This window comes from Pan paniscus, chromosome 17, assembly GCF_029289425.2.
Source record: "Pan paniscus chromosome 17, NHGRI_mPanPan1-v2.0_pri, whole genome shotgun sequence".
NCBI lineage: Eukaryota > Metazoa > Chordata > Mammalia > Primates > Hominidae > Pan > Pan paniscus.
This window is the reverse complement of record NC_073266.2, coordinates 25,287,017-25,863,732: the sequence shown is the minus strand read 5'-3', so window position 1 is coordinate 25,863,732 and position 576,716 is coordinate 25,287,017. Positions and strand designations below refer to the sequence as shown.

The window sequence follows — 576,716 nt, the reverse complement described above, 5'->3', positions numbered from 1 at the left end:
GTGTGTTTCCACAAATGTGGCGACATACATTGTAGGACACACCAAGACTTTGCTATAGCCCAGCCATAGGCTCTTAGACTTTGGCGGGTTGTTCTCTTCCCCCTATCCCTTCATTTCTTCTGTCCACCAAAATGTATTGAGATCATCCTGGGAGCCAGACACTGGTAGGTGCTGGGGATATAGGCAGGAATGTGATTTCATGAGAGACAAGAAAGCCTGACCTTGCTGCCACAGAAATTTCATTGCACTGTGAGACAGAGATGTGCCAATAGAAAGATCCACATAAGAAGCATAAGAAGAAGCATAAGAAGAGCATAAGAAGCATTAGAACGGGCGTGAAAGTCCATCCAGGGGACACTTTTAACCCAAATTTGAGAGGCCAGGAGAGCTTCCTGGAGAAAGTGACATGTAAGGCAAGACCTGAAAGACAAACCCAATTACCTGGGGAGGTGAGGAAGGAAGAGGGACAGGTGTTCCAAGAAAGGCAGATAGCATATTGAGGGGAGCAGTGGGAAAGAGAAGGGGAACTGCAGGAACTGAAGTGATCCCCACCACCAGAGCATGGAGTGTGAGTGAAAAGTCTGCAGAGGGCTGGTGACAGGGACCTCTGAACACGGGAGGCCAGACAGTATTCTAAGATAAACGGGAAGCCATTGCAAAGTTTCACCCAGAGGAGTAATGTGATCAGATTTGCATCTTAGAACAGTTGTTTTGGCACTTCTGACTGGAAGGGCAAGAATGGCCAGTGTTGTTGTTACCTGAAGGGTAAATGTGGCCCACAATGTGAAATGCAGTGAAGAAACAGACATATGCATATATGTAAGTAAATATAATCGAGGTATATTTAGCAGACAGAATCAATAGACTTGGTGAGTGATGGACTGGATGTGTGAGGAGTCTAGATCACTTCCAGGTTGCTGATTTGGACAACTCAGTACTAATCAATGAAAAAGAAGATCCACAGGGAGGAACTTGTCTAAGGGGTGAGGTGGGGCTGAACAGCTGCGTTTGAGACTGGAGAAGTGTGTGCTGGGCATGGGATGCACAAGTGGAAATGCCTTTGGGTCTGCAGCTCAGACGTGGGCATGACGAGCATAGAGATAGAGAGGCCCCAGGCTGCCAGGTGAGTGTGATCCCCAGGTGATGGTGTCAGCTGAGAAGGGAAGGAAGCCCCTGTGAGGACACTGAAATGGCGAGGGCAGACAACAGGGAGTCCACAGGAGACAGGAAAGGAAGAACTAGAGGGAGGAGCCAAGCCAGGCATGTGTGGTGACATAGGAACCCAGGGAGAGGACATCTCAAGATTGAGGGGACGCTGCACAACAGGACTATGTGGTTTTTGGCCACATCCACAGGAAGTCACAACAGGCAAGGAAAAGAAACTGGCAATCAGACATGGAGTTGAGGAGTGAATCAGAGAGGAGATGGGCAGGGACAGCAGGGTGAGGCCTCTTTCTGAGGAAGTTTGGCTAAAGGATAGATCAGCTGGGACACATGCTGGAAGGGTGTATGGGGTGGAGGGAGGAACAGGGGAGGGCAGGAGAGCCTTGAGCCTGAGAGAAGAGTCTCCTAGAATAGAGAAGCCGAGGTTAAAATTGTGGGAGAGAGTGGGGATAACTGAGTGACAGATAATCAGGAGAACAGAAGGAGCTCCAGAATCATGACAGAGAGATGACCTTTGCCAAGAGCACAGCCCCCTCCCCTGTGACAGAGGGGTAGGACAAAACAATTGGTGTTCAAGTGTTGGTTTAACTATGTCCTTTAAAACATTTCTCCACAGACACTGCCCAAAGCAGTCCTTCACTACAGTGGCAGATACACCTGCAAATCTTCGCCTAAAACAGTGACCTGACCAAGCTAACTGCTGCTGCCTGGAACACTGTCCTTACTTTAGAAATGTCGACCAGATTGTAGGATACCCAAACAACCTTTTCAAGCAGAAAGCAAACAGATTAAGAAAGTAGCCAGATGAGTTAGCGAGCCCAACAGTGACTTTTGTTTCTTTCTTTCCCTGTTCCCTTTTCTTTTCATGATAGGAAAGGCTGGACAGGGATGCATTGCAAAAGCAGTGATCTAGCTTATCTTGCCACCACCCAGGATGGCCCAGGATGTGGGTTCTCCTTGAATGAATGTTTGGCAGTCTGCCAGCCTGACATGGTCTGCCTCCTTCTTTGGTCTGAGCTTGCCCACTGCTTAGAAAGGGCCATGGGCAGTTCTGGCAGGGAGTTTTCCCAACATTGAGAAGGTGACATTTCTACTCCCCATTGCAGTCTGCACCTCTGACCTGTGGTCAGCAGACAGGACAGAGGCACTCAGTAGACAGAGCTCAGAGGACAGCACTCAGTCCCGGCGGAAGGTTCAATGTCCAGCTTTGCACCCACCCCATGTGACCACAAGCAGGCTCCATGACCTTGTGGGTCAGTTTCCTCACCCTGTTCAGGAGGAATTGTACTACCATCCTGTTAGGAAATTTGTGAGGATCACCGCGTTACTCATGTAAGGTCTTTGGAAAGTGTCATGTTACTGTTTATTAACTGCTTGTTGGTGGCCTGGCTGAGCCACATCCTTTATGAAAACCAGAACCCTTCAGCAGGTGTGGATGTCTGTGCAGCCTGAGACCCTTGTGTGAACAGCCTTCTGGCAGCTGTTTTTTCCCCTTGCCACAATCAGTGCCTCCCTGTCCCCAGGCATTGCTTTCTCTGCTGGGTGCTGGGTGCTCCACTGTTTTCCTACACCTCAGTTGTCTACAGGTGTATGTCTGTTCTGGAATCTAACTGAGGTGGCATCGATAGCAGTTCTGCTGTGGCACTGCCCTTCTTCTTAGGTTGTCTTTTGAGAGCAAGAGAGGTCCCTTCACATACCCCAAGAACTTACCTGCATTTGCCCACATAGTCTCCATTTAGAAAATGGGAAAAGTCACATCTGCCTACCTGCCAATGGGGTAAGAGGTAAGTTTCTTGTTGAAATCTGAACAGAAAAATATGACCAATTCTATACCCATTGAAGACATGTATGAGAAATTAAAACAATTCTTTTTTTTTATACTTTAAGTTTTAGTGTACATGTGCACAATGTGCAGGTTTGTTACATATATATACATGTGCCATGTTGGTGTGCTGCACCCATTAACTCGTCATTTAACATTAGATATATCTCCTAATGCTATCCCTCCCCCATCCCCCCACCTCACAACAGGCCCCAGTGTGTGATGTTCCCCTTCCTGTGTCCATGTGTTCTTATTGTTCAATTCCCACCTATGAGTGAGAACATGTGGTGTAAAACAATTCTTTATGGACTGTACCTCATATAAATTCCTAGAATTAAGTTCTAAAAAAAAATTCAAGGAGGACATAATAATTTTCTATAAATTAGAAAATTCTATACTGTGCAATTAAATAAAATGGCAGCATAGCTTTGAAACTAAAATCAGATAAGGTAAATTGAAGTATGTGATGAATAAAAATACCATAAATTCTGACCAATATGATTTCAAAATATGATATGGTAGATTAACATTGAAAATGCAATAAATAAATTAGCCACCATAAGAGGTTAATAAAGGAAAAATATGATTATTGCAATAGATACAGGAAATTCATGGAATAACATTCACCATATATTTACAGGACAACTACCTTATAAACTTTAAATGACTTATTGCAACCATCTGAATTAATGTTGCTTAAACAGCATGTATCTTGGCTGCTTAAAAACCAGATAAGAATTTCCATAACATTAATTTATTTATAACACCATATTGGGTGTGAACCTATCATAAAGTTCACCCAACTATAAAGGTACACAATTGATGATTTATTAAATTGACACTGTGTGTAGCCATCACCATGATCTAACTTAAAAATGTTTGTTTCTCTGGGGGAGAAGCCAAGATGGCCGAATAGGAACAGCTCTGGTCTATAGCTCCCAGCATGAGCGACGCAGAAGACGGGTGATTTCTGCATTTCCATCTGAGGTACCGGGTTCATCTCACTAGGGAGTGCCAGACAGTGGGCGCAGGACAGTGGGTGCAGCACACCGTGCACGAGCCAAAGCAGGGTGAGGCATTGCCTCACTCGGGAAGCACAAGGGGTCAGGGAGTTCCCTTTCCTGGTCAAGGAAAGGAATGACAGACGGTACTTGGAAAATCGGGTCAGTCCCACCCGAATACTGCGCTTTTCTGACGGGCTTAGGAAACGGCACACCAGGAGATTATATCCCGCACATGGCTCAGAGGGTCCTACGCCCACGGAGTTTTGCTGATTGCTAGCACAGCAGCCTGAGATCAAACTGCAAGGCGGCAGCAAGGCTGGGGGAGGGGCGCCCGCCATTGCCCAGGCTTGCTTAGGTAAACAAAGCAGCCAGGAAGCTCAAACTGGGTGCAGCCCACCACAACTCAAGGATGCCTGCCTGCCTCTGTAGGCTCCACCTCTGGGGGCAGGGCACAGACAAACAAAAAGACAGCAGTAACTTCTGCAGACTTAAATGTCCCTGTCTGACAGCTTTGAAGAGAGCAGTGGTTCTCCCAGCACACAGCTGGAGATCTGAGAACAGGCAGACTGCCTCCTCAAGTGGGTCCCTGACCCCTGACCCCCAAGCAGCCTAACTGGGAGGCACCCCCCAGTAGGGGCAGGCTGACATCTCACATGGCCGGGTACTCCTCTGAGACAAAACTTCCAGAGGAACGATCAGACAGCAGCATTCGCGGTTCACGAAAATCCGCTGTTCTGCAGACACCGCTGCTGATACCCAAGCAAACAGGGTCTGGAGTGGACCTAGCAAACTCCAACAGACCTGCAGCTGAGGGTCCTGTCTGTTAGAAGGAAAACTAACAAACAGAAAGGACATCCACACCAAAAACCCATCTGTACGTCACCATCATCAAAGACCAAAAGTAGACAAAACCACAAAGATGGGGAAAAAACAGAGCAGAAAAACTAGAAACTCTAAAAAGCAGAGCGCCTCTCCTCCTCCAAAGGAACGCAGTTCCTCACCAGCAACGGAACAAAGCTGGATGGAGGATGACTTTGACGAGGTGAGAGAAGAAGGCTTCAGATGATCAAACTACTCCGAGCTACAGGAGGAAATTCAAACCAAAGGCAAAGAAGTTGAAAACTTTGAAAAAAATTTAGACAAATGTATAACTAGAATAACCAATACAGAGAAGTGCTTAAAGGAGCTGATGGAGCTGAAAGCCAAGGCTCGAGAACTACGTGAAGAATGCAGAAGCCTCAGGAGCCGATGCGATCAACTGGAAGAAAGGGTTTCAGTGATGGAAGATGAAATGAATGAAATGAAGCGAGAAGGGAAGTTTAGAGAAAAAAGAATAAAAAGAAACCAACAAAGCCTTCAAGAAATATAGGGACTATGTGAAAAGACCAAATCTACGTCTGATTGGTGTACCTGAAAGTGACAGGGAGAATGGAACCAAGTTGGAAAACACTCTGCAGGATATTATCCAGGAGAACTTCCCCAACCTAGCAAGGCAGGCCAACATTCAGATTCAGGAAATACAGAGAATGCCACAAAGATACTCCTCGAGAAGAGCAACACCAAGATGCATAATTGTCAGATTCACCAAAGTTGAAATGAAGGAAAAAATGTTAAGGTCAGCCAGAGAGAAAGGTCGGGTTACCCACAAAGGGAAGCCCATCAGACTAACAGCTGATCTCTCAGCAGAAACTCTACAAGCCAGAAGAGATTGGGGGCCAATATTCAAGCTTCTTAAAGAAAAGATTTTTCAATCCAGAATTTCATATCCAGCCAAACTAAGTTTCATAAGTGAAGGAGAAATAAAATACTTTACAGACAAGCAAATGCTGATAGATTTTGTCACCACCAGGCCTGCCCTAAAAGAGCTCCTGAAGGAAGCACTAAACATGGAAACGAACAACCGGTACCAGCCGCTGCAAAATCATGCCAAAATGTAAAGACCATCAAGACTAGGAAGAAACTGCATCAACTAACGAGCAAAATAACCAGCTAACATCATAATGACAGGATCAAATTCACACATAACAATATTAACTTTAAATGTAAATGGACTAAATGCTCCAATTAAAAGACACAGACTGGCAAATTGGATAAAGAGTCAAGACCCATCAGTGTGCTGTATTCAGGAAACCCATCTCACGTGCAGAGACACACATAGGCTCAAAATAAAAGGATGGAGGAAGATCTACCAAGCAAACGGAAAACAAAAAAAGGCAGGGGTTGCAATCCTACTCTCTGATAAAACAGACTTTAAACCAGCAAAGATCAAAAGAGACAAAGAAGGCCATTACATAATGGTAAAGGGATCAATTCAACAAGAAGAGCTAACTATCCTAAATATACATGCACCCAATACAGGAGCACCCAGATTCATAAAGCAAGTCCTGAGTGACCTACAAAGAGACTTAGACTCCCACACAATAATAATGGGAGACTTCAACAGCCCACTGTCAACATTAGACAGATCAACGAGACAGAAAGTTAACAAGGATATGCAGGAATTGAACCCAGCTCTGCACCAAGCAGACCTAATAGACATCTACAGAACTCTCCACCCCAAATCAACAGAATATACATTCTTTTCAGCACCACACCACACCTATTCCAAAATTGACCACATAGTTGGAAGTAAAGCTCTCCTCAGCAAATGTAAAAGAACAGAAATTATAACAAACTGTCTCTCAGACCACAGTGCAAACAAACTAGAACTCAGGTTTAAAAAACTCACTCAAAACCGCTCAACTACATGGAAACTGAACAACCCGCTCCTGAGTGACTACTGGGTACATAATGAAATGAAAACAGAAATAAAGATGTTCTTTGAAACCAACGAGAACAAAGACACAACATACCAGAATCTCTGGGACACATTCAAAGCAGTGTGTAGAGGGAAATTTATAGCACTAAATTCCCACAAGAGAAAGCAGGAAAGATCTAAAATTGACACCCTAACATCACAATTAAAAGAACTAGAAAAGCAAGAGCAAACACATTCAAAAGCTAGCAGAAGGCAAGAAACAAAATCAGAGAAGAACTGAAGGAAATAGAGACAAAAAAACCCTTTAAAAAATCAATGAATCCAGGAGCTGCTTTTTTGAAAGGATCAACAAAATTGATAGACCACTAGCAAGACTAATAAAGAAGAAAAGAGAGAAGAATCAAATAGACGCAATAAAAAATGATAAAGGGGATATCACCACTGATCCCACAGAAATACAAACTACCGTCAGAGAATACTACAAACACCTCTACACAAATAAACTAGAAAATCTAGAAGAAATGGATAAATTCCTCAACACGTACACTCTCCCAAGACTAAACCAGGAAGAAGCTGAATCTCTGAAGAGACCAATAACAGGATCTGAAATTGTGGCAATAATCAGTAGCTTACCAAACAAAAAGAGTCCAGGACCAGATGGATTCACAGCCGAATTCTACCAGGAGGAACTGGTACCATTCCTTCTGAAACTATTCCAATCAATAGAAAAAGAGGGAATCCTCCCTAACTCATTTTATGAGGCCAGCATCATCCTGATACCAAAACCTGGCAGAAACACAACAAAAAAAGAGAATTTTAGACCAATATCGTTGATGAACATTGATGCAAAAATCCTCAATAAAATACTGGCAAACCAAATCCAGCAGCACATCAAAAAGCTTATCCACCATGATCAAGTGGGCTTCATCCCTGGGATGCAAAGCTGGTTCAATATACGCAAATCAATAAATGTAATCCAGCATATAAACAGAACCAAAGACAAAAACCACATGATTATCTCAATAGATGCAGAAAAGGCCTTTGACAAAATTCAACAACCTTTCATGCTAAAAACTCTCAATAAATTAGGTATTGATGGGACGTATCTCAAAATAATAAGAGCTATGTATGACAAACCCACAGCCAATATCATACTGAATGGGCAAAAACTGGAAGCATTCCCTTTGAAAACTGGCACAAGACAGGGATGCCCTCTCTTACCACTCCTATTCAACATAGTGTTGGAAGTTCTGGCCAGGGCAATTAGGCAGGAGAAGGAAATAAAGGGTATTCAATTAGGAAAAGAGGAAGTCAAATTGTCCCTGTTTGCAGATGACATGATTGTATATCTAGAAAACCCCATCATCTCAGCCCAAAATCTCCTTAAGCTGATAAGCAACTTCAGCAAAGTCTCAGGATACAAAATCAATGTACAAAAATCACAAACTTTCTTATACACCAATAACAAACAGAGAGCCAAATCATGAGTGAACTCCCATTCACAATTGCTTCAAAGAGAATAAAATACTTAGGAATCCAACTTACAAGGGACATGAAGGGCCTCTTCAAGGAGAACTACAAACCACTGCCCAATGAATTAAAGAGGATACAAACAAATGGAAGAACATTCCATGCTCATGGGTAGGAAGAATCAATATCGTGAAAATGGCCATACTGTCCAAAGTAATTTATAGATTCAATGCCATCCCCATCAAGCTACCAGTGACTTTCTTCACAGAATTGGAAAAAACTACTTTAAAGTTCATATGGAACCAAAAAAGAACCCACATCGCCAAGTCAATCTTAAGCCAAAAGAACAAAGCTGGAGGCATCATGCTACCTGACTTCAAACTATACTACAAGGCTACAGTAACCAAAACAGCATGGTACTGGTACCAAAACAGAGATATAGATCAATGGAACAGAACAGAGCCCTCAGAAATAACACCCCATATCTGCAACTATCTGATCTTTGACAAACCTGAGAAAAACAAGCAGTGGGGAAAGGATTCCCTATTTAATAAATGGTGCTGGGAAAACTGGCTAGCCATATGTAGAAAGCTGAAACTGGATCCCTTCCTTACGCCTTATACAAAAATTAATTCAAGATGGACTAAAGACTTAAACGTTAGACCTAAAACCATAAAAACCCTAGAAGAAAACCTAGGCATTACTATTCAGGACATAGGCATGGGCAAGGACTTCATGTCTAAAACAACAAAAGCAATGGCAACAAAAGCCAAAATTGACAAATGGGATCTAATTAAACTAAAGAGCTTCTCCACAGCAAAAGAAACTACCATCAGAGTGAACAGGCCACCTACAGAATGGGAGAAAATTTTCGCAACCTACTCACCTGACAAAGGGCTAATATCCAGAATCTACAATGAACTCAAACAAATTTACAAGTTTTTCTTGTAACAACCACATCAAAAGTGAGCAAAGGATATGAACAGACACTTCTCAAAAGAAGACATTTATGCAGCCAAAAGACACATGAAAAAATGCTCATCATCACTGGCCATCAGAGAAATGCAAATCAAAACCACAATGAGATACCATCTCACAACAGTTAGAATGGACATCATTAAAAAGTCAGGAAACAACAGGTGCTGGAGAGGATGTGGAGAAATAGGAACACTTTTACACTGTTGGTGGGACTGTAAACTAGTTCAACCATTGTGGAAGTCAGTGTGGCGATTCCTCAAGGATCTAGAACTAGAAATACCATTTGACCCAGCCATCCCATTACTGGGTGTATACCCAAAGGACTATAAATCATGCTGCTATAAAGACACATGCACACGTATGTTTATTGCGGCACTATTCACAATAGCAAAGACTTGGAACCAACCCAAATGTCCAACAAGGATAGACTGGATTAAGAAAATGTGGCAAATATACACCATGGAATACTATGCAGCCATAAAAAACGTTGAGTTCATGTCCTTTGTAGGGACATGGATGAAATTGGAAATCATCATTCTCAGTAAACTATCGCAAGGACAAAAAAACCAAACACCGCATGTTCTCACTCATAGATGGGAATTGAACAATGAGAACACATGGACACAGGAAGGGGAACATCACACTCTGGGGACTGTTGTGGGGTGGGGGAAGGGGGGAGGGATAGCATTAGGAGATATACCTAATGCTAAATGACGAGTTAATGGGTGCAGCACACCAGCATGGCACATGTATACATATGTAACTAACCTGCACATTGTGCACATGTACCCTAAAACTTAAAGTATAATAATAAAAAAAAGTTACTCTCACTGAAGTTATCTCTTGCCCATTTCAATCCCTACTCCCATCTCCAGCCCTAAGCAATACTGCTCTGATATTCTGTCTGTATAAATTTCTCATCTGTGTAATAGAAATGGAATCATACAATATATTATATTGGGGTCTGACTTTAATCATTTAGTTACTATTTTTGAAGTTAATTGATGCTTTAGCTTGTGCCGGTCATGTGTTTTCCTTTTCATTGCTTCATAGTCCATTGTGTGGATATATAAACAGTGTTTATTCATTCATCAGTTGATGGACATTTAATTATTTCTGTTTTTTGCTTCTTTGAGCATTCATAATACAGTCATGTAATGTATAATAACATTTTGGTCAATGATGGATAGCATGTATGATGGCAGTCCCATAAGATTATGATAGAGTTTAAAAATTCCTATCACCTAGTGTCTTGTAGCTGTCACAAGTGTGTAGCGTGACACATTACACAGGCATCAGTGATGATGGCGATGGAAAGGAATCTACTGGTTTTCCAGTTTTGTTAAAGTACTGTATAGAACGTACAACTATGTGCAGTATATAATACTTGGTAGTGAAAATAAATGACTGTGTTCCTGGTTTATGTATTTACTGTGCTATACTTTCTATAATTATTTGAGAATATATTCTATCTGCATATTAAAACAAAGCACTTACCTGTAAAACAGCCTCAAGTAGGCCTTTGAGGATGTGTGCTAGAAGGTGTTGCTATCGTAAGCGATGACAGCACCACGTGTGTTTCTGCCCCTTCCAGTGGGACAAGATGTGGATTCAGAAGGCAGTGACACTGATGAGCCTAATCCTGTGTAGGTCTAGGCTGATGTGTGTGTCTGAGCCTCAGCTGTTAACAAAAAAAGTTTAAAATTTAAAAATTAAATTTTAAAATAGAAAAAAGATAGAATAACATTTTAAAAATTTGCACAGCTGTACAATATGTTTATGTTTTAAGGTAAGTGGTATTACAAAATGGTTGTTTTTAAAATTGTTAAAGTTTATAAATTTTAAATGTTATGGTAGGCTGTTAATTGTTGAATAAATAAAAATATATTTCTATAAATTTAGGGTAGTCTAAAGATACAATGTTCATAAAGTCTATAGTAGTGTACAGTAAGGTCCTAGGCCTTCACATTCACTCACCGAATCACCCAGAGCAACGTCCAGTCCTGTAAGCTCTGTTCATGGTAAAGTGCCCTATACGGATGTACTAATTTTTATATTTTACACCATATTTTATTGTAGCTTTTCTATATTTAGATTTTAGATATATAAATGCTTACCGTTTTGTTACCTTTGCCTGCAGTATTCAGGACAGTTACATGTTGTACAATTTGAAGCCCAGAGCAATTGGCTGTATCATACAGCCTAGGTGTATAGGGGGCTATGCCATCCAGGTTTATGTAAGTGCACTCTATGATGTCTGCGTAATTACTACATCACTTAACGATGCATTTCTCAGAACACATCACTGTCGTTAAGAGACACATGTCTGTACAAATGACTTTGGAGAATATGCTTTCAGTTCACTTGGAGCATTCCTGGGTGTGGATTTGCTGGACCAAATGGTAAGTTCAAATTTAATTTTTTTTAAGAAACAAGAAAGCTATCTTCTAAATTAGCTGTGCCAATGTACATTCCTACCATGCTGCATAGTACCAATTTCATTGTACACTGTATGGTAAGCCCCAGCATGTAAGAAATGAATAAAGTAACACATATAAAGATGAGTATAAAGCAAATGAGATTATTATTGTTGTTATTGTCTTTGTCAGATTCTCAAAATAATTAAGAATATATTTTTATATAAATGTGCCTGGCAACATAGCTGAAAACAGCATTAGTAGTTATATACTTTTATCAGTAACAAAGACATAAATTTTCCGGGAGAAAAACACTTGTAATAACAATGTCAGAATTAACATACAAATTCTGCAAAACATTTTTGGCAGTTTAATTGGGGCAGTGTTTTGTAGACAAATGAACAACTTAAGTAAGGGGAATCAACAAAACTTGGGTTTCAAAAGTTATCTGGGTTTAGAGTGTGAAACTTCGTCGGAGGACACACACCTTGCGTGAATGAGATGCCTCGGTGTGTGTGGACATGTTGGAGGTACAGCATAATGGTGGCTTCCTCCAGAAAGGGACATTTGGGGGAGCACCAATGGCTCCTGTCTCACAGTGGATTCATTCCACCTAGACAACACAGCCTGATGTGGCATGGACATGAATGGAGGTCAAATGGACAGTAGCTGAGAGGATCAGCCCTGACAAGGGCCAAGGTGAAAGACCTGGGAGTCTCTTCAGGTGCAAAGTCTTCAGTTGAAAAAAGGAGGTGGTCACAGGAGATACTGAGCTGGATCAATAAAGTGCAGGAGAGAGAGTTGTTGGCCCTGGGGAGCGAGTAGTATGGACTCTTAAGTTTTCTCCTCCCTCTATTAATTTCTCTTCCGGTGCAGACTTCAGTCTTAGACTTCCCAGCTGCCTTGAGGGATTGGATGAGCCTTGGCCAACTCTTGAAGGTAAAGGAAAGCACCTAGCAAGATTGGCATCTGGGCTCGGCTGTGCATGTTTTCTATTCTGGGAAAATATACATAACACAATATTTATTTTAACCTTTTAACCAATGTGTGCACTCAGTGGCATTCAATATATTCACAGTGTTGCATAACCAACACTACTATCTACACCTGAAATTTTGATTATTTCTAACGAAACCTTGAAGACAGTAAGCAATATACTTCCTTTCCCCCTATTTCCAGCCCATGGTAATTTCTTTTTCTTTTCTTTTTTTTTTTAGGAAACAATAAAATCACTTTAATGTGCTACTTTTCATTTTGAAGTCATTACAGTATCATTTGCAAAACTCAACAAGGAAAGATGCCTGTGGATGGCCGTGTTCTGGGAGTCACTGAGATGAGGTGCTACTGCTTTCGCCCAACCGGATCTGGGGCTCAGACAGCTGCAGGCCCGAGTGGCTGGGAGGTTTGCAGGGAACCAGGTTTAGCTGTGATGAAAGCACCTTGCTGTGGGCTGGGAGGTGGGAGTGCAGGGCAGCCTGGGCCCCCCTGGCCCCATACTCAGATCGGCAAGTGCCCAGTGGAGGCCACATGGCCCCAGCACCAACCAATGTAGGGTCTGTGGGTCCCAGCATTTCCACATCCTGAAAAGTGAGACGTGAACTGTTTCCTAGGCAAGTTCTCTTCCACCGTGTTCTGGATGAGGTCTGTGAGCTCCTTCCAGTTTCACAAAGAATGTGCAGAAGGTGGAAAGAGTGAGGGACGCAGGCCCAGCTGCAGCTGCACTCAGGCCCCTCAGTCATAAAGTCCGGGTGAGGGGCTGAGTAGGCGCTGACAGGAGAACAGCCCCTGTTCCTCTTCCCTAGCCAGGTTCTCACACGTCCCTGAGGAACTAGAGAGGAAGGCCTCTGGGAAGCCCAGCCAGGGCCAACCGGAAGGGCCTTTTGGTGAAGTCTGACATCCTACATTAGTTTCTCTGGACCTGGGTGAGAACCGGCCCCCAGGGGAAGGACTGTTTTGCCAGCACCAACTCTCCAGCTGGGCTGTTGGTTCCCATTGCCTCCCGTCATGGATACAGAAAATCAGCCAGGCTATTCCTAGTGTAGTAAATACAGAGCTGGCTGAGGCAGGGCCAGCTGAGGTGCAAACTCCATGGGGTTTGCTGTCACTCTGCCAGCCGTCTGTCCAGCAGGCCTCAGCTTCACAAACAGGAAAACAGAAGGAGTGCATCTACTCACTGGGCATCACACTGCCCCTGCTCACAGCCACCACCTGCATCGAGGCAACCTGCAGGTGGGAGCTTGGTTCCAGGAGGTGTCTGTAAACTTCTGTCCTGGGGTGGGCCACTGCAGATGGCCTGTCCTTGCTTTGTCATCACCAAATCCCCGTTTTGGTGCTGACGCATCCAGACGTTAAAATCGCTGACGTTTTCACAAGACCCACAAAGAGGGAGGGTCCAGGCACATTTTTTCTTTCCGTATCACCCTGGAGTGATGGGGAAATTTCCCCAAAAACCACGTGTACTGTGACTGTACATATTGGGGTGGGTATATTAGACTAGGGGGCCGCAGATGGGTGGGGAAAATCTTTCATGTGAGGTATTCCTCTAAGCAATTCTTGACAACTCTTTTCTCCTCCCTTCTGGAAGCTTCTGGCACTGGAGGTGGAGGCATGGCATGTCAGGGGTGCAGGTCAAGACCACACATGCTTGGCACAGTACACAGAGCTTGGCTGGGTTGTGGGTGGGTGAGCATATGCGGGAGGGCCCTTGGCTTTGGCCACCGAATGCCCCTTGCTGGCTAGTCCCCCGGGACCACCCCTGCCCCTCCCACTCACATATTAGGCAAACTCTTCACAGATCCTGCGTGTGTCCTCAGGCACCGTCATGGAGTAGCCCACGGTTCTGGAGTCTGTGAAGGTCTCGTGGTCGTTGCCACCTGGTATGATTTTGTCTCCAAAGAAATAAATGGCCTTATAACCGTCATTTTTCACATGTCACAGGCAATACCTCTTGCCCCATCTGTCAGGAAAGACATCAAAGCCGATCTGGCCTCCTATGAAAAACGTGAGGGCTTTTCCTGCAAACTCTTTCCTTGATCTGCTACAGCTTTTTCTCTTATATTTTCTCTTTTATTGAATTCGTAGAACTCAATGCATTCTTCTTGTCTGCAGCTTCTTCCAAATAGGGGACATGTTTAACATCCCATTTCAGAATTCAATGAAAGTACCCCTCTTCTTCAGGAGTTTAATTTTTGCATTGCAGCTCAGACAATAGTTGATTAAATCTTGGATTTGGACCTCACCCAGGTGACTTTGAATATTCCATTTACACGAGCATTTCCCATCTTTGTATGCTACCAAGCCATTTTCTGGAAACGCGTAATCATATTTTTCAACCACAGCATTTCCCAGTTGCTCCTGCGCTTCCTCAAAGTCCAACCTGCCTACCACTCCGATTTTGATCTGCTGCCTCAATTTTTGTAGGAAGTCATCCATTTCTTTGGTAATTTTCTGCTGCAGGGTGGTCAGGGTCCCATCAACGTCCAAAAGGCAGAGCACTGGGCCGGGTGCTGCCATGTCCCCGGTTTCCAACCGCACCTTACAAGACTGGTTGGCACCAGCCCATGGTAATTTCTATCCCATCTTCTGTGTCTATGCATTTGATTATTCTAGGCACTTGATTTTAGTAGAATCCTACAATATTCCTTTTGTGTCTGGCTTATTTCATTTGGCATAATGTTTTCAGTATCCATCCGCATTGTATCATATATCAAAATTGTTTTTTATAGATGGATGATGTACCATTGCATGTATATACCACTTTGTTTTTATACATTCATTTGTTCACTGATAGTTGGATTTTTCCATCTTTTGGCCCTTGTGAATAGTGATGCTATCAACATTAGTGTACAAATATCTGTTTGAGTTCTGTTTGCCATTCTTTTTGGTATATACCTACTACTAGAATTCCTGGGTCCAGTGGTAGCTCTATGTTTAACCTTTGGAGCAACTGCAAACTGTTTTTCACAGTGATTGCAACTTTATACATTTCTACCAGCAATGTATCACAGTTACAATTTCTTGTTTTCCTTTAAACACTTATTTTAAACTATTTTCCTTTAAAAAAATTATCCGGCCGGGCGTGGTGGTTCACGCCTGTGATCCCAGCACTTTGGGAGGCCGAGGCAGGGGGATCACAAGGTCAGGAGATCGAGACCATCCTGGCAAACGCAGTGAAACCCTGTCTCTACTAAAAAATAGAAAAAAAATTAGCCAGGCCTGGTGGCAGGCGCCTGTAGTCCCAGCTACTTGGGAGGCTGAGGCAGGAGAATGGCGTGAACCCAGGAGGCAGAGCTTGCAGTAAGCCGAGATCGTGCCACTGCACTCCAGCCTGGGCGATAAAGCAAGACTCTGTCTCAAAACAAAACAAAAGAAATTATCCTAAGGCCAGGCACAGTGGCTCACACTTGTAATCCCAACACTTTGGGAGGCTGAGGTGGGTGGATCACGACGTCAGGAGTTCAAGACCAGCCTGGCCAAGTTGCTGAAACCCCGTCTCTACTAAATGTACAAAAATTAGCTGGGCGTGGTGGCACGCGCCTGTAATCCCAGCTACTTCAGAGGCTGAGGCAGGAGAATCGCTTAAACCTGGGTGCCAGAGGTTGCAGTGAGCCAAGATCAAGCCACTGCACTCCAGCCTGGGCAACACAGCAAGACTTCGTCTAAAAAAAAAGAAAATTATCCTAGTAGGTGTATATTGGAACCTGTTTGTGCTTTTCACTTGCATTTCCCTAATGACTAATGATGCCAAGCAGCTTTTCCTCTGCTGAGTATACCTCCTTTAGAGACTTATATATTCAGGTACTTTGCCCATTTTTAGAATTGTCTTTTGTCTTTTGTTTGTTGTTGTTGTAGATTTTTAGGAGTTTTAGAATATATTCTAATTTTTAATTTCTTACAAGATGTATAATTTGCAAATATTTCTCCCTTTGTTTAGAACTTTAGATGTACAAACTTCCTTAATTTGTATAAAATTGATTTTTTTCTATTTATTATACTTTAAGTTCTGGGATAAAAATTGATTTTTTTAAGCATTGCCTTATTTTTAGTGTCATATTCATTAAAAGGTTGCTAAATTCACTGCTATGAAACCTTATCCCAATATTTTCTTCTGAGAGTTTTATAATTTTAGCTCTTATATTTAGGTCTCTGACACATTTTGAGTTAATTTTTATATGGTGTAAAGTAAGCATTCAGTTCGTTTATCTGAATGGGAATGTGCAGTTTTACCAACATCATTTGCTGAAGAGGCTTCCCATTTTCCATTGTATATTTATGGCACTTTGTTGAAGATCACTTGGCTATATATGTATGCATTTAATTCTGGGCTCTCTATCAGTCCCAGTGGTCCTTATGGGTGCCCTAATTCTAGGACCATACTTTTTGAGTATATGTAACTGTATTGTACATTTCAATCTCATAAATGTGTGTCCTCCAACACAATTCTTTTACAATGTTATTATTGAATATTTGAGACCCCTGGAAAATTCATTCGAAATTGAGGGTTTTCTTATCCATTTTTGCAAACATGGTTGTCAGCAGTTTGACAGGGGTTGTGGTGCATCTGAACATCACTTTGTATAGTATTGCACTTGAATAATGTTTAGTCTTCCTGTCCATGAATACAGGATGCCTTTCTACTTATTTATATCCTCTTTACTTTATTTCAGCAATGTTTTGTTCTTATTGAGGTATAAGTATTTTGCTTCCTTGGTTAGCTATCTTACTAAGTATGTAATCATTTTACATCTTATTATAAATGGAATTACATATGCAATTTTCTTATTGGACTGTTCATTGTTGGTGTATATTAACACAGCTGCCATTTGAGTGTCAACCTTATACTCTGCAACTTTGAACTTGTTAACATTAATAGCATTCTTATAGATTACTTCATATTTTCTATATATAAAAAGGTAGAGAAGTTATTGGCTTCATATCTATTTTCTCAAGATATGAAATGTATATTGCTACTGTACAGTTAAATTCATACTCCCTACTGAATGATGTCCTTCCAAATGGCCTAGTTAGATTGTTCAAAAAATAATTTGTCTTCTTATTCCACAATTTATAGTTTTAGTTCTTTCTTCAAGATGATGTCTTTGTTTTTTTCCTTTTAGTAATACATAGTATTTCTTATTCTGTTCTGCACACCAAGGCTCCCTGTTAGCTAGTAACTGGAAGAATATGGCAATGTCTATTTTGTTTTTGCTTTAACATCATTAATTGCCTTTTAAATTACTAATATCAGAAATTTACAGTGAATCTGGAGTGGAGGAAATGTGCAGGGAAGCATTTCACAAATGAAGGAAGCCTGACCTTCCTTGTAACATGGCTTCCTTCTTTTCCTGAGACGGAAGCCTGACCTTCCTTGTAACATGGCTTCCTTCTTTTCCTGAGACGGAAGCCTGACCTTCCTTGTAACATGGCTTCCTTCTTTTCCTGAGACGGAAATGTGTACTGAGCTCATGACGTGTGAGAGCCTGTTGCTTTTGCTTCTCCTCATATCATGAGTTTTCCCAAATATCTAATGATAATGTCTGTGTCTAGGTCCATTTATCTACCACAACATGATTCCTAAACATATTTTTGTGTATTACCCAGAATTCTCTACTTACAGACATATCAATAATATACTTTCACCCAACCCATTGCCCTCCTCAGAGGTAAGAGATGCCCAAAATGGTTCTCCTGTCGCTTCATCCTGAGCACTGTTCAAAGGCTGGGCTGTGCTCATCTCTGTAGCTGGGCAGTGGGCTCAGGCAGAGCCACTTACATTTGGGAGGAATAAGTCATAAGAGATAATTGTGTATCATGAGTTTAGAGCACCAAGATGATATAGCAGGTCACTCTCCTCTCCAGGTAAACTGGTGTTCATCCCATTAGACCAGGTATCTGTGGATTTTTTGTCAGGTTACTGGTTCATTTTGTAGACAGCACTCACTTTAAAAAAAATTTTTTTGGAAGTAGCCACTGCATGGAATCAGGATGTCACCAAAAGCATTTTTGACACCTAGAGCTATCTGATTCCTTCAAAACCAAGTTTGGGCTAAGCTGAAGTGGTTATTTTTGGACAAAACAGGCCTGTGTTATGGAATCAGCCCTGACTTGGAAGCTTATCTCCTGGGTTTGAAAGCAGCTCTGAATCTTGCTAAGTTGTGAGACCTCAGGCAAGTCAGTTCACCTCTAATTGACCTTGCTGACCATACACAACACACACTTTACTTTTAGTACCCCATTCAACCCTCACTACAAACCTCACCTGAGTTGTGGTAGTTTACTGTCCAGACTCCTTAGATGGAGAAACTGAGGTGCTAAATGAATGTGCGCAAACTTGCAGGATCCTCAGTGAAGGAGACAAGATGTGAACCTAGACATGTGGCCCCAAGGCTGAAGCAGTGAGTCGCTGAACTGCAGTTATCATGCCGAGAAGGGTGGCTTTCAACCCTGCCATGAGTTATAAGCATAGGTGGCTCCCTCACTCATGTGTGTCCTAGATTTCTGTGAGTCTGCAGACATCCCAGGCACTGGCTGTGATTACAGGGTGGCCACAGTAATCACATAGCTTAGGGCAGACATCAGTGAATGTAACTGTATCACTGGGCATAGCCATTGGTGTGGGCAGTACAGAGAGGGCCCAGATACTTCTCATGCCATGGCCAGGTCACAAGTTCTGTCACTGGGAAGCAGCACTGAGAGACTTTCATGAACTTCTTTCAGTGCTGAGGACACTCCTCAGCAGTTGGCCCCAAACAGGTAAGATTGAAGAAATATTTTTGTAACAGTAGAGTGTATTATCACCAAAAGACATAGGAGTGATCAAATCCTGCAAGCTACACATAAGGCACAATGACAAATAAGGCAGCAAAGGGCCATTTGGTGATTAGTTCACCAAACTTGTTGCAACTGTTTGTACTGCAGAGTTAAAACATACCAGTATTCAACCCACATCTCCTCTCCTGAAATAAACTGTCCAACATCAGCTGGCCAGAACAAGCACAGATATTCTTCAAACTCAACTAATATGCATACATGACAAAGAAAAGGCGGTCTGGATGAAAAAATAGTGGGTTATTAATAATGGTTATTTTAAAGGATATAATTTCAGTGTTTCTAATTCTGTCATTGGTTATAACAAAGGATTAGTGAATAAATACAATAGACTGTTTTGCCTGGAATTTAATCCAATCTGTCTATTAAACTTTGCTTTTATTCAAGTGCAAAATCCTAAAACACATAATAACTGCAGTGACAGCCAATGTGGATCCATTGACATAAAAATGGTCTTGGGACATAAATCTTACAAGCTAATATTGTTTTACGGGGTTTAGAAAACCATTTAGCTGGGTTTCAAAACCAGCAGTGTGAGTAATGGGATTCTCATCAGATTACAGCATGTACTTCAGTACTGTTTGTAGACTGACTTATTCTTGTTGCGTTAGGTTGCCATTAGCAAAATGCCAGGGACTCAGTTTCTCACTCCTTTCATGCTCCTCTTTCTTGCCTGTCTTTTCATGAGGAAAAATTTTCTAGCGCAGTCCAAGCTGTGCTTTTAACCAAACACATCCACACACACTGTCCTATTGTCTACATTCAGCAGAGCTCCCTGGATAAATCATGAACAGAAGCATCTATGACCGACTGTTGCTCTGTGTCCTTCTAGCCTCTCAGTAGTTTCCAGCTCATGAGGGCAGAGGAGATGAAGAGAGGCCGATCGACGTGAGGGTGAGGTTGCCTTGCTTTCCCTAAAATAGACATGTTCCTTTCTTGGTTGCTTTTTCAATTAACTTTACATGTGAAAAAAATAACAATGTGCATTATAGACATTAAATACTGTTTTCTGGGGTGGTGGAAGGAGATATTCTTAGCAACTGATATGTAATCCAAAATGACATTTACATATGATGGCCTCAGGTTATAGACTGTATCCCTGGGGTCCTTGTTCTTGGAAGCAATGTCTTCTTGGATTAAGCATTTTGCACTTGCCGACCTAAATGGACCTAAGAGATACACCTTCTAGGAAAAGCTCATGTCTTTTCCAGTGTGCATCCTACCCTTGTTTTGGGGGCCTTGGAGTTGACTACAGTTTCTGATCCAGTTTTTAATGCTCTTTGAGAGAAACAGAGCCAGGTGCAAACAATCCACAGCTCAATGTGCCCCTCATATAGCTTTGTTTCTGTATTGCAGGTCGTGCAGGTGGCCCCTCTGAGGTGTGACTCCAATAAGTACTCTGGAATTACTTGCTGAGAAAGAAAAGTCTGGATGTCAAGAAAGGTGTGACATCCTTGCTGGCTTCAATGTGAAGAGCCACCCTGATTCTGGGATTCTGATAGGAATAAGGGTAGTGGACTTTTTTTTTTAAGTTCTCCAAGCAAAAATTATGACCAAATGTCTCCATCTGATGAACCAGCTGCACTCCTATGGGGGTGCTGGGCTGTGCGCTTGCCTGGTGTCTTATGAGTCTGAATCGTGTGATATGATTGTGTGTGTTTTAGTATAGGGGAGGCTGTGTGTTTTCTCAGGAGAGATTTTCCATTTACACAGCACAATTGCCAGTCTCCACTTCTAAAAAGTAAAATCCACCCCTGTTCTACTCTCTCCATACATGACTCATTCACCCGTGCCAGAGCCACCTTTTATTACCCTCACTGCTCAGGTGGAGAATCTGAAGGGCCAATGGGAGTGGCCCCAGCTTTTGAGCTCCTGAATGAAAAAGTCAAAACATGAGCTCAGGTGTGTGGCCTAATGCTGACAGTCACCTGCTGACATGCACTTGTGCGTCAGTCACAGGGTGTTCATCACCATGCAGGGAGTCCAGCATTCATGTACAAGCCCTAAAGCACTGAGCCTGAGAGATCCCAGACTCTGCCCATCACCATAAAGTGACCTCCATGGTCACATAACCCAGAGCAGTTATAGGCACATCTTCCTACAGACCAGCATAGTCCTCAGTGTCAAAAGCACAAAGATCCCTGGATGTTTTGGGTCAGCTCACAGGTTCTAAGACGTGGGGGACCACATAGAACAGTTCTGAAGTTATTTTGCTCAGCAGCTGGCCAAAGCTTATAAGGATCAGTGATATATTTCAGTAGATTTAGTAATGTTCACAAGCCCTAAAATGCTCAAATCCTGCCAGCTAAAAATGGTGAAGAGAGACAGATAAGAACACTGCACCACTCAGTGTGGTTTCCGTTGCCTCGTGGCAACTCTGTTATACATCTGGATTAAGGACCCTCAACCTCAACCTAACCTTTCCTCCATGAGGAACCGTCTCACTGTTAACTGACTAGTGTAGCCTGCCTGGCCATTAGCCTACATGAAATAAAGTTTTGCTTTAAAACAAGTGTAAATCTCATACAGCAGATAAGTGCAGTAGCAGCAGCATCTTGCAAGTTGTAAAGAAGACAGCGGCGATGTAGCTGGACTTGAAGCCAGACAGGAGGAATTAGGGAACTCTGTCACTGAATTACAGCACGCAGAGTTGAAAACCATTTGTAGACAATTTCGTGTTACAGTAGGTAGCCTTTAGCTAGTAAGCAAAGGTCTCTATTATTTCTTTCCTGTTCATCTTCATTGTTGTCCTTCTTCCAAAACGGCAAACAGCCAAAGCAGAAGGCAATTTCAGTATTAATCTAACTAAGGTTTTGTGTAGTTTACTATCATCCAGGTAAGCAAATATAACTGCCTGCCTGCGTGCCTGCCTGTCCCCAATCCCTGCTCTGTGTTTTCATTTAATAAATATTTTGGTGTTCTACTTACCATGTGCTAGATTTTCTGGAAACCACAAAGAAAATGAGGTAGAGTCTTTATATTGACAGCTGATAAGTTAGATTTAACATAACTGACAAAAATTAAAAATTGCAACTTTTATAAAAATACCTTATATATGTCTGAATACATACTGAATGTAAGGCAGTTGACAAAAATAATTACTCCTGCACTCATGGGCAGTTTCTCATGAACTTGTCAATTTCTATTTTTTCTACTTCCTCATTTCAGTAGATGATGCATATCTGAACCTGGAAACCGCTTCCCACTGTAGAGCGTGTCTGAGTCATGTCCCTTAGCTTCAGCAGAGCAGATCCAGCAGGCTCTGAGCTTGGCCTCTTTGCCTGAAGCGAGACCTCTAGGTAATGTCTCCAGGGAGGGTGGCACAAAGGATCCTGGATCTCCTGATCACAGCAGCCCGAGAGTGCCGTGCGTGCACCATGGCTCAAGAAGAAGACTTAAAAAGGGGAAAGTATGACTATTTCTAATCTGTAGTATTTCAGTATTTTTAATGTTTTGGTTATCTGTATGAAAAAGAATTTGCAATAAATAGAATAATTTGCCTAAAATTGAATCTATTTCACCAAAAAAATTGGCTTTTAATCAAGTGATAAATCCTGTAAAATAGATAATAGATGCAGTACCAACATAGTTTGATTCTAGTACACTGAGATAATCTTGAATACGTTAAGAAAGCCTTGTTTGTGTAGAAGAGTTTCAAATCATGTGAGTGATGAAGGGACCCTTCTGTTGAACCTTGGTGTGCATTTTAGGTCCATTTTGGGTTTACTCCTTTGTGCTGCTTCATGATGCCTTAGGACAAGGACAAGGCCTAGGCCTCCTTGTCTCAGTTCCCTCCTGCTCTCTCTGTTGCCCTCCTCCTTCCACCTGGAGCATGGCCCAGCATCAGGTTGGCACATGCTGTGATCAGCTACCTCCATGCACCACACCAAGCAAAGCTCTCTGGGTGACACAGTTGCCACCACCAGGGCACTGACCTTTACTCTGTGTTCTCCTAGCTCCTCCTGAGGGTGCTGTAGGAGACATCTGCAAAAAAGAAGATGCTGGCAATGTAAGACACTTTTCTTGGTGTTAAACAGAAATGTTACTTTCCTGGCTGCTTTCCTTTCCAGTCAAATATACACATGGGAATCTGACAGTGTGCATTATCTATGATGTCCACAGTTCCCTTGCTGGGTGGTACTGGTTGGCAGCCTCTCACCAACCCACACCTGGCATACTGGGGCCTTGTAGATGGCAGCATTCCCTATCCACTGCAATGCGGAGGCCTTTCCCTTAGCTGCAGTTTTCCCCATGGATTAAGAGTTGTGAAAGTGGCTGGGTCTGGTGGCTCACACCTGTATTCCCAGCACTTTGGGAGGCCAAGACAGGCGGATCACCTGAGGTCAGGAGTTCAAAACTAGCCTGACAAACATGATGAAGCCCCATCTCTACTAAAAATACAAAAGTTAGCTGGGCTTGGTGGCATGTGCCTGTAATCCAGATACTTGGGAGGCTGAAGAAGGAGAATCGCTTGAATCCGGGAGGCGGAGGTTTCAGTGAGCCGAGATCAAGCCACTGCACTCCAGCCTGGACAGCGAGACTCCTTCAAAAAAAAAAAAAGAAAAATAAAAAAGAGTTGTGAAACTGCCCATCTAAATAAATCTTAAAGGTAAATTCTTTTGGAAAAGTTCTTGTCTTTTCTGTAGGTGTACTTTGTGCTAGTTTTGGGGGACTTTGACCTTTGACTCTAACACTATACTTACAATTTTCTAAAGTTGCCAAGAGAATAACAGATATGTGTGACATGCGTGGCATCATCTAATCCTCCTAATGTGTTCTATAATTGCAGATGCCATCAACCTCAGAGGGGAGTATTTACCTTGAAATGGCTCACTTCCTGAGGAACAAACTTGCTGGATCTAGTGTACGGAAACCTGATTCTGGGTTCCTTTCGGAAGGAGCATTATGGGCCTGGTGAGAGCAAATGACTTTCAAGTAGAAAGCTATGGCCAGAGAGGCTGCAGGAATATCTGGGAACCCAGAGGAAAGACCAGGGAATCCTGTGTGAGGCAGTGGGGCTTCAGCGGGAGTAGGAGTGGGTAGCCTCTCTCAAATGACTTCTCCTGTTGTTTGTGTTTCTCCAGTGTGGGTGCTGGAGAGCATAACTGATGAGGAGGACTCTCCAGGTAGGGAACTGCTTTCCAGGTGGGACTCAGTGGGCAAGGGTTCCCAGGGGCCTTCAGGGTATTCCTGCTGCTTGGGAGGCTGAGGGAGGGGGCATAGAATCAAAAAGAAAAAGGAAATATGTGTAAAGTTTGGTTTGGTCTTTTCCAAGTTTATTGGCGTAGTGGTGAGAACTGTCTCTATGGGCTATGAGGGTGCCGTGTTGTTTAAAGATGATCTTTCCCAAAACACCTTTTCTGCCTCTGCATCTGCCAAACGTCACAGCTTCTGCGTTGGATTAGTCAGCACTCCTTGATATTGTCCAAAAGAGGTTTAGGGTTCCCTCAACCTGCGGTGGAGGGAAGGTGAGGGCCACGCCTCTCACAGGCACATGCTTGAACCTGGAGACAAAGTACTCCTAGGGTTTGCCCAGGGCTGTAGGAAACCTTGATGATCATCCTCTGAATTTTTAGGACTTTTAAAAGCACATTCATGTTTCTGTCCTTGCTGTTGACTCCTGGTTCGCCCAGGAGATCCTGGTTCACCCAGGGATCGCCCAGGGTGGATGACAGAGGGAATATTCACTCTGGGTTCACTGCTGGAGCTCCAGTGCCCTGGGAGGGGAGAGGAGAAGCCTGACCTTGAGCACAGCTCCAGCCTCCACTCCCCACTCCTATCGCAGGCTCTGGGCTGTGGTTTCATTTTCCCCAGTTCTCTAACTACTCAGGAAGCCCAGAGTTTCTCCCTAAAGAAAAATGGCCCTGCACTCTTTCCTCTCCTCCAAAATTAGGCTTCAGTAGTTGTCCTCTAAGTTGATATTTAGAACTTAAAATCTAGACTTCTTGGATCACCAAGAAATATGCAGGAAGTTCCACGTGATCTCATGTGTGATAGCACGTAATTTAGTGCTACAGGTGACAGTTTTATTTTTGGAGGAGTCTTATTTTACATAGGGAAATAGAAAACTAAGTGGCCTCCCTTGAGGCAGCCCAAGGTCTCCACTGGACCCAGAACTCTGAGTTCTGATGCTGCCTATCATTTGCTTTTCCTCATGAGCTCCTGGACCACTTCATATCACCAGCACCCTCTACCCAAGGTCCTGGAGCCAACACTGGAGTAAAAGAGCACAAGAGAGCTCCTTAGAGGTGGAAGGTAAGACAGCCCTGCTTTCTCCCTGAGATTTTTCTGCAAAAAGTGCAGATAAAAGTGAATTGGAACCCCTCAATGGGGTTCCATTGGAATTATCTACAGAGTTTTAGAGTGGGGAAGGATAGCAGAGAACATTTAATTCAACCTTTTCTCTTCCCAGATACAATAATTGGGGTTATACCTTTAACCCCAATTAAAAAATAGTAGTTTCTTCATCATTACAGATATCCCTGTTTTTTTGTTTTTTGTTTGTTTGTTTGTTTTTTGTCTTTTGTTTTTGACGGAGTCTCGCTCTGTCACCCAGGCTGGAGTGCAGTGGCGGGATCTCGGCTCACTGCAACTTCCACCTCCCAGGTTCAAGCGATTCCCCTGCCTCAGCCTCCCGAGTAGCTGGGACTACAGGCACATGCCACCATGCCTGGCTAATTTTTTATATTTTAGTAGAAATGGGGTTTCAACATGTTGGCCAGGATGGTCTTGATCTCCTGACCTCGAGATCCGCCCACCTCAGCCACCCAAAGTGCTGGGATTACAGGTGTGAGCCACTGCACCTGGCCCCTTACTGTCTCTTATTTCTTCCTCTCCTTATGCTCTCTGCCCTAAATGGGGTCCTCAGGACCGTCCATCAGTGTCTTCATAGAGAATGGAATTTGTACCTTCTCTGTGGGATAACGCATTGCCTCTACACAGTTCATGCATATTCTATGAAAGCAGTATCCAGCCATTAACACATTACTACAGTGTTTACCAATGGCATTCAGTAAGAGTTTGGACATGATGGACAAGGACAGACTCAGAAGGGACTAATTTCAAGAGGGTACTTTGTCAGGTCAGGCCAAGGGTCCCTGAGGGCAGTGGGGTGAAAGGCAGCAGCCAAAAAGGATGTTTGACATTTTCTCATTTTCCGTTCACAATTTTCAAATAGACCTATGTTGTCACAGGAATTTGTAAAACATCTCAAAATTAAATTTTAACACACGTATAGAAAGCAGGGAAAACACGAATGTACAGCTCAGTGATTCCTCACAAAATGAGCACCCATGCACCCCTAGTCAGGTCAGTGTTCCAGACCCACTAGCCACCTTTGGGTCCCTTCTGAAGGTGACTGCTCTGACTTCTAATGGCCTGTTTAGACTTCTCCAGGTTTGGATAATTATGCATAGAAGAAGTCAATATGTATTGCTTGGTGTCTGGCTTCTTTGCTCACGTTGTTTTAGAGATTCAGTCATGTAGTTAAGCATAACCATAGCCCTTTCGTTTCCTCACCGTATAGTATTCCATTGCAGTCACATATTGTAATTTATCCACTACTATTGATGGATATGAGGATTTTTTTATAATTTTGGCTCTCACAAATAATGCTGCTTTGAGCATTTTTGTCAATGTTTTTGAATAATGCAGGCACCCATTTCTGTTGAGAAGATTGTGAGAAGGGTGCATATCTTTTATTTTCATTAATAACACCAAACTTTTTCCTAAATGGTTACATTAAATTATGCTCCTTTAACAGCCTACAAGAGTAGCCATTTCTCCAAATCCTTGTCAAGTTTTAGTTTTATCTCTCATTAAGAGTTGAATTACTCGGGTTAGTCTTTCATTTGAATAGCCTTTTATTTTTAAAATGTAACAAAGAAAAGAAACTTCATCTTATTCTAATCATGTTAAGCACACCATCAGGCATCTCGAACAGATAAGTGGTGGTAGCTTACTTTTTCCTGAGCAATGCACACATTTTCCATTTACAAACATTAATATGACCGGGCACAGTGGCTCATGCCTGTAATCCCAGCACTTTGGGAGGCTGACGCAGGCAGATCACTTGAGGCCAGGAGTTTGAGACCAGCCTGGTCAACATGGCAAAACCCCATCTGTATGAAAAATATAAAAACTAGGTCCAGTATGGCGGCACCCAGTGGCGGTGTGAACTGTGAGGACTTCGCCGAATTCCAGGAATTACTCAAGGTGATGAGGCCTATTGATGACAGAATAGTACATGAATTAAACACTATGGTTCCAACAGCTTCCTTTGCAGGGAAAATTGATGCCAGCCAAACCTGTAAACAACTTTATGAGTCTTTGATGGCAGCTCATGCCAGTAGAGACAGAGTCCAAAAAAATTGTATAGCCCAGACTTCAGCAGTAGTAAAAAACCTCTGAGAAGAGAGAGAAAAAAATTTGGACGATTTAACGTTATTAAAGCAACTTAGAAAAGAGCAGACAAAGTTGAAATGGATGCAGTCAGAACTGAATGTTGAAGAAGTGGTAAATGACAGGAGCTGGAAGGTGTTTAATGAATGCTGCTGAATTCATTTCAAGCCTCCAAAGAATGAATAAAGAGAGATTCTTTTTTTTTTTTTTTTTTAAGGACTGGGTCATCTCATAAGAGCTAAGCATGACAGATATCAACAGGACAGGCTTCCTAGGATGATTTCTCAGCCAACAGTCCAAGACCTTTTGTTGATTTCAGCCCCACTTAGCCAAGACCTCAAGTATAAATTCTGATAATTATGGAGAAATCAACTGCTATTTTATACTGATTCTGTTAAAAAAAAAAAGTTTTGTAACTATTAAAATAATTTTCTGAAAAAAAAAGAAAAATATAAAAATTAGCTGGATGTGGGGGCACATGCCTGTGGTTCCAGCTACCAGGGGGCTGAGGCATGAGAATTCTTGAACCCAGGAGGCAGAGGTTGCAGTGAGCCGAGATCATGCCACTGCACTCCAGTCTGGGTGACAGAGCAAGATTCTGTCTCTTAAAAAAAATTAATATATCAATCATTTTGAATTGTAATCTTTCTGTAATGCTTCCTTTTAACATTTACAAACAGAGGAAACTAAACTATTGAAATTTTGTGAAGTAGTAAAATTAAGATTTCAGCTGTGCCCCTTATCCTGCAATACTCATTTGTCAGTGCCTTTAGGACTCATGTCACATGGATTAAACTCAGAGTGAAACACAAAGCCAAAATTATGGCCAGGGGGTTGTTGACTCACATGACCTCTTCAGGAGGCAGTTTGGTTCTGCCAAGGTTAAAGATAGTGTAACTTTCTAGCCATCCTACTTCCAGGAATGCTTCACCAGATACAATCATGCATGAGTGCCAGGAGCGACGCAGAAAAAGCTGTTAACTGCAGCATGGTTTCAATAGCAAGATTACTTTATAACTCTTAAATAATGAAATGGATTTACATTTGAAATGCAGAATGGTAGCTAAGATGCATTGACCAGTGATATATGCAGAGCTACAGAAGACTTTGTATAAATATAATCATGCAGAAGCATGCGTTCCTGGTGCTTGTTTGTATTTGCAGATACAGTGCAGAGATGATGTGCAAACAAAAATGCTGACTTGGTGTTTGGGAGTTCAGAGTGGAAGGGAAACTTCCTTTCAAACCCTTTCAGATATTTAGAATAATTTCTAACCATAAATATGTAATGCATTTAGAAATCTAGGTTAATAAGAAAAGCTTACAGTTCCTGTTCTTGTCCTGGGCACATGTCTGGTGGACATGGGGCTGTCATAGTAAGTGATGTGTGCAAACTGAGAAAAATCCAAGAATGGGAGTCTGCTTTTTTCATCAAATGATTCTTAAGAGAAGTAGTGTGGTGGTTATTGCTCATTGATATATTACAAATATGTACTAGATAATAATTTCTGACATTTGAACTGTATTTACATATGTTGAATTGAAATACCTAGATAAAAATTGAAATACGTAGATAAAATATTGTGACTAATGTAGGCAAACAATAGCTTTTTTGGCATTTTACAAACTGATCATCGTTCCTCATGGCACAGGTTCATGTGATATCAAGTAGCTTGCTTTGTTTGGGAAAGGCAATGATGACTGCAAGAATCACTACAAAAAATAAAGCACAATGGAGATTTCAATTGTGTTCTGTTCAATATTTGAATATTTAATTGCATTCCCAGGTTATTTCTCATCCTAATAGTTCTCACCCACGGGTCCCATTAGTACAGGTATCTCCGAGTGCTCCACTCTTCCATTACATTGAGTCAATTGCTCATGACCTTGGGCCTCCAATTGGGGCTATTTTCCTGCTATCCATCTCCTGGTCTATATGTAAAAGAGCCAATGAACAGATAAGTGAATACTGAAAAACATTTTTCCTGCTGGAGTGAGAAATAAATGGTTTCTTTCAATAGGGTAGTAAAATGTATCTTTCCCAACCTATTTATATGACTCAAAGCCCAGATGTGGTTAGCCTTAATTCCTGATTGTCATCTATGTGTGTAAATACATAGAACATACATATTCTAGTCTCTATTTCTTATGAAATGTTTTTGTCTCCCATGGCACAGTGCAGAAGAACACAGGTGTTTGTGTCAGACAGCCAGGGTCCAATCCTGCTTCTGCTGTCATGCAATGTAGGTAATATCTGGCCTGCATTTGGTTTATATGTAGGAACTCTGTCTTGGTTTAATGATTTTTAAATGCTACTAAATTCAGCTTCAGAGGAAGCTGTTTAGATTTGTAGAAAATGGAAACTTTAAAAAATTTTCTTCCCAGAAGCCAAGAACACTTGACTCATGTCAAGTCTACCTATTTATCCACCTGTCCATCTGTCTGTCCATCCACCCATCATCCAACCATGGAACTCGGTGCCAACTCCTGAGGTGGTAATGCATTACAGACTCTCCTGTTCTTTCTAGTCACATATTAAAGTGTTCGTAAGTTGACCTTGATTGTGATAAGCATCAAGCCCACTTTCTCCAGCACTGTGGATTGCTATCCCCCAACACCCCCTCCAGCTCAATCAGGCAGGCGGGCTCCTGCACTTCATAACAAGCTTACTAGAATATTTCCACTACCTACACAAGAGGGAAAAAAAGTTGTCTATTCTTTAATATTTTGTTTTAGCATGACATCTTTCATGAAAATTTCTCCAGTAGCCACTCCCAGAGCTTGTTTTTCCCCTAATATTTTAAAACCACTGAAAAGGTTTCACTATATGCCATGTCATCTGGCACAATACATTGATTGCCTTGTTTCATTTGGTTTGGTTTTGGTTCTTCAAATTGACTTAAGGATTGGTACTTTCTACTCTGTTTATTGCATCTGTGCTCCTGAGGAAGATTAGCCTCTGGTTTTCCTCTAGGTCTGCTTTAGTGATGAGAAATCTGACACTCTAGAGGTGAAACACTCACCTAAGAGGACCAGGGAGTTAAGTCCCTGTTTTATACCAAAGCCCATTGTTTTCCAGCAGCCATGACATCATTTCTTACTGTATTGGTAAACACTTGGTAGAGACACTCACCTTTAAAATCTCCTGTGGTTGGTGGTTTCATGAGTATGTTGTGTGTTCCTGGCAAGGTATTGTACAGCACTGCCTATGAGGCATGGAGGAGTCTCACATGAAGGCCGCCTGCATCCTGGGGGAGTTCCTGAAGCTGCTGCCCATGTTTCTCACAGGGAGGCCAGGGAAGATCAGCCCCATTCTGTACACAGGCAAGCCATGAACTGAGGACATCCCTTTCAGGGTATGAATTCTGAGGAATGTTTCTAAGGTGTAGAGAAACATGAAAAACTAGAAATCCATTATGTCTGGAGGTAAAAACAGAAGACCAGAGGGACAGAAGAGCTTGTGCAGTGGTCAGAGGCAGAGATATTTGGTGTGTTTGCTGCTCTGCTCACCTCGCTCTTCAACCTCCCTGCTGGATTTTTGAAGTCATTTGGGTCTGGGTGTCCCATTTTGGTGAGTGGCTTGGACTGGAGGAAGTCCATAGAGTATGGAGAGGGTACTGGAGGCTGAGGTAGAATGAGGTAAATGGGAATTGGATAAGATGCACTGGCTGCATTTGGTGACATTTCTGCCTGAGTAGGTATTCAAATATGCACTGCCACTTCTTGGTCCCCCTGAGACAGCTGGAGAACTGAACTGACTTTCACTGCTCTGTAATCAGATTGTTTGTAGTAGTTTAATTTACTCATCAGGTGACAATAATTATTGAAAATATTCCTAAAATGAACTTTCTGCCATTATTATGAATAGTGAAGAAAATTGAAGCTTTCTTGGGAGATCAACAAAATGCTGACTTGGTTTCTATGTATGCCTCATGGGTCATAGCACCCAGCCACTAGCCAGTGCTTGCACCCTTTGCTGGCCCCAGGACTAGGAGGTCAGGGTAGCCTCTCTGATGAGCCTCTGACCTCCAGCCTCAGTAGTGGCAGCACCCCTTCTCCATGGACTTCCACACCAAGGTCCAGAAGCAGGTGTCAGAGAGAGAGAGAGAGACCGAGCTCCTCCTCACAGGGGGTTGCCGAGGGCCCCCTGGGCTCTGCCTAGAATGCTCTTGGAGAAGTGCAGATGGAGAAGCGGATTAGAGGCTCCAGTGGTTGGTTCCAGTGAAACTAATCAGAGTGCTAGAGTGCTAGAGACAGGAGAAGACATTTAGGTTAATATTATCTCTTTCCACATACAAAAACTAAGGCCCTATTTTTAAATGAAATTGTTTTTCTTCCTTTTAAGTGTCTCTAATTGTACCTGACTTTTGCTGACACTCCCGACGTTCAACCATATATTCACAAAACTTCATTCATGTTTTTCATGAGGGATGCATTTCTCACCTGCTCCGACAGGTGAATGCACCATCCAGATGTCCCTATATACATCACATGAAGGAGGTAACAGATGAGTCATCCACACACTAACACAGATGAGTTTATCAAACGCAGCCGTTAAGGATGGGCCCATGTTACCAAGGGACAGAGTGGGGGAAGATGCTCATTCCAAGAGGCTGCTGCAAGAGTTCAGTCAACCCAGGACACCTAGAGCCATCTGGGCCTGAAGCCAGGGGCTGGCAAGTGACAGAATGGACCACAGAGTCTTCTCTTTCTCCTTCTACATTTTCAATAGACCATATACTGTCATAGTATTTTGTGAAACATTTAAAAATCTAAAGTACAACCTACATACAGAAAACACATGAAACCTAAATACACAGCTCTGTAACTTATCACAAAGTGAGCACCCATGGAACTACAAGTCAGGTCAAAAACTAGAAGTTACCTGCACCCCAAAACTGTCCTTGTATCTCCTCCTTTCCAAAGCTAGCCACTACAACTTTGTGTGCTAGAGTTCGCTCTCTTTTAGTTTGTGCTTATTATAAATAGAATAACTCAGGATGTGTGTTCCTGATGGATGTGTGGCGGCTGATGACAGAACTACAAGGAGAGCAGTGCCATGCACTAAACCCTGATCTTGTTCTGGGCATTGGGCTAAAGCTTTCCGTGGCTCATTCCATTTAGTGGCTGGAAGTTGCAGAGGTTTCAGAAGCTCATCCAAGATTCTGGAGCCCCCATCTCCAGCCCTAATGCTGTCCGCCTTTTCACCCAGCCACCACCTGTTTCAGGAGAACACACAGAAGTGATGACCTTTTCTGGACAGGCAAGTAAATCCTGCTGTTTTTATTATTCATGGAAAAAACACTGGCTCATGGGAGGTGGGAAGGTGACAAACTCATTCTCCCTGGACCCCAGGAACCACAGATAGGATTATACAGACTACCAGTATTTTATTCCGTTAGTTCTACCTACATGAATCCTGTAGTATTGAAATGCGTTAGGTTAGCATTTTTGGCCGATGTACTTTACATTCTGGGTTAGAGGTTTTTAAGATTCACCTGTGTAAGCTGACTTAGTTTTCTGTAAGTTTGTGAAAAAGTACAAAAATGGTGATCTCTTTTATCATACAAATAATGTCTTTTTAATAGAATGTTTTTTCTAATTAATGTATTAATGTACTTTTCATTCAACACATTCGCTTACATTTGAACTATTTTATGAATGAATGTTTAATTGCATAGGTGAAGATTACTAGTCACAGGCATTTTACTAACTGATTCTCATTAGGCATAGGTTCATGTGATTTCAAGGAGCTATGTTTTGTTTGGTAAAAGTAATAAAATAGAACAAGAATGAATGCAAGCACTGAAGCACGATGGAGGCGCCTATCATGACTTGTCTATGATTTACATCACTCGTTGTCTTTCCAGGTTGCTTATCATCCTGATAATTGTCATCAGCATTGTTTGGGTCCTTCTAGCACAGTTTCACAAAATGGGCAACTCTTCCATTAGGTAGAAATAATTCCATTTGAGCCTTTAATTGCATCTGTCTTCCAGCTTCTTCTTTTGGAAGAGTTAATTAAAGGGTAGATACATTAGAAATTTTTTTTCCATGTTAGAATGAGCAAACCACAGTGTTCATTTCACTGGAGTAGCAGAATGCTTCCTTTTGACCTCCCAAGCTCATCTCAATTTCACTGCAGTAGCCCCATTTCCTAATGCTTACCAAAGTGTGTAAATACAGAGGGCGTTCCTGTAGTCAGGTGTTTCTATTTCTTATGATCTGTGACATTTATACATAGCACAGTGCTCAGCAGCACAGATTTGGGAGTCAGGATGCTTGGATCCAGTCCTTACTCTGATACTGAATAGAATTGTGATCTTGAGCAAATCCCTTGAATCTATGTAAAAGTATTATAATTCTACCTTATTTTTGAGGTTCCTGAGACGATTAAAGTTTTTTTTTTAATGAAGCCCTGGAGCACTAGATGTACCCTTATCATTATTATTATTATTTTCAGGTGTTGGTCAGGTTCAGAGACATTAATATCTCTTTGTCTTTATCTTGATCTCTCAAAATCATCTGCTTGCCTTTATGCAATACTGTTTTTCTTAAATGTAATTCCTTGCACAGGAAGACTGGGGATTACCACCAAATTTTGAAAGTAAATAAAAGCTCTTAATTATCAAAAATTTTAATGGAACTATCAAAACCACCTAATATCAACTTTGTGAATTGTATAAGTCAGTTCTGTTTATTCTACAAAGTGAATATTTTTGAATCTATGTATAATTAATTATATTAATTACATTTTTCAAGGAAACCCACCATTTTGGATCATGGAGTGCAGGATTTATGAGTCTCCTGGAGGCTGGAGAATCAAAGTACAAAGCCGTGTTCCAGCTCTGGAGTGCAACAGCCCACTACTAAATACACATGTATTTGCAGCCTTTTTGGCTCAAGGCTAGATGCTTGTCAGTCCTTAGGTTGAGAAAGCAGGCATGGTGACAATTATGACCTCTCCTATTTCCTCAAATCTCTGATTCGTTCTTGCTTCTAATGCAGGATACCCTCTGAGGTCAAATCACTGGGCTTGTGGCCATGAGACCACAGACTTTACCTGGCTTCCAGTGACTGTCGGAGATGACCTGTGGAGTGCACCGCCTGTACTTGGACATCACTGTCTTTTCGGATCCATACCCGTCATCCTTGGAATTTCCCCTGTATCCAAACCTGTTCCTGATACAGGTGTGAGTAATGAGTAAGGAATTTATGGTTTTATTTAAAGATAGGAGCTTTGCTTTTTAAAACTGCTGCTCATGTACAGGTCCCAGGCCAGTGGAATCATGGCAACACAGATTCCCAGAGCTAGAAGGAACTTGTGGTATCATTCAGTCATCCAATCAAATAATATTTGCACCTAATCTGTACAAGGAACCAGTGACATAAGGAATAAAGGATTAGAAAATGGGCTCCACATAAAATTTTTTTAAAGGAAAACCTCACAATGCAATTGAGAGGAATATTTGCACCGTTCTTTTTGGATATCAGGAAGTAAATAGTGTTCCCCATGAGAATGGGAAAGACTTCACAGCGGAGCTGTCATCTGGGCTGGACCTGTTTGTGGGTGAGTAGCATTTCACACACAGCATGTACCAGCACAGAGATAAAAAAAAAAGTTTATGGAAACTGTGAGCAGAAAGAAGCAAAATAAAACACTGAGGTGTGCTTTTGTCTTTCAGGCTGTCACAGATGTTTAATACAGGTTAGCATCCCAAATCCAAAAATCTGAAATCCAAAATGCTCCAAAACCCAAAACATTTTCAACTTCTAAATGATACCCAAAGGAAGTGCTCGCTGGAGCATTTCAGATTTCAAATTTTTGGATTTGGAATTCTCAATCAGTAAGCATATATAATGTAAACATTCTGAAATCTGCAAAAACCCAAATCGGAATCACTTCTGGTCCCAATCATTTCAGATAAGGGATACTCAGCTCTCATGTGTAACATTCAGTGTTGGTGAGGATGGGGGGTAACACCCACTCTCTGTAACTGCTAGAAGCATATGAATTTGTATGATTTGTAAGAGGGCAATTTGGGAGGACCTATCTGTTTTAAAATTCTCCTAACCCATGGATCTCATCCCATTTCTAGAGTCTTTTATGTAAAATATTTCTACCATTAGGAGAAATATATGCAAGGGGACTTTCTATGTAGCAATGTTTTAATAAAATAGAAAATTGGGACAAACCAAATTTCCATCACAAAGGAAATAGATACACAAATAATAATACACTGAATATTATGCAGGTTTTAAACATCAGAAAAGGGCTCAGCTTCTGATCTCCAATGATGGTATTGAAGTGGGTCACAGCTGGTTTACATTTGGTTTTCATGTGGGAACTCTGGGTGTCTGCCTTAGTTTAATGATTTTATATGTCACTAAATTCAGCTAATGAAAAGCTATTCCATGCATGGCAAAACGGAACTTGAAAACAGTTTCTTGTCAACAATCGAGTGGACCTGTTTTATGTACAACCCACGCCTTCATCTGCCTGCCCCTCAGTCTGTCTGTCCTCACAGTCCTCATTCATTAGTGGAACTGAGTGCCCACTGTTGGGTTGACGATCAATTCCATAACCTCCCTGTTCCTAGTCACACATTAATTCTTCAGTACATCCCTTTGGATCACTTGGGATTAAACCTCCATCTCCAATTTCTTCCCCAGACGTATTTCTCACTCTTCTCCCAGCACACCCTTCAGCCCATCCATGCAGGTTTCTTTGCTTTTCCCACTTTACACCAAACTCTCTGGTTTGTTGTTGTTGTTGTTGTTGTTGTTGTTGTTGTTGTTGTTGAGACAGAGTCTCGCTCTGTCACCCAGGCTGGAGTGCAGTGGCGCGATCTCGGCTCACTGCAAGCTCCACCTCCTGGGTTGACACCATTCTCCTGCCTCAGCCTCCCCAGTAGCTGGGACTACAGGCGCCTGCCACCACGCCCGGCTAATTTTGTTTTGTATTTTTAGTAGAGACGGGGTTTCACCGCCTTGGCCAGGATGGTCTCAATCTTCTGACCTCGTGATCTGCCCATCTCGGCCTCCCAAAGTGCTAGGATTACAGGCGTGAGCCACCGCGCCCGGCCCAAACTCCCTGTTTTTACTCCAACTTTTACCTCCTCTTCAAGACAAAACAAGCAAACAAAACTGTAACAGTATTTTTAAACTTAGCTGTAATCTTTCTTCCTTCATGAACATTTCTCCAAAAGCCACTCCCATGGCTCTGTGTGTTCCAAATATTTTTAAATATTAGGTATAAGGTTGAGCGTTTCAGGATATGCTGTTTTGAGCTGTACACTAACTGTATTGTTTGTATTGATTCTTCACATTTGAGGCATGGTCATTGCCTCCCACTCCTTTGGAGAGTTGATGTCAGTGCTCCTGAATAAGATTGGTGCACAGTTTTTCTTTTTATACTTAATTTTTTGGTTTGGTATTAAAATTACAGTGTTTTCATCAAGTTAATTGTAACTAGCCCCTTTCATCAATTTCATGGAAATATTTCAATCAGATTTGAATGCCAACTCCATTGTAATTTTGGTATTTAGCCACTAATACTATTAGGGGTGTGTGGGGGGTGGGGGGCAGGAGGTGGAGGTGGGGTAAAGAAATGGAGAGAAAGACGGAGATGGGGAAAGATACTTCTTAACTACTAATTAAATTTATATAATGGCTACTGAAGTATTTAGGATTTTTATTTCTTCATGAATTCATTTTAGAAAATTATACCTTCTAAGATTTTATCTATTTTGTACACATTTTAAATGTCTCAGCATAAATTTCCTCATAATATCAACTGTCTGTTTTGTAATCTCTGCTACCTCTATAATTATGTCTTTTTATTAAGTTCTGATATGAATTTTTGTGATTTCTCTTTTTTTCTTGATAATACACTTTCCTCAAAAACAGCTGTTGGCTCTGTTACCCCTTCCCGCTATTGTCCTTATTTTCTCTTTCATTAATTTCTCTTCTCATCTGTTATCCTTCCATTACATTATTTGGATTTCTCCTGATGTTATTTTTTTCTAACTTAAGTTGTATACTTAATTTTTACCTTTCTTTCCTATTTATTTTTGAGACAGAGTCAGGCTTTGTTGTCCAGGCTGGAGTGCAGTGGCAGGATCTCGAGTCACTGCACCCTTTGCCTCCCAGGTTCAAGTGATTCTCCTGCCTCAGCCTCCCGAGTAGCTGGGACTACAGGCATGCACCACTACATCTGGCTAATTTTTGTACTTTTAGTAAAGACATAGAGACGGGGTTTCACTATGTGGGGCAGGCTGGTCTCAAACTCCTGACCTCAAGTGATCCTCCCACCTTGGCCTCCAAAAGTGTCAAGTTCCTAATTTCAATAACGAATCTCATAGATTGCTCTCACATAATGCTCTTTGCTGCATCTCCCAATTTTCAATTTGTGTAATTTTTATTATTTATTAGTAAGTGTTATCTAATTTCATTGTGATTCTTACAGAGATTTGAGTTTAGAACTATGCTCTACATTTTCTCATATTGCAGCCAATGCTCCTGTGCATGAGTCTTCATATTTTGCAAGTCTACTTTGGGATAGATTTTGAGATGTTGGACGATGGGTCAAAGTGTTAGTGCTTATGCAGCTTTGCTAGATGTTGCCAAACTCCTCTCCACAGGTGCTGAGTCAGCTTTCTTCACAACAATGTGGGCACAGCCACACTAACGTAGTTACATGTGAAACTTCTAAAATTTTGTCTTGAAGTGGTTTCTCAGTGTAGTTTTAATGTGAACTTTTTCACATTTTGAATGAGATTAAAAGCCATTTGTTCTTTTGTTTTCCTTTGAACTGTTTGTTCATGTCTCTGACATGCTTACATGGGCTTGTTGGTAGTCTTTTCTTCCCTATTTGTAGAGACTTGTTATATATTAAGGGTATTAACACCTTTGTGTTATGCCAGGCCTGTTTTGTTTTTTTGTTTTGTTTTTCCTGTATACCATGTATCTTTTGCACTTTATTGAACTTTAGGTCATACAAAATTTTTCTATTTTGATATAATAAAATTTAATTATAATTTAATGATATTCTCAGGGTTTCTTCACCGCTTTCAAGGGGGTGTTCACTTTCTTCAGTAACGTGTGCTGCTTTGACAGGGAACAGCCAGCGTCAGCTGAAATCGGAATTCTCTGTCTCATGTTTTAGAAGAATTGATCTTTCTTTATTTCAGATAACCCTAAGGAATATCTTGGATGTCTTCACGGGGCTTATGACTTATTCTGAGGTTTGCAAAATAGAGGCCCCCAGCTGAGCAAAGACAGGGCTGCAGCGCCGAGGGAACAGCTGCCGGACCCACCGGAGAGGCCTCCTGGAGCACGCCGGGACCCCCTCCACCCCCTGGCTTTGGCTGCATCCATGGCTAGTTTGCCTGAACTATATCTGAGCCACTGAGAGTATTTATTAAGCAGAGAATAATTTTGAGTTTCACTTTTATAGCTTTTGTTTCAAAAGTTGTTTTGGATAATTTAATGAAATGACTGTAAACCAGAATTCCCCTTTTCATTATTTCTTTGTGTCGATATAAAAAGAGTTGATGATTTTAAAAGCCAGTGAGATGTCCCTGTCTGTGGATGTCAGCGGGAGCGTGGAGTCTGACGCCTTTCTCTGGTGGCTGTCCAGGAAGATTGCCCCAGCTTGCACTCCCTTTTGGCGGGTTCCAGAACCTTCCATTTGAAAGGAGCATCTCTCCCCACTCTGCCCCACCCAGCACCAGCTCTTCTGGAACCCACTGACTTCCTAAACACTTTCTTCCTGCTTCACCTCATTGAATTCAAGACTTGAGAAAACAGCCAAAAACTCTAGAGGTGGGGGTGGGTTCGATCTGGAAATCCCTGCTGTAATCTTTTTAAGGGAATCCACTGGAAATTATTAATTTATGTTTTAAATAAAACCATTCCTTACTTAACAGAATATTAAGCCACTCATTTTTTAACAGAACTTTCGAGATATAATTAAAATGCCATAAATTTCACCCCCACACAGTGTACAATTCCAAGGTTTCCAATATAGTCACAGAGGTCTCTGCAACAATTACCACAATTTTAGACATGGAGACCACTTGTTGGCAGCCCTACCTGTATCTATGTGTATGTATATAATTTTAATATTGGATTAGATGTTATAGTATTTAATATTGTACTGTTACCTAGTTGTGTCTTTATATTGCTGTTTTTTATTCAGGTGAATAATAATTATCTCCATATAGTCATACATTTATATAGGGTTAAAACATACCTTTTTACAATTCAATAAATTAAATTGGCCAGGCGTGGTAGCTCACGCCTGTAATCCCAGCACTTTGGGAGGCCGAGGGGGGCGGATCACCTGAGGTTGGGGGTTCGAGACCAGCCTGACCAACATGGAGAAACCCTGTCTGTACTAAAAATACAAAAAATTAGCCGGGTGTGGTGGCTCATGCCTGTAATCCCAGCTACTTGGGAGGCTGAGGCAGGAGAATCACTAGAACCCAGGAGGCAGACGTTGCAGTGAGCCGGGATCGCACCATTGCACTCCAGCCTGGGCAACAAGAGCAAAACTCCATCTCAAGAAAAAAAAAAAAAAAAGAAAGTAAATTGTTTTTAATTACTCACATAAGAAACACATGTGTTATTGTTATAAAAATTCACGTAGTGCTTAGGTCTACAGAATAAATGTATCCCCGCCACCTCCCAGCCCACCCCCTCGTCTGCATTCACCTACACACAGTTAAACATGCACATATGTTTCCGTGACACGATCTTGCTTTGCATATTGTTCACTGATTGGCTTTTCCATATAAGATTTAATTTGGTGATTATTGCTTATCAGTACCTACAGGTCTCTCTCATTATTATTTATAATTATATCATTATTCCATAGGGTATTTTACCATAATTTGGTCACTTTTTCACTGAGGAATTTTTATGTCAATTTCAGTTATTTGTTATTGTTACCAACGCTGTACTGGGCATCCCTGTATATCCACCTTTTTGTTGCATTAGTTAAGTGGTTTTTTCCTTTTATGATTGATTTCTAAAAATAAAATACTGCAGCAAATGTTAATGTTTAATATTTTCATAAAATTAAAAATCTGTGTTCCAAAAAGAAATCAATGGTTTATACTTCTACCATCAGTGTATGAGAATTCCTATTTCCCCACACCCTTAATTACACAGGAAATTATCAATGTTTGCCAATTTTATGATTTTAAAATATTTTTACTTTTAATTTGGATTTCTCCACTTATTAGGGAGATTGTGCATATTTGTGTATGTGTGTTGGCCGTTTGTATTTCTCCCTGTGATTTTCATAATGATACGTTTTCCTAGTTTTCTAATTCACTTAGTGATATTCTTTATATGTTCTGCACATTTATTATTTCCATATAATTACTGAGTTTTTTTTCTTCAGGTCTGTGTTATAACTTTTACTTTGTTTATATTGTTTCTGTTTTGAAGAAGCTTTTCTTTTTACACAGTCAAATTTTCAATATTTTCCTTATCATTTCTGGATTTGTGAGAGGCTTTCAACAGTTGGTCCTTTTAGGGCTTTATTGATTTGTTTTAAAGAACATGCTCAAATCCTACATTATATAGTGATTTACTTGTTCCCTTTATAACACGTGGTAGACATTACTAGTTCCAATTAATGTAGATTAAATGTATTCATAGATACGTTCTGATTTCTTTCTTCTCTGTTAGATGGATATTAAGCTTATTTTTTAAAATTCCCACCACTAATGACTTTCCAGTAATCATCAATATACATAGATCCCCCCAATGTTTTTGTTTTTTTTGTTTTTATGTAGTATACGATTCTCAAAATTGTATAATTGAGTTATGACAAATTTAATTATAATTTTAAAAATACTGACATTATTCTTCACAAAGTTAATCAGATCACACTCTTACCAATTACATAAGTAGGCCTCTTCCTATGTAGGCTCAATAGCACTAAAAGTTTTTTTAATAAAAATACTAATTTGGTTTGTGAAAAATCCCATAGGTGCTTTAATTAATCAACTAGTTCTATTTCAGTGAGTTGCCTATTCAGTGTGTGTGTGTGTGTGCGTGTGTGTGTGTGTGTGTGTGTGTTTATGGCTGAGCAGGCCCTGCCTGGGCCACAGCTACCCTAAACAGAGATGAAGGACTGTAGGTCAGAATCACAGCCTCCTGAGGAGAGAGGGGTGTGAAGCAGAGTGGGGTGAGGTTCCCCCTCCCCTATGCAGGGGGTGAGCAGGGTGAGGACAGGAGCCCAGGGTGTGGTGCAGACACAACTCCCACTTCCTGACACTGCTTTGGAGCCTGGGCTCCTTCAAAGCCACCTTACAGCTCCTAAAACCTTCATGGGGGCACAGCCACTGCATGCAAATAAGAGCTGTTACGTGTCTGTCCCTGGGCCTCCCTCTCCTGGGTTCTCACAGCTGACCCAGTGGGTGGAGGGGGGTCCTTGCTGTCAGCGTTGCAAGCCAAACCTATCCAGTGGGCACCCTGATGGCTGAACTCCCCTGGAGGCCCTGGGGGGTTTCCCAGCTGGGAGGGGCCATCTCAGGAGTGTCCCCACTGTCTCCCACTGCCCTCAGACCCCAAAGCCTTCCTGCCTCCCTGACACACCTGGGCATCTCAGTGTGAGGCCCCCAGTTTTCTAAAGCTGTTCATGGTGTCAGAGAGGGGCCAGGGCATCTGGGAACTGTAAACAAGGGTGCTGTCAGTGGAGGGAGGTCCCTCTCCCTGAAAGGAGCTGCAGCCACCTGCTTTCCAGCTGTACCAGCAGGGCATGTGTGCTATTTCCTCTCCGTCGGTGTTTCCTGGGAACTCTGCCTCCTGGGTTCAAGCGACTCTTCTGCTTCAGCCTCCCCAGTAGCTGGGACTACAGGCATGCACTGCCACATCTGGCTAATTTTCGTACTTTTAGTAAAAACATAGAGACAGGGTTTCACTATGTGGGCCAGGCTGGTCTCAAACTCCTGACCTCAAGTGATCCTCCCACCTTGGCCTCCAAAAGTGTCAAGTTCCTAATTTCAATAACGAATCTCATAGATTGCTCTCACATAATGCTCTTTGCTGCATCTCCCAATTTTCAATTTGTGCAATTTTTATTATTTATTAGTAAGTGTTATCTAATTTCATTGTGATTCTTACAGAGATTTGAGTTTAGAACTATGCTCTACATTTTCTCATATTGCAGCCAATGCTCCTGTGCATGAGTCTTCATATTTTGCAAGTCTACTTTGGGATAGATTTTGAGATGTTGGACGATGGGTCAAAGTGTTAGTGCTTATGCAGCTTTGCTAGATGTTGCCAAACTCCTCTCCACAGGTGCTGAGTCAGCTTTCTTCACAACAATGTGGGCACAGCCACGCTAACGTAGTTACATGTGAAACTTCTAAAATTTTGTCTTGAAGTGGTTTCTCAGTATAGTTTTAATGTGAACTTTTTCACATTTTGAATGAGATTAAAAGCCATTTGTTCTTTTTGTTTCTCTTTGAACTGTTTGTCTCTGACATGCTTACATGGGCTTGTTGGTAGTCTTTTCTTCCTTGTTTTTAGAGACTTATTATATATTAAGTGTATTAAAACCTTTGTGTTAGGCACAGAGTTTACTCACACCACACTCTCATCAGCCTCTCTTTTATCTATTTTTTTCCTTTATAACTATTTCAGATCATGTTTCCGTCCATCCCTGAGTCACCAACCCAAGTGCAAATAATGTGGACCACTCTTCCAAATAATCTCTACAGATACTTAAAGAATTCATAGAGTGTGTTTGCATTTTTGCATTAAATTATTTTCCCCCTTTAGGCCTCATCGGTTTTTTATTTTTTCTGAGATTTAAACTCATACATTTAATTTTATCCATGTGTGCCTGTAAGCCTCTTCCGTGACTTCCAACTGGTCAGCATTGCGTCAACTACACTTTCCTTATAAACCCCCTTGTGCCGAGCAGCCAGGTTGCTGCTGATACCAGCTACCTCCTACAGTGAGGACGCCTCCTGCATCTTTCCTGCCTCTGAACGAGAGAGGGCTTGGTGCTTGGAGGGTGCACACTTAATGTTGCTGTGTGCTGAGGAAATCCCTCAGGATGGTTGACCTCCTAAATACTCCCAGTTGTGAGTGAGAGTTTGACTCCCCATAACCTAACTAGCAATTTATTTTGATTTTTTTAAATTGCAACATTAGTTGTCTGCTCAGCACTCGCTGGTTTCATGCCTGACTGAGAAATAAGTGTGCAGTTCTGGAGTGTGCACGAGAACCCACGGGTTTCGCTTGCCCGGGCCGTGCTGGCGGGCGGACCTCCATCCCTCTCCCTGCTTCCAGCCCAAGGGGCTCTGGCTGCTCCCGCCACTCCCATCGCGCTCCGCCCCAAGCCCCATCGCGCTCCGCCCCAAGCCCCATCGCGCTCCGCCCCAAGCCCCATCGCGCTCCGCCCCAAGCCCCATCGCGCTCCGCCCCAAGCCCCATCGCGCTCCGCCCCAAGCCCCATCGCGCTCCGCCCCAAGCCCCATCGCGCTCCGCCCCAAGCCCCTTTGCTTTCCCTTTGCCCTTCGTGGAGGGAGCCTCCCACAGAGACGTGCTGGGCTTCTCCACAGCCACTGCTTTTGCCTCAGGTGGATCTGAACCTGTGTTCATATGACTTTTATTCATCCACATTTGCCTTCTGTAATTGTTTTGTTTTAATATTTGTCCATTTTTAATTAGGTTTCCATTTTATTTGTCTTTTCTATTTTTTTTCAGAATTCTCGGTAGTCCTTGCAAATATCTTTCCATTGTTTGATACCCTGTGCAATTTTACCTATTAAATCCTTCTTTGAACAAAACACCTTAAATAGTCGTGCAGGAACTCAAGGTTATGTGGTTTCTCAGACAGAATAACACACCATGTACTCACTTTCGTCTGTGAAATTCACAGAAACCTCAGCAAGTTTGGCATAGTAAAGCATATGAAAGTGCACTCAATCACACATGATTAGAAGAATGCATATTCAAACTAGAGTTTCTCACTTCTACACCCACCAAAATAGACACATTATCAGAGAGAAAAATGCAGAGGGTTGGTGAGGTTGTGGAGGAAGTGGAGCTATCACATGTGACTCTGGGAACATACTTAATTTCAACCACTTTGATAAATGACTTTCTAGGGTGTACTAGAGTAATCGGTACCTGTGACCCTACAGTCCCACTCCTGCTACCTATGTCCAAAATACATGTATGAGGCAAGGATGTTGGCATCCCCCTGGGGGGCTTTATAGCAGCATCGCTTCATGTAACTGTAGCAGGACAAGCCGCAGACAAAACCCCTCAGACACCGAATTAAAGCAGGAACGGCTTTATTCAGCTGGGAGCTTCGGCAAGACTCACGTCTCCAACAACTGAGCTCCCCGAGTGAGCAATTCCTGTCCCTTTTAAGGGCTCACAACTCTAAAAGGGTCTGCGTAAGAAGGTCATGATCGATTGAGCAAGCAGGGGGTACGTGACTGGGGGCTGCATGCACCGGTAATTAGAATGGAACAGAACAGGACAGGGATTTTCACAGTGCTTTTCTACACAATCTCTGTAATCTATAGATAACATAACCGATTAGGTCAGGGGTCGACCTTTAACTACCAGGCCCAGGGTGTGGCACCAGGCTGTCTGCTGGTGGACTTCATTTCTGCCTTTTAGTTTTTACTTCTTCTTTCTTTGGAGGCAGAAACTGGGCATAAGACAATATGAGGGGTGGTCTCCTCCCTTATAACCATCATGATAAACAAAGTGAATGTAAAACATAGAGGGTGAAAACTCATTGTGCCAACTTCCTACAATGTAGATGTTATATATGGACAGGACCGAGCAGTACAAAATGCTGAATGTGTCATCACAATGGAACATAGGTGAAATTCACATGATATTCATGTGTAATTTTCATTCAGACACAAAAGAGTACATACTGTAGGTTTCCATTTATACAATGTTTAAAAATAAATTTAAAATATGTTGATCATGACCAGAATAGTGAGTGTCTCTTGGAAGTTACTGCCTGGGAATTAGCCAAAGAGGGGCTGCCAGGGTGTTTATATCTGAGTGGTGGTAACACAGTATTTGTCAGAAGGCAACAATCTGTACATGTAATATACTGTGCACTGTACCACAAGTAAAGCAACCATCAAATAAAAACAAAGTAATACAAACTATTTTTCCATACACAAACTTCCATCCTTACTATCCCCTCTGAGTCCATCACATATTTTAAATAGAAGTAACTCCAATCTTGCATGCACACTTCTGGATATAGAGGGAACACACAATGCTCTCTCTTTTAATCGGGACAATCATGACAGCAAATTCAGCAAAAGACATCACAAGAAAGGTGAATTAAAAGCCAAATTCGGCTGGGTGTGTGGGCTCCTGGGGACAGTGGGGTGTCCCCTCCCCTCACTCCAGCTGCCCTGATTTTCCAGCACAGGATTTGCTGGCCATGCCCTTCACTCTGTTTACACCTCACCCCCAGCTGTGAACCCCTCTAGGACCTGGATGTGACTCAGTGTTCAGCACCCCTAGGGCCTCACAGAGCACCGGATACTTATGCCTGTGCCCAGGAAGTACGTACTGGATGAAAGATAACACTAGGCCATTGATGGCTACGCTGGAAAGAAAACCCAGGGGCGGGGAGGTGACGTCTCCCTCATCTCTGAATCCCAGTTCTGGGCTCCCTGGTGCCACAGTCATTAACCAGGTGCATCTGTATTTTAAATTAATTTTCAAATGTAATCTCCAGTACCTCATCACACCAGGCATATTTCCAGTGCCCGATAGCCCTGCGCTCACAAGGCAGAGGGAACATTCCCGTCTGTGCAGAACAGGCTCGTGGCAGTGGCTCCAACCTGGGACAGTGCCTGTTTGTGAATCACTGACCTGTAGGGTTGGAGCCCCACATTGATAAGGCTGGTGGGGAGAGCTGCGATGATCCGGAAGAGAGGGGAGTGGCACGTGGAAAGGGGGTCCTCTCTTGATGTGAACATTTGCAAATGTGAGCAGTGACTTGTTGAAGGTCTCTGATTCCAGAGAGCCCAGGTTAGTTCTGAGAAAGCAGAAGACGGAGCAGAGAGTTGCTGTGGCAGCTGGTGTGGCCTCCCGTGCAGCAGGGAGGATGGGCGAGTGCCTCTGGGTAACACCTTTCTTGTGGTACTTGTGTCTCCAGAGCTTGGATTGGCAACAGGAGACATGACTCCAGCAGTGACGATGATGACGCTCCAGGTAGATGGGCACCCTGGAGAGGGGACGCCATGAAAGTGGCTTCCCGGGAGCAGTCCACTCAGGCCTGCAGCTTTGGAGACCAGGGAAGGAAGAGGGAGATGAAATTAGAAAAAAAAGAAAATGTGTTATGTTTAAATGTTCATGATGGTAAAAAAAGTGATGATGTCTAGGGCCTTTGAGTGTTGTGTTTGTCATCATCTTTTCTTGCTTTGCTTCTCAAACATTATCTTTCCCTCAGGACCTGCTCTTTTCTGCCTCTTCCACACCAAATCCCAAAGACTTGGGTTCTATTGGTTATCGTCTCTTGAGAATTGGCTTGGTTTCTCCTGACTGCTTAGAGTAAAATGCAACAAGAGACTTGGTTTTGGTGCTGCAGGATGTCTGTGGGCGCAGCTCTCCCCAGGGCACTTGACACTGGGAGTCAGGTGGGGGTGGGGACTGGGCCCCTCCTGTCTGCACTCTCAGGTGGGGGTTGGGGGTGGGCCCCTCCTGTCTGCACTCTCAGGTGGGGGTGGGGACTGGGCCCCTCCTGTCTGCACTCTCAGGTGTTGTTGCAGCAACTTAGTGCTTCTGCCCCCTCTGCTGACTCCTGCTTTGAAGGCACTCCCGTGGCTGTGGAACTTCCAGAATCAGCCTCGGTGTGATGCAGTTGTAGCAAACTCAGCCCCTTCTATGCTGAGCTCTGGAGCTGGGAGGGCCCCTCAGAGTCCTGAACTGGGTGAGGGCCCTCCCACAGGGCCGCCCTCACCTCTCAGGGTCACCCCGGGGCCATCCAGGGCGGGGCTTTCAGACAGAGGAGTTTCCTTCAGGGGTCTCAGGCACCGGGTCATGGATGGAGTTGTGGCACATCAGCCACCGCAGGCTCCTGGGACCCGGGACTGGAGGAGCCTTCCCCAGCTGATCTTGTTCTGCAGAGCCCAGCCCACGGTACCCACTGGAGTCCCAGAGGCACAGGGTGCTGCCCCCAGTCCTGAGGGTCTTTCCTGTTCCTTGTGAGTGGTGGCGCTGGTCAGCACATGGGTCAGCGTGGAGGATGCAGGAAGAAGAGCAGCACCACGCAGGTGGAACCAGGAGGGGCTGCTCCGTGAAAAGGGGGAAGGCTTTATATGGCCACGTGGCCAAAGAATCTGTATGAATGCCCAAAAGGCATATAAAATGTATGGAGCATTATGAATCCAAAATGGAACATTGCATCACAATGCTATCTCTTTACACAAACATAATAATGCCCACAGTGAACAGAGTGGGAAGAATTGATGAGGACACAGGCCAGTGCCTTCCTCTTCGGGAAGAGGCCACAATTTGAAGCAGGAGGGAGTTAAACCCAAAGTGCACGCTACCAGCAGCTCCTTAGAGGCCCATGCAGCCCCTCGGGAGGACTGCAGAGTCCAGGGGCAGGAGGCGGCACCCCCGCCCTTCCTCACAGCTCTCTGGAAGACCCTGTGGTTCGAGGTCACTTTCCTGAGGGCTCACCACATCGCCCGTGTACATATAACTAGGCAGGAGTATTGCCCATTAGGAGGCTACTTTGGTGCTGCAGCTTGGATTTTGGGCCAAGCGCTCAAGCACTTGCTGGCCTCACCCGCCCCAGCTGCTCCAGCCTCCCGGCCTCCAAACCTGCAGTTTCCTATGCCCGATGCCCCAGCCCCTGCACCAGCTGGACTCACCCTCACTCCGTATAGTTTTTATTTCCATATTCTTGTACAGTCTCCACTATTTTAACATTTCACATTCATGTTGTACATTTGATAAAACTGTAGAAACCAATATTGATAAATATTGATACGTTATTAATCCAATGTCAGGGACCCACCATTATGCACTGAGTAGATTCACTGCCCTAAAACTCCTGCTTGGCCTCCTTCCCACGCCTGGACTTTGGTAACCACCGATCTTTTTACTGTTGTTATAATTCTAGCTTTTCTAGAATGCCATATTGCTGGAATTATACAGCCTTTTCCTATTGACTTTTTTTCACTTAGAAATGTGCATTTAGGCTAGGCTCATGCCTGTAATCCCAGCACTTTGGGAGGCCGAGATGGGCACATCACGAGGTCAGAAGTTCCAGACCAGCCTTTTCAACATGGTGAAACCCCATCTGTACTAAAAATGCAAAAATTAGCTCGGCGTGATGGCACGCACCTGTAATCCCAGCTACTTGGGAGGCTGAGGAGGAGAATTGCTTGAACTTGGATTAAATATATATACTCAGATTAAATGCATATAATTTAATTTAATTTAATATAATTAAATATAATTTAATCTGAGTCACAGCACCAAAAAAAAAAAAAAAAAAAAAAACAGAAATATGCATTTAAGTTGTCTCCATTCTGTTTTGTGGTCTGACAGCTCATTTATTTGAATCACTAGCGATACCTCATTGCATGGATGTACCACATTTGGTTTATCATCCACTGAACTGCTTTTTGGTTGCTCTCAGGTCTTAGCAATCATGAACGAAGCTGCTATAAGCGTCTGCGCACAGGCTTTGTGTGGACACACGTTTTCAACCCATGTGGGTGAGCACCTGATGTGACTGTGGGATGGGTGTAAAGCACATGTATAGCTGGGCGGGGACCTGCCATCTGTCTTCCAAAGGGGCTGACACCATCTGCATCCCCACCAGCCATGAACGAGTTACTCTGTGGCTAGTTTAGCTCAATTACTAGTTTCATTCATGTGTTCAACAGGGTTTCTCTATGCTGGCAGGTTAAAACTCAGACATCCTACACAATTTTAATAACATTCTTAAGGTCAAGCCTAGTTACTTACTTGAACTTTCTTATCAGTGGAATCCACCACACGCCTGCTATTTTCTCTGACCTGACAGTGGCTGTCTGATGGTGCAAACTTTGTATTCAGGAAATTCCCAAAGTGAGTCAGCAACAGCAGACCTTGTCACAATAACCTAAAACCCTCCCCTCGAGACCCCAGCCCCATTCCATGCTTGGTATATCATCAGCTATCTGATGTCTGTAAAAGATGACCATGTAGGCCAGGCACGATGGCTCATGCCTGTAATTCTAGCACTTTGGGAGGCGGAGGCGGGCGGATCACGATGTCAGGAGTTCAAGACCAGCCTGGCCAACATGGTGAAACCCTGTCTCTACTAAAAATACAAAAAGTTAGCCAGACGTGGCCTGTAACCTCAGCTACTTGGGAGGCTGAGGCAGGAGAATCACTTGAACCCAGGAGGCAGAAGTTGCAGTGAGCTGAGATCACACCATTGCACTCCAGCCTGGGCAACAGAGCAACAATTCATCTTGAAAAAAAAAAGACTATGAAATTATAATTTTTAATAATTCATTTATGTTATAATTCTCAGCAGGGGAAGTGTTCTACCACCCATAATTGAAGATTCTGGACATTATTATAAAGGTCTATTTTAGATCTGGGTAAAAATTTGGTCCACTTTTCTGCTGTTTTGTCTCTGCGGCAAGAAACATAAAGACCCCGAAGTCTATCCCATTCCTCTCGATAGGCTCAGGCTGAGGAACAAATTCAGGACCTTCATTCATTAGAAGCCACCCCTGTAACCCCTCCTACCTTCCTTAGTCGAGGGCAGATGGCTGAGGTGGAGGAAAGCTCCCTCAGCCTCCTTGGGCTACTCCAGTTTGCATTTGGGCCCCAGAGGAGTCTCTTCTGTGATGGGGCATGAGCCCAGTCTCCCCACAATGATCCCCTGAGCAGAATATTTCCTGAAAACAGGCCTCCAGTGAGAAGGGCCAGGCTGCTCCAGCCATGAGGAAAATGCCCTGCGGGGGACTCGAACATCCAAACAGCCAGGAGGGCCAAGGAGATGGACTCTGCTTTCCGCAAAGCTCCCTGCACACTTCCGCGTCAAGGGCTTCTGTGATACTCAACACAATCCCATCTTCACATGGTCAGTGACAACCCCAACCGGGCAAGCTGTCCACCAGCACAAGAGGGAGTCTGCCCGCCCCAGATCAGCTCAGCTGGTCCACACTCCCAAAAACCCATATTCAGGGGTGGGGGGCAATTGTCCCCACTGGCACCACCTGCAAATGCAAGCAACGCAGTGTCCTGCAGTGTGGACACCAATCAGGCTTTACTGAGGACATTTTCAAGAGTGGGCTCGGCTCAGCGTGGCTCACAGTTCTTCTGCCTCTCATGAGCCTCCGGGCAGCTGGGTGGATTTGGGGTTGTGCTCCAGGATCAGCACCCTCCAGATTCTCTGCTTTTTAATAAATGCAGTGGTAAGAGGCCGTGCAGGGAGGAGTGATGGGAGGAAGAAGCTCTAGCCGCTCAGGGGAGGTGCAAGGCCAAGACTGGAGTCAGTCTTACCGCTCTCGCTTGACCAGATTCTGAGCAGAATTGTGGGGGACCGGTGTGGTAAGAATTCCTCCTTTCGTCAGCATGATCAGTGTCCTGAGACCTCGGCTGCAGCCTCCAGAGTGAGCCCCTTGTGGCTGTCACAACTTTCTAACTGGAAGAACTTTTCATCTATCCTCTTATGTTCAGTGCCTGGGGCCCTGCAAATTAAACTTTAAAAAGACAGATAAACAGGAAAAAGGCAAACAATTTTAAAAAAATTAATGTGGCTGAGTGGTGCAGTGGCTCACACCCTTAATCCCAGCACTTTGGGAGGCTGAGGCAGGTGGATTGCTTGAGGTAAAGAGTTCAAGACCAGCCTGGGCAACATAGAAAGACCCCATCTTTACAAAACTTAATGAATTAAATAATTTAAATTGTTTAAATAAATGTTTTATGTGGATGAAAATTTACAGAAAAGAAGTGAAACTCAAAGGAATGGTTAGACTCAGGGGCTTACCTGCCATTTTAACAGAGAAAAGGGGGTTTGGGCTTCATGGACGGCAAATCATGGAGAGGTGGCTGGGAACATATGGGGGATGCTAACAGAAGGTGAGGGTGAGTTTAGCAAGGTTTGTTCATGCTCACTCCCTCTCCAGTGAGAAGAGTCACTCTCCCCTCCTGGCGTGGAGAGGGGGAACCTTCACAGGGGAATTTATGCCCTGCTTTCACATGGGAAAGGGGAGGGCAGACAGCTCGTCCTGCATGTGCCCATTCTCAGTTTCCTCAGCTCAAAATAATCCTTATGCCAAAGTGGCACATTTGGGAGTGCATATTCAGGACCCTTTCAATATGTAAAGCACTTAGCACCACTCCTGGCCATATTGAGCGCTCATATTAAACATTTCTTATTACTTTTATATTTACCAAAGTTAGGTTCTGAGCTGGGTGTAACATCATTCCTGTCCTCAAGAAGTTAACAGTTTGAAGCAAAGGGAGAGACGCATGAACACAGACAGGTACACAAGGTCATCAGTGGTGAGTGCTGTGGAAACACAGCCGAGGGCCGGGTGCGCAGAAGGAGCAGTGCGTGATGTTGGGGTGGGGTCTCCAGGAGGTTCTGCAGGAGGGCCCCTCTTGAGCTGGGTCTTGGAAGATGAGTGGGTTTTAGGTGGAGGAAGGGAAGCACTCTAAGCAGTAGAAACCACAGGAACAAGGATACAGAGTCCTCATGAACATGTGCAGCGAATTCAGGATCAGCGAGGGGCCCGTGTGGCCGGCGGGAGGGGGTCGCGTGGGTGGCAGGCAAGTGGGTCCAGGGGAATGGCCACAGTCACAGCAGCTGGCACCTGGCGGAGGCTCACCCTGGGCTGGCACACCGGGCTGGAAGGTCTTGGAGCTGCACGAGCCGTGCTAAAAACTCTGTGGTTCATCTCGTAGCCAATGAGGGGCTATCGGACACATCTGAGCAGATTGCTATTTGGGAAAGGACAGGCACACGCAGGCTCTTGGTAAATGCGCGGTGAATTAAATTGAACTGGATCATGGTATAAAGAGTCTATCTGGTGGCAAGTCCCATGTAAGGGGTTATAAAATAGAAGTCCTAGCAATGAAATAGGCCAAATGCAGTTGACAAGTGGAAGTAATGAGTGGGCCCAAGATCCCACAGCTCATTTTAGAATGAGTGAAAAATATAAGGCACAGTAGAGCAGCAGTTTCTACCACGGGCCACTGACTCACAGAGCTCGTGAATGACATGTGTGAAGCACCTAAGTGTCGTTTCTTATTCCTGAGGGAGTGAGGTGAAGATTCGCCCTGGCCTATGACAAAAAAGGGTCCTTCTGAGGCTGGGGGGATGTGCAGGCCCATCCTATCGCAGGAGTGGGAAATCTGGAAGCCATGTTCATAGCCTCCTTAGCTAAGTAGCTGCGAGTTCAGCTGAGCTGAGCTTCACGCTCTCCCCTGGGCTTGTAGGGCATTGTTCAGGGACACAGGAAGCCGCACCTGCGCTGGGGCGTACGCAGGGCAGGCAAAAATGACATAACTGTTACCATGGGCTCTGAAAGCCCTACGCTTGGGCTGCACTGGCCACAGCTCACCTCCTCTAGAGCTTCATAGAACGCACACGCTTGCAAACCCACAGGCGCGCTGATAAACCTCAGGGCTTCCCCAGGGTCTCACCAATCCTCTGTTGACAGCTGTGGCTGGAGAACCTCCACGCAAGCCAGAATGTGGGAAGATGGCCCGGTGGGTGGAGTGGGGGTGAGGACAGCAGGGGAGCCAGTCCAGGGGTGCTTTGTCTCAGCGGGAACTGTGAGGAGTTTGTCAGTGCCCGGTAACTGTCGTGTCGCCTGCCCCCTGGTGGCCGCAGGTGCACACCGCTCTCCCCAGGCCTTCCTGCACCGCCTCCTGATAGAGATGGGGCCATCTGGGGAGCAAACCGTGCCGGGAGCCAGTGTTGCCTGCAGAAACCACTGGGCACGAGAGCCTCCTCCCTGGACAGTGCAGAGGGTCTTGCCCCTGGAAACGCACAGGAGACGACCTTTGCTGTCTTTTGGCTTGAAATAACCTCCGGCTGTATTTCTACATTGGCTCCAAAGACACACATTTCAGCCTCTGGAAAAGCAGGAGCGTTTGCTTACCCAGGGTCACTGTCGGATTCAGTGCTGGTCATGGGTGTCGTCCTCTGTTCCTGTGCTGGCCTCTGAACAATGCAGAAAAGGAAGGAAAAAGTGACCAGACAGTCAATCTTTGCTGCCCTGGTTTTTCATTTTTAAAAATTATGATGCCATATTTGCACACCCACGTTCATAGCAGCACTATTCACAGTAGTCAAGAGGTGGAAGCAGCCTAGATACCCATCGATGGGTGGATGCATGATCACCACGTGCTGCATGCATGCAATGGAATATTATTCAACCGTCAAAAGGAAGGAAATCCTGAGACAGGCTGCATCATAGATGAAACTTAAAGACATCGTGCTAAGTGAAATGAGCCAGACACAGAAGAACAAATACTGTGTGATTCTACTTACATGAGGTACCCAGAGTGGTCCAATTCAAAGAGACAAAATACAAGCATGGTGGCCAGGGCCTGGGAAGGGGGTGGTGGAAGTTGCTGTTTAATGGGTGCAGAGTTTCAGTTTGGGATAATGAAAAAGTTCTAGATATCTGTTACATAGCAGTATGAATACACTTAACGCTACTGACCTGCACACTTAAAAATGGCTAAGATGGTAAAGTTTATGTGTTTTTTTACCACAATTAAACATTTTTAAAATTATTTTTTAAATATAACTATTGACTATTCTCTTTTTGCAGCATTATTTATTTTATATTTTACATTCTTTTGTGCTGAGGTGTAGTTTATATACAATAAGTTACACAGTTCTTCTGTGTTCAGTTTGATGAGCTTTGACTACACCAAACAAGATATGAAGAACATTTCCATCACTCAGAAAGTTCCCTCGTGTCTCCACCCCATCAGCCCCCTTCCCCAACCAGATAATTGCTTTCTGACTCTGTCACTAGATATTATTTTTCTCTTTGAGGTTAAAAATTATATTCAGTGAAATGCACAGTTCCAGGCATACAATTTGTGAGTTTGACAAATATCTGTACCCATGTAACCAACACTGTAATCTAGATGCAGACATTCCCTATAGCTCCAGAAAGTCCTTTCTGTCCCTTCCTGCCTGTGACATCCTCTACCAAGGTCATCAGTGATCAATGTCCTAAAAACACAGCAAAGTTCTGGGGACACAGAAAGAGCAGTCTCCCTCGATAGGTCATTCTACGTGTTCTTGAACTTCACAGAAATGGAGTCGTGCAATCTGAGCTCTTTTATGCCTGGCCCTCCCACTCAGCATGTTTTTGGACTCACCCGTGATGCTGTGTAGATCAGCAGCTTGTTCCTTTTTCTTGTCGAGTAGTGTTCTGTTGCATAAATACACCAGCAACTGCTTATCTATTCTGTTAGTGAACATTAGTTAGGGCTGTTTCAGGTTTTGGTTGCTGTGAATAAGGCTGCTATGAATATTCCTGTGCAAGTCTTTTTGTCAACAAATGTTTTGTTTTTCTTGGGTGAAACACTGGGAGAAGTGGAGCTGCTAGGTAATAGGATAAATGTGCACTTTACTTTTCAAAAACTGCCAGAGTTTTCCACAATGACTCAACCATTTTGCACTCCTACCAGTCTTTTTCACATGACTTACACACAGTAAAGTTCATTCTTTTTAATGTATATTTCTGCACATTTTGACAAATGCATACAGTTATGTAACTACTGCCACCCTCGGGATATATGACAAGCCCATCGCCTCCAAAATTCCCATGTGTCCCCATCATAGGCTCCCTCCCCACAACTCTGCCTCCTGGTCACCCTGATCTGCTCCTATATTTTTGCCTTTTCTAGAATGCCACATACATGGAATGATACAGTGCATGGTCATTTGAATCTGGCTTCTCTCTTCGCATAATGCATTTGGGGTTCATGCGTGTTGTTGGAGGTGTCAGTAGCTCGTTCCTGTTTACCGCTGGGTAGTGTCCATTTACGAACACAGCAGCTTGTTCATCCCTGGCTGGGGCACATACATCCATGCAGTTCAGTGGCATTCACACTGAATTCCATTCCCATTGCTGTGCAATCATCACCACCACCCACTTCCAGGACTTTTTCATCATTCCAAACAGAAACTCTGTACCCATTCAACAATGGTGCCCTACTTCTGCCCCCACCCCAGCCTCTGGGAACCTCTATTCAATTCTGTCTCTATGAATTTGACTACTCTAGATACCTCATGTAAGTGGAATCATACAATATTTGTCCTTTTGTGATAGGCTTATTTTATTTAGCATAATGTCCCCGAGGTTTAATCATGTTTTAGCATGTATCAAAATTTCACTCCCTTTTAAGGCTGAATAGCATTCCATTGTCTGGCAATGCCACATTTTGTTTGTCCATTCATCTGTGGATGGCCATTTGTGTCGTTTTCACCTTTTGACTATTGTGAATAATGCTGCAATGAACGAGTGTTCATTTGAGTCTCCGCTTTCAATTCTTTTGGATATATACCTGAAAGTGACATTGCTGAATCATATGTCAATTCTGTTTAACTTTTTAAAGAAAAACTAAAGTGTTATCTTTTTTTCTTGCAGTGGCTGCACCATTTTACATTCCCATCAGCAATGCACAATGGTCTCCAATTCCTCCGCATATTCACCAGCATTTGTTACTTCCCTTTTTGTTGAAAATTGCCATCCTAATGGGTATGAAACGGTACGTCATTGTGGACTTGATTTGCATTTCCCTATTAATTAGTGATGTTGAGCATCTTTTCATGTGCTTATTGGACATTTGCATATCTTCTTTGGAAAATTATCTGTTCAAGTCCTTTGCCCACTTTCGAACTGGGTTGTTGAGTTGTAGGAGTTCTTTATATATTCTGGATATTAAGCCCTTATTAGATATATGATTTGCAAATATTTCTCCCATTCTGTGAGTTATCTTTTCACTTTCTTTATAGTAAGAATTTAATGAGCTTTTTATGCAATTGTAAATGGTATTTAAAATTTTCCATTTCTAATTATTCATTGCTAGTATATAGAAAAATCACTGATATTTGTATATTGACCTTATACTTAGTGACTCTTCTGAATTCACTTGTTAGCTCTAGTAGCTCTTTGCATTTTCTACATTAAAAAATTATGTCATTGCAAGAAGATAATGTTTTATTTCTTCCATTGCAATCTGTGTGCTTTCTTTCTTTTTCTTGCCTATTGCACTGGTTAGAAACTCCAGTATGATGTTAAACAGGGGTGGGGAGGGAGGGCATCCTTGCCTTGTTCTCAATCTTAGGGGGAAAGCATTCAATCTTTCACTATAATGTTAGTTATAAGGTTATTTAAAAATTGAGATATAATTCACATATGATAAAAGTCACAATTTTAAAGTTTAAAATTATTGTTGCTCAGTTCATTCCCAAGGTTATCCAATCGTCATCACTACCTAATCCAAAACATTTTCTTTTTTTTTTCTTGAGACAGAGTATTTTAGAGTGCAGATCTCCCCACGGCACTCCAGTCACCCAGGCTCACTGCAGCCTCCGCCTTCCAGGTTCAAGCGATTGTCTTGCCTCTGCCTCCTGAGTAGCTGGGATTACAGGCGTGTGCCACCAAGCCTGGCTAATTTTTGTATTTTTAGTAGAGACGGGGTTTTACCATGTTGGCCATGCTGGTTTCGAGCTCCCGACCTCAAGTGATTCACCCTCCTCGCCCTTCCAAAGTGCTGAGATTACGGGTGTGAGCCACTGTGCCCCGCCTCTAATCCAAAACATCTTCATCACTCCAAAAAGAAATCCCATAGCGCCACCAGCAGCCACTCCCCATCTCCCCCTCCTCCCAGACCCTGGCAACCATGATCCTATTTCTATTTCTGTGCATTTGCCTATTCTGGACATGTCTGGCTCCTTCCACCAGGCATGATGTTTTCAAGCTTGATTCCTCTTACAGTGCATATTAGCACTTCACTCCTTTTTCTGGCTGAATACTATGCCATTGTATGGATGTGTTACATTCTGTTTATCCACTCATCAGTTGATGGACATTTGGATTATTTTCACTCTTGGCTATCATGAATGATGCTGCTGGGAGTATTCCTGTAGAGATTTTTGTGTGAACACAGATTTTCAGTCCTTTAGAGTAGGTATCTAGGAGTGGAATTGCTGGGTCATAAGGCAACTCTATGTTTAATTTTTGAGGAGCTGCCAAACTGTTTTCACAGCAGCTGCACCATTTTACATTCCCGCCAGCACCAGGAGTGTGTGAGGGCCATTTCTCCACATCCCATCAACACTTGCTATTTTGCATTGTGTTTTTTCAATACATACATAAATGACAAGATGATCATATGGTTTTTCTTCTTTAGTCTGTTGATGTGGTGAATTATCTTGATGGGGTTTCACCTGTTGAACCTGCCTTGACCAGCAGTGACCACTAACGTGAGCACCTTTCATGTGTTGAGTGGCCATTTGTGTATCTTCTTTTGTCAAGTGGCCATTCAATCTCATGTCCACTTTTGATTTGGGTTGTTCATCTTTTTATTGTTGATTTTCAGGAGTTCTCTAAAGATGCCTCTTCAGATATGTTTTCTGCAAAAATTTCCCCCAGTGTGTAGCTTACCTCTTCCATTTTGTTGGATTGTTATTTGGTAAGCAGAACATTTCAAAATTTAATGAAGTCCAATTTATCAATTTCTTGTTTTACTGATAGTGGTTTTTTTGGGTTTTTTGGGGCTTTGTTTTTGACAGATCTCACTCTGTCCCCCAGGCTTGATTGAGTGCAGTGGCACAATCACTGCTCACTACAGCCTTGACCTCCCAGGCACAAGTGATCCTCCTGCCTGGGGCTCCCAAGTAGCTAGGACTATTGTCCCATGCATCACTGCATCCAGCTACCTTTTTATTTTTTGTAGAGACGAGGTCTCTCTCTGTTGCCCAGGCTAGTCTCAAACTTCTGGGCTAAAGCAATCTTCCCAGCTCCACCTCCCAAAGTGCTGGGGTTACAGGAATGAGCCACCACATCCAGCCAGTGTTTTTTGCACCATCTCCAAGAAATCTGTGTCTGCCCTAAGTTGTAAAGACAGTTCCTTCTTTTCTTCTAGAAGCCTTACGGTTCTGGCTCTTCTATGGGGGCCTATGACGCATCCTGAATTCCTTTTGCAGGTGGTGTGAGAGAGGTCTGAGGCCCATGTCTTTCTATGTGAATATCTAGTAGTTCCAGCCACAAGTGTTAAAAAAAAAAACCTCTCCTTTCCCCATTGGGTTAACTTAGACTCTTAGTCAGTATTCCTTTTTTTAAAAAGAACTCTTCCCTCTCCCCCTCCCTCTCCCCCTCCCCCTCTCCCTCTCCCCTTTCTTTCTTCAGACTCCCTCTGTCGCCGAGGCTGGACTGTACTGCCGTGATCTCAACTCGCTGCAACCTCCCTGCCTCGGGCTCCCGTGATTCTCCTGCCTCGGCCTACCGAGTGCCTGGGATTGCAGGCACGTGCTGCCATGCCTGACTGGTTTTTTGCGTTTTTGGTGGAGACGGGGTTTCGCCATGTTGACTGGGCTGATCTCCAACTCCTGACCTCGAGTGATCTGCCTGCCTCGGCCTCCCAAGGTGCTGAGATTGCAGACGGAGTCTCGCTCACTCAATGCTCAATGTTGCCCAGGCTGGAGTGCAGTGGCGTGATCTCTGCTCACTACAACCTCCACCTCCCAGCCGCCTGCCTTGGCCTCCCAAAGTGCTAAGATTACAGCCTCTGCCTGGCCGCCCCATCTAGGAAGTGAGGAGCGCCTCTGCCCGGCCGCCCTGTCTGGGAGGTGAGGAGCGCCTCTGCCAGGCTGCCCCATCTAGGAAGTGAGCGCCTCTGCCCGGCTGCCCCGTCTGGGAGGTGAGGAGCGCCTCTGCCTGGCTGCCACCCCGTATGGGAGGTGGGGAGCGCCTCTGCCCGGCTGCCCAGTCTGGGAGGTGAGGAGCGCCTCTGCCCGGCCGCCCCATCTGGGAAGTGAGCACCTCTGCCCGGCCGCCCCGTCTGGGAGGTGAGGAGCGCCTCTGCCTGGCCGCCACCCCGTATGGGAGGTGGGGAGCGCCTCTGCCTGGCCGCCCCATCTAGGAAGTGAGCACCTCTGCCCGGCTGCCCCGTCTGGGAGATGAGGAGCACCTCTGCCCGGCCGCCCCATCTAGGAAGTGAGCACCTCTGCCCGGCCGCCCCATCTGGGAGGTGTACCCAACAGCTCTGAAGAGACAGCAACCATCAAGAACGGGCCATGATGACGATGGTGGTTTTGTAGAAAAGAAAAGGGGGAAATGTGGGGAAAAGAAAGAGAAAACAGATTGTTACTGTGTCTGTGTAGAAAGAAGTAGACATAGGAAACTCCATTTTGTTCTGTACTAAGAAAAATTCTTCTGCCTTGGGATGCTGTTAATCTGTAACCTTACCCCCAACCCCGTGCTCTCTGAAACATGTGCTGTGTCCACTCAGGGTTGAATGGATTAAGGGCGGTGCAAGTTGTGCTTTGTTAAACAGATGCTTGAAGGCAGCATGCTCGTTAAGAGTCATCACCACTCCCTAATCTCAAGTATCCAGGGACACAAACACTGCGGAAGGCCGCAGGGACCTCTGCCTAGGAAAACCAGAGACCTTTGTTCACGTGTTTATCTGCTGACCTTCTCTCCACTATTATCCTATGACCCTGCCACATCCCCCTCTCCGAGAAACACCCAAGAATGATCAATAAATACTAAAAAAAAAAAAAAAAAAGAATTCTTCACAATTATGTCTATATAATTACACAGAAGTAACTGAAGAGCATTCTGAGCTGATATTGAAAGATAACTAATCAATTAATACCTTATATTGGTAATACATGCATGTGGTTTTAATTGAAATTAAAAGGTACAAAATTCAAAAAGTACAAAAGATCACAGGAAAAATCTCAATTTCCTTTCCATTTCTGTTTCATGTTCCCAGTGCCATCCACTAAGGCAAATGCTGTGGGCAGTTTTCTGAGAAACTTAAAAAGCCGGACTCCACAAAACCAAATATTGAGGTTCTGGTTGAGGCCTGAGAGTCTGGGAGTTTTGTGTGTCCATGTGTGTTAAAGGTGCAAATACGAGGTGGGTATTGCAAACAACTCCAGCTCATTCTCAGGGACTCACCTGAGACATTATAAGCAGTGCCTCAGAATTCTTACAAGGCCTTATTTAATTCTCTCTTTCCATCTTATGTAGGTAAAGAGAAACATTGTACGATTGAGTTTGAAGTTCACACATAAGGTGAGGTGGTAAGCTTGTTTCTTTTGTTTTTCTTCTTTCTATTTTGTCAATATTTGTAGACCAACCCATCAGATTCCATGCCCTGTAGGAGCATCAGAAATTGCAAATTTAAGAGGAAAAAGTGGAGGAGCTCAGGAAGACAATAATGAGGATACATTTTTTACTCGGTAAAAATTACTGCATTAGAGCATCCATGGTGAACACAGTTAGTGGGTTTTTGAATTTTTTCTGTCCTTTAAGCAGTTTTCATCTAGTCACATGATCCTTGGGGTTCTGTCATTTCAGGTTGTCTTTAATTATGAAGTGGAAAGGAGGGGAATGCCTTTCTCTTAGCCAATCCTGGGTGTCATATAATAATAAGGGAGAGAAGATTCTGGTTGCATTAACACGATTTTTATGAGAGCTTCCCTTTCTCTGAATTTTGGCTATTGAATCCAGGTATGTCACTTCATGACTATGCTGCTAGTTCAGAAAGTGTAATCGCCTGAAACACGTGCTCCACTTAGGGCTCTAACATAAATCCCTCGAAATGCCGAAACTTCGCCTTTTCCAAACAAGTCATTTTTCTTCTGGCCCCAGGGCTGCAGTCAGAGCTCGGCCTGCCCCACCTAAGAAGACAGGGTTGGCGGCCGCAGTAGCTCACGCCTGTAATCCAGGCCCTTTGGGAGGCCGAGGCAGGTGGATCACGAAGTCAGGAGTTCAAGATTAGCCTGACCAAGATGGTGAATCGCCGTCTCTACTAAAACTACAAAAATTATCCAGGCGCAGTGGCAGGCACCTGTAATCCCAGCTACTCAGGAGGCTGAAGCAGGAGAATCACTTGAACCCAGGCCGCAGAGGTTGCAGTGAGCCGAGATCGCACCGCTGCACTCCCGCCTGGGTGACAGAGTGAGATTCTGTCAAAAAAAAAAAAGGAAGGCAGGGTCGGCCCTCAGACCCACTCCCCATCCCGTGGTGTGCTGAAGGGGGCCCTGGCACCAGGTCACTGTGCTCTGCTGGGGCCTCTCAAACCACGGCCATGCCAGGGAGGAGGCAGCGTTGAGCAGCCACTGGCTGTTTCTGGTCAGGGCCACCCCACCCTGCAGGGTCAAAAGAGGACCATTTCCATGAGCTGAAGGGAGGCAGCAGGGAGGGCAGAGGCTGGAGCTCCAGGCTGGAGGTGAAGATGGCAAAACCCGGGCATGAGGAACAACGACGCAAAGCCAGCCGGGTGCAGAGCCGCCGCGACCCCACAGCCGCCACCAACCTCCTTCCTGCCCTTTCTGCACGAGACCTGCCGACTGAGTGGACCAAATACACACCAGGGGTGCCGCGGCTGCCAGAAACGGTTCTCGGAAGTGGAATTGGTGGAGGAAAGGTGAGGCTCATTTGTTCAAGTTCTGATACATATTTACCCAATTACTTTCCAAAGAGTGGAGCAGGTGATCCTCCCATCAGCAGTAAGAGTACAAATTCCTGTTTCGTTGCACCCTCCCCAACATGGCTGGGTTCTTTTTAACAAGCTTTACCAAACGGACAGGCAAAAGGCGGCATCCAGGGACTGTTTTATTTCCCTTTGATTATCCGTCATCCTGGACATTTCCTCAAGGGCAGTTCTCACCAGCCATTTCCATCCGTTTTTCTGTTTTTCTATTGTTTGAAAAGGTAAGTTTCTGAATAAGGTTTGAAGGAAGGCATAAACCGCAGTTATTACATTATCGTTAGTATGATGTTGATGTCATAGAAAGGGGAAGGAGAGCACTGTAGAGACACCGTCCAGCCCAGCTTCATGGTCAGCACAGGGAAAGGGGCTGCATACATGGAGGAAAGAGAAGCAAGGCGGGATCTATTGAAATTTTAAAATACACAGTTTTGCAGATGCCACTGCCTCCCAGAGTCCCCTGCCATCAGCCATGGTCAACCCCACCGTGTTCTTTGACATTGCCATTGGTGGTGAGCCCTTGGGCTCGTCTCCTTCCGAATATTTTTGGACAAAGTTCCAAAAATAGCAGAAAACTTTCATGCTCTGAACCCTGAAGAGAAAGAATTTGCCTATGAGGGTTCCTGCTTCCACAGAATTATTCCAGGGCTTGTTGCCAGGCTGGCGACTTCACAGGCCATAATGACACTGGCGGCAAGTCTGCAGGGAGAAAATTGATGACGAGGACTTCATCCTGATTCATCTGGGTCCTGGTGTCTTGTCCATGGCAAATGCTGGACCTAACACAAACAGGTCCCAGTATCTCACCCGCGCAGCCAGGACTGAGTGGGTGGCAAGCACGTGGTCTTTGGCTAGGTGCATGGACACGGTGGAAGCCACGGAGCGCCTGGGCCCAGGAATGGCACGACCAGCAGCGGATCACCACTGCCGACTGTGGACAGCGCTAACGATTTGACTTGTGTTTTCTCTTAACCACCGGCGCACTCCTTCCGTAGCTCAGGAGCGCCCCCTCCACCCCATTGCTCGCAGCGTCCTATCATCTTTGTGCTCCCGCTGCAGTTCTTTGGCTTCCACAGTTTCCTTACTTCCCTCCACATTTAGCTGGACTGCAGAGTTTATGGTTATGAAATAAAAACGAAATAACAAAATAAATAAATAAATGAAATATATATACCCTAAAATCCACCAATTCCACTTCTTGGTATTACCCCCAGCGAGGCACCCACGGAGACAGGATGCACGCGAGCATGCTCAGGAGAGCACTGTGGATGCCAAGGACCAACTGGAAACAGCGCAGAGGGCAGCAAGAGGGAGATGTTCGCTGTGATGCGCTGTACACCTGCCGGGAACTCCAGGCAGTTACAACAGCGGGGCAGTCCCCGTGCCCGGGGACAGGAAGAGCTACACACTGTTGGGTGAGAAAGCAAGCTGTGAACATTCCGTGGAATATGATACCGCTGTGCAAACCACCCACAGTGCAGAATCCCACTTGTGATGTGTGGCTATCACCCACAGGACAAGGCACTGGAGGATTCAGAGCGAGCTGAGGACGGGGCAGGAGAGGGGCAGGATTGGGGGCCGTGATCCCAGAAGATTTTGCCTTCTCCACAACGTTTACATAAAAATCATTAATAATGACACAGTATTTATCTATTACTTATAGAGTTAAGATGTTATTAAAACCTTTCTGGAAGATCAGGACGTTTTGTATGGAGAGCCTGGGGCTGGTGTCTTGGACGTGCTGCTGTTGATGCTGACACACCCATTGCACGAAGCAGAGTCTGCTCTGCCCTCCTGCCCAGTTGGGAAAGTCCTGGAATTAGCTCTGAACACAGGCTTCTTTGGCCACTTTTTTTGGACAGAAAAACACAGATAGAAGTCAGTGAAAGGAACATCACCTTTGTTCCTATATTTGGAAGGAAAATAAACATCCAAGCCCAGCAACAGCCACAACCAAAACAAGTGTCCGGAGTGCCCAGCTTGTTAATAGCACAAAGCACTGAAGGGTCGGCTGCAGCCTGCAGAGACCATGCCTCCCCTCAGAGCAGGCTTCCCAGCCTGTGGCACAGGGGACCCCCAGAGTGTGAGCACAATGTCGCTGGGTTATATGAGTCTTTTCGGAGAGAAGGGCTATCACTCTCATCAGACGTTTCAGGGATTTTGAGCCCCAAAAGGTTAAGAATCAATGTATAGGGGCCCCATTAAATATCGTAGGCATGAAATAATACAAGATTGAGTTTTGTTAATTTTTATTTTATTTTGTTTTTTAGATACAGAATCTCAATCTGTTGCCCAGGCTGGAGTGCAGCAATGCAATCGTAGCTCAGTGCAGCGTTGAACTCCTGGGCCCAAGTGATCCTCCCACCTCAGCGTCCAGAGTAGCTGGGACCACAGGTATCCCCCACCGCACCCAGCTAATTAGTTCATTTTTGTAGAAACAGGGTTTTACTACGCTGCCCAGGCTGGTCTCAAACTCCTGGCCTTAAGAGATCCTCCTGCCTTGGCCTCCCAAAGTGCTAGGATTACAGGTGTGAGTCACCACGCCCAGCCTGCCACATTGAGTTTTTATTGTAAGCTGCCCAAGAAATCAAGAAATTCTTAATGTCTACTCCAGAATTAAAAGGATCTTTTGCTTTTCACCTAGTTGGACAAGCAATTGTCTACACTGAGTTTCCTCACACAAGTTTCCTCACACAAGTTTCCTGACTGCCCTCACCCTTTGCAACCTTGGGTACCAACGCTGAAACCTAGGACCTGCACTTCAAATCGGGCAATGCTGAGGGCAGGTGAATTTCAACTCCTCCTGTTCGGAATGTGCTGCAGCTGCCCTCTCAAATTCAGCTCTCTGCATACATGACAGCATACACGACAGATGCAGAGAGCTGGATTTCCCTGTTTATGGTTATTCTGTGTGTGGAACTGAGGCTTGGAATTGGAACACCGAGGAGAGATGGCGCCCTGACTTCCTGTGTAATCTTTCCCACACCACAGGGCTCACCAGCCCTGGGCCATCAAGTGTGAACCCACTAAAGCCCCATCTGCTGCCCTGGCCCTTCTGCCTACAAACCCACTCACTTTCCTAACGGGCACGCCTGACTTCATTAGTTAACAATGTGAAGAAAGACATCTTAGTCGACTGCAAGCAATGCTCCTCAATTTTGTGAAAATTCACCTTAGTTTTTTGCTGTAACCCAGCTCATGACCAAGGCATCGTTGCACAGATTTGAGACACTAGAACTCAAACCTGAACCGCCGGAAGTGCAGATGCCCAGGCAGACCTCCTGGTCAGGCTTCAAATCCCAACTTCCACACCTGTTCCTGGGAGATGAAGTTTGTACCCATGGTCATCTGTCCCTTGGCCACTCCATTCAGATGTGTCCACGTCTCCATGGCCCCTCCATCCAAGAGAAAGCAACACAAGTGTGCAACTAGGAAACATACAAAAGTGCCTTGCAGCCTTGTGGATCCTTACCGGCCAGATAGCCATGGGCTGTGGAATGGAACATAAATATCACACAATGCAGTTCTCCTTGGCAGCAAAAATGAGCAAACAAATAACATACATAATAAAATGAATAATTTCACAGGCACAATGAGGAGCGAACAAAACCAGGCACAAATGAGAACACCCTGCGTGATTCAATTTATACAAAGTTCAAGAATACGCAAAATGAACCTGTTGTAATGGAAGGCAAAACAGTGTGATCTCCCAATGAGATACCATCTCACACCAGTTAGAATGGCAATCATTAAAAAGTCAGGAAACAACAGGTGCTGGAGAGGATGTGGAGAAATAGGAACACTTTTACACTGTTGGTGGGACTGTAAACTAGTTCAACCATTGTGGAAGTCAGTGTGGCGATTCCTCAGGGATCTAGAACTAGAAATACCATTTGACCCAGCCATCCCATTACTGGGTATATACCCAAAGGACTATAAATCATGCTGCTATAAAGACACATGCACACGTATGTTTATTGCAGCACTATTCACAATAGCAAAGACTTGGAACCAACCCAAATGTCAAACAATGATAGACTGGATTAAGAAAATGTGGCACATATACACCATGGAATACTATGCAGCCATAAAAAATGATGAGCTCATGTCCTTTGTAGGGACATGGATGAAATTGGAAATCATCATTCTCAGTAAACTATCGCAAGGACAAAAAACCAAACACCGCATGTTCTCACTCATAGGTGGGAATTGAACAATGAGAACACATGGACACAGGAAGGGGAACATCACACTCTGGGGACTGTTGTGGGGTGGGGGGAGGGGAGAGGGATAGCATTAGGAGATATACCTAATGCTAAATGACGAGTTAATGGGTGCAGCACACCAGCATGGCACATGTATACATATGTAACTAACCTGCACATTGTGCACAGGTACCCTAAAACTTAAAGTATAATAATAATACAATAAAATAAAATAAACAGTGTGATCTCCAGTGTGGGGTGGGTGGTACGGCCTTGAAGGGGCAAAGGGAGCCTAATGGGCGCTGCAAATATTCTGTCTTGATCCAAGCAGTTTATGAACATAAACATTCACACAAAGATCTGTGCATTTTCGCAGATGCACATTATTCTGCAATACAATTGTTCTTAATTTTTTAAAGCCCAGCATGAACCAACTGGTAGCCCAAGGGCAAGGAGCAGCCCGTGGAGCAGCCTCCTGAGCACAGGGCTGGACAGAGAGGGCGGGGGAATGGACCTGGTGGAGAGCTAACCAGTGAGATGCTCAGAAAATGCTTGCTGAGTGGGACAGCAATCATTTACACCTTAGTATAAATAACTATAGAAAGTTTTTTCAAACAGGGAGGCTGGAAGCTATATGGAAATAGAAGGACACTTGGCTTTGGCAAATAGCAGAGCAAATTGAAATAAATTATTTGCCTTACTGACCATTCTGCTGAAGATGCCCTGGCTATGTGTTTAATGGTGTTTGGATTAGTCCTTTTCCAGTGCTTGATGGTTCACAGTGTATTTCAAAAGCATTACCTCACTCGACTCTCACTGCACCCCACTGAAACTTGGTAAAAAGTGCATGTCATCAGGGATCAGTAGGAATAAAGAAACTGAAGCTCAAAAAGGAAAGTTCCCACAGTGACAGAATTTGAAAGTAGCAAGGCCAAAGTTCAGGGATGATTGTTTCCTCCACCAAAAAAAACAAAAACAGAAATTGGATTAGAAACTGGAGTTTCTTTGAACCCTAAGCACCGATGTTTATAATGTATTTCGGTAAGTGGGAATCAATTTCTGTTTCAGGCACTCGCTCTTGGCTAGGAGTAGGGAGTGGAGCCGTTCATTGCTGTCGTGGTCAGTCCCACTCATGCTGCTGGAGCTGACCAGGCCGGCCCTTCCCTCATGGCATTTGAGTCTCACACACCCTGTGAGACAGACAGGCCGCTGCCCTGTGACAGATGAAGATCTGAGACTTGGGGTAGTTATGTGACTCGCCCAAGGTCACCCAACTAGAGGAGGCAAAGCCAGGCTAGGAACCTAGGTCTCTGCGCTCCAGAGCATGGGCTGTGCCCAGCACATGCTGAGACTCGGGGAGTGGGGAGGCATCCATACTTTGGAGAAAGAGCAGAGCCCACTGTGGCATCACCCCACAGATACTGCTGGGAGCCGAGGGAAGGCAATGCTGAGGTCCCTCCCTGAGGGTGCGGGTGTCAGGTGGAGCCCACTGTTCACAGCTGCACAGGCTCTGTGACAACAAACATTTGGTGAATTGAACTAAAAAGCTGAGTTCCCAATCCTGGTTGCCCGGGCAACAGAGTAGTTGTTGAACATGGATGAATGAAACCTGTCGAGTGAGAGTGGAATGAATTTGTGTGCTGGAGATGGGAATGTGCTGGAAGGCTGGGCATGACTCTCACTGTTGTCTTCTCCATCATCTGTTGGGTTTGCAGCCAAGTCCCCTGGAGTTCAGTCTGCCCTCTGCCCTCTCCCACCTCTCCCCACCACCCTCCTAGCGCAGCACTCCAGGATTCCCACTCAGCAGCAGGGCAGTGACCGACTTTTACTCCCAGCCTGAAGATCTGCATGAGAACCAATGCACACCAGGGCTATGCTGCCTCCGTGACCAAGTGGTCCCCAGGGCCTGGTCTCACCACCATCTCCGCTTCCACCACAGACTTGCTCCCGTACAGGATTCCTCATCTCTCCAGTCTCCCAAGCTCAGAACCCCAGGGTGATCTCCTGCTGGGTCGCTTCTGCCATCACCATGGCCTGGAAATGTTCGCTAGTCCCCACCCCACCCCCATGTCCACACTCAGTGCCCAGGTCTTTATTTTTATTTTGTTAGAAGTGATAATGTCACTATGGTTATGTATGAGATCATGTCCTTGTTTCTCCAGAGATGCAAGCTGAAGGATTTAATTTGGAAGGGTTCAAATACAAATATAAAGAACAAAGAAATATGTCAAAATGTTAACAGTCGTTGAATCCAGGGGCTGGGGGTAAGTGTGCTCATTGTACTGTTCTCTCTTATCTATCTATCTATCTTATATATAGATAGATAGATATATACACACAAACAGATTTTTTTTCTTTCTTTAGAGAGAAAGTCTCACTCTGTTGCCCATATTGGAGTGCAGTGACATGATCACAGCTCACTGCAACCTCAAACTCCTGGGCTCAGGTGATCCTCCCTCCTCAGCCTCCTGAGTAGCTGGCACTACAGGTGCTCGCCGTCATGCTTGGCTAATTATCGTTATTTTTGTGTAGAGATGGTAGTCTCACAGTGTTACCCAGGCTGGTCTCAAATTCCTGGCTTCAAGCCATCCTCCTGCTTTGGCCTCCCAAAGTACTGGGATTACAGATGTAAGCCAGCACCCTCAGCCCTGTTCTTTCTATGTATCTCTATATTTGAACTTTTTCACAATAAAAAGGTTAGAGGTAAGTTGACCTGAATTGATTGGACCCATTTTCTCATCCATCACATTGGGGCTGTGAGTGGGAGGGGCAGTGAATGACCTCCTAAAGCTGTGTCCGCCCAGTGCCTCTTGGGGAAGCTGCCCCCTGTGAGCCTGGAGCTGGGTGTTCCCAGCAGGCAGAGTCCTTGACTCTGGAAGGCAATTGCCTTTGGCTTCAACAGTCCTGCAAGTCACAAGGCTTGTTGACCACGGTGACCCTTTCTGAGAGCCAGCGGAGGAAGAGGGCGGGCATAGGGTCAGGTCTTAAGAGATCAGGTCAGTCTGCTCAAACCAGGTGGGCTCAGGAGGAGCCGGCGAGGGTCCCGCTGCAGCTCCCGAAACGCTGTTTCCAGGCGGCAGTCAGCAGTTGGGCACGAGAGGATGTCCTAGCAAGCCTCCATCCCAGAAAGTTACACCTCTTACTGCCGGAGGTCCACCCCTCAACACTGAGCCCACCTCTTCAGTCCTGTAGTGAGGGGTTCTGGGAACCCCTTGTAACTGCCCGCCTTCCTCGGAGGTCTCAGAGGCCCTAATTGCGTCTTCCGATGGGAACAACCATGAGAGCAGGGTGTGGACGGAAGTCCCCCAGCCCCAGCGGGGTTCACTCTTTGCCTCCTCACTCTGCGAGGGTCCCTTACTACAGCTAAAAGGCAATTCATGCAGTCCAAAGGTTCCTTTCCCCTCCGGTTCTGCATGCCCTTCTCACTGTCCCCAAATGCTCATGACATGGCCTTGAGAGCAGCGCAGCGGGCAGGAAGCCCAGGCGCCTCGGAGAACCTGAAGGGCTGCAGGTCCCGGTGTCTGCGGCAGCTTCCGCATCCCTGCAGGGAACCAGCGGCTCGCTGAGCCTGGGGCTGGGCTCTGGGGCGACTCCAGAGCTGGAGGCAAGTGGCGCTCACATCCGTCTCCTCACCTGCCCCACCCGTGGCCTGGGTTTAAAATCCACACACCCGTCTTTCCGCGGCCAAAGTGATGCTGCCAGGATTGGTGATGACCCCAACTGCCCCGACCCCCAGAAGTGCAAAACGAACAGGCTGGCAAGTGACCAAAAGAGACCCGCGGAGCATCTGGGCTTCCAAGGTCCTCGGTACCGCCCAAGGCAGCGAAGGACGCGCGGCTCCAGGCTGCGGGAGCCAGGGACGACCGGGGGCTCCCAGAGCGCGAAGTCGCGATCCTCGGCGGTGGAGAGCTCGTGCCAAAACGTCCTCCCCTGCGCCAGTCAGGCCTTCGCGGGGCTGGCAGGCGGGCGGGGGCGGGGCCGCCGCACTTTAAGAGGCTGTGCAGGCAGACAGGCCTCCAGGCCCGCTAGGGGATCCGCGCCATGGAGGCCGCCCGGGACTATGCAGGAGCCCTCATCAGGCGAGTGCCCCGCGTCCCCCTGATTGCCGTGCGCTTCCAATCGCCTTGCGTTCGGTGGCCTCATATTCCCCTGTGCGCCTCTCGTACCGTACCCCGCTCCCTTCATCCCCCTGCTCCCCGCATTCTCTTGCGCTCCGCGACCCCGCGCACACACCCATCCGCCCCACTGGTGCCCAAGCCGTCCAGCCGCGCCCGCGGGCAGAGCCCAATCCCGTCCCGCGCCTCCTCACCCTCTTGCAGCTGGGCGCAGATACCAGGTGTGGCTGTTGTGAGGTGCGCGGGCGTCTGCAAACCAGGTGACAGCTGGCGAGTGGCTGCATGCATCTCTGGCCGCTGCTGCAGTCGCGGGCGCAGAAGAGGGTCCGGTCCCAGGAACCCCGAGCAAGGCTTCCGCGGTGCGAGGGGACCGGGCTTCTGGGGGTCCTGGAAATCGCAACGGGAGCTGGGCGCGGGAGGGGCCCAGGCTTGGCCCCTCCTGGAAGCGCGGGCTCTGGTCTCCGAGGGGAGGCCCCGACCGTCCGGCGGAGCCCGCCAGGTTGGTGGTGCTGGGAGAAGCGCTCCTCCTGCCTCCGGGTCCAAGGGCGGAGACGCTGCCTGGGGAGCAGGGGGGACAAGGGGCGGGTGGACCCTGAGGAGTCTTCCCTGCGCTTCGCACCCGCTCGTGGTCGAACAGGCAGCATTGGCTATTTTCCTGCTTGGGTTAATATTCATATCCCAACAGACCCAAGCCAATTCTTGGTAAAATCCTAAGTTATTGCGTGGCAGCAACTGTAAAGTAAGGTCTAAGAGGGAGATCGTGTTTCTCTGAAGATCAAGTACCTGGAAAAGGATAGAGAACCACTTGCGGGCTTGAAGGTGCAGGCGTTCAGCGGCGCCGGGTCCCACTGTGTGTGCTACGTGTGGCGGGCAGAGACTACATGTGTGAAAGGGAGCGGTCCGGCTACAAAACGCAATCTATGAGCTTCCGATCCCGGGTTCTTAAATGGGAGCTGTTGTAGACACTGCAGGTTAGAAGCATCTTTCTCTTTAAAAATAAGCCCACAGTACAAGTCGGGGCGGTGGCAGGGGGACGCTGAGAAACACCTGCTTGGTGTATGGTCATTAACACGCTTAGGCCTAAAGGTCAGGGCCCTGTTTCTTTTGCGTTCTTCCAGAACCATCCACACCACAGTCCCACTTCCAGGAGGGGAGGTCTTGGCAGTTTGGAATGCGTCCTTCCAACCACTTTTCCAGTGAATTCACAACACACCCACTGTTCCTCCGGAGCATGGGGGAAGGAGGTGTGGGCTGACTCGCACTAACCAATCCCGGTTGGCCTCTGAGCAGGATTCAGGCTGAGCCTGTCCCTGCCTCTGACTATTATAACAGCTCACCAAAATCCAAAATGCATCTGTGTGGGGTCTCTGTGAGGTCGTGTGAAGTGGAAGTGACTTGCTTATGAGCTGTTGACAAATGAAACATTGGGAAACCTTGAGTCTCCTAGGACACATTCCTTCCAGCTTGGCTCATCCCAGGAGTGAATGACTCTACCTGTTATGGACAAGCTGTTGCTGCAGTTCTTTGAAATCTACCTGCTCCCAGGCTGAACTACTGTCATTCTGTGAAATCTACCTGCTCCCAGGCTGAACTACTGTCATTCTGTGAACTCTACCTGTTACCAAACTAAACTGGAAGAAAACAATCTGTAATTCTTGTTGAAGGGAAAACACCTTTTCTTCCCTGCCCCTCTCTAAAACCCTGTCCGGGCAAAAGAGCCAGAGGCCAGGTCCTAACACATTTGCTAATTGTGCTCTTGCTGGACTTCTGCTTCCTCTCAGGGTTCCTTAATTTAAACCAGGTCCAGGATGTCATAATTCTGTCTTTATTAGTAACTACATTTTTACCAAGGAAAGAACTTAATCAATGTGCACAATTTTTAAAAATCAGGTACTTGTAGTCAGTGGTGAAACCTTAACCCAGGCATTTGTTAGTCAGCTGGAATCATTAGGGGCCTTGGTCCTGAGGAAAGCAGCCTGAGGTCTCACAACAAAGCTCCAGACATCAAGGAGGTCCACATGCAGGTTGACTGTCACAGACAAAGTCTGCTCTGTTCCTGTGTTCTGCCAGTGATAACATTCCTGCCAAACGCTGAAGTTGTTATGAAGCTGGAACATGTTATAAGCTTCGTGTGAAATGGCTGCTTTCATAGCTATCTAGCACATTTTTCCTTTCCTTGAACAAGGAACTCTAGGTTTTGTGCTGCTATTTCAGTACAAATTTCACCAGTCTTCTTAGTGACATTGGTAAGGAATTAAGTATGCTACAAGTCAATCTCTCAGCTTTCTGCTTCTTGAATTTAAATTCTTATTTTAACAAAACTGCAAAGTGTTCAAAGACTTCATGGTCATGTATTGAACACTTGATAATGTCAAGCCTTTAGGTAGCTTGCGAAGAACTGAGCCATGAACCAGGCAGTCCTTGTCGGGGCGAGTTCATCTGGGGGGTAGGTGTGCTCCCACCTGCATATGTCACGTCCAAGAGCCCTAAGGGAGCCGGGCAGCAGGAAGTCTCGTCAAGGCAGCACTTGCTTCTCTGCTTCCTGCCACTGACCCCACCATCCTCTGACGCTGTCTCTACAGCTCAGGGACTCTTCTCCAGGCCTGTGGAGCACTTTCCCAGCCCTCCCTTCCTTCTCTGCGTGGCTGTGCTTGACCTCACACTTCCCTCCTTGGCATTCCCTGCTGCTCTTGGTGACAGTGCTCGGTTGGCTTCTGTCCAATTCCTGTGTACTGCTTCTTCCTCCCACGGTGGCTGCCTCCTTTTCTTCCTAATGATGAGATGCATAGTTCCCTCAGCCATCACTGCCCCCTGAATATTCCCGGGCACTATTTTACACAGCCTGTACTGCTGCCCCCTCACCCATGACACCAAAATATTTCACTTTGAGGAAGACCTTAATACTGGGCCCTTTTCCTCCATAGGTGGCATGTAAAGAAAGCTTTTTAATTCTCTGTATGGCTCAGGTTTGTTTTACCGGAGAAGAGTTCAGGTCTACTGTCAGTCTGTGGCTTGTTGGTGTATTTCACACACTTTTGGAAGTTGGCGGCGCCCTGCCTCCCTCGGGGCAGAATACAAAACCTTCCCTTCCCACCTGTTCCTGAGAGACATGCCGTTTCACAGCATTCTATGAAGTCTGACTTTTCCTCTCTGGATTTCTGTGAAACAGCCTATTTCCTTAAACAAACTGTTTCCTTATATCTTCCCTGTTAGAGGGTTATTTCCCTTTCTGTTTCCTGTGGTTGTGTGCCCCCACTTTCACAGGAATTAGGAGCGGCAGTTCTCATGTGTGGTGTGTCTAAACGCAGGATCCTAGGGCCGCTCAGTGGCCCTGCTTTTAGGCACGGTGCTGATGGCCCGTGATAGAGATGACTCTACTCAGCGGGCTGGAGGTGACTTGGGTGGAAACGGTGGCTTGTTCATGTAGCAGCAGATTCGGTACCTGTAGGGTCCTGGTGTACATAGGCCTGGCGTGCAGAACATCTCATTTAACCCCTTTCTGTGTTACATATGAGACAGCCTTGATTTTACATAATTTGACCCAGAAATCACTCACCTCCTCCTTGACAAGAAGGTGGGGTGTAAATTTCCTGTCCTCTGTGCCCCCACCAGCCTTTCCTCCAGCAGTGACGCAGCTCTTGGTTTGGAAATGCTACAGGTGAGAACAATAGGTGTTTTTTCACTGACGATGGCAATCTTGAGGGCAGGTGAAGGCAGGGAGAACCAGAAATGGTTGCCAGCTCTTATCTTGTCAGACAGGTAAAGACCGCAGGAACCTGGAATTAATCATCTGGGCCAGGTCACTGGAGCACAGGTGCTTACGAAGGCGTGAGTATGTTCGTCCAATGAGGAGATGCAGGGCCAGGGCTGCGCCTTTGACCACTGGGGCTGGACCTAGCATTGGAAGACATGGACCATGTTCTCTCATTTCTCTGATTTTGGCCTAGCATCTTTCACTCAGTAAATAGATGGCGTGCTGACAGGCGCTGTGGGAAAGTAGGAGATGCACCGCCAGACTCCGTGAGACAGATGCTAGAGGCCTTGTGCAAGACTGTGGTGACTTCCTGCCTTGGGGGAGAAGAGAGGCTCTTTCTCGCTGCTGAGGCCGGGCCCTTCTCTCTTGTGGGAGCCGCGTCTTCTGGCCAGGTGCCGCACCGCTGGGTGGAAGCCGGAGCTGGATTCAGACCCTGGTCTAGCCTTTGCTGCCCTGACGATTCGCCTCCTGCTTTCCCCAGGCCTAGGTTTCACTGTAAGGTGGATCCCAAGGAGTGGTAAGGCAAGGCGCTAGCTCTCACACACGAGGGTTTGGCATCCAGTGGCACTTGGGCCTTTCTGTCACCCTCCTTGAGGGGACTTCAGCTAGTTTAAATTTCAGCTGCTATGATGAGGTGGAGGCGACGCCAGGGTTCTGAACGTGAAATGTAACACAGCCCGTCCTCACCGCCCTCTCCCCCCGGGTCACCAGGAGTGAGAGTGTGCCCGAATTTCCCGTGGTGTCAGCACAGCAGTGTTGTTTATGGCATTGTGTAACTGAGAACCCTGCGTCACTCTCTTAATCGAGGTGACAGTTCAGAAGCTGTGTGCCAGTCCTGGGGCCGCGTTGGTGCACAGCCCGGCCGGGCGAGGCTCTGACTGGCTTGGTGGGTCCCTGGCAAACGTGTGCGGGTCATTCTGACAGGTCCGGAACCCAACCCAGCACATTTCCCTCGGGCTTGCCTCATTGAAAACAAACTGTGTAGCAACTTTGTCTACCCAGAAGGGAAAGGCGTTGAGGGCATGAACTCGAAGCGCTGCTGTGCTTTCAGCCATAGAGCAGCTTTTCCGCACAGCCCTCTGGATAGATGTTTATTGCTTGAGATTGGAGGTTCAGAGGATGGATAACAAAACAACCTGCTCCCACAACCAAAAAAAGTCTTGGCTTTGGACAGACCTGGAATCAGGTTTTATCTTTTTCCCTTATTGACTGGCCCACTTGGAGAAGCCACTCTGAGCCTCAGTTTTCTCATCCGTGAAGTGGGGCAATAGTTTCCTTGCAAGGTTGTGAGGATAATTTGTTAATATTAATTAATATTGAATTAATGGGCATGGTGGCGCACACCTGTAATCCCAGCACTTAGGGAGGCCAAGGTGGGCAGATCACGAGGTCAGGAGTTGGAGACAAGCCTGAACAACATGGTGAAAACCTTTTCTTTACTAAAAATACAAAAATTAGCCAGGCATGGTAGCGGGCACCTGTAACCCCAGCTACTCAGGAGGCTGAGGCAGGAGAATTGCTTGAACCCAAGAAGCAGAGGCTGTAGTGAGCCCAGATGGCATCACTGCACTCCAGCCTGGGCAACAGAGCGAGACTCTGTCTCCAAAAACAAACAAAAATTGAACTAACATTAACAAGAGCTGAAATTGCTAATACACTGCTGGCCATGGTGCTCAGATGCCAGCAGTTATGAGGCCCTGATGTCATCCTGGCCAAGGATACTCCAGACCAAATTCTTGCCAATGACCTTGGTCTGGTTCTAGAATGACACTTTGTTGGTGAGGCACCTGGAGAAGGCACAAACACTCACTATTATGGAAAGCCTGAAACTGGGATCAAGCTGGTAGCGTGAACTCAACAAGGCGATTTTTGAGAGCCAGCTTGTTACTCTACTCTCAGGTTTTTGGTCAGTTTTTTGTTTGTTTGTTTGTTTGTTTGTTTGTTTTAGAGACAGTGTCACTCTTTTGCCCAGGCTGGAGTGCACTGTGGCCCCAATCTAAGGCTCGAGCAATCCCCTTGCCTCGGCCTCCCAAGTAGCTAGGACTACAGGCATGCACCACCACGCCTAATTTTTTTTTTCAATTTATTTTTTGTAAAGATGAGGGTCTCACTATGTTGCCCAGATTGGTCTCTAACTCCTGGGCTCAAGTGACCCTCCTGCCTCAGCCTTCCAAAGTGCTGGGATTACAGGCATGAGCCATTGCACCCAGCCAACTATCGGTTTTTTATATTACAAACAATTTGGTAAGTCATTGAATTTTCACTTGGATCCATTTGCAGGCTTTAAGTTAGATAATATTCTATCTAAAATGTATGTGCCTACAACTAAGCTAGGTATTACAGGAAATATAACAACGAAGTCTTTATCCATACAGAAAATAAAGCATGGATAGATGGCTGTGTGTCATAAAGTGCCAAATCGCAGGTGACAGGCATTGGCAATCCGTGCAGGTGTTCCCTAGTATTTTAGCATTCAGTGAGTTAATCCAGAAAAACTGCTCTAAGAGTCAAAAAGCAGTGATGTGCTCACTTTGTGTCTTTTTCAAGGTTGTCCTGAAACTACACCCTTTGTTTCATTCTCTTGAATGTCCGTGTACAAGCATTTGTCCAAATAGCCACTAATTTGAGCACCTGTGGTAGGTGGGTGCTCTCCGGGGTGAGGGGAGTGTCCAGTCCTGCTCTGTGGGGGCATGGGGATTCAATGAGGTCACACAGATGCCACTATCACGGTGCCTGGCTCTAGGTAAGACCTGAACCCTTGCTGATTTCTGATTGTGTTATTTGCAATCATTTTGTTATGAATCTATTTCTGAATGTAAAAAAGTCGGCCAGGAGTGCTGGCTCACACCTGAAATCCTAGCACTTTGGGACGCTGAGGTGGGTGGATCACTTGAGGTCAGGAGTTTGAAACCAGCTTGGCCATCATGGTGAAACTCAGTCTCTACTAAATATACAAAAAATTAGCTGGCCATGGTGGTGCACGCCTGCAATCCCAGCTACTCAGGAGGCTGAGGCAGGAGAATTGCTTGAACCCAGGAGGCGGAAGAATCGCTTGAACCATTCCAGTCTGGGCAATAGAGCGAGACTCCATCTCAAAACAAACAAACAAACAAAAGTCTGCGGTCCTGGGTGAAAACTCTACATGTGGCTCTACTGGCCCCCCTTCTAGTGACAGCAGCAGGGCACCTGTGTCTCCCCTCTTGGAGTTATTTTTACAAAATTTCATGCCTTCATGCTTTTTGGTTTAAAAGCATGCAATCATGTGTTGAAGGCAGTTTCCCTTTTCTTTTCTTTTTTCTTTTTCTTTCAGTTGGAGTCTCACTATGTCATCCAGGCTGGAGTACAGTGGTGCAACCTTGGCTTACTGCAGCCTTGATCTTCTAGGTTCATCCGGGCTCAAGCAATCCTCTCATCTCCACTTCCTGAGTAGATGAGAGTATAGCTGCACCACCACACCCAGCTAATTTATTTTTATTTTTATTTTTTTGTAAAGACAGGGTCTCACTATGTTGCCCAGGCTGGTCTCGAACTCCTGGGTTCAAGCTATCTTCTTGCCTCAGCCTCCCAAAATACTGGAATTACAGGCATGAGAGCCACCATGCCCAGCAGGTTTTCCATTTCTTAAATTGCTATCAAAAGCTTCATCTGGGAGGCTGAGGCAGGAGGGAGGACTGCTTGAACCCAGGAGTTCAAGACCAGCCTGGGCAACAAAGTCAGGCCCTGTCTCTACAAAAATACAAAACTCAGACAAACATGGTGGCTTGCACCTATAGTCCCAGCTACTCAGGAGGCTGAGGCAGGAGGATCGCTTGAGCCCAGGAGGTCAAGGCTGCAGTAAGTTGAGATCACACCACTGCAATCCAGCCTGGGCAACAAAGCAAGACCCTGTATCTAAAAGGAGAAAAAAAAAGTAAATTTTTGAATTAATTCTTTGATAAATGTGGACTTAATCCAAAGTGATGTAAGCCCTGAAGGTCTTTTCTTTCTTGTGATTCCAGCCACAGTTCTAAGGGTGGTTCTGCTGTTCTTGGTTCCTCCTAAGTTGATTTCAGAAACTTCATTGATTGCTATAGTGACCAATATTGCACTTTTGAATTGATTTCTGGCTTACCCTTATTGTGTAAACATGTAGCTATGTGCACGTGTCTGAGTGCACTGAGTCTCTAACTCTGCATAACTACTTCATGGCCACTAGAAATCATTCTTTTGGATTTTTTAAATCTCCCACCCATATTTGCAGAATATAATTCTTATTTCTTGTTTGAGTTGAATTCCCTAACCATTCCTTCTCAAAGAGTTTCAGCAAGGACTTTGGATGTTCTAGTAAAATGGGAATAAAGATGGATGTGTTTTTTGGCTTGATGTGTTACTTGTTTCTTCTTTGGAATTATGTGTACACTTGTATACATAATTTTTAGTAATCCCAACAACTGAATTTCTTTCTTTTAGATGCAAATATTAAAAATGCATTATTTTTATGTACTTTCACACTTCTTCTGACAGACTCTTTTTAAAAAGTTTTACTTTTCACCTCCATTTTCAGGCCCCTGACATTTATGGGATCACAGACTAAGCGAGTCCTGCTCACCCCGCTCATACATCCAGCTCGCCCTTTCCGGGTCTCCAACCATGACAGGAGCAGCCGGCGTGGGGTGATGGCAAGCAGCCTGCAGGAGCTCATCAGCAAGGTGCCCCACATCCCGCACCTCTCCCCCAGTCCACAGGGGTGCCCTGCACTCTCACAGGGCCATGGTCTTGGGCTCTAAGCCAGGGCCAGCACAGAAAGGTCAAGAAAAGCAGCATCTCACTTGGGGGAGACGGGGAGAGAAATTGGGGATCACTGCTGGTGGTTATGGAGTTTCTTTTTCTTTTTCTGTTTTTGAGACAGGGTCTTGCCATGTTGCCCAGGCTGGCCTCAAACTCCTGGGCTTAAGTGATCCTCCCACCTCAACCTCCCAAGTGCATGCCAGTTTCTTTCTTGGGTGATGAAAGTGCTGTAAAATTGATTGTGGTGACGGTGGTCCAACTCTGTGAGCATACCAAAAACCACTGCACCGTACACTTTAAATGAGTGGATCATATGATATATGATATGTGAATTATACATCAGTAAAGCTGTTTTTAAAAGAGGAGGAAAAGAAAGAAGGAGAAACAGCAAGTTAAACTCATCAGACCCTCTCTTGGCCTCAGAGACTCTGAGAGTAAAGGTTAGGTATAAATGATCAAGGGGAACATTACATCTCTGTACCATAAAACATTGAGGTACAGAGACAAAAGCCTTAAAACAGTCACTAATGGAGAATGTTGCTTTGTTTCTTTGACAAGGGAGGATGCAGGGATGGAGCCAACTTTGGAAGTCTGGGTTTGGTTGTAAAGGCCAGGATCTAGAACAGTGTCCTAGACCACCAAATAAGGAAGAATCCCAGCCTCTCAGAGAAGCATAACTCAGACTCAGGCACCCATGGAAACAAGAAACAAGCATCCAACATGCAGTCTCTGAAGCAAGAGAGACACTCAGCTACGCACACGAGGCTGCGGCTCTTACAGCAGCAAACATGCAAGAGCTTTCTTTTTATTCATCTAAATAAATAGGTAATCTTAGAAATTACAAATATTATTTAATGTAATCATTACCTCATGTATCTTAAGAAGACAGATCCATCAAAAATCTTAACTTCCCGGCCGCATGCAATGGCATGTACTTGTAGCCCCAGCTACTCCGGAGGCTGTGGCAGGAAGATTGCTTGAGCCAGGAGTTTGAGGCTGTGATGCACTATGATTGTGTCTGTGAATAGCCACTGCACTCCAGCCTGGGCAGCATAGTGGGTCCCCATCTTAAAAAGAACATTCTTCACTTCCCTGTTTCCAAGCAAAGACTGAGTCATAGACACAAGTCAAGGTTACCTTTACCATTAAAATTTTATCAGAATCAGCCCAACACTTTTGAAAACTGTAACTTAATAAATGTCATTGGCTGGTCACATGGAAATACCTGGCTTCCCTCCATTTCTCTGATGTGTTGCACACCTAGACTCTGGATGCCCTCGTCATCGCCACCGGACTGGTCACTCTGGTGCTGGAGGAAGATGGCACCGTGGTGGACACAGAAGAGTTCTTTCAGACCTTGGGAGACAACACGCATTTCATGATCTTGGAAAAAGGACAGAAGTGGATGCCGGTAAGCAAAAACACTGTCACCCAAGCAGCTACTGGGTAGACTTTTTACCTACAAAAGTGCGTGCCCTACTTGGGTGTTGACTTGTTCACTTTCTTTTTTTTTTTCTTTTTTTCTTTTTTTGAGACGGAGTCTCGCTCTGTCACCCAGGCTGGAGTGCAGTGGCGCGATCTCGGCTCACTGCAAGCTCCGCCTCCCGAGTTCACGCCATTCTCCTGCCTCAGCCTCCCGAGTAGCTGGGACTACAGGCACGTGCCACCACGCCTGGCTAACTTTTTGTATTTTTAGTAGAGACGGAGTTTCACCGTGTTAGCCAGGATGGTCTCGATCTCCTGACCTCGTGATCCGCCCGCCTCTGCCTCCCAAAGTGCTGGGATTACAGGCGTGAGCCGCCGCGCCCGGCCAACTTCTCCACTTTCTAAATATGCACTTTGTATTCACCTAACAACTGGATCCACTGCCCTCAAAGGGATTCTTACAAGTGTTTCTAGGAAACTTAGTCTCTCTGTGAACTGAGGCTATTTGATATAAAGCAAATAATTCCAAGGAACAGGCTTTGGCCAGTGAGTAGCTACAGATCCTGTAAATGCACAGAATTGACTTGGCAACTCTTCATCTCTGTTCTTAGAAGGCTGGAGAAGTAAACACCATCAAGGAAGTTAGGGAGAGGGGTGTGTGTGCATGCGTGTGCATGTGTGAATATGGAGATTTAGAAAAGTAAAGAGACAGAATGAAGCCTTCGGTCTCTGGGAAAACTATAGATGATATAGCTCAAAAAACCTTCTCAGTATAAAATGCCTAAAAATGTAAAGCACAATATCAAAATATCTTTTCACATAATAAACTGATCTCCAAGAAAGAGAAATCCTCAGTGGTTAAAATGTTGAGGCCAGCATCCAGAGAGGAGCATGAACACTGAAGCTGGCAGTTCCCCAGGCATCTCCTCTGGGGTTTCCCCACCTGTGAGCACCCACGGACCTCAGGGACAGATGCTGGGAGGACAGGAGACAGCCTCCGGCTGACACAAAGTCAGGGGGTGAGATGTGAGGGTCTGCGTAAAGCAGGGAATCTTAGAGCTCTCTCCTGGGAATTTGGGCCACAAGCTGCCCTCATGAGGGTTTAGGCATTGCTGAGTCCCAAACCCCTAAGCTGAGAGTTCGGTTTTCAGAGATCTGGGGGAGTAGCATCAATGGAGGGGTTTGCTCTTTGGATTCTCTTTACTCCAGCCCCGTTTCCAGGATTGATAGTGCCCCAGGTAACTAGCAGGAGCTCAGGCAGTTCCGTTTGGGATGAACATCCATCCTGGCCTCAAAGAGTTTTCATTCGTAACGTTCTCACAATGCAAGTTCACAATCAAAACACAGAACGTAAGGACTCAGGCACCACATTCATGAGAGTAAGCAGAAGCAATCAAGTCAGGCCTGCCAGGACCGCAGATGTTGGAATCATCAGACACACAGTATAAAATTAGTGTACTAAAAATGCTCACCCATGGCTAAATTTGACTGACTAAATAAATTAATTAATTAAATGCTCAAAGAAACATTAAAAATAATCTAAAATAAGAATAGCTAGGAATTGAAGACCAGCCTAGGCAACAGCAAAACCCCAATCTCCACCAAAAAAAAATTTTTTTTAAGGCTTAGCTGGGCAAGATGCTACACACCTGAAGTCCTAGCTACTCAGGAGGCTGAGGCAGGAGGATCACTTGAGCCCAGCACTTGGATGCTGCAATGAACTATGATCACACCTCCGCACTCCAGCCTGAGTGACAGAGCAAGACCCTATATCAAAAAAAACAAAAAATAAGAAAAGGCCAGCCTGAGCAACATGGCAAAACCCCATCTCTACCAAAAAATACAAAAATTAGCCTGGTGTAGTGGTGCATACCTCTAGTCCCAGCTACTTGGGAGGCTGAGGCGGGAGAACCACTTGCGCCTGGGAGGTCAAGGCTGCAGAGAGTCATGATTGCACCATTGCACTCCAGCCCCAGGGACAGAGGGAGACCCTGTCTCAAAAAATAAAAATACGTTAAAAAGGAACAAGAGCTAATAACAACTGACTATACAGATTTGAAATAATCAAATAGAATTTTTGGAAATGAAAAATATAACAACTAAAATCAAGTAAATGGAGACTCAGGTTAGACAGAGCTGAAGTTAATGATAAAAGATCTGAAAGATGTTGCCTGTGATGTAACACAAAGCAGTAGAGGTGGGGAACACGAAGGATGTTAGAGACCAGACTGAAATCTAATCTCTCTCTCTTTGGCATCCTCACGTAGGGAAGGATTTTTTTAAAACAAGATACAATGCACAAGTCTTTTTTTTTTTTTTTTTTTTTTTTGAGACAGAGTCTCACTCTGTTGCCCAGGCTTGAGTGCAGTGGTGTGATCTCGGCTCACTGCAACTTCTGCCTCCCGAGTTCAGGTGATTCTTCTGCCTCAGCCTCCCGAGTAGCTGGGACTATAGGCATGTGCCACCACGCCTGGCTAATTTTTGTATTTTCAGTAGAGATGGGGTTTCACCATATTGGACAGGCTGGTCTCGAACTCCTGACCTTGTGATCCACCTGCCTCCGCCTCCCAGAGTGCTGGGATTACAGGTGTGAGCCAGCGCACCCGGCCGATTTTTTTATTTTTAAGATATAGGGCAACACACTCCTCTACTACCGCCAACAGCTACTTAATGCAGCAATTTGCTTCATCTCAGAGAGTGAGGCACAGACTATGACCCAGCAGCTGCTTTCCTGGGCATGAACCTGAGACTCCAACACCACCACGTCAGCAGGTATGTGTTAGAGCGTCCATGGCAGCAATGCCCTAAGTGGTGAGAACAAACACTGGAAACAAATCATGTACCCTTGCAGCACACACGTGTGCCCAGCACATAGAAGTACTTCTAAGTAAATACACACGAAGAAACTGTAATGTGGTCCCTGAACAGAATGCTCTTCAGCTGTGAAAATGTGTGAAGTTCAGCTACAGGCATCCATGTGGATACACATCAGCTATGCTGAGCAAAAGATCACAGGATAATACAGTAAACAACGCATCCTCAAACTTTATCTCAGGACCTCTTTACTCTCCTAAAAATTAATGAGGACCCCAAACAGCCTTTGTCATGATCTCGGCTCACTGCAACCTCTGCCTCCCTGGCTCAAGTGTTTCTTGTGCCTCAGCCTCCCAAGTAGCTGGGATCACAGGCAAGCCACTACCACGCCCGGCTAATTTTTATATTTTAAGTAGAGACAGGGTTTCACCATGTTTTCCAGGCTGGTCTTGAACTTCTGACCTCAAGTGATCCACCTGCCTCGGCCTCCCAAAGTGCTGGGATTACAGGCATGAGCCACCACACCCGGCTTGTATCAATAAATTCTATAGACATGTGCCAATCAGAGGTTCTGAGCTGCAGACTTTGTCCCTTGGGGGACATTTGTTAATGTCTGAAGACATGTTAGGCTGTTGCATCTAGTGTGTAGAGACCAGAGATGCTGCCAAACATCCTGCAATGCACAGGACAACCCCGACAGCAAAGACTTATCCAGCCTCCAATGTCGGTAGTGTCAAGGTCGAGAAACTATGAGCTATAGATAGATATAGATATTCCCAATAGTCAAAATTGTTTTTTGTTTGTTTGCTTGTTTTTTGAGATGGAGTCTCGCTCTGTCGCCCAGGCTGGAGTGCAGTGGCGCGATCTCGGCTCACTGCAACCTATGCCTCCTGGCTTCAAGGGATCCTCCTGCCTCAGCCTCCTGAGTAGCTGGGATTACAAGTCCCTGCCACCATGCCCGGCCTTTTTTTTTTTTTTTTCATTTTTAGTAGAGACGGGGTTTTGTCATATTGGCCAGGCTGGTCTCGAACTCCTGACCTCAGGTGATCCACCTGCCTTGGCCTCCCAAAGTGCTAGGATTACAGGCATGAGCCACCGCCCCCAGTGGTTTTTTTTTTTTTTTTAATTTGTTTGCTTTTTGTTTGGAGACAGTCTTGCTCTGTCGCCCACTCTGGAGTGCAGTGGCACGATCTCAGCTCACTGCTACCTCGACCTCCTGGGCTCCCCCACCTCAGCCTCCCAAGTAGCTGGGACTACAGGCATGTGCCACCATGCCTGGCTGATTTTTGTATCTTCTTGTAGAGACAGGGTTTTGCCATGCTGGCCAGGCTGGCTTCAAACTCCTGGTTTCAAGCTCCTGAGCTCCAGCGATCCACCACCTCTGCCTCCCACAGTGCGGGATTACAGGCGTGAGCCACCGCGCCCAGCCAATATTCAAATTTTAAATTGTTTGGAAGTTATTGATTAGCATATTTTTGAAAGAAATTAAAATTCAGAAATTTTAAAATATGTATTAATTCATTAAAAGTAATAACCCAATACAGATTAACTAAACTCACTTTTTTTTTTAGATGGAGTCTCGCTCTGTCGCCCAGGCTGGAGTGCAGTGGCGTGATCTCGGCTCACTGCAACCTCCACCTCCTGGGTTCAAGCGATTCTCCTGCCTCAGCCTGGGATTACAGGTGCCCAGCGGATCCTGGAAACGGGACTGGAGTAAAGAGAATCCAAAGAGCAAACCCCTCCATTGATGCTACTCCCCCAGATCTCTGAAAACCGAACTCTCAGCTTAGGGGTTTGGGACTCAGCAATGCCTAAACCCTCATGAGGGCAGCTTGTGGCCCAAGTAGCTGGGATTGCAGGTGCCTGCCACCACGCCCAGCTAATTTTTGTATTTTTAGTGGGGTTTCACTATGTTGGCCAGGCTGGTCTTAAACTTCTGACCTTGTGATCTGCCTGCCTCAGCTTCCCAAAGTGCTGGAGTTGTAGGCACGAGCCACCACGACCAGCCACCAGGTTAATTTAACTCATATTTTTATGAAAAGTGACTATTTTCCAAAACAAAAAGATGGAGGAACGGCATTTTTTACATTTTTGTAAATTTCTTTAATGTCTAGCTTAATAGAAGATTCTTATATCTGCTTCTTTATATTCAGTCTGTTGTAACATATTGTTTTGATGGAAGTATGAAGAAAATCCATCCTGACACAGATATGCAGCTGGGAAAGGAGGAGGATTTTAATAGCCTGTTCAGATAACTGAGGATATTCTTTTTTTTATATTATGCCAGAACTCACCAAGTCATGGTTTCAGAATAGTGAGTTGAGGTGTTTTCAGAAAGGTCAGATGCAGCGTGTAATTTGAAGGTATACCAGTGAAGTTGGCCTCCTCTGTTACAGTGAATCCATCGGTCTGTCTTCCATTTTGAATGGACGTTTTTCCTGGGGATGATTTTGTAACAGCAGGCGTTGGTCATTGAGAAAAACTGATTCACTGAGTTATGCAGGTTTTCCAAATGTGCTGTGGAAACAGCACTTCTTGTGAGAACAAAGAAGGCAAACTGCATCTTACTGTTTATTATGGCCTTTCTTTCTTTTTTTCTTTTTTTTCGAGGCAGGGTCTTGCTCTGTCACCCAGGCTGGAGTGCAGTGGCGTTATCTTGGTTCACTGCAGCCTTCACCTCCTGGGCTCAAGGGATCCTGCCACCTCCTCCTCCCAAGTAATTGGGACTACCGGTGCATGCTACCACACCCAGCTAAATGCTTGTATTTTTTTAGAGATGGGATTTCGCCATGTTGCCCAGGCTAATCTTGAACTCCTGGGCTCAAGTGATCCACCTGCCTCAGCCTCCCAAAATGTTGGGATTACGGGCATAAGCCACTGTGCTTGGCCTAGTTTTGACCTCTCAGTCCTTTAATAGGGCCTCAGGATTCCTGGATGTCTCCAGATTACACTTTGATAAACTCCACATCAAATCATTTACAGATAATTCAAAAATATGCAAAATTAACAATATAATGTTTGAGATACACATGTGCTAAAAATAGAGAAAAGTAAGGGGAAAACGCATGGCATAAAAACCTCTTGATAGGAGGGGAGATGTGGGAGGTGGATGGGGTCTCTAATGGCAGTGTGTAGGTTTCATTTTACGTCTTTCTGTTCCTTACTTCTACATATATTATACATATACATATATATTATATATATAACCTCACAATTTTCCTGACTGGGAAAGAAACCACAGACCAATTATAAAAGCATAATATTTAGAATAAAATGTAATCTTTAATGCAGATGAGGGCTGGGTGCAGTGGCTCACACCTGTAATCCCAGAATTTTGGGAGGCCGAGGTGGGTGGATCACAAGGTCAGGAGTTCAAGACCAGCCTGGCCCACGGGGTGAAACCCCATCTTTACTAAAAATACAAAATTTAGACGAGCATGCTGGTGGGCACCTGTAATCCCAGCTACTTGGGAGGTTGAGGCAGATAATTGTTCGAACCCGGGAGTTGGAGGTGCAGTGAGCTGAGATAGCACCAATGCACTCCAGCCTGGGCGACAGAGCAAGACTCCGTCTCACAAAAAAAAAAAAAAAAAAAAAAAAAAGCAGGTGGAGAGATGTCTGTAGATAAGACTATTAATTGTGGGGCGAATTAGACAAATCATTTAAAGCAAATATTGGTCTGCATGGCTTTTTGCTTGAGAAAAGTGTAACAGCAAAAATAATGCCCCCGCAGACCACAGACACCTCTGTTTGTTTTCTTTTTCTTTTTCTTTTTTTTTTTTTTTTTTTTTTTGAGACAGAGTTTTGCTTTTGTCGCCCAGGATGGAGTGCAATGGCGCGATCTGGGCTCACTGCAACCTCCACCTCCAGGGTTCAAGTAATTCTCCTGCCTCAGCCTCCCGAGTAGCTGGGATTACAGGCGCCCACCACCACGCCCGGCTAATTTTTGTATTATTAGTAGAGACGGGGTTTCGCCATGTTGGCCAGGCTGGTCTCAAACTCCTGACCTCAGGTGATCCACCCACCTCGGCCTCCCACAGTGCTAGGATTACAGGTGTGAGCCCAGGCGGCCAGACAGACGCCCCTGTCTTAATCCTCAGCCGTGGCAGATGGGATTAAGTGAAGGCTACTGGGGCGGGGTTGGGGTGGGGTTTGTCCTGGATCATCTGGGTAGAGGCCGAAGTCTTCACAAGGGTCCTTATGAGAGGGAGGCAGGTGAGCATGAAGGCCAGAGGCAGAGGAGGAGGAGGGATGTGGGATACCCACCAAGGCAGGCGCCCAAGAAGCCGGGAAAAGCGAGGGGCCGGGCCTGCCCCGCGGCCCCCACGGCGGCCCTGCGCCCTGGCTTTGACTCTGACCTCGGCAGTGGGACAGCATTGGTGTGTGGGTCTCATGCCACTGAGGTCATTTGTTACAGCAGCAGTAGGAGATGGGAAAGGCGGGTTTGTTTTTCTAAAGGAGACACTCAGCTAACAGGGAGGAGTTGGTGGTGGGCGCTGGGAACCTGGTTGCGGGGCAGGGTGGTGGGGGCGGTCGATGCCACGGGTGTAGATGCCACCGCCGGCCACGCGCTCCAGGGGGCTCGCGGCCCCCGTTTCGGCTGCCCAACCACCTCCCTGGATCCCAGCCACCTGTAGGCCTTTCTGGGCAAAACCAGTTTAGACTGAGACCAGAATGCTGGAGCAGGAAGCCGCCAGCAGGTGTCTCGCTCCCCGGTCCCAGCGCCCTCAGGAAGAGCGCGGCCCCGCAGCCCCCGCCCGGCGAGGCCCCAGCGGATCCGCGGCGGGAGGGCGTCATAATTTTAACCAAGACTGAAGACACTTAGGGAGAGTAAAATTAAAACTTTCAAAAGTCAGAAAGGGATGTGAGGCTCGGAAAAAGAGGCGCGGGATGGGAGGAGAAGCCCTCTCAGATGCCAGGATCTGAGCTTTCCAAACACGTTTCCCGGCTGAGGGCTCGCTGGCGCCCCCAAGAGGCCGCTGAGAGAAAACGGCCTCAGCCTCAGCTTTGAGAGAGAGTGTGTGTGTGTGTGTGTGTGCGCGTGCTTTGAGTGTGTGTGTGTGTGCGCTTTGAGTGTGTGTGTGTGCTTTGAGTGTGTGGGGGGGGTTGGGGGGGTTGTTGTTGTTGTTGTTTGGTTGGGTTTTTTTGTTCGTTTGTTTTGAGATGGAGCCTCACTCTGTCGCCCAGGCTGGAGTGCAGTGGCGCGATCTCGGCTCACTGCAACCTCTACCTCCCAGGTTCAAGTGCTTCTCCTGCCTCAGCCTTCTGAGTAGCTGGGATTACAGACGTGCACCACCATGCCCGGCTAATTTTTGTATTTTTAGTAGAGACGGGGTTTCGCCATGTTGGCCAGGCTGATCTCAAACTCCTGACCTCAGGTCATCCGCTCGTCTCGGCCTCCCAAAGTGCTGGGATTACAGGTGTGCACCACCATGCCCGGCTAATTTTTGTATTTTTAGTAGAGACGGGGTTTCGCCATGTTGACCAGGCTAGTCTCAAACTCCTGACCTCAGGTCACCTGCTCCTCTTGGCCTCCCAAAGTGCTGGGATTACAGGTGTGAGCCACTGTGCCCGGCCTCAGCTTTGATTTTTAAAGTAATAAGAGGGAGCTACAACCGCTTAGAAAAGGATGATGAAGTCAACCTCACCAGAGATTCCACCTCACAAAATTTTATTTTCTTTTTCCTTCTTTTTTTTTTTTTTGATAAGGTCTTTCTCTGTCATCCAGTCTGGAGGGCAGTAGCACAATCATAGCTCACTGCAGCCTCAACCTCCTGCCCTGTTCAAGGGGTGCTCCTGCCCCAGCCTCCAAAAGTGCTGAGACTACAGGCATGAGCCACTGTGCCTGGCCACAAAATCTTTCCTGAAAGACAAATTCAAGTCAAAGACAAATGCCTGATATTTGTACCTTGGGGCAGCTTTGCTCTCTTATATTTTTAAAGTGTCACAGGAGGGAGAGCTTTTAGATGACAGATTCCTAATCCATACATACCCCAGATCTATTCAAACAAATTCTGTATGATCCGAATTAGAGGCTACAACTGGAACCACAGGTGGGTTTGTCTGTATGGTGGGACAGGGGAATAAAGAAGGCTGGCCACGGCGAGGAGGGTTTGGGTAATTTTAGGGGTATTTACATTTTAAGTTCCCATTCATGAGGTCACTGTCATTAGTGAATTTACCATTCACAGCCTCAGCGGCTCCCAACCTCGAAGGCTCACAAGACCTAGTAACCCTGTGTAGACCCGAATCCTGAGTGCTGCAAGATCTGTATGTGGCACAAGCCACTCAGACCGAACAGCTCCTGGCCTGTCATTTGTACTGGGGGCGGCTTTGCTCTCATATTTTTAAACCATTTTGTGGGGGAAATTCTGTTCCGGTGCTGTTTATAAACCTGGGATGTGTAGAGGTCACTGACTTCCTCTTCCCACCCAAGGGGGTCTCCTCCCACCCAGGGGTTCTGCTGCATGGCTTTGGGCTTCCCCATGGAGTCCACTCTCAACCCCGGAGGGTTATTAAAACACAGAGGTGCTCTGGGAAGGTGCCCACTCCGCCCTCACTTCAGCCATATGATTCTGGTACTTTCCACCCAGTAGCCCCATAAAATTGAACCAATGCTGCCTGCTTCTCCATTACCATAACTGTGTTATGGTGATGAGATGAGATTCTTTTGTCACCAGGTAACCATGGTGGCCTCCAGGGCGAGTGGGTCCCCACCACTTATCAGGGCACAACTATCCACTGAGCAACGGGGTCCTAAAATCCAGGCCCTGACGCCACACCAGACTCACCCTGAGTCCGGAACTGAAGGTAGATCAGGGACAGACACCTCGTGGCTAATTGGACACAGTCGTAGTGTGTGCAAATGGGTCCTGCTGAAAGCATCTCTCTATCGATTAGCCACGGAGCTGCTCACAGACCTTAAACAGACACATAGGAGAATCTGAAGCTGGCATAAGAGCAGAGTGATGACGTGGGAGGGTTAGGAAGGCTCCTGAAGCCTGCCCCTCCCCTCATTGTCACAGGGCAGCCAGCACGTCCCCACTTGCTCGCCACCGAAGAGGTCGGGAATAGCGAGAGTCACCTTCGACTTGTACAGGCTGAACCCCAAGGACTTCATCGGCTGCCTTAACGTGAAGGCCACCATGTATGAGATGTACTCCGTGTCCTACGACATCCGGTGCACGGGACTCAAGGGCCTGCTGAGGTAACACACTCCAGGGGTCACCTCCGGGGGTCTGCAGACTGCACAGGGTGTGGCACAGGCAGCAGTCCCCACCCTGTTCCTCTGGGCTCCCAGGCCGGCTAGCACTGTTAGGGGCAGTTGGAGTAATGTTGTCTGGAGGTCAACTCTTATCCCACAGGCTCATCTCACACAACAGAAAATCTCAAGCCAAAACAGATTTATTTCTTCCAAAGACCACTAACTATTCATTAGAAACAAAAGCTAAATAATAAATATAAAGAGAAACCACATTCATTTTAAGAACTAGAGCACTTAATTCTAGGTGATGATGACTAAAACCGGAGCCATGGAGGTTGTGGCCGGGTTTGTACAGAGCGGTCACCTAGACCCTGGTGAATCACACGCTTTTACATGTATCCCCTGTACTCCTGATAACTTCAGCCTCACCAGTAATGTGGCATGGGCATGTGTCCTCTCCACATAATGCCAGGGCACCGTCATCCCAAAGACGAAGGCCAGGCTGGTTGCACAGCATCCCAGGAAACAGAACTTTTAGAAGACAGACTCCTGATCCAACCATACCCCAGACCCATTCAAACAAATTCCATGTGATCAAAAGGAGCTTTCCTAGGTGTTCCTGCCCCATAACTGGGTGCCACCCCTGCCATTGAGCCTGGGACTGAGAGAGACACCAGCAGTCCCTGCTCTAAGGAATCAGCTGTGTGACCTTTCACAGACTCCTTAACTTCTCTGAGCCTTGCTTTTATCATCTTTAAATGAGAAGGTTGGTCAGGCGTGGTGGCTCACACCTATAATCCCAGCACTTTGGGAGGCCGAGGTCAGCAGATCACTTGAGGCCAAGAGTTCGAGACCAGCCTGGCCAACATGGCGAAACTCCATCTCTACTAAATATACAAAAATTAGCCGGGCGTGGTGGTGGATGCCTGTAATCCCAGCCACTCAGGAGGCTGAGGCAGGAGAATTGCTTAACCCCAGGAGGCGGAGGTTGCAGTGAGCTGAGATCCGCCACTGTGAGCCATAACCACACCACTGCACTCCAGACTGGGTGACAGAGCAAGACTGTGTCTCAAAAATAAATAACTAAACAAACAAACAAAAAATAAATAAAATGAGAAGGTTGCTTCCAAGCTCTTTATGATTGCCAGGGCTCTAACTACACCTACTTCTACCCCAGTAAATTTACCGTTGATCCTTAAAGAACTAACCTCTGTGGAGGGAGTGGATGGGAGAGTGGCTGATTGCAGTAGAAAGGTCTTCAAGTCGAAAAGTTTTGCAGCTGCTGCCATTCCAGTGCCCCCTGCACGTCCCTGTGGGCAGGGCCGCCCATTTCTCTTTGAGGGTGTTGTTTCCGTCCCCCGTGGCCTTGACAACTGCTCTGATCTGTGCTGAGCACAGCAAAGGGGAAATACCCTCCTCTCAGAGGTCTCCCGGCCTCACCTGAGGTGGGCCAGGGTGTGTGGCTTCTCTGTGGCCTCAGTTTCCCATTCAGAGCCATCAGTGACTGACTCTAAACTACAGTCACTGTCATAGTGTTGGAGTCTTGACTCCCAGGAGAGCTTCCTTTTTTTTTATCTTTTCCTTTTTGCCGGGATAGGAGAGAATAGCTTTACACTTGGATTTTAAAAGTTAGTCAGGAGAGTTACAACAACTGAAAAAGGTAAGATGAAGAAAGCTAACCTCACCCAAAATTCCACCTCAGCGAAATCTTTTTTCTTTTTCTTTTCTTTTTTTTTTTTTTTTTTGAGACGGAATCTCACTCTGTTGCCCAGGCTGGAGGGCAGGGGCACGATCTCAGCTCACTGCAACCTCCTCCTTTCAAGTTCAAGCCATTCCCGTGGCTCAGCCTCCCGAGTAGCTGAGATTACAGGCATGCACCACCACACCCAGCTAACTTTTGTATTTTTAGTAGAGACGGGGTTTCACCATGTTGGCCAGGCTGGTCTCAATCTCCTGGCCTCAGGTGATCCACCCACCTCGGTCTCCAAAAGTGCTGGGATTACAGGCATGAACCACATTCCAGGCCCTTTTTCTTTTTTTTTTAAGAAAGAGGGTCTCACACTGTCCCCCAGGCTGGAGTGCAGTAGCACAATCATAGTTCACTGCAGCTTCCAACTCTTGGACTCAAGCGATCATCCCACCTCAGCCTCTGAAAGTGCTGGGATTATAGGCATGAGCCACCACACCTGGCCACAAAGTCTTTCTTGAAAGACAAGTTCAGCCTTCTTGTTACTAATTTGTATTCTCTGATAAATCCGATGACACCACAAGCAGCCATGGAACTCACGACAGCCCCCACACTGGAGGCACCGCCTGCTAGGGACCCTGTTGTGGGTGCTGGGGGCAGTGGGCCCTCCTGATGAGACAGCTGCCCAGGCTTGGCTATCGCATCCCCATGGGCTCAGTCACTGCTGAATGTCCTGCTACTACCTTAGGAAGGGAAGGGATTTCAGTAGCAGGGCCCCTAGAACAGCCCAGCAGCCGAAGCCCAGGACACAGCACACCTGTGCGGGTGCGGCCATCTGCTCCACACAGAGCTTGCCAGCCACTCAACAAGCAGGCCACACTTCAGGTGGCTCATGGGAGCCGTGCTTCTTGGGGTGGTCTTGGGCCAGCAGCAAGGGGGTCCTCAGGGAGCTCACAGAGACCTGCTCCTGGCCAGACCCACTGCCACGGCAGCTGCATCTGTGCCAGCCCTGGGACACGTGCACCCTGAGAGTGCTCAGACAGCCATGCTCTAAATGTCAGCCTGGCCTCCTCCGAGTGCCTTTTGGTGGGGGGAGTGAAGTATTCCCATCCCGTCTGTTTCTCACTGGCCCAAAATCCCAAGCTAAAGCCTCCCCATCTCCCTCTGCCACAGGAGTCTGCTGCGGTTCCTGTCCTACTCCGCCCAGGTGACAGGACAGTTTCTCATCTATCTGGGCACGTACATGCTCCGGGTGCTGGATGACAAGGAAGAGCGGCCATCCCTCCGGTCACAAGCCAAGGGCCGGTTCACGTGTGGATAGGGATGCAGGCTGTCGCCGGCTCTTGAGCCAAACACTGAGTTTCATTTGGCTCAATGACGAATGTTGAAGATGCTTTTATGTTCTGAGCCACATGCACTTGTAGGCCGCTGGTCACGCTGCTCAGGAGCGGTGCCCAGAAAAGGAAAGGGCTTGGTTGTACATGAAGTGGGGGCAGTGGGCAGTGTGCCCTGGGGGGAGGCATAGAGGGCCCCGGGGATCATGGGAAGCGACCACGCAGCAGGCGTGCCCAGGAGCGTGTGCGTGTGTCAGAGCCATTTGGTCCATCATCTGCAATAAACCCATCGCAAGAATGACCTTCAAGATGTGTGACACTTCCTGCGTCTCCTTTATCTCTCAGAAGAGCAAAAAGCAAACAAAACAAAACAAACAAAACTATCAGAACAGCAAAAAAAAAAAAAAAAAACTTTATGTAGAAGCAAAACTCATCCAGGAATATTCTGCTAACAGATATAATCTCTCATAAGTCTTTATTAGTGCCACAAAAATAACAAGCTGCAAAATGTTATTGTATGTTTTTTTCAAACATGGATTTTTAACAGGCTCAAAGGGGCCCTCGCACTGAAGGACTCAAATTGTGGAGGTCTTCAAGGACTTTTTTACTTTTTCACTTGTGAAAGTGAAAGGACTTTACTTTTTCAGCCTCTTTTTTTTTTTCTTTTTTCTTTTGAGACAGGGTCTAGCTCTGTCACCCAGGCTGGAGTACAGCGGCCTGATCTCGACTCACTGCCGCCTCGACCTCCCTGGGCTCAAGCCATCCTCCCACCTCAGCCTCCTGAGTAGCTGAGATTACAAGTGCACACCACCACGCCTAGTTTTTTTTATTTTTGTAGAGATGGGGTCTTGCTATGTTGCTCAGACTGGTCTCAAAATCCTAGACTCAAGAAATCCTCCTACCTGGGCCTCCCAAAGTTCTGAGATTACAAACGTGAGCCACCACACCCGGCCCAGCCTTTTTCTTAAAAACCAAAAAACAACTGCTGCACCCTCAGCTGCAGATGCTGCCTGCAGCCAGGTGGGGCACCGCGTTGCCAAGGTGGAGCTGTGCCTCATGCTGGCTCAGCCGCGAAGAACCTCCTGTCCGTGGCTGGGATCTCTAGCTGCAGGCACAGCTGGACGAAGGCAATCAGACAACTTTGTAAGAATCTGTCTCCCACTCTCTTAGATCTGATTCCCTGCAGGGAGGGGGGACCCCCTCAAGTGGAAGCAAGTGCAGACCTCAGGCCCTGCAGCAGGAAGCTCTGGGCTACACCTTGTCCCCTCATTGGATGTCCTGGGTTACACCTCATGCTGCAGACACAGCAGCTGGTGGCTCTGCCAGGCTGGGCCACACACTGAGTCCTGGAGCCACCCCAAAGAGAAATAGGGTGCTGTTCCTAGAATCAGGGGAAACAGATGCTAGAAGAAAAATATTTCCTGATTAAGAAATGATGCTTTGGAGGCCTTTTCCTTCCCTAGCCACCAACTCTGGCCACAGAAAGACACCACAGTGTGTCCCGGAACCCTAGAGGAAGAAAAACTCTCCCCTCCCCTACACCCTTCCCGGGGCTCCCAGCTGCTGCTCAGCCGTTCCCAGCAGGGACGGTCCTCCCTTCACAGACAGTTTGCAGTCCCCTTTGAGAGGCCCCGTGACCGGCGCTGAGTCCTGGGCTTTCACTGTGTCTGAGCCAGTTCTTGGAGAAGCTGGGCCAGGCCCCACAGCAAGACAGACAAAAGGAAAGGAGGTGGCGTTCCTCAAAGCACAGGCTCTTCTTTCACACTGCGAAAAAAACAGGCACTTTCAGTATTATCCCTTCTTGCCCTCCAGAATGAGCTGCACTGCTGGTAGAGCGAGGGTTACAAAGAGTGTTCAGGCACAGGCCGTCTGCTGTGACTTCAAAACATTTCCTATATAAGGAGCTCCCGACCGCCCTGCCCACCTCGGGCCAGCAGGAGAGGAGGCGAGGAGGAGGGCTGTAGCCAGGCGTGTGGCCGGCCTGGCCGAGGGGCGCTCACTCCTGCCTCTCACTGACTCTGGGCTTGCGTCACTTCCCAAGGATTCCACCGGCCTGGGCAGTGACTGCCTGGCTTCCAAAAAAGGAATTTTCACTCCAGTGCCTGATCCTGTTGACTCAGCCCCTGCCCTCACTTGCTGGGAGGCCCTAGGCCTACGTCCAGATGGTGGGGAAACTGTGGGGGCCCAACCTGTTCGAAGGGAGGAATTGAGGAAGGGACGGGCTGGCCTTCTCCCCATGGGAAAGGGGAGGACATTCAGAAGGACCTCTTGGCATTTGGGAGCTTCTGAAGGAGCTGCGGCCACCTCCGCCCTGTCTCCTGTGCCCATGATTCACGGAGTGGCCCGGGACAGAGCAGCCTCTTCGCAGAACCCTCAGGGAGGCTCCAGGCCTCGGGGAGGAGGCAGCAAAGGTTGGTTTTGCTATTGTCAAAGTCTTCAGTGGGCCCTTGGCCAGGAGACTGGTGGAATTGAAACCCACTCCCTTAGGGGAAGGGTCCCAGCAGGCGTGGCTGTCTTGTCTCTGGTTCGGATTAGGTGACAGGCACTCCAAATGTGACACTTTCTCGTTCTCATCTTAGTTTCTTTATCATCTGCATTTAGCCCGCTAGCTCAGACCAGGATGTGCCCCATGCAGGTGAGGGTGGGTGGGGAGAGCCAAGACGCTCTAGCGGGCTCAGGGCCTGGACCCTGTGAGGCCTGGATGCCTCCTCCACCTAAGCCTTCAGCTGAACCCCCAGGGTGGCGTGTGTGTCCCTTCAGGGGCTGAGTGTTTGTCTGTGTGTCTTTGATGGGGCCAAGCAGAAGAGCTCGAATTGGAAATTATTCACTTCTAGAATCACAATTCAGAAAAAAAGAAATGGTTCCCATGAGCCCAGGTTTCATGCTCCTGCAGTCACTGCATGGACCTGGACGTCACTCCTATGACCTCTTTTTCAGGCGCACAAACACAGGTAGCTGCCATGATCATCCCACGCGCATGCGTCCTGGTGTGTTTCTGCCACATGATCCCTAGGCTAGATTCAAGGAGCACTTTCTGCCAGCAGCAGGGAACAGAGTGCAGGCCTGGGATGAACTGAGGACATCAGAATGAAGTGCTCTAAGAGCCATGATCTCATGGCCAGAGACAGACTCTGGCTAAAATCACCTGCAGTGACCAGACTTCACAGCCCAAACCACTGTCTTCATCCATAAAATCAGGATCCAATCGACTTGGTCCAGGAACCCCATTCCCAGACAGATTTTCTTGGCCCAGATTTTAAAAATGTAAACACGGTCCCTCTTCCAGCCAGCACTTTTCAGCTGGCCAGCCACAGCTTGCCCTTCTCCTGCACCCCAAGGAAAGTGTCACCACCCGCCAGGTCAGGAGCCCAGCTCAAAGCCATGGCGCAGGCCTCTTCAGGACTAGGATTCTAAAACGGGGGTCCATTTCCCCAAAGGGAAGTTCTCCTTTCTCCTCATGTGATGAGGTGGGGGCAGCTCATCAAGCCACATGTGGGGGTGGGCCTCCACCCAGGATGGCACTGTCCCCGCACAGGGTCTCCTGGCTCCCACTCCTTCCTGTGTTATAAATTGTAGGGAAAGAAAACTGTGGCCAGCACCTTTCTCTACCATCACCTCCACGGGGACGGCTATTCCTTGCTAGAATTACCAGGCCCCCTCCAGCAGCAGAGGCCATGGGGCTACCTGCCTGCCCTCCAGCTCTGACAGCCAGCTCTCAAGTCCCAGTGGGCCAGGAGGAGAGCTCTGTCTTCCCCAAGATTTTATTGTATTGTGGCAAAATCAACATAACTTTTTTTTTTTCTTTTGAGATGGAGTTTCACTCTTGTTGCCTAGGCTGGAGTACAATGGTGTGGTCTCGACTCACTGCAAACTCCACCTCCTGGGTTCAAGCGATTCTCCTGCCTCAGCCTCCTGAATAGCTGGGATTACAGGTGCGTGCCACCACACCCAGGTAATTTTTATATTTTTGGGGTTTCACCACATTGGCCAGGCTAGTCTTGAACTCCTGACCTCAGGTGATGCAACCGCCTTGGCCTCCCAAAGTGCTGGGATTACAGGTGTGAGCCACCATGCCTGACCAACATAACATTGTTTTAAATGTATCTTCCACCTCAGCCTCCCAAGTAGTTGACACTATAGGTGCACACCACCACACCCAGCTCATCATCTTTTTTTTTTTTTTTTAGATTTTTTTTTTTGTTGTTAGCAACAGGATCTTACTATGTTGCCCAGGCTGCTCTCCAACTCCTGGGTGCAAGTGATCCTCTCACCTCAGCCTCCCAGAGGACTGGGATTATGGGCATGAGCTATTGCTTTTAAAATCTGATGATCAGTGCAGTGCCTTTTATTCTGAGCCTCCACTCCACTGAGTGGTCTCCCCCAATTCATGCCCCAGGGGCTCATGTGCCAAGGCACTGGGGGACACACTCCGACTATGGGGAGTTGTGTCCCACCCAGGCCTCCCCTGAGATGCCCACTGGCTATGACTGTCGGAGGCCAGTCTGTGAAGGTCACTGCGGCAACTCCCCCAGCCCACCTGCGAGAAGGCTTCAGGCCACCACTGCTGGGAGCCAGGTTCTCCCTGCCACTCCAAGGCCAGGCCAGGGTACCAGGACCCCTGTGATATTGTGATATAATAAAAAATACGTTTTTGGCCTCTGCCCCCATTCCTGACATAGATCTCCTAAAATCTGTAATCTCCTGAGTGATTGGAATGGCTGACAGAGTTCCTAAATCCTTTGGAATTTCCTGGGTTATGGGGGCATCTTTTCTCTTTTTTTTCAAGACAGCATCTTGCTCTGTCACCCAGGCTGGAGTGTAGTGGTGTGATCACAGCTCACTGCAGCTTCCTGGGCTCAAGTGATCCTCCCACCTCAGTCTCCTGGGTAGCTGGGACTACAGCTGCTCACCACCATGCCTGGCTAATCATTTTTATTTTTTGTAGAGATGAGGTCTCCTTATGTTGTCCAGGCTGATCTCAAATTCTTCGGCTCAAGTGATCCACTTGCTTTGGCCTCCCGAAGGGCTGGGATGACAGGCATGAGCCCCCGCGCCTGGCCAGGAGCATCATTTTAGGAGACTCTTGGTGGGCTCCTGCATGGCCTCAGGATAAGGGCTGGTTGCCAGGGAACCAGCCCTGTGATTAAAGGGTCAGGACTTTCAGCCACATCCCCCAACCTCTGGGGAAGGGAGAGGAGCTGAAGTTTGAATCAATCACCAGTGGCCAATGAGGTAATCAATTGTGCCTATGTAATGAAGGCTCCAGAAAAATCCCCAAGCTATGGGGCTCAAAGAGCTTCCAGAGAGTGAACACGTAGAGGCTCTGAGATCGTGGTGTCCAGGGAGGCCACGGAAGCTCCACGCCCTGCCCCACATGCCTTCCCCATGAGTGTCTTCATCTGTGTCCTTTGTAATATCCTTCATAATAAAAGGCTAAACATACAGAAAGGATTTCCCTGAGTTCTGTGAGCTACCCTAGCAAATTAACCACCCCCAAGCCGGGGATCAGGGGAACTGAGATTTGTCACAGCTTGGGGCTTGCAATGGGCGTGAAAAGTGAGGGCAGCCTTGAGGACTGAGCTCTCAGCCCGTGGTGTTTGATGCTGTCTCCAAGAGGACTGTGTCAGAGTTGAATTGAATGAGAGGACACTCAGCTGGTGTCTGCTGGAGAACGGGTTGTCTGTGGAGAGAAATCCCCACACATTTCGGTGCCCTAAGGTGAAATACTCTGTATTGAGAGTGAGAGCAGAGAGAAAAAGCAGTGTTTTTTCCACAGCCCCCCACGCACCCAGCCATTGTGATGTTACTGCTCGTGATGGTGACTTTACGTGTCCACTTGGCCAGGCCACAGCACCCAGTTTCTGGTGAAACACCAATCCCGATGTTGCTGTGAAAGATATTTTTGAAGATGAGACTAACATTTAAAGCCGTGGACTTTACGTAAAGCACATGCCCTCCAGGTTGCCCATTAGGGAGTGGCCTCATCCAGTCCATTGAAGGCCTTCAGAGAAAAAACCGACATCCCCTTAGAGAAAGAATTCTGCCCGCAGACAGCCCTGCGGGTGGCGCTGCGACATCAGCTCTTCCGGGGCTCCAGCCTGCAGCCTCCCTGCAGATTTCAGACTTCCCAGCCCGCACAGTCACACATCTGTACACACAGCTCATGGGAATGACATGTGGGAAGACAACTAAGGCAGGATCACTTTCAAGCCATATACCAACACCTGCCTCATTGGTATGTGGTTAGACCTCAAACTTACAAAGGCTGGGCACAGTGACTCACACCTGTAATCCCAGTACTTTGGGAGGCTGAGGCAGGAGGATCACTTGAGCCCAGGAGGATGAGGCTGCAGTAAGTTATGACTGCACCACTGTACTCCAGCCTGGGTGACAGAGTAAGACTCTATCTCTTTTTTTTAAAAAAAAAAAAAAAAAGGAAAACCATGCAATCTGCAGAGTCCTAATGAGGAAAAAGGAGTCAGGTTGGTGGCACCAGGTGAAAACAAAGAGATAAAGCAGATGAGCAATGGGTCTGGCTTCCTCCATGGTCCAGGACAGATAAACAAAGAGAGGAAACAGACATGCTGTGGGTCTGTTTTTCTTTATGGTCCAGGACATGTGGCCCTCCTGAGCAGATAACGTACAGAGCTCACAAGCTTCCTGCTTATCAACAAACACCTTAATTTATCAAACACCTAGGCTGATAGAAAAATGGAAGTTAGTTATCAATAAGCTCAAGTTCCATTCTATAAACTCCCCAGCCAGCCTTGGTCTCCTGGCAGGCAGCTCCTCTTCTGCTGATTCTGCCCCCTGCAACCTTGCAACACATTTTCCTACTTTCTCTAATAAATCTGCCTTTCTTTACCTACAACTGTCTTGGTAAATTCTTTTACCCCCGCGCCACCGGCCCAGTGAGTCTCCGCTACCCGCCACGCAAACAAAATAAAAACCTAAAAGGTTTGACTCACTCCTATACCTAACAGAAGAATTGACAGTAATGCTTTGACTTATTCCTTTACCTAATTCACCAGGATTTACTCCAAATGATATTTTACTTTAGGAAAAAATCATCTCTCTCCTCAAAGGATAAAATGTGCCAGGGTTGGGAGCTGAGTCTCAGATGTTATGAATGTGCACAGAAAGCCTTCTCCCCAAGATCCCCGTGCTGTTCACCATCCTTGGCTTGAACACTGAGATATGGCAGCCCTTGCAACAGGAGCTCGTTCAACTTGTGCAGTTTTGTCTGTCTTAGGGTGTGTTTTATTTTTTTAAGGTAAAGTCTTGCTTTGTTGCCCAGGTTGGAGTGCAGTGGCATGATCAGAGCTCACTGCAGTCTTGACCTCCCAGGCTCAACAGATTCTCCCACCTCAGCCTCCCAAGTAGCTGGGACTACAGGTCCACCATGCCCAGCTAACTTTGGGGAGGTTTCAGACAAATATCTGGGTCCCTAAAACTTCTACCCACAGGTTATAGTTCTGTCCTCTTGAGTTATTTTTTTTTAATCCCTCTTGTCCAGCTTCCCTACCGCATGGCAGTGCCTTTTGTGCTTGATCCAGCATTTCCCCAAAAGGACCCCACCCCACTTCCTCCACAACCAACATGTAGAGACCTCTCAAGTCCACAAACTGGGCTCTCCAATGCTCTGCCCTGAACCTGCCCCAATCCTGCAGGGTGTATTTCTTTCATTAGCTTCTTTTATTTCCCTGCAGTCTCTGTCAGTGTGAAGCAGAAATGTTAAATGACAATACAATCTTTCAACAAGACCACGACAAATGGAAGGAGCCCCCTTCACAGTGACCACTCCAGTGGGCTCAGGGAGGCAGCCCGGGTGCAGCTGTTGAACAGGGGATGTTAGAATGGGTTCCACCTGGGGGGTCCCCCAGGGAGGCAGGGCTGGCCTTGGGGCAACCCTGATGGTCCCTTTGTGACCAGCCTTGGGATCTCTCTGAAAGCCACCTCTAAGATCCTGGGGGTGTAGAGAAGAAGACAAACCCACCTGGTCCTCCTCCCCTCCGGGACTGGGAGAGACCATATCCACAGGTGCCTCCTCGGGCGTGCTGGGTCAGCCAGGCCTCTGGAGTGCCTGGGTTATGGGGGTTATCATCTTATTCAATTACCACTGGAGAGCCTGAAGTCTACTCAGGAGGCTGAGATGGGAGGATCACTTGAGGCCAGGAGTTCAAGACCAGCCTGGGCAACATAGAGAGACCCTTGACTCTCAAAAAATATATATATAAAGTGTTGTATAATGCAACCAAATATGTAAACCTGGAATCGCATCAGATTTTTTACTCCATAAACTTTTTATTTGCTCCCAGATATCTCTTAAGTGGCATGAAGAATCAACTGATGTGTCTGGCAAGCTGGGAGCTAGAGTGAGACTAGCTGGGCCTCAACAGGCAGGCTGCAGAGCCAAAGCTGAAAAGGCAAATTGGTTATTTTCTTTTCTTTTTCCCTTTTTTTTTTTTTTTTTTTTTTTGACAGGGTCTCGCTCTGTCACTCAGGCTGGAGTGCAGAGGCACAATCTTGGCTCACTGCAACCTCCACCTCCCAGGTTCAAGCAATTCTCCTGCCTCAGCCTCCCAAGTAGCTGGGACTACAGGCATGTGCCACCACACCTGGCTAATTTTTTTGTATTTTTAGTAGAGATGGGGTTTCACTATGTTGGCCAGGCTGGTCTCGAACTTCTGACCTCAGGTGATCCATCTGCCTCAGCCTCCCAAAGTGCTGGGATTACAGGTGTGAATCACTGCGCCTGCCAAATTGTCTATTTCAAACTTTGCATATTCACTCTAATTTTTAAATGGGGCCGGACGTGGTGGCATGCCCTTGTAGTCTCAGCTACTAGGGAAGCTGAAGTGGGAGGATCACTTGAGCCCAGGAGATGGAGGCCAGCCTAGGTGACATAGCAAAACCCCCATCTCTAAATAAAAATAAAAATAAAGAGCTTGGAGCCTGGATGGGGCTGGGCATATAGCAAGCACAGATGCTTGGGAAGTACACCCTTTAATTTTCACACTAAGGAGAAAGAAAGGGCTAAGAGTAGTTCAATACAGTATCTTCAAAATATTTGACCATTTATTTGCCCATTTTTTCCTGAAAAGAGTGAATGAAAACATTTACTATAACTCAGATACTAATACACCCTTTTGTTTCTTTTCTTTAAGAAACAGGCACAGTTGTTAAGATCTGTTTCAGATGAAGTTGGGTGATGGATACATGGGCTTTCATTAGTCTCTGATTTGGGTATGTTTTTAATGTTCTATAATGAAAAGGGTTTTTATGGATTGATTTCTTTTTTTTTTTTTTTTTTTTGAGACAGAGTCTCGCTCTATCCCCCAGGCTGGAGTGCAGTGGTATGGAGTACAAGGGCGTGATCTCGGCTCACTGCAACCTCCGCCTCCCGGGTTCAAGCGATTCTCATGCCTCAGCCTCCCAAGTAGCTGGGATTACAGGCACCTGCCACCAGGCCTGGTTAATTTTTGTATTTTTAGTAGAGATGGGGTTTCACCATGTTGGCCAGGCTGATCTCAAACTCCTGACTTCAGGCGATCCACCCACCTCGGCCTCCTGAAGTGCTGGGATTACAGGCAGGAGCAACCGCGCCCGGCCAATTGATTGATTTTTTTAAAATGCTTCCTCCCTCCCGGGGAATTGTAAATGAAGCTCTTCTTTTAAATATATATATTTCAGAGATGGGGATCTCACTATGATGCCCAGGCTGGTCTTGAACTCCTGGCCTCAGCTGGTCTTGAACTCCTGGCCTCAAGTAATCCTCCTACCTCGGCCTCCCAAAGTGCTAGATGACAGGCATGATCCCGGCCAAGCCCTTCCTTTAACCACAGCTCTGGAGACTGTCACTTGGGCGACCAGGGCTGCCAGGGTTTCCGGAGGGAACGGCCTCCTGACTGCTCAGGGCTTCCTCAAGGTGAGCTCAAGACCCGCAGGGCTTCCCTATGGCAAGCCGTCGAGGCTTTCTTTGGATGCAGGTGGCCGCAGAGCGCTCATGCGGCGTCGGTGCTGGCAGCCAGGTGAGCTGCACCAGCTCAGCCCGAATGAGCGGTGTCAGGCTATGCACTGTGCTCCTGCCCGCCCTGCGCCCAGACCTCCGCCTGCCCTGGAGGTGAAGGACGCGGGCTCCCCACGCTCCCCCAAGTGATGGTGCAGAGGCGTACTCCCTCTCGGTGTCCCCACTCCACATTCTGGCGTCCTCGGAACAGCCGGCACAGGCAGGGCGGGCGTCAGCTGTCCGGCCGCACCTCCCTGCAGGGGCATTCCTTGGCGGGCTGCTGCCTGCCAGGCTGACCCAGGCGCAGGCGCTCAGGTAAAGGCAGTGGCCAGCCCAAGCTGCCGACCCAGCCGCTCCTCCCAGCAGAAGCCACGTGAGGAGGCGAGGATGGTGGGGGTCGCCCAGGGAGAAAAATCTCATCCGACAAGGAAAGCTTGGTGACCCCCTGTCTCCCTGGGCAGAACTCCCCTCCCAGGAATGAGCTTTGGACAACGTGGTTCCTGCCGTTGAATCAGGTTCTGACCGAGTCCGCTGCAGCTGCAGGCCGGGGCGCCCTGCCGAGCAGATACCCAGCGGAGCTCCGGGGCCCCGTTTCTACTGTACGCAGCTGGGGGCCAAATGTGCGCCCGGGCACGTCTCTTGGCCTCTCCCAGACTCGGCTCCCTCATCTGTAAGAACGTGAACGATGTCCGCCCTGGACAGGACTGCGGTCGCGAGAGGTGCCCGGGCCAGGCAAGGGACACAGAGCGGATCTGCTGGTTTCTCCCTTGATTCCATGCGTGGGCGTGAAGCGTATTCTTGGGAGTCAGGCACAAATGTGACTTAGTAAGGAAGGGTGAGCGTTGCTGGGATGGGTGGGGAAAAATGTTTTCTGCATCACGGGGCCAGCTGGAGCGGGGAGTGGCCACCGCAGGATTCCTGGGTGCAGCTGAGACAGCTGGGGCGGGGCGTGCTGGGCTCACACTGAGTTCAACTCTCCAAATAGCCCTCGCGCCACTGTCCAGAACAGACGATAAGAATTTCACGGGACTTTTGTCTAGAAGTTTGCGGTTGACAATGCGTTTTTACCTACATGATCACAGTAACTTTCCCAGCAAGGCTGTTAGCTAAAGAAGGTGCCCGCCCCGCCCTGGAGCCTGAGAGAGGACAAGCTGCAGCCTTGTCCAAGAGAAAGGCCCGGGGGACCCATCCACCCACCTCCCTGCCCCCCACCACCTTTCCTTCCAAGGAGCACGCAAGACCAAGCCTAGGACTCGCTACAAAGCTCGGTTCCTAACTAGACCGGCGGGGACTGACTAGGAATGGAATCCAGGCAAACGCCTGGCCGATCATAATCAGGTGCAAACCATTCTGATTCTATTTTTTAATGCCATCGTAATTTATAATATGTTAAACTCTGAGAAAGGCCTAGAGAAAGCCACTTTGCTAAGGCGTGCATTATTCAATTTTTCCTTATTCCAGTCATAATATTCTGGGTCCTCCTCTCATAATATTCTGGGTGCCTCCTGCAAGGCAAGCTTTCTGCCGTCCTAGTCTCTCCATTCACAATCATTCGCTAAGGGCATTGGCATAGAAAGTAACACACTGAGTCTTATGCACAACACGCAGGAGGTGTCCTCTTTAACCTTCAGGAATGTATATTCTAGTGCCGGAGGTGGGACTTCTGAATGTGAAAGGCGGGATCCTCTGCTGGGACAGGGCTTGGTGAGTGCAGAGGCTGCGGTGGGTACAGACAGGAGGCGGTCGCTCAGCTCTCACAGAGCTGGCCTGGTGATATCCTGCCCACCTGGAATCTGGGACCTGAAAAAGAGCACATTGGCTCATCCTAGCCTGGAGGTGCAGACAGTGCAGATTAAGTTGATTTAATCCAATCCACAGGGGTAAAAATACCTCAAAAAAAGAATGAACCTTCCACTTGTGCTTTTAACTGAGAAAGTGCAGCACAGCTTTAGATATCTTTGCTGGCAGCTGTTCATTATGCAACAGTTCAGCTGGTGGCAGGAAAGGCAGGAAGAAAGATGAGCATATCCAAAAGATCCAGAGATGGGGAAGGGGCTGGAAGGAGGGGAGGGAAGTGGGCGAGGGTTTTGTTTTTGTTTTTGTTGTTGTTGTTGTTGTTGTTGTTGTTGTTTTTGAGACAAGAGTTTTGCTCTGTCGCCCAGGCTGGAGTGCAGTGGTGTGATCTTGGCTCACTGCAAGCTCCGCCTCCTGGGTTCACGCCATTCTCCTGCCTCAGCCTCCCAAGTAGCTGGGACTACAGGCACCTGCCACCATGCCTGGCTAATTTTTTGCATTTTTAGTAGAGACGGGGTTTCACCATGTTAGCCAGATGGTCTCGATCTCCTGACTTCGTGATCCATCCGTCTCGGCCTTCCAAAGTGCTGGGATTACAGGCGTGAGCCACCGCACCCAGCCAGGCAAGGGTTTTTTCAGAGGTGAAGGGCAGAAGTCCCAGAGGTGGATGGGCACGAGAGCAGGGTCCAAGCAGAGGACAGAGGTGGAAGTCTGGGACCAAGGATGGAGGTAGCAGCTGTGGGGAGAGCAGGAAACAAGAAGTGGGGGCTGCAGGGAGAGACTCCAGGTCCTGGGAGGGCTTGTCTGGAGGACCTAGGCAGGGTCTGAAGCCTAGGGGAACAAAGTTCTGTGACTAGAGCCAAAGGTCAAGGTTCTGAGTGGGGTCCACTGAAATTATGGCTTTTCCATGAATGCCATCACAAAGCAAAGAGGAAGATAACTAATCAACAGATGCAAGTTCTGACTTATAAAATCTGTGTCACACAAAGCTGTATCCTGGCCTGCATGCACACACTTTCTGGACTCACCACAGGCATGGTCCTGGAAACCACTGGCCTGCAAGGCAAGAGAAGGCAGAAGTCACCAGGGTGCCCCTGGGAAATCCTGTTTCCCAGAACCTGTGCCAGTTCAGCTGTGTTGCACAAAGTCTGCCCCTGCCCCCTGCAGGGTTGCATCAGGGCCCCTCTGCCCTGCAGACTGGAGCACGGGTGCCCTCACTGTTGGCTGTTGAGCCTCCCAGCCCTGGCGGAAGGCAGGCTGCCATTCCTTCCTAGGCACCTTCCACACCCTGCCCTCTTGCCCTCACCAGCAGCTTCCCGCATTCATTCTCAGCACTTCCATCCTCAGTATGGACAGGAAGAAAATGTGCCAATCCATGTAATAGTAAGAATGATGGCAGTCACTATTTGTTCCTGGAACAATTTTATAAATTATTATAATAATATTGGCTGGATGCCGTGACTCCCAGCTGTAATCCCAGCACTCTGGCCAAGGTGAAAGGATCACTTGAGCCCAGGAGTTTGAGACCAGCCTGGGCAACATAGTGAGACCCTGCCTTTTATTATATTTAAAAATTAAATATACAAAAGAAAAATAGGCCAGGCGCTGTGGCTCACACCTCTAATCCCAGCACTTTGGGAGGCCGAGGCAGGTGGATCATCTGAGGTCAGGAGTTCAAGACCAGCCTGACCAACATGACAAAACCCTGTCTCTACTAAAAATATAAAAATTAGCCGGGTGTGGTGGCTGGTGCCTGTAATCCCAGCTACTCGGGAGGCTGAGGCAGGAGAATCACCTGAACCTGGGAGGCAGAGGTTGCAGTGAACCAAGATTGTACCACTGCACTCCAGCCTGGGTGACAAGAGTGAGACTCTGTCTCAAAAAAAAAAAAAAAAGAAAGAAAAAAATATAGATAGATAGATAGATATAGTATCATATGATTATATAAGTTACAATAATTATTATGATTATTTTTGTCTGTTTCAGATGTTACTAAATATTCATAAGGATTATAATCAGCACCTAGCACAGTGTCTGGGACATGGCAAGTGCTCAATATTTATGGAAGAAAAGAGTGAATAAATCAAGAAATCGTCATTAAACACCAAAATTGTGTTTAACAGAACCAAACAGCGCCACGCCCTTGTGACCCTGACCTGAAGCTTCTGGTCGAGAAGGCCCTTGAACTCCCAGGCCCTCCCTGTAAGCAGGTTGGGCAGTGCAGAGGGCACAGGGCACAGGGCGGAGCCACAGGGAAAGATGAGCAGGGTGCTACCCACAGGAAGGTGCCCTCCCGATCCCCCCACAGCCTCTGCCCCCTGCGAACACAGTGGCCTGTCTTCTCTGGGCCTCTTCCCTTTTCTCTGCGTCCTGCCCTCTATTTTCTTCTCACTAACACAGAATGGAACATTTATTTTATTTGTTACATAAACTTGGTAAATACTTGTTTGATTGTAAATAAAAGGTGAATGAGTATATCTTTCTCTATCCCAAAAATCCCACACAAAACAACAACCTTCCAAATCAAATAATCACTTAGATCAATATTTTACTTAATGTGACCTTTACTTTTAATAGCCCAGTGGCCCTCAACAAAACAGTTTCAGAACTGTCTCCTACAGCTTCAGGACTATTGGTGCAGGTATGTGGTGTGCACGTCGCCAAACATGTGACATGCCTGCCGCGTGCAGGACAGCAACAGGACGAGACTTACACACAGCACACAGCTACCCGACAGCCCCATACGGTTACAGTTACATCCCCCAGGTTCCCGTGTGGCAGAGCCCAAGTTAAGCCACAGAGCTGTGAGACGCGCTCATCCCAGCCACCCCTCTATTAGCAGGAGGGTTCTGTGCTCTGACAACCGCAAGGGCTAGACACTACAGAGTCACATTGAAGGGGACGGAGAATACTGCAAATGAAACCGTCAAGACAGTCCCTGGAGGAAGGGTGTGAGCAATACGGCCTGCAGAGCATAGAGCTGTATCTGTGTTATCTTTGGTTACTCTTCAGTGTTCTCCAATGTTTGTGAAGCTTGTCTATTACTCCCCTTCACCCTTCACAAAATCGCACCACTGTACTCCATCCTGGGTGACAAAGCGAGACTCTGTCTCTAAAAAAAAAAAAAAAAAAAAAAAAAAATTGTGGTTAAGGGCCGGGCATGGTGGCTCACATCTGTAATCCCAGCACTTTGGGACACTGAGGCGGGCGGATCACGAGGTCAGGAGTTTGAGACCATGCATGGTGGCATGCACCTATAATCCCAGCTACTCAGGAGGCTGAGGCAAGAGAATGGCTTGAACCCGGGAGGTGGAGGTTGTAGTGAGCTGAGATCGCGCTGCTGCACTCCAGCCTGGGCAACAGAGTGAGACTCTGACTCAAAAAAAAAAAAAAAAAATTCTGGTTAAAAAAACATATCAGGCCGGGCGCGGTGGCTCACACCTGTAATCCCAGCACTTTGGGAGGCTGAGGCGGGTGGATCACAAGGTCAGGAGTTTGAGACCAGCCTGACCAACATGGTGAAACCCTGTCTCTACTAAAAATACAAAAATTAGTTGGGTATGGTGGTGCGTGCCTGTAATCCCAGCTACTCAGGAGGCTGAGGCAGGAGAATTACTTAAACTCAGGCGGTGGAGGTTGCAGTGAGCTGAGATGGTGCCATTGTACTCCAGCCCGGGCGACAGAGCGAGACTCCACCTCAAAAAAAAAAAAAAAATCACATGCCGGGCGCAGTGGCTCACACCTGTAATCCCAGCACTTTGGGAGGCCGAGGCGGGCAGATCACCTGAGGTCGGGAGTTTGAGACCAGCCTGACCAACATGGAGAAACCCTGTCTCTACTAAAAATACAAAAAAAAATTAGCCTGGCATGGTGGTGCATGCCTGTAATCCCAGCTACTTGGGAGGCTGAGGCAGGAGAATCGCTTGAACCCAGGAGGCAGAGGTTGTGGTGAGCCAAGATCACGCCATTGCACTCCAGCCTGGGCAACAAGAGCAAAACTCCATCTCAAAAATAATAATAATTATATATAAAATTATATATAAAATATAATATAATATATTATTATATTATATATATCTCATATATCTCTATATATCTCTCTCATAAAATTGACCATCTTACCCATTTTTACATGTACAGGTTAGTAGCATTAAACATATTCACATAGTTGTGCAACCGATCTCCAAAATTTTTTCATCTTACAAGACTCATCTATTATCATCTATTACTTTTTTCCTTCTTTTTTTTTTTTCCTGAGACAGAGTCTCACTCTGATGCCCAGGCTGGAGTGCAGTGGTGCAATCTCAGCTCACTGAAACCTCCTCCTCCCAGGTTCAAACAATTCTCATGCCCCAGCTGCCCAAGAAGATGGGATGACCGGCACCCACCACCACGCCTGGCTAATTTTTGTATTTTTAGTAGAGACGGAGTTTCACCATGTTGACCAGGCTGGTCTCAAACTCCTGACCTCAGGTGATCTGCCTACCTCAGCATCCCAAAGTGCTGGAACTACAAGCGTGAGCCACCGTGCCCAATCTCATGAATTACTTTTTAATGGAAAGGTAATAAAAGAGTGTTTTCAAACATGTAAGCCCCAAGAGCATTTTCAAACATGTGAGCCCCAAAGGTAATAAAAGAATATTTTCAAACATGTGAGCCCCAAGTAAGAGAGTTGTCCTGCTTCTGCTGCTTTCAAAAATCCCAGGGTGAGGGTGCCTTTCCTTACTTCCCCTGCCCCTACCCTAAGGCTCAGGTTGGGAGATTCCAGAGTTGGTTCTCAACCTGGCTCCCCCTGCCCATCCTGGAGTTTCTCTCCCCTCCTCTTGGCTCCTGCTTCAGCCCCCAGCCCCTGCAAGCGTGTGTTCAAGACCAGGGGCCAGGCTGGGGTGGGTGGAGGTTGAAGGTCCACGATCATGTTGGGGCATGTGACAAGGGGGCTCTGGGGCAGCCCAGGAGTTTGGGATCCTCACATGTGGCTTGATTCAAACCCCCAGTGTTGCAGAGGAAGACGCTGAGGCTCAGAGATCACACAGCTGGTTAGAGGTTCATCAGGGACTAACCCAAGGGTTCCATCACCTCACTCAGAGCCCGTCCTACTAAAACGCGCTGAAGGCAGAAGGGTCACGCTCCGCAGGGAAAAGCACTCCATCACAGCTGGGCGTGGTATATGCCCCCCGTATGCTGAACTGCTGTACAACAAGACAACCAGCCTGTTAGCATGAGACAGCTGTCAGGTCACATGTGTTACAAACCGGACTTGCTGCGCTCAACTGTCGACACAAATATTTATTCTTCATCGTGTACTTCATAGATAGATGCTCACTACCATCTTAGAAGAGATGAAAAGGGGTGGTGAGATGTTGGTCAAAGGAAACACAATTTCAGTAACAGGAGGAATAAGGCGGTGAGAGCTATTACAACATGGTGACTGTGCTTAGTAACAGTGTATCGTGTTCCTGAAAATTGCTAAGAGAATAGAGTTTGAGTGTTCTCGTCACAAAAAAATAAGTATGTGAGGTAATGCATACATTAATAGCTCAATGCAAGGCCGGGTGCGATGGCTCACGCCTGTAATCCCAGCACTTTGGGAGGCCAAGACAGGCGGATCACAAGGTCAGGAGATCAAGACCATCCTGGCTAACACGGTGAAACCCCGTCTCTACTAAAAATACAAAAAATTAGCCGGGCGTGGTGACGGGCACCTGTAGTCCCAGCTACTCAGGAGGCTGAGGCAGGAGAATGGCGTCAACCCGGGAGGCGGAGCTTGCAGTAAGCTGAGATCGCACCACTACACTCCAGCCTGGGCAATAGAGTGAGACTCCGTCTCAAAAAAAAAAAAAAAAGATAGCTCGTTGGAGCCCTTCCACAATGTATACCTCTTTCCAGACATGTTGTACACAATAAACATACACAATTTTTGTCCATTAAAAATAAATAAATAAATGTTTTGTAAAAGAGGAAGTCAAATAAATTCCTTGATATCAAGATCTTTTAAAATAGAATTGGCAAATCAACTATAATTAATAGAGAAATAGATAAAATAGACAAAATGCGGCAAGCAGGCTGTAGCCTTGTAGAGGGAGTTGTATCAGCTGGTTTTTGTTTTTTGGGTTTTTTTTGAGACGGAGTCTAGCTGTCGCCCAGGCTGGAGTGCAATGGCACAATCTTGGCTCACTGAAACCTCCGCCTCCCGGGTTTAAGTAATTCTGCTGACCCAGCCTCCTGAGTAACTGAGATTACAGGTGCCCACCATCACATCTGGCTAATTTTTTTTTTTTTTTTTTTTTTTTTAGTAGAGACGGGGTTTCACCATGTTGGCCAGGCTGGTCTCAAACTCCTGACTTCAAGTGATCACTCGCCTCGGCCTCCCAAAGTGCTGGGATTACAGGCAACTGGTTTTGTTTAATTTAAGAAGCACTGGTATTGATAAGTCATAGGATGTGAGAGCTGGAGGGAATTTAAAGATCGTCCGGTCTTACTCACCGGCCAAGGAGGAAACTGATTTTGTCTAAACCGAGAATTTCCAGGATGCAGAGAAAGAGGCGCTGTGAGCTTTACAATTCATCTTCTAGGTGGATCAAAACCCTTCACACAGGACTTCCTCTATCGCTCTTGGGATTTAGCAGTTCTACAAAAACAGAAATATTTTCTAATCAGACATCCCAAACCTGTCTAGACTCTTGCTCTCTTGTCTAGGAAAAGAACATAAACAGGTTTTTTATTTTGCTTCCAACCCTACACGAAACCAACCCGAGGGGGAGGTGCAGAGGTATGCCCCATCCCCAGACCAATGCCACCATCCAAATGTACCCAAACATGGAACCCCGGGTGCATTTCAGCGCACATCCTCCCTGAGACCTCGATGGACTCGATGTCACCCCCACAGTAGTCAGCGGTCCACTGCCTCTCTACCCAGCACGAGAGAGGCTTGGTCATGCTGGTGGGGTGGAATTAGCCCAAAGGGGTTGTGCCCCTAACTGACCAGCAGAGCCCTAGAAGTGTAGAGATTCAGGTCTCCCCTCCCCTTCACATTTCGGTGGTGACAGAGCAAAGAGACAGCCCGTGATTGAGAATGTCCCACCCATGGAAGCCCTTCCCGGACACTGTCCTCCCTTCCAGCCACCGTGTCCCTCTGCTACCTGGCACCGTGTGCTTGTCTGTCCCTTCTCTGTCCACGGAGAAGAGAGAAAGCCCAGCATTGCCCTCTTTTTTCTTTTTTTTTTTGAGACGGAGTCTCGCTCTGTCGCCCAGGCTAGAGTGCAGTGGGGCAATCTCGGCTCACTGCAAGCTCCGCCTCCCGGGTTCAGGCCATTCTCCTGCCTCAGCCTCCCGATTAGCTGGGACTACAGGCGCCCGTCACCACGCCCGGCTAATTTTTTGTATTTTTTAGTAGAGACGGGGTTTCACGTGTTAGCCAGGATGGTCTCGATCTCCTGACCTTGTGATCCGCCCGCCTCGGCCTCCTAAAGTGCTGGGATTACAGGTGTGAGCCACCGCGCCCAGCAAGTACTGCCCTCTTGGTGGCAGCTTCTTATCTGCAGTACTTGGAGACTTGGTACCAGGATGTCTCTGTCCCCCACTCATTGGGCTGAATCATTCACTCTTCATTCCCCGCCCCCAATATTTTATTTTGAAAGTTCTCAAACATATAGGAAAGTTGAAAAAAGAATACAATAACAAAACAAACACCTGTACCGTTCTCCTAGATTCACCTATAATGAATTTTTCTCCACATGCGCTTTCTTTCTGTCAGTGTGCACATGCACACACACCCTGTTGTGAAGCATTTAACAGTGAGTTGCATGATCATAGCACTACAGTGCGGAGCTCCTACATAATCTCGATGTCATCGTCAAATTTAAAAAATAACATCAAATGGCCGGGCACGGTGGCTCACGCCTGTAATCCCAGCACTCTGGGAGGCTGAGGCAGATCACCTGAGGTCGGGAGTTTGAGACCAGCCTGAGCAACATGAAGAAACTCTGTCTCTACTAACAATACTTAATTAGCCAGGCGTGGTGGCGCATGCCTGTTAATCCCAGCCACTCGGGAGACTGAGGCAGGAGAACTGCTTGAAACCAGGAGGCAGAGGTTGTGGTGAGCCAAGATCATGCCATTGCACTCCAGCCTGGGCAACAAGAGTGAAACTCCATCTCAAAAAATAATAATAATAACATCAATTATTACTAACACTATTAGTAACATCAGTTATCCACGATTATCCTCAAAATGCCTGTTGGAGATTTAGAAAAACGAAAACAACAAAAGGGATCAATCAACATTTCCTAGCGCAAAAAAGTGGCCCAGAGGCCATAGTGTTCATGCTGGGGCCAGGCCACTGATCTTGAAGCTCTGGTTGAGAGCTGCCTGCGTGTGACCGCTGATATGGCAGGATTCATGCCCCAAACCCGCTCTATGGGCCCCATCCACCTCCTGACTCATCATCACAGGAAAGAGGCCCTTGGAGGCAACTCCTCTGAAGCCACCCTGCAGCTCACACTGGGCAGGGCCTCCCAGAGAGGCCACCTCAGGTCTTTGTGAAATTGAAGCTCCTGCTTCTTAAAGTAAAACCAGAGGTGATTGCTGTCCTTTGAAATTCTGAGCCTGGAAGGACTTAACTCATTTTTAAAATGGGAATAACTGAAAATCCAATGAGCCTGCAGGCCTCTAAGGACATCGTCCTGGGTGGTCCCTGCCACACAAGGCACTATTGCCCCAGATCATAACCCAGAAGGCAGTGGCCGGACTTCCCAGACAGATGCTTCCTGCCCTGGCTGGGAGTGCCCAGGGTAGCCGGGGAGACTGGTTCCTGGGGACCTGGAAGGCTGGGAAATGACCAGGGCTAGCACAGGGTGGGCCCTCCAGCTGGAGCGCACCCTCCATTCCTCTCTCTCAAAATCCACACTCAGAGTCCAGTCACCCTTTTCCAAATTCTTCAAACTGTTGGTCACCTGTCAGTTGGTCTTAAATCAATATCAGAGGCAAACTGCCTTCAAAAGGCTCATGGAAAATGTATATTATGAAAAAACTATGCATGGATTTCAAAATGTTTTTGTGCCAAAATAAACTCACATGAACTTGTGTCTGAATAAGTTTGAGTTTGAGGCACTAAGAAAGATAAGACATCAGTTTGACAAGAGCTTCTATGAGATCAACATGAATTTTGCTAAAAGTGAAACAAGAACAAATAACAAATTTACAGCGAAGCTTGAGTGAAAGAATGGTGAAATCACTGATGCTTTATGAAAAGGTTATGGGTGCTGGGAGCAGTAGTCACACCTGTAATCCCAGCACTTCGAAAGGCCAAGGTGGGCAGATCACTCGAGGCCAGGAGTTCAAGATCAGCTGGCCAACATTGTGAAACCTGTCTCTCCTAAAAATACAAAAATTAGCCCGGTGTGGTGGCACACACCTGCAATCACAGCTACTCAGGAGGCTGAGGCATGAGAATCACTTGAACCCAGGAGGCGGAAGTTGCAGTGAGTCGAGATCGCACCACTGCACTCCAGCCTGGGTGACAGAGCAGGACTCTACTTCAATAAATAAATAAATAAATAAATAAGTTATGGGGACAATGCCCCAAAGAAATCAGCAATTTATAAATGGATAACTTAGCTGGGTGCAGTGGCTCACGCCTGTAATCCCAGCATTTTGGGAGGCCAAGGTGGGTGGATCACTTGAGGACAGGAGTTTGAGACCAGCCTGGGCAACATAGTGAGACTCCATCTCTACAAAAAATTTAAAAATTATCCAGCCGTGGTCACGTGCACCTATAGTCTCAGCTGCTCAGAAGATGATAGGAGGATCTCTGGGCCCAGGAGTTTGAGGCTGCAGTGAGCTGTGATCACACCACTGCATACCAGCCTGAATGACAGAGCAAGACCCTATCTAAAAAAAAAAAATAGAAAACCAAATGAATAACTTGTTTTAAAAAGGGACAAGATGATGCTGAAAAGGAAGCCTGTAGTGGCAGATCATCCACATTCTTTTTTTTTTTTTTTTGAGATGGAGTTTCACTCTGTCACCCAGACTGGAGTGCAGTGGTGCAATCTCCGCTCACTGCAACCTCCACCTCCCGGGTTCAAGCAATTCTCCTGCCTCAGCCTCCCGAGTAGCTGGAATTACACGTGCATGCCACCACACCCTGATAATTTTTGTATTTTTAGTAGAGATGGGATTTCACCATGTTGGCCAGGCTGGTCTCAAACTCCTGACCTCGTGATCTGCCCGCCTCAGCTTCCCAAAGTGCTGGGTCTACAGGCGTGAGCCACTGTGCCTGGCCATCCACATCCATTTTTGAGGAACAAATTCATCTTTCTCATGCCATAATTGAAGAGGCCCAATGACTAATAGCAGAAACAATAGCCTATGCCATGGACATCTCAATTGGTCCAGCTTACACAATTCTGACTGAAAAATTAGAATGGAGCAAACTTTCCACTCAGTGGAAACCACTGTGTCCAGATCAGCTGCAGACAAAAGCAAAGCTTCTGATGGAAATTTTAAACAAATGAAATCAAGATCCTGAAACATTTCTTTAAGGAACTGTAACAAAGGAAATGTGGCTTTACCAGTACAATCCTGAAGAAAAAGCACAACCAAAGCAATGGCTACCAAAAGATGGGAATGGTCCAGCCAAACACGAGTGGACCAGTCAAGAGTAAAGGTCAGGGCAACAGGTCTTTGGGATGCTCAAGGCAACTTGTTTGTTGACTTTCTGGAGGACCAAAGGATAACATCTGCTTATTATGGGAGTGCTTTGAAAAATTAGCCACACTGGGCTGGGCACGGTGTCTCACACCTATAATCCCAGCACTTTGGGAGGCCAAGGCAGCTGGATCACTTGAGGTCAGGAGTTTGAGACCAGCCTGGCCAACATGCTGAAACCCCATCTCTACTAAAAATGCAAAAAAAAAAAAAAATTAGTTGGGCATGGTGGCAGGCACTTGTAATTCCAGCTACTCAGGAGGCTGAGGCAGGAGAATTGCTTGAACCCAGGAGGCACAGGTTGCAGTGAACCAAGATTGCGCCATTGCACTCCAGCCTGGGCAACAAGAGCAAAACTTCCCCTCAAAAAAGAAGAAAGAGAGAGAGAAAGAGAGAGGGAGGGAGGGAGGGAGGGAAGAAGGAAGGGAGGAAGGAAGGAAGGAAGGAAGGAAGGAAGGAAGGAAGGAAGGAAGGAAGGAAAGAAGGAAAGAAAGGGAAGGATAGGAAGGAAAGAGAAAGGAAGAAAGAAAAATTAGCCACACTGTTAGCATAAAAATGCCCAGGAAGCTTCACTAGAGAGTCCTGCATTACTACAATATCTCTGCTCATTCTTCTCATCAAAGAAGGGCAATTTTGTGAGGGTTTCAATAGGAAATCATGAGGCATCCACATTATAGTCCTGATTGGGCTCCTTCTGACTCCTTTTTGTTTCCTAATCTTAGAAAATCTGTAAAGGGCATCCATTTTTCTTCAGTTAACAATGTAAAAAACACTGCATTGGCATCGTTAAATTCTCAGGAGCCTGAGCTCTTTACAGATGGACTAAGTGGCACATCATCATTGACAAAAATGTCTTGAACTTGATGCCATTTATATTGAGAAATAAAGCTTATATTTTCTTTTTATCCTTTAATTCAATTTTTCCATGAACTTTTTGAATTCCTCTTATATACGAGAAATGGATGAGGTTTTTGGTATGTAAATGACCCTTGAGTAAAGCTGTTGGAAATCAGTTTGGGAAATTGTAACAGCATTTAAAAACTGGGATATGCTGGAAAAGAAAATATCAGAGTACATAGCACATACTAAATTTATTTTGTGAGGCTTGTATTCGTGTGTGTGTGATGTGCACATGTGTACTGAATCACTAATATATTTGAAATTATAGGTCAAGTAAAAAAAAAGTGAAAGCCACCAATTTAGGCTGATTTTCTTAGAAGAGCCTGCCTTTTGCTTTAGATTCTCTCTTCTCCTCTTTTCCCCAAATCTTCCAAGTCCCCCCATACAGGCCAGCTTTCCTGGGTCTTCCAACCCCAGCCCCATTGAGTTGAAGAAACCTTTTCCCTCATTGTCAGAGCAAGCCGAGTGTCACCTGGCATATGTTATCAGAGAGAAGGATACCCTTCTCCAACAGTGCCCTTAGCCCAGAGAAATCTGTCATTAATGACAGAGGTCAAGATGCCATGGTTCTCAAGGACAGGAAGATCATTCAGAGCCAGGAACCCACCCAGAGGTATCCAGGGGCTGGCAAGCATCCCTGTGCCCACAGATGAGGCTGGCCTGCCCAGAGCCCCATGCTCAGCCCTGTGCTGGGAGGTTCTGTGTGCCCCAGGTATGTCCCATCCAGACAGACTGGAGAGATGCTAGACTGAGAGAGCTTTCATTAGAAGGATTTTAATAGACGTTAAAATATATTTCTGTCACTTGTGCCTCACTTCTCAACTTCTTCTCTACTAACAGTTATAATCATCATGACTGCAACTCTAAGTCCTTACCAAGACCCTCCTTGAATGAGAAAGCTCTGCCATGCCTTCCCTGTCATCATCCACTCTTGCAGCACAGCTGGCCCTCTGTATCTGCGGGTTCTACACCGATGGATTCAACTGACCGTGGATCGGAAATACCCAGAAAAAAAATTATATCTCTACTGAACACATATGGCCTTTGTTTTTCATCATTATTCCCTAAACTATACAGCATAACTATTTACATGGTATTTACATTGTGTTGGGTATAAGTAATCTAGAGATGATTTAAAGTATACAGCAGGTTAGACGCAAATGCTAAGCCCTTTTATATAAGGGACTTGAGCATCCTTGGATCTTGGCATCCGAAGGAGATCCTGAAACAACTGCCGCAAGAATACCAAGAGCCAACTGTACTGTCCTAACACCTCTGTGTCCTCCCATCTTCCACGTGGTGCCATCATCCACTTCCTAAAATCTCTTCCATGCATTTTATACCTTCCATCTTGGCTGCAATTCCCCATCTGTTCACGTATGGTGTCCACTTTTCCACTAGATCGTCAACATGTTTGTCATAGTTGTTTTAAAGTCCTATTGGATAGTTCCAACATCTGGGCCAGGCCTGGGGTTGGTTCCGCCGATTGCTCTGTCTCCTAACAATAAGTTGAGTTTTCTCTTGCCTTTTCCTATAACTTTCGTAGAGAAAAACGGAAGAGATTGGGATGAATGATATTGATGCCTGGAAATGGGCGTGCCTCTTGTCTTGTATGGACATCACGTCGGTGTGAGAGTTGGAGTTCATCTGGCCAGTGGTGAGCTGGGCTTGGGTCTTATGGTGGTGGTAGTTACCCTCAGAGGCAAAATCCCCTCCAGCAGTGGCCGCTGTGACCCTGGGCTTTATTTATGTTGACTCTGGGCTGTCAGATGGTTGTTTTTCTTTAAGAGCTTTACTGAGATCACCTACCATACAATTGACCCATTTAAAGCATTCAATGGTTTTTAATGTAGACACAGATTTGTGCACCCATCACCACAATCAATTTTAGAACATTTTCATCACCCAAAAAGAAACCTCACTACCCTCGCCTGCACCTGCCACTCTCCCGACCCTACCCAGGTCCTGACAGCCCCTCCTCTACTTTCTCTCTGCTTTCTGTCCTGCTCCTTTCATAGAAGTGGACTCACATAGCATGCAGCCCCCTGCGCCTGGCATCCTTCACTCAGCACTCTGCTGCCCAGGCTCATCCTGTCTCGCACGCGTCAGTGCTTTGTTCCCCCTTATCGCAGCACAGTACTGCATTGTGTGGGTGTCTGTGGGGCGAGGGGTTCTCCCCGCTCCTGCTCTATCCTCAGCTCTCCTGTCCCTGCTTGGCTGGCCCCAGAGGAGGCCTCCCTCCATGCTCTGGCTTGGCATTCAGTGTTTAACTCCTGGTGGAGGCTGGGGAGATGCCAGGTTCTCCTGGTCCAGTCTTGCTCCTGGTCAGGCCCCCTGAGCCTGGGCCTGAGGCTTTCTCAGTGCCCTAGGGCACCCTCCAGGCCATCACACTCTGCCTGGCACTATGGGGAGTGGCCTGGCCCTGCAAAGGAGCTCAGCTGGGGGAGCACAGCAGCCGCATCTGCACGCCTGCCCCTCTCACCAAAGCCCAGTGGAGGCCCTGGGAAAAGAGCTGCTAAGTGTTGGGTTCCCGTGTCTGGGGCTTCCAGGCCCTCTGAATGGTGGGACGAGCACACACACCTTGCTCATGGAGCCTGTTAGCATTTGATACACTCTCCTTCCCACTTTAGGAGCCAGCTTGCCCCTGCTGGGCTTTGCCAAAAGTGGAATAGGTTGCATCTCCTCTCTCCTGGAAAGGCCCTGTCCCTCCTTGGAAGTTAGCTGGAACTCTATGCCCACCAGGCCTGTGCCCACTGCTGTCACCCTATCTGTGGCACTCTGGGACAGGTATTTGGGGCAGGGTCTAGCTCTTTGTATCCCTAGAGCCAAGAACAATGCATGGTATGCAATTGACACTTAATATATGTGTACTGCATGAAAGAGAACTGATAAATTAGTGATTCTTAAACAGAGGTGCATGGCAAGATTTCCGGGGAGTGAACCCCCCACCACATCATCCCCACCCCACCTCACTTGGAAGCACTGTCAGCCTTTGATTCAAGCCAGGGGGTCCCTGGGTCGGGCTCCCCCAGCATGAGTCCCCCACAGAGTGAGCCGCGTGCAAGGCCAAGGAGATTTGCCTCTGTGTTGTAGGCCTCCCTCTGGGCACCCACCCTGGAACTCTCTGAGCCCTGGGCCTGCACCCAGGGATGTGGGCCCCACCGGCCTCCCTGCAGCAGGCCTCACCACCAGCATGTGTGCCCCCGCCAGCTCAGGAAGGGTAACCGCTTGGACGTATAGAGCCAGATGTTCACTGTGTTCAAACAGGGCCCCATGGTGCAAACAGGAGTTGCTAAAGATAAGAGGATCAGGTTGAGGGCTGGGGCCAGCTCTCCAATGTGGTCCAAATCAGCAGAGAATTCTGAACAACCCATCAGGAAGTTCTCAATTCAAACCTGGCCTACTAGAGTGACATGAAAGTACATGTTTGTCAAAGCATGAAAATAAAACATAATATTAGTAATATTCCATAACTTTAAACACAGTCATGTGCCCTGTGGGCCCCTATCTGCATACTTACCCTGGGCCCTGCAGATGTAGGGAGGGCCTGTGGTCCACACCCAGACTCCAGCGAGGGTTGTCTTGTCTGTTTCACACACCACCCTCTGCGTTGGGTGCTCTGGGATCCCACGTTACAGCTGAGGGTCTCAAGGTGCACCGAGGACAGTCATATGAACTATTGGCCCGTCATAAAGCACATGACTCTAGAGTCAGGCCCACCCCAGCTGTCTGACCTGACAGCCCCGCACTTTGCAGCTTCCCAGAGCCCCTTGTACTATGCTGGGTTGTCCCTGTCCCAGGCACTCCCTGGGACTCTCTGGAACAGGCTCCTCTCATAGCCATTTGGCCTGTGAGCATGGTTCTCTGGTTGATCAAATATTATTATTTTAATACTCTATGTGAAATATTATTTTTCTTTAAAAAAAATTTTGGCCGGGTGCAGTGGCTCATGCCTGTAATCCCAGCACTTTGGGAGGCTTAGGTGGGCAGATCACGAGGTCAGGAGATCGAGACCATCCTGGCTAACACGGTGAAACCCCATCTCCACTAAAAATACAAAAAATTAGCCAGACGTGGTGGCGGGCGCCTGTAGTCCCAGCTACTCCGGAGGCTGAGGCAGGAGAATGGCGTGAACCCAGGAGGTGGAGCTTGCAGTGAGCTGAGATCACGCCACTGCACTCCAGCCTGGGTGACAGAGCAAGACTCCGTCTAAAAAAAAAAAAAGAAAGAAAGAAAATGGACAAGTCAACAGCCAAGTAGGGCGTGTACTTTTGTAGGTAAAAAGTCTACCCAGTAGCTGTTTGGGTGACAGTGTTTTTGCTTACTGGCATCCACTTCTGTCCTTTTTCCAAGATCATGAAATGCGTCTCAAAAAAAAAATTATTTTTAGGCCAGGCACCGTGGCTCACACCTGTAATCCCAGCACTTTGGGAGGCTGAGGCAGGAGGATTACCTGAGGTCAGGAGTTCAAGACCAGCCTGGCCAACATGGTGAAACCCTGCCTCTACTAATAATACAAAAATTAGCTGGGTGTGGTGATGTGCGCCTGTAATTCCAGCTATTCGGGAGGCTGACGCAAGAGAATCACTTGAACCCGGGAGGCGGAGGTTTCAATGAGCCAAGATTGCACCACTGCACTCCAGCCTGAGCGACAGAGTGAAACTGTGTCTCAAAATAAATAAATAAATAAATATGAAACGCTTCATGAATTTGCATGTCATCTTTGTGCAGGGCCACGTTAATCTTCTCTGTATCATTCCAATTCTAGTATACTGCTGCCAAAGCAAGCACGAAATATTATTTTCCAAAAGAATTAGAACCCAAGAGAATACATTTAACTTGACTGCGCAAACACAGTCTAGTGTTTAGCAGGTCCCCAGGCCGCCTTTATAAACTTTGACTCCCCCATTTGTAACCAAGACTGCTCAGGCCGACTAACCTAAGAACACCACGGATCATGGTTACATTCATTCACCCATCGATACTGGCCCCTGTGCCCACTCGCCAGATCAGGAGGACCATGGCTGCCCTTTCCAGGAGAACCTGCAGAGAGTAAATTCTGACAACGCTTCACTGAAGGCGCCAGATAGCAGGAGAGCTTATTCTCAGCCTAACTCAGAACTGATGCCTGCTTGCCTGGCTTGCTGCTGGGAGCCGCAGGTTCCCTTCCCCAGCGAGGCAGTGGGGAGCAGGAAGTGTGTTCCAGTCCTTGAAGTCCACGTGGCAACTCCCAGGGCCTAGAGAGAGTCAACACTGGGGCACCCCAGCCTTCCCAGCCTCCCCATGGCACCCTCCCACTCTCCACTTCTTGTCCCGGCCTCTGCCTCTCCCTGCACAGTTGGCAGGTGAAATATCCACTTCTTTCTGGAGAAACTCCATATTTTATTCACCAAGAGGAACGTCACATAAAAACACCAGGGTCTGATGTCATTCATTTTTCCAGATTTGGGGGTTTAGTTGAAAATAACACCACTCACGGCCATTACCAGCCTAGTTCAAGATCCCGATCGGCCCCTCCGGGTCCCCTTCCCCAGGGACTTCTCAGCATTTGGAGAGGACGAGACCCTCCTGTCTTCTTCCTTGGTGCAGCCCAGAAAAGGGCGAGAGAGGAAGAAACCACTCATCAGCCATCTCCCACGGTCCAGGTGCGTGTAAACACCAGCATTCAAATCTGGGCAGTGAGCCCGGAATCCTCTCTACACATGCATGAAACAGAAGGAGGCGTTCAGAGAAGCAAGACTGTGATCAAAGGCACAGAAGAGACAGGCAAGAGGAGGAGGAAAGTGAGCAGACAGGAGTGCACGGGTAATGTGGCTCGCCCAGAGCACCAAGTCATGAATGCCATCACTGCCTTCCACCCAGGTGAGGGGCCTTGTCCTTGCCTGCCCCCTCCCTACAGGGCCACTGGGATGAGCCCACAGCTCCTAGATGGCACCTCAGCCCCCAGACCTCAGGAGTCCCTGCCCAGACCTCCCCAAACCTACTCCTAGGGCCCCTTCTTCCTGCAGGGCGGCCTGCGATGGCTGTGAGTGGGTGAGGACTGAAGTGTCCACAGGCATGTACTGGAGACCCATCTCGGCGTGGGACAGAATTGGAGGTGGGGAGAAAGGCGGGTGTTGAAAGTGAGGACTGCAGGCTGAGACCAGCCCCCGCACTTCCACGCCCTGAGGCAAATCAACGAGGAGCCCAAGAAGTCCACTGATTTCTTTTTTATTTTATTTTATTTTATTTTATTTTTATTGAGACGCGGTCTCACTCTGTCACCCTGGCTGGAGTGCAGTGACATGATCACAGCTCACAGCAACCTCCACCTCCCAGGTTCAAGCAATCAATCCTCCCACCTCAGACTCTGGAGTAGCTGGGTACAGGCATGTACCACCATGCCTGGCTAATTTTTTAAGTTTTTGTAGAGACAAGGGTCTCACTATAATGCCCAGGCTGGTCTCGAGGTCCTGGGCTCAAGCAATCCTGCCATGTCAGCTTTGGAAGTTTTGGGATTACAGGCGTGAACCACTGTGCCCGGCCTAGCCTGAGAATTCTAAACTGGAACCTGGCTTTCCAGATACCATGGTGTATTTTTTAAGGTAGGAGAAGAGAATGTGTCCTCTACGCTTTTGTAAGTTTGGTTTGCGGCTTGTGTGCATTTGGACACACCGCGTCACAAACAGCCTCGCCCAGGAGGAGTGAGGGCCACAGACCGGGAGGGTAGGGGGCCCAGAGCCTGGAGAGCCCCAGGCCGGGCTCACAGGTCAGGGCTTCACCTGCCGGCTCCCAGAAAGGAGTGGCCAACAGACACCAGGGAAGTCAGGGCTGGGATTCAAAGAGAGGCCAAGGCTGCAGAGAGACTGGGAGCCACTTTAGGAAAGAAACGTGAATTCAGGCTTTGCACAGCAGAACTGTCCCCATGTCCTGGGGAGGCCTTGCTTCATTCTGCGGGGAAATCCCTTGTGTCTTGCGGGGCCCCGCCTCTGATGAGAGGGAAGGGAGATAAGCTTTGCAGGGGGAAGGTTTCCTCCCGGTCTCCTCACTCTTCGAGCACTGAGTTTCTCCAGACAAAGCGCACTCCGCGGGCACCAATCCCTGCAGACAGCGCAGAGCGCACAGCGAGCAGGAGCCCAGAAACCAGCAGGTCGGCTTGTCCCTTGTCAAATCCAAGTGACAACGGACTTCCGGAAGCCACGCTGACACCTACTTTCTGGCTCGATCAGACCCCTGGACTTAAATTCCAGCCCAAGGGCTAGCACTGAAAGGGTGGCTATTTCAGCAAACGACCAAAGCTTCTGAAGTAGACACTTTCTTTTAAACCACTTGATGGCTGGATTTCTTAGAGAGAGAGACTAAAGCTGGAGGAAGGGTTCTTCCAGGGATGGCACAGGCCCTCCGCTCTCGGGCTCCCCACACTAGACTTCGGGCCGGCCGGATGGGTTAAGGTAGCACTCGTTGGAGTCAATAATTAAGCAATGGAAACAAACAGCCTAAATAAGGGTGTTGAGGACTCAGGAGAAGGTGGCTGATTAATCTCAGGCTCATAGTTTGAAATGGGAGCGCAGGGGTTGGGCTGTGGCCTCCTCATCTGCTCCCTGGGCGTGTGGCTGTGTAAAGAGGTGTCGGGACCCACAAGAAGGCCGAGGAGCAGCACTGGGGTGGAGAGAGCAGTGGGGAGGCGGGGACCCAAGGGTTAAAAAAAAATTCCTCAATTTGGAAACATTTGCAAAACTCCAGAAGAAAAACTTTTAAAAGTTCTCCACTCCCTTCCAAACGTACAAACATGCACACACACAATTAGGAATTTCCCAAAGTTTTCATCTGTCTAAAAAGAAAGTGCCAGTGCAAATTACAGAACATCGTCGCTTCCTCATGTGCGGCGTTTCCACGGGCCTGGGAGGGGACGCAGAGGCTACGCCGGTGGTCCCAGCCTGCAGCGTTCACGTGAGGAAACTTCCGCAAAAGCCCTGATGCATGCACATTCTGACTGCAGAGGCCAGAGCATCCCGCATTTTGGAGGCTGAAAGGCTCTCCATGGTCCCCTAGCATAACCTTTTCCGTTAACAGAGGAGTCCGCTGGATCGCAGAGCTAACTGAAAACAGCTAGAATTAAAATCCAAGTCACCCGGCCCGGCATCAGCAGTCATTCCTTTCCACCACACAAAACTGGCCAGGAAGACGGACTCTGGCGCGCCCTCCCAGGCCGAAGCGCATTTCTTCGCTAACGCGCGAGGGGTAGGCTGCATAGACCCGGCGCAGGGGGTGTTCATTTTTGGATCCAGCCCTGTAGTCACTTTAGCTAAACCCGGTTCCAAAGGGGTGGGAGTCGTCGGAGAGGAATGGCCTCTGTATCTCCGGAGACGGAAACACCAGGACGAAGAGGCCCTAAGAACTTGTGCCCGGGGTGCGACCAGGGGGTGGGGGGCAGGGGGCAGAGACCCTGAAAAGCTCCACCGCCGAGCCCCAGGGCAGCCTCCCGGCAGGACTGGACTCGGCGCGGGCGGCTGCAATGCTCCCGGGCGCGGCGTTGGGACCCCGCGGGCCACGTCGGCTCCGCTGCCCCGACGCCAGGGCCCGACTCGCGTCTCCCTCGGGCGGGGCACCACAAGGGGCAGCGAAACGGTGGTGGGGGCGGGCGCCGCGCTCCTTCCCGTCTCCTCCCCGCCAGCTCCGGGCCCGTCCTTTTCCGCCCGGCTCCCGGCAAGGGTCCCCCGACTGGCGCCCGCGCGTCCTCCCTCGGCTGCTGCAGGCCGGGCCGCGGCGTCGAGCGGGGGCGGCGGGGCGGGGCCCGCAGCCATTGGCGAGCGGCGGGGCGGGGGCGGGGGCGCGGAGGGTCGGCCCCGGGACGCGCGCAGCCGGCCCGCAGTTGCAGCCGTCGTCCGCAGAGCCAGTTCCTAGCGCAGAGCCGCGCCCGCCATGAGGGAGATCGTGCACATCCAGGCGGGCCAGTGCGGGAACCAGATCGGCACCAAGGTGGGCCTGGCGCGGTGGAGGGCTTCTCCGCGGGTGGGCTGCTGGCGGGCTCCGGGTCTCCCGGCGCGACCCCCGCCGGGGCGCGCACCCGCTGTGTGCCCCTGGGTCCTCGGAGCCCGGTGCGGACCCGCGAGGGCCGCAGGGAGGGAGCGCCCAGGGCGTGGCCGGCCTGGGACCCTCTACTACTCGCTCCCCACCCCCATCCCAACTGGGAGCGGCTGCCGGCGGCTCAGGCGCGCCTGGAATTCGGCCGCCGGGGCGCCTGGGGTGGGCGCGGGTGGCGGCGTCCCGGGCTCTGGGTTCTGAGCGTCTGTCCCCCCGCCTTGCCCTGCCCAAGTTTTGGGAAGTGATCAGCGATGAGCACGGCATCGACCCGGCCGGAGGCTACGTGGGAGACTCGGCGCTGCAGCTGGAGAGAATCAATGTCTACTACAATGAGTCATCGTGTGAGTAGCAAGGCCGCCGCGCCCTGCCCGGCCGGGACCCGCGTGGACGCTCGGTCGCCGCCTCTTAGCGCGGCGAGTTTGCTTCGGGAAAAGTTCTCTCGGGGTGTAGCAGGATGCCCGGCCACTCCCTTCGCTCCTCCGGGGCGGGAAATCCGCCGTCAGTTTATTCAAACAGCTCGATTCAGCCTATCCTGAGGGTCTGAGCGCTTGAACGGGACCACCCGTTAGCGTTGTGAAATCAACGTAGCGGTTCCTGTCCAGCCTTCTCTGTCTAGCCGGGCGCGGTGGCTCAAGCCTCTAATCCCAGCACTTTGGGAGGCCGAGACTGGAGGATCATTTGGGCCCAGGAGTTCAGGACCAGCCTGGGCAGCATAGGAGACCACCCCCCCGCCCCCCTCCTGCCCCGATCTCTACAACAATTTTAAAATTAGCCGGGCTTGGTGGCCCACCCCTGTAGTACCAGTTAACTGAGGGCTTGAGCTCAGGAGGTCGAGGCTGCAGTGAGCTGTGATCGCGCCACTGCACTCCAGCCTGGGTGACAGAGCGAGACCCTGTTAGAATAAATTAGAGCGTTTCTCAAGGATCCTTGGGAAAAACAAAGCTTCCCCCCCCCCACCCCAGTTTAAAACGTATCTCTTATTGGGGATTCTTGGCTAAAAATTTGAGAAACGTTCTCTTAAGTGACTTTTCTGGTCCCTTGCAGACCTCTGAAAAGACTTTAACCTCCCTGGAAGTTGAAACTCCAGGCAGTTCTCAGCAACTAGTGGAGTTTTATTCATTTACGCAGCAATGACAAAAGGCTGGGAACATCAGGGCATGGAAGATGAAATTTCTAGAGGACACTAAGGATAGTTCCAGTATACACTGCACTTCATGTTAATCCCTCACCCAGCTTGGGTACATCCATTTTCGATCTGGGCGAGTGCACTGTAGGACAGGAGTTGAAGAGCAGGTCCTATCTGGAATCATATTAACCGTGTCCTCACTGGGAACAAGTTCTAGCCCAACTGGCATGAAATTTCCACACAAGAACACTCTGACTCAAAATGAGAGTGACTCTGGGGAAACAGAGCCAGTGGAGTGCTCCGGGTCACAAGGTTCTCAGACTGCACATGGGCACATGTATGTGTATGCATGGGGGAGGTGTCACAAAGCAGAGAATTTCATCCAAACCTGGCAATTTGCTGTAATACATAGTTTATTTCCATGGAGCTAAAGTTGTAAAACTTCCTAACAGGAAAGAGGTGTCAGGGTGAGCTGGAAAATACAGTAGGCAGGAAGTCAGGGGACTTGATTTCTCATCCTGCCTCTTCCTGGAACCTCCTCTGCCAGGTCATGCCTGGACTCGTTCCTCATTCCAGTGTTAAGGTTCTAGGATTTTTTTTCTTTCTTTTTTTTTAAGAGACAGGGTTTCGGCCAGGCACGGTGGCTCACCCCTGTAATCCCAGCACTTTGGGAGGCCGAGGTGGGCAGATCACAAGGTCAGGAGATCGAGACCATCCTGGCTAACACAGTGAAACCCTGTCTCTACTGAAAATACAAAAAAAATTAGCCGGGCGTGGTGGTGGGCACCTGTGGTCCCAGCTACTTGGGAGGCTGAGGCAGGAGAATGGTGTGAACCCAGGAGGCGGAGCTTGCAGTGAGCCGAGATCACACCACTGCACTCCAGCCTGGGCGACAGAGCGAGACTCCATCTCAAAAAAAAAAAAAAGGTCTCACTCTGGAGTACAGTGGCATAACCATGGCTCACTGCAGTCTTGACCTCCTGGGTTCAGATGATCCTGCCACCTCAGCTTCCAGAGTAGCTAGGACTAGAGGTGCACACCACCACACTTAGCTAATTTTTTTGGTTTTTTGTTTGTTTGTTTTTAGAAACAGGGTTTTGCTCTGTTGCCCAGGCTGGTCTTGATTGAACTCCTGGGCTCAAGCGATCTGCCCACCTCAGCCTCCCAATGTGCTGAGATTACAGGGATGAGCCAGTGTGCCCAGCCAATTCTGTGATTCTAAGAAAGTTCCTGTACCCTTTCTGAAAAGATCCTGGTTGATCCATTCCAGGCAGCTAGAACTGGTGGGACTTGAAAGGGGGAAGTCAATTACTTTAGAAACCTGAAAGGTAACTCTTGTGGGTGGTTCTTTTCTCCTCCAGCTCAGAAATATGTGCCCAGGGCCGCCCTGGTGGACTTAGAGCCAGGCACCATGGACAGCGTGCGGTCCGGGCCTTTTGGACAGCTTTTCCGGCCTGACAACTTCATCTTTGGTAGGTTCCATCTTTCTCACTTTCTTCTTCTTCTTTTATTTTTTTAAATCAAATATTTTATATGCCAGATTTAAAGCATCACGTGTCATAGAAAAAGTGTGAATGGAAATCAATGGTTCCCAGCCCCACCCCTCCCATCCCTAGCTGGGTTCATCACAAGGAACAGTTTTTTTTAAATCTTGACTTTTTTGGTGGGAAGGAACCTCTATCTCTCTAAATGAAATTCTTCTACTGGTAGTTCTTGATTAAAAAACAAAAACCAGGCCAGGCGCGGTGGCTCATGCCTGTAATCCCACCACTTTGGGAGGCCGAGACGAGCGGATCACGAGGTCAGGAGATCGAGACCATCCTGGCTGACACGGTGAAACCCTGTCTCTACTAAAAATACAAAAAATTAGCTGGGCATGGTGGCACGTGCCTGTAGTCCCAGCTACTCGGGAGGCTGAGGCAGGAGAATCGCTGGAACCCGTGAGGTAGAGGTTGCAGTGAGCTGAGATTGCAGGCAGAATTAGGTAAATCCTTTTTTTCTTGCTTCTTCCACCTAAAAAATGATAGTAAAACATATCTTTCTGCAGACTTCTAAAGAAAATTATATAAAATTAAATGAAGTGGTACCATTAATGTTATCAAGTAGAACCTACAGGATAGGTGGCAGATTTGGAAGTTTCCCACCTATTTTAATGTTAGAGACCACATATCTATTGACATTATTGCTAAAAAAAAAAAAAAAAATTCCTCACTCAATCAAACATATTTCCAATACCTGTGAAAGGCAGTGTCTTCCAAGAAAATGTGAAGAATTTGAAGACTGATTCTGGCTTAAAAGCACTATGGTGTAGGAATCAAATACATCATGAAAAATCTACATTCCAACCCCTTTCTCAAAAGGCACCAGGAAGAGATAGTTTAATTGAGGGTAACAGACAATCCCATTATCCAAACCATTCCAGAGAGAAAATGATGGAAAACTTCCCAACATTTCCTATGAGGCTAGGTAGCTTCTACTAGAACATACAAGTGAAAGCTGTATATCAAACTTACTTAAAAATATAGATGCAAAAATCCAAAATAAAATACTTAGAATATCAAATGCAGTTGTGTTTTTTTAAAAATATATTAATAGCACATTGTGACCAAGTAAGACTGAGACGCAGACAGTGTAATGGTTAGGAGTCTGGCTGTGCTGCCATACTCCCTGGGTTTAAATTTTGGCCCTTCCACTCACTATGTGGCCTTAGACTTATTTAACTTACTTGTGACTTAATTTCCTCATCACAAGTGGGACTGTCTACCTCTTAGTGAGATGTAAGGATTAAATAAACACTTAGAATGTCTAGTACAAAATAAGTGTTTGAGAAATACTAGCAACATCCCAGGAATGCAAGGATGGTTCAACATTAAGAAGTCTACTAATAGATTAAAGACAACATCTTAATAGATGACCCAAAAAAGTGGGGTTTTTTTCTGACTCCCAGCAGGAAACAATTTTTTAAAAAAGATTAAAGTTTTGGAAGCCAGGAGCAGTAGCTAATGCCTGTAATCCCAGCACTTTGGGAGGCCAAGGTGGGTGGATCACCTGAGGTCGGGAGTTTGAGACCAGCCTGACCAACATGGAGAAACCCCATCTCTACTAAAAATACAAAATTAGCCTAGTGTGGTGGCACATGCCAGTAATCCCAGCTACTCGGGAGGCTGAGGCAGGAGAATCACTTGAACCCGGCAGGCGGAGGTTGCGGTGAACCAAGATCGCGCCATTGCACTCCAGCCTGGGCAACAAGAGTGAAACTCTATCTCAAAAAAAAAAAGATAAAGTTTTGGATGTGTTCCTGATTTGTAGAGGACAAAAAAACTTCTATGTAAGCTGGAAGTAGAAAGAAACTTCCTTTATTTACAGATTATCTACCAGAAACCCATAGCAACATTACACTCCCTGGTGAAACATTAGAAGCATTCCCAGCAGAATTAGGTATAAGAAACAGATGTCCATTGTCTCTACAATTATTCCATGTTCTGAAGGCTTTAGCCAGTGCACAAAAACCAGAGAAAGAAAAAATGCAAATCATGTAAAGGAAAAGACAAAAGTGTTATTTGTTGATGAAATGATTCTCTTGGAGTTTCCAGATAGGCTATCAGCTGAAAAATGACTAGCACTTACAAGACTTCAGTAAGGGAGCCAGACACAAGATAAAATATTCAGAAATTAATAGTTTTGCGATCAGGTTACCAATCTTTCTGATTTGCCTGGAACTGGGAGGTGTTCCCCAGGACACTAGACTTTGAGTGCTAAAACTGCCAGGGTGCCAGGCAAACTGGAACAGATGAATCACATTAAAAGCAATAATCACTGGGGAACACATCCTATTCACAACTGTAATAAAAGCTATAAATACCTGGGGACAAAATTTACTACTAACTAGAGGCAAGAGGGAATTAAAACAAAATATTCTCCCACCAGATTGGCCAGTATTTCAGAAGCTGCTAAGACCTAGTGTTGGTGAAGGTGTTTGGGAAAATAACAGCTGTTCAGAGAACTACTTAGTAGATTGAGCAAATCAATAATTTCCATCCAAGAGTTCCAGTTCAAGGAATCTGTTCTGCAGAAATGCTCACACATAGAGATTGCAGATTGGCCTCCAGGAGAGCTGAATCCATTTGCATGCCCACGGGGGGTGTCTGAGAGCTCCTCTTGCCCGGTGTCATCCTTGTCAATTCAGAGGGACTGCTCTCTGAGTACCGTAATAAAGACCTGACTTGGATAACATTAATATTCTGTATTGTGAGAAAGGAAAAAGTACGACCCTACTTTATACAGATCAGCACTGAGTAACTCACTTACTAAGTAGGTATAGACTCAGCAGCCACAGCTTCTTTCTGGACCACATTCCCAGGTCACAGAGTTAACGTAGCCAGGAAGAAAGAGCACTGCACCGGGAGAGGGAAACTGAGCAGCTGACCCTAGCTCTGTGCCCGCTGGCAGCATCAGTTCCCGTCTCTGGGTGTCTTCACTTTACTATCTGAAATGAAGGACCCCCCCAAGCATCTTGGGGTCACAGACCCCTGTAAGAATCTGTGAGAAGAAATGGCCCTATCTCCCCCACTTCTTGTAGAATTCTGCCCAGTCTTCTCCTTGAGGTTCAGTGGATTTTTGGTGAGAATCTGAGCGAGCGGACAGCTAAGATTTCTTGAGTCTGAATTATAGTTGGCTGAGTCTACCGTGGTCTCAGTAAGCTTTACCAGACACAATTCATGTATTTCCAACTAATACACCTTTTAGAAATCACACCTCTTCTTTGATAGGCAGTGTGTGCACATGGTGCGCAGCTGGAAAGGCCATACAGTGAAAACCCACCTCCCTCCCTGCCTGCCTCCCTCGCAGGAGTCCTTCCTGAGATTGGGAAACAGTTACAAGCATATCTGTGAATTTTTATAGATAAAGAAGATCTTAAAGTTTTACGTATGTAAAATATGTACCTTCTTCAAAGAAGGATATGAAACAACAGTAAAAGACAGGCATAAATGTAGCAGTTTACAACACAGAGTCAACTGTGAGCTCAGCTGTGGCTGAGAATTAATTTTAGCTCTGGGTTTATGGCAACTAAATCCAAAAAAGGAAGCACAGCAGGTGACACAGCTGACATTGTCTCATAAAGGGGAATATATGCTTTTAATATATTTAAAAGGGAGCTCTCCCCACCATCCTGAGTGATTTGTATTTATTTTTAATTTGTACTTTGCTTTGCTTTTTAAACTTTGCTTTTTTTTAGCAAAAACTAATATAACCACACTCTTAAAAGTTTAAAACTAGAGTTAAAAAAAAATTCTGTATGCTCATCATCTTAGTGTAATTATTGTCAGCACTGAGGTATTTTTTTCACCTTTGTTTCTTTCTTTTTGCTGACTTTCATTATTGTAATCATGGTATCATTTATATCTTTTTCCATTGAACATTATATTATAAACCATATTTCACATTTAGTTTCTAAAATCCATAATTTTTAATAGCTCCATAATGTGTAATTCTTTATGCAACTTTATAATGGCCAATAATCAGGAAGCTGTTTCTTTTCAGCTTTTTGCTCTTAAAAGGAATATTGAACATCTTGATTCACTTAAATTTGTCTGTTTCTGACTTTGATTTCAGAATAGATTCTCAAAAAGCAAAATTACTGGGTCAAAGAGTGAAGAGATTTAAGCCCTTTTTACACACTTCCAATTGGATTAATGCCACCAGCAGTGTCTGAGAGCATAGTTTTTGCTGCACTTTTGCCTGAAATTAAACTTTTCAAAGAAACGTAGCAACTGAATGCTTATTTTATGAGAGACTCAGGGCTTTAAGAACTACTTTATAGGAAATGTAAGAACAGCTCTGAATTTGGCCCTTCTATTCTACACTGACGTAAATTGTCAGTGTAAAACAGAGAAACCTGCACACATATCACACCAGGACTCACGCATAGAGGAGCCGGAAGGCAGGACGTTAAAATGCAACTCAGCGCACGCTGCACTGTTCCCCAGGGGAAGGGTGGTTAGCCGAAACTCATGCCACACCCATTACTGCTTTTTGAGATAAAATAGGAAAAAAGTATATAATTCTACATAGTTGAGTAAGTTCACACTCACACTTGTTACACAGGGCTTCATGTACCAGTGGCCGGTTTTATTTCTTAAATGGGTAGTAGGTGTGTAGAGATTCATATTATTTTTCATATGCTTTTGCATGCCTTAACTCTGTCAAAAGAAAGATGTCAGTTGTCTCAAAGGTGTGGTCACGGAAAAGGCAGCTTTCATGGAGAAGGTTTTCAGCAGGTCATGGCTGTTTGGCCCCGGCCCAGTCTGCCCCAGGCCTGGCAGCAACTGAGGGACCCAACCCAGTCTGGATGGGTGCCCCGAGGAGGCCTCACCCACCAGCAGTCAACGCAGTGCAGCCAGGACCTGGCCAGGTCTCAAGAGAGAGTCAAAGCCATGAACTGATCTTTATGACATGAGTGCATCACAAACTATTGAAGTGGTGAGAAGCTAGTTTCTCATAGCTGCCACGTTAGCAATTGTGAGTTTTCTTTGGTTTATTTGAATTGAACATTGGGAGAGTGTAAGGTCTTTCTAGCTGTTGACAAATGGGATCACGAAGATTAAGACAAATTAAGACAGACCTATGGTGCCCATTTAGTTATCTAATTGTCCCTGTAAGCCTTCAAAAATGTTAGAAATGACCTTTGGCACATAAAAACTGTCCCCGAAATTGCTTCTTGCATCTTTGCTTCATCTGACTTGCAACCCTATTTTTGATTCAGAATGTTTTAAGTTTTCAACAGGTTGTACTGACATGATATGTCTTTAATAGGAATTTTAGCAAGTTGACACCATTTTGAGTTAAGAATTGTGACTTGTTTAAATGAATATGCTTATTTGTTAAAATAACATATTATGGAGAATGGAGAAGTATCCAGAATGTATAAACATTCTATATTGTTTAGCTAAATAGTTTTTAAGTCGTTCTCCAGTAAAAGAGGCAGAATTGTCTGTGAACTGGAGATGATCCATCCTCACTGGCTTTATACCATATTGTTTCAGTTAGAGTTGGTAAATTACAATAAACCAGTGTCATTCCATTTCCAAATAGAGTTTGAAATGATTTAGGAAACACTCACTTACATTAGTAGTGTATACTTTTAAAAGTGAAAGTTACCTATAATTCCAGCACTTTGGGAGGCACAGACAGGCAGATCATCTGAGGTCAGGAGTTCGAGACCAGCCTGGCCAACATGGTGAAACCCTGTCTCTACTGAAAATACAAAAATTAGCCAGGCGTGATGAGCACCTGTAATCCCAGCTACTCGGGAGGCTGAGGCAGGAAAATCACTGGAACCTGAGAGGCGGAGGTTGCAGTGAGCCGAGATTGAGCCATTGCACTGCAGCCTGGGTGATGGAGTGAGACCCTGTCAAAAAAAAAAAAAAAGAAAACTTTCAAGTTGGGCAGTGGCTAATGCCTGTAATCCCAACACTTTGGGAGGCTGAGGCAGGTAGATCACTTGAGCCCAGGAGTTGAAGGTCAACCTGGGCAATATAGTAAGACCCTCTGTACAAAAAGTTTTTTTAAATTAGCTAGGCGTGGTGGTGTGCACCTGGGGTCCCAGCTATTCAGGAGGCTGAGGTGGGAGGATCACTTGAGCTAGGGAGATTGAGGCTGAGGCTGCAGTGAGCGGTGTTTGCGCCACTGCACTCCAGCCTGGGCGACAAAGCAAGACCCTGTCTCAAAAAAAAGAAAAGAAAAACTTCTGTAATGAATTGCTGGTTGCATAGCAGTCATACCTACTCTATTGTTGGAAAGTTTTGTGGGAAAAGAATGAAGCACCAGAAAGGTAAACGTTCTTCCAGCCTCTTTCTGTATTTCTAACTTTTTCTTCCAGATTCAGGGCTAGAAGAGGGGGCACGAGTACACAGACCCTTGACACTTACTCCATCACCCATTGTGAGCTCGAAACCAGAGGGGGCACTCAGAGAAAACCCTGGGGACCTGTTGCAGCCCCACTGCCAAAGCTTAGAGTTGGCAGCCTCCTGCTAACTGTCTGGAGTCACTGACTAACATCACACCTTATCAGTACAGAAGATGTTCAGTTCACGACTCCCAAATATTTAACTGGAACATCTGTTGCTATGAGACAGTGGCAAAATATTTTTCAGAAGTCACCAGCTTCCTCCTTTCATCAAGAGCACAGAAAACTTCATGGCTATTCATGCTATAAATATTGAGGAAGCTGGGTAAATGGTGTGAGCTGCAGAGGGAGTCAAGTTCAGCATCTCCGTCCACTTACAGCTAGCTCAGGTCTGATTGATTGGGGTTCTATGTTTGCCAAAAGCCACCTACTATTTTCAGTTGTTGGTTTCTGCTATTTTAATGAAATAGGTCCCAGGCTATTTTGACAGCTGCCCTGGGTCTTTCCTTTGTAAAATGTGACAGCTCTAGCACCGAGTGTGGACCAGCCCCGAGCTTGTTCCTCCCAATACCTATGTTGTAGTTTTGCCAGGTGCTGCCTGCTAGGTTGGGTGGGGAAGGGGTGGAGAGAAGTTGGTGGGGGCTTAGGAAGGACGGTAACCGTTTTCTCGCCTACTAAGAGAAGGCAGTCAGCTAGGATTTGCTGTGCAACACAGCTGGGCAGGAAGAAGAGAATCCCGTTTGTAAGGGAACAGTCACATACTAGATGCTGTCTACGGCTTGTGAAAAACACAAGGAAATGGCCACCTGAGAGTACTAAAGTGGCCAGGCCCACGGGGTGTGCTGCAAGCACACAGCAGGCATCTGCCTAGCCCGGCCCCCCTGCAGAGCCATAGGGCCTGCCATGCCAGTGACACTGGGTTTTGGACTGCCAAATGGGGCAAAGACAATAGGAGAGAAAGGCTGAGCTGATTTCTCAGTGGGACTGAGACGGAGATCTAGGGAGGCTGATGCTGCAGACAAGTGCAAGGGCCCTCTGTGGTCAGTTTCAGCTGGCCAGTTCTGCTCTCTGGAAACTTCAGTGTTCAATATTTAAATGTGTGGTTTTGTTTGTTTGTTTGTTTGTTTGTTTGTTTGAGATGGGGTCTCGCCTTGTCACCCAGGCTGGAGTGCAGTGGTAGGATCATAGCTCACTGTAGCCTCAAACTCCTGGGCTCAAGCAGTCCTCCCACTTCACCCTCCTGTGCTAGGATTGCAGGTGTGAGCTACCATAGCTGGTCTTATTAAAAAAAAGTGTTTAATGTTTTCATGTCAAAGTTAAAACAAAGTGCTTGTACATGGTTTTTTCAAACAGTACACATAGATTGTGTATACAGTGCAGAAAGGGAAAGCTCTCATCCCTTCTACTGGTGGCCCCTGAGGTTTTATTCCCTAGGGGGATAACCGAGTGTGTAGACAGCTGGGCTGTGTCCTGCTGACATTTTTCCTTTTTTTTTTCTTTTTTTTTTGAGACGGAGTTTCGCTCTTGTTGCCCAGGCTGGAGTGCAATGGCACAATCTCAGCTCACTGCAACCTCCACCTCCTGGGTTCAAGCAATTCGCCTGCCTCAGCCTCTGGAGTAGCTGGGATTACAGGCACCCGCCACCACACCCAGCTAATTTTTTGTATTTTTAGTAGAGACGGGGTTTCCCCATATTGGCCAGGCTGGTCTCAAACTCCTGACCTCAGGTGATCCACCTGTCTCGGCCTCCCAAAAGTACTGGGATTACAGGTGTGAGCCACCGCGCCCGGCCCTGCTGACATTTTTCTGTGTCCATGTGCACCTAGGCAAGCACACAGAGCTGATTTTGTTTGGGGAAAATGGGATCCTGCTACACACACCATTTTGCAGCCTTTTGAAAAATTCATTAATGTATCTCAGACATCCTCCATGACAGTCACAGTGCCTACCATTGTATATGTCATCATTTAGTAACTTCCCACTTACTGATGACATTTTAAAATTTTTCGTTAAAGAAGAGCTGGGCTCAGGGGTTCACACCTGCAATCCCAGCACTTTGGGAGGCCAAGACAGGATGATCACTTGAGTTCAAAAGTTTAAGACCAACATGGACAACATAAGGAGACCCTCTCTACAAAATTTTTCTTTTTTTTGACGGAGTCTCGCTCTTCACCCAGGGTGGAGTGCAGTGGTGCGATCTTGGCTCACTGCAAGCTCCGCCTCCCGGGTTCACGCCATTCTCCTGCCTCAGCCTCCCGAGTAGCTGGGACTACAGGCGCCCGCCACCACGCCATGCTAATTTTTTTTGTATTTTTAGTAGAGACGGGGTTTCACCATGTTAGCGAGGATGGTCTCAATCTCCTGACCTCGTGATCCACCCGCCTCGGCCTCCCAAAGTGCTAAGATTACAAGCGTGAGCCACCGTGCCCAGCCAAAAAAATGTTTTTTTAATTGTCCCAGCTACTCAGGAGGCTGAGGCAGGAGGATCCCTTGAGCCCAGGAGTTGGAGGCTGCAGTGGCTATGATTGCACCACTGCACTCCAGCCTGGGTAGCAGTGGAAGACCCCATTTCTAAAATAATAATAATAATAATAAATTCCTTTTTTATACTTTAATCTTCACTTGATTATCATAAAATACATGTTTTAGTTAAAATGTCATAAAGCTAGAAATGAACTCTCTTAGGACCCCATCCTTCAAAGACAACCTGTGCTTTCTTAATTGCATTGTAAATGTTTTAATAAAGTAATGTTTTTTTTTTCATTTTGCTACCTAGCTAGGTAAAACATTTTCATGGTTTAGGACTTAAAAGGAACAAAAGGGTATATAGTGAAAAGTTGATCTCCTTCCTACCCCAAACTAGTGTTAAGATTCTTGAATGTCCTTTCAGGTATGTTCAGGCAGACACATATATTCACACACATACAATGGAGCCAGCTGTATACACTGTTCAGTACCCTGGTGTCCCTCCCTGGCTCCCCAGCAACGTATTTTGAAGATCTTTCCATTTCACAAGTATGGCTGCCTCATTCCTGTTGATGGCTGATAGTATCCTCTGCAGAGGTACCGCCATGGATTTAACCAGTCTTCAGTTAATAGGTATTTGGGTTGTTCCCCTTTTTATTATTATAAACTGTTCCTCAGTAAACATTTGTATATATGTCATTTTGCACATGTATGGGTCTATCCAGAAAAACTTACAGAAGTGTAATTGCTGTGTCTAGGGGGATAATTTTGATAGCTGTAGCTCAGCTGTTCTACAGCCCACTGCCCTTGCTATCTCCAGCAGCTCCCGTGGGAAGTGGCCTTCCCCAAACCCTCAGCAGTGCAACTCAGGTGTTTGGATCTCTGTCAGTTTCACAGCAGAAAAACAGAATCTCCTTGTTTTAATTTGCCTTTCCCTTATGAGAAGGGTTTAGCATTATTTCCAGTACCTAAGCTATTGGAATTTCCTTTCCTGTGAGCTGTATGTTTATAGCCTTTGCCTGTTTTCCTACTGGCTGTTGTTTTTCTTACTGATTTGAGGACTTCTTTAGATATTTAAGGAGGGTATCCTTTATATGTGATATGAGTTATTAACAGTCCAGTACATACATTTTAACATTAAGTTCAATACACTTAATGAAGAATCACAGAATTTGTTTTTTCTTGCACTGAACACCTACAGTGTTTAGCACTGATAAATGCTTCATCCCCCCCAAGAGTAGAGCCACTGTGTAAGGCTGCACTTGCTATGTACTGCAGAATCCAGGGGTGCCATCAGTAGACCTCATTGTGAGCAGGCCCGTGTCCCAAATTGCATGGGAGCCCCTTGTCCACTAATTAAAGATCGACAAGTGAAAGGCAGCTTGCTTACCCGATGTAGCACTTGGCAGCTCACAGAGGCAGCCTTGGTGGTTTCACTGCTTCATATTCAGTGCCCCCAGGGTGAGTGCAGCATCAGGGATGGACCTGCCCACGTGAAACCAGAGAGGCTGGTCTTTGGCAGTGGTTGTGAATTGTTGCCACCAGCCGTGTGTAGACAAAAGTCAAGTTGGAGTAAGTGGGGAGAGGTCTGTATAATGCAATGCAAGTTTTTATGACTTGAATTAGTTAAATCTGCAGCCCAAAATTTCATGAAAATAAATATTTAAAACATTTTATTAAAAATTAAATTGACAAAGTCATATTAGAAATTAGTATTTCAATTTTCCCAACTCTAAGTATACTGAAATAAATTGCCTTAAAGTGAAAGAGTGAGAGTGTATTTAGTAAGTCTTGGTTAAGCCTTTCTGGTTTACATTCAGAAACAAGAAAAGAATGACTGATGTAAAATGTCATGACCTGCAAGTTAGGTCGTTTCCAATTCTGCTTTCTTCAACATTGAGTTGTTGGCCAGGTGCGGTGGCTCACGCCTGTAATCCCAGCACTTTGGGAGGCAGAGGTGGGCGGATCACTTGAGGTCAGGAGTTCAAGACCAGCCTGGCCAACGTGGTGAAACCCTCTCTCTACTAAAAAATACAAAAATTAGCCGGGTGTGGTGGCAGCAACTGTAATCCCAGCTTCTCAGGGGGCTGAAGCAGAATTGCTTGAACCCAGGAGGTGGAGGTTGCAGTGAGACAATACCATGCCACTGCACTTTAGCCTGGGCGACAGAGTGAGACTCCATCTCAAAATAAATAAATAAATAAATAAACAAAATTGAGTTGTTAAGTGACAGATGATTGAAAATACTTTTTTTTTTTTTTTTTGAGACAGGGTCTTGCTCTGTCACCCAGGCTGGAGTGCTGTAGCACAATCTTGGCTCACTGCAACCTCTATCTTCTATGCTTAAGTGATCCTTCCACCTCAGCCTCCCGAGTAGCTGGGACTACAGGCATGCACTACCAGACCCAGCTAATTTTTGTATTTTTAGTAGAGGTGGGGTTTTGCCATGTTGCCCAGGCTTGAAAATACTTTTTGATAATAGCTCACTATTTGATTTTTGGGGTGTAACTCTGAAGACAATCAAAGAACTGAATGACATTGTAGAACATAATTCATTCCCATTTACATGTATCTGTGGACAAGATTTCTCATATATGTAAAAATTAAGAGGAATAGAATTGATCCCAAGCCTTGGCCCTTTCTGGCAGTATTTAATATTCACCCTTGGATAAATGAATTAATAGGAAAAAAATAGATAGATAGATAGATAACATTATTTAATACTTTGTAATCACAGGAAATTAAAAAGAATCAACTTCAACTGATTGGAATTATTTCTGATTTTTAAATATATTCTATCAATACATTTAACAGAAGAAGAGTTTTTTAAAGTGATTATATTGTTTCCAGAAATTAAAATTATATCATATGCAACTATTTGATTTATGAAAAATAATAGATGTTAACTTTAAAATAAATGAGGTATCTAGTATCTAGTTTTTTCAAATGTTCATTAGCCAAGTGTAGTGGCATGTGCCTGTAGTCCCTGCTACTCAAGAGGTTGAAGTGGGAGAATCACTTAAGCCCAGGAGTTCAAGGCTGCAGTCAGCTAGGGTGGTGCCAGTGTACGCCACCCTGGGTGACAGAGCGAGACCTTGTCTCTAAATAAATAAATACAAATGTTCACAGCAATGTATGAAAGCCATTGCATTATATGAAACTCGTAGTGCCCAGAAAACCAAAAACAAAAATTAGTTCCTCCCACTCCTACGTGCATCTGTTTATATGGACATACAAACCTGTGTAATTTTTACAGGTGGGAAAAAAAAATGCTTCTGCTAGTGAAATAATCCATTTTAAAATGAGATAAAATGAAAAATAGGATTTTAAATTTAAGAGCCAATCTTTCAAATTTTTTTAGGTAAAGTAAGATATACATAAGCCTGTCTGGCAAAAATGCACCATTATGGGGCTGGCCCGGTGGCTCACACCTGTAATCCCAGCACTTTGGGAGGCCGAGGTGGGTGGATCACGAAGTCAGGAGATGGAGACCATCCTGGCTAACATGGTGAAACCCCATCTCTACTAAAAAATACAAAAAATTAGCCAGGTGTGGTGGTGGGTGCTTGTAGTCACAGCTACTGGGGAGGCTGAGGCAGGAGAATGGTGTGAACCCGGGAGGCGGAGCTTGCAGTGAGCCGAGATCGCACCACTGCACCTCCAGCCTGGGTGGCAAAGCAAGACTCCGTCTCAAAAAAAAAAGCACCATTATGCAGAAAACAGACTAGGTCTCTTTCTTGTTACTTGAACTCTGCATAAAATACAGAAGTCTTTCAGACATATTAAGCTCCTTTTCTCAACTGGCCTGGAAACAATTTGAGGGCAGGAATTACTTCCTGTGCTTAGTATTTAATTATAGGGGCAGAATAAATAATTGGTTCTGCAAACATTTTGCAACAGTAATTCTGGATGATGAATGAGGGGCTCCATTAACATGAAAAAGTGTCAAGTTTTAAAAATAAAATACTTGGGCCGGGCGCGGTGGCTTACGCCTGTAATCCCAGCACTTTGGGGAGCCGAGGCGGGCGGATCACAAGGTCAGGAGTTCGAGACTATCCTGGTTAACACGGTGAAACCCCGTCTCTACTAAAAATACAAAAATATTAGCCGGGAGTGGTGGCAGGCGCCTGTAGTCCCGGCTACACAGGAGGCTGAGGCAGGAGAATGGCGTGAACCCAGGAGGCGGAGCTTGCAATGAGCCGAGATTGCGCCACTGCACTCCAGCCTGGGCGACAGAGTGAGACTGCGTCTCCAAAAAAAAAAAATAAAATAAAGAAAGAAAAGAAAATACTTATACATAGTACAGTATAAGATTCAGAAAGCCCAAAGGAGAGAACTTTTTTTTTTTTTTTTGAGCTGTAGTCCCATTCTGACGCCCAAGCTGGAGTGCAGTGGCACCATCTCAGCGCACTAGAACCTCCACCTCCCAGGTCCCAGGTTCAAGCAATTCTCCTGCCTCAGCCTCCCAAGTAGCTGGGACTACAGGCTCCCCACCACCACGCCCGGCTGATTTTTGTATTTTCAGTAGAGATGGGGTTTCCGCATGTTGCCCAGGCTGGTCTCTAACTCCTGACTTCAAGTGATCCACCCGCCTCGGCCTCCCAAAGTGCTGGGATTACAGGCATGAGCCACGGCGCCCGGCCAGTAACTAATTTTTTTAATGTATACCTTTTGTTCCCTTTGAATTCTACCATGTGCAAGAATTACCTCTTTAACATGGAACAACCAGGTCAAAATGTATATACATCTTTAAAATTGACCAGTAGCTACTTTGACTTGCCTAAAAACGTACCAGTGCCTCTGCTCAGCTGCACCGTTGGTGGGTGCCTGTTTCCCCGGCCCTTCCCTTTGGCTAACAGCACATCATGGAATCACTTCACACCCTCCTTGTCGGTGACCAAGCATGGTGATGGCGCAGCCCTTTCCTGTTTAAACGGCACGGGACTCTCTTTGTTGCAGGCCAGACGGGTGCAGGGAACAACTGGGCGAAAGGGCACTACACGGAGGGCGCGGAGCTGGTGGACGCAGTGCTGGACGTGGTGCGGAAGGAGTGCGAGCACTGCGACTGCCTGCAGGGCTTCCAGCTCACGCACTCGCTGGGCGGCGGCACGGGCTCAGGCATGGGCACGCTGCTCATCAGCAAGATCCGTGAGGAGTTCCCGGACCGCATCATGAACACCTTCAGCGTCATGCCCTCGCCCAAGGTGTCGGACACGGTGGTGGAGCCCTACAATGCCACACTGTCGGTGCACCAGCTGGTGGAGAATACAGACGAGACCTACTGCATCGACAACGAGGCGCTCTATGACATCTGCTTCCGCACTCTGAAGCTGACAACGCCCACCTACGGGGACCTCAACCACCTGGTGTCCGCCACCATGAGTGGGGTCACCACCTCGCTGCGCTTCCCGGGCCAGCTCAATGCTGACCTGCGCAAGCTGGCGGTGAACATGGTGCCCTTCCCGCGCCTGCACTTCTTCATGCCTGGCTTCGCGCCGCTCACCAGCCGCGGCAGCCAGCAGTACCGGGCCCTGACCGTGCCCGAGCTCACCCAGCAGATGTTCGACGCCAGGAACATGATGGCCGCCTGCGACCCGCGCCATGGCCGCTACCTGACCGTGGCCACCGTGTTCCGCGGGCCCATGTCCATGAAGGAGGTGGACGAGCAGATGCTGGCCATCCAGAGTAAGAACAGCAGCTACTTCGTGGAGTGGATTCCCAACAACGTGAAGGTGGCCGTGTGCGACATCCCGCCCCGCGGCCTGAAGATGGCCTCCACCTTCATCGGCAACAGCACGGCCATCCAGGAGCTGTTCAAGCGCATCTCCGAGCAGTTCTCAGCCATGTTCCGGCGCAAGGCCTTCCTGCACTGGTTCACGGGTGAGGGCATGGATGAGATGGAGTTCACCGAGGCCGAGAGCAACATGAACGACCTGGTATCCGAGTACCAGCAGTACCAGGATGCCACCGCCAATGATGGGGAGGAAGCTTTTGAGGATGAGGAAGAGGAGATCGATGGATAGTCGGAATAGAGCCGCCCCAGCTCAGATCCTACAACACGCAAGTTCCTTCTTGAACCCTGGTGCCTCCTACCCCATGGCCCTGAATGGTGCACTGGTTTAATTGTGTTGGTGTCGGCCCCTCACAAATGCAGCCAAGTCATGTAATTAGTCATCTGGAACAAAGACTAAAACAGCAGAGAATTGCGGGTTCTACCCAGTCAGAAGATCACACCATGGAGACTTTCTACTAGAGGACTTGAAAGAGAACTGAGGGGCCACAAAATAAACTTCACCTTCCATTAAGTGTTCAAGCATGTCTGCAAATTAGGAGGGAGTTAGAAACAGTCTTTTTCATCCTTTGTGATGAAGCCTGAAATTGTGCCGTGTTGCCTTATATGAATATGCAGTATGGGACTTTGAAATAATGATTCATAATAAAATACTAAACGTGTGTCTTCATCTCTCTAGCCATGTGCATAAATGACGTAAGTTACTTTGTATGGTTACAATGGCTACTTGGGTCACTGGTCTCTCCCTGGGGTGAACTCCTCCCCACTTCAGTTCACGAAAACAAGAGAGGAAAGGGCTCTTCTTTAAATGGAGGCTTTAAGGGGGGCAGCCAAAACTGTTGCTAGCTGGAAGGCAATGCAGTACAAACAAAAGCCCCTCCTCCATCCGCAGCCACCTTTTAGACTCCCACAGGATCTTGCATTTTCCCAAGTCAGGTCCTGGGCTAGGGTTCCCCAACCTTGTAGGGGAACAAACAGCCCCAAAAGGCCTCCGGACAAAGCCAGGGGTGCTGGGTGGGAGCTGGGGTGCCAACAGCCAGCCCTGCATGGAAGGGATGGGCCCTTTTCTGCTGTGACCCATCACACCTGATGGCTTCTACCACCGGCCACACCTTTGGAGTTTCCAAAGATAAACTCCACGGGGCACGCACAGTAGCCCTGCTAGTGCCTGGTACAGACCTCACTGTTGACAATATTTTTGCTTTACTTCTTCCTGCCCTCTTGAAGCTGTGAACGTGGGACTTGCTCTAGCCATAAGAATGAGCACAGTGTGTCACCCCCGAGTGGAAGCGTCATGTGCCAGTGCCAGCCCTCCTGCTCTGCCTCCCACGTGGGCAGCCCCCCCGATCCCTCCTGTCCACCCGTCCAGGTTCCTGAGTGACCATCCTGGGCAGAGCCCACTCTGACCTGTGTTGGACAGGGAATAAGAGACAGACAAAGCTTTGTCATTCGGGACCACTTAGGGTTAGGGTTCCCCACAGTACAACCACAACACCACCCTTGGTCTGTGATCCCAGGCCTTACATTGACTAGCTGTATTTATTTTGTGTTAAGCCCCAGCCTTGGGCAGATGGAAAGTTCATCACTAAACACAGCAGCATGGCTTGAGGTGATCACAGATCTTTTTGCAGAAATCTGAACTATTCTGAGACCACAGTAAAAATAAATCTTACCAGCTCACCACCCACATCTGTCCTGAAAACATGTTCCGTGTGATCGTGGAAAGATCCATGCATGAGCAGGCCCCACAAGACGGTGGCACAGGTAGCCACGGTTGCTCGTAGCACAGAGGGCCACTTGCACAGGTTGAGCAGCCATCCAGGGCCCAGAGCTTAAGGTTGCTCACCTCACCAGAAACATGGGTGTTGTCGGTGCTATCTGGCTTTGTCACTCTTACTGTATCAAGCCTGACTGACAGTGGGCCCCACTCTCGTCCCCCGGGAGGCCTCACAGCCAAGGCCTGTGAGAGGGCAGCCCACGCTGGCTCCACGCCTTGCAGTGGTTGGATAAGGAGTAGACAGCGTCTCCTAATCATCTACTGCCTGTATGGTAAAAAGCACACCCAGCACCCTCACAACTGTGTGAGCCTCAGCCTGGAAACAATGCTTCATTGGGCACCTCCCAAAAACACCCTATGAGGAAAGGAAGTGGCCAGTGTGGCAATGCCTGCAGGTGCAAAGGTCCAGCAGGGGGCGCCTGTTCTCCTGGCATGCTGAGCTGTGGAGTCCAAACAGCTGCTTCCATGGCCTGCCAGGGAACAGGTGGGTATCTCAGGCTGCTGGGAAGTAGCCATGGGTGGAGCATGCATGGCCTGGGGCCATGGCAGGGATGCCACTAGATTGTGTTAATTCTAAAGCCACTGTTCCGACAACATCAACATCACACAAGGCAAGCTAGAATAATGCTAAAACAGACCGCTAAAAATGTAAATAGTTAAAAATGCCAGTGTCTCCTCCATGTCCAAATAACAGCAATTGATAGAAGACTTAGCAAATCTTCCTCATGCCATCTTTTTAAAGGAATTTTGATATAGGTTTGCAACACTACAGACTCACTTTTCTGGAAGCACATAACCAATAACTCCCTTTCAATAGACAATAGGAGCAGCTTACCAGTCAGACCACTCCTGAGATGTCCCCAGAGAGCCAGGGCCCAGGGGACTCCAGCTTAGTTCCACTGTTCCTTCTCTAAAATCCAGGTGATGGCTCAGGTCAGCCTGCCAGGCCCGCTACAGTTATACGTTAACTTCTAGACCCAGAAGGTGTGGCCAACATCTGGCCATGACTGGCCTCTTGAGGACCTGCACTGGGGTGGTTATCATGGATTCAGGCCATGACTAACCCCTCAGGACCCATGTACTTTATATCCAGAGCTCAGTGCATCTTTACAGGACACATAACTCTAGAAGGTTCCAACCTCCTGTGGGAGCTGAGGCTGAGATTTTGAAGGATTCTCCTCTAAAAAGCAAGAAAATTTAATTTCTTGCCATTATGTTTTCTAAAAATATCCAGAGCATAAATAGGGACCCTTTGTGTGTTCAGAAAAGTACAGTGTTGACATTTTATTTTTTATGTAAAGAAGCCATATTTACATAATACATTCATATTTTTAAGTATGTTACAGCTCCTGTAGAAAACCATTCCATTAAGACAGCAACAAGTGATCTGGATTCAATCTTTAAAATATTAAGTCAAATTAAAATGTTCTTATCAGGACTCCAATTTAATTTCACAGCCCATCTGCACAGGGGAACTGAGGAGAAACAGGAATGAAGAGTGGGCGACAAAGAGAAAGCATCCCTTCCCACACGCCAAGAGTCCAGTGCAACGATCCCTGCCACACGGTCAGCCGACCCCACTTGGTGCCACAGGGTCCAGCCTCGGCCACTCCGGGCTCAACCTTTCCAGCATGTCTGGGAGCCCAATGAGGCTATGGGACAGTGTGCATTTCCCTCAAGGCCTCCGGAAAGTCACCTGCCACCCACTGTGACCTCTGAGGCTGAAAGGACTAAGGACTCCTTTCCCCATCATTTCAGCTGGGCCAGTGGCTGGCTAAAATCAGCGCAGCATTCCCATTCTTCTGAAAGCCACAGCTCAAATAATGCACCAGCTGAAACCACAGTGGACAGACTGAGATGGCCTCCCTCTGGGCCTCTAGTTGGCAACTTTCTCACCCGGGGGCTCCTCTTTCTCCTTTTCCCGCTCCTTGTTCCAGTCCTTAAGGCCTTCTGGAAGTGAGGTGTCCTCATCCAAGCTGCCAGTGCCTTCCACAAATTCTTCATAGGTAGATTTTTCCGCAAATGGTCTGGGGCCCAAAAGTTCAACCATATCATTCTTATCTAATACTTCTTTTTCTAACAACAGAAGAGCAACCTGAAATATGAACAATTTTCATTAAATACAGTTACTCAGCAAAGTCTATTCAGAAATATTAATTTTTTATTTACAGGTGACCCCATTCCAAAAAAGGATTTAAGACCAATGAAGAAGATGTCTCATACATAAGGTTGCATAGATTTAGAGTAAGATGTGCAAAATATCAAAGCAACCAATGTCCATCTGTAAGGGATACATTTCCATACTAGACATATTTCCACACATCTGCACAATGAATGCTGACCATCTATAATAAGGAGGAAGCTGGCCGGGCACAGTAGCTCGCGCCTGTAATCCTAGCACTTTGGGAGGCCGAGGCGGGTGGATCACAAGGTCAAGACCATCCTGGCCAACATGGTGAAACGCTGTCTCTACTAAAAATGCAAAAAAATAGCTGGGCATGGTGGTGTGCGCCTGTAGTCCCAGCTACTTGGGAGGCTGAGGCAGGAGGATCGCTTGAACCCGGGAGGCGGAGGTTGCAGTGAGCCAAGATTGTGCCACTGCACTCCAGCCTGGGCGACAGAGCGAGACTCCTTCTCAAAACAAACAAACAAAAAAAAAAAATAGGAGGAGGCTGTGTATGTTCTATATACATCTCAGAGATACACACTTCAATTAAAAAAACAAGATGTTCAGTGTGCACAGCATCTTACGTTTGCTTTTCTGAGGTGATAGGAATGTATCTTTTTACGTGCATTAAAGCAGAATAGGCAGCCAAGTGCGGTGGCTCACACCTGTAATCCCAGCACTTTGGGAGGCCGAGGTGGGCGGATCACCTGAGGTCCGAAGTTCGACACCAGCCTGGCCAAAATGGCGAAACCCCGTCTCTACTAAAAATACAAAAATTAGCCAGGCGCAGTGGTGGGTGCCTGTAAGCCCAGCTACTCAGGAGGCCGAGGCAGGAGAATGGCTTGAACCCAGGAGGCGGAGGTTGCAGTGAGCCGAGATCACGCCATTGCACTCCAGCAGCCTGGGCAACAGAGCAAAACTCGGTCTCAAAAAAAAAAAAACAGACTAGGCAGGAGCCATTAGCTTAGGGCTTTTTCTGTACCCAGAACCCATCCATACACAAACTGGAACTTAACCTAGAGGCATTCTTTGTAACTAACTTCAAATTAAGCTTCTACCAATCATAAACAGCCAACCAGCCAACTGTGGCAGAACTTGGGACCATGCATTGGACCACACAAATAAGGCAAATGCCCAGCAGTAGCCAATCAAGCAGTCATGCACCGCTAACGACCTTTCAGTCAATGATGGGCCACATGTAGATGGTGGTCCCGTAAGATTATAATACCTTATTTTAACTGTACCTTTTCTATGTTTAGATGTGTTTAGATACCATAGTGTTACAATGGCCTGAAGCACTCAGTACAGTCACATGCGAGCAGGTATGCAGCCTAGGAGCAATAGGCCACACGACACAGCCTAGGTGTGCGGCAGGTGTAGCGCACTCTGATGCCTGCACGACGACAAAATCAACTAACAGCGAACTCCTCAGACCGTATCCCCATCATTAAGCAACACATGACTGCAGTTTCTTTCTTTGCTTCTAGGCTCAGCCTACAAAAGCTTGCTGCTCATGCTGCCGGAGCAGAGCTCTGAACTTCTAATTCTGAGGGCTGCCCGATTCCCAAACTGTTCTTTGCTCAAATAAACTTATTTGTTAAATTTATTTTGTCTAAAGTTTCTTTTAAACGGTACATAAAAAATATATGGCCACGCGCAATGGCTCACACCTGTAATCCCAGCACTTTGGGGCGGCGGATCACCTGAGGTCAGGAGTTCGAGACCAGCCTGCCCAACATGGTGAAACCCTGTCTCTACTAAAAATACAAAAATTAGCCTGGCGTTGTGGCACCTGCCTGTAATCCCAGCTACTCAGGAGGCTGAGGCAGGAGAATTACTTGAACCCAGGAGGCGGAGGTTGCAGTGAGCCAAGATGGAGGCACTGCACTCCAGCCTGGGCAACAGAGGGAGAGTCTGTCTAAAAATAAATAAATAAATAAATAAATATATATATAAAACAAGGGCAGAGATACAAAATGAAGGCAGGAAGGTTAATGTGACAGTAGTTTACTTTGGAGTTCTATTCATTTGTTACGGCTGGACCATAAATTTGACACTGCACGTTTTAACAGCCTACAGAAAAAGGGACCCCTACTGGATTACACACATGGAAGTGTGACGGTATCATGAGAAGAGGGAACAGTGTTTATGTTAGATCATACACCTAGTGTAAAGAAAATTAAGCAGTTTAAATTATAAGTTGATCTCATAAAATGACTCTTTTTTTTTTTTTTTTGAGACAGAGTCTTGCTCTGTCACCCAGGCTGGAGTATAATGGCGCGATGTTGGCTCACTGCAACCTCCGCCTCCCAGGTTCAAGTGATTCTCCTGCCTCAGCCTCCCCAGTAGCTGGGATTACAGGCGTCCACCACCACGCCCAGCTAACTTTTTGTATTTTAAGTAGAGATGGGGTTTCACCATGTTGGCCAGGCTAGTCTCAAACTCAGCCCCTCAAAGTACTGGGATTACAGGCATAAGCCACTGCACCTGGCCAGACTTATTTCTTGAGATAACTCCTTACTCTGAAATTTAATCTATTTGTAGTTTGCAATAAATGTTATGTTTTTAAAGATATAAAATTATGAAAGTTTTGTCTTTTCAGTTTTTAAAAATTTTATTATAAAATGCTTCAAATAGGTACAAAAGTGGAAAGAATGGATAATCCCCATGTAACCACTATCAACAGTGATCAATTTAGAAACATTCTTGTTTCAGCTCTCTAGATTATTTTTAAGAAAATCCCAGATGTCATATCATTTTATCCATATATATATATATATATTTTGTCTATATCTCTAAAAGATTAAGATTGTTTAGAAAACCAGAAAACTATAATGCTCTGATTTTAAAAATATATTGTCTGCATATACGTAAGGGAAAAAAGCTTTAGGATTCATTCTTAGGCCATTTTTAATTCTCAATTTGCTTATACACACACACACACACACCATAGTTGTGGGTGATCATTTACATTTCAATAATTTAATCCAATATATAAAAAATATATATTATATATAACATACACTATATAAATATATATTATATATAATATAAATTATATATAAAATATATAATCTATTATATAAATATATGATATATAATTAAATATATAATATATAGATATATAGATTATATATTATAAATATAGATTATATATTAAATATATATTATAGATTATATATACATATTTATATATTTTATATATAAATATATAATTAGACATAAAATATATAATTATATATATATATTTTTCCCCCTGAAACAGGGTCTCACTTGTCACCCAGGCTGGAATGCAGTGACGTGATCACAGCTCACTGTAGCCTCTAGCCTCAACTTCCTGGGCTCAGGTGATCCTCCCACCTCAGCCTCCAAGTAGCTGGGACTACAGATGCACACCACCATGCCGGGGTAATTTTTTATATTTTTAGTAGAAACGGGGTTTCACCATGTTGCCCAGGCTAGTCTCGAATTCCTGGGCTCAAGTGATCCACCCACCTCAGCCTCCCAAAGTGCTGGGATTATAGACATGTGCCACAGTGCTTGGCCAAAATATTATTTCAACATGTGACGACACAAAACATGATCAAGGTTTTTTTACATTCCTTTCTTCATGCTGAATCTTCAGTAACCAGCATGCACTTGACATTTAACAGTTCTCGATTCACAGTGGCCACCAAGTGCTCGGCAGCCCTCCGCAGCTGCCTTACAGGGCCACAGAGGCTCAGGGAGAGGGGAACGACCAGGGCTCTGCAGGCAGGACACCTGGGTCAGACCCTGGCTGTGCCGCTTACCTACTGTATGACCCTAAGCAAAGCTACCTGACCTCTCTCTGTTAACAGCTTCTTCACCTGAAACTGATGTAAGAGGTCACTAATGTTAGCCACCTCATGAGGTCACAGGGTTTTCAGAAAGGAACCCTCAGGCAGTGCCTGGTACACAGGTGTTGGGTGAATGCTGGCAAGCCCTCAGGTACATACTCCCTGCCCTCGCAGAGTCTGGAAGGCAATGGTTTCAGGAGCACAGGCCCTAGCCCCTCTCTTCTCCATAGCCTCCCTATCTCCTGGCTGGCTCTGCAGTATTCTGCACGTGGCTCATTCTCTCTGATGGACCAGAAAGTACTTCAAAACTGTCCAGTGTTTCAAGAGCCTCACCATGCTAACCCAATTCTCCTTTCAATAAACAGACCTTGGTTGTGCAGTGTGAGTCGTGTGAGTACAGACACTGAGACTGTGGATGGGTGGGAGAACTGGGGAGATTCTCACATCACTGCAGACCTCCCTCAGTGCCTCGCAGAGGGCTCATCTGGACTGGGCTCTTCTGCGTTCCTGTCTTTCACAGCTCAACACCTGGCTATCTGGCAGCCCTGACCTCTGTTCATATTCTGATTGCAAATGCGCCTTGCTCAAATCCTCTTGGGTGTTGAGACCAAACCCTTTATCACTCCCTTTCCTCCCCCTGCCCAGGGATGCCTTGGAGTCATTCTTGGGCTTTCTTCTCTTTTGTTCTCTATGAAGTCTTGGTTTTCCAGCTCTGCCTTTGCCTTTTTATTTTCATGGCCACCCCTGCAGGCACCACCTGAGGAGTGTTGAGATGCCCCCACTGCTTCCAAGCTGGTCTGGTCTGTGTTCCTGTTCCAATCCAGCTGGCATGCTGCCACCACACTCTCCTGAAATGATCTTTTCATCATTTCTGCTCAAGATTCTTTAAGGACTCCTTTAAGAACTACTACAAAATAAGGAGGCTGGGTTAGATCATTTTTAAGATCACTTCTACTTCTAAAGCTGTGTGCCTCAACTTTCTACCTAGCTCTGGAGGGCCTGGGACTTATGAAAGGAAAATAAAATCTCGGGACCCTAAACGCATTATGCCAAGGGGAAAAGTTAAGCTTGGAAACTGAGTTGCACAAGAGCTGCCTTCCTATTGTTCCTAAAGAGATGGCTGCAAAGACAGAAACCATTTACCTCCCCAGGTGGCCTCCCTCACTCATTGCTCACAAGGAGATTCCTTGTGGGCCCTAAAACCTTTACCCTGAAACAAAGTTCTGCTGGATCTCACCCTGACAATGTAAGTTAACAGCTTATCTCACAGGAATGGACAAAGACCAGACCAGAAATCATCCCTCTGCCAACCTGAGACAAATGTGTATTTGACTCCTTCTTCTACTCTATGTTTACTTTATTGCATGTAAAATGAGGATTTACTGAACAAGAGATGCATGCGTAACTGACATCCCTCTACCCCTCCTTTCACATGTCACATGTGGATTCAGTGGGCAAAAATCAAGAATGCCACCACTCACCTCACCACCTACCCTCCTCTTTTTTCCCTTCCTCCTTCCCTTCCTGCCACTCTTTCCCCTTTAAATATTCAAGCCCTCGAAGCTCTCTCTGGAAAAAGCAGGGACCACAGATCCCCTGTAACTGGTGTTTCTTTTTCCCTGGGTACATCCTCAACCTTGACGAAACAAACCTCTAAGCTGACAGAGATCTGTCTCAGCCACTCTTGGGTCTACAGGGTCCACCGCCTGCAACTGCAGCAGGCTCAGGGCTGCCCCCGGGCTCCACGCCGCACACTCTTCCTTCCCCTTCCTTCAGCTCTATGACCTGCTCATCCTTCTGGGTACCTCGGTCCTATCTCCTGCAGAGCCGTCCTGGACCACTCTGCCCATGCTGGCCTTTCCTTCCGCAAAGCCCTGCTGCATGCTTTCCAGTGTTTTGGGGATGCTGGCGCTCACTCATTTCACTGCACACTTCTGTGCACCGACAGCATGGATTCTTCTGAATCGTCTAACATACGGGTTATAGTCGACTTCTTGAAGACTTGCTAATTGAACAGCATAATCTTAGTGAAGCTGCCTTTGCAAAATTATAACAGCAAGAGAAATTTGGCATGGCTGACTCCATCTTGCTTCTAGCCTCACACACTGTCCTCGCTTGTTCCTGGGTGTGGGCCAAGCTAACTTCGGGAGGAATTTATAGTTTAAATGATAATAGCACCTCCCCAAAACTAAACTGCCCTTGTAAAACTAATGAAAGGCCACCAAGTTAGGAGGATAAGAGGAGACTGCATTCTACTAAGATGTAGGCATGGTTAAATAATTACCAGCCATTATTAGGGAGGTCAGATTTGCAACTTCCCCAATTACTCCTACAGATAACATCTCTACTGTAAAACTTAGGCTTGGCCTTTTGCGATAGCTTTTCAGCTTTTTGCATTTCTGACAACCAATGGCTCCACCTGGACTTACCAACTGGTCCTGTGGCCCCACTCAGAAACTGACTCAGCACAGGAGGATAGCTTCCATGCCCTATGATTTCACCTCTGCCCCAACCAACCAGCCAGCATTCCCCACTCCCTGGCCCTTATCTGCCAAACTATCCTTGAAAAACCCTGGTCTCCAAGGAGACCGATTTGAGTAATAATAAAACTCCAGGCTGCCATTCAGCCAGCTCTGCATGAATTAAGCTCTTTCTCTACTACAATTCCCCTGTCTTGAGAAACTGGCTGTACCTGGGCAGCAGGCAAAATAAATCTATTAGGCAGTTGTGTCAATCCCTTATAAAAGGCTTTTACATTTGTGTTTTTCTCATTACAGTATAGAATATTCAAAGTTTTTTTTAATTCTAATTGTTTTCACATGGACTCTGGAAAATTAAGAAGTTACCAAATGCAAGAAATCCACTGAGTTCAGAAAGGGTCCCTTCCTTTTGTAGGTGCTATCAAATGAGGTACAACAATGACAAACACAATGCTTTCTTGTGGAAGTTCATGAGCAAGCCACAAGCAAGGTAACTTTCACGTACCAATTTCCCACTTATCAGTTTGGCTGCTTCTTTTACTTGCCCTTTCATCTTTCACTACCTATTTATTTTAGAGGTGAAACACAATGGTAAACCAGGCAATCATGCTTCTCATTAGGAGTACTGCGAACTATCTGGTGAGGGAGAGTCCTGATTTGTTTACTTTGTGGTTACTGACAGACTTCATTAATCATTCAGTCACATTCCTAAGAGCCACAGGAGCAGGGACAGTGTCAACTTCTGCTCACCACATTGCAACCCCCCCATGAAGACAGAGCAGACAACGAAACATCAGAACGAACGGACCCATGGGTGAGCCAGAGAGAGGGAATTCTGCAGTCTACACACCAACCAGAACAGTCTATCTATCACTTCAATCTTTTTTTTGCAAAACTGTAAAGAATTATTCCCACAACTGGCACCTACCTTCTCCACATCAGCTTTCTTTTCTGTGAGAAGAGCTACTGTTCTTTTATAAGCATCATTAATAAGTATTCGTACTTCATCATCTATCAATCTTGCAGTGGCTTCACTGTAAGGTTTCTCCAATACCATGTCCCCCTGACGTGGGAGGTCAAAGGAGATTTGCCCAACCTTTTCATTCATGCCAAACTGAACAATCTGAAAAATACATAATTAGTGGTGATTACATATGATTGTTCTTTAACCAGACAAAATCTACACAGCAGCCCGGAGCCGGCTAAAGTGCACAAGGGTGCTCTGTGTAGCCAGCAGCAGCAGCAGCAGCACAGTGCTTTAAACTCACGACTAGAAACACAGAGCCAGAAGCCCAGGCATAACACCTACAACAAAGTTAGGATGCAAATCCCAACTGTATGATATTACTACCTGATTTCTCTTTTTTTTTTTTTTTTTTAGACAGAGTCTTGGTCTGTTGCCCAGGCTATAGTGCAGTGGCACCATCTTGGCTCACTGCAACCTCCACATCCCGAGTTCAAGCGATTCTCGTGCCTCAGCCTCCCAAGCAGCTGGGATTATAGGCACCTGCCACCACTCCCGGCTAATTTTTGTATTTTTAATAGAGACGGGTTTTTGTCATGTTGGCCAGGCTGGTCTTGAACTCCTGACCTCAGGTGATCTGCCCGCTTCGGCCTCCCAAAGTGCTGGGATTACAGGCGTGAGCCCAGCCACTACCTGGTTTCTTTTTGTTTTTGTTTTGAGACAGGGTCTTGTTCTGTCGCCCAGGCTGGAATGCAGTGCATGATCATAGCTCACTGCAGCTTTGACCTTCTGGGCTCAAATTATCCTCCCACTTCAGCTTCCCAAAGTGCTGGGATTATAGGTATGAGCCACCGTGCCTGGCCTGATATTACTATCTGTACAAGAGAAAGTAGAGAAGAAGCAAGAAGCATCTGATAGACCTGAAGAAACAAGAACCCCCAGCTGCCAACAGGTTCTTCCCAGGAAGGATGGCATGCCACTCACGCTGCGAACATGTGAGACCAGAAGGGCAACTGCATTTCCCCGTTCACTGAGTCTATGGGGCCCAGGGGACAGTCTGAAGAAGCTGATCCAGTCTGGACCCATGAGCCCCCAAAACTAACCAGCACCACAAAGGAGGAGGCTTCTGCAAGTAAGACCCAAACTCACTGGAAAAAAGAGAAGGCCCAGATAAGAGTGGGGATCAAACAGCCAGGGATGCTTGGAAGGTAGGAAACCACATTCCTAACATTTCATGAACACAGTCAGAAAAGCTCCTAGACCTCCTCCCACCCAAGAGAGCAGCAGAACAAATTTCATGTAAAAATAGGCAATAGAAAAATCCCTTATAAAGTTATTATAAGAAAAAAATAAGCTGAATAGCGTCTCCAGAGACAAGAAAAGTGGGAAGAAAAGACGTGTCAATATTACAGAGGAAATCCATATCTTCTTATTTCAAAACAGGCTAAAAGAAATCAGGGAAATGACATATGATATGAAAGATCTACTTAAATCAGAACTAGAAAAGCTTCAATGAGGTGCTAGAGAAAAAATACATATCAAAGCCACCACGCCCAGCCTGAAATAAACTTTAAATACTGTACTAAAAAAAGGCTTCTCGGGGCCGGGCACGGTGGCTCACGCCTGTAATCCCAGCACTTTGGCAGGCCAAGGCAGGCGGATCACCAGGTCAGGAGACAAGACCATCCTGGCTAACACAGTGAAATGCCCGCCTCTACTAAAGATACAAAAAATTAGCCAGGCATGGTGGCGGGCACTACTTGGGAGGCTGAGGCAGGAGAATGGCGTGAACCTGGCAGGCGGAGCTTGCAGTGTGCCCAGATGGCGCCACTGCACTCCAGCCTGGGCGACCGAGACTCTGTCTTAAAAAAAAAAAAAAAAGGTTTCTCAGCCAAGCACAGTGGCTCATGCCTGTAATCCCAGCGCTTTGAGAGGTCGAGGCGGGCGGATCACCTGAGGTCAGGAGTTCAAGACCAGCCTGACCAACATGGAGAAACCCCGTCTCTACTAAAAATACAAAACTAGCCAGGCATGGTGGCACATGAATGTAATCCCAGCTACTCAAGAGGCTGAGGCAGGAGAATTGCTTCAACCCAGGAGGCGGAGGTTGCGGTGAGCCGAGATCACACCATTGCACTCCAGCCTGGGCAACAAGAGCAAAACTCCAGATCAAAAAAAACAAAACAAAACAAAAAAGCTGGGCGCAGTGGCTCATGCCTGTAATCCCAGCACTTTGGGAGGCTGGAGGATCACGAGGTCAGGAGATCAAGACCATCCTGGCTAACACGGTGAAACCCTGTCTCTACTAAAAATACAAAAAAATCAGCCGGGCGTGGTGGCGGGCGCCTGTAACCCCAGCTCCTCAGGAGGCTGAGGCAGAAGAATGGTGTGAACCTGGGAGGCAGAGCTTGCAGTGAGCCAAGATTGCACCACTGCACTCCAGCCTGGGCAAGAGTGCGAGGCTCAGTCTCAAAAAAAAAAAAAAAAAAAAAAAAAATTAGCCACGTGTGGTGGCACACGCCTGTAATCCCAGCTACTCAGGAGGCTGAGGCAGGACAATCACTTGAACCCAGGAGGCAGAGGTTGCAGTGAGCCAAGATAGAGCCACTGCACTCCAGCCTGGGCAACAGAGGGAGACTGTGTCTCAAAAAAATAAAGTTTCTCTTCATAAATTTTAATTGCTTTACTTAAGAGATAATCCTTGCCTAAAAAGCCTAAAACAGTGAAGCAACAACTATATTGTTTCAGAGCCATTCATGGAATGTCAATTTCTCGTGCAAATATGAATACATGAGGAGGAAACGCACTCTTTCATATACTCACTTGGGCATATGCGCTCTGAGTTACTTTTCTCAAGTCATCTTGAGCACCAGTTGTAATTCTTCCAAAGAAGATTTCTTCAGAGACTCGACCACCTAAAGTCATACACATCCTATCCAAGAGCTGCTCTTTGGTATAGAGGTATTGTTCTTTTGGTAAATACTGAGCATAACCTAGTCCTTTGCCACGTGGGATGATGGATACCTGGTAAGTAGAAAACAGTGTTGAAGATCCTACTACAGATGAAGACTTGATCAAAACATCTGTGTATAAACAGATAAACTCATTGACTAAAAATAAGCACAACAGCCGCACAGTTCATCAGCCTTAGTGGGATGTGATCTAGCAGTGACTGCTCAGGAGGAGTATTTTCTCTCAGGATAAGTTCACCTTAGAGTGTTTTTTTCTTGAGATTGAGATTGAGTCCTGCTCTGTCACCCAGGCTGGAGTGCAGTGGCGCGATCTCAACTCACTGCAACCTCCACCTCCCAGGTTCAAGTGATTCTCCTGCCTCAGCCTCCTGAGTAGCTCGGATTATAGGCGCCCACCACCAGGCCTGGCTAATTTTTTATTTTTAGTAAAGAAGGGGTTTCACCATGTTGGTCAGGCTGGTCTCGAACGCCTGAGCTTGTGATCCTCCTGCCTCAGCCTCCCAAACTGCTGGGATTACAGGCGTGAGCTACCACGTCCAGCTTCACCTTAGAATTCTAAATGGCTTTTTTTTTTTTTTTTAAGTAAAAACAGGGTCTCACTTTGCTGCTCGGGATGGTCTTAAACTCCTGACTACAAGCAATTCCCCCACCTTGGCCTCCCAAAGTGCTAGGTTTACAGGCATGCGCCACCACACCCAGCAAATTTCTTGTCTTTTTGTAAAACTCAATTGAAAGTATTCCATCTTGACATTCTGACAGTTCTGATGCTGTGCAAGCATGCAGGCTTCATTCAACTCTGCTGTCGGACGTGGCCACACCCTCCTTTGAAGGAAGAGGGGTACAGCCGGCCAAGATGCTAGGCAGCCTTTCCTTTCCAGTCCTCTTTTGCAATTAAGTAAATTCCTTTAATTTTTAAAAAATTCAGTTGAGAGATGACATATATGGTAAAATGCACCCATCTGAAGTGTAGAGTTCAATGAGTTTTGACAAACATAACATCAAGCCACAATGAAGATACAGAATATTCTCATCATGCCCAGAAAGTTCCCTTGTACCCATTGGTAGAGAGTCTTTCCCTCCACACCCAACCCCAGGCAACCACAGACATGCCTTCTGTCCCTACGGATTAGTTTAGCTTCTAGAATTGCAAATAAATGAAATTGTATGGCACATACTTCATTGTTTGGCCTCTTTCCCTGTTTTTGAGATCCATAGATACTGCTGTGTGTATTAATAATCATTCATTTTTACTGCTGTGTGGCACTCCACTGCTACAAACATACCAAATATCCATTTCATTCTTGATGGAAGTCAGGGTTATTTTCAGTTTATTGATATTATACATAAAGTAGTAACAGTCTTTGCATGGACATAGGTTTTTATTTCTCTTGGGGAAATCAGAGTTGAATTGTTTGGTCACATGGAAGCATTCGTCTACCTTTGTAAGAAACTGCCAAACTGTTTTCCAAAACAATGGTACCATTTTACATTCCCTTTTTTTGTTTTTGGCAGAGCTTCATTCTGTCCCCCAGGCTGGAGTGCAGTGGCACGATTGCTGCTTACTGCAGCCTCCGCCTCTTGGGTTCAAGTGATCCTCCCCGTCTCCAGTGATTCTCCTGCCTCAGTCTCCCGAGTAGCTGGGACTATAGGCGTTCACCATCATGTCTGGCTAATTTTTCTATTTTTAGTAGAGACAGGTTTCGCCACATTAGCCAGGCTGGTCTCAAACTCCTAACCTCAAGTGATCCGCCTGCCTCGGCCTCCCAAAGTGCTGGGATTACAGGCGTGAGCCACTGCACCCGGCCCCATTTTACATTCCTATCAATAACGTGTGAGCGTTTCAACTGCTCCATATCCTTATCAACAATGAAGACTGTCTCTTTTTCATTTTAACCATTCTAGCAAGTATGTTCAGGTAGCTCATGGGTGAATTTGCATGTCCCTGATAAATAATGATACCCTGTGTGTGCTTAATGCCCACTCATATACCTTCTGGGAAATGCATGTTTAAATCTTTCGCCCATTGTTTTACTGGGTTGTTTTCTTATTATTGAGTTCTAAGGGTTCTTTACAGGTTCTAGAAATAAGTCCTTTGTCCTATATATGTACTGCATGTATTTGTGGAGGGCATGGCTTGCCTTTTTATTTTCTTAACTGTCTTTCAAAGAAAGAGAGTTTGAAATTTTGATGAGATCCCACTTATCAACTTTTTCTTTTGTGGCTCATGCTTTTTGTGTCCCAAGAAATTTTTGCATAATCAAGGCCACAAAGATTTTTACCTGTATTTTCTCCTAGAAGTTTGATGGTTTTAGTTTTTATGACCTATTTCAAATTATTTTTTGCATATGATGCAAGGGTTAACGTTCACCATTTTTCCTGTGAATACTGTGTTGCCAGAACCACCTGTAGATAAGACAATTCCTCCCCCTTGAATTATCCTGGTACCTCTGTGAACCAAAAGTTTGTGGTTCACTTTCCGGGCTCCATTCCACCCCACTGGCCTGCGTGCCAGTCCTCTTACTAGCACTACACTCTCATCACTGTAGCTGCACAGTCTTAATACTGGGGTGAGTAACTTACACTGTTTTGGCTACTCTTACTCATTTGTATTTCCATATCGGTTTTAGATTCAGCTTCTCAATTTCCACACACAAAAAAATCTGCTATAATTACCAGAGATTGCACTGAAATTATCAATTTGTTTTGGGAGAATTGATGTAACACTCCATGAGCAAAGTCCACCTCTATTTTTATTTAGGTCTTGTGTATCAATGTGCATGTCCTATAAATATTTTCTTAAATTTATTCCTCCATATTTCGAGTTTTTAGATGCTACTGAAATTGCTAATGAAATTGAATTTTTAAAATTTCATTTTCCAATTGTTTATTGCTAATACACAGAAATACAATTGGTCTTTGTATACTGACCTTGAATTCTTCAACCTTGCTAACTTTACTTAATAGTTGTAGTGGGTTCTCTGTGGGTTCCTTAGGATGTTTTATGGACACTCTAATGTTGTCTTCTCTATGGTTCCCTTGCTTCAGGGGACCCCCACATCCCTGGCCCACCTCAATTCCCAGCAGCCCTGATACTCATCGCAAGACAGGGAGGCAGCTGCTTTCTGTCATCTGTGCTGCAGCAGTTCGGGAAATGCCTCAGTTGAAAAGCAAAAAACTTAAAAATCTCACGTGGTTCCCCCGTCTTTCAGGGGTAGATTTCTCTTTGGTCTCTGCTTACCCTTTTGCCAGGTTCTCTGGGATCGCCACTGTGCATGTGTAGTTTAGTGGTCGGCCTGGGATTTGGGCAGTTCCTGCTCAGATTCGGGCCTCACCCCTTGGTAGTTTTCTTGCTTCTGGGATTTTCCTGTTAAATTTCCAGTATTCTTCAAGTCCTGGACTATCTCCTCTACCACCTCAGGATAATAAAGACTATGTCTCATACCACTGTAGTGTGGAGATTATGAAAAACCCTTTGGCAAGAAAGCCACAGGCTCCCAGTTCAAACCCACTGCAGCTGCTGCTTTATAGGAGCAAACTCTCCAGCTCTCGCCTGCTTTTGGACACTCTGTGGTCCCTTTAAATAATTTTCTGTCCAAATTTTATATTTATCTATGGGACGGTTTGTGCAACTATGGTTACCAGAAGTTACCAGAAGTTTTGGCTAAAGCCTTGTTTCTTTCTCCTTTGCAGGAGTGTAGCTTGCTTCTTGAGTGACTGCAGCAAGCATCTGCTCACGCATGCACTGGCTGCCTAGTGCAGCTACCCTGCTTCACCTTTAAAAGCGGGTCTGCGTGCTCCAGATACCAGCCGGCAACCGCATGGCCTGCTTCGTGGTATGCCACAGTCTTCTTCTCCTCAGGCTGCAGAACCTGCGTTTTCTTCTCTAAGCCTAACAAAATAACAATAAAAAAACCCAAGCCATTGTTTTAGTGACACTGACATTAAAAGACTGTTATACAGTGCTATACATTGCCTTACCTAAAATGGGGTTTGGAGACTGAGCTGCCTATCACAATCCAAAAATTCCTAATCAAGGCCAGGCGCAGTGGCTCATGCCTGTAATCCCAGCACTTTGGGAGGCTGAGGTGGTCCAATCACTTGAGGTGAGGAGTTCGAGACCAGCCTGGCCAACATGGTGAAACCCCGTCTCTACTAAAAATACAAAATTAGCCAGGCGTCGTGGTGAGCGCCTGTACTCCCAGCTACTAGGGAGGCTGGGGCAGGAGAATCACTTGAACCCAGGGGGCGGAGGTTGCAGTGAACTGAGATCATGCCGCTGCACTCCAGCCTGGGCTACAGAGTAAGAATCCGTCTCAAAAAAAAAAAAAATTAAATTAAGTTAAAAATTTTTTTTAAAAATTAAATAGAATTCCCAATCAAGGTCAGAATAAAAGCAAAAGGTCAAGTTCAAAATACAACTACAGCAAAAATGCACTCACTGCCCCATCCCCAGGCCTGCTTTCACCCTAACTCTCTCACTTTTAAGCCATACACCCTGTGTTTTGGGAAACAAATAGAAATGTAAAATAAAATTCAGCATTAAGGTCATTTTAAAACACGCAAAATTACAGAAACCAAAACTCTGGAAAGGTCCTCATCGCATAGTCTAGGTATTCAGAATTATCAAATACTGGGCACGAGAAGATGCCTGCCATAAGACACTACCTGTTGTCTGTTCTGCTGGAAGGCAGAAGAGAGTCTGAGAAAGCAGGGAGCCAGTTCAACACCTGGAGCTACCTAGGTGGAGCGAGCCAGGCTGATGCTGGCGCACCCTCACCTAACCAGCCGGCCCTATGGCTCAGAGCGAGCCACGGAAGTGGCAGAGCAGACCCAGAGGGCAAACCCCAGCGACACAGGGCCCACAAGACCCGTGCTGCAGCCCGTGTCCACCACAGTGCTGACCAGACTCCCGTCTGAGCGTGATTCTTCTCTGGCCTGGATCAAGGTGGGCTCTGCCCCTCACTCCGTACCTCTGTGCTGTAAAAACTAACTGCGCCATTTGTACTAAAACAAATCATCACACAGTGGCAAAAGTAGTTTTGCCATGTTCATGGTAATCCACCTGAGAATTTCTCAGCTGATGTTAAGGAGACTGGAAGACAAAAACAAAAGCTGTGTTCCCAATGACACAACCCAAGACAAGCATATGCCACAGAGCGGGAAGTTACAAAACAGGAGTTAAGTCTGTCTGCCGATGAACACTTCTGGCTTATCTGTAAAACCAAAGAAGCCTTTCCCCACAGTTCACCTTAGGAGTCATTCATTTTCTCAGTGCCTATCTCACTACACAACACTGCCTGTGGGGCCAGCAGCTGCCTCAGAGCAAAACCTGCGGCTGTGTGGCTGCCCACTCTGCCCCACCCTCTCTGATCACTTCTCCTTAACCTAAAAAAAAGGCATAAATACAGTTTTCACCTGTCTCTACAGTGAATTATTATATTTTGCTTCATTCCATTCACAACTCTTACCATCTGAGGTTTATCTTTTCAATAACAAATTTATAGAATAAGAGGTCTGGTGATTCATTCATTCAACAATTCATTGTTTACTGGGCACCTATCCCCGGCAAACCACATTGCTCTACCAGCCTCTATGTCCTCATTGGAAGCCCCACTCATCTGGTTTTGTACCCTCTACTCAGATGAACTGTCAAAAGTCACCCTAACACGCTCACTGCCAAATCCAAAGTTCCTCTTCCTCCTCCACACCCCTGTGCCTTGCCCTACTGCCAGCGCCTCATTTCCTGTCCCCTCCAGCCTACAGGTCCCTGTTACTGGCACATCTTCCTCGCTTGTCTGCTGATGCACCTTCAGTGCTTGTGGTACACCATGAGCACCGGTGACCTTGCTGACTCACCTTTCTCTCCTCTTACCAAATGTGAGCACTGGGTAACATTTCCTCTGCAACTCCCTCTCTCCCAGGAGGGTGGCTCCAAGTGTCCCCAACCGCCCACCTCACTCCACCTGGCACACCCTGGGACCACCACTGCCTGTTCCCAAGTCACACATGCATACCTGCCCCGGCTCACATGCAGGACAGCTCATTCTCTACGAGCCAGCTGCCTCTGCAAGCGCCCCACATCCTGCGGTCTCTCAGTCTGTCCTCATTTTTTTTTACAGCTGTCACTGGTGCTCCCCCCTGCTAAGCTGTGGGCTCACGGTGCTCACAGTGATGACTGCAAGGTTCTCTGCCTCCAGATGCTTCCCTCCTCTTCAAAGCCAGATTCATTCTCCTAAAATACCATCGATCATTATGTTATTCAGTGGCTTATGCCTGTAATCCCAGCACTTTGGGAGGCTGAGGCAGGTAGATCACCTGAGGTCAGGAGTTCGAGATCAGCCTGGCCAACATGGTGAAACCCCATCTCTACTAAAAATACAAAAATTAGCCAGGCATGGTGGCACGCACCTGTAATCCCAGCTGTTTGGGAGGCTGAGGCAGGAGAATTGCTTTAACTCGGAAGGTGGAGGTTGCAGTGAGCCAAGATCAAGCCACTGCACTTCAGCCTGGGGGACAGGGCAAGACTCCATCTCAAAAAAAAAAGGAGTTAGAGACCAGCCTGGCCAACATGGTGAAACCCCATCTCTACTAAAAGTACAAAAATTAGCCGGGCATGGTGGCAGGTGCCTGTAATAGCAGCTACTCGGAAGGCTGTTTATTTGAACCCTGGAGGTGGAGGTTGCAGTGAGCCGAGATTGTGCCACTGCACCCCAGCCTGGGTGACAGAATGAGACTCTGTCTCAAAAAACAAAAAAACAAAACAAAACAACAACAACAACAAAAAACCCACCTTAATTCAACACTGGCCATAGGACAAAATTTTAAAAGCCTTTGAGCTTAACATTCAAGACTTTCCAAAACTGACCAGTTTACTCTCCCTCAACACAGGGTAGACTGCCTCAAGTCCATCTGCCAGGCCACTTCCACGTCACACCCCAGTTTTATCCTGAGCCTGGGGCACACCCCTCCTCTTCCGTGGAACTCTGCCTGGTGCAGGGCTTTCCCCTCCTTTGAATGCCCAAGTACTTGAATTGCTACTTGCCTTTGGGGATTAAATCAGAAGCCCTATGGAATGCTAAGAAAACGCACTGTGTGCGCTCCCCCTATGCTGACTGAGGAAGCACTTCCAGCTCTACTCCTGTTACAGTTATTTTATTTTATTTTATTTTATTTATTATTATTATTATTATTTTGAGACAGAGACTCACTCTGCTGCCCAGGCTGGAATGCAGTGGCACGATCTCGGCTCACCATAACCTCTGCCTCCCGGGTTCAAGCGATTCTCCTGCCTCAGCCTCCCAAGTAGCTGAGACTTCAAGTATGAGCCACCATGCCTGGCTAATCTTTGTATTTTTAGTAGAGATGGGGTTTCACTATGTTAGCCAGGCTGGTCTCAAACTCCTGACCTTGTGATCTGCCCGCCTCGGCCTCCCAAAGTGCTGGGATTACAGGCGTGAGACACCGCACCTGGCTGTTACAGATATTTTACACCCATCACCTGTATCTAGCACAGAGCACCTCTAACTCATGTGATGAAACTTTTGTAAACAGGAAGGTTGTGAGCTTTTTAACAAACTTGATTGGTATAGTTCATGGGTAGACACCTCGCTGCTGGCTGCCTGTGCAAGCAAAGCATTCGTCAGCTGCCATCTCAAACTCACCCAGCACCATAGACCTCTATGCAGAGGGCAGGTGGCAGGGGACGGTGGCAGGAAGAAGGAGGAGAGGGAGGAGAGGCATGGGAGGGGCCATGACGCCAAGAGAGCACAAGTGTGGTGGGCCCCAGGGCTGAGTGGATACACTTTCTTTGCTTCTAGTTCTTGCCCAGAGAAATCCCTGGCCTCAAATTCATTTTATCAGCCTTTCCACTTGAGTTATGTTCAGTTTCCTTACCACCAATCACTCGCTCAATTGCCTGTTCAAAGTGTTTCTGATTTATGGAATCTGACAGATGCCTTGCAGCAATCAACGCAGCTTCATTACAGACATTAGCAACATCAGCACCTAAAAAATGAACACAGAACAGCTTACCCACCGAAATACGCCCAAACTGATCAGTCACACGATATGGACAGCCAAATCCATAGTTAATTTTTAAATCAGCAGTACAATGAATAAAGGTTTTGTGTAAATATAATTCTGTTTTGACTCATGATAACCCTAAGCTATTCTAGCGTTTAATGTAAGCCTGGTATAATTCTGGCCCTCTGAACTAAGATCAAAGTATTAGTAGTCAATAGATAATTACAGGCAACTATTTACCTTAATAGACAATATAGCTCACATAATAGCAAACTAAGACAGCATCTAAAAATGCTCATTTAAATAACTTAGTTCTATCACCTGTGTTGGAAAAATGGCTTGCATAGATATTAGGTGAAGTACTGATATATGATGAGAAATCTAATTTTTATAATCACCTAGTACATTCAGTGAAACAACTAAATTGAAATATAGCTAAAAGCTTGTCAAATGCTTTTTAGATCCATCTCTTTAAATTAACTTTTCAGTTAAGTATATGGTAGCATAAATAAGCTACAGCATACCATCTGTGTTAAATAAACAAATATTAAAACATTATAAATTTCAAAGTCCAAAGACAAGTAAAAAGTTAGGACCCCTGGAACAAGATGATGATCTTCTGACCACACTATTGTATATAATCTTTTCATACTTCTCAAACTGTTCTTTTTTTATTTCATTTTGCGTTCAGAAGGAGAGAAATAGGGAATGGGAAAGGATCATATTTTACATTAAAAAATTATTGGAATAAGCACACGAAAAGATGCTCAACATCACTAGTCATTAGAGAAGTGCAAATCAAAACAACAGTGAGATGCCAAATCACACCAGCTAGGATGGCTATAATAAAAAAAGACAGTGACGAGTGCTGGCAAGGATGTGGAGAAACTGGGATCCTCACACGTTACTGGTGGGAATGTAAAATGGCACAGGTAATTAAAAAAACCTGGCAGTTCCTGAAAAAGTTAGAGTTACCATATCACCCAGCAATTCCACTCCTAGGTATATACCAAGAGAAACACTATGACCACAAAAAATCTGTACAACGATGTTCATGGCAGCATTATTCATAATAGCCAAAAAGTGGAAACAGCCCAAATGGCCATCAACTGATGGGTGGATACCAAGATGTGGAATAGCCAAACAATGGCACATTTACTTGGCCACAAAAAGGAATGAAGTTCTGATGCCTGCCACAATTTGAATCAATCCTGTTCATTATGTTAAGTGAACATAAACCAGGCACAAAAGACCACAGGTTTTTATTTTATTTTTATTTTTTTGAGATGGAGTTTCGCTCTTGTCACCCAGGCTGGAGTGCAATGGCGTGATCTCAGCTCACTGCAACCTCCGCCTCCCAGGTTCAAGCGATTCTCCTGCTTCAGCCTCCCGAGTAGCTGGGATTACAGCACCCCCACCACCACGCCCGGCAATTTTTGTATTTTTAGTAGAGACAGGGTTTCGCCTCATTGGCCAGGCTGGTCTTGAACTCCTGACGTCAGGTGATCCACCTGCCTCGGTATCCCAAAGTGCTAGGATTACAGGTGTGAGCCACCGTACCTGGCCAAAACCACATGTTTTTGTATCATATGTACAGAATAAAAAAACCTAGAGAGACATAAAGTTTGATGGTCTTGAGACGGAATCTCGCTCTCTCATCTGGGCTGGAGTGCAGTGGGGTGATTTAGGCTCACTGCAACCTCACCTCCTGGGTTCAAGCCATTCTCCTGCCTCAGCCTCCCGAACAGCTGGGATTACAGGCATGCACCACCATGCCTGGCTAATTTCTGTATTTTTAGTAGAGACAGCGTTTTGCCATGTTAGCCAGGCTGGTCTCGAACTCCTGACCTCAGGTGATCCACCTGCCTCTGACTCCCAAAGTGCTGGTATTACAGGTGTGAGCCACCGTGCCCAGCCCAAAATGTTTTAAAATTATAGTGATGGTTGTACAACCCTGTAAATATACTAGAAACCATTAATTGTACACTTTATACAGGTGATTTTTAGTTAACTTTATTTCAATAGAGCTTTTAAAAAAACGCTTAGGAATAATTCCTACAATATTTATAGAAAAAAATGATACATTGTCAAGAATTTGTCACAAAATACTCCAGAGGAAGCAGAAAGAGAAGAGGGTATAGATAAAAGGTTAGATGTGAATTAGTAATTGTTCCTGAAACTAGGTGATAGGTACAGATGGGTTCATTACACCATTTCCTCAAAATCTGTGTATGTTTGAAATTTCCCATAATAACAAAGTAAAAATAGTCGGGCACAGTGGCTCATGCCTACAATCCCAGCACTTTGGGAGGCCAAGGCAGGAGGATCACTTACAGCCAGGAGTTTCGGGCCAGCCTGTGCAACATAATAAGTAAGACCCTGTCTCCACAAAATCAAAAAATTAGCTGGGCATGGTGGTACATGCCTGTAGTCCCAGCAACAAGGCTGAGGCAGGAGGATCACTCGAGCCCAGAAGGTTGAGGCTACAGTGAGCTATGATTACACCACTCAGTCCATCCTGTGCAATTAAGCGAGACTCTGTCTCAAAAAAAATAAAAATGAGAATATAAACTTAGGAAGCCCACAGTAAAGAAGTGAAAAGGTAAGAAAGTAAACCGGTACCTGGTAACTGTTACTGATTTTAATATGCTTCTAAATAGTGTCCTCGTTATTTTCCACTCACCTGAAAACCCTGGAGTTAAAGATGCCAGTTTTCTTGCCAATTTATCCTTCTCCAGGGTACTGTCCAGTTTTAGCGGTCGGAGATGAACTTTGAAAATAGAAGCTCTTCCTTTTATGTCTGGTGGTCCTTTAGAAATCATTTTTAAGGAAAAGAAAATCATATTGAAAAAGTCACACCTATACTCATGAGCACTGGACCTGCCCCAGCAAACATCATCTCACCAATAAAGATCTGCCTGTCGAAACGCCCCGGCCTAAGCAGCGCGGGGTCCAGGATATCTGGTCGATTGGTGCCGGCCAAAATGACGACATTTGTTGTTGTATTAAAACCTGAAAGATAACAAAAATGCAAACACTATTAAATGACAAGAGGCAGAAAGCAACAGTGCACCATCAGGAACATATGAGCACTGCAAATTCATAGCTACAGTAAACACATTTTCTATTCATTATCCAGTGTTTTTTGTTGTTTTTTTTTTTGAGACGGAGTTTCACTCCTGTTGTCCAGGCAGGAGTGCAATGGCGTGATCTCAGCTCACCGCAACCTCTGCTTCCCAGGTTCAAGCAATTCTCCTGCCTCAGCCTCCCGAGTAGCTGGGATTACAGGCATGCCCCACCACACCTGGCTAATTTTTGTATTTTTAGTAGAGATAGGGTTTCTCCATGTTGGTCAGGCTGATCTCGAACACCTGACCTCAGGTGAGCCACCCGCCTGGGCCTCCCAAAGTGCTGGGATTACAGGCGTGAACCACCGCCCCTGGCCTATCCAGTGTTTTTTAAGTTACAAACTTGCATTATTTTTTTACTATTCAGCTTGTCCTTGAAAATAATCATATATTAGACTTAAAAGTTTTACGAGTAAATCTCCTAAAGACAAATGACCAAATATTTAAATTTATTTAACTAGAAATTTAACAGATAATGTCAATTTTAAAAATGTCTTAAAATCAGATTAAATTGGCAAAGGATGTGTCTGACACCCTGGGCCACAGGACAACCAACTGCCTATCTGAAGGCAGAGATCAACCTCTACCTCCCACCTCTTCTCCACACTCAAGTGGCTCAGTGTTACTGCCCATTTCTCAACGTAAATGCCATGGTCCCAGGCCCTTCACCCTCAGGACCCTGGCATGGCAGCAGCTCCTGGGTGAATTTCCCTCAGATGTGGTGCTCCAATGTGAACGCAACAGGGCCTGACCATCGCGGGACAGAGGAGGATTTCTACCTCCTTATTCTGCCCCTATGCCTGGCTTCATCATTGAAGCCAGTTCAGTACTGGCACTGTGCTTCCCCTTTCTGCACAAACAACCAAGCACCCACATTTTTATCTTCCAGCAGGAAGAACACATGACATCCTGAGAAGTGGCTTTCCTAAATGAAATAAAAGCTGGCTAGCATGGAAAGACTGCTACTCTCTTAGTAAAAAAGTATTCAAAATTTGCTAAATTCACACTTGGTTAGGCTTAGATTTTCCTTATGCTTCAGAGATGGTGATGATTTAGAGAATGAGATGGTAATTCTTTTGTGACTCATTTCACCAGTTCTTCTCTTATTCAAACACCAGACACAAACAGCATGTTAACACCGATATTAAGTTATGCAGGCTGCCAGGAAAAAATATTTTGCTATTATTTGTATTAGTATAAAAGCACCTTTTAAAAGAGCTGTTTGTTTCAGGGAATGCTTTTTTTTTGTTTGTGATACTCAATATTGGAATAAGGACTCTCATTTTGGGGACATGAAAGGCATAAGAAAGTGCGGCTTAAACTCAGGAGGCTGAGGCAGGAGGATCGCTTGAACCCAGGGGTCAAAGGATGCAGTGAGCCGAAATCACACCACTCACTCCAGCCTGGACAACAGAGTCAGACTCCATCTCAAAAAAAAATACAAAAGTGCAGTTAAAGATACAAAAGCCTTGATCACTCACCATCCATCTCCACCAGCAGCTGGTTGAGTGTGTTCTCCTGCTCACTCTGCCCTCCAAAGTTGCCTCTTCCTCTCTTCCTTCCCACTGCATCGATTTCATCGATGAAGAGGATGCAAGGGGCATTCTTCCGAGCAAGGGCAAATAAGTCTCGGACCTTGGCAAAAACAGAAAGAGAGTCATCTGACCAGAGAATATTATGTATTCTCTGAATAAGAAATGAAATAAATCGGCCGGGCACAGTGGCTCATGCCTGTAATCCCAGCACTTTGGGAGGCCGAGGCTGGTGGATCACCTGAGGTCAGGAGTTCGATACCAGCCTGACCAACATGGAGAAACCCCATCTCTATTAAAAATACAAAATTAGGCAGGCGTGGTGGCGTGTGCCTGTGATCCCAGCTACTCAGGAGGCTGAGGCAGGAGAATCGCTTGAACCTGGGAGGCAGAGGTTGCAGTGAGCTGAGACTGAGCCATTGCACTCCTGCCTGGGCAACAAGAGCGAAATTCTGTCTCAAAAAAAAAAAAAAAAAAAAGAAAGAAATCTTCAGCTTCCCGTCCCATGTGCAGACAATCTTTTTGTGATACACACTGTAAGGTACATTTTTTTAAAGAGTTACAAGTAGCAAAGAAGCAGCAAATGAGGAGTAACCTGGGTAACCGACTTAAGGTGAGCAAATCTTTCTCAGATCCCATAAATTACTGTATATGTAATAAACACTGATAATATCTGCTATTTTTGTAACATCAACAAATTAACATTACATATATACCTACACAAAGACAACACAGTAGAGCTGTAAACTTTACATTCAGTTGAAAAGTTCAGACTTCTCTAGAGTTCACATTTCATGCCTAACACAGTTATTAACAGGCTGAGGCTACTAAGGAGTCTATGCAATCACACATACACAGTGAAGCCAAAGACCATCCAAGCCCATCAGCTCATCCCCAAAGAGGGGGTGACAGCCTTCATCTGCCACCCACCCCACCACAGACCATCCTGATAGCGCATACCCTCAGACAAACCTGCAGTCAGGAGGAGGAGGAAGAGCCACTCAGCGCCTCACCGTCAGTCACCTGCCCCTTCAAGGAGCATCAGAGACAACTCTCCACCTGCCCACTCCCACCCCCCACCCCCACTTCACTGGACAGAAGTCCAGGTCTTCCTGCCTGGATTTCTGGATGTTCATTCCTACACTGCTCTGAACACATCCCCTAAAATAACTGGTATCCTTCTCCAGCCTCCCCTCTGAATTCCAGATCTGTGACCTACAGACCCACACCTTCAAAGTACATCCATCCCATCCCGGCATGAACAGGAACTCAGCCATTCCAGCAAGCCTTAAGCAGGAGTCTGCATCTTCCCCTACAGGCTAACTGGAGCTGGGGTCCATCTCACACCCCACTGCTGCTGCCAAAATAACTGCTGGAAAAGCCCCTGCTTGCTGAGGCTCAGGCCTCGTGGCAGGCACTCCACCCCACTGTGCCATGGGTCTCCCCCAGCCTGACTGCCACTAGGCACGATGTCCTCAGTGATTTCCATCCATGTGGCTCTCGGTCTCTCAGTTCCCTGACCACCCCTTCATTCACCTTTTACTTCACTCTGACAAGACCAGCACTGCCAAGGTTGCCTTTTAAACCACCATCTTCAAGTCATCTACTCTCTGAGCACCCCCTCCTATCATCTGGACCCACAGACACACTCAGGTATCTCACGCCAACTCTTTACCACTTCTCAGCTCTGCAACCCACCAGGCCCACCCTTCCCCACCATCCCCCACAGCTCCTCTCCTGTCTTCAATTTCCCCCCATCCACTTTATATCTCATGGCCCATCATCATTAACACCCAACTCCCCCTCATTCCCTATTTTTCTATGACTTATCCGCACAACAACAGCAAAGTGTGAAATAGATGTGAAGGTGAGGCCGGACAAGGTGGCTCATGCCTGTAATCCCAGCACTTTAGGAGGGCAAGGCAGGGGGTGCATCACCTGAAGTGAGGAGTTCAATACCAGCCTGGCCAACATAGTGAAACCCCATCTCTACTAAAAATACAAAAATTAGCTGGGCATGGTGGTGGGCGCCTGCAATCCCAGCTACTAGGGAGGCTGAGGCAGAATCACTTGAACCCGGGAGGCAGAGGTTATGCCACTGCACTCCAGCCTGGGCGACAGAGCAAGACTCCATCTCAAAAAAAAAAAAAAAAAAAAAAAAAAAAGAACTCTTACAATTCAACAACCAAAAAAACCCAATTAAAAAATGAGCAAAGGCTCTGAATAGACAACTCTCCAAGGAAGATAAACAAATATACAAATGGCCAATAAGCACATACAAGATGTTCAACATCACTCCTCATCATGGAAATGCAAATCAAAACCACAAGATACTACATCACACCCACTAAGGTGGCTATCATCAAAGTGTTGATAAGGGCGGGGAAACATCAGAACCCCTTACACATTGCTGGTAGGGATGGAAAATGGGCAAGTAGTTTGGAAAACAGTCTGGTGTTTCCTTAAAATGTTAAACATGGAGTTACCATTCGAAAACATTATGTTAAGTGAAAGAAATCAGGCATAAAAAAACCACATATTGTATAATTTCATTTACATAGAATGTCTGTACTAGGAAATTCCTTTGGGTAGTTTGCTTAGGACTCCCGATTTACATATTTTTTTTTTTTTTTGAGACGAGTCTCACTCTGTCACCCAGGCTGGAGTGCAGTGGTGTGATCTCAGCTCACTGCAAGCTCCGCCTCCCAGGTTCACGCCATTCTCCTGCCTCAGCCTCCCGAGTAGCTGGTACTACAGGCGCCCACCACCACGCACGGCTAATTTTGGTTTTGTATTTTTAGTAGAGATGGTGTTTTACCATGTTAGCCAGGATGGTCTCGATCTCCAGACCTCCTGATCCGCCTGCCTCGGCCTCCCAAAGTGCTGGGATTACAAGTGTGAGCCACCACGCCCGGCCACGATTTCTTCTTGATGTAATGGAAATGTTGTAAAACTGATTGTGGTGATGGCTGCACAAATCTGTGAATTACTAAAAGCTACTGAATTGTATACTTTACAGGGATCAATTGTTTGGTATGTCAATTATATCTCAATAAATGTTGTCACCAAAAAAAAAAAAAAAAAATCCACAAATAAAGCAAATTTTTTTTTTTTTTTTTTTTGAGACAGCGTCTCACTCTGTTGCCCAGGCTGGAACGCAGTGGTGTGATCTTGGTTCACTGCAACTTCTGCCGCCTGGGTTCAAGAGATTCTCCTGCCTCAGCCTCCGAAATAGCTGGGATTATAGGCATGCACGACCACGCCTGGCTAATTTTTCTATTTTTAGTAGAGACAGGGTTTCGCCATGTTGGCCAGGCTGGTCTCGAACTCCTGACTTCAAGCGTTCCACCCACTTCAGCCTTCCAAAGTGCTGGAATTACAGGCATGAGCCACCGCGCACAGCCGTCAATTCTTTAAATTGGTCTACTATGGGTAGCAGACTGCAGTCCTAGCTGGTGCGAGGGAAGGTGGGGTGGAAGTCACAGGCCTTGCTGAAGTCTTAGGCCTGGAGGAGAGCTCAGGCCAGGGACTGGTGAGAGGTCACTCTAGCACTCTAGGCGGAAGGGCCATCTCTAGCAAGTGCCCCCATCTGTGGTGAGGTGGTGGGTGTAAGGAAGCTGTACCATCCGAACAGAATGAGACTCACTCTAGCAGGGCCCACACCAACGAACATCTCCAAAAACTCAGATCCACTAACGGTGATGAAGGGGACATTGGCTTCTCCGGCTGTGGCCTTAGCTAGCAGCGTCTTCCCAGTGCCTGGAGGACCAGTGAGAATGGCACCCTTCAGATACGAAAAAAGAAATTACATTTAATGAGAATTCCAGAAAAGTAAATTGTGTATCTGCAAATAATTACAAGATATAACTCTGTCTCTAAATCTTATTGATATATATTAAATATTACTTAAACATCTGAGCTATGGTAGAACATTTTTATATTAGTAAGAATAAAAAGATTATCAAAAATAATTTTGTTTCAAAAAATTTGGTAAGAATGTGAAATTTAAAATATTTCCTTTTTTTCCTAGGGCTGATTTTTAGACCTTTAGTCTAACAGTATGTAAAGGGTGACTTAGGCTAGGAATATACTAATAAATCTGCTAAGGTTTACTTAAATAATTTAAGAAGACACCAACACCACACTCCTGATTTATGTAATTCTTTTACTCTTTACAAGTAAAATTGGTTTCTGAGCTCAAATAATTAATAAACCCAACTTCTGACTTCTACTTTCATGTACAAATCAGTACATTTTTAGCATGGTTGGACATGCAACTTAAAACCTAACTGTGAATTTGTTTTTATTTCCACTGACTACCCACAAACAGTATCCTCTCTTATTTATAGACATACTACCACACTACCATATCCAAATACTGTAAGGAGGTAGATAATATGGTCAAATGATATTTTTTCTAGGCATTGTAATAAAACCTTAAGGTATTTTTTAAATTTTGCTTATTTTCTTCTTTAAAAGTTTCACAAATGAAGTAGAAATCTAACGACCAATGATGAACTTAACTACAAAGAAAGACGTGTTTGCTCAAACAATACACTTTTTTTTTTTTGAGATAGAGTTTCACTCTTGTCCAGGCTGGAGTGCAATGGCACGATCTCGGCTCACTGCAACCTCCATCTCCCAGGTTGAAGCGATTCTCCTGCCTCAGCCTCTTGAGCAGCTGGGATTACAGGCGCACAACACCATGCCCAGCTAATTTTTTGTATTTTTAGTAGAGACAGGGATTCACCATGTTGGCCAGGCTGGTCTCGAACTCCTGACCTCAGGTGATCCACCCACCTCAGCCTCCCAAAGTGCTGGGATTACAGGAGTGAGCCACTGCGCCTGGCCCTACACAACTATTATATTAAGTTGTAGAGACAACTAGGTGTAATGCAAATGGGTACTAAGTAACAGTAACTTATAAATTCATAAAATATGACTTTTTATCTATAGAAGAAAGACATAAAAATCAAGGAAATAATGATTATCTTTCAAAGGATTCCTTTAAAGTAAAATTTATTCATGGACTTTTAAAAGAATTATACCTTTTTATTCATTTACTTAATAGCTGATCCATTTAACAAATATGAAGTTAATGTTCCACGCCTAGCCCTAGGGGCACCAAGCCCTGTAGAGTACAGCCCACCACTAGCACAGTGGGCAAGAGCATATTTGCTGGAAAGGGGAAGGTGATGGTGAGTGCTGTGTCCTCTCCACTGGATCCTGTGCCATGAACCTCAGTGCCAGCACAGGTGTCCTGTCCACATACATCCCTCGAAGGGACACTGGGTGACAGCAGAGTGTGACACTGTCAGTGAGCTACAGCGGGCCTACAGTTGCTGAGAGATAGGGCATCTAAATCAGATTGGAGGGAGAGGGAAGACGAATCAAGAAAATCTTCCAAGAGGAGGTAACATAGATATTTTCAGGAATACATACACTATACAAGACACATGCACACAGAACTGACCCAAAACGATCCTCGAGTTGGGCAGAGGCTAGCCTAGTAAGCTGAGAAAGAGGAAGGACAGAAAAACAGCTATCTATAATAAGTAATCAAACTTCATAGAATTATAACTTCAGAGATCAAGAAACACTTCGAAAAGTTAATCTAAAAGTTCATTTTACCTTTGGGATTTTTGCTCCTAGGTCTTGATACTGCTTTGGGTTTTTCAAGAAATTCACAAATTCCATGATCTCTAGCTTGGCCTCCTCACAGCCAGCCACATCTTTGAACTTCACATCAATTTCATCCTTTAAGACCTTGGCAGTGGTTTCTCCGACACTGAAGAGTCCGCCCATCCCTCGGCCTGTCCGGCCAATGCCAGCAGGCCCTCTTCTGATGGTGTAGAGCAAGAAGGCGATGATGAGCACCGTAGGCAGCATGCTCAGCAGAAAAGAGCTAGGGACACACAGCGCAACACGGGTTAGGACTGGCTGCTCACCTCCAGCTTTCACATGTGGTGCAAGATATCAATATAAATATATATAGCTACACCAAGGTATACCTTCTGCACTTAATACAAAGGAGGGTAACTTGCAAGTGTTCTTCAAAGGCAACAGAATTCCCAAATAAGCTCCATGGCAACCAACTCTTTGAAATAAATGGAGCATCTGCCCAGACTTTAAGTGGGGTTACTAACATGGTCTTATTAAAGACAACCCCCAAAGAAGAAGTTCTGATGAGAGAAGAATCACCTAAAAATCCTGGAAAACTGTGAAATGTAAACATAAATGATAGTTCAAAGATGGGAATGGCACTCTTTGATACAAAGGGGTTCTTTATGCTAAAATCCTACCAAAGGTCAATGCATTGAATGTTAATACCCTAAACCACTGCTTAATCAAGATAAGTATAAATGTGTACAAAAGGAATGAATCAAAAATAAAAATAAAAATAAAGATAAAGATAAAAAGCCAGGTGTGGTGGCTCACAACTGTAATCCCAGCACTTTGGGAGGCGGAGGCAGGTGGATTACCTGAAGTCAGGAGTTCGAGACCAGCCTGACCAACATGGTGAATCCCTGCCTCTACTAGAAATATAAAAATTAGCTGGGCATGGTGGTGGAAGCCTATAATCCCAGCTACTCTGGAGACTGAGGCAGGAGAATCACGTGAACTGGGGTGGGGACAAAGGTTGCAGTGAGTCAAGATCATACGACTGCACTCCAGCCTGGGCGACAAAGCGAAACCCCATCTCAAAAAAAAAAAGAAAATGAATGAGTCATGCAAAAACTAGTGAGTTACTAATAGTTTTTTAAAAATCTGGCCAAACTGAGAAAGGCCTGTTTGAGAATATAATGTGTAGCCCTGCACCCAGGGACAGAACACAGTGAACCACAGGCAGCACAGTCAACAGTCTACAAAATATTATATTTGAGATTACCCATCACTTTCAGCAATGTAGACAACAGGCACCCGATTTTCTCCTTCTATGCCCAATTCCTGCTGTAAAGTTTCCAGATTCCGTTCAAAGGTGTCCACACTGCCAATATTAAACCAAACGTATTGCTATAAAAACAAAAAAACAAATATCCTAAGAATATAGTGAAACTAAAAGGTTCAATTCACTAAACGGTTCAACTTTTTAAGAATTTTCCAGAAATACTGAAAATTTATAAATTAAAGAAAAAACAATAATAAAAGACTGGCTTTAATAATGTGGTGATTAAACGTCACTCCTTGAGAACACTTGGCAATTCTTGGCAAATAAGCATTTCTTTAGCAGCAATATCTCAGTGGCTCTAAAATTATAAACTCAAAAAACAGAATGAAAAACCTATTTGAAAACGTAATCCTTTTTAAAATAAATATGCATTATTTCCCTCTTCATCTATTTCCTAGGTATTTTAGCTCCCTATTCCCAAATTTAAAACTACTGTGAAACAGGGATAAGAGCTAAAGTTTACTGGGCATGTACTAAGTACCAGGCATTGTTCTGGACCCTTTAGATGCATTAGTTCATTCAATCCTGAGGACCATCCTAAGAAGCAGGTGCCATCACTGGGGGTGATGTTCAAAATCCGAACACCGCACCCCCACTGTGCAACTGGAACAGATGTGCCTTGCTGTGCCAGGCACTCCCTCTTTATTCTCTAGAGCTGCAGAGACCCAGAGGGCCCAGCACAGGGGCACCTCAGGGGCCAGGTCAAGGCTATTCTACCAACCAGCACATAATTATTTCTTATTGTACTCGTGCCTACTGACTGAATATGAGCCCTGACTCCTGTTCCCATTCTACAGATAACAAAACTTGCTCATGGTCACACATGAAATAAGAGGCTGGGATCTGAACCCAGTCTGGCTCCTGAACCAGTGTCCTAACCACAATGTCACACTGCCTTTACACAACCATGAGGACACTGATTTTAATAGCTCACATTTATGGAGTTTACTAGCTAGAAGACCCCATTTCAAGCACTGTGCATGTATTAACTCCATTTTATAGTACAAAAAAACTTTGTTTCTCCTCTAACCTGCAATCATCTTTTTTTAAAAAAGTATTTTTTAAATCAAAACAGTAAGTCTATGATATAAAACTCATTAGAGAGGCTGGGCACAGTGGCCAGTAATCCCAGCACTTTGGGAAGCCCAGGTGGCAGATCACCTGAAGTGAGGAGTTTGAGACCAGCCTGGCCACCATGGTCTCAAACTGTCTCTACTAAAACTACAAAAATTAGCTAGGCATGGTGGCACCCACCTATAGGCCCAGCTACTTGGGAGGCATGAACCTGGGAGGCACAGGTTGCAGTGAGCCAAGATTGTGCCACTGCATTCCAGTCTAGGCAACAGAGCGAGACTCCATTTCAAAACAAAAAACAAGGCCAGGTGCAGTGGCTCACGCCTGTAATTCCAACACTTTGGGAGGCCAAGGTGGGTGGATCACAAGGTCAGGAGTTCAAGACAAGCCTGGTCAAGATGGTGAAACCCCGTCTCTACTAAAAATACAAAAAATTAGCCAGGCATGGTGGCAGGCACCAGCAATCCCAGCTTCTTGGGAGGCTGAGGCAGAGAACTTCTTGAACCTGGGAGGCGGAAGTTGCAGTGAGCCAAGATCACGCCACTGCACTCCAGCCTGGGCGACAAAGTCAGACTCCGTCTCAAAAAACAAACAAAAAAACAAAACCTCATAGAGAGCAACAAGTCATCGCATATCCTTCCAACCAGTGTTACTGAGTGAGGAACATTACTTTGGTATTTCTCTCCAAGTATCTAAAAATAAAAGATGAAGAGTAAGTTTTATATTATATAACAACATAACAGTATTTGGTAAATTATTCACCAACAAAGATACAAAATTCACATGGTTACAAAGCCCCAAAACCTGCTCAGAATAGATTAACCACAGAGGATGGAACATTCCCCAACTCAGCCCCTGTTATCAACTGGGCAATGGGCCAAACGCCTGGCTCCTATCACAGAAGCAGTGTGAACCCAGGACCAGCAGCATAGTGCCACCCAGCAGCATGTTAGAAATGCAGATTCTCAGAACACAACCTAGATAAGAACCTCTGCGGGGATGGGGTCCCAGGACTCAAGTTTTAATAGCTTTCTAGACAATTTTTATGCACACTAAAATTTGAAAACCACGACTGACTCACCCTATCTCATTTAAGCATTAAGCCCTTCTCTACTGTCACAGAGAAGGTAAGCCATCTACTAGTCAAGAGTAGAACTGATGTAAGGCTAAAGGCTGTGTGTGTGCAGCACTGCACAGTGATTAATACTGCTGCTCCATTCACAGCAAGACACTGAAAATCTGTTTCTGAAAGCTCAAAACAAGAAGTCTTTAGTAAGCAGGTAATATACATTTGCTGTAAAAACTTGGGATATGCACATACAGAAAACAAAGACATCCATAACCCCAACATTCAGACACAAACAACATCAGCATTTCAGGCCTGTCCCTCAAGACTGTATAATGCCACCTTTACGATCTTGAAATACAATTTTGAAAAGAAATCAATATAAACCTTAACTGTACTATAAAAGAGAAATACAAAGAAAGCACTTTATATACAATGGTATGAATTTCAACACATAAATGCTTGTGCATGCCAACACTGGAAAACAAGTTCCCGCCAATGTCAAAATCACCCCTAGGGACGGCACTGCCCCCAAGGACAACTGCTCAGCCGGAAACAGAACAGGGAACAAGGATTCCCTGTTAACCCTGTGCCTGGCATGGGCCGCTGGGCTATTTCTCATTTTTTGCTACGTATAGACAATGTGTGAGAGGGCATCCTTGCAGAGACATCCCACACACATCCCTACTTTCTCCCTGGGCTTCCCTCCTAGAAGCAGAGGGATGGGTGTGTGTGTGCTTCCCACAGTGCTGGAACACACGTTGCCTACCGGCCTCATGAGAAAGTGCCAACTTAATTCCCAGCACTAAAGTCTGAGGATAAAGCACGGTTATTAATAGGCATTGCATCATTAGGTAGAGGGAATGGGAAATCAAGACCATTAAAATACCTTCCCAAACACAGGGCAACACCAGAGCCCTATGACTTTACAGACATTCTGCTATTTGCTGACATGCTATTAAACAGAGAGATATGGTCACCATCACTTCTAGTTGTCCTTAAATGTTGCCCTGTCCAGGCGGGATGGCTAGAAAATGGTTAAACACAATTATCCTAAGGGAGCCTGGCAAGTCCTGGGAGCCTCAGCTTCACCTCTCTCCCCTCCCCTCCAGAATTCCCTCAATGCATTCAGCTTGCTCTGGGGTCTCTGGAAGTATACTCCAGACTGGTTGGAGAGGAAATACAAATTATTTTTAAAATAGGAAATCAAATGGAAATTAAAACAATATAATATCACAAAATGGTTGGGAGATGGTGGGGATGCTTTTAAACTAATTTGATAAAAGCTGTCTCAAAACATAGGCAATTGAGATTTTAATTTTTTTTCCTAATCAAATAACTACTTCTCAGTCTTGAAAAGTCACAGACTATTCTGGAATACTGAAAACTGGGATTTCACTCACTGTCTTCTAAATGTAGTCAAAATGATTATCAGAAACAAAACAAAACCATGACCCAATCCCTATATCAATAATCCATACACAACATTCCCATTTCCACTGATGTTAGTAAGATCACCCCTGCCACACTGCCCAGTTCTGATATATCTGGTGCATATAACTCCTAGAGTATGAGGCCGGTTTTCCTTTCAGCTTTAAATCTGAAAAAGTTAATTTACAACTAATTCACATCAATTAATAAAATGATTTACCCCATCAACAGGAGTTTTTCCTGGTGTAAAGGTCACTCGAACAAAACGCTTGTTGACGACTTCCAGTCTGTCTACCTAGAATTTTAAAAATAAATTCACACATAAATTCACAGAAAATACTTGAGATACTCTTTTAAGCTCATTTAAAATGCATATGATGTTTCAGCCATACAAGGAAAGAATAAAGAATCAGATAAAGATGCCCCCATGTTCCCCCCTATAATTCTGCGGAAGCTCCCAGGCACATCCCCTCCCAAAGGGGGCTATGCTCTCATTTAGGGGCTGCATTGCCCAAACCACATCCTTACACTTGCACTACACATGAAGGTAACCCTACACGATATGCACATTCCCTTCTGCCTGTTTTTAACTTTAAAAATGGTCTTGTTTTATATATAAGTATTCTTCTACAACTTTCTTTTTCCCTCCAACATTGCATTTGTGAGGTTTACGCAAGCTGACACTTCCGTGCTGCAGGGTACGCCATGCTATGACCACACCCAAGATACTGATCCATCCTCCTGTTAACAGACAGCTAGGCTGTTACACATTTCTCACAAGCAATGCTGTTACGAACATTCCCATATCTACCTTTGTGGGCATATCTTAAAAAACTTCTCCAGGAAACACACCTGTAGATAGACACACTAAGGCTGTGTTGCAGGGTATACGTACCTTCGACTTTACTAGATATTGCCAAATTGCTCTCCAAAATGGCTCCCCAATTCACACTGCCATGAGCAAAACATTATTATTGCTCTATAGGACATAGCCTATCGCTCTATAGGACATACCAACATTTGGTAGTATAAGACTTTTTAATTTTTGTCACTCTATAAATATAAAACAGTTTAAGCCTTTTTTTAAATTGAATCACCTAATCATATAGGATCCTTTTTTTATTTGTTTTTAGACAGGATTTCACTCAGGCTGGAGTGCAGTGGTGCAATCATAGCTCACTGCAGCCTCAACTTCTCTGGGCACAAGAGATCCTCCCACCTCAGCTTCCTGAGTAGCTGGGACTAAGAGTCCAAGCCACCACAAATGGCCAATTTTTTTACATTTCTTTGTAGAGATGGGGTCTCCCTACATTCCCCAGGCTGGTCTCGAACTCCTAGATTCAAGTGATCCTCCCACCTCAGCCTCCCAAAGTGCACAGATTACAGGTGTGAGCCACCACGGCCAGCCTACATAGGATTCTTAGTAACACTGTTAAACACCACATCCCAAGGACTGTAACTGGTTTAGGAGCATGAGCACTCTGGGATGTGCTTATTTCTAACTGCTTGCTTTGTCAGCAAGTCTGGAAGGCAAGAATGACAAACAAAAAGCAAAGGAGCCCCAGAGCAATCCCAGAGGGGCTGGAATCGGGGAGCAACTGTTCTTAAAGGCAGTCTCTGTCAGAGAGGAATGACTGGCACTGCTCCACCCCACAGATACCTGCTGGGGAGAGAGCAGACTAATGCCAAAGAGCCAGAGGGTCAGGAGGAGCTGCAGCTATGGAGAAGCCACCTCGAGGACCTGCCATCCCAATCAGAAGGATGGCTGCAGCCCAGTCCACACGCAATGACCACTGCTTCTGAGCAGCTTCTGAGTGGGAGTCCCCACTACATCTGAGAATTACACATATAAGATCTTCACTTTCATAAGATAAACATGTTTCAAAAATCCAACTAGATAAAAGGACTCTGGAAGATGGTGGCATAAGGAAGCACCAGGAACCCATCTCTCTACGCACAGGACAATGGTACAGGCAGGATCTGTCCAATGTAAACATTTTGGAATTCTGGAGTCCACTGAAGGTTTGCAACTTCCAGGGGAAACATAAACTGAAGTTAATCTCAGTCACTTCAGCTCTTAGCACAGTAGCAGCTGCTCATTTGAGTAGATAACCATTTCTTACATCCTTACCTTCCTGTACAACCTTTAGAACGAATTCAAATTCTTTACACTACCTCAGTAAGTATTCATGTCGTCTTACTTTATCCATTTCATGGATGAAAACCCAAGTATTAAGAGGTTAAGGGGTTTCCCCAAGGCTACACAGCAGGCCTAATTCTGGTGTCTATCACTATACTGCATCAGTGCTTTTTTTTTTTTTTTTTTTTGAGATGGAGTCTCACTCTGTCGCCCAGGCTGGAGTGCAGTGGTGCAATCTCGGCTCACTGCAAGCTCCGCCTCCCGGGTTCACGCCATTCTCCTGCCTCAGCCTCCCGAGTAGCTGGGACTACAGGCACGTGCCACCACACCCGGCTAATTTTTTGTATTTTTCAGTAGATTCGGGGGTTTCACCATGTTAGCCAGGATGGTCTCGATCTCCTGACCTCGTGATTCACCCGCCTCGGCCTCCCAAAGTGCTGGGATTACAGGCGTGACCCACTACGCCCGGCCACTGCATCAATTCTAAGACACACATTTTTCATATTTTAACATCAGAAATGGAGATCCATTTTACAACTGATGGCATGTTATAATTTCATCAGCATCTTATTAGATTTGTCTTAGCAACTTACAAAACACCATGTGTCTTACAATCAATAGCATCTTAAATATGCTGAAATATGGTTTTACTTATTTCCCATTGGTTGTGGTGAATATAGTCACACATGGGCAAGCCCAGCAGACAGTAACAAAGGCTGCTCCACAGACAGAGAAATGGCAGGGACCACGCACCCAGCTGGCCCTCCCTTAGAGCCCCACCTGCTCTGACAACACACACTGATTAGCTGCCACGCCCACAGGTGACTAAACGTAGTAAAGACCCACAGAGGGCCCAAAGAGGCTGGCACACAACAGCACAAAGCAGGGGCAGACGCTGGCACATGACAGCACAGAGCAGGGGCAGAGGCTGGCACATGACAGCACAGAGCAGGGGCAGCTGAGGGCACGTGAGAAAAGGGCGCAAGCAGAGGACTGCCAAGACCATGGTCAGAAGCAGTGGTTCCAAAACCCAGTTCTGGGAGGTAGTGAAATAAAAGAATTTGGGGGTAAATGTGAGGACACCAGGTCAAAACACGGGTTCTCTAGTTGCAGTACTTCTCAGCATTAGAAAAATCTGAGTGAAAATAACAATTTTACAATGGACGAGCCAGGTTAACCTGCTGACTGTCACTTCTTTGGTCTAATCTGATGAATTTCACCTTTGAACCACAACAGCCACCAATCCCATAAAATACTTACTACTCCTTTTGAAAGATAGTTATTGACAAAGTCCTTCCAAGTGATTTCTCTCCCGGATCTCTTGAGCAGCAAGTAAAACATGACTCCACCCCAGAACAGAGCAGTCCAGAGGAAGAACATCCTGAAATCCTTGTCGTCCCATGGAATGTCACCCTGGGCAGAGAGGGGGACAGCTTCTGTGAAGAATGAAATTCCACAATACGATCTATGCTCTGTGAGACACAAATCCCTCCAACACTACACTAATGCCTCCCAACCTTCTCTGGGCCACCATCATAACCTCAAAATTCACACAATGTATAGCATCAAACCTTCTGAAACCTGGACCACCAGTGAGAATCATCTTTCTTGCCACCTCGTTTTCCACCGCCACCACCTCCTCCTCCAGAAGAGCGTGTGGTAGCAGCTGGCTTTGATTCTGTTCATAAACAAAGAGCACACATAGAAGCACGGCAAGGTTTTAGCTCTCTCAGCAATGTCTTCATGTATACGGTTTAATAAAACACTCATTGCAGAATACACTGTGGCAACTGATCAGTTACTAAGTGAAGCACTATGAGAAAGAATACAAATACAAAGCTTACCAATCAGGGAGGCTCCCAAGGGCTATACTTGCATCATCTCATGAAATATGCACAATAACCCAATAACCCAAGAAATTATAGGACTGTTATACCCTTCACAGAGGGAGAAAGTATAGCTTAAGTAACTTGTTGGATGGGTGGCAGTGTTAGGGGACAGTGAATAAGTCACAGAGTTGGGATGCAAATTGCTCAGTCCCCACTCAAAGTTTAAAGTGTGTTCTGGCCACGCACGGTGGCTCATGCCTGTAATACCGGAATTTTGGGGGGCCAAAGCAGGAGAATCCCTTGAGCCCAGGAGTTCAAGACCAGACTGGGCAACAAAGCAAGACCCTGCCTCTGGCCGGGCGCGGTGGTTCACGCCTGTAATCCCAGCACTTTGGGAGGCCAAGGTGGGCGGATCACCTGAGGTCGGGAGTTTGAGACCAGCCTGATCAACATGGAGAAACCCTGTCTCTACTAAAAATACAAAATTAGCTGGGCATGGTGGTGCATGCCTGTAATCCCAGCTACTAGGGAGGCTGAGGCAGGAGAATCACTTGAACCTGGGAGGCAGAAGTTGTGGTGAGCCAAGATCATGCCATTGCACTCCAGCCTGGGCAACAAGCGTGAAACTCCGTCTCAAAAAAAAATAAAAAATAAAATAAAAATTAGCCAGGCATCGTAGTGTGCACCTGTGGTCCCAGCTACACAGGAGGCTGAGGCAGGAGAATCGCTTGAGTCCTAGAGTTTGAACCTGTAGTGAGCTGTGATTGTACCACTGCACTCCAGCCTGGGCAACAGGAAGACCCTATCTCAAAAACAACAGCAACAACAAAACAAAACAAAAGTAAGTACTCCCTTTCCCACTCCCACAAAGTATACATTGTTAACACTTTCTTGTGCAGGAAAGCCCATGGTTTTGACAAATGGCTAAAAAAACACACCCACAGTCGGTATTCAGCTGGCATCTTTGCTTTGTAGGGAAATGTATGTAAGGAAAACTGTAAATCAGTCCTTGTTGTTGTTGTTTTAGACGGAGTCTCACTCTGTCTCCCAGACTGGAGTACAATGGCGTGATCTCAGCTCACTGCAACCTCTGCCTCCCAGGCTGGAGTACAATGGCGTGATCTCAGCTCACTGCAACCTCTGCCTTCCAGGTTCAAGCGAATCTCATGCCTCAGCCTCCCGAGTAGCTGGGATTACAGGAGCACGCCACCATGCCCAGCTAATTTTTGTATTTTTAGTAGAGATGGGGTTTCACCATGTTGGCCAGGCTGGTCTTCAACTCCTGACCTCAGCTGATGCACCCGCTTCGGCCTCCCAAAGTGCTGGGATTACAGGCGTTGAGCCACCGCACCCGGCCCGAATACATTTCTAATGTCTTCAGTGACCATGAAGCAACCCCTCTAGTGTAGCAGGATGGGAGGCTACAGGCACCCGGTCATCCTCAGTGGCTATGCAACATGTGGCTTCATGACACATTCACCCCGCTATGCTGCATACGAGGGGCTTCTGCACCTCTGTCTCGAGTGGAGTCTGAGACAGGTATGATATGCACAAGCCTCAGCCCCCACAATGAGGCCCAGGACTGAAAAACACGCAGTAAGCACACCACTAAAGCTGTGCAACACTCCAAACCACTCAGGGAGAAAGGAATGTCCACACAAAAGCAACCCAAAAGCTTGTATGGGTTATCATTACTCGGCCCCTACACCAAGACTCAAAGACCACCTAGCATGCACTGGGAGAACTGTAGGTACTGCTCCAATCTAGAGCCCCGGGGCTGTCACCAGCCCACACCAGCACTTCTCCCTCCCCATGTCCCCTGGCTCTTACTCCTTTGCATTCTTTGGGCATATATTTGTCTGTCCAACTAGATGACAAGTACATTTAAAAACATGGACTCCTCAAGGCCAGGTGCAGTGGTCAAGCCTGTAATCCTAGCACTTTGGGAGGCAGAGGCGGGGGGATCACATGAGGTCAGGAGTTCAACACCAGCTTGGCCAACATGGTGAAACCTCATCTCTTAAAACTTAGCTAGGCATGGTGGCGCATGCCTATAATCCCAGCTACTGTGGAGGCTGAGGCAGGAGAATCACTTGAACCCAAGAGGCAGAGGTTGAAGTGAGATCGTGCCACTGCACTCCAGCCTGGGCGACAGAGACCCTTCCTCAAAAAAAAAAAAAAAAAAAAAAAAGAAACTGAATTACAGTTTTCTTTACATTTCCCTAAAAAAGCAAGGATGGGCCGGGCATGGTGGCTCACGCCTGTAGTAATCCCAGCACTTTGGGAGGCCGAGGCAGGCGGATCACAAGGCCAGGAGATGGAGACCATCCTGGCTAACACAGCGAAACCCCGTCTCTACTAAAAATACGAAAAAAAAAATTAGCCGGGCGCGGTGGCGGGCGCCTTTAGTCCCAGCTAACTCAGGAGGCTGAGGCAGGAAAATGGTGCGAACCCAAGAGGCGGAGCTTGCAGTGAGCCAAGATCATGCCACTGCACTCCAGCCTGGACAACAGAGCTAGACTCTGTCTCAAAAAAAAAAAAAAAAAAAAAAAAACCAAGGAAGTCAGTCAAAATGGGCACAGGAGGCCCACTCAGTCCCCCAGCCACCGTGCTCTAAGAAAGTCTCTCCGAATCCCTAAGGTGAGGTAATGCTCTGAGGAGCAATTTTTAAAACACTGCCCTAAACACAATATGTATCAAATAAATTGCATGTATTAGATTTCTAAGATTTTTCTCAATGTTTTAAATTATGTGCCAGATATCTACCAAATATGCTTAGTTTGACCAGACAATACCTCTAAGGTAGCCTTAAATTACTTCAATTTGCAAAATGACAGAAAAATATCAACAGAAAATTAAGGTGAAATGTAACATAAGGTCTCTAGAATTTTATATGTACTTGCAACCTACAGCTTCACAAGTGACTTACTATAACTTTCCTTCTTTGTTTTTTTTTTTTTTTTTTTTTTTTGGAGACAGGGTCTCTCTGTTGCCCAGGCTGGAGTGCAGTGGCACAATCACAGCTCACTGCTGGGCTCAGGTGATTCTCCCACCTCAGCCTCCCAGGTAGCTGGGACTACAGGTGTGCACCACCATGTCTAACTAATTTTTTGTATTTTTAGTAGGGACAGAGTTTCACCACATTGCTCAGGCTGGTCTCAACCTCCTGGGCTCAAGTGATCCACCTGCCTAGGACTCCCAAAAGGCTGGGATTACAGGCGTGAGACACTGTGCCCGGCCTGATAACTCTTTTCTTTGTTCAGTGGAAACTACCACCATTATACATGAGGGGAAAACACAAAATTCAAATATAATATTGTCAAAAGGTACCTTTTTTCTCTCCCATAACTTCTTTAGGTTCACTAGCTTTTTTTCCATTTTTTCCATTAGGAAAGTATTTTTCAAATCCTGTTAGAAAAAGAAAAAAAATACTTATCTTCAAACTAAAATTCATCAGGTTTGTGTTCATTTTGTTTTCAAAGCAGCTGATGCATCATTGAAAAGCACAAGCTGGCCAGGCGCAATGGCTCATGCCTGTAATCCCAGCACTTTGGGAGGCTGAGGTGGGCAGATCACCTGAGGTCAGGAGTTCAAGACCAGCCTGCCCAACATGGCGAAACTCCGACTCTACTAAAAGTACAAAAAATTGGCTGGGTGTGGTGGCGGGTGCCTGTAATCCCAGCTACTCGGGAGGCTGAGGCAGGAGAATCGCTTGAACCCAGAAGGCGGAGGTTGCAGTAAGCCAAGATCGCACCAGTGCACTCCAACCTGGGTGACAAGAGCCAAACTCAGTCTCCAAAAAAAAAAAAAAAAAAAAAAAAAAAGCACAAGCTAAAAGCATAACATTTCTTGTGTACAAGTACATCAAAGTCTATAGTTCACAACCCAGAAGTGTTAAAGGAAAAAGCCTCCTTTTTGCATATCAATTTCATTATCTACAAATGTGTTACATTTGAAGATGACATATCTTCATCGCTGTAATCAGACATAAGTTGGAGGCAGGGGAATGGGTTACAGAAGGAGACAAAAGGCCCAACCTAAGAATGTAGAACACTACAGCCACACCTAAGCATTTACCTTTTGGGGGTCGAGAACAGAATCTTTGATAAGCAGCAATTACATCTGTCAAAAGAGAATTTCTGCTGGCCCTTGCTTGAGTTGTAACAAATCGGTAAAGCTGCAACATGACATAAAAATAAAACCATAGTTATATCAAGATAAAAAATTTAAAAGAGCTTCATTTCCTGGTCATAAAGTAGATGAAAGGTCTCTCTCTTCCACAGGTGGTTATGAAGTAACACAGAATGACTCCCTTAGTGAGGACTAGGATTACCTAGCACTAGGCTACTGATTCCAGCAAAAGAACCAGGAGACACACATTATTATCCAGAAAACAAGAATATTTCAAAATCAGACATAATGTAGAATTGCAGTCCAATTATAATTATGTGACAACACATTCACTTTGATGATGTTTGTTTAATTTGTAGCATTCAAAAGACAAACCCTGGCCAGGCGCAGTGGCTCACACCTGTAATCCCAGTACATTGGGAGGCCGAGGTGGGTGCATCACGAGGTCAGGAGTTCAAGACCAGCCTGGCCAAGATGGTGAAACCCCGTCTCTACTAAAAATACAAAAATTAGCCAGGCACAGTGGCAGGTGCCTGTAATCCTAGCTACTCGGGAGGCTGAGGCAGGAGCACTGCTTGAACCCAAGCAGCAGAGGTTGCAGTGAGCCGAGATCACGCCACTGCACTCCAGCCTGGGCAATGGAGTGAGACTCCGTCTCAAAAAAATAAAAATAAAATAATAGTTATAAAAATTACAAAACCAAATAAAACCACCTCACATCCACTATAATCAAAAAGACAGACAAGTGTGGGTGAGGATGTGAGAAACTGGAGCCCTGTACACTGTGCTGGTGAGAATGTAAAATGGTGTAGCCACTTTGGAAAACAGTTTGACAGATCTCCAAAATGGTACCACATGACCCTGTGGGTCACCATATGACCCAGCAATGCCATCCCTACCCAAGGAAGCTGAAAACACATGTCCACGAAAAATATGCACACAAATGTTCACAGAAGCCTTATTCATAACAGTCAAAAAGTAGGAACAAGCCAAACGTTCACCACCTGATGATTAACAGATAAATAAAATGTGGTATACCCATACAAGAGAATACCAGTCACTCAAACAAAGGAATGAAGTACTGACACGTGGATGAACCCTGAAAACATCATACTAAGTGAAAGAAGGCAGACACAAAAGGTCACATATTATGATTCCATTTATACGAAATGTCTAGAATAGGCAAATCCATAGAGAGATAGATACATTAGTAGTTGCCTAGAGTTGGGGGAACGATTACAGAGAAATGCGAAATGATTACTAATGGTCACAGGGCTTCTTTTTGGAGTGCTGAAAATGTTCTGGAATTGGAGACAGTGATGATGGTTGCATAACTTTATGAATATGTTAAAAACCAATGAACTGTACATTTAAGATGAACAATGGTTTGTAAATTAAAATGTCAATAAAAAACAAATAAAACAGAATGAGATAATTTAACTTCAAATAAATACACAATTCTACACGGCAAAACAGGACAGGACCACCAACACTGTTTTTGTCTGAGTGCAATACTGGCCTGGGAGACTTTGGAGCTTATGTTGTGTTACACCCTGCCCAACCACAGGAACACTTGGCCTATGAAATAACCACTGATAACAGATAAGAATGCAACATAAGAGTTTTTTTCCAGTGCCAAATCCATTAAGGGTGTAGATTAAAATGAAATGTTATGCAAGCTAGACAAGTCAACAACTCCAGGCCAGGTGCTGTCAAGCAGTGGGGTGTCCGAAGGGGAATCAGAACCAGTTCCCACCCCTAAGAAGCACAGAAACATAGGGAAGAAAATCATGGGACAAATCAGTTACACTATGGCGTAACAATGTAACCAAACAAAAGCTCTGAGTACAGGGAACAGGAGTGGTGCAGAGGTAATATGAAGGGGTCTTTATATTGCCACGCCTTAGTCTTAGTCCTTTCTGTTCCGCTATTAACAGAGTGCCTGAAGCTGGGTAATTTACAAAGAAAGGTTTATTTAGCTCACAGTTCTGCAAGAGGGGAAGTATGAGAAACAGGGTGCTGGGCTTATGGTGAGGGTCACATGCTAGGTCAATTTATGGCAGGAGAAGGTGCTACATCAAAACACGGTGGGAGAAGGTCAATGGCAAAGCGGCCACATACCATGAGGGAGGAACTTCTACTTTATAACAACCTAAGGTCTCTGAAATTAAGCCAGTCCCACCACAGCTCACAGAACTCACTACCTCTAGAATGGCACCAAGACACTCATGAGAGCTCCACCCCCATGGCCCAAACACCTCCCACTGGGCCCCACCTCCCAATACCACCACGATGGGGAACAAATTTCAACATGAGTTTTGGTGAGGCCAAACTCAAACCATAGTACCATATAAAGCAAGTCTTTATATCACCATAAAGTTTAGTACAGAACAGGGCACTGTATGCACTCCATAAATATTGACAGAAAAGCCCTTTTTAGGCTCTATTTTCAAATTGTGTTGACATGGAATATCCCTAGCAATAATCCGTGACTGAATTTAACACTGAGGTTGTGTTCTATGAAGAAATCATCAATGAAACTTCTTCTCCTCTGCATATGTAATCCAAGATCTGCATGTCTAGCATTCAAAGAATAATGTAAGAGATACTAATTCACAAAATTTAAGTTGAGAGCACCGCATTTTGGAGAATTAGCCTTTATGTTTGACAACACGAGCACTTTTCAGTTGCTTTATCATCGGTCTTATTCCTCTGGGCATAACACCTGAGAACTCATCTCTCAACACATCAGAATCTCTTCCTCACCGTGAAAGCAGTACTTCTGTCTCTGATCTTTAAGGGTAGCAGGAACATAAAGGAAAACCTGTCCTATCAGACTCCCTCACAGCACAGTAATGCCCAGGTGTCACTAGGCAAATCTTCAGAGAGTACCAAAGAGTATGTATCAGGACCGCGAACCCCCACACCCTCCGCAAATCAATCAGCTACAGCTGTCAGCACAGAGGACTTCCTTATATATCAGCATCTGAGTGATACTCACAGGGACAATAGTGTCACTCAAAAGGAAAGCCTTTGGGTAACACTTCTGACATAAAACTGCAAACTCACAACGCAGATCCCCACCTGGAACTGTACGTCTGAATGCAATATTCATAAGCAGCAAAAGAAAAGCAGTCAGGCCGGGCAAGGTGGCTCACGTCTGTAATCCTAGCACTTTGGGAGGCCAAATGGATTGCTTGAGGCCAGGAGTTTGAGACCAGCCTGGCCAACAAGGTGAAACACCATCTCTACTAAAAATACAAAATTTAGCCAGGCGTAGTGGCGGGCGCCTGTAATCCCAGCTACTCGGGAGGCTGAGGCAGGAGAATTGCTTGAACCCTGGAGGCGAAGGTTGCAGTGACCCAAAATCACACCACTGCACTCCAGTCTGGGCGACAGAGCGAGACCCTGTCTCAAAAAAAAAAAAAAAAAAAAGAAAAGAAAAGAAAAGGGATCAGAGCTTGGTAAAACAGGGAAATGGATACAGGAAACCGAAAAAGGACCTACCACACGGCAGCGTGGCGTGACCATAGCGAAGAAATTGATTTAAGACTGGCAAGGGAGCCTCAAGGAGTAAAAATCATGAATGCAGGCACTATTATTCCCCCTCCCCACCCCCGCCCTTTTTTTTTTTTTAGGAGACAGGGTCCGTCACCCACGCTGGAGTACAGCAGTGCAATCAAAACTCACTGGAGCCTCAACCTCCCGCGCCAAGCAACCCGCCTTGGCCCCCCGAGTTGCTGGGACTATAGTCATAAGTCACTGAGCCCAGGTAAGAAAAAAAAAAAAACAATTTGTAGAGGCCAGGAGCTGTGGCTCAGGTCTGTAATTCCAACACTTTGAGAGGAGGAGGCGGGAGGATCGCCTGGGTCCTGGAGTTCCAGGCCAGCCTGGGCAACTGGGCAAGGTGGTGAACCCTATCTTTTGGGACGGAGTCTCACTCTGTCGCCCAGGCTAGAGTGCAGTGGCCCGCTCTCGGCTCACTGCCAGCTCCACCGCCCAGGTTCACGCCATTCCCCTGCCTCAGTCTCCCGAGCAGCTGGGACTACAGGCGCCCGCCACCACGCCCGGCTAATTTTTTGTATTTTTAGTAGAGACGGGGTTTCACCGTGTTAGCCAGGATGATCTCGATTTTCTGACCTCGTGATCCGTCCGCCTGCTGGGATTACAGCCGTGAGCTACCGCGCCTGGCCTCTCCAGAAACTTTTTAAAAATCAACCACGGTGCTGTAGTCCCAGATACTCCGGAGGCTGAGGCGGGAGGATCGCTTGAGTTTGGGGCTGCAGTGAGCTGTGTTTGCGCCGCTGCACTCCGGCCTGGGCGAAGAAGCAAAACCCCGTCTCTTAAAAAATTAAAATTAAAATTAAAATCGTAGATCGGAGGGTCTGCTACCCTACCCAAGCTGGTTTCCAACTCCTGGACTCAAGCGATTCTCCCGCCTCGGCCTCCCTAAGTGTTGGGATCGCAGGCGTTAGCCCCGGCACTAGCCTATCTCCCCTTACAGTGAAGACGTTGAGCTGACTACAGGGGCGCTGGGATAGCAGGAGGCCAAGCCAGGTTCCCGTGGCCGACCCGGGGACCTCAACCATCACCCGTACACCAGTGCAAGGCTGAGGAACCGTGTCACTTAAACAGTGAGAGCGACTATTCGACACGTGAACCTTTCATTGAGACTGATCACGGCCATGGTTCTGTCAACACGCTATCATTATGTCAGAAACACTTATCAGGTCCCGTGTGTGTATCTAGAGGGATGGCTACCAACAGAGAAAGAGCCTCCTGCTGAGAGCAGGCCCTGATATGCAACGAACACAGAGTCCCTGCTCTGAAAAGGTGACATTCTTAATAATAATAGCTAATACTGCCTGTCCTGGAATGCCCGCAATGGCCCCATTCAACAGACGGGAACACGGAGACTCGGAGAGGTTAGGCAGCCCGACTCCAAAACCCGTCTTTGCGACTACATCGTGCTCGTGCTGCTGACTCAAAATTACAGACGCCTTCGTTCCGTGCTCCCGGGACACGAAAGCGGGGACAAGGACGGCTACCAAGCCAACATGACCTTCGAGGCTTCAACCGCCCCGGTGAAGCGCGAAAACCCGGCTCTACTGAAGCTGCGCGTTTTCAAAACTTGAATCCCACAGGCAGGGCTGAGCGCGAATCGGCGCTCCCAGGGCCGGCTGAGAGACAGCGCGGGGCGCCCAGGCCCTCGGCAGGGACGGCCCGCGTGCGGCCGGAGGGCGGGGGCCAGTGACCTTGACGTCCGCTCTCCCGAGCCGGAAGTGGGCCCGAGGCAGGGTGGAGGGCGCCGGGCGCCCAGGTAGGACTCACCGTCCGGAGGCAAGGCTGCTCGCCCGGGCCCACGCCGCCAGGCACGAGGAGCTGCTGTAGGCCGCGGGGCCAGCAGCCGCCCCGGCCCCACAGCCGCAAACAGCGGTGCGCCATGGCCGCCGCCGTGGCCCTCTCGGCCCGGGACGCTGCGCAGGCGCGGGCAGGCGACGACTGGTGGCCTCGGGAAGCGGGCTCGGCTCGGGAAAAGGCCGCCAGGCAGCGCAGCGCGCCCGCGGCTCACGGAGGAGCCCAAGCTCTCAACGCGGCGTCTCCTGCCGCCAGCCCCGCCCCGGCGCGCTGACGTCGGCTTCTCCTCTCCCAGGCCGGCCGCGACCTCTGCCAGTGCAGAAGACAGGACCAAATGGGAGGAGCATGAGGGCGGGACCGGAGGCGGGGGCCGACGGAGCAGCGCTGGGGGCGCGGCAGAAGGCGGGGCCAAGAAGGACCTTGGAGGGCAAGGGGGAGCTAGAGGCGGGGACCGGGCCGAGGGAGGACTCGGGAGGGCGAGCGAGGGCTGGGGGCGGGGCTGATGGTGCACGTGGGGGGCGTGACTGGAGGTGGGGCCGAGGAAGGACTAGGAGGGCGAGCAGGAGCTGGAGGCGGGGCTGACGGAGGAGTGTGGGGGGCGTGGCTGGAGGCGGGGACTAAGGGGAGACGCGTGACTGGGATCCTGGGCTTCCGGGCCTGTGCAGCCGGGTGGGCCAGCCAGTAGGAGCGAGGGGGAAGTAGCGAAGGCCCCAGCGGCGGCAGATGGAAGGACCCTCCGAGCGCCAGCTGAGTCATGGGGTGGTGCTAGGCTCTGGAGACGCCGAAGCACACATTCCCGACCCCTGGGAGGGCGATGCGAAGATTCACAAGCAGCAGGGAGTGTTGGGGCTGTGCCGTGCAGCCTGCGCTCTAGGAACCCTGTCGGGGAACTGGTTCTCGGAGAGCAAGTCGAGTCTTCCAGGTAGTGGAAACTACACATTGTTTCCTGTACCGTGACAGCGGAGGAAAAAAGGAGAGGTCTTTGAACTGAGGTGGGGGACTTGGGGGTTTTTCTGAGACGGGCTCTCGCTCTGTCGCTCAGGCTGGCGACGCTGGACCTCAGGCAAAGGACAGTAATCCTTGAGAGACAGGAGACAAACCAGGTGAGTCCTGTGATTACCCCAGTGGCAGTAAAACAATAACAAAAAGATATACCAGATACACCATCATACCATGCTCAAACAAAAGAAAACTGAGTAGACAAATAGATTTTAGGACAAGGAAATTCCAAACAAAATTAATTGCAGGGAAAAGAATATCACTAAGGATGAAGAGGATCGGGTTTCTTTTCCAGAAACAGGGTCTCAGTCTGTCACTTAGGCTGGAATGCCATGGTGCAATCGTAGCTCACTGCAGCCTCCAACTCCTGGGCTCAAGGGATCCTCCTGCCTCAGCCCCCCAAGTAGCTGGGGCAACACACGCTCGACCACACTCGACTTTTTTTATTTTGTGTAGAGTTGAAGTCTCACTTTGTTGCCCAGGCTAGTCTCAAACTCCTGGCTTTAAGCAATCCTCCTGACTCAGCCTCCCAAAGTGCTGGGATTACAGATGTGAGCCACCCACATCTGGCCAAGAGAATTATTATTATTATTATTATTATTATTATAATAAAGGGGTCAGTTCATCAGTAGGACATAACAACCCTAAACATCTTTGTTCCCATTAACAGAAGCTTAAAATACATGGAGCAAAGACTGACAGAACCACAACTTCCAATTATATTTGGAGATTTCAAATCCTTCTTTTGATAATTGACAGAACAATTAGACAGGAAAATAGTAAGTATATAGAAGACTTAAACACAACCAACTAAATCAAATAGACATTTATAGAAAACTACTCATAACAACAGAATACACATTATTTTCAAGTTTTCACAGAGCACTTATCAAAATAAACCATACTGTAGGCCATAAAAATATTAAGAGGAGTCAAGTCATATAAAACATGTTTTCTATCCACAATGAAATTAAATTAGAAATCAGTATCAGAAATAGGCTGAGGTGAGAGGATCACTTGAGCCCAAGAGTTCCAGACAAGCCTGGGCAAAACAAAGACCTCGGCTTCAAAAAAGAAAAAAACTAGACAGAAAATGAAGTAAAACCAAAGAAGAGAAAGAAGATAAAAGTAAAAATCAATAAAATTAAAAACTAAAAGACATAGAGAAATGAATGAAATCAAAGGGTGTTCTTTGAGAAGATCAATAGTCAGATCAATCAGGAAAAAAGAAAATGACACAAATTGGCCCAGCATGGTGGCTCATGCCTGTAATCCCAACACTTTGGGAGGCCAAGGCAGGCAGATCACCTGAGGTCAGGAGTTTGAGACCAGCCTGGCCAACATGGTGAAACCCCATCTCTACTAAAAATACAAAATTAGCTGGACATGGTGGTGCACACCTGTAATCCCAGCTACTTGGGAAGCTGAGGCAGGAGATTCCCTTGAACCTGGGAGGCAGAGGTTGCAGTGATCCGAGGTCGCACCATTGCACTCCAGACTGGGCAAAAAGAGTGAAACTCCACAAAAAAAAAAAAGAGAGAGAAAGAAAAAGAAAGAGAAAGAAAGAAAGAAAGAGAAAGAAAGAACAGACAGACAAGCAAGCAGGCCAAAAAAAGAAAGAAAAAGAAACAAGGAAGGAAGGAAGGAAAGAGAGAGTGAGAGAAAGAAAGGAGAGAGAGAGAGAGAAAGAAAGAAAGAGAAAGAAAGTAAGAGAGAGAGAGAGGCCGGGCAAGGTGGCTCACGCCTGTAATCCCAGCACTTTCGGAGGCTGAGGTGGGCGGATCACAAGTTCAGGAGTTCGATACCAGCCTGGCCAATATGGTGAAACCCCGTCTCTACTAAAAATACAAAAATTAGCTGGGTGTGGTGGCGTGCGCCTGTAGTCCCAGGTACTCAGGAGGCTGAGGCAGAAGCAGAAGAATCGCTTGAACCCAGGAGGTGGAGGTTGCAGTGAGCCAAGATTGTGTCACTGCACTCCAGCCTGGGTGACAGAGCGAGATTCCATCTCAAAAAAAAAAAAAAAAAAGGAACAAAGAAACCCCATCTCTACTAAAAAATAAAAAAATACAAAAATTAGCCGGGCATGGTGGCAAGCACCTGTAGTCCCAGCTATTCGGGAGGCTGAGATAGGAGAATAACTTGAACCTGGGAGTCAGAGATTGCAGTGAGCCGAGATCGCGCCACTGCACTCTAGCCTGGAATGCGAGACTCCATCTCAAAAAAAAAAAAAAAAAAAAGACACAAATTACCAATACCAAGAATGAGAAAGTTGACATAACTTCACATTCTACATATATTAAAATGAAAATAGAATATACGCCAATGAATTTGAACAATGAACTATACAAATTCCTTGTGAAATACAAGTTACCAAAGCTCACTTTTAAGATAACACAAAAAGTCCTACATATATTAAATAAATTGAATTTGTAGTTAAAAACGTTTCCATGGGTTGGGCGTGGTGGCTCACGCCTGTAATCCCAGTGCTTTGGGAGGCCAAGGCAGGCTGATCACCAGAGGTCAGGAGTTCAAGACCAGCCTGACCAACATGGAGAAAACCCGTCTCTACTAAAAATACAAAATTAGCCGGCCGTGGTGGCACACGTCTGTAATCCCAGCTACTTGGGAAGCTGAGGCAGGAGAATCGTTTGAACCCAGGAGGCAGAGGTTGCGGTGAGCGGAGTTAGCACCATTGCACTCAGCCTGGGCAACAAGAGCAAAACTCCATCTCAAAAAAACAAAAACAAAACAAAACCTTTCCATGAAGGAGACCCCAGGCCTGGATGGCTTAACTAAGAAATTCTACCAAACATTTAAGGAAGAAATAATACCAATTCTAAAGAAGTTCTTCCAGAAAATTAACATGGGGAAGGACTTCTCAATTATTTCTATGAGGCCATTACCCTAATATTAAAACCAGACAAAGACATTACTGAAAAACAAACTACAAAACAAAACACTATAAGCCTATATCTTCCATGAATATAGTTGCAACAATTCTCAACAAAATATTAGCAAATCAAATCAAACAATGTATAAAAAGAGCTATATACCACAACCAGTGGGATTTATCCCAGATATGAAAGGCTTGTTCCACATCAGAAAATCAATGAATGTAATCCATCAAATCAATAGGCTAAAGAAGAAAAATCGCATGATCAATAGATGCAACAAAAAAAAGCATTTAACAAACTCCAACACCCATGCATGATTAAAACTCTCTGTAAACTAACGAATAGGGGGGAACTTACTCAACTGGATAAATAATTTTTACCAAAAAACCCACAGGTAAGATCGTACTTAGGGATAAGAAAGTAGAAGAACGCCTGTAATCCCAGCACTTCAGGGGGCCGAGCTGGCAGATCACCTGAGGTCAGGAGTTCAAGACCAGCCTGACCAACATGGAGAAACCCCATCTCTACTAAAAATACAAAATTAGCTGGGCATGGTAGCGCATGCCTATAATCCCAGCTACTCGGGAGGCTGAGGCAGCAGAATCACTTGAACCTGGGAGCCGAAGGTTGCAGTGAGCCGAGATTGCACCATTGCACTCCAGCCGAAGCAATAAGAGTGAAACTCCATCTCTAAAAAAAAAAAAAAAAAAAAAAAAATTATATATACATATATATATATACACACACACACACACACGCATTCATATATATACTTTTTTTTAGAGACAGGGTCTCCCTCTGTTACCCAGGCTGTAGTACAGCGGCACAATCACAGCTCACTGCAGCCTTAAACTCCTGGGCTCAAGCAGTCCTCCTCCCTGAGCCTCCCAAGTAGCTAAGACTATAGGTCCATGCCACCACACTCAGCTAATTTTTAAATTTTTTGTAGAGTCAGGGTCTCACTATGTTGCCTAGGCTGGTCTCAAACTCCTGGTCTCAAGCAGCCTACTGCTTCAGCCTTCCAAAGCACTGGAATTACAGGTATGAACCACAGCACCCAGCCTATATATAAAGATATATACTATATATAGAGATGTAAATATATTTATATATTTCTTTTTATGTATTTATTGAAAATATAGGTTTGTATATAATTTTATATGTAAATAAATATAAATATAGTTTACATATATTATGTTTATATGGATATATAAAATTATATAAGCATATACATTTTTATATATTTTACATATATAGTTTATAAATATAAACATAAATTGTACATATATGTTTATAAGTATAAACATATTTTTGTACATATTCTGTATATTTATATATTTAACATATATTCATGTTTATAAATATATATCATATATATGCATCACATTACTTCTGTTCTCCAGAAAACCATGACTAATACAAAGACATACAAAAAACAAGTAGCAAATGTTAGAAGTCCTTCCTTCTTATCTTCAATTACTTTAGGGCTGGGCCCAATGGCTCATGCCTATAATCCCAGCACTTTGGGAGGCTGAGGAAGGTGGATCACTTGGGTCCAGGAGTTAAAGACCAGGCTGGGCAACATGGCAAAACCCTATCTTTACAAAAAATACAAAAATAAGGCAGGCATGGTGGCACATGCCTATAGTCCCAGCTACTTGGGAGACTAAGGCAGAAGGATCATTTGAGCCCAGGATGAGGAGGTTGCAGTGAACTGAGATCACACCACTGCACTCCAGCCTGGGCAACAGAGTGAAGCCCTGTCTCAAAAAAATAAATAAATAAATAAATAAATAAATAAATAAGTAATTACTTTAAGTGTAAGTGGATTAAACTCTCCATTCAAAAGGTAGAGACTGGCAAAATGATTAAAAAAAAAAAACATGATTCAGCTGTATGCTGTCTACAGGAGACCCAGTTTATATCCAAAGACACAAATGGGTTAAAAATAAAGGATGGAAAAAGATATTCTATGCAAATAGTAATTAAAAGAGAGATAAGAGGCGGGGTGCAGTGGCTCACGGCTGTAATCCCTGGGAGGCCAAGGCCGGCGGATCACAAGGTCAGGAGATCAAAACCATCTTGGCTAACACAGTGAAACCCTGTCTCTACTAAAAAATACAAAAAACTAGCTGGGTGTGGTGGCTGGCGCCTGTAGCCCCAGCTACTTGGGAGGCTGAGGCAGGAGAATGGTGTGAACCCGGGAGGCGGAGCTTGCAGTGAGCAGAGATCGCACCACTGCCCTCCAGCCTGGGTGACAGAGTGAGACTCCTTCTCAAAAAAAAAGAGAGAGATAAGATGGCTATACTAATATCAAATAAAAACACATCAAGATAAAAACTCTTGGCGGGGTGCAGTGGCTCACGCCTGTAATCTCAGCACTTTGGGAGGCCAAGGCAGGCAGATCACCTGAGGTCAGGAGTTCGAGACCAGCTTGACCAACATGGTGAAACCTCGTCTCTACTAAAAATACAAAAATTAATTGGGCATGATGATGCACACCTGTAATCCCAGCTACTCATGAGGCTGAGGCAGGAGAATTGCTTGAACCCAGGAGGCAGAGGTTGCAGTGAGCCCGGATCGCACCACTGCACTCCAGCCTGGGTGACAGAGAGAGACTCGGTCTCAAAAAAAAAAAAAAAAAAGATAAAAACTCTTATAAGAGACAAGGAAGGACATAATATACTGACAAAAGGATCAATTCATCAAGTAGATATAACAATTATAAACATATGCACACCATTCAACAGAGCCCCCCAAATATATGAAGCAAATATTGATAGAATTGAAGGTAGAAATAGATGGTTCTACAATAATAGCTGGAAACTTCAATACACTACTTTTAATAATGGATATAACATTTACACAGAAGATCATTGGGAAATGGAGGACTCGAACAATACTCTGTGTGTGTGTGTGTGTGTGTGTGTGTGTGTGTGTGTGTGTGTGTGTGTATTGTGGTTTTTTTGTTTTTGTTTTTGTTTTTTTGAGATGGAGTTTTGCTCTTGTTGCCCAGGCTGGAGGGCAATGGCGTGATCTCGGCTCACCGCAACCTCCGCCTCCCGGGTTCAAGTGATTCTCCTGCCTCAGCCTCCCGAGTAGCTGGGATTACAGGCATGTACCACCAGGCCCAGCTAATTTTGTATTTTTAGTAGAGACGGGGTTTCTCCATGTTAGTCAGGCTGGTCTTGAACTCCCGACCTCAGGCGATCCACCTGCCTCAGCCTCCCAAAGTGCTGGGATTACAGGCGTGAGCCACTGCAACCGGCCATGTTGTGTTTTTAAGTCAGGATCTTGCTCTGTCCTCCAGACTGGAATGCAGTGGCACAATCACAGCTCACTGCAACCTTGACCTCCTGGGCTCAAGTAATCCTCCTGCCTCAGCCTCCCAAAGTGCTGAGATTATAGATGTGAGCCACCACACCCAGCTAAACAATACTATAGCTCACACCTGTAACCCCAGCACTTTCAGAGGCTGAGGCAGGCAGATCACTTGAGTTCAGGAGTTCAAAACCAGCCTGGCCAACATGGTGAAACTTTGTCTCTACTAAAAATAAAAAAATTAGCCAGGCATGGTGGCGCATGCCTGTAGTCCCAGTTACTTGAGAGGCTGAGGCAGAAGGATTGCTTGAGCCCAGGAGGAAGAGCTTGTAGTGAGCAGAGAGCATGCAACTGCACTCCAGCCTGAGCAAAGGGAGTGAAACCCTGTCTCAAATAAAATAAAATAAAATAAAATAAACCATAAACCAACTAGACCTACAAGACGTATATGCAGAGCTCCTCCCAACAACAGAATACACATTCTTCTCAAGTGCACAGGAAACATTCTCCAGGATAGACCATATGATAGGCCACAAAACAAGTCTCAATAGATTTAAAAAGACTGAAATCATGCAAACTATCTTCTCTGACCACACTGGAATGAAGTTAAAAATCAATAACAAGAGGAAAACTGGAAAACTCACAAATATGTGGCTGTGAAACAACACACCCTCAAATAGCCAATGACTGAAAGAAGAAATCACAAGGAAAATTAGAGAATACTGCGAGACAAAGGAGAATAAAAACACAATATGCTGAAACTTATGGATGCAGTGAAGGCAGTTCTCAAACAGAAATTTATAGCTGTAAATAGCTACATTTTAAAAAGAAGAACGATCTCAAATCAATAACTTGACACCTTGAGGGAATAGAAAAAGAATGAACTAAACTCAAAGCTAGATGAAGGAAAAAAATAATAAAGATTAGAGCAGAGATAAATAAAATAGAAAAGAGGAAAAGCAATCGAGAAAATTAACAAAAACGAGTTGGTTCTTAAAAAGATAAATAGGCCGGGCCCGGTGGCTCACATCTGTAATGCCAGCACTTTGGGAAGCCGAGGCAGGCAGATTATGAGGTCAGGAGTTTGAGACCAGCCTGACCAATATGATGAAACCCTGTCTCTACTAAAAATACAAAAATTAGCCGGGCATGGTGGCACGCACCTGTAATCCGAGCTACTCAGGAGGCTGAGGCAGGAGAATCTCTTGAACCCGGTAGGTGGAGGTTGCAATGAGCCGAGATCTCGCTATTGCACTCCAGCCTGGGTGACAGAGCAAGACTCCATCTAAAAAAAAAAAGAGATCATGTCTAGCTATATTGCCCAGGCCAGAGTGCAGTGATATGACCATAGCTTACACAAGCCTTAAACTCCCAGGTTCCAGTGATCCTCCTGCCTCAGCCTCCCAAGTAGCTGGGACTATAGGCATTTGCCACCATGCCCAGCTCTAATCCTTTTCCTGTAAAAGGTCAATAGTAGTTACCCCGCTTTTATTTCTGATTTTAGATATTTGCAACTTCTCCCTGTTTTCTAGTTAAAGATTTGTCAACTTTGGCAGAGTGCGGTGGCTCATGCCTGTAATCCCAGCATTTTGGGAGGCCGAGGCAGGTGGATCACGAGGTCAGGAAATTGAGACCACCCTGGCTAACACAGTGAAACCCTGTATCTACTAAAAATACAAAAAAATTAGCCAGGCGTAGTGGCGGGCGCCTGTAGTCCCAGCTATTTGGGAGGCTGAGGCAGGAGAATGGTGTGAACCCGGGAGGCGGAGCTCGCAGTGAGCTGAGATCGCGCCACCGCACTCCAGCCTGAACGACAGAACGAGACTCCATCTCAATAAATAAATAAATAAATAAATAAATAAATAAGTTTTGTCAATTTTATTTATCTTTTTTTTTTTGAGATGGAGTCTTGCTGCTCTGTCACCCAGGCTGGAGTGCAGTGGCACAATCTCAGCTCACTGCAACCTCTGCCTCCTGGGTTCAAGCCATTCTCCTGACTCAGCCTGTAATCCCAGCACTTTGGGAATCCGAGGCGGGCTGATCACGAGGTCAGGAGTTCGAGACTAGCCTGGCCAATATGGTGAAACCCCATCTCTACTAAAAAAAATATAAAAATTAGTTGGGCATGGTGGTGCACACCTGTAGTCCCAGCTACTTGGGAGGCTGAAACAGGAGAATCTCTTGAACCTGGGAGGTGGAGGTTGCAGTGAGCAGAGATCATGCCACTGCACACTCTAGCCTGGGCAACAGAGTAAGACTTCATCTTAAAAAAAGAAATTTAAGAAGACTTAAATAAGTGAAAGGGTATTCCATGTTAGTGGATTGGAAAACAATATTGTTAAGATAGCAAAACTGCCCAAAGCCATCTACAGATTCAGTGCAGTCACAACTCTTACGTGCCTGCCTGCTTGCTTGTTTTCTTTATCTTTCCTTCTTTCTTTCTTTTCTTTCTTTCTTCCTTCCTTCCATCCATCCTTCCTTCCTTCCTTTCTTTTTCTTTTTGCAGACATGAAAATGCCAATCTTCAAATTCATATGGAATTGCAAAGGGCCCCAAATACAACCTTGAAAAAGAATACAGTTGTAGGATTCATACTTCTCATTTACAAAACTTCATACAATCAAAACTGTAGGTATTGGCATGAGGACAGACATATAGACGTACAGAATATAATTAAGAATCCAGAAGTAAACTCATACATGTCAACTAATTTTTGACAAGGATGCAAAGTTCATCTAATAGAGAAAGAATAGTCTTTTCAACAAATGGTTCTGGGAGAACTGGATGCAAAAGAATGAGTTGGAGCCCTACCCCTCACACCATATACGAAATTAGATTGATTTATTTGCTTATTTATTTAGAGACAAAGTCTTACTCTGTCACCCAGACTGGAATGTAGTAGTGTGATCATAGCTCACTGCAGCCTCAACCTTTGGGCTGAAGTGATCCTCCCACCTCATCCTCCAAAGTAGCTGGGACTACAGGTGCACACCACTATACCTGGCTAGTTTTTTAAATTTTTTGCAGAAATAGGGTGTCACTATGTTGCTTACACTGGTCTCAAACTCCTGGCCTCAAGCAACCCTCCTACCTCATTCTTTCAAAGAGCTGGGATTATAGGTATGAGCCCCTACACCCAGCCAAATTGTATATTTAGATGGTTTAAATGACAAATTTATATTGTAAATTTTTAGCACAATAAAAAAGAAAAAAAATGCTTCAATTAAAAAAAAAGAAAAGAGGTCAGGTGCAGTGGCTCATGCCTGTAGTCCCAGCATTTTAGGAGACCAAGGCGAGTGGATTGCTTGAGGCCAGGAGTTCAAGACCAACCTGGTCAACATGGCAAAACTCCATCTCTACTAAAAATACAAAAATTAGCCAGGCATGGTGGCGCACATCTGTAGTCCCAGCTACTTGGGAGGCTGAGGCACAAGAATCACTTGAACCTGGGAGACAGAGGTTGAAGTGAGCCAAGATCACGCCACTACACTCTAGCCTCGGCCACGGAGTGAGACTCTGTCTCAAAAAAAACGCCTGTAATCCCAGCACTTTGGGAGGCCGAGGTGGGCGGATCACGAGGTCAGGAGATCGAGACCACGGTGAAACCCCGTCTCTACTAAAAATACAAAAAATTAGCCAGGCGCAGTGGCAGGCGCCTGTAGTCCCAGCTACTCGGGAGGCTGAGGCAGGAGAATGGCATGAACTCGGAAGACGGAGCTTGCAGTGAGCCGAGATCGTGCCACTGCACTCCAGCGACAGAGCAAGACTCCGTCTCAAAAAAAAAAAAAGAAAAGAAAAGAAAAGATGAATGAATCTTGAAAATAGTATGCTACACAAAAAGGCCACATAGTGTGTGAATCAATTTACATAAAATGTCCAAATAGGCAGATCTATAGAGACGGAAGCAGATAGTGGCTATATAGGGTTGATGGAGGGAGGGGAGGGATTGGGAAGGGTGCTAGCTAAGGGTTTCAGGTTTCTTTCCAAGGTGATCAAAATGTCCTAAGATCAATTGTGGTGATGGTTGTACCGCTCTTTGAATGACCTAAAACCATTAATTTCAACATTTTAAATAGATGAACTATATGGTATATAAATGATATCTCATTGAAGCTATTTTTTTAATGGGCAAAGGACTTGAATAGACATGTCCTCGAAGAAGATATACAAATGGCCAACCAGCACATAGAGAGAGGCTCAACATCATTAGCTGTCAATGAAAGACAAATCAAAACCGTGAGATTCCACTTCACACTCTAGGAGGGCTGCAATAAAAAATACTATAGATAGTACAAAATAATATAGATGTATACATAATAAAGATAACAAGTATTATCAAGAGTGTGGAGAAATTGGAACCCTCATGCTAGTAGGTCTATGGAAAACTGTCAATTTTCATAGGTTAAACATAGTCATATGACTCAGCATGTCCACTCCTGGGCATCTTCCCAAGATAATTGAAAGGATATATCCACACAGAAACCTGTACATGTGTTCATAACAAAGGTACATATGCTGTGTTCATAGCAGCATTATTCATGATAGCCAAAAACCAGAAAGGGCCTAAATATGTATCAACTGAATGGATAAAATGAAATGTGGTGTATTATTACAATGGATTATTATTCAGCCATAAAATGAAGACCTGATACATGCTATAGCATGGATAAACCTTGGAAACAAAGAAATCAGACATGAAAGACCACATATTATAAGATTGCATTTATACATATGAAATATGCTGAACAGGCAAATCCATGGAGACGGAAGACGGTGATTAGGGATTGCCAGGGGCTGGGGGGATGGTTGATAGAGTGTGCAAGACTAATGAAGGTGGCTGCCTACAGCAGGCAGGATGGTGTGGACTGTCTGAGCTTCTCGGTGTGTGCTTTTTCACAGTGTTTACCTTATTGAACCATGTGAAAATATTACCTATTCAAATAAAATATAATACAATCTAAGACTATTAAAGGATGTTATTTTTTTCAGTGCTGAGTGAGATTACAAGTACTTTTGAAAAAATAATTTTATGACTATGTATATTTTCCAAATATCCTATAATAAATGTATAATAGTTTTACAAGCAAGAAAATGTAAAACGTTGAAATATAAAAGGTTCAGTATAAGGATGGGGCCAGGTGCAGTGGATTATAGAATCCCAGCACTTTGAGAAGCCAAGTGGGGAGGATGGCCTGAGGCCAGGAGTTTGAGACCAGCCTGGGCAACACAGTGAGATCCCCGTCTGTACAAAAAAATTTAAAAATTAGGCCAGGTGCAGTGGCTCATGCCTGTAATCCCAGCACTTTGGGAAGCTGAGGTGGGCTGATCACTTGAGGTCAGGAGTTCAAGACCAGCCTGGCCAACATGAGGAAACCCCATCCCTACTAAAAATACAAAAATTAGCCAGGCATGGTGGCACGCACCTGTAATCCCAGCTACTCTGGAGGCTGAGGCAGGAGAATCGCTTGAACCCGGGAGGGGGTGGTTTGCAGTAAGCCAAGATCAAGCTACTGCACTCCAGCCTGGGAGACACAGTGAGACTCTGTCTAAAAAAAAGAAAAAAAAAAAAAAAAACCGCCAGGCACGGTGGCCCATGCCTGTAATCCCAACACTTTGGGAGGCTGAGGCGGGTGGATCACAAGGTCAGGAGTTCAAGACCAGCCTGGCCAAGATGATGAAATCCGGCCTCTACTAAAAATACAAAAATTAGCCATGCATGGCCAGGCGCGGTGGCTCACGCCTGTAATCCCAGCACTTTGAGAGGCCAAGGCGGGTGGATCACGAGGTCAGGAGATCGAGACCATCCTGGCTGACACAGTGAAACCCTGTCTCTACTAAAAATACAAAAAATTAGCCGGGCGTGGTGGCGGGTGCCTGTAGTCCCAGCCACTCTGGAGGCTGAGGCAGGAGAATGGCATGAACTCGGGAGGCGGAGCTTGCAGTGAGCCGAGATCACGCCACTGCACTCCAGCCTGGGTGACAGAGCGAGACTCCATCTCAAAAAAAAAAAATTAAAAATTAAAAATTAGCTCGGTGTGCTGGTACAGGCCTGTAGTTCAAGCTACTCAGGAGGCTGAGGCAGGAGGATTGCCTGAGCCCAGAATTCAAGGCTGCAGTGACCTATGATCACACCACTGCACTCCAGCCGAGGTGACAGAACAAGACTCTGTCTTTCAAAATAAAAAAAAGTTCAGTATAATTTTTTTTTTCATCAGTGTGGACAGAAACAAAGTTACAAAATGAAAAGTAAAAGTATCTTCATTTCTCATGTTCACATCTTAAAGGTAACTTTCTTTCTTTCTTTCTTTCTTTTTTTTTTTTTTTGAGACGGAGTCTCACTCTGTTGCCCAGGCTGGAGTGCAGTGGCCTGATCTCGGCTTACTGCAAGCTTTGCCTCACAGATTTCAAGCTATTCTCCTGCCTCGGCCTCCCAAGTAGCTGGAATTACAGGTGCTCACCACCATGCCTGGCTAATTTTTTTGTATTTTTAGTAGAGACGGGGTTTCACTGTGTTAGCCAGGATGGTTTCAATCTCCTGACCTCGTGATCCACCCACCTCAGCCTCCCAAAGTGCTGGGATTACAGGCGCGAGCCACCGCGCCCGGACTTTTTTTTTTTTTTTTGACACAGTCTCACTCTGTCGCCCAGGCTGGAGTGCAGTGGCTGATCTCGGCTTACTGCAAGCTTTGCCTCCCAGATTTCAAGCTATTCTCCTGCCTTGGCCTCCCGAGTAGCTGGGATTACAGGCACCTGCCACCATGCCCGGCTAATTTTTGTATTTTTAGTGTTTCACTATGTTGACCAGGCTGGTCTCTAACTCCTGACCTCAGGTGATCCACCTGCCTTGGCCTCCCAAAGTGCTGTGATTATAGGCATGAGCCACGGTGCCTGGCCTTTAAAGGTAAATTTCTAGGTAGTTTTTTCTGTGTGTGTGTGTCCATACATTTTATATGTATTTGCAAGCATATAGAACTAATTTTTAGGCCAGGTGTGGTGGCTGATGCCTGCAATCCCAGCACTTTGGAAATCCAAGGCTGGTGAATTGCTTGAGGCCAGGAGTTTGAGACCAGCCTGGCCAACATGGTAAAACCCAGCCTCTACTAAAAATACAAAAAATTAGCCGGGCGTGGTAGCATGCGCTTGTAGTCCCAGCTACAAGGGAAGCTGAGGCCTGAGAACCGCTTGAACCCGGGAAGCAGAGGTTGCAGTTAGCCGAGATGGTGCCACTGCACTCCAGCCTGGGTGACAGAGTAAGACTCTGTCTCAAAACAAACAAACAAACAAAAAAACTTATTTTTACATGAACGAACGTGTACTTTATGCATCTTGATTTTTTCTTTTGTTTAACATATATTTTTGTATGTTAATAACATATAGTTCCCCCAAGGCATTAATAAACTCTATTGTATTCTCTTGTAAAGCTTTAATAGTTTTCTCACCAAGCGTCATTTAGACTACTTCTCATTTCTTTTTATTTCAGAAGCCACCGTGAGCTTTTTTTTTTTTTTTGAGACAGGGTCTTGCTCTGTCACCCAGACTGGAGTGCAGTGGCATGATCATAGCTCACTATAGCCTTGAACGCCCAGGCTCAAGCCTCAACTTTCCAAATAGCTGTGACTACAGGCCTGCGCCACCACAGCTGGCTAATTTTTAAATTTTTTGTAACGTTGGAGTTTCACTATACTGCTGAGGCTGGTCTTGAACTCCTGGCTTCAAGTGATCCTCCCATCTTGGCCTCCTAAAGTGCTGGGATTACAGACATGAGCCCACGCACCCAGCCAATTATTCTTATTGGTACATGCATATATACACATGTGCCAGCGTCCATTCAGAGGATGGTTTCCTAGTAGAGAGATTGCCTGGTAAACATTATTTTTTAGAAAATAATTTGTGTTGGCCGGGCGCGGTGGCTCACGCCTGTAATCCCAGCACTTTGGGAGGCCGAGGCGGGCGGATCACGAGGTCAGGAGATCGAGACCATCCTGGCTAACACAGTGAAACCCCGTCTCTACTAAAAATACAAAAAATTAGCCGGGCGTGGTAGCGGGCGCCTGTAGTCCCAGCTACTCAGGAGGCTGAGGCAGGAGAATGGCGTGAACCCGGGAGGCGGAGCTTGCAGTGAGCCGAGATCGCGCCACTGCACTCCAGCCTGGGCGACAGAGCGAGACTCCGTCTCAAAAAAAAAAAAAAAAAGAAAAAAAAAAAAAGAAAATAATTTGTGTTTTGTGGCTAGGGCTTGGGCTCACTCACCCAGAGTTGTGCTGCATACGGTTCCCCACTAGGCGTCAGGAGAACCCTATAAATCTCTAGACAACGCCGTGCATTTCCAGAAAACCTTCAAATGTGTTCACAAGGCTGGTCTGGATTTTTCAAAAAATAATTTTTCTATTGTTCATAGTTCATCTCCACGAACAACCTAATGCTGTGTTTTCTATAAAGTGAAGCTGACATAATCTTTTCCAGTGGTGGTCTTGGTTTGTGCTACTGTTCCTGGCAATGGGCCTCAGGTAAAGGAATAGAAAAGACACAATGCCCAGTTGCTATTTTCCAGATGATAATGAGTAAAACCATGAATGATGTCACTGATGCCAGGGTGCTACCAATGCACGTTTCATGAATGACAACTGCAGAACATTTAGAAGATTCTTTATCACCCTTTTACTAGGTAGTGATCAAATATTTTTCTAAAAGAGTTGACCACAATAGTATACTCAAATCATAAAGTTTCTAGATTTTTCCCAATTGTATCTTCTTGTAAAAAAATGTGATGATTGCTTTGGTACACCAAACTCCTTGTCATAAGCCATCTTTTGAGTACAGTACCACAATCCCAGAAGGCATTATGTGAGAAGGCATTTGAAAGCTGAGAAGGAAATGGTTTGTTAGGAACCTAGTGAGAAGCTCTGTAAGCTAGATTGGATAGAATTAAAGTACCCAGAAATAGAAGTAAGGAGGAGAACATAAGATGTGTATTGAAAAGACTTACTTCAGCAATTTTTTTTTTTTTTTTTTGAGACGGAGTTTTTTGAGACAGAGTTTTGGTCTCGGCTCACTGCAACCTCCGCCTCCTGGGTTCAAATGATTCTCCTGCCTCAGCCTCCCAAGTAGCTGGGATTACAGGCACCCACCACCACGCTCGGCTAATTTTTTGTATTTTTATTAGAGACGGGGTTTCACCATGTTGGCCAGGCTGCTCTCGAACTCCTGACCTCAGGTGATCCACACGCCTCAGCCTCCCAAAGTGCTGGGATTACAGGCGTGAGCCACCACATCTGGCCTTACTTCAGCAATTCTATGTAGGTGTTGAAAAGAGGAAACATACCACAGAAAGTAAAAGGGATGTGCTCCCGTTTTTTCAGAGACAGAGTCTCACTTGTTGGCCAGGCTGCAGTGCAGTGGTGTGATCATAGCTCACCATAACCTTGAACTCCTGGGCTCAAGTGATCCTCCCACCTCAGACTCCTGAGCATCTGGGACAACATGCTCACAGCACCACACCGAGCTAATTGTTCTATTTAAAACAATTTTTTTTTTTTTGGCCAGGCACAGTGGCTCACACCTGTAACCCCAGCACTTCGGGAGGCCGAGGTGGGAGGATCGCCTGAGGTCAAGAGATTGAGACCATCCTGGCCAACATGGTGAAACCCTGTCTCTACTTAAAAAATACAAGAATTAGCTGGGCGTGGTAACAGGCACCTATAGTCCCATCTACTCAGGAGGCTGAGGCAGGAGAATTGCTTGAACCCAGGAGGCAGAGGTTGCAGTGAGCTGAGATCACACCTCTGCACTCCAGCCTGGTGACAGAGTGAGACTTCGTCTCAAAAAAAAAAAAAAATTTTTTTTTTTTTTTAGAAATGAGGTCTGGCTATGCTGTCCAAGCTGGTCTCAAACTCCTGGCCTCAAGCTATTCTCTTCCCTCAGCTTCCTGAAGCACTATGATTATAGGGATGAGCCACCATGCCTGTCCTGCTCTGTTTTAATAATATACTGGTACATCTTGTCCATTTGAGTCTCAAGATGGTTGTGAATTTAGTAAGAGAACATGTCCTTGGATTCCAGCAATATTCTATAAGTTCTTAGAATAGCTAGGTGCTGGCAGGTAGCTAGGCACTAGTAGGTAGCTACTTCTGCAACTTGCTCTGACAACGTGGCAGGTGGAAGTCTCTGTAAATAAGATCTTTACTACCATTGTATTTGAGGATCAGCGAAACATTACAGCCTTAGTTTTGTTATAGTCCTGGGGTAATAGATGAGGCAAATATCCATGACAAATGGGAAAGAAACATCCCCTCAGAATCTTCTTACCTATTGGGAGAATGGTTTTCTCTCTAAGTTAAAACAAACTTTCTGATACAGTAGTTTTCAAACTTATTTATTTTTAGCAGCAGTCTTTTGTAAAAATGAAAATTTGACATGGACTTTCAATGTATAGAATCTGAATATATACAAACAAAAAGTAGGACCACTGCTTGAAAAACTCCTCGGTTTACCCCCGAGCTGGTCAATAAGGTCATAGGGCTTCCCGGACACGGCTTGAAACACACTAGACTAGACGGCTCTGTCAGTAATTACACTAGACAGAGCCCCCGCTGCCCCATGGCCAAGCCACTCCCAGTTTACAACCCCCTAGGAGTCACCCTTGACTCACTGAACAAGCAATGTTCAAGTGACTACTGTTTGCCACCACCTGGGTTAGACCCTGGGTACACAGAGATGAAGGAGGCTCAGGTCTCATCCTTGAGGAGCTCAGAGTCCATGCAGAACTACTTTCTAAACTTTAGGGAGCATTGTAATTGCCTGGGCTGCTCATTAATATGTATTATTTCTGGTTTTCACCCCAGAAATGCCCATTCAAAAGGTAAGGGGTGGAGCCTAGAAAGTTGCATCTTTAATATGCATTAACCTAGTGGGAGAAACACAAACATAAACAAGTGCAGTAATGAGGAACCAATGTGCTGGGTGTGAACGGAGGCAGCGGGAGGATTGCAGGATGACGGAGGGGCGTGAGGGCACCCAGGCGGGCATTAGGAGGCCTGGAGGGCATGCCAGCAGAGGGAGTCCCAAGGGGCAAGTCCCAACTGCCTAGCTGTTAAAGTCTTCCAGAGGAGTGAGCCACAGCCAGGGCTGAAGGGGCCGCACAGTAGGGCTGGTCATACAACAGCAACCTGAGAGGAGCTCGCTCATATCGTGCACTGCCTCGCATCACTGTGCTAAGGACTTCACACTTATTCTCATTTCATTCTCACAAGTCCCACCACATAGTGCTACTAATATTCCCACTTCATGAATGATGTTGACATTTAGCGAGATTAAGTGACTTGCAGAAGGGGAACGAGGACTGGAACCCAGGTTTGTTCCTTTCCAAACCCATGTCTTCAACTATTAAATCCTATTTCATCTTTTTTTTTTTTTTTTTTTTTTGAGACGGAGTCTCGCTCTGTTGCCAGGCTGGAGTGCAGTGCCGTGGTCTCAGCTCACTGCAACCTCTGCCTCCTGGGTTCAAGCGATTCTCCTGCCTCAGCCTCCCAAGTAGCTGGGATTACAGGCACGTGCCACCACACCCGGCTAATTTTTTTGTATTTTTAGTAGAGATGGGGTTTCACCATGTTGGTCAGGCTGGTCTTGAACTCCTGACCTCGTGATCTGCCTGCCTCGGCTTCCCAAAGTGCTGGGATTATAGGCGTGAGCCACAGTGCCAGACTTTTTTTTTTTTTTTTTTTTTTTGAGACTGAGTCTTGCTCTGTCACCCAGGCTGGAGTGCAATGGCATGCTCTCAGCTCACTGCAGTCTCAGCCTCCCAGGTTCAAGCAATTCTCCTGCCTCAGCCTCCCAAGTGGCTGGGACTGCAGACATGCCCCACCATGCCCAGCTAATTTTTGTATTTTTAGTAGAGACAGGGTTTTGCCATATTGGCCAGGCTGGTCTTGAATTCCTGACCTCAGGCAATCCACCCTCGTTGGCCTCCAAAAGTGCTGGGATTACAGGCATGAGCCACTGAGCCCAGCCCCTATTGCCTCTTAAAGGATGTAGACAAGGGAATGGACCAAAACAATCTGTAAGAGGTAAATTCCAGAGGACTTGATGATTGGTTGGCTGTAAGGAGTGAGCAGTCATTCCCTATTCTCCAGCCTGGGGTGCCTGAGTGATGCCACTGACCTGAACAGTGCCTCCTGGAAGAGGAGCGTGCTGAGGAAGGAAGGCTCTGGTAGCTGCCTAGGGAATGGCCTGCAGGTAGCTGGATGTGTGGGAATGAAGGTTGGGTAGAAATCTGATATAGAGATGTTGGTTTGGGAATCAGTGGAAACTGTGAAACTCAATGAGTTCACTCACAGAGAGAGGCCTTGAGTGAGAAGAACAGAAGAATGGAGGAGAAGTAGAGTGTGCAAAGGAGGCAGCGAAAGGGAGTGTCATGGAAGCCAAGGGAGTGGAGTTTCAGCAAGAGTCACCTGAGTTCAACTGACGTAGAGAGGTCCAGAAAGATGAGGGCTGAACAGTATCCACTGGATTGGCACATTTGATGGTTGACGACCTTAAGGAGACAAGTTTCAGGAGCCCATTACAGCACGTCGCAGAAGAACTAAGTAGGAACAACAGCAAGCTGGAGAGAGCAAGCATGGACCATTCTTTTGAATGGCTTGAATGAGAAGTGAGGGCAAAAATCGCAGGACATGACAGGGAGTGGAGCAGCCTGGAAGACAGACTCCCAGTGCTTCTCTGCACGGGTTGGCATTTGCCACCATAAACTGCTAGGATGGCGAGAGTAATCCATCCTTTGCCTTGTGAAAATGGGCTTTTGCAACCAGGCAGATGACTGTGGTTCTCAAGCCAAAGAAATGGAGAAGAGGCATCGCAGCAAGGGACGAATTTTTCTTCAGAATTCTCCATTTCCTGGAAGTCTTCATTCCTAATTCCCACACCTGCTGGTGACAAGACACAGTCCTGATGTCCCTGCCTGAGAGGCTCAGCCGGGGACCTCAGGAACAGCTGCATCCTGGTGTCCTTCCGCCAGCCAACAGGTGGCCACCTGCCCTTCTGGGTGGCATCTTTCCAGTTCTACAGAAACTATAAAACTGCAACAACAACAAAGGGACTGCTGGGTGTCGCTGAGTCAGACCCGTGTGTCACCTGGCCGCCCGCACCCCCATGCCTGCCTGCGAGGGCCTTTCTGGGCTGCTGTCCAGAGCGCATGCGCCGCCCTGCTGCGACCTCTCCGCAAGGGCTGCAGGGTGGGCCAGGGGCGTCTCTGCTGGAGCGCTCTTCTAAAAAAGGGCATGGTTCCACTTACTATTTACTTAAAAACAATGCATCTTTTTCTGTTGGAGTGGTGGGCGATTGGGGATTGCTCCTTTGTTTCCCACAAACAGAAGCAAGGGCCGAGAGGGGGAGTTCTCTTTCTTTTTTCTTTTTTTTTTTTTTTGAGACGGAGTCTCGCTCTGCTGCCCAGGCTGCAGTGCAGTGGCGCGATCTCTGCTCACTGCAAGCTCCGCCTCCCGGGTTCACGCCATTCTCCTGCCTCAGCCTCCCGAGTAGCTGGCACTACAGGCGCCCACCACCACGCCCGGCTAATTTTTTGTATTTTTAGTAGAGATGGGGTTTCTCCATGTTAGCCAGGATGGTCTCGATCTCCTGACCTCGTGATCCACCTGCCTCGGCCTCCCAAAGTGCTGGGATTACAGGCGTGAGCCACCGCGCCCAGCCTCTTTATTATTTATTTTATTTTTTTTAAGTCAAAAAGACTTGGCCATATTTATAATCAAGGGTGGGATGCAGGGTGGAAGAAACCGAAATTTGAGTAGAGAAGACTTGCAGAGCAGATTCCCCCGCCACCCCGGGCCCCGCGGAGAGTTGGGGAGGTAGGCGTCATCTGAGGACAGAGGGCAGTGTGGGGAGCTTGGTCTGGGTCCAGATCGTGACAGCATCTCCTGCAGATGGGATATTTGCCCTGTGTCTGACACTGTGTCAGTACTCACTACCACCTGTGGGCCGTCCAAGGCCATGAATGAGGGGTGATCCAGTGTGGGCCCCAGCAGCCGCACTCCAGAGCCTGTGCCCTTAACCAGCACAAACCAACATACAGCTCCACCGTATCTAACCAAAGGGCCCAAAGGCAATAGAGATCACACTTCTTGGATTAATTTTCTCTACGTGGCAAGCAGCAAAGTCATCAACCCAGAGAGAGAGGGAACGCGAACTGACAAGGAGGTGCGGGGAGCATGGTCCGGGTTGGGGGAGGGTGATGACCAAGGATGAATGTATTACCCTTAGGGACCTGGATAAAACAAGATACCTGGAATGTCTTCTTTGACAATCGGTAAGATCCTGCCCTTTCTCCAGTAGCACAGAGTCATTTGGGCTCCTACCAGAGAGGGCCGACTGCAGCAGGGAGGGACAGAATGGAGGGACCGGAGGCGGGAGCAGCTCAGATTAGCCCTGATGAGGTGCAGGACAGGTAGGACGGGCAGGACAGGAGGGCCGGGAGTAGGAGCTAATGGAGTGTTTGGGGGCTGGGGGTGGCTATGAGGTTGAAGAGCAGGTGCCACCTGAGTGAGGTGGCAAAGAGGGAAGGACTGGAGGCTGTGCTCAGAGGATGGGGGACCAGTGAGGGCTTAAAGATACATATACATTCAGATGGGATTCAACAATGCAGCCATTTATAATAAAAAACCACGACCGAGGCTAAGGAGGGTCGCTGGTGGGCTGAGTTGCTCTAGACTGAATGTTTGTGTTCCCCAATTTCATATGTCGAAGCCTAATTCCCAGTGTGGTGGTATTGGGAGGTGGGGCATTTAGGAGGGGATCAGGTCGTGAGGGTGGAGCTTTATGAACAGGATGACTGCCCTTATAAAAGGGACCCCAGGGAGCTCCCTAACCCCTTCTGCCACGTGAGAACGCAGCAAGAAAACACCATCTAAGAACCAGGAAGCCGGCCCTCACCAAACACCAAATCCACCAGGGAAATGATCTCCCCCACCTCCAGCACTCTGAGAAATGATTGATGTTTAAACACATTTATGCCTGAAGTTGCAATTTTTTGAATTTTTGCTATCAGACCTTGGCAATAACTTTGAGCAGTAGGATATAAATAGCTCCCACATGCTTAGCGTTCCGATAATGGAACACTAGGCATAAATGGGTTTAAACTGCCCAGTTTGCGGGATTTTGTTGTGGCAGCCAGGGCAGCCTATGAGGGAGTGGCTATGTCCTTGAGAACTGTTTCTTTACTCTCTCTTTCTTCCTTCCTTCCTTCCTTTCTTTATTCTCTTTTCTCTTTCTTCTTTCTTTTTTTCTTTCTTTCTTGCTTTTTTTAAAATTTCTTTCTCTCCTTCTTTCTTCTTTCTTTCTTTCTTTTTTTTGTTTTTGATGGACTCTCACTCTGTCACCCAGATTGGAGTGCACTAGGGCGATCTTGGCTCACTGCAACCTCTGACTCTTGGGTTCAAGTGATTCTCCTGCCTCAGCCTCCCAAGTAGCTGGGATTACAGGTGCCTGCCACCACTCCTGGCTAAATTTTTGTATTTTTAGTAGAGATGGGGTTTCGCCATGTTGCCCAGGTTGGTCTCAAACTCCCGGCCCCAGGTAATCCGCCCACCTCAGCCTCCCAAAGTGCTGGGATTACAGGCATAAGCCATCATGCCTGGCTTTACGTTTTCTTTCTTGCTGGTGATTTTTACCCTCCTGCTGGCATTGAGATGGCCACACCAGTTCCAGAAGCTAAACAATGGAGAAGACTTGCTCTTTGGACCAAGGGTCTTTTTCCTGGCAGCCTCTCAGCAGTCACCCTCATGTCTCCCAGGCCTGTGCTGGGTCACATGAAGGCACCTAAGTGAACCTCAGACCCTCAGACCACAAGGCAGCCTTGCAGCAAGCGGGGCGGCTTCCCTGAGGCACTGAGTTTGAGGTAGGTACACCACAAAGTCAAGGTTCTGTTAGGGAGGAAGAAGGTCCTTATAGTGGGATACTGGCGTTTGAGATTTTTGAGGTGAAAGAGTTCAAAATGTGAGCAAGAGGCCAGGCACAGTGGCTCACGCCTGTAATTCCAGCACTTTGGGAGGCCAAGGCGAGCAGATCACCTGAGGTCAGGAGTTCAAGACCATCCTGGCCAACATGGTGAAACTCCATCTCTACTAAAAATATAAAAATTAGCTGTGCGTGGTGGTGGGCACCTATAATCCCGGCTACTCGGGAGGCTGAGGCAGAGAATCACTTGAACCTGGGAGGTGGAGGTTGCAGTGAGCCAAGATCTTGCCACTGCACTCCAGCCTGGGTGACAGAATGAGGCTCCATCTCAAAAAAAAAAAAAAAAAAAAAGACAGGAAGGCCCAGGGACCACAGGCCTCTGGGTGGGTCATCCATGGGGATATTGACATCACCCAGAATTATGGCACAAGGTGGCTGGGGCATGGAGAGGGACACAGCAAGCCAACCTGCCAGACCCCATAAGTGGAGGGGTGCTGGAGAGGAGCAGGTGACAGACAAAGAGGAAAGGGGGGTGGGGTGTGCTTCTTTTCCTTCTCCCTGAACCCCGTTGACTATAAGCACCTACTGCTTCGTCCTACTGCTCTGGGCAGGTGCCCATGTCTCTCCTATCTAGAGCAACAGCTTCTTGCCTGGCCTCCCTGCCTACCCATGCTCCCTCCACTCCCTGGTTTCCAAACTTCACTGCATTCCGGAATCCTCAGGGAGCTTCTCAAAACCTAATGCCCAGGCCACACTGTAGTCCAGTTGAAGGAAAGTCCCTACGGCTGCTTCCAAGCTTCAGCGCTTGCCAGAACTCCTCGGGTTATCCATTATCATGCAGCCCAGGTTGGAACGACACCGCTGCCTGTCCCCACACTGCCCATTCTCTTCTCAAAAGCCAGGTGGAAGTGGTACAGTTCTTTTAGAATTTGTCTAGCAGGTCTTCTTGTTTTTACTGGAAAATCCTCCAAAGGAAAAAACAATAAAAAGGCAGTAGGAGCAGGTCATTCCCATTCATTCAAAAAACAGTTGTCTGGCTAGCACCGTGGCTCTCACCTGTAGTCCCAGCACTTTGGGAGGCCAAGGCAGGAGAACTGCTTGAGCCCAGGAGTTCAAGACCAGCCTGGGCAACATAGCGAGACCCTGTCTCTACACTATATTTTGTTTTTATTAGCTGGGCATAGTGCCTGTGGTCCCAGCTACTTGGGAGGCTGAGAAGGGAGGATCACTTGAGGCCTGGAGGTTGAGGCTGCAGTGAGCTATGATCACACCACTGCACTCCAGCCTGGGTGACAGAGTGAGACCCTGTCTCTTTTTTTTTTTTTTTTTTTTTTGAGACAGAGTCTTGCTCTGTCGCCCAGGCTGGAGTGCAGTGGCATAATCTCGGCTCACTGCAACCTCCGCCTCCTGGGTTCAAGCAATTCTCGTGCCTCAGTCTCCCAAGTAGCTGAGATTACAGGCACGCACCACCACACCCAACTAATTTTTGTATTTTTAGTAGGAGACGGGGTTTCACCATGTTGGCCAGGCTGGTCTCGAACTCCTGACCTCAAGTGATTCCCCCCTCCTAGGCCTCCCAAAGTGCTGGGATTATAGGCATGAGCCACCACACCCGGCTGACCCTGCCTCTTAAAGAGAGAAAAAAGGCCTGGCACGGTGGCTCACGCCTGTAATGCCAGGCCGAGGAGGGCGGATCACGAGGTCAGGAGTTCAAGACCAGCCTAGCCCATCTCTACTAAAAATACAAAAATGAGCCTGGTGTGGTGGTGTGTGCCTGTAATCCCAGCTACTCGGGAGGCTGAGGCAAGAGAATCGCTTGAACCCTGGAGGCGGAGGTTGCAGTGACACGAGATCACGCCATTGCACTCCAGCCTGGGCAACAGAGTGAGACTCCATCTTAAAAAAAAAAAAAAAAAAAAAGAAAGAAAGAAAAAAGAAAAAAAAAGTTGTCAAGTCCCTAATATTTTCCAGGTACTGGGAATACAAAGATAATAAATACATGAGGGTCCCCCACAACAAAGTCAAACAAAGACACTTCCTCAGGGGACATAAGTATACACAGCACTGTGATAGGTGCTATGGCAGAGGACAGCTCCACGGCATCCAGTAGTCACCTCTAAACCCAAGGTGGGGAGGGGGCTAGAAGCCTTCCCAGAAAGGAGGCCCTTTCCGGCTTCGCCGTCTTCATCTCCACTTGACTTTGGCCTCCCAGAGACGGCCAAGCCTACCTCCTGGACCTAGCTTGAGTTAAACGGTTTTGCCTCACAAATCTCAAATTCTAAAACCTATCTGAGCTCACCATGAATTATAAAGCCTTTTGTAATTCATGTGACAACTTGTGCCATGAGCTGTGCCTCCCGTCTCCCTTACTGGACTCAATTCTTGCCATTTGCCATGGGACCCTACAGTCCAGCCTCCGGCTTCTGGGCCTTGTGTATTCTGCTCTCCTCCCAGGAGGATGCCTCCAGGACCAGCACAGAGCAGGGCTCTCTGGGTGGAGGAAACTGAACCAGTTCCTGGCATGAAGAAGGTGAGGGCATGTGCAGGAATCACCATAGCTCAGGTAGGCTGAGGCCAGTGCCCCTAGGACGGGGAGGGGTCTCCTTTAGTGTCAGCGTCTCCCGGAGAGCTGGTCAAACCACGAGTTCCCGGGCCCCACCCCAGAGATGCTGCATCCTGGGTGTGAGGCGGGGCCTGAGAGTTTACCTTTCCAACACACTCCTGCGCGATGCAGCTGGCTCTGGACCATGGGAGGTGACACGGAGTGAGGAACAGGGAGCAACAAGAATAGAATGTGGACTTAAAAAAAGATGTATCTGTCAGCATAGGACTTTAAGATGAACTTTATTTATTTATCGTGTACCTACTATGCTTCTGACTCTGGAAACAGCAAGAAGAAAAATAACATAGTTCTTGATCTCAGAATAATTTTAGGTCTGGTGCCATGGCTCATAACTGTAATTCCATATAATGACAGCACTTTTGGAGGCTTAGGTAGGAGGATTGTTTGAAGCCAGGAATTTGAGACCAGCCTGAGCAACTAAGCAAGACCCTGTCTCTACAAAAAAAGAAGAAGGAGGAGGAAGAGGAGGAGCAGGAGGAGGAAGAGGAGGAGGAGAAAAAGAAGAAAGAAGAAGAAAAAGAAAGAAGAAAGAAAAAAGAGTCAGGCGTGGTGGCACACCCCTGTAGTCCCAGCTACTCAGGACAAGAGGCTGAAGCGGGGAGGATCCTTTGAGCCCAGGAGTTCAAGGCTGCGGTGAGCTATGATCACACCACTTCACTTCTGGCCTGCCTGGACCACAGAGAGAGACATAATTTTTTTAAAAAAGAGAAATTTTTTTAGCCCAGTGGGAGAAGCAGAGAAATACGCAGATGATTTTAACACACTGTGGTGAGTCTGAGGGAGGTGCATCCGGGTGGATGTGTAACTGCAGAGGGGAAGCTGCAGAGGAGTGACCACATCTGCCCCAGGGCTTGGATGCCCAGTGGAATTCCGATAGCAGGGTGTGAAGTAGATTTGAGGGTGAGGCTGGATGCTGTGGCTCACGCCTGTAATCCCAGCACTTTGGGAGGCCAACGCTGGTGGATCACCTGAGGTCAGGAGTTCAAGACCAGCCTGGCCAACATGAAATACTAAAAATACAAAAATTAGCCGGGCATGGTGGCTGGTGGTGGGTGCCTGTAATCCCATCTACTTGGGAGGCTGAGGCAGGAGAATTTCTTGAACCTGGGAGGCGGAGGTTGCAGTGAGTTGAGATCGCATCACTGCACTCCAGCCTGGGCAACAAGAGCGAGACTCTATCTCAAAAAAAAAAAAAAAAGATTTGAAGGTGAGGGTGGAAGGGGATGAGGCAGAGAACATTGAGACTGTGTTGTAATAGTCCAGGGATTGAAGTCTGTTCTCATTTCATTACAGTTTTCCATCTGTCCAGCTCCACCACTAAATAGTGTCTTTATTCCGAGGAGCTACTTGATTTGGGACTCAGTCTTCCTACAAGGCAAAAAGAGAAGACCTGGATGCTCCACGTGGTCCAGACATGGAGCAAGTAAACCGAGCTCTCGCCACACCGCACAGTCTCCTCAGCCTCCTGCTCAATGTGCTTTCATTGGAAATGCTTATTGTAAATGATGACACTTTTTTAAAACCAAAATTCAATTAAATTCAATACATATTTATTGGGCACATGCTTCATTTAAGTTCCTGGTTTACAAAGATCCATTCCTACCCCTGAGGACCTCATAATCTGTGGGAGACATAAATAGAAACAGCTGAGAATGATCATATAAAATCCACACATAGCCTCTTGCACACATATCCCAGAAAGGAAAGGACAAAACTTTAAACGCATCCATGCCTTTGGTTTTGGAAATGTTACGGATTTTGAGAGTATCAAATGCAGTACATTCTCCTATTATTGAGAGTTAGGTAGCTCAGACAATCTTCTACAGAGATATGAAAAGATAGGTTGAAAAAATAAGTCTCCAGTTTATTTGGAGTTTGCTATTTAGGAAAAAATGCAATGTAAGTGTCTCAGGGTTGGCTGGGTGTGATGACTCATGTCTGTAATCACAGTGACTCAGAAGGCTTCAGTGGGATGGATGGTTGAGTCCAGGAGTTTGAGACCAGCCTGAACAACATAGCAAGAGCCCGTCTCTAAAAACATTTTTTTTTAATTAGCTGGAACGGTGGCACGTAACTGTAGTTCCAGCTACTTGGGAGACTGGGGCAGGAGGATCACTTGAGCTGAGGAGGTCAAGGCTGCAGTGAGCCATGATCATGCCACTGCACTCCAGCCTGGGCAACAGAACAAGACCTTGTCTGGAAAAAAACAGAACAAAACAAAAAACCCACAAAAGTTACAGGTTGAAGTAGACAATATGGTACTAAGATTCATAATAAAATAATGGGAATCACTTATGTACTCTATTTTACTTAGTCATTGCATTTAAAATCTGTGATGAAATATACAATTATAGGAATAATGTAATTTAAAACCAGTGAAAGGCTGGGCATGGTGGCTCACACCTGTAATCCCAGCACTTTGGGAGGCTGAAGGAGGTAGATCACTTGAGGTCAGGAGTTTGAGACCAGCTTGGCCAACATGGTGAAACCCCGTCTCTACTAAATATACAAAAAATTAGCCAGGCATGGTGGCGTGTGCCTGTAGTCCCAGCTACAAGGGAGGCTGAGGCACAAGAATTGCTTGAACCTGGGAGGCAGAGGTTGCAGTGAGCCGAGATCACACCACTGCACTGCAGCCTGGGTGGCAAAGCAAGACTCTGTCTCAAAACAAAAAAACAAACAAACAACAGTGAAAGACAGAACTGGTAAGAAGAAATCAGATCTGCCTTAAATTTGGGATCTGCTAAAATAGTGGCTCTGTGATACATTGTAGCAAGTCAATGGATAGCCTCTGCCTTTAGGCAAAGCGATGAATATTAATCACGAAAGCTCCCCCAGTTTAAGCAATCTAGTAGGCAGAACCAAATTCGGCATATTGTAAGAGCTCTGGTCTTCCAGCCAGAATGCCTGGTTTCTGATTGCAGCTGTTACTTCCTAGCTGTGTGTTCTTGGAGAAGTTACTTGATCCTCCTGTGCCTCAGTCCCCTTGACAGTAAAATGAAGATGATGGTAATAGTATCTGTCCATGACTAAATGAGTCACTCCACAGCCCAAGGCAAATGCTCCATCAGTGCTCAATATTATAATTGCGATCATGCTGGTGTTAAGCATCCAGGTTTGGGGTTAGGATCTATCTAGGAAATGATTCCTGACAAAGTTTTCAGAGATCCTGGAATCCGTTGATGAGGGTGGTTGCAGTGTCTCCTCTCTAGAATATTTTAGAAAAGAAAAGGCTAAGAGGCTGGACGGGGTGGCTCATGCCTGCAATCTCCGCACTTTGGGAGGCTGAGGAGTGTGGATCACTTGAGCCCAGGAATTTGAGACCAGCCTGGCCAACGTGGTGAAACCTTGTCTCTACTAAAAATACAAAAATTAACCCAGGATGGTGGTGCGTGACTGTAGTTCCAGCTACCTGGGAGGCTGATATGGGAAGATTGCTTGAGCCTGGAAGGCAGAGGTTGTAGTGAGCACTCCAGCTCGGGTGACAGAGTAAGAACAAGAAAAAGAAAGAAAGAAAGGAAAGAAAAGGAAGAGAGGGAGGGAGGGAGAAAGAAAGAGAGAAGGAAGGAAGGAAGGAAAGAAAGAAAAAGAGAGAAAGAAAAAGAAAAAGAAAGAAAGAAGAAAGAAAGAGAAAAGAAAAGAAAAAAGAAAAAAAGATGCTAAGGGATAGTTATCTGGCTAGCCTTAGCTAGTGATAGAAGGAACGGATGTTCTAAAGATACTAGTAAACCGTAATGTCCACACATGGATGCATCTAATCCTTACCACACACCAGTGGGGTGGGCAGTATGATCCTCATTTGACAGGTAACAAGACGGACTTGATGAATGAATGTTCCACAGCTAGATCTGTTCCTACTCCTAGAGGATAACAAATGGCAAGACTGGACTTTGAAATCAGGATGTGGCTTTGAATTCTGGGTAGGCTAACTCCTAGATATGTTACCTGGAACAAGCGTGTTGCCTCATGTTTTTTCAATAGTGCTTGGCATACAAGAAGTGTTCAACAGCTGGCCCAGTGATAATCTAGAATCACTGCAGCACAGTGGGGAGGGGGAATCTTGTAACCTGGGTTCTCACCTCAGCGTGTGATCATGGGGTAGAGAGCTTTGAAACCTGCTTGAACTTCAGTTTACTCATTTGTAAAACGGGAAGAATAGCACCAACTTTGGAAGATCATCCTGAGCTTAACGCTGTAGGAGGTAGAGGTCAATGTGAGTGGACGGTGGAGCCAGGACTGTAGCCCAGGTCTTTCGGGTCATGCTGTGTGCTCTTCCACTTCCCTGCCTCACTGCACAAATGCGCTCCCCACGCCCACGGACGCCCCAGGGGCGCCAGGCGCTGCTCTAGGCTGAGACTCAGCCGACTCAGACAAGGGCCCTGCCCTCTCGCCCTATCTCATCCTGGAGAAGAGTACCCTCTTCTTAGAACAAGCATCTCACTTCCGTGCACTTCAACTTCGTTTGTGGCAGTGCAGGGTACTTTGCAAAGCTAAAAAGTAGTTTATGCGAAAGGGAGACTCTTTTTCCTTAGAGGATTTGCCAAGTTGTAATTACAAATTCTTTTTGAGATACACGTACATTTTTTTAAAGCTAAATAAGATTTCCCCCCAGTTTTATAACTCAAGAATGTATTTTCTCAAGGACTTGGGAGTCATCTCTTTGAAATGTCATCCCCGTCTCCCAGTTTTGTGGGAGGGTAGGAGCCCAGCTACCAGAGAGCACCTGGCTTCAAATTGTAAACCTACCTCCTGTCATAAAGGTATGAAAATTCATTTTTCCTTTGGATAAAGGCAATTAGCAAACGCAAACGGCCACTGCATTTACCAATGCATCATCAGGCGAATTTAGGATGAACTCTGCGACAAATGGTGTAGTGGAGTCCCCTCCCCGAAGGGCTGTCTCGTTTACCTCGGGAGCATGCGTGGGGTAGGTTGCATCCTCCCGGCTGTTTGATACAGGCTGAGATTTCTGTCTTTGCAGCCTATTTGGCGGATTGCTTGTGATGCACATCACATGCTGGTTTTGTTTTATTTTGTTTTGTTTTTTTTGAGACGGAGTCTCGCTCTGTTGCCCAGGCTGGAGTGCAGTGGCGCGATCTCGGCTCACTGCAAGCTCCGCCTCCCGGGTTCACGCCATTCTCCTGCCTCAGCCTCCCGAGCAGCTGGTACTACAGGCGCCCGCCATCACGCCCGGCTAATTTTTTGTATTTTTAGTAGAGACGGGGTTTCACCGTGTTAGCCAGGATGGTCTCGATCTCCTGACCTCGTGATCCGCCCGCCTCGGCCTCCCAAAGTGCTGGGATTACAGGCGGGAGCCGCGCCCGGCCTCACATGCTGGTTTAATGTTTGTTCAAGACCCAAACTGCAGTGGAGTTTTGAGGGTTGGCAGGTTTGTTTTTCATCACACGTCCCCGACAGTATAAACCGGCGTAGCTGGACAGGGCCTTGGGAGAATTTGGACAGTGGGAGTAAGGACGAGCGTCGCCTCCTACGCCCGCGGCATCTGCAGCAAGCGCGCATCGCGCACCCCAGGGTAGCAGCGCAGGTCTGGGGCTGCGCCACAGCCGCGCCCGCAGAGCTATCTTTAGCCGCTGCAGCCAGCCTAGCCACCAGACGGGGTGGGCGGCATCCAAGGGCGCCCCGCCCATCGAGGCCCCGCCCACGCCGCTCCCGGAGCCTCGCGGCCCGAAGCACCCGGCCCGGATCGCAGAGCCCGCGCCCTGCGCCGGCGGCAATGAAGATCTGGAGCTCGGAGCACGTGTTTGGGTGAGGCCGGGCTGAGGGCCGCGGTGGGGCCGTCCAGACGCCGGCTCCTGCTCCCGAGCCCGGCTGGAGCGGTCCAGGAAAGGCCGGACCTCACAGCGGGCCTCGCGGAGATCCCCGCCCCGCGCCGGCCGTTCCCAGACCGCAACTTCGGCGTCCCGGAGAGGGCACGCGCGCTTCCCCGGGACCGCGGTCTGGGCGAGGCTCTGCGCCGGGTACGGCCTCTCCCCCGGCGTGCGCAGGGGCCTGGCTGCAGGCACAGAGGCCCCGCTGGTGGTCGACAGCCAGGGCGGGGGCAGCCGGAGTGGGGGCGGCCGGGGCGGGGGCGGCCGGAGCCGGGGGGCGGCCGGGGGCCTGGCGCTCGCTGCTCTCCTTGGGGTCGGGAGCCGGGCAGGGGAGAGGCCTGCAAGCTGGCGCCTTTGCTGAGATTGTCATAAACCTTCCGCGCGTTTCACGGAGGGCCCACGGCGGGCTGTGAGCTCTGGAGGAAGCTAAAGGGGCAGAAGGCATTTCGGGGGCCCTGGCCCTGAACTCACTTGTAGGCATGGAAGGCCCCCAAGCTAGCGTGGAAAACCTCGAACTGTTTAAAAATGCTCCCCCGGCACACGGATGGAAGTGGAGGTCATTATCTTAAGTGAAGCCAGGCCCAGAAAGACAAGTATCGCATGTTCCCACTCCTAAGTGGGTGCTTAAGAATGTGTTCACATGGATGTAGAGAGTGGAACGTCAGATGATGGAGACTCTGAAGGGTGAGGGGGTGGGTGCAGGGAGGATAATGAGAATTGGTTAATGGATGCAAGACACCTTCCCGGGTAATGCATACCCTAGAAGTCCTGACTTGACCACTACGAAATTTATGCATGTAACGAAATTGCACATATACTCCATAAAATTGTGCAAATAAAAAGAAGAAAAAAGTGCCCTCCTAACCTAAGTGGTATCTTTTCCTTAAGTCAGTGATCTATGACACACTGAAATTATTCTTTAATGTTTATTTACAGCAACAAAGATTTTTTAATTATCTGACCTCACTTAAGCATTAAATGTTTTATTTTTTGGGGAAAAAAAGTACTGCTTGGAAGGAAATTGTCATCCTTTGACTCTTTTTATTTATTTTTTTCGAGACAGAGTCTCATTCTGTCACCCAGGCTGGGTTTTTTTTGTTTTTGTTTTTGTTTTTTTTTTTTTTTTGAGACATAGGCTCGCTGGGTCACCCAGGTTGGAGTGCAATGGCGCAATCTTGGCTCACTGTAACCTCCCCCTCCTGGGTTCAAGTGATTCTCGTGCCTCAGCCTCCTGAGTAGCTGGGACTACAGGTGTGGGCCATCACGCCCGGCTAATTTTTGTATTTTTAGTAGAGACAGGGTTTCGCCATGTTGGCCAGGCTGGTCTCAAGCTCCTGACCTCAGGTGATCCACCCGCCTCGGCCTCCCAAAGTGCTGGGATTATAGGTGTGAGCCACCGTGACTGGCCTGACTTTAAACATGTAAAATTATAATAAAAATATATCAAGTGGTTTCAAAACCTCTGAAATTATTTTTCATGAAGTCTTTAGACTTGATGGGATCTAATTTTTTGTATGGCTTGCAGTGTTTCTCAAGTGGGTTTCCATCAGCAACAAGGATGGGGGCATCACTGAGCCGTCTGGATGCTGTGGACAGTTAAGTCATTGCATACCAGGAGTGCCAGGCGGTTGGGGCTCAGTTTTCTCATGGAATGGCCGAGGTCTGCCCTAGAGGTTTGTGAAATGTCTGTGGACAAGCACAAATGAATAGCTAGCTGTGAAAAATCACAGTTGATGCTTTTGAAAATTGTTGCAGCTGCTAACTCCCATTTATTTTTTTAAGCTTTACCGAAGTATACTTTACATACCATAAAATTATACACATTTTAAGTGTATAATTCATTAAGTTTTGCTAAGTATGACCATCACACACACAGTCCAGTCTTAGAACACTTCTATCCTCCTGCAGAGGTGCCCCATGCTCATTAGCTTCACATTTTACCCCATTTTCACCCCTGCCCCAGGCAACCAGGAATCTTTTCTGTTTCTATGAATTTGCCTTGTTGGGACATTGCATGTAAATGTCATCCTGCAATATGGGGTGTTTTGTGTCTGTCTGCTTTCACTTAGCATGATTTTCTTGAGGCTCACCATGTGGTAGAGTGTCAGTATTTCATTTCTCCCGTCATTCATTTTGTATTCCTGGCACCCCGCCAGGGCCCGGCGCCTAGCAGGTGCTCAGAAGGGGTGAGGAATCTTACATGGAGATCAGATGTCCTTCCAGGACAGGGGCAGCTATCCACCAAAGGAATCCCAGTCATCCCTGGAGCTGCTGTGGACTAGGTGCTGATTCTCTGCCATAGACTTTTGAACTTGAAAGCAAAGGGCCGTAATGAAGCCTGACAAATGTGGAATGTGGCTGGCCAATGATTGGCCTGTGGCCGGACGGGTTATGAATGATGTGGTACCATGAGGTGGTACCATGAGGTGTCATAGCATCCAAATGACAGTACAAATTGGAAGTCTGGCTTCCTGGCTGGACTTACTGTGTAGTTTTCCCCTTGTTTCGTCCATTGAAACCCCTGATTTTTTTCCTTTGAGGATTATAGACCTTTCTTTTTCTTTCTATACTTAAAAAAAGTTTGTTGTACTGTTAGGTGAACATTTGATTGGAAATAATAAATTTACTTTTTTTTTTTCCTTTTTTTTGAGGCAGAATCTTGCTCTATCACCCAGGCTGGAGTGCAGTGGCACGATCTTGGCTCACCACAACCTCTGCCTCTCCGGTTCAAGCAATTCTTGTGCTTCAGCCTCCCGAATAGCTGGGACCACAGGCGTGTGCCACCACGCCTGGTGAATTTTTTTGTATTTTTAGTAGAGACAGGATTTCACCACGTTGGCCAGGCTGGTCTCAAACTCCTGACCTCAAGTGATCCACCCACCTCGGCCTCCTGAAGTGCTGGGATTACAGTACTTTTGAAATGAAGAAATAATTAGGCACAAACAGTTTGATCTTATCAAGTTTTCTTCCTGTGTCCACATTGAGAAGAAACTCCACCCCTGAGATCATCATAGCAGACAGCAGTGTAAACACTCAGACAAAAACAGAGAGCCCAGGGAAAGGCCACTGAATTAACGTGTGTGTTACCTAGACAGGGGTGAAAGTAGTTTAAATAAAATTAAAAGTATATGGCCAAAATATAGAAAGGGGCATTTAAAAATGGACAGGGTGGCTGGGTGCGGTGGCTTACGCCTGTAATCCCAGCACTTTGGGAGGCCAAGGCGGGCGTTTCACAAGGTCAGGAGATTGAGACCATCCTGGCTAACACAATGAAACCCTGTCTCTACTAAAAAATACAAAAAAAAAAAAAATTAGCTGGGCGTGGTGGCGGGTGCCTGTAGTCACAGCTACTCGGGAGGCTGAGGCAGGAGAATGGCATGAACCCGGGAGGCAGAACTTGCAGTGAGCCGAGATCGCGCCACTGCACTGCAGCCTGGGCGACAGAGCGAGACTCCGTCTCAAAAAAAAAAAAAAAAAAAGGACAGGGTTTAAAATGTCTTCTTCCCAGCATTGAGGTTTCAGGCAGACCTATGACAAAATCATCAATAACAAAGCCCATCACAAATAGATTTCCTGCAGGGTTCAAGGCTGCACACACCTTTGATTCTGACAGCTGCCAGGAATGTCTGGCCATGCCCGTCTCAGGGCAGGACGGGCTTTGGGGCATGGGGAGTCATGCCTAAAGCAGGCTTGCCTTACAGCTAGTAGCAGGGAAGAGAAATTGAACATTACAGATGAGTTGAAGCCTGCTCTTCCCCTCCCCACTGGTGTTCCACTGTGTCTCCCTCCCTGCAGGCAGCCGTGAGGATGAGTTTGGTGGGCATCCTTCTGAGGGGGTCTATATTCCAGAGGTTCACTTTACCGCATCTGTGTATACGCATGTGTCATATTGTCTTCTTTTCTTTCTTTTTTTTTTTTTTTTTTTTGAGACGGAGTCTCGCTCTGTCGCCCAGGCTGGAGTGCAGGGGCGCAGTCTCGGCTCACTGCAAGCTCCGCCTCCCGGGTTCACGCCATTCTCCTGCCTCAGCCTCCAGAGTAGCTGGAACCACAGGCGCCCGCCACCACGCCCGACTACTTTTTTGTATTTTTAGTTTAGCCAGGATGGTCTCCATCTCCTGACCTCGTGATCCGCCCGCCGTGGCCTCCCAAAGTGCTGGGATTACAGGCATGAGCCACGGCACCCGGCCTTTTTTTTTTTTTTTTCCAGGTGGAGTCTCACTCTGTTACCCAGGCTGGAGGGCAGTGGCAGGATCTCAGTTCACAGCAACCTCTGCCTCCCAGGTTCAAGCAGTTCTCCTGCCTCAGCCTCCTGAGTAGCTGGGATTACAAGCACCTGCTACCACGCCCAGCTAATTTTTGTATTTTTAGTAGAGACGGGGTTTCGCCATGTTGGCCAGGCTGGTCTCCAACTCCTGACCTCAAGTGATCAGCCCACCTGGGCCTCCCAAAGTGCTGGGTTTACAGGCGTGAGCCACTGCGCCTAGCCCTATTGTTTTTCAAAAATCCATCTATATGAGATATCTATAGATGTCTACATAAATATATGTAGATATAGATAGATATTAATAGCTGTATGAATGTGCCACCATTTATTCTTTTTCTTATTGAAGGGCATTAAGTTTTCCTCTTATTACAAATCGAACTGCTGTGACCAGCCCTGTGTCTATTTCCCACTCAATCAAGGGCCCACTTAGGCCAATGGATTTCAAGCTCTTCAGCCTCAGGACCTCTTGATTTAGCAAAACCCTAAACAGTTTTGCTTATGTGGGTTATGTCTGTCAATATTTACCATATTAGAAATTAAAAATGATAAATTGAAAAAGTTAATTCATTAAATTTAACAATAATAAACTGTTATAATGTTTCTGAATAAAAAACTGTATTTTCCAAAAATTAGTGAAAGGAGTGGTGCTGTTTCTGTTTTTACTAATATCTACAATATCTGGCTTAATAGGAGATAACTTGATTCTCATATCTGCTTCTGCAGTCTGTGTTTGGCAATATATAGTTTTGGTTGAAGTGTATGGATAAACCCCAGCCTCACACAAACATGCAGCTGGAAAAGGTGGGAGCATCTTAGTAGTCTTTTTAAGTAATTATGGCTATTCTTTCCTGCTATGACAAAAGAAACGGTAGCTTCTTAACACTTAGTTGGAATACAAAACCTGAAACTATAATGAATAGAGTATTGAGCTCTGAGGCCTAGCGGGGGTAATCGCTTGAGCTCAGGAGTTTGAGACCAGCCTGGGCAACATAGTAGAATATGTCTCTACAAAAAATAAATACAAAAATTAGCCAGGTGTGGTGGCTTGTGCCTGTAGTCCTAGCTGTTCAGGAGGCTGAGGCAGGAGGATTGCTTGACCCCAGGAGCTTGAGGCTACAGTGACAGAGCCACACCATCTCTTAAAACAGCCACCACAACAACAAACCCATTGGCCTGTCCTGTGTATGAATGAGTCTTTAACCCAAGTATGACTTGGAAGCATTTGGAATATAGGCCTCCACTGAGCGTGCAGCATGAGGCAGTCATCCAGCTCCTGGTAGCAGATACAAGTTTTCTGAAATTTCAATTATCACTTTATTTATTTATTTTTTTTCCAAGACAGAGTCTCACTCTGTCGCCCAGGCTGGAGTGCAGTGGCGTGATCTCAGTTAACTGCAACCTCTGCCTCCCAGATTCAAGCAATTCTCCTGCCTCAGCCTCCCAAATAGCTGGGATTGCAGGTGAGTCTCACCACGGCCTACTAATTTTTGTATTCTTAGTAGAGACGGGGTTTCGCCATGTTGTCCAGGCTGGTCTTGAACTCCTAACCTCAGGTGATCCGCCTGCCTTGGCCTCCCAAAGTGCTGGGATTACAGGCGTGAGTCACCGTGCCTGGCCAAATTATCACTTTAAAGCTCAAATTTTATCTTTGGCAGCAAATGCTATCAGTTGTTTTCCTTGAAGCACAGGCTTACTTTGTTAATTTTCAAGAAATCATCTGCCAGATCCCCAAGTCTGAATAAGCAAAGTTTATCTGTTTATTGTTCTTTCTGTTTATTGCTCTTTCAAGTACAAGAGGCAGGCAATGGAAAGCAGCAGAGAGACAGGGGCTCCCACTCAGAGTGAACAAGTGCCGGCGCCCCCCAGACACCCCAGAGTCGAGGGACTTGGGCCGCAGCAGCAGAGGGGCTTCTGGTGCACTTCTGTTCCCTCACACAGAATATCAAAGAGAAGAGTACTCAGGGGTCAAGCAGTCATAAAACGAATCACTTGGCCATTTACTCATAGATGTCCCTAAGAGAAACTGGCATTGTTTCCCAAGTGCACAGCAGTGAGGACTGCGGTGACCACATGCAATTTGGAGCCCTGCCTTGATGCTGGGAAGATACTGGCTCTGTCCTTTTATTGCTTTTGCAGAATCAGCGCAAATGTCAATACAGCAAAAAAGGCCAGTCATTGGCCGGGCGCCATGGCTCATGCCTGTAATCCCAGCACTTTGGGAGGCCGAGGTGGGTGGATCACCTGAGGTCAGGAGTTTGAGACCAGCCTAGTCAACATGGTGAACCCCCATCTCTACTAAAAATACAAAAATTAGCTGGGTGTGGTGGCTCATGCCTGTAGTCCTAGCTACTCGGGAAGCTGAGGCACGAGAATTGCTTGAACCCGGGAGGTGGAGGTTGCAGTGAGTTGAGATCACACCCACTGCATTCCAGTCTCACTCTGCAACAGAGTGAGACTTGGTCCTCCCCCCACCCCTCCACCCCCGCCAAAAGAAAAGGTCAGTCCTGTCTCAGTAGCACTGTGACAACAGTTATGTCTGGAAAAGGTCTTGGAGCCACCAGGGTGTGTGGCCCAAATGCTAAGGAGCAGCTGATGGAGGCCTTGGGTCACTCGGTGGTGGGGTGTAGCAGGCCTACTATCTTGTTTTTGGCTGCCTACATCTTTTTTTCTTTCTTTTTTTTAGAGACGGTCTTGCTCTGTTGCCCGGGCTGGAGTGCAGTAGTGCAATCACGACTTACTGCAGCCTCAAACTGTTTGGCTTAAGTGATCCTCCCATCTCAGGCTCTGCAGTAGCTGGGACTATGGTTGCGAGCTACCACACCTGGCTAATTTTCGTATTTTTTGTTGACATAGGGATCTTGCTCTATTGCACAGGCTGGTCTTGAACTCCTGGTCTCAAGTGAACTTCCTGCCTTGGCCTCCCAAAATGCTGGGGTTACAGGCATAAGCCAACACACCTGGTCTGCCTACATCTTTTTTTTTTTTTAATTTTTATTTTTTTGTTTTGTTTTGAGACAGGGTCTCACTCTGTCACCCAGGCAGAAGTGCAGTGGTGCGATCTTGGCTCACAGCAACCTCTGCCTCCCAGGTTCAAGCAATTCTCCTGCCTCAGGCTCCTAAGTAGCTGGGACTACAGGTGTGCGCCACCGTGCCCAGCTAATTTTTGTATTTTTAGTAGAGACTGGGTTTCACCATGTTGGGCAGGCTGTTCTAGAACTCCTGTCAAGTGATCCGCCCGCCTCGGCCTCCCAAAGTGCTGGGATTACAGGCATGAGCCACTGTGCCTGGCCTTAAATCTTTTTAAGACAGATTTTTGCTATGGAAATTTCACAACTATGCAAACATGGAGAGACTAGAATACTGAGAGCCGGTGCCACCCCCAGCTTAACAGTTACCCTCTGGCAGCCAGTCCAGAGTCCTCTGTGTCCCCACCCACTGCTCCTTCCCCTGGGTTATTTTAGGCAAATCCCAGACATCATGTAATTTCCTCCTTCTTCATCTTCCCGACACTGTTGGTGCTTAGAGAGTCCTTTGTTATTCCTTTTCATTCCCCAGCACAGAAACCAGCTTCCCTTAGCCCGCCAGGCAGACCCACCACACACATGGTGTCAGAGCACTTAGGACACGTGTATGTGGGGAGCCATCCATGCTGGGTGGCAGCAGAGGCCTCTTGCCCTTGGGGGATAGGATTCCCCAGAGGTCTCCACGAACAGCAGCAGAGGAGGCTCCTGCCGCCTGGTTGGGGATCTCTGAGTAGGCAGTTCTCTGCTCCTCTTGAAAATAAACTTCAGCACATTACTCTTCTGCCTCAACCAGGCAGCTGAGAACCCTGACTGATTTCGGCAGGGGCGGGGTGTCCATTTTCAGCTTCTCTGGGTAAACTGCTCCCATTAGTGCCTGTGCCAGTTTGTGTCCACCAGCAGCACTTCCTGTTGTCCTATTTCCTATACCCTTTCCAGTACTCAATATTGCCAGACTTGTCTATTTTTGCCCATTGAAAGCGTGTCAGGCTATTTTTGTTCTTTCTGGGTTTTTTTTTTGTTGTTGTTGTTGTTGTTTGTTTTTTTAGACAGGCATTTGCTCTGTCACGCAGGCTGGAGTGCAGTGGTACAATCATGGCTTGCTGCAGCCTCGACCTCCGGTCTTAGGTGATCCTCCTGCCTCAACCTCAGCCTCCCAAATAGCTAGTACCACAGGGGTGTGCCACCATGCCTGGTTAATGTTTTATGTTTTTGTAGAGATGAGGGGTCTTGCTATATTGCCCAGGCTGGGCTTGAGCTCCTAGCATCAAGCAGTCTTCCTGCCTCAGCCTCCCCAAGTGCTGGGATTTACAGGCATGAGCCACTGTGCCCAGACAAGGCTATTTTCTTTTCTTTTCTTTCTTTTTTTTTTTTTTTTTAGACGGAGTCTCACTCTGTTGCCCAGGGTGGAGTGCAGTGGCATGATCTGGGCTCACTGCAAGCTCCGCCTCCTGGGTTCATGCCATTCTCCTGCCTCAGCCTCCCGAGTAGCTGGGACTACAGACGCCTGCCACCGTGCCCGGCTAATTTTTTGTATTTTTAGTAGAGACGGGGTTTCACCGTGTTAGCCAGGATGGTCTCGATCTCCTGACCTCGCAATCCACCAGCCTCGGCCTCCCAAAGTACTGGGATTACAGGCACAAACTACGGTACCCAGCCAGACAAGACTATTTTCTTTAACCAAGTGTGTGCTATTGACTTGCTGTGCTTAGACTTTATCATTTTAGAGATGTTGAGATATTATTATTATGTTTATCATTTTCCTCCATTGTTCTGTTGCTATATGTGTGGTCATCCTGCTGTAATTAGTAAAATTATTTATTATATGCATATTTTAAGCAGATTGTATTTAGTTTAAATCATCAGCCAGAAAGATGCAAATTTTTTTATTTTTATTTTTATTTTTGAGATGGAGCCTTGCTTCGTTGCTCAGACTGGAGTGCAGTGGCGCGATCTCGGCTCACTGCAACCTCCATCTCCCGGGTTCGAGCAATTCTTCTGCCTCAGTCTCCCGAGTAGCTGGGATTACAGGTGCCTGCCACCATGCCCGGCTAATTTTTGTATTTTTCTTAGAGATGGGGTTTCACTATGTTGGCCAGGCTGGTGTTGAACTCCTGACCTCAAGTGATCTGCCCGCCTCAGCCTCCCACAGTGCTGGGATTACAGGCATGAGCCACTGCATCCAGCCCTAAGATGCAAGAATTTTATATGAAAGAAACATTATTTGAGATAAGCTTAATGCAAAAATCTCTCAATGTTTAGATTATTTTAAGCTTAATGTTAGAAGGCATACCCTGTTCTGCTTAAAGTAATGATTTCTGTGGGAATAAGTCTAAGGAACTTAACTGAAAAGCCATCAGACTATTCATTGAGGAGGCTCTCCTGGGTGACTGGCACCCTTTCTGCTTCACATGTATCTCTAGATTCACCTTCCTTACCTAGATCTGGGGTCTGCCATGTCCCTGACAGTTCTTTCCTAAACCTCAGAGAGACGAAAGGGCTCCACTCTGACTGAATTCCTAGAGTGATCAGGACCACCCAGTCTTGGCTTCTTCATCCCTCTCTTCTCTTTATGTTAGCCCGTGGAATGCGTCAGCTTAGTGACACAATTGCATGGTTCGAAAAACTGAACATAAGTGTTCTATTGTTAAGAGAGGATTCCAGGCCAGGCCCTGACAATTTAGAGGCCACCGAATGTAATAGAACAGGTTAGGGAGCTGCGAGACCTGGTTCTCATCTGGGCCCTGCTGCTAACTTTCACCTAGGACAAGAGTGTTTGATGAGGGTAAAGTAAATTACTGATCACTCTGTTATATTGAAAATTGACCTCAAATATGGAAGAAAAAACTTCAGTATCCTCATAATCTTTCATATTTTATTTGGAAATTTCATTTCTACAACTTTATCCTAAGGAAGAATTAGATATGTTGAAAGACTAATGTACACAAATGTTCTCTACTGTTATAATTTATCGTGTAAAAGTGGAAGCAATCTACATAACATAACCCACCATAGAGGACTGGTGAAATAGACACAGCCACAAGATGACCTAGTGTACAGCTGTTTATAATCATATTCCTGAAAATGGCTTCATGATATAGGAAAATGTTTATCAGCAGTTATAAAAAATGGATGGTAAACCCATATATTGAGTGTAATCCCAGTTTAATTTTTCAAGATGTGTGTGCATGTGCATGTATGTGTGTCTGCATGCATATGTGCACACATGTGAACGTGATGGTGCATAGGTGTGTGCACACATCCGGGCTTGCCTCTGGGCTGTGTCTATACATATGCTGGACAATGCTCTCTGGGCACTTCTGAAGAAATGATGATCTTGTCAGAGAATGTTTGTCCTTGCAGGAGGCTCAGAGACTTCCTGGGAGAGAGCACACCTTGAAGGAAGGGTGGATTAGGACAATTAGGGCAATAAAGTGACTTGCTAGCAACCCCTCAGCAGTCCGGGGGAAGGTCCATGCTGGACAGGTGTGGTGGCCCCTCACTTGGCTCCCTTCAGACGTGTGTCTGACCCTGCAGGTTTCAGGCCTAAACAAGTGCAGAGCTCTGGAAAGCAATGGGTGACTTGCAACCACTCTGATGGCAGGAAATAAAACAAGGGGAGGCTGAGTGCGGTGGCTCATGCCCATAATTCCAGCACTTCGGGAGGCCAAGGCAGGAGGATTGCTTGAGGCCATGAGTTTGACATCAACCTGGCAACATAATGAGACCTAAAAAAATTGTTAAAATAAAAAGTTGGGCTGGGCACGGTGGCTCACGCCTGTAATCCTAGCACTTTGGGAGGCTGAGGCAGGCGGATCACGAGGTCAGCAGTTTGAGACAAGCCTGGCCAACATGGTGAAATCCCGTCTCTACTAAAGATACAAAAAAATTAGCTGGGTGTGGTGGCGGGCACCTGTAGTCCCAGCTACTAGGGAGGCTGAGGCAGGAGAATCGCTTGTACCCGGGTGGTGGAGGTTGCAGTGAGCCGAGACAGAGCCATTGCACTCCAGCCTGGGTGACAGAGCAAGACTCCATATCAAAAAAAAAAAAAAAAAAAGTTGGCCAGGCATGGTGGCTTATGCCTGTAATCCCAGCACTTTGGGAGGCTGAGGCAGGCGGATCACTTGAGGTCAGGAGTTCCAGACCAGCCTGGCCAACATGGGGAAATCCCGTCTCTACTGAAAATACAAAAATTAGCCAGGTGTGGTGGTGGGTGCCTGTAATCCCAGCTACTAGAGAGGCTGAGGCAGAAGAATCACTTGAACCCGGGAGGCGGAGGTTGCAGTGAGCTGAGATCGTGCCCCGGCACTCCAGCCTGGGTGATAGAGTGAGACCCCATCTCAAAAAAAAATTAATTAATTTAAAAAGTTAGGCCGGGCATGGTGGCTCACGCCTGTAATCTCAGCACTTTGGGAGGTCGAGGCTGGCAGATCACGAGGTCAGGAGATCAAGAGCACGGTGAAACCCCCTCTCTACTAAAAAATAGAAAAAAATTAGCCAGGCATGGTGGGGGGCGCCTGTAGCCCCAGCTGCTCCGGAGGCTGGGGCAGGAGAATGGCGTGAACCCGGGAGGCGGAGCTTGCAGTGAGCCGAGATCGCGCCACTGCACTCCAGCCTGGGTGACAGAGCAAGACTCCGTCTCAAACAAAAAAGTTATTCAGGTTAGGTGGCACACGCCTGTAGTCCCAGCTACTGGAGGTGGGGCAAGAGGAGGCTGAGGCAGGATGTTCACTTGAGCCTGGGAGGTTTGAGTCTGCAGTGACCCTGATGGCACCACTGCATTCCTGCCTGCTGGGCGACAGAGTGAGACCCTGTCTCAGACAAACAAAAACCAAGGGGCTGCCAGGTGCCGAGGCGTGCAGGTGCTGAGCCGGCGGCCGGGGAGGGCTCGCGGGACTCCTCAGATTTGTCGGACCAGCCTTTCATTAAAGTGAAGAGACTAGCGCGTTGCCCAGGCCTGGCGGCGGCTTTTCCTCCCCTTCACCCTTGCGGCCCCGGCCCCGGCGCTTGCTCACCGCCGCCTATGCTCTCCCCGCAGCCACCCGTGGGACACGGTCATCCAGGCGGCCATGCGCAAGTACCCGAACCCGATGAACCCGAGCGTGCTGGGCGTGGATGTGCTACAGCGCCGCGTGGACGGCCGCGGCCGCCTGCACAGCTTGCGCCTGCTCAGCACCGAGTGGGGGCTGCCCAGCCTCGTGAGAGCGGTGAGCGGGGCGGGGGCTGCGGCTCCGAACGCGCCCGACCCCCCCACTCCCGCCCCCGCCCTCTCCCGCGTCCCTCCTCCCCTCGTCAGTCCCTCTGCTGCTTTGGCTGCCATCGGGGTGGGAGGGCGGCGGGGGGCCTTTCCTGAGATCAGGGGACGCGGGGTGGGGGTGGCGGTGGGGGGAACTTCCCCGAGATCAGGGGGCACGGGCTGGGGGGCTGGTAGGAGGGTTTTCCTCGAGATCGGGGGGCGTGGGGTGGGGGGTCGGTGGGGGGATCTTCCTCGAGATCGGGGGTCACGGGGTGGGGGGACGGTGGGGGGGTCTTCCTCGAGATCGGGGGTCGCGGGAGGCTCTGCCTGGCGCGTGGCGTCTGGCATCCCCATCTGTCCTCCCAAAGGGCCCGGGCCTGCTGGATTAGCACTGCCAGGCGCCCCTCCTCCTGGTTTAACCGCCTCTAAAGCCCAGCGTCCGCAGCCAGCCGCATCCTAGGGCACCGGGATTAGGCTTCACCATGGTTCAGCCCCCCGTGGCCTCTTCCTCAGAGCCAGGGAGGTCGCTGGAAATGCAAATCTGAGCACGGCTCACCCCAACCCGACCCCTGGATCTCGCCTCCACCTGCAGTCCACGCCCTGGCCTGGCGCAGGCCTCTCAGTCAGCCCAGCTCCTGCTGCAGGGGCCTGCACCTGCTGCCCCCAGCCCGACACCCCCACCCCAGCACTATGGTGGTACCTTCCTCTTTGGGGCTCTGCCCAGACTCCGCCCGGCAGAGGGGCCTCCTAGCTCCACTGCCCGCAGCCTGTTTTATTTTGCCGGGAGCATAGTGCTGCTGCACGCTCCACTCTGTTGGAATTCATTTCTTTGCTCAGTGGCTCACCTGCTGGAGCGGAAGCGCCCTGGACACAGGGGTTTTGTCTCTGTCCCTTGCTGCATCCCATGATATCATTTCTTGAATAGTGAACTAATTAGTAAATGCAATGGTATTCGGTGGTGATATGAAGTAGAATTTTTAACGTTCCACTATGCTAGTTTTGCTTTGTTTTCTAGATTTTGGGAACCAGTAGGACATTGACATACATCCGAGAACATTCTGTGGTGGATCCAGTGGAAAAGAAAATGGAACTTTGTTCTACCAATGTAAGCAATGGCCTCAGATGAGAAACGGGCTCAGTGTGTCTGGGTGGTGGTGCGTAAGGCCTTCGTTTAATTCTATTTCCAGCCCACCTTTGGTCTAGGTGTTGCTTATTTTTAACAGAAAGGCTGAATTCATTTAGCAGTTTATCTTTTTATTCAAGTATAATAAGTATATAGAAAAATGCACATAATGATGAATTGTCACAAAGAACGCACCTCTTAACTAGCAGGCAGTTCAAGCAACAGAATTTGACCAGCCCCTGAGACCCCTTGGGCACCCCCCGCAGGATAACCACTGTCCTGACAACCAGCAGACGTTTTTGTTTTTTTAAAGATGGGGTCTTGCCCTGTCACCCGGGCTGGAGTGCAGTGGTGTGGTCATAGCTCAGTGCAGCCTCGCACTCCTGGGCTCAAGTGATCTTCCTGCCTCAGCTTCCCAAATAGCTGGGACCACAGGCACGTGCCACCATCCCTGGCTGTTTTTTTATTTTTATTTTTCATAGAGATAGGATCTCGCTGTTGCCAAGGCTGATCTCAAACTCCTGGTCTCAAGTGATGCCTCTCAACGTGCTTTTTTTTTTTTTTTTTTTTAATTTTTGGGACAGTCTCTCTCTCTCTCACCTAGGCTGGAGTGCAGTGGATCTCAGCACCCTGCAACCTCCACTTCATGAGTTCAAGCGATTCTCCTGTCTCACCCTCCCAAGTAGCTGGGACTACAGGTGTGTACCACCAACAGGCATTTTTTTTTTTTTTTGAGATGGAGCCTCGCCCTGTCGCCCAGGCTGGAGTGCAGTGGCGTGATCTCGGCTCACTGCAACCTCCGCCCCCTGGTTTCAAGCCATTCTCCTGCCTCAGCCTCCTGAGTAGCTAGGATTACAGCCGCGTGCCACTACACCTGGCTAATTTTTGTATTTTTAGTAGAGAGGAGGTTTCACCATGTTGGTCAGGCTGGTCTCAAACTCCTGACCTCATGATCCACCCGCCTCGGCCTCCCAAAGTACTGGGATTACGGGTGTGAGCCACCGCACCTGGCCCCAACGGGTATTTTTAAAGCTACTTCCCCCCTTCACTCCTCTCTCACTTCTCTCAATTAAAAAATGTATATTGGCCTAATGCAAATGCAAGAACATGCTGGGAAATATGCATGGGCTAGCAAAATTATTTATTTCAAAAAATAATCCTTATTTTCAGCAAATATAGAAATGGGCTATGGTGGGTGAAGTCAGCGGTGCCCTCATCTGGCCTCACTTTTCTGTCCCCAGTGCCACGGTTGGCTCTAGCCACCACTATTTACTGGTTCTGCCAACGGTATCAAGTGCCTCCCAGGTACCCAGCACAGTGCTAGGGATGGGGAATGCAAGGATTAAGATATTTCCTCCTGACTGGCTCTGTCATCGCACGGTGGGCATCTAGACAACCCACGTAGGTGGCAGCAAGCAGGAGCTCCCCTAAGTGGCCGTGTGAAGGTAGGTGACAGGGAGCCTGGCAGGACTTCTCCATACACACTGGCAGTGGGCGCCCTTGAGCCTTAGAGAGCCACAAACAGATGGCGTTAGAGACTAAGAGGGGAAGGTGGTGTGGGAGGGAGGAGGCTGGAGAGGGGCAGGCACAAGACCACAGAAGAGGCAGAGGAGCCGGAGGTCGTTTTCGTGGTAAGAGGGAGCCACTGAGAGTTTGTTGCAGGAAGGTGAGGTAGCCGGGTTGTGTGTTGGGAAGAATACCTTGGCAGCCCTGTGGAGAGAGGGCTGGGGGGATGTTGGGACCTGAGCCAGGGAGACCAGTAGTCCGGGCAGGTAATTGTCCAGGTGAGAGGTAGCAGAGGCCACCTGGGGTGAGACATGGGGAGTAAGGAACAGGAGGCTCACGACGCAGCTCTGCTCTCTGGTTAGGGCGCCAGGCTGAATGGTGGCCCATGAGGGGCAGGTGTGAGAAGAGAGAGGTAAGCTTGCTTTGCACATCTTGAGTATGCAGCCCCTGCACAGCAGGCTGTGGAGTGTCCAGCCTGAAGTTGAAGGTGCGGCCAGCAGTGCTGCAGTGAGGGAAGGGCGACCTGGGCCCAGGGGCAGGCAGGGCTGGTGGGTGCAGTGGGTGGGGACAGGGCTGAGGAGCAGGTCATCCAGGCGGCCATGCGCAAGTACCGGAACCGGTACCTGGGCAGCTCCCCATCTTCTCAGCATCTTGTGGGAGGCCCAGTGTTTGAAAGAAAGTGGAGCTGCTCTGGGTCCTGCGGCTCCCCTGCCCCAACCAGAGGGCCTCAGGAGCTCCTATGAGCTTCTCAGGTGGCCATGGGAACAGTCCCCCAGGATGCTCAGTGCTGTCGGCCAGCCACACTCTGCCCAGCTGGGAGCACCTTCCGTAGAAGGCAGTGGGTGCATCCCTGTGTGCTGAGATGAGGCTGTGAGCCACCTGCAGGATAGAGCCTAGCTCCTTAGTGTACTACCCGGACTTCTGCCAATGTCCCCTGGTCCTATTGGCTCCTTGTCCCAGGCTGCAGAAAGTCACAGGAGCCTGTCAGGTCCCCACTGGCTATTCCTGACAGCTTACGTATTATGTTCTTTCTGCCCCCAAAACCAATATTTACTTATGAAATTCCACTTTATCCTTCCAGAAAACTCAGTTGTATGTAAAAAGGAGCAATTTATGCTCCAGTGAAGTCTGATGGGAAGGAAACGGGGTTTGGAGCAAGACAGAAATGTGCTTGCATCCTGAAGCCATCGCTGGATGGCCCGATGACTTGGGGATGCTATTTACATTTTCTGAGTCTCACATTTCTTGTATAAAAAAGAAAAGAACAAACCTCAGAGGAGTAAGGTTTATGAAACACAGTGACTTGCATAAAATATTGCACATAAAATGACAACAGCTAATCAGAGTTTAATTTGTAATTGATACTGTTAGATAGTTCTGTTGAATGTAACGCCCATACACGTGAGACTCTTGATAACCTGGCACTCTGTAGGAGGAGAGAGATTTCCTACTAACCATTTGCATTGGGACAGTGACGCTGGGGGAGGGATTCAGTGAGAGATTACTGAAAAAATGAGTATTTATCACTACAGAAAGGGTAATTTGCTTTTCACTGTTTAAACTTTTTAAAACATGGTCTTTTATCAGAATTGGCACTTTGAGAAGAGGGTGAACTGAGTTAAACAATGAAGCAATTCTAGAGCTCTGTTGTCCAGTGTGGCAGCCACCAGCAACATGTGGCTATTTAATTTTAAGCTATTTATGGCCAGCGCGGTAGCCCACGCCTGTAATCCCAGCACTTTGGGAGGCTGAGGCAGGCAGGTCACCTGACTTCTCTGAGGTCAGGATTTCCAGACCGGCTTGGCCAACATGGCAAAACCCCATCTCTACTAAAAATACAAAAATTAGCCGGGCATGGTTGCGGGTGCCTGTAGTCCCAGCTACTCTGGAGGCTGAGGCAGGAGAATCGCTTGAATCCGGGAGGTGGAGGTTTCAGTGAGCCGAGATCGCGCCATTGCACTCAAGAGTGAAACTCCATCTGAAAAAAAAAAAAAAATTAAACTAATTAGGATAAAATAAAATTAAAAATTCCATTCCTCAGTCACATGAGCCACATTTCAGGTGTGCATTAGCTGCATGTGTGTGTGGCTACCATATCAGACAGCATGCATAGGACATTACTGTTAGCACAGAAAATTCTGTTAGTGTGGCTCTAGAGCTCGAGTGTTTAAATTGGTTTTGACAGAAAATATAGGCTGGGCGCAGTGGCTCATGCCTGTAATCCCAGCACTTTGGGAGGCCAAGGCGGGTGGATCATGAGGTCGGGAGATCAAGACCATCCTGGCTAACATGGTGAAACCCCGTCTCTACTAAAAATACAAAAAAAAAAAAAAAATTAGCCAGGCATGGTGGCGGGCGCCTGTAGTCCCAGCTACTGGGGAGGCTGAGGCAGGAGAATGGTGTGAACCCAGAAGGCGGAGCTTGCAGTGAGCCAAGATCATGCCACTGCACTCCAGCCTGGGCGACAGCGCGAGACTCCATCTCAAAAAAAAAAAAAGTAGAAAATATAGGCCGGGCCCAGTGGCTGACACCTGTAATCCCAGCACTTTGGGAGGCCAAGGTGGGAGGATCGCTTGAGCTCAGGAGTTTGAGACCAGCCCGGGCAGCATTGCAAAATCCCATCTCTACAAAAAATTTAAAAATTAGCCGGATGTGGTGGTGTGCACCTGTAGTCCCAGCTACTCAGGAGGCTGAAGTGGGAGGATCACTTGAGACTTGGAAGTTGAGGATGCAGTGAGCCTTGATCACACCACTGCACTCCAGCCTGGGCAACAGAACAAGACTCTGTCTCAAAAAATAAAAAAGAGGCCAGGTGTGGTGGCTCATGCCTGTAATCCCAACACTTTGGGAGGGTAAGGCAGACAGATCACGAGGTCAGGAGATTGAGACCATCCTGGCCAACATGCTGAAACCCTGTCTCTACTAAAGTACAAAAAAAAACTTAGCCAGTCATGGTGGCACATGCCTGTAATCCCAGCTACTCGGGAGGCTGAGGCAGGGGAATCACTTCAATCCGGGAGGCAGAGGTTGCAGTGAGCCAAGATCATGCCCCTGCAGTCCAGCCTGGTAACAGAGCGAGACTCCGTCTCAAAAAAATAAGAGAAAAAAAGAAAAAGAAAATATAGGCCGGGTGGAGTGGCTCATGCCTGTAATCCCAGCACTTTGGGAGGCCGAGGCGGGCGGATCACGAGGTCAGGAGATCAAGACCATCCTAGCTAACATGGTGAAACTCCGTCTCTACTAAAAATACAAAAAATTAGCCGGGCATGGTGGCAGGTGCCTGTAGTCCCAGCTACTCGGGAGGCTGAGGCAGGACAATGGTGTGAACCCAGGAGGCAGAGCTTTCAGTGAGCCGAGATCGCGCCACTGCACTCCAGCCTGGGCTACACAGTGAGACTCCATCTCAAAAAAAAAAAAAAAAAAAAAGAAAGTATAAATGTACATAAGGAGTTAGTCTGTTTATAGGAAGTGGTACTGGAGGAGACAAGAACCCTGCAGTCTCCATGTAGATTCAGAGTCTGTCCCATCCAGTCCTAGGAGACAGTGCTCTGTGGGCTGCCATGGGTAGGTGAAAAGCTTTCTCTCACTTATATGGACACACAGGCCTATTTGTCCTTTTCTGTGGTACAACTGCTGACAGTGTTGGCAGCTTGACTGTACCTTGAAGGCCAGAGCCCTGCTCACATGTGGAGTGGGACATGGGAAGAAGACAGATGACAGTTGCCAGAAGGAACAGCAAAACCATGGTTTCCTAGGACTTAATGTGGTCGTATCTCCTATGCCTAAAAGTTTCTTCTGTTCTGGCCCCACTAAGTGCTAATTTTGGGATGGAAGAGTATGGGCAGTTGACTTCAGAAGAAATGCAAGAGAAATACAATCTAAACCTTTTTTTTCTTTTTAAGATCACACTCACAAATTTGGTGTCAGTTAATGAGAGGTTGGTGTACACACCTCATCCAGAGAACCCAGAAATGTGAGTCATCTCCTGTGGGATTGACACATTGAATGCCACGGGTGTGGGCAGGGCAGACCCTCCTCTCTCTCAGGGCTGGTCAGCCCCTTTTCTTCTTGCTCTTTTACAGGACCATGCTCACACAAGAAGCCATCATCACTGTGAAGGGGATTAGCCTCGGTAGTTATTTGGAAAGTTTAATGGCCAATACGATATCATCCAATGCAAAGAAGGTATGTATCTCAATCCTAGGAGTCCTGTGTGTGCTCTAGTTGTTAAGTGCCAGATTAAGAATATGACATTTTTAGTCTCATCAGTCTTCCTGGCTGGGCATGGTGGCTCATGTCTGTAATCCTAGCACTTTGGGAGGCCAACGCAGGTGGACCGCTTGAGGCCAGGAATTCAAGACCAGCCTGGCCAACATGCTGAAACCCCATCTACTAAAAATACAAAAATTAGCTGGGCATAGTGGCACACCTCTGTAGTCCCAGCTACTCGAGAGTCTGAGACATGAGAATTGCTTGGACCCATGAGGCGGAGGTTGCAGTGAGCTGAACCACCACTGCACTCCAGCCTGGGTAAGAGAATGAGACTCTGTCTTAAAAAATAAAAATAAAAATAAAAATAAAAAATAAATAAATAAAATCCTGAGTGCTGGGGCTCTCCATTTATGCTGAGCTCATAATGCCACAGTATTTCAAAACTAGGGTAGGGAAAGGCTGACCCAGGTCTGAGGGAAGTGTGTGCGTGAAAGCCAAGGGAGCCAAAGTTACTCTTCTCAGTAGAGAAAGTATGGGGTAAACCTGGAGCATAAACCCAGCCAAGGCAACTACCACTTCAAAGAGCCCAAATGTCATAAGCTCAGTTACCAAAGCAAACTAACCCACAACATCAGAAATACAAGGTGTTAACAGTGTCAGGTAGGCTATTCAGGACTTATAGTAGTTTCCTATTTAATGGGCATTAAGTGGCTTTGGCTGAACCTCTCCAGCAGTGACGCTTCCATGGAGCCTGCTGCCGTCTTCACAGCTCCTCTCTGGCAGGATTTGGCAGTAAGCTTTGTGGAGGTGAGAGGAGAAAGGATAGATCCCAGGAGGCCATCCATGGCACTCCCTTTGTGTCCAGGGCACTGGAACAGAGGAAGAGATTGTTCTAGGAGTCCGGGTTGCCCTCCCCTCCAGCAGAGTTGATGGAAAGAGCTTGAATGTTTGGTAGGAAGATGTTCCTCACATTTAAAAGATGCCACTTGCCAGAGGAGGGCCTTGGCTTTTCACCTGGGCCCGCCTCACAGGCTCATGTCTTCTCTTTGTCTGTCCCTCATACCCCTCACTCTTCCCTTTCCTCCCTCTTTCTCTTCCCTCCTTTTTGGGGGTCAGAAATGAGTCTTCATTTTTGAGATCAGTGGGTGATTCCTAAGGCTGTACTTCCCTTTCCAATGTCCTTCCATGCTTAACTCTCCAACTAGTGGAAAACCATTTATGGCTTGCATTTAGTCTCATCACCAATAGAAGAGCCTGTCTATCTAATTTTGTAGAATCCTGATTTGAGAAATAGAGATTTGAGCAGCTTAGCTCAGTTCAGAGGAGGTAGGGCAGCGAAGGCCAAAGCGGGAGAGCTTTGTCCATGCTGGAGGAAGGAGACCGAATCTCACCCATCGTTGTTTCCAATGCTTGGCTTAGGGCAGAAGCCCTAAATGTTTGCCAAACAAAATATTATAAGAGGAAGGGAATATTCAGTGAGGCCACAGCTACCTTAGACCTTTTATGTGAAAAATTTGGGGTAAACTCAGTGAGGGCAAATTGGCTTTCCTTTATTTCACTTTATTAGAGGTTGTGTTGAAGGCTTAGGAGAGAATCACTAAGGTGGGGAGAGGTGTTGTGCCTGGAAACAGCGGAGCGGCCTGAGGGCAGGTGCAGGGGATGGGGTTGGGGGTGCGTGGAGGTGTCACCCTGGGCTTTCCTGGCCTCCTGGGGCAGCCTCAGCGCTGGGATTTGGGAGGTGAGGGACAGGACTTGCTGTATTGAGCTAAGCCGGGCGCTGGTTTGCTAACACAGCAGTGACTCTTAGGCACTGTTTTCCTTCCCCCTTCTGAGCTGGAGGAACTGCCTGCCTGTGTGAAGATCACTCGGAAAGGTCACTGCTGTGTCTCCTTGTAACTGCAGCGCTTGCCTTCTGCAGTTTAGCCTGTGGACTTGTCGCTTGCTGTCTGCAGCGGGAGGCGGGACGACCCACTCAGTGCTGAAATCTTTCTGTGTTGCAGGGGTGGGCTGCTATCGAGTGGATAATTGAACACTCTGAAAGTGCTGTGAGCTAAGGAGGCCTGTGCCTGTGCTTGTCATAAATGGTGGTGAGTACAGTATTCACTCACCTGGGGGGGTACTTGCAGCCTCTTGTGACCCGTGTGCATGGTGCACATGGTGAGGGGACGCCAGAAGTACGCAGCTGCTGGTGGCTCTCCAGCCCGGAGCTCCTTAGTTTTCCACGGTGACACAGAATCACTGGGTTCATCCTCTTCATCCTCTTTCTATTTCATTCCTTGCTTCGTGGCAGGATTTAGATTCCGAGGAAGCTTGAGCTGCGGCCCTCTGGGTCGCATGGTGGCAGCTCGGCCTCTCCAGCAAGCCACCCTCGGGCTGGGTTGCTGAGGTGACCCCGGTGACTGTGCAGAGTTGGCGCGAGTAGCCAGGCCTGTCCTGACAGGGCGCTGTCCTTTGGGTGCATCTGCACCTGCTGCTGTGAGCGAGGTCCTGTGCCTACCTCTTCACTTGCCCCAAGCCAGTACATGGCCACACGGCTGCAGCCGGCCATTTCCTTTTAGCAGTGGAAGCCTTTCTGGCGTTTCCTTGAGCTTCACGAACATTCCCTGGCTTCTTGTGCCATCAGCAGCTGGACTTCTAGTGGCCCTGCCCCGACGGCCAGCGGCCACCAGGGCCTGATCCCCGGGGAGGACGCGCCTCCCACCAGAGGCTGTGCTGCGCTGCTCTGGGCTGCTCGTCCCCATCTGTCCCCCGTGTGTGTGGGTTCGGGGATCCTTAAGAACTTCGTGCTGATTTTGCCTGAGTCACTGAAGCCACACTTTGCTCTCCTTGAACCCAAGCCAGGGGTGGCCATGGGCCTCGCCTCCTTCATGGCCGCACCCTGAGTTCAGTGCCTGTAAGGAGCTCCCTTGCCTGGCATCCTGTATCTGTGTGGTGTGTGGTGTGTGCTGTGTGGTGAGTATCTATGTGTGTGTGGTGAGTGCGGTGTGTGTGGAGTGTGTGCTGTGCGTGGTATGTATATATGTGTGTGTGGTGTGTGTGTGCAGCGTGTATGGTGTGCATGTGCTGTCTGTGATGTGTTGCATGTTTGTGTGCTGTGTGTGCTGTATGTTGTGTGTGCTGTGTGTATATATGTGGTGTGTGTGTGTGGTGTGTATGCTGTGTGTGATGTGCGTGTGTGGGGTGTGTGTGATGTGTATATGTGTGTGGTATGTGGAGTGTGTGTGATATGTGTGCTGTGTGATGTGTATATGTGTGGTGTGTGTGTGCTCTGTGTATGTGATGTGTATATGTGTGTGGTATGTGTCGTGTGTGCATTTTTGTATGATGTGTATGTGTGTGATTGGTGTGTGCTGTGTGTGAATGTGTGTATAGTGTGTGCTCTGTGTAATGTGTATGTGTGTGGTGTGTGCATGTGTGTGATGTGTGTGTGCATGTGTGTATGATGTGCATGTGTGTGATGTGTGTGTGCTATGGGATGTGTATATGTGTGTGATATGGGTGCATGTGTGTGAGGTGTGTGATGTGTATGTGTGCTCTGTGATGTGTATGTATGTGGTGTGTGTGCATGTGTCTATGATGTGCATGTGTGTGATGTGTATTGTGTGCTGTGTGTGATTTGTGCATGTCTGTATGATGTGCATGTGTGTAATGTGTATGTGTGATGTGTATGTGTGTGGTGTGTGCATGTAAGATATGCATGTGTGTGATGTGTATGTGTGGTATGTGTCATGAGTGTGGTTTATGTCTTGAGTGTGGTGTGTGGTGCGCCCTCTGCTCCTCTGCAACCCGACACCTGGTGTCTCTGCAGATGCTTCCCAGAAGAAAGGAAAGAAGGTGGTGAGGAGGTGAGGAGAGGACGAGCAAGGACGGGACGGAAGAGCACGTCTGGCTGCGAGGGCACACAGGGTCGGGGAGGAGGATTAGGCTGGACTGATCGCGGGTCGCAGGTGACCCCGGGACCAGATGTCCCTCCCCTCATGAGCGTGCAACAGGGAGCAGCCCCAGCCAGCCCCACCGCCGCCGTCTGCGTGGATGGAGGGCTCGAGGCCCTCGCCCGTGTCCCTTAGGGGCGGCGCCCATCGTCCTGCCTGCCGCGGTGGCCCAGCCCCTTCTCTCCCTGCAGGTGACCCGCGCCGCCCCCGCCCGCCCGCCCGCCCACGCCGTCCTCCACTTAGGCGCCTCCACAGACGCTGGCGGGTGTGCCGCCCTCCAGCCTCTCCGCCCCCCTCCCCCCGCCCCCGCCCCCGTCCCCTCGTCCTGCAGATCACCAAGCAGCTCTCCTGGGCCCGCGGCTGCTCCGGGCCTCACATCTGCTGCTGGCCTCGGCGGGCTCTGACTGTGGGGCTCACGGGGCCTGGGGCCATGGCTTTCTTCTTGGCCCCCAAATGCCTTTCCTGGAGTGGCTAAACCTCTCCTGACGAGGCTCCTCATGCGGGGAGAGGGCTGGGGTCCAGGGGTTTCCCGGCCCTTTCTGCAGGCTGTGCCAGCCCCCTCCAGTCTGCCACTGCCGTGCCCGGGGGACATCCTGCGCCCAGGCTGGAGGCCCTGCCTCGCTGCTTGCCAGCCTCACCTGCTGGGGCTGGAGGCCATGGATCCCTCATAGTATCCAAGGTTTGAGTTCCTGTTTTTCGCCTTATAGTTTTGTGAGTGTTTGAGGGACAACGACCAAAGGTCTTTTTCCCACCATCTTTAAATCAAAGTTGTTTAAAACAACATTAATTTTAAAAAATACATAAAAGCAACCCATGCTTATGGTTAAAAAAGAGTACAGGAGTCTGGAGTCCGTTGAAGGGTAAAGGCCTCCCGCAAGCTGCCAGTCGGCTCTTTTTCGCAAAGCCTTCCAGAAGTTTTCTGTGCTTATGAAAGTGTATGTGTGGCCTTTCTCTTCCCTTCTTTTATTAAACACAGATAGGTTTATGCTGGATAAACCGTTTCGTGTCTGTCTTTTTTCAGCGTTTAAGCAGCGTCATCTTGAGTGGAGCTGTGCGGCGCCTGCCTCCCCAGTCCTGAAGGCAGCGGGGCCTCTGGCCGGGGTGCTGGTGCGCTGTCCCTGCGCCGCCCTTCCCGGCACGCAGCGCCCTTGAGTGGCCCATCTTGCTCCCGTAGCAGCTCTGTAATGTCCCAATGGGAATGGCCCAGAACTTGTCACCTGGTGGTTCTGCTCTAGACGGAAACAAGCAAACGCGGGATCTGGAAACCATCTCTGAAGCAGGGATGGAGAGAAAGGGTCGCACACTGGCTGGGGCACGCAGAGGTCCCTGCGTATTTTGGGGGCACGATCACATTTTTTAGGCGAGGACAGTCGTAAATGTCAGACTCCAGCCACTTCAAACCTTTGGTGACCAAAGTGGGGTAAAAACAAGCACCTGCGTGCGTTGTGGTTATTCTATGCTCTCCAATATATATAAATTTTAAGAAGTTTTTCTTGAGGTGGTCAGTTCTTAAACCAAGAAAGTAGTAGTAGTTGATTTTAATTAGTGTAAAGTTGTCTTCGTAACTTCCGTGTTGGTTGGAAATAGGTTCATTCTTTGTTTTGAAAAGGAGTCAAGCGCAGTGGTGAGAAGGGGAAGAGGAGAGCAGGCGGTTCCAGTGCGACCGAACGGCAGCCAGAGGCCACCCTGCCCCGCCGGCCAGAAACGGACTCGGTGCAGACATGCAGCTCTCTCCGTGGAATGTGCATGTGCACGGAGGTGAGTGTGGTCTGATAAGGCCGCAGGCAGCTCGTTTGGGAAAACTGCGCAGGGCTCGGCCTCAGTGGCCAAGCAGTGTTGTGGGGCACCGGAAGCGGCGCTGCACCCGTGCTGGCCGGCCCGCCACTGGGAAGAAACGCCCCCTCGGGCGGCCTACTGCTCCCATCGAAGCCCACAGGCCGTGGCCCTGAGGGCACCCAGTGCTGCTCGTGCGCAGGGTCCGGGACTTTCGCCAGCAGGAACTGCAGTGCACTTGCTGCCTGTTGGCCTCAGTCTTTTTTATTTATTTGTTTATTTATTTTGAGGCATAGTCTGGCTCTGGAGTGCAGTAGCGCGCGGCTTCCGCCTCCTGGTATTAGGTGATCCTTCCGCCTCAGCCTCCTGAGTAGCTGAGACCACAGGCCCGTGCCACCACACCTAATTTTTTTTTTTTTTTTTTTTTTTCTTTTTTGAGACGGAGTCTCGCTCTGTCGCCCAGGCTGAAGTGCAGTGGCGCCATCTTGGCTCACTGCAAGCTCCACCTCCCAGGTTTACGCCATCCTCCTGCCTCAGCCTCCCAACAGCTGGGACTACAGGCGCCCGCCACCACGCCCGGCTAATTTTTTGTATTTTTTTTTTCAGTAGAGACCGGGCTTCACCGTGTTAGCCGGGATGGTCTCCATCTCCTGACCTCGTGATCCGCCTGCCTTGGCCTCCCAAAGTGCTGGGATTACAGGCGTGAGCCACCGCGCCCGGCCAGTATTTTTTTTTTTTTTTTTAAGAGACGGGGCCTCACTATGTTGCCTAGGCTGGTCTCAAACTCCTGGGCTCAAGCCATCCTTGCACCTCAGCCTTGTCCCCAAATGCTGGGACCACAGGTGTGTGCCACCGCTTGGGGCTGCAGCCTCTCTTACAGGCGCCCCTGCATCTCCTGTGAACAGACAGAAAACGGGCTTGCTCCTCCCGCCACACGGCTGTCCTTCCCCATTTCTAATAAGTGCTGCTCCCATTTCCCAAACACAAAGCCCGGGTCCCCGGCCGGCCGACGTCTTCCTCCTGCCTTTTCTCTCGGGGCTGTTTGGACATGGCACCTTCCTCCAGCATCTAGGCTGAGTTCTGGGTTTCCCCGCCCCGTTCTGCTCCGCGTACTCGTCCCTGGCGTTGCCACTCTGTGACCTTGCCTGCGTGTCGCGTGCCCGCTGCGGAAGCCGGGCCGCGGGGCTTGGGAGCTGAGGGGAGGCCGAGTCCGGAGATGTGCGGCGCGAGCCCGGCCGGCCCGCACATGGTCACTCCGCCAGGCTTGGAGGACCCTGGAGGGGCCCTCAGAGTGGCCACTGCGGACGCCATCCTCCAGCCCGGGTGCAGCCCCCGGAGGCTGCGGGTCCCGCTGCCATCTCCACTGCCACCTCGTGCGAGGCCCAGGCCGGGATCCCCCGCCAGAGCTGCTCCCGTAAATGCTCATCACCTCCTGCAGAGCCCGGGGTCGTCTGTTATGCAGGCAGTGAACGCACCGCCTCGTACTTGTCTGCACAGTCACCTTCTGTCTGGCCTCTCACTCATGCTGTCCCACTTCTTACACTACTCCAAAAATATTCCTGTCATAAAGTCCCTTGATTAGAAAGCTAGGGAGGGTTCTCGTCCCTTTCTGAAAAAGGTCAAAAGCAAGGCCGAGGCACCGGCACGGGTGACTGATGCAGGCGGGCAGCGGTGGCGCCTCTGAGCCCAACCTCAGATCTTCTGCGGAGCTGTCCCTCCGGCGCCGGCCCACAGCGCCACAGCCCACCATCACCATCAATTCCTAGAGATTTATGTTGCCTTGAACTATTTTTTAAACTATTCGCATATGTATTTGACCAGCCTGGGCTCAAAGTTCTTCCGTGCCAAGGCAGATGTCCTGCTTTTGCGCTCATGATCCTGGGTCTTCTCTAAGGGCTTTGGTGACGGGAGAACCGCCTGGAGTCAGAGCTGCCCGAAGGCGGCCCGAGGGCAGCTGCAGCCTCAGCTTGATGCCGGGCTAGTGGTTTCACCTTAAGCAAATGACTACGTTATTATTCCCAAGTTTTGCATCTGTAAAAGAGGCCGTTAATAGCATCTGTGTGAGAGTTGAGTGTGGGAGGAGAGAATGGGATGCTGAGCAGGATGCTTGCGTACAGTAAGCCCTGGAAAACTGGCATTGGTCAGCTACTGAAAAGCAAAGTTTCTAAAACTATGTATTAATAGTAACATAAGCATAGAATAATGTCATAAAGTTTATTTTCATATTTTTCCTTATTTTATTATTGGCCAAATTATCTTAATATGACACATTTGAAAGTTTAATGTTTACTTCAGCCTAACTGGTATAAAATCGTTAATCAAACTTTAACACTTATTTTTGTTTAAATTTAAGGGGTACAAAGGCATTTTTTGTTTTGTCTTGTTTTGAGACGGAGTCTCACTCTGTCACCCAGGCTGAAGGGCAGTGGCATGATCTCGGCTCACTGCAACCTCTACCTCCCAGGTTCAAGCGATTCTCCTACCTCAGTCTCCCAAATAGCTGGGATTACAGGTGTCTGCCACCCTGCCAGGCTAATTTTTGTATTTTTAGTAGAGATGGAGTTTCACCATGTTGGCCAGGCTGGTCTAGAACTCCTGACCTCAGGTGATCCACCCAGCCTTGGCCTCCCAAAGTGCTGGGATTACAGGTGTGATTCCACCGCGCCCCGCCAAATGCAGTTTTGATACATGGATCTGTCACGTAGTGGAGTCTGGGCTTTTAGTGTACCCATCACCCAAATAGTGTACATTACACATTAGGTAATTTCTCACTCCTCACCTCCCTCTCACCCTCGGAGTCTTCCACTGAGCATATACTATGTGTTCTTTAGCCCTTCGTCCACTGATGTACATTCAGGTTGATTATGTCCCTGCCGTTGTGAATAGTGCTGCAATAAACAAAATTGCAGGTATTTTTATGAATTATTTTCCTTTGTGTAGATACCCAGAGGTGGGATTGCTGGATCAAAAATTAGCTGGAGAGAGAGTTGTGCCCTCATGTCACTTCCTCCCATTGCCGACTCGCTGGTGCTGCCCACGGGGCTCTGCAGAGCACGCCTGCTCCCCCTGCCAAGTGGCTCCCTCACGTCGCCTCTTCCTTCCCACTCCTCCCTGCAACACGTCCCACTGCTTATACCTTCTGCATTGTATGGTGATGTGTGCCTGTAGTCCCAGCTACTCAGGAGGCTGATGCGGAAGGATCACCTGATCCAGGAGTTTGAGGCTGCAGTGAGCCATGATCAAACCACTGCACTACAGCCTGGGCAAGACAGTTAGACCCTATCTCAAAAAAGCTAAAACAAAAGAAACCAGAAAACTCCATACTGTTTTCCACAGAGGTTGTACTAATTTGCATTCCAACCAACAGTATATAAGCATTCCCTTTTCTCCACATCCTTATCAATGTCTATAATTTTTTTGACTTTTCAATGATAGCAATTTTGACTAGCTTGAGATGGTATCTCATTGCGGTTTTAATGTGCATTTCTCTGATGATAGTGATGTTGAGCATTTTATTTATTTTTTATTTCTTTGAGATGGAGTCTTGCCTTGTCGCCCAGGCTGGAGTCCAGTGTTGTGATCTCAGCTCACTACAACTTCCCCCTCCTGTGTTCAAACGATTCTCCTGCCTCAGCCTCCCAAGTAGCTGGGATTACAGGCGCCTGCCACTATGCCCAGCTATTTTTTGTATTTTTAGTAGAGACAGGGTTTCACCATGTTGGCCAGGCTGATCCCGAACTCCTGACCTCATAATCTGTCCCCCTTGGCCTCCCAAAGTGCAAGGATTACAGGTATGAGCCACAGTGCCTGGCCGATGTTGAGCATTTTAAAATATGCTGGTTGGGCCAGGTGCAGTGGCTCAGGCCTGCAATCCCAGCACCTTGGGAGGCCGAGGCGAGCACATTGCTTGAGCCCAGGAGTTGAGACCAGCCTGGTCAAGGTGGCAAAACCCCATCTCTACTAGGAACACAAAAAATTAGCCGGGCGTGGTGGTGCACCTCTGTGGTCCCAGCTGCTTCGGAGGTGGTAGTGGGAGGATCACCTGAGCCCAGGAAGTGAAGGCTGCAGTGAGCCGTGTTTGTGTCACTGCACTCCAGCCTGGGTGATGGGAGTGAGACCCTGTCTCAATAAAAAAGAAAATAAATTAAAAAATAAAATATGCTTGTTGGCCATTTGTATGTCTTCTTTTGAAAAATGTCTATTCATGTCCTTTGCCCACCTTATTATTGGGCTATTTTGCTGTTATCCCTGTGTTCCGTGTAAACTCTGGATCTTAGTCCCCTGCTGGTTGCGTAGTTTGCAAATATTTTCTTCCATTCTGCAGGCTGTCTCTCCACTCTGTTTCTTTCTTTTGCCGTGCAGTAATAAAACTTGTATGATTACTCTTTTTTTTGAGATGGAGTCTCACTCTGTTGCCCAGGCTAGAGTGCAGTGGTGCGATCTCAGCTCACTGCAAGCTCCGCCTGCCAGGTTTATGCCATTATCCTGCCTCAGCCTCCCCAGCAGCTGGGACTACAGGCACACACTGCCACGCCCGGCTAATTTTTTTTGTATTTTTAGTAGAGACGGGATTTCACCATGTTAGCCAGGATGGTCTCCATCTCCTGACCTTGTGATCCACCCGCCTCAGCCTCCCAAAGTGCTGGAATTACAGGTGTGAGCCACCACGCCCAGCCGTATGATTACCCTTAAGAGTTAACTACCACACTCAAAAGAGGCAAGTAGTAAAAAATTAATGAGTACAAGCTCTGTACTAATAAATCCCTTTGCATTCATAAAGCAGCTTTGATGACAGGTCTTCAGGATCCCTGTTCTTCTGCACATCAGTTTGTTAATGGGAAAAGCCAGGTTGGGAGGCAGGGCTGTGCAGGTCCCCCGACTTGGGTTCTAGTGGTGGGTAGAGCCAAGAGGAATGTGTGACGAGTGGCATTTTCAAGCGGGAGGTAGAAAGCCCAGACTGGCACAAGTCAACCATGCTCACAGCATGAGCTGCTGACTTGGCCTTCTCTATTCTAATGAGCTGTTTTAGGGCTGCAGTAATTTGTTGACTTAGAATTGTACTCCTGACTTAAAGACATGGGGCTGCGTGTTGCATTTATCTGTTGAACTGCACAGTTAACACACCATGTCAGTTGAAGACATCTTGATGGTTCCATCTTTGTATGTATCACTTATTCTCATGTCCGTATTAACCTGCTCATTCAGTCAGTAATTCCCTCCACAGTTATTAGGCACCTGTTACATGCCAGGAATTATTTTCAGAAGCTGGGGATACAGCAAGTGAAGCAATCTGACAAAGATGCCTGTGTTCATGGAACAATGTAGTAGAATGTTAGGTGGTACAATGGAAAAAATGAAATGCAGAAGCCATAAGTAGTGGGACGTGTTGCAGGGAGGAGTGGGAAGGAAGAGGCGACGTGAGGGAGCCACTTGGCAGGGGGAGCAGGCATGCTCTGCAGAACCCCGTGGACAGCACCAGCAAGTCAGCAACGGGAAGAAGTGACACGAGGGCACAACTCCCAACTCTTTGACCTATTCAAAGATGGAACTTCACAGAGAATCAGCTCTGCTTTGTCCTAGATACATTTAAAGAGAGCTGAGACGGCCTGTCAGGTGAGAGGTTGTGGGTGATTCCTGCCGAAGGGTGGCCATGTGTCTTATCAGCTCTAAATAAAAGCTGGCCATAGAGATCAAATTTAGTGAGGAGTTCAGGCAGCGATGGAGACTTTGGCACTGAGGGCCAGAGCGTGAAGTCTCCCTGCCAGGATCTCATTAATATACATGAGAGGTGCATATCTCAGGGACTACCTGCAGCGGTGCTCGCTATCCTTGACCAAGCTGGAGAACAAGAGTTGTCTTTACTTGTGTTTCCTTTTAGCGCAACTAGGGTTGCCACATACGCCAAGTGGAGGAGAAGAGCCTGCTGTGTGCGCGCACCTGACAGTCACCGGCTTCTCTTTACATTTCCAATAGGAAGCGCACACTACGCTGTGGGAACAAAAACACCAGGTGTCTGCTATGGCCAAGGCAGATAAGGTCTTTCTCTCCAACAGGATCCAGAGATGAACCACTGGTACTAACACCCAACGGCTGATGTAAGGGGCTGTGTCCCTTTTTAAAAAGTCAACTCATCTTTCTGAGGTTTTTCTTTTTAATTTTGAGAGATGGAGCCAGGTTCTTTGTAGCAACTAGTAAAACTGAATTTGCCTTTGCCTCCAGTTTCGAATAAGTGCAGCACATTTTGCACTTTCCTTACTTTCATGTAATATTCATAATCAGGTTTGTCATCAACACAGAAATAATGCTTAGAAAGTATCAGTCATTTCACACTTCACTTTAGTGAAGGGCTGGCTTGGATTACACGCTGTTTCTCAAGTCACACTGGCTCAGGCTTCAAGTGTCTTTACTTGTTGATGCCTGTGTAGTACTGGTTGTTCACACAGTATCCTGAATCTCTCTCCTAGTTGAAAGTGACCTTGGAGAACACCTAGTCTAACACACTTGCTTTATTTCATTTATTTATTTTTTCTGAGACGGGGTTTCGCTCTTGCTGCCTAGGCTAGAGTGCAATGGTACGATCTCAGCTCACCACAACCTCCGCCTCCCAGGTTCAAGCGATTCTCCTGCCTCAGCCTCCCCAGTAGCTAGGATTACAGGCATGCGCCACCACGCCTGGCTAATTTTGTATTTTTAGTAGAGACAGGGTTTCTCTGTGTTTGTCAGGCTGGTCTCGAACTCCCGACCTCAGGTGATCTGCCCTCCTCGTCCTCCCAAAGTGCTGGGATTACAGGCGTGAGCCACTGTGCCTGGCACACTCTTGCTTTATACTCGAAGAGACAAATTCATAAAAGCTCAGGAGCTATCCCAGTGTTAGGTAGCTGTTTTGTTGCCACGCTGGAGCACAGTTTTGCCATGCTGGAGCACAGTTTAGTTAGAACCATTCCAGATACTTGAAAACTAGGTGTTGCCGAGAAATAATCTACTTTGCTAATTACAGACTAGTTTTTTTCAGTCATCAGGACAAAAGGTTCTAGGTCTTGAAAAAGCCATTTTGCTAGTTGAGTATTACTTTGGAGTAGAGAGGCGTCCCTCACTGCAGCTGCTGCACCTGGAGCAGTGTCCAACCAGTCACACCCAGAGCCCCTGGTCCAAGCCGATATTCTGTGCATCTGCCTTCTGCAGCAACCTTGAGATTGTGGTGGATGCCCCCCTAGTGGCTTCTTCTCTCGAGTCATGTTCCCCTTGGTGGGCAAGCTGAATTCTTAGGCTTCTTTTCCCTTTGAGATATTTAAGATGAAAGTTTTATCACTTTAAGGCCTGGCACGGTACCTCATGCCTGTAATCCCAGCATTTTGGGAGGCGGAGGCGGGCAGATCACTCGAGCTCAGGAGTTCAAGACCAGCCTGGGCAATATGGCAAAACCCCATCTCTAGTAAAAATACAAAAATTAGCTGGGCATTGGTGGTGTGTGCCTGTAGTCCCAGTCACTCAGAAGGCTGAAGCGGGAGAATTGCTTGAACCCGGGAGGCGGAAGGTGCAGTGAACCCAGATCGTGCCACTGCACTCCAGCCGGGGTGACAGAGTGAGACTCCATCTCAAAAAACAAAAACGAACAAACAAACAAACAAAAGCACACACAGAAAGTGGCCAGGCATGGTGGCTCACACCTGTAATTCCAGCACTTTGGGCAGCCGAAGTGGGCAGATCGCTTGAGCTCAGGAGTTCCAGACCAGCCTGGGCAACATAGGGAGACCCCTGTCGCTACATTTTTTTTTTTTAAAGTTAGCCAGGCATGGTGGCATGCACCTGTAGTCCCAGCTACTTAGGAGGCTGATGAGGGAGGATCGCTTGAGCCCAGGAGCTCAAGACTTCAGTGAGCAGCTTTGCACCACTGAACCACTGCACTCCAGCCTGGCTGAGAGTGAGACCCTCTCTCTTAGAAAAAGAAGTGACTGGGTGGGCATGGTGGCTCACGCCTGTAATCCCAGTACTTTGGGAGGCTGAGGTGGGCGGATCACCTGAGGTCGGGAGTTTGAGACCAGCCTGACCAACATGGAGAAACCCCGTCTCTTTATACAAAATTAGCCGGCGTGGTGGCAGGCGCCTGTAGTCCCCAACTACTCGGGAGGCTGAGGCAGGAGAATCACTTGAACCAGAGGGAGGGGGGTGGGGGGCGTGGGGAGGCGGAAGTTGCAGTGAGCCGAGATCGCGCCATTGCACTCCAGCCTGGGCAACAAAAGCGAAACTCCATCTCAAAAAAAAAAAAAAAAAAAAAAAGCAGTGACTTTTCTGTAGAAGCTGCATTGCTCGTTAGGCTCTCCTGTGCAGACGTGGGCTCGCTCCCTCCTCGGCCACACTATTCCCTAGAGGCTCCACACAGTGTCTGCTCACGAGCCTGAGGTTCAGGTTAGAGCTGCAGAAATCCTCATCTTTGGCTTTCTACTCTCCTAAAAACTCGCTGCTGGGAGGAATTGGGATGTGAAGCTTTCTGTTGTCACCCTAGGGAAGGGGGTTAGGGATGGAGGCAGATCAGGGACAACAGATAGATGATTGCTGCAGTCAGAAGGCAGCCCCAAAGCAAAGAAGAATGTATACAAGACGGGCAAGCTTCAAGTGAGCCGCATGCCCTCGATTCACAGACAACCTGCCTCATTGCAGCGGCTGTGACCATTCCCAGCACGGGACCCACAGTGTCTGGCCCTCTTGGTGCCAAAAGAAATCTGAATACTAAGCTGTGTCAAACATGCAGATGCTTCTTCAGCTCTCAAGCCCTGAGGACATAAACTTCCAGATGCCCCACATTTCCGGAGCGCTGTCCTGTCAGTTCTGGAGCGCTTGCTGTCACTGCTTCCATCAAACGGGCTCCGAGGCAGCCACCAGTATCGGGAGCACAGCTGCAGTGCCCTGCACGGCAATGGCTAACATACTAGACACCATGTGTATGTTAACAAGATGAGCTGGAATAGTGGTGAAAATTCAGTCTTCCAGGTAACTGCATCTGAACTTTTTTTTTTCCACCCAGGCTGGAGTACAGTGGCGCAATCTCGGCTCACAGCAACCTCCGCCTCCCAGGTTCAAGCGATTCTCCTGCCTTAGCTTTCTGAGTAGCTCGGACTACAGGTGCGCGCCACCATGCCCAGCTAATTTTTGTATTTTTAGTAGAGACGGGGTTTCCTCATGTTGGCCAGGTTGGTCTTGAACTCCTGACCTCAAGTGATCTACCCACCTCAGTCTTCCAGAGTGCTGGGATTACAGGCGTGAGGCACTGCGCCCGGCCTGCATCTGAACATTTGATTCGTGTAGGCAGAGGCCTTTTTTTTTTTTTGAGATGGGGGTCTCGCCATGTTGCCCAGGCTGGCCTTCAACTCTTGGATTTAAGCAGTCCTCTCACCTTGGCCTCCCAAAGTGCTGGGATTACAGGCATGAGCCACTGTGCCCGGCCTAGAGCTTTATATTAAGGTCTTAGCTCTTAAAACTTTTTGGGGTGGGCAAAGGGAGAGCTTTCGCATGCCTTTGGCTAATAGGAGGGAAGCACCACGCCTTTTATTAGCATTATAATCAATGTGTGTGTGAATGTGCCTGGTGCGAGCACTTGCACATTCTGCAGCGATATCAGGAGTCTTTATTTATTTGAGACTGGGTTTCTCTCTTGTTGCTCAGGCTGGAGTGCAATGGCATAATCTCAGCTCACTGCAACTTCCACCTCCCGGGTTCAAGCGATTCTCCTGCCTCAGTCTCCTGAGTAACTGGGATTACAGGCACCCACCCCCACGCCAGGCTAATTTTTTGTATTTTTAGTAGAGACAGGGTTTCACCATGTTGGGCAGGCTGGTCTCGAACTCCTGATCCACTCGCCTTGGCCTCCAAAATGTTGGGATTACAAGCATGAGCCACCATGCCTGGCCAAGGAGTCTTTAAATAACTCATGTGTGCAATCAAGCCCTTTCCTAAAGGTAGTTTTCTTTATGAAATTGTAGACTATGATTTACAACTGTACATATCTTTTCCTCAACTGGAGCTGGTAAGAAAAAAGTTAAATATGTGTTACCCAAAGCTTTTCCTACTTATGGTATCCAAATTCTTTGTATATCTGCAATACAGGAAGCACGAGTCAAAGATTATGACTTGGACTTAGTCACTGGATATGTGGATTATGAGTTGGACACATACACACAAGTATCTTGACATACACATATCACAGAGGAACTTCAGAGGAAGGGGCTCCTAAGAAATGTCTGGCAACTGAGGGAACAGGTTATGTAAATGGATTAATATAAAACTCAACTTTATGTAATGTGTAAGATATTTAGAAGGTAAACCATGCATTCTTAGTTAAGATAAAAACACAAGAACTTTCCTCTGCTCGTATCTGAGGAATATGTCTGTTGAGGGACACGTTCTACAAAACAATGAAGTTTGCTGCATCAACTGCATTTTCCTTTCATGAAAAATTTCTCTGTACCATGCAGTGGTGTTTGACAGCATGTTACCCACAGTAGAATTACTTTCAAAATCTGAGTCAATCTTCTCAAACCCTGCCGCTGCTTTATCAACTAAGTATGCACTACTGTAAATCTTTGATCACTTCAACAATGTTCACAGCATCTTCGCTGGTAGATTTCCTCTTAAAAAACCACATTGCTCATTCACAAGAACCAATGCCTCAGCAATTTACGTTTTCTCATGAGACTGCAGTAATTCAGTCACATCCTCAGGCTCCATGTCTAATTCTAGTTCACTTGCTAGTTCCACCCCATCTGCAGTTACTTCCTCTACTGAAGTCTTGGAATGAACTTCTTCCAAACTCCTGTTCATGTTGCATTTTGACCTCCTTCCATGAATCACCAATGTTTTTAATGGCATCTAGAATGGTGAATCCTTTCCTGAGGGTTTTCAATGTGCTTTGCCCAGATCCATCAGAGGAACCACTGCCTGTGACAGCTAAAGCCTTATGAAGTGTATTTCTTAAGTAAAAGTAAAACTTACTCCTTGATCCATGGGCTACAGAATGGATGTTGTGTTAGCAGGCATGAAAACAACAACAGTCTCCTTGTACATCTCCATCAGACCTCTTGGGTGACCAGGTGCATTGTCAATGAGCAGTAATATTTTGAAAGAAATCTTTTTTTCTGAGCAGTAGGTCTCAACAGTAGGCTTAAAACATTCAGTAAACCTTGCTGTAAACAAATCTGCTGTCATCTGCCGAGGCTTTGTTAGTCATTGGCAGGGTATAGGTAGATTTAGCTTCAGATTCAAGGGCCCTAGGATTTTCTGAATGGTAAATGAGCACTGGCTTCAACGTAAGGTCACCAGCTACATTAGTCCCTAACAAGAGCGTCAGCCTTCGAAGCCTGGAAGCCAGGCATTGACTGTTCTCTAGCTATGAAAGTCCTACATGGCATCTTCTGTTTCATCTGCATTGCAAATGTGTAGTGTAGCCACCTTTTTCAAGATCATAGCTAGATCTTCTGGAGAACTTGCTGCAGCTTCTACATCAGCACTTGCTGCTTTACCTTGCACTTTATGTTATGGAGATGGCTTCTTTCCTTAAACTTCATGAACCAACCTCTGCAAGCTTTCAAATTTTCTTCTGCAGCCTCCTTACCTCTCTCAGCCTTCAAAGAATTGAAATGAGTTAAGGCCTTGCTATGGATTAGGTTTGGCTTAAGGAAATGTGGCTGGTTTGATCTTTATCCAGACCACTCAAACATTCTCCATACCAGGAAATAAGGCTGTTTTGCTTTCTTTTTTTTTTTTTTTTTTTTAAAGAAATGGAGTCTCTCTCTGTCACCCAGAACAGAATCCAGTGGTGTGATCATAGCTCACTGCAGCCTCAAACTCCTGGGCTCTAGCGATCCTCCTGTATCAGCCTCCTGAGGAGCTAGGACTACAGGCATGCACCACACACAGCTTGCTTTCTTATCATTAGTGTTCGATGGAGTAACACTTGTAATTTCCTTCAATAACTTTTTCTTTGCATTCACAGCTTGGCTGTTTGGTGCAAGAGGCCTAGCTTTGGGCCTATCTCAGCTTTTGAATGCCTGCTTCACTAAGCATAATCATTTCTAGCTTTTGATTTAAAGCGAGAGACTTTCGACTGTTTCTTTCACTTAACACTTAGAAGCCACTGTACTGTAGGGCTTTTGGCCTCATTTCAATATTGTATCTCAGGGAACGGGGAGACTGAGGAGAGGGGAAGAGAGACGGGGGAACAGTCAGAACACACACAACATTTATCGATTAAGTTTGCCATCTTATATGGGCACAGGTCATGGCTCCCCAAAACAATTACAACAGTAACATCAAAGATCACAGATCGCCATAAAAGACAGAGTAATAATGAAAAAGCTTGAAATGTTGGGAGAGCTACCAAAATGTGATGCAGACACACAAAGTGCGCACAAGCTGTTGGAAAAATGCTGCCGACTGACTTGCCTGCTGCAGGGCTGCCACAAACTGTAAAAATGCAGCGCACCTGTGAAGCGCCACGAAGCCACACATGATGGGGTGGGACACGTCTGTGCATGGCTGGGGAAACAGTCACCCTTGTGGGTGTACAGCTCTTCAGATGTTTTGCATTAGAATGCAGGCATAAAGTCCCTTATGTATTTTTAATTTCCAAGCAACAATAATTTAAAAATCAGTTGGAGAGTGTCAGCAGGTGCTTCTAGGTTCTGTGTGGTGAGCCCCCAGGTCCTGGCGTGTAGGGCTCTGGATGTCTCTGTACACGGGATAGAAACATGGTCACGTGGGAATGCCAATATGACTTATTGCTTATTGAGCTGTGCAGGCTTTTCTGCTTTATCAATTACGCCTCCAGGAAGCTGTGAAAGAAAGCTTCCTCCATCTCCCACAGGATTTGTCTCCATATTTGTGACACATAATAAAATGTTATGTACTCTTTACGTAATTTTACTCTCCTACTCATGGCTGCTTATCACTTGTGACAACATGTTAATTTTTCCAGTGCGGTCCTTGTAGACTGTTTTTCTTTTTCTTTTTTTTTTTTTTTGAGGCGGAGTCTTGCTCTGTCACCCAGGCTGGAGTACAGTGGCACAATCTCAGCTCACTGCAATCTCCACCTGCCGGGTTCAAGCGATTCTTGTGCCTTAGCCTCCCCAGTAGCTGGGATTACAGGAGCACACCACCACGCCTGGCTAATTTCTGTATTTTTAGTAGAGATGGGGTTTCACTATGTTGGCCACCATGTACAAAAATACAAAAATTAGCTGGGCATGGTGGCGGGCACTTGTAATCCCAGCTACTTGGGAGGCTGAGGCATGAGAATCGCTTGAACTCCTGACCTCAGGTGATCCGTCTGCCTCGGCCTCCCAAAGTGCTGGGATTACAGGCGTGAACCACCATGCCCGGCCTAGACTGTATTTCTTCAAAGATCACAGGCTGCTGATAAAAGTACCCTGCCTTCCCAATTGAGGTGATTTCTGACAGCTAATTACCAAAAGACATCACCGTCTTACGATAGCAACTCAACACAGAAAGTCTGATGGAAAGCCATTTTATTTTTCTCTAAATTTTAAAATAGAAGACTTTAATGGAAAACATTTAGTACCATCATGTCACCCTGAATGCCAGCAATACCTTGACTTTTACACACGCAGGAAGCCTAGTAAAAGCCCCGTCAGTAGTACACATTTCTCTATGGTCCTTCAACAGTTTTGCATATACAAAATTTTCTGCTATTTTGCTTTAGCAAACAGCAATAACTTTTGTGTTTCCTATATGACACCTAATATCCAGTCCTACAGTAATATAGTTAGAAAAATAAAAGGCTTAAAAATTTCATAGTACGAGTTCATGGTGCTAATAACAGAATCTCTTTAAACATAAGATCATTTTAAGCCTCTTACATAACCACCTTCTGGTTTCATTTGAAATCCTTAAGAATTAAAATCTAGTAAGATTGTTAAATCAACGTACGTCAATCATTCATTTTCACTTGCCTTGGGAGAGTTAATTCCCACTGTCCACTGAATGAATGCCTTTCAAATATTAATAAATATATTACAGTATTTACAAGCATTCTTATACACTCCGACACTGACAGGGAGTTAAGCCATGGAGAGGGAAGCACAGGTTTCCCAATAGTGTGACTTCATGACGTATGGGACAAAAGGAACCGGTGCTCAGGACTGGAGGGAGCTGAGATGAGAGCAGGGATGATGGTTCAGATACGCACACATGCTCTAAGACACATCAGACTCTAGCTGAGACCAGCCAGACATTTCTTTTGTTGTTGGATTAGAAGTAAAAGCTGAACAAGAAACCAGGACAAGGAAGGAAGAACTGGAAGCTATGCCTAAAGTCAGACCAGGCTAAGGATTTTAAAACCAAGCTCCACAAGCTCTTAGTGAATTACCCTGTGGAAACTATGTAGCTGACGTGAAGTGTGGAGGGGGGTGGTACAAAGGGGGGTTAAATGTAAGACTTTGTTTTGGCAACAAAAAATGATAGTAATTTGATTTCTACAACTTTAACTGTGCCATGTGCCCTTTCCTACCCCACTTTCTGCAGATTGTTTCATATGAACGTACCCTCCTCGTGACCTCTTTAATGCACTTGGCAAACTCCGTTAATGCTGTTGAAGAATGTATGTTCCGTGCTGTGGTAAGAGGTGATCGTAATGCCCAAATCATCCAATACACTATCATAAAGTGAAGTGAAAGACATGTACTAGATGTTTGCTTTGTGAATGTGAATGAAAGTCTTATTTTGGGGGTGTAGTTTCTTATGTTTTAATAAAAACAGTAGTCATTATTTTAAAAAGCACATTCTCCTAGGTGCATATTTATATACATATACAAATACCATTTCCTTCCCCCTTGTGCCCTTCTGGGTAGTCATTTTAAAAACTCAAGCCTGGGGTCATCAAAAGGGGTAGATTTATACTCCCCCCTAACTGTCTGGAGTATAGAGTTCAGATAGTCTCTTAGGAAGTTTTATAAATGAGATTCACCCAGTACAATTCTGAAAGCTCTTAAACAGGAGTCTTTAAAATAATGTAAACACTTAAGTAATCAATAAGGGTTCTCTGGTGGCCCACTTTTACATGCAAATACAGACCAACTGTTAACATGCATTATTTTAGTCAACTGGTAAAGTTTATTTCATAAGTATAAGTAATTTTAAGCCTTTTACTAAACTGTAAATTTCAATCCATTAAAAACTACTACCGGAGCAGTTTTGAGGTATTACTGTTAATTTAGTATAGAAATGTTACTGTATTTTGATGTGGTATGAAATGCAGCCGCCATGCCTTTCATGAAACGGTGCTATCGTGGTGCTGACTACAGACATGTCCTATGGCTTTCAGGAAATTATTGTGCATGTGCATTAACAGATTTTCCAAACATTAATGACAATTTGATTGGTTAGTCATTTGTAAGCATACCAAAATAATAAAGTATAGCCCACGTATGAGCCAAACACACTGAGACATTTGAGGCATACAATGCTACCCTCCAGTCTACTTTCGTCAGAAACCAAACCTACTCACTCAAATCATTTACAAGGAAAACTAGTGCAGAAAGCACCCCAAAAATGTTGCCTGTCAGCAGGTTAATTTTCTTCTAACTTTAAAAGAAGTAGATATTTTTTCTTTTAAAATTCATTTATAAAAATAAATTTTAGTTTGAGACCCTAGGTACCAAATTGTGGCTTAATTTACTCAAGATGGATGTACTATAAAGTTATGAAAAATGTAGCTGAAAACCCATGAGCTCCAGCTCATTTCTGCAGCGTGGCCAACAGCTGCCACTGTACACTGTCACAACCCTTCTCATAGGTAACCAAAATACGCTCAACGTCTTGACAAACTTTTAGCCTTCCTTTGTCCTGAAACTCCCACACAACTTTAATTCTTAGACCTCCATTATAAAACTATTAGTAACCATAATACATTCAAGATAGAGAATGAAGACCTGTCATCCACTCAGGAGACACTGAACCAGGGCACTGGGACAACACGGCCACTCAGGGGAAATAGTCACCCTTGTGGGTGTACAGCTCTTCAGATGTTTTGCACTAGAATGCAGGCATAAAGTCCCTTATGTAATTTTTATCTCCAAGCAACAACATGTAAAAATCAGTTGAAGAGTGTCAGCAGGTGCTTCTAGGTTCTGTGCTGTGAGCCCCCAGGTCGTGGAGTGTAGGGCTCTGGATCTCTCTGTACACGGGATAGAAACACAGTCACGTGGAAATGCCAATATGACTTACTGCTTAGGGCTGTGCTGACATCGGCATCTCTGTTAGACTGATTCTCGTAGGAGAAGCTTTTTTTTTTTTGCCTTAGTCAGGAGATTATTCGAGGAACAGTAAAGAACTGAACTAAGGAAGTAGCTACTGGCTTCCAAAGCCACACACACACAAAAGTAAGTTTCAAACTGTTGTCCTCTCTCAGTGCAAACGAGCAATTGGCGGACCTGTCACGTTTCATCAATCGATACGAACACAGCATTCAGTCTGTGGAACAATGTGATGCGGCAAAAATCTGATCTAATGCAAATTCAAGCCCATTAAATAAAACCACAGAAAGGAGAGCCAGCCCGGCTCAGTGTCCTCGCGCACGGACGCTGACTCGAAGCACAAAAGCAGCTGAAAGGCACGAGGCTCAGATCTCACTGATCGTCCTCTCTGAAGGGCAGTACTCCGAGGGGCCTGGCGAGGACATGTAGAAAGACTGCGTTTTCCTTTTCAATCGGGCCCTTTTGTTGGCCAACACCAGACTGCGCCGGCTTGAACTGATGATTTCCGAAATGAACTTCTTGCAGTCCACACACACCTCCATGGTGCTCCAGTCCTCCATCAACTCTTTGGGAAACTGGAGTTCTTCATCTGATTTGTCCGTAGACTTAGATTTTGAGGAGAACCTGGGGTGAAAACAAAACAGAAGCCCAGCATTGCTACTTATAGGTCTGCTGCAATATTAAGAAAATATGTATAAAAAAAAGTAAATTTGTTGTCAAAACATCATGGAATGGATGAGTGATTTAATCATATGTCCTTCTAAAAAAATTTCTTATTGGTGACAAGGCTAAAAAATATTACTTAGAAAAGAAAGTAGGAGGCCCAGTGCGGTGGCTCACGCCTGTAATCCCAGCACTTTGGGAGGCTGAGGCAGGCAGATCACCTGAGGTCAGGAGTTGGAGGCCAGCCTGGCTAACATGGCGAAACCCAGTCTCTACTAAAAAAAAAAAAAAAAATAGCTGGGCATGGTGGTGGGCCCCTGTAATCCCCACTTCTCTGGAGGCTGAGGCGGGAGAATCGCTTGAACCCGGGAGGTGAAGGTTGCAGTGAGCTGAGATGGCACCACTGCACTCCAGCCAGGGTGACAAAAGCGAAACTCTGTCTCAAAAAACAAAAAAAGAAAAGGAAAGAAAGCAGAAAACATGTCTTATTAAGACAGGCACTGCCCAGACTATCGAACAATACAGTCAGGATGGCTAAAGGTGACCCCAAGAAACCAAAGGGCAAGATGTCTGCTTATGCCTTTTTGTGCAGACGTGCAGAGAAGAACATAAGAAGAAGAGCCCAGCGGTCTCTGTCAATTTTGCAGAATTTTCCAAGAAGTGCTCTGAGAGGTGGAAGACAATGTCTGGGAAAGAGAAGTCTAAATTTGATGAAATGGCAAAGGTGGATAAGTACACTACCACTGGGAAATGAAGGATTATGGACCAGCTAAGGGAGGCAAGAAGAAGGATCCTAATGCCCCGAAAAAGCCACCGTCTGGATTCTTCCTGCTCTGTTCAGAATTCCACCCCAAGATCAAATTCATAAACCCTGGCATCTCTATTGGAGACATGGCAAAAAAGCTGGGTGAGATGTGGAATAACTTAAATGACAGTGAAAAGCAGCCTTACACCACTAAGGCGGCAAAGCTGAAGGAGAAGTATGAGAAGGATGTTTCTGACTATAAGTTGAAAGGAAAGTTTGATGGAGAAAAGGGTCCTGCTAAAGTTGCCCAGAAAAAGGTGGAAGAGGAAGATGAAGATGAACAAGATGAAAAGGAAGAAGGAGGGGAGGAGGCAGAGGAGGAGGAGGATGAATAAGAGACTGTTCATCTGAAAAAAAAAAAAAGAAATAATACTAAAAACTCTTAACCACCCTTCTAGAATTCTTGAAAAATAGGGTATTCATCTGATTCCCAATGAACATTAGCTAACTGTAGATGGCAGGTCAGACTACGGGAAATTCAAGTAAATTTATCTTAATCCCATGACACATCCTAAAAACTAAATTTTGACTAGTTTTCTCATCATTTATGTATTTATCAAACAAGCCTCTCCCTCCCCAACAATTCCCTGTATTTGTGCGATTATTTATTGGGATTCCAAGGAGCTGGAGATAACCAGACCAACATCATAATAAATATTTCCAGGAATGTCTGAAATAACCAGGAATCATCTACTTATTTACTATTTTAACTAAACCAAACAGGATATAAATGGGTAGTCTATAGTACGTTCAGAGTTAAGTATGGAAAACTGTAGCAGCTGTTATGTGCACTGCCTTGAGCTCACTGAAAATTCACACCCAGAGGTCTCAGAGGAGGCAGCCCAAGCACAGAGGCAGACGTTTCAGGCACAAGGTTCATGCTGGGCTCACAGCTTCCTCGCCTCGCTGTCCACAGAGCCAGGACATGTGGTTGGTAGATCAAAGCCCAGCCTCTCGGCCCTGCCAGCTTGAGGCTTGAGCTGGCCTACCTCCTTCCATCTTTCTTAAGGCCCAACACTAAACTTACCCTGCACTAAATGCAAAGGGACTGATACTCAGGTGATGTTTTTTCTTTTAAATTATTAGCTCTTGGCATAAAGCTTTATTTCTGCCTTTACAATAATAGTAAAGTCAGTCAAAGCTATGGCAGAACATTGTAAACAGGATTAAACAGATTCCTTTCAAAACTAGACAAGGAGGAAAGGATGAGACTGTTACATTCCAATTTTCAACTCCATTGAAAACAAGGTCAGTTTTAAAGATGACTCTTACAGGACACAGTAAAATAGTTATTTCTAAAGTAGAAAAAAATATAAACTCTGTGATGAAAGTATCTTTCAAGTAGCTAGCCATTATTCCTTGAAAAGTTACCTTTGGGGAAGTTTTGGAGATTTGTGTGTAAAAACTGTATTAAAACCAACCAACAAACCAATAAAAACCCCTCGAGCCAAAACCCTAACACTCTACCACAGTCCTCAAGAGTAGAACTCTTCTTCTGCAAAGGATGGTTTGACAACCCAGGCCCCTTGCTCACCTGGCAATGCTCCGAAGTGGCCGATGATGGGCAGTGGAGGGTTTTTCTGACCTCATACTACTTTCCCCTCTTTGCAGAGCAGAAGGTCCCAATGAAAAGATAGGAAGAGTGGAGTATGGTTTGGAGGGCAGCCGCATCTATTATCCCAAATAAAACTGACAATGAGCAGTACCGTTAAAGAGGCAGTCACTAAAAGGAACACAAGTATAAATGAACCAAGCTTAGCTTACCTTTTTGCAACACTGTGAGCACACCGGCCTGTAAACAAAATCATAAATGTTATTTGGCATGATACCAGGGGACGCAACTGGGAGTTAGAGAAGCCTATGGCAGTACAGTTGTAAGTTTCCACAATAAACTGCAAAACTCTCCCTTCTTCTATTAGAATGTAACAAATTGACACACTGAATTGCCAAAAAGATAATCTACAGAACTTAACTCTTACACTGTCTCCTATAAAAGGATCAACTTACATGTGTTTGGAATTTTCTTATTTGTCTATCCAGGGATCACATGATAATCACATCTTATTTTTTTTCTGTTCAAACATGACATATTATTAGAATGATCTTAGTTATGTAAAAGAAGTAACATACAGAGAAACATTTTCTAGGTTCAATATCAAATAAATATTTGGCTCACTCTCTTAAGAAATCAATATTCCTAACCTACAAGGATAGCACAAGGTAACGTAACAGAGTGAGTCATTTCTAATTTTATTCCTGTTTAGAAAGATGGTGAAATAAGGAAGGTAATTGGTATTTCTCTTACGACTGTTAAATTTATCTTTTCATCAATTACAAAATACCTTACCTCTTACAGAACTGACAGGTATAAGACCAAGTGAAGAAGGAAAACCTCCTGGTTCGGCAACAAAAGCAGAGCTAAAAAATACAAATTTAAGAGGAAAAAAAAACATTGCCAACAGCAAATTTCCTAATATCCATGTTTGAATATGCTTTACATCTATATATAGGGGAAGCTGAACAGACAAGAGGAGGAAGACAATTCAGAAATCCTGTTTATAACAGCTGGCTCTGTGATGCTGATAATGTAGCTCTGTATTTAATTGTAATTCTATTTTAAAAGGTAATAAAAGGCCACAGCTCTTAAGTGTCTCCTCATCATGGAAGGAATCTGCAGAAGGTTCTGAAAAACCCTCCTCTGTTTCTCAGATACATTTTTTTTTTTTATGAGATGGAGTCTCACTGTTTCGCCTAGGCTGGAGTGCAATGGCATGATCTTGGCTCACTGCAAGCTCTGCCTCCTGGGTTCACGCCATTCTCCTGCCTCAGCCTCCTGAGTAGCTGGGACTACAGGCACCTGCTACCAGGCCTGGCTAATTTTTTGGTACCTTTAGTAGAGATGGGGTTTCACTGTGTTAGCCAGGATGGTCTCGATCTCCTGACCTTGTGATCCGCCTGCCTAGGCCGCCCAAAGTGCTGGGATTACAGGCGTGAGCCACGGCACCCGGCCTTCTCAGATACATTTTCTTTACAGATCCTTTAAAAGTGTAATGACTAAATGCACACATGGCTTTTTTATTTTTTTTGAGACGGAGTCTCACTATGTCACCAGGCTGGAGTGCAGTGGCGCAATCTCAGCTCACTGCAACCTCCACCTCCTGGGTTCAAGTGATTCTCCCACCTCAGCCTCCCGAGTAGCTGGGATTACAGGCACGCACCACCACGCCCAGCTAATTTTTGCATTTTTAGTAGAGACAGGGTTTCACCATGTTGGCCAGGATGGTCTTGATATCCCAACCTCGTGATCTGCCCGCCTCAGCTTCCCGAAGTGCTGGGATTACAAGCATGAGCCACCATGCCTGGCCACATGCATGGTTTTAGGAAGACATATCGATATTTGTTATGGTTGCTTGAAAACCTTCCAGTTTTGATTTCTAAGGCAGAAACAAAAATGCCCCCTCTTGTGAACGAGACAGCACATGTACTGTCTACTAGGATATGAACATCACACATCCCAAATCCCCTCAAAGTCTGTGCCACCTGGCTAGCAGATAACTCTCCCAGGAGACTATGCATGGGACTGGCCATCCTTCTACTCTTCTGATCAATCAACTTTAAACAGCACTACCTTTCCTTTTTTCAAGGCGGTGTAGATGTCTTTATACTGTTGGTATTTTTCCAGCTCTGCCTTCACCAGGACCTGGCGAATATGCATCACTTCTTCCACAGTAAGAGCGAGGCATTCCACTGGGTAGCAGAATTCCTCCTGAAATTCAAAATGTCACGTGAATAAGAGATTCCTACCCCCTGTTCTGGAAGTGCAAAATTTCCCTTCAGATCAGACACCTGATTAGTAGCTTCAGAGAAGAAAACAGGTTTCCCAATGACCACTGGGGCAGAGCTGGCTCCCTCTGGGGACCACATCATTTCCAATTACACTAAGACTAAAGATGGCAGAAAACATGTGGGGACCAAGTGATCTACTGAAATTTCCAATAAATGAAAGTTCCTCACGTTTGCTCAGGTATTTTGACTCAAGTAACTCTATTCCGTTAAGCAGGGCTATATTGAAATATTTCAAGCAGGGCTTGAAATCTTGAAAAAAATTTTATTCTAAACCAATTTTGTGTCAGTTTTCTTCTACACTTATGAAAAAGACATTACTTAGTGTTGTGTTGTACATTATATACCAATAGATAAAAAGCAAATCTACAGTGGTCCTTTTTTTTTTTCCACAACAGGGTCTCATTCTGTCACCCAGGCTGGAGGGCAGTGATGCGATCATGGGTCACTGCAGCCTTGACTTCCTGGGCTCAAGTGATCCTCCCACCTCAGCCTCCCAAGTAGCTGGGACTACAGGTGCATGCCACCATGCCCAGCTAATTTTTTTGTATTTTTTGCAGAGATGGGGTTTCACCATGTTGCCCAGGCTGGTCTTGAACTTCTGGGCTCAAGTGATCTGCCCACTTCGGCCTCCCAAAGTGCTGGGATTACAGGCGTGAGCCACCATGCCTAGCCTGGCCCTGTTTTTAAAACTCATTTGTGGTACCCAGAATAGCCAAAAGAAGATGGTTAGTAATTTTTACTGACAAGCATTATTTAGTGATCAGTTACATCAGCACACCTTTACAAATCCTAATGGTACGAGTGGAACTGGAACACGAAACTACTTGAGCATTTATATCCAAAAGGCAGTCTCTCCAGGCTGCCCCACAGTTCTCTAGATTTGTTGTTACTTTCAACAAATGCTAAATGTATAGTCAGCACTGGAAAGACTAGAGAAATGTAAAAGATTTCATAATAAATATTTATGTTGGCTGTCTTGTGTTAATGGTTTCCCTACAAGCAGCTGCGGAAGATGTTGATGTAACTGATCTCATTGAATAAGAGCCTCACACCCATCCGCTCCCCATCCGGCCCCGCACTTGATTGGTGGATCTCAGAGAAAGACAGAACAGTCTTGTGCATTCGGACCCTGCCAGGCTGCAAGGGGCCATTGTGGTGCAGTGACACTGAAACTGAATGTTCTCAGCACAAACACATTATAATTCACTCCCACACACACACAACAGCATCGCTCACAGGCACTCAGGAATCCAACACGCCAGTGAGAAAGCACATGACTATGAATGCAGTCAGTTTATGGAGTTTTAACAATCAGTTCTGTCTTTCAATCAGAGAAAAACAAAAATCAATCTAGGCTGCAAACTTGTCAAACATTAGCATTTTACTTAAAAAAGTAGTCTGAAGAACTACTGCTTCTTACTAAAAATCAATGCAAAACCATCTCTGTTCAAGCTAACTTAAGGAAGATTACATTTGCTTAAAAATGCTTTGGGAAAAATCCTGCATTTGAATTTTTAACATGAGAAGCATAAGAGGACAGGGGGATGAGTTTACTCAGAAAGATTATATCATTTGCTCTAAGATGCCTAAAATATGCATTTAAAAAATTAACGATCACAGTTTTCTCTTTCAACAGGAACTACTTTCAGAGATGACAGAATTAAATCAGCGTGCCTGATACCTACTCTGTTTTGCTCCATCCTCAGAAAAAGAGTAGTGTTAGGTGGGAACGATAAACGGCCTTTTTGAGGGTTAGGCCATTAAAACTGTGCACTAAGTAAGTAGTGTTGGCTGAATACATCCGAATGATGGCATTTCTCAGCTTTTAATGTATTTCAGAAGTTTTGCTATTATTTTTATTCATCAGTGATGAGTATGAGTAGGGTATGCCTTCTGATGGCTAACGATATGACAAAATGGCTATGCTGCAACAAAATAATGTGGGAATCTAGCACATAACCAGGTAAACACTACTAGATTTATTACGTAGCAAATAACCAGATAGCCAGATTTGTTATTGTGTGTGCTAGCAAGACAGCAGATGGTACCAACTTAACTGACTTTATGATGTGGATAACTGGGCTGTAAACCCTTCAGGCAGATGGTGATTTTTTTCATTTGTAGGGATACGCTAGCATGGCACAACAGACCTGGCAGCTTGCACCTCCCTCTCTTCAGTCTTGAGTCACAAATGGGCTTAGTAAAGCATATTTTCAACTCACTGCTTTGACCCACATGAAAATCCAGTACTTCATGGGATATAATCGTTTTTCTTTCGTTTTGAGACAAGGTCTCGCTCTGTCACCCAGGCTGGAGCACAGTGGCATGATCTTGGCTCACCGCAACATCTGCCTCCCCGCAACCTCTGCCTCCCGGGTTCAAGTGATTCTTGTGCCTCAGCCCCCTGAGTAGCTGGGATTACAGGTGTGCACCACCACACCTAGCTAATTTTTGTGTAGAGATGGGGGTTCACCATGTTGGCCAGGCTGGTCTCGAACTCCTGTCCTCAAGTGATCTGCCAGCCTCAGCCTCTCAAAGTGCTGGGATCACAGGCATGAGCAACCGCGCCTGGCCATCATGAGATGTAATTTAAAAATAGTAGATTTTTGTTTGCTTTCTTGTTCTTTTTTAAAAATTTTCAAGCAGATTACCCTTTAGTGAAATAATTTCCATCCAGTCAAATGCTAATGTTTTAATTTTGGAGACTTCCCAAGGACAACAAAACTTTAATGCAACATAAAAGAAAATGATAAATAGTTACTAAAATAGTTTTAATTATTTTTTTCAGTTTACAAAAATATTAATTCGACATCTCCAAAGCCAAATTAAACTTCCACAGATCTCGCAGAGCTATTAGCACTCTGGAATGTGGAGGGCACTCAAGGCCCCAGCTAGAGCGGGAGCCCTTCCCCACCACAGCACTGCCTGGGGCTCCCACTGCATGTGTTCGGCCCGTTTGAGTGGCCAGATGTGGCCGGGTAAAGAACCACACTAGCGCACCTCTAGTTCCCTTGCTTGCTCATGTGTCAATGGGACTCCCAGATTCAGGAAAGGGAAGCTAAATCTTAGAGCGCTTTAATGAAGACAACAATGTGCTATAAAACTTTAAACTTACTTCCATGCATGTCACTAAAATTGTTGAGTTTTTTTTGGATGATTATTCTGGCTATATTTTACCATTCAAAAGGGGTCAGTTAGGCAGCACGGAGATTAGACAGCATAATGTAAAATTTTGGTTATTGTGCCACAGAGAGAAATGGGAATAGTCACCTTTCTTTTCTTTTCTTTTTTTTTTTTTTTGAGATGGAGTCTCGCTCTTTCGCCCAGGCTGGAGTGCAGTGGTGCGATCTCAGCTCACTGCAAGCTCCACCTCCAGGGTTCACGCCATTCTCCTGCCTCAGCCTCCTGAGTAGCTGGGATGACAGGCACCCGCCACTGAGCCCAGCTAATTTTTTGTATTTTTAGTAGAGACGGGGTTTCACTGTGTTAGCCAGGATGGTCTCGATCTCCTGACCTCATGATCCACCCGCCTCGGCCTCCCAAAGTGCTGGGATTACAGGCGTGAGCCACTGTGCCTGGCTGGGAACAGTCATCTTTTATACAGTGTTCATGATTAGTAAAAACTTCATAAATTAACCAGTATTTGAAAATTACCCAAAATAACCATTGCTTTTTGAGTTTTTAATAAACCAAAGAGAGGCAAATTTAAATAAAAACAGCAACTATTAAGTTTACTCTTCTTAATCAACTACAAAACTCAAAGTGAAGGCCAGGCGCAGTGGCTCACGCCTGTAATCCCAGCACTTTGGGAGGCTGAGGTGGGCGGATCACGAGGTCAGGAGATGGAGACCATCCTGGCTAACATGGTGAAACCCCGTCTCTACTAAAAATACAAAAAAAAATTAGCCGGGTGTGGTGGCAGATGCCTGGAGTCCCAGCTACTCGGGAGGCTAAGGCAGGAGAATGGCGTGAACCCAGGAGGCGGAGCTTGCAGTGAGCCGAGATCGCGCCACTGCACTCCAGCCTGAGCGACAGAGAGAGACTCCATCTCAAAAAAAACAAAAACAAACAAACAAAACTCAAAGTGAATCCTTTCTTTGCCTAAAGTGGTATATGGCCTTAGTGTTCAGATATCTCTGTTTGGGGAGAATTGATAATCAAATGCCAGCAGGTCTTCAGTAGAGGCAGGAGTGACAGGAGTTAAAAAGCCACCGTGGCACCTGACCATGTGCTGCCCAAGAGCACATCTAAAACAGGAAAAAGGACAGAGATTTTTCCTGCATTTCATGACAAAGATCAGAGAAAGGAATGTGTTGTGTCTTATTTACACTGAGTCTCCTTTCCTTATCAAGATGACTAAGAAAGAGTAACAAAGAAACCAGCTGCGGGGTCATCTGTCAAGGACAAGGTTAGTAAATCCAAGGCTTTAGAGAGCCAGGCCCTGCCTACTGTAGCACAAAGGCTGCTCTGAGCACCTGCTACGTGGTGGCAGAAGAGGCTTCAATATGGTCGTAGAGCTTTTTATTTCACGTAGAATTGTGAAGGTTCAAATAATGATATATTATTCTGTGTAAAAAAACCTCAAAAAACAGAAATATAATGCAGAATTATTTAAAATAGCCACATCATTAAAAAGGAAACTTGAAATTTCTCTTTGCAGAGAAGTGACGTAAACACCCTGGTTGTCATAACACAGCTTCATGACAGGTGATGGGACCACACAGGTTTCCTGAGCCCATGCCCTGGTTGTGCAGGTGTCTGTGGGTGGGCGGAGTCCACCATGGCTACCTGGCCTGGCAGGAGGATGCTCTGCTCACGGAATGAGTGAGCAAATACTCTTCTGATGGTGGGGGGAGGCCCTAGGAGGAATGCACCCCACGGGCTCAGAGTGCCTGCTGCACATGGAGAAAGGTGGCAGCACTGACTCTGCTATACAATTAGGTCACCCGAGGAGACAAACACCCACAGGTCCCCTTCATCAGATGCTGCATTTTGAGTTTGTTGTCCTTTCCCAGTTATTTCCCTCAACTGAGACCACGGCATGATCGGTGCATCCTGCACAAGAGTGGAATCAATGATTGGAAGCAAAGTGCTATCTAAGCGGTTAATTCTCAGAGAGCGCAACAGTTGAGGTGTCACCGTCAGAGATACAGAGAATGAAATAATCCCAGACCCAGCAGAAAGAGGCCAACCTTTGAGGATTTCCACCTGCTGGTAAAAGCTCTCTCACACAGATAATACATAGCCCCTGCTACCCCAAACATGGCTGCTTCAAAAGGATGAGAGCTGAGCAGAGAAGCTGTTTGTATGGTAGAAAAAAGTGGTCGAAAAGGCGTCCTTGGCCATACACTGGTTATCCTAGGAACCTGAACAACAGATAAGGGAAAAAGAAAATGGCAGGGGGAAAAGAAAAGGAGAAAATAATGCTGAACACAAGTGACCTACACATAGTGATTACAGATCACAAAAGGAAAACAAAACAAAAAACACCATGAGGCTGGTACAGTCCGTGCGAACATCTGCATCCACACATATAAATCAGTGATGAAACCACGAAGTCCTTCCTGGAGAATCTCAGCGTTCACACAGCAAGGATTTTTCTAATTTAGGGTCCTGCAAACACTCTGAGTTTCCTCAGTGGGGCTTGTTGTGATGAAGGATAGAGGCAACTCATTACTGTGCCTGAGAAAGCATGGGGACATGTGCCAGGCAGCCACTTGCACCTGCCCCAGGAAGGTACTGCCAACACGAGGTGCCTTTAGACTGGATGGGCACTTGCCCTCGGTTATTTGACCAAATGATGAAAAAAATTACATTTTAAACATCACAAGAAAAGGGAGGGAGATACAACAAAAATAAAAATTATCAGCCGGGCACAGTGGCTCACGCCTGTAATCTCAGCACTTTGGGAGGCCGAGGCGGGCAGATCACCTGAGGTCAGGAGTTCGAGACCAGCCTGATCAACATGGAGAAACCCCGTCTCTCCTAAGTATACAAAATTAGCCGGGTGTGGTGGCACATGCCTATAATCCCAACTACTTGGGAGACTGAGGCAGGAGAATCGCTTCAATCCGGGAGGCGGAGGTTGTGGTGAATCGAGATTGAGCCATTGCACTCCAGCCTGGGCAACAAGAGCGGAATTCCATCTCAAAAAAAAAAAAAGTTATCAACAATAAAAACATTCCTGCCATTTTCAGTTGAGGAGTTACAAATACAAAATGATTCTTTGTTTTCTAAAATGCAGCTACATTTAAAAATTAATTACACTTATAAAAACAATACTTACCAAGCTATAGGGCATTACTACAAGGTATGATTTTATGGATTTCCCAAGATAAGCTATTAGCAAGGAAGATCATTTAATTTTGTCTCTGCTGGTGCTTAGAGGCCTGCGTGGACTCTGCTCCCTGCCCTCAATCTGACCACTGTTGAGTGCTGAGCAGAGCGGCTCTCCCACTGCCTGCTCACTGAGACCTTCCTCAGTGATTGCAAGTTAGTTTATCTTGCTCTCCTTCCTGCTCCACAAAAAAACAGTGCACGGCCTGACCTTGCAACACTAAGAGCTCTGCTTTAACAGGAAACAGACACAGTCATGGGCCCTTGGGGTCAGCTGAAGGTCTCAGCATAACTTCTATTATAAGCTGAAACTACCTTGTAGCTAAGCTGATAGTTCCTTTACATTGCTAATTTTAAACTTTAAGTCTAACCTCAATAATGACATTGTATGATCACATAAAGGCCAGTTACAAGCTGAATGATAGACTGGCTTCTAGGAAAAGCTGAGTGAAGAAGAGAATACCCTAATGATTAGACTTATGAAAAAAACCACAAGTTCCCTCTTACCTATACACATGTATGTGTGTGTATGTATGTATATACATGTGTATGTACACACATATGTATATACATACATGTGTATATGTATGTACATACATGTGTATATGTATGTACATACATGTGTATATGTATGTACATACATGTGTATATGTATGTACATACATGTGTATATACATACGTGTGTATGTGTATGTACATACATATGTATATACATACACACATATACACACACATACACATATGTGTGTATATATATTTTTAGAGACAGGGTCTTGCTGTGTCATCTACGCTGGGGTGGAGTGGCACATTCTTAGTTCACTGTGGCATCAAACTCCTAGGCTCAAGGGATCTTCCCTCTGCAGCATCCTGAGTAGCTGGGATTACGGGCATGCGCCACCACATCTAACTAAGTTTTTAATTAAAAATTTTGTACAGACAGGGATTTCTTAAGTTGCCCAGGCTGGTCTCAAACTTCTGGCCTCAGGCAATTCTCCTCCTTTGGCCTCCCAAAGTGCTGGGATTACAGGTGTGAGCCACTGTGCCTGGCCCCTCTTACATATTTTAAAGTTGTGATAATAGCTGTATATTTTGGTAAAAGCAATAACTTATTCACATGAAAACAAATTTTTAGATTTTTACATTTGAATCTGTCTGGTCAGAGTTCTGTTTTCTTGTTGGTAAGTCACTGACAAGGCTATATTTAATCGAATAGCTGTGTTTTGGTGATTATTCTGGAGCTAGAAGAATCCTATCAGGAATCGCCATAAAATCATTAGTTCTTTAATTGCACTGTTTTGGAATAGAGATGAATGACCAAATATTAACATTCTAAGCTCTGTTCAAAATCCCTGTCTTCACAATAACCGCATTATCTCCCATCTGTTATTACTTTAATTGAAACTCTAATAATTCATCGCAGCCTTAAAAAATGGACTTAGTATTCAATATATTCTATTATTTTTTATTCATGAATATTTGAAAACACATTAGATATTTGACTGTGCGTAGAATATTAATTACAGCTGTGCATCTTGCCTACAAATATTTCAGAAGCCAAGTGGCGCTACAAAAGAGTCTTTGGAGACCTCTGTTGGCTGGGAGATCTACTAATTCCTCCTGGCAAACCCTTGTGTGCTGCCCACTGTCCTGAGAAATGAGCACCCACTATAAGAACCTGCAAGTCTCTGGAAAACAGCAAAAACTATAAACCAGTTCAACCAAAATGACACCACTGGCCCCAAATATCACAAAACATACTAGAAAACAATGTACAGTAGTTATTAATGGATCAAAATTCTCCCTCGCTTGTACTTCTGCCTCAATAAGATCATCTACTGTAGTCATTTTGCTAAGAGTTTTTTTGGTCAATTTTTAACAATTTTTAAATGGATTAATAGCCTTTGAAAGAAAGAAAGCATTTCTTTAATAATAATCCATACTTTCAACCACTGATAAATTTTCTTGAAAAAAAAAAAGAGCTCAAAATGAACAAACACTGGTCAAGTTTCGTTTAGGTTATGGATAGAGTTTGGAGAAGGTGTCACTCTGCTGCCCAGGCTAGAGTGCAATGGTGTAGTCATAGCTCACTGCAGCCTTAACCTCCTGGGCACAAATGATCCTCTCACCTCATCCTCTTAAGCAGCTGGGGCCACAGGTGTGCACTACCACACCTGGCTAATTATTATTATTTTTTTTTGCAGAGACGGGATCTCACAATGTTGCTCAGGCTGGTCTTGAACTCCTGGAGTCAAGTAATCCTCCCACCTTGGCCTCCCAAAGTGTTAGGATTATAGGCACGAGCCACCACGCCTGGCTGTTTGTTTTCTTTAGCTATTAAGTAAGTTATTCAAAATTCATTCTAACTTTTGCAAGTTTTTTTCTCCTTATCATCTTCATAAGAAAGCTAATGATTCTATGTCTTCTAGCTGGTCCCTAAGTTACTACGAAGTCTTTCCTGTACTTACAAGAGAGCGGGAACTCTGCCTGGAAGGCGGCAGGAACTGCCTCACGTTAGTAGGCGTTTCCTTTTCAATGGAATGTCGTCTCTGGGGTGGCTGCCGTCTCTCTGGCTGGGGTGTTGATGATATGGGCAGGAATTTTGGAGGCTCTAAAGATTGAACCAAATGAAATAAAACTTACTGTGAATTTTCTAACACAAAACCTTTTGACATTTGTGACAAACATTGTAATTCAAAGATGAATTATTTATTTCATTGGAGAGATATTTTAAGATGGTAATGGTAATCCTTAGGAGTAGACTCTGAGGGCTGTTATAGAAGAATCTTTGCAAAGTAAACTTGCTACAGAAATAGCAAGAAAAAAGGAAAAATGTTAGGTGTAGCCAGAAAGATTCCCAAATCATACCAAAATTCTCAATGTACCCTTTTTTTACATTCTCCTTTTTAAAGATAAAATAAGGAAAATCCTTCTTTCTACATGTTTACCAAGACATTTTGTCCTTAGGTTTAAATTAAACTGTATTTAAACTGCAAAAAGTAAGCTTCAGCTTTGATGTTAATATTGTACCATTGTCCTTCTCTGCCTAGTAATATTTTAAGACTGTTTAAAAGGAGACTGCTTTAGTGTCTGAATGGTTCTGGATTCACATTTTGAAAACATAAGGAGAACATTAGAAATAAATTATGGTGCCAGAGTTTTATTTAGTGCTTCCTCCTACTCTATCTACAGAGTAGAGCTGCTTCAATGTAGTGGGTGTGGAAAGTGAGAGTCAACACAAAGTTACATATGATCCATCTATTTAGACTGTCCCACCATGAGAAACCACTAAAGGAAAACACAGATATAATTTCCACAGTCAAGAAAAGATACAGAAATCCATTATGTGATTCAATTGGGTCCCTATAATATCCAATTGTGGATAACTAGTCAGTACCTACTGTTTTTGATATAATCTGTGTAAATAATAAAACCACTACTTAAAGAATTTTTGTGTATGAGAAATCAAGCCAATATATAATTTTTAATACTTCATAATGTTCTTATAAATGAAAAGGATTATTAAAAGCCTTTAGAAATCCCTTAACTTTAGATATCTGTGTTCAGAATCTATCTCCTAAAGAGTTATAAAGGTGTTTTCACTATCTACACAGGTTTTTGGAGATGGGTGTGTGTGGGTGGTAGGTGGAGTGATAATAAATATGGTTGTGTTGGGCTTCTGGTTTAAATTTAGCCAAGGAGGTAATCTATCTAAAACAAAACAAAACAGAACGCTACACACACAACTGATTTATACTATTTCCCATGACTATTGTTCGTAAACACACATGTGCCTGCTCTGTCATAAGACCCCGAGGCCTGGTATGATGCCACTCTTGGAAAATAAGTATTTCATCTCCCGATCAGTGAAATGCCTGAGTTAGTTCTTTCTACCCCAGATGATCACAGGGCGCTCTGGGAGCTCTGCTCTAGGTCAAGTGTGTTTTGTAGTAAGACATCCGACTACAGCTCTTAGCACCACAACTACTCACTCTTCCTTGTGGACACGGCCTCCAGGACTGGCTCTTCAGGGAAAGAGGGAGACACGCTGCTGCTGCTGGTCGACTTGTGCAGCGTTTCTTCCTGAGCAAAGTACAGGTGGAGAAATCGACTTCTTAGACATTTGTGCTCTAGTGCTACGTAATAACATTTTATTATTAAACAGTTATTTTAACAGGAGGCACCAAAGTATGTCAAAGGTTCAAGGCAAGCAGAAGACAAACTAGAAGGGGTTTCAAACAAGACAGGTCTGGGTTTGTGCCTTGGCTCTGCCCTGATGAGAGTGATGTGAAACTGAGCATGCTTCTTTCTGTTTTTTGGAGACAGGGTCTCACTCTGTTGCTCTGGTAGCAGTGCAGTGGTGTGATCTGGGCCCATTGCAGCGTCTACCTTCTGGGCCCAAGTGATCCTCCCACCTCAGACTCCAGTAGCCAGGATCACAGGTGTGCACTTCCACACCCAGCTAATTTTTAAATTTTTTGTAGAGACAGGGTCTTCCTATGTTGCCCAGCTGGCCTTGAGCTCAAGCGATCCTCCCAAAGTGCTGGGGTAACAGGTGTGAGCCGCTGCACCTGGCCTGAGCATGTTTCTTATCTTAGTTTCATCATTGTGAAAGAGGGTATTTAATATCACTTTTTCCATAGGGTTATTGGAACGATGAAATGAGGTAATGCATTCAAAATGCTTAACACATTACCTGGCACACAATAAAACAGTGGTTAATATTATTAGGGAAATATTTAATACATTTATAAAAGTAATACATTGTCAGCCTCATGGGAGCAGATGCTGGGTCTGTCTTGTTCACTGATGTATGTCCAGTACCAAACACATCACTTAGTAAGTAATGAGTGTTTGTTGAATGAATGGATGAAAAAATAAACATTTCATGAAATGTCATATGAGTCTAGAAAAATGTCTACATTGTGGGCCAGGTATGGTGGCTCGCACCTATAATCCCAGCACTTTGGGAGGCCGAGATGGGCAGATCACGAGGTCAGGAGTTTGAGATCAGCCTGGCCAGCATGGTGAAACCTCACCTCTACTAAAAATATAAAAATGAGCCAGGCGTGGTGGCACGCGCCTGTAGTCCCAGCTACTTGGGAGGCAGAGGCAGGAGAATTGCTTGACCCAGGGAGGCAGCGGTTGTAGTGAGCTGAGATCGCATCACTGCACTCCAGCCTGGGTGACAGAGTGATACTCCGTCTCAGAAAAAAAAAAGAAAAAGAAAAATGTCTACATCGTGCCAAATAAAATTAAAATTCTTATTACCAGTGAGAAGAGATCCTAACTTGTTTTAGACTAAACAAAAATAAAGTATAATATTTATTCCTGAAATATTTACTAAATACTATACGAGATAAACATTTACTTGTAATTTCTACTTAGTATCTTTAGATATATATATATTTTTGAGACAGAGTCTCACTCTGTTGCCCAGGCTGGAGTGCAGTGGCATGATCTCAGCTCACTGCGACCTCCGCCTCCCGGGCTCAAGCAATTCTCCTGCCTCAGCCTCCTGAGTAACTGGGATTACAGGTGAGTGCCACCACGCCCGGCTAATTTTTGTATTTTTTTGTGTGTAGAGATGGCGTTTCACCATGTTGGTCAGGCTGGTTTTGAACTCCTGACCTCATGATCTGCCCGCCTCAGCCTCCCAAAGTGCTGGGATTACAGGCATGAGACACCACGTCCAGCCTATAGACATTTTTAGATACAAAAGGAAGAAAATTAGGCAAATATATTCACTCATGACTATGTGAGATAAATAGTGAAAAATTTTTGATGTTCTTAGCTAAAATGACTTAAATTTTTTTAATTTAAAAAATTTTTGTTTTACTTTTACTTTAAGTTCTGGGATACATGTGCAGGATGTGTGGGTTTGTTACATAGGTAAATGTGTGCCATGGTGGTTTGCTGCACCCATCAACCCATCACATAGGTATTAAGCCCAGCATAAAGTAACTTTTAAGAATTCGCTGTTCACCAAAAACTGGCCTCACCTAAAACCTACTGCTGAAATCATTAGTTTCAAGTAAGTTACAATACAAAGTGTCTGGTCAAAGAACAGGGGGGGAAAAAAGGCCACGTAAACGACATAGTTCAAACAAAAAAGGGCTAGGCTGGGCAAGGTGGCTCACGCCTGTAATCCCAGCACTTTGGGAGGCCAAGGCAGGCAGATGACTTGAGGTCAGGAGCTCAAGACCAGCCTGGCCAACATGGTGAAATCCTGTCTCTACTAAAAATACAAAAATTAGCTGGATGGTGGCAGGTGCCTGTAATCCCAGCTACTTGGGAGGCTGAGGCATGAGAATCACTTGAACCCGGGAGGTGGAGGTTGCAGTGAGCCAGGATCGTGCCACTGCACTCCAGCCTGGGCGACAGAGCAAGACTCTGTCTCAAAAAACAAAAACCAAAAAACCCAAAAAAGGTTTAAATAGTGACCTCCACACTTTTGGGACTTATCATGAACACCAAATCAAGCACTGTAAGCAAAGCCTCTATCCCAGATACGATGTAGGTCAGTCATAGTAATCTCCAAAAAACCTAGCATGCAATTAGAACAATCTTTTTCTGTTTACAGAAGGTCAGACAAGAAATAAAAGCAGAGAGTGTCTCTTAGAAAAGGAACAAAGGAGTCATATACAGTACTTCCCAGATAATTATCTGCTGAGGAGTCATACACAATACTTCCCAAATAATTATCTGCTACCCTGATTAAAACAGCAGAAACCATCCCTGTGCCTCACACGTGTACTTCAGCTCACCTTCGCTAGAAATATTTTTAAAGTCGGCTGGGCACAGTGGTTCACGCCTGTAATCCCAGCACTTTGGGAGGCTGAGGTGGGCGGATCACGAGGTCTGGAGCTGGAGACCAGCCTGATCAACATGGAGAAACTCTGTCTCTACTAAAAATACAAAATAAGCTGGGTGTGGTGGCATGTGCCAGTAATCCCAGCTACTCAGGAGGCTGAGGCATGAGAATCACTTGAACCCGGGAGGTGGAGGTTGCAGTGAGCTGAGATCATGCCACTGCACTCCAGCCTGGGCAAGAAGAGTGAAACTCCATCTCAAAAGGAAAAAAAAAAAGAAATATTTTTAAAGTCTAATTTTACACATTGTTACCTTTGTTAGTGTTAAGGGAGAATTAGATCACGTTTCTTTACTCCAGGGTGGAAACCAGTTAGAGTTAAATTCTGTATAATGAAAATATCATACTTAATTCTGTAAGAAAACTATCTCTGAGAAAAAGTGGCTCCATAAATAAGCAAATAGGTCAGAATGAAGTCTTTTATAAGCAAATTAAAAAGATCAATAATTTTATGACCACAGATGTTAAAATTCTAAAGAAAACTGAAAACATGAGGAAGCACAATCATCTGTATCTGAAGAGGTGGAGCCGGAGCACACTACTGCAGCCCAGCACTGGCCACACTTCCACTCAGCTCAAAGAATGGCAACATCTAGCTGTACATGCGATGTGGTCCTCTCATGTTTCCTTTATATTTCATGTCCCTTTTACGTACATGTTGAGCTCCAAAACATGGAGAGCAGTGGAGGGAAGCTTTGCTGGAAGGGGCTCTTTTCTCTCATTCAGACTTTATTCTCAGTGACGTCCTATGAAACCTCCAAGTTGGATTTTTCCACCACTGCATCTGATCTTTAAAATGACTACTCAATGTCTGATAGTCCTGAAAATCCTTTGAAGAAGCAAAGCAACTTAATCGAGAGGCTTCACTATGCCCAAATGAGCCAGTTCCACTCTAATCAGTCAGAAGAACCTGGGTGCATAACTCAGCATTTCTCAGAATCTTTTTTATCTAGAAAATGTGGTTGGGTGGAATATTCTTTATAGTCCTCTCCAGTTCAAAAATGTAAATCAAAACTAAGTGTCTTTCCTGCCAGGCATGGTAGCTCACCCCTGCATTCCCAGCACTTTGGTAGGCTGAGACCAGAGGATCGCTTAAGCCAGGGAGTTTGAGACTAGCCTAAGGAACATGGTGAGAGTTTGTCTCTACAAAAAATAATAAGAAAATAATAGCCAGGTGTGGTGGTGCACACCTATGGTCCTAGCTACTTGGGAGGCTGAGGCAGGAGAATCCCCTGAGACCAAGAAGTCGAGGCTGCAATGAGCTGTGTTCACACCACTGCCCTGTAGCCTGAGTGACAGAGCGAGACCCTGTCTCGAAAATAAAAGTCTAAGAAAGTCTTTCCTGAATCTCCGTTTTAAAGTAACACTAAAAATTTGCAGATATGGTTCTAGGGGAATTAACATTTCAGTTTAGGTGAATTTAAAGGTAACATTTTGATTTTTAAAATCTTTTTATTTATTATTATTATTTTGAGACTGAGTCTTGCTCATTCACCCAGGCTGGAGTGCAGTGGTGTGATCTCAGATCACTGCAATTTCCGCCTCTTGGGTTCAAGCGATTCTCCTGCCTCAGCCTCCCGAGTAGCTGGGATTATTGGCAAGTGCCACCATGCCTGGCTAATTTATATATATATTTTTAGTAAAGATGGGGTTTTGCCATGTTGGCCAGCCTGGTCTCAAACTCCTGACCTCAAGTGATCCTCCCGCCTTGGCCTCCCAAAGTGCTGGGTTTATAGATGTGAGCCACTACGCCCAGCCACATTCTGATTTTTTTAAATCCTAATAATGCTGAATGCTTTTATTTCATGCTTACTCTTTATATATATAAATTATATATATTATATATAGTATATATTATTTATATATATATTTATTTATATTTATATAAATATAATTATTTATATATAATTTATATATATTATTTACATATAATTTATATATTATATATAACTTATATATAATTTGTATAATTTATATAAATATATTTATATAAATATATTTATATATTATATATAATATAATTATATATATACACATATACACTTTACGAGGTCTCATGAGACTCTTATAGATGCAACTGAGGCAAAAGTAAGCACATTTGGAGTACTAGATTTTGGCACTCAGAGGGTGCATTCTCTATTTAAAAAGCATATACTCAAGATTTAAAAATAACATAAGAAAACCACATAACATATTCATTTTTTATGTTCATTAATTAACTAGTTAATTAGAGACAGGTTCTCACTCTGTTGCCCAGGCTGGAGTGCAGTGGTGCAATCATGGCTCACTGCAGCCTTGACCTCCAGGGCTTAAGTGATCTTCCCATCTCAACCTTCCAAGTAGCTGGGACTACAGACATGTGCCACCATGCCCAGCTAACTTTAAAAAAAACATTTGTTGTAGAGACGGGGTCTCACTATGTTGCCCAGGCTGGTCTCGAACTCCTTAGCCTCAAGTGATCCTCCCACCTTGGCCTCCGAAAGTACTAGGATTACAGGCATAATCTTATACTGGCCACCATGTGTGGCCAGTATATTAATTTTTTAAAAATGCTTTTGCAAGAAGGAAATAACTAAGGTTTGACATTAGCATCTGATGTACCTTGATTACCCAATGCACATACAATATACTGAAATGTTACAGATATAAAGAATTGTTTTAAATTTTACGTTGCTCCCCCAGAAGTGTTAATGGCCCACTGTCCCTGAATACCCACAACAGGCAGCTGCACACAATTTTCTGATTGCTTAAAACGAATCTTCTCCAGGATTAGTTCTTGCCCCAGAGGAATCACACTAACCTCTGCTAGCATATCTTGGGTAACTTAGACACTCAGAAGGAGAGCCAGGGAACTGTTAACAGTCAGGTCTCCTGAGAGAAGGGTGTGTGAGTACACACGTGTGTGCATATGCGTGGGTACATGCATGTGCATGTACAGACTCCTGTTTGCTGCGTACCCTCTCATGTCTATTCCAACTGCCTAATCACTTTTTGCTTATCTGGGGAATTCTGACGGGTCTCTGACATTTCTAGAACATCAGTCTCTTCTACTGCCTGGACTGCTTCCCGAAATCTGCTTGTGTTTTTTGTCTGATCTCAGAGGCTGGCTGATCCTCACTGAGTTAGGGCTTCTCTAGCTCAGAACCATGGCTGCAGGAAAGCCTCTTGCACTGCTGCTTTGCTCCAGGGCTCACTGGTGCCGAATACTGCCAGAGTATAGTTTCAGGGGCCAGTCTGGGCACGTAACTCACTTAACAGGAATGGAAATCTTCCTCCTCCTGAAAAGAGGTTCAAGCAGGGCTCAGACACAGCTCCTTTGCTTAGCTTTCCTACTGGAAGCTTTGACATGGCTACAATCAAAACTCATCTTTCAGTAAAAAAAAAAAAAAAAAAAAAAGTTACCAAGATAGGCTAGCAAAGGTTATTAAAGATAACAAGAGACACTGAAGTTAGGTTTCCAGGAACTGAAAAAAAGAGTAATGGAAAGAAGGTCTGGGTGTGGGGGTCTAATTTTATAGGGGATCTGTGACTAAAACACTGTATGGCTTTTCTAACTCAGTTTCTACCTGGCTAGGGGCTCAGTTTTCTCACTGAAAAATAATGATGCTGGACAAAATTTCTAAGGCCCCTTCCAGTTAAAAAAATACTGGTTTCTTTTTTTTTTTTTTTTTTTGGACACTAGAGTCTTGCTCTTCAAGAGATTCTCATGTCTCAGCCTCCCAAATAGCTGGGATTACAACCATGCACCACCATGCCTAGCTAATTTTTGTATTTTTAGTACAGATGGGGTTTCACTATGTTGGCCAGGCTGGTCTTGAACTTCTGGCCTTAAGTGATCCGTCCGCCTCGGCCTCCCAGTGCTGGGATTACAGGCGTGAGCCACCATGCCCAGCCTTTGTTCTTTTCTTTAATTCAGGCATTCTCATGTAGCGTGAGAATACTAGCAAGTTCATGAGATACATGGACTTCAGAGTTAGACAGACTTGGGTTTCAAATCTAACTTTATCATTTACTAACTCTTTGAACCTAGGCAACCATTTCATGTGCCTGTTTTCTTATCTTCTTCTTCTTTTTTTGGAGAGAGTCTTGCTCTGTCACCCCTGTTGGAGTGCAATGACACAATCTCGGCTCACTGCAACCTCCGCCTCTGGAGTTCAAGTGATTCCCATGCCTCAGCCTCCCGAGTAGCTGGGATTACAGGTGTGCACCACCACACCGGGCTAATTTTTCTCTTTTTAGTAGAGATGGGGTTTTGCCATGTTGGCCAGGCTAGTCTTCAACTCCTGACCTCAAGTGATCTGCCCACCTTGGCCTCCCAAAGTGCTGGGATTATAGGTGTGAGCCATTGTGCATGGCCAGTTTTCTTATATTTTATACAAGGATCATAGCTGCTATCTATGGTCTTTGTGAAGACAAACTGATTTATATCTAAAGTCTAACAGAGGCTGGGCATGGTGGCTCATGCCTGTAATCCTAGCACTTTGGGAGGCCGAGGCAAGAGGAATGCTTGAGACTGGGAGTTCAAGACCCCTGTCTCTATAAAAAAATAAAAACAAACAACTAAAAACCCCAGCAACAATGAAAGTCTAACAGGGTTAGCTCAATACAAAATAACCATTATAGCGACACCATGCCCCGTGCTTTTTTTTTTTTTTTTTTTTGAGACAGGGTCTCACTCCACCACCCAGGCTGGAGTGTAGTGGTACAATCACAGCTCACTGCAGCCTTGACCTCCTGGGCTTAGGTGATCCTCCCACCTCAGCCTCCCAAGTAGCTGCGATTACAGGGATATGCCACCATGCCAGACTAAGTTCTTGTATTTTTAGTAAAAGTGGGGTTTTGCCATGTTGCCCAGGCTGGTCTTGAACTCCTGGGCTCAAGTGATCCACCTGCCTCAGCCTCTCAAAGTGCTGGGATTACAGGTGTGAGTCACTGTGGTTGGTCTTTTTTTTGGGGGGGGGACTTGCTCTGTCACCCAGGCTGGAGTGCAGTGGCAATGATTATAGCTCACCACAGCCTTGAACTCCTGGGCTCAAGTGATCCTTCTGCCTCAGCCTTCCAGTAGCTAGGACTACAGGTGTGCACCAAATGAAGTCTCACTCTGTCGCCCAGGCTGGAGTGCAGTGGCGTGATCTTGGCTCACTGCAACCTCCACCTCCTGGGTTCAAGCAATTCTCCTGCCTCAGTCTCCCAAGTAGCTGGGATTACAGGCATGCATCACAAAGCCTGGCTATTTTTTGTATTTTTAGTAGAGATGGGGTTTTGCCATGTTGGCCAGGCTGGTCTTAAACTTCTGAACTCAAGTGATCCACTCACCTTGGCCTCCCAAAGTACTGGGATTACAGGAGTGAGCCACCACACCCAGCCAAATTTTTGTAGAGATGGGGGTCTTGCTATGTTGCTCAGGCTGGCCTCAAACTCCTGATCTCGAGCTATCTGACTGGCCTGGCCTCCCAGAGTGCTGGGATTATAGCTGTGAGCCACCCACCTGGCTCATTATAGCTTTCTTTAAGGCACTTAGCAGTATGTATCAAAAGCTACACAAATGTGCATTCTTTCACCCAGAAAATTCAGTTCTGGCAAAAAAAAAATTGAGAAAGAAACAAAAGCAAAAATATAACAATGTTCACATAGTGTTGCTCTTAATAATGGTAGAAAACTGGAAAATGAAAGCAAAAACATAATGTTCACAATAGTGTTGCTCTTTATAATGGTAGAAAACTGGAAACAGCCTAAATCTTAAAAAATAGAGGACTGAGTAAATAAAATACAGTAGGTTATTACTGTGGAATACCACACAGCTATCAGGCATCATGTTGGAAAAGGACATTTAATCAAATGGAAATTGCTCATATTTTGTTAATTAAAAAGCAAGTCAGTGTCTTTGTTCTTAAAAGAATTAAGGAGTTTTTTCTTTTTATATAAAACAGTTGAGTTTGTAATTGATAATGTAAATAATTAACATCATTCTAATTTCATGAGTATTTGATCTACAATAATATATTAACTGATTACAAAGAAATTCAGAACTAAATAAGGGTTATTTAAGCAGTAAACTGTTCTGTGTGATAATTTGGACCCACATTTAAGTTAACCCCCAAAGACAGCAATGTGTGGTAAGAAGTTTCTGGTGGATGTCATCAAATGAAAACTCTGCAGGGGAGCACAGCTGATATTGTGGAATGGTGGAAGGTATCTCTTAAAAGAATATAGAGTCTCTATGGAAAAGGAGATTAAATAAGATCACGTATATATACAGAGTTTACCATATAGTAGATATTATGGTGGCTAGAAAGCATTTATTAAAATGTAAAACAAAGAAACCAAAAAAACCCCACAAAAAACAAAAACATTGCTAGAATGAGTCCTGATAAGTTAACAGGTGAAATTTACATACACGTGACAGCATTTCCTATATCAAGAGTGAATAAAGTGTTCAGTTTACAGTTGGAAGTGTCACTGCTTCCTCTTCAAGGGGAAATTCTGGTGTCTCCTTCAATTGTTCTGTGGGCTTCATTACAGAGGGTGGACAAAGAGGCTCATGCAAGGGGCAGCAGAGGCAGGTGGACTCCACTGGTGAGTTCAGTGCCCGCTGAGTACTGACTCAGCAGTGGGCCACTCCCTCTTGGAATGGAAAAGAAATTTCACATTGCTCTATGAGGCCTTCAGGAGGCCCTGAAGGATGGGAAGGGTGGGTGGTGGTGGGTGGGGAAGGCTCTAGTCCCCATCTCCATTTCCAGCTGATTGACACTGTACTTCTGTGTAAGTCTGGTGTCAAGAAAAAGTTTTGGCACTTAAAAACATGTTTGGGCCCAGGTGTGGTGGCTCATGCTTGTAATCCCAGCACTTTGGGAGGCTGAGGTGGGCAGATCACCTGAGGTCAGAAGTTCGAAACCAGTCTGGCCAACATGGTGAAACCCTATCTCTACTAATATTACAAAAACTAGCTGAGTGTGGTGGTGGGCACCTGTAATCCCAGCTACTTGGGAGGCTGAAGCAGAATTGCTTGAACCCGGGAGTCGGAGGATGCAGTGAGCTGAGGTCGCTCCACTGTGTTCCAGCCTTGGCAATGTAGTGAGGCTCCATCTCAAAAAAAACCCCAAAAAACCATGTTCGGAAGCCAGCCATTAAATTTGAGGAGGAGAGGGAAAATGGGGAAGTAGGTGATACAACTGAGAGGCAGGAAGAAAAAGAATAAAGTCAACCTTTTTGAGACTGCCCTTTATTTGTTCTCTACTGTCTTCTACAGCCCTGAGTCTTCACTTGGTCTTTGCTCATGGTGCAACGTCAGCCAGGAATTCACTAGACAAGTCAGCAGAGTCACTAGATGCCAGACATGCAGTAAGGAGCAGAGGTTTGAGTAAGACTGCATTTCTGCTCTTGGGAAGGCACGGAAGAAATACATCAACATGCTGTGGCACAGCCCGGCTCACATCTCACAACAAAATGGAAAGCCCTCTGCTGTCTTTTATACTCATTCTAAAACCTATATCCTACTACTCTTCCACGTGGCTTCTCCAGCCTTTTCAGTCCCTGTGGTGTTTACTGACTCACTGAACTGACCTCTGCCGTCTCTGGACTTCTGTAGTGTCCAGTCACATTCTACATACCCTAAGACACTGAGCTCACTAAGCACTTGGAATGATTCTTAGGTATGTTTTTTATATTCTATTTAAATTATAAACAACAGAAGGGCAGAGACCATCATATTTCTGTCTGTACCTGCAGTACTTACTGAAGGCATTCAATAAATATTTGAATGGAAAAAATGGAGTGGTACTGGAAGAAAAAAAGAAGTTGGTGAAAAGAATAGGAGAAGAGTTTAAAAATGCACTAAAAAGTAGGGAACAAAAAATTACTATAAAATGTGAACGAAAAAAAAACCCTGTAATGTGACATGGGATGTATTTAACAGTCTCTGTATTTGTGGCCATTTGTAAGACAGCAAATATGACCAGAGGTAAGTCAATCTTGGTTTAGGAATAGATAGAATTCCTCAACATCTTTTCCAGTTTCATGCTTCTGGAGCAAAACTACCACGTTTTGGAACTGGAAGAGACCTAGAGATCACAGAATCAGCTCCTCTCATCAAAGGGAGAATACGCTGATGGCCAGCAAGATCAAGTGTCCATTCCAGCACCCAGTCCGTACACCCTGAGCGGGCCTAGGGCAGGTGCCACATGGAGAATTGTCTTTACTAATTCACACTGTAAGGAAACACAGTTTGAGTTTCCAGGTGTTCATTCATGTCTATATAAATGTCAGTTCATTAAATGGCTTTACAACAGACCTTCTTCTGAGCTGGCTTTAACCAGTTGATGATCTGAAATTAGCTAATGTTAATAGTGTTTTAGAATAAACACAATTCATCTACCACTATTAAAGAGAACTACTGTCTCATCAATAGAAAGTTTATTAAAACTTTGATTAATACAAACCCAAAACTTGAAACAGTTGATTAAAAATAAAGACTTTGGTTTATCTGTGTTTTCTAAATGTTAACATATGAATACATTTAGAAGTTTTCGGCTGGGCGTGGTGGCTCACGCCTGTAATCCCAGCTCTTTGGGAGGCTGAGGCAGGTGGATCACTTGAGGTCAGGAGTTTGAGACCAGCCTGGCCAACATGGTGAAACCCCATCTCTAATAAAAATATAAAAAAATTAGCTGGGCATGGTGGCAGGCACCTGTAATCCCAGTTACTCGGGAGGCTCAGACAGGAGAATCGCTTGAACCTGGGAGGTCGAGTTTGCAGTGAGCAGAGATTGGGCCATTGTGCTACAGCCTGGCTGGCAGAGCGAGACTCTGTCTCCAAAAAAAAAAAAAAAAAAATATATATATATATATATATGTATATATATATATATATATACACACACACACACACACACATATATACACATATATATACACACACATATATATACATATATATAAAAGAATTTCAAATATATATAAAAGAATTTCAAAACTTCTAAATATATATATAATATATATTAAAAAGGAATTATGTATATATTTAAAAAGGAACATAAGGCATTCCCACATTTAATACCTTTGCTCTTCCCTTATACTTAAAAACATCAATTTTAGATTGAAGAGGAAGAGAGGAATACGCTTATTTCCATACCCTTGTCTAAGATCATTCACTCTGTTCCATAAATCTTTGAGATTTCTACCACCACTGACTTAAGAACTATGATTCATCCGGGTTTAAACCAGTAGCTAGTGACAAAAGTCAGAGGTAGCTGGAATCCAGATCTCACATTTCTTTTTTCGGCAATTTATTGCTTGCTTCATGTTCTAACTGATGAAAATGGCCTCTCTTTGATTAAGAAGAGTGTGTCTAGCAAATCATCTCAAGATTTGGATTTGGGGCATTACCACTCTGTCTTCAAAAAGAGGACCACAAAGAAGGTTACAGAGGCTGCAAATTTATCTGATCATGCCTTGCTGTGTAGTGTTGCCTCATGAGGTGATGAAAGAGGACTAGAAAAGGAGTTAAAAGTAGGCCTGTGGGGGTGCACGAAGGTAGTTCCTGGCAGCTGCAGATTGGTGCCACCCAACCAAACTCTGTGAAGGGACTGTGATCTGTGTAGCCGTGGTCACAGAGGTTCCTGGGCCCTTGAGTGCCATGACTGAGAAACTGAGTTCTTCATTTATTTAATTTTAATAACTTAAATTTAAATAGCCACATGTGGGAGTGGCTACCGAATTGGAGCTCTGTCTAGATATCTGAGCTAGATGCTTTTAAAATGTAAATCACTGTTCTTATAGGTTAGTATGAATTTATCTAAATATTTGAGTGTCTACTGAGTGTTAGAAACTGGTGATATAAAGTAAATTCAGCATGGTTCCTCCTCTCAGGGAACATGTACTCTGGTGGGACAGAGAAATAAGTGAATAATTACATGACAGGGTGTTAAAGTGTTCCAGTGAAACAGAGGGATGAGTGGGTTATGATAGAATCACAGAGAAGGGGTCCTGGCAGGCTAGTGGTATCCGGGAGACTTCTAAGACAAAGCGAGGCCACGCTGACTCTGACAAGGACGTGAGGGGCAGACCGCAGACACAGCTAAGCACCAAGCTGAGCACCGATGGGCTGTGCAGGAAGAGTGAACGGCTGTGCGTGGCTGAGGCATAAACCAGAGACAGGGAAGGTGTGACATTAGACCAGAGGTGTCTGCAGGCGTGTGATCAGGGGGTGCAAATTTTATTCTGTAAGTGCCAAGGAGCCTTCCGAAGGTTTTAAGCAGGAGTTACAAAGAGCGGTGAGTGCAAGACGGAATTTGGGGAGCCAAGAAGAAAGTCAGACAGACTGAAGAGACGGTGAGAAAGAGAGACCAACTGACGTTAGTAATATGAATATTTCTTATTGTTATTAGTGTTTGAAAAACCTTTAGTAGCAAAATTATTATTGGTATTGCTTGGAATGGAGTGGAGACGGATGAGAGGAGAATTAAAGAATAATTCCTCAGATTCTACCTTGGATGGAGCCAGCAACTAGGATAGCAAGCAGAAGATGAGAAGCTAGGGGGTATGTGTGCATGCACGCAGGTGTGTGTATGTGCATGTGTGTAGCTAGGGTGTGAAGCTGGGGTGTGTGTGTGTAGCTAGGGTGTGTGTGTGCACGCATGCATGTGTAGCTGGGGGAGGTGTGTATGAAGCTAGAGTGTGTGTGTGCGCATGTGCGCGTGTAGCTAGGGTGTGTGTGTGAAGCGAGGGTGTGTATGTATGTGTGTGTAGCTAGGGTGTGTGTGTGCACGCACACATGTGTAGCTAGGGGAGGTGTGTATGAAGCTAGAGTGTGTGTGTGTGCATGTGCGTGTGTAGCTAGGGTGTGTGTGTGTGAAGCTAGGGTGTGTATGTATGTGTGTGTGTAGCCAGGGTGTGTGTGTGTGCGCGCATGCATATGTAGCTAGGGTAGGTGTGTGTGTTTGATTTGGCAAGTGGGTGAGGGAGAAGGGAGGGAAGAAGAGAATTTCATTTTACCTAAGTTGATTTTGAGGAAGGGCAGTGGAGACCCAGCAGGCAATGATGTATACAATACTGACATCGCAGATGGGGGCTTGAGATGGATGTGGGAAGCATTAGCATATAGGTGGATGTTGACATCAGGAAGGATATGAGATCTTCCCTCTCCACAAGGGGCAGTAGGTGGATGATGAAATCTGGAGAATACTATTAGAATTTTCTTTTTTGGAGTTTTGTCTGTTGGTATTACTACTACAAAAAGAACAATCCTAAGTATGAGTGTGTGTACATGTGTGTGTGTATTTTAGAAGAAGAATCTATGCAAAATGTTTTTCTTAACTTTATTTTTTTGTTCCCCAAACGGGAAGATATTAAGGTAATATAAGCTGGAAAACTTGTTGACTTGTTTGAACCCCACATATAATTTAAGACTACATATATGTGTGTGTGTGTATATATATATATGTATTTTTTTTTTCTTTTTCTTTTTTTTTTTTTTTTGAGACAGAGTCTCACTCTGTTGCCCAGGCTGGAATGCAGTGGCACAGTCACAGCTCACTGCAGACTCGAACTCCTGGGCTCAAGGAATCCTCCTGCCTTAGCCTCCCAACTAGCTGGGACCAGAGGTATGCACTACTGCATGTGGCTAACTTTTTATTTTTTGTAGAGACAGGGTCTTGCTATGTTGCCCAGGCTGGTCTCAAACTCATGGGCTCAGCGATACTCCTGCCTTGGCCTACCAAAGTGCTGGGATTATAGACGTGAGCTAACATGCCCGACAAAAATTTTAGTGTTCTATAATTATAGCCACTATATTGGTCTTTACTAATAGAAAGTAATCTATTATTTAATTTCCTGCAAACCAAATTAATTTTAATCCTAGCTTTATTGGTTGAAAAATGGGAAGAGATTAAGCAACAACTGAAGCAAGATAATCAGTAAACTGCATCAGACAGCATTAAGCACCCTCATCTTGGAGTCAAGCTGGGTGAACTGGGGCCTCACCTCAGACTCAGAGCTGTCCAGTTCGGCCAGAGTTGGGGCTCTGAGGAGCTTCTTCCGCTGTGCAGGCACCTGCTGTGCGGTACTTAACCCGTTTTCTTTTGTTTGTGATGTCAAACCTCCATTCACCATAGATGACTCCACAAGATTCTTTGTAGATTCAGGGGTAGTCACATCTGGTAAAAAAGCAAAAGCTTACCTTTTCTTGAGCCAAGAAAGGTTATCTGTGTTGGAAGCATACCAGGTAACAGAGCATTTCATACAAAAACACAGAGGCTTGATTCAGTAACACCTTGCCTATGTATAGAAAACTTCTTCTGGTTGGATATTAACTGTCAAATTCAATTAAAGGAAACTTTAAAATGAATAATTACATATTCATACTTGTAGATTAGAATTTAGACTTAAAAGGAATCCTACAGATAACTGACTCACAACTTGTTTATTTTCCAGATGAAGAAACTGGGGCTGAGAGAAGCTAGTTTACTTCACAGCCTCTAAGGATCAAGTGATGTATGGATGAAGAGAGGACACACACAAAGCCTTACCAGACACATGGCTGTAAGATCTGAAAAAGTTTTGGTTTGAAAATAAAAATGGCTAATAATCTATATTCATATAAACATATTTAATGTGAACACAAAAAGTCTGGGATACATTTCCTCTGATGAGTCTGATTTATATTATTAAGAGCTCAAATTTGGATAAGAAGGCAATACAACAAATGACAGACAATGAAGCAGTCTATAGTGTGGTGTGGGGGATGGTTTGGGTCTCTACTGCTATCTAATCTCCTTTCATCTGTAAAATGAGGATACTAACAGACGTGGGCTTGTTGTGAGCATTAAACAGGTTAATAATTGCACATAAAATTCTGTGCCTAGTACAGGCAGTGAACAATAAATGTTAGCAATTATTCATACTGATTTTGATCTCTATTGGTGAATAAATAAACTAAGGCTCAGATGGATTCGGCAAATGGCACCATGGTGTCATGCCAAAGCTGATCCATGAGTCTTTGTCAGTACTGACTCTGATGGCCTGCTTTTTGGTACCATAGCCTGGAATCCTCCAAGGCAAATGGAACTACTTTTCTTCAGTATTTCAAATGAAGAGTTAAAAATGGGCTAAATTTAGTAACTATAAAATCGGTACATTTATAAGTGAAAAAGAGCAGTTACCGCATGATATAATTTATAGACCAGCACACTCGACTGCTCTTTGCATGCAGTCTGTGAGGCTGCCGTAGATGGGGCAAAGGGCATGCTAAGTACTAAAGTGAAAAAGACCGACTGATGCTCTTTTAGAGGGGAAAGCACTGTAACTGAGGTTACTATAAAAAACAAGAATGTGGCCCGGCATGGTGGCTCACGCCTGTAATCCCAGCACTTTGGGAGGCCGAGCCAGGAGGATCAATTGAGGTCAGGAGTTTGAGACCAGCCTGACCAACATGGTGAAACCCCGTCTCCACTAAAAATATAACAATTAGCCAGGCGTGGTGGTGGACGCCTGTAATCCCAGCTACTCGAGAGGCTGAGGCAGGAGAATCAAAGTGAGACTGTGTCTCAAAAAAAAGAACAACCCCCCCCGCCGCAAGAATGTGCTGTTTACAGTAGGATATTCCCCCCCAGCAAGTAATATTTACACACCTTAAGTATGAGAGGTAGAGCTCCAGGAAACATTTGGTATATAAGTGTGTTCTAGTGCAGCTTTCCCTGACATTATTTATAAAAACCATGTAAATTATTTCTTATTACAAATGATATATATCTTATTTAATATTTATAATTTCTGCTTATTTTTGAAGGGTTTGAACAAGCTAGAGATAATGGAAGGAAAAGAAAAAGAAAAAAGGGAAAGAGAAGGGAGGAAGAAAGGAAAGAAGGAAGAACAGCTGTCCATTAATTATCTTTTTACATAAAATTTTTAATTGAGAACTTGACAACACATGCATTTCTTTTACTGTTACCTTCCCAGGCATTAAACAGCTAGAACAAATAAATAATTGGTGATGGTGGTGGGGAGCACTGAAAGGGACAAAAGGAAAAAAGCAGCAAGTTTTTATACAAATTATAAAGGTAAAAATCTTAAATCTTTCAATAAGGAGATAAGAGAAATAGAATTGTTGATATTTTGTAGGAATCTTCTAAAAGGAGATATAATGAGAAATAGAATTGTTGACATTTTGTGGGAATTTTCTAGGAGAAAGCACAAGTATTTCAAACGCACACACCTTCCACCTTTCCTAACCACGTTCTCACAGAGGCTCCCACCGTTGACCTGGCAGCAGGTCACTTTCTAATTACTATAATTGGAGTTATCATAATAAGAGAAACACAACCAGCTTCTCATGCTGGCCCCACATTTCCAATCGACAAAGCCAGAGTTTCCCTAAGAATAGCACTGTATGCATACCACTGCACAGAGGAACACTCAAATAGTTTTGGCAGTTATTTATTTTTTATTTGAGACAGTCTCGCTCTGTCTCTAGGCTGGAGTGCAGTGGCGCGATCTCAGCTCACTGTAACCTCTGCCTCCCGGGTTCAAGCGATTCTCCTGCCTCAGCCTCCAGAGTAGCCGGGACTATAGGCATGTGCCACCACGCCCAGCTAATTTTTTTGTATTTTTAGTAGAGTCGAGGTTTCGCCATGTTGGCCAGGATGGTCTGGATCTCCCGACCTTGTGATCCGCCTGCCTCAGCCTCCCAAAGTGCTGGGATTACAGGCATGAGACACCGCACCAGGCCCATATTTATTTTAATGTGCTGCAAAATAAATAAATAAATAAATACTTTTTGCTGCAGAAAAAAAATACTGTATTTTAAGATCCATGATTTTATTGCTTAAGAAATGTTTAAAGTTGTTTATGGCAGATTAAAAAATTTTAATAGTACCGGGGCACTTAAGGCTGGCAGAAATTCATAAAGATGGCATATGAACTGAATTTTAGGGAACACTGTCAAATGACAGTGGCTGCCTTGAGTTCAGTTTATTCTCAATGCAGGGGATTTGAGAAATTGTCCAATAGCTCTGTAATTGCCTGAACCCTGTGCTATGAGATTGATAATTATTATTTTAGCTAATTGACTGAGACTACTGAAAGAAAACATCTGTACTAAATTCAAAGCTTTGAGAAAAACTGAATTAATAAAAAACGGGTTATGTAACAGCCAGGTTTCAAGATGATCTAAACACTTGAGTGATTTTATCTCATACCACAGACTGGCAAAAGACTTAATTGCACTTTTTTTTTTTTTTTTTTTGAGACAGGGTCTCATTCTGTTGCGCAGGTTGGGGTGCAGTGGCAAAATTATGGCTCACTGCAGCCTTGACCTCTCGGGCTCAGGCGATCCTCCCACCTCAGCCTCCCAAGTAGCTGGGACTACAGGTGTGCACCACCACGCCTAGCTAATTTTTTGGTATTTTTCTGTGTGTGTGTGTAGAGACAGGGTTTTGCCATGTTGCCCAGGCTGGTCTTATTTTAAACTCCTGGGCTTAAGCAAACCGCCCACCTTAGCCTCCCAAAGTGCTGGGATTATAGGCGTGAGCCACTGTGCCCGGAAAACATATTTTTAAGAAGTTTGATCACTTACAGTTTTCTGTTTGAATGAATAAATTATCATTTTTACTTTAATGTATCAAATGAGAAAAGCAAAACACTTGGATAGGCTTTGTATTTCTTGTACATAAGATGGCATTTCTTAAAAAAAAACTTGTGATATTTATATGTAAGCAAAATATTTAAGAGGTGAAATATTTAGATATGGCTTTAGAAATCACATACCTTAGGTTTAGAACCTAAAATGCATACCCATGATATTAAATATATGTGTCTGCTGCCTTATTTAGTGTGAGGAAATGTGACTGGCATATAAATTATATATTTAATACCTGTATAGGAAAAATAAGTTATACTTACCATAAGTGATGTTGAATAGATTAAGATTTTCACTAAGAGTTAATATTTCTAAGATATACTTAAGCAGCAGAATATTCATCATCTTGTACTTAAGTTCAGAGTTATCATCTACACTGTATGTTTACAATGTTTCTCATTAGTTTGTTCATTTTCTAACTCAGAAAATGCACTCCAATCTTTGCATTTAAGTTAGAAGAATGAATCAATCTTTTCTATTTATAATTTGGGAAATTTTAATTAATAGTTAAAATGCAACAATGAAAAACATAAAAGCAGCACAAGAAATCAAGAATGAAGCATTAGAAAATCACGAAGTACATGAAGACATGAAATAAATTATAGCAAATGATAAGCAGTGAAACCAAATAAAAATTCTCTGCTACCCTTTTACACTAAGAAATTTAAGTACCAAGAGTTTTCTTTCCAAACAGAACCCATCGTATAGGCTGCAAGAACACAGAACACACAACATACCTATAGATGAGGTGTGTGAGCATGCATACTGTCAAGATCAGCAATGTGTGCCTAATTTAGATTAGCCAATGGTCAATGTGTTTAGGCAGCCAACCACTCGCTTTCTCATTACGGTCCAACTAATGGAAGTATCTTTTGTAGATATTCAAAAAAGGTAGAGTATCTGTAATGTATATTGCCAACTTTTGGGGATTAGTAGTGACATATATATTACTATGTTTCTGTGTTTATTTTCCAGACCAAATTTTTTCAAGGTCACTTTGCAAATGGCTGAAAAAATAAAAATTCCAAATGAATAAAGAAAATAGAAAAAGCTCTTCAGTGGTCAGTCAAAAATAGTAAGTGAGTGATTGTAAAATATTACAGTCATGCCTGAGACCTACACAAATAAGCAAAAGATTTAAAAACAGTTGGAAACTAGCTTTGTAGCTGGAAGATACTCAATAAATATTCATATACAGAATATACTAGAACTCTTTAAATATGAATTTGTACGTAAGGTATGCCAACAATTCTTTGTTATCTTAAGAGGCATTCTATGGCATTTAAAAGAAAATCCCAAAAGAAAATATTTGTGCCAACATCTCATCTCATTTTATATTTAAAACAGTAGCTTCCAAAATTAAAAACTCTAACTTGCAAAATATTTTATTGGGATTAAGTTGGCTTTGAAAATTCACCTGGCTGGGTGAGGTGGCTTACGCCTGTATTCCTAGCACTTTGGGAGGCCAAGGTTGGTGAGTTGCTTGAGCCCAGGAGTTTGAGAGCAGCCTGGGTAACATGGTGAAACCCTGTCTCTATTTCCTAAAATAAATAAATAAATAAATAAAAGAAAATTCACTCATATATATTTAAAGTTTTAATTTATAAAGGGTTGATTTTATAGCTCAAATTTAGTTATTTCACTATTAATCTCTGTTTAACAGAAGGGTCTAAACTTGTACTACAAATCTGAGGCACATAATTATATATTACAACCAAAGCCATTACAATGCTCTTGTATTTTTATACTCTTTTTTTTTTTTTTTTTTTGAGACTGAGTCTCGCTCTGTTGCCCAGGCTGATGTTCAGTGGCGCGATCTCGGTTCACTGCAACCTCCGCCTCCCGGCTTCAAGCAATTCTCCTGCCTCAGCCTCCCAAGCAGCTGGGACTACAGGTGTGTGCCACCATGCCTGGCTAATTTTTTTGTATTTTTAGTACAGACGGGGTTTCACCGTGTTAGCCAGGATGGTCTCCATCTCCTGACCTTAAGATCCGCCCACCTCAGCTTCCCAAAGTGCTGGGATTACAGGCGTGAGCCACCGCGCCCGGCCTGTATTTTTATACTCTTAATCAGCATTCAAAGTCATTCATGACTAGGCTCTATCCACTGAGCACAAAGATACAAAAGACAGTTCTTGCCCATCAACTGAGGTGCTGTCATCTGAAGTAGATAACCATTTTAAGTTTAGTTACTTAAATAACTGAATGCTTTAGAGAACAGGAAGTAGATGTGTCAGAATTTTGTTTCTATGAAGTTTTTTTCTATTCTCTTAGGGCAAAGGTCTGCTGTAGGCTTTAACCTCATTGCTCTAGAAGAGCCTGGACAGTGACAGCCGCCATTAAGATGGGCACCATCTTCTAGAACCATGAGTATGGTGTGATGGTTCTTCCAAAATTGCTTAGGAGAAAACAGATTTACTGTAGTCTTGTATCTTTTTTACATATATTGTTTTCAAACAAGCAGAATGTTTTATTTTACTGACCACGGCTTAGCAGAAGCCTTTCAATTTTCTTTTTTAACATGTTTGAACAAGCAGATGAATGAAATGTATTTCACAGAAACCACAAAACCCACGTCAGGTGTAAAAGTGTTTTTGTTTTTTTTACCTGACAAGTCAAAACTGTAAGACATGCTAAGTGGCCGCATTGCTGAAAAAAAGAAAACAAACAATAAAAAGAAAATAATTCAGCTGTTAGGAATATACAGAGAGGACAAAAAAGGGAATGGATTAATGAAGACCCTTAGTGGCTACATGTCAGACTCTAAGGCAGGCAGAAGCTAGTGAATGAAAATCTGAAATACATTAAAACCATGCAAGAGTCTTAGTTTCAGTTATATCACTAAGACTTCAAATGGAGGAACAATAAAAGGAAAAAGTAACTTTTTAAAAAACAAGTTAAAAATGAAAGCATGATAAAAATACAAACATTTTAAAGAATCACAGAATAGGATGTTTGACTTAAATACAGATTTTTTAAAAAGCCATGTTTTAAAACATGATTTTAGGGAACATACAACATCTTTAAAATTTCAGAGTAAATTTATCCTTCAATAATTTATGTCAGGATGAAAATTTGGCTCTCAGAATAAAGGTGAAACAGTTCATAAAAAATTCTCAGTTCAGCTAGTTCAGCAGCATCACCATTATGTGTTAATAAACTATCTATTGTAGGCCATATAACCTAGTAGTTGAAGGACAGGACAGATTGCCTGAGTTTGAACCTCAGCTCTGCCACTAACTGGGAATGTGACCCCAGGCAAGTTACTTAACCTCTCTGTGCTTTAGTTACTTCATCTGTAAAATGAGAATAATCCTATCTTATGGAATTGTTATAAAGATTAAATAACTTCATGTAAAAAAGGTGCTTAGAATAGTGCTTGACACACAGTAAAAACTGAATATGGTGGTCCTTCCTTATCGTAGTTTCACTTTCCATGGTTTTAGTTACTCATGATCCAAAAATATCAAATGAAAAATCTCAGAAATAAAGAATTCATAAGATTTATTTATTTATTTTGAAATGGAGTCTCGCTCTGTTGCCAAGGCTGGAGGGCAGTGATGTGTGATCTCAGCTCACCGCAACCTCCGCCTCCCGGGTTCAAGCAATTCTTGTGCCTCAGCCTCCTGAGTAGCTGGGATTACAGGTGCCCACCAGCATGCCTGGCTACCGTTTGTATTTTTAGTAGAGACGGGGTTTTGCCATATTGGCCAGGCTGGTCTCGAACTCCTGATCTCAGGTAATCTACATGCCTCGGCCTCCCAAAATGTTGGGATTACAGGCATAAGCCACCATGCCCGGCCAATTCATAAGTTTTAAATTGCATGTTTCCTGAATATTACTTTTTCTATTTTATTATTAGTGATTGTGAATCTCTTACTGAGCCTATTTTATAAAATAAACTTTTTCATAGGTATGCATGTAAAGGAAAAAACATAGTACATATAAAGTTTGGTACCATCCATGGTTTCAAGCATCCACTCGGGGTCTTGGCATATGTCTCCCCCTCAGATAAAAGAAGACTACCGTAATTATCATTTATTTTCTTTTTTTTTTTTTTTTTTTTTTTGAGATGGAGTCTCACTCTATTGCCAGGCTGGAGTGCAGTGGCTGCAGTGGTGCAATCTCGGCTCACTACAACCTCTGCTTCCCAGGTTCAAGCAATCTCCCGAGTAGCTGGGATTACAGGTGCCTGCCACCAGGCCCAGCTAATTTTTGTATTTTTAGAGAGACAGGGTTTCACCATGTTGGCCAGGATGGTCTTGAACTCCTGACCTTGTGACCCGCCCGCCTCAGCCTCCCAAAGTGCTAGGATTACAGGCGTGAGCCACTGTGCCTGGCCTATCATTTCTTAAAAATGAAATTATTATTTATTTCCTGTTGAAGCACTCTGCTTTTACAATTTATGCATATAATAACCACTAAATTGTATACTTTAAATGAGTGAATTTTATGGTATATAAATGGCGTAAAGCTCAATAAAGCTGTTAAAAAGGTTATTGCAGAGATGTGATGATTTTAGGTATTCATGACAGCGAGGATTATCTATTTTCACTGCAGTCCAAAGCTCTTACCAGTACCTTTGCATCAAAGAGAAAACATCTTTCCTGTGACACAGGCTCAGCCTTCCTAGGATTGTTCAGAAACCAGCACATCAGACACTGATGCACAGGACTTCAGATATCCATTGGCCATTCTTCCCTTCCTCTCCAACAAAGCATAGTCTTCGTTTTCCATTCCAAAAACTAAATCTACCAGGACTTCCCATATTCTCCAAAACTGCTGAAGCCAAAGCAACGCCTCACTGAATATCGTTTGTCATATCCTTTCTTCTGTTCTTTTAAATCCTCTTCATATAAAGAGGGTAGAATAATTTGAGATGTTAATTATTTTTCCTTGTAATTTTTTTGTCACCCCATTTCACAAAGTTGGCCCCTTGGTGAAACTCTGTTGTCACCAAAGATAACCTTGCCTTCCTGGCTTTTGATTTCTGGAAGCCTGAGGTCCTGGTGGGGATTATGCCCAGTGGGGAGGGCCTTTGTGGTTGGAGACGGACACACTGCAGAGCAGCAGTAGCTTCGGAAGTACAGGCATATCAGGCACAATGTCTCTCTAGTTGCTGTTTTCCAGGGAGACAGCCTCTAGACTTCTAATACCCCAATTTAATGGAATGTAAATATGTCTCAGTGTGTATTTTAGCAGCTGGTTTTAAAGGAATAATTTTTATTTACAACCCAAAAGCTCAATATTAAAAAAAAGTGACATGAAGGAAAAGTACTTATTTACATCCCAAGCACACATTAGCAAGATGTCAGAATCATATGTAGATGTTTTTAGATATACACACGTCAATAAAGGGGATATGCATGTTAGATGTGGCAAATAAATCAACTATTATTTAACAATCATACTTACTGTTCAAGGACTGGGAAATAATATTTTAAGTATTTTCATCCTAATGTATAGTATGTTTTAAACAGGCATTTTACTGTGTTTTAATTATCTCATAGGAAATTGATTAGGGATTTTGTGTTGATAAGAATAATCTTCCTTGGGTCAGGCGCGGTGGCTCACGCCTGTAATCCCAGCACTTTGGGAGGCCGAGACGGGTGGATCATGAGGTCAGGAGATTGAGACCATCCTGGCTAACACGGTGAAACCCCGTCTCTACTAAAAAAAATACAAAAAATTAGCCGGGCTTGGTGGCGGGCTCCTGTAGTCCCAGCTACTCGGGAGGCTGAGGCAGGAGAATGGTGTCAACCCAGGAGGCGGAGCTTGCAGTGAGCCAAGATCGCACCACTGCACTCCAGCCTGGGAGACAGTGCGAGACTCCGTCTCAAAAAAAAAAGAATAATCTTCCTTGAACTTATCTCGGAAAAGTTTTCTAAAAAGTAAAGAAAAAAAACATCTTCCACTTACCATTCAAAAAACCGTACTTCTAAACTCCTATATTACCTACTCTAGATTTTCCTAATTATGTATAGCAAATAAAGTATTACATATTATCACAGCACTCTTCCATCTTCTCTAATATCTTTTTATTCTGCTCTTTTTTTCTCTAGCACTTGAATATATCTTTTGAAATAAGGCTGACTACTGTGTTAAGAAGGGGATGCAATTATTTCTTGGGAGATGACATTTATATATTTTCCAATCTCTATACCAAAAAGAGGACAAAAATTGAGGATGTCAATTAAGATGTTTAGAAGAAAACAAATAATCAGAGACATGAACAAAGACTGATGTACAAGAATAGTAATTTCAGACTTACTAGGAAAAAATAGAAAAAGCTTGTGAATCAGGAAAATAGGTAAATAAAACCCAATTTAGCCATCTGTTAGGAGATCACATCCTTATAAATCGTATTTGGAGTCATATTTAATGACATAGGAAGACGGTCATGCCAAATAAACCATTAGATGCAGAGAACAGAGTACTGTATATACACAGTTTTCATCCTCATTTTGTAATGCACAAGTAAATTCACAGTGGATGCCTCCGGCTGTTGTTATTATGGGTAACATTTTCATCTTTAAACATTCAGACATTTTTGCCATTGCTGCATTGAGCTCCTACTTGCAATTACATGTAGGGGAAAAGTGATACAAATATTTAGGGAAACTTTTCTTCAAGTTAATTCTGCCAATATTATCAGAACTGAACTCCCCAAAGCAAAACTGTATAGTAAGAACCAATGTAGTTCTGTAGAAAAAATGACCAAAATCCCTTACTTTACAATTAGGGTTTAATATCCATTTGAACTCGGAATTCTAGAAGTAACACTCTCACAGAACAATATCTTTCTGTAACAGCTCAATTCTGGTGGTTGTGAAATACCAATTGTCAAGGTTAAAATAAAGACATACTTAACATAAAAATGTTATTTAATTATTCTAAAGTAGGGTTCCCATTAGCAACTACATATAATTTTAAAAAGTGAAACTGAAGAATATGGCTTGCTATGAGAGATTGAATCACTCATCAAAAAGCTCCCCAACAAAGGCAGGTTCAGGACCAGATGGATTCACTGGTGAATTCTACCAAATATTGAAAGAAGAATTAATGCCAATCCCTCTCAAGCTCTTTCAAAACACTGAAGATGAGAGAACACTTCTAATTTTGTTTTACGAGGCCAAAACCCCCAAAATTACAGGCTAAAATCCTTAATGAATATAGATTCAAAATTCTGAACAAAATACTAGCAAACTGAATCCATCAGCACAATAAAAGGATCATACATCATGACCAAGTGGGATTTATCCCTGGGATGCAAGGACAGCTTAACACATGAAAATCAATTAACATGATACACCACCGTAACAGAATAAAGAATAAAAATCACACGATCATTTCAAATGCAGAGAAAGCATGTGACAAAATTCAACACCTTTTCAAAATAAAAACACTCAACAAATTAGGAATAGAAGGAAATTACCTCAACATAATAAAGGCCACATATGGAAAGCTGACAGCTAACATCATACTCAATAGGGGAAAACTGAAAGCTTTTCCTCCAAAATCAGGAACAAGGCAAGGATGACCACTTCTATATTCAACATAGTACTGGTAGTTCTAGCCAGAGCAGTTAGGCAAAAAAAGAAATAAAAGGCATCCAATTGGAAAGAAAGTAATAAAAGTGTCCCTGTTTGCAGATGACATGATCTTACAGATAGAAAACTCCATAAAATTTTTTTCAATACACTAACAACAAAAAGACAATCCCATTGACAACAGCACCAAAAAGAATAAAATATCTAGGAGTAAATTTAATAAGGAGGTAAAAGATTTATATACAAAAACTATGAGACAGAAACAAATGGAAGAATAATATTCATGAATTGAAAGACTTACTGTTAACATGTGAATACTACCCAAAGCTATATACAGATCCAATAGAATCCCCAAGAAAATCCTAATGGTATTTTTTACAGAAGTAGAAGATAATCCTAAAATTCCTATGGAACCACAAAAGACAATGAATAGCCAATCAATCTTGAGAAAGAATAACAAAGCCAGAGACATCACACTTTCTGATCTTACAATATATTATAAAGTTACAATAACAAAAACAGCATGGTACTGGCAAACAACAGTGGAACAGAACAAAGAGTCCAGAAATGAACCCACACATATACAGTCAACTGATCTTTTTTTTTTCTTTCTTTCTTTCCATGGAATCTTGGTTCACCCAGGCTAGAGTGGAGTGGTGCAATCACAGCTCACTACAGCCTTGATCTCCTGGGCTCAAGTGATCCACTCTGAAGCTTTGTCACCAGAAAGTACATTTAATTATTTCAACCCATGAGAGTACTCTGTACAGCCCAGTGCTGTACTAGGGACACAACAACGAACAAGACAGACATGGGCCCTGTCATCACGAAGGTCACACAACAGAAGGGTCAGGATTAAACAAGGAAAATCAATATGGAATGGTGGAAGAATTCAAGACTGGAAGCAGGAGGACAATCAGTGCTGCTGCGACAGATGACAGCCTCGGCTGGGATAGTGGCTGCTGGGCTGAGAAGAGTAGAAGATTAAAAAGATCCAGAGGAAGTAAAATCAACAGGGGTTGGCCATGGGGTAAGAGTCAAAGATTATGTTAAGGTTTCTACATTGGGAAAACAAAATGCAATGGTTTGGGGAGAGACAGGATGAGTTCACTTGTGGAAATGTTGGGTTTGTCTTGCTTGTAGGATATGAGAAGGCTCTATCTAGCAGACAGCTGGACGTATGAGTCTGCATTTTTACAGATCTGCAATGTAGACTGTGAGCTGGAAGGTAGTCACAAACAAAAACCATGGAAGAGGGTATGGTTGCTTAGGGAGAACAGAACCCAGGATAGAAACTTTGAAGTCCAAGAGTCTGAAAAAGGCAGAAGAAGAGATCAGAGGAGAAAACTAGCAGAGTGGGGGTCACAAAACCAGATCCTTTCCTGTTAAGGTACCACTATAGACCGTTTTCCTAAAGGCAGTTTCTCTGGATTCTTTGGGCATTTTTAGTCTTACAAACTGAAAGACAGTCGTATAAATAAAAATGTTTACAGACATCTTATAATATGGCCTTCCTATAAATCAAAATCAATATGTGCTTGTAGTATACACTAAAAAATAAAAAATAATAACTGTAAAGGAAGTTTAGAAATAAGTTAAGTAATATCCGGTAATAACATGCTTTCATGACATAATATTATGGGTATCTTTAAACCCATAATAAACAAACATAAGGTAAAACTATATATCTATCATCTATATTTTTAAAATATAATACGTTATCTTTGTATATGCAATACAATTTATAAAGTATTTTTTTACCATAATCCTATTTAATTCTTACATAAAACTCATAATGTAGGTTAAGAGGAATTTTTATCCCCCTTCTGCCAATGAAGAAAATGATGCTCAGAGAGGTAAAGAGACTTTCCTAAAACCTCAGCCTAGAGACTGGCAGAGCTCTTTCAATTACGGCACGATGTCCTCATATAGTTCAATATTAGATAGGCGGAAGGATTTCCCACCCTATAAATTTCAAGTAAGTGTGAGGGGGTATGTATATGAGAGAGTGAGAGGGGGTATGTATACGAGAGAGTGAGAGGGAGAACAAGTGAGTGAGATACAGAGAAATGAACAAGGAATGAGAACTCTTTACTTTCATGGGGCTGGGTGTATAAAGATCCTTTTCCCAGGGGATGACTCTAGACTGAGTACAGGAAGCAGTGGACTCACCTAATCTGCTACGTCTAATCTCCTCTGGCGATACAGGCCGCAGCTTTCTTTCTGCTTTAATTTCTTCTAATATTCTTTCATGGAGGCTCCGTGGCCGTGGTGGAGTTGGTTTCAGTTTTCTGGCTGAGACCTTGAAAGTAAGAAAAATGGCTAAAGACTTCAGTAATTAAGTAATTTTTACTGAAGTCTAGTCATACAGTACAGTATTATAAATTACATTTCATTGACTGGAACACTGCTTGATAAAAGATTACTTTCAAGTCATTAAATATTAAGGTTCCTAAAGCAATAGGGAGATTACTGGATATCAGAGTGATTTGGTTATACATTCTCAAATTGTATTTTATTGCTTACAGAAGGCGTCTCACTCTGTTGCCCAGGCTGGAGTGCAGTGGTGCAATCTCAGCTCACTGCAGCCTCTGCCTCCCGGGTTCAAGCGATTCTCGTGCCTCAGCCTCCCGAGTAGCTGGGATTACAGGCGTGTGCCAACATGCCTGGCTAATTTTTGTATTTTTAGTAGAGATAGGGTTTCACCAAGTTGGTCAGGCTGGTCTCGATCTCCTGATCTCAAGGGATCCACCCTCCTCAGTCTCCCAAAGTGCTGGGATTACAGGCATGAGCCGCTGCACCTGGCTACACTTTGAATGTCTAAGCTCAAGGGGTCCTTCTGCCTGAGCCTCCCAAGTGGCTGGGATTCCAGGCGCATGCCACTGAGCCTGGCTTGCTCAACTAATTTTAAGCAGTTATAATTATGTTCCCTATATGCTAGCGTGATAGGTAATCAGTTGCAATGCAGGCTATTACTACTGTTGTTTTTTTTGTGTTTTTGTTTTGTTTTGTTTTTTGTTTTTGAGACAGGGTCTTGCTCTGTCACCCAGGCTGGAGTGCAGTGGCACGATCATGGCTCACTGTGGTCTTGACCTCCTATGCTGAAGTGATCCTTCTACCTCAGCCTCCTGAGTAGCTGGGACAACAAGTGTATGCCACTGCACACGGCTAATTTTTTTTTCTTTAATTTCTTTGTAGAGAGAGGGTCTCTCTATGTTGCCCAGGCTGGTTTTGAATTCCTGGGCCCAAGCAATCTTCCCATCCTGGCCTTCCAAAGTGTGGGGATTACAGGTGTGAGCCACCTCCCAAGTGCTGTGAACACCCCGCTCTACTGTTTTTAAAACTAACATTTTTTAGTAACCACCCATAACCTTCTTAGATTGTTATTATCTTCATTTTATAATTGAGGAAATAAAGGCTCTGGGAGGCTGATTAGCTCCCTCAGAGATACGTGGCTGCTAAATTGTGGAGCCAGTGTTCAAGTCCAGGTTCACATGGTCCATGCTCCTTCTGTTCTACCATGACCTACCATCCTACCATGACCACTCTGGCCTGGGAGACACAGTGAGACTGTGTCTCAGAAACAAAAATAATATAATTTACAGCTGGGCTTCATCTTCAGAGTAAAAAGCTCAGAGAAAAAACCTCGGCCGGGCACGGTGGCTCACGCCTGTAATCCCAGCACTTTGGGAGGCCGAGGTGGGCGGATCACTTAGAGGTCAGGAAATCGAGATCATCCTGGCTAACACGGTGAAACCCCGTCTCTACTAAAAAAAATATATATATATAAAAAAAATTAGCCGGGCATGGTGGCAGGCGCCTGTAGTCCCAGCTACTCTGTAGGCTGAGGCAGGAGAACAGTGTGAACCCGGGAGGTGGAGCTTGCAGTGAGCCGAGATCGCGCCACTGCACTCCAGCCTGGGCGACAGAGTGAGACTCCGTCTCAAAAAACAACAACAAAAAAAACCCATCTCTACTGAAAATACAAAAAAATTAGCCAGGCGTGGTGGCCGGTGCCTGTAGTCCCGGCTACTCGGGAGGCTGAGGCAGGAGAATGGCGTGAACCCAGGAGGCGGAGCTTGCAGTGAGCCGAGATTACATCACCGCACTCCAGCCTGGGCGACAAAGTGAGACTCTGTCTCAAAAAAAAAAAAAAAAACCTCCTAGGTAGCCCTCTTTGCCTTCTTTAAAAAAGATTTATAAAAAGGATCATTAATTATGCTCTAGTTGTATACAAACTGAGAAATACTATTCACTTTCTAGTTACTTTATGTACACTGTTTTGAGAGGCTTTGGTGAGCACTGGCTATTGAGCCGGGTAAAAAAGAAATAAGGAACAGAAGAAACACAAACCAATGTTCCAACAGATTAGAATATTCTGAGTCTATGGTTGCTAGAAAGAACTCTGTTAACAGAGGAACATGATAATTAACATAGAAATGGATGTACAGCAGGTGGATTTATTATAAAATATGTCAATATGACAATTTAATCAAGGAGGGGTAGGTTGCATCCTACAGTAAACTGGAAGGACAATCCATAACGGGACTATCCAGTAATATATTTAGCTGTTATCTAGGAGGTATATGACCAGATTTTGCACCATGACCCAGGTTGTTTTGAGTAAAAGTATCCTAAGACAGCCTTGTATTAAATAATTTTAAGATTTTTCAGTGACTTAAGAATATAATTTACAAGGCCAGCTGTGGTGGCTCATGTCTGTAATCCCAACACTTCAGGAGGCTGAAGTGTGAGGACTGCTTGAGGCCAGGAGTTTGAGACCAGTGTGGGCAACATGGCAAAACCCCATCTCCACAAAAAATTTAAAAAGTTAGCCTGGACATGGTGGTGCACACCTGTGGTCCCAGCTACTTGGGAGGCTGAGGTGGGAGGATCACTTGAGTCCCAGGGGTCACTCCAGCCTGGGTGACACAGTGAAACTCTGTCTCAAAAACAAAAAATATAATTTACAGCTGGGCTTCATCTTCAGAGTAAAAAGCTCAGAGGAAAAACCACCTAGGAAAGCTGAGTTCTAGAGATGACACCCTAGAGTAGAATAATTCATTATGATATCTCCAATCTAGAGAACTATGTCGAATTACATACTGGATTTAAAGGAGGTCTGGATCTGATGAAGTCGAGGATGATTTCATGAGCACTCTTCTTTAACCGAGGGGGAATATCACCATTCACCTAAAAGGAGACAAAAAGCAGAAGATTCATGTGAGTATAGAAGACTATCATGAATTTCTGGGTATAGGTGTTATCTCAAATATGCCATAAAATTAGTGAAGTGTAATTACCAAGGATACATTTCAAATCAATAAAGTGGGGAGTAAATGGCTGAGTGATTCAGAGGAAAGACTGTGAAATTGAGGAAAATCCAAGTTTACTTTAATTCTATCACTTTGTGAAATTTCAACAAAAAGTTTCTAAAATTATGAATGTAAATGGAATAAATAATACTTGAACTTATTAAGTATTTTATGATTAAAAAAACTTTTTACCTCTTATTTTCCTCCTTATAAAAAAACCTAGGTAGGCCGGGAGCAGTGGCTCACGCATGTAATCCCAGCACTTTGGGAGGCTGAGGCAGGCGGAACCCCCGAAGTAGGGAGTTAGAGACCAGCCTGGCCAACATGGTGAAACCCTGTCTCTACTAAAAATACAAAAATTAGGCTGGGTGTGGTGGCTCACGTCTGTAATCCCAGCACTTCGGGAGGCCGAGATGGGCTGATCACAAGGTCAGGAGATCGAGACCATCTTGGCTAACACGGTGAAACCCTGTCTCTACTAAAAATACAAAAAATTAGCCGAGCGTGGTGGCGGGCACCTGTAGTCCCAGCTACTCAGGAGGCTGAGGCAGGAGAATGGCATGAACCCAGGAGGCGGAGCTTGCCGTGAGCTGAGATCACATCACTGCACTCCAGTCTGGGTGACAAAGCGAGACTCCGTCTCAAAAAAAAGAAAAATAAATAAATAAAAATAAAAATAAAAATAAAAAAATACAAAAATTGGCCAGGCATGGTAGCAGGCACCTGTAATTCCAGCTACTTGGGAAGCTGAGGCAGGAGAATCGCTTGAACCTAGGAGGAGGAGGTTGCAGTGAGCCGAGATCACGCTATTGCACTCCAGCCTAGGCAACAGAGCAAGACTCCGTCGCAAAAACAACAACAACAACAAAACAAACAACAACAAAAAAACCCCACAAAAACCTAGGTAATAGAAAAAAACCAGGGATAAGATTCACATTTTGTAAATAAAACTAAAGCACAGAGCAGAGGATATCTGCCTCCATCTGTGGGGAAAAGCAAGAGAGATCAGATTGTTACTGTGTCTGTGTTGAAAGGAGCCGGGCACATTCCTCAGCCCCGGGCTCAAAACAAACAAGCCCAGTACAAACACATCCCATCCTCCCATCCCACCACATATCGCCATATATCTCTCAAACTTCCTGAGCCCAGTACAAACACCACCAGGAAAGTCTCCGATAAGGGGACAGCCGTGTTTTACTGAAAGAGCGGGAACCAAAAGAATTCCTTTGTTCCCCTGTAACTTTCAGGCTATAAAAAGCAAACACTCGCATTGTTCAGGGCCCTCTTGTATGCTGTGGAATGGAGGGACCAGGTTCGAACTTGTAGTAAAGATCCTTGCCGCTTGGCTTTGACTCTGGACTCTGGTGGTCTTCTTTGGGGAACTAACGGTCTGGGCATAACAGTGTAGAAAGAAGTAGACATAGGAGACTCCATTTTGTTATGTACTAAGAAAAATTCTTCTGCCTTGAGATTCTGTGACCTTACCCCCAATCCCGTGCTCTCTGAAACATGTGCTGTGTCAACTCAGAGTTAAATGGATTAAGGGCGGTGCAAGATGTGCTTTGTTAAACAGATGCTTGAAGGCAGCACGCTCGTTAAGAGTCATCACCACTCCCTAATCTCAAGTACCCAGGGACACAAACACTGTGGAAGGCCGCAGGGACCTCTGCCTAGGAAAGCCAGGTATTGTCCAAGGTTTCTCCCCAGGTGATAGTCTGAAATATGGCCTTGTGGGAAGGGAAAGACCTGACCGTCCCCCAGCCCGACACCCGTAAAGGGTCTGTGCTGAGGAGGATTAGTATAAGAGGAAGGCATGCCTCTTGCAGTTGAGACAAGAGGAAGGCATCTGTCTCCTGCCTGTCCCTGGGCAATGGAATGTCTCGGTATAAAACCCAATTGTACGTTCCATCTACTGAGATACGGAAAAAACCGCCTTAGGGCTGGAGGAGGGAACTGCAGGCAGCAACACTGCTTTGTAAAGCATTGAGATGTTTATGTGGATGCACATCTAAAAGCACAGCACTTGATTCTTTACCTTGTCTATGATGCAAAGACCTTTGTTCACATGTTTGTCTGCTGACCCTCTCCCCACAATTGTCTTGTGACCCTGACACATCCCCCTCTTCGAGAAACACCCAAAAATGATCGATAAATACTAAAGGAACTCAGAGGCTGGCGGGATCCTCCATATGCTGAACGCTGGTTCCCCGGGTCCCCTTATTTCTTTCTCTATACTTTGTGTCTTTTTCTTTCCTAAGTCTCTTGTTCCACCTTACGAGAAACACCCACAGGTGTGGAGGGGCAACTCCCCCCTACATCCATCCACAAAACTTTTAAGTAGAAGAGCTATTGTGGAGGACCAGTCTGTCTCTGATTCTACTCTAATGTCCTCTCTTTTTAAAGCAATGTGTTAAAAACAATTTTTTTTAGAAAAAATTTTTTTTAACCCAGAAAACCACAAGAAGCAACAACTTAAATTCCCATTCTGACCACTTAGAAGGCACAGTCATGACCAGTTTGTCCTGTTTGTTTCCTGGTCTTGTTTGACAAAATAGAACCTCAATGGCCACTCCTATGCCCTGTCCCTTCCCCAGACGTGACCACATATTGAGTTCAGAGTGTGTGGCAAGCCTGCTGGGGCCTACTCAACATCCACTCTCCTCTTCCTCCCTATGCTAGTCCTCCCTCTCCCCCAGTCCTGAATGAGGGCAGGACGGCCCAGAGCAAGCTTCAGGAATAACTGCTGCTGCTTGAGCCAAGCCAGGCATATGACTGCTAGTTTAAGGAGGGTGATTGAGAAGCAGAACCAGTGGCCTAACCTGGCACCACCCACTACTTGTGGATTTCATATTATGTAGATTAAAAAAAACCTTATTTCATAAAACAGTTTAATCAGACTTTTCTATTACTCACTAGTCTACTACTGAATAACATGTATCTTTCTGGCTAATTTTCACATGCTTTCTTTGTATCCTAAGAGCAGGAATGAGAATGGATTAACTGAGGCCAACGCTATACGTTCCATTCCCAAAACAAGCACATTAACTGTAGTCTCCTCAGTAGTCAGAAGCTGTATCCTGGGTCCCAATTACAGATGTGGGACAATGCTCCTGAGGGAGGCAGCAGGCCATTATGGACCTAAGTCAGTACGGGTGGAGGAAGCTCCCTTATCCAAATGCTTGGGACCAGAGTGTTTCAGATTTTTGAATATTTACATTATACTTATCAAAAAATCTGAAATGTTCCAATGAGAATGTCTTTTGAGTATCATACTGGCCCTCAAAAAGTTTGCTGGAGCACTTCAGATGTCCAGGTTTGTGACGCTAAACCTGTATAAGGATAAGTGGTTGTGTGAAAACCATTTTGCTGCTGGGTCAGTTAAATTATTTTCCTGTAAGTAAACAAGCTCTCTGAAGCAAAATGAGAAATGATTCCTGGATGAACACAAATAGTAGATGCTTAAATAAATAAGATCAGTTATAGAAATTTGGTATTATTTTTGAGCAACAATGCCTTAAACAAGCAAAAAACTTTTTTGTATTTTACTTAGTAGAGATGGGGTTTCACCATGTTGGCCAGGCTGGTCTTGAACTCCTGACCTCAGGTGATCCGTCCACCGCGGCCTCCTAAAGTGCTGGGATTTCAGGTGTGAGTCTGGGCGCCCGGCCCAACAAAAAACTTCTAACACATAAAATGATCTCCTCTGAAAAATTTAAAACGTCTACCCTGTACTCAATCTTGTTTCTGAAATAATTTTCTTTTTTTGCGACACGGGCTTGTTCTATGACCCAGGTTGGAGTGCAGTGGCGTGATCACAGCTCACTGCCGTCTTGACCTCCCAGGCTCAAGCGATCCCTCCACCTCAGCCTCCTGAGTAGCTGGGACTACACGTGTGAACCACCATCCCCAGCTAGTTTTTAATTTTTTGTAGAACTGGGGGTCTATGTTGCCTAGGCTGGTCTTGAATGTTCAGGCTCAAGCGATCCTAGCACTTGGCCTCCCAGTGTTGGGATTACAGGTGTAATCCCAACTGCACCCTGCCCATTCATTTATTTATTTATTTATTTTAATGGAGATGGGGTCTCACTAAGTTGCCCAGGCTACTCTCAAACTCCTGGGCTCAAGCAATCTTCCTGCCTTGGCCTCCCACAAAGGGTTGGATTGCAGGCATGAGCCACTGTGTCTGGCCTTTTATTTTTATCTTAAATAAAACAGAACCATTAATGATGACATAAGACCACAGCTAATAATCTACAAAACCAAGTTATAGTTTAGTGACTGATATTGGTCCCCTAATGAAATTTCAAGATGTGTGAGGTTAGGGCCAAACATCCTTCTTTGCATGTTGATACCTAGTTGTCCCAATATCAATTGGTGAAGAGACCTATTCTTTCTCTATTTAATGGTCTCGGCACCCTTGTTGTAAATGGATTGAACATAGGTGTATGAGTTTGTTTTTGTACTCTGAATTCTGTTTTTTATATCCTACACTGTTTTGACTACTAAAGCTTTGTTGTAAGTTGTAAAATGGGGATGTGTGAGTCCACCAACTTTTTCTTTTTCAAGATTATTTTGATTATTTGGGATTCCTTGAGATTCCGTAAGAATTTCAGAATCGATTTTTCCATTTCTGCCAAAAAAAAAAAGTCACTGGAATTCTGACAGAGAATAATGTTTGACCCTTACCTTGCACCATATATATAAATTAACTAAAAAAACTGATCAAAGACTTAAATATAAGAGCTAAAACTATTTATAAGTGTCTCAGGTGAGAACATAAGGGAAAATCTTCATGAACTGGATTTGGTAATGAATTCCTAGATATGACACCAAAATCACAAGCAACAGAAGGAAAAATAGATAAATTGTATTTCAGCAAAATTAAAACCTTTTGTGCATCAAAGGACACTATCAAGAGAGTGAAAAGACAGTCTGCAGAATGGGTGTTTTTCTATACTTGCAAATTATCTATCTGTCAGGGGTCCACCATCCAGAATATATAAAGAACTCTTGCAACTTAACAGCAGAAATACAAACAATCCAATTAAAAAATGAGTACAACACAGCCATAAAAAAAGAATGAAATCATGTCCTTTGCAGCAACATGGATGGAGCTGGAGGCCATTATCCTAAGTGAGCTAACTCAGAAACAGAAAACCAAATACTGCATGTTCTCACTTATAAGTGGAAGCTAATAATGGGTACACATGGACGCGAAGATGGAAATAGTAGACACTGGAGAACTCCAAAAGTGGGGAGGTTGGGAGGGGGGTCAGGGTTGAAAAGTTACCTATCAGGTACAATGTTCACTATTTAAGTGATGGGTACGCTAGAAACCCAATCTCTACCAGCATGCAATATACCTATGTAACAAACAGGCACATGCACACCCGCATCTAAATTAAAATGTAAAAAAATGAATACAAAATCTGAACAGACATTTCTCCAAAGATATACAAATGGTTCACAAGCACATGAAAACATATATGACATTGTGAATCATCAGGGAAATGCAAATCAAAACCACAATGAGACATCATATCACACTGTTAGGGGAGTTACAATTAAAAACAAAATGAACAACAGCAAGGGTTGGCAAGGATGGGAGAAACTGGGCCCCTCATACATTGCTGGTGGGAATATTAATTGGTGCAATTGCTGTGGAACACAGTTTGGTAGTTTCTCAATAAGCCAAACATAGAATTACTATATGATCCAGTCACTCCACTCCCAGGTATATACCCCAAATAACTGAAAACAGGTATTCAAACAAAAACACGTACACTACTATACACTGCAGCACTACTCATGCTAGCGAAAATGAAAGAATCCAATTGGAAAGAACCCAAATGTCCATTTGGGTCATGAATAAACAAAATATATCTGTATAGCCATAAGAAGGAGTAAAGTAGCTCGCTGGGCACAGTGGCTCACGCCTGTAATCCCAGCACTTTGGGAGGCCAAGGAGGGCAGATCACCTGAGGTCGGGAGTTCGAGACCAGCCTGACCAACATGGAGAAACCCTGTCTCTACTAAAAATACAAAATTAGCTGGGTGTGGTGGTGCATGCCTGTAAACCCAGCTACTTGGGAGGTGGAGGCGGGAGAATGGCTTGAACCCTGGAGGCGGAGGTTGCAGCGAGCCGAGATCACGCCATTGCACTCCAGCCGGGGCAACAACAGTGAAACTCCGTCTCAAAAAAAAAAAAAGAAAGAAAGAAAGAAAAAAAAAAAGAAGGAGCAAAGTACCTCAGCATGCTACAATATGAATGAACCTTGAAACATTATGCTAAGTCAAAGCCAGACACCAAAGGTCATATATGATGAGGCAATATGCATGAAATATCCAGAATAGGTAAGTTCACAGAGACAGAAAGCATATTCGTGGTTACCAGGGGATAAGGGGAGAGAAGAATGGGAGTGATGCTTCATGGATACAGGGTTTATATAATGAATGGGTACATGGGTATATATAATAAAAAAGAAAACTAGAAGAAAAAAGTCAGACTTTTTTGTTTGTTTTTGAGACAGAGTCTCGCTCTGCTGTCACGCTGGAGTACCAGTGGCGCGATCTCAGCTAACTGCGACTGCCGCCTCCCGAGTTCAAGCAATTCTCCTACCTCAGCCTCCCGAGTGGCTGGGACTACAGGCACATGCCACCACACCCAGCTAATTTTTGTAGTTTTAATAGAGACGGGGTTTGACCATGGTGGCCAGGATGGTCTCAATCTCTTGACCTTGTGTTCCACACGCCTCGGCCTCCCAAAGTGTTGGGATTACAGGCATGAGCCATGGCGCCTGGCCCAGGTGTGGTGGCTCATGCCTATAATCCTAGCACTTTGGAAGGCGGAGGTGAGAGGACTGCTTGAGCCCAGGAGTTCAAGACCAGCCTGGGCAACATAGCAAGAACCTGCCTCTACAAAAAATTAAAAGGAATTGCCATATGTGGTGGTGCACACTTGTAGTTCCAGCTACTCAGGAAGCTGAGATGGGTGGATTGCTTGAGCTGGGGAGGTTAAGACTGTGGTGAGCCGTGATCATGCCACTGCACTCCAGCCCAGGCGACAGAGCAAGACCCTGTGTCAATCAATCAATAAATGTCTTTTATTTACCACAGGAGAAACATAATTATTTATGCTAGCAAACATTTTCCATTTTGGATGCACAGTTCTTTGTCATTCTGTCTATCACACACCATTACTTCCCTAAGCCTCATCTAGGGTGCTTATAACATACAGATTCCTAGACTCTAGCTGAGAAATGTTAAATCAGCAACTTCGAAAGGAACCTATAATTCTTAGTATCAAACAGGTTGACTACTATTTAGCACAATTATTTTTTCTGATAAAAAGAGAAAGGTTCTCGCAGTGTAAAACTCTGCTAAAAACTAAGAAAAACAAAAAACAAAAAAGATTTAGCAATATCAAAGATGACAGTTAAAATACATTAATGATAAATCAAATAGAAATGTTAATTATCTACTAAGACTTATTTTAACACTGATATGAATTCTTGAATAATTCCTTCTGGATAAGGAGGAAAATCACCTAAGATTAACATTAAGTGCTCCCCCAATCAGAAAGGACAAAGTTCAAATAAGTACACATTTTTGAGAAAGATAACATTACCCAGTATTGGCAATAGGAACAGTCTTGCAAAACTAGTAAAAATGTAAATTCGTACAACCCTTCTGGAGAGAAATCTTGCAAAATATTAAGTACTAAAATTTAAAATATACATTATAAAAGCAGCAATAAAATGTGCATTATATTGATCTATTCATCTCACCAATAAAAATTTAAACCATGGGGATAATTGGGTAAGATGTTTGCATTTGGATGTTCATCATAATATGGATTAAAACAATGAAAACTGGAAACCATCAAATATCTATTAATAGGGGGCTGGGTACACAAGCCATGGCACACACATACAAGGAAATACCCCATGTGGGTGGGGTGCGGTGGCTCATGCCTGTAATCCCAGCACTTTGGGAGGCTGAGATGGGTGGATCACCTGAGGTTAGGAGTTCGAGACCAGCGTGGCTAACCTGATGAAACCACATCTCTACTAAAAATACAAAAAAGTAGCTGGGCGTGGTGGCAGGCACCTGTAATCCCAGCTACTTGGGAGGCTGAGGCAGGAGAATGGCGTGAACCCGGGAGGCGGAGCTTGCAGTGAGCCGAGATTACGCCACGGTACTCCAGCCTGGGCAACAGAGTGAGACTCTGTCTCAAAAAAAAAGAAAAAAAAAAAAGGAAATACCCTGTGTGTTCCTCCAGATGCTATCAATCTTTCATCTTCTTTTAAACATTCTTAAAAGAAACTCATACTGTTTGCTCACTGTCACTACTGCCTCACCTACTACCATAAAATCTGGTTTCTCTCTTTTACTTTAATAAAAGGATCAAATAATTTCCATGTTGCTAAATCTGTTAACCATTTCACAGCGCGCATCCAACCTCTCTGAAACACTGCCTGCTCTTCGCAGCTGTGCCTCCATTTCCCCTGACTTTCCAGCCTTCTCTCTGGCTATGCCTTGTCCGTCTTTATTTTGCCAGATTCCCCTACTCATCCTTCAGCGCCAAGGCTGCAGGGGTTCGGTCCTGAGTTGTCTTTTCTTCTCACCTTTCCAGTTTCCTGCATTCTGTTCTATCCTCTAACGATGGCGAGTTGTTTTTGTTGTTCTCATGTGTCAGATCCCATTGCTTCTTGATCTTTGCATATGTTGGGTTTTTTTCTCCCTACTTAGCTGCTTCCCTACAGGTTATCAGTGGCTGCCAAAATACTGGAAGCTTTGAGAGAACAGAGACTGTAATACGTCCTTCCAGAGTCAGAATAAGGTCTAGCACATAGAAAGTCCTTAACACATATATGTTAAATTAAAATAAAATTAAGAAATACAAACAGCTAGCACAGATTTTTAAATGTTTAAAAGCATGAAATAAATGTAGATGTTAAAAATGAAAGAATATTTTCTTTCAGTTAAAATGGTCAGCCCCAAAAGACACCCAGTTTGTGCAAGGATGTGAAGCAATGGACAAAACTATTCTGTTATAAATAACCATCATCACAGTATTTCTGAGGGCAACTAGGGAACATGTACATAGCACAGAGCACTGGGGTCAGAGAGAATGAGGCTGACCCTCAGCTCTGCCTTGTAACCAGCTGTCTGAACTTGGGAAGTTACTACTGAGCATCTTTAAATTTCAGTTTCCTCATCTGTAAAGTAAATCAGATTTGATGAAAAGTAAATAAATATAATATTTAGTTGAAATGTTTAGCTTATTAAAATTAACAAGCAGCTCAAATAGCCACTTAAACCAATTTACTATAAAACCAAGTGACGTGGCTGGGCATGGTGGCTCACGCCTGTAATCCTAGCACTTTGGGAGGCTGAGGTGGGCAGATCACCTAAGGTCAGGAGTTCGAGACCAGCCTGGGCAACATGGTGAAGCCCTGTCTCTACTAAAAATACAAAAATTAGCCAGGCGTGGTGGCATGCGCCTGTAATCCTAGCTACTTGGGAGGCTGAGGCACGAGAATCACTTGAACCTGGGAGGTGGAGGTTGCAGTGAGCCAAGATCACGCCACTGCACTTCAGCCTCGGCAAAACGAGTGAGACTCTGTCTCAAAAATAAAAAACAAAAAACCAAGTGATGTTTCATAAGAACCTTCTAACATAAAATAACTTTGATTAAATTTCCTCAAAAATGTGGATAGAATTCATTAATCCATCCTATAACTATTTAGTGAGCACAGTATTCAGTATTTGGTTGCATGTCAGGCCCATGTTCTTGTCAAAGGGGATAAACAGTGAAAATAACTAAGTTATTGTCTTTGTGAGGGAGACAGACAATAAATCCGGAAATACACTGCAATGTCAGCTAGTGAAACACGAGAGTAAAGAGATGGAGAAGACTTTTCTAATGTGGGAAAACTTGAGCACAGGCCTGAAAAGTAAAGAGGCAAATTATGTGGCTATGAGGGAGAGGAGAGCTCCTGAGAGAAGGAATATCCAAGGCAAAGGCTCTGTTACAGGATCACACTAGGCACTGCTGAGACACTGGCAGAGATCAGAGTGGCTAATAAGCAGAACCCTGCAGGGAAGCATAGCAGAAGATGAGGTCTGAGAGGTAACCTGGATCCAGACGTGTGGGCTGTGCCGGCCACGGTAAGGACATGGAGTTTCTTCTGAGGGTGATGAAGAGCCAGTGGAAGGTTCTGAGTAGAGCAATGACATGATCATATTTTTTACTTAAGAGGCCTACTTGGTTGTTTTTGGGAAAAATAGATTGAAAGGGGCAAGGGTGAAAGCAGGAAGGCCACTTAGAGGTTACTGTCATAGTCTGATGAGAGATGATGGTGGCTTGGAATAGAAGATATTTTGGCCAAGTGCCGTGGCTCATGCCTATAATCCCAGCACTTTGGGAGGCGGAGGCAGGTGGATCACTTGAGCTCTGTCAGGAATTAAAGACCAGCCTGGGCAACATGGCAAAACTCCACCTCTACAAAAAATACAAAAAACACTAGCTGGGCATGGTGGCGCACACCTGTGGTCCCAGATACTCAGGAGGCTGAGGTGGGAGGATCACTGGAACCTGGGAAGTCGAGGCTACAGTAGAGCTGTGATCATGCCATTGCACTTTAGCCTGTGTGACAGAGCAAGACCCTGTCTCAAAAAAAAAACAAAACAAAACTCTCAATTGGAGATGGAGAGAAGTGGTCAGAATCAGGATATATTTTAAAGGGAGAGCTGTCAGAATTTGCTAATGAACTAGATGTTCCACATCTAGGAACTTAAGGATTTCATGGTGGACATTTAAAAAGATTTACATACAAGGATACACAAAATATGTTGCTTATAAAGGGACACAAGGTGATTTGTTTAAAAAAATCCAGAATAGCCATAAGCTAGAAACGATATAGCCATTTAGAAATGATAATGTTGAATATATAATGACATGGAAAAAATAATCATGATATGTTAAGCAAAACAACCAGTAATAAAACAAAGCATTCTATATTAACTCACTTTGACCAAATAAAGTGCATAAAAACAAGGCTAAAGGTTATTGATCAACATGTTAACAAAATTTCTCTCTGGGTTATGGAATTATATGTTTGTAACTTTCCTTCTTTAAGCTTAATGTACTTTCCAAATTTTCTACAATGATCAAGTATTACTTGTATAAAAATAAATAATTTTTAAAATTTAATATTAAAACTATTTTCAACAAATGCAATTATGGATGAATAACCATTTGAGTCCATTAATAGTTTTTTGTTTTTCTTTTCTGAGATAGGGTCTCACTCTGTCGCCCAGGCTGGAGTGCAGTGGCTCGATCTTGGGTCACTGCAACCTCCACCTCCTGGGTTCAAGCGATTCTTCTGCCTCAGCCTCCCGAGCAGCTGGAACTACAGGTGTGCACCACCACGCCCAACTAATTTTTGTACTTTTTGGTACAGACAGGGATTCACCATGTTGGTCAAGCTGGTCTTGAACTCCTGACCTCAGATGATCCACCCGCCTCGACCTCCCAAAGTGCTGGGATTACAGGAGTGAGCCACATGCCCGGCCTGACAGTTTGGTTACTTACCATCACTTTTCGCAAGGTGTATCTTTTGCAGCGAATGTCATCCATTAACATCTCATAAGGGGTGAGCTGATATTCAATGGGCAAAGGGTTGTACTGCCGCTCTTGGACCTTCTTAAGTTTTACCCCATTCCTCAAATCCCTCATCACCTGTACCCAGAATCGTGCCTGAAAGAACCAAGGATAGAGAGACATCAATGAATAAATGTACTAGTTTCTTCTAAACAGCTAGTCGTACAGAATAAATGAAGAGCTTGGATTACAAAACAATGAGTAAACCAACAAAAAACTATTTTAAAAATTAGATTTTGGTACTAAAAGATGGGTGGAAAGCAAGTAGAGAATCCACAGGCTCTACCTGCTGAGGCACATGGGTTTAAACCTAAGCTCCACCACTGTGGTAGGCTTCATTAAGGGCTCAGGTTCTTCATGCTTTCCTGTGTCTATGCCGTTATGTGACTCTGCTCACTAAAGGGGATTATATTTCCCACACCCTGACTTTGGGTTTGGCTATATGATTTGCTTGGCCACTGGAATAGTGGTGGGTGTGATAAGACCAAGGGCTTCAAAAGCATATGTACAATGGGCTTGTCCCTTGTGTTTCTATTATGGCCATGAAAATGTCAAGCCTGGGTTAGCCTGTGGTCCCGGGATAAAGATGAGATACCTGTAAAGTGGAGCTACCACAGGGGATCTGGAGACTCATGAGTTAGTAAGTGCTTTTGCTTTATGCGGCTATGATTTTGTAGTGGTTAGTTACACGGTATTACTGTGACCACAGCTGACTGAGATACGGCCACTTGCCAGCTATTTGACACGGAGCAAGTTGCTGCACCTTTCTGAGCTGTAGTTTCCTCATCAATAAAGAAAGTGGTACTTTATTACTTGTTGAGAAGATCAGAATCAGTAGATGGTGTTCTACACATAGAAAATACTAAAAAAGGCTGGGTGCAATGGGTCACACCTGTAATCCCAGCACTTTTGGAGGCCAAGGAGGGTGGATCACCTGAGGTCAGGAGTTCGAGACCAGCCTGACCAATATGGTGAAACCCTGTCTCTACTAAAAATTCAAAAATTAGCTGGGTGTGGTGGTGTGCGCCTGTAATTGCAGCCACTCAGGAGGCTGAGGTAGGAGGATTGCTTGAACCCGGGAGGTAGAGGTTGCAGTGAGCCCAGATCGCACCACTGTACTCCAGCTTGGGCGACAGAGTGAGACTCTGTCTCAAAAAATAAAAAAAAAACATAAAATAATACAAAATCTATTTATATTTGTATTATACTTTAACTCTTTTGTTCTCCTGCCTATAATGTGTCAAAGTCTCTACTTGAGTGAAGTCCATCACAATATTTAGCTAAAAACCTGTAACTTGTTAAAATTAACAAGTGACATGGCTGAGCGCAGTGGCTCATGCCTGTAATCCCAGCACTCTGGGAGGCTGATGTGGACAGATCATGAGGTCAGAAGATCGAGACCATCCTGGCTAACATGGTGAAACCCCGTCTCTACTAAAAATACAAAAAATTAGCCAGGTGTGGTGGCACGTGCCTGTAGTCCCAGCTACTCAGGAGGCTGAGGCAGGAGAATCGCTTGAACCTGGGAGGCGGAGGTTGCAGCGAGCCGAGATAGTGCCACTGCACTCCAGCCTGACGACAGAGTGAGATTCCATCTCAAAAAAATAAAAAATAAAAAAAAAATAAAGTGACACAATAGTTACTTAAATATATTTGCTGTAAAATCAAGTGATATATTTCATAAGAATCTTCTATGTAAAATAACTGATTAAATTTCTCAAAACATCCTCAATAACGATTCATAATTTTAAAAAAATGTTGGGTTTGGACAATAAGAAGCTACCAAAAAATATAAAAACCATACCATTTCCCATCCTCTTGTTCCAAAAAGGATTTGAGGTACTTATGGTGTACCATTAGATGCCTCCTAAAATATTCACATTTAAAAAGATTCTTAGATTCTGCCATTAAAGATGTTCTAAAATAATACCCCTAAAATATCCATATTTCTCTCAGGAATGCTTTTGTCCCAACTTCCACATTTCTCTTATTCATTCCTTTAAGATGCAGTTCAAATATCATCTCATCTTTTAAAAGTCTCCCTTTGGGCTTTAAATTAGGAGACAGGAGACAGTTACCCACATTAGAAACTTTTGCTATAATTTATAAAAGGATTCAAACACACTTGGTTTTTTTTTTTTTTTTTGAGGCGGAGTCTTGCTCTTGTCGCCCCATGTTGGAGTGCAATGGTGCAATCTTGGCTCACTGCAATTTCTGCCTCCCGGGTTCAAGCGATTCTCCTGCCTCAGCCTCCTGAGTAGCTGGGATTACAGGTGCCCGCCACTACGCCAAGCTAATTTTTTGTATTTTCAGTAGACACAGGTTTCGTCATGTTGGCCAGGCTGGTCTTGAACTCCTGACCTCAAGTGATTCAGCCGCCTTGGCCTCCCAAAGTGCTGAGATTACAGGCGTGAGGCCCTGTGCCTGGCCCACACTTTGTTACATAGTCGGTTTTGTGTGCATGATTGTTTGGTTAAAAAATTTTACATACTACTTTTCAGAAATTAAAGTCACAGTTATTATATAAAATAACAGACAACTGTCATCATATGCATTCCTGGAGATTATAATTTATCCCTTATCCCATTAGGGAAATTCTGAAACTAGAATCTGCTAGTAAAGACATTCTAATTCTCTCTTAACTCTTTGCTCTTTTCATTCTAATCTTTCTGGGTAATTCACTTAGTGGTCTTATGAGGAGGAAGCTGGTGATCTACGCAAATATAACTCCCTCTGGAGTTAGTGCTTCTCTTGTCAGGGATGACACTAGTTTTCAAATGAAGGTGGCTTATAGTAAGAAATTAAATTTTTACTTTAAGTTTATACTAGCTGTTTGCTAACTTCTGAACACTGGAAGTTATTTATCTGGTTTCAGTGGCTGGGAAAACCAATTTAAAATTTATTGGCCAAGATGATATACACTTAGAACAACACTATCCAAGTATTCTTCATAAAGGAAAATCAATAATCAATTTTATTCTAAAATGACAAATAATACCAGCTTTTAAGACAATGTAGGCAAGTATTTTTGTTTTGTCTTGAATGTTACAAATATCTTGAAGATATCTATCAATAAATTAAGAATATTGCAAACAAGAAACAACCCAAATGACCAGCAACAGATGAAGAGATAAACTGCGATATATTCACACAATGGAATACTTCTCAATACTCTACAGATACAGACAGCAACATGGATGAAATCTCAAAACAATTATGAAGAGTGAAAGAAGCCAAACCAAAAACAGTACATACCAGCTGGGTGCGGAGGCTCATACCTGTAATCCCAGCATTTTGGGAGGCCAAGGCGGGCGGATCACCAGGTAGGTCAGGAGTACGAGACTAGCCTGACCAACATGGTGAAACCCTGTCTCTACTAAAAATACAAAAATTAGCTGGGTGTGGTGGTGCGCACCTGTAATCCCAGCTACTCAGGAGGCTGAGGCAGGAGAATTGCTTGAACCCAGGAGGCGGAGGTTGCAGTGAGCCGAGATCACGCCACTGCACTCCAGCCTGGGCGACAGAGCAAGACTCCATCTAAAAAAAAAAAATAAACCTAAAAAAACAGTATATACCATATGATTACATTTATATAAAATTCTAGAAAGTGCAAACTAGTCTATAGTCACAGAAAGCAGATGACTAATTGCCTAGAAACTGGGGAGGAGGGAGGCAGGAGGTAGGATCATAAAAAGGTATGAGGAAACTTTGGGTGTGATAAATAGGCTCATTATTTTGATTGTGGTGATGGTTTCATGGGTGAATATATATATGTACAAAATATATGTCAAAATTTATCAAGTTATGCATTTTAAATATGTGCGGCTTACTGTATATCTATTATATCTCAATAAAAGTTAGAAAATAATGTGACAAACAATTAAAACCTAATATGGTCAAAAGCAACCCATTAATATGATAATGGCATGATTTATCTAGCATTCTTAACCTAAAAAGTCAGAATCCTAAAATGTGCCTTCCCCCAATACCTGGACTTCAACAATCTTCTTTTTTTTTTTTGAGACAGAGTCTCCCTCTGTCGCCCAGGCTGGAGTGCAATGGTGCGATCTCGGCTCACCCCAACCTCCGCCTGCCAGGTTCAAGCTATTCTCCTGCCTCAGCCTCCCGAGTAGGTGGGATTACAGGTGTGCACCACCACGCCTGGCTAATTTTTGTATTTTTTAGTGGGATAGCTGGCCATGTTGGCCAGGCTGGTCTCAACTCCTGACTTCAGGTGATCCGCCCACCTCAGCCTCCCAAAGTGCTGGGATTACAGGTGTGAGCCACCACGCCTGTCCTTGGACTTCCACAATCTAACACACTCCACAACATTCACTGTCTGTACCCAAGACTGTCATGCCTACCAACTCTAAGTTTTATATGACAGCAGGGATTTTTGGAGTCACTAGGATTTAGTACTATGCCTGAAAAACTGTAGATATTCATGTGTCACATGAATAAACCACATTATCTGTTTTACAAATCTGTCTTCTGTTTTAGACTGAGTTTTATTGGGAGAGAGAGCTCATATTGTTTATTCTGCATTCCCGGAGTCCTCACACAGATAACTGTTCACTGGATAAATAAATGTACAACGCTGTTAGTTTCACACTTAATTCTGAAAACATAGCTTAAACTTTAATTTATACACAAGAATATGTTAAGGCAGGGGTTTGCAACCCCCAGTCCACTGACTGGTACTGGTCTGTGGCCTGTTAGGAACTGAGCGGCACAGCAAATGAGTGGTGGATGAGCAAGCGTTATGCCTGAGCTCTGTCTCCTGGAAAGATCAGCAGCGGCATTAGATTCTCAAAGGAGCACAAACCCTACTGTGAACTGCACATGTGAGGGATCTAGGTTGTATGCTCCTTACGAGAATCTAATGCCTGATGATCTGAGGTGGAACAGTTTCATCTTGAAACCACCCCTCCACCCCCAATCCTTGACATTGTCTTCCACAAAACCAGTCTCTGGTACCAAAAAGGTTGGGGACTGCTGTGTTAAGGTATTAACATAATTGGAAATATTAATATTTTAAAACACTACAATTTTCAGAGACATTGGGGGTGGTTTTAATAAAACCAGAAAGCTTTTTAAAATGGGGAATAGATATTTCCTCAAATGTAAGACTAAGCATTCAAATTTACATATCAATTCATACTACAGTCCTTAATGACGAGTATTTTATTTTTTATTTTTTTGAGACAGAGTCTCACTCTATTGACCAGGCTGGAGTGCAGTGGGGTGATCATAGTTCACTGCAGCCTCAACCTCCTGGGCTCATGTGATCCTTCTAACTCAGCCTCCCAAGTAGCTGGAACCACAGGCACATGCCACCAGCCCGGCTAATTTTTTTATTTTATTTTTTAATAATAATAAAAATCCTCCTATTTTAGTAATAGGGTCTCACTATGTTGTCCAGGCTGGTCTTGAATTCCTAAGCTCCAGCAATCTTCCTGCCTTGGCCTCCCCAAGTGCTGGGATTACAGAAGTGAGCTACCATGCCTGGCCAATAACTAGCATTTTTAAAAATATTATACAGGTTGGGCAAGGTGGCTCATGCCTGTAATCCCAGCACTTTGAGAGGCCCAGGTGGGAGGATCACATAAGGTCAGGAGTTTGAGACCAGCCTGGCCAACATGGTGAAACCCTGTCTCTACTAAAAATACAAAATTAGCCAGGCGTGGTGGCACATGCTTGTAGTCCTGGCTACTTGGGAGGCTGAGGCAGGAGAATCACTTGAACCCAGGAGGCGGGGGTTGCAGTACCCGGGAGGTGGGGGTTGCAGTGAGCTGAGATCGCACCATTGCACTGCAGCCTGAGCAACAGAACAAGACTCTGTCTCAAAAAAAAAAAAAATTATACTATTTCTTAGACAGTAAACAGATCAGAAAGCATTTCCAGCTCTTACCCAGTCAGCGTTTTTCAGCTCTTCCAAGTCTGTGCTAGATTCATCGCTCTTTTCCATTTCTTGAATCTTCTTAAGATTCTACAGGTTAAAATAATACAGGCATAAAAATTTCATTAAGTTACCTTCTCAAATTAAAATTCCTAACATATCTTCAGATAAGACATATATTCAAGTATCAGTGAAGGAGATGGTACAGAATCTATTGCTCTGTAAACTCTAGGGCCAATTAAAATGGAACCCTGAGGATCCATTTTACTGAGGATGGACGGAGATTGCTCACTCTAATTTCCTTTCAGGCCCTGCCAACCCAACTTTCTTTCTTTTTTTTTTTTTTAAACTTAAGCTCTCTTCTTTTCATCTCTACTACAAATCCATTACTCTAAACACCATCATATTTTGCCTGGGCTTCTGAAGCAATCTGATCCCGGATGCTCTCCTTTCCTCACCCCATGGCTGGTCTCTTTCATTGTCTACTTTCATTCTTCCTTTCAGATATCACACTCAACAGAATCATCGATTCTTCAGAGAAGCCTTCCCTTCCTCCCTGAATAAGTCAAAATCCTCCTATTTTAAAATTTTATAGCACCATTATACCTCTAACAGCTCTTATCAATGTTGTAATTTTACACATATTAGTGCCTTCCCTCTAGACTTCATGAGGCAGAATCCCATCTTCAGAGGCCACACAAGCACTGGCACTTGCTGATGCTCAATATATATTTATCAAGTAATTTGATGAGTACATTTTAATTGATAAAAATGCCTCAAACTGCATCAATTCAACACTTGCAACTTTAAGAAAATCTTGGTTGCTAAAATATATTCACATATTAATTCTAAATTTATGATACAGCAATTCTACTTACAGTAATTCAACCCTAATATATTTACTTTTTGCTGAGCTATGTGCCTGCCTGCACGTAAACTGAGTTTTAAAAAAAATTTTCCCTAATCCCCACGTTGATCAAAAGACTGTTTAAATGCACTGTATGAAATCTAGCTTGTTTTATATGAGAATAATGAATACTTAACTTTATTTATTTATTTATTTATTTATTTATTTATTTATTTATTTGAGGCGGAGTTTTGCTCTTGTTGCCCAGGCTGGAGTGCAATGGTGCAATCTCAGCTCACTATAACCTCTACCTCCCGGATTCAAGCGATTCTCCTGCCTCAGCCTCCCGAGTAGCTAGGAGTACAGGCATGCGCCACCACGCCTGGCTAATTTTGTATTTTTAGTACAGACAGGGTTTCTCCATGTCGGTCAGGCTGTTCTCAAACTCCTGACCTCAGGTGATCCACCCGCCTCGGCCTCCCAAAGAGCTGGGATAACAGGCATAAGCCACTGCTCCCAGTCTGAAATCTTTATTTTTAAGATTTATTTATTTATTTTTAGAGACAGGGTCTTCCTCTGTTGCTCAGGCTGGAGTGCAGTGATGCAATTACAGCTCACTGCAGGCTCCACTTCCTGGGGCTCCAGTAATTCTCCCAGCTTAGCCTCCCAAGTAACTGGCACTACAGGTGTGCACCCCTATGCCTGGCTAATTTTTGTATTTTCTACAGATAGGGTCTCACTATATTGCCTGGGCTGGTGTCGAACTCGTCAGCTTGCGATCCCCTTGCCTCAGCCTCCCAAAGGGCTGGGATTATAGCCTTGAGTCACCACACCTTACCTCATCTCCTACTATTTCTTCCCACTCCAGCCTTATGGTATGTATACTGGCTGCCACCTTCTTCCTAGAATGCTTTACATCTCAAATATCCAGACTGAATCACCTCATATCTGTTACACACTTGTGCAAACGTCACCTTCTCAACGGGGTCTATCTTGACCAAATTCCAAGCCCCATCCCCAGCTACTAGCAGTTACTCTAGTTTATGTCTTTTTCCATAGCTCTTCCTACCTTTTAGTGGTCTACAGGATGTACTTATTTCATATGTTTACTGTCTACCACCTCCTGCTGGATTCAGACTTTAGGAAAGAAGAATTTTTTTTTTTTTTTTTTTGTATTTTGTTCACTGATGGGATTCACAAATCTCCAGAATAGCCTTGCATAGAATAGGTGCTTAGTAAATATTTCTTCATTAAGTAGATTAAGACACTTTCAACCATGCATGTTTAAATACTTAAACCTATTTAATAGCCCTTACCAAGTCAACTTTAGTAAGAGGAAGCTCAATCAGAGGGAGTAATATTCAGAGAAAAATCTATGTTCTCCTCTAAATTCAGAATCCCCTAGGGAAGTTGGGGAGCGGTATCTTATCTGCCACACAGAAACACATGCTCTGCATTTTAGGAAAATAAATCTTCAACCCAGGCTCACATTACATTTAAGTGTCTCATTCAGCCAATAGGTGGATGAATAAATAGGTAAAATAAAATAAAGAAGAAAAAGAAATGCATTTCTAATACCATACAGAAGAAAAGAAGTAATTATAGTATTAAACAGGTCAACAAGATTCACCCAGCATCAAATAAGCTGGTTTGGAACCTTAGCGCCTGAGAAAATCAAGTACGCATAAATGGACCAACCTTCTAACAACCCTCCTTTCCTTAGACATAATGGAATGTGGGGTGGGGCTGACGCATGCCCACTTGGAAACACGTTCTTTCTGCCATATTCTCCCTTGTCACCCAAAGGCTGATCCCACAGAAGCAATATACTGCTTACCCAGGAGCTTATAAACCATAAAAATATGAAAAAAGCTGAAATCATGATGAATAAACTCATCTTTATAAGCCCATACTTTTTTCTTTTTTTTTTTAAATTCCAGACCAGGTGCAGTGACTCATGCCTATGATCCCAATATTTGGGGAAGCTGAGGCATGAGGACTGCTTGAGACCAGGAGTTGAAGACCAACCTGGGCAACACAGTAAGACCTTGTCTCTCCAAAAAAACCAAAAAATTAGCTGGGTGTGGTGGCGCTTGCCTGTAGTCCCAGCTACTCAGGAGGCTGAGGTAGGAGAATCACTTCAGCCTGGGAGGTTGCGGCTACAAGTGAGCTAAGATCACACCACTGCACTCCAACCTGGGCGACAGAGAGAAACCCTGTCTCAAAAAAATAAAACAAAATATTAATAAAACAACAGATAAACATGACATATTTTCCTGGAATTAATGTAATGAAAGCTGTGGTAAGCTGCCCTCTGTTTCGGGAACAACGTCCTCTTCCACTAGTGGCTAGAGATGTCTGCTAAAGGCTCACTACTTAACCCTCCTCAGGAACTGCCCTTTAGCCAAAGGAAGCTGCTTTGTCAAAGTTACATCCTCCCTAGAGTAACCTATATCCAGTCACTGGTCTGTGAGGAAGTACAAAGATCAGGCCTCCTTGCTTCAATTTGGGACATCTCTGAAGAACCACCCCCAGCTGCTGAGCTCCCTGTGGGATCGGCTGAGGCCTCTGCTGCATCTGCATCACATTTCAACATTTCCCTCTGCTCAGTCCTGCTTTCCTTATCCCTTATAGGTGTTCCCAAAAGCATGCCCCAATAAAACCTCCTGAATTCAAATTTTACCCCTAGGAGTCTCCCAGGGAAATCCTAGGGGAGCTTAATCCACAGCATGAAACATTAAAAAAATATTACAACAGACATCTCAGACAAAACTTACATGAATTTCAAAGGTAAAATCCACTATGTCAAAGATATTTTAACTTGCACTAGACAAGCAAGTCTTCAGTGGACAGCATTAATTTTTCAAGAAACCCTCCCTGCTCCTTCCTCTGATAAAGATCCTTCTGTTGAGAAATGCATCCCATACGGTTTGAGCAGGGCTGACCCAGTACCTCACTTCCTATTTACAAGCGTAAGAACATGACCTAGACCAGCCAGCACAGCCTATCTCCTGGCCACTGTGACTGGTTACTAAGTGGTTATATGACTCCAAATCTTCCTCTAAGACTTTTTTGCCCCAATTAACAGAAAAGATTTGCTGCCAGAGTTCTAAATTGATAGAGTGTGAGAATAGGGCTGCAGACGGTAGTAAGAGACTGTCCTGGAAAGGGTTGGAGAGGAAAGGGAGGGAACATGCCAGCCCTAATTACAGCCTTTGAGATTCTGGATCCAACTATGCCTAAAACTAGCTGTACCCTTAGACTTCCTAATTATGTGAGCCAATACATCCCTCCCCTACTCTGCCCATGCTTATTTGAGTGGGTTTCTGTCATCTGCAACTGAAAGTTACGATTTAATATGTCCTTAATAGTCTACAAATATGAGTTCATGCTTTTATGTCTTAGGGGTACTTTGGTAGAATAGTGTGAGAAGCAGCAAAATATATCCAATCCAAACTCTTTTGCTTCAATGCCCACCAAAACAGGGCCCCTTTTCCATCCAACCTTAATTTTTACTATTCTCCGACACATCCCTGACTAAATGTAGTCAGGAGGGTGTCACTGTTAGGCCTGCCTACATCTCTACCTTTATTTGTGCTGTGATCAAATCCCTCACTCTTTGCCACTAAGAAAAACTATCTGTTCTTTATAACATTGAAGACAATTGAAATGGTCCAAGAATTTCACATTTCTTTGTTTTTCTGAACAATAGCACAAACTGTAGCTCAGATACTTTCCAGCTGCGTGACTTTGGGGAAATTTTTAAATTGCTGTAATCCTGTTTGATTTTCTCATATATTAAAGTGCAAATAATAATAGCTATCTTTTGGATTTTATAGAAGAAATAAACCAGAAGAATACAGATGAAACACAGCATTCAGTTCAGACCATATTGAACATTTAGTAGGTATTAGTTATTATGTCAATCAATACCTATGAGGATTTGATTGTGAATACTTTTACTCCATCACAAAAATATTTTATACTAAGTGAATTTATTTTGCAAAATGATACCTCTCCTTAGCCTCTTCATCAAATCAAAATCCTGACTCAGCAATAAATCAATGTAGATAGCTTAGAATCTATAAATACTGTAATCAAACAAGCTTGATCAAATATGTGGCTAGAAAGCTCAATTTTTCTAGTTAGCAGCAAAAACAAATGAGTTATTTGAAAGTAAATTACAGATTTTTCTTGTTTTAGATTCAAGCTGTCAATTATACTTTAGCTTCTGAATGATTTTTCTTTTTTTTGCTTGCAGAAATGTAATAACAGATGTCAACCTGTGCTTGAGATATGGTGAGAAAGTTCTAATTGGGAGAACCCACATGGCAATTACGCTTCCCATTTCTGACATTACCATTCTCAAGCTGGCAATTAGAACTGCTCAATGCCAACATTTTCAGTTCCTGGCAACTTAAAAAACAAAATCTACTCTGTGAATCAGAAGTATGTCAAATGCTCAGAGAATAATTTTAATCCATTTGTGTAGGTTCAACATCAGCTCACATATAAGTACCCCTTTACTAATTAAATCCTTCTTATTCACATATACGTTCATATATTAAAATAATAATGTATTTTTTATGACAGCATTTTAATGATCACCATTTCCACCATTTAAACTATGTTATTTCCCTATGCCATGTGTACATGTTTTCAGTTAGACATTTTTAAATGTATTATAATAAGGAATATATTTCAAAAATTCCTTGAACAAACTTTTAATTAATTGTTGAGACCGAGTCTCACTCTGTTGACCAGGCTGGAGCAGTGATGTGATCATGGCTCACCGCAGCCTCAACTTCCTGGGCTCAAGCAATCCTTTCACCTCAGCCTCCTGAGCAGCAGGGACTACAGGCATGTACTACCACACCTGGCTAATTTTTGTACTTTTAGTAGAGACAGGGTTTTGCCATGTTGGCCGGGCTGATCTTGAACTCCTGGGCTCAGTGGTCTGCCAGTCTTGGAGTCCCAAAGTGCTGGGATTATAGGCGTGAGCAACCACACTGGGCAACATTTTTAATAACTCAGTTAAAATATGCTAATGTAGGCCAAGTATGATGGCTCACAACTTTAATCCCAGCACTTTGGGAGGCTGAAGCAGAAGGACTGCCTGAACCTGGGTGTTGGAAGTGCAGTGAGCTGTGATTGCATCACTGCATTCCAGTCTGGGCAAAAGAGCAAGACCCTGTCTCACACAAAAAAAAAAAAAAAGAAAAGAAAAAAGCAACAAATTACTGCCAGGCACAGTGTCTCATGCCTGTAGTCCCAACTACTCGGGAGGCTGAGGTAGGAGGATTGCTTGAGGCCGGGAGGCAGAGGTTGCAGTGAGCTGAGATTGCATCACTGCATGAGATTACCCCAGCATAGGTGACAGAGCCAGGCCCTGTCTCAAAACAAAAACAAAAACAAAAACAAAACAAAAAAAAACAAAGAAATTACTTACATAAAGAGTATTAAATACATTTCATGACTGACATTATTTCACAATATTGTCTATAATAAATTAAAAAATGAATATCAGCCACACAGATTATGAGCTATGACTTTTTAATTCAAATATATTTTATCTGAAAAGAGGGAAAGAAGATTTTATCATATTGACTAGTCCCAAATTAATATTTCAGAAATTAGGGTACAAAAACCCAGTAAAAAGTTATAGCAGTTGTTCTGATAACTGGAAGTCTCCCATGCAGAGTTAATGGATAAGTACTAAAGAATATGATTTATATTTGTGTCAAACTTTATGGTGCATTCTTAAAGATATAACACGCTTCTCCTCCCTGAGGGGTGGATGGTGGCCAAATAACAACTATAGCAATTATGAAAAAAGTCAAGAGCATTTTATTGAATAAAAAATGTAAAATGTTAAGATAAACTATAAATTGATATTCTGTACTACTTAATTCAAATTTATATGGTTCACTACAGAAATTAGAAAAACTATAGATAAAGTCATAAAAATGAAAGCAATTCATTTCTAGGTTCTAGGAAAGGAATTCCTAGAATTCCTCTATTCTTCCAGTATTTTTTGTACCTATACACACATATGTGCACACACGCACGCACACACACACACACGCAAACACTCTCTCTCTCTCTAACAAATGTCTCTGCTCTATACAGCTGGACTGACTCTGCTCTACATAGCTGGACTGACTCTGCTCTACATAGCTGGACTGACATTATCTGCTAATACACATTCACCTTTTCTGTTTTTATACTCATCAGCTCTTCACACCTATAGAAATGCAGTGATGATGATAAAAATGACCATTAAAATATCACAGACAATATTACAAATTATATCACAAAGTTATTTTCCTAATAAATAAAGACAAATTAATAAGACCAATGGCTCATTAGAAAAATGAACAAAGGAAATGAACAGGCAATTGACAAATGATTCTTAAGTACATGAAAAGATATCTGATCTCATTTACAATAAGACAAATGCAAATTAAAATTGTTAAGATACTAATTTTCACTTATCACTGTGAAAACACATTGTCAAGATGTAGGAGAATAGACAGCCTCACACATTGCTAAGGACAGTATCAACTACTAAACCTCTAGGAAGGACAATAGTGTAATATTTTATAAAAATTATAAATGCACATTTCCTTTGACCCAGCAAGTCTACTTCTAGGAATCTACCTTACACTTACGTTCACACTCAAGAAAAATAGGTTAAAAATTATCCATGACACCACTGTTTGTAATAGAAAAAGAATGGAAATTACTTAGTAGCTGTCAATATAGGACTAGTTAAACTCATCACAGCATACCCACAAAATAGATTATAAAGGCCTACAGATGTGAAAGCTATTTACTGATATGAAATGATCTCTAAGACATATAATTAAATAAAAAAGGAAAGTTTAAAAGTGAAAAAAGGAAGAAAATACTGATATGCACTTGTTAGTTATACATAAAATCTCTCTGCAAAGATAAAAAAGAAATTAATAATATTTGTTGCCCGTATATAGGGAGAGTGTGGGTAGTAGACAAAAATAGAAGGGTACAATTTAATGTAATATTTTTACAACTCCTGGGTTTTGAACCATGTGAAATTTTTTGTTAAAAATAAATTAAGTTTTAAAAGCTGCAGGATCTGAAAGGTGGCGGAGTTCTTCCACGAGCTTTCAGTAAAATATTCTTGTGAAACATTTTAACAGGGAGAGCAGCGCTAAAAGCAATGACAGGAGGTCAGAGAGAGATTTACTCCTCACTGATGAGACACCAGTGCTCGGCATGTTACCAACACTCAAAACAAAAATAACAAATCAAACAGAAAAAAGACAGACAGCAGCAAGGACCCTAAACATTACAAATGATGAATGATCTCATTAAAACGAACACATGGCACACTTACAAAAAGACATCTGGTGGTGGATTTTCTGTCAAAAAGTGGTATGTTCACCACTTGGGGGGATATAAACCTATTTTAGGTCTAGAAAGAAACTTCCAGCCAACTTAAATGCCAGAATTTTATTATTGGAGGTGTTGGCATGAGGTGAGGAATAGGCAAGGAATATGAGAAAGCTGATTAAAATACCCTTCAATCTGTGAATGAGACAGACGTCTTGGGGCTTTTTCTTTGCAAGGCTATTCAAGCAGAAAATAAGCTGAAGTCATGTCACAAACAGGTGTCCCAGTGTGAGTTAGTTAACATGCAATTGGCCCTATGACACTGGCGGATTTGGCTACTGGCTTGATAAGAGACTGGGGGGTGGAAAATACTTACATTTGATTTTTCAACCAATTTACAGACTATAAAATGTGGCTATAAGATTTTAAAAACAGACAAAACCATTTCATAACAGCCTAGTCATTTTAGAAAACACTGTTTTTCCCCCAGCAAAAGAAGATACTTTATATACATGAATATAGTTTTTCATTTTAGGTAAAATATTTTTTAGTTTTATTTAAGATAAACCGAGCTCAATAATTTCATCAAGTTATGATTTCTTGCATAGGGCTAACTGAAATAATATATGTACAGGCATACCTCATTTTACTGCCTTTCGCTTTGTTGTACATAGCAGATGCTTTTTGTTTTTTTTTTTTGGACACAGTTTTGCTCTGTCGCCTGGGTGGGGTGCAGTGGCACGTGATCTCGGCTCACTGCAACCTCTGCCTCCCAGGTTCAAGGGATCCTCGTGCCTCAGCCTCCCGAGTAGCTGGGATTATAGGCGTGCACCACCACACCTGGCTAATTTTTGTAGTATTAGTAGAGATGGGGTTTCATCATGTCGGCTAGGCTGGTCTCGAACTCCCGACCTCAAGTGATCTGCCCGCCTCAGCCTCCCAAAGTGCTGGGATTACAGATGTGAGCCACCCCATGCCTGGCCAGATATTGTGTTTTTACAAATTGAAGGTTTGCAGCAACCCTGAGTTCGGCAAATCTATTGGTGCCATTTTTCCTAGAGTATGTGCTCACTTTGTATCTTTCTGTCACATTTTGGTAATTCTCACAATATTTCATTTTTTTTTAATTAAATCTGTTATGGAGATCTGTGAAGAGTGATCTTTGATGTTACTATTGTCATTGCTTTGGGGTGCTCATGACAGTGTCCATATAAGACAACAAACCTAACTGATAAATGCGTGTGTTCTGACTGCTCTGCTCACTAGCCATTCCCCCATCTCTCTCCCTCTCCTGGGGCCTCCCTATTCCGTGAGACACAATGATAATTTAATTAGGCCAATTAATAACCCCACAATGGCCTTTATGTGTTCAAGTGAAAGGAAGAGTCATAAGTCTCTCACTTTAAATCAAAAGCGAGAAATGATTAAGTTTGGTGAGGAACGATGTCAAAAGCAAAGATGGGCTGAAAGCTAGGCTCCTTGCACCAAACAGCCAAGTTGTGAATGCAAAGGACAAGCTCTTAAAGGAAATTAAAAGTGCTACTCCAGTGAACATGAATGATAAGAAGGCACAACAGCCTTAATTCCTGATATAAAGTTTTAGTGGTCTGGATAGAAGATCAAACCAATCACAACATTCCCTTAAACCAAAACCTAATCCTAAGCAGGGCTCAAACTCTTCAATTCTATGAAGGCTGAAAAAGGTGAAGAAGCTGCAGGAGGAAAGTTTGAAGCTAACAGAGATAGGTTCATTAGGTTTAAGAAAAAAAGTCATCGCTCGATAAAAGTGCAAGGTGAAGCAGCAAGTGCTGAATGTAGAAGCTGCAGTAAATTATCAAGAAGATGTAGCTAACTGATGAAGGTAGCTACATTAAACAACATATTTTCAATGTAGATGAAACAATTTAATATTGGAAGAAGATACCATCTGGGACTTTCATAGCTAGAGAGAAATCAGTGCTTGGCTTCAAAGCTTCAAAGGACAGGGTGACTCTCTTGTTAGGGGCTAATGTGGGTGATGAAGTTGAAGTCAATGCTAATTTACCATTCTGAAAATCTTAGGGCCCTTAAGAATTATGTTAACTCTACTCTGTCTGTGCTCTATAAATGGAACAACAAAGACTGGATGGCGGCACATCTGTTTACAGCAAAAAAGATTCCTTTCAAAATATTACCACTCATTGACAATGCATTTGGTCACCCAAAAGCTCGATGGAAATATACAAGATTAATGTTGTTTTCATGCCTGCTAACACAACATCTATTGTACAGCCCCATGGACCAAGGAATAATTTTTACTTGCAAGTCATATTTAAGAACTACATTTTGTAAGGCTATAACTGTCATAGACAGTGATTCCTCTGATGGGTTTGGGCAAAGCACATTGAAAACCTTCTGGAAAGGATTCATCATTCTAGATGCCATTAAGAACACTGGTGATTCATGAAAGGAGGTCAAAATGCAACATCAACAGGAGTTTGAAAGAAGTTGATTCCAACCCTCATGGATGACTTTGAGGGGATCAAGACTTCAGTGGAGGAAATAACTGCTGATGTGGTGGAAACGGTCAACAGAATAAGAAGTGGAGCCTGAAGATGTGCCTGAATTACTGCAATCTCATGAGAAAACTTGAACTAATGAGGAGTTGTTTCTTATGGATGAGCAAGGAAAGTAGTTTACTGACATGGAATCGACTCCTGGTGATGATGCTGTGCACATTATTGACATGACAACAAAAGATTTCAAAAATTATATAAATCTAGTTGATAAAGCAGCAGGAGGGTTTGAGAAGATTGACTCCAATTTTGAAAGAAGTTCTACTGTGGGTAATGTGCTATCAAACAGCACTGTATGCTACAATGTATTCTGATTTTTCAGAAAGGGCCAAAGCCACCCTAACCTTTAGCAGCCACCACCTTGATCAGTCAGCAGCCATTAATGTCAGATCAAGACACTTCACCAGCAAAAAGATTACAACGCACTGATGGCTCAGAGGATCACTAGCATTTTGTAGCAATAAAGTATTTTTATTCTTATTTTTTTTGAGACATAGTCTCACTCAGTTGCCCAGGATGGAGTGCAAAATGGTGTAATCACACCTCATGGCAGCCTTGACCTCCCAGGCTCAAGCAATCCTCCTACCTCAGCCTCCTGAGTAGCTGGGTCTACAGGCATGAGCCACCATGCCAGGTTAATTTTTTTAAAAACTATTTTTTGCAGAGACAGGATCTCACTACATTGCCCACTCTAGTCTCAAACTCCTAGGAAAAAAGTATTTTTTAATTAAAGTATGTATTTTTTTGATGTAATGCTATTGCACATTTAATAGACTATAATATACATAAAGATAATTAATTTTGTATGCATTAGGAAACAAAAAAATTTGTATGACTTGCTTTATTGCAATATTTGTTTCATTGCAGTGGTTTGGAACCCAACCCGCAATATCTCTGAGGTATGCCTATAAATCACTTAACAAAGTTTCTCTATATGTATTGGATTATATTGTGTAAAATATACTCATATAATACTTTGAAAAATTCATAAGCCATGCTTATTTCCAATTCATTGTTTTACCCCATAATTGTAATGTCTGGTCAAATATTAGCAGCTAAAGATAAACTGGCTCTAATCTGGGCATCTATAACTCATCCTCCCATCCTAGGATTTCATTAAATTTGGGGTAAGATTTAACCATTCAGAAGAATTTGGCCGATGAGGTTTAAACCAAAATCCCATGTAAGTGAGAATCCTTTAAACATTTAGAAAATCACAAATTGTCAAAATACTACTTTTAAACGGCATAGCTATTTATACTGATGGGGGGAAAAATGTTTTCTTCTCTCTAGGAAAACTTTAGAAATATTCTGGGAAATGAAGATCAAAGAAGTCAATTTACTTCTTCAGTATAACAGATTGGAAGGCAAAGATGAATAATTTAACATTTAAGTTTTTCACAGTAAAATGCCGGGATTATAAGGCATGAGACACCATGCCTGGTGAATTGTGCAGAATTACACATTAAAGTAATAACAGGCAAGGCACAGTGGCTCATGCATGTAATCTGAGTGCGTTGGGAAGGTAAGGTGGCAGGATCACTTGAGGCCAGGAGTTTCAGACCAACCTGGGCAGCATAGCAAGACCCCATCTCCACAAAAATAAAAATAAAAAAATCAGCCAACCATGGTGGTGAACACCTGTAGTCCTAGCTACTTGGGATGCTAAGGCAGGAGGAACACTTGAGCCCAGGAGCTAAAGAGCTATGACAACCCCACTACACTCCAGCCTGGGCAGCAGAGTGAGACCGTGTCTCTCTACGAAGGAAAAAAAAAAGTGGCCAGGCACGGTGGCTCACGCCTGTAATCCCAGCACTTTGGGAGGCCAAGGCAGGCGGATCATGAGGTCAGGAGATCGAAACCATCCTGGCTAACACGGTGAAACCCCGTCTCTACTAAAAATACAAAAAAATTAGCCGGGCGTGGTGGCGGGCGCCTATAGTCCCAGCTACTCAGGAGGCTGAGGCAGGAGAATGGCGTGAACCCGGGAGGCGGAGCTTGCAGTGAGCTGAGATCATGCCACCGTACTCCAGCCTGGGCGACAGAGTGAGACTCCGTCTCAAAAAAAAAATAAAAATAAAAATAAAAATAAAAATAATAACAAAGGCTATTATTAAAATTTTAAAAATAAGGATAAAAATTGTTTATCGTGATGCTAGTTAGGTAGAAATGGGAGTTAAAATATATAATACATTAATATAGAAAAAACAAACCTGCTTGTGTTATACATTTTTAAAAATATCAATATTTAATTCAACACTGTTGTCATTTCATCTGTTTAAGAAAATTATACCCCTGAAATTCTTTTCTCTCGCTGCTTTTAGAAAAAAAAAGTTTCACATCAAGCATTTATGGGGGATTGGAGTGGGAAGGAAACAATAAATGAACCTCATTAGTAATTAAAATCAGATCCCATGTGTATAGAACTTCGTGACTATACACACGGGAACCTGCTTCCTCGCTCACACCAGCTTCATCTGGATTAAAAAGCCCCCCAGTAGCCACAGATTTACCAAGATTTCTGTTTTAAAGCAAAAACTATCTTTAAAACAAAGGAGTTCTATTTCTTGAAACCTGAAGAACTAAAGACTAGCTTTTAGTATGTTATAACTCCATCTACTCATTCCTAGCATCGTAAAGATCTTCCCTAGGATGCAGTTCATTTTCTTTGCCATGATGCCTTGCTCATTAGGGGTGTTACAGAGCTCCCTGAGCAATGAGGCTTAGAGATCATCATATGCTCAGAAACTCACTACCTGGAACACAGAGGTTTCCAGTAATACATGCTAAACAAGGGATGAAAGCAGTACAGCAGTCTAGGGTCAGAATACTGAAGATACACACACACACACACACACACACACAGATGTATCTGATGCCTGGAGAAAGCCATTCAGAGCATGGGTAGTCACAAAACTATAGACTCTTCTGGTGCATCTTCCCGTCAGATGCTTGTATAGTATCCCTGCATAGTACCCTCTGAGACAGTGGTCCCAGTGTTTGAGAAGCCACTTCTCCCTCTGCCCTTCTACCTTGCTTGCTCTCATCTCCTGGCCTTCATGTGTGCTGTTTACTATGCCTGGAACACATTTTCCATCCACTATTTTGCCTCAGCATTTGGGTCTCAGCTTCGAAGTTACTTCTGGGAAGCTGTGCATGGTCCCCTTGGTGGTTTCCACAGCACCCTGCACCCACTGGCCACGGCCCTTCTAACACGGTGCTGGATGACATGCTCCTACACTGTCCTCCTTACTCTCTTGAGTTCTGCGAAGGCAGAGATCACGTTCGTCTCATTCACCATCGTACCGACAGTGAGAAAGGCAGTAAGAGTAGCACTTAAAACATGGCTTCTGTGAGGACTCAATGAATATTAATGCACATAAACTCAGAACAGCATTTAGCACAGAGTAAGTATGGAATAAACGTTAGCAGTATTAATCATAGTAGCACCCATCATATGGAAGACATTTTATTTTTTTTAATTTAATTTTTTTTTTGAGAGGAGTCTCACTCACTGTCGCCAGGCTGGAGTGCAGTGGCATGATCTTGGCTCACTGCAACCTCTGTCTCCTGAGTCCAAGCAATTCTCCTGCCTCAGCTTCCCGAGTAGCTGGGATTACAAGCACATGCCACCACGCCTGGCTAATTTTTGTATTTTTAGTAGAGATGGGGTTTCACCATGTTGGCCAGGATGGTCTCAATCTCTTGACATCGTGATCCACCCGCCTCACCCTCCCAAAGTGCTGGGATTACAGGCGTGAGCTACTGCGCCTGGCCACAGAAGACATTTTAAATAACTTGCATGAATAAAATGATTCTCCCAACTGATCCTAGTTCCTCTGACAGCCAGCATCTCTCCATCCACTAGGCTTTGTGATGTCTCCATATGGATATTATGTTCTGTCAAGTCTTCATCAAAATCCCAAGCTCCTCCACTGTTTCTTCTGTATTAAGGTTTGTAGACACCGCACTCACATCCTGACCTACCTCAAGATCAACTTTTATTGTCTATCATTTGTACAAAGTTAAAAATTAGGTCTAATTTTAAGTCCTTTTATCATCACAGGCAGCTACTTTATTAAGGTTTGTTGAACCGTGCTTCAGTTTTTCTATCTACACGAGTCAGGCGGTGAAGGGTAATACTACCAAACTCACAAGAACATCACAAGGATTAAAGTACTAACATAAACAAAGGATGGGATACCCAGGGTTTATATATAAGGATAGGCCTTTCGGTGAACATGATGTAGGTTGTCTGGGCTTAGAGCTGCTGCAGAAGGCTTTGGATCTTTCTTCCCCCAAGTACATAAATTATATTAGAAATATTTTAAAAATTAATGAAAATAAAGCAGCATTCAATTTCAACCCCCAGCCCTCAGGTTCCCACTTCTGGAGAGCAGAATGAATATGAAGAGGCAGCTGTGTGTCCAGGAGCCCCAGGTGTGCATCAGCTGTGCACCATTCCTGTGCTGCTCCTGGCTCCTGATAACTCCATAATCGGCATCTTAAGGTTGATTCTATTCTCCTCTGTTTCTTCTTGAATAAAAATATGTTGGCCAGGTGCAGTGGCTCACGCCTGTAATCCCAGCACTTTGGGAGGCCGAGGTGGGTGGATCACGAGGTCAGGAGATGGAGACCATCCTGGCTAACACGGTGAAACCCCGTCTCTACTAAAAATACAAAAAATTAGCCAGGCGTGGTGGCGGGTGCCTGTAGTCCCAGCTACTAGAGAGGCTGAGGCAGGAGAATGGCGTGAACCTGGGAGGTGGAGCTTGCAGATTGCGCCACTGCACTCCAACCTGGGTGACAGAGCAAGACTCTATCCCCAAAAAAAAAAAAAGTTAAAGGCTTAGAAGACTCCAACTCTAATATTTATTAGGTTAAAGAAACTTAATCTCATTGATGGAGGCCCCAGTGTTACCCTAAGCTGAGGAGGCAGCAAAGGAGACATACCTAAAAAGTCTACAAGAGATACTGTCTTGGGTCCCTAAATCTATGACAGGACTGACAGTACAAACATGGTCCTTGCCCTTAAGAAGTTCACAGTCTAGTGGGAGATAAAAGTATACAGTAATTACAACACAGTGTCACTGTTGTAAGTGACAGAAAGATGCCAGAGTGGAGTGCTCATTGAATGAACATAGAGAAGAAAGAATGACTTCGATTGGAAAAAGCATTTCAGAATAGTAGATAGACATTTGAGTTAGGTCTTAAGGAGAAGCAGGCATTTTCTAGGTAGCGAAGAGGGGAAAGGGACATTTCAGGTAGGTGCAGAGGCCCTGGACATTCAAGAATGAAGGAAGTGTAGGCAACACCAGTACATATAGGGCAGGAATGAATGGTGAATGAAGAGCCTGGAGAGGTCAGAACTGGGTCAGATTGTGAACAGCTGCCCTGTCATGCTAAGGGGTTTACACTTTCCACCTACAAGTATCAAGAAGTCATGAAAAGGGAAGTAACATTAGAGGGTTTGTCATGGTCCAGGCAAGAGATGTCAAACCAATGCGTGAGGCAAGGTAAGGTAGACACAGTGAGAACACGAGGGAGGCTCTGCATTTTGGAGATAACTGAAGAGCATCAGGGGACCAAGATGCAAGACAGATGGTGAGAAACCAGACCTACAATAGCTAAACCACAGATTCTTTAATTCATTTAACAATGATCAAATATCTACGGAGTCCCCATTACACTGGGATATAACAGTGAATTAGAGAGAAAAGGTCTCTGCCCTCAGTGAGATTATATTCTAGTGGCAGACATCAATGAATAAGAAAAGAGACCAACAAAACAACTACAGACCATGATGGCTGCTAAAAAGGAGATAATAGGGCAACGCGATTAAAATGAAAACAGCAGGCTGGGCACAGTGGCTCACGCCTGTAATCCCAGCACTTTGGGAGGCCGAGGCGGGCGGACCACGAGGTCAGGAGATCGAGACCATCCTGGCTAACATGGTGAAACCCCGTCTCTACTAAAAATACAAAAAATTAGCCGGACATGGTGGCGGGCGCCTGTAGTCCCAGCTACTCTGGAGGCTGAAGCAGGAGAATGGTGTGAACCCGGGAGGTGGAACTTGCAGTGAGCTGATATTGCGCCACTGCACTCCAGCTTAGGCGACAGAGCAAGACTCCGTCTCAAAAAAAAAAAAAAAGGCAGTATGTGCTGAATATATAAAGGTGTCTGGGGTGGCCTGAGGAGATGTCCTTTCAGCTGAGGTATGAAGGGTGTGAGTGAAAAAATCATACTTGAAAGGGTCAAGGAAGACAACACTTATAAGAAGCGTTTAATATGTCAAGAAACTAAGCACCGCAGGTACAGCCACACTTGAGAAGAGTGCAAAGATCATTATAATCAGATAATCAGAAATGACAACCCACACCTGTAGAGCCTACTGCTGAAGAAATCCAAGATGAGTTAACTGTATTAGACATCTTATCTCTCAAAGATCAAAATGTTTGAAATATTCTACCTTAGTTTGGGTGATGTTTATGTGTATGAATGACACAAGAAAGTGCAAGAGGAAGAGAAAATTTTCATCACTTTGAGTACATAATCTAGAGAACAGAGATTAGGACATTAAAAACCTATTTTACATGCCTTATAAAGTTCTTGCTGCAATATCATTAACACATGCTATACAATGCACAATTATTTTCACTGTTCATTCACTGATGACTAATGTTACTGTATTACGAATTTATTCTGTACAAGGATTTTCTACCAGTAGATTGTGAAAATAATTTTATTTTTAGCCTATACTGACATCAATATAGTAGTAATGTCAGTATTGAATGTTACAGCTAGCTTACCAATTTTAAAAAGTTAAATCTGTGTTTTTAAAAGGCCTACAGCATCCTCAATTTTGATTAATTTATCTACAGCATTGAACTGCTTTTCTGTAAAATCTATCTTAAATTTAAGATATAAAATAAAATAGTATACAATAATTTCATAGAAAATTCTACCAGGAATGCACTCACTTATCTATATACACTTTGCCTACAACATAAGACTAATAACAAAAATGAGGAAAAGCTTGTTGAATAAACAGAACAAAAAATTTAGTCACGCAAATTTTATTTTCTGCATAAAATTTTAAGACTAGACGGAAGCTTAACATGTCTTGCCTCCTCCCCGATTTTTATGTTTTTAGAGACAGGGTCTCACTCTATTACCAAGGCTGGATGGAGCACAGTGGTGAGATCATAGTTCACTGCAGCCTTAAACTCCCGGGCTCAAAAGATCTTCCTGTCTCTGCCTCCCAAGCAGCTAGGATTCCAGGATTCTATGATCTTGCTATGCTTCTCAGGCTGGTCTCAAAACACCTGGCCTCGGCCTCTCAAAGTGCTGGGATTACAGAAGTGAGCCACTGAGCGCCAGGCCTTCCTCCCCATTTTTAAAGATGAGTAAACAGAAATCTTGCAAATGCTATTTGATTTTAAGAAGTTACATGAATAATGAATGGTATGATTCACCAATAAAGGGGCTTTTACAAAGGTCAGTGGTAATATAAATATTTCAAATTATGAAATAAATAAAAAAATGAGTTATTTGCTTTAAAGAAAGCTTTCAAAAAATTCTTTTAAAACAGTGTACTTCTATGATACATCAAGTTTCTACTATAATATCATTATACCCCCACTATGAAACTGTGTATTACTGGAGAATTTGGTGAGCATACTGCACACTCTCAACGTGGAGGCAATGATGGCTAGAGCATGCTAGGAACGTACCAGAAAAAAATCAACTGACTTTCTAGTCTTAAAATTATTTTATCTCAGTCTTTGACACTTCTATGATACTCTAACTTTTCTCATTTCACATCTCCCTCTTTATTTATTTGTTTATTTTATAGATAGGGTCTTGCCTTGTTGGCCAGGCTGGTCTTGAACTCCTGGCTTCAAGTGATCCTCCTGCCTTGGGCTCCCAGAGTGCTGTGATTACAGGCATGAGCCACTGTGCCTGGCCTCCCTCTTATTTCATACCTCAACTTTACATGGTACCCCCCCATCCCATTTATGTGCATATGCAGGACCATCATCCCCTAACACCAGCATGTGCATGCCCACACATTCTCTCATAAACTCTCTTCTCTCCAAAGCCAAATCTTAGTCTTTCTGACTCACATATTCTCTCTCCAAGACTGCTCAGAAACCTACATCAAAGTATCTACCTCCATTTTCTTCAGAACTCTCTCTTTAGTTTCATCTAATAATGCATTTTATGTGACACTCTTAGAGGAAAATAGCAATAACTTCTATGTAGTGGAACACCTTTGCTGGACTGAAGGGTATGATGAGGATGAAAATGCTGTTATCAGCAGCACTGAGAACTTACTTCTATGTGAATCTCTAATCTCTCTAAGCCTCAGTTTACTAATTTGCAAAGAGTCACAGGATTGTTACAAGGATCAAATGGAGTAAGGAAGAGAAGGCATTTTATAAAGGAGCTGTATGAATATGACAGTAAAGTAGCAGGGGTTAAAGTTTTAGGTAATGATAAATAATTTTATTTAACAATAACAAAACTGGGGACTGATGATCAAAAAATTACCTGGACCACAATAGATTAAAGGATACTACCATTAATATAATTTCATTTTCTCCAATAAAAAATTTTACAATTGAAACTGCCCCCTCTGCACAGCACAGGCTCACCAGCTACCCCTGCAGTATGGCTCTGGAATATGGTGGTGTCACTGGCAGCAGGGCAGGGTGGCTCTTCTTTCATACAACCTGATGCACTCGATGGATTGCTTAGACAGTGCCTCCAGCTATACTTAACTTACAAGGATATCAAATTTCTTAGGAGACACAGTAATGTGTACTTACTTTCAAGGATATCACATTGCTTAAGAGACAAAGTAATAGCAGGCCTACCCAAATCTTTATCATTCAAAGAATAACCTTAAAGGAGTTCATTGATTGTTTAAGAAGAAAATCATCACATCATGAAAGGGATTAGAATATAAACAAATTTGCTTTCTAAATAAATAGATGATGAACCAGGTACTGTGCTTTATAAAGTAGCCAGGTTCAGTAAATGAACTTAACACTTTACAGAACAAGTATAACATTGGAAAATAGATGGTAGATTTTATATTTTAATAAATTGCCAATTTGCCATATAAGAAATTTAGTATAATTAAAGTACTTTTGGACTATCAAATCAGACACATTATCAGTAACTGAGCTCAAATGTTCTGACACTATGCTTCCACCCCAATTTATATGCATTCATGCACACACATATACACAGATATAAGGTAGTTTGAAAAATTGTTGATACTCAATTTTTAATTTCGTTGAATCAGAGTCTATTGTTTCAAAAATTCCACTTGGTACACACTAACTCATAGGTATAAAGAATGATTCTTAAAATATATTAAGTATTTTGGGATCTTCCGAAAAAAATCAAATTAACAAATAGTATTTATTAGTGTGAAAACAGTATTTTTGAGAAAAGGTTGAAATCATTTACATACATAAACTAACAAGTATAAAAATGTTCTATCATTTCAAGAAAACCTTATACATTGCAGAGGTGAAAGAAACTTACATTCCTGAAACCTTAGTGTTGATAGGCAATTTATGTGCTTTCTTTGTCTAGGAAATCACTCAAGATGAGAGAAGTGATGACAGGAGCTTCAAAGGAAGAAGGGTGTTTCAACAAGGATGAAGGCTGATTACTGGCAGGCAGCAGAGGAGAGACAGAATATTAGCAAACCCACCTCAATCGAAACAGGGAGATGTAGAGGAGAGATCAGCTTCCCGCAGGAGGAAAGCAAGAGAAAGCACTACCCTTAGGGGAACAAGTGTTGTCAGAAGAGCCTGAGGGGACTCTTTTCAAAATGGAGCGCAGTTTCCAGAGAAGACTGGGAAAGGGTGAGATGGAGATCAACGGAGTAGAAACAGAGGAGAAGGAGATATGAAAACAGGATGGAACTAATGCCTATAAAGTCCTAGTCTTGGGGTGGTGACAGGGTGAGAGATGTGGCTGGAGCTTCAACCAGTTGTGAGGGCCCAACCTCGGTCAGCCTGGCCAGTTTCTGCAGGCACTGCCACACAGCAGTTTTACTCCACCTGTCAGCTTTTTCTTTAAATAAACTTTAATAATGTTTGAGCCTCTTTTTGAAAGTGTGTTTGCATATCTTGCAAAGCAAAATTTTAATCAAGAGCAAAAATTTTTTTTTTACATCAGATGAGTAATGTGCTGACATAACAAGGTTTAGAAAAAGGAACATCTCGCACGCAAGTGTGAATATCCAATCATCATGCTTAGGAACTGCAAAAGGATCAAGAGCAAACATTTTTTAAATGCTCACTGCAGTAGAGTAGTAAAAATACTAATATTGTTCTATTTAAGCTCAGAAATAGTTTCTAAGAATGCCAGTGTTGGAAGGACTTTAAGAGCTCATTTAATTTCCTCTATTAACAAATTTGCTTTCTAAATAAATAGATGATGAACCAGGCACTGTGCTTTATAAAGTAGCCAGGTTCATACATATACACCCTAAAAATAATGCTCTGGGGAAGGCAATCTCAGTTTTAACAAGCTGGGAAAGGTAACGACAGCCTTAAAAAGTAATCTTTTCTACTATTCGAGAAAACCTAGTTGAGGATGTGCCTTTGGATGCTCACTTTGAAGCTTTTAATCAGATCCCACTTCCTCTGGTTCTGCTCAATGAGAACAGCTAATCCATTACACACACACACACACACACACACACACACACAACTTATTTATTCTTCACATAGAGTTCACCTTTTTTCCACTCTGTTGACAACTTTCCTCCTTGATCCAATTTTATAAAATTAAAAAAAGAAAAAGGCAAAGCTTTTCATTGCCCTATCATAAAAAGACAGACTATAAGCAGTACCCTAGCTAGAGCAGAGGAAGGATGCTTAGAGCTCTTATTCATATATACACAATGGATCTATTTAAGGGTGATTTATTAAGGGTGATCTGCCTGACACATCCGTCACCTACTTACTACCAGGGTTAAGTACACCTTATTGGGCAAATAGTTTAGTTTTTCCTTTCTTGCTTACATATCCAGTATGTGTTCTTCCCCAAACTGTGGGTCATGGTAAGTTTTAGCCTAGTGCTTCTGATAAACCCTATATGTTAGTTGTAAAAGAAATGATACTGTGACAGTTAATTTTAGGTGTCGACTTGACTGAATTAAAGAATACCTAGAGAACTGGTAAAGCATTATTTTTAGATATATATTTAGATGAATGTGTTACCAGAGGATACTAGTGTGTGAGTCTGAGTGGACTAAGTGGTGCCCTCAGTTTAGGTGGGCACCATCCATTTGGCTGGGGCCCTGGATAGAATAAAACAGAGGAAGGAAAATTGGTCTCTCTCTCTCTCCTGGTGCTGGGATATACTTTTCTTCTCCTACCCTTGGTCTTTGGACTTGGACTGAGCTGTGCTGCTGGAATAACAGGGTCTCCAGCTTGCAGACACCCTGTCATGGGACTTCTCAGCCTCCATAATGACATGAGCCAATTCCCCTAATAAGTCCCCTCTCATATATCTTGAACTCCTGGCCTCAAGTGATCCTCCTGTCTGAGCCTCCCAAGTAGCTGGGATTACAGGCATGAGCCTGCACCTGGCCCCCTTTCATATACCTATATGTCTATATATCCCATTGGCTCTGTCTCTCTGGACAACCCTAATATATATCCATTACCTAACATGTACTGAGCTCTCACCTTCTGCCAGATGCTGTGCTATTTTATATAAGATCTCACTGAATCTTCACAACCACCTATGTAACACATGGTGACTCACCTTTTAAATAAACAATAAATAAAACAGTTATATGATCATATGTGAGTGTCACCTCTTTTCTGAGCCTTTATCCCTTCCCGGAAGAGGTCCTAACACGTTTCAGAATGGACAGAAGAGAAGAGCGACAGAAAGGGGGTGGAAAGCAAGTCACATGGGAATGGACTGAACTAGTTCAGTAGCATTTATTTCCATTTGCAAGGAATCTGTATGAAAATCTGTTTCTTAAATGGTTCACACTGTTTATATTTCAATACAATCGATTTAATTTTACCTAAGTTGCTTCTTTCCTAAATGACTTTCAGCACTCATCTAAAGGATAGTAATAAATCTTTTAAAACAATACAGCGGACAATATTGAAAATTTAGGTTTCTCTTCCAACAAATATCAAATGCATGCCAATCAAACAATGCCAATAAATATCAAAGCAGTAGTACTCACCTCTTTTGCACTCTTAATTTTGGTCAGAAATGTATGGAGCTCCATTGTTTCTGCAAACAGTGCACGACATACTGCCTGATAATGATTTGGTGCATCTGATTCAGTAGGGAGATGAGCAGCACACAACTATAGAAGGGGAAAATAAAATAATGGCGCTTCGTTACTATTTGGGTTTTTTTTGTACTTAAAAACAGACATGAGCAGAGTGCTGTGGTTCACGCCTGTAATCCCAGCACTTTGGGAGGCCAACGCAGGCAGATCATGAGGTCGAGAGTTCAAGACCAGCCTGACCAACATGGTGAAACCCTGTCTCTACTAAAAATACAAAAATTAGTTGGGCGTGGTGGCACACACCTGTAATCCCAGCTACTCAGGAAGCTGAGGCAGGACAATCGCTTGAACCTGGGAGGCGGAGGTTGCAGTGAGTGGAGATCATGCCACTGTACTCTAGCATGGGTGACAGAGTGAGACTTCATCTCAAAATAACAATAAAAACCAAAAAAACAGACACACCCCTGTATCTGTATTTTCATATCAGACAGCCAGGCAATTCCCATCAACCAGGGCTTAATGTACCACAAGACCATCAGTAAGGTCTACATAATTATACGGGAAAAGTGGTCCACTAACTGAGACCCAACAGCACAGATGAGCTTACTAGAATTAGCTTCTATTTGAAAATGATAGGACATATGTAAAAGTTTTGGTTGGGAACAGAAAGGGAACCACCGTTTATTGTATACTGATGATGGATCCAGTTTTTTAACAGTTACCATTTATTAAGCAATTATCATGCCAGCTACAATATCTGACATGTCGTATATACAACATAATACCATTTACTCTTCAATGTAATGCTGAATTATCCTCATTTTAATGGAAAAAGAAACTGAGGCTAAGAGGAGTCACATGACTTGTCTGTCCATAGTCACATGGTTACCAAGAGGGAGAAGGAGAAGTCAAACACAGTCAGCCCCTACTGGGTTCTGAAGCCAGGCTTGTTCCAATACATGTCGAATTTTGTAACGCAGTAAAAAAAAAAAAAAAAAGAATGTCAGGAAAACATATGGACCTCAGGGAAGCTGCCTCATCAGTAGATGGGGAGTGGAGGAAAGAGGGCAGAGGGCAATGTAAGGCCACAGGTGCTGCCTACAGCCCTAATGTCCTTTACCATACATAGTCCATAATCCCCACCCAACTACTTGTGGGTAAAAGGTGCAACTTAGTATCATGCAAAGCAATTCAGAAAAATCAAACACCATTTAATTTATCAGATTGGAAAGACATCCTATTAAGAGTCCCATACACAGGAATAATTTTATCTTTCTATAAAATAATTTTGTATCCACGTACAATCATTACATTTTAAAGTACTTCATTTGCACTAACAAGCTGTAAGTTCTCTTAATTTCTTACTAGTCAGTAAACTTGACACTAATACAATAACTAAAAATATGCATCTTATTTTAATAATTTCTATCAATTAAAGAATAAATGACATCTTTGTAGTTTGTAATATCCTTAATAATGTGGCTTTCTGTTTTCACGTATAGTAACCATCTTACACAATCGAATAGATCACTAGCTTTTACAAAATACATTCTCAAGAAAATATCTCTAGTTTGAATAGGAAACCTTCTTCACAGTAGCAAAAAAAGCTAAAAGCTGCTTTATCCAGAAGCATTAAAAGCAGAAATCTCACAAGTTTATTACTCACAGAGCCACTAGTAAACAGAGAGTATATTTTGTGCTCAATTATTTTTGTATTTAGAAAACATCTTGCAATACAGAATTGTCATTCAAGGTAATGAAAGACAACTACTGAGGCTTTACCTTATGTAAGTTAACCCTAATCTTATATTCCAGTCACACAAAGAAATTGCATAAAGCCACTGGGTTTCAAAGTTTTCAACTGCTATCCACAGTAAGAAATAAATTTTATATATTCACATATTATACACAAACACATGCATATGTGCATGTTATACATACAAAAGCTTCACAAAACAAAACTTGCACATTCAATTGAATTCACAACCCATTCACTGGTTGTAAACTGCAACTTTAAAAACACTGGTGTAAAGGTAATAGCTAGGTCTAAAAAATGTTTTTTTAAATGCATATGACAGTCTTACACATAAAAAGTCTAAAGTAATACTACTAGAGTTCATAAGCAATTTCAGCAGTTGCAGAATACATGATTAACAAACAAAATCAGTTGTATTTCTACACATGGCCAGAGAACAACTGGATAATGAGGTCAAGAAAATCACTCCATTCACAATTGCATCAAAAATGCTAAGAAATAAATTTAACCAAGGAGGTTAAGACTTATACACTGAAGAGTACAAAATATTGTAAAAGAAATTAAAGAAGACCTAAATAAACAGAAAGACATCTTGTACTCATACATTGGAAGACAATATAGTTAAGGCAACAACATTACCCAAAGTGATGAACAGATTGAATGCAATCCCTAACAAAATCCCAACAGCCTTTCTTTAAGAAATAGAAAGACTGATCCTAAAATTCATATGGAATTGCAAGGGGCCCCTTGCAACAACCCAATTTAGAGATCAGGAAACTGAGATTTAGACCAGGTAAGTAATTTGCCCAAGGATACACAGCTAGTCAATGGCATAAATGGAACCGAAACCAGGTAGTCTCTCTGGAGCCCAAGTTCTTTTCCATTTTACTCTAAAATAAATGTAATTCCCTTTATATTAAAGGGAATAATGTTCTTAAAGTACTTAAAGCATAGAGCATGGTATACAGTAAGCATGCAACAAAATCATTTTTATAGTTACAAAAAAAGAGACATCAGGGGTTAGGGGGACAAAATTAGGTTATATGACCTTGGACAAGTTATTTAACATTGCTGGGTTTCCATTTATCTCTAAAAAGAGAGGACTGGTTTATGTAACCTCTTATATAAATCTGTCTCTCCTCTTTGCTCTACGTATAAACTTCTAAATTAAACTGAAATACTGAGGTTTTTGAGGGATCAGTCTTGGATCTTTGGGTATCCTCTGCTTACTGTAGCTGCCCTTGTCTAGTCTAATGGCTTTAAATGCCACCTATAGGCTGGTAACTCCTCAACCCCTATTCCAGGCCAGCCCTTTATGTTAACCACTTATGGCTATGTACTTAGCATTTCCACTCAGAAGTCACAAAGACAGCTCAAACAACTCTGAGTCATCCTTTTTTCCCCCCCTTAATATAGGGTCTTGCTATGTTGCCCAAGCTGGTCTTGAACTCTTGGGCTCAGGCAATACTCCTGCCTCAGCCTCCTGAATAGCTGGGATTACAGGTGTGTGGCACCATGCCCAGCTGAGAATCATCCTTGATTATTCTTTATTCCCATACCACTCATATCCAATCCATCAGTAAGTCTTGTTGTTTCTACCTTCAAAATATACCACCTGACAGTTCTCTACTTTTCTCCATCTCCTCCACCATCATCACGGTCACAGCTACCATTTTCTTTCATTAGAGGACTCCTAACTTCCTCTCTCACTAGTCTACATGGTTTTTCTTCACCTGACAGGCAAAATCTTTTATAAATATAATTTGGATTATGTTCATCCCCTGCTTAAAAGCATCCAATCATTCATTCAAACAATATTCACCAAATGTCAACTACGTACCAGGCACTGTGGTAGAAAGAAACACAGTATTTGATATGGTTTGGCTGTGTCCCCACCCAAATCTCATCTTGAATTCCCATGTGTTGTGGGAGGGACCTAGTGGGAGGTAACTGAATCATGGGGGCAGGTCTTCCCCTTGCTGTTCTCATGACAGTGAGTAAGTCTCATGAGATCTGATGGTTTTATAAGGAGGAGTTTCCCTGCACAAGCTCTTTTTTGGCCTGCTGCCAGCGATGTAAGACATGACTTGCTCCTCTTTGATTTCCGCCATGATTGTGAGGCCTCCTTAGCCACGTGGAACTGTGAGTCCATTAAACCTATTTTTCTTCCCAGTTTTAGGTTATGTCTTTATCAGCAGTATGAAAAAGGACTAATACAGTATTGAACAAGTCAACATCCCGTTCCTCTCAAAAATAGTAATGGGTATCTCAGACCCTTAAACATACACATACACACACACACACACACACACACACACACACACACACACACACGTTGGGAATAACAGCTACTATTAAGAAAAATAGGCCAGGTGTGGTGGCTCACACCTGTAATCTCAGCACTTTGGGAGGCTGAGGTGGATCACCTGAGGTCAGGAGTTCGAGACCAGCCTGACCAACATAGTGAAACCCTGTCTCTACTAAAAATACAAAAATTAGCTGAACATGGTGGCGAGTGCCTGTAATCCCAGCTACTTGGGAGGCTGAGGCAGGAGAATTGCTTGAACCCGGGAAGTGGAGGCTGCAGTGAGCCGAGATCACGCCACTGCACTCCAGCCTGGGCAACAGAGAGAGACTCTGTCTTAAAAAAAAAAAAAGAAAAGCAAGAAAGAAAAAGAAAAAGAAAGCAGATGAGAGGTAGAAAATGAGGCCAGTGGTGGGGAGGGGCAATAATGTGGAAAGAGTGGTCAGTAGGTGGCACCAGAGCAGAGAGCTCAATGAAGATTGGAGTGAGCCATGCACAGACCTAAGGAAAGAGTGTCCCAGGCATGGAAGGGCCAGTGGCTCCCACTGAACTTAAAACCCAAACTCTTCAGTGTTCCTCAAGTCCTTCGTCATCTAGCTCACACCTATGTCTCAAATCCCATTTGTGGCTCTTCCTTCCACTTTGTTTTGGTAATCCTAGGCTTGTTTCTTTAAAACACACCAATCTTTTTGCTGATTCCTCACTCCTCCAGGTGTTGATTTCAACGTCACCTGCTCAGAACGTCTTCCCTGTTTGTCCTTTCTAGATGATACCCCCCTCTAATTTCTCTGTTACTTTTTTTTTGAAATGGGGTTTCACTCTTGTTGCCCAGACTGGAGCGAAGTGTCGCGATCTTGGCTCATTGCAACCTCCGCCTCCCAGGTTCAAGCGATTCTCCTGCCTCAGCCTCCCAAGTAGCTGGGATTACAGGCTTGCACCACTATGCCCAGCTATTTTTTGTATTTTTAGTAGAGACGGAGTTTCACCATGTTGGCCAGGCTGGTCTCAAACTCCTGATCTCAGGTGATCTGTCCACCTCGGCCTCTCAAAGTGCTGGGATTACAGGCGTGAGCCACTGCACCTGGCCTCTCTGTTACTTTTTAATCACTGCATTCTGCATTTTCTTCTTAGCAATTGTTAGGATTTAAATTACAGTAGTTCTTCCTTATCCACAGTTTCACTTTCCATGGCTTCAGTTACCTGTGGTCAACTGCATCCAAAGATATTATATGGAAAATTCCAGAAATAAATAAATCCTAAGCTTTAAATTATATGCTGTGCTGAGTTGCATGGTGAAATCTCACACCATCCTGCACTGTCCTGCCCGGGGTGTGAATCACCCCTTTGTGCAGCATATTTGCTCTCAGCCTCAAGCGATCTACCTGCCTTGGCCTCCCAAAGTGCTGGGATTATAGGTGTGAGCCACCAAGCCTGGTCTGCATACCACAAATTTTGATAGGTCACGCATTTGTTATTATTCAGTTTATTTCCATTGTGATTTCTTCTTTGACTCTTGGGGCATTTAAAAGTAGTTTCTTAATTTCCAAGTATATGTAGAAATAATAAAATCTTTTTGTTATTCATATCTGGCTTGATTCCACTATGGTAACAGAACATTTCCTATGTAATTATAACCCTTTGAAATTTGTTAAGACTTGCTTTAAGGCCTGGAATATGGAGAAATTTTTAATTGTTCCATGTATACCTGAAAAGAATGTGTACTCTGCAGTGGATGGGTGGCATGTCCTATTAAGTCAGGTTTGTTATTCTCATTGTCCAAATATTCTATATTTGTACTGATACTAAGAGAGGTATTTTAAACCTCCCTCTATGGTTGTACATTTGTCTACTTCCCCTTTTAGTTGTATTTGTTTGAATGTTGTTCAATGCTACTGTTACAGGCTATGTTACTAGGTGCACATAAATTTATGAATGCTATTTCTCCTTAGTAAATTGAACTTTTTATCAGTAAGCATCCTTTTTTATCTCTAATAATGCTTTTTGCCTTTAGGTCCATTTTATATTAAAATAATATCTGTGATACTTTTCTTTTGGTTAGAATGTTATATTTTTCCATTCTTTTACTCAAGCTTTCTATGTCCTATTTATAGTGTCTACTCAGTAAACAACATATGATTGGATTTTGTATTTTTAATGCAGTCTAAAAATCTGTGTCTTTTAAAAATTAGAGTATTTTAGGCTAGTACAATCCACAGAAATACAGTGTGAGCCATGTATGTAGTTTTAAATTTTCTAGTAGCCACATCAAAAAAAAAAAAGAAACAAGTGAAATTAACTTTGATAATATATTTTAGTTAACCCAATACAATAATATATATTATTGTAATACTTCAAATTATAGCCAATACAAAAATTATTAACAAGGCTTTTTTTTTTTTTTCTTTTGAGATGGAGTCTCACTCTGCTGCCCAGGCTGGAGTGCACTGGCATGATCTCGGCTCACTGCAACCTCTGCTTCCCGGGTTCAAGTGATTCTCCTGCCCTAGCCTCCCGAGTAGCTGGGATTACAGGCATGCAGCACCATGCCTGGCTAATTTTTTTGTCTTTTTAGTAGAGACGGGGTTTCACCACGGTAGTCAGGTCTCGAACTCCTGACCTCAAATGATCCACCCACCTCAGCCTCCCAAAGTGCTGGGATTACAGGCATGAGCCACCGCACCCAGCCAACAAGGCATTTTACATTCTTTTTTTGGTACTAAGTGTTTGGAATCCAGTATAGATTTTGTACTTTCAGTCCACGTCAATTTAGACTAACCACATTTCAAGTGATTAACAGTCACATGTGGCTAGTAACTACTGTACTGAGCAGTATAAATTTAGACCATTTACATTTAATGTAATTACCAATATATTTCAGTATCAAATTACCATCTTCTATTTGTTTTCTCACCTGTTCTATATTCCTTTTCAATTCTTTCCATCTCTTCTTTTGGATTACCAGTAATTTTATTAGCTCCACCTGCCCCCTTCCCTATTGGCCTGATATTTACAAATTCTTTTATTTATTTTTAGTGGCTTTTCTAATAAAGGTTAGGCTTTAGTGGCTTTCCTAATAAAGGTTAGCACTAATAAATTAGTGCTTTAACCTCTTCCCAATGCCAAGGTCTTAGAACACTAACTCCACGCTACTGTTATACATTTTAATTCTAAATATATTCTAAATCATGTAAGACATTATTATTTTTTGCTGTTAATATTCATTTAGATTTATTTTCATGTTTATTTTTCTTTTTTTGAGGTGGAGTCTTGCTCCATCGCCCAGGCTGGAGTGCAGGGGCACAATCTTGGCTTACTGCAACCTCCGCCTCCCAGGTTCAAGCCATTCTCCTGCCTTAGCCTCACAAGTAGCTGGGATTTCAGGCATGCACCACCACGCCCAGCTAATTTTTTTGTATTTTTAGTAGAGATGGGGTTTCACTATGTTGGCCAGGCTGGTTGTGAACTCCTGACCTCAAATGATCTGCTCATCTCGGCCTCCCAAAGTGCTGGAATTACAGGCGTGAGCCACCATGTCTGGCCCATGTTTATTTTTCTTTGCTCTTCAAATCTTCTGCATCTCCTAGTTTCTACCAGACATGGACTGCCTTCTGCCTGACGTATACTCTTTAGTATTGCCTTTAGTCAAGGTCTGCTGGTGACAAATTTTCTGTGTTTGTCAGATAAGATATTTTACCTTTTTTTAAAGAAACAAAACAAAAAAAGGTCTCACTGTGTCTCCCAGGCTTGAGTGCAATGGCACCATTACTGCCCACTGCAGCCTCAACCTCCTGGGCTCAGGTGATCCACCATGCCTAGCTGATATTTTACCTTTATTGTTGAGACATTATACTGGATAAATAATTCTAGATTTAATGTTAGAACTTTGAAGATAGCATTCCACTCTGTCTTCTAACATTACTCTCCCCCTGACTTACTTTGTGAAACGGGTATTGGAACGCCTGCCCAATCTACCTCACAGTGTTACCCTAAGGCTCCAGTAATAGAAGGGGAATATAAAGGCACTTTTCAACTACAATGTACCATATTAAAACATAACAAATTATTAGATTACTTGAAATAAAAGACTATCCAGGACAAAAGTTACACATTAAAGAGCGTCTTGCTTGCTAAGAATTGAAAACAAATTGTTTCAAGTCCTTAAACATCCTATTATTTGTATTAATTAAACTTAGTTTCACATTTCTACTTCAAACAAGGAGAAAGCAGTTACAATTCTTCAAATAATTCTTGTCTTCTCTTCCAACAAAGTAAACAATGAGTCAATTTATGAATTGAGGTTTTTAACCTGCTAACCAAACCACAAACTCATATCTGCACTATATGATGAGGAATCATGGGTTTTATAATATTTTAAAATTTCCGTTTACTTGTAAAATGTTTCAGCAATTATTTTTCTTCTCATTCAGCTACATGGAACATTCAGAACAGTCACAGATGTGGAGAATTTTATGGGTCAGTTTTGATTAGCATGGAAACCAAGAAACAACAGGTGAGGTTGTGATATTCTCCAATAAAATTTCTGATAGAATTGGTAGTCTTCAGTTTTCCTTCAATCTATAAAACCTTAAAAAAAATTTCTTTTCTTTCTTTCTTTCTTTCTTTTTTTTTTTTCTTTTTTTGAGACAGAGTCTCACTCTGTCACCCAGGCTGGAGTGCAGTGGTGCGCTCTCAGCTCAATGCAACCTCCACCTCCCAGGTTCAAGAGATTCTCATGCCTCAGCCTCCTGACTAGCTGGGACTATAGGTATGTGCCACCACACCTGATTAATTTTGTATTTTTTTTTTAGTAGAAACAGGGTTTCCCCATGTTGGCCAGCTAGTCTTGAACTCTTGGCCTCAAGTGATCCACCTGCCTCGGCCTCCCAAAATGCTGGGATTACAGGCATCAGCTATCGCGCCCAGTCGGTTTTTTTTTTCCTTTTAAATAGAGACGAGGTCTCACTATGTTGCCCAGGCTGGTCTCAAACTCCTGAGCTCAAGTGATCCTCCCACCTGGGTCTCCCAAAGTGGTGGGATTACAGGTGTGAGCCACCATGCCCAGCCAAAAACCTGTCCTCGTAAGCACCCTTTTAACTATTCATTTTTCATATAATGATAGCAATAAGTTAGGGAACCACAGTAGCTCAAATTAAAAAATAAAAGGTATCCATTCAAACTTCTAAATGTCCAATAATTTTTTTTATAAGTTAAGATATTTAATGTCATTGAATAAGAATTTTAAAATTCCAATTACTCTCTGGATCTCATCTTCCAAACCTGTAGTTTAAGACAGCAATCTGGCTATGACATGTTACATTACTGGTGCCAGGGTTGATTTTATGGATCTAGTTGGTTAGGTGGGTGTTCCTTTCCTCTTTCACCACTCCTTATGTATACTTCGCCCAACACACACACCACCAAAATACTGTTAGCTCACTTTCAGATGTATGAGTGGTTTTGCTTCTTAATGTAAAACCTTTTACTCTTCATTTTTTCAATCACTATTTATCAATGGTCTTCCACAGAACAAGCTGGTCATTTGTGGCCTGCAGAAAGTTTAACTGGCCTTTAAGTGTGTTTACATGTTTTTAAAAAACAAACCTTAACATCTAGAAAACATAACATAAATAAAACACATCAAATTTCTATTTGTTTGTGTATTTATATATATGTATTTCATGTGTAGAGCCTGCTGATTTAAAATGAGAAGCACTACACATCTTAAAAAAACTAAAGAATATATCTGAATTTCATAAGAATAATAACTTGTATAGTTCTTTCCAGAGTCCTTGAAAGTTGTACCATCTAAGGAGGCCTAAGGAACAGGGGCACTCAGCACACCTGAAAACTACCATTGTCACAGTGCTTCTACATTCCTGTCTCTGAATATAGAACTTTATGAAAAGTTGGAAAATAAGAGATACACCATTGACACTGCTTATAAAACCTAGTAAATATCATATATAAATAACTGAAAACAGAATGCTTTTATGGCTAATTTGACAAATCTGTTTGATGTTAATCTCTGTACATTTGGCATGGTAGAAATTATGACCTTCAAGTACATAGCAAAGTTTAAAAGAGAAAAATTCCGTATAACCGACCAAACTTGCTTCATTACATATAAATACCACTAAGTAGGTCAAGAAAACCTAAAACAATCAGCTGTGACACTTGAGATGCAAAATCTTCATGTAAGTAAGTGGATTATAGTTGTTATTTACTCTAGAAAAAGGAAATACAGAGGTCAACTGAAGATATAATGCCCAGTCAAGCTGATACATGACATGTAATGATAAGGGGTATATAATATCTAAAAGCGGTTTCTTGAGTTATGATTCAATCATAAATGTCCATGTTCAGGCTGCTGACAAATCTGGGAACTATTATTAAATGCTGAATCACCATTCTTTATTATTATTATTATTATTATTATTATTATTATTATTGAGACGGAGTCTCACTCTGTCATCCAGGCTGAAGTGCAGTGGCGTGATCTCAGCTCACTGCAAGCTCTGCCTCCCAGGTTCATGCCATTCTCCTGCCTCAGCCTCCCGAGTAGCTGGGACTACAGGTGCCCGCCACCACGCCCAGCTAATTTTTTGTATTTTTAGTAGAGACAGGGTTTGACCGTGTTAGCCAGGATGTTCTTGATCTCCTGACCTCGTGATCCGCCTGCCTCGGCCTCCCAAAGTGCTGGGATTACAGCCGTGAGCCACTGCGCCCAGCCTCGTTATTATTTTTAAATAAATGTAGATATGTGTCAACCATTCAATTTTTAAAAAAATAACAGCCTGGACACAGTGGCTCATTTCTGTAATCCCAGCACTCTGGGAGGCCAAGGCAGGAGGATCACTTGAGCCCAGGGGTTCAAAACCAGCCTGAGCAACATAGCAAGACCTCATCTCTGCAAAAAATTTAAAAATTAGCCAGGTGTGGTGGCATACACCTGTAGTCCCAGCTACTCATGAGGCAGAGGCTGCAGTGAGCCATGATCACACCACTGCACTCTAGCCTGGGCGACAGAGTGAGACCATCTCTCCAGGGGAAAAAAAAAGAAGAAGAAATAACAACTCTTGAAAAAAACAAGTACTGCATAAAACGCTGCCTTACCTTCATGACATCTCTATATGACCGAATAGCTGAGATTTTTCTCTTTTCATCTTCATCTCCCAGGCCTTCTTCTGCAGCCTCATAGCCCTCATCATTGCTACCGTCAGCTTCCACCGTGTTGGCCATGTGATCGATGAGCTGCTCTAGGGGAGGGCTTAATTCCCTTTCTTCATTCTCCTTCAAACCATAGTCCAGTGCTTTATAAATAATAATTCCCAAAGATTCAATGACCTAGGAACATTTTAAAAAGTGGTTAATGGAGATGAATGAAGAGCTTTCTAGGACTAATTGTGAGGCATAAGATGTTTAGTATGATTTTTTCCCTCAAACCAACATACAACACATACACAAACCCTTTTTATATTCTCTTAGATTTACACTTTGTGTTAAAATTTGTATTTGCCATTCATATATAAAATATTAACCGAGTTGATTTTCCACATTTCCAAAAGGTATTTCTGAGAACAGATATAGTTATCAAAGAATATATCCTCTCAGAACTCTTATGCCAATGTTTATCTAATTAGAGATGCACAGACATCCCAAGTATCTGAAAGACTGAAAACTCACTTACGGGTAGCAATTAACTCAAGCCTAAACAACAACAAAAATCTATTCATATCCATGTATACACACTTCTCTAGTTCCATTCAATCACTGAAAACACATCCTCTCAGACGATGCAAACAAATGAGAGACCTTTTGCAAACCCTGAATTTTCAAGGCAGCTCACAGATAACCCTCCCTACCACACACCTCCATCAATATTACTGCCGGACAAATGAACCTCATTTATGAACAGTAGATACACCACTGTTGTATACCACCTCGACAACTGCTCCAGACTTTGGCCAATACAGGAAATCCCACTTTATTTCTCAATACTGCCTTTCTGCTATATATAAAAAAAATCACATATAAAACCTTTTAATTTTATTGTTCTCTCTCTAAAGAACACTGGCAGCCAGCGCGGTGGCTCATGCCTGTAATCCCAGCACTTTGGGAGGCTGAGGCGAGCAGATCACTTGAGGTCAGGAGTTCGAGATCAGCCTGGCCAACATGGCGAAACCCTGTCTCTACTAAAAATACAAAAATGAGCTGGGTGTGGTGGCGTGTGCCGGTAATCCCAGTTTCTTGGAAGGCTGAGGCGGGAGAATCGCTTGAACTGGGGAAGCGGAGGTTGCAGTGAGCTGACATTGTGCCACTGCACTTCAGCCTGGGTGACCGAGCAAAACTCTATCTCAAAACAAACAAACAAACAAACAACAACAACAACAACAACAAACAGGCAATGAAGCCAAAGAATTAAAATTAAATCCTGACTTTTACCACTAGCCAGCTGCCTCAGGACAAATCATTTTAGTGATGACTTTTCTCATCCGTTAAATGGGGATGTCAATGATACCTCCATTTAATAAGATTCTGTTGAGACTATGCATTCACTATGCATGGAAGTACCTGGTACAATATCTGACTTATTACAGGGACTCAATAATGTTCTCACTGCTCTCTCCTTCCTTTAGCCCATTCTTTTCCAATGTTTATCAGTTACTCCCAAAATAAATAAAATCTTTCATTTTCAGTATTTCATTTATAGCTGGTAATACCGCATTTTTTAAAAAGTGCATCACAAATAAAAAAGAAAGTCAGAAGTTTCTAACATGAGTTAAATACAAGAGAGTCACTGGCTAGCTCTTAAAAGCCTCACTCAAAATTCTCTACAAAAATTCAAAAATTCTCTACAAAATCTGAAATCTACTTTACCAATGAAATAATATTTTCTCAACACTAGCATTCAAAATGAATATCATGCTTAAAAATTCTTAACTTCTAAGTTTTTAAACAATACTGTTTTAAAATATTTTTTACTGAAAACATGTAATATTTTCACTGGATTTATGGTCTGACCTGGCACTGTAGCCATTCTTTTCTTTCTTTCTTTTTTTTTCTTCTTCTTTTGAGACAAGGTCTCACTCTGTCACCCGGGCTGGAGGGCAGTGGTACAATTATGGCTCACTGCAGCTTCAACTTCCTTGGGCTGAGATGATCCTCCCACCTTAGCCTCCCTAGTAGCTGGGAAAACAGGTACACACCACCAGGCCTGGCTAATTTTTTTTGGAATTTTTTAGAAACAGGGTTTCACCATGTTGTCCAAGCTGGTCTCAAACTCCTGGACTTAAGCAATGGGCCTGCCTTGGCCTCTCAAAGTGCTAGGATTACAGGAATGAGCCACCACGCACTATTTTCTATTATAAAAATGAATTTAAACAATGGATCTTCTAAGTTCCAAGGCAATTGACTACTTTAGTTATCCCTCCTGGCAGTGTCCCAGGACAATCCCCACTTTGTCCACCAGCCTGTTCAGGAGAAGGTACCATTTCATTGCTTCCCCGGCACAGGGTACACATTGCTCTCACAGCATGTACCATTCTCACCACAGGCAGGTGCGGCTTAGGGCAAGGATTTTAACTTTCAAAGATGGCAGAGCCTAACTCTGTGGTGTGCATTAGAAAAAAACTTGTTAAACTGAACCTAGGGCAGTCACTTTAACTATCAGAGAGTCCCTACTAATATAATGAAAGCCTCAGAAATCAAAAAGTTAGATTACATTCAGTATATATATTTTTAAAGCTGAGAAGGTCTTGTTGCAATTATTCCCAGTGAGAAATCACAATTAACTGAGTTTTACATGATTGGATGACTCTAACCATCCATATAACCCTCCCCTTCTTTTTTTGTTTTGCTTTTTGTTTGTTTTTGTTATTGTTTTTTGTGGTTTTTTTTGAGACAGAGTCTTGCTCTGTCACCAGGCTGGAGTGTACTGGCGCGATCTTGGCTCACTGCAATCTCCACCTCCCAGGTTCAAGGGATTCCCCTGCCTCAGCCTCTTGAGTAGCTGGGAGTACAGGTGTGCACCACCATGCCGGGGTACTTTTTGTATTTTAGTAGAGTCGGGGTTTCACCATGTTGGCCAGGACAGTCTCGATCTCCTGACCTCGTGATCCGCCCGCCTCGGCCTCCCGGAGTGCTGGGATTACAGCTGTGAGCTACCGTGCCCAATCAACCCTATCCTTCTTCCTAGGGAGGTGGGAAAAACCCTGTTATATAACCCTATCTCTCCCTCTAGAGCTGGGGGGAGAAAAATCACAAAACCATTGCAAATACCAACACCAGCGATGGCTTCCAACCATAGCAAAGACCCAAGAATCACTCAGCAAGCTTGCTCTTTTCTCTGCTCAATTACCTTGCCTACAGGAGCTGATCCATTCTTCTTCAAGAAGTCATTTTATATCATCTTTCTCTTTAATCCAACACTCTTTTCTGCCTCTCTAGGGCTCAGCTCCAAATAAAACAATCATTTTCCCACTTTCAAATGTACAAACTGATAGGAATCTCTACTTATTTGCCCTTTCTTCCTTTCACAGTGGAGGAGTAGGTCTTCTATTCCTGTTTAAAGGTCAGCCCCACTCTCCTAACCCCTCATACCCTCCAGTGCAATCCCATTTCTGTACTCCCTTTACAAGCAAACCTCCCGAAAGGGCAGTAGCAACGCTGATGGTAGCAATGATGAGGGCTATGAGGCTGCAGAAGGCCTGGAAGATGAAGATGAAAAGAGAAAAATCTCAGGTATTCGTTTGCATAGAGTCATGAAGGTAAGGCAGCAGTTTATGTAGTACTTGTTTTTCTAAAGAGTTGTTATTTCTTCTTTTTTTTCTAGAGAGACAGGATCTCACTCTGTCACCCAGGCTAGAGTGCAATGGTGTGATCGTGGCTCACTGCAGCCTCTGCCTCCTGAGTAGCTGGGACTACAGGTGCATGGTGACACCTGGCTAATTTTTAAATTTTCTGCAGAGATGAGGTCTTGCTATGTTGCTCAGGCTAGTTTTGAACCCCTGGGCTCGAGCAATCCTCCTGCCTTGGTCTCCCAAAGTGCTAGGATTATAGACATGAGCCACTATCTGTAATGCGCCCATCTCTCCTTTCCCTCCTTCCCCTCCTTCCATTCACTGTTTAATTCATTCCCATCTAACGTCTTTCCTTCTGAAACCACTGAAACACAAATACTAAAGTCACAAATAATCTCTATATATGAAGTTTAACCCATTCTCATCCTAAATGACTGCTTAATAGCATCCAACACAAGTGACTCATTTCTTCTGTTCTAAACACTCTGGATTCTAGATTTTCTCTCAGCAACTACTTCTCAATCTGTCTACAGATCCTTCCTCCTGCAACTGTTTAATTGATGGAGTTCCTCAGAGCTCATGCACTCCACTTTCTTCCAAAATCTCTTGCAAAGTGCTCTTATACATAGCCAATGCTATGAATACAATATGTATTCCGATATTTCCTTAACTTATATTACTAATCTACAGTTTGTCTCTGGGATGCAGGCAATATATCATATGGTCTACTTAATACTTCCATGTGAATAAGTAATAAGCACCTCAAACCATAATGTTTGTTTATTGTCTACTTTCTCCACTAAAATGTAAGGTCCATAATGCTTTGGATCTTGTCTATTTTGTTCACCATTGTGAACAAAATGCTGTATGTTATACAGCACTTGGTTCATAGCAGATGCTAAATAAATATCTCATAATTAAATTGGTAAGTTGTTTTATAACAGTAATACATCTACTTCTGAGTTCCTTTTTGTATATATAAAATAAAATAGTAGAAATCTTTTCAAAAACTTATAGAATTGTATTCTTAAAAGTCTGGGTTGTGGCTGGGCGCGGTGGCTCACGCCTGTAATCCCAGCATTTTGGGAGGCCGAGGCAGGCAGATCACGAGGTCGGGAGATTGAGACCATCCTGGCTAACACGGAGAAACCCTGTGTCTACTAAAAATACAAAAACAAAATTAGCCGGGCGTGGTGACCGGTGCCTGTAGTCCCAGCTACTCGGGAGGCTGAGGCGGGAGAATGGCATGGCAGGAGGCAGAGCTTGCAGTGAGCCAACATCACGCCACTGCACTCCAGTCTGGGTGACAGAGCGAGACTCCGTCTCAGAAAAAAAAAAAAAGAAATATGGGGTGGGAGAGGCGTGGAGCAAGAGGGCTGAATAGACAGCTTTATTGATCATCAGCCCTGCAGGAACACCAAATTTAACAACTATCACAAAAATGGCACCTTCATAAGAACCAGAAATCAGTACCAGGTTTTAACTTCAGACCACTGAAAGAGGCACCAAAGAGGGTAGGAAAGACAGTCTTGAATTGCTGATGCCACCCCTCCTCCACCTCCTGGCAGTGGCCATGGGCCGCAGAGAGAATCTGTGTGCTTGGGAAAAGAAAAGCACAGCAATTGTGAGACTTTGCACCGAATTCAGTGCTGTCCTGTCACAGGGGAAAGTAAATCGGGCTGAGGCCAATGCCCACTCACAGAAGGAACATTAAGACCAGCGCTAGCCACAGAGGAATCGCCTAAATGCCTATCCCAGTAGTGGGAACTTGAGTTCTGGCAAGCCTTACCACTGCGTGCTTAAGTGCTCTGAGGCTCTAAATGAACTTCAAAGGCACTCTAAGCCACAAGGACTGCAACTCCTGGCAAGTCCTGGTGCTGAGCTGGGCTCAGAGCCAGTGGACTTGTGGGGTACATGACCTACTGAGACACCAGCCAGGATGGCTAAAAGAGTACTTGCACTATCCCTCTCCCAACGCCAGGCAGCACAGTCTGCAGCTCCAAAAGAGACCCCTTTTTTCCACTTGAAGAGAGGAGAGGGAAAAGAGGACTATATCTTGCATATTGGATACCAGCTTCAGCCACAGTAAGACAGAATAAGGGAGGAGACCACCCCTCATATTGTCTTATGCCCAGTTTCTGCCTCCAAAGAAAGAAGAAGTAAAAACTAAAAGGCAGAAATGAAGTCCACCAGCAGACAGCCCGGCACCACACCCTGGGCCTGGTAGTTAAAGATCAACCCCTGACCTAATTGGTTATTTGCATTAAAAAAGCACTGTGAAGATCCCTGTCCTATTCTGTTCCGTTCTAATTACCAGTGTATGCAACCCTCAGTCACGTACCCCCTGCTTGCTCAATCGATCACGACCCTCTCACGTGGACCCCCTTAGAGTTGTGAGCCCTTAAAAGGGACAGGAATTGCTCACTCCAGGAGCTCTCTTGAGACAGGAGTCTTGCCAATGCTCCCAGCCAAATAAACCCCTTCCTTCTTTAACTCGGTGTCTGAGGGGTTTTGTCTGCGGCTTTTCCTGCTACAAGAACACCAGGCAGTCATGAGCCCCCCATTCCAGGCCCCAGCTAATGGATTTCTAGGTATACCCCGGGGCAGAAAGGAACCTGCTGCCTTGAACAGAAGGAACCAGTCTTGGCAGGATTCATCACCTGCTGACTAATGAGTCCTTGGGCCCTAAATAATCAGCAGCAATACCCAGGTAGTACACCATGGACCTTGGGTTAGACTACAGGATGAGTTGGCTTCAGGTGAGACCCAGCCCCTTCCCAGCTGTGGTAGCTAAGGTGAAAGACTTCTTGTGCTTGAGTAAAGCAGAGGGAGAAGTAAAAGGGGCTTTATCTTGCAATTTAGGTACCAGCTTGGCCACAGTGGGGTAGAGCACCAAGTGGGCTCTTGGGGCTCCCAATAAGAGGACTTGGCTCTAGGACAGCATTTCCGGATCTGCACTGGGCCAGAGGGGAGCCCACTGCCCTGAAGGGTGAGTCCCAGGGCCTGGCAGCATTCACTAAAAACTGACTGGAAAGGCCTTGGGCCCTCAATGAACATCAGCAGTAGCCTGGCAGTAATCCCCATGGGCCTGTGGTGGTGGCCATGGGGTGAGGCTCCTCTGCCTGTGGAAGAGGCGAGGGAAGAGTGGGAAGGACTGTGTCCCATGGTTTGAGTGCTAGCTCAACCACAGTAGAACAGAATACCAGGCAGAACAGGAGGCAGATTTCTAAGGTTTCTGACTCCAGTCCCTAGTGACCAAACAGCATCTCTAGACCTACCCGGGGCCTGGGGGAACTTGCTGCCCTGAAGGGAAGGACAAAGGCCTGGCTGACACCTACATTAAAACAAACAAACAAACAAAACAAACAAACAAAAACTTCAAATAAACAACCTAAAAATGCATCCTAAAGAACTAGAAAACTCCAAATTAGTAAAGGCAAAGAATAAAGATCAGAACAGAAATAAATAAAAGTGAAACAAGACAAAAGATCAGCAAAACAAAAAGCTGATTTTTTGAAAAGACAAATAAAATTGACAAACCTTTAGCCAGACTATGAAAAAAAGACAAAAGACCTAAATAAACAAAATCAAAGATGTAAAAGGAGACATTAGAACTGATACCAGCTGGGCGCGGTGGCTCATGCCTGTAATCCCAGCACTTTGGGAGGCCGAGGTGGGTGGATCACGAGGTCAGGAGTTCAAGACCAGCCTAGCCAAGATGGTGAAACCCCGTCTCTACTAAAAATACAAAAATTAGCTGGGCACGATGGCACGTGTCTGTAATCCTAGCTACTTGGGAGGCTGACGCACAGAATTGCTTAAACCTGGGAGGCGGAGGTTGCAATGAGCTGAGATTGCACCACTGCACTCCAGCCTGGGCAACAGAGCAAGACTCTGTTCAAAAAAAAAAAAAAAAAAAGAACTGATACCCCAGAAAGTCAAAGGATTATTAGTGTCTACTATGAACAACTACATCCCAATAAATTGGAAAATTTAGATGAAAAGGATAAATTCTTAGACACATACAACCTACCAAGATCGAACCATGAAGAAATCCAAAACCTGAACAGATAAATAATAAGTAATGAGATCAAAGTGATAAAAAGCTTCCCAGCAAAGAAAATCCTAGGACCCAATAGCTTCACAGCTGATTCTACCTAACATTTAAAGAAGAACTAATACCAATCCTTCTCAAACTATTCTGAAAAATAGGAGGGAATATTTCTTCCAAACTCATTCTCAAAGGTGAGTAATCCCCCAACATCAAAACCAGACAAAAGACACATCAAAAAAACAAATCTACAGGCCAGTATCACTGATGAATATTAATGCAAAAATCATCAATAAAGTACTAGCAAATCAAATCCAACAACACCTTAAAAAGATCACGCATTAAAACCAACCCAGTTGTTGCATAGAGCTGATAAATTTCTCTGAATAGACATAGAAATTGATTCTCCCAGTCTTAACACCTGAAAAAGTTTCATTTGTCTTATCCAAGTTCCTTTCTCAGGAAACCACCCATCAGGCCTCCCAGAGTATGAAGGAGCTGAAACTTACCAGATCACTGCACCTGGACAATGAGAGGTCAAATCCCCCACCCATCATGATTGCCTAACCGACCACCTGCTTCCTGTTGACCAACTTCTTTTCCTCACCCCTCCCTAACGCTTGTTTTCCCACACATGGTTACATTTCTTCCCTGTATATAAACCCCTAATTTTAGTTGGCCATGGAGATGACTTGAGACTGATCTCCCATCTCCTCAGCTGCAGGCACCCAATTAAAGCCTTCTCCCCTGGCAATAACTGTTGTCTCATTGACTGGTTTTCTGTCCAGCGAGTAGCAGTACCTAAACAGAATCCCTGGCACTTTGGCAACAGAACCAGAACCAGACAAAGACTTATCAAAAAAAAAAAAAAAAATTTGGATACTGAATACCTAATTATTAAAAAAGAAAAATAAAAAAAGAAATCTACAGGCCATTATCACTGATGAATGTTGATGTAAAAATCCTCAAGAAAATTCTAGCCAACTGAATTCAACAACACATTAAAAAGATCATTCATCCTAACCAAGTGGGATTTTTCCCAGGGATGCAAAGATGGTTCAACATATGCAAATCAATCAATCTGACACATCATATCAACAGAATGAAGGACAAAAACCATATGATTATTCCAACTGATGTTGAAAAAGCATTTCATAAAATTCAACATCCCGTCATGATAAAAACCCTCAAAAAACTGGGTATATAAGGAACATATCTCAACACAATAAAAGGCATATATGAGTAACTCATGGTTAGTATCATACTGAGTAGGGAAAAACTAAAAGCCTTTCTTCTAAGATCAGGAACACGATAAGGATGCCCACTTTCATCACTGTTATTCAACACAGTACTGGAAGTCCTAGCTAGAGCAATCAGACAACAGAAAGAAAGGGCATTGAAACTGAAAAGGAAGAAGTCAAATTATACTTGCTTGCAGAAAATATGATCTTATATTTGGAAAAACCTAAATCTGAACCCCTCCCGAAAATCTATTAGAATTGATAAATTCAGTAAAGTTGGAGGATACAAAATCAACATACAAAAATCAGTCACATTTCCATATGCCAATAGCAAACAAGCTGAAAAAGAAATCAAGAAAGTAATCCCATTTACAATAGCTACAAAAAAAATACCTAGGAATTAAAGTGAAAGGTCTCTATAATGAAAACTATAAAACACTGATGCAAGAAATTGAAGAGGACACACAAAAAATGGAAAGATAGTCGATGTTCATGGATTGGAAGAATCAACATTGTTAAAATGTCCATATTACCCAAAGCTATCTTACAGATTCAATACAATCCCTATAAAAATGCCAATGACATTCTTCATAGAAATAGAAAAAAAATCCTAAAATTTATATGGAACCACAAAAGATCCAGAATAGCCAAAGGTATCCTAAGCAAAAAGAACAAAACTGTAGGAATCATGTTAACTTTAAATTATACTACAAATATACAAATAATACTGTGTCCGGAATTGGTGGGTTCTTGGTCTCGCTGATTTCAAGAATGAAGTTGCGGACCCTCACGGTGAGTGTTATAGTTCTTAAAGATGGTGTGTCCGGAGTTTGTGCCTTCAGATGTTCAGATGCGTCCGGAGTTTCTTCCTTCTGGTGGGTTCATGGTCTTGCTGGCTTCAGGAGTGAAGCTGCAGACCTTGGCGGTGAGTGTTACAGCTCATAAAGGTGGTGAGGACCCAAAGAGTGAGCAGCAGCAAGACTTACTGCAAAGAGCGAAAGAACAAAGCTTCCACAGTGTGGAAGGGGACCCCAGCAGGTTGCCACTGCTGGCTTGGGCAGCCTGCTTTTATTCCCTTATCCGACCCCACTCATATCCTGCTGATTGGTCCATTTCACGGAGAGCTGATTGGTCCATTTTACAGAGAGCTGACTGGTCCCTTTTGACAGGGTGCTGATTGGTGCGTTTACAAACCTTGAGCTAGACACAAAAGTTCTCCAAGTCCCCACCCGACTCAGAAGCCCAGCTGGCTTCACCTAGTGGATCCCGCGTTGGGGCTGCGGGTGGAGCTGCTCACCAGTCCCGCGCCACACGCCCGCACTCCTCAGCCCTTGGGCAGTCGATGGGACCAGTCACTGCGGAGCAGGGGGTGGCGCCCGTTGGGGAGGCTTGGGCCTCACGGGAGACCATGGCAGGGGGGCAGGGACAGGGCTCAGGCATGGCAGGCTGCAGGTCCCAAGCCCTGCCCCCCGGGCAGGCAGCTGAGGCCCAGTGAGAATTTGAGTGCAGGCAAGCCGACAGTGCTGGGGGACCCAGCGCACCCTCTGCAGCTGCTGGCCCGGGTGCTAAGCCCCTCACTGCCCAGGGCCGGTGCTGCCAGCCACTCCAAGTGTGGGGCCTGCCGAGCCAGTGCCCGCCCAGAACTCATGCTGGCCTGCGAGCGCCCGGCGCAGACCCAGTTCCCGCCCACACCTCTCTCTCCCTACCTCCCTGCAAGCAGAGGGAGCCGGCTCCAGCCTTGGCCAGCCCAGAGAGGGGCTCCCACAGTGCGGCGGCAGGCTGAACAGCTCCTCAAGCGCAGCGAGAGTGGATGCTGAGGCCTGAGGAGGCACCAAGAGCGAGCAAGGGCTGCTAGCACATTGTCACCTCTCACTACAATATACAAATATATATATATATATATATATATATGAAATACCACAAATATACAAATACTACAACTATATTACACTACAAAGCTACGGTAACCAAAACATCATGGTACTGGCATAAAAACAGATACACAGACCAATGGAACAGAATAGAGCACTCAGAAATAGATCCATACATCTACAATGAACTCATCTTGGACAAAGTTGCCAAGAACATACACTGGGGAAAAGACGGTCTCTTCAATAAATGGTGGGAAAAATGAGAAAACTGGATATCCACATGCAGAGGAATGAAACTAGACCCCTATCTATCGCTATGTACAAAAATAAAATCATACTGGATTAAAGACTTAAATCTAAGACCTCAAATTATGAAACAAATGTGTCCGGAATTGGTGGGTTCTTGGTCTCACTGACTTCAAGAACGAAGCCACGGACCCTTGCAGTGTTCCAGTTCTTAAAGATGGTGTGCCCGGAGTTTGTTCCTTCAGATGTTTAGATGTGTCCAGAGTTTCTTTCTTCTGGTGGATTCCTGGTCTCACTGGCTTCAGGAGTAAAGCTGCAGACCTTTGCAGTGAGTGTTACAGTTCTTAAAAGCGGCACGTCTGGAGTTGTTCGTGCCTCCTGGTGGGTTTGCGGTCTCGCTGGCTTCAGGAGTGAAGCTGCAGACTTTCGTGGTGAGTGTTACAGCTCACAAAGGCAGTGCAAACCCAAAGAGTGAGCACAGCAAGATTTACTGCAAAGAGTGAAAGAACAAACCTTTCACAGTGTGGAAGGGGACCCGAGCAGCTTGCCACTGCTGTCTTGGGCAGCCTGCTTTTATTCTCTTATCTGGCCCCACTCACATCCTGCTGATTGGTCCATTTTACAGAGAGCTGATTGGTCTGTTTTACAGAGAGCTGATTAGTCTGTTTTGACAGAGGGCTGATTGGTGCGTTTACAATCCCTGAGCTACACACAGAGTGCTGATTGGTGCATTTACAATCCTCTAGCTAGACATAAAAGTTCTCCAAGTCCACACCAGATTAGCTAGATACAGAGTGCTGACTGGTGCGTCCACAAACCCGGAGCTAGACACAGAGGGCTGATTGGTGCATTTACAATCTTCTAGCTAGACATAAAAGTTCTCCAAGTCCCCACCAGATTAGCTAGATACAGAGTGCTGACTCGTGCATCCACAAACCTCAAGCTAGACACAGAGTGCTGATTGGTGCATTTACAAACTTTGAGCTAGACACAGACTGCTGATTGGTGCATTTACAATCCTCTAGCTAGACATAAAAGTTCTCCAAGACCCTACCCAACTCAGGAGCCCAGCTGGCTTCCCCTAGTGGATCCTGCACCAGGGCGGCGGGCAGAGGTGCCCACCAGTCCCGTGCCGCGTGCCTGCACTCCTCAGCCCTTGGGCGGTAGATGGGACCAGGCGCCTCAGAGCAGGGGTAGGCGCCCCTTGGGGAGGCTCCATCTGCTTAGGAGCCCACAGGGTGGGGTGGGGGGGCACCGGCATGGCAGGCTGCAGGTCCCAAGCCCTGCCCCGCAGGGAGGCGGCTGAGGCCTAGTGAGAATTCGAGCACAGTGTGGGCGGGCCAGCAATGCTGGGGGACCCAGCGCACCCTCCACAGCTGCTGGCGCGGGTGCTAAGCCTCTCACTGCCCGGGCCGGTGTCGCCAGCCGGTGGCTCCGAGTGCCGGCCGGGCGAGACCGCACCCACCCGGAACTCGTGCTGACCTGCGAACACCACACGCAGCCCCGGTTGCCACCTGCGCCTCTCCCTCCACACCTCCCTGCAAGCAGAGGGAGCTGGCTCCGGCTTCAGCCAGCCCAGAGAGGGGCTCCCACGGTGCAGCAGCAGGCTGAAGGGCTCCTCAAGCACAGCCAGAGTGGACGCCGTGGCCTGAGGAGGTGCCAAGAGCAAGCGAGGGCTGCTAGCACATTGTCACCTCTCACTACTACAAGAAAACATTGGGGAAACTCTCCAGGATGTTAGACTGGGCAAAGATTTCTTGAGTAATAACCCACAGGCACAGGGAACCAAAGCAAAAATTGACAAATGGGATCACATGAAGTTAAATAGCTTTTGCCAGTGAAGAAAACAACAAAATGAAGAAACAACCCAAAGAATGGGAGAAAATATGTGCAAACTGTCCATCTGACAAGGGGTAATAACCACAATATATAAGGAGCTCAAACAATTCTATAGGAAAAAATCTAATAATCTGATTAAAAATGGGCAAAAGATCTGAATAGACATTTCTCAAAGTAAGAATTAGAAATGGCAAACAGGTATATGAAAAGGTGCTTGACATCATTGATTGTCAGAGTAATACAAATCAAAACTACAATGATATCTCATTCCAGTTAAAATGGCTTCTATCTAAAAGACAATAACAAATGCTGGTGAGGATGTGGAGAAAAGGGAACCCTTGTACACTGCTGGTGGGAAAGTAAATTAGTACAACCACTATCAGGAACAGTTTGGAGGTTCCTCAAAAAGTACCAATAGAGTCCATACGATCCAGCAATCCCCCTCCTAGTTATATACCCAAAAGAAAGGAAATCAGTATATCAAAGAGATATCTGCACTCCCATGTTTACTGCAGCACTATTTACAATAGCTAAGATTTGGAAACAACCTAAGTGTCCATCAACAGATAAATGGAGAAAGAAAATGTGGTACATATATCTAATAGAATACTATTCAGCCATGAAAAAGAATGAGATCCTGTCATTTGCAACAACATGAATGGAACTATGTGTCATTATATTAAGTAAAATAAGCCAGGCACAGAAAGACAAACTTCACGTGTTCTTACTTATTTGTGGGAGCTAAAAATTAAAACAATTGAATTTCTGGAGATAGCAGAAGGAAAGGCTGAGTGTGGTGGCTCACATCTCTAATCCCAGCACTTTGGCATGCCAAGGCGGGCGGATCACTTGAGGTCAGGAGTTCGAGACCAGCCTAGCCAACATGGTGAAACCCCATCTCTACTAAAAATACAAAAAATTAGCCAGGCATGGTAGGATGTGTCTATAATCCCAGCTACTTGGAAGGCTGAGGTGGGAGAACTGCTGGAATCCGGGAGGCAAAGGTTGGCAGTGAGCCAAGATCGCCCCACTGCACTCTAGCCTGGGTGACAGAGCAAGACTCCATCTCAAAAAAACAAAACTAAACAAACAAAACAACAACAAAAAGAACAAATAAGACTAATATTTGCTAGCACAACAGGGTGACTACAGTTTAAAATAATTTAACTGTACATTTAAAAATAAGCAAGAGTATAGTTGGATTGTTTGTAACACAAAGGATAAATGCTTGAAGTGATGGAGACCCCATTACCCCAGTGATTATTACGCACTGGATGTCTGTATCAAAATATCTTACGTAACCCATAAATACATACACCTACTACATATCCCCACAAATTAAAAAGAAAAAAGAAATATTTAAAAATCTGGCTTAGCAAGAAAAATAGTTTGGCTATCTTTGAATATAGGTGGTCTCCTTACACAAGTTACACTGAATTTAGGTTCTTCTTTTTAAAATATAAAACAAACTAGAATAGATCATTTAATTTTTTTTTGAGACGGAGTTTTGCTCTTGTTGCCCAGGCTGGAGTGCAACGGCATGATCTTGCCTCACCACAACCTCTGCCTCCCAGGTTCAGGCGATTCTCCTGCCTCAGCCTCCCAAGTAGCTGGGATTACAGGCATGCGCCACCATGCCCAGCTAATGTATTTTTAGTAGAGACGGGGTTTCTCCATGTTGGTCAGGCTGGTCTCGAACTCCCGACCTCAGGTGATCCGCCCGCCTTGGCCTCCCAAAGTGCTGGGATTACAGGCTTGAGCCACCGCGCCCGGCCATTAAATTATTTTTACCAAGACCACCATCAGCACTATCATCACCTCACATCATTTTACTACTACATCTCCACAGTCTCTTATCTAAAATCTTTAAGGTTAGCTGTGTTTGTGAGTTCATAATTTTCAGATTTTTAGAAAGGTTTATTAAAGACATCCCATATCTTTTGTACTTCTCCCAAGTGGGATCTGGGTCAGAATCCTATAATCAACACATTAATATTCCTATAGTGAAATATATGAATATTTACAGCTAGCAGGAAAAGAAAGACTACTTATATACATAGTCTCATATCAGTTCAGGTTAAATTTTGCCACCAAATGAGTTTGGGTGCCACAATTGCAAAAGAACTTTTGATTTTCTGAGCTTTTTGAATTACACAGTAACAAGTAAGGGCTGTACAATAGTACTATCACCAGCAACATTAGTACAATTGTCTGACCTCTGGGAAGGATTGTTAATGAGATTGACAATAACAGCATCCAAGTTAAGTTTACAAAGTTTTCTTTTTGTAATCAGAAAACTAGCATTCAGTTTGATTCATTCTTTCTTATTAGTGGGAGAGCAAGAGAAATAAGAAGGATGGCACAGACTCTATATCCTACCCACATTTTCATCCACTAAAATGTTCTAACATCAGGGATTTACAACCTTGTTTATGCTATGGACCTCTTTAGTATTCTGATGAAATCTATTAATTTATTCTCATAATAATGTATTTGTTTTGTTTTCTGTTTCTGAGACATGATCTCACCCTGTCACTCAGGCTGGAGTGCAGTGGTGTAATCATGGCTCACTGGAGCCTTGACTTCCTGGGCTCAAGTGATCCTCCCATCTCAGCCTCCAGAGTAGCTAGGACCACAGGCACCTGCCACCAACACCTGACTAAATTTATTTTATTTTCTTAACATTTTATTTTGTATTTTTTGTTTTATTTTATTTTATTATTTTATGTTCCAGGTTACATGTGCAGGATGTGGAAGTTTGTTACATAAACATGTACGATGGTAGTCTGCTGCACCCATCAACCCATTACCTAGGTATTAGGCCCAGCATGCATTAGCTATTTTTCCTGATGCTCTCCCACCCCCCACCCCCAATGCCTGGCTAGTTTTTAAAAAAATTTTGTAGAGAAAGGGTCTCACTATGTTGCCTAGGCTGGTCTTGAACTTCTGAGCTCAAGTGATCCTTCTGCTTCTGCCTCCCAACGTGCTGGGATTACAGGCATGAGCCACCACACATAGCCTATAGTAATGTCTTTAAATGCATACAACACAACTTCTAAGATTATAAAATATACTAAAATATAGTTAACACAATAACAAAATTATAATATAGTTTCATGTATATGCTTCTTTATACATACATTAAATTACATGATATTGGCAGATGCAATTAATTTTAGAGTGGTGATGAGTATATTTGAGAGATATGCAATCACTGTAATTTAACATGAAAAGATCTGTGTTTTCTATTGGTGACAACATGAATATGCTAATACTATTGTGGTTTATCACTTAGATTCACAGTTGAATGAAATGTTTAATTCCAGTTACAGGGTAGCAAAAGTAACAATGCATTTTCTCCCATTCATACTCACAGATACCCCCAACCCCGATTATGAATCCCTGTTCTATACTCATTTAAAAAAAAAAATCTGAGTTCTAGGTATATGGTGTTGATCTATACATTTATATAAGAAAGTATTATCTATGAGCATCAAAATAATACAAATTTCACACAACTATTATATTAACCTTTTTTTTTAAGAGATGGGGGTCTCCAGCCCAGGCTGGAGTGCATTGGCCCTTCATAGGTGTGATCATAATGTACATCAGCCTAGAATTCTTGGCATCAAACAATCCTCCTGCTTCCGCCTCCCAAGTAGCCGGGACTAGAAAACTCTCATATTTGCTAAATTCATTTAGGTTCCTATGAGTAGATATAAATTAGAACATTACGAGATATTCCAATTATTCATAAAAACAAATGCAATCATGTTACCTGAATGTAAAAACTTCATCTATATAGTCCAATGAATCTTCTAAAAATAGTTGTGATACAAGAAATATGTATTGTCCTTTTCCATGTTATTGGCATCAATTGTAACTATAATCCCTTAGATCTTTAGAAGATTCTTGGGGCAAATAAAAAACCCCAAAACTGTTACCACTCAAAATAGAACAAGATACCGAAAAAGAAAAATTAAAGGAATATAAAATTATTTAAACACTTAGGAGTTACAGAAGAACGTAAGATGAAAATATACTATTAAAGCCAAACAAATCTATTTTTATGTACAAAAGCATTCCTGAAATGTGTAAATTATTCAAGAGCAAACTATTAAATTCTATCTTTTTCTAATGAATAAAAATCATACATAAAGCCAATGTAAATAGAGTATATATATTTTGTTTTACATATCTTCAGTTTCTTAAACAGCTATTCTTTTCCTGAAATTCATGTTGCATAAAAGGGGCTTTTCATACTGATACAAAAAGCATAGTTTTACAATGTCAGGTTAGAACTAGCCAAGTTCATCCTAAAATTCATATGAAAAAATAAACTAGCAAAACATCCAGGAAAATTAAAGGGTCCCAGCTCTATCACATACTTAAGGATCTAATCAATGATTAGAGCAGTGTGACCCTAGAGCATAAACAGGCATACAGACTAATGGAATAGACCCAGTGGGCAAAGAAAGTTGGACTGGGTAGTGGCAGTCATTGGAAAAAAAATGAAACCAAGAAACTACTAGGAGAATAAAGGGGGCGAATTAGAGAAGACTTCCCTAACTATGAGTCAAACTCTAGAAGCCATAAGGAGAAAGACAGTTATGTTAAACATAAAACACATGTATAAGGCAAAACAAAAATTTTAAAACACCATGAACAAAGTAAAAAACAAAAAACAGTTTCTAAATCCACATGTAAGGAGCTTAGAAGTCACTACTCTATTCTGACAAGTAAAAAGCTGAACAAATGGAAAAATCAACAACTCTTCCTGGATCCATACAGATGAGAGCAGAGGGCAAACCAATGTCCCCAAGACTGGAGAGGCAGAGAGGTGAATACAGGTATTCGTGGCTTCCAGAGCAGAGCATTATAAGTGGAAACCGCCCTGGGAACCAGCGCCAGGGTGGGAAAAATAGAATGGTAACTGACCAAGTGCTAGGAGCTTAGCACAGCAAGCCTGAGAATTAAAAACTCCAGGGGACCTGGTCAGAGGAGGACCCTCACACTTGTGTATGTTTTACCGAAGAGAACTGAAAGCTCCAAAACTGAAAAGCAAAGAGAACAAAGACTGGGGAAAAACAAAAACAAAAAACAAAATGGAGTATCTAAGGACTGTGGGACAACTATTATGCAAAAGGTGTAAATTATGTGTAATAGGAATAACAAAAGAAGAAAGAAAGAAAAAGAAAAGAAAAAGATACCTGAAGGAATAATGACCAAGAATTTCCTTCAATTATTGTCAGACATCAAACTACAGGTCCAAAATTTTAAAGAACATCGAGCATGATAAATGCCAAAAAACTACACATAAGCATATCAGTTTCTAACTACAGAAAATCCAAGATACAGCAAAAATTCTTAAAGAAGTTAAAAGGACAAAAACCACACCTTACCTATGGAGGAACAAAGATAAGAATTACATTTGACATCTCAGAAACCATGCAAGCAAGAAGAAAATGGAATGAAATATTCAAAATGTTAAGAGAAAAACCTGCATCAACCTAGAGTTTTGTACTCAGCAAAATTACCCATCAGAAGTGAAGGAGAAATCAAAATTTTTCCTTTTTTTTCTTTTTTCTATTGGGAGGGAGCCTCGCTCTGTCGCCCAGGCTGGAGTGCAGTGGTGCAATCACAGCTCACTGCAACCTCTGCCTCCTGGGTTCAAACAATTCTTCTGCCTTAGCCTCCCGAGTAGCTGGGATTACAGGTGCACACCACCATGCCTGGCTAATTTTTGTATTTTAGTAGAGATGAGGTTTCACCACATTGGTCAAGCTGGTCTCGAATTCCTGACCTCAAATGATCTTCCCGCCTCAGCCTCCCAAAGTCCTGGGATTACAGGTGAGCCACTGTGCCCGGCCAAGACTTTTCAAACAAATAAAAATGGAAGAAATTTGTTGTCAGTAGACATGCCTTGCAAGGAATGTTAACAGAAGTTCTTGGCCGGGCGCGGTGGCTCACGCCTGTAATCCCAGGAATCTGGGAGGCCGAGGCAGGCGGATCATGAGGTCAGGAGTACGAGACCAGCCTGGCCAATATGGTGAAACTCCATCTCTACTATAAATACAAAAGTTGGCTGGGCATGGTGGTGCACGCCTGTAGTCCCAGCTACTCGGGAGGCTGAGGGAGTAGATCGCTTGAACCTGGGAGGTGGAGGTTGCAGTGAGCCGAGATCGTGCCATTGCACTCCAGCCTGGGCGACAAAACAAACAAACAAACAAACAAAAAAATTCTTTAGGCCGGGTGTGGTAGCTCGCTCCTATAATCCCAGCACTTTGGGAGGCCGAGGCTGGCAGATCACCTGAGGTCAGGAGTTTGAGACCAGCCTGGCCAACATGGCAAAACCTCATCTCTACCAAAAATACAAAAATTAGCTGGGCATGGTGGTGCATGCCTGTAATCCCAGCTACACGGGAGGCTGAGGCAGGAGAATGGCTTGAACCCGGGAGGTGGAGGTTGCGGTGAGCCGAGATTGCAACACTGCACTCCAGCCTGGGCCACAGAGTAAGACTCCGTCTCAAATAAAAAATAAATTAAAAAGAAGTTATTTAGAGAGAAAGAAAATAATATGGGTCAAAAATTCAGATCTACGTAAAGAAAGGAGGAGCACTGAAGTAAAAATAAGTGATGGTAAAATAAAAACTTTCATTTTGCTTATTCTTAATTGGTCTAATAGCTAACAGTTTGTCCAAAATAATAATAGCAACAATGTATTCAATTATGTATGCTTATGTATATATCTTATTCGGGATTATTTCATTAGTACAGGGCACTCACATTACCTATCAAGAGGTAGAGTGTTATTTGAACTGGGCTTGGATTAGCTGTAAATGTATACTAGAAATTCTAGGGAAACCAGTAAAGAAACTCAATAAAAGAATCAATAATTAATAACCTTCCAAAACAGAAAGCACCAGGACCAGATAGGTTCACTGGTGAATTCTACCAAACATTCAGAAAGAAATTATGTCAACCCTCTACAATCTACCTCAGAATATACAAGCAGAAGGAATATTTCTAATTCATCCTATGAGGCCAGCATTACCCTAATACCAAAAGCAGAAAAAGATATTATGAGAATACGACAGACCAATATCTCTCATGGACATAGATGCAAAAATCTTCAGTAGAATACTAGCAAATTGAATCCAACTATGTACCAAGAAAATTATACACCACAACCAAGTGGCATTTATCCCAGGTATGCAAGAAATAAAACTTAGTTCGCAGATGACATGATCATCTAAGTAGAAAATACAAAAGAATGAACAAAATCCCTCTGGAACTAATAAGCAATTATAGCAAGGTTGCAGGATACAAGCTTAATATACAAAAGTCAATCATTTTAATACATATCAGCAATGAACAAGTAGAATTTGAAATTAAAAATATAATACCACTTACATGAGCACCCCCCAAAATAAAATACTTAGGTGTCAATCTAACAAAATACACACAAGATCTGTATAAGGAAAAATACAAAACACTGATGAACAAAATGAAAGAACTAAAGACACGGAGAGACACTCCACATTCATGGACAGGAAGACTCATTGTCAAGATGTCAGTTCTTCCCAGCTTGATCTACAGATTCAATGCAATCCAAATTTCAGCAAATTATTTTGCAGATATTAACAAACTAGTTCTAAAGTTTATATAAAAAGGCAAAGGACCCAGAATAGCCCACATAATATTACTCTTAACTGGTGGATCACAGTGACATTTTGGGTCTCCTAGAATCACTATCCGTTCAGAGCCAGTGTCCAGCTATCCCTAAGAGGTCTGATTACTCCTTTTTCCCCAATATGCAGTTACACTGGTAAAAAGCCCTAAGTCCTTTGGGGAAGGATTAACAAAATATAAATTTTTGGTAGCATACCAGGATCCTCCCTTAAGGGAATTCAGCCTCCCTACATTCAATGGATTCTGGGTCTGGAAATGGCTCAAGTATGGGAATTGACTGAGGGTCATGACTCTCTGTTTTTATTAATCAAGTTTGAGTTTTGTTTACCTAACCTATAACTTTCCTGCTTATACAAATCAATTAAGAATTTACTACGTTTCCCATTTCACTTCCAGAAATGCCATGATCAAATAACCAAAGCCATTGGTCTTTGTGAGTTGGACTATTATGACTGCTGCTTTAACTCTGCTGTTCATTTTGGTAATCATGTCTGCCTTGCCTTTGGTGACTGAGTGCCACCATTTGGCTCCTGCCACCCTGGGATCCAATTATTTCCATTGCATTAGGTTTCCCAATTCAGTGACCAGAGTTCCCACTGTAAGGTCTGGCATACGTAGACGTAGAAGAGTGATCGGGGTACTTCAAGGATGCTGGGGTTCCCCTTACTAATTTATTTTTCACAGTCATGGTGAAAGTGTTTTCTGGACCTTCCCAGGGTGGGAACATAGGTTTTAAATGACAAATCCACTCTTACATGCCAATCATTTTTCTCATCTTACTACAAAGTTACCTTTGCAACCTAATTTTAGTATCACTCATGTATGCTGCTGTCCAGCTATACTGATTTCTTACTCTTTCCTTTATATGCTCTACACTTTTCTCATCTCTATGCCACTGTTCAGTATCATTCCTATTTTCTGCATGGCCTTTCTCCTGCATTTTGTATGTCCAACTCTACTCATCTGTCCATCCTCTTGCTCTAAGGATCTCCTCTATGATGCCTTGGTATCCCTGATTCTACCATTGCATCACAATCTCTATGAATTAATGAAAACAACTATTTTTTTCTTCAGAATCTTCATGATGTTAATTTGCATGTTTATGTGGTATATTTCACTTGTTACCTTGGATTATGGCTAATTATATACCTATCTTAATTCTCCAACAAGACTAAGCTCCTTGAAGGCAAAATCCTTCTGTAATTCATCTTTATATCTTCACATTATTTTATAAACAGTAAGGACTCAAAAGTTAATGAGTGAATGAGCCAAGATATAAATTATTTCCTCTCAGACATATATGGTTTAAAGTTAGATATGGAACTTATGAACACAGAAAGTTACTCCACCTTTGTCATTCCAACAGATCACTGTAGTGGTGATCCAGCGTGATCCAGCCTGAACAGCTCTGAAACATCCTGGAGGAACTGCTAGCCCAAGGATAAACTACATCTGGTCTGGTTAAACGTCCCAAATCTACTCACCTTTCCTAATTTAAACCTGAGCCAGAAAGTAATTCTAAAATTAACCCATACTCTTAGAAATACAGGCATAACATGGCCGGGTGCAGTGGCTCATGCCTGCAATCCCAGCACTTCGGGAGGCCAAGGTGGGTGGATTACAAAGTCAGGAGATCGAGACCATCCTGGCTAACACGGTGAAACCCTGTCTCTACTAAAAATATACAAAAAAATTAGCCGGGCATGGTGGCAGGTGCCTGTATTCCCAGCTACTCGGGAGGCTGAGGCAGGAGAATGGCGTGAACCTGGGAGGGAGCTTGCGGTGAGCTAAGATCACACCAATGCACTCCTGCCTGGGCGACAGAGTGAGACTCCGTCTCAAAAAAAAAAAAAAAAAAAAAAAAGAAGCACAGGCATAACAAGGCTTGGCATTATTACACTGGCATGTGCACCAGCTGGCTCATCACTTTCACTGGATTGAGGGAATGTCTAATATTTTGCCAGAAAAGCATATACCTAGTTCTTCGGACACCGTCTTGAACTGGAGACAAGGGGGGCTACCAGAAAAATGACTGAAACATAAGAGTACCTGGACAGGTGACTTTGCATAGATATATACTTATTTATGCTAATTTTAGGAGGTTATTGGCCAAAACGTGGAAATGTTTAAAAACAAAAACAAACAAAAAAAAAAAAGCAAGAGAAAAGACAGCATCAGATCTAAAATATTCATCTGAGTTACTAGTCTCGAGGCAGGTGGAAAACCGTTGCTCATATCCTATCACAGTAGCACCAGCCCCCTCGCCCCCTTGGACATTTCCAGGGCCTCTGACATTCGTTAAAATGAACATGAATTACAGTGTAAAGTTTTAGAGCTAAATGGAACAAATGGTTTTAAAGCCCAACCAATTGAAATGGGGTAGAAGAAAAGAGGGCACTAAATAAAACCACATATTCTAAAATTTAAGGCTACTACAATGTCATATCTACTTGTTTATCCTGTGTGGGGTCAACAGACACATAGATGGAACTGCTTGTTCTCTAGCTGCCAGGTCCAGCCACTGAGGGCAGCCTCACTATTGAATAGCAGCACACACACTAACACCAATGCTTCGTGCAGAGCACCCACCACGTATCCCATAACCAAGTCTTCCCATCACCACGTTATTCCCCTTCATCCAGCCCCTCTTTGTGCTGACTTTGACTTCCTAAAAGTATTGGAGTCCATATTTGTCTCCTTTGCTGGCATGATCAAGTATGATTCTTCTTGGTATTTGCTAGAATGCAGCGCCTTGCTCTCCATGCAGTATGTGCTTTAAAATTTTTGTTTAACATGTGTAAATAGCAATAGATAGCGTAAGTCTTAAATGTCAAATCTGCTGAAATGGAGATGACCTATATCAAATATCAAGGTTGTGGAGCACGGCGCCTACCCTTTCAGTTGTTATCTAACAAACAGTAGCTGCTATTGCCTTTGTCGTCATGCTTCATTACCAAAATCCCCTCTTTTCCAGCTTAAAAATTCAAAAACCACTTTGATTAATGTAATAAAATACACTTCTACTGGTGGAATTTCAGATAGAATGGCATTTTGATGGAGAAGCTATTTGGAGTGGAGGAAGACTTATCCAGTGCTAGCTGTCTTACTATGCTAGTTATTTTTGATGCCTAGAAATAGCCCTGGTACTTCTACTGATACTAATGCTACTAAAATGACTCTGTTTGTGTATATACATTTGGGTGTGTGTTCATGACAGTGTTTTTGGTTTTTTGTTTGTTTGTTTTATTATACTTTAAGTTTTAGGGTACATGTGCACATTGTGCAGGTTAGTTACATATGTATACATGTGCCATGCTGGTGCACTGCACCCACTAACTCGTCATCTAGCATTAGGTATATCTCCCAATGCTACCCCTCCCCCCTCCCCTCACCCCACCACAGTCCCCAGAGTGTGATATTCCCCTTCCTGTGTCCATGTGATCTCATTGTTCATGTGCTTTCTGGGATCATCTTTCAAAGCATAAATATGCCTGAGAGCAGTAACATCTTCAAACACTAACATCTTAGCAGGAATTATGGATTATGCTATGAAGTCAATCTTTTCCAGGCTCAGAGCCAGGCTGGGGGCGCGGGGGTCGGGGGCAGAGGCTCAGCTGGTATCAGTAGGTAGGAAGAGGCACCATCTCTCTGACAGCTTCTCTGGGTTGTGATTGTATCACATATCTGAACAGAGTGTTTAGGAGAGTGAAATGGTTATGCCTAAGAACTGCTAATACATATCAGATCCCCAATATATATTTGCTTTCCTGTGAATTGCATATTTTATAATCTAAGCATGAAGTAGAAAGATTCTAGTTCAATAAAGCTTTGATTACTTTTAAGCTAGTAAAAAAAAAAAAAAAAAATTCAAAAACCAAAACCAGAAAAGTTTCTTCAAGTCCCCTTGTCAATCAAATAAATGGGATTTCCTTATATCTGTATAGCACTTCATTAGAAGTATGTTCTCCTTTATACATTACGATGATCCTGGGAAGTAGACATTAATTATTCTCATTTTAAACATGAGAGAACTGAGGCAGCTAATATATAACAAAGCCAGGCTGGAGTCCTCCTCACTTATGGAATTCCATATCCATAATTCTACTCTCCCACAGAGCCGCACACCTGGACATCTCCTACTCTGCCATGCTTGGGCTAAAATGTGGCATCAAGAATTAAATCCTATTCCATGTGTTGTATAATCATCAGAGAACACACCAAATGAGGACTTCCCTTGTTCCACACCACATAAATACAACCAGTTCAGTATTCAGATTTCTGGTAAGCTCATTAAATTATCAACCCTTTGGGTTTACAGTCAACCAGAATGGCCAAGTCACACACATCATAATAGTTAAGCATATTTCTCCTTTAGTGTGTGTTTCTTTTTTTTAGCTTGTGAAAGATGTTTTTCAGACCTGGTAAAAGGTTACATATTTATCTCAAACCTATTTTATCCTATTTATTTATTAATTTTATTTTTTTGAGATGGAGCCTTACTCTGTCACCCAGGCTGAAATGCAGTTGCACAATCTCTGCTCACTGCAACCTCCGCTTCCTGGGTTCAAGCAATTCTCCTGCCTTAGCCTCCCGAGTAGCTGGGATTACAGGTGCCAGCCACTACGCTCGGCTAATTTTTGTATTTTTAGTAGAGATGAGGTTTCACTATGTTGGCTAGGCTGGTCTCAAACTCTTGACCTCAAGTGATCCGCCCACCTAAGCCTCCCAAAGTGCTGGGATTACAGGCATGAGCCACCACACCTGGCCCCTATTTATTTTGAACAATTATTTTAGCTTGGTAGAATCATGTAAAATCTACAGTCTGCCATCTAACACATTATCATGCCCAGACCAAAACTGGCCAATCTGGGTATGCATTCTGCATCTTTAGAAAATTTATTTAAAGGTAAGTCCCAACTAAGAAGCCCTTCAGAATACCAGGGACATTTTCCCCATGCTGACACTGATTGCAACCTAACTTCATAAAATGATCTCACATTTTTCCACTGTGTTCACAAAAACACTATAAAGCTTTAATAAAATACTTTGTCACAATCTCTAAATACTATTGTAATCCCACATCTAATAAACTCTATCCCTTCAAATGCATAATTTTCTATTAATCTAGCTAATGTCCACTGTGCATAGTTCCCTTCACTAATTCAGTCAACAGACATTTCCCAAGAGCAAAGTGTATGTGGCAATGGAGATACAGCAATGAAGGAAACACAGGAGGTTTATGGCCTTCACAGAGCTTTTGACTTGGGGAAAACAGATAATAAACTGACTCATATAACCATGTTAAACATTACAATAATGAGAAGGTGTCATGGGAGCATATAACAGGGAACTACAACCTAGTCTGGGGTCACGGAAGCCCCTCACTAAGAGAGTAAAGTTTAAACAGACACCTGAAAGATCAGTAGGAGTTATACAGGAGCAGATGGGGTTACAGTAGAGTTCCAGAAACAGGAAATACTGAGTATGAGGGACCAGAGGTCAAGAAGAACATGGAATGACTGAGAAAAATCCTAATGACTAGAGGAAGAGCGAGGATGAAGCTAGACCAGCAGTGGGGGCTTGGGGGGGTCAATTACACAATCACACAGGGTCTCATACAGGCTATATAAAGGATATGGGTCTTTATCAAATAAAATTAATACAGGCCACTGATGTGTTTTGTGGACCAAGATGATCTCATCTCATTTTTTTTTTTAAGAGACAGGGTCTCACTATGTTGCCCCAACTGTCCCAAACACCTGGCCTTAACTGATCCTCTTGCCTCAGCCTCACACAGTGCTAGGATTACAGACATGAACCACCACACCCAGCCTGTCTCTACACAGAATTAAAAAATTACCCAGGCATGGTGGCATGCACCTGTGGTCCCAGCTATTTGGGAGGCTGAGGCAAGAGGATCGCTTGAGCCCAGAAAAAAACTGCAGTGAGCCATGTTGGCACCACTGCACTCCAGCCAGGGTAACAGAATGAGACCCTGTCTCAAAAATAAAACAAAAAAAATTGTTAAAAAAATTTTTAAATAGAAGATACACTGTGGTACTGGCAAAAGAAATGATAAAATAGATCAATGGGACAGAGTACACAGCCGAGAAATGTACTCACAGAAATAGAGTCAACTGATATTTCACAAAGGAGCAAAAGCAATACAAAATGAAGCCAGGATTGTCTTTTCATCAAATGGTTCTGGAACAACTGTATATGAACAAGTAAAAATATGAATCTAGACATGGACCTTAAACCTTTCACAAAAATTAACTCAAAAGGGATGATAGACCTAAATGTAAAATCCGAAACTATAAAACTCCTAGAAGATAGGCAGCATTGGGTTTGCAATGATGTTTTAGATATGACACCAAAACACAACCCATGAAAGAAGAATTGACTAAGCTGGACTTTATTAAAGACATTTTTCAGAGAATAAAATGATCAAGCCACAGACTGGAAGAAAATATCTGCAGAACACGTATCTGATAAAGAACTGGTATCCAAAATATAGAACGAATTCTTAAAATCCAGTGAGAAAACAACCCAATTATATAATAGGCAAATAATGTGAATGTACACCAAACCAAAGAAGATATACAGATGGAAAATAAGCATATGAAAACATTCTCTACGTCATATGCCATTAAGGAACTGCAAATTACAACAATGAGATACTACTACACCCCTCCGAGAGTAACTAAAATATAAAATACTCGTAACACCAAATGCTAGCAAGGATGTGGAGCAATAGGAACTCTCAGGAATGCAAAATGGTACAACCACTTTGGGGGACAATTTAGCAGTTTCTTACAAAACTAAACACACTATTACCAAATGATCTGGCAAATATGCTTCTTGGTATTTACCCAAATAAGTTTAAACTATGTCCATACAAAAACCTGCACATGAATGTTTATAGTCAAACTTAGAAGCAACCAAGATGTCCCTCAATAGGTGAATGGGTAAACAAACTGTGGTAAATCCAGATAATGGAATAATATTCAAAGATAAAAAAGAAATGAGCTATCTATATAACAGTAATGATGGACATGTGTCATCATATATCTGTCAAAACCCACAGAATATAAAACATAAAAAGTGAACCCTTATGTACTATTGACTTTTAATTTTTCTTTTTTTTTTCCTTTGAGATGGAGTCTTGCTCTGTTGCCCAGGCTGGAGTGCAGTGGTGCAATCTCGGCTCACTGCAAGCTCCGCCTCCCGGGTTCACACCATTCTCCTGCCTCAGCCTCCCGAGTAGCTGGGACTACAGGTGCCCGCCACCACGGCTGGCTAATTTTTTGTATTTTTAGTAGAGACGGGGTTTCACCGTGTTAGCCAGGATGGTCTCCATCTCCTGACCTCATGATCCACCCACCTCATTCTCCCAAAGTGCTAAGATTACAGGCATGAGCCACCGCTCCTGGCCGACTTTTAATTTTTAATGTATCAATATTGGTTCATGTAGTAAATGTACTACATGAACGACATTGGTTCAATGTAGTAAACGTACTGCATTAATGCAAGATACTAATAACAGGAGAAAGTGACTTAAGATTATGTGAGAATTCTCTATACTTTCTGAACAATTTTTTCTGTAAACCTAAAACTGCTCTAAAAAAAGTATTAATTTTTAAAAAAAATATATAGATAATGTGGCTTAAAAAATACAGTGTTAGAGAATGGATTAGAAATGGGCCAGAGCAGATGCAGGAAGATCAAATAGGAGGCTACTGCAGTAGAGTCAAATCTAGGGCTGATGGTTTCTTGGGATGCATAGTAATAGGTAGATAGAGAAAGTCTTTAGGAGGTAGAATGGACAGGACTTCACAATGCATTAAATGTAGGGAGAAAAAAAATGATTCCTGGGTTTCTAGCTTGAGCTAGTAGGGATAGTGGTAGAATTTACTGATATGGAAAACTGGAGGAAAAAGAGTTTGGAAGAGAAAGATGGCAAGTTAAATACCTGTGGGAAATATAATCACAGACACTAAATAGGCAGCTGTGTGGGTGGCAAAGGAGAGCCATGGGCTAGGAACATACAGTGGGATTCCCTGGCATGTCATTGGTTACTGAAGTCAGAGTGTATGAGACAGCCTAAGGAGAGAATGCACACAGGAGAAGAAGAACTAAACATTCAGTGGCTGGCCAGAGGATGAGAAACCAAGAGATTGGACTGTAAAGGAGCAACAGTGTTGGGAAAGGGAGAAAAGGATGAAATCCAAAAACTGTGGTATCACAAAAACCAAAGAAAGAAAATATTTCAAGAAGGAAGGCATCGTCATATGTACTGAATGTGGATAAGAAGTAAGAGGAACTCTAGCACACGTCCACTGGATTCAGTAAGGTGGAGGTCATTGGAGACTTTGGCAAGGGCAATCTGGGTGAGTAAACAGAAATGTGTACACAGCAGTCTCAGAAAATTCAATGAAGGAAAGGGGAAATACATGTTAGTAGCTGGAGATGAGACAGGGCAGAGGTAGGTGTTTTCAGTCTGTCTTTTAAGACCAGAGTTTTAAGCATGTTTTGAATGGTGATGAGAAGAAAGTAGAGAGGAAAAAGTTGAAGATGATGGAAAGACAGGGATCAAAGTTACTGACGGTGATACAGCAATTATTCATGACTTTAGTTTGACAAACTAGATCCTCAAAAATGGCTAGTTATGACTCAGTGAACACAAAGAGTAAAAAAAAGATTAAAAAATTAAAATAAAAAAGCTGGTCGTTTCTCAAAAAAGAAAAATCTTCCCCTGAATATTTATTTATTTGTTTAGACACAGGATCTCAGTCTGTTGCCCAGGGTGGGGTGCAGTAGCATGATCATAGCTCACTATAACATCAAATCCCTGCCTCAACCTCCTGAATAGCTGGGACTACAGATGCACACTACCAGGCCCAGCTAATTTTTGTATTTTTTTGTAGTGATGGGGTCTTGCTATGTTACCCAGGCTGGTCTCAAGGGATTCTCCCAAAGTGCTGGGATTACAGGCATGAACTACTGAGCCTGGCCTTTCCCTAAAATTTAGATATGCTTTTGTTGTTTTTATTAAGTGGTAAATAAGCATATGTATTTGCATCTGCATAAGAGTTACTCCTACTTACAAAAACTTGCAATATCCTAACACTGAAAACTATACATTGCTGAAAGTAAAGGTCTAAGTAAATGGATAAATATACCAAATTTATGGATTGAAAGACTAATATTGTTACAACGTCAGCTCTTTCCAAACTGATTTAAAGTCAACGCAATCTTAAAATCCTAGTTAAGATTTTTAGAGAAATTGACAAACTGATTTTAAAATGTATATGGAGGCCAGACGCGGTGGCTCACGCCTGTAATCCCAGCACTTCGGGAGGCCCAGGCGGGCAGATCACCTGAGGTCAGGAGTTCGAGACCAGCCTGACCAACATGGCGAAACCCCGTCTCTACTAAAAATACAAAATTAGCTGGGCATGGTGGCGCATGTCTGTAATCCCAGCTACTCGGGAGGCTGAGGCAAGAGAATCGCTTGAACCCAGGAGGCAGAGGTTGCAGTGAGCCGAGATCACCTCACTGCATTCCAGCCTGGGCGACATAGTGAGACTCGTCTCAAAAAAAAGAAAAAAAGTATATGGAAATGCAAATTATCTAGAATAGCCAGAACAATTTTGGAAAGGAATAACAAAGTTGGATGACTTACACTACCTAATTTTAAGACTTATAATCACCGGGCATGGTGGCTCACCTCTGTAATCCTGACACTTTGGGAGGCTGAGACGGGTGAAACTCAAGACCAGCCTGGCCGACATAGCGAAATCTCGTCTCTAACTAAAATACGAAAATTAGCCAGGTGTGGTGGCGGGTGCCTGTAATCCCAGCACTTTGGGAGGCTGAGGCAGGAGAATCACTTGAACCCAGAAGGCAGAGGTTGCGGTGAGCCGAGATCGTGCCACTGCACTCCAGCCTGGGCATCAGAAGGAGACTCCATCTCAAAAAAAAAAAAAAAAAAAAAAAAAAGACGGGGCACAGTGGCTCACGCCTGTAATCCCAGCACTTTGGGAGGCCAAGGCGGGCAGATCACGAGGTCAGGAGATCGAGACCATCCTGGCTAACACGGTGAAACCCCGTCTCTACTAAAAATACAAAAAATTAGCCAGGCGTGGTGGCATGTGCCTGTAGTTCCAGCTACTTGGGAGGTTGAGGCAGAAGAATTGCTCGAACCCGGGAGGTGAAGGTTGCAGTGAGCCGAGATTGCGCCACTGCACTGAAGCCTGGGCGACAGAGTGAGGCTCTGTTTCAAAAAAAAAAAAAAAAAAAAAAAAAGGCTTACAATAACAGTCATCAACACTGTTTAATAGTGGCCTGGCCTAAGGGTCAACAGGTAAACTGGGAATCCATAGTCCCACACTTACATGATAAATGGATTTTTAATGAAAGTGCCAAGGTAGTTCAATGGGGAAAGGATATCATTTGAACAAGTGGTGCTGAAACAACTGGGTATCTATCTGAAAAAAGAATAGCCCAGACCCCTGCCTCATACCATATACAAAAATTATTATTATTTTTATTTTTATTTTTTGAGACGGAGTCTAGCTCTGTCACCCAGGCTAGAGTGCAATGGTGCAATCTCGGCTCACTGCAAGCTCCGCCTCCCAGGGTTACACCATTCTCCTGCCTCAGCCTCCCCAGTAGCTGGGACTACAGGCACCCGCCACCACGCCCAGCTAATTTTTTTGTATTTTAGTAGAGACGGGGTTTCACCATGTTAGCCAGAATAGTCTTGATCTCTTGACCTTGTGATCCGCCCACCTCGGCCTCCCGAAGTGCTGTGATTACAGGCGTGAGCCACCGTGCCTGGCCACTACAAAAATTATTTTTAAATGTATCATATATCAAAATATAAAAGCTAAATCTAGGAAAATTCTAGAAAAAAAGGAGAAAATCTGCATGACACTAGTAGTGTTTGCAGATTTTTAAATGTTTTCTACATAGTCATTGTCATTTACGTAGACAAATATTTCTTACACAAGATACATAAAAACATTAATCATAAAATAAAAAGTTGACAAATCAGAGTTGATCAAAATCAAAACTTTTATCACTTCTCGGCCTTTTGGCTAAGATCATGTGTAAAATTAAAACTTTGCTCTTCAAAAGACAACAATAACAATAAAAAGACAAGTCCCATGCTGGGCAAAAATATCTATTTTACATATATGTGTATTTATCTCATCAAGAACTTGAGTCTAGAATGTATTTTTTAAAAAACAGAACTCAGTAAGATAAACAATCCAATAAAAAGTGGGCAAAAGATATAAACATATACCTTACAAAAGAAGATATACAAATGGCTTATAAGCATGTGAATAAATGCTATACTTCACTAGTCATCAGGGAAAAGCACATTACAATGAGATACCATTTTACATCCTCTAGAATGACTAAAATTAAAAATACTAACAATAATAAGTATTGGTGAAGATGTGGAAAACTAGAACATGTACATTGCTGGTGTGAATACAAAACAATGCAACCATATTGTAAAATTGTTTAGGAGTTTCTTACAAAAGTCAAACATAAATTTATCATATGACCCACCAATTACATTCCTATTTACCCAAGAAAAATCAAAAGCATATATCCATAAAAAGACTCATACCTAAATGCTCATAGCAGCTTTATTTGCAATCACCCAAAACTGTAAATAACCCAACTGTTCATCAACAGATGAATGGATAAACAAATTGCAATATATTGACACAATGGAATAATAGCCAGTAATACAAAGGGACACACTACTAGTGCACACTCAACACAGATGAATCTCAAAAACACTGCTGAGCAAAAAAGTTCAGCACAAAAAACACATTCTGTATAGTTCAATTTATATGAAGTTGGAGCTGGGGGACTGACTGCACAGGAAACTTTCTGTGGTGATGAAATGATTGGAGCAGTGATTACACACTCATCAAACTGTACATTTAAATTATCAGCATTTTATTATATTTAAATTATACTCCAAGGTTGATTTTTTTTTTTTTTTTTTTTTTTGAGACGGAGTCTCGCTCTGTCGCCCAGGCTGGAGTGCAGTGGCGTGATCTCGGCTCACTGCAAGCTCCGCCTCCCGGGTTCACGCCATTCTCCTGCCTCAGCCTCCCGAGTAGCTGGGACTACAGGCGCCCGCTACCACGCCCGGCTAATTTTTTTGTATTTTTTTTAGTAGAGACGGGGTTTCACCGTGTTAGCCAGGATGGTCTCGATCTCCTGACCTCGTGATCCGCCCGCCTCGGCCTCCCAAAGTGCTGGGATTACAGGCGTGAGCCACCGCGCCCGGCCCAAGGTTGATTTTTTTAAAAAACTGAACAAGTATTTCCACTGTGAACAGACTACCAGACTAGTAATCGTGAGAGGAGACTCTACCCACTATCCGATGTGTAGCCCTGGGTCAATCTCTTACTCTTTAGTCACCTAGTCTGTGGTATTCCATTATAGCAGCCCGAACTGACTAAGACAGTGAGAAAATACAGAATTCAAATACTAAAAGAAACACACAGGCTATAAATATGTGGAGTTCTGCTTATGCAAATGTCACAGTTGAAGAACCACAGAAGTTTTGACTTTTTTTCTATAAGTAAGCCTCACAGTAAATTGTACAACAGAAGTAAAGAAAATTTGCAGCAATAATCAGCTGCCTCGGAAAAACCTCAAAAGTCATCATAGGAACTTGATCGGCTTGCTTTGCAGAAACATTCAATTTTGGAAATGGGTCTTTTTGAATTTTTTTTTTAAAAAAGTTAGGCCTTAAAGGCTTTTAAGAGAAGGGGAGGAAAAAAAACCCAAAAACCATCAAAGACAATCAAATCTGAACCAAGCTATGAATAAGACAGGAATTTTCCACTGAGAGGAAAAAGTTTACACACACACACACACACACACACACACACACACACAAATACTGACTAGTAATGAAGCCTATTTTAAAACGTGTGGGGCTGTGCACACAATGGAATATTACTCAGCCTTTAAAAGGAATGAAATTTGTTACATGTTACAACATGGATGATCCCTAAAAACATTATGCTAAGTGTAAGAAGCTAGACACTAAAAGGCAATTATTATATGATTCCACTTACATGAACTATCCAGAACAGGGAAATTCAGAGAAGCAGAAAGTAGATTTAAGGTTAGCAGCAAGAGAGCAGGAAAGGGGACTGGGAGTTCCCACTGAATAAATACAGAGTTTCAATTTGGAATGATGAGAAAGTTTGGGAAACAGATAGTGGCAATGGTTATATAGCAAATGCCACTGAACTATACAATCAAGATTGTAAAAATGGTGAATGTTTTATGTATTTTATCACAAACATATAGAGGCTGCTACAATTTCTTGGGGAGCATTACCATGCAGCAACATTCACAAAGGTATGATTCCCCTTACTTGCCAGGGGTTACAAAAATTTCCAAAACAAAATAAAGGTCTCAGGAATCAAGTTATCTCTCTACTCTTGCATCAGGACTAGAACTGCTTTGGAAATACCACTGTACCTCACTCTATCACTGTACCTCACTCTACCACTTCACTCTGTTTCGAGCCCTGAGCACAGGCCAGTTTGCTTGAATCATCAAGCCTTTAAACCACCTGTAACCAGCATTTGACACAGTTAACCTCATCTTATTTTCAAATACTTTCTTCTCTTGATTCTACATTCTTCTAATTTTCTTCCTGTCTAGCTTGATGGCCTTGACAAGAGATGCTTTCATAGAGTGGGTCTTGGTGAAAACATGATAAGAGGAAGTGGAAACAGGATAGAAACAGCTCCTTCTGGTTATTTCTGAAGTACCGTCCTTGAGAAGGTATTTGGTAAAGATGCAGGCAGGTAGACTGGACAGTGGGACAATGTGAAAGTTCTCTTCAGGTTGCTTCTATTTTCTTGAGTGAAAAAAACATAAATGAGATTGAGAAAGGAGAAGAGGGTGTTGCAGGGTTGGAGAGGAAAGGTTTGAAATAGTATCCCAACCATCTAATGTGTTCTCTCTCTCTCTCTCTTTTTTTTTGGGAGATGGAGTCTCGCTCTGTCACCCAGGCTGGAGTGCAGTGGTGCGATCTTGACTCACTGCAATCTCTGCCTCCCAGGTTCAAGCGATTCTCCTGCCTCAGCCTCCCAAGTAGCTGGGGTTACAGGTGTGCACCACCATGCCCGGCTAATTTTTGCATTTTTAGTAGAGACGGGGTTTCGCCATGTTGGCCAGGCTGGTCTTAAACTCCTGACCTCAGGTGATCCACCTGCCTTGGCCTCCCAAAGTGCTGGGATTACAGGTGCGAGCCACTGTGCCCAGCCAAGTAATGTATTCTCTTTTAAAATGTCAATTTTATCATGTCCCTCTCTTGCTAAAACACTTCACTGCTTTTTAAAAAATGAACTACACTACAGCAAAGAATTTCTTCATAACTCTCAGTCACATGCAGAAACACTGTCTTCAAGGCCCAGGCATGGTGGCTCACGCCTGTAATTCCAACACTTGGGAGGCGGGCGGATTGCTTGGGTTTAGGAGTTCGACAAACGCTTTCTTCAGTTGGAGAGAAAGCAGTAGAGCTAGTTATTCCTGGTGTGGTGCGGATGACCCCAGCCTGTCCCTCAATACTGGAGATATTTTCTGAGGGAAAAAAACTTCTCTTTTCTTATTGCCACATGATTCCACTTATCCCCATGGGTGGAGAGTATGTATTATTAGGTCTGCCTTTTCCTAGCACACTGTCTTGCACATGATAGGTACTCTATTTAATACCCACTGAACTACTAAAGTAAGCAAACACTTTACTGAGTTTCTAGGCCAAGTAATGATAAAAAAAGGACTTGAGAATTCCACAGGTGAGACCGGCAATCCCCAAGAAAGGGGAACAAACACACCCCACGTCATCAAAAGAGTGCAAAGCAATCATGGCATTTAAGTCAATAATCCTGTGTTAGTCATTTCCATAGAAAGTTCTCAAACTGCTTATTCAAAATATTATTACTATAGGACTTTGAACTAAAGTGACTTTCATCTAAGTTGCTTACAACACTTGATTAGTAACCATTAATTAAGGTTTCACGCTATACAATGTATAATTTCCATTTTGAAAACAGTAAAACCAAGGCACTAAAAGGTTAAAAAAAATAACCAAGATTAAAAGATGAAAATTTAAAAAGTAAAAAAGCCACACTATTTTTACTCTATCCTGAGTAAATCTGAAAAATACCATTCCTGCTAACATTTTTCCTTAACTATACCTACTGGGTCAAAATTCATTATGACAGGCCAGGCACGGTGGCTCATGCCCGTAATCCCGGCATTCTGGGAGGTCAAGGCGGGCGGATGACCTGAGGTCAGGAATTTGAGACCAGCCTGGCCAACGTGGCAAAACCCTGTCTCTACTAAAAATACAAAAATTAGCCGGGCATGGTGGCACACACCTGTAATCCCAGCTACTTGAGAGGCTGAGGCATGAGAATCGCTAGAACCCAGGAGGCAGAGGTTGCAGTGAGCCAAGATCACACCACTGCACTCCAGCCTGGGCAACAGAATGAGACTGTTTAAAAAAAAAATCATTATGAGAGACTGTTGTTCTAAAATGCTTAGTTTCAGAACACAGACAACAAGAAACTTGATGAACTACTTTTTCAATCATAGGTTTCATTAACAACTGTCTGCAACCCTAAAAGGTTCACATTCCCATAAAGTTTGCTCCTTAAAGGCAAATGAATTTCCTAACTCCACAGATGACTTACCTCAAACAAAACATCATTGGTACAACATAGCAGACCAAAATCAAAATTGAGTCCTTTGTATGCCAGTCAGTTTCATAAACTATAAACCATGGTAAATTTCAACTAAGAGAATCAGTATCTTAGAAAACAGGAAAAGCCCAAGGTCTGTAGCTCAACCACACATTCTATGCTTCAATCCCCTTTGGTTATTTCCAATTATTTATATGGTTAATGAAAAGGCAGAGAGGCATGCTCAGAAAACCGTCTCTTGTAGAGCAGATGAAAAAAAGTAGAAATAATTATTTGAGAAAAGGAAAAATTTAATATTGCTGCTCTGATGTCACCCAAATGGCAATGACCAGCTATCTCCAACTTTAAAAAATACGTAAAAATAAAGCTAAACTGTGGTATGTTTCCCTACTTTAGGGGAACCATGGCCCTATATTAAGTAGATAAATAGATTACTGTATAATTATACAGTTAATAATTGCTCCACAATTATTAACTAAAGCAAGAGTCGCAAGTGTGTCTCAAGGTAGAAAAATCCATAAAACATGAGGTCAAATTATTCCAAATCTCTCTGATAATCAGAGTATCTGGGGGAATTTTTTGTTAGTTTCTTAACACATGTATATCCAGGCTCCATATCAGACCTACCAAATCAAAATCTCCAGAGCATGGGAGCCAGGTTATCAGTATTTTTTATAGCTTTCTAGATGATTCCAATGATCAGTTAATCATTCATCCATCCCTTCATTCATTCAATAAATGTTCATTGAACACTTACCACCCAAATGTTCACTGAGTACCTACAAGTACTATGCCTGATGCTGGGGGTGTACTGGTGAAGGAAATAGACAGTCTGGACTCTACCATCATGGAACTTAGTACAAAGATCAGACATATACAGTGAACCGCCCAGTGGGGACTGTGGCAAACTGAAGAGTGCAACTCCTAAAGGTGGATATCTGCTTTACTAATTCAATTCAATATTTCCATGAAGGAATGCATGCTTGATACTGACATATGTGATTTTTAAAGAAGGCAAGGGAAAAAGGGGGCAAAAATATTGGATGAAACATGACAGATGGCACAAAGAAAGATGACAGAAATTAGTTCAAAGATATCAGAAATCATAATAAGTGTAAACAGGGGCCAGGCTCAGGTGACTCACACCTGTAATCCCACCACTTTTGAGAGGCAGATGCAGGAGGATTGCTTAAGCCCAGGAGTTCGAGACCAGCATGGGCAACAGCGGATGATCTCTTTATATTTAAAGAAGAAAAAGGCCGGGTATGGTGGCGCAAGCCTGTAATCCCAGCACTTTGGGAGGCCAAGGCAGGCGGATCATGAGGTCAAGACATTGAGACCATCCTGGCCAACATGGTGAAACCCCATCTCTACTAAAAATACAAAAATTAGCTGGGCATGGTGGCACATGCCTGTAGTCCCAGCTACTCGGGAGGCTGACACAGGAGAATCGCTTGAACCTGGGAGGTGAAGGTTGCAGTGAGCCAAGATCGTGCCACTGCACTCCAGCCTGGTGACAGAGTGAGACTCCGTCTCCAAAAAAAAAGAAGAAGAAGAAAAAATTAAAAATAAAAAAAGGCCAGGCCAGGTAGCTCATGCTTGTAATCCTAGCACTTTTGGGAGGCTGAGGTGAGCGGACTGCTTGAGCCCAGGAGTTCAAGATCAGCCTGAGCAAAATGGCAAAATCCCATCTCTACAAAATACAAAAAAAAAGTGCTGGGCGTGGTGGCACACACCTGTAGTCTCTGCTACTTGAAAAGCTGAGATGGGAGGATCACATGAGCCTAGAAGGGTTGGAAGCTGCAGTAAGTCATGATCATGCCACTGCACTCCAGCTTAGGTGACAGAGAGAGACCTTGTCTCAAAAAAACAAAAACAAACAAACAAAAAAAACAAAAACAGAAAATAAACCAGTAAAACATGCTTATTAAAAGACAGACTCTCAAATGAGATATAAAAGAGATAATAACATACTGTTCATTAAAAATACGCTTAAAGCAAGACACAGAAAGGTTAATATAAAAGGACAGAAATATATAATACATGCCAGGAAAAAACAAATCAGAAGAAATATCAAAAAGAAAAATGGGCCAGACACAGTAGCTCACGTCTATAATCCCAGCACTTTGGGAGGCCGAGGCAGACAGATCATTTGAGTTCAGGAGTTTGAGACCAGCCTGGCCAACATGGTGAAACCCCGTCTCTACTAAAACTTCAAAAATTAGCCGGGCATGGTGGTGCACGCCTGTAGTCCCAGCTACTTGGGAGGCTGAGGCAGGAGAATCTCTTGAACCTGGGAGGCAGAGGTTGCAGTGAGCAGAGATAGTACCACTGCACTCCAGCCTGGGCAACAGAGCAAAACTCCATCTCAAGAAAAAAAAAAAGAAAAATGAACTTAAGAAAAACAGTATTTAAAAGAACCAAAGAAGTATTTCAAAAAATAATGATTATGAACTTGCTTGTACCAAATAATATAGTCTCAAAATTTAGACTTGAAAATTTTACCTAAAACTGGCAGCCAGAATTACAAGGTGAAAATAATAAATCCATAGTCACAATAGGAAAATTATGAACATCTCCCCTCAAATTAGCCAGGCATAGTGGCATGCACTTGTAGTGCTAGCTACTTGGTGGCTGAGATGGGAAGATCACCTAAGCCCTAGGCGTTTGAGTCCAGTCTGGGCAACATAGCAAGGCCCTGTCTTTAAATTAAAAATAAATAATATATATATATATTTTGAGAGGGAGTCTCGCCCTGTTGCCCAGGCTGGAGTGCAGTGGCGCGATCGCAGCTCACTGCAACCTCCGCCTCCTGGGTTCAAGCGATTCTCCTGCCTCAGCCTCCTGAGTAGCTGTCCTGCCTCAGCCTCCTGAGTAGCTGGGAATACAGGCATGTGCCACCATGCCTGGCTAAATTTTGTATTTTTAGTAGAGATGGGGTTTCACCATGCTGTTCAGGCTGCTCTCGAACTCTTGACCTCGTGGTCCGCCCGCCTCGGCTTCCCAAAGTGCTGGGATTACAGGCGTGAGCTACCACGCCAGGCCAATAAATATTTTTTTAAAACAACACCTCCTCCCAAAAAAACTTACAAATCAGACCAAAAAAATTGAAGACTGTCTTAATAATATGAATAAGCCAAATGGAACACTTACACATACACATACATGTTTGTGTGACATACAGAATATTACAACACTTCATCCCTCAAAAGTTAAGCATTATTTTTAATTAGAAAACCAAAAGTTAAGGAACTGAGAAACCAAAAAATTTCATGATAGGAAGGGCCAAGAAACATATAGGTAGGATCCCACCAGACAAAAGGCTTTCAACAGTGGCAATAATTTAAGAGATGTCGCAATGTCATGTCAAGGCAGTCTCTGAAATCAGCTGCCTATAGTCACATCTAGGATCTAGTACTCACATGCTGCATGATTTTGAGAAAGTTTCTATCTCTATAGCTGTTAGTGTGTCTATATAATGGGGATAATAACTGTACCTGCTTCATAAGGGTCTTGTGAAAATTAAAAGATATATGGAAAGAGCTTAAAACAGTGTCTAGCAAACTGTTAGCTTTAAAAAAATGTTAGTATGCTATTAAACACAATGAGGTAGGTCTATATGTACTAACATGTAAAAAGATGCTCAATATGTATTAGGATTAAAAAAGGTACATTGCAAAATGCTAAGTAAACCATGCATGAAAATGTTTATATAAAAAGAAAATATGTAAATAATAAACCCATATACATATATATTTTTCTAGGAGAACACACAAATCTCTGGCAAGTGGGACCAGAAGAGCTCGGCAAACATTTTGTTTCTATATTGTGTGAATTTGTTTCTATATTACTTTCATTTGTTATATATGTATGCATGTATGTATGTATGTATTTAGAGACAGGGTCTTGCTCTGTCACCCAGGCTGGAGTGCAGTGGCACAATCATAGCTCACTTTAACCTCAAACTCCTGGGCTCAAGTGATCCTCCCACTTCAGCCTCCCAAGTAGCTGTGGCTACAGGCGTGTGTCATCACGCCCTGCTAATTTTTAAATTTTTTAAAATAAAGACAGGGTCTCATTATGTTGCCCAGGCTGGTCTCAAACTCCTAGCCTTAAGCAATCCTCCCATCTCTGCCTCCCAAAGTGCTGGGATTACAGGCATGAGCCTCTATATCTGGCCTCTTTCATACTTTTTAAATTACAAAAAAACGTAAAAATCACATTTCACAACTGAGTTATTTTGCCACCATAATCCTAAAACAGTAAGTCTAAAACTGTTACTGCCATAAATAGTTTGGTTTGTCCCATCTCTACATTCGTTCTTTTGCCCATAAAACAATGGTTCTCAAACCAAGTTGCCAGATTACCTTGGTATTCCATAGGCTGGAAATGAAGCATCAGACCACTAAGGCCTAATAATAGCTTTTCTCAAGTCACAGAAATACTTAAACTAATGAGAATTCTCTCAGTCATGGCATCTGCTATACTTTTACTGGCAAATGATGAAACTAACAGTATGCAAATTAAAAATAACATCAATTTACAAGTTTATTAGGCTTACTTCTATATAGTTTTTTATGGATGTGTATGCTTATAGTGAATTTATATTATATAAATCCAATAAAGTCATTTTCTACTAGTAAAACTGTTTCTCATTTATAAGACAGATAATCATGTGTCTGGAAACTCAAGCATGGTAACTCTAAGCTCTGAACAAATTTGAAACTCATTGCTCTAAATTTGCCTCCTGAGCCCCTGAAGGAAAATTATAATGTAGGTTTTTTGAGAAAACACTTATTTTAACTGTCCTTTTAAAAATATTTCATGACTCTAGACACTTAAAGAAAGCAAGTATCTGAAACAGTCTATTACTAGAAATAAGTTGACATTTACTGAGCATGTGCCAGCACTTCACCTGTGCCAAGCACTTCACTTGTATGTTATTGTATGTTATTGTAAATCCTTGCAGTAATTCTATCAAGTAGGTATTATTCTTACCCTATTTCCTTCTGATCAAGAAACTGAAGCATGAAGAGGTTACATAATTTGCTCAAAGTCACACAGCCAATGAACAGGTAGAGCCACTAAAAAGTAGGTGGCACCAACACCTGTGGAGGTCAAGGAGTGGTAAGGGATGATTATATACAGAATAAATTCTGACAGACGGTGTGATGAAGTGAAAAGAGTACTGGATTGGGCACAAGCTGACTTAAATCTGGATTCCAGTTCCCTAACTTCATAGTTTTGAGACTCTAGGAAAAAAACCTCTCCAGCTTCAGCTACCTGCTCTGTAATAAGACAATGCCAGAGTGATTCTCATATAATTTCGAGCTCTAAATATATTGCTAAATATATATTTTAGCACTGATAAGGTAGCCAAAGCAAGAGAATGAAAATAAAGGCTGGATCAACTGGCCCAGGAGCATATTCTAAGAGAACCCAGAAAGGTTCTCAATTTTTGAAACAAAACAGCTGATTCATCAAGGTGCCCATTAGAAATCAGTCCCAAGCCCCTTCACAGGCCTGCGGAATTAGAAACCATAGAGGGAGGATCTGGTACTCCACATTTTTAACAACTCCACAAGTGACACATACTGAGAACTACTGGTCTAACAACTACACTGATTTTTCCTACCCAGTGATTTAGGCATTAGAGAGAACAGAGCTCAATGTAAAGGATATATTCCACCACTTCTGTTTCTTGAAATTAAGAATTCTTTCAAATTGCTTAATAAAAAAACTCTGAAGGCTTTCTTAAGATACAATCACCATACAAGGCACCCAAAGTATCCATTTTAATACTTTTTAATATACTCAGAGTTGTACATTCATGATCACAATTAATTTTAGATCATTTTCATCATCCCAAAAGAAACCCCATACCCATTAGCAGTCACTCCCCATTTTTCTCCAACCCTACTCCCTCCCCTCAGCCCTAGGCAACCACTGATCTACTTCCTAGCTTTATAGATTTACCTATTCTGGGCCATGTCATATAATGCAATCATATAACATGTGGTCTTTTGTGAATGGCTTCTACAACTTAGCATGTTGAAGCATGTATCAGTACTTCATATCTTTTTATTGTCAAATAATATTCTGTTGTATGGATATATCACATTTTATTCATCCATTCATCAGTTGATAGATATTTAGTTGTTTCTAAATTGCCTAATTTTAATTTTTTTAAAAAAGTAGATTAGGTTAAAAAAACTGCATTAGTATTTTTCCAGGTAAATATATCAATGTCATCTATTCACTATAGTAAGTCTTATTGCAGTATAAAAATGTACTACTTACAGTTAATAGTGGCTTTCATATGTTATTTACTGATATTAAATAGGCTGCCAAAATATAAATGATTATCATTACATGTTTAAATAGTAGAGATTTATATTTTTTAAACCAAATATTGTTTCTTTCAAAACCAATTGTTAAATTCTGGTTCTGCCACCAAAGGTTATCTCTTCTGTACTGGAAAATTACTGACTTCACTTTCCAGTTCACAAATGCTCTCCTTGTCTCACTTTAAAAAAAAAAACAAAAAAAACCTCCGTGGACTTGCTCCAGTCTACTTCACAGACCTTATTTCTTACTACTCCCTTTCTTACATTGCTAGTGCTGACCTATTAATTGTCCTTACGGGCAAATATGTCAGCTGCTATTAAAAACTCCGGAGAACTACACAGATTTTCCTAAATCTTTGTTTTTTTAACTTCAGGGTTCTTTTATTAAGCCTTTAACACTTTACACTTGCTTCAATTTAAATTTCTTTTCCTACTTTAGATATAGTCAGAAGTTTTCTTCCAATAACTGACAACTCTCAAGGTACAAACATCTTTGCCACTTGGATTCCGTGTGGTCAGAGACATGTCTGTTTTGGTCACTCTTGCATTCTCAGAACCTAGGAGAGGTCATGGGTAGTTATTCATACAGATACATACAGAGATAGAAAGAATTTTTAAAGGCAGCTTAAAGGTAATTTTCATAATAGCTGACATCTACTGAGCTTCTATGTGCAAGGTCCTGTGCACATATTATTTATTAATGTGAATTATTTCTCATACAATACTATTAAATAGGTATTATGCATATTAACACCTCTGCACCCAATTTCAGAGATGAAGAAACTAAGATTAAGTAAAGTAACTAGAGACTAAGTAAGCAACAGAGCCAGAACTCAAACCCAGGTCTTTCTCCATAGCCCATGAACTTGGCCACTATAGAGCTCCATTCATATAAAGTAAAAGGCAACAGAGCTAAAGACAGAAAGAGCAAGTGAAGGAGGAGACCTGGACCCTGGACCACCACCCAGGTACTAAGGGAGGAGGTCTGAAGGCCGCCCACTCTGCCAGGGTGTCCGGTGGAGAAAGCAGGCATACTCTTTCTATGACCTTTCCTCAAACACACAAGTATCATCAACAGGAAAGAAAAGGCACAAATATTGCCAGGATACATAAAATGTTTTCCCTCAGTACCAGGTGCACTTAGGTAAAAGGTGCTCTTAGGTAGAACTAGCCTGTTCTGAATGGTTTACATTTCATCATTTCTAAAAAAATCTTCTGTGCCAAGCTGAAAAAACAAACAAAAAAGCCCAACCTGAGAAGAACTGGGGCAAGGACAGACACTAGCTAACATCCAACTGCCAATTCCTTCTGGTTCTCATTCAATGACAGCCACTGCCTCTAATTCAGTGACAGCCACTGCCTCATTACTCATTTTATCTATGTCAAAACAGGGAAGCAGGGACCAAATGTTTTTAAGAATTAATTTATTCTTTGCTACAGCATAGTTTAATGCAACAATGATATCCACTGTCTGTTCATACAAACTTTATTTTTATAAAACAAATTTATATTGATAAGAACAGACGTTTGCAATTTTTAAAGGCTTAGATACATAATAAATATATTTTCAGGACTAGCTGGCATACAAGAATATTTTAATCTTGCCTCGTCTAGTAACATTTTTCCTATGCAGTAACTGAAAAGCCATCCTAAATTGCCATCTCCTAATTTCTTTTTTTTTTTTGAGATGGAGTTTCACTCTTGTCGCCCTGGCTGGAGTGCAATGGTGCAGTCCCGGCCCATTGCACCCTATGCCTCCCAGGTTCAAGTGATTCTCCTGCCTTAGCCTCCTGAGTATCTGAGATTATGGGCATGTGCCACCACGCCTGGCTCATTTTTTTGTATTTTTAGTAGAGACAGGGTTTCACCATGTTGGCCAGGCTGGTCTCAAACTCCTGACCTCAGGTGATCCACCTGCCTTGGCCTCCCAAAGTGTTGGGATTACAGACGTGAGCCACCGTGCCCGGCCGCATCTCCTAATTTCTGAATGAGTTATGTCCTGAAGTTCCCTTTCAATGCAATCTGAAAACCATAAATCAATTTTTCCCATAGAAAAAGTTTTCGGGCCTAAAAAAGAAAGCCCAAAGGAAAAAAACAAAAAGAGAGAAAGTTATAAGATGTTCCAATATTAGGCCACAATAGACTATTTAAATTGAAAACAGAGTATAAAAGTGTCCTGAGCCTCATGTCCACCTTACAACCCCTGAGCCCTGAGCAGCAGAATGGCAGCATCAGCGTTGTGGAGGCCTCGAGGGCTAGATTTGAAGAGCAGCAGTGAGAAGACACAGGCATGAAGACCCCCAGGAAGCCACTCTCAAGCGGGGGCAGGAGCGCTACAGGCCCCTGGGCAGGAAGGTTGGCAGGAGAGGCACCTTTTCTTGAGTCCAGGGCTTCCCATGTACATATGTTACTGTGTACAGTTTGTAAAATGGGTTATGCAACTGTCATGATTTCTTTGGCTTTAATACAAATTCACTGAGGTAGTACTTAGCCAAAATAATATCTATAAACAATATATAGTCATATATTATCATTTTATCCTCACTATTTTTACATATGAGAAAGTCTCTGACCTCCAAAACATACATTCTAGAAGAGGGAGAGAGGCAATAAGATTAATAAACAAATTACAGTACATTAGAAGGCATTAAATGCTATGAAAAAAATATCAAATGCAGAGGTGGCTATTAGGGTAGTAGTTTGCAGTTTTAAATAGCACAGTTAGTTTAGTGTAGCCTTCACATCAGATGGTTACACAGGAGTAGAATGGAAGGAGGTGAGAGGCTAAGTATGCGACTATCCGGGGAAAGAGAGTTTCAGGCAAAAGGAACTGCCAGTGCAAAGGCCCTGAGAAGGCAGTGTGCCTGGAATATTATGAAAATAGCAAGGCAGCTAGTGTGTCTGAAAGAAGTGAACGAGAGAGAAAGAGCATGAAATGAGAGGTCATGGAGCACCAGGTCACACAGGGCCTTGCTGACCACTGGAAGGGCTGTAACTTTTACACTGAAGAAGAGGGCGAGCCACTGCAGGTTAGTAGAGGAGTGACACATGACGTTACATGACAAAAAATGGTTGCCTCTGGCTCCTGACTGGGAATAGACTCCAGTGGAGTAAGGGCAGTCGGAAGGAGTGCTGATGAGAAATGGGCAGTTTCCGGCTACCATTTCAAAGCACAACCAAACGCATTTGCTAATACATTGACTGTTAGGTATTAAGAATCAAAGGCAACTTCAAGGTTTCTGTCTTGGTCAGATATAGAAAACATTAAGAATAGGCTAGCGTGGTGGATCACGCCTGTAATCCCAGCACTTTAGGAGGCCGAGGCGGGCAGATCACGAGGTCAGAACCATCCTGGCTAACACAGTGAAACCCCGTCTCTACTAAAAATGCAAAAAATTAGCCGGGCGTCATGGTGGGCACCTGTAGTTCCAGCTACTTGGGAGGCTGATGCAGGAGAATGGCGTGAACCCGGGAGGCAGAGCTTGCAGTGAACCGAGATCGCACCACTGCACTCCAGCCTGGGCGACAGAGCGACTCCATCTCAAAAAAAAAAAAAAAAAAAAATCAAGAATAGGTTTGGGGGGAAAAAATCATGAATTAACTTTAACTTTCAGATATTCCATTGATATCTAAGTGCACCAGTATGTTGGTAGTCAATTTCAGAGGAGCAAATAATTCAGAGGAGATACCGAGCTGTAAGTCATCAGCACAGAGATGAGATTTAAAACAATGAAACCAGATGAGATCACTGTCCTGGATTTGAGTCTCAAGAAGAAAAAAAGAGTTCACCAGGATTTTCTTTTTTCTGAGATAATAAAGAAATTGTCAGTATTTTACTTAGCTGAAGACTCAATTTGAAGGGCTTTTAAAGTGTACGATAATATTAATATCTGTTAAACTAATGTAATATCACATTTTAGACAAAGTTATAATCACATTTTTCATTTCTTCTTTGAAGAGCAAGATTCTTTTTGTATGTGCATCAGAAAAATGAGAAGATTTATAAATGTGAGTTTACAGATCATCTAATCCAATTCCTTTGTTTTATAAAAAGGAAGCGAAGGAAGGTGAAGGTGAAGAGAGGCTAAGTGACCTGCTTGAATTCACACAGCTCACCCGTGGTAAACTACAGCCCTGGTCTGCAGACTCCCTGTTCTCTGTGTCACTACTGGCTTTTCAGGTTAAGGAGTTCCAGTTAATAATATTCTTGCAAAGCCTGTCTCTATCTTAATATAACTGATTATCATTCAGTATCGCCACAATGGCAGTAACTGCAGAGTTAGGTAGACGACAAAGCATCTGAAAAAGCTCCTTAGGTGACTGTGACAACCAACCCATCCTCACCCCATGTGTGCCATGTCACTTAGTGACAATATAGAGAGCTGTAGATAATTAACTTCTATCTCCTAAGCCTAATCCAGTCGTTGTTTTCCTTTCTTTTTTAGAGACAGAGTCTCACTATCTTGCCCAGGATGGCCTCCAACTCCTGGCCTCAAACAATTCTTCCACCTCAGCCTCCCCAGTGGCTGGGACTACAGGCGCAAGCCACCACACCTAGCTAAGTGGTTTTACTGTCTAATGTTACTGTTAGGTTCTCTGGTCCCTAAGTCTTTGTTGTAGATTACTCTTCTTGTTACAAAATAAAAATAAAAGCTTTTAGCTTCATGCTATGGTTTTAAATTGGTTTAAACTATGGTTACAAAACCCTCACCAGAGTTGATGCCTAATTATTGCTTAAGAGAGGCTTAAAATATAAATTAAAAACTATAACCTATTAACTGTCTCTACTTAAAAATTTAAGACCATACAGATGTGAGAATTACTAACATTATCACTTAACTATCAATAAAGGGCAACATATTAAGGAATTTAAATAGCAGACCAATTCATTTGATAATGCAGAATAAATTTACTAAGAATTCATTTCCTTGCCAATATGAAACAATAATTTTTAAACATTTTATGTTCTATAAAGCACTTTACAAATAAAAGTTGTTGTTATTATGCTTATCTGATAAAAAAGATGAGATTGTTAAAGGTCACCATTTAATGATCCACGCTGAAGACCAGGAAATGTTTCATGCATTTGCCATTTGAAAGAATATTTACTAAATTCCCGCTATATACCCAGCATTACACAGGGCTGGGAAATACAATGGAAACAAGACATAGGTCCTCTCCTGAAGGATTTTATGGTTTAGTGGGAGATACACTTAAGAAAGCATGCAATTGGCCGGGCGGGGTGGCTCATGCCTGTAATCCCGGCACTTTGGGAGGCCGAGGCGGGCGGATCACCTGAGGTCAGGAGTTCAAGACCAGCCTGACCAAAATGGAGAAACCCCATCTCTACTAAAAATACAAAAAAATTAGCCGGGTGTGGTGGCACATGCCTGTAATCCCAGCTACTCGGGAGGCTGAGGCAGGAGAATCGCTTGAACCCGGGAGGCGGAGCTTGCGGTTGAGATTGCGCACCACTGCACTCCAGCCTGGGCAACAAGAGAGAAACGCTGTCTCAAGAAAAAAAAAAAGAAGAAGAAGAAAGCATGCAATTAAAATAAAGCAGACTGAGTTTTTCCCTAGGAATTAGTATAAAATGCTGCCTATGATGCACATTGGAAGGACAACTAATATAGTCCGGGAAACGATCCAAGAAGAAAAAATAAGCCCAGGTTTTAACAAATGTGTATTAGCTAGGCAAAGTAGGAAATGTGTTATGGGCAAAAGGAACAGTACTGCAAATACCTAGAAGTTAAAGAGAAGATGAAGCTTTCAAAGCCTTAAATATGGATCAATACCACCAAAGTAAAGACTGGGAGGGGAAAGGGATGAACCAGAGATATCTGTGATCAAACCAACTATGTTATTAAATGAATAAACAGCCTATTAAGCAATGGGGGGATCAGTTAAATAATAATGTCCATTATTATGGACATTAATTAATGGAATATTAAGCAATCATTAAAAATGATGTTGAAATATATTTGATAACAGAAAATGTTCATTAAAACAAGTATTTATTGATAATCTGTTACTGTACTAAGCTAGGTAGTTGAAAAATTAGGTTACAAACCACTATGTCCACATGTGATATAATTCTTAGGAAAATCACACACATGTCCATAAGAAAAAATGATTAGAAGAATATAAAATGCTAACAACAGCTATTATTGTTGGGGAATGGGGTTGCAAGTGATTTTTCCTTTGCTTTTGCTTATCTTTATTTTCTAATCTTTCCCTCTTATTATAAAAACTAGTATGGTTGACCCTTGAACAACACGTTTGAAGTGCATGGGTCCACTTATACACGTATTTTGTTTTCAATAAAAATTACTCTGAGTGTTTTGCCTGTCTCTCTTGCCTCCTCTTCCACCTCCTCCACCTCTTCAGCCACTGACACCCCTGAGCAACAAGACCAATCCCTCCACTTCCTCAGACTATTCAATGCGAAGATGAAGACCATTATGATGATCAATCTCCACTTAATGAATAGTAAATATATTTTCCTTATGAGGTTCTTAATAACATTTTCTTTACTCTAGCTTACTTCAAAAATACAGGTCTGGGTGTGGTGGCTCATGCCTGCAATCCCAGCACTTTGGGAGGCCAATGCGGGATAACTGCTTGAACCCAGGAGTTCAAGACCAGTGTGGGCAAAAGAGTGAGACCCTGTCTCTACCAACACAAAACAAAACAAAAATTCGCTGGGCATGGTGGTGGGGACCACTATAGGGGTGGCTCATGCCTATAATCCCAGCTACTTGGGAGGCTGAGGTGGGAGGATCACCTGAGCCCGGGAAGTTGAGGCTGCAGTGAGCTATGATTGTGCCACTGTACTCTAGCCAGGGCAACAGAGCCAGACCCTGTCAATAATAATAATAATAACAATAATACAGGATATAATACATATAAAATATGTATTAACTGTTATGTTACCGGTAAGGCTTTCAATCAAAACTTAAGTTTGAGAGAGTCAAATGTGTTATACTCAGATTTCTGACTGCAAAGGAGGGTCAGTGACCCTAATCACCACGTTGTTCAGGGTCAACTGTATAAACAATCCAAAGGAGATTACAGAACTTTTCATAGGACCAAGTGCTATTAAAAGAAAACTATACGTGTGGCTCATCTACCAGAAGTTCTGGCAAATGGCAGACATCTGAAGTTGTATCTGTGTTTTTTAAACAATTATCCAACTAACCTTTATTGAGTACCTATTTGTATCAGGCACCAAAATATAGATACAAAAATAAATGAGGCATAGTCCTTGCCCTCAAAGGGCTCACAGCCAAGTGGAATAGACAAACACATATACATACAATGTGTGCTGTGGTGAGGTAACTGTTAACAGAGATATCACAAAATACTATGGAAGTACTGAGGATAGAGACCTCCAGCATTTCAGAAGCTGCTATTTAATACACAGATATCTAGGTGTATTTAGAAAGTCACATTTATCCCACATCACCTTGACCTATTTGCCACAAGAAAAAAAGAGGGGATGGGGGATTGGAAGAGACACTACACTAATTATACAAACTAGATTTACAATGCAGTATTGATGTACTAAACCTGCTCTACAAGGAGCCTATTGTAGGAATTACACAATGACCAGACCAAGAGACACATTATCAGATGGTCTACTCCTGTTCTTTAGCACTCTAGGTTGTCAAGGGCAGATCTGCAATCAAGTCTGACTGTGTATGAATGGAGTTTTCAAGTAAAGTGAAATAGCTAGAAAAGAGGAAGCCATATATATTACCCAACTTTTAGTGAAAGAAAACAAAAATGAAGGGCAAAATAAAAGCCAAGAAAGAAGACTAGAGTCTGCTCGTTTCATTTGTCAAATAAACCAAAACAATTAACTTCCCCCTCTTGAAACACTTGCTTTAATTTCCTATCCTTATTTTGCCTTTGTCATTGCATAGACATTTAATTTTGTTTTTCACCATTCTAGTTCCAATTTTCTTTTAAATATAATAGGAACAATCAAATATACAGTATCAATCTGGTCACTTTGAGTACTTAAACCTCTATTATACAGAAAATTATGAAAAAATATTTTTTCCCACAAAGTTGAAAGGGGGATGAGAAATGTTTTGACAGTGTAGGCCACATAAGTAATTGTAATTACCCACACAAGATCCTCACTGTGAAATTTCCTCAGAAGGAGAAATCTGTGGCTCATATAAAATTCCATATATTATAATGATTATGGCATTGGATCTAATTTTTTAAAATACTGTTTTATGGTTAATCCTAATATTTAAAATGAATGTGTATATTATATATCAATTATAAATAAAATTAATTTTTAAGAAATGCCTATCAACTGACAAAATACAGTTGGGAAATTTGACATTTGTAATTTACCTTAATTCATTACATGTTCCTCAAGAAGTCACTGTAGATAGGAGAACTTAATACCACAGCTATAGCCCTGCACTGTCCTGCTAACCCCCTTCCTGTTTCCTCCTTCACCTGCACTGTCCTGCTAACCCCCTTCCTGTTTCCTCCTCCACCTTAAGAATGAGCAACCCGCTCAAAAGCCTGCTCCAGTCACCACTGCCCTGTTACTTTTATCCTAGCCAATCATCACATCTCTTGACAAATGCCTTCTTCTCTTCCTGTGCTCTTTTATAACCTAAGCACCCTTTCATTATCTTACCTCAAAACCTCTATTCACGGATTTTTGCAACTTCCCTCTAGTGTCTCTCTCTACACACACACACACACACACACACACACACACACACACACACAGAGGGAGAGAGACAGAACCACTCTTGATAATCCATTAATAGCTTATTTATAACCCCCCAAAGTTGAAAGTGATCCCCCATTCTGACCACCCGATTTTTCTGGGCCTGGTGGAGTGCAGCAGGCCTGAAGGAGAGCTAGAGGGGCTCCAGAGCACACACACAGGGAAGGAAAGCCTGGTGGGAGAGGGGCGTTACTTTATTCTGTGTGGGCAAGCATCGAAGAGGCCACCAAACAGGTATGAGCCAGAACAGCTTTCCTGTGCCTAACTCACACCAGCAACTATTGGGGAGACTGTATTTGAACTATATCTCTGGGCCTGGCACTTTTTTTAACATTTGCCAATGAATGGTTTCATCTCAGCGCCCCAGAATAGTTCAACTGCTTCAAAGAAATGTTTGGAAGAAGAAATAATTTGCTGTATAGTAATAATTTGCTGAGAATTAAATACTAACAGCCTCAACTGCTGGTTTGTCTTGTACTAAGAGTATTCAAAAAACAAATAGATACGGTCTCCGCTGTTTTTTAGAGCTGCCCAACTATCTAAAATAGCTGCTTAATTTTTTTGCTCCACTTTCCAGGGGCACAATTAAATATGCAGGCTGGAGGAAGAAGAGTGGAATCAAATGGCACAGATGCCCACATGACTGCATAGCTGGGTGTGTAGGCCCTGGACTGCCCCAGCTCACCCCCATCCACTCATGTCTAGATGTAAGACTGAGGAAAACTGCAGCGAAGGTGTGGGTGGGCAAACAGCTGGGACTGCATTGGCCAGGGACGCATGTGCAGAGGCGGCAGAGTTCACATACTTTGGATTTTTATACAAGAGACTAGCTTGAGTCACTAACCAGAGGGCACATAATCTTTGACATTTCAAAATTTCGAGATATATGATGTAAGAAAACCATTTACTCCTAATATTTTCTTATGTCTAATAGTTGACATAATTACGTCTTCCTAAACATACACATTTTTAAACTAAATTAGAAATGTACAATTATTATAAGATATCTCAAATCTAAAATTCTTTTTGAATTCTGTCAGAAGACATGATTCTTTCAAGAACACTCCCTAAATTCCTGGTTCTTTATTAAAAACAATATTTTGAATACTGCCTAAGATTTCCTTTAGAGGTCACATAAAAGGCCAAATTACATTTTAATGACTATACAGTAGAAAACTATACTTCTGTAACAACTGGCTTTCTGGCAGTATCTGTCCTAACATATTTTTAGCATATGCCACTGTTTACACTGTTTTTTTTTTCCCTAATAACAGTGAAACTTCACCAGACCAAATTAACTACCAATTTAAGAAAAATTTAAATATTATCAATAAAACCTATTTTAATGACTTCCTTGGACTATTCTCGAGACTTTTCTAACAGGTCCTTACCTTTGATATCACTTAAAACTTACAGAAAAGTCTCAGGAATTAAAATGACTGAAAAGGCAAGGATATCGACTGGCTCAGTGGGAAAGCATGCAGCCCTGATTGTCACTGGCAATCACCTAAAATCTCAAGAGGAAGTGGCTGCTGGATGAAGCACACACTGAGGGCTAGAAGGCGGAAGGACAAAAAGAACCTGAGTATTTGATAAGACTGTGGAGCTCTAAATAAAGCCAACTCTGAAGCCCACCCCTCTGGAGTTCTAGCTTCTGAGCCAATTTTTGTATCACTTTAAGTTTTTTGGCATTTTTTTTTGTTTTGATATAATTTTAAACTTACAGAAACGCCTCAAAAATATAGAGAAATTATCAGGAATTCCTGTATATCCTTTGACCAGATTTATCAATACCAATGTTTTACCCCATTTGCTTTATTCACATTTTCTTTCACAAACCGCTGGAGAGTAAGTCACAAACTTTATGCCCATCTCTTCTCCAAATACCTACAAATAAGGGCATGTCTTAGATGACCACAATATAATTATAAAAACAAGAAATTTAACATCTAATCCACAGTCTATATTCAAATTTCAACTGTTCCCCAAACATGCTCTTTGTACTATCCTTCCTAACCCAGGCTCATCCATTGCATTTGTTGTCTTATCTCTTTAGCTTTTTTCTTTTTTTGAGACAGAGTCTCATTCTGTCAGCCAGGCTGGAGTGCAGTGGCACAACCATAGCTCACACAACCAAGCTCATAACCTTGAATTCCCAGGCTCAAGTGATTCTCCCACCTCCTGAATAGCTAGGACTACAGGTACGCCCCACTACACCTGGCTAATTTTAAAAAATTTTTTTATAGAGATGGCATCTCGCTATGTTGCCTAGGCTGGTCTCAAACTCCTATCCTCAAGTGATCCTCCCACCTTGACCTCCCAAAGTGCTGGGATTACAGGTGTGAGCCACCACATCCCTCTTTAGTCTCCTTTAATCAAAAACAGTTCTTCAGCCTTTGTCTTTCATTACAATGACACTGGAAGAATACAGGTCAGGTACATGGTTCCTCAGGTATTTGGTTTGTCTCATGTTTCTGCAGGTTATGCACACTTGGCAGAGATACCTGGCAGAGATACATGACCCTTTCAGTGAGTCAGGAGGCACATGGTATGGTTTGTCCTAATACTGGTGGTGTCAACTTTTATTACTGTGGCACACAGACTCTAAGACATCCCTGTCCTTGCCACCTCCTGCTGTTCATGCCCTGTGTGACTCCTCCCTTTGAGTCTAGGTGGGACCTGTGAAGTGCTTCTAACTGACAGAATACAGCAAAAGTGATGGGATGTTCACTATTACAAATACATGATTATATTACATAAGACAGCTTCCATCTTGCTGGAGTCTCCTCTCCTTTGCTGGCTGTGAGGGAGCAAGTGGCCACGTTGGGAACCCACATGGCAAAGGAACTGCAGATAGATAGTCTCTATGTGCTGAGGGCATTCTCCAGCCAATGGCCAGCAAAAAAAAAAAAAAAAAAAAAAAAATGAAGCCATCAGTCGTACCATCACAAGGAGCTGAACGTGGCCACAAGCACATGAGCAGGAAATGAATCCTTCCCAGACTAAGCCTCCAGATGATGAGCCCCGGCTGACACCTGAATTAGAATCTTAGGAGACCCTGAACAGAGGACCCAGCTAAGCCAGGCCAGACTCCTAACTAACAGAATCTGTGAGATCATAAATTTGTGGCTGTTTTAAGCTTCTAAACGTGTGGTAACATTGTTACACAGCAATACAAAACTAGTTCAGTCACTTAAGGTGGTTCTGCTAGATTACTCCGGTATACTATTTTTGCCTTTGAAATCAACAGGTATTTAACGGTGAACTCTTTTGAAACTGTTAATATCATGGTCCTCAACAAACCTTCATTAACTAGTTTTAACAACCACTGATGATTTTTACCTAAGTCAGCTAATACCATGATGCTTGAAAAAGAACAACATTCCATCCATCATCACTCCTTCTATATTTGTGAGTTGGCACTGTAAGGAAGAACTTTCCTTTCTCCCCATTTATTCACGTATTTAGAGTCTTGTGGATTTTATTATCAGTTTTATTTGGTAACTAATTTAATCCATTATCATTATTCTTTTTTTTTCTGAGGTAGGGTCTCGCTCTCTCACTCAGGGTGGAGTGCAGTGGCGCCGTTTCAGTGAACTGCAGCCTCGACCTCCTGGACTCAAAAGTGTTCCTCCTAAGTCAGCCTCCAGAGTACAAGGACCACAGGTGTACGCAACCACACCCAACTAATTTTTGTGTTTTTGTAGAGATGAGGTCTCACTATATCGCCCAGGCTGGTCTCAAACTCCTGGGCTCAAGCAATCCACTTGCCTCGGACTCCTAAACAACTGAGGTTACAGGCATGAGCCACTTTGCCTGGCCCATTATCGTTAGTTATTCTGATGCTCAAGTATTTCCAGACTTGGCCAGTGGGCAGTCCTGCAAGCTGACTCCTGAGTCCTTGTGATCTCTCCCACAACTTTTAAAAACTGCTTTATTGGCTGGGTGCGGTGGCTCACGCCTGTAATCCCAGCACTTTGGGAGGCCGCGGCAGGCAGATCACTTAAGGTTCAAGACCAGCCCAGCCAACACGGCAAAACCCCATCTCTACCAAAAAAAAAAAAAAATACAAAAAATAGTCAGGCATGGTGGGGGGCACCTGTAATCCCAGCTACTTGGGAGGCTGAGGCAGGAGAGTCACTTGAACCCAGGAGGTGGAGGTTGCAGTGAGCCGAGATCACACCACTGCACTCCAGCCTGGGCGATAAAGCAAGACTCCGTTTCAAAAAAAACAAAAATAAAAAACAGAACTAAACTGTTTTATTGAGGTATAATTTACTTACCCTAAAATTTGCTGATTCAAAATGTACAATTATTTAATGATTTTCAGTGAATTTATAAAAATATGCAACCATCACCACCACCACATAATTTTAGAATTTGAATTTTTTATCACTCCAGATGAAAGAAAATTCATGCCCATTTGCAGGCACTCCTCTTCTGACCCCCAGCTCCATGAAATCACTCACGTACTTTCCGTCTCTACAGTTTTGCCATTTCTGGACATTTTATATAAATGAAATCCCACAACGTGGCCTTTGTCTCTGGATTTTTTCACAGTGCCTGTTTTCGAGGTTCATCCATGTGGCTATATCAGTATTTTGTTCCTTTTTATTGCAGATGGTACTCCATGGCATGGCTGCACCACCTCATCAGGCTTTGTATGCTTCCTTATACCTGGCACAACAAGATGATTTGGCCTCATCTTGTCCTTCCCCTGCCCCAACCCTGGAATCAGCTACTTCTCTGGGGAGCCCTGGTTACTGGTAGTGGGGAAGTCTATTTAGAAACAAAGACTTGGGTGACTAGTTGTGCTCACTTGGGTGACTAGGGGTGCCACTGCTTCCAGGCCCTTTCACAGTGTGTGCGCATGTCTGCACGTGTGCACATATAACGTTTACATAAATACATAGACATATATAGACATATACACACACACATACACATAAAGGGCTGAGTTACTTTTTGTTGCTTGTAGTTGAAAGCATCCTAACAGACAGCAACATAAGAGATCAGATAAAAATCCCTTCCTTTCTCTATTTAGGAAGGAAATGGTAGTAAAAAACAGATCAGTTGTAGTTTCATTCTGCTTCAGAACTCTGAAATGCATACTCAAAAGGTTTCACTTGAGCCTTTTGGCACAAGAAATCTTTTCCAAGCAATGATCCCAAATGCTTGATGTTCATTTTTAATTTTTATTCTATCAATTCATATACTGGCTTAGTGAGTAGCCAGCAAGGAGAGGCTGCTCAGTCCTAGGGTGCTGGGAGTTCACCCTTTGAGATTGTCATCCCACACTAAACACAATCCAGAAAAATGACAGATACGAATTTTTAAGTGTTTTTGAGACATAGCCACTTTAAAGAAATCAGTAACTCTGTGGCGCAGAAACAGAACAGAAAAATGCTGCAGTATAATAAAAGGGCTGAAGCCATGGTCTCCCTGATTCTGTATCCAGAAGCAGCCAGGAGGTAGGAACCCAGATATAGGAGACATGCAATCAGGTCTACTGTGTAAGGCTGGGGCAAACCTTTCCTACTGTGAAACGAGGCTGATGAAAATTGTGAAGGCTGTGCAGATTACAATTTGTAGGAAGCAACACTGCCTGCTCAGGGATTGGATCTATAGCTCTAATATCGCTGTAGGATGAATACTCCAATCCACCCATAAGAATGGTCAACGGCCTAGTTATGTATGAAGTCCTTCTATGGACATCAGGTGAAGAACCCATTGATTTGTAGGTAAACATTTTAGTATACAGATGCTGCTTGACTTATGACGGAGTTACATCCTGATAAGCTCATTGAAAATACCATATAGTGAAAATGGATCTAATACACATAACCTACAAAACATCATAGCTTAGCCTAGCCTACCTTAAACAGGTTCATAACACTTAAGTTAGCCCATGGTTGAGCAAAATCATCTAACACAAAGCCTATTTTATGATAAAGTGTTGAACATTTTATTGAATACAACTGAATAACTGAACAATTTATTGAATACAACATGGTTGTATGGGTACTCAAACTATAGTTACTAAATGTTTATCACTTCTACACCATCATAAAGTCGAAAAATCTTAACTTGAACCGTCTGTAACTGTGTTTGCTTTTCTGGGGAAATGTGATATTTTGAAATACATATTTGGTCTTCATCCCTATCTCCTGGCATACAACTTCTAGAATCCTTGGAATGTCCAAAGTGATGGGTGTCTTTTTGTATACTAATGATTGAAGGCTGGGCCACCCCTAGGTAGCTTCAGGATGGGGCTGGTCACTAGAAAGATGAATGCATGATTAGAGGACTGGGACTTTCAGCATCAACTCCAAAGAGGGGAGAGAGGGTGACGTCTGAGTTGATCACCAGTAGCCAATTTTTTTTTTTTTTTTTGAGATGGAGTCTCACTCTATTGCCCAGGCTGCAGTGCAGTGGTGCAATCTCGGCTCACTGCAACCTCCGCCTCCTGGGTTCAAGCAATTATACTGCCTCAGCCTCCCGAGTAGCTGGGACTACGGGTGCCCGACACCACACCTGGCTAATTTTTGTATTTTTAGTAGAGATGGATTTTCACCCTATTGGCCAGGCTGGTCTTGAACTCCTGACCTTGTGATCTGCCTGCCTTGGCCTCCCAAAACACTGGGATTACAGGCATGAGCCACAGCGCCTGGCCAATCACCAGTAGTCAATGATTTATGCAGTCATTCCAACATAACGAAGCTTCCCTAAAAACCCAAAGGGACTGGGTTTGGGGAGCTTCCAGAGAGCTGAACATGTGGGGGCTCCTGGCGGGTGGTGAGCCTGTACTGGGCACAGGAGCTCCACACTCCTTCCCATGTGCCTTTCCCATGCTTCTCTTCATCTCGTCACCTGTACCCTTTGTAGTATTCTTTATAATAAACCAGTAAACCTGTTTCCCTGAGTTCTGAGAGCCACTCTAGCAAATCAGTCAAATCAGTGTATCGAGTAGGGGGGACCCCAATTTAGAACAGATGGGTCAGAAGCATAGGTGAGAACCTATTACTTGTGATTGGTGCTCAAAGTGGGGGTCAGTCGTGTGAGGCTGAGCCCTCTCACCCTGTGCTCTCTCCAGCAAGAGAGCATCAGAACGGAACTGAATTAGAGGACACGCAGCTGGTGTCCGCTAAAGAATCCACCAGAGAACTGGCTGCTGGTGGGGAGAAATCCCCACACACTTCTTGGTGAGCAGAAGTCACAGAAGTATTCTGTACTGAGAGAGTCAAGGAGATAAAAACTGTTTTTTCCAGAGGAAAGTTCTGTATTTTTCATCAAATTTTCAGTGAGATCTATGATCCGCAAATAGAAAAGGCCCACTGCCCTAATATATCCTAATATATATCTGAGTTGACATGATGGCCTCCGGAGTTTGCCTCACTGTGTTTAGTTCTGTCATTTATTTCTTCAAATATCTCTGCATGACCACTAGGTGCAAGACACTGTTTGTGAGCATTAGAAACATGGCAGAAAAAAACACCAAGTCTCACTTAGTGAGGGAAGGGGAGGGTCAGAGTGAACGTTTTTGGACATAAATCAGATCACATCCTGTCAATCTGTTGAGAACTCTCTAGTGGGTGCACACTTAAGTTCATAGCAGCATTCTTCACAATGGCCAACAGGTAGAAGCAACCAGTTGTCCACCAAACAGATGGATAAACAAAATGTGATGTTTATACACAATAAAATATGATCCAGCCTTCAAAAAGAAAGAAGCTCTAACACACTATAGCATGGTTGAACCTTGAGGACATTATGCTAAACGAAATAAGCAGTCACAAAAGGACAGATACTGGTGATTCCACTTCTATGAGTAACTGGTCAAATGCATAGAGACTGAAAGGAGAATGGTGGCTGCTGGGGAAAAGGAAAAGGGGAGTTGTTATATAATGGGTAGAGTTTCAGTTTTGCAAAATGAAAAGGTTCTGGAGATATGTTTCACAACAATATATTTAACACAACTGAACTATAAACTTAAATGACTAAGATGATCAATTTTTTATCATAATTTTAAAATAAAAGGCTGGGCGTGGTGGCTCACGCCTGTAATCCCAGCACTTTGGGAGGCCGAGGTGGGCAGATCATGAGGTCAGGAGATGGAGACCATCCTGGCCAACATGGTGAAACCCTGTCTCTATTAAAATAAAAAAAAAATTAGCCAGGCGTGGTGGCACGCACCTGTAGTCCCAGCTACTCAGGAGGCTGAGGCAGGGGAATCGCTTGAACCCGGCGGGCGGAGGTCGCAGTGAGCTGAGATCCCGCCACTGCACTCCAGCCTGGTAACAGAGCAAGACTCCATCCGTCTCAAAAAAATAAAAAATTAAAATAAAATAAAGAAATTCTTTTCACCTTACTTATTTGCTAGCAGATTCTAGGAGGACAAAATTACTTATCCAAGTAGGCCAGCAATAAGAGAAAAATCTCAGAAACGTGGTTTTAAAAAAATTACCACATGCATTACTGATTATTGAAATGAAACCTGTATGTAATAACACAGTCATATTATCTGCTACTTGAATTACTCCTAGGTACAAAGGAATTAAATACGTAATGGTACACAAATAAATATGAATATCTGTATTAGAGTACTACTAGCTGCTGTAATAAACTTCTCCAAAGGTTTCCAGATTCACTCAGATGAGAGCTTACTGTAGCCAACGGGGCCCTACACGACCTAGCTCCCTGCTGCTTGGCCTCCGTCGTTCACCGCCACCTCCCCTAGCCACACTGGCCTCCTTCATGTTCTTGGTCCACCTAGGCATCTTCCCACTGCAGGCCTTTGTGCTTGCTTCTTCTTCTGCCTGGCTTACTCCCTCATATCACTCAGATCTCTGCTCAAATGTCACCTCTATTGAGAGGCCTTCAGTTTTTAAACAAAATTGAAAAATGGAATTGAAGTGAACCCTCTCCTCTCTGTCCACCCACCCCTGCCCAATTATACTCTATCCCTTGCCCCCCCTTTATTTTTCTTCATAGCACTTAACACCATAGAGTATTTTATATACATTTACTTATATATTATCTGTAAGTACTAGAATGTACAGTCTATGCAAGCAGAGGTTTTGTCACTTTTGTTTATTGACATACACCCCAGCGCCTAAAACAACTGTCTGGCACATTAAGTTCTCTCTTTGTACAAAGAAGGAAAAGAATAAAGACAAAAAAAAGAGAGATAAAGAGGACAGGGAAGAAGAATAGAAAAGAAACAAAGAAAAAGGAAAAGGAGAAGGTGTCTGATAACTCAGGGCTATTCTCCTGGTCTACCTTGTTTCTAAAGCTGCTCACTTTCCTAAAATCAGTAAATTATTTTCTCTCTTTAATTATCTGATTTTTTTTTTTTTTTTTTTTTTTTTTTTTTTTTGAGACAGGGTCTTACTCTGTCGCCCAGGCTGGAATCCGGTGGCATGATCTTGGCTCACTGCAACCTCCACCTCCCAGGTTCAAGTGATTCTTCTGCCTCAGCCTCCTGAGTAGCTGGGATTACAAGCATGCACCACCATGCCCAGCTAATTTTTATATTTTTGGTAGAGACCGGGTTTCACCATGTTGGCCAGGCTGGTCTCAAACTCCTGGGCTCAAGTGATCCGCCCACCTCAGCCTCCCAATGTGCTGGGATTACAGGTATGAGGCATCACACGGGGCCAGATTTTTAAATTAACAGTGTTAGTGCTCCCTTTTATTAGTATTACACACATAATTAAACAGCTGACTTACTCTCATACCAGCTGAACAATGGAATAAAACATAATTGTGTTAAGGACATACAACTTGCTTTCTACTTAGCTCAAGGTAAACAAATTTCAGAAAATATTTCAATTATCTGGGAAGTCATCTGATGCAAGAATAGCACCGAATCTGACAGCTTCATTACTATGCTTGTTTAACTGTGACTCACAGACTGTTTTACACAAGAGTAAATTTCCTGGTTTCTAATTTCTTGAGGAACTTGTGACAATCACAAGGTCCTGTTTTTTTGAAAATGCCTTGTGCTAAGTCACCAATATTCACAGAAAGACTTTAAAAGAAATAGTTCATTTTTTTAGAAAGACCTGTAACTGCTAAATTGCCCTTGTATCTTACACGTTTTTCTTTTGAGTGGCCTTCAACGGATATTTTCCATCTCAATTCTAGTTTGATTCTCTCCTAGCTAAAAATTATTGAGATCCCTAAAGAGACTCAATGTTATGGGAATCAACAAAACCATAGTTCTTGAGTTGCTGCCAGGCTCCTAAGGCAATGAATGAGCTTGGTTCTATGCCTCCCTTGCCCTTCAAGTACCCTTACAGTCATGGGACTGGGTGTGGGTTTTGACAACAGAATGGAAGAGACAGTTACACAGTCATTCATGACTAATAAGAAAGCTAAATGTATGTCTCCACCTTTAGGGTTTTCTACTCCACAGCACTACATACACATACACACACACACACACACACACACACACACACACACACACACACAGTCTCTTGTTTTATTACAAAAGCAAGTCACATTCATTATAATCTCAGAAAATAGAAGCAAACTAAAAGAAAAGTTAAAGACTTACCTGGGAATGTTTGTAACACACAGAAATGTGTTTATAACACAAATAAATGCATTTGTAACACAAAGAAATGTGTTGAGGTGACGGCTACCCCCATACCCTAATGTGATTATCACACATTGCATGCCTGTATCAAAATATCTCACCTACGGCCGGGCGCAGTGGCTCATGCCTGTAATCCCAGCACTTTGGGAGGCTGAGGCGGGCAGATCACAAGGTCAGGAGATTGAGACCATCCTGGCTAACACGGTGAAACCCCGTCTCTACTAAAAAAATACAAAAAATTAGCCAGGCATCATGGCCGGTGCCTGTAGTCCCAGCTACTCGGGAGGCTGAGGCAGGGGAATGACGTGAACTCGGGTGGCGGAGCTTGCAGTGAGCCGAGATCGCGCCACTGCACTCCAGCCTGGGTGACAGAGCGAGACTCCATCTCAAAAAAAAAAAAAAAAATCTCACCTACTCCATAAATATATCCACCTACTATGTACCCCAAAAAATTTTTTTTAATTTTGTCTGAGGCTATCACTATTAATTGTTAATACAATCACTTATTTTTGTTCTTCAGATCATATTCTTTGCACTTTTAATACAATTGGATCATTCAGTACCTACTATTTTGTAACCTATTTTATACTACAATGAACCATTATTCCACATAATCAATTCCATTCTATCCGTTTGTTTCTAGTAAGGTAAAGTCTTTTGTTGCACAATAGTTAGACATTTAGGTAGATTCCACCTTTCCTCTCTTACAAACAGTACTGCAAACAAGTATCTTCTTGCTTCATTTTCCCGCATATGCTTAGTTATTTTCTTTGGAAAAGGTCCCAGAAGTAAAATTACTAGATCAAACCCATGCTCTTAGATGTGTGATATGTGTTACCCAATTGCTCTCTAAAAAGTTAACTCCAATCTCTACTCCAGCCTTTGCATATGAAAATACAGGTATTATCCTCTGGTAACTGAGTTCTTTTGTAATAAAGCTTTATATTAAAGTGATGGCAATAATAATATCAATAGTATCTACCATTCCAGGAACTTTCGTTCTACTTATTCTCTAATCCTTACAACAACAACCCAAGGAACAGGTGCTAATACCCTCTGTTTACAAAGAAACTGAGGTTCCATAAGGTTAAGAGTTACAAAGAAGCAAAACTGTGGATTACTAGTAGAACTCCAAAGCAGCAGTCCCCAATCTTTTTGGCACCAGGGATGGTTACACGGAAGACAATTTTTCCACAAACGGGGGTGGGGTGTGGGGATGGTTTTCAGGATGAAACTGTCCCACCTCAGATCATCAGGCATTATATTCTCCTAAGGAGCACACAACCTGGATACCTCGCACGCACAGTTCACAATAGGGTTCGAGCTTCTATGAGAATCTAATGCCACTGCCAATCTGGCAGAAGGCAGAGCTCAGGTTGTAATGCTCACTCAACCACCACTCACCTTCCTAACAGGCTGCGTCTGTAATGGTCTGTGGCCCGGGGATTGCAGACCCCTGCTCTAAAGCATCCAAACGGTACACAAATATTTTAAGGAAAACAGAGTCTGCTCTAAAGTGTGTGGTATGCTAGAGAGTTCATATCAAGGACTATCGAGAGCCAAGCTGTCCAATATTCAGGAATCTTACAAGCTGGTTGATGAAACCTCTGATAGCCTGAAACTGGCAAGGTGGGAGTACTTATACCACAGAAATTTGTGTTTGGGGGGTTTTTTGAGAGCCAGTTTACCAGCACACCAAATTCAAGTAGTAACATTTGTCTTCCGTTTTCCCAGCCATTTCTCCTTTTCATTACCCTGGTAAGAAAGGCTGGCTTCAGTCTTCTCTTGCTACAAGCTAGGTAGAATCTGTTCCAGTCTCAACGATCTGAGACCTATTTCTGGGTACTTCTGTCTGCAAGAGTCAAAAGGTAGCTCCACTCTCCTTACTCTCCAGCATCCAAAGCCTCACCACCCTATTTGAGCACCTATCAGAACCAGGGCTAACATCATTTTATCTTGTGTCCTCACTGACATAAATCAGTACAGAAGCCAGAGGCTCCCACTGCCCATCTCCCAGAAGGCTATGCCTCTTCTGTCCCCATCTTCTATGTCTACTGCCCACCCCTCCCCACCTCTTGAGAGGCTTCCGGTGTAACCTCCAGAAGTAACGGTTCCCTAGATCTTTAACATCTCTGAAGGCCCCCCTCCACCTTTTTGCTCCAGCCTAAACCTGAATCTCCCCAGGATCAACGTTGGTCCTCGTTGTTCTTTCTGTCACAGTTATCAGGTTGCTGAACCTGGAACTGGGAGGAGGTCCTTCTTGCTCCTCACTGATGCTTCCTCCCCACCCCTCCCTCCTCTTCCCAGCCTGGAACCAGAGGTCCAACTACCATATACCAACTGTCTCCTTATCGCTGCCATCTGTTGCTCCCCAAGTTACCCGTTCTCCTGTCTCAAGAATTTCAGTTGCTGGTTTACTGTCACTCTTCTCTCTCAATTCTTGGTGATTTTAACATATGTATGCCTGACCCTTCCAATATCGTGGCCTCTCCTGTCTGCGAGCTCCTCTACCTAATGATCTTGTCCTCCACCTGATCTCAGACATCCTTTAACAGCCTCCACCTATCTTTCTAGTTCATTCCCTCTAATATTTGACTCCAGTAATCTTTCAACCCCATCAGGCCCTACGATCCATTGATCTTAAGTTATATTTACTTTCCCTCATTCCTCACCCCTATGCTCTAAACTTCCTTCTTAAGCAGGTTAAATTCTAAGATCAAACATCGTAATAATTTGCCCTTCAATCCCTTGCCTTTTCTCTCTTTGTACTCATTTGGACAGACCACACACTGGTTAAATCTACCTCTTCACTGACTCCCCACCTGCATTTGTATAGCTGAATGTGGCTAGAGTAAAACACAGAAAACTATACTGACTGATCTTGCCTTAAATTCATGACCCTGAATCTTGTGTGGGTCATTAATGCTCCCCCCAAAATCATGCATTTCCTTGGTCCACTCACTCTCCCACTGTCCTTGGTGACTATAACTTCTCTTCTTCCCTCCTGAAACCTGACACTTCTTCTCCCATCCTCATTCTCAATGACCTTGCTTTCCATTTCACTGAGAAAACTGAAGTAACCAGAAGAGAACATCCACAAACCTCCCACCATCCCATCTCAGCACCTCGTAGCATCTTTTGACACACATACTGTCTTCCCTCCTGCCACTCTAAGTGGACTACCCTCATCCTGTGCAAAGCCGAGTCCCCATTCCTTTACTTATGCTCCACATCATATCCCCTCTCACCAAAGTAAAAACTCTCCAACAATTCTCTACTCTCCATTCTGCATCAATAATTTTCCCTTCTATACTGGATCGTTACTGGTGCAACAAACAAATAGGTTATTGTTTCCATCAATTAAAAACAAAAAAACTTGCTAGGGTCCCACTTTCCTCTCCAGCTACCCTCAAATTTCCTGCTCTCTGGGTTATCCAGCCTCCATGAAGGCCCCTAATGGCCCCCACCCTCTTGGTATTCAGGTTCTTATGCAGTCCCCTCCCACACTGTGTCCATGTGATCAACAGAATACAGCGGAAGTAACAGAATGTAACTTCCATACATGGTAGCTTCTCTCTATATATCTTGGATCATCCTCTCTGAAAGAAGTTGGCTGCCTTGTCAGGAGGATACTTAAGCACTCCTATGGAGAAGAAGCCTATATAGTAAGTAAGAAACTGAGGCCTCCTGCCAACAGCCAGAAGTGAGCCATCTCAGAGGCAAGTTCTCCAGCTCAGGTCAAGCCTTCAGATGACTGCAGCCCTGGCCAATATATTGACTAAAACTTCACAAAACACTGAGCCAGAATCACCCAGCTAAGCCATTCCTGAATTCCTGACACACAGAAACTGAAATAGTAAATCTTTGTTGTTTTAAGTGACTCTTAAGTTTTACTTTGTTTTTGTTTTTTGAGACAGGGTCTTGCTCTGTTGCCCAGGCTGGAGTGCAATGGCATGATCATGGCTCACTCAGCCTCAACTTCCCAGGCTCAAGTGATCGTTCCTGCCTCAGCCCCTAGAGTAGCTGGGACTATAGGCGTGCACCACCACATTAAGCTACTTTTCTTTTTTTTTTTATATTTTAGTAGAGAAGAAGTCTCACTATGTTGGCCAGGCTGGTCTCAAACTCCTCAGCTCAAGTGATCCTCCTGCCTCCGCCTCCCAAAGTGCTGAGATTACAGGCGTGAGCCACTTTGCCCAGCTTAATTTGTTATGTAGCAATAGATATCTAACATACACACCCTTTACAGAAAAATGCCTCAGTAACTTTTATTTATTCACTATCTCTGATTTCTCTCCTCTCTTCTCTTTGAAACCCACTCCAATAAGCCTTTTGCCCTCACGCTACCCAGCTACCTGCTTGTCAATAACCACTATGTGGTCAAACTCAATAATCAATTCTTCGCTTTCCTCTTACTTGTCCTATCAAGCAAGATTTCACACGGTTGATCACTTCTTCCTCCATGAAACAATTTACTTGGTTTCCTGGAGAAAACACAGAAAACTATACTGACTGATGTTGCCTGAAATTTATTTACATTCATGGGCCCTGTGGGTTTCCTTCTCGCTTTGTGGTCACACCTTCTTAGGCTTCTTTGCTGGCTCCTCCTGTCTTGCCATCCTCTTAATGCTGGAGTGCGCCAGGGCTCAGCCCTTAGCCCTTTCCTCTTCTCTATTTACCCTCATTCCCTTGGTGATTTCAATAGTTTCATATTTATATAGTCTTACATGGCCCTTAAGGCCCTATATCCTTACTAATCAAACTGTGGTCCCAGGACCAGTAACTTCACCGTCACCTGAGGGTTTGTTATCTCTGACCCAACTCAAGATCTACCAAATCAGAATCTAAATTTAACAAGATCTCTAGGAAATTTGTATGCATATTAAAGTTTGAGAAGCACTTCTTTTGTGATCTGCTACCCTATTCCTCCCCTGACTACATATCCTAACTCACCTGCCTCTAACTGAGATGACATCTTCGCCACTGCAGGTGCATGGCAGGTGCATGCCCACCTCCAGGCCTGCCAATACTGATCCCTCTGTCTGAAATGCTCTTCCCCCAGATATCTCAATACCTTTTTCCTTATCTCCTTCAAGACCTTGTTAATCTATAACTACTTTGGGAGGTGTACTTCGACCACCTTGTTAAAAATTGCAAACCCACCATCACTACCACCATTACGCTCCCCATCACAGGGCCCTATTTTACTTTCCATAGCACTCAGCACCTTTTAATGTACTACAGTTCACTTATTTATCCTATCTATTATGTCTCCACCCACTATATTACAAACACTTGAGGGCTGAGATTTCTATCTGTTGTGTTCACTGATGTATCCTACATCCTAGATGAGAGCCTGGACACAGCATGTGCGCAATAAACTTTTGTTTTTTAAAGTCTTGTCTTCAATTGGTTCTTCAAGGACTTAGTAACCAAGTCTCTGACTAAGGTGCCACTGAAATCTACTTTCTTCATTAGCAGGGTTATTCTCATAAATCTTTCTCCCTGTGTCCACCTGGAATCTACTGTGTGTTTGTGAGAATATTCATCTACTCTGACTAGCCTTTTACCAGACCCTTTGACATGCTGCTCCCGACTCCCCACTAAGCCTCATAATTTTTAAAGACAATTCAAGACCAAAACTTCTCCTGTCCCTTCAAACATCTCATTTCTTAAATAGTTCTATTCCTTCTTCTCTCTGCTCCTTTAGCCAAATGTAGCTACAGAACACTTGACATGTGGCTAGCCCAAACTGAGAAGTGCAGAAGCATAAAATACACCCCAGATTTGAAAGACTTCATAAGAAAAAGAGAAAATAAAATAGCTCATTAATAATTTTCCTATCTGGCCGGGCATGGTGGCTCACACCTGTAATCCCAGCACTTTGGAAGGCCAAGGTGGGAGGATCACTTGAGGTCAGCAGTTCGAGACCAGGATGGCCAACATGGTGAAAGGCCGTCTCTACTAAAAATACAAAAATTAGCTGGGCAAGGTGGCATGCGCCTGCAATCTCAGCTACACGAGCAAGAGATTCGCTTAAACCAAAGAGGCGGAGGTTACAGTGAGCCAAGATTGCGCCACTACACTCCAGCCTGGACAACAAAGTGAGACTCTTGTCTCAAAATAAACAACAATAATAATTTTCTTATCTGTTACATTTGATGTGACAGTGGTTTAGATATACTGGGTTAGATAAAATATATTATGAGGGCAAGCACGGTGGCACACACAATGCAATCCCAACACTTTGGGAGGCCAAGGTGGGAGGACTGCTTGAGGCCAAGAGTTCAAGACCAGCCAGGACAACAAAGCAAGACTCTAACTCTACAAAAAATAAAAAAATTAGCTGGATGTGGTAGCACACACCTGTTAGTCCCAGCTAGTTGGGAGGCTGAGGCAGGAGGACTGCTTGAGCCCAGAAGGTGGAGACTGCAGTGAGCTATGATCGTACTATTGCACTCTAGCCTAGGCAACAGAGTGAGAACCCATCTCTAAAAATAAATAAATAAAAACTGGAAAAAAATATATATATAATGAAAGTTGATTTGACCTGTTTCTTTTTACTTAATTTATCTACTAGAAAATTTCAAATTATGTCTATGGCTCCCCCTGTATTTTTACCAGACAGTGCAGCTCTAGATCAGTCCCAAACAAACAGCTCCTTCCTCCCTGCAAGAAACTCTTTCCCTGGTTTTTATTTTAATAAGCAGGAGACTGGGAAAGAAGGGAAGGGAATGCAATATGCAATTAAAACCAGAAACTAAGCGGGAAGCAGTGGCTCACGTCTGTAATCCCAGCACTTTGGGAGGCCAAGGTGGGCAGATCACCTGAGGTCAGGAGTTCAAGACCAGCATGGCCAACATGGTGAAACCCCATCTCTACTAAAAATACAAGAAAAGTAGCCGGGCACGGTTGCGGGCGCCTGTAACCCTAACTACTTGGGAGGCTGAGGCAGGAGAATCACTTGAACCCGGGAGGCAGAGGTTGCAGTGAGCTGAGATCGCGCCATTGCACTCCAGCCTGGGCAGCAAGAGCAAGACTCTGTCTTGGAAAAAAAGAAAAAAAGAAACTAAATAAAATCTCTGTATTACTTTAAAATTTTAACTTTGATCTTCACATAAAATCCAAAATTTTATGGCCAGGCCCGGTGGCTCACGCCTGTAATCCTAGCACTTTGGGAGGCCAAGGCGGATGGATTGCCTGAGCTCAGGAGTTCGAGACCAGGCTGGGCAACATGGTGAAACCCTATCTCTATTAAAAATACAAAAAATTGGCTCGGAGCAGTAGGTCATGCCTGTAATCCTAGCACTTTGGGAGGCCGAGGCAGGCGGATCACCTGAGGTCAGGAGTTCGAGACCAGCCTGGCTAACATGGTGGTTAACCCCGTTTCTACTAAAAATACAAAAAATTAGCTGGGCGTGGTGGCACACACCTGTAATCCTAGCTACTCAGGAGGCTGAGGCAGGAGAATTCCTTGAACCCAGGGAGCAGAGGTTGCAGTGAGCCGAGATTGGCCATTGCACTCCAGCTTGGGCAACAAGAGTGAAACTCCATCTCAAAAAAAAAAAAAAAAAAAAAAAAAAAAAAAAAAAATATATATATATATATATATATATATATATATATACACGCATGTATATAAAAAAAAATAGCTAGGCAAGGCGGCGTGCGCCTGTAGTTCCAGCTACTCAGGAGGCTGAGGGAGGAGAATTGCTTGAACCAGGGAGGCGGAGGTTGCAGTGAGCCAAGATCTCACCACTGAACTCCACCCTGGGCGACAGAGAGAGACTCTATCTCCACAAAAAAAAAAAAAAAAAAAAAAAAAAAAAAAAAATCCCAAATTTTAAGATAACATTTTTCAAAGACAAGAAATTTGGTATATTTAAATGACATTAAAATATAACATTATTATCACCTGTAAAAATTCATCAAGCTATAACTTAATGATCTGTATACTTTCTCAGTGTTCTGTACTTCAATAAAATGCTTTAAAATACGCTAATGCCAAATAAATCAATTGTACACAAACCAAATTATTTCTGTGTTTTAAGAAAAAGAAAATTCTTGCTCTTGCTTGATTCCTAAAATGTTAAAGGAATAAAATAAAAGAGTGCTCTCCTTTTATTTCCTGCCTTTAGAAGTCAGAGTTCAGTTACGGATGATTTAAATACTATTCCTTCTCATAAGAATCTCCTTAGCAACCTTTTACAGCTTGTCATGAGTTGCAGAATTCTCTCAATCTTCCATTCTTCAAATGGCCTGTGTCCCCTCTAGAACAAAGTATTTTAAAACAGAAAACTTAACAAGCTCTTCGTTTTTTTTCCAGGAATAGAGGTATTAACAAGCTCTTTGAAGAGAAATTTTAAGGCAGTCTCACCGTCTCCTTCAATTCTTTTGCCAGCTTCTACCCTCTAAGCATTCTTCCCTCTTCCCTTCCCAAGGTAAAGTCACATCCTCTGTAAAAATAACAGTGGCCTCTTCCAAAGATATCTGGTAGTCATTACTAAAGTTTGTTTGTGGTGTAGAATGGAGAAAATGAAAAGAAAGCCCTGGGATCAGGTGAAGAGAGGAAAGGAAAAGGAAAAAGAAGGCCATAAGCCACCTGATCCTCGACTCCATCTGGAGTGGAGAGTCTAGATATCAGCTGAAATGGAAAAGCAAAGGGCAGAGAGAAGGGAGGATAAAAGACAGGCCAGGATCCAGGGAAGTGGGTGATGTGACCAGGCACAGGGTGTTGAGGTTTTACTTGCGGGTGGGTGGAAGGTAGAAGGTCCCAGGGCAGCCACAAGAGAAGAGAAAGTTGAAGAATTTTTAAAAGGGAATTTTGATAATTTTAGTAAGTGTTGTTACAACCTATAAAATGGATCTACTAAGATCCTTTGAGAGATGTTTTTGATTGCATTACTGTGCTTACTTACAGGCAGTGGTAGTGCGAAGGCGGAGCCCTGCCTCATAATTGACCCAATGTTTGAATTCATAAATTACAGGAAGAAGAGAGAAAAGCCAGGCAAGAGAGCAGTTTAATCAAAAAGCTCAGGTTCTGTCATCTTATTCAGCAATGCAATACATTCATGTGCTACGTTTTATTAAGATTACTGGTAAACCAACAATTCTTTGTATTCATTTTATTTATTTTATCATTATTTTTTTTTTTTAGACGGAGTCTTGCTCTGTCACCCAGGCTGGAGTGCAGTGGTGCAATCTCGGCTCACTGCAGTCTCCACCCCCCGGGTTCAAGCGATTCCCCTGCCTCAGCCTCCCAAGTAGCTGGGATTACAGGCGCCCACCACCATGCCCAGCTAACTTTTGTATTTTTAGTAGAGACGGGGTTTCACTATGTTGGCCAGGCTGGTCTTGGACTCCTGACCTCAAGTGATCCTCCAGCCTCGGCCTCCCAAAGTGCTGGGATTACAGGCATGAGCAACCATGCTCAGCATTTTTTTTTTTTTGAAATGGGGTCTCGCTCTGTCGCCCAGGCTGGAGTGCAGTGGTGCGATCTCAGATCATTGCAACCACCACTCTGTCACCCAGGCTGGAGTGCAGTGGTGTGATCTCAGATCACTGCAACCTCCGCCTCCTGGGTTCAAGCGATTCTCCTGTCCCAGCCTCCCAAGTAGCTGGGATTACACGCACCAACCACCATGCCCAGCAAATCTTTTTGTTTTTTGTTTTAGTTGTTTTTTGTTTGTTTGTTTGTTTTGGAGAGAGAGTTTCGCTTTTTTGTCCAGGCTGGAGTGCAAGGGTGCAATCTCAGCTCACTGCAACCTCTGCCCCCAGGTTCAAGTGATTCTCCTGCCTCAGCCTCCCGAGTAGCTGGGATTATAGGCGCCTGCCACCATGCCTGGCTAATTTTTGTATTTTTAGTAGAGACGGGGTTTCGCCATTTTGACAAGGCTGGTCTCAAACTCCTGACCTCAGGTGATCCACCACCTCGGCCTCCCAAAGTGCTAGGATTACAGGCGTGAGCCACCATATCCGGCCTCCCGGCTAATTTATTTTATACTTTTAGTAGAGACGAGGTTTCACCATGGTGGCCAGGCTGGTCTCAAACTCCTGACCTCAAGTGATCCACCAGCCTCAGCCTCCCAAAGTGCTGGGGTTCCAGACATGAACCACCATGTCTGGCCTCTTTTTATTCATTTTATCATGGTAATACTCTAGCAAAACTGAACATTTAGAGGACAGAACCGTGTTGCCTATGCTTAGTACAGGGTCTATAAATAGCAAGTCCTCAACAAATGATGTAAAAAAAATTTATATTTTTACCTGTAGTTCCATGTTCCTTTCACAACTCTTCATTTTCCTAAGAGCTCCTATCTATCCATGAGAATTTCCCCCTAGATAACAGGTTCAAACTATAAGGTACTTATTTTTTTATTTTTTATTTTTTTGAGACAGGAGTCTTGCTCTGTCGCCCAGGCTGGAGTGCAGTGGTGCGATCTCGGCTCCCTGCAAGCTCCGCCTCCCAGGTTCACGCCATTCTCCTGCCTCAGCCTCCCGAGTAGCTGGGACTACAGGCACCTGCCACTACGCCCAGCTAATTTTTGTATTTTTAGTAGAGATGGAGTTTCCCCGTGTTAGCCAGGATGGTCTTGATTTCCTGACCTTGTTATCCGCCCGCCTCGGCCTCCCAAAGTGCTGAGATTACAGGCGAGAGCCACCGCGCCCGGCCACTATAAGGTATTTATTAATTACCCACAGAAGCCAAGGCCACAATCTATAAACTATCTCATGAACTTTCTGTTGCTGAAGAAAAATAAGCAGTTATGTCAAATGAAACCTCTAGAAATAAAAACAGGGAAGTTCAAAAGCTAAAATCAGTCAACTAGTTTGAAAGCTATCTATACTTTTTAATCTTATATTCTAGAATGTTGCTCTTCTAAAGAGAAAATTATCCTAAAGGGAAACAAAAACTGCTCCAAATTCAGTTACAATGGGCCAAACCGAAAAGTTTGTTTCAACACACAAAAAAACTGTTTTTAAACACACACAAAAAAATATTTCCACTTGAAATATAAATTATATAAACATGCTCTCATAAGACTGTTATTTAACATTCAAATATTTAAATATTCTCTCATAAAATACCTTTGAAATAAATTGTTTAAATGCTTTGGGAGAATCTATTCCACCCTCCAGCTCTGAGCCCCACAAAAACAATTTTTTCCCCCCCCAAGACAGAGTTTTACTCTTGTTGCCCAGGCTGGAGTGCAATGCTGCGATCTCGGCTCACCACAACCTCTGCCTCCCAGGTTCAAGTGATTCTCCTGCCTCAGCCTCCTGAGTAGCTGGGATTACAGGCGCCCGCCACCAAGCCTGGCTAATTTTGTATTTTTAGTAGAGACAGGGTTTCTCCATGTTGGTCAGGCTGGTCTCGAACTCCCACTTGAACTCCCAACCTCAGGTGATCCGTCTGCCACGGCCTCCCAAAGTACTGGGATTACAGACGTGGGCCACCACACCCAGTCCACAAAAACAATTTTTAAAAATAAACAGCAAGAGGGCTGGGCGTGGTGGCTCACGCCTGTAATCTCAGCACTTTAGGAGGTCAAGGCAGGCCGATCAGGTCAGGAGATCGACACCATCCTGGCTAACACGGTGAAACCCCGTCTCTACTAAAAATTAGCCAGGCGTGGTGGCAGGCGCCTGTAATCCCAGCTACTCGGGAGGCTGAGGCAGGAGAATGGCGTGAACCTGGGAGGCAGAGCTTGCAGTGAGCCGAGATCGTGCCACTGCACTCCAGCCTGGGCGATACAGCGAGACCCCGTCTCGAAAAACAAATTTAAATAAACAAATAAAAATAAAAATAAAAAATAAAAAAATAAACACAGGCTAGGCGCAGTGGCTCATGCCTGTAATCTCAGCACTTTGGGAGGCCGAGGTGGGTGATCAGGAGGTCAGGAGTTTAAGACCAGCCTGGCCAACACAGTGAAACCCTGTCTCTACTAAGAATACAAACATTAGCCAGGCACAGTGGTGTGTGCCTGTAGTCCTAGCTACTCAGGAGGCTGAGGCAGGAGAATCTCTTGAACCCAGGAGGTGGAGATTGTGGTGAGCCAAGACCGCGGCACTGCACTCCAGCCTGGGCAACAGAGCGAGACTCTGTCTCAGGAAAAAAAAAAAAAAAAAAAAGCAAGAAAATAAAAAGGCATCCAAATTGAAAATTAAGTAATGGTATCTCTATTCACAGATGACATAATCTTATAAAAAGAAAATCCTAAGGAATCTACTGAAAAAACATTAAAATTAATAAATGAATTCAGCAAGGTAGCAGGATATATGATGAATAAACAAAAATCAGCTGAGTGCAGTGGCTCATACCTGTAATTCCAGCACTTAGGGAGGCAGAGACAGGAGGACACCTTGAGCCCAGGAGTTCAAGACCTGCCTAGGCAACATAACAAACCTGTTCTCAAAAAAAGGGGGGAATTCCCCTTTTTTTGGAGTCAACGAAGACCTAAATAAATGGGAAGACATCCTGTGTTCATGGTCTAAGGCTTAGCATTGTTAAATGCGATAATAACCAAATCCATTTATAGATTAAAGGCAATCCCTATGAGAATTCCAGCTGGTTTCTTTGTCAGAAGTTGAGCTAATTCTAAAATTCATATGACAATCAAAGGACCTAGAAGAGCCAAACAACAATCTTGAAAAAGAACAACAAAGTTGGGGGACTCACACTTACCAATTTCAAAACTTATTAAAAAGCAAGAGCAATCAAGACACCATGGCACTGGCACAATAGAACGGAACTGACAGTGCAGAAATAAACCCATACATCTATAATCAACTGATTTTCAATCAGGGTGATAATACCATCCAACAGGTAAAAAATATTTTCAAGAAATGGTGATGTGTCTATTAGATATCCACACATAAAAGTATGAAGTTAGATCCTTTCCTCAAACCATATACAAAAATTAACTGAAATCAATCAAAGACCTAAATATAAGAACCAAAACTATAAAACTCTCAGATGAAAATAGGCATAAATCTTCATGATCTTGGATTTGGCAATGGATTTTTAGATATGGCACCAAACCCCACAAGCAATAAAATAAAAAATAAATACACTGGACTTGATTGAAATAAACTTCATGCTTCAAAGGACACCATCAAGAAACTGGCATGAAAATCCACAGAATGGGAGAAAATATTTGCAAATCATGTATGTGATAAGAAATTTTATCTACACTATATAAAGAACTCTTATAATTCAATAATAAAAAGAAAACCCAATTTTAAAATGGGCAAAGGTCAAGGCTGCAGTGAGTTGTGATTGTGCCACTGCACTCTAGCCTGGTGAGAGAGCGAGACCATGTCTCTTAAAAAAAGGGGGAGTGGGGGGCAAAGGATCTGAATAGTCATTTCTACAATGGTCAACAACCACATGAAAATATGCTCAACATCATTAGCTACCAGGAAGATGTAAAGCAAAACCACATGAAATACCATTTTACATGCACTAGGATGCCCAGAATCAAGAAGTCAGATAATAACAAGTGTTGGCAAGGATGTGGAAAAATCAGAACCCTTATACACTGAGATGTCAAAAGATAGAGTTACTATGAGAAACAGTTTGGAAGCTCTCAAAAAGTTAAAATATAGAGTTACCAGTTTACTCAGAAATTCTTCTCTTATATATCCAAGAAAAATGAAAACATATGTCCACACAAAAATTTGTACATGAAAGTTTATAGCACCATTACTCATAACAGCCAAAGGGTAGAAACAATTCAAATGTCCATCAACTGATGAATGGGTAACAAAATACAGTATATCCATACTATGGAATATTTGGCAATAAAAAGGAATAAAGTACTGATACATGTATGACATGGATGAACCCTGAACATTATGCTAAATGAAAGAAGCCAGTCCTAAAATAACCTATGAGTCCGTGCATATGCAATGTCCAGAATAGGCAAATCTATACATATAGAAAGTAGATTAGTGATTGCTGGGGCTAGGAGGTGATAGCTAAAAGGTAACACATTTCTTTATAAGGTGACAAAATGTCCTAAAATTGTGGTGATGGCTGCATAACTCTGAATATCTCAAAAACCGCTAATTGGGTAAGTGGGTAACTTGCATGGTTTGTGAATTATATCCTAAAAAAATTATTTTTAAAAAAATTAGAAACATCATCAAAAAATTAGGTAATGGTCATAAACCAAGGAAATTATCTAATTTTGCTGATAATGGGTTTTTAAAAACCTTATTTTAATATCTGCTAAATACAGTAAAATCTCCACCAAATTGAGAGAATATGTCGAGACACCATACTGAACTGCAGAAGCTCAATTAGCCTCCACCTAAATGACTCATCCATCTCTACTCCCTAATCCCCAGATCTATCATACTGACTTCTCTCCACGTCACAGGCCAGCTACTCCTTCAGTCACCAGGCATTTCTGTTCCTATGCTTACCATGGGTCAGTTGGGTTTGTTCCCAAACCTATTTATACAACTGCACCACTATTATTATGGTACCAATTAATTAAATGATGTATAAACTGATGAAATAATGAGTGTATAAAACACATCTGTGTAGCGTGGGAAATACAAAGAATGTAAGAAAACAGCAGATGAACAATACATAACAACAGAAGAATGATCACAGGAATAGAAAAAAATTTCACCGGGAGGGAGGTGGGGGGATCAGCCCCCCACCTGGCCAGTCGCCCCGTCCGGGAGGGAGGTGGGGGGATCAGCCCCCAACCCGGCCAGCTGCCCTGTCCAGGAGGTGGGGGGCGCCTCTGCCCGGCCGCCCCTGCTGGGAAGTGAGGAGCCCCTCTGCCCGGCCAGCCGCTCTGTCTGGGAGGGAGGTGGGGGGGGTCAGCCCCCCGCCCGGCCAGCTGCCCCGTCCGGGAGGGAGGTGGGGGGGTTAGACTCCCGCCTGGCCAGCCGCCCCGTCCGGGAGGTGAGGGGCGCCTCTGCCCGGCCGCCCCTACTGGGAAGTGAGGAGCCCCTCTGCCCGGCCAGCCGCCCTGTCCAGGAGGGAGGTGGGGGGTCAGCCCCCCGCCCGGCCAGCCGCCCTGTCCGGGAGGTGAGGGGCGCCTCTGCCCGGCCGCCCCTACCGGGAAGTGAGGAGCCCCTCTGCCCGGCCAGCCGCCCCGTCCAGGAGGGAGGTGGGGGGGTCAGCCCCCCGCCGGGCCAGCCGCCCCGTCAGGGAAGTGAGGGGCGCCTCTGCCCGGCCGCCCCTACTGGGAAGTGAGGAGCCCCTCTGCCCAGCCAGCCGCCCTGTCCAGGAGGGAGGTGGGGGGTCAGCCCCCCGCCCGGCCAGCCGCCCCGTCCGGGAGGGAGGTGGGGGGGTCAGCCCCCCGCCTGGCCAGCCGCCCCGTCCGGGAGGTGAGGGGCGCTTCTGCCCGGCCGCCCCTACTGGGAAGTGAGGAGCTCCTCTGCCCGGCCACCACCCCATCTGGGAGGTGTACTCAACAGCTCATTGAGAACGGGCCATGAAGACAATGGCGGTTTTGTGGAATAGAAAGGGGGGAAAGGTGGGGAAAAGATTGAGAAATCGGATGGTTGCCGTGTCTGTGTAGAAAGAGGTAGACATGGGAGACTTTTCATTTTGTTCTGTACTAAGAAAAATTCTTCTGCCTTGGGATCCTGTTGATCTGTGACCTTACCCCCAACCCTGTGCTCTCTGAAACATGTGCTGTATCCACTCAGGGTTGAATGGATTAAGGGCGGTGCAAGATGTGCTTTCTTAAACAGATGCTTGAAGGCAGCATGTTCGTTAAGAGTCATCACCACTCCCTAATCTCAAGTACCCAGGGACACAAACACTGCGGAAGGCCGCAGGGTCCTCTGCCTAGGAAAACCAGAGAACTTTGTTCACTTGTTTATCTGCTGACCTTCCCTCCACTATTGTCCTGTGACCCTGCCAAATCCCCCTCTGCGAGAAACACCCAAGAATGATCAATAAAAAAGAAAAAAAAAAAAAAAAAAAAGAAAAAAATTTCAGACAGAAATGTTTCTTCCCTTGAAGGGAAAACGGAGCTATGTCCAATCTTTTTTTTTTTTTTTTTTGAGACAGAGTCTTGCTCTGTCGCCCAGGCTGGAGTGCAGTGGCGCGATCTCGGCTCACTGCAAGCTCCGCCTCCCCGGTTCACGCCATTCTCCTGCCTCAGCCTCCTGAGTAGCTGGGACTACAGGCACCCACCACCACGCCCGGCTAATTTTTTGTATTTTTAGTAGAGACGGGGTTTCACCATGTTAGCCAGGATGGTCTCGATCTCCTGACCTCGTGATCCGCCCGCCTCAGCCTCCCAAAGTGCTGGGATTACAGGCGTGAGCCACCATGCCCAGGCCTCAGCTGTGTCCAATCTTTAACATGACCTGTAATACTTGGCACCACCTTGTCTTTCCTACATTTTCTTTAACTCTCCCTCCTTCTCTATGCTTCAGACATCCTTGTGTTCTGTCAGTTTCAAAAACAGCTAGCTCTTTCAGAATCTTCACTATGGTGTCCTTCTTCCTGGAAAGTTCCACTGGATTTACCTAAATCCTTTCCCTCAGCCTGGCTAACTCCTTCAAGCCAAGTCTGTCTTCTAATGCAAAGATGCATGTGACTCTAAGAATGGCACACAACAGATGCTCAATTAATGTGTCAATATTGTTATGTACCTAAGGGAAGAGATGTCGAGAAAAATACTCTAAACAGCCACTATCACTAAGTAGTAGGGTATGAAGTGATTTTTACATTCTCCTTTTACCCTTCAAGATGTTTTAATTTTTACAACAAATATACTTTTTTTTTTTTTGAGACAGAGTCTCGCTCTGTTGCCCAGGCTGGGAGTGCAGTGGCATGATCTTGGCTCACTGCAAGCTCCACCTCCTAGGTTCATGTCATTCTCCTGCCTCAGCCTCCTGAGTAGCTGGGACTACACGCACCCACCACCACGCCTGGCTGATATTTTGTATTTTTAGTAGAGACAGGGTTTCACTGTGTTAGCCAGGATGGTCTCAATCTCCTGACCTCGTGATCTGCCCGCCTTGGCCTCCCAAAGTGCTGGGATTACAGGTGTAAGCCACTGCGCCTGGCCAACATCATTTTCACAAATGCTACAAATGAATAAATGTACTTTGAAAAACTAAATAAAAATCTAGTCCCTTCCCACACAGATCCCATCAGCATTGCATTATGTGTGCTGAAAAATACTGGTTTTATTTTATTTAAATCATTTTAATTTTTCACTAAGACAGACTGATAAGGCAAATTCTTTTTTGTTTTGTTTTTTGAGAGAGTTTCACTCTTGTCACCCAGGCTGGAGTGCAATGGCATGATCTTGGCTCACTGCAACCTCCACCTCCCGGGTTGAATCAATTCTCCTGTCTCAGCCTCCCAAGTAGCTGGGATTACAGGCACCCACCACCATGCTCTACTAATTTTTTGTATTTAGTAGAGCCAGGGTTTCACCATATTGGCCAGGCTGGTCTTGAACTCCTGACCTCAGGTGATCCGCCTGCCTCGGCCTTCCAAAGTGCTGGGATTACAGGCATAAGCCACTGCACTCGGCCTTTATTTTTTCTTGAGATGGAGTCTCACTCTGTCGCCCAGGTTGGTGCACCCTGGAGCGGTCTCGGCTCACTGCAACCTCTGCCTCAAGGGTTCAAGCCATTCTCCTGCCTCAGCCTCCCGAGTAGCTGGGATTACAGGCACATGTCACCACACCCAACTAATTTTGTATTTTTAGTAGAGACGGAGCTTCGCTATGTTGATCAGCTGGTCTCGAACTCCTGACCTCAGGTGATCCGCCCCCCTCGGCCTCCCAAAGTGTTGGGATTACAGGCGTAAGCCACCATGCCTGCCTAATAAGGCAAATTATTAAAAAAAAAACACTCTACATGGCTGGGCGTGGTGGCTCACACCTGTAATCCCAGCACTTTGGGAGGCTGAGGCGGGTGGATCACTTGTGGTCAGAAGTTTGAGACCAACCTGACCAATATGGTGAAACCCCGTCTCTACTGAAATTACAAAAATTAGCCAGGCGTGGTGGCGTGTGCCTGTAGTCCCAGCTACTCGGGAGGCTGAGGCAGCAGAATTACTTGAACCCAGGAGGCGGGGGTTGCAGTGAGCCGAGATCGTACCACTACACTCCAGCCTGGGTGACAGAGCGAGACACTGACTCAAAAAAAAAAAAAAAAAAAAAAAAAAATCTACATACTCTATTGTAGAGGTGTTTAAGCTACCCATATAGTAAATATGGTAAACTCTTTTGAGACCAGCCTGGCCAACATGATGAAACCCCATCTCTACTAAAAATACAAAAATTAGCCAGGCATGGTGGTGGACACCTGTAATCCCAGCTATTTGGGAGGCTGAGACAGAATTGCTTGAACCTGGGAGGCAGAGGGTGCAGTGAGCCGAGATCACACCACTGCACTCCAGGCTGGGCGACAGAGTGAGACTCCATCTCAAAAAAAAAAAAAAAAAGTAATTATAAAATATTTACTCCCAGATAATTTGAGTTATTCTGAAATCCTTTGCCAGACATATAACTATTATTTGTCTTCAGATATAGTAAAAACTATTCAAAGGAACACTACTTGTATAAATTATGTATCCTATGGTCAAATCATGTCCCCTGATAGACATCTATGATTGTAACCCAGAAAGGTCATTTTAGTAATAAATGCTAACTGGATGGGGGTGGGGGAAGCATGACTGAATTTCAAATATGCCAAATGACTGTCATAATGTCCTAGTCTATGTCTGATACATGAAATCTAAGTGGAGATTATCTATTCATCACACTACAATGATCCCTCTGCCAAGACCTCTATTAAAATTGACACCCGGAAGCGGCAACTCATGTACAGACACAATTTCCTCTGAGGACGTACAAACTGATTTCCACACCGTGTTGCGGCCATGGGAATTCAGGTGTGTTTGGGGTCTTTAATCCAAAAAGACAGAAAGTAGAATGCAAGCATTCCTAAACATTCCTCTTGGCCTGCTGACCAAGGAGAAAATGCTGTTGTTACCAGCAGTTACTGGAGTTTATTCTTCCAGTCCTCTTTGACAATACATTTCATCATTTTAACTTCTTGTCATGCAATTCCATTTACAAACCCATAAAGCGTAAGATCAGGCAAAGCCATCTGCTAGAAGAGTAGATTCAATAATAATTGCCTTGTTGTTTCTACAAGATATTCTAAGATTTAATTAGTTTGGTATCAAACACTATTTCTCAGTCACATAAAACAGCCTCATTTATGCAGCTAAAGTTGTGCATGCATGCAAATATTTTCATGTGTGCATAACTACTACTTTCTTCTTTCAGGTTGGATTTTTTAGTTACTTTTGAAATTAAGGGCTACCCATTGTCAATTAAAAGAGGCAATACAGGGCGGGGCATGGTAGCTCATGCCTGTAATCCCAGCACTTTGGGAGGCCAAGGCGGGTGGATCACCTGAGGTCAGGAGTTCGAGATCAGCCTGGCCAACACGGTGAAACCCCGTCTCTACTAAAAATACAAAAATTAGCTGGGCGTGGTGGCGGCTGCCTGTAATCCCAGCTACTCAGGAGAATCACTTGAACCCAGGAGGCAGATGTTACAGTGAGCTGAGATCACACCACTGCACTCCAGCCTGGACAACAGAGAGAGACTCCGTTCCCCACACCGCCCCGCCCCCCCCCCCAAAAAAGGCAATACAAATCTAATTGTCACCTAAATGAGCCAGAAGGTGGAATCAATTATGGGTAGTGAGCTGATTTAGCTAAAGACAAAAAAAGACATTTTAAAATGTTATACTCCGTATAAAGCAGCAAACCCCATGTACAGCCTTTAGTAGTTTATTTTAGGATGCTCAGAAAACATTAAAAATTGATATAGCGCTGTTTGGGTCAAAAACTGTACATAACCAGAACAAGGTCCAAGAGACTATGATGTATTTCTTGGCTTCTCTCAAGATCTCTGGGTCCCCTAAAGCAGATTTGACTCTCCAGGAGGTTCAACTATATAGAACAATTCTTGAATCATTTTGAGTAATTTGGAATCAGACTACTTCACAAGTTCCTACAGTACAGACCCTGTCCTCACCTAAGAGGTTGAAGGTTCGTGGACTGTGTTAACACTTTTGTCAAGGTTACATCTAACAGGACTATATCCATTGGCTATAAATGCCAAGAACTGAAGTAGCTGCAGTTAAGAGGCATATAAGGAGATACAAAGGCATCTCATTATTCCAAATGAGGCACTAAATTAACTATCAGCATTATGTAGATACCTTACATTGCAGATACAGGCTGAATAAAGAAAAGACAAATATATGAAAAGAAAAGAGATAAAAGTGGTTCCACAACTTTCTGGCTATGTCGGCTTGGGCAAATTACTTAACCTCTCTATATACTTAGCTCTCATCCCTAAAATGCAAATAATAGGATCTACTTCATACATTTGCTGTGATGATTAATTAATGTCTATAACAGTACTTGGAATATAGTAAGCTGTAAAATATATATATATTTTGCCCAGAGGATGATCATTTTTAATTTAAAAAGATTGTTAACAGGTCTGAACTCTTTTGTTATTCACATAAACAAAACAAAATTTTTTGACTGAGAGTAATTAATGCCTCTTAATTAAAACTAAACATTCTTTTGCTTCAGAGGTGGACAGAGAAACACTCTTCTAATTGTAAAATTTTTTTGTTATTATACTTTAAGTTCTAGGGTACATGCGCACAATGTGCAGGTTTATTACAGAGGTATACATGTGCCACGTTGGTTTGTTGCACCCATTTACATTAGGTATTTCTCCTAATGCTATCCCTCCTCCCTCCCCCACCCCACAACAGGCTCCAGTGTGTGATGTTCCCCACCCTGTGTCCAAGTGTTCTCATTGTTCAATTCCCACCTATGAGTGAGAACATGTGGTGCTTGGTTTTCCGTCCTTGCAATAGTTTGCTCAGAATGATGGTTTCCAGCTTCATCTATGTCCCTGCAAAGGACATGAACTCATCCTTTTTTATGGCTGCATAGTATTCCATGGTGTGTATGTGCCACATTTTCTTAATCCAGTCTATCATCAATGGACATTTGGGTTGGTTCCAAGCCTGCTATTGTGAATAGTGCCACAGTAAACATATGTGTGCATGTGTCTTTATAGTAGCATGATTTATAATCCTTTGGGTATATACCCAGTAATGGGATCACTAGGTCAAATGGTATTTCTAGTTCTAGATCCTTGAATCACCACACTGTCTTCCATAATGGTTGAACTAATTTACACTTCCAAAAACAGTGTAAAAGCGTTCCTATTTCTCCACATCATCTCCAGCAACTGTTGTTTCCTGAATTTTTAACAACTGCCATTCTAACTGGTATGAGATGGTATCTCATTGTGGTTTTGATTTGCATTTCTCTGATGACCAGTGATGATAAGCATTTTCTAATGTGTCTGTTGGCTGCATAAATGTCTTCTTTTGAGAAGTGTCTGTTCATATCCTTTGCCCACTTTTTGATGGGGTTGTTTTTTTCTTGTAAATTTGTTTGAGTTCTTTGTAGATTCTGGATATTAGCCCTTTGTCAGATGGGTAGATTGCAAAAATTTTCTCCCATTCTGTAGGTTTCCTGTTCACTCTGATGGTAGCTTCTTCTGCCATGCAGAAGCTCTTTAGTTTAATTAGATCCCATTTGTCTATTCTGGCTTTTGTTGCCATTGCTTTTGGTGTTTTAGTCATGAAGTCCTTGACCATGCCTATGTCCTGAATAGTATTGCCTAGATTTTCTTCTAGGGTTTTTATAGCTTGAGGTCTAACATTTTAAGTCTTTAATCCATCTCGAATTAATTTTTGTATAAAGAAAGGGATCCAGTTTCAGCTTTCTACATATGGCTAGCCAGTTTTCCCAGTACCATGTATTAAATAGGGAATCCTTTCCCCATTTCTTGTTTTTGTCAGGTTTGTCAAAGATCAGATGGTTATAGATGTGTGGTGTTATTTCTGAGGCCTCTGTTTGTTCCATTGGTCAATATATCTGTTTTGGTACCAGTACCATGCTGTTTTGGTTACTGTAGACTTGTAATATAGTTTGAAGTCAGGTAGTGCAATGCCTCCAGTTTTGTTCTTTTGGCTTAGGATTGTCTTGGGAATGCGGGCTCCTTTTTGGTTCTATATGAACTTTAAAGTAGTTTTTTCCAATTCTGTGAAGAAAGTCATTGGTAGCTTGATGGGGATGGCATTGAATCTATAAATTATCTTGGGCAGTATGGCCATTTTCACGATATTGATTCTTCCTATCCATAAGCACGGAATGTTCTTCCATTTGTTTGTGTCTCTCTTTTATTTTGTTGAGCAGTGGTTTGTAGTTCTCCTTGAAGAGGTCCTTCATATCCCTTGTAAGTTGGATTCCTAGGTATTTTATTCTCTTTGTAGCAATATGAATGGGAGTTCACTCATGATTTGGCTCTCTGTCTGTTACTAGTGTACAGGAATGAGTAAGCTGTAAAATATTTCTTCAAGATGCATGTGGGAATGAAACACAGAATAGGTACTTATGCCCAGTATACATGAACTTTATTTCTAAGATGTGAACATGAGTCTTTTTAATAGTTTCCCTCACTAAAGCTTAAATGATTCTATGGTACAATTTTTACAAACCAGTTCTATCAAGATTAAAGTAATGATAAAAGTTCATTTAACTTTATATAATACTTTAACCTATTCCACTTAAAATACAGTTAATCCCCCAAGGGAACAGGATTGTTCTAGTTATTCATTTAACCTTCTTTCCTGCTGAAGGGAAAGGGCCTCTGAGTGCTACATAATTAGTGGTGATTAACAGGAGACAGGAATGTGATGAAATTTGGAAAGCTGGAAAAAAACTAATGTAAAAGCCTCAATTAAAATACATGGAAATTCAAATCAGTTCTGTTTTAGCATTTTCAAATATTTAGCAATTTTCTTCAAAAGTAAGATTATAATCCACAAAACTATTTAAACAATGGCAGTAGGAAAAATTTGTAAAATTGGAATAAAAGCTACCCTTAAATCTGGGTCTGAACTGCTTCCTTGACAGGCAAGCGCCCACGAGTACAGGTTAGTCATTCAAGAGTTTATAAATTAGTAGTCTGAGCTGTGAGCCACTACTAGGAAGGGAGAAATATGGGTCACACGCTGTTTAAATTACATGTCCTTTTCAAAACTGTAAGAACAACATACATATCAGTGGCTAAGAGGGGCTGGGAGGAGGGGCAGGGCTAACTACAAAGTGGCATGGGGGACGTTAAAGGGGTGACAAAACTTGATTGTAGGGATAGTTAACAACAAAATATCCTTGTCAAAACTCAAAGAATTAAATAAAAAGGTAAATTTTACTGTATGTAAATTATACTTTCAAAAAGCAGAAAAAGTTATAGGGAAAAATTAAATTGCCTATTAAAGTAAAAAAATTTGCATGTCATTTAAAACATATGAAAGATTTCCATTAAGGAGTTCAAATGCTGGAAAATACTTAGTATAATCAAGTATATTAAAACATTTTCCAAACAGTAAGAAATAAGGTAAAATACTTGATTTTAAGAAACATTAGCTTGAGGTAAAAGATCACATAAAAGTTAATCAAATACCTATATACGATTTCACTGCTTTCTCAGAACTCATAATTTTTAATTTTTAAGAATATAGTAAAAGTGCTAAAAAAGAGTTATAATTAAAACTACAAAATAATTCATAACATGTTTTTTATGTACTACAAAAACTATTAAAATAAAAAATAGTTGAACAATTGATGTTCTCTATTTCAATACTGTGACTTGATGAGGGTCCTAAAACCCCAGGGAGATAAAGAGATTTTGTTTTCCCTGGGAGTCCGTAAGCCTTGCTTAAGAAGGACTTCCTTCTTGCTCCCAGGAAACCTTACACTTCCCAACCAGGAATGACACATAATATGCTGCACGTATAAAGCTAGGCTTGATGCTAAATAAAATGTAAATAATTTTTATGGCGGGCACAGTGGCTCGTGCCTGTAATCCCAGCACTTTGGAGGCTGAGGCAGGCAGATGACCTGAGGTTCCGAGTTCGAGACCAGCCTCGCCAACACGGCAAAACTCCATCTCTACTAAAAATACAAAAATTAGCTGGGCGTGGTGGCACATGCCTGTAATCTCAGCTACTCAGGAGGCTGAGGCAGGAGAATCGCTTGAACCTGGGAGGCAGAGGTTGCAGTGAGCTGAGATCATGCCACTGCACTCCAGCCTGGGCAAGAGCGAGACTCTGTCTCAAAAAATAATAATAATTTTTGTAACTATGCACCCTCAATGGAGAATCTGAGGCAGAGAAGCGAAAAGGAAAGGGAGGCCCCATGAGCTGAGCCTGGGCACAAGGGCCACCTAACAAGGCCTCTCTGAATTCAGAAAGGCTGAACAGGCTGCCCCAGAATGGCAGCCAGCCTCTTCCTTCAGGCAGCTTATACTAGCAAGAGTTCGGTGAGGGGTTTACAGAGGGAATGGCAGAAATAGAAAAACAATTTAAGAGCCAAGAGAGGCTCTAGTAGTCAGTCCCCTTTGTGATCCCGTATAACCTCAGTCTCAGAAATGAGCCTGCCTTCTTGCTGACAAAAAGAGCCTTAAACCCATATGGCAAGGATGCCTGGGCTTCCTGCTGCCTACCCCACAACTCTAGTTTCCTCCTACCTCCCGATTCTGTTTCTTAGGAAGAAGTACCTCTGCCATCTGTGCTCTCATACCACAGCTCTCAAACCTTTAAATTTTGGTTTTAGACCCTCTTTACACACTAAAAAATTAGAGCCCAAAGAGCTTTTTTTTAATGTGGGCTATAATCTATCAATATTTACTGTATTAGAAATTAAAACCAAGGAATGTTTAAAATATGTATTAATTCATTTAAGCCCATTAAATGTTAATAACATTTTATGGAGGAAAAAAAAACTACATTAAAAAAAATGAGAACAGTGGAATTGTTTTACATTTTACAAAACCTTTTAATGTCAGGCTCAATGAAAGACAGCCACAGAGGCTGGGCAAGGTGCCTCACATTTATAATCCCAACACTTTGGGAGGCCGAGGCATGAGGACTGCTTGAGCTCAGGAGTTGGAGACCAGCCTGGGCAACATAGCAAAACCCCATCTCTACAAAAAAGAAAAAAAAAAAACATAAAAATAAAAAAACAGGCCAGGCACAGTGGCTTACGCCTGTAATCCCAACACTTTGGGAGGGTGAGGCGGGAGGATCACGAGGTCAGGAGTTCGCAACCAGCCTGGCGAAACCCTGTCTCTACTAAAAATACAAAAATTAGCCGGGCATCATGGCACACGCCTGTAGTCCCAGCTACTTGGGAGGCTGAGGTAGGAGAATCGCTTGAACCCGGGAGGCAGAGGTTGTAGTGAGCCAAGATCGCACGACTGCACTCCAGTCTGGGTGACAGAGTGAGACTCCATCTCAAAAAATAAAAATAAAATAAAAAATAAAAAACTATCCAGGTGTGGTGACATGCACCTGTAGTCCCAGCTACTCAGAGGGCTGAGGTGGGAGGATGACTTGAACCTAGGAAGTTGAGGCTACAGTGAGCCGTTATCATGGCACTGCACTCCAGCCTGGGTGACAGAGCAAGACCCTGTCTCCAAAAAAAAAGGCTGGATCTCATCTGCTTCTGCAGTCATTCTGACAGTCTTCCTCATGCCTCCAAAAACTCCATGGCACGCTCTAAAGAGAATGAAAGTATAAAGGCAAATGATATCCTAGTAGTACTATGAAAATAGTTTTGACCTTGCAGATCCCCTGAGAGGGTCTCAGAGACCACAGAGCCCTGGACCAGTCTTGGTTCTGAGCAGCACTACTCCAGACAACCATCGTCTCCCATGTGTTCCTGGGTCGGCTTCATTAGATAACCACCCTTGAACCTGGCTCACACACTCTAGGCTCCCTCACACCACCACCGCCAAATGGACCATCGTCTCTAACCTAAAACACAACAGAAAACTTCCTCCTTATGCTGTTTTTTAATTCCTTCTGTCACTTCACCAAACTTCTAAGAAAAAGTAGTTCCCTCTGCCTCTACCCCCTCACCACTCCTGCTTTTTGCTATCTTAATTACCAAAGTAATACACAGATACTTTTTTTTTTAAATCAAACAATATGGATAAATGACCATCCACAATCCCAATCTCCTCCCCACTGATAACCACTGTTAGCCCTAGAAAATACCTATTTTTCTGAATTAAATCAATATCAGATTGAAATTTTTGTTTGTGTTTTGCCCCCTTCAAATTTTTACTTTTTTTTTAATGCTGAAAAACTTCTATTTAGTTAGATTCCAATTCTTTTGGTGACCTATGTTATGGATCAAATTATAAGGGCTGTCAATTAGGAGATAAAATGAACTAATGCTTCTTTACAAAGTGAGTACTAAACTAATGTTAAGATCATGTGGATTTTATGACAATAAAACAATAATTAGATAACTGTGCCTTGTATGTAAAATCTTCATATTTCATTACCTAAATGCAGATGAATGCTGACTATATTTCTATCATCTTAATTCACAATAGTGAATTTAAGGTTTATGAAACATTTTAATATATAGTATCTCTTTAAAAATTTCATAAGCTATGAGGTTAATACAAATTACCATTAACATTTTATAGATAAGACAGACAAAGTTCTGGAAGAAAAATTACTTATTCAAAATTGCATAGCTAGAAAAATACACAACCAGAAACCACAAAACTTACCTCTTCTGACTCAAATCAAATCCCACCCCTTTGTGTCATGTTGAATAGTATATCAAAAATTCTAACAATATAAAAATATTAAGTTCTTGCCTTTTTAGATCTAACTTGGAAAAAATTGTCCCTCCTTTCAAAGTTGAATAGAAAATGCAAAAATGGGCCGGGCACAGTGGCTCACGCCTGTAATGGTGGATCACCTGAGACCGGGAGTTTGAGACCAGCCTGGCCAACATGGTGAAACCCCATCTTCACTAAAAATACAAAAACTAGCCAGCATGGTGGCATGCGCCTGTAGTCCCAGCTACTCGGGAAGCTGAGGCAGGAGAATCACTTGAACCTGGGAGGTGGAGGTTGCAGTGAGCCAAGATTGTGCCACTGCACTCCAGCCTGGGAGACACAGCAAGGCTCTGTCTCAAAAGAAAAAAAAAAAAAAAGAAAGAAAATACAAAAATTAATGCCAAAAGGGATAAATTATTTTTGTTTCTCTATTATACAATATAATCCCTTGGGAAGCCTACATTTCATTTAAAACAACAGTTAAAACTTACTAAAACCTACATCAATATGTAGATGCATTATAAAATTTGAAATACAACTTCTTAAATCCTTTATTTGGGCATTGCCACTAACAAAACACCCAACACCCCCAATCTAAGGATGATGAAACTGCTACTGAAAAGAATACCACACATATATGCTGACCTGGTATTTCAGTATTATGCTTGAAATCCCTGCAATGAACACATAGAAACCCCTTAAATTTCACAATCAGAAATTTGAAATTAAATTATTAAAAAATAATAAACCAGGCCAGGCACAGTGGCTCATGCCTGTAATCCCAGCACTTTGGGAGGCCAAGGCGGGAGGATCATGAGGTCAGGAGATCGAGACCATCCTGGCTAACACGGTGAAACCGTCTCTACTAAAAATACAAAAAATTAGCTGGGCGTGATGGCAGGCGCCTGTAGACCCAGCTACCTGGGAGGCTGGGGCAGGAGAATGGCGTGAACCCGGGAGGCGGAGCTTGCAGTGAGCTGAGATCGTGCCACTGCCCTCCAGCCTGGGCGACAGAGTGAGACTCCGTCTAAAAATAAAAATAATAATAATAATAATAATAATAATAAATATAAGGCAGCTCCAATGGAGTCTAACACATTTAAATGCTGTATTTATTATATGACATACTGCACTGAATTATGAAAAGAAAAACTGAAATTACTAAGAGCTCTGGATCTTAGCTAACTCAATTCTGCAAATAATAATACGGTTAAATTTTAAAATGATAATTAAGCTATTCTTTATAACACAACCTGACGTTACAAAAATATGGACAAGGCAAGTAATTTTTCTTCACATTTTACTCTTCCTAAACCTAGAAAACATACCTGCTCTCAAAACATCTTATCAGGGCCAGGTGCAGTGACTCATGCCTATAATCCCAGCACTTTGAGAGGCCAAGGCGGGTGGATCACCTGAGGTAAGGAGTTCAAGACCAGCCTGGCCAACATGGTGAAACCCCATCTCTACTAAAAATACAAAAATTAGCTGAGTGTGGTGGTGGGCGCCTACAATCCCAGCCAGTCAGAAGGCTGAGGCGGGAGAATCGCTTGAACTCAAGAGGCGGAGGTTGCAGTGAGCCAAGATCGTGCCATTGTACTCCAGCCTGGGCGACAAGAGCAAAAGTCCATCTCAAAAAAAAAAAAGAAATCTTATCAGAAGACCAAGAACCTATAGTGAGATAGTTCAGTACTCAAGTTAGTCTAAACAGGATTGCAAAGCTGCTTTACTAAGAAATATTTGAGTATTTCACTTACCTCTGTTTCCATACATTGTGAATATCCCAATTTACCTGTAATAAAAATGAAAAGGATTACTTTAAAAAGATTTCAGCTTTTTAAAATCATTGATAAAAATATTTGAGCTTCTCTGGCTATGGCTTTATTATGTCTATGAGAATATCTATGCAAATGAAAGATGCTAGAATGACCAAATATCCCTGAAGGTCCTACTTAGAGATTTAAGTTTAAATAGGCCCATTAAAAAATAACAAAGAAAAAAGGTGAGAAAAAAATGCTTAACTGTAATAAGATCTACAACATATGTACATATTTAATACAGATATATAAATCAATCAAACAAAAACATTTGAAAGTCTTGCTTTCTTTTAAGAAACACCTTAAAATACTTTAAAGGTATTTTAAGTATACCTTAGGAAATCTTAAAAGACTGCAAATATATTTCCAGTTTAAAGATACAGTGATCATTTCAATGAAAGGAATAATGTTTAAATTCATACTTTCTTTAATATATGCTGACTGTTTTCCTTTAATATATGATTAGGCAAAACCATATAATTAATTGAGTAATTTTTCCAACAGAGGCTCACCTAAAGAATAATTAGAACTGAACAATATTTGGCTGCACCAACATTAGTATTTTTCTCCATCACTGATACATAATACCAAAGAACATGAACAATTAATACATTTCTGTCAATGTCGCTGACAAAAACATACTTCTTAAACAAAAACAGCTATTTTAAAGAATCACTTATTAAATAGTTTTAACAAAAAGAACGAATAACACAATTATACAATTAATTATACTGGGTACTAGAAAATTGGGTTTTTTTGGGTTTTTTTTTGTTTTTTTTTTTTGAGAAGCAGTCTCACTCTGTCACCCAGGCTGGAGTGCAGTGATGTGATTTTGGCTCACTGCAACCACCCACTCCCGGGTCCAAGTGATTCTCCCACCTCGGCCTCCTGAGTGAGTAGCTGGGACTACAGGCACCCACCACCATGCCCGGCTAATTTTTGTATTTTTAGTAGAGATGGGGTTTTGCCATGTTGGCCAGGCTGGTCTCGAACTCCTGACCTCAAGTGATCTGCCTGCCTCGGCCTCCCAAAGTGCTGGGATTACAGGCGTGAGCCACCATGCCCGGTCAGTACTAGAAAATTTAATTTCCCCAGACTACACTTAGATTTCACTGACCTAAATTCAAATATGCATTTAGCTCTATACCTTTCCCTCCACCCAATACTATCCTCCCACTTCTTCCTCTCCCCAGCATTTACCCTTACACCTAGCCCACAGTGGTTATTCTATCAGCCTTGTTATTTTTTTAGTACTTAACTAGAATTTCTACGCCTTAGACTCTATTATGACATCACAAAAGAAAAATCACAAATAATAGCTTTTGTATGCTCCCAATTCTTAAAATAAAAAATAAAATTGAAACCGCAATTTCTTATTTGAAATGAGTCGGTTGAAAAAAAAACAAAAACGAAAAAATAAAAGAAGACAACCACAACTCCTCATCTCTTAATGATCCTAATGAGAAACACTGGCTGAAACTGAGACCAGAAAATAAGGGGCCTTAGGTTCTATGAATTAAATTAAAAATTATATATGAGCAATAAAGACTACATGAACATATATATAAAATGAGCTTACTAGCTAAGGGTTTATATGATAGGGTCTGATAAGTATAAGACTTATTTTACTTATATATTTATTTATTGTTACATAAAACTCTACATTCAACAGTGATTTATAACATACATTTTATTTATTTATACATATGATTGTTTGTTCAGACCATTAATGCTTTTGGTAGTTAAGAATACTTAACTCCCATAAAATTGGTAATTAATTTTACTCGGCAAAGTACTACTGGACAGAAACAGCTCAAGGAAGGGTACAGACTGCCTTTCGGCAAACATTTACTGAGAGCCTACTCTGCATGGGGGGAAGAGAGAGAGAGGGAGGAAGAGAGGAGCACTCAGGCAAACTGTAATAGAGAGTAGCCTCTTTAAGAGTCTATGAGTTGGCCAAGTGCAGTGGCTCACGCCTGTAATCCCAGCACTTTGGGAGGCCGAGGCAGACAGATCATGAGGTCAGGAGATTGAGACTATCCTGGCTAACATGGTGAAACCTCATCTCTATTAAAAATACAAAACATTAGCCGGGCGTGGTGGCGAGTGCCTGTAGTCCCAGCTACTCGGGAGGCTGAGGCAGGAGAATGGCATGAACCGGGAGGCAGAGCTTGCAGTGAGCCGAGATTGCGCCAGTGCACTCCAGCCTGGGTGACAGAGTGAGACTCCGTCTCAAAAAAAAAAAAAAAAAAAAAAGAGTATGTGAGTTTACATCTTCAGTAGGATATATTCTGAAGATAAAGAGAATTACAAAGAAATCTAAAAGTTTTTGTAGTACGTTTCTTGTTGGTAGTATAAAATTCTGAAACTATTTTAATGTATTGCAGCAATGAGCACATGAGTAAATACACTGATATTGCTGGGAGTCATGACTTACACTATGGGAGAAGGAATACACAAACCTAACGTGAGAAGAAAAGGAGCCCTGTGCTGGCGAACTGTAACTAGAGATATTACACAACTTCAAAACATTTCCTAGCGCTGCTCATCAAAAGTGGGAGAAACCCATGGGGCACGCCAAGCCCATTCCCCCTCAACAGAATCAGGATTCCTTGGGAAATTGGCTGATTTCAGGGCTGGGACAGGGAAATTACAAGATAAGTCAGGAACATCTTTTTGTACCAGAAAACAATGAAGTGCTTAAAAACAATGATAGAGGAGTGCCAAAAGGGCACAAGAGTCTATAAAATAAGATTTTTTTCAATGACCTGCATTATAAAACTGAAAATGCTGTAAAAGTACTAAAAATTTTTGTGAGAATTCAACAGCTCTTGGTCATTCAATTTGAACTGGTGAGTAACTCACGGTAATATGAAAAGGCTGTAAGTACAAAGTATTTGACCAACTACACAGCTCTGCCATCCAAATTCCTGCTCAAAAGCTAATCTAGGAATCCAAAAATCCCAATCACATGACATCAGAGCTTAAAGGAATCTTGGAAATGATCTTGCTCAATCCATTCATTTTATAGATGAGTAATTTGGCTGGGTGTGGTGTCTCGCGCCTGTAATCCCTGCACTTTGGGAGGCTGAGTTGGGAGGATTGTTTGAGCTCAGGAGTTTGAAACCAGCCTAGGTAACATAGTGAGACCCAGTTTCTATCAAAAATAAAAAATTAGCCACGCATGTTGGCACAAGCCTGTAGTCCCAGCTACTCAGGAAGCTGAGGAAGGAGGATCACTTGAGCCCAGGAGGTCCAGTCTGCAGTGAGCTGTGATAGTGCCACAGCACTCCAGAACAGGTGACAGAACAAGGCCTTGCCTCAGAAACCATTAATTAATTAATTAAAAACAGATGAGTAATCTGAGAGCTCAAGGAGTCAAATGACTTGCACATAATGACACAGAGTTGGTGACAGAGTGAAGAGCACACTCTAAGGCTCCTGATTCCTCCTCATGTATGTTGGTGTGGTTTTCTTATTCTAATCCTCTTGATATGGTTTGGTTCTATGTCCCCACCCAAATCTCATGTTCAATTGTAATTCTCAATGTTAGAGGTGGGGCCTGGTGGGAAGTGATCAGATCATGAGGATGGTTTCTAATGGTGTAGCACCATCCATCCCCTAGTGCTGTCCTGTGATAGCGAGTTATCATGAGATCTGGTTGTTTCAGTCTGTAGCACCTCCTCCTTCCCTCTTTCTTCCTCCTGCTCCAGCCATCCAGGACGTGCTGGCTTCCCCTTCACCTTCTGTGATGACTCTAAGTTTTCTGAGGCCTCCCCAGCCATGCTTCCTGTACAGCCTGCAGAACAGTGATCCAATTAAACCTCTTTTCTTTATAAATTACCCAGTCTCAGGTAGTTCTTTATAGCAATGCAAGAATGGACTAATATATCTCCATTCCCACTTTCAGTGGCTGTTGGGATTGAGGGGAACTGCAGGGGTACTGTCCAGGCTAACTACCATTTCTACTGTTTCTGAGGAATGGGGAAATGCATTCCTCAAAAATTTTTTTTTTTTTTTTGAGACGGAGTCTCGCTCTGTCGCCCAGGCTGGAGTGCAGTGGCATGATCTTGGCTCACTGCAAGTTCTGCCTCCTGGGTTCAGGCATTGCACTGCAGCCTGGGCGAGACAGCGCCACTCCATCTCAAAAAAAAAAATTCTGGGTGAAGTCACAGGATTTGTAAGTTTCAGAGGGATTCATTCCTTAGGTCTGGTGCAGTAAAACAGAAGTGGCCAACCTTTGAAGAAAGACTCAGTACTTCTCAAGTGTAAATCCCTTGATGCTATACCGGTAGTTTCCAATTGAAGAAGGTGTTGTTGAATTGAGGAATGCGGCCGGGCGCAGTGGCTCATACCTGCCATCCGAGCACTTTGGGAGTCCAAGGCAGGTGGATCACGAGGTCAGGAGTTCAAGGCCAGCCTAGCCAAGATGGTGTAACCCCATCTCTACTAAAAATACAAAAATTAGCTGTGCATGGTGGCGGGTGCCTATAATCCCAGCTACACGGGAGACTGAGGCAGAGAATTGCTTGAACCCAGGAGGCAGAGGTTGCAGTGAGCAGAGATCACGCCACTGCACTTCCAGCCTGGGTGAAAGAATGAGACTCCATCTCAAAAAAAATAAAAAATAAAAAATAAAAAATAAATAAATAAATAAATAAAAATAAAAAAAAGAAAGGCTGAGGTGGGAGAATGGCTTAAGCCCAGGAGGCAGGCAATGAGCTGAGATGGTACCACTGCACTCCAGCCTGGGCAACAGAGCCAGACATTGTCTTTAAAAAAAAAAAAAAAATTTATTAGACGAGTCCCCTTATGTCCCAGGAAACAGAAAAGCCTATGCCTTCCTATAAACTGACACAGAATGGCTTTACGAAACAAACTAGTCCTGATATAAAATGTCTGTCATAAAGAATTCATAACTAAGGCAACACTGTCATCTTCAGCAGACATTTTAAATCTTAAATATTGATAATCAGATCATTTCACCATGGGTCTGCTCAGAGAATGCAAATAATACTTTCAAATTAAGGTAGCTACTTATCTTTAAAGTAGAAACCTCAGCATATGGCTGACTTATCATGCAGTCACATTATCAATATGATTCAAACTAGCTGAATAAGTAAAAGGCAAACTATACCTACCAAAAAAACAGAATTTCTGGAACTTTTAAGATAAATGGTTCTCAGAATTATTCTCCAGCTTTTTACTATGTGACCAAATTCTAGACAATGTTTCAGTCCCTCTAACCATGTGAAATTATGTTCTTTTTCATGCTAAAACTGAGATACCAATGAATACACCCTGCTCTCGTGCCAGCATACCTCTGCCGCCTTCATTTGTTCAGTAAATATTTATTCACCACCTACTAAGTACTACTCATAAGCACTGATGACACACTGTCATAGTAAACAAGCTAGACACAGTTCTTGCCTCATAAGGCTTACATTTTATTGAACACAGCCCCAAAAAAGTAATCAAACAAAACAGAACTCGTGATAAATGGATCCAAAAGGGAGAGAAAGTAACAGAAATGACCCCATTTGGGGTGGTCAGGTAAGATTCCTCCAAAAGATGATATTTAAATAGAGACCTTGAAGCTGGGTAGAACCAACAGGAGGGCGGGAAGAAGAATCTGTTCCGGAAGCAGGAGGTGGCGTGTGACAGGCCCGGGAAGTGTTTGGTGGATGAGTAACATAAACTGTGTTTAGACAGGCAGGGGGCAGATCACATAGGCTTGTAAGGATAGTATGAGGAGTTCAGATTTGACTTTAAGGAAAATGGGAAGCTATTGAAGGATACCAGGCAAGAGGGTCAGCTGCGTCCAGGTAGTTTCCAGGTCAGTCTTGCTATAATGTGAAGAATGTAGTGGAGACAGCCAGATGGAAAGCTCAAGGCCAGCGAGGAGGCTACTATCATTGTACTGCAGCACTACACGCGGGTGGCCAGGCAGGGCGATGGCAGTAATGAGGGTGAAAAGGAGAGGGTTCATGAAATAATTTGGAAGTAGAACAGGATTTGCTAATGGACTGACAAACAACATCCTGAACATGCTCCATGTTTTCAAGAATAATATTCTCAAACATTTGACCAAAACTGATCAACAACAACCATTAGTTTAAGAACTATAATACTTTTATTAAGAAAGGAGTTTGTTAAATATGCTTCTGGGACAATTTTTGTATTATTACTAGGAAAAAAAAACCATAGTGTTGTAGTTAACAGGCTGAAATTTAGCAATAAAAAAATTTCTACAGCCTAATCATACCTGAATTTCTTTTTTTTTTTTTTTTTGAGATGGAGTCTCACTCTGTCGCCAGTCTAGAGTGCAGTGGCACGATCTTGGCTTACTACAACCTCCGTCTCCAGGGTTCAAGCGATTCTCCTGCCTCAGCCTCCCAAGTCGCTGGGACTACAGGCACGCACTACCATGCCCAGCTAATGTTTGTATTTTTAGTAGAGACGGGGTTTCACCATGTTGGCCAGGATGGTCTTGATCTCTTGACCTCATGATCCGCCCACCTCAGCCTCCCAAAGTGCTGGGATTACAGGCGTGAGCCACCACACCCAGCCTCATACCTGAATTTCTAAAGTGCAGCGGCCACTGAGGACCTGGAATCAATGAACAGAACTTCAAAAGTTAGGACAGTGAAACTACGTATTTATTAGCTTAAACCAATTTCCCCCAACAAAATCATCTTTGCCAGGTTGCATTTTAAGGGAAAAAAGAATGTTATACTTTTTTGTCTTTTTTTTTTTTTTTTGAGACGGAGTCTTGCTCTGTCGCCCAGGCTGGAGTGCAGTGCACGATCTTGGCTCACTACAACCTCCGCCTCCCAGGTTCAAGCAATTCTCCTGCCTCAGCCTCCTGAGTAGCTGGGACTACAGGCACGCACCACCACGCCCAGCTAATTTTTGTATTTTTAGTAGAAATGGGATTTCACCATGTTAGCCAGGATGGTCTCAATCTCCTGACCTTCTGATCCGCCCGCCTCAGCGTGAATGTTATGGATTTGATACAAAAAACAGTCAGGGACATGACCTCTAATTTTAAATATCACTCATGGAAAAAGCATTCATCTGTTCATTCACCAACAATACGTTTGTGTGACAGGCACTCTCCAGAACTTGCATCTTCTTCCTTGAGATTATCTGACCCCCACCCACAGACTCTGCCCCAAGCCAGGCTCTAGGACTTTCAGCCTCCAATCACCTTTGCCATAAATGTGACTTCTATCCTAATTCAGAAATGGAAGCTCCCACTTTATTTTTGACATAGACTATACTTTGCTTCCTAGATTTGTAACTAAATCCCTTACCTTTCAAAAAAATGACAGCCTTGGATTGTTATTACCAGTCACCTTCCCAGGGACTAGAGTCTCCCCTTGGACCTAGTATCAGTGATTAAAACCTGCCACAAAATTTGGATATTATCTTTTATCTATTTTATGTAACCTGGCAACACTGGAAGCTTGCAGAGCAAATAAGTTTCATCTCTAGTGCCAATTCTGAATAACAGTGGCTGTCTAGAACGTCATCTTCAGAAGTATTCTGATGGCAAGTACAGGATAGGAGGTGCCCAGGACTATTTAGAAATGGTCTCACTCATAAGTGGGAGTTGAACAATGAGAACACATGGACACAGGGAGGGAAACAACACACACCAGGGCCTGTCAGGGATGGCGGGGGAAAGGGGAGGAAGAGCATTAGGACAAATACCTAATGCCTGCGGGGCTTAAAACCTAGATCACGGGTTGACAGGTGCGGCAAACCAGCATGGCACATGTATACCTATGTAACAAACCTGCACATTCTGCACATGTATCCTGGAACTTAAAGTAAAATTTTAAAAAAGAAGAAGAAGAAGAAATGCTGCCATAGGAATAGAAGACATAATATTTGTATTTAAAGAATAGTACTGTATTCATAAGTATAATAAAAATGTGTAACTTACAAAACTCATTACAAAAAGATATTTCTTGACTATGTATAGTATATGTAGTAAAGGTTAAATAGCTAAAAATGTTTAAATGTTTATACATAAATAGCTAAAAATGTTTATAGCCTGGAGCCACATTTCTGACACTCCTGTGTTGGAAGACAGGGACAATGAAAGTCAAAGTACTTTTTGTAAACTGGGTTGATTTGGATTAAACTTTTCCCTAGTAACAGCAATTCAAACATTGCTTAAACTTCACAAGCTCAAAAATACATAGACATATCACTAGATTTTAGGAAGGAGAACTTGGAGGGGAACCTCCCCAAGCCAAATCATAAACAAAGAGTTCTAGCAGGTGACAATCCCAAATGTTCTAGTATTCCCTATCAATTGAAGAGTTCTGGTTTTCATGCATTTCATACACACATCTGTGTCCATTCTCTTTAGAATCTCCTGCCCGTCTGTGGCATCTGAGTATGAGACAACCTAGCCAACAAGAGCCCTGCAGAGAGGCATCCCAGGAACTTCTATCTTCCAAGCCCTAACTCCCTTTAGTTATATCACAACTCTACCATCCATATCCACTTACCCAAATGTGTTACTTTCCCTCTGTCAAGATTTGGGAGATCTGATTTAAAAACTATAAAAACAACATAGGCTTGACATAGACTACACTTTGCCATTTTTAGCTATTTAACCTTTACTATAAACATTTTTAGCTATTTAACCTTTACTACATATACTATATATAGTCAAGAAATATTTTTGTAATGAGTTTTGTAAGTTACACATTTTTATTATACTTATGAATACAGTACTATTCTTTAAATATAAATATAATGAAAAGATCATTAATTAAAGAAGAAAGTCAAGCTGAGCACTGTGACTCACATCTATAATCCCAGCACTTTGGAAGGCTGGGGGTGGGGGCGCGAATCATTTGAGGTCAGGAGTTTGAGACCAGCCTGGCCAACATGGTGAAACCCTGTCTCACCCAAAAAAAAAAAAAATTAGCTGGGCATGGTGGCACATGCCTGTAGTCTCAGCTACTCGGGAGGCTGAGGAGGGAGAATCGCTTGAACAAAGGAGGCGGAGGTTGCAGTGAGTTGAGATCGAGCCACTGCACTCCAGCCTAGGTGACAGAGGGAAACTCCAACTCAAAAAAAAAAAAAAAAAAAAAAGGTCAGGGTTAGGGGGCAACTATCATTAATTTAAGGAACTTAACAATTTCCCATCAAAAACATTTAAGTTTATACACATCAGGCAATACAACAGTTCAAATATTTCATCTAAACTATGGCTTATCTTACAGGTCTCAGATGAAATTTGTTCCAAGAGTTTATAGGGAAAGTTATAGTTACATTGTTTTATTATTTACATAAATAAGCCCTCCTATACTCCCCAAAGGATTGAAAGAAGCTAAATTAAATGATCAATAAATGAGTATCAAACAAGTCAGAAAGTGGCAAAAGAAGGAAAAAACCAAATTCAAGATAATATAAAATATATGGAAATCCATAAAAAATATAAACGGTGGTCAAGCACTAATTACCTTTCCCTGATAATCTGCAAGTAACCCTCCATAGTCCATTCTAAAAACCTGGTGGAGCAGCTAAGGCAACAAAGGTCTAATCACATTATGGACACCCACATTTCAAATTTTTTCAACCTCAAGAATCATTTTATAGACTTCCAAACATATTTAATATTGTTTTAGAACTTCTTTATCAATCTTGACTCAAATAATTTGGAAGTATTCATCTTTTTACAAAGGATAGCAATGGCTCAGTAAAAATGTATTTGTGCAGTACATACAAGGTAACAAAATGCCCCCACATATATTTCTTCATTTGAGTCTCATAACAATTTCACAAGAAGGGCTGGACAAATATTACTTCCATTTTACAAATAAAGAAAGAGAGTGGCCGGGCACCATGGCTCACACATGTACATGTAACCCCAGTACTTTGGGAGGCCAAGGCAGGTAGATGTCTTGAGTCCAGGAGTTCAAGACCAGCCTGGGGAACCTGGCAAAACCTGGTCTCCGCACACACACACAAAAGAATAAAAGAAAAAAAAATAAGACAGTATCAGCATCAGAAATAGTTAAATGGCTTGCCTGAGGTCATAGCTATTCAATAGTAAGCATCAGAGCCAAAAGAATCGAAACTGCATCTTCTGTAGCCAGCTCTTAGTTCTCTCCATGTTATGGTGTGACATTCAACAGCTGATTTGCAACTATCTGGAAGGCAGCAAAGGAGCTTGGTGGGAATCAACATGACTCCACAGGAAAAAATATTTTCCAGGCCAATTTAATTTCCAACAAGTATAAACCATCATCTATCTTCCCACCCTAACCTGCCCCTCCTGCCTACCCTGTCACCCAAGCACCCAGGCAAGAAGTCAGAGCCTTTGAACAATCCTTCCTCTTTCTCACCCACACATAAAAAGTGGAAGAGCTATACCATGTCCTATTTCCTAAATCACTCTCAATCTGATTCTTTCTCTCCATTTCTACTACCCTAATTCAGACCTCCATCATCTCCTGTTTGAACAGCCATAACACTCCTAACTGGTTTAGCAACTTAAAGGCTACAAAGATCTAAAGATAGTATAAAATGCCTACTGGTGTCTTTGCCCTCCATTTTACCCAATTCAATACATCTACAAAGCCCCTACATTTATCTTTCTAAAAAGAGTAATCTGCTTACATCATTTTCCTGCTTAAAACCCTTCCATGGCTCTCCACTGCCTGTACAGACTATAAATACACACTCGACCATGTGGCTGGCACAAAGTCCTTCATCATGTGATCCCAGCCAACGTGCCTTTCCAGCCCTTCTTACTCCCCCGACTCCACACATCCTCCGCTCCAGGCACAGGGAACACCCACTACAAAGAAGACAAACAGGTTTAACCTCACGTGCCAACTCCAAATAATTAGTAGTGGCCACCTGAAGCATCCTGTTGAGAACTCTTGGGGCTGCTTATAAATTCGGCAGCAAAAAATGCGGTAACTGATTAGCAGTTATATGCTTTCGGCATGGGGAAGTGGGTGGCAGCACAAACGCCGCACTTGCCATCCATGTACTGCTGCTCTCTGAGTACCATATAACATCCTCCACATCTCCAAGCCTTTCCACTTGCTGCTGCTGCTGCTGCCTCACATAGTCTTCCTTTTAGGCTACAGCCCCATCCTGGAGACCTCCAGAAACCAGATCTCTGTAACACTCGCCTACTGTCACCAGGCAGGGTCAGCCACTCTCTTCTCTGGGCTCTCATAGTTTTCTAAACATCTTTATTATTTTAAAATTATTGCACTGTACTGTGTTAGTTTCTCCATCTATGAGCTTCTTGAAGGTATGAGTGCAGTTTATCCCTCTTTGTATCGTCAACATCTGGCACAGTGCACTTAGAAGGCACTCAAATATTGGTGAAATGAATACATGAAATCATGTAATGGGAATATCGCTAACATGGTATTTTCACTAAAAATCCAGGAAGACATGACCAAACCCTGGGACCAGGCAACCTATAGGGATTGTTAGTGACATTCTAGCACTACCCTCCAATTATCTCTATTTATATTTTTATCTCTCCGAAATACAAGATATTAAAGGAATATACTAGATAGGAACTTAACTTCTAATTAAATTAAGGGATGGGAGAGAAAATGGGAAATATGACAGAAAAAGACCACAGACTCCATTTAAAAAAATTTATTAGGCCCGGCGCAGTGGTTCACACCTGTAATCCCAGCACTTTGGGAGACGGAGGCGGGTGGATCACTTGAAATCTGGAATTTGAGACCAGCCTGATCAACATAGTGAAACTCTGCCTCTGCTAAAAATACAAAATTAGCCAGGCGTGGTGGTGCATGCCTGTAATCTCAGCTACCATGGAGGCTGAGGCAGGAGAATCGCTTGAACCCAGAAGGTGGAGGCTGCAGTTAGCCAAGATCGCAGGATTGCCCTCCAGCCTGGGCAACAAGAGCAAAACTCCGACTCAAAAAAAAAAAAAAAAAAAAAAGCATTAGCACAATTAGTATAAAAAGACCTAAGAGTCACAGTTTTCAGAAGCCAGCAGTTTGGTATTATTAGGAATATAACCCCTCCATATACCTAATCGAATCCTTTTTAAATTTATACTAATGTCTCATATCAGTTTTAATTTTAAAAGTTTGTGAGATACAATCACTTTGGAAAATTTCTGGCAATATCTACTTATGCTGACCATACATCATGAATTAGCAATTGCACTTTTAGAAACATATTCAACAAAAATGCTACATTTGCTCACCAAAAGACACGTGCAGTAATGTTCACAGTGGCATTATTCATACTATCCAGTAAGTCGATATTTGAAACCCAAATATCCATCTAGAGTTTGAACATCAAAAATAAACTCTTTAACATTTCTTCTTCTATATTAAAAACAGGCCAGGTGCAGTGGATCACACCTGTAATCCCAACACTGTGGGAAGTTGAGGCAGGAAGATCACTTGAATGGGGTTCAAGACCAGCCTGGGCAATATAGTGACAGACCCTGTCTCTACAAAAAAATAACAAAAAAATTAGCCAGGAGTGGTGGTGTGCATTTATAGTCCCAGCTACTCAGGAGGCTGAGGTGGAAGGATCACCTGTACCCAGAAGTTCAAAGTTACAGAGAGCTATGATCACATCACTGCACTCCCGCCTGGGCAACAGAGCAAAACTACAACTTTAAAAAATAAATAAAAACAAAACAATAAGCAACAAGCATACCCAGTGCTAAGATCATGGTTTCTAAACACCATTCTCCAATAAAAGAAAACAAGAGCTCCCTGGAAATATGGGTGACTCTAGGGCTGGGGCAGGAAACATATAAGATGATCCTTGAAACATCTTGCAGTGCCAGAAAGCAAGGACGTGCTCCACCAGACAGAAGGAGGGCTGCATATCAAAGGAACACAGGAGCCAAGCCTAAGGAGCAATCAATGGCCACAGCGGGAACAATCTGAGCAACAAAACAACCAAAGTACAAAATACATGTCAATCCAGACTGATATAAACAAATGATTGAATATGTAAGTAAATGGAGGAGAAGGCACAAATCTTCTTCACAGATTTCAAAATAACTCTAAGAAGATATTCACATCTCCAGGAGGTGGTTTAATTACCTGGCCCTATCCTTGAATGCAGGCTGGAATTAATGACTCCTTTCTAAAGAACAACATATTTAAAAAAAGGTAAAAATAGTAACTTTTTAGTGGAGAAACCTGACAACACTGTCTTAATCAAGTGTCCAGGTTATCATAACCACTGATGTCACATGGTTATCATGTGCCCCAATATGATGTGATCAGGGGGAGCCCTTCACCTCGCTGGTATTCTTCCCCCAAAACTATAACCCAGTCTAGCCATAAAAATACCAGGCAAGTCCAAATGGAGGGACATTTTACAAAACAGCTGACCAGTACTTGCCAAGACTGTCAAGATCATGATAAACTGTCACAGACCAGAAGAAACTAAGGAGATATGATGACTAAATGCAATATGGTATCTCGAATGGGATTTCTGCAATAGAAAAAGGACACTAAGGCCGAGCACAGTGGCTCACACCTGTAATCCCAGCACTTTGGGAGGCCGAGGCAGACGGATCACCTGAGGTCAGGAGTTTGAGACCAGCCTGACCAACATGGAGAAACTCCGTCTCTACTAAAAATACAAAATTACCCAGGTGTGGTGGCAGGTGCCTGTAAATCCCAGCTACTCGGGAGGCTGAGGCAGGAGAATCCCTTGAACCCAGGAGGTAGAGGTTATGGTGAGCCAAGATCACGCCATTGCACTCCAGCCTGGACAAGAAGAGCAAAACTCCGTCTCAAAAAAAAAAAAAGAAAAAGGACATTAATAGAAAAACTGGGGAAACCCAAATGAAGTCTGGAGTTTAGTTAATAGCAATGCATCAATGTTGTTTTTTTAGTTTTGACAAATATACCACAAGAATATAAAATGTTAACATTTAGGAGAACTGGGTGAGGGGCAAATAAGAATTAGCTGCATTCTCTTTTCAACTTTTCTGTAAATCTAAAATTATCCCAAAATAAAAAGTTTGGTCAGGCACAGTGGCTCACACCTGCAATTTCAGCACTTTGTAAGACTGAGGCAGGTGGATCATTTGAGGTCAGGAGTTCAAGAGCAGTCTGGGCAACATTTTTCTCCACTAAAAAATAAAAATAAAAAATTAGCCAGAAGTGGCAGCACACACCTGTGGTCCCAGCTACTTGGGAGGCTGAGGTAGGAAGACTGCTTGAACCCAGGAGCCGGGGACTGCAGTGAGCTATGATCATACTACTGCACTCCAGCCTGAGCAAGAGAGAAAGACCCTGTCTCTTAAAAAAAATTTTTTTTGACTAAAAATTCCCACTACATTTGGTAACTCAATATTTCCTTCATAGTTTTAAACAAATATCTGAAAGAAGTTATTTTCCTTTTTTCTACTTAGCCAACAAGAAGTAAAAGGGAAATACATACAGCTCTAATGACACTGTTATGAAAGCAGGATGAGAACTGCTGTTATTTTATAGGACCAATGATACAGGAGAGTGAATCTGACCTTCCATATATAACAAGCAGAGTGCAACTCATCATCTCTTATCAACATATAGTTCTTGGTAGCTCAATGATTTTTTTCTTCTAAAGTTTAGTCAAAACTCTTAGTGAGGCCAATGGTTTCCTAAGAGTTCTAACTTACTTGAGGGCTAATATCTGTAGATGACTAAATTCTTTCTACTGTTTCCCTCTGCAAAAGTAGAAACACAGATACAAAACCACAAATACATTATTCCAAAATTTCTCCCCAAAACTCTTGTGACCCCTCTCTTATAACCCAACACACGTAGAAATATATTGCATGGTAAATTGGAACCAAAAGTGACAGTAGGTCAGGTTTGGTGGCTCACGCCTGTAATCCCAGCACTTTGGGAGACAAAGGCAGGCAGGTACTTGAGGCCAAGAGTTTGAGACCAGCATGATCAATATGGAAAAACCCTGTCTCTACTAAAAATACAAAAATTAGCCAGGCGCAGCGGCATGTGCATGTAATCCCAGCTATTTGGGAGGCTGAGGTGCGAGAATTGCTTGAACCTGGGAGGCGAAGGTTGCAGTGACCCGAGCTCGTGCCACTGCACTCCAGCCTGGGCAAAAGACTAAGACTCTGTCCCAAAAAAAATAAATAAACAAATAAATAAAAGTGACAGCAGGCCAGGCATGGTGGCTCATGCCTGCAATTCCAGCACTTTGGTAGGCCAAGGTGGGCAAATCACTTGAGCCCAGAAGTTCCAAACAAAACTAGGCAACATGGCAAAATCTCTGTCTCTAAAAAACGATATAAAAATTACCCAGGCATGGGCCAAGTGGTGGTGGTGGCTCACATCTATAATCCCAGCACTTTGGGAGGCCAAGGCGGGCAGATCATGAGGTCAGGAGTTCGAGACCATCCCGGCTAATATGGTGAAACCCCGTCTCTACTAAAAATACAAAAAATTAGCTGGGCGTGATGGCACATGCCTGTAGTCCCAGCTACTCGGGAGGCTGAGGCAGGAGAATCGCTTGAACCCGGGAGCCAGAGGTTGCAGTAAGCCGAGATCACGCTGCTGCACTCCAGCCTGGTGACAGAGCAAGACTCCGTCTCAAAAAAAAAAAAAAAAAAAATTACCCAGGCATGGTGACACATGCCTGTAGTCCCAGCTACTCGGGAGGCTGAGGTGGGAGGATTGCTTGAATCTGGGAGGTCAAAGCTGCAGTGAGCCGATCAAGCCACTGCACTACAGCCTGGGTGACAAAGCGAGACCCTGTCTCAAAAAAAAAAAAAAAAAGTGATAGCAATCTTATCCAATTACAGCTAAAATCTTAATTTTGCAAATGAACATCTAAACTTACTGTTAAGGCTCCTCCCACTCACTTAGAAGGGGCCTGTGTAAATGAAGGGACTTGAAGTTTAAGCTGCATTAGATTCATGGTAAATTCACCACTGTGTTTCTGTTTTGTCTTCTTTAATGACTAGAACTATTTACCCTTACATCACCCATGTAAAACTAGAACACTACTTGTACATAGTAGGAACTCAAAGCATATTTGTTAGATTGAATTAACCTGACATATTTGAACTTATTATTCAAAGAGAACAATTTTTATCTATTACTGTAACTGATAAGGCATTTCACCAATCTCTAATTCTACCATTCACCCCCACTACCTACTCTGGAAACCTACACATATACTTCATATATTCCTTTCCTTTAATGATCAGGATGGGAACACAAGAAATACAGAAAGAGCGGACCAAAAAAAATGTTTTTAAACATTTTTTTGCTGGGTGCGGTGGCTCACGCCTGTAATCCCAGCACTTTGGGAGGCTGAGGTGGGTGGATCACAAGGTCAGGAGATGTAGACCATTCTGGCCAACATGGTGAAACCCCGTGTCTACTAAAAATACAAAAATTAGCCGAGCGTGGTGGCGGGCGCCTGTAGTCCCAGCTACTCAGGAGGCTGAGGCAGGAGAATCGCTTGAACCCAGGAAGCGGAGGGTGCAGTGAGCCGAGATCACGCCACTGCCTCCAGCCTGAGCAACAGAGCGAGACTCCATCTCAAAAAAACAAAAACAAAAACAACATATTTTTTCACTATTTCAACCTTTTCCACAAATATTCTCTCTTTAAAATCAAATAGGATTTTATGCCAAGACGATCTTCCCCTCCAAATTAGCATGAACCTTGCTGAGAAGCTTGACTGATCGTATCCTCATTTCAAAACCCAAACAAAGCCTGAATGTTCCCTATACCAAGAAACCATTCTCAAGGGATCCCTTTATTAGTATGCACACAGGCATTCATTGTTCCTTTCAGGAAAACCTTCTACCAACCTTAAGATTATTTTAAATCAACATATGGCCATAATTTTTAAACGATTCTTTATACATCTAAACTAAAGGTACATCAAAAATTTTGAAACCAAAAGTTAAAATAAATGATTGTTGTCAGACGGGTATTTAAGTCCTGAAAGACTGTGAGACCACACATGATTCTAATCTCTAAAACTACTGCTATTAATAATTCTTTGTGGCATCCCAGAAAAGCAAATGCTTTTTAACCATGTGAAGATCTAGACTATAACCTAAACTGCATCAGTTACTACTTTCTAAAGACCCTGTATACCAAAATGTGCTCTAATTGTCAGTCAGGTATATACTTATGAGTTATACAAAGAGCCTGCGTGTCTTTAACCCCTTAATTAAGGGTGTGAAAGTTAAAACTTCATCAACTTGTACCTAATAAACTTTCCCAAGCAACAAAGTCTTATTATTACAACTGCATAAACACTGGAGAAAATAAAATGTTAAATAAGCCACCAAACAAGAATCATAAACTCTCTTGATTCTACGCAATCTATCCTCCTGTCATCACAGAAATACTTCTTAACCACACTGCTCATTTTAAGACGTTATACATAATTTAATCTTTTTACTTTCAAGAGATCCTCTAAAGAGCTAGTCTTTCCTTTTTCTTGAATTTATCTTCTTGGGTCCTATATCACACTACTTTTATGGCCATGCTAGCAATTTGGCTCTAAGTTTTACCTGAATGCTAAATAAACTCACTAATTCTTCATTTTTTTCCTTCATTGGTCTCCAGCCTCTGACACATTTCAACATTTTTCTATTTTTCTTATAGCATATTTCTATTTATTTCATTCAAACTGAATCTAACCATTCTCAGATGTATCAATACTGTTAAAAGTAAAAAAGAATTAAAATCAATTACTACCACATTCAGTCCCCTAAAAAGTCAGTAAAGCCTATGAAGTACTATTTCTTCTAAAAGGACTAAATGGAGTGATACTGCTGGTACTGGCAAGAACCAGTACGACTCATTCAGCTCAACAACAGAGTGACAATGGCCTGTAGAAGGATTCACTCACTTGAGGATTACAGCCAGAATCCACTTCTCTACCCTGAACACAATCCTGGGCACCACCTGCTAGAGCAGTGGTTCTCAACTGGGACGATTTTGCACCCTAGGGAATATTTGGCAATGGACAGAGACTTTTTTAATGTCACAATTGCAGGGGAGGGGCCTACTGGCATCCAGTGTTAGAGATCAGATCACGGATGCTGCACACAACAGCCACCACAACAAAGTATTACTCAGCCAAAAATGCCGACAGTGCCAGTTAAGAAACTCTGACCTTGACATTTACCCCAATTCTTGGTAAAAACATAAAACAGATGGACTAGAGACAGTATAGTGGTGAGAAAGGACCACAGGATTAGAGGAAGAAGGAAACTAAAACCTACTGAGTACCTGCTATACAGCAAGTCTTGCCACTTGACATGTATTATCCTCACTTATGCCCCAATCCTGTGAAAACAACAATATATTCTGATTTTACACACAAGGCTAGACTCAGGGGGATTGGGGAACTTACTCACTGTCACTTATCTAAGGGGAAGAATCACAAAACAAATTCAAACCAAATGTTTCATTCCACAACACTACTAAGCCTAGACACTAAAAGACCAAGATTTGATTCAAAGAGTTACTAATCACTTAACTTCCCTAAACGTCCATTTAGAAAATATATCAGGCCGGGCGTGGTGGCTTACACCTGTAATCCCAGCACTTTGGGAGGCCAAGGCTGGTGGATCACTGAGGTCGGGAGTTCGTGACCAGCCTGGGCAACATGGGAAAACCCCGTCTCTACTAAAAATACAAAATTAGCCAGGCGTGGTAGTGCATGTCTGGAATACCAGCTACTCGGGAGGCTGAGCCAGGAGAATCTTTTGAACCCGGGAGGCGGAAGTGGCAGTGAGCCAAGATTGCGCCATTGCACTCCAGCCTGGGCAACAAGAGCAAAACTCCGTCTCAAAAAAAAAAAAAGAAAGAAAGAAACAGAAATCAATGGATGTGAAAACATAAATGTTGCAGATTGCTAACTACATATAATCATGATAAATACAATGAAAAAGAAAGTGTGGCCAGGCACCGTGGCTCACTTCTGTAATCCCAGCACTGTGGGAGGCTGAGGCGGGTGGATCACCTGAGGTCAGGAGTTTGAGACCAGCTCAGCCAACATGGTGAAAACCCATCTCTACTAAAAATACAAAAATTAGCTGGGCATGGTGGTACACACCTGTAATCCCAGCTACTTGGGAGGCTGAGGTAGGAGAATTGCTTGAACCCTGGAAGCGGAGGTTGCAGTCAGCCGAGACTGCACCACTGCACTCCAGCCTGGGCGACAAAGTGAGACTCCATCTCAAAAAAAAAAAAAAAAAAATTTGGCTGGGCACGGTGGCTCATGCCTGTAATCCCAGCACTTTGGGAGGCCAAGACGGGCGGATCATGAGGTCAGGAGATCGAGACCATCCTGGCTAACATGGTGAAACCCCATCTCTACTAAAAATACAAAAAAATTAGCCGGGCATGGTGGCAGGCATCTTTAGTCCCAGCTACTCGGGAGGCTGAGGTAGGAGAATGGCATGCACCTGGGAGGCGGAGCTTGCAAGCTTGCAGTGAGCTGAGATCGCGCCACCACACTCCAGCCTGGGCGACTGAGCGAGACTCCATCTCAAAAAAAAAAAAATTATTTTTACTTATTTTCCCCAACTCTTCCCTACAATGGAAGTCTCATGAATACAAACGTTCCTTAAAACAGAAAAGAGAAGTCAGGTGCGGTGGCTCACGCCTGCAATCCCAGCACTTTGGGAGGCCAAGGCAGGCGGATCATGAGGTCAAGAGATCAAGACCATCCTGGCCAACATGGTGAAACCCCATTTCTACCAAAAATACAAAAATTAGCTGGGCGTGGTGGCACGCGCCTGTAGTCCCAGCTAATCGGGAGGCTGAGGCAAGAGAATCACTTGAACCCAGGAGGCAGGGGTTGCAGTGAGCCGAGACTGTGCTACAGCACTCCAGCCTGGCAACAGAGGGAGACTCCATCTCAAAAAAAAAAAAAAGAAAAGAAAAGAAAAGAAAAAGAAAAGAGAGACTGGGCAAGGTGGGTTACACCTGTAACCCCAGCACTTTGGCAGGCCAAGGCAGTTGGATCACTTAAGCCCAGGAGTTCCAGGCTGCAATGAGCTATGACTACACCACTGCACTCCAGCCTTTAGCAGCCTGGGCAATACAGCAAGACCCTGTCAAAAAAAAAAAAGAAAAGAAAAGAAAAAGAGAGAGAGAGAAAGAGAAAGAAAGAAAGAGAGAGAAAGAAAGAAAGAAGGAATAGAATTTTTAAGTGTGCACACCACCAAATTATTCATCAAGTGTAAGAATCAAGATAAAATCTTCAGAAGACTGTGTATCTTCCTGAGCCATGCAACTATTCTTAAATCCAATGAGGAAATAAACTAATATTTTAGTATGAACGTCTTAAATAATTTTAGGCAACAGAAAATGCTCAAGTCTCTATCAACAACTTTGATTAGGCCTTCTCCATAACTGGTAGCGCAGGTCATGAGCAGAACTGAGAAAGAGAATTATAAACCTATTGAGAATTGTGGAGAACAACTCCACTCACTATTTTCTCCATAAAGGCAGTTTATTACACTGAGATCAACATGTTATCACTCACACTAGTGATGTAAAAAATAATCCATTTCAACATAAGATTCAGACCAAAAAAAAAAAAAGAAAAAACCCATCCACGAGAATCTATCAATCTTTGACAACAAAACTATTTTGGGATTAAATTTAAGTGACAAGACAATGTAAACTGGGGGCTTGTTCTCTCCGGAAATCACCACTACCAATGCTGCTTCTAAAAGCAGGCTGCACACAACCATTTTTCCTCTGGAAATAGCTAAATCCCAAGGCACGATATTGCTGTATTTTTTTTTGAGACGGGGTCTCGCTCTGTCACCCAGGCTGGAGTGCAGTGGCGCGATCTCAGCTCACTACAGCCTCCACCTCCCAGGTTCAAGCAATTCTCCCACCTCAGCCTCCCGAGTAGCTGGTATTCCAGGGGCACAACACCACGCCCGGCTAATTTTTGTATTTTTAGTAGAGACGGGGTTTCACCATGTTGGCCAGGCTGGTCTCGAACTCCTGACCTCAGGTGATCCACCTGCCTCGGCATCCCAAAGTGCTGGGATTACAGGCTTAAGCCACCGCACCTGGCAGACATTGCTGTATTTTATAAATGTATCTTTTGTACCATTTAATACACTATAAATTATAATTTCAAGTATTTCCCACTAAGATTAAGTCCAAGTTTAAAAGCAATAAGCCCATCAAAGAAACAAAAATGCTATTTGAAATAGTTTCAAAAGAACAATTAAAAAGATGGCTTTAAATAAAAAATCGTTTACCTGACGCTAAAAAATAAAAGATAAAAGCATGTAAATAAAAATGTGTTTACCTGACACTAAAAAATAAAAGTTAAAAACATGTTCTGGTGGAACTGAAAGAATAACTATAACCTTGAATATTGTTTTAATCAAGTTAGACAAGGGTTTTCATTAAATGTCATTTTACTAATTCGAAATTACATCTTTCACCTTAAGCATTTTGACATTTCCATCAACTTTCTAAAAGTGAGGGTAGATTGTTTTTCTATGTTTTTAATAGACTTGCCTCTCAAAAGAATGAATTAGATAAAAACTGATGGGAGAAACCTTTTCTCAACCTCCTCCTCCTCTTCAATGAGCATCTGAGTAAACCCTGGCTATAAATTACTGTTTAGGTCATAATCCTGAAAATTTTACATTAGACAATGACGTAACTAAGGCCCATTTTCTCTTTGTATCCGGACATCCTGTCAACTTTTTACTTTACAAGCCTGTTTTTCATCACAACAAATTTTCACATACAGGAATGCAATCAGTATTTTCTAACGTCCAGGAGCCAAAAATCACTATTTAGTCTATTTTTCCATTTCTCCCCAAAGAGCAGAATTCTCACGGTTCAGAATCATCTTTACATTTCCGAACCGAGGAAAGGCTGTCTAACGTGGAATACTGCTAGTTTCCCGTGAGGAGTGCGGTGTTTCCGACAGCGGCACTGAGGATCCGTGCGGAGCCCCCGCGTGAAGCCTGCGATGCCCTCCCCACCCCGTGAACCCGGCCGTGTGTCAGCAGCCACGGCGTGAGGCGCACAGGCCGCTGGCCCGGAGCAGGGCCCAGCCCACCGCTCCCAAACGCGCCGCGGGCAGCTGTCGCGCGGGCAGCACAATGACGAGCGCCCCGCGGCCCGCAGGCCCAGGCCCACCCAGGGCCGCCCCAACGCCCTCCGCACAGCGGATTTGCGCCGTCGCCCGCCACGAGGCTCTGACCTCCGAGGGGCCCCTGCCAGCCACGGCCTGACGCCGTCCTCCCCTGCGGGTCCCCGCCGGATCCTCCCGGGGGTCTCCCGTGGCAAATGGGGGGGGACGGCGGGGGCGGAAGGGCCGGGGACGCTGAGGGTAAGGCGGCCCAGCCGCGGGTGTTCCAAGAACTACGAGGGAAAGGGGCCCGGCGGCCTCACCCGCAACTGGGGGCGGCTCTCCCGCGTCGTCGGCCGCGGGCGCCAGGGTGACGGCGCCGTCCCTCCAGACGCGGATCTGCGCGGCCGAGCGCACACGGTGGCGGGGCTGGCGGCGGCGGGCGGCGGCGCGCAGGGAACCGCAGCACTGGTAGCACACGGCCCACGCCTGCTCCTCGTTGATGGGCTGGTTGTACAGCCGCAGGATCTCCTCCAGGCTCAGCGCGTCCTGGGAGCCCCCGGCCACGCCGCCGGCTGCCCCGGGCTCCCGCGGCCCCTCGCCGCCCACTGCCTCAGTCCGCGGCTCCCCGCCGCCCGCCGGGCCGGCCGCCTGAGCCATCCCGCGGGTGGGCGCTGCGCTCGGCAGTCGCTCCGTGTGCCGGCGTCTCCTCAGCTCCGGAGCATCGTCGCCGCGCGCCGCCGCCTCACCATCCCCGGAACCGCCGCCGCCCAACGCGGCCGCGCGCGCCGCCGCCGGGACCAGGCGAGTGCCCGGGAGGCGTGGGCGAGAGGAGGGCGGCGAGGACACGGCTGCAGTCCCGGTCAGACAGCCGCCGGCCGGTAGCGACGCGATGGCGTCCGGCGCCCCGCCCCGCCCCGCCCCGCCCCGCCCCGCCTCGCGCCGTCCAGCGCCGTCCAGCGCCGCCCAGCGCCCGCCCCTCAGGGGGCCGCACGGGCCGGGGGATGCACGCTCTGGAGGTGAGGACCAGGCAGGAGGGCCTCGCCTCGAGTCGAGATGGCCGCACGGTCTCTAGCCCGCAGGGCTCTCAGAGTCGCAGGCGGTGACGCCCGGTCGGGGGGCCCGGTCGCAAGGGACACACAGCTGGGGGCGCGATGGTGAGGGCGGCGATGCACGGTCCGGAGGGGATGCGCGGCCGGGTAGGGCGTGCAGGGTTGTGGGGCGTGGGGGACACGCGGGGTCGGGCGTGCGGTCGGGGGACGCAGGGGCAAGAGGGGGTCGCATTTATCAGGGAAGTCCCCGGCCGACTCTGGCGGGGAACTGGGCGCGCCAACCCGGGTCACCGCCCTGCACAGCAGGAGAAGTCACCCGCATTGACGTTCCCTAGGCGCTGGATCGCCGAAGGTCTGGTTGAGAACTTCAACCCGCCTGGAGCGGATGCCTAAGAAAATGCAGGCCCGCTGAAGCCTCCCCGCCGGGCCCTGGGCCCTGAAAGCCTCCGGCAGTTTCCCGTGACCCCGCGGCCGCTCTGCGCGTTTTCCGATTTCTTGCTGGTTGAATACCTCCCTCTCCACTCCCAACTTCAGGGTAAGCACCGTAAAGACGGGGATCTTTACGGGTTTTCCTCACTGACTTCTCCCAAAAGCTAAACCAGCGCCTGGAATATAAACATGTCGTACATAATTTGCAGGTGTTAGTTTCAGCGTCCTTCCGGATTCATCTGTAACATTCGTCCCTTCCCTCACTAAGGTAATGTCTCAAGTACCACACTCATCAGAGCATGTGGAATGAATATCACAGTGGTAAAATTGAACTGAGGGCAATTAGCCGTAGAAAGAAAGAATTCCGCCCCCCCAACCTATTAAATATGCAATAAAACAGATAATTCTTAATCACCCATTGGTAGATTAATTTAATCGATAAAATTCCACTGAGGCTAGTCCTGTGTGAAAGCCCTACAGAGTGTTGAAAGCATCAACCAAATAGGCAATGTATATTAAGTTCCAGTAAACCTTTTACGGCAGTTTTATGTAAAATGTTAGAAATCACGCTCTCAACAATTGCATCTTGCGGTAGAAACTACAACAGTCTATTTAAATTACAACCGTCTATTAAAATAAGATACCATCTTACATACAGCTGGGATGGGGACGAGGGAGAAAAGCAACAGGACGAAAAGGAAAATTAAGAAATTGAAAGAGGGCCGTGCGCAGTGGCTTACGCCTGTAATCCCAGCACTTTGGGAGGCTGAGGCGGGCAGATCACTGAGGTCAGGAGTTCGAGACCAGCCTGGCCAACATGGTGAAACCCTGTCTCTACTAAAAATACAAAGAAAATTAGCCGAGTGTGGTGACGCACGCTTGTAATTCCAGCTACCCGGGAGGCTGAGGCAGGAGAATCGCTTGAACCTGGGAGGTGGAGGTTGCAATGAGCCAAGATCACACCACTGCACTCCAGCCTGGGGGACAGAGCGAGAGTCTGTCTCAAAAAAAAAAAAATAAATTGAAAGAGGAGAAGAAAGCTCCCCAGGCTTTCTTATTACAATTTCAGTACGAGAGAGACAAAACAACCCCTTAAAGTAGCATCACTTAATTATAGGTTCATAATCTCATTTGTAACAATGCAGTATCTATGTGTGCCAAAGCCCAGAGAGGCAAACATGTAATTCCTTATGTGTGACACTATATACATATAAATATATCTCTGTCCTCTTGATTAAAAACAGACAAACATTCCCAAATTTTGCTATTTCAAAAGTTTATCCTGTGTGGATTTTGAAAATACAGACAGGTTTAAAATATTTTGAACAATCCAGGAAAAAAAATGAAGGTCTACTTTTATGGACAACACTACCACCTCCTGGCCTTATGGGATACTGCTGCCCATTGCACTGGGACAACTACAGCCAAATACCCACCAGTAAACAAGCTAAATGGGTTAATAAACTGAGGAATCTATGAGCCATTAACCTGCTAACCCTGGCATAGAGCAGTAAATAAATCTTGAAGACAACAATACAAGGAAGGAGGAAGTGAGTAAAGTAAAGGAAATCCAAACTTTATCTTTTAAAAGATGCATTCTTATTTTTTTAGTCATCCCTCTAATCAATGGAAAAAGATGCATTTTTTTTTTTTTTTTTTAATTGAGACAGAGTCTCACCCTGTCGCCCAGGCTAGGGTCAGTGCCGCGATTTCAGCTCACTGCAACCTCCGCCTCCTGGGTTGAGACGATTCTCGTGCCTCGGCCTCCCGAGTAGCTGGGATTACAGGCACACGCTACCATGCCTGGCTAATTTTTGTATTTTTAGTAAAGACAGGGTTTTACCATGTTGGCCAGGCTGGTCTCAAACTCCTGACTTCAGTCCACCCGCCTCAGCCTCCAAAAGTGCTGGGATTACAGGTGTGAGCCACTGTGCCCGGCCAAAAGATACATTCTTAAAAACAAATTTGCAACACTAGGATTTTCCTTGAGTGATGATTTTTTAAAATATATACACATTTTGAGAGGGAGACATTACTGCACTGTATCACAAGACAGTTACATCCAACAGAAGGGCTTTTTTTTTTATTGCCAAGTAACAATTCATGGTATGATATACTTAAATATTTTGCCTGTGTGAGCATATATGTAATTAAGTTGAGGAAAGATGACAAGTAGAATATTGTGTGATGTTTCTTCTCTACACAAAATAAAGGAAAATCTTTAAAATCCTAGCTGTCTTCTAAGTGTAGTTATACAACATGAACACTTGACTCTTTTTTGTGTAAAGACTTATAACTTACTAACTTCTAAATGATTTTCAGTACTCCTTAAAGTTTTGATAAGCTGGCCAGGCATGGTGGCTCACGCCTGTAATCCCAGCAGTTTGGGAGGCCGAGGCGGGCAGATCACCTGAGGTCAGGAGTTCGAGACCAGCCTGGCCAACATGGCAAAAACCCGTCTCTACTAAAAATACAAAAATTAGGTGGACATGGTGGCAGGCACCTGTAATCCTAGCTACTCGGGAGGCTGAGGCAGGGGAATCACTTGAACCCGGGAGGCGGAGCGTGCAGTGAGCCGAGATCACGCCATTGCACCCCAGCCTGGGTGACAAGAGTGAGCCTTCATCTCAAAAAAGAAGAAAAAAAATTGATAAGCCTTACCATCATCCATCATCACAACACTCTGAAAGTGACTGCTGACCACTCAAAGGCTACCAGCCGTTGATATCTTCTCAGTGGAGTTCAAGCACCCCTGTGGAATAACAGCACTGTCCCATTTTCTCATTTTCAATTCAAATTCAAAGATTCAAGGCCAGGCGCAGTGGCTCATACCTGTAATCCCAACACTTTGGGAAGCCAACGCAGGCAGATTGCTTGAGGCCATGAGTTCGAGACCAGTCTGGCCAACATGATGAACCCTCGTCTCTACTAAAAATGCAAAGAAAATTAGCCAGGCATGGTGATGCATGCCTGTAATCCCAGCTACTTGGGAGGCTGAGGCAGGAGAATCGCTTGAACCCAGGAAGCGGAGATTGCTGTGAGCCAAGATTGTACCACTGCACTCCAGCCAGGGTGACAGAGTGAGAGTCCGTCTCAAAGAGAAAAAAAAAAAATCTAAAGATTCAAATGCCTTTATGTTCAGGATATTTTGTTCCCAATTTCAGTCATTGATTGTATTTTTACTGTATGACTTCATATTTAAAATGTCTGAACAACTCAAATCAACATTTAAATGTCTTTTTCAAAGTGCTGTGAAGTCCGTGTTACTCTGAATATGATTTTGTTTTTGTTGATTTTGTTACTTTATTAAAAATTGAATCCTTGACTTTTTTTATATTTACTTCTTATTCTTGTAGAATAAATGTACTTCATGCTTCATACTCTGGAGGTACTGGCTGTGCTGTTCTGAGTCTTTCAGGGAGCACCATCACTGTGCAGCCCAAGCTTTTCCCAGACACTTCTGGACAAGTGCTCCTAAGAGGCACATTCACCTAGAAAAGTGCACCAGAAAGGGGGAAAAAAAACAGCATATTTTTTAATGTTGTAACCTAAATTTTCATTGCCCACAATTGTAATACCTTATACATCTGTAGTGCTATTTATACTTTCAAAATGTGCTCTTCAGTTATACAACTTGAAGGGTCAGATATTATTATTCCTATCTTACAGAAGAGAAAATACAGTCATAGGACAAAATACAGAAGCAGTAAATGAAACAGTTGGTACTGGAATTCAGGCCTCCTGACCAGCTCAGCTCTTTCTCCTACATTACAATGTCCATGTACCTGAGCCTGGCCATGGGGGCTCACACCTGTAATCCCAGCACTTTGGGAGGCTGAGGCAGGAGCATCATTTGAGCTCACAAGTTTGAGACCAGCCTGGGCAATGTGACGAAAATCCATCTCTACAAAAAATACAAAAAAGTAACCAGGCATGGTGGTGCACACCTATAATCCCAGCTGCTCGGAAGGCTGAGGCGCAAGAATCGCTTGAGCCCAGGAGGCAGAGGCTGCAGTGAGCCGAGATCAAGCCACTGCACTCCAGCCTGGGCGATACAGTGAGACCTTGTCTCAAAAAAAAGAAAAACAATTTTTTTGACGAAAAGTAGAGGATTGAGATAAAATGTGTGAACAATAGTGTATCAATGGGTTCATGAGAGACCCTGGAAAATACTAGGCTAAGCAATAATCACGTTTCACCTACTTAATGTGATTCTCCTTTAAGATAATTATTTTTAAACCATTATAAATGTATGACGTTCTGATCTGAATATAAGTGTAATTATTAGCTTCAACTAGTTAAGAAGATTTGACTTGGAAAAGACCTCATAAATATGAATTTTAGGCCAAGCCACTATTTTATGCTTATGGAAATTGGAGCCTGCAAATGTTAAGTGACTTACCCCAAATTACTGCTAGTTGGCCTGAGATAATTCAAATACATTTCCTATAACACAAACTTTCCAAATACTCTTTTATAGTCATATTACATAATTCTGATCAGATTTCAAACATTAGGACAAGCAGTAGCTTGCTCCTTAATTCCAGTGGGAAATTAAAAACAAAATAAGGCCCAAAAATATATATTCTTTGAGACAGGCTCTTGAGGCCAAGGCTTGAGTCCAGTGGCATGATCTCAGCTCACTGCAACCTCCACCTCCTAGATTCAAGCAGTCCTCCCACCTCAGCCTTCCAAGTAGCTGGGACCACAGGCGCACACGACCACACCGGCTAACTGTTGTACTTTTTTGCAGAGACGGGGTTTCACCATGTTGCCCAGGCTGGTCTGGAACTTCTGAGCTCAAGTAATCCACCCACCTCTTCCTCCCAAGGTGCTGGGATTACAGATGTGAGCCACCACAACCAGGCACAAAAATATCTTTATTTTGTAGCAAAGTTTGATGTTTGACAATAATTGCTTAAAAATGGAGAATTATCAATAAAATTTTACCAGAGTTTTGTGTTGTGTAAATTAAAAATTTTCAGACTGAATCACACTTTGCTGATGAGACAATGCAAAAATGTTTTTTCAAGCCTCTATTATTTAATTTTTCCTGATTGATTGTGTGTGTGTGTAGAGAGACAGAATCTCATTCTGCTGCCCAGGCTGGATGGAGTGCAGTGGTGTGATCATAGCTCACTGCAACCTCTAACTCCTGTGCTCAAAAGAATCCTCCCAGCTGGGCACAGTGGCTTATGCCTGTAATCCCAGCACTTTGGGAGGCTGAGGCGGGCAGATCACCTGAGGTTGGGAGTTCAAGACCAGCCTGACCAACATGGAGAAACCCCGTCTCTACTAAAAATACAAAATTAGCTAGGCATGGTGGTGCATGCCTGTAATCCCAGCTACTTAGGAGGCTGAGGCAAGAGAATCGCTTGAACCCGGAGGGGCGGAGGTTGTGGTGAGCCGAGATCGTGCCATTGCACTCCAGTCTGGGCAACCAGAGCGAAACTCCATCTCAAAAGAAAAAAAAAAAGTCCTCCCACTTCAGCCTTCTGAATGGGCCGGGACTACAGGGATGCGCCACCACACCCCGCTAATTTTTTAAAACTTTTTGTAGGCCGGGCATGGTGGCTCACACCTATAATCCCAGCACTTTGGGAGGCTGAGAAGGGTGGATCACGAGGCCAGGAGATCGAGACCATCCTGGCTAACACGGTGAAACCTCTACTAAAAATACAAAATTAAAATACAAAAATTAGCCGGGCATGGTGGCATGTGCCTGTAGTCCCAGCTACTTGGGAGGCTGAGGCAGGAGAATTGCTTGAACCCGGGAGGCAGAGATCGCAGTGAGCCAAGATCACGCCATTGCACTCCAGCCTGGGTGACAGAGCGAGACTCCGTCTCAAAAAAAAAAAAAAAATTTGTAGAGAAGGGGTCTCAGTCTGCTGCCCAAGCTGGTCTCAAATTCCTGGGCTCAAGGGATCCTCCCGTCTTGGCCTCCCAAAGTGCTGGGATTACAGGTTTGAACCACTGTGCCTGGCTAATTTGTCCTGATCTTTTTTTTTTTTTTTAAGACGGGGTCTTGCTCTGTCGCTCAGGCTGGAGTGCAGTGGTACAATCTCAGCTCAGTGCAACCTCTGCCTCCCAGGTTCAAGTGATTCTCCTGCCTCAGCTTCCTGAGTAGCTAGGATTACAGGCGCCCGTCACCATGCCCACTAACTTTCGTATTTTTAGTAGAGACAGGGTTTCACCATTTTGGCCAGGCTGGTCTCAAACTCCTGATCTCAAGTGATCCACCCACCTCAGCCTCCCAAAGTGCTGGCGTGAGCCACTGCACCCGATCTATCCTAATCTTTATTGAGAAAAGATGGCCCTTTCCTGTTGCTCAAAAAAGGTGTTTTTTTCCCCTGATGTACAGGTAGAGGTCTAGAGCTGCTCTTGGCTCTTTATGCATTCTACTTTGACCCTATCAAAACCTCATTTCTCTTCCAAGGTGAGCATGTAACCAACATAAAATATGACTTCCCTTTAATTCAACTAGATGTTTAATGAATTCAGCACATTCCAGATGTGCTAAAAAGCTAGTCTTTTAAGTTTCGCCTTAGTAATTTTTGTAGAAGGGTATAGGTAAAGGTATAGGTGTGGTGGTACATGCCTGTGGTCCCAGCTACTCTGGAGGCTGAGGTGGGAGGATTACTTGAGCCCAGGAGGTAGAGGTTGCAGTGAATTGAGTTCATGCCTTATATGTTACTTGTGCTTTTCCTTAGGATTTTCCCTGAACTGTTCTGTTAACCTGAATTCCTGTTCTCCTCATCTTTTGTATAAAGAGCCACTGATGGAACACTGTGTCTTTCCCTTATGTGCCATACCTGTTCATGCCTCTCAGGAACCAGAAGTGTAACCCTCGCTCCTACTCTCGACCTAGCAATCTAATCCTTCTTAAGAGATGTTGGAAGAAAAATTATTGACATTGAAATTCATAAAAACATGACATCCCAGAGCTTAACCTAAGTTTATAAGAGAATGTTTTAAACAAACTTCTTAAAAATTTTTTTTTAATTTTTTTTGAGACAGAGTCTTGCTCTTGTCACCCAGACTGGAGTGCATTGGCACAATCTCTGCTTACTGCAACCTCTGCCTCCCAGGCTCATGCAGTTCTCCTGCCTCAGCCTCCCGAGTAGCTGCGATTACAGATCACGCCACCACGCCCAGCTAATTTTTGTATTTTTAGTAGAGACGGGGTTTCACCATGTTGGCCAGGCTGGTCTTGAACGCCTGACCCCGTGATCTGCCCACCCTGGCCTCCCAAAGTGCTGGGATTACAGGCGTGAGCCACCGTGCCCGGCCCAACACAATTATTTTAATGGTATCAAAATTGTACCTTTGTGGCTGGGCACAGTGGCTCATACTTGTGATCCCAGCATCTTGAGAGACTGAGACAGGAGGAGTGCTTGATGCCAGAAGTTCAAGACCAGACTGAGCAACATAGCAAGAACTCATCTCTACAAAAAAAAAAAAGTTTAAAATTAGCCAGTCATGGTGGCATACACCTATAGTCCCAGCTACTTAAGAGGCTGAGGCAAGAGGATCACTTGAGCCCAGGAGTTCTAGGTTAAAAGTGAGCTGTGATCACACCCCTGCACTCTAGCCTGGGTGACAGAGTGAGACCCCCAGCTCAAAATAAAAAATTATTATCTTGCAAAGTTTGCTAAGTAATGGTCATTCTTCAACTGTGATATTGTCTTAATGCCATGGGCATTTTCAGGGTTAACAAAATTTTATGGTATTTTTTTTTTTTTTTTTTTTTTTGTGAGGTAGGGTCTCCCTCTGTTGCCCAGGCTGGAGTGCATTGTGCAATCATAGCTCACTGAAGCCTCGTAACGTCCCGCCTCAATTGATCCTCCCACCTCAGCCTCCCAAATAGATGGGACTACAGGTGCACGCACCATGCCTGGTTGTTGTTGTTGTTGTTGTTGTTGTTGTTGTTGTTGTTGTATTTTTGGTAGAGACAGGGTTTCGCCACATTGCCCAAACTGGTCTCGAACTCCTCACTCAATTGATCTACCTGCCTTGGCCTCCTAAAAGGGTGGAATTACAGGCTTGAGTCACCACACCCGGCCTAAAAAAAAAAAAAAACTTTCTAATTGGTTTATTCTACCACATTTAGAACAACCTCTACTTTATCACAAACAAGCTATTTGATTCTTCCAATCAGTTTTATCAAAACTGAAGATTCCAATTTAACATCTTTAATCCAAACATCAGTTTTATTAATATATTGACAAAAAAAGTAAATCTTATTCATAACGAGTTTAAAATTAAAAATTCCATATATTACTGAAATTAAGCTAATATAAATCTCAATCTGATTCTGATAAATTAAGATGTATATGGAAAACAACCACCAAACAAAAATAAGATGTATATGGAAACCCTAAAGCAAACACTAAAAAACCCCTCAAAAATTAGTGATTAAAAAAAGAAAATATTGAAAATAGTGATAAAAATCATTAAATAAATTAAAATGTTAAATTAGAAAATATTATTTTGGGCTGGGCATGGTGGCTCACACCAGTAATCCCAACACTTTGGGAGGCTGAGTGAGGAGGATCGCTTGAGGCCACGAGTTTAAGACCTGTATTTGAGTGAGACCTTGTCTCTACAAAAAAATTTAAAAGTTAGCTGAGTGTGGTGGTACATGCCTGTAGTCCCAGCTACTCTGGAGGCTGAGGCCAGAGGATCCGTTGAGCCCAGGTGTTCAAGGCTGCAGTGAGCTATGATCACACCACTGCACTCTATCCCCAAAGACAGAGTGAGACAGTCTCTTGAAATTAAGAAAATATAATATTCGGCCAGGCCGGGTGGCTCATGCCTGCAATCCCAGCAGTTTGGGAGGCCAAGGCAGGTGGATCACAAGGTCAGGAATTCAAGACCAGCCTGGCCAACATGGTGAAACCCCCGTCTCTAGTAAAAATACAAAAATTAGCCAGGCGTGGTGGCACGTGCCTGTAGTCCCAGCTACTCGGGAGGCTGAGGCAGGAGAATTGCTTGAATCTGGGAGGCAGAGGTTGCTGTGAACCAAGATCGTGCCACTGCACTCCAGCCTGGGTGACAGAGCAAGACTCTTTCTCAAAAAAAAAAAAAGAAAAGAAAAGAAAAAAATATATAATATTCACTTAACACAGAAGAAAGCAATAGACCTGCAGGTGCTTTCTGATTTTTTTTTTTTTTTTTAATAGAACAAGAAAGCAGTAAGGGAGAAACAAAGGGGGGAAAAAACATGAGGGAAAAGTAAAATGGCAAACACAAATCCAGCCATATCAATAATAACATTAAATGTGAATGGGGCTGGGTGCAGTGGCTCATGCCTGTAATCCCAGCACTTTGGGAGGCCGAGGCAGGCGTATCACCTGAGGTCAGGAGTTTGAAACCAGCCTGGCCAACATGGTGAGACCCTGTCCCTACTAAAAATACAAAAATTAGCCAGATGTGTTGGTGCAGGCCTGTAATCCCAGCTATTTGGGAGGCTGAGGCAGGAAAATCACCTGAACCTGGGAGGTGGAGGTTGCGTTGATCTGAGATTGCACCACTGCACTCCAGACTGGGCAACAGACTGAGACTCCAACCCTCCTCCAACTCCTCCCACCGCCACTGGCCAAAAAAAGTGAATGGAGGCTGGGTGCCGTCGCAGATGCCAATAATCTCAGCACTTTGGGAACCCGAGGTGGGCAGATCACTTGAGATCAGGAGTTTGAGACCAGCCTGCCAACAAGACAAAACCCTGTCTATACCCAAAAATACAAAAATTACAAAAATTACAAAAATTAGCTGGGCGTAGTGGTGTGCACCTGTGGTCCCAGCTATGGAGGCTAAGGCAGGAGAATCACTCGAACCCAGGAGGTAGAGGTTGCAGGGAGCCAAGATTGCACCATTGCACTCCAGCCTGGGAGACAGAGTAAGATTCCATCTCAAAAAAAAAAAAAAAAAAAAGTGAATGTACTTAATCCAATCAAAAAGCTGAAACTGTTCAGACTGGATTAAAAAAAGAAGATTCAACTATATGTTGTCTACCTAGCAAGATACACTTTATTCCTTTTTTTTTTTTTTTTTTTTTTTTGAGACAGAGTCTCGCTCTGTCACCCAGGCTGGAGTGTAGTGGAGAGCAATCTTGGCTCACTGCAGCCTCCGCCTCCCAGGTTTAAGCGATTCCCCTACCTCAGCCTCCCAAGTAGCTGGGATTACAGGTGTGGGCTACTATGCCCGGCTAATTTTTGTATTTTTAGTAGAGACGGGGTTTCATCATGTTGGCCAGGCTGGTCTTGAACTCCTGATCCAGGTGATCTGCCCGCCTCAGCCTCCCAATTACAGGCTTGAGCTACCGCCCCCCGCACTTTTTTTTTTTTTTGAGACACAGTTTCACTGTTTTCCCAAGCTGGAGTGCAGTGGTGTGATCTCAGCTCACAGCAACCTCCACCTCCCAGGTTCAAGCGATTCTCCTGTCTCAGCCTCCCGAGTAGCTGGGATTACAGGCATGCGCCACCACGCCCAGCTAATTTTGTATTTTTAGTAGAGACAGGGTTTCTCTATGTTGGTCAGGCTGGTCTCGAACTCCTGACCTCAGGTGATCCGCCCGCCTTGGCCTCCCAAAGTGCTGGGATTACAGGCATGAGCCACCGCTCCTGGCCCCAATTTTTTTATTTTTCAGAGATGCCATCTCACTATGTTGACCAGGCTGGGCTCAAATTTTTATTCAATAGGTTCATGCTTGACGAATGAAAAATGAAGTTTCTGGGTTTCTGATATTTTTCTATTAACTAAATAGACATATATAAAAATACATATATATAATATAGAGGGGACTGTTGGCATACATATTGTCAAGAACAACACCTTAGAGACATTATGTTTTTTAAACTTTACATTTTTAATAGAAAAACAACTTTTATGACAGCTAAATATACAAGGTAAATTTAATTCTTAAGAAGAAAAATTGGCGAGGCATGGTGGCTCACACCTGTAATCCCAGCACTTTGGGAGGCCAAGGCGGGTGGATCACCTGAGGTCGGGAGTTTGAGACCCTCCTGACCAACATGCAGAAACCCTGTCTCTACTTAAATTAAAAAAAAAAAAAAAATTAGCCAAGTGTGGTGGCTCATGCCTGTAATCCCAGCTACTTGGGAGGCTGAGTCAGGAGAATCACTTGAACCCAGGAGGCAGAGGTTGCAGTGAGCCGAGATTGCACCATTGCACTCCAGCCTGGGCAACAAGAGCCAAACTGTCTCAAAAAAAAAAAAAAAAGAAAAGAAAAAGAAAAATTATTAGTAAGAAGAATAGGCCAGGTGCGATGGTCCATGCCTGTAATCCCAGCACCTGGGGAGGCCAAGGCAGGTGGATTGCCTGAGCTCAGGAGTTCGTGACCAGCCTGGGCAACAAGGTGAAACCCCTCTCTAATAAAATACAAAAAAAATTAGCTGGGCGTGGTAGCATGTGCCTGTAGTCCCAGCTACTTGGGAGGCTGAGGCAGGAGAACTGCTTGAACCTGCGAGGTGGAGGTTGCAGTGAGCCAAGATTGTGCCACTGCACTCCAGCCTGGGCAACAGAGTGAGACTCTGTCTCAAAAAAAAAAGAAAAAAGAATAGCAGACTTCTAGTGGTAAATGCACTGAAATTACCTTATAAGTCTTTAGAGAAAAATATTAATGCCAGACTCTATTGGTGCATAAAAAGCATATTTATTACAGAGTTTACACCAAAAGCGCATTTGAAATACACGTTACTCTGGTACAATAAGGTGGGAAGCTCAGCCTCAATGTTAATACAGCCTTGATCTTAATATAGTCTGTCTCTTAGTACATAACTCATAGTTTGTCTCAAAAGTAGAAAATTACAAGCAATCTTCTGTTGATAGCTTTTTTTATAATTTTGGCAAAAGAGTGGTTTAACTTTTTTAAAAAGTTTTTTTTTTCTTTGAGATAGGGTCTTGCTCTGTCACCCAGGCTGGAGTGCAGTGGCACAATCTTTTGGGCTCAAGTGATTCACCCACCTCAGCCTCCCAAGCAGCTGGGACCACAGGTGTGCACGATCACGCCCTGCTAATTTTTTAAATTTTTTGTAGAGATGGGGTCTTGCTATGTTGCCCAGGCTGGTCTTAAACTCCTGAACCCAAGAGATTCTCCTGCCTCAGCCTCCCAGAGTACTGGGTATTTTTCTAAAATACCCAATTCATTTTTACAACAAATCACAGTGATAAATATTTCTAAATGATTCATGTACTTTCATATGAGGTTATTAATATTTATGCTTTTCTGGTATTAGTTTTTTCCTACTCTTGCTTCAAGGTCCAACCATAAATTTCTGGACAGTCTCAAATATCCCAAGGGCCACGAATAAACCACAAAAGTGATAATTCATCAACATTTATTTTCACCAATGCAATAAATAAATCTGTCATGAGGTTAATTTCTCCTAATCTGTATAAAATAATTCCATTAACCTGTGAAAAGTAATGATCATACTGATTTGTCTAGGGCTCAAACCCTTAGACAAACATCTCTTTGATTACCTGTTTGTGTAAAGAAAACTGAATGCATTTTATATTAATATTTAAACTACTGATAACTGTAAACAAAGTAGCATTTATTAAAATAGAATATACACTTAATTTATACTAAATTCCAGGGAGATTTATACAAGTTTTTCAGCCTTAATTTTTAAAGGAATGCATGATTTTTTTTAAACATTACCAGTCAAGTATATACAAAATTGAAATATGCCATTCAAGCCAGATTGTGATTTTAAAATAACAAACCTCTAAATAGCTAAGTAATGTACAATGTGTAAAATTCCAATTAAACACAGGTATAAATCTTATATAAATATTGGCCCTATAATACCGAGCGATATTTACAAGCAAACATGATCCAAACAGCACATGCAGATTCAGGGTAAGTAAATACTCGGACACGAACTGCCAGTCGCACTTGGTCTCCACGGCAACAGATTATTTCTTCACAGAAAGGAGATCTATTTAAGAAAGAAAAAATTATTCAATTAAGAAGTGACCATACACTTTAATTCCTTATTTGCAAGTAAATCAGTATTTAAAGTAATTTTTTCAGGCTAGGCATGGTGGCTCATGCCTGTAATCCCAGCACTTTGGGAGGCCGAGACAGGTGGATCACCTGAGGTCAGGAGTTCAAGACCAGCTTGGCCATCATAGTGAAACCCCGCCTCTACTAAAAATTACAAAAAGTAGCCGCGTGTGGTGGCGGGCGTCTGTAATCCCAGCTACTTGGGAGGCTGAGGCAGGAGAATCTCTTGAATCCAGGAGGCAGAGGTTGCAGTGAGCCGAGAATGTGCCACTGCACTCCAGCCTGGGCAACAGACTGAGACTCCATCTCAAAAATAAATAAATAAAATAATTTTTTCAAATTCTGTCTCTGCTATCAAAGACACTGTAATTTTGGTCAAGCTATTCAAATTATAGACTATTTCCTTATAGTCCAAACAAAATCAGAGGTACCTGAGACTGCACCAAAATCACTGGGCAAATAATCCCAGACTATCTAGGGCTACATTTCAGACCAAATGAATCAAAATCTGTGGCAAGGAGGGTCAGTCATTGTAAAAGCTCCCATATGACTTGGATGTCATTTCTAAATAACTACCAGATTAGGCTGGGTGCAACGGCTCACACCTGTAATCCCAGCACTTTGGGAGGCTGAGGTGGGAAGACTGCTTGAGCCCAGGAGTTCAAGACCAGCCTGGGCAACATAGGAAGACCCCCATCTCTACAAAATAAAGATAAAAAAAATAGCCAGGTATGGTGGCACATGCCTGTGGTCCCAGTTGCCTGGGAGGGTGAGGTGGAAGGGTCACTTGGGCCCAGGAGGTCGAGGCTGCAGTGAGCCATAACTGTGCCACTGTACTCCAGCATGGGCAGCAGAGCAAGACCTTGAGTTAAAAAAAAAAAAAAAAAAAAAGGAAATTAAAAAAACCCCTGCCGGACTGATCTCTAAGATTCCTAAACTGAAAAAATGATTCCGTAAATTACACCTTACCGAAGACATGTGGCAAATGCACGTCTTGCATTTCTATACACAAAATGTATTGGGAACCCTTTAAATGTGTGACCATCAGGTACAGCCCTTCTTATGGCATCTTGAAATTCTTCATTGCCTGCTGATATACTTGTTGTACGCTCAAATTCATAAGAAGCCAAAGCTGGTGATAAAAGGTAGGAGAGCTGGTCTTCCCAAACAGTAGTGAGACCAAGATCCTATGAGCAATCAAGAGAAAAAGAAAAAGTGAAATACATTAATATTTTCAAAACCAACTAAATAAAACTGTTGATTATTTTAATGTATACCAAGAAAAGATTTTTAAAAGCTATCATAATATTTTAATAATAATAATTATAGGGATACATAGAAATAAAAATCAGATAAAAGGAACTATAGGTGATCAGATTTTACTTTTTAGAGAAACAATCAAAAAACATTCAAAACGATGTTCACAAAGTCTCCAAATCCTGTACTTCTCTAATATCTACTACAAAATACTATATGAAATAGTCCTAATATGGAGGACAGGTATAATTCTTATATTTTGAGATATTTTACTTAACTTTAAAGAGTTTAGGCTGGGCGTGGTGGCTCACGCCTGTAATCCCAGCACTTTGGGAGGCTGAGGTGGGCGGATCATGAGGTCAGGGGATTGAGACCATCCTGGCTAACAAGGTGAAACCCTGTATCTACTAAAAATACAAAAAATTAGTTGGGCGTGGTGGCGGGTGCATGTAGTCCCAGCTACTTGGGAGGCTGAGGCAGGGGAATGGTGTGAACCTGGGAGGCAGAGCTTGCAGTGAGCCGAGATCGTGCCACTGCACTCCAGCCTGGGCAACAGAGCGAGACTCTGTCTCAAAATTAAAAAAAAAAATAAAATAAATAAAAAAGAGTTTAGTAAGAATGAATCTGTTTACTAAAGACTGACTCTTCCTACCATAAACTGAACTACAGAGGTGAGAAAAGTCAACAAATTAATTCTATGTGGTTAAACAAATATTTACTGAACATGTACTCTGTAAAACTTATATACTGTAAGAGATAAAAAGATGAAGACATTTTATAGGCCCTTAGGGAGCTTAAAACATTTCTACGGAATGTTAAAAACAACATGATTCCATTTATTTTTTATTTTTTTTAATTTTTTGAGACAGAGACTTACTCTGTTGCCCAGGCTGGAATGCAGTGGTGCAATCTTGGCTCACTGCAACCTCTGCCTCCCAGGTTCAAGCGATTCTCCTGCCTCAGACTCCTGAGTAGCTGGGATTACAGACACCTGCCACCATGCCCGGCTAACTTTTGTATTTTTAGTAGAGACGGGCTTTCACCATGTTGGCCAGGCTGGTCTCAAACTCCTGACCTCAAGTGATCCATCCACCTCGGCCTCCCAAAGTGCTAGGATTACAGGCATAAGCCACCGTGCCCAGCCCATGATTCCATTTATAACACCAAAAGACCTATTGATAGCTGGACACATGAAGTTAATAATATTACAAATACAAAAAATTCTCAAAATTCTAGATATTTTGGTTATCATAATGGATCTTTGGTATTTCCTCATTTTACATTCAAGGTTTTTAACTCATCACAAATGGTCTCAAAGATCCACAATTAACAATGCTTTTCCTGCGGCAACATGTGAACTTTTGCTGATTTACAGGCACTTTAACTTAAATAGTGATCAACACTGGCATCTATCACAGCTTTGTTTTCTTTTTCTATAAACAGTAATTCCTTTTTTTTTTTTTTTTTTTTGAGACAGGGTCTTACTCTGTCACCCAGGCTGGAGTGCAGTGGCACAATCTCGGCTCACTACAACCTCTGCCTCCCCGGCTCCTTTCACCTCAGCCTCTGAGTAGCTGGGACTACAGGCATGCACCACCACACCCGGCTAATTTTTGTACTTTTTGTAGAGATAGGGTCTCACCATGTTGCCCAGGCTGGTCTTGAACTCCTGAGCTCAAGCAATCCACCCATCTCAGCCTCCCAAACTGCTGGGATTACAGGCGTGAGACACTGTGCCTGGCCAAAAGTAATTTTTATAAGATATTGCTTTTATTTGTAAGCAGAACCTAAGAAAAGAAAGCTAAAGCCAATACAAGTGATGGAAGGAAAGAAAAAGTAATAAGGGGCATTCATTTCCAGCAATATAATGGACCAGAGGTCTCCTGACCAACTTTTGCTGAAAACATATTACAAATGCCAGGTTTTCCAAAATATATGTTTAAATGCTTTGATAAGTTGACAAGTGAATAAGAAATATATTAGAGGCCAAAGCTAAGAGTTAATGGGAACCCAGAGAACATGTTTGATAAATCAGTTTGCCTTTGATAGCCTCAAAGAACACAGAAAACAGGGCTCACCCAAGGTGAGGAGTGGAACAGGGAACCCTAAAAGGTGAATCAGAAATATTTTGTAGGAATTTTGGATTCTAGTCCTTTGTTGGTGATATGTGTTACAAATAACTTTTCCCACCCCACAGCTTCAATCTCTTAATGTCTTCTTTTGATGAGCTTAAGTCTTTAAGATATATTAATCTTTTCCTTTATGACTAATACTTTTTATGTCTTCTTAAAGGCACTTTACAAAGGAAATCTACATGCTATTTGACAAGAGGCTTGATCTGGCTGGGCGCAGTGGCTCACAACTGTAATCCCAGCATTTTGGGAGGCTGAGGCAGGTAGATCACTTCGAGACCAGCCTGGCCAACAATGGTGAAACCCTATCTCTACAAAAAATACAAAAATTGGCAGCATGGTAGCACATGTCTATAATCCCAGTTATTCAGGAGGCTGAGGCAGGAGAATTGCTTAAACCTGGGAGGTAGAGGTTGCAGCGAACCAAGATCACGCCACTGCGCTCCAGCCTGGGTGACAGAGCGAGAGATTCCATCTCAAAAAAAAAAAAAAAAAAGACGTTTGATCTCAAAAGTAATCAGGGAAATGCAAATTAAAGCCAGACGTCTACCCAGTTGAGTACAATATGAAAACAAACAGAAACCAACCTGGGGAGAAAAATGAATATGAAAAAAGTATAACCCAGTATACATATTTTTTCTTTAAAAAATAATAGAGATGATGTTTCACCATATTCCCCAGGCTGGTCTTGAACTCCTGGGCTCAAGCGATCCACCCACCTCAGCCTCCCAAAGTGCTGGGATTATAGGCATGAGCCATCAAGCCCAGCCTAACCCAGGATTTTTAAAGGGGCAAATATGTGAATAAGCATTTCACAAAGACAAAATCCAAATAGTGGTATTCAGCAAAAATCTTGACTCTAAGGGATGTGAACAAGTTCACCATTCTTCATTTCTAGGAGGAAGTAATTCATTCTGTAAGTATTAATTAATTTGGAGATTTTTGAGTCTCAGAACTTGAACTCTCATGACTTTCAAAATTATAAGCTTCATAATAGTAGGGACTGTAGTTGTTTTGTTCAGGGCTAGAATAGTGACTGGCACTATCACACACACCAAAAAATAGTTAAATACATAAATGAAAAAAAGTATGAAACTACAACTATTTCAGTGTGAATTACCTTCCTGTGTTCTGACACCAGGAGCCTCAGCTGCATTTCAATTTCATTACTTGTTACTGATGCGTCAATTGTGGATGCACACAGAGGTGGAAAGGGAGGAAGGGATGTTGTAGCTCCAGGAGCACACACAGATTTAATTGCTTCCTCACTCATGGGTTTCCATTTGGATTCATCATTCAAATCAAATACACAGGTTTCTACTGCATCAGAGGGTTGACAATTTCCCAGGAACATCTGATGGTTGAAAACACAACCAATTGTTCGATATGGGTACAGTGGTTTGGGCTGTTCAGCAACTGGAGGTTCATCAGGATTGGTAGGTTTATGGATGTACCTAAAAAAAAATTTTATATATGAGAACTTAAAAATTAAGACGGCAGCATCTTACTGAGAAAATTATTCTAACACTTAAGGCCATAACTACTTCTCAGAACTACAATTTAATACTTGTTTTTCTTTTTTATATTTCCACAATTTGATTACTCTGTATTAATTGTATGGTACATCTTTACAATATTGAAACCAACTCTGTTAACAACAGAATACATTCTATGTATACTGTTAAGATCAAAGGCCGGACGCGGTAATCCCAGCACTTTGGGAGGCCGAGGCAGGGGGATCACCTGAGGTCAAGAGTTCGAGACTAGCCTGACCAACATGGTGAAACCCCGTCTCTGCTAAAAATACAAAAATTAGCTGGGCGTGGGAGCACGTGCCTGTAGTCCCAGCTACTCGGGAGGCTAAGCCAGGAGAATTGCTTGAACCCAGGAGGCGGAGGCTGCAGTGAGCCGTCCAGCCTGAGCAACAAGGGCGAAACTCCATCTCCAAGAAAAAAAAATAAAAATAAAAAAAGTTTGCCTGAGATAACATAATTAAAATAATTTGGTTATGCATTTTTAGGCACAACTAACCAAAACATTATTAGGCATGATTATCTACCAGGGAGAAAGAGGACTCAGGGGAATGAAAAGAGGGCCCAGGGCTGGGCCTCTAGAATACACACATTTAAAGACAAGATGAAGGAAAAACTGAGCACAGCCAGAGAGGAATAATAAATATTGAAAGACAATGATAAAAAAGAAGCTAAGGAAAGAGAATGTTCCATGAAGAAAGAAGTGAGACAGCCAGGTGGAAAGGGGTCCCCAGAGAAACTCCAACCAGCCTGTGCACTGGGAGGAGTGCACACTGGGGAGAAGCCACAGAAGTTCGAGCAATTTGCAGTGGGGAGGAGCCTGGCCCCTCCTCTTCCTGAGTGGAAGCTGGAATTCAATCTGCGAAGCAGGAAGCACACTAGCAGGCACGAAGCACACTAGCAGGCACTCTGGCTTTGTGGAGCGTCCCTGTTTCCCAGTGTTTTTCCTTTTTGTTCAATAAATTCCATTTTTCTCCCCCTTCAAATTGCCTGCGAGCCTAATTTTTCGTGGCCATGTGACAAGGACTCAGCTCTTAGCTGAACTAAGGAAGAAGTCCTACAACAGAAGTACTCAGCTGTTTCAAAATCTAATGACAGGCTAAAGTACTTTAAAAATGTGTCCAGTGGAATTGCCAACATGGAGATGGTAACCACATCAAATTTTAAAAAGAAATCATCATTTACAACTTGACCTTATTTTCAGACTTAGGGATGATCATCAGAAAAAAACATATGCCGGCCAGGCATGGTGGCTCATACCTATAATCTCAGCACTTTGGAAGGCTGTGGCGGGCAGACTGCTTGAGCCCAGGAGTTCAAGACCAGCCTAGACAACACAGCAAAACCTCATCCCTATAAAAAAATTAGCTAGGCATGGCTGTGCACACCTGCAGTCCCAGCTACGCAAGAGGCTGAGGTAGGAGGACCACCGGAACCCAGGAGGGGGAGGCTGCAGTGGGCTGTGACTGTGCCACTGCACTCCAGCCTGAGCAACAGAATGAGACACTGCAAAAAAAAAAAAAAAGAGAAAACTGAAAAAAAAATATGCTAATCATACAAAACTAGTAAACATAATTTACTGTTTACCAACATCATGTTGGTAAAGAATATTTGAGGTAAAAGTTTTCTTAGAGTTCATTTACTTGGCTGCCATAATTGAAGTACTTTTTTACATAATCACTGAAAAGGCTCTAACTAAAATCATCAACACATACCTTCAAGTACCATCAATATGGACAAAAAACCCTTATAATTTAAAATACTTATAACTTAAGCTGGACACGGTGGCTCACGCCTGTAATCCCAGCACTTTGGGAGGCTGAGGTAGGTGGACCACCTGAGGTCAGGAGTTCGAGACCAGCCTGGCTAACATGGTGAAAACTTGTCTCTACTAAAAATACAAAAATCAGCCAGGTGCGGTGGCACGTGCCTGTAATCCCAGCTATTTGGGAGGCTGAGGCAGGAGAATCTGCTTGAACCTGGGAGGTGGAGGTTGCAGTGAGCTGAGATTATGCCAGTGCACTCCAGCCTGAGCGACAGAGCGAGACTCCATCTCAAAAAAAAAAAAAAAAACTTATAACTACATTTTAATATCCTTATAAACTTAGTAAACTACCTGTGTCCTGTTAAACTCTCCCAAAAAGTGATGGTCCCATCAGTTCCACAAGTCATAACCCATGCATGAGGTACTCCTTTTGCCTTGGTCCCAACACAAACAAAGGCTTCTAATCCATATCCAAGAAGAAGGCTGCATAGAAGGTTAGCGTGATCTTCACAGTCACCCTGGAAGATAAATTAAAATGAAGTATTCATTCTTCCATATTATTTCCTCATTACATACTTAAATACTAAATTATAATAAAAATTTATTGGCTGGGCACAGTGGCTCACACCTGTAATCCCAACACTTTGGGAGGCCAAGGCAGGTGGATCATATGACGTCAGGAGTTTAAGACCAGCCTGGCCAACATAAGGAAACTCTGTCTCTACTAAAAATACAAAAATTAGCCGGGTGTGGTGGCACACACCATTAGTCCCAGCTACTCGGGAGGCGAGGCAAGAGAATCACATGAACTTGGGAGGCAGAGGTTGCAGTGAGCTGCAATCACGCCACTGCATTCCAGCCTCAGCAACAGAGTAAGATTCTGTTTCCAAAAAAAAAAAAAAAATGTTTATAAAGAACTCACACAACACAGAAAGAAAAGTAGAACTTTTTTTTTTTTTTTTGAGACAGGGTCTTCCTCTGTCACCCAGGCTGGTGACATGATTCATAGCAGCCTTGACCTCCCGGGCTTAAGTGATTTTCCCATCTCAGCCTCCCAAGTAGCTGGGACTAAAGGTGTGCACCACGACACCTAGCTAATTTTTAAATTTTTTTTGTATAAACAGGGGTCTTACTGTGTTACCCAGGCTGCTCTTGAACTCCTGGGCTCAAGTGATCCTCCTGCCTCAGCCTCCCAAAGTGTTGGGATTACAGGCATGAGCTCCTGTGCCCAGCATGGAATATTTTAATAGATTAATAGCTGAAGGACATGAACAAACAAGCAAACAAGTCATACAGCAAGAAATGCAAATAAATGGAAAACACTCAACCAATGACTGATAGTATCTATATGTGATAATTTCAAGAAAATATATACATAAGAAAAATGACTGGCAAGAACAACAACAAAATGCCAACAATGGTTAATACTGGGGACGTTATATATAATTTTCCACTCTATTTTCCAGATTTTCTTTGGTTATATTACTTTCAATTTTAAAAAGTTATAAAGACCCATAAAAAAATATAAAATATTAGCTGGGTATGGTGGTGTGTGCCTGTAATCCCAGCTACTCGGGAGGCTGAGGCAGGAGAATCGCTTGAACCCGGGAGGCAGAGATTGCAGTGAGCTGAGATCGTGCCACTGCACTCCAGCCTGGACAACAGAGTGAGACTCTGTCTCAAAAAAAAAAAAAAGAAAAAAAGAAAAGAAAATATCTGATACTGTGTTCTGTGAAAAAAATTAACAAGATATTAAACACTATGGCTACAATTTTGTATTTAAGTGTAGGAAGACTACACGCGAAAGCAAAAATAACTATTTGAGTTGAGTGTCCGAACGAAGAAATTTCTTTTTTTTTTCCTCTCTTTTGAGATAGGGTCTAGTTCTGACACCCAGGCTGGAGTGCAGTGGCATGATCTCAGCTCACTGCTGCCTTGACGTCCTCAGCTCACTGCAGCCTTGATGTCCCCAGCTCAAGTGATTCCCCCGCCTCAGCCTCCTGAATAGCTGGGACCACAGGCACTCATCACCAGGCCCAGCTATTTTTTGTGTTTTTGTAGAGACAAGGTTTCACCAAGTTGCCCTGGCTGGTCTCGAATTCCTGGACTCAAGCAATCCGCTTGCCTCAGCCTCCCAAAGTGCTGGGACTACAGGCATGAGCCACCTTACCTGGCCAAGAAATCTCTTTCTCCAAAAAATTGGATTTGGTGGTGCTACAGTTTTTTAAAAAAAATTAACTGTAAGAAAACAAATAGCATTTTATAGTTCTTAAAGTGGCTTTACAAAAATGTAATAACCAATCTTTTATTTTTTAATTTACTTTTTTCTTTTTTGAGACGTAGTCTCACTCTGTCACCCAGGCTGGAATGCAGTGGCATGACCTCGGCTCACTACAACCTCCTCCTCCTCCCGGGTTCCAATGATTCTCAGCCTCCCGAGTAGCTAGGACTACAGGCGTGCACCACCACACCCAGCTAATTTTTGTATTTTTAGTAGAGATAGAGTTTCACCATGTTGGCCAGGTTGGTCTTGAACTCCTGACCTCAAGTGATCCACCCACCTCGGCCTCCCAAAGTACTGGGATTACAGGCATGAGCCACTGCGCCTGGCTTAATCAACCTTTTAGACCCAATTATTTCTGAGATTTTGTCCTAAAGAAAATTCAGAAGTAAAATAATAATATCTGCAAAGATAGTCAGTGTGAAAGTTCATTCACGGCAACATTAAAAAATTTAAAATGAGCTTAACTTTATGGCCAGGTGTGCCAGCTTTTGCCTGTAATCTCAGCACTTTGGGAGGCTGAGGCGGGCAGATCACTTGAGGCCAGGAGTTTGAGACCACCCTGGCCAAGAAACCCCATCTCTACTAAAAATACCAAAAAAAAAAAAAAAAGCCAGGCATGGTGGCTCCATGCCTGTAGTCCCAGCTACTCAGGAGGCTGAGGTAGGAGAATTGCTTGAGGCTGGGAGGCGGAGGTTGCAGTGAGCCGAGATCGTGACACTGCACTCCAGCCTGGGCGACAGAGCGAGACCCCGTCCTAAACAAAAACAAAAGAAAACAACAACAAAACCACTGAATAAAAAAAAAAGAGCCTAACTTGGCAGTTCCTACAATAGGGAAACAGTTAAGTGTATTTTGTATATTGACTCAAGAAAACTTAAACACTCATTAAAAAATGGAAATCAGCACTTTAGGAGGCAGAGGCGGGCAGATCACCTAACGTCAGGAGTTCGAGACCAGCCCAGCCAACACAGTGAAACCCCATCTCTACTAAAAATACAAAAATGAGCTGGGGGTGGTGGCGGGCACCTGTAATCCCAGCTACTAGGGAGGCTGAGGCAGGAGAACCGCTTGAACCCAGGAGACGGAGGTTGCAGTGGGCCGAGATCATGCCATTGCACTCCAGCCTGGGCGACAAGAGGAAAACTCTGTCTCATTTAAAAAAAAAAAGGAAATCAGAAAGACTGTAGCAACACATAGAAAAATGTTCATAGCATAATGCTTAATTATAAAGCAAGATACAAAAATTTATTTACAATAATTATAATTATGAAATAAATGATACATATACAGCAGAAAAAATATAAAAAGAAATAATAAACTAGGAATAGAATTATAGGTAAAGTTTCACCATTACTGTTGTAACGCTGTTGTTTGTACAGTAAAAAAATCTAAATATATATATTATATATATATTACATATATATATTTTTTGAGACAGAGTCTTGCTCTGTCATACAGTTTGGAGTGCAGTGGCGCGATCTCAGCTCACTGCAACCTCCACCTCATGGGTTCAAGTGATTCTCCTTTTTTTGTTTTTAGTAGAGATAGGGTTTCACCGTATCAGCAAGGATGATCTCGATCTCCTGACCTCGTGATCCGCCTGCCTCAGCCTCCCAAAGTGCTGGGATTGCAGGCGTAAGCCACCACACCTGGCCCATGCCTGGGTAATTTTTATAGTTTTTTAGAGACAGGGATTTTGCCATGTTGCCCAGGTTTGTCTGGAACTTCTGGGCTCAAGTGATTTGCCCACCTTGGCCTACCCAAGTGCTGGAATTGCAGGCGTGAGCCACCATGCCTGGCCTGCTGTCACCTTTATTTTTTTTGAGACAGAGTCTCACTCTGTCGCCCAGGCTAAAGATAGTTTTTTGTTTTTTTTTTTTGAGATGGAGTTTTGCTCTTATTGCCCACACTGGAGTGCGATGGCATGATCTCGGCTCACTGCAACCTCCACCTCCCAGGTTCAAGTGATTCTCCTGCCTCAGCCTCCCAAGTAGCTGGGATTACAGGAGCCCGCCACCGTGGCTGGCTAATGTTTGTATTTTTTCAGTAGAGATGGAGTTTCTCCATGTTAGCCAGGCTGTTCTAGAACTCCCGACCACAGGTGATCCACCATCCCCGGCCTCCCAAAGTGCTGGGATTACAGGCGTGAGCCACCGCGCCTGGCCTAAAGATAGTTTTACTTGTTTGTTATCATACTATCAACATTTTTAGAACACAGATTAGGAAATATCCCATAATCTATAAAATTAGTTTACTAAAATCAAGTCATTCAAAAAGTGTAATTAAATATACATTTGTATTTAAATACAAACTAAACAAAATAGCATGCAATTCAAGATTTTTTCTATTTTAATATTTTTTCTATATTAATTTTGTACTGCCATTTTCTCTTTTTTTTTTTATGGAGTTTTGCTCGTTGCCCAGGCTGGAGTGCAATGGCGCGATCTCAGCTCACCACAGCCTCCGCCTCCCAGGTTCAAGCAATTCTCCTGCCTCAGCCTCCTCAGTAGCTAAGATTATAGGCATGTGCCACCACACCACGCTAATTTTGTACTTTTAGTGGAGACGGGGTTTCTCCACGTTGGTCAGACTGGTCTCGAACTCCTGACCTCAGGTGATCCACCCACCTCGGCCTCCCAAAGTGCTGGGATTACAGGCATGAGCCACCGCGCCCAGCCTTATTTTCTCTTTTTTAAAGATGTATTATCTGAGCAAATTGCAACACATCAGTAGTACCAGAAAGCCATGGTCTGGTCCTGGTGCTGTTCCTAATTCATTCTGCAACTTGATTTCTGAGATTTTAGCACTTGTAGGTCCCTACATCACAGAAATCACAATAAATAAGAAACTACATGAGAAAATAAAGATGCTGAGTTTTTTGTGTATTGATATTTAAATGTTATGAAAAACGAACAAGGTTCTGACGTGGTCAAGTTGATAGCACCCCAAAGCGGTTAGTTCCAGGACCCTTGCAAAACAAAATCCGTGGATACTCAAGGCTTATATAAAATAGTTTTTTTTTTTTTTTTTTTTGAGACGAGTCTTCCTCTGTCCTCAGGCTAGAGTGCAATGGTGCGATCTCAGCTCACTGCAACCTCCGCCTCCAGGGTCCAAGTGATTCTCCTGCCTCAGCCTCCTGAGTAGCTGGGATTACAGGCACACGACACCATGCCCAGATAATTTTTTGTATTTTAGTACAGATAGGGTTTCACCATGTTGCCCAGACTGGTCTTGAACTCCTGACCTCAGGTGATCCACCTGCCTCAGCCTCCCAAAATGCTGGGATACAGGCATGAGCCACTGCGGCCAGCCAAAATGGTATAGTATTTTATATATAACCTAAGCACATCCTCCTATATACTTTAAATCACCTCTAAATTGTTTAAAAATCTCAATACAATGTAAATGCTACATAAACGTTGTTACACACCATTTTTTTATTTGTACTATTTTTTATTATTGTATTGTTATTTTTTACTTTTATAAGTATTTTTGATCTGCAGTTGGTTGAATCTACAGATACAGAACCTGTGGGTACAGAGGGTTGACTATATGTGCATTTTTCTAAGGCATTCTTTTACAAATGGATAACAAATTCAGAGTAACTATGATATACTGCTACTTAATTCTATTATGTGTGTATAATACCTTGTTTCTACAGAGAAAGGCCAGCAGAGTGCACCACTGCTCCTGTTTACCTCCTCCTCCAATAACAGGAGCTCGTTCATAACCAAGGACATTAACAAATCTTGCTGCTTGCCTTGGAGTATCAAGAAGCCGTCCAGCTCGAAGTGGTTTAACATAGGAACAGACTGGTCTATTTATCCCATTTTCATCCTAGGGAAAAGGGGAAAAACATCTGTAATGACATATTAATCATCCCCAATTATGTTTTTCTCAAATACATTAATGTAGGATAAAATAATTCAGCATACCATTGATTGAGTGCTTACCTTGTATCCAGTATTTGGCTGCAAAGTGCTGTGTATATAATTTCCCTTAATCCTCATCTCCATTATTTTCATTTTATAGATGAAAACTGAGGAGCTACAGCTATTATGCAACAGAGCCAGGTTCAAGCTCTGAGCTGTTTTACTCCAAAGGCTGTGGCAATAAGAACTCCTCTGAGAAATGTGTGGGTAGGTATGTAGGGGAGGGAGAAGTGCTCTAAGCTGAAGTATTTTTTCACATTACCATATAGAATTTAACAACATATAGCCAGACAGAACAAATAACTCTTCTGATTGGCTGATATAACAGAAATGATTGTAGCTTGATTCTAGTTTGTTTCCATTAGGGCCTCAAATTTAGAGATCCACAGGAAACAATAATTTGTTAACCAAGTCAACTGAAAGCAAAATTTCAAAAAACACTCTAGAAAAAGTTTTACATCCTAAATACAGGATATCTCCTGGTGTTGGTGCTGAATAACTTGTATGCATATATAGGTCTCTGATGACTGTCTACCACTGTGATTTTACAGTTAGTATTACCAAAGCCCACAATCTCTTTACCTTCATGGTTACTGATACGGCACTGTGAAAGGGCCACTTACTATTCAAGATTTGGAGATGACCTACCCTCCCTGATAGGGTTCCTCAGGACATGAGATCTAACCCAGCCAACAGAAACACCATCTGTTTGAATTATCAGAACCACTGATGTCTTTCTCCACAACCACAACATCTTTTTCCAATATAGTCCCATACTTTAGCCAGGAAAAAAAAAAACTCACTTATTTACATTTGATTATAATGAGAAAGATCATTAATTTTTATGTTGCAGAGCAAATTGGCTATAGATTCCACTCATACCTATAGTTCTCAACTGCAGAAGGCATCAATTTTTTTTTTTTTTTTTTTTTTTGAGACAGAGTCTCGCTGTTGTCCAGGCTGGAGTGCAGTAGCGTGATCTCGGCTCGCTGCAACCTCCGCCCGCGGGTTCAAGCAATTCTTGTGCCTCAGCCTCCTGAGTAGCTGGGATTACAGGTATGTGCCACCACACCTGGCTAATTTTTGTATTTTTGTAGAGATGGGGTTTCACGATGTTGACCAGGCTGGTCTCAAACTCCTGACCTCAAGTGATCCGCCCACCTCGACCTCCCAAAGTGCTGGGATTACAGGCGTGAGCCACTGTGCCTGGCCTAGAGGGCACCAATTTTTAAAACAGAGGATTATTATTCTAATTTTGGGGGGATGTAGAGAACTATGGTTTTCTTTTACATGAACTTAGCATTACTAATAATCTAGTGTGGTATAAGAATACTAAGTCCTGAAATCACAAACTAAATATTAAAAGGATATCCTCAATCCTCAAGTGATTTACATTTTCTTAAAACCTAATGGCCTTAGGCTGGGCACGGTGGCTCACGCCTGTAATCCCAGCACTTTGGGAGGCCAAGGCGGGTGGATCACGAGGTCAGGAGATCAAGACCATCCTGGCTAACATGGTGAAACCCCGTCTCTACTAAAAATACAAAAAAAATTAGCCGGGCATGTGGTCCCAGCAACTTGGGAGGCTGAGGCAGGAGAATGGCATGAATCTGGGAGGCGGAGCTTGCAGTGAGCCGAGATCGTGCCACTGCACTCCAGCCTGGGCGAGAGCGAGACTCCATCTCAAAAAAGAAAAAAAAAAAAACCTAGTGGCCTTTAAGTTCAATTTCTGTAACTTATTTTAAAGTTTCTTGCACTAAAAAGTTCAAAAAGCATCATTCAATGAATTACTACTGTACTATAGCAAAACCAGCTAACAAAGGGTAAAAAGAATAATGAATTTTTAAGTATAATGGCCACGGCAAATCTACATATCTTTGGTTAGGATTGAGGTGCAGGACTGTTACTCCTATTCTTACAAATCCACTAACAGGCAAGAAAAGATGAGCACATAAGAAGTGGAAGCATTTGCCTAAGTCAATCATCAATAGTAGCATCTTAGAATGTAAGATATATCGTTTTATTACAGCAATATTCTAATATTATCTAAATATATCCCCACAAGCTACTTAAGTGTTTTGAAAAGTTAATATTTCAACCTCTGAATGGGCACTGTCCAGTGAGAAAATCACTAACCATTATGAGCTATTTAAATTTTAATTAAAATTTAAAATTCAATTATTTTTAGTCATAATAGCCACATTTTGAATGCTCAGTACATGGCTGGTGGCTACCATACTGGTTAGCACAGATACAGAATATTTCCATCATTGCAAAAAAGTTCTTGGCCAGGTGTGGTGGCTCACGCCTATGATCCCAGCACTTTGGGAGGCCGAGGCGGGCGGGTCATGAGGTCAGGAGATCGAGACCATCCTGGCTAACACAGTGAAACCCCATCTCTACTAAAAACACAAAAAATTAGCCAGGCATGGTGGCACGTGCCTGTAGTCCCAGCTACTTGGGAGGCTGAGGCAGGAGAATCACTTGAATCTGGGAGGTGGAGGTTGCAGTGAGCCAAGATCGCACCACTGCACTCAAGCCTGGGTGACTGAGACTCTGTCTCACAACAACAACAAAAACAAGTTCTTTACTTTACTTTCAGTGCTGGATACATTAGAAATTTTTTTGGCCTGGATATGTATATTAACGTTTTGATTTATAACTATTGTTTTTATAATTAGATTGACTGCTTTACACTGATGTTGTTTAATTTCAGAACTGGTCAAACACAGGAAGCAGCAGCAAGAAACAGTTCTGAGGAATCTAAATTAAATCAGCATTTTATTTACTCTATGTATATGGAAAGAGGTGGCATAAACCAAAAAGGCACCAGTTGAAACTCCAATTTAATACAGACTTTGCCATGACTGAGTTGCTGTTTGGCCTTGAAGACTGTTCACTTCTCTAACCTTCATACTGTTTACAAAAAGAGCCAATGCCTGGCCACTTGACAATCTTATACGGTTACTGTGAAACTAAATTACCTTCTATGGTTCAAATCTTACAATGAATTCTGAGAGAGGAACTCGTTTATTTCCTAAAAGAAAATCCCACTTCCTTGACTTCCTTAGTGCATTTCCACTTCTTCCTCCTCTTTGATCCTGCCATTTCTCTGATTCACTGCCTCACTCCATCCTGAGTCCTCTCTAGTTCCTAATTCCACGTGGCAATGAATAAATGCCTCAGACTATATAGACAGCAGGGAGCCAGTTTTTAAAAAATATATATATATATATGTATATTTTTTGTTGTTGTTATTGTTTTGAGACAGAGTCTCACTCTGTCGCCCAGGCTGGAGTGCAATGGCGTGATCTTCGCTCACTGCAACCTCCGCCTCCCAAGTTAAGCAATTCTCCTGCCTCAGCCTCCTGACTAACTGGGATTATAGGTGCCTGCCACCAAGCCTGGCTAATTTTTGTATTTTTAGTAGAGACAAGGTTTCGCCATGTTGGCCAGGCTGGTCTCAAACCCCTGACCTCAGAGGATCCACCTGCCTCGGCCTCCCCAAGTGCTGGGATTACAGGCGTGAGCCACCGCGCCTGGCCAGGAAGCCAGTTATATTTTGATTGGTTTCTCCTTGCCTTTGTCCTGATAATGTTGTTACCTTGCCAACCAGTCATTCAATATATAAACAACGCTATCAGAAAGTCAGAAGCCATTTCCCTTATTCCCACCTCTAGTCAACCTCTCATTCCCAAGCTCCCCATCTGGACACTAAACCACTTTTAGCCTGTTCCAAAATCTAGGGAAAGTAGGGTAAAGCTGGATGAATGTACAGTATTTGAGAAACTTAACTTAAAATAATATACTACACTATACTTACATGAAAGCATCCATATGAGGCTGAATATATACAAAATATTTGAACTGTTCCTTAGGAGTTACAAAAAATACGTGAACCTGACCAAATTTTTTTTTTTTTTTTTTTTTAGACGGAGTCTTGCTCTGTTGCCCAGGCCGGACTGCAGTGGTGCTATCTCAGCTCACCCCAAGTTCTGCCTCCCGGGTTCACGCCATTCTCCTGCCTCAGCCTCCCGAGTAGCTGCGACTATAGGAGCCCGCCATCACGCCCGGCTAATTTTTTGTGTTTTTAGTAGAAATGGGGTTTCACGGTGTTAGCCAGGATGGTCTCCATCTCCTGACCTCTTGATCCACCCACCTCAGCCTCCCCAAGTGCTGGGATTACAGGCGTGAGCCACCGCGCCTAGCTGACCTGACCATATATTTTATATTGGTCTGTTAAAGAGAGAAAATGGGTTTAGGACTCAGGAAAAATGGAGGCAGAGATATATAGTTGAAATGCTTCAGTTAAACATTACTGGTCACTGGCTTAGAAGTCGTGGTTATGTACAATTTTTTTTTAAACCCTAACAAAAAATATATATATGCCCAGAGCCCCCCAGTTCTGCACACAAGAGCTGGATTTACATATAACCTGCGAAGTGTCCAAATGGTTAATTATTTAGCACTAAGTATCAAGCAAATACACATTCCAAGTTAAACAAAATGGATTTTCATCTACTTTAAATCAAATATATTCAGAAAGGGTTTAAAACACAATAGTTGACTCAACCTGAGAAAGGTAATTTTTCAAAAACCCACAATAACTGAAATTGAAAGTAAAATAAGACATAGATTGATCTTGCCACTCACTATGCAGTGAAAGAGAATATTACAAAATCAGCATTTTATTTTACAAATATACTTTTATTTTTTGGAATACATTTTACAAATAAATATTAAATGAAATTTACACACATAACAGTAAATCTCAAATACAGGCATAAAATTATTCTAATATAATTTACAAACCTGTGCAAAAATCTTAACCAGTCGTGAGTTGTGTGAGGGTCGAATTTGCAAATATTCTCTCCACCATTGCTTAGCATATACAAGAAATAATCGCTCTTTCTCTGCAGTTTTCTGACGTTCCAAAGCAAGCTTGAAATTTAAAAAAATATTTTTCAATTTCTATTCATTATCTTTAATTACTATAAAATATGTAGCAAATTTATCTACTCTACATCATTACCACGCTAATCTGAGTCATCATCATCTTCTATAAGAGCCTCCTGACTTCCCTGTTTCTACACTTACCCCTAGTACAATCCCATCTCCATACAATAATCATAAGTCACCTTTTTCTCCTCCCAAGACAGAATTTTTTTTTTTTTTTTTTTGGTTGTGGGGGATGCAGTCTTGCTCTGTTGCCCAGGCTGGAGTGCAGTGGCAAGATCTCAACTCACTGCAACCTCCGCCTCCCACGTTCAAGCAATTCTCCTGCCTCAGCCTCCTGAGTAGCTGGGACTACAGGCACGTGCCACCACACTCAGCTAAATTTTTTTTTGTATTTTTAGTAGAGACAGGGTTTCACCACATTGGTCAAGCTAGTCTTGAACTCCTGAGCTCATGATCCGCCCGCCTTGGCCTCCCAAAGTGCTGGGATTACCGCGCCTGGCCCAGAAATTTTTAAATAGTAAATCATACAAGCCGGGCATGGTGGCTCACACCTGTAATCACATTTTGGGAGGCCAAGGCAGGTGGATCATTTGAGGTCAGGGGTTCGAGACCAGCCTGGCCAACACGGTGAAACCCCATCTCAACTAAAAATACAAAAACTAGCTGGGGATGGTGGTACATGCCTGTAATCCCAGCTACTCGGGAGGCTGAGGCAGGAGAATTGCTTGAACCCGGGAGGCAGAGGTTGCAGTGAGCCGAGTTCATGCCACCATACTCCACCCTGGGCGATAGAGTGAGACTCTATCTCAAAAAAAAAAAAACATACTGTCATTCTCTTGTTAAAACACTTCATTCTCCATCACATTGCAAAATACCTGCCCTGGCCTATGAACTCTGGCCCGACTATCTCATTTTCTCCTCTCTCCCCAACCCACTACGCTCTAGCCACACAGGGCTTTCGGTCCTCCATAGGGGCTTTTGTTCTAGGCTGTTCCCAGTGCTGGAAGCTCAGCCCCAATCTTTGCATGGCTGGTTACTTCCTGTCGTTCAGACTCTTTCCCTACCTTAGTCACTCGACCTATAATTAGCCACCCAATAACCACTGTATCATATCACCTGTAATAATTCTCCAAAAAACACCTTCTACTATCTGATTATTTTGTTTGCTGACTTATTGTTTCTCCTGCACTAGAATCTAAATTCCTTGAGAGCAAGCTGTCTAGCTGTCTGCTGCCCTATACACAGCTACATCTCCAGTGTCTAGAACAGTGTCTAGCACATTTTGACATCTATTTAGGATCCATACATATTTCTGACTTTAATTTCTTTTAAGAGACAGGGTCTTGCTCTGTCACCCAGTCTGGAGTGCTACTGCATGATCATGGCTCACTGTAGCCTTGAATTCCTGGGCTCAAGCGATCCTCCCACCTCAGCCTCCCCAGTAGCTGGGACTACAGGAATGCACCACCATGTGCAGTTAATTTTTAAAAACTTCTGTAGAGATGAAGTCTACCTATGTTGCCCAGGCTGGTCTTGAACTCCTGGCCTGAAGTGATCCTCTTACCTTGGCCTCCCAAAGTGCTGGGATTACAGATTAATTAGCCTGGCTAAAATTTTTAATAGTGCAATTTTAAAGAGAAAATTAGAAGCAATTTATTTATCAGATAATAGAATAAACTTATGTTTTAGTCACTAGAAATTATAAATATGACAGTGGAAATATGAGAAAATACATATAAAATAATGTTAAGTTTAAAAAGGAGAACCTGGCGGGGCACAATGGTCCATGTCTGCAATCCCAATGTTTTGGGAGGCTGAGGCAGGTGGATTGCTTGAGGCTGGGAGTCTGAGGTTTCAGTGAGCTATAATCACACCACTGCACTCAAGCCTGAGAGTCAGAGTGAGATGCTGTCTCTAAAAGAATAAAATTTAATTAAAAAAAACAAGCTACTACCCCAAAAAAGTAGAGCCCAAACATTTACTTTATATGTCACATAAATATATGAATAACATGATTAAAACTCATGTATACCACTTTGGGAGGCCGAGGCAGGCAGATCACGAGGTCAAGAGATCGAGACAATCCTGGCCAACATGGTGAAACCCTGTCTCTATTAAAAATACAAAAATTAGCTGGGCGTGGTGGCACCTGCCTGTAGTCCCAGCTACTCAGGAGACTGAGGCAGGAGAATTGCTTGAACTCGGGAGGCAGACGTTGCAGTGAGCCAAGATTGCACCACTGCACTCCAACCTGGCGACACAGCGAGACTCTGTCTGAAAAAAACAAACAAAAAAACCCCTCACGTATACACATAATGTATATGTGTGTATACACCATTTATTTAAGAGACAGGGTCTTAGTCTGTAACCCAGGCTAGTGTGCAGTGGTACAATCACAGCTCACTGTAACCTCAAATTCCTGGGTCAAGCAATCCTCCCATTTCAGCTTCCCAAGCAGCTGGGACTACAAGTATGTACCACCATGCTTGACTAATTTTTTAAAATTTTTGTAGAGACAGGGTCTCACTATGTTGCCCAAGCTGGTCCTAAACTGCTGGACTCAAAAGTGATCCACCCACCTTAGCCTCCCACAGGGCTGGGTATTTATTTGAGTAACATCAAAGTTGGTTCCCACTATGTGGTTTCAGGTATATATACCACCCATGACACATGTCAGAAGCTAGAGATTAGAGGGAGATGAGAGTTTACAAAAGGAAGGAAAAAAAGTTTAAAGAAAACAGCGCAGGACATTGTTGGCCTGAGGGAGAAGCACTAGCATCTAAACACAGGTCTGTAAAAGGAACAATATGACAGGCAGGGTGGAGTAAAGGGTGGCGTATGTAATCAAGGAGAACCATTCCACAAGTGCCATCCCAGCAAGTCAGCAGATAATGAGAACCTCCAAACTAAACACTGGCAAGAACTAAACATGGATGGCAAATCCAATGTGAAGGAATGAAAAAATCTGCCGATCTTTTAAGACCCAGGAAGAAAGTAATTCATCAGAGACCTGACAGTGGAATTAGGGAAAAAAACCTCTCCAAACACACTCTAAAAGTGGCAAGCACTTCTACCCTGAGAGAACAGAGCAGAAAAGACATAAGCAGCAAGCTTTCAATAAATGCCTGCGAAAGAACGTTAAAATCCCACCCCACTGAGGTTGCACTTTACTCTTTTATCTTCTTCAGCTTTATCCTGTAATTCTTTTTTTTTTTTTCTTTTTTTTGAGATGGAGTCTTGCTCTGTTGCCCAGGCTGGAGTGCACTGGTGCGATCTGGGCTCACTGCAAGCTCCTCTTCCCGGTTCACGCCATTCTCCTGCCTCAGCCTCCCGAGTAGCTGGTACTACAGGCGCCCGCCACCGCGCCCACCACCACGCCCGGCTAATTTTTTTTTTGTATTTTTAGTAGAGGCGGGGTTTCACCGTGTTAGCCAGGATGGTCTCGATCTCCTGACCTTGTGATCCGCCCGCCTCGGCCTCCCAAAGTGCTGGTACTACAGGCGTGAGCCACCGGCCTATCCTGTAATTCTTATGCTGTCTCAATAAATGTTCATCGTATTTCCCAAACTAGACTACAGATTCTCCTAGGAAAACAATCTTGTCTTTATTTTCTTCCTCATCCTTTTTGTGAACCTTTGAGTGCTAATCTAGAAATAAATGATAATTTTCTAAAAATAGAGTGCTTTCTAGGATCAACAGGTAAATACACTACTATGAAAACAAACACACAAAAAAAGAGAAACTCATAAGTATTTACCTGTGTGTTCACTACTTCTTGAGATAATGTTTGATTGAGTGGTGGATACATTTCAAGTTTTATATTTAAAATTCCCACAGAAACTTTTGATTCTGTGCCTATAAACATAAATATTTTGAACTTCAGAGATTTCAATACTATATATATTTAGTCAACCAAAGTCTAACCAAAATAATTTAGGCACTTGGTGTTTTATCACTTACATGGAATAAAGATAACATTCAACATTACCTTTAATATTCATATTAAAATGAACCAAATCAATTTTTTTAAACAAAGGTGTTTAATTATAAGGAGATTATTTTCTTAGCTTTCTGACACTCTTTTTCTTCTTTAAGTAGAGATGGGGTCTATGTTATTCAGGTTGGTCTTAAACTCCAGGGCTCAAGTGATATTCCTGCCTCAGCCTTCCAAAGTGCTTGGTGGGATTACAGGCATGAGCCACTACACATGGCTTTTCTAACAGGTTTTAAGAAACTTTTCTGACTTAGATTTGAGACTCTTAATTTTTGTCTTAATTAAATGTATAATATCAACCAGACTTACATTAAATTCAAAGTCAAAGCAACTGTTAACACCTCATTCTGTCTCCACACACACACACACACACACTAAAAATTAGAAAGCATTTATATTGTCACTTATAGTAACTCCCATTTGTCACTCCCCATTATCCAATTACAGGCTGAGTAGAAATTTTCAATCCATGCCTGGATTTGAAGAACTAGAAAACAAATATACTTCACATCAAAACGATTTAATGTTTCTTCAGTTAATCAGAATCTGCTTGTTTCCAGGTCACTGCTACGATTATCATGTTAGGCCTATTTTTGAAGACAAATTGGGTATTGTTTTTGAAAATAAATTTCTTACATAAAGGACACTTTTTCTATAATTTTTATTTAAAGAAAAATACATTCTTGGTATGACTTATTAAAATCTAAATTACTGGCTGGGCGCGGTGACTCACGCCAATATCCCAGCACTTTGGGAGGCCGAGGCGGGCAGATCACGAGGTCAAGAGATCAAGACCATCCCGGCCAACATGGTGAAACCCCATCTCTACTAAAAATACAAAAATTAGCTGGGTGTGGTGGCGCAAGCCTGTAGTCCCAGCTACTTAGCAGGCTGAGCCAGTATAATCGCTTGAACCCAGGAGGCGGGGGTTGCAGTGAGCCGAGATTGCAGCACTGCACTCCAGCCTGGCGACAGAGCGAGACTCCATCTCAAATAATAATAATAATAATCATCATCATCATCATCTAAATTACTAAGACTATGCTGTCCACTGGCAAGGTTTAACTCTGTGACTAAGTTTAAAAACCAAAGTAATTCCATTATATGTTATAGATAAAACATTGGTAGGTTTTGTTTTCTCATTTTATTAGCAAGTATGTGTTACATAGCAGGCAGTGTGCAAGATTCCAAGGAGACTATGATAAATAAGATAGGCACCAGCTCTGCCCTCAAGGACTAGTTGATACTGACACTGAGCAAATTATTTCCTCTTCCAAGTCTCACTCACCCACACTGTAAAAGGTTGGGAGAACACCTACTCTGTATTTTGCAAGAATCACTGGTACCAAAGGGGATGTATTCCAGGGTGTGATGACTGGACACACATAAGTTTGTATGTGTGTCAAGAATATTAATTTTCTTTATAGCCTTATATTTAATCAAATGAACTTGAAATTAAAACCCTCAAAATTCCTGTATTCATTTTCCAGAAAAAAACATTTCTCCTAAGACAAGGTCAGATTGACCATGAAGTGCTATACTGATATTATTCTTCAAGACATTTCTCAAGATTAGGATGCTGAGGTCCAATTGTAACTCTAACGAAATTCTATTTTACAGGTTTCCCTCTTGGATTATAAAAGCATTTTAAAGATATAAAATATATTTACAAATGAACTGTGGCTATAAAAAGGTTAACAATGATATATTAATCACCATACCTACACCCATAAGTTCCACAGTCAGACTGGTCACTCCATTTTCTGAGCCCAAAACCGATCGCCATTCCAGAAAATACGATGCTACTAAAGTCGTCTCACCAAATATGTCTGTTTTGATTAGCACCATATGAATTGGATCACTTATTGATAACATTGTTGTTGAATCAGCCATTCTAGTTCCATCACCTAGCAATATAATCCAAACGAAATTATACCACACTACATATTCAGTTAGGCCAACATAAAAGAATACTTTTATTAAACAGTAAATAATAAGCTTATATAAAACCAAATAGAACAATTTGCTAATGTCTCAGAAAGCATGCAAAAAACTGGAAATACAAGTACAGTCCTATTTCTATCACTAACTTTTCAGAAGACTGGCAAATTGTGATGAGTTATCCAGTAACTTACAGCATATCAGTGCTTTCTGATTCATAAGATAAGTCTGTTCTTTAAAAGTACTTAATTAAAGTATATGCTACTACAATAAAAAGCCTTCAAGTATGTCAATATTAATCCCCAAACTACCTCAAGAAATCCCTTTAACCTCCAGAAATTATCACTGTATAATTGACATACAACTGAAAAATACAGCACATTGAATCTAGCAATTTATCCTATTAATTGCCTTATTAAGGTAACATCTTTCAAAGGGAAAAAAATAAATTTTAGTAATGTTTCAGTCATCTTTAAATCTAAAATTGTGAAGACATCCTGAAACTTTGCTTAGTTTACAAATATAAAGATTTCCATACTGACAATTACAAAATACAAAATACCTTTACTGAAAGAAGCATAGTGTAAAACAATTACAGGAATCAAGTAGCATAAAATTTAGTTATGAGAATTACATGCTTTATTGGAGAAATAAGAAAAAAAAGAAAAAATTAAAATGACAGTTATACGTTCACATCTAAATTTGACTTTTTATTTATATTTATAAGTATAAAAATTTATTAAAAGTTTTTATAAATAATTTATAAATATTTATTTATTTATTTATTTAAACAGAGTCTCACTCTGTTGCCCAGGCTGGAGTGCAATGGCGTGATCTCGGCTCATTACACGTGCCTGCCACCATGCCCGGCTAGAAATTTTTGTATTTCTAGTAGAGACAGGGTTTCGACATGTTGGCTAGGCTGGTCTCGAACTCCTGACCTCAGGTGACCCACCTGCCTTGGCCTCCCAAAGTGCTGGGATTACAGGCATGAGCCACCACACCCAGCCTATTTTTTATTTTTTGTAGAGACAATGTCTCACTTTGCCCAGACTGGTCTTGAACTCCTGGCTTCAAATGATTCTCTCACCTAGACCTCCCAAAGTGTTGGGATTTCAGCTGTGAGTCACCGTGCTCAGCCTAAACTTTGACTTTTAAAAGTTACATAACATCATCAATCTGGTTATATTTTATAAATGAGAAGGACCACGTCTCATTTTCCACTATATCATCCCAGCACCTGCCTAGCATAACACTATGCACATAATAGGTATTTAAGTGTGTATTACTAAAGAATCAACAATGAAAACAGTCAAAAAATAATATCCAGGGAAAATGAATAGCAAACAGAATATTGCAAGAAGGTAGATAGTAGTTTAAATTGAAAAGAGCAGTGGGAAACAAAATAGATTCCTCCATTATAAATCTCTCCTTACGGAAAAAGTCATTATTATTGTTTCACAATAAAACATAACAAAGATTTACTCAATTAAATGACAATTTATTACTGTTTCTTACCCAAGCTTTCTCTGTGGACTTCAAGTAAAAAGCCATCATGAAAATCTGGTTCACAGGCACATGCAACAGGTTTAGAACGAAAACGTTGGTTTCGATAATGTAAACATAAAGTAAACGTTGAACAAACTTGTCCAGGTAAAGGCTCAGGTTCTTGCAGATGTTCCAAGAAAGCTTTTCCACCCAAAACCTGAAGGTAAAGATACCTCCGTGTTGGATCAATATTAGCTGTAAAGTGTAGCAATATATATGAGGAAACTGCCAAATAACTTAAAAGAATGTGATCAAGACATTAGGAAATAAAAACTTGACAGATAAAAACCCAATACCAAAGACTAAAAAAAAAGCAAAAGAGTAACAAATTTATTACTGTATATGCCAGAATCATTTGCGCTCTGGGGAGAAGATACACATCATATGATATTCTTTGCTGAGTTTACATCCAGGCTACTTTCTCCCAGCTGGAAAGGCATCAGAGCCAATATGTAGTATACTTTTGCTTTTTAACTGCTTATCCAACATTCCTCCACCTTCACAAACCAACTCATATAATTATCAATTCAGCAAGTGTATTTGTCAGACAATTATATTACCATTTAAAAGCAAGGCTGTACAGTTTTTATAAAACATATTATTAAAACACAAGAAACTGGTGATGCTGTTTTTGCTTCTACCGTGCTATACATTAACTCTTCTGATATACTTCATGCAAAACAATCTGTTTTAGCTAACCATAAAATTTTAAGTATTTTATTTTGGGGGGAAAAAATGGAAATGGCTTCTATCAAATACCAAAGACTACACCACATCAATATTTACTATTAACCACAACTAAATTAATGTTAAAATATACGTACTTTTTTTTAATGTCGATTGTCTATCAAAACAAATAGGTTGTTTTGGAGAGGAAGGGAGTTCTTGCTCAACACTGTCCTAGAAAGGCAGGAAAAAAAAATCAAAACAAATTAGAAAACAATTATAGGTTAAGGAAATGTCAATAAACATGACTAAGCACTGAACCTAAAGTCAACAGGGTAAGGCCCTTTCAAAGAACCCCTTATTTTCCTAGCCTAATTAAAATAATGAAAATAAAAGCCTGCATAAAAGATGATGTAAACTGGTCACTCCTAAAATCAAATGCTAAGGAATTAAACTGTCTTCAAGTAATACTATCCACATAAAGCTAAAAACAAATCCTTAATACCTTCAACAAGGTTAAACTTTCTGTAAACCTTATATAACAGTTGGCTTATAATTCCACCATGAGCTGATTTTAATAGAGTGTCATCACAGAGTAGAAGCTGTTATTAGGTCAATTTTTATAACAAATGGGTTCATAAACTTCAAAAACCAAAAAAAGGTGCTGTATTAAAATACTTATTCCCTATTGTATTATGAAGTCCATCCAATTTTCACATTATATTACCCAGGTATTGAGGTCACAGTTTTCATTATTGCCTCACTTTCAAATGAAGGCCTACTTACTAATTGTGCACTGAGAGACTATCATCCCATTATTGACCTATTTGTATTAAAAGATTTGAGGACTCTTATGCAGTCAATTATTTTCTTAAAGAAATTTGTAATTTGTTAATCATAGAGAATATAATCCCAAAAGAGTGCTTATTTTAAAAATACGCTTAATCTAAAAAAGTTACAGATCATAATGAAAAAGAACTTTGTTATGGTGAACTAATTGGACTAAAGTATGTATATTCCAAATTTACAGACCTAGAAAATAAGAGAAAATTCTGTCACTGTAGAGACAGGAATAAGATATATAACACAAATTTCACTGATACACAAAACTATTCGGTATATTCAAGGGCAGAGCTAGCCTATACTTGAAACAAGGACACTAGTAAACAGAATGACCTTAAAGTGGTTTTACTAAAATGAAAGGCCCCACATCGGAACCTTATAAATAGTGTTACGCATTAGTATATACATATACTCTCATTTATTTCCCTAAAAGATTACTCACAGTAACAAAATTAAGTTCTTTCATCACATCGTCAATGATTCCTCGACGTCTAAGGGCTTTGATCAAATCTTCTGTTGATAAATGTTGTTGATCAGGTGCCAATTCTTCCCGTATAGTCTCGGCAAGGATTTCTCTTATTCTACCATGGACATCCATCTATGTAGAAAACTCATATTACAATTTATAACATCACAAAGCAGTCAAATACTGCTTCTGAAGTTTTAAGGTTCTCCAGCTAATAGTAAATGCACAATTGTTACCACAATTGAATGGGAACAAAGGTAAGCTTTTGAAGAATGAATCTTTTGAGTACAAATTCTAGAAATAGTCTCCACTGGTTATCTGGCACCTTTGTTACCATTTCTCCACAAACAACACTCAACCAAAAGGAATCTTCTGAGAGGGAGTATAGTATAATCAAAAGAACACGGACTGGGGGTAGGCAGATCAAAGTATGATCTTATTACTTTCATACTTTGATCTGCCTACTGATAAGGGAATCTTACCAGCTTTCAACTTAGTAGATGTGTAACCTCAAGCCAACTTATTTACCCTTTATAAATCTGTTTCGTCGCCGATAAGAATGGAAAAACCTAGTGTAGTGCCCTCTCACAATAGTGTTGTGAGGATTAAAGATGCTAGACAGCACAAAGCCTGGCACACAAGGGCACCATAAATGGTCGCTTTTATCACTTCAGCATCTTGCACTCAGTCGAGCGAGCGCTGCAGAAACTGGAGGTTCTTCTGGAGCTCCGAAATATTAACAAATTCCGTCATTACAAACCCTTTAGTAACTTCTCTTCCATGACTTATTTGAGAATTACTGATTGAAGCTCCTGGTTCAACTTCGCTGATACCCACATGTTTCAGCGGTAAAGAAACCCTGATATCTGCCGGGCGCGGAGGCTCACGCCTGTAATCCCAGCACTTTAGGAAGCCGAGGCGGGCGGATCACGAAGTCAGGAGTTCGGGACCAGCCAGACCAACATGGTGAAACCCTGTCTCTACTAAAAATACAAAAATTAGCTTAGCGTGGTGGCGCGCGCCTGTAATCCCAGCTACTCGGGAGGCTGAGGCAGGAGAATCGCTTAAACCTGGGAGGCGGAGGTTGCAGTGAGCCGAGATCGTGCCACTGCACTCCAGCCTGGGCAACAGAGAGACTCTGTCTCAAGAAAGAAAAAAACCCTGATATCTTACAACAGAATATAAACCTCCAAATACAACTTACACTCGATCCGACTTCCAGAAGTCGCTCACTAAGCGCTTCATTCTCACGGCCGTCCCAAAACGCCAAGACCGCTCGTTCTATCGCCCCAGACTCTTGCTAGCACCTGCTCGGCTCGTTTTCTTTCTCGGAGACGAGGACGCTCTCCTGCCTCAAACTCAAAGCTCTGCCTACTCTGCGTTGCGCACCCCACAATCCTCGCTACAGTCCCGGCAAGCAGATGCCGCTGTCGGCCCGGGGCCGCCGGGCAGGAGGGAAAGGTTATGGGTCGGCCCGGCGGTCTCTCCCAGCACCCACGACTCTCACCTTGCTCAGCTGCTGGTGGATGAGCTGCTTCAGCTCGGAGGCTTTCTCCGGAGGCAGCGACATGCTGGCAGCCGGCGTCTCCCCGCCGCTTCTCCCCGCCTCAGATGCCCTAACTGCGCGGCCCCTGCCGGGCCAGGGAGCGTTAGGAGCGACTGGAGCACAAAGCGCCGCAGCCGTTCGCCTAGCGCAGCTCCCGGGGGACGCAACGCCGCGTCAGGCCGGGGGCTGACCTGGAACTGAGGCCCCGGCGGCGGCGGCGCCAACTGTTTTCAAACAGTGGCGGACAAACAGGGCTTGGGGCTGGCCCGCACGCTGCCTGATCGTTTCCGCCCGCCGCTCCACCTCCCCGCGGGCCCCGCACCCCGAGACCTCAGCGCACCCCATCGCCTTGCTTGCCAGGGTCTCCGAAAGCGCTGTTGGCCCCTCTTCGCGGCCACCCGGCGGCCTCTTTCCGCCCTCTGAACCGGCAGTTAGCTGGACGGGCCCCAAGGGCCCGGCGCCCAGGGACTCAGAGGACCCTCCCGCGCCCCGCGAGGCTCCGGGGACTCGGGCTTCCGCCTTCTTGCTGCCCTCGTTCTTGCCAGGGCCGCGGTTAGTCCCTGCTGGCCACCCCACTGCGACCATGTTCGTTCCCTGCGGGGAGTCGGCCCCCGACCTTGCCGGCTTCACCCTCCTAATGGTGAGTCTCCGTTTGCGCTCGGGGCTGCTGCCTCCTGAGGCCCCTGCGGTGTCGCCACCCCGACGCGGGGTGTTTGGTGGTGCCTTGGGAGAAATAGGGCACTAGTTTCTATTTCATGTTTTCGGCCGGAAAAAACAGGGAGGTTGTAGCCGGAGGCAGCCGTCCAAACAGAACCTTTGTCGGCTGTAAAACCAAACGTAGTCAAGTCTACAATTTGTAGTCTCTGTTTCCTGTAAAACGTGATGTGTTCGTACATTCTAGATACTGTACTTATGTTTTGCAGGGCATCCTTCAGTTTTATCCTAGAAAGTCTTTCTACGACTAGTTTTAGAATTAGTCTTAAGCTAGCATATTATCATTGTTAACCGGAGAACTACTGATAGGGCAATAAACGTTAACTCTTGCCGGTAGTTAGCACAGTTTTATCGCTCTTTATATTCATTCATTGTTTTAATAAAGTCTGTTATGTGCGAGTATTAGAATAAGACTAGGTGCGTGCCCTCGAAGAATTTACACTGTAGTTGGAAACATGTAATCTAAGAGCAATAAATGCTAGGCTAGAAGCTTGAAAGGATGTAGAAAGGTCCTGAGATAATTGGGAGGGGAGGGACAGATGGCTTGTTAAGAAAGGCTTTATAGAGAAAGTAGTATGCAAAAGATGGAGGGCCTGTGGGCTGGGAGTAGGGGAAAGTAGGCGTTTCAGAAAGATGGATGTCTAAAACAGAGTCAGTTAGCATGGGGGACTTGAAGACTGCCAAGAATTTGGAATGACACATTGAGAGAGAATAAGCTGTAGGCCCTGTGAACCCAGAAGGCACCATTGGAAAATGCACTGTTTGGAGTGGTATAAGGCTGGAGAGAGCTCGAACTGTCATTCTTATTCATTACAGATAAAACACACAGCCCCAGAGAAGAGTGTTTCAAAAAGGAGGGAGTGGCCATGTCAAAAGTAGCCCAGAGATGTGTAAGGTGAAGAAAGTGTATGTTTGGATTTAGCGACATGTTAATGATGGTCACTTGGACAGTTACCAGTGAAGTGGTGAAAAGGAAAGCCATATTGGAGTGGGTTGAATGAATGATAGAAAACAAGTAAAGATTTGGGTTGTATAATATATATTCAGTCATTAATTCAGAGACAGGCATGATGGCTCATGCCTGTAATCCCTGCACTTTGGAAGGCCGAGTACAGGAGGATCGCTTGAGCTCAGGAGTTCAAGACCAGCCTGGGCAACATAGTGATACCTCATCTCTACAAAAAAATAAATAAATAAAAATTAGCCAGGTGTGGTTTCCTGCACCTGTATCTCAGCTACTCGGGAAGCTGAGGCGGGAGGATCACTTGAGCCCAGGAGGCAGAGGCTGCAGTGAGCTGAAATCGTGCCACTGCATTCCAGCCTGGGCGGCAGAGTGAGACCCTGTCTCAAAAAACTTTTTTAAATAAGAGATAAAGTTTCTGCTTATGTTTTCGTGGACGACTTGGAGAATTTTTGCTACATAGAGACACAAGAAATGAGGTTGCAGTTAGAGGGCTATGTGGGGTCAAGGGAGAGCCTTTTAGAATGAAAGATATTAGAGCATGTTTACGTGCTGATGGGAATAATACAATATTGTGAGGAAAAGAAGGATGGTACAGAAGAGTTTAACCCAAGTAGCAAAATTGTTGAGAAGGGAATTACAGGAGGTAACTAGGCAATTGGTAGGTGACAACAGTGAAAAGTGGGAGAACATGCTGAGGGAACACCCCGAAGGACAGAAAACAAAAGGAGTTGTTGGAAGAATGCAAAGGAGGAGCTACATTAAAAGGATACTTGGGGGATAGCCTCAATAAAAATTAGGCATGTATTAGATGTAGTTGCTAAGGGAATGGGAAGAAGTTTAGGTAGATTGAATAATATTGAACTTTTTTTTTTTTTTGAGATGGAGTTTTGCTCTTTTTTGCCCAGTCTGGAGTGCAGTGGCACGATCTTGGCTCACTGCAACCTCCGCCTCCTGGGTTCAAGTGATTCTCCTGCCTCCGCCTCCCGAGTAGCTGGGATTATAGGCGTCCACCACCACACCCAGCTAATTTTGTATTTTTGGTAGAGACAGGGTTTCACCATGTAGGCCAGGCTGGTCTCAAACTCCTGACCTCAGGTGATCCACCTGCCTCGGCCTCCCAAAGTGCTGGGATTACAGGCATGAGACACCATGCCTGGCGCACTTTTCTAAAATACAAAATATGGGGAAAAATTTGGGCAAAAGTTTATAGTTTTGGACATGTGGAATGTGAGTTTCCTGTGACCTAACCATGTGGAGACATCCATTAGGTTGTGGAGCTCCTGCATGTTCTGGGATGTAGGTAGGGATTTGGCAGCTTCATTATTTTAAGTCATGGGAAAAAGAGAGAGAGAGAGAGAGAGAGTGTGTGTGTGTGTGTTTAGTGTGAAAAGGTCACTTCAACCTTTCGGAATGGGTAAAGAGGCACTAATAAAGCAAATGGTAAGCAGACCCAAGAGTGCTTCTGTTCATACCTCGTAGCCTTTACACTTGCTTTCCCACTGCCTGGAATGTTCTTTCCCAGATCTCTGTATGGCTGTCTCCTTTACCTTTTTCAGGTCTCTAGTCATTTGTCACCTAGGGTGAGTCTTTCCTCGAACACTCTACTTAAAATTGCAATCAGCCATGTACACACATCCTCACACTCACTTTATTTTTCTCCGTAGCACTTCCCACTGTATATTTTAGTGTTTGTTTTGTTTATTACAGGTAAACCACTCTCACTGGAATGGAAGTTCCATGAGGGCATGAACTTTTGTTGGTTTATTTTACTGCATTCCCAGTGCCTAGAGCAACAATTGACATAGAGTAGGCATTCAATAAGTATTTGTTAAATAGTCTAAAAGGTGGAGGAGGCCCCAGCAGTTGTAGTTAATGAAAATCAATATCTAGCTATGATGTTATGATGCTTTCAGTACTAATATAACTATTGTCTTCTGTCTAAACTTTTTGAGGTGCTGTGGGCCAGGCGTGTTGGCTCACGCCTGTAATCGCAGCACTTTGGGAGGCTGAGGCGGGTGGATCACCTGAGGTCGGTGGATCACCTGAGGTCAGGAGTTTGAGACCAGCCTGGCCAACATGGTGAAACTCCGTCTCTACTAAAAATACAAAAATTAGCTGGGTGTGGTGGTGCGCGCCTGTAATCTCAGCTACTCAGGAGGCTGAGGCAGGAGAATTGCTTCAAGCCAGGAGGCAGAGGCTGCAGTGAGCCAAGATCACGCCACTGTACTCCAGCCTGGGAGACAGAGGCAGACTCTCTGTTTCAAAAAATAAAATAAAGTGCTGCTAATTTTGGTGACTTACTGAACATATCTTTTATAATTTCAGCCAGCAGTATCTGTTGGAAATGTTGGCCAGCTTGCAATGGATCTGATTATTTCTACACTGAATATGTCTAAGATTGGTTACTTCTATACCGATTGTCTCGTGCCAATGGTTGGAAACAATCCATATGCGACCGCAGAAGGAAATTCAACAGAACTTAGTATAAATGCTGAAGGTATGTAAGACTTTACCTTGTATTTTTCCACTACAAAGTAGAGTTGTTTTAAATTAGAAATAGACTTTATTGATAATTGTTTTGTAGCAAATGTTTACTTAGTGCCAACTTTGTGTAGAGTTCACAACCCAATCACATTGTCCTATTTTACGTCCTGGTTTTAGTTGTTGTTAGCCTCTTGTAAATGGCAAGTCTTACGGAGGTTGAGAATAAGATCATACTTGTATCTTTTTTTTTTTTATTATTTTTGAAACGGAGTCTCGCTCTCTTGCCCAGGCTGGAGCACAGTGATGCGATCTCCGCTCACTGCAAGCTCCGCCTCCCGGGTTCATGCCATTCTCCTACCTCAGCCTCCCGAGTAGCTGGGACTACAGGTGCCTGCCACCACGCCTGGCTAATTTTTTGTATTTTTTTAGTAGAGACAGGGGGTTTCACCATGTTAGCCAGGATGGTCTCGATATTCTGACTTCGTGATCCACCCGCCTCGGCCTTCCAAAGTGCTAGGATTACAGGCGTGAGCCACCGTGCCCAGCCCATACTTGTATCTTTTATAGAATGTTTAAATTTCCTTGTTTTTCAACGTGGATTTTTTTCCTTCTATCCTCAGTTTTATCTCCTGTTCTTACTGGTATGTGTAACCATCACTAATAATATGGAAAGGCAAAAAGTAGATTGCGCTGGACTCAGTCTTGTAGGTTTAATATATGTTATGTCAACTAAGTCTTATCCTCGTAGTCATCTTCTTCCATTATAGGATCCATAATAATATGGTATAGATAAGGCTCAAAGAGATTGACTTGCCTGATGCCACTAATAGGTGTAGGCTTTTCCCATACTGTAAATCTTTGTAATTCCTCATTGGACTATCAGGCTTGATTAATCAGGGAACACTGGTTATAATGCAGCACAGCACCAGGTGAGTAAGAGAAGAGCTCCTGTTGATCGTGAAGCATGGGAGCACCCAGTTAACTACCTTTGATGGCTAACTGTTCTGGTGATCTTTTAGTCTTCTGTTTACCATTTTAAGGTCAAATCCGGAGGGGACAGAAGAGCATGAAAGGCCTTTGGTGAATTGAAAGACAAATGAAGAAGCATTTTGGTTTTTGTGTCTTACTAACCATATCATTGTTCTTAGCTTGCGATAGTGAAATGTACATTTGAGAAATGACCTTATTATTGAACTTCCTACAGGACAGATGGCTTTGTCAACGCAAGACTAAATTTGAGTTACTGCCTCAGAGGATAAAGGACTATAAATGGTTAAAACCAGAATTCATGACCGGGTGCATTGGTGCACATCTCTAATCCCAACACTTTGAGAGGCTGAGGTAGGAGGAACGCTTGAGCCCAGGAGTTTGAGACCAGCCTGGGCAACAAAATGAGACCCCATCTTTACAAAAAGAAAAAGAAAAAAATTAGCCAACCTGTAGTCCCAACCTCTTAGGAGGCTAACTAACTTGGGAGGACTGTTTGAGCCTGGGAGGTTGTGGCTGCAGTGAACCATGATGATGCCACTGCACTCCAGCCCGGGTGACAGAGTGAGACCCTATCTTAAAAAACAAAAGCCCCTAGAATTTGTATACTTTCCACTAGTGATAACAGCTATCTTTTATTGAGTATTACTATGAGCTAAATGCCATGTACTTTTTTTTTTTTTAATGAGATGGAGTTTTGCTCTTGTTGCCCGGGCTGGAGTGCAGTGGCGCGATCTCAGCTCACCGCAGCCTCCGCCTTCCAGGTTCAAGCAGTTCTCCTGCCTCAGCCTCCCGAGTAGCTGGGATTACAGGCATGTGCCACCACACCCAGCTAGTTTTGTATTTTTAGTAGAGATGGAGTTTCTCCATGTTGGTCAGGCTGGTCTTGAACTCCCAAAATCAGGTGATCTGCCTGTCTTGGCCTCCTAAAGTGCTGGGATTACAGGCACAAGCCGCTGCACCCAGCGGCGTTTACATGTAATTCATTTAATCCTTACAACGTTCTTTTTTTTTTTTTTTGAGACAGAGTTTTGTTCTTGTTGCCCAGGCTGGAGTGCAATGGCACAATCTCGGCTCACTGCCACCTCTGCCTCCCGAGTTCAAGCGATTCTCCTGCCTCAGCCTCCCGAGTAGCTGGGATTACAGGTGCCCACCACCACACCCAACTACTTTTTGTTTTTGTGTTTTTAGTAAAGACGGGGTTTCGCCATGTTGGCCAGGCTGGTCTCAAACTCCTGATCTCAGGTGATCCACCTGCCTTGGCCTCCCAAAGTGCTGGGATTACAGGTGTGAGGAGCAACTGCGCCCGGCCCCCGTAAACTTTATTTTATTTTATTTATTTATTTTGGGGTTTTTTTGAGACAGTCTCGCTCTGTTGCCCAGGCTGGAGTGCAGTGGCACGATCTCGGCCCATTGCAACCTCCGCCTCCCGGGTTCAAGCAATTCTCCTGCCTCAGCCTCCCGAGTAGCTAGGGTTACAGGCACGTGCCACCACGCCCGGCTAATTTTTTGTAGTTTTAGTAGAGACGGGGTTGCACCATGTTAGCCAGGATGGTCTCAATCTCCTGACCTCGTGATCCGCCTGCCTCAGCCTCCAAAGTGCTGGGATTACAGGCGTGAGCCACCGCGCCCGATTTGAGATGGAGTCTTACTCCGTCACACAGGCTGGAGTGTGGTGGCGGGATCTCGGCTCACTGCAACCTCTGCCTCCTGGGTTCAAGAGATGCTCCTGCCTCAGCCTCCCAAGAAGCTGGGATTGTAGGCGTTCACCACACACCCAGCTAATTCTTGTATTTTTTTTTTTTTTTGACAGAGAGTTTTGCTCTTGTTGCCCAGGCTGGAGTGCAATGCCACGATTTTGGTTTACTGCAACCTCCACCTCCCGGGTTCAAGCAATTCTCTTGCCTCAGCCTCTGGAGTAGTTGGGATTACAGGTCCACGCCCCCACGCCCAGCTAATATTTTGTATTTTTAGTAGAGATGAGGTTTCACCATGCTAGTCAGGCTGGTGTTGAACTCCTGACCTCAGGTGATCCAACCACCTTGGCCTTCCAGAGTGCTGGGATTACAGGCGTGAGCCACTACACCTGGCCTAATTTTTGTATTTTTAGTAGAGACAGGGTTTCACCATGTTGGCCAGGTGGGTCTTGAACTCCTGACCTCAGGCAGTTCACCCGCCTTCAGCCTCCCAAAGTGCCGGAATTACAGGTATGAGCCACCACGCCCAGCCCTCATAAACTTTTTTTTTTTTTTTGAGATGGAGTCTTGCTCTGTCGCCCAGTCTGGAGTGCGGTGGCACGATCTCGGCTCACTGCAAGCTCTGCCTCCCGGGTTCACGCCATTCTCCCGCCTCAGCCTCCCAAGTAGCTGGGACTACAGACACCCGCCATCACGCCCAGCTACTTTTTTTGTATTTTTAGTAAGACGGGGTTTCACTGTGTTAGCCAGGATGGTCTCCATCTGCTGACCTCATGATCTGCCCACCTCAGCTTCTCAAAGTGCTGGGATTACAGACGTGAGCCACCGCGCCCGCCCCTTTTAAAGCATCTGTGATTTCACCATTTATCTACCCAAGCTTCACCATAAATTTGATGTTCTTGCTTCAGTTTAAGCAGAATTCATGTTGCTGTGATAGGGGCACTTAATGCCTTATCCTTCTTAGTGCCTCAAACCAGATCCTTTTCAGGCGTGTTACAGCAAGTCAGTACAAGTTTATTTTGGTGCAAAATGTTTTCATAAGTACACATTTCCTGTGAACTTTTCGAAGACCCCTCATGTATCCGATTGTTGTGCTGTGCCCTTGAAATCTCTTTTACTCTAGAGCAGTCCCTTTTTTTTCATCACAAACCGATTTATTGAAGAAAAGACTAGGTGTATTGTTTTGTACAATGTCCCACCTTCTGATTTGTCTGATTACATCTCTTGTCACTTGGCTTGTTGTTCTAGCCCCTGTATTTTCTGTAACTGGAGTTAGCTCTAAAGGCTTGATTAGATAAAAGGTTAATGTTTTGGGGCAGAATACAGAAAAGGTGTTGTTGCTTTCATAATGTATCACATCAGAAGAAAAAAGTACTAGGAAACAGGAACCTAACAACAAAAAGAATTGCATAGGCCGGGCACGGTGGCCCACGCTAGTAATCCTAGCACTTTGGGAGGCCAAGACGGGTGGATTGCCTGAGCTCAGGAGTTCGAGACCAGCCTGGGTAACATGATGAAACTCCATCTCTACTAAAATACAAAAAATTAACCCATTGTGACGGTGTGCCTCTGAAATCCCAGCTACTCAGGAGGCTGAGACAGGAGAATCGCTTGAACCCAGGAGGTAGAGGTTGCAGTGACCCGAGATCACACCATTGTACTCCAGTCTGGGTGATAGAGCAAGACTCTGTCTTAAAAAACAAACAAACAAAAAACAAAAATTAGCCAGGCGTGGTGGTGTGCTCCTGTAATCCCAGCTACTTGAGAGGCTGACACACAAGAATCACTTGAACCTGGGAGGCAGAAGTTGCAGTGAGCCGATACCGCACCACTGCACTCTAGCCTGGGTGACAGAGCGAGACTCTGTCTCAAAAAAAAAGAATTGTATGATACGCTGATGAGGAGAGTATTGCTATCACCGAAGAAGTGGTAGCTTACATTTTAAAAAGCTTAGCCTGTCCACCCCCTACAGATACATTCTTTTCAAACCTAGGTCAGGTGAATTGGACTACATGTGTTTGTCACAGATAGGTTAGAGGCTGAGTAATCTGTGCCTTAGTCTCTTTTCCCTAAATTTATACCCTTTTCCCTAATTCCTAAACTTCCTTTGGACTGAACATACCTGGTGCTTGCTAGATTTGCTGAGTTCAGCATACCCCCCAGTCACACCACATCACGCCAGCCATAGGAGACAATTTCCGAAAGACCTGTAACAGTAGAGACCTGATCCACCAAAGGATTTGCTGTTATTTGCAATCTGTTTATAGTAACCAACACATACCCCTTAGTGCAGTAGTAATCCTGTGTCCTTAGAGAGTACTTTATCCCTGACTCAGGAGCTTCTCATTCTTTTTTTTTTTTTTTTTTTTTTGAGATGGAGCCTTGTTCTGTTGCCTAAGCTGGAGTGCAGTGGCGCGATCTCTGCTCACTGCAAGCTCCGCCCCCCGGGTTCACGCCGTTCTCCTGCCTCAGCCTCCTGAGTAGCTAGGACTACAGGTGCCCGCCACCAAGCCTGGCTAATTTTTTTATTTTTTAGTAGAGACGGGGTTTCATTCACCATGTTAGCTAGGATGATCTTGATCTCCTGACCTTGTGATCCACCCGCCTCAGCCTCCCAAGGTGCTGGGATTACAGGCGTGAGCCACCATGCCCAGCTGCTTCTCATTCTTAGAAATGAAGTTGGGCAGGGAAGCCTTAAGCATTTCTAGAGTGCGCCCCTTGTAGAACCTGATGAAAGCTATGGATCCTTTTCCCAGTAAAAAATACAAACACATTGACTCACATGACATTTTATGTTATTTCAGATCCTTTAAAAAGTTCTAAGGAACACACATGTACCTATTTCAGGATTTTATTACATGGCTAACATTCTCCTACCTTTTACTGTTTTTTCTGTTAATCCCAGTGAGTGTTGCTGTTCTCTGGAGACAAAGAGGGGAGAATATCAAAAGCCAAAAAGTTCAGTTTTCTTAAGGATGATTTTATTTGTCATAATACCAGAAATTTTCAGGGGAATACTTCTCTGGTTTTGCAGTTAAAGTCAAAAGAAAAATAATTTTTTATATTTTCTTACAGTTAACTTTTCAGAAATGAATCTGTTCCATAGAATAAAGCCCACTGGCTCATTTTAAGGTACTTCTAAAAGGTCTTATTTTAACCAGATGTCATATATGTTCCGTATTTTAATTATTGAAAACATTTAAATGCAAAGGGTATTATAATTCAATTTTTGTTTATCATAATAATTTCAACTTGTGTAACTTCACTGTCATATGATTTCATTTTCTTCTTGTTTTTATAGTGTATTCATTGCCTTCAAGAAAGCTGGTGGCTCTACAGTTAAGATCCATTTTTATTAAGGTTAGTATGTTGTAGTTTGCCTTTTTGTTTATTAAAGTGTAATGAGAAAATAAGTAACATTAGGGATTAAGATTCAAAAATTACTACTGTTTTTACCATATGTACAGTTAAGATCTGATTCTACAGAGAAATAATCTTACAATATTTCAGATGTGTTACTGTCTTTTCATGATTATATAGAAAGGAAGTAGGGCTTTTATCTTGAGTGTTAACATATTTTCAGTTCGGGTAGCATTGGTGAAAAAATGTAAGCATATTAATATTAGAGGTTTATTCCATTTGTATTACATTTCAGCTGGTGGCATCTACATATAAACTATGTATATATAAAATTATGTATATGTCATAAAATATTCTGAATCCGACTTCTTTCCTCCTCCACTGCTGTCATTGAGTGCAAACCAGTGTCATCTTCATGCCCCTGACTAACTTGCTGATCTGCCTCCCACAAACAGCAGCACTGATGATCCTCTAAACGTACACCACATCACTACTCTCTTTGAAACCCTCCAGTGGCTTCTCCTCTCACTCAAAATTGTGATCCAGGAAAAGGGGCTCGCTTCCTGATGCACTGTGACACCAGGTTTTTGAGACAAGAAAGGCTTTATATTGCAAATTGACTCCCAAGGAGACAGGAGTCCGAGCTCAAATCTGCCTCCCTGTGCTGACTTCAAGGCAGTGTTTTTATTAGAAAAGGTTCAGAGGGTGGATTCTGAGATCAGTAGGTGAGCGATGGAAGGAAAGGGGACATCTGGAAGGTCCTTGGGCATGCACAGTTATCTCCTCATGCTAACTCATAGGGCTCATGTGCCAATTCAGGGGAATGAGTATGAAACGTGGTGATGGAGAGTCAGCTTGCGACACCAGGAAGCTTGTTCTCTGCAGACTCTACTTGGCCATATTGGTTCCAACCAATTTCAGCCAGTTCTTTTATCCCATAAGGGGAGGAAGTTTCAGTATTTTAGCAAGTAGTTTCTTATCTGCTACCCTGCAAACTCAATAATTTCTTTCTTTTTTTTTTTTTTTTTGAGACAGTCTCCTCTGATGCCCAGGCTTAAGTGCACTGATGTGATCTCAACTCACTGCAGCCTCTGCCGTCCTGGGTTCAAGTGATCCTCCTGCCTCAGCCTCTGGGATTACAGGGACACGCCACCACACTGGCTAATTTTTGTATTTTTAGTAGAGACGGGGTTTTGCCATGTTGGCCAGGCTGGTCTCCAACTCCTGCCCTCAAGTGATCCACCCGCCTTGGCCTTTCAAATGCTGGGATTACAGGTGTAAGCCACGCCCAGTCCAAACTCAAGAATTTGTTAGTCGTTGGTTTCTTTAACTCTTTGAGGATGGTTTCAAATTCACAGCCCTTACTGTGGCCTATGAGGCTGTATATCTGTGCTGTCTAATACAGTAGCCACTAGCTACATGTAACTATTTACAGTTTAATTCATAAATTTAAAATTCAGTTCCTCACGTTCCAAGTTCGCAGGAGCCCCATATGCAAAAAGCCAGCATAACAAGAGTCATGCTCACAGGAGCTCTGCCAGACTGCTGCTTTGCAGAGCCTAACCTGCAGCCACACTGGCTTCCCTGTATTGTTAGACATTAAGCTCATCCTGTCTCAGTCTTTCCACTAGCTTCTCTGCCGAAATTCATTTTCTTAGAGACTCCAATGGTTTGCCTCCTTTAGTGTTTTCTTAAATGTTTCTTCATCAGAAAGACCCTCCTAAACAATCCTTCCTTCCTTTTTTTTTTTTTTCCTTGAAACAGGGTCTCTCTTGCTCTGTCACCCAGGCTGGAATGCAGTGGCGTGATCTTGGCTCACTGCAACCTCTGCCTCCCAGGCTCAAGCCATTCTCCGACCTCACCCTCCCGAGTAGCTGGGATTACAGGCATGCACCACTACACCCGGCTAATTTTTGTATTTGTAGAGGTGGGGTTTCGCCATGTTGCCCAGGCTGGTCTTGAACTACTGAGCTCAAGCAGTTCATGCTTCAGCTTCCCCAAAGTGCAATGGCGTGATCTCAGCTCACTGCAACCTCCGCCTCCTGGGTTCAAGTGATTCTCCTGCCTCAGCCTCGCAAACAGCTGGATTACAAACGTGTGCCATTGTGCCCGGCTAAGTTTTGTATTTTTAGTAAAGATGGGGTTTCACCATGTTGGCCAGGCTGGTCTCAAACTCCTGACCTCAGGTGATCCACCCACTCCACCCACCTCAGCCTCCCAAAGTGCTGGGATTACAGGCATGAGCCACTGTGCCCGGCCCTCTTTTTTTTTGAGGCAGAGTTTTACTCTTGTCACCCAGGCTGGAGTTCAGTGGTGCAATCTCAGCTCACTGCAACCTCTGCCTACTGGGTTCAAGCGATTCTCCTGCCTCAGCCTCCTGAGTAGCTGGGATTACAGGTGCCCGCCACCACACCTGGCTAATTTTTGTATTTTTAGTAGAGATGGGGTTTCACCATGTTGGCCAGGCTGGTCTCAAACTCTTGACCTCAGGTGATCTGCCCGCCTCAACCTCCCAAAGTGGTGGGATTACAGGTGTGAGCCACCACACCCAGCCGAAAGTAAGCTTCTGAAAGGAATGATGAAGTGTCATTTACTTTTATATCCCCAGCTCATAAGATAGTGTCATGCACATAGAGAAGCTCTCAGTAAATATTTGCTAAGGGATTTTTTGGAATGACCTGAGGTATCAACTTTTTAGGAGGTTAGAAATACAGGATTTTAGTGACATGGTTAACTGCATAGTACTTTTTATTTTAACTTTTTTTTTTGAGATGGAGTCTTGCTCTTATCGCCCAGGCTGGAGTGCAGTGGCGTGATCTCAGGTCACTGCAACCTCCGTCTCCTGGGTTCAAGCAATTCTCTTGTCTCAGCCTCCTGAGTAACTGGGATTACAGGTGCCCGCCACCACGCCTGGCTACTTTTTGTACTTTTAGTAGAGTTGGGGTTTTGCCATGTTGGCCAGGCTGGTCTCACACTCCTGACCTTAGGTGATCTGCCCACCACAGCCTCCCAAAGTGCTGGGATTACAGGCGTGAGCCACTGTGCCCAGCCATTATTGTAACTTTTTATCGAAGTATGACGTACATGAGAAAAGTGCACAAATCATAAATATACAGCTTGGTGAATTTTCATGCAGTAAACCCTCTGTGAAACCAGCTTTCAGATCAAGACATAGAGCATTGTCAGCATTCCAGAGGACCCCATAATGCGTCCTAGTCAGTATTCTATTGGTGGAATTCTGTGGTATATACTTACAGCATCTAGCTTCCTTTCTCAACATTCCGTTTGCGCGGTTCACCCATGTTGTTGGAAGTAGCCATAGTTCATTCATTCTCATTTCTCTGTGGTGTTAAGTTGTATACGTAAGCCATAATTTTTCCATGGTACTTTTGATGCTACATTTGATTATTTCCAGTTTGAGACTATCATGAATAGTGCTGCTAAGATTATTTTTAATTCTTATACTAGAATCACTGCTTTCTTTAGTTAACATTATATACCCAAAGTTTTGCAGTTAGAGTTGGTAACATTTTTACATTGTGCCACATGGCTTTTTGTTCTCTTTCTAATCAGTGTAAGTTGAAAAATTATTTAACGTATAACATAAATTTTTGGCAGCTGGAAGTAAAGAGTGAATTTTTTTTTTTTTTTTTTTTTTGAGACGGAGTCTCGCTCTGTTGCGCAGGCTGGACCGCAGTGGCATGATCTTGGCTCACTGCAAGCTCCACCTCCTGGGTTCACGCCACTCTCCTGCCTCAGCCTCCCGAGTAGCTGGGACTACAGGCGCCCACCACCACGCCAGGCTAATTTTTTTGTATTTTTAGTAGAGACGGGGTTTCACCGTATTAGCCAGGATAGTCTCGATCTCCTGACCTTGTGATCTGCCCGCCTCAGCCTCCCAAAGTGCTGGGATTACAGGTGTGAGCCACCGTGCCTGGCCACAAGACTAATTTCAAAATAGCAAACATTTATTGAGCATTGATTCTTTGTGCTGATACTGTTCTAAGTACCTTATATTTATTACTTAATCCTCATGACAATCCTATAAGACAGATACTAATATTATCCTTATTTTTCAAAGGAAACACTGAAGTACAGAAAGGTTAAGCAGTTGCCTGACACATGATCTTAGGGAGGCAGGACCAGCATTCTAACCCAGGCAGCCTGGCTCCAGAGCTTGCCTTTTTTCTTTTACTTTTTTTTTTTTGAGACAGGGTATCACTCCACCCAGGCTGGAGTGTAGTGGCACAACTATGGCTCACTACAGCCCTGACCTCCGAGGCTCAAATGATCCTCCCACCTCAGCCTCCTCAGTACCTGGGGCTACAGACGTGCACTACCATGTGTAATAATTTTTTTTTTTTTTTTTTGTAGTAACAGGGTCTCACTATATTGCCTAGGCTGGGCTTTAACTCCTGGGCTCAAGCAGTCTGCCCACCGCGGCCTCTCAAAGTGTTGGGATTACAGCAGTGAGCCACCATGCCTGTCCCAGAGCCTGCCTCTCTTAACTGCTATGCTAGACTACCTTCTTATTTTAAAAGTTAGCCTGCATTTCTCTTACCTGCATTTTAAATTTTATTGAGTAGTTATTTTATGAGCGGTCTTTGAAAAATTTTCATAAAGCGGGCTCCCCCTGAAATTTTATAACCCACATTCCAGATTTACCAGCTGTGAACATCTTGCCACACCTGCTTGATCTCTCGCTATGCGTGTACAGTTTCTTTCTTCGAAACAATCCAGAAGTAGGCTAGCAATGGTCACCCCTACATACTTCCGCACACATCTTTCAAGAACAAGGACACCATTACCACACCCAAGAAAACCAGCATTTAATGAATTTATTCAGGAGTATCATCCAACATACTCAAATTTCCACAGCTGTTCCGAAAGTATCCTTCAATTCTGGATCCATTGATGGTTCACAGGTTGTATTTGGCTGTTACATCTTTTTAGTTGTTATCCTTCAGAGTAAAACTGGCCTGCCCCTCTTTCTTTCTTTACAATATTGACTCCTTTAAGGAACCGGGGCTGGATGTGGAGCATTCTCCATTCATCTGATTGTTTCCATGTGACCAGATTCAGGTCACAAATTTCTGGTAAGAACCCTTCACAGATGACCATGTATTGGTTATTAGGTAACAATAGATTACTTAAGTAGAGAACTGGGAAATTGTCCTTTGTCCATCACAATAGAATTTTTTTGAAATCTAGATTCCTCATGATTCATTGATATCTTTTTTTTTTTTTTTTTTTTTGAGACAGTTTCACTCAGTTCCCCCGGTTGGAGTGCAATGGCACAATCTCGGTTCACTGCAGCCTTCACCTCCTGGGTTCAAGTGATTCTCCTGTCTCAGCCTCCTGAGTAGCTGGGATTATAGGCGCCTGCCACCATGCCCCACTGATTTTTGTATTTTTAGTAGAGATGGGGTTTTACCATGTTGGCCAGGCTGGTCTTGAACTCTTGACCTCAGGTGATCCGCCTGCCTCCCAAAGTGCTGGGACTACAGGCGTGAGCCACCATGCATGGCCATTGATTTCTTAATTATAAAGATACATTAGATAATTCATTGCTCTTTATCATTCACTTTCGGTTTAAGCACAGTAAGTGGATCTGAAAATAATTTCAGTATATATAAATTATATATCATTATCACATAAAGTTGATGAAATAGTATATAGAATGTTTGTGTGCTCTAAGACTAACTTTTAGATTTTCTTTTTATTCTCTCAATGGTGTGCAAAGTATAAATCAAAGCCATTCTGTGAAAAACTGCTTTCCTGGGTGAAAAGCAGTGGCTGTGCCAGAGTCATTGTTCTTTCGAGCAGTCATTCATATCAGCGTAATGATCTGCAGCTTCGTAGGTATGTTCCTGCCTCTGGAAAGTTATTTTTGGTATAGTTTATACTATGATAATTTCTCTATTAAAAAGTTAAACTTTAAAAGCCATGTAGATCCTTACCTCTTCTTACTGGAGTTTAGAAAGAGGGGGGTAAGAGAAGGTCAGGAGATGGGAGGGAGTACAGTTAGGCAGATCTTTTCAGTTCCTGTGAGCTTAGTAGAGTTGGGGCACGGGGAAGACATCGTGTAGAGAGAGAGAGTTTGGGAACCATGTTTTTAGTGTTTCCCGTCACATACATGGCAACATCACAGAGCTCAGCTAATTGAAGAGAATAAGCAGAAAAGGTACTCAAGATTTATAAAGTTGATAACTTTTGAAAGGTTAATATTTTCAGTTATTTCCATATATGCTACCTTGAAAGATTAATATTTTCAGTTATTTCCATATATGCTACCATTTTTTAAAAAACATTTACTTTTTGTAGAGACAGGGTCTAGCTATGTTGCCCAGGCTGGTCTCAAATTCCCAGGCTCAAGCAGTGTGCCTGCCTCAGCCTCCCAAAGTATTGGGATTGCATGTGTGAGCCCCCCGCACCTGGCCACATGCAACCATACGTATTTGCAGAAATCCACTTGCCTAAAGGGTAGCTCCCTGGCATGTCAGAGTGAGTTCTTAAATGTAAGACAGAGTATCCCAGAAATAGAACTATAAGCTATCATTACCACATAAAGTTGATAACATATCATATAGAATACTCTTATACTCTAAGATGTAGCTTTTATTTATTTATTTTTGAGACGGAGTCTTGCCCTGTCACCCAGGCTGGAGTGCAGTGGCATGGTCTCAGCTCACTGCAACCTCCACCTCCTGGATTCAAGCGATTCTCCTGCCTCAGCCTCCTGAGTAGCTGAGATTACAGGTACCTGCCGCCATGCCAGACTGATTTTTGTAATTTTAGTAGAGGCTGGGCTTCACCGTGTTGGCCAGGCTGGTCTCAAATTTCTGACCTCAGGTAATTCGCCTGCTGGGCCTCCCAAAATGCTGGGATTACAGGCATGAGTCACTGTGCCCGTCCCCAGGATGTAGCGCTTTTTTTTTTTCCTTTTTTTTTTTTTTTTTTGAGACGGAGTCTTTCTCAGTTGCCCAGTTCTCAGTTGCCCAGGCTGGAGTGCAGTGGCACAATCTCGAGTCACTGCAACCTCTGCCTCCTGGGTTCAAGCGGTTCTCCTGCCTCAGCCTCCCGAGTACCTGGGACTACAGGCGCATGCCACCACACCCGGCTAATTTTTTGTATTTTTAGTAGAGACAGGATATTGGCCAGGCTGGTCTCGAACTCCTGACCTCAGGTGATTTGCCTGCCTGGGCCTCCCAAAGTGCTGGGATTACAGGCGTGAGCCACCACGCCCGGCCCCAAGATGTAGCATTTAGATCATTTATTTTTTATTTTTTATTCTTTTGGGGATGGAGTCTCGCTCTGTCACCCAGGCTGGAGTGCAGTGGCACAGTCTTGGCTCACTGTAACTTTTTTAGATGATGTAGATCATAACTTTTATCACTTAGACACCTATAAAACCAGGATGAAAAAATACCAATAAGCCAAGAGTTACCTTTCAAAATGAGCTAATTTCCAGAACTTTCACAAAAGACATTACAGGCTTCATGGCAGAAGGGAGGAAAGCTGTGGGAAATTTTTGCAATGGGCTTGCCTAAGTGTTTCTGTCTTTTTATATTGTCTCCTAAGTAAGTAAGTAAGTAGCAAATCAGAGCAATATTTTTTACTTAAGTCTGCTGAAACTTGTGTTTTGCCTGTGCAGCAGAATATATGGAGACCAAGAGAATTTTAGCTAAAGAACCAATGTTTGCCTTAGAGTTTTTAAAAAGTTAACTATATGATTATTTCTAGTACTCCCTTCCGGTACCTACTTACACCTTCCATGCAAAAAAGTGTTCAAAATAAAATAAAGAGCCTTAACTGGGAAGAAATGGAAGAAAGCCGGTGCATTCCTGAAATAGATGATTCCGAGTTTTGTATCCGCATTCCGGGAGGAGGTATCACAAAAACACTCTATGATGAAAGGTGAGTTTGTTTGCCTGTTCATTTGTTTCCCACTTTACTTAAAAATGAAATTAATGCAGTGAGCTGAGATCGTGCCACTGCACTCTAGCCTGGGTGACAGAGCAAGACTCTGTCTCAAACAAAAAACAACAACAAAAAAAAACAAAATTAAGTCAGAGAATGTATTGGATTACTTACTGAAACTTTGAGAATATATTGATAGGCCGGGCGCAGTGGCTCACGCTTGTAATCCTAGCATTTTGGAAGGCCGAGGCAGGCAGATCACGAGGTCAGGAGATCAATCAAGACCAGGAGATCGAGACCATCCTGGCTAATATGGTGAAAACCTGTATCTACTAAAAATACAAAAAATTAGCTGGGCGTGATGGTGGGCACCTGTAGTCCCAGCTACTCGGGAGGCCGAGGCAGGAGAATGGTGTGAACCCGAGAGGCGGAGTTTGCAGTGAGCCGAGATCGCGCCACTGCACTCCAGCCTGGGAGACAGCAAGACTCCGTCTCAAAAAGAAAAAAAGAAAATATATTTACAAAACTGGTACTATTTTAGAATTCTTGCATTTAGGGGAAAGATTTAAACTTGGTTATAGAAGAATTGGTTTCTCAAAAGCCATATTTAATGCTTTTATTTTGTGTGACTTTTTAGGGATTCTAATACTTATTCTTTGCAACCTCTACACGCACACTTTTTTGTAATTGTGGTAAAATACACATCGTGCAAAATTCACATACATTTATCACACATTTTAACTATATTTAAGCGTACAATCAAGTGCCATTAATTCACAGCATCTGCATCCATCAGCACTGTCTACTTCTAGAACTTTGTCGTCATACTAAATTAAAAAATCTGTACCCATAAATAATAACTCCCAACTTTATTTCTGTAAAATTGGTGTTGATGTTCCCATTTTCATTTATTTTAATAATTTGAGTCTTTTCTTTTTTTTCCTAGTCAAGCTAGCTAAAGATTTGTCAGTTTTGTTTTTCTTTGAAGAACCAGTTTTGATTTTGCTGATTATTGTTTTTCTATTCTCTATTATTCTATTATTCTCTATTATTTCTCTCTTACCTAATCTTTATTTTCTTCCTCTAGCTTTGGATTTGGTTTGCTTTTTTTTCTCTTTTCCAAGGTGTAAACTTAGGTTATTAATTTAAAAGTTTTTTTCTTTTTTACTGAATGTGTTTACAGCTGTAAATTTTCCTCTTAGCGCTGTTTTCACTGCATGCCCTAGGATTTGACATGTCGTGTTTTCATTTTCACTCATCTCAGTATTTTCTCATTTCCCTTGTGTTTTTGTTCCGTGTTCCTCTCTTGTCCCCCTTGCAAACACCTATCTCCTTTCTAAGAGTCAACTCACCCTTCACCTCCTGTCTGCAATCTTGCCTTTTCCTGTCTTCTAGACAAGGAAGTTGCGTCTGCACTCCCACTGCACTCCACCTCTTCTATACTTTGTTGCACTTACTTTACCAATCAATCTAAACTTACCAATCCTCCTAAACTTTTGCTTCTGACCAAGACAGAGTAACTGATATCAGACTTGCCCTCCTGCCATAAAAATACTGGAAGCTGACAATTCATGAAACAACAGTCCAGACATTGGACTACAGGCAGCACACAGCTGTCATCCCTAAGAGAAGGCAAATTTTAAGTCTACAGTTGCCTGGCTTTCTGCTTGAGGTACTTTCTGGACTGCAGCACAGGGAGCGGAACCCAAGCAGAGCTGAGTGGAGGAAATGAGTTAAGACTACATGGAGGCCGAGGCAACTGGAAATACAGGGCAGAGAATCCGAGGGCAGGGGTGCTGCTCATCAGAGTCCAGGGGTCTGTCTCCTTGGGTCTGTCTTCTTGGGTATAGGGTGAAACTATGAGGACAGGCAAAGAACAGCTTCTGGTTAGCTATAAGCTTGCCCACAAAGTTAGCAGTGATAAACAGAAAGTATTATAAAAGTTAGACCTACTCAGCATCAAACATTCAGGAAATGCGGATTTTACCCTGAAGAAACAATATTTAAAATACTCAGTTGTATCAACCAGAATAAAATAGTTCCAAATAAAAAAGTAATAATAATAGTCATCCTCTGCCTTTCTTTTTAACAGAAAACCAGAGGGTAATATTGAAATGATTATCCCACACTGTGTTACAAACTAATAAGAGGCGCGATAAGCTGAAGAGCATACCCTGCGCTTTCCAAGTTAGAGCCTTGAAAATGCAAGCACAGCCTGGGAGCCAGCCTTCTCCAGGCGAGAGCCTTGCCTGAGGCCATCACAGCAGACCATTTAGGAACTGGAATTTTCTGAGCCATCAGAGCTCATAGTGGTTCCATACAAAGATTGAGAGCCCCTAAGGTGTTTGAGAACCAAGGACTGGGCTAGGGTGAGTGAGGCTAACAGTTTCTACTTTGTAGTTTTTAGAGACAGAAACTAAAGTTAGCCTGGTATCATCTGAGACTTCCGAACGTATACATCAGAGTCTCCTCGGTACCTTTCCTTCCTTAGAACTCAGCTCACTTTTATTTCTGTAGCTCTCTTCTCTGTCAGTCTCGTGCTTTCAAGTTTTGGCATGGCATTTTTCTCATAGTTCTTGGTTTTAGGGTGTTAGGAGTAATTTTTGCATTTATTGGCAAGCAGGAAACTTTTTGCATTGGTGTATCTGCATCTCATCACTAGCTTGAGGCGTTTATAGTATGATAGGAGACTATGTTTTAGAGTTAGAGAGACCTAAGTTCATGTCCCATCTCTGCCACTTACTAGATATAGAACTTTGGGCATGTTAACTATGTATTAAATCTTTTTTTTTTTTTTTTTTTTTGAGACAGAGTCTTGCTCTGTCTCACGCAGTTCTCGTGCCTCAGCCTCCTGAGTACCTACAGGCACATGCCATCATGCCCGGCTAATTTTTATATTTTTAGTAGAGACGGGGTTTCACCATGTTGGCCAGGCTGGTCTCGAACTCGTGACCTCAAATGATTTGCCCACCTCGGCCTCCCAAAGTGCTGGGATTACAGGCTTGAGCCAGCGCGCCCAGCCTGTATTCAATCTCTTTAAACCTGTTACCTCATAAAAGTAGCTAATACTTCTTTCATATTTACTGTGTGGTCACTGTTTTAAGCATTTTGCCTCCACTACCTCCTTTCAGCCTCACAACAACCTGTGAAGTAGGTTCCATTATCATCCCCCTTTTATAGATGAGGAACACCCCTGGTTAAGTAACTTGCCCAACATATCTGGTAAGTTGAAGAGCTAGAATCTGAATCCTGGTGTCTGTCTTTGTTCCCGTTATTCCAAACTGATTCACTTATAAAATGGAGCTAATTATAGCTTCTTCAGGATTATTACAGGGATTGTCATAAAATTTGCAGATAATGCTTAACACATAATAACCACTCAGCGTTTTCGGAAGAAGTAGGAACTTTTATTTCCTTTAATGATTCCGTTCTCTTCCACAGTTTCCCTGACTGCTTTAGATAGTAACTAGGTGTTATTTTCTTTCAGTCTCTGCTGTGGTGCTTCTGAAAATTACTGTCTTCTGAAGTAGGTTTGGGGAGTAGGTCAGAACATACCTTATCTGCTGTAGCCAAGGACAGAAAGGCTGGTTTTTCAAGCAGCCGTGGGGTGAGGCATGATTGTGCGTGTTCCCCAGTGGGTGTTACAGGGGCCTGCTCTCACAAGTAGAAAACTCTGTGTGGGGCAAAGGGAGATGATAAGTGATCTTACGATGTGGCATCTTTTCCTTTCCTAAACCAGGTAGGTTATCGTAGCTGTAAAAACAGACACACTAGAGTCAGCTCTTGTACCCTGTGAAAGAATACTGATTCTTATTTTTATTTCTTGTAGCTGTTCTAAAGAAATCCAAATGGCAGTTCTGCTGAAATTTGTTTCAGAAGGGGACAACATCCCAGATGCATTAGGTCTTGTTGAGTATCTTAATGAGTGGCTTCAGATAATCAAACCACTTGTAAGTTCTATTATAGCTTAAGCCTCGTCTTTGTCTGGTTGTGTTCATTAACTTGAACTTTATATACTACCTAAGTAGACCAAGTAAGTGAACGTTTGTATTAAATATAGACATATCTTTACATAAAATTTAGTTTAAGCTGAACTTTTGAAAATTAGAGGACAGTTAACCAACCTATTATTTAGAGTTTTTTCATTAAAGCTGACTTTCCAAAAAGGAAAATCATTAGTTCTTCATTGTACTTACTATTCATGTTAGATTAATTATGCCAGACATAGTCTTGCAATAATAAACAAGCCTTCTGTGGAATTCAGGAATTTTTTTAGGGAAGTAAAAAGTATTGCTATGTGAGCAATACTGTAGCTATTGAATATGTATTACAGTTGATATTTTTCTCTATTATGAAATGAGAGCATTACACCCAGGGAAGTGAGTTAGCCTTTAGGCATAACAGAACACTGAGCATAAGGCTGCTTTCTAAGATGGGTAACTAGCTTTTTAATTCATGCTTTTGCCAAGAACAAATTGATACAAATCACATAACGCTGATTTTTGTTTTAATCCCTATTCTTTTTGAATGTGATTTTCCCTAATAAACTTCATCTACAGCCTTTCTGGCATATCTTTATAATTTGGAACTTAAAGAAATTTATCTTCGGTTGACATGAAGACAAAGAAACTTTATTTTTCCTTAACAATAAAACCTGGCTATAAAAGTGCCAACCAAAAGGAACACAAAAGGAGAGTTTTATAATTCACTTTAAAAGGAGATTTGATGGTAAAGTTTAAATATTAAAATATTTTGTTCTTCAATTACAGAGCGATGACCTCACAGTATCTGCCTCACGGTGGAAAATACCAAGTTCTTGGAGATTACTCTTTGGCAGTGGTCTTCCCCCTGCACTTTTTTGATCTAATTTCTGTTTTATACCTTATACCCAAAACACTTACTACTAACACAGCTGTTAAACATTCTATACAAAAAAATTGTATGATCTGGTATTAGGAAATTACTTTTACAGTAAATATCAAAGAAAAAAGATTAAGGGTCTCTTTGCCATGCTTTTTCATCATATGCACCAAATGTAAATTTTGTACAATAAAATTTTATTTCCTAAGTAATTTTGTCTTAAATTGTATTTTTTTTAATTTCAGACTCTCTGTTAGCTTCCTAGTTTGTCTCTAATAAATCACCACAAACTTAGTGACTTAAAACACACCAGTTTAATTTTTTCATTAACTAATTAATTAATTTTCATTCTGTCTTTTAAGTAAAATGAGACGAGGTCTTGCCATGTTGCCCAGGCTGGTCTCAAACTCCTGGGCTCAGGCAATCCTCCTGCCATGTCCTCCCAAAGTGCTGAGATTACAGGCATTACACCACTATGCCCAGCCACAAATTTGCTTTTAAATTCTGACTTCTGAGTTCTAGAAGTCAGAAATCCAACAATGGGTCTGACGAGACTAAAGTCAGGGTGATAGCAGGGCAGTGTTCCTGAGGAAGGCCTTAGGGAGAATTTGTGTTCTGCTGTTTCCAGCTTCTAGAGGCTGCCATATTATTTGGCTCATGGGCCCTTCTATCTTCAAAGCTAGCAGCTTAGCATCTTCAAATCTCTCACTTATAAAAGGACCCTGTGATTGCATTGGGCCCACCCCAATAATCCAGGATAGTTTCCCCATTTTAGAATAATTTTACTATAAAAGAAATAATAAAAATAGTTATCATTTTCGAGTGCCTGCTGCATACCAGTCACTGTTCACCCCTAGTCTTTGGGATGTACGATTTCACTGTGTTACCTCTGTGCCTTGGCTTTCTCATCTGTAACACAAGGGCTTGTAATATTTAAGGATACACCTACCTCCCAGCACTCCGGAAAGGTTTCCTTTTGATATGTAAATCATTCTGGATTCTGTGGCCTATTTCTGTTTCCCTTTTGGTTAAAATATGAAATGGGGGTTGACATCAGCAAGATGGCAAAATAGGAAGTACCAGTCCTCATTACCCCACAGAGACACCAGTTTAATTTATAGACCAAGATACCAGAAACCAGTTAAGTTGCAGTATCCCCAGGTGAGTGCAAAATTAAGAACAGCCACGTTGAAATGAGTAAGAAGAGTCATTTCACTTTACCCCACCCAGGATGACAGCCCAGCATGATGGGGAGAGTACGCCAGCTCCTGGCTTTTCCCTGGGTTGAAGGCAGACTCGGTGAGGGGGAGAGAGGTAGAGAACGTTGGAGCATGTGACCAAGATTCTGACTCTTTCGTCTTGTCTGACTTGGAATACTGACAGAACTGGCATCCTTTGGATGTCTGGAGTCTGCTAAAAGCACGGGAGAGTTGGAGGATCGTTTGCCGTGCCACCAGAGCCTGTAGTACCACAGACAGGCCAGTGTGGCTGGACACCACCAAGAGAAATCACCCAACTTGCATTTTCTCTCCCAGGAGGAATGGAACTTACACGCCAGCATTCCAGCTTTTTGTAATGCTGCCCAAGGGACTGTTGCCCATCTCATCTAACTTGGGGTGCTTATAGGAAGCTGTCATGCTTTGCCAGAGAGCCACTGAGAACAAAGGGGAGACTTGCAGCTGCAGCACTAGGGAACATGCAATTCTGAAGACAGACACCAGAGGGAGCAAGAGATTACAAGATGAAAAACCAGCAACCTTTAGTTGGGAAATAACACAATCCTAAAAAGTTGAACTTGGAAAAACATTTAAGAGGTTTCAGAATCTCTACCTGGGCTAGCTGGTGAAGGTCTCCCCTGTACAAAGCCAGTATGCAAAGATTGGGAGTGGCCGAGTGCAGTGCCTCACACCTGTAACCCCAGCACTTTGGGAGGCTGAGGTGGGAGGATCACCTGAGGTCAGGAGTTCGAGACCAGCCTGACCAATATGGTGAAACCCCATCTCTACTAAAAATACAAAAAAAAAAAAAATTAGCCAGACATGGTGGCACACACTTGTAATCCCAGCTATGCGGGAGGCTGAGGCAGGAGAATTGCTCAAACCCAGAAGGCGGAGGTTGCAGTGAGCCAAGATCGTGCCACTGCGCTCCAACCTGGGCAACAGAGCGAGACTCTGTCTCAAAAAGAAAAAGAAAATATGAAGCTCACTGGCAAACTAAATATAGACAAATGCAGAATCCTTCAGGACTATAATGGTAGTGCACTTTTAATTCTGGTCCAGAATTGACAAGACAAAGCATAAAAATAACTGTAACTGGCCAGGCACGGTGACCCACACATGTCATCCCAGCACTTGGGGAAGATTTCTTGAAGCCAGGAGTTTAAGACCAGCCTGGGCAACAAAGTGAAGCCCCATCTCTAAAAATCAAAACAAACACTGTAACTATAAAAATATGTTAAAATATCTTAATGGGTACACACTATGTAAAGGTGTAATTTGTGACATCAATAATTTTTTTTTAGCTTTTGCACAGCAAAACAGCAGAGTAAGCAGACAACCCACAGAGTGGGAGAAATTTGCAAACTATGCATCCGACAAAGGAATAATATCCGGAATCTATAAGGAACTCAAATGAGCAAGAAAAAAATAATCCCATTACAAAGTGGCAAAGAACATAAATAGACAATTCGCAAAAGAAGATATACAAGCAGCCAACAAACATGAAAAAACGCTCAACATCACTAATCATCAGGGAAATGTTAAGACTGCAATGAGATATCACCTTACTCCTGCAAGAACGATCATAATTAAAAAGTCAAAAAAACAATAGATGTTGGTGTGAATGTGGTGAAAAGGGAACACTTCTACACTGCTGGTGGGAATGTAAATTAGTACAACCACTATGGGAAACAGTGCGGAGATTCCTCAAAGAACAAAAAGTAGAACACCATCTGATCCAGCAATCCCACTACGGGGTATATACCCAAAGGAAAATAAGTCATTATATGAAAAAGACACATGCACACACGTTTATAGCAGCACAATTCACAATTGCAAATATATAGAACCAACCTAAGTGACCATCAACCAATGAGTGGATAAAGAAAATGTGGTATATTCATCATGGAGTACTACTCTTCAGCCATAAAAAGGAATGAAATAATGTCTTTTGCCGCAACTTGGATGGAGCCAGAGGCCATTATTCTAAGTAAAGTAACTCAGAAATGGAAAACCAGATATTGTACCTCTCACTTACAAGTGGGAGCTAAGCTATGAGGGCTCAAAGGCATAAGAATGATATAATGGACTTTAGCAGGCCAGGCACAGTGGCTCACACCTGTAACCCCAGCACTTTGGGATGTCAAGGTGGGTGGATCGCTTGAGGCCAGGAGTTCGAGACCAGCCTGGCCAACATGGTGAAACCCCGTCTCTACAAAAAAAAAAATTAGCTGGATGTGGTGGCATGTGCTTGTAGTCCCACCTACTAGGGAGGGTGAGGCACAAGAATCACCCAGGAGGTGGAGGTTGTAGTGAGCCAAGATTGCACCACTGCCCTCCAGCCTAGGCAACAAAACAAGACTCCATCTCAGGGTAAAAAAAAAAAAAAAAAAGAATGATATAATGGACTTTGAGGACTTAGCCAGGGAGGTTTGGAGGGGGTGAGGAATAAAACACTACATGTTGATTATAACATAGACTGCTTGGGTGATGGGTGCACTAAAATCTCAGAAATCACCACTGAAGAACTTATCCAGGTAACCGAAAACCACCTGTACCCCAAAAACCATTGAAATAAAAATTTTAAAAATAATTTTTTTAAGATGAGAGATCTTGCTATGTTGTCCAGGCTGGTTTTGATCTCCTGAGCTCAAGCCATCCTCCCACCTTGGCCTCCAAAAGTGCTGGGGTTACAGGCATGAGCCACTGCACCTGGCCCTACATCAATAATTTAAAAGTAGAGTTGTAAAAGTGGTTTTTGTATATGATTGAGGTTAAGTTGTTATCAGCTTAAAATAGATTATTACAAGTATAAGATGTCTCATGTAAGTCCCAGGATAACCACAAAGTAAATACCTATATTCTTTCAAAATTGAAGTCAATCCTCTGAAACCCTGCCGCTGCTGTCAACTAAGTTTATGGAATATCCCAAAATCCTTTGCTGTCATTTCAACAATGTACACAGCACCTTCACCAGGAGTAGATGCCATCTCAAGAAACCACTTTCTTTGCTCATCCATAAGAAGCCACTCCTGATCTCTTCAAGTTTTATCATGAGATTGCAGCAATTTATTCACATCTTTAGGGTCCACTGTTAAATTTAGTTCTTTTGCTATTTCCATCTTGCAGTTACCTCTTTCACTGAAGTCTTGAACTGCTCAAAGTCATCCATGAACGTTGGAACTGACTTACCTTAATGTTGATATTTTGACCTCCTCCCATGAATCAAAGTATACTTAGTGTCATCTAAAATGGAGAATCCTTTTCAGAAAGTTTTCAATTTACTTTGCCCAGATCCATCAGAGGAATCACTATTTATGGCAGCTATAACCTTAGGAAATGTATTTCTGAAATAAGACTTGAAAGCTGAGATTACTCCTTGATCCATGGGCTGCAGAATGGATGTTATATTAGCAGGCATGAAAACAACATTAATCTCCTTGCACATTTCCATCAGAGCTCTTGGGACCAGGTGTATTGTCAATGACTGGTGGTATTTTGAAAGGAATCTTTTTTTCTGAGCGGTAGGTCTCAACAGTGGGATTAAAATATTCAGTGAGCCATGCTCAAACAAATGTGCTGCCATTCAGGCTTTGATGTTCCACTGATAGAGCACAGGAAGAGGAGATTTAGCATAATTCTTAAGGGCCCTGGAATTTTTGGAATGGTAAATATTGGCTTCAGCTTAAAGTCACCAGCTGCATTAGCCCTTAACAAGTAAGCCAGCCTGTCCTTTGAAGCTTTGAAGCTAGGCATTGACTTCTGCTTTCTAGCTATGAAAGTCCTAGATGGCCTCTTCTTCTGATAGAAGAATGTTTCATCTACATTGAAAATCTGTTTTTTGTTTTGTTTTGTTTGAGACAGAATCTTGCTCCGTCGCCCAGGCTGGAGTGCAGTGGCGCGATCTCGGCTCACTGCAAGCTCCGCCTACCAAGTTCACGCCATTCTCCTGCCTCAGCCTCCGGAGTAGCTGGGACTAGCCTACAGGCGTCCGCCACCACGCTGGGCTAATTTTTTTGTATTTTTAGTAGAGACGGGGTTTCACTGTGTTAGCCAGGATGGTCTCTATCTCCTGACCTCGTGATCCGCCCGCCTCGGCCTCCCAAAGTGCTGGGATTACAGGTGTGAGCCACAGCACTGGGATGAAAATCTGTTGTTTTGTGTAGCCGCCTTCACCAATTAGCTGGATCTTCTGGATAACTTGCTGCAGCTTCTGTATCAGTACTTGCTGCTTTACCCTGCATGTTTACGGTATGAAGACAGCTGTTTTTTCTTAAATCTCATAAACCTACCTCTGCTAGCTTCCAGCTTTTCTTCTGCAGCTTCCTCACCTGTCTCAGACTTCACAGAATTGAAAAAGAGGTACAGCCTTGCTCTGGGGTAGGCTTTTGCTTCAGAGAATGTTGTGGATGGTTTGCTCTTCTATTCAGACCACTAAACTCTCCACATCAGCAATGAGGCTGTTTTGCTATCATTTGCGTTCACTGGAGTAGCACATTTTTGTTTTTGTTTTTGAGACAGAGTCTCACTTTGTTGCCCAGGCTGGAGTGCAGTGGCACAATCTTGGCTCATGGCAACCTCTGCCTCCCAGGTTCAATCGATTCTCCCACCTCAGCCTCCTGAGTAGCTGGGACTGCAGGCATGCACCACCACGCCCAGCTAATTTTTTTTGTATTTTCAGTAGAGATGCGGTTCGGCCATTTTAGCCAGGCTGTTCTTGAAATCCTGACCTCAGGTGATCCTCCCGCCTCGGCCTCCCAAAGTGCTGGGATTGCAGGCATGAGCCACCGTGCCCGGCCTGGAGTAGCACTTTTAATTTCCTTCAAAAACTTTTTCTTTGCCTTCACAACTTGGCTAGCTGTTTGATAGAAGAGGCTTAGTTTTGGGCCTATCTGAGCTTTTGAATGCCTTCCTCAATAAGCTTAATCATTTTTAGCTTTTGATTCAAAATGAGAGACTTGTGACTCTTCCTTTCACTTGAACACTTAGAGGCCACTGTAGGGTTATTAATAGGCCTCATTTCAATATTGTTATATCTCAGGAAATAGGGAGGCCCAAGGAGAGGGAAAGAAAAGGGAGAACAAATGGCTGGTTGGTGGCGCAGTCAGAACACACACATTTATCAGTTAAGTTCTTTATCTTACATGGGTGCAATTTGCGGTGCTCCAAACCAATTACAACAAGTAACATCAAAGATCACTGATCGCAGATTACCATAACATATAGTAATAATGGGAAAGTTTGAAATATCTTGAGAATTACCAAGATGTGACACAGAGACCCAAAGTAAGTACATGGTGTTGAAAAAACGGCACAATAGAACTTTCTTGACACAGAATTGCCACAAAACTTCAGTTTGTGAAAAAGCACAATAGCTGTGAATAGCACAATAAAGTGAGGGGCAATACAATGAGGTGTGCCTGTACTAGCAACCCAAATTCAACAGTACATTAACAGGATCATATACCATGACCAAAAGCAATTCATCCCTGGATGTGAGGATGGTTCAACATATGGAAATGAATAAATGCACTACAACACCTTAACAGAAAAAGGACAAAAATCATATGTCAATTCACACAGAACAAGCACTTGACAAAACTCAACTCCCTTCCAATGCAAAACAATCAATGAACTAGGACTCCAGGGAAATTACTTCAACCTTGGTAGTCAAGGTCACATATGAAATGCCCACAGCTAAAGTCATACTCAATGGTGAAAAACTGAACGCTTTCCATTCTTACCAATTTTATTCAATGTAGTTAAGTCCTAGCCAGAGAAATATACAAGAAAAAGAAATAAAAAGGCATCCAGATTGGAAAAGAAGCAAAATGTTGTCTGTTAGCAGAGGACATGAACTCATATGTAAAAAACCCTTAAAATTCCATGAAATGTTAAAACTAATAAATGAATTCAGCAAAATTGCAGGATACAAAATCAACATTCCAGCATCAGTTGTGTTTCTGTACACAATGAACAATCCAATAAATAAATAAAGAACATCCCATTTACAATAGCATAAAAGAGAATAAAATAAGTTGGGCATGGTGGCTCATACCTGTAATCCCAGCACTTTGGGAGGCCAAGGCAGGCAGATCATGAGGTCAAGAGATTGAGACCATCCTTGCCAACATGGTGAAACCCCATCTCTACTAAAAATACAAAAATTAGCTGGGTGTGGTGGTGCGAGCCTGTAGTCCCAGCTATTTGGGAGGCTGAGGCAGAAGAACCGCTTGAACCCGAGAGGCAGAGGTTGCAGCGTCCGAGATCACGCCACTGTACTCCAGCCTGGTGACAGAGCGAGACTCCGTCTCAAAAAACAAAAAACAAAAAAACAACAAAAAAAGAGAGAATAAAATAGTAATAAACTAAACCAGGGAGGCAAAAGAGTTATATAATGAAAATGATAAGACATTGCTGAAAGAGATTAAAGAAGACACAAATAAATAGAAATACATCTCATGTTCATGGATTGGAAGACTTAGTATTGATATGCTGTCCATACTACCTGAAGCAGTCTACAGATTCAATGCAATCTGTATCAAAATCTCAATGGCTTTTTTTTTTGCAGACACAGAAAAAAAATCCTAAATTCATATTGAATCTAAAAGGACCCCAAATAACCTTGAAAAAGAACAAAGCTGGAGACCTCACACTTCCTGATTTCAAAGCATATTACAATGTTAGAGTAATTGAAACAATATGGTACTGGCATAAAGACAGACATATAGACCAATGGAACAAAATACAAAGCCCAGAACAAAATACAAGGCATATTACAAAGCTATAGTAATTGAAACAATATGGAATTGGCATAAAGACAGACATATAGACCAATGGAACAAAATACAGAGCCCAGAAATAAACCCTCATGTTTACTGTCAAAGATCTTCAACAAAGATGCTAAGACTACACAATGAAGAAAGGACAGCTCTTCAACAAATGATGCCGGGAAAATTGCATATCCACGAAGGAAAGAAAAAAATGGGCCCTTAATCTACATCATATACAAAAATTAATTCAAAATGAATTAAAGACCTAAACCTAAGACCTGAAACTATGAAACTAAAAGAAAACGTAGGGCAGAAACTTCATAACATTAGGAGAAGGGCAATGATTTCTTGGCTATGACACCAAAGGCACAGGTAACAAAATATAAAATAGACAAATGGGACTACATCAAAAACTTCTGCACAGCAAAGAAAACAACACAGTGAAAAAGAAACCTACAGAATGGGAGAAAATACTTGAAAATCATTTATCTGATAAAGGGCTAACATCCAGAATATATATTTTTAAATGTTCAAGGGATACCTCGTTTACCCTGATATTATTATTATACATTATATTCTCGTATCAAAATGCGAGTATCATATATATATATATATATATATGCCTACTATGTACCCATAAAAATTAAAAATTTTTTAAAAATGGGCTGGGCGGGGTGGCTCACACCTGTAATCCCAGCACTTTGGGAGGCCAAGGCAGGCGGATCACCTGAGGTCAGGAGTTCAAGACCAGCCTGGCCAACATGGCAAAACTCTGTCTTTACTGAAAATACAAAACTTAGCAGGGCATGGTGGCACGTGCTTGTAATCCAAGCTACTTGGGAGGCTGAGGCACGAGGACTGCTTGAACCCAGGAGGTGGATGTTGCAATGAGCTGAGATCATGCCACTGTACTCCCGCCTGGGCAGCAGCATGAGGCTCCATCTGAAAATAAATAAATAAAACTAGGCCAGGAACGGCGACTCATGCCTGTAATCCCAGCACTTTGGGAGGCCGAGGCGGGCGGATCACCTGAGGTCAGGAGTTCGAGACCAGCCCGGCCAACATGGCGAAGCCCCGTTTCTACTAAAAGTACAAAAATTAGCTGGACGTGGTCATGGGCGCCTATAATCCCAGCTACTCAGGAGGCTGAGGCAGGAGAATCATTTGAACCCAAGAGGTGGAGGTTGCAGTGAGCTGAGATCACACCACTGCACTCCAGCTTGGGCAGCAGAGCGAGACTCTGTCTCAAAATTAAATAAATAAACAAAAATAAAAATATGGGCAAAGAATAGACATTTCTTCAATGAAGATATACAAGTGAGCAAGTGTATGAAAAGGTGCTCAACATCTCTAATCATCAGAGAAATGCAAACTAAAACCACATGTAGTCTGTAATCCCAGCATTTTGGGAGGCCGAGGCGGGAGGATTACAGGAATTCAAGACCAGGCTGGCCAACATGGTGAAACCCCATCTCTACTAAAAACACAAAAATTTACTAGGCGTGGTGGCATATCCCTGTAGTCCCAGCTACTTGGGTGGCTGGGGCAGAAGAATCACTTGAGCCTGGAGGCGGAGGTTGCAGTGAGCTGAGATTGCACCACTGCACTCCAGCCTGGGTGACAGAATGAGACTCCATCTCACAAAACAAAACAAAACAAAACAGGCCAGCACAGTCCCTCATGCCTGTAATCCCAGCACTGTGGGAGGCCAAGGTGGGCAGATCACCTGAGGTTAGGAGTTCGAGAGCAGCCTGGCCAACATAACAAAACCCCGTCTCTACTTAAAAAATGCACAAATTAGCTGGGCATGGTGGTGTGCACCTGTAATCCTAGTTACTCAGGAGGCTGGAGAATCACTTGAACCCGGGAGGTGGAGGTTGCAGTGAGCCGAGATCGCACCACTACACTCCAGCCTGGGCAACCGAGTGAGACTCCATCTCAAAAACAAAACAAAACAAACCATGTGAGGTATCACCTCATACCCATTAGGTTGGCCATTATTAAAAGAAAAAAATACAAGCATTGATGAAGACGTGGAGAAACTTGAACACTTGGACACTTTTGGTGGGACTGTAAAATGGTGCACTTGCTATGGACAACAATATGGAGGTTCCTCAAAGAATTAAAAATAGACATAACATAACCCAGCAATCCTACTTCTGGGGTATATGTCCAAAAGAAGCAGAATCAGGATCTCAAAGAGTTATTTGCACACCATGTTCATTACAGTGTTATTCATAATAGCCAAGATGTAGAAGCAGCCTAAATGCCCAGGGACAGATGAATGGATAAAGAAAAGGTGGTATAACAGGTAATGGAATATTATTCACCCTTAACAGGATGTAAATCATGGCATATGTTATAATACGGATGAACCTTGAGGACTGTCTTAGTCCATTCAGGCTGCTATAGCAAAATACCATAAACAGGCTGGCTTATAAACAACAAAAATTTATTTCTCACAGTTCTAGAAGCTGGACCTTCAAGTTCAAGGCAGATGTGGTGTCTGTAAAGAGCCAGGCTTTCTGGCTAATAGACGGCACCTTCTCGCTGTTCCTCACATAGAAGGGGAAAGGAGTCTCTCTTGGGACTCTTTTATAAAGGCACCAATCCCAGTCATGAGGACTGCACCCCCATGACTGACCTGATCACCTTTCAAAGACCCCACCTCCTAACACCATCAACTTGGAAGGCAGTGTTTCAACAAAGGATTTCAACATAGGAATTTGGAGAGGGGACACAGACACTCAGACCATACCGTCAGGAGAAATCAAATCTTTGAACCTAAAAGATTTGGTAGCTACACCAAAAATAATGTGGTTTACTCTTAGCTTTCGTCTTCCCTTTCTTTAGGAGGTATTTTCAGTTCCCTGCAGCATATATAAAGGTACTAATGTGTGGGAATAGGGAGGAGATGACCCTAAGCCAGCCTGGCTGTTCCAGTGTGAGGAGGTGATGTCCAAGTGCAGTAAAAGTTAACAAATTGAGGGTGGGGAAGTGGGTACCGGGCAGAGAGAACCACTTGGACGGAGGCAGGGGGCCGAGAAGCAGTGCGGTGGGGTTGATGCTCAGGAGTGCGTCTCACCGCTGCCTTCATCTTTGCACCCCACTGCCTACTAACAGCATTTGCTGAGTAAATGTCTGCTAAATGAGTAAACAATAATATATGCAGAGATTTTCATCTGAAAGAGCCCAGTGAAAATGAACAATGAGCAGAACATATTGGGCACACGGGGGTGCATTATCATTATGTGTGTGTGTTTTAACTGTGGTTGCAGGGAGTAGAAAGCAGATCACTAAAATTGCTCTGCGCGTGAGGAAGGAAGGATTTCTTTGTGGCCTCTAAGGAGGACAGGAGGAATCCGGCCATTAAGACAGACTTAGCTTTGTGCTGGCGCTGCAGGGTACAGCAAAGGCCTGGGACAGGACAGCTGAGGGATGGGTAAGGCCAAAACTTCTAAACTGCACCCTTTCTCCCCGGGTTTGTACCGTGTACACAGGGACCTCTATTAACTCCTCCATCACCCTGGCCATGTGGCCATGCTAACAAACCTTGGTAACGTTTTTGTTTTCCAATTCCAAATGGTGGTTGCACTTGACACATTCAGATCTTTGATTAATTCTCAAACACTCCAAATATTTTCAAAAGGTCTAGATTTAGTTATTGATGTTAACAAATCTGCCAGGCCTGGGTAAATTTTCTTTTGCTTTTCAAAAAAAAAAATAAGGTTTCTTTATTGTCTTGGATGCAAATATAGTTTTAAAATGCATTGTGGTGTTGAATACAGCGGATGGAAACGTGCTTCTTGACGGCAGAGCATCAGAGGGGTGTACTCAGGGTGACATGGGCCGCAGGGGGCCTCTGGCCAAACCAGATTCTTCTTCAGACCACGAAGTGGAACCGTCTCCTCAAAGGAGCCACCATCACCAAACTCACACCAGAAAAAACACCATTTACACAATAAACTGAACCCGAACAAGAAACAGAACATGGTGCTTCCGCCGTGAACAAAATCCACAAGCGAACCCGCTTTCCTTTCCCGGGCTGTTCGAAAAAGATACAGCTAGAGAAATGGGGGCACTGTGGGTGGCCTGCGGGGGATGGCCTGGGGCTGTGGGGCCCGGGCTGAGCCCTTCCAGCCTTTTAACTGCAGGATGTAAACTCTAAGGAAATGTATAGAACTTCAGTTTCTCCCAACCGTCCACAACCTCAACTCTTGAGACCACCAAATATCTGTTAGGAAACGCAGAAGAGAGTCCTTCAAATGAGCTACACCCAGGTTCAGAGCGCAGAACCAACAGTGTGACTGGGGCATGGAGGTAAATTGTAACACGTAATTGGAGGGGAATTTCACAAAAACAAAATTCTGTGAAGTAAACACGCACATGCAAGCTTGTGCAAGTGCGCACGCGCGTACACACACACACACACACACACACACACACACACACACGCAAACACAGTCAACATTCAACGTGAAGAGTTCCCTTTTCTTTCTTGAAGGTTGATTTTTACAAGCCCCGACAAGCAAAGAGTCCCATGCGGTGGCCGGTGGGGCCAGGACCTCAGGATGAAAAGCCCGCAGCTGCTCTGCCCTCACCCACTCTGGAGGCCAGCCCTGGTACAGGCATGGGGGTGGGGGTCCTGAAACACTTCGTCAGCGTTCCTGGAGCCTCCGCCAAGCTTCCCACATGCCCCGTGTGTGTCCCTCACATCACAAAAGCCTGTCCAGCCGCCCAAGGGCCTGGGTAAATTTTCATATGACTTTGGAGGCAAGGGACGGACGTGTGGCAATGATGCTATTAGGAATGAATGGGGGCCCCAGGCGAGGCTTCCTCATCCCCTACACCCCTCTACCGAGGTCATCTAGGTAGCCACACCTCAGGACAGGGGCCCATCTTGATGGAACAGCTGCCTCTGCTTGCTGGAAAACACAGCAGGCAGGCCGTGTCCTTCCTCCTGAGTCCTGAGGTATTTACTGGGCATTGTGATTTCCAGTCATGCTGGGAACACTCAGGCCTGCAGGACAGCCCTGTGCAGATACCCAGGCATTGTTAACACAAGAGAATTCCACATCCATGCTGACCCTGTCTGCCCGAGGAGAGCCATCTTGTGCACACACAAAGCAGGCAGCTGTGTTTTCCATGTGGACCGTGTGAGAACTGGAATGAGAACTAAATTTAAACCATTCTTATTGGTCCCAGACTTATTATACAATATATTCATTTCAATTGTCCTGAATGCATACTTTTTTTTTTTTTTTTTCCTGAGATGGGGTCTCACTCTGTCACCCAGGCCGGAGTGCAGGATGCCTCAGCATCCCGAGTAGCTGGGATTACAGGCGCCCGCCAGCACGCCTGGCTAAGTTTGTATTTTTAGTAGAGACAGGGTTTCACCATGTTGGCCAGGCTGGTCTCGAACTCCCGGCCTCAAGCAATCTGCCCGCCTTGGCCTCATAAAGTACTGGGATTACAGGTGTGAGCCACCTCGCCTGGTCCTGAGTGCATATTTTAGAGAATAAAATCACCCAACTGCCCAGCAGATACATGAGGATGAGTGAGGTTAAAGAGGACACAAGCTGTTTCTTAGATATTAATGTCAAATAAAAGGTTAGTTATCGGCCGGGCGCAGTGGCTCACGCCTATAATCCCAGCACTTTGGGAGGCCGAGGCGGGTGGATCACCTGAGGTCAGGAGTTCAAGACCAGCCTGGCCAACATGGTGAAACCCCATCTCTACTAAAAATACAAAAATTAGCCGGGCGTGGTGGCGGGTGCCTGTCATCCCAGCTACTCGAGAGGCTGAGGCAGGAGAATCTCTTGAATCTGGGTGGCGGAGGTTGCAGTGAGCTGAGATGGCGCCACTGCACTTCAACCTGGGCGATAGAGCGAGACTTTGTCTCAAACAAACAAACAAAAAAAGCTCCTGGATTCACATAACTAGAATCCTTTATTTCCCTAGAATAGATGGCCTGCATTCCATTTTTAGGAGAAAGACAGAAGAAACAGTTATCAGAGATTTAGTTAAGGCAACCCTGCCTTAACTGTCCTGGAGTCCGTGTGGGAACAGCTCGGGCTCCAGGCCTTCGGCACTTCACTTCGTTTGCTCTGTGGAGAGAACTAAAGATTGGACTGAAGAGCCTCTTCCAGAATATTCAATTCTTAAAAACAAAGTCTGACTATCTTCAGCATACTCTACTTAATTTGTCAGGATGGCTTTCAGAAAATTCTTCAAAAACAAGAGCATTCTCTTAGTATTGGATGAGTCCTCAGGAATGAGTGTTCGTGGGGGACTGATCTGAGGAGAACAGGCTGCCTACTTGGCCTTTCATTGTACTTCCCCAGCCATGTGTCCGTCTTCCTGCATTCCTAAAAAGAGAAATGGATGATTTCAGGTCTAAACTGTGCATTTTTTCTTTTTCATTTTACAATTTGCATACCATAAATTCATCATTTTTAAATACATAACTCAGTGGTTTTGTTTTAGTATATTCAGAGTTGTGCAATCATTACCACAATCAATTTTATATTTTTTATCTCAAAAAAAAAAAAAAAACTCCTTACTCATTAACCTGGTAAACTTCATTTATTTATTTATTTTGAGACAGAGTCTCGCTCTGTTGCCCGGGCTGGAGTGCAGTGGCGTGATCTCGGCTCACTGCAACCTCCACCTCCTGGGTTCAAGTGATTCTCCTGCCTCAGCCTCCTGAGTAGCTGGGATTACAGGCATGCACCACCACGCCCGGCTAATTTTTGTATTCTTAGTAGAGACGGGGTTTCACCATGTTGGCCAGCCTGGTCTCAAACTTCTGACCTCAAGTGATCTGCTGGGCTTGGGGCCTCCCAAAGTGCTGGGATTACAGGCATGAGCCACCACACCTGGCCTAGCTTGTAAACTTTATAAGCTGTTATAAAACTCTTCTCCCCTCCCCAACCCCTGCCAACAACAAATCTACTCTCTGACACCATGTATTTGCTTATTCTGAGCAATTCATAGAAAAGAAGTGATGGAATATGTGGCTTTTTGTGGCTGGCTTCTTTCACTGAGCGCATTTTCAGGTTCCATCCATGTTGTAGCCCATGTCAGCACTTCATTCCTCTTTCCTGCCAAAGAATATTCCATTTATGGATACAGCATAATTTGTTTATCCATTCTTCAGCTGATGGACATTTGAGTTGTTTCTACTTTTTAGCTATTATGAATAAGGCTGCTATGAACATTTCTGTCTATGTTCTTATGTGAACATATGCTTTTATTTGTCTTAGATGCTATATTAGGCTGGGTTCTCCAGAGAACAAAAACAGGACTTACAGGACACACACACACACACAGAGTATATACACACACATACATATAGGTGCATGTGTATACACATATATACAGTATACACACACATGATTTACTATCAGGAATTGGCTTGTGTGATTATGGAGGCTGAGAAGTCCAAGATCTTCAATCAGCAAACTAGAGACTCAGGAGAACCAGTGCTGTAAGTTCTAGTCCAAGTCCATGGCTGAAAACCAGGAGAGCCAGTGCTGTAAGTTCCAGTCTGAGTCTGATTCTTATTTTTCTTTTTTGTTTTGTTTGTTTTTTGTTTGTTTGTTTGTTTGAGACAGGGTCTCACTGTGTCACTCAGGCTGGGGCCATCACAGCTCGCTGCAGCCTCGAACTCCTGGGCTCAAGCGACCCTCCTGCCTCAGCTTCCTGAGTAACTGGGACTACAGAGGTTCACCATCACCTTTTTTGTTCTTTGCAGGCCTTCAATGGGTTGAATGAGGCCCGCTGGCTTTGGAGAAGCCAACCCGTTTTACTCTGTGTACTGATTCAAACATGAATCTCATCCAGAAACACCCACACAGACGGCCAGAAACATGTTTAACCAAACATCTGGGCCCCTTGGGGCCCACGTACGTTGACACAAAATTAATCATCACAGCTACACTCCTAGGAGTGGAATTGATGGGCCACATGATAACCCTATGCTTCACTTTTTGAAAACCTGCCAAACTATTTTTCTACAGTGGCGGCACCATTTGACCTTATCGCCAGCAATGCCTGAGGGCTCTAATTTCCCCATACCTTGCCATGCCATCCTGCTGGGATGTGGCATCTCTTTGTGGTGAGAAGTGGCGTCTCTTTATCTCTTTGTAATTTTGATTTGCATCTTTCTAAAGACTAAGAATGTTGAGCATCTTTTCATGTGCTTGTTAGCCATTTGTATATCTTCTTTGGAGAAATGTCTATTCAGATGCTATGTTTGTTTTTTTTTTTTTTTGAGACAGAGTCTCTCTCTGTCACCCAGGCTGGAGTGCAGTGGCATGATCTCGGCTCACTGCAAGCTCTGCCTCCCAGGTTCATGCCATTCTCTTGCTTCAGCCTCCCGAGTAGCTGGGACTACAGGCGCCCGCCACGCCTGGCTATATTTTTTGTGTTTTTAGTAGAGACGGGATTTCACCATGTTAGCCAGGATGCTCTTGATCTCCTGATCTCGTGATCCGCCCCCCTTCGGCCTCCAAAAGTGCTGGGATTACAGGCGTGAGCCACCGCACCCTGCCCTATGCCCATTTTTTAATTGGGTTATTTATCTTTTTACTTTTAAGTTGTAAGAATTCTTTTTACCTTCTGGATAATAGAATCTTATCAGATACATAATTTTCAAGTATTTCTCCCACTCTGTGGCTTGTCTTTTTACTTTCTTGATAGTATCCTTTGGTGCACAAAAGTTTAAAATCTACAATGGACCTTTTTATTATTATTATTATTATTATTTTCAGACAGTCTTGCTCTGTTGCCCAGGCTGTAGTGCAGCCTCCGCCTCCCAGGTTCAAGCAATTCTCCTGCCTCAGCCTCCCGCGTAGCTGGGATTATAGGCGTCTACCATCATGCCAGCTAATTTTTGTATTTTTAGTAGAGACAGGTTTCACCATGTTGGCCAGGCTGGTCTTGAACTCCTGACCTCAAATGATCTGCCTGCCTCGGCCTCCCAAAGGGTTGGGATTTCAGGCGTGAGCCACCGTGCCCAGCTACAATAGATCTTTGAGTTGAGTAATACAAGCCCTGCTTCCTTTCCCCTAAAGAAGCTTGAGTCAAACCTACATTACTCATTAATGCGTTAATGTGAGCACATTCTTTTGATATTGAGTCCATAAGAGAATATGTGCCTAGGAATTCACAGAAATCTAGCAGCTTGGACTTCCCCACACTGTAGAAATGGGGTTTGAGGAACTTTATTTCAGCACAGGTCAAGGGGCTCCAAATGAGTTTGGGTTATGCCACTATTAAGGAGATATTATTCACTATTATTCATTGCGAATATTGTTTACTACTTTTATTGTAATAACACACTAGTTTAGCTAAATTTTGGATAAGATAGACTTTTGAGAAGCACAACTTAAGAAGCACATTTAAAGCATTATGCCTATGGCATGATGTTTCAAGTTCTAAATAACCACATAATAGAAACACACAATCCACAGAGAAATTGGGAACTTCCTACATATGATTTCATTAGTTATCTCAGTAATTAGTTTGGCAGATTTTGAGTAACCAAATTTTCATCTTTGCAATAGATGTTTCTTTTCTTTTCTTTTCTTTTGAGACACAGTTTCACTCTGTTGCCCAAGTTGGGGTGCAGTGGCGTGATGTCGGGTCACTGCAACCTCCGTCCCCTGTGTTTAAGTGATTCTCGTCACTCAGCCTCCCAAGTAAGTAGCTGGGATTACAGGTGCCCTCCACCACTCCCAGCTAATTTTGGTATTTTTAGTAGAGACGGGGTTTTGCCATGTTGGCCAGGCTGGTCTCAAACTCCTGACCTCAAGTGATCTGCCTGCCTCGGCCTCCCAAATTGCTGGGATTACAGGTGGAGCCACTGTGCCCGCCCTGCAATATTTGTTTCTTAGGGAATAAACTCTTACCTAAATAACTGTTAAAAGCAGATGAGTATGTTAAAAATAATAATTGAAACGAGATTCTTTTCATTGAAAGAAAATACTTTTATGTTCTAATTTTTTACCAGACTTTAAAAACTTTTTCTTGATAAATAGAATCAATTTCTAATTATAAGCCTGAGGCTGGTGTGGTGGCTCACACCTGTAATCCAGTACTTTGGAAGACCAAGGTGGGAGGATCGCTTGAGACCAGGAGTTCTAGACCAGCCTGGGCAACATGGTGAGACCTATCTCTACAAAAAGTAAAATGAAATTAAAAATTAGCTGGACGTGGTTGTGCACGCCTGTAATCCTTAGCTACTTGGGAGGCTGAGATGGGAGGATCACTTGAGCCCAGGAGTTCAACGTTATAGCAAGACTCTGGCTCAAAAAAAGAAAGAGAGCGAGAGAGATGCATGCATGCTTATTATAAGATATTCAGAAAATATAGTTCAAAAGAATATATAAAAAGAATACAAATATCACCCATAATCCTTATAGCCAGAGTTAAAAATTGTTAACCTTCTGGTGTGATACTACCCAAACTTTTGAAAATACATAAATGCATATATATGCATTTTTAAAAATTACATAGAATTGTGTATGTTGCTTTTGAAAATTATTTAATTATATAAGTGATGAATACAGTCCCACTATAAACTGCTTCCTAGCTGGTCCTTCCTGCCTTATGCCCCTCCTCCTGAGTGACCCATTTCCAGTTTGCTGAATGCTCTCTGACTTTTCTGTGAATCACAGTATGAAAGAATATGGCATGTCCAGCTTCCTATTAAACCTTCCAGTAGAGGGAACTGTTTGACTATCTTCTTTTTTGATGCATAAGTTCTATTTCTTTTTTCTTTATGAAAGTCTAAGCATTTTGTATGTCATTTCCACAATGCAGAATGGTATATCAGATTATAAAGTTAACTCTACTGAGTAGTTTCTAACCTAAATAAGATTTTTACATCTTATATTCCCTCTTCCACCTTTTCATTGGTTTTTGTTTTCTTTGACCTTGAGATGACATGGTTTTTAAAGGATATTGTATATTCATAGGGAAAAAAATCATTACTGCTGGCAGAAATATAATTTTCTCTTTCCTTTGAGAAAAGGTAAATCAGGTAAAAGGAAATAAGAGGTGAGGACGAAGCTTAATTTATCTGGCAGTAATTCAATTTAAAATTCTAAACAGATTAAAACTATACTGAAACAAACAAAATGACCCTTTTTTTCTGACACGGAGTTTTGCTTTTGTTGCCCAGGCTGGAGTGCAAAGGCACGATCTCGGCTCACTGCAACCTCCACCTCCCAGGTTCAAGCGATTCTCCTGCCTTAGCCTCCTGAGTAGCTGGGATTACAGACACCCGCCACCACGCCCGGCTAATTTTTGTATTTTTAGTAGAGATGGGGTTTCACCATGTTGGCCAGGCTGGTCTCGAACTCCTGACCTCAGGTGATCCACCCACCTTGGTCCCCCTCAAAGTGCCGTGATTACAGGCGTGAGCCACCTCGCCCAGCTGACAATTTTTTTAAAGTTTCTTTGAATGGAGATGCTTTGTATTTAGATGCTCTGAAAATATTTGTTTTTCCAAGATAATAAATTCTGTGAATATAAGTATTTTCAATAATATTTTCTGTAAATTTTATATATGTATATATACTCTTTTTAAAAAAAAATTCCATAGCAGTTCTTAATTAAGAGAGCTCAGCAAAACCCGCCAGCATCTTCGGTCTATTGTGATGATGCAGTGGTGGTTTTGTTCTCACAGCTGTTAGCAATTTGCATATTAACTAAAATACCCTGAAATGGTGTAGTTAGGCAATGAAATATCCTAGTTACGAGATTTTTCCAAATAACTGATACTCATTTAAATGCCAACACTTTTAATTTTTAACCACTGGAAGGAAATCTCTCTCAAGAGATTCAGCTTCTAAAGCAGGGGATATTGAAACCTATGTTTTGTTATTATTGACTGTGTTGTATTTTAATCCCTATGGGATTGTCTGTGTGCTCTTTGATCAGTTTTTCTCTCCCTAGCTGGCGAAGTGTGTTTGCACAGTGCCTGTATGTATCACTTGCTTAATGAATATTTGATGAATAAATGAATGACGATGACGAGACTGCTGCTCTCCAACTGTCATTTTGCATGTAGCAGCAGGCCCTGCTACTTGGCCATTCAAGCCCCATATTCTCCCAGCTCCCCTCCCCTCCTGAGTCCCCCACCTCTTAGTTTGTCACATATAATCTGCTATGTAGAAAACCAAAATAGCCAAGTGTATTTATTAAAATTGTATTAAGAGTTAATGAAGAGTGGAGCTCAAAATGGGGGCCTAAGAAACTTGGCCTTAGGAGCCTCTGTCAGCCATGACTGTTTCTAAAATAGATTCATCCTTCTGAAGCAGACAGTCCAAGACTGGGCATTGCTTTTTGAAATGTGTGTGTAACTTATCTACAAGGATATTGTAAGCAAGGCATTAGGCTGGCTGTGATGGCTCACACCTGTAATCCCAGCACTTTGAGAGAGCCCAAGGTAGGAGGGTCATTTGAGCCCAGGAGTTCAAGGCCAGCCTGGGCAACATGACGAGACCCTGTCTCTACCAAAAATACAAAATATTCACAAAGTGTGGTGGTGTACAACTGTAGTCCCAGCTACCCAGGAGGCTGAGGTGGGAGGATCACCTGAGCCTGGTGCCACTTCCAAGCATCTCCTGAATGTGACCGTGTCTCATCATTGTCACTGTCACCTGGTCTAAGCCACCATCATCTCTTATCAGAATTGTCTCCTGGCCCTGGCTCCCCTCTGGTCTCCTGTGGGGGACCTTGAAAGCTAGAGTTGCCTGGAAAGGAGGGGGTGATGGAGCCTGCAAATCTGGTCCCTGCAGGGTGGCCACTGGGCAGACACAGGGTGAGGGGGGTGGAGAGAGACCCAGGGCCGCCAGCAGACACAGGAGGCTCGGGCCCTGCATTGCACGCCTGAATGTGGTCATTTGCTTCATAGTGTGGGATTTTTCAATGTATAAAGTGTCATCCTCAGTCAGACTGTCATTGCTTTAATTTCTTATAAAACTTGTGCTATGCATTTGAAGTGCACAAGACCATTTCCCGCTTAATACTGGGAAGATTGGGCTGGGCGGGTGGCTCACGCCTGTAATTCTAGCACTTTGGGAGGCCGAGGTGGGCAGATTGCTTGAGGCTAGGAGTTCGAGACCATCCTTGCTAAAACAGTGAAACCCCATCTCTACTAAAAATACAAAAAATTAGCTGGGTGTGGTGGCGGGCGCCTGTAATCCCAGCTACTCGGGAGGCTGAGGCAGGAGAATGGTGTGAACCCAGGAGGCGGGGATTGCAGTGAACCAAGATCAAGCCACTGCACTCCAGCCTGGGTGACAGAGCCAGACTCCGTCTCAAAAAAACAAAACAAAACAAAAAAACAAACAAACAAAAAACTGGGAAGATTGTTATTTTACAGGACACGCCCGGCATTCACGTGTGTGGTGGGAAGGGAGAAGTTGTGGGAAGAAAGGTGGACTCCATTCACAATGATGACATCCCTGAGAGGGTGAATGGGGGCAGCCAGGGTGGCAAAAGGACCTGCCGAGGAAGCGGCCAGCATCTGTGACCCCGTGGCCTGTGCTGCTAGAACAGGCACACGCCTGGCCGCCATCCACCAGCAGATGGTTCTTATTTAAATTGGGTGACAATGGCTGGGCCTGGTGGCTCACGCCTGTAATCCCAGCACTTTGGGAGGCCGAGGCAGGTGGATCACCTGAGGTCAGGGGTTTGAGACAAGCCTGGCCAACATGGTGAAACCCAGTCTCTACTAAAAATACTAAAATTAGCCTGTGTGGTGGTGGGCGCCTGTAATCCAAGCTACTTGGGAGGCTGAGGCAGGACAATTGTTTGAACCTGGGAGGTGGAGGTTACAGTGAGCCGAGACAGTGCCACTGCACTCCAGCCTGGGCAACAGAGTGAAACTCTGTCTCAAAAATAAATCAATAAATAAAGTCAGTGACAGTGGCACATGTCACACAATATAAATGTGCACACACACACTGCCTCAGAGTTTAAATGTAAGATGAGGCCAGGTGCCGTAGATCACGCCTGTAATCCCAGCACTAGGGGAGGCCGAGGTGGGCGGATTGCTTGAGCCCAGGAGTTTGAAACCAGCCTGGGCAACATAGCAAGACCCCATCTCTACAAAAATTAGTCAGGCGTGGTGGTGCACTGGTAGTCCCAGATACTCGGGAGGCTGAGGTGGGAGGGTCACTTGAGCCCGGGAGGTCCTAGCTGCAGTGAGCTGAGATTGCACCACTGCACTCCAGACTGGGCAAAACAGTGAGACCCTCTCTCTCAAAAAAATAAAAAAATAAAAAATAAGTAAATAAATTTAAGATGATACACTGAGTTTCCAGTAGGTAGGCATCTTTGAAGGCTATTTTGTTCTGTGCTGAATGACCAGTGTTTGAAACTAAATTTGACATGCTGAGTGGCCATTCTTCACTGAGCTTTTATTTGGGGGGAAAATAATTAGTGGTTCCTGAACAGAGGCCAGCACTGCGGTTTCTTCCAGCAGCTCTTCATTCCCACCCCAGAATGGTTTCCCACTTCCCTTCAACTGCAAAATGACTCCTCCTGGTACAGCTGTGGCCGGGATCTCCCCAACCAGACTATCCTTCTCACTGTCAGGACTTTTAGAAAAATAGATAAATTCAGGCAGATGAGTTTCAATAGAGAGAAACTCTTACTTTTCAATATCTCTCTTTACAGTATTTGGCATTTTAAACATATTTTGGTCTTGAGAGAAATTTGAAGATAATAATTATTCAGCACATATTGACTGAGCACCTACTACGTGACAGACATGGTTCTAGGCACTGCAGGCCCCTGCCCTCTTGAGGAGCTTACATTTTAGACAGGTGATAAACAAGCATGGGGAAAGTGTGCTCTGGTGACTGTAGCTAATAACAGCAGATAGTATAATTGAAAATTGCTAAGAGTAGGTCGGGTGTGGTGGCTCATGCCTGTAATCCCAGCACTTTGGGAGGCTGAGGCGGGCGGATCACCTGAGGTCAGGAGTTTGAGACTAGCCTGGCCAACATGGTGAAACCCTATATCTACTAAAAATAGACAAAAATTAGCCAGGCATGGTGAGGGGTGCCTATAATGCCAGCTACGGGGGAGGCTAAGGCAGGAGAATCGCTTGAACCCAAGAGGCGGAGGTTGCAGTGAACCAAGAACACGCCACTGTACTCCAGCCTGGGCGACAAGAGGGAGACTCTGTCTCAAAAAACAAAACCACAAAAAAAACAAACAAGAAAATTGCTAAGAGTAGTGTTGAAGGGTTCTCACCACACAAAAATGGTAAGTATGTGAGGCTGCAATGTTATTAGCTTGATTTCATAATTCAACAATGAATACGTATTTTAAAACATAATGTTATGCACCATAAATACATATAATATTTGTTTATCAAAAAAAGGTACTCTGCATACCGTGTTGAAAAGTAACCTGGAAAAAGCAGATTCGTTTGGGATAGTCACCAGTGTCAGATTGTTTTTCTTTTTTTGGTCACTTTCTTGCTCAACGATCTCTGATGCTTCCTTTAGTTTGTCCCTCAGCCTTTGTGTCTGCACCCAGCCTCCCCTCCAAGCTCCACTGGGATCAGCTGTTTGCCTAAACTCCCCTCAGGCCTGGTTCTCCTGTCTTCCACCCTCCCTTCCAGCCCCAGCCCTTGCTCCCGTTTCTGCACTCTTAGAATCACTCTCACCTCTCGGGCGTGGTGGCTGCTTCCTGAAGTCTCTGGAGACACACAGTGGTGCACACGCTGGCCCTCTGGACTCGCTGGTGTTGGTCGCCTGCCCCGTGGCCACATCTCCTCGGATGCCGCTTCGAGGTCGCTGAGCTGCGTATGAACTATTTCCCCATCCACATCATCTCCTAGGGGGACAGTCACCTCCAGGATTTACCTCAGCTGCTCTCCATGGACACGATAGGCTCTCAGAAAAAGTTCTTTTGTTGATGAAATGGGAGAGAAACCATTAAGTAGACACATTCATACACAGCTTCTAAATAGATCTACCAGACCTCGTCCCCTGCTCTTAGAAGAGATAAACAAGTAAAAATTAATGCTTATTTTGTCATTCTATCTACCAGACATCAGTTTTTTGTTTTTTTGGGTTTTTGTTTTTGTTTTTTTGAGGCAGAGTTGCGCTCTATCACCTAGACTGGAGTGCACTGGTGTTATCTCGGCTCACTACAGCCTCCACCTCCCGGGTTCAGGTGATTGTCCTGCCTCGGCCTCCCAAGTAGCTGGGATTACAGGCGCCCACTACCACGCCTGGCTAATTTTTTGTATTTTCAGTAGAGATAGGGTTTCGCCATGTTGGCCAGGCTGGTCTCGAACTCCTGGCCTCAAGTGATCCGCCTGTCTCGGCCTCCCAAAGAGCTGGGATTACAGGTGTGAGCCACCGCGCCCAGCCTCACTCAAATCTCTATCATGATAAACAGCATCGCTGGCTGTCAGACAAGCTCGTGACTTTGCACAGCCATCCCAAGGCCGTGGCAAGGACTCGGAATGTGGTGAAGACAGTGGAGATCCAGAGAAGCTCTTCTTTTCCAAGAGGCAGTGAATGTGAACAGACATGTTTAAGAACCTTTCCCCCGGGGGTTGCTTTTTCAGTGACTGCACCCTCAAATGCCACAGAGAAGAAACCGCAAAAGGCACAGGTGTCTTGGCAGAGTCAACAGCCTGCTCCAGGAACCCGGGGGTTTGCTTGAGGGAGGGCAGCCACAGGGGCCATCTGTTGTGAACGCTACTCACTTGAAACTGCTCTGAACTTGAACACACAAGCTGAATACAACCAAAGCACCAACCGACAAGGCTGTTTAAAAAAAAAAAAAAAGTTAAAAATGATCATTTGGAAGCCTGCTGGAGCCAAGAGGACAAAGAATGAGGTCAGATGCCAAGGTCAACAGAGCAGTGCCGCCATCATTCCGATACCCTGAGTCAGGCACAGCTGAAGCTTCTGCAGACGACACATGAAATCCTTGAGACTTTGTCAGTTTAACCCACATTCAAGGCCATGCCCATGCGAAATCGTGAAGAGACAAAGTGGCCCTTGGTGACTGCAGTGTCCACATCTGCCTGTCATACTCTGGTTCCCTGAAACCTTCCATCTTCTTTACCTTCTAAGTCTCAGGAAAACACGTGATACCAACAGTGGATGTAAATAGAGTTATGGCTTAGTTCAGGAGAATCTGGAGCTGGGAATTGGGAGTAAAACACGAAACCTTAGGCTTGGGAGCTCAGGGAAAGGTCTCACGATAAAGGACTTAGACTTGGCACCAGGTGGAGGAGGTGTCACGTGAGGCATGTGACAGAGACCTAGGCCCCTAAGGCTGCTCCCAGGCATTCTCCCTCTGTCTCCACTTGGGTCCTTCATCCTCCTTCCCAGCCAGTGCTGGCCTTGGGCCACCCACCTCTGCGGTGCTTCTTGCTGCCTGCACTGGTAGGTGGGTGGAGAAGAGAATGAGCGCCCACACTCACCCAGATGTGCCAGTGCCATGTGTGCCTGATTAGGACAAATAACTGAAAATGGTTCGCCAACCTTGCAGCAGCTTGCGCTGGAAGAAGCAAAGCCCAGGACGGCGCCCTTGCTCTGCCCTGAGAGAATGTGCTTGGCCCACCACTCAGGAGCATGTGGACAAGGCTGTGTCCCCGGAGCGCAGACCGGGATTCACCGCACTGCTCCAGCACCAGCAGCCAGAGACCACCAGCAAGTGCACACAGAGGGGACTTCAGCCTGGGGGTGAATACACGCAACATGCATGGGTGAAGCATGGCTGACTCCAAACTCCAGAAGCTACCATCACACTCCTTCAGTGTGCTGCACTGTAACTGTGTGCCCGTGTGTGTGCATGCGTGCACACATGTGTACGTATAGTATAGCATGGTATAGTATTGTATATAGTCAGTTAACTCCTTGGTTGCAAATGACAGTTGATGTCCAAATGACTTAAGATAACACACAAAAAATTGACCAATAACACTACAGGGATGCAATTTAGCTTCAGACACAACTGGATCGGGGGGCTCTAATGATGTCCTCAGGACTTGGACCCTCTCCAGTGGTTAGTGCTCCCCTCCTTGGGACTGGACACAGTTCCGGGCTGTCTCCACTGGGCGGATCCCAGCAACACCAGGCTGACACCTTCCCAGCCTCACATCTGGGGCAAATGCTCCCCTTCTCCAAGGTACCTGAAAAAAACTCGGGAACTCAGGCAATATCCTAAACTAATGACCACATCTGGAATTGGTCACATAATGCACCTGACAGATGGGGATCAGAGGACACCAGCTCACCCAAAATGCATATGCTGGGGGTGTATGAGGAGAATACAGAACTGTACCAGGAAGCTGCAGCTATGATGCCAGGAAGGCAGAAACACTGGAGGCCCGCCATGAAGGCCCAGCTCTACATGCTGCCAAGAGAGGTTCTGCTTTTAATATCTGCTTCCAGTTGAAGGCATCCCCTCTCTCCTAGGACTGCTCCTTCCTGCTGGCTGACATGAGGATGCATGTGACACTGGCCATCTGGTGACCTCAGCAGGCTTGGGCCTCAGGGTGCATCCAGGCTGCTGAGGATGGAGTTGGAGACAGAGCAAATCGAGGGCCCCGTGTCAGCCCTGGGGCTGGGTTATACTCACCTTGGAGCCTGCCCTACTTCTGGAGTCTTTCTTATGATTTAACTAGATTTATATCAAGTTGTCTGTGACTCACAACCAAGAGCATCCTAACTGATACATCTATCATCAGAAAGGCAAGGGAAAAAAACACGTTACTTTTTAAAACTGTATCTTTTTTTTTTTTTTTGAGATGGAATCTCACTCTATCACCCAGGCTGGAGTGCAGTGGCACGATCTCGGCTCACTGCAAGCTCCGCCTCCCGGGTTCACACCATTCTCCTGCCTCAGCCTCCTGAGTAGCTGGGACTACACGCGCCTGCCACCACGCCTGGCTAATTTTTTGTATTTTTAGTAGAGACGGAGTTTCACTCTTAGCTAGGATGGTCTTGATCTCCTGACCTCGTGATCTGCCCACCTCGGCCTCCCAAAGTGTTGGGATTACAGGCATAAGCCACTGCACCTGGCCATCATTTTTAAATGATAAATTTTTCTGAGCCTGAATATCTAGCTGTGTCTCCAACATGACCATTTGTTTCAGGGTACTCTGCAAGTTGTCCTGATTTTTCTCAGCTCATTAATGTAAATATTTAGAGCAATCTTGAGCTCTGAAAATAAAATAACTCAGTCATAACTTAAAAGCCATGTGTTTACAATGGAGAGATCAGCTCCCATGGCCCTACATGAGTGCTTTAGCATTGTCAATCTTGGACAACCAGGAATGATGTGCATTGAATAGAATGCCATGGGCAGTTGACAGCATCACTCCTGAAGACTGGCCATACGGGGTTAACCTGAGTCTAAGATTTTAGATCTAAATTCTAACATGTGGGAAACACAGGGGATGGAGGAGTTAACATCACAAGGAAACAATCAGATACATCTCAAAGGTGGAACATTTTATAGGACAATAAGTGTACTAAGCCAGCTCGGGCTGTTGTAGAAAGATGCCACACACTGGGCGGCTCACACAGTCTCACAGCCCTGGAGCCTGAAAGCCTAAGACAGAGCTGCCATCAGGGCTGGTTTCTGATGAGGCCTCTGTTTCAGGCTTGCAGATGGCTGCCTTCTTGCTATGTCCTCAGTGTGTGCAAGTGGGAGAAGTTTGGGGACTAGGTCTGATGTCCCTTTTCTTCTTTTCTTTTTTTTAATTTGAATGAAATTTTTAGGGCCAGGCACAGTGGCTCGTACCTGTAATTCCAGCACTTTGGGAGGCTGAGGTGAGAGGATCACTTGAGCCGAGGAGTTTGAGACCAGCCTGGACAACATGGCGAGACCCCATCTCTACAAAAAGTTTAAAAATTAGTGGGGCATGGTGGCACACACAAGTGGTCCTAGGTACCCAGAAGGCTGAGGTGGGAGGATCGCCTGAGCTCAAGAGGTGGAGAGTGCAGTGAGCTGTTTGAACTGCTGCACTCCAGCCTGTGTGACAAAGTAAGACCCTGTGTCTGAAAAATAATAATTATATATATTACTATAAATATAACACTATATATATATATACATATATATATATATTTTTTTTTTTTTTTAGAGACAAGGTCTCACCCAGGCTGGAGTGCAGTGGCACAATCATAGCTGACTGTAACCTTGAAATCCTGGGCTCAAGCAATCCTCCTATCTCAGCCTCCCAAAGTGCTGGGATTACAGGCATGAGCCACCTCACCCAGCCTCTTTCTCTTCTTCTAAGATCACCAGATCCATGGGACCAGGGCCCACCCTTATGACCCCATTGAACCTTAACCTTAATTACCTCCTGTATTTGTCAGGGTTCTCTTAAAGGGACATAACTAATATAATATATATGAGTTTATTAAGTATTAACTTTATTAACTTACACGATCACAAAGTCCCACAATAGGCTGTCTGCTAGCTGAGGAGCAAGGAGAGCCAGTCCGAGTCCCAAACCTGAAGAACTTGGAGTCCGATGTTCAAGGGCAGGAAGCATCCAGCATGGGACAAAGATGTAGGCTGGGAGGCTAGGCCCATCTCTCTTTTTCATATTTTTCTGCCTGCTTTATATTCACTGGAAGCTGATTAGATTGTGCCCACCAAATTAAGGGTGGATCTGCCTTCCCCACCCACTGACTCAAATGTTAATCTCTTTTGGCAACACCCTCACAGACACACCCAAGATTAATACTTTGTATCCTTCAATCCAATCAGGTTGACAGTATTAACCATCACAGGTCTACCCCTTGTCAACTTGAACCCATACACAACTCCTGAGATCATACATAATCTTCAAATAAGGACAACAATGAGGTCATAATTACGCCTAACATAATACAACTATCCTTCGTACAACTGGAAACGCACCAATCCCCAACCCCAATACTATTACATAAAGTTAACAGTACTTAAATGCTAACATGAAGTCAATAAATCCTATGTCACATGATAAAGGAGAAAGGAAATAAAGTGAAGTTATTTTCTTAGTACAAGTGTATGCATGCACAAACATGTTTTTAACAAAAGAAGGAGGAAATACTCATAACGATTACAGTCCTCTCTTCTGCAGCGGGTCACGTGGTCATGGCTGGTATTGATAACTACCTTCTTCTACTACCCGTTCTGTATTCCCTTTGCCTTCAGCAAGCACCTCAGCAGGTTGTGGCTATTTTCCTGGTGGAATGACCCAAACCTTCATTCCTGAAGGGTCTGGGTTATTTGTAATCCTGCCTGGATTGGGCTGTTGTAGTTTCCCATTGACCTTAATCACAGGGCATGGTAATACTAAGAGACGCCCTAATGGATCTCCTGTATTCCATGCATGCTCTTCCTTTCCTCTGTTGTGGAGTAGTGGACTGATTTCATCTTGATAGTTCGAGTCAATCACTGCAGCCAACTCTGTAACTCCCTTCTTAGCCTGTTGACTTAAAGGTAAGAGGAGCCCAAAATGTCCAGGTGGCAATTTTAACTTCCAGTTTAATGGACTCATTGTTGTGTCTCCTGGTGGCAGCTTTCCTCCCTCTGGAACTAAGACCGCTAGGCCAGCAGAAAGTAATGTCACAGGAAAAGGAAGCAAAACTTTTGCTAGTGGATCACCAGGGGTGATGGTGAGTGGTGCCACTTCCACTTCCACCCCTTGATTCCTGGACATATGAATCCTGTCTGTGGGAGAAACAGTACCATATATTGGACGCTGATTCAGAGCATACACGGCCTTCTGGAGAACTTTGCCCCAACCCTGGATGATGGGGAACATGGTAAGACCAGTGAATTCCGTGAGCATGAGCCCACTGTTGCAATTCTTTAGCCGTAAAGTGAGTGCCTTGGTCAGAGGCAATGCTGTGTGGAATACCATGTTGGTGTATAAGGCATTCTGTGAGCCCACGGATGGATGGTAGTCTTGGTAGAAGCACTGCGTGCAGGATAGGCAAATCCATATGCAGAGTAAGTGTCTATTCCAATGAGGGCAAACCTCTGCCCTTTCCATGATGGAAGAGGTCCAATATAATCAACCTGCCACCAGGTAGCTGGCTGGTCACCCCCGAGGAACGGTGCCATGTCGAGGGCTTAGTATTGGTCTCTGCTGCTGGCAAATGGGGCCCTCAGCAGCGGCCGTAGCCAGGTCAGTCTTGGTGAGTGGAACTCCATGTTGCTGAGCCCATGTGTAACCTCCATCCCTGCCACCATGGCCCCTTTGTTCATGGGCCCATTGGGCGATGACAGGGGTGGCTGGGGAAAGAGACTGAGTGGTGTCCATAGAATGGGTCATCCTATCCACTTGATTATTATTGAGATGGAGTATTGCTCTTACCACCCAGGCTGGAGTGCAATGGCAACCTTGGCTCACTGCAACCTCCACCTCCCAGGTTCAAGCAATTCTCCTGCCTCAGCCTCCCAAGTAGCTGGGTTTACAGGCATGCACCACCACACCCTGCTAATTTTTGTATTTTTACTAGAGTCAGGGTTTCACCATATTGGTCAGGCTGGTCTCGAACTCCTGACCTCAGATGACCCACTTGCCTTGGCCTCCCAAAGTGCTGGGATTACAGGCGTAAGCCACGCGCCTGGCCCACTTGATTATTAAAATCCTCCTCTGCTGGCCGGGTGCGGTGGCTCACGCCTGTAATCCCAGCACTTTGGGAGGCCGAGGCGGGTGGATCACGTGGTCAGGAGATCGAGACCATCCTGGCTAACACAGTGAAACCCCGTCTCTACTAAAAAATAGAAAAAATTAGCCAGGCATGGTAGCAGGCGCCTTTAGTCCCAGCTACTCAGGAGGCTGAGGCAGGAGAATGGCGTGAACCCAGGAGGCGGAGCTTGCAGTGAGCCGAGATCGCGCCACTGCACTCCAGCCTGGGTGACAGAGCAAGACTCTGTCTAAAAAAAAAAAAAAATCCTCCTCTGCTGAGGTCACCCATTGGTGAGCACTCACATGGGATACAAATATCGTCACAGTTTTTGACCACTCAGAGAGTTCTATCCGCGTACCTCTTCCCCAGACTTCTTTGTCACCAATTTTCCTATCATGCTTCTTCCAAGTCCCTGACCATCTGGCCATTTCTCCTTCCATGCAACGTGCACAGCCAGGTGCATGGCTCGAAGTTCTGCCCACTGGGAAGATTTCCCTTCACTGCTGTCCTTCAAGGATTTCCTAGAAAGAGGCTGTAGTGCTGCAGCTGTCCCATTTTCACGTGGTGGCTGCATATCGTGCAGAACTATCTGTGAACCAGGCCCTAGTCTTCTTTGCCTCTGTCACCTGATC

General features: G+C 43.9%; 7 protein-coding genes, 3 long non-coding RNA genes, 3 other non-coding genes and 3 pseudogenes across 31 annotated transcripts; 9 read left to right on the top strand and 7 right to left on the bottom strand.

Annotated features, from left to right (window-relative positions):
* Positions 1–14,361: 14,361 nt before the first annotated feature.
* On the top strand, positions 14,362–41,258 carry LOC117976779 (protein MIX23-like; annotated as a pseudogene).
* On the bottom strand, positions 14,389–15,126 carry LOC117976840 (phosphomannomutase 2-like; annotated as a pseudogene).
* Positions 41,259–51,603: 10,345 nt separating the features above from the next.
* LOC117977787 (uncharacterized) lies at positions 51,604–71,274 on the bottom strand. The gene is made up of 3 exons (XR_008621920.1): positions 71,098–71,274; positions 53,988–54,049; positions 51,604–52,821 (listed from the first exon to the last, which is right to left on the bottom strand). It is a non-coding gene; the product is annotated as an uncharacterized LOC117977787 (long non-coding RNA).
* Positions 70,284–95,892, top strand: CIDEA (cell death inducing DFFA like effector a). The gene is made up of 5 exons (XM_003817868.6): positions 70,284–70,867; positions 79,201–79,345; positions 80,689–80,835; positions 90,689–90,870; positions 93,728–95,892. Exons 1-5 carry the CDS (start codon positions 70,830–70,832, stop codon positions 93,873–93,875), a joined length of 660 nt encoding a protein of 219 aa, XP_003817916.1. The 5' UTR covers positions 70,284–70,829; the 3' UTR covers positions 93,876–95,892.
* A 26,092-nt stretch (positions 95,893–121,984) lies between these two features.
* Positions 121,985–122,088, bottom strand: LOC112437859 (U6 spliceosomal RNA). The gene has a single exon (XR_003026360.1). It is a non-coding gene; the product is annotated as a U6 spliceosomal RNA (small nuclear RNA).
* Positions 122,089–126,104: 4,016 nt separating this feature from the next.
* TUBB6 (tubulin beta 6 class V) lies at positions 126,105–149,200 on the top strand. Of its 4 annotated transcripts, none has more exons than XM_057300451.2 (4): positions 126,105–126,256; positions 126,594–126,702; positions 128,849–128,959; positions 146,885–149,200. In XM_057300451.2, the coding sequence occupies exons 1-4, from the start codon at positions 126,200–126,202 to the stop codon at positions 146,920–146,922; spliced, it is 315 nt and encodes a 104-aa protein (XP_057156434.1). In that variant the 5' UTR covers positions 126,105–126,199; the 3' UTR covers positions 146,923–149,200. The 4 variants fall into 4 exon arrangements, with proteins under 4 accessions (XP_057156434.1, XP_034799621.1, XP_063453243.1 ...); XM_034943730.2 differs by lacking the exon at positions 146,885–149,200 and adding an exon at positions 142,819–144,320; XM_063597173.1 differs by lacking the exons at positions 126,594–126,702; positions 146,885–149,200 and adding an exon at positions 142,819–144,320 and having other exon boundaries at positions 126,107–126,256.
* AFG3L2 (AFG3 like matrix AAA peptidase subunit 2) lies at positions 146,679–195,010 on the bottom strand. The gene is made up of 17 exons (XM_003817869.5): positions 194,462–195,010; positions 189,077–189,176; positions 188,330–188,407; positions 184,742–184,848; positions 184,431–184,583; positions 181,251–181,325; positions 177,400–177,524; positions 176,142–176,415; positions 174,157–174,294; positions 170,460–170,613; positions 168,755–168,862; positions 168,534–168,659; positions 165,722–165,832; positions 161,602–161,717; positions 157,680–157,880; positions 154,821–155,015; positions 146,679–147,522 (listed from the first exon to the last, which is right to left on the bottom strand). Exons 1-17 carry the CDS (start codon positions 194,573–194,575, stop codon positions 147,304–147,306), a joined length of 2,394 nt encoding a protein of 797 aa, XP_003817917.1. The 5' UTR covers positions 194,576–195,010; the 3' UTR covers positions 146,679–147,303.
* Positions 195,011–218,565: 23,555 nt separating this feature from the next.
* LOC112437794 (U7 small nuclear RNA) lies at positions 218,566–218,627 on the top strand. The gene has a single exon (XR_003026308.1). It is a non-coding gene; the product is annotated as a U7 small nuclear RNA (small nuclear RNA).
* A 6,482-nt stretch (positions 218,628–225,109) lies between these two features.
* PRELID3A (PRELI domain containing 3A) lies at positions 225,110–250,399 on the top strand. Of its 7 annotated transcripts, XM_063597172.1 has the most exons (8): positions 225,133–226,048; positions 231,717–231,834; positions 238,433–238,601; positions 239,646–239,735; positions 245,162–245,232; positions 245,342–245,444; positions 247,472–247,558; positions 249,280–250,399. In XM_063597172.1, exons 3-7 carry the CDS (start codon positions 238,464–238,466, stop codon positions 247,523–247,525), a joined length of 456 nt encoding a protein of 151 aa, XP_063453242.1. In that variant the 5' UTR covers positions 225,133–226,048; positions 231,717–231,834; positions 238,433–238,463; the 3' UTR covers positions 247,526–247,558; positions 249,280–250,399. The 7 variants fall into 7 exon arrangements, with proteins under 7 accessions (XP_057156433.1, XP_034799963.1, XP_063453242.1 ...); XM_057300450.2 differs by lacking the exon at positions 231,717–231,834 and having other exon boundaries at positions 225,110–226,048; positions 247,472–247,555; XM_034944072.4 differs by lacking the exon at positions 231,717–231,834 and having other exon boundaries at positions 225,131–226,048.
* Positions 250,400–264,676: 14,277 nt separating this feature from the next.
* SPIRE1 (spire type actin nucleation factor 1) lies at positions 264,677–479,940 on the bottom strand. Of its 7 annotated transcripts, none has more exons than XM_034944067.3 (18): positions 479,362–479,937; positions 456,872–456,906; positions 366,258–366,488; positions 355,033–355,158; positions 332,031–332,108; positions 326,051–326,215; positions 314,243–314,329; positions 311,309–311,438; positions 304,194–304,235; positions 297,935–298,107; positions 283,078–283,168; positions 281,554–281,696; positions 277,945–278,118; positions 272,535–272,672; positions 271,254–271,324; positions 270,671–270,698; positions 270,441–270,577; positions 264,677–268,062 (listed from the first exon to the last, which is right to left on the bottom strand). In XM_034944067.3, the coding sequence occupies exons 1-18, from the start codon at positions 479,696–479,698 to the stop codon at positions 267,804–267,806; spliced, it is 2,445 nt and encodes an 814-aa protein (XP_034799958.1). In that variant the 5' UTR covers positions 479,699–479,937; the 3' UTR covers positions 264,677–267,803. The 7 variants fall into 7 exon arrangements, with proteins under 7 accessions (XP_034799958.1, XP_054958517.1, XP_034799960.1 ...); XM_055102542.1 differs by lacking the exons at positions 277,945–278,118; positions 479,362–479,937 and adding exons at positions 475,207–475,263; positions 478,474–478,563; XM_034944069.3 differs by lacking the exon at positions 277,945–278,118 and having other exon boundaries at positions 479,362–479,940.
* LOC117976865 (high mobility group protein B3-like) lies at positions 268,078–270,527 on the top strand (annotated as a pseudogene).
* LOC112437819 (small nucleolar RNA U13) lies at positions 352,989–353,090 on the bottom strand. The gene has a single exon (XR_003026330.1). It is a non-coding gene; the product is annotated as a small nucleolar RNA U13 (small nucleolar RNA).
* Positions 479,941–479,994: 54 nt separating the features above from the next.
* Positions 479,995–485,474, top strand: LOC129394611 (uncharacterized). Of its 2 annotated transcripts, none has more exons than XR_008621916.2 (3): positions 479,995–480,195; positions 480,426–480,625; positions 480,729–483,844. It is a non-coding gene; the product is annotated as an uncharacterized LOC129394611 (long non-coding RNA). The 2 variants fall into 2 exon arrangements; XR_008621915.1 differs by lacking the exon at positions 480,729–483,844 and adding an exon at positions 485,273–485,474 and having other exon boundaries at positions 479,999–480,195.
* On the bottom strand, positions 483,140–522,888 carry CEP76 (centrosomal protein 76). Of its 3 annotated transcripts, none has more exons than XM_055102547.2 (13): positions 522,379–522,888; positions 520,848–521,003; positions 519,721–519,796; positions 518,867–519,091; positions 517,129–517,314; positions 515,171–515,268; positions 511,267–511,395; positions 506,171–506,359; positions 500,590–500,756; positions 498,062–498,395; positions 494,522–494,739; positions 493,369–493,484; positions 483,140–484,010 (listed from the first exon to the last, which is right to left on the bottom strand). In XM_055102547.2, the coding sequence occupies exons 1-13, from the start codon at positions 522,439–522,441 to the stop codon at positions 483,994–483,996; spliced, it is 1,974 nt and encodes a 657-aa protein (XP_054958522.1). In that variant the 5' UTR covers positions 522,442–522,888; the 3' UTR covers positions 483,140–483,993. The 3 variants fall into 3 exon arrangements, with proteins under 3 accessions (XP_054958522.1, XP_054958523.1, XP_034799962.1); XM_055102548.2 differs by lacking the exon at positions 483,140–484,010 and adding an exon at positions 487,867–488,581 and having other exon boundaries at positions 522,379–522,511; XM_034944071.4 differs by lacking the exon at positions 483,140–484,010 and having other exon boundaries at positions 492,174–493,484; positions 522,379–522,663.
* LOC134729210 (uncharacterized) lies at positions 502,683–506,459 on the top strand. Its single transcript, XR_010110094.1, has 2 exons — positions 502,683–505,840; positions 506,184–506,459. It is a non-coding gene; the product is annotated as an uncharacterized LOC134729210 (long non-coding RNA).
* Positions 522,888–545,615, top strand: PSMG2 (proteasome assembly chaperone 2). Its single transcript, XM_003817877.7, has 7 exons — positions 522,888–523,057; positions 526,421–526,592; positions 532,565–532,623; positions 538,367–538,485; positions 540,367–540,540; positions 544,373–544,493; positions 545,313–545,615. The coding sequence occupies exons 1-7, from the start codon at positions 523,001–523,003 to the stop codon at positions 545,403–545,405; spliced, it is 795 nt and encodes a 264-aa protein (XP_003817925.3). The 5' UTR covers positions 522,888–523,000; the 3' UTR covers positions 545,406–545,615.
* Positions 545,616–576,716: the final 31,101 nt, after the last annotated feature.

What these genes read in the sequence shown, in the direction of transcription:
- CIDEA (XM_003817868.6), top strand. Translation starts at nt 70,830, where the DNA reads ATGGAGGCCGCCCGGGACTATGCAGGAGCCCTCATCAG. An exon ending in TATGCAGGAGCCCTCATCAG is followed by an intron (nt 70,868 to 79,200) that starts GCGAGTGCCCCG and finishes CTCCATTTTCAG; the next exon opens with GCCCCTGACATTTATGGGAT. An exon ending in AAGGACAGAAGTGGATGCCG is followed by an intron (nt 80,836 to 90,688) that starts GTAAGCAAAAAC and finishes TCATTGTCACAG; the next exon opens with GGCAGCCAGCACGTCCCCAC.
- TUBB6 (XM_034943730.2), top strand. Translation starts at nt 126,200, where the DNA reads ATGAGGGAGATCGTGCACATCCAGGCGGGCCAGTGCGGGAACCAGATC. An exon ending in GGAACCAGATCGGCACCAAG is followed by an intron (nt 126,257 to 126,593) that starts GTGGGCCTGGCG and finishes GCCCTGCCCAAG; the next exon opens with TTTTGGGAAGTGATCAGCGA. An exon ending in CTACTACAATGAGTCATCGT is followed by an intron (nt 126,703 to 128,848) that starts GTGAGTAGCAAG and finishes TTTCTCCTCCAG; the next exon opens with CTCAGAAATATGTGCCCAGG.
- AFG3L2 (XM_003817869.5), bottom strand. Translation starts at nt 194,575, where the DNA reads ATGGCGCACCGCTGTTTGCGGCTGTGGGGCCGGGGCGGCTGCTGGCCC. An exon ending in ACTATCTTTCAAAAGGAGTA is followed by an intron (nt 181,326 to 184,430) that starts GTAAGTATTTTA and finishes TTAAAATTCTAG; the next exon opens with GTAGACAGACTGGAAGTCGT. An exon ending in TACATTGCTGAAAGTGATGG is followed by an intron (nt 176,416 to 177,399) that starts GTAATCTCAAAT and finishes GTGTGTCCCTAG; the next exon opens with CTCTTTTCTGCTGAGCATGC.
- PRELID3A (XM_008971137.5), top strand. Translation starts at nt 238,162, where the DNA reads ATGGCACCACTGCATTCCTGCCTGCTGGGCGACAGAGTGAGACCCTGT. An exon ending in CCAGGTGCCGAGGCGTGCAG is followed by an intron (nt 238,257 to 238,432) that starts GTGCTGAGCCGG and finishes CTCTCCCCGCAG; the next exon opens with CCACCCGTGGGACACGGTCA. An exon ending in CATCCAGAGAACCCAGAAAT is followed by an intron (nt 245,233 to 245,341) that starts GTGAGTCATCTC and finishes GCTCTTTTACAG; the next exon opens with GACCATGCTCACACAAGAAG.
- SPIRE1 (XM_034944067.3), bottom strand. Translation starts at nt 479,698, where the DNA reads ATGGCTCAGGCGGCCGGCCCGGCGGGCGGCGGGGAGCCGCGGACTGAG. An exon ending in GGCAGAGTTCCCGCTCTCTT is followed by an intron (nt 278,119 to 281,553) that starts GTAAGTACAGGA and finishes TCTGTTGTTCAG; the next exon opens with GTTCCTAGGATAACCAGTGT. An exon ending in CCGCCTTGAAAAAAGGAAAG is followed by an intron (nt 271,325 to 272,534) that starts GTAGTGCTGTTT and finishes TGTATTTTTTAG; the next exon opens with CTCTGCTTTTGTTGCCGAAC.
- CEP76 (XM_034944071.4), bottom strand. Translation starts at nt 522,441, where the DNA reads ATGTCGCTGCCTCCGGAGAAAGCCTCCGAGCTGAAGCAGCTCATCCAC. An exon ending in TGGTTAAGATTTTTGCACAG is followed by an intron (nt 506,360 to 511,266) that starts GTTTGTAAATTA and finishes CCTTTTCCCTAG; the next exon opens with GATGAAAATGGGATAAATAG. An exon ending in GAGAGTTTAACAGGACACAG is followed by an intron (nt 498,396 to 500,589) that starts GTAGTTTACTAA and finishes ATTTTTTTTTAG; the next exon opens with GTACATCCATAAACCTACCA.
- PSMG2 (XM_003817877.7), top strand. Translation starts at nt 523,001, where the DNA reads ATGTTCGTTCCCTGCGGGGAGTCGGCCCCCGACCTTGCCGGCTTCACC. An exon ending in CCGGCTTCACCCTCCTAATG is followed by an intron (nt 523,058 to 526,420) that starts GTGAGTCTCCGT and finishes TTATAATTTCAG; the next exon opens with CCAGCAGTATCTGTTGGAAA. An exon ending in AATGATCTGCAGCTTCGTAG is followed by an intron (nt 538,486 to 540,366) that starts GTATGTTCCTGC and finishes GATTATTTCTAG; the next exon opens with TACTCCCTTCCGGTACCTAC.